This window comes from Mus musculus, chromosome 10, assembly GCF_000001635.26.
Source record: "Mus musculus strain C57BL/6J chromosome 10, GRCm38.p6 C57BL/6J".
NCBI classification, from domain to species: domain Eukaryota; kingdom Metazoa; phylum Chordata; class Mammalia; order Rodentia; family Muridae; genus Mus; species Mus musculus.
In genome coordinates, this window is record NC_000076.6 from 87,010,295 (window position 1) to 87,521,585 (window position 511,291).

Sequence of the window (511,291 nt, forward strand, 5' to 3'; positions counted from 1 at the left end):
TATAACTTTGTCAGCAATCTCTAGATCTGATGCTTTCATGGTCTGCCTTAGGGGAAAAATGGTGCTAGACTTTATCAGGGAGATCTTTTATTTTCTAGGCTATCAGGGAGTAGAGTTAGCCTGCTGAGGATCTGTGTACAGACTTCAGCAATCAGAGGCACTGACAAATACTGCCCATAGGACAGTAATTGTCTGCTTAGTCATGTTAATTAATTTTGGTTTTGGTTGTGTTCTTTTGAGTGCTGTAAACATCAGCTCTTCAACGTATTTCAAATCCCAGTCACTGTGTCCTCCAAGATGCCTGGAACTCAGCAGCAGCTTAGAGTGTCCCAGGCACACGGTGGGTAATAAGCATTCCCTAGCGTTGATTGCACAACATGGCGGGCATCAGACCCGGCTCAGTTTCTCCTCCTGTTGTACGTCTGAGAGGCCTGGGGTTTCCCCTGCCCAGGGTTGTTCCCATTCTGCCGATCTGTGTTTCTCTTCAGACAGAGTGTTGATATTTTTCTTACCACTCTTTCTGTCCTTTTTTGTGAATTGTTGCAATCTGCCTTGTTCATCACGGCTTCCAATTTACTTGCTTGTATATTGCCTCACATAAATATCTTTACAAAACAGAACAGACAAGGAAAGCCACCTCAGTTTGGCAGGTAGAGCAACGGAGGCCTAAAGAAATTGAGTGATTTATTCACGGTCAATAAGATGGTGTGATATTGCCGTAGTAACAGATGCCTCAGTTTTCTTACTTGGTCAGGATCTCTGCTCATATGGGTGGCACACCACTCCGAGTGTGTCTGACATTTTAATTAAACGTGATCTGTGGTGTACCCAATCCATCTGGCTGCTGTATCTTTATTGTCATACTGAGGTATGACCGCAGAAGACCTGTGGCTGATGTCAGACATGCCTGATGTACGCTAGCCTGGTCTATGTAGAGAGCTGCCAGCCAGCTAAGGCCATACAGTGAGACCCAATCTCCACGTAACAACTATGGTGGAGGTGCATGTCAGGACTGAAAGAGATGACCTACCCAAAACTGGTGACCCATTAGCCAGTCCACTGGTTTTGCCATCTTAGCGTAGCATAACATGGGCCAACTGGATCACCTGATCCTTCAAGCTTTGTGTAAAAGATACAGCTTAGATAGGTCTCTATAGGTATATCTGACATGTGACTTATGGGCTGCACTTGACTGAGTATAGCTTCGAATTCACCCCAACGTAAACTTGCTACATGACTGAGGGTGACAAGAAACTCCTGATCTTCTTGCCTCTTCCTCCAGAGTAGGTGGAATGGCAGGCATGTGTATGATACCTGGCTATTATACTGATGTATACCATACAGGATTGCTTTGACCCCCTCAAAACTATACTACAAGGGAGAAGCAGAAACCCCATAGGATGTTGAGGCAGGCAAAATAGTGGGAATATATTGAAGCTAAGGATTTATTGCCATGCTGGGATTTGCTCATACTATTTCATCAGTAGAGGTAGGCTGAGCCACACAGAATGGTCACACTTGAAGGTCAAAAGTCAGGCTAAGGCCAACACCTGAACACAGACCCACTTAGCTCCAAATGATATTAGAAATTACCCTGTTTATGCCTTCACACAGAGATAATTTTTTTAGTTCATTACCATTTCTGGGGGGGGGGGGAATTGTTTATTTTTATTTTTAAAAGGAGAACTGCTTTTCTAAGGTATTGCCTCGGAGAGCTCCAGAGCTCACCAGTTTCAGTGGGAACGCTCATGTCACAGGTAGGATGCACTCTGGGGCCAAGGTGATATCTGTGGGTGATGCCTCCTAGGTCCGTGCCTATGCCTGGCCCTATGCTTGTCTGGTTCCTGAGCATGGTGCTCTGTCCGAGCAAATCAATGCTTCAGGTTGCTGTTAGATGCTGACATAGCTGTAGGATTTCCTGGACACTCATTAGATCCTGGCGTTTTGAGATGTCAGCTTCCCTAAGCAGGGGATGTGTCCAAAACCTATGTCCTTGTCTCCAAGGCCTTTCCTTTTCCTCTGTTGGTTTAGATCTTTGCACACAGAAAACCTTGGTGTGTGTGTGTGTGTGTGTGTGTGTGTGTGCGAGTGCGTGCATGCGCACATGTGTGATTTTTGTTTTTCCTTTTTCTGGAAGCCATTCAGCTGATCTCGCTGTAGGCAAAATTGAAATGTAGGCCAAGTTTCTTTTAACTCCACCTCTTCACATCCTGTTCTGCATTTTTCCTCTTCCTGTCCTGAAGTCATTTAATCAATCAGTAGACAGTGGGTTCTCAGCCATTCCCATAATGCCTTTCAGGTGTGCGTGTTGTTCTATGGCCAACAGGGATTATTTAATATGTAAGAATAGTGAACATTTACCATCTACCACTCCAGTGATTTTCTTTCTATTTTTTTCTTTCTTTCTTTTTTTTTTTTAAGGACAAAATCCCATATATCAAGGAAGGTCTTTTCCTCATACTCCTGATTCTGCCTCTTAAGTTTGGGATTATAGGTGTGCATCACATTACGCAGCTCAAATAATTTTTTTGTTTGTCTTCTTTTTATTCCACCAGAAATATCAGCGGTTGCTGTTGAGTCTACCATCAACTGGTAGTGTCCTATCAAGAATCCAGTCAGTTCTTTCTGTTCCCACCATCTCTTCTTATGTTATTGTAGTAGCATCCTACATGGACTCCCTCTACTCCCTACAATCCCCCCACAAACAGCACTCAGGAATCTCTTTTACAGACATAGGTAAGGACAAGTGTGTTTGGAGTTAAGTGTTGGCCATAGCGTTGAGTCTTCCCTAACCTCTCTCTCTGGTCTCAGGCTGAAGCATCACTGCATTGTGTTGACCCCACTTCATCCTATGTATGCATTCAGTGCCGTCCTTTGAGTCCCACTCATCGTGGGCATTTTCATTAGCTGTTTCCTCTGCTTGAAATAGTCCCTCCCCCTTGAGGGCTCTTGCCTCTGCTCATTGGCTGATTGACTCCCACTCTTCTCTGTCATTGGTATCCATTTAATTGTCATCTTCATTAGAGTCTTACACTCAAGCTGGTGTGGGCATTAAGCCACTCACTCTGTTGTACTGTTTCATTTTAGTTTCCAGCACAGACTCTACTAGATCTTTGAGTTTGTGTCATGTTTGTTGGCATTTGTCTTTCTTCAGTGTAGCATTACGTCTAGGATAACACTTCTCTGCATGCCTTCTCTCATGCTGTGCCAGCTGATGGACTGAGTGAGCAAGTTTACACACATGTGTCATGTATTCTGCCCTTTACATTGCATTATTTAATACCTTTAAAATTCCCACAGGGAACACCCTATTATATCTTTGCGTTACATCAGAAAGCTGAGGTAAGTAGAGATCTCCAAGCTGACCAGCTGCACGTCTGTTGGGTACCTCAAGTAGGAGGAAATCCAGTATTTAAGTAATCCAGGGCCAGGCCCATTGACTGGCTAGGAGTCTACCCCTATGACATTAAAACCACAGGTTTTCTACTTGACTATTTTTATTATAAAATGGCCTGCTGAAGTATTTGTAGGGATGGAATATATAGTATCAGACAATCTGGGATTAAGAATGGTCTCATCAGCATAGCTAAGCATGGGGAAGTGCTGGTTTCTCAAAGGACATTCAGGTTAGTACAGAGAGTGAAGGAGATGCTATGCTGCCCACAGTAAATGATGAGGGCAGAGTGAGGAAGGGCCTCACTCCAAATCTCTCAATCAAGGACATCGTCGAATGTTGGCCTTATTGCACAGTAAATCTGACAACTGGTCTACCATTCCATTGTTCACTTAACTCTTTTTCTTTTTCTTTTTTAATAAGGTCTTGTTATGTAGCCCTGGAAGACATGGAATTGACTATGGAGCCCAACCTGGCCTCAGATTTGTGGTGATCCTCTTGTGTCAACCTCTCAAGTGCTAGGGTTACAACCTGTGCTATCAGACTCAATTCATTCATCTGGTCTTGTTCAAGGACCCTGAGCTCTTGACACTATACTAAACTCTTACAGATGAGCATAGAGATCAAAAGCTAAAGCTAGGCCCACACCATGCCATGGGGGTGTCTGAGAAAACACCGTTAGACTAGGAGCTCCCATACAAACTTTAGCTCATAATTGTGATAACAATCAACATCCCAAATTCTAACTAGATCTAAACCAGCTTTTGTCTAGGTTTTGCACTCTAAGTGCTTGTGATTGATTGATGTCTGTTTGTAGAGGCTGGTCTTCTCAGTGTACTGACGTGCTCAGCAGGACTGAGAACCACTCACAGTCATTTCCTTCATTCTGCTGGAGACAGGTGCATCCTTTAGTCTTAGACTATCATCTTTCTCCTTTGCCCTCCATTCTCCACATGACCTCAGGGCCAAGTCCGATATACACTCATCAGTTACCAGCTTCCCCTCCCTGACTTGAAGAGAACGAGGACCACTTGAAGCCAGCTCGAAGGAACCTTGTATTATTATCTGATTTCCAAGCACTATTTATGGCCCATTCATTCCCAACAATGGTACAGGCAGTTCCTTGGGACAATAGCAGAGCTGACACACCAGTATGAGGTGGTTGTGATTTTATGAAGCCCTGCGGGTCAGGGACGACAATCCATCAACTGTTTCCTGCTTCTTCATTTATTCACTTGCTTCATTCTTGAAAACAAATCCAACGATGACATACTCCATGTAAGATGCTGTTGTTAAATCCCTGTGTTCTCTTCAGACTTGAAGGTCAGCGAGCTTTCTCTGTAAAGGACCAGAGGGTAAAATCTTTGGCTTTATAGGCCATAAGTGTATCTATCTGGCAGCTACATTATTTTCTTATAGTATGATTAATAACAATGGACAACGTGAAGACAAATGAGTGGGTTGTTACAACTATTTACAACGATTTACAAAGTGTGTGACGGGTAACACCACTTTTCCTTGTGGGTGTTGGTTTGGACAACTCCCGCTTTAGCTAAATTGTGACCATATTTTATCTCACTTTCCTATAAGTTTTATTTTCTTTTTTCCTCTTAAAATCGCATGTCAAAGGCCAGGCATGGAGCCACAGAGCTTTAAAGGCACTTGCAAGGCACAGACAGGCAGATGTCTAGGAGCATGAGGCCAGCCTGGTCTACAAAAAGAGTTCCAGGTCAGCCAGGACTACAGAACGTGACCCTTTCAGAGCAGAAATATGTGGGGTAATCAGATAGGTTCTGTTGATTGATTTTTATCTCCACAAGTACGGTGGTTTATTTCTTACTCAGTAATAATAGTGCTGCTATGAACAACAACAGTAACAATAGCAGGAAGTAACATATCATCTGCCAGTCACTGTTCAAACCACTTTCGGGTGATAACTCACATTCTTGGAATTGTTAGGGGAAAGGACAGTCAGGAGAAGGTTCAGATAACAGGGATGTAAAAATTGTTCCGACTGGTTTTCTAGCATTACATATATTCTGATAAAGGAATAATACCTCCTGTTTGTTGAGCTCGTTTGAGGGACTGGATAATATTGAGGGGGTCTCTGTCATTTTGTTTGCTTGTTTGTTTTGTAACTCAGCTCTCTGGTGGTCCTTTAAGGAAGATGAGGTTAGCAAGTTCATCTTACAGCTGAGGAATTGAAGTTTAATGTCGTTCAGAAAATTCTCCCAGCTAGCATGTTGCAGAGTTGAAGCTGGCTTATGTCTGCAAAGTGGGTGCTCTGTTTGCTATTAATACTCCTTAGTTTGGACAAGGAGAGAATTAACAAAGTCCCACTTGTCTGTAAAGGGGTTATTATTATTGTGCTTATTTTAAAATATGTTCACTAATGGCCCAGAATTCTCAGATAGAGGAACCCAAGAAGCTCAAGTGTCTCGAGCTTTGGCAACCTGATGACGGTCTCCAAACCCAGTGTCGTAGAGGCCTCATTAAATCAGCAGTACAATGGGGCGTGTTGAAACACGGCGCAGCTGTACGGCGGAGGAATGTTGTCTGTGGGATGCAGGCCTTGCCCTTTATTGGGTGGGGCTGAGGTGGCTCTGGGCAGAGGGCACATACTGCCTCCCATCCCTGGAATGTGGCTGGCAGCTGACAGCCACCCTACTTGTCTGGAAGGGGTGGTCTTCACCATAGATTAGGTCTTGAAAGCTGCCTCTTTGCAAGCCTTTTTGTTGTGTGACTCAAAAGAGTCGCTCAGCTGGCACAATTGCTGTCAACAAAGGGAAGTTGTCTTTGAACAGGGACAGGGCAGGGTTCCCTGGGAGGTGTGGAATGTATGTGTGTGCATGTGCGTGTGTGTGTGTGTGTGTGTAAGTGGGTTGTACTGGGTCATGCACACATTTTGAGGAAGTTCCTGCCTCCATGTGTGCACACCTCTTTGTGGACACGTGACCTCTTTCTGGTGAGGCATATGCTGAGCACTCACTCACTAGAAGGGCTTTTTCTCTCAAAGTGCTACAAACATAAGTCAGCTCCCGAACACCTTCTTTCCTAGGTGACATTGATTGTCAGAGAAACAGAGGGAATTTCTATGATCACATTGGAGAAAATCAGAGCCTGAGAGCTGATTCTGTCTCATGTACACAGATATCTTAAGTACTGAAGTCCTGGAGCCTTTGTCTGTTAAATAATGAAGTGGATGGCAATGAATTCCACATTCTGTTTTGGTTTTAAGCTTTATGCTTGCATGTAATTGACCTTTTCATGAAAAAAGAAAACATCTTCCTCTGTCTACCATACAGACATACAGATTAACACTGGCCTCAGGATAGACATAAGAAAGAAACCCAGTTCCTAGTCACAGACCTGCTGCTCTCTCTCTCTCTCTCTCTCTCTCTCTCTCTCTCTCTCTCTCTCTCTCTGTGTGTGTGTGTGTGTGTGTGTGCGCGTGCTGTGACCTCAGGTGCATTTTCCTTCCTTCCATTAACAGTAGCATCATCTTGCTCTGGATAAAGTAGACATCATGAGTAAACACACACTACACTCAGTTAAGTTCTGTATTTTAACAAATATGAAAACAGCAAATACTTTTTAGAAGCTTTTCTCATGTAGTATTTGACCCTCTTCCACTGGACTTAGAGGACTGAGAGGCAGGCTTCGAGTCACCCTGAAGAGAACTCATGCTTAGGAAATGATGTGGAGATGAGCAAGAACACTGAGCTAGGGGGAGGGCCAGCCAGAGAGAGAGAGAGAGAGAGAGAGAGAGAGAGAGAGAGAGAGAGAGAGCCGGCCTGCTCTAGAGAGATGGAGAGGGCCAACCTTTTCTAAAGAGAAGGACAGGTCCAGACTTCTCAAGGTCCTAAGAAAACACGCCCATGTTTCCAGTTAATCGAATCCAATATCCATTTCCCCCTTAAACTATTCTGAGTAATGTCCTTTACCTCTTCCAGATTGACTTCTCCTACTTCTAAAGTCTTCTTTTGCAGATAGGGAAGGATCAAATGTTTGTGGTGCATGCTGGGAACTTTCTTACAACATTCCAGAGGTTCTGTGAACAGGGAGTCAGAGATTTTAGCTGTCCGGACAGGAGAGCTGAGGCCCAGAGACGTGAAGATGTTTGTTCCATTGGGTGGCACAGGTTTTGTGGAGATGAGTTGAGTGAACAGCAGAGGCTTTTGGAATAGAATTTGTACCTTTCCTATAACATGCACCGTTGGAAGAGAGAGGCCAGGTGTTGTAGTAAGTGTATTAAATCTCAATCAGGGATTCCTCCCCTGCTTTTAATCATTCAGTTCTCAGATAAAAGACACACAACCTCTTATCTTTATAATAAGCCTTTAAAGCGCTAGAGCTGCGCAGATATCTACCCTCTAAGCTATTTTGTCTCCTCCCCTGCCAGGAATCCTGAGTTCCAGTTGTTGGGTTACATCTGGGATGCTCTTAACTCCAATTGGCCAGCCCTCATGGCTGCGCTTTCATGATTCATCCACCCTGAGCTCAACCAGGGCCAGTATTCAGCTTTTCAGTACACAGCACAGACCAAACCTCAACAGCCAGGGGAATGGGGAGAGTTAAATAAAGGTCTCCAAGCTAAACACTTTTGATGGTACGAGTGACACTGAAGACACACACCGAACAAAGACTTCAAAAGATGGCTTATCTGTCCTCTGCAGTGGCCCAAATTGAGTTTTTTTCTGTCTTGTGGTTCTTGTAGAAATGACAAAGGTAATCGTCAGAGATGTAAAACAAGACACGTATCTGATAGGTATAAGAATTTCCCCGACCGGAGAGATGGCGCGAGGTTAAGAGCAGTTGCTGCTCTCCCAGAGGTCTTAGGTTGGATTCCCGGCACCCACATGGAGGTTTATACTGTCTGTAAGTCTAGCTCTGGGTGATTCTGACCTCTCTTAGGCACCAGGCATGAATGCAGGGAAAACATTAATGCACATAAGATAATAGTAATAATAAAGCTGAGAGAGAGAGAGAGAGAGAGGGAGAGAGAGAGAGAGAGAGAGAGAGAGAGAGAGAGAGAGAGAGAGAGAGAGAGAGAAAGAGAGGGAGAGAGAGAGAAATCTTAGCTGGGCGGTGGTGGTGCATGCCTTTAATCCCAGCACTTGGGAGCCAGAGGCAGGTGGATTTCTGAGTTCGAGGCCAACAAGAGTTCTGAACAGGCCCCTTTCACTGTTGTGGGGAGTCAAAGGCTCCACAGTGGAGACGAATGGAGTTTCAGGACATCCTGGAAGCAAGCGACATGTTTATTTATCTTTGTTTTTCTGAAACAGGTCATTGGTGTTGGCTGCGGCGGGATGAAGCCATGTCCCGGGGAAGCGAATCGTGAAGCTGAGACGCCCTTCTCTTCCCAGAGCCAGCAGGCTGTTCTCACTGCACTGGAAGGTCAGGTGACTTCTCTGCATGTCCCCTTCGTCATTGCTGTGGCCTGAAGACAGAGCACTGGTCATGCCAACCCAGAGCCAGGGAACAGGAACACCTAGGAAATAAAGTCATTGTCAGGTTCCAGCTACCAGACAGGGCTCTAGCTGCAGTCCAGAGGGGTGTGATTTTGGTTCCTCCAACTACCAAAATGAGAAGAGAAAGAGAACCCAGCAGCCTGAGCCTGAGACAGGTTTTCTGCACCAGTAATTTTTGGGGGGGGGGTGCAGGTTCTCATGTACCCAATTTCATCTCCAGCCCCCTATGTGGCCAGGGAGCTTCTGAAACTCCCACCTCTGTTTCTTAAATGCTGGGATTGCAGGAATGCACCACTATGCCTGGTTTGTGCTGGGGATCTAATTCCCAGAGGTGTGTGTGGGGTGGGGGTGGGGTGGGGGGACTTTATGCAAACTGGGCAAACATTCTATATTCCCAGTCCTGCAGACGAGTTTCAGCAGGGTGGGACACTGCAGGAGGTGAGGGCACAGAACTCAAAATCATGTTCACGCAGCTCCACAGCAAGGGGCACAAAATTAATGAACTGATTCTTTTTTTCATAGCTTAGCTGGGGCTCTGCTAGTTAGGAGCCTCCCAGAGAGAAGCACGTGCTGGCTCATCTTGCCCTTCTGATAGCCAACACTGCACAATAATGAGCTTACGTAAGGCTCACACAGACACACACATAGATGACACACACAGACATAGACACACAAAGACACACATAGATGACACACACACAGACACACAGACATACACAGATACACAGACCTATACACAGACACAGACACAGACACACACACACACACACACACACACACACACACACACTCATGGTCCTTGGAAAGTAAAACATCAGATGTAATGCTTTTAAAAAGTATACATTTAAGTTTATTAGAAGGAAACAAGATATATAAAAGTACAACCTAATGCTCTTTAAAACTGAAAGGATTCCTAGGACCAAAACATTTGAAAAGTACAATTCCAGCCGAAGAGGCAAGGGGAGTGAGAGGGAAGCTCATGACAGGCAAAAGATGTGGCTATGGTCAGTGGAGTCTGAAGTGAAAATCAGATGACCGAGTAAAGACAGATTTCGGGCTGGCTCATGGGAGCAGTAGGTACCTTTATAGGAATTACCATGGATTTATCCTGTGGTAAAGCTTGGTAGTCAGCTTGACACACCTGGGAAGAGGAAGTCTTGACTGAGGAATCCCTGTTATCAGACAGGCCTGGAGGCACATCTGGGAGATGTTTTCTTAATCGATTCAGGAGCGGCATTGAGCAGCTCAAAACTGTCCTCTTCATTCTTCCACTGGTTTGCTTGTGACAGTTGACAAAGCAACCTTTCTGTCTCTTATCTAGAAAATGCACAACTAGTGACTAGTATACTTGAGAACTTTGTAATTTGCACAAATTCTTGCATGCTTTCCTGCAGTTACATTTGATAATTACCACATCACTGTGATAAAATCCACAAAAAATGCTGGAAAGCTTGGTGCTGGTTTGAAGCATTTCCCCCTGGTGTTTGACTATTATGATATAGTTAGAGTCATAAGACTTGAGAAGGCAAATGTGCAGAACTGACCTATGCTTACGGGTAAAAATAATCACCGATAGCTACATTTGCTGTAATGGCATCACGTAAATTACAGATTCCTCCATCGGCTCGTTTATCCTGCTGCCTATTTTTTATGCATTCGTTTGTTTTAGAGACCCTGCCTTGGCATCTACAATGTGCCAGACACGAGACTGTATGAGGGTGACACCACACTGAACAAGAACGGCTGGCACCCCCTGCTGGAGCTTCATCCAAGTTACACACCCACTTGTCTCGTCCCGTGTCCGTCCCCCCCCCCCCCCCCCCGCTTGATTCTCCATCCTCTGCAATCTATTGCGCAGGTCTGGATGAGGTCATCCGCTGCCTTGCTACTGAATATCACTTCATTTGCACACCGATTTCTTTCCTAAGTCCGTTTGAACAGATTTTCTCACACCTGGTGGCTTAAAGAACATAATCTGAACTCATAGTGTCAGCAGGGCTACGGTTCCCGGAAGGGCTCCTCAGGAGAATCCTCCCTTGCCGGAAGGTGTTCTTTGCTTATGGAGATATAAAGCGAGCATCTGATTCTGTCTTCATACACTTCTCTCACCCTTTCTGCCTGTCCACTGCCTGCCTCTTTTGAAGACATTTGTCATGGGGTTTATAGCTCATCTGGATAGCACAAGGTGATATTTCAAAACCTTTGACTTAGCTACATTAAAAAAAAGTATTGATGTTAGAACCACATTTGCTGGTTCTAGAGGCCAGGACATGGACATGTCCTTATGGGGGCTGTCTCACAACGCACTGCAGACGCATAGGACTTGTTAAATCCCACGACATACACATAGGCTGATAGTTCTTACTTAAATGTAGCAGATGGAACATTTCCAAGATCAGTCTGGTGTCTCTACATGACCAGGTGGCTTCTGTTAGGATGTTCTTCCTGATGGTGCAAACCTGCAGCTGGTACATCCAAGATGCAAGCAAGCGGCTGCCATTGGCATTTTGCTGACCTATTTTCCTATGTTTTGCCCTGATTCATTGTACCCGAGACCTGATAGTCTTTGAGATTTCATTGCTGAGGGCTTATGCCACCGGAGATGAAAACCTTAAAAGAAATCATCATCATCCTCCCCTCCCCCCTCCTCCCCCTCCTCCCCCTCCTTCCCCTCCCCCCTCCTCCAATCCCCCTCCTCCCCCTCCTCCTCCTCCTCTGGAGAACTTACAGTGCTCCAAACAATGAGAATTCAATGAAGACATGAATAGCACCCTTTTTAGATGAAGTCTCAAACTTTAAAAACGGATGTAACTTTTAACATCAAATATGTTGAGATCTGCATCAGGTTTGAATCCAAGGTCAAGCGACTACAAAGCTTGTGCTCACTCCCGCTATTACCGGTTGCATCTCCGTGCAGTACAGGATACTCGGTTAGAATATATCATCCATTAGCAGATAGAATCTGATAGTAGCAGAACTTGCTGACAACCTGAGTCTGTGAGAACTGAACTCCAGCCTCTTCCGTGTCTGCTTACTTGAAAGCTCCCTCCAAAGTTGTCAAGGGCTGTTCTGCCAGACACAGGACCCATGGGAGGGGTGGAAGTGTCTAGGATGAGCTTGAAGCAGAAATGGATTAACCACAGCCCTCCCGGGGTCATCACTGATACGTAGAGAGTGATCGTAGAACCACTCTATTGCTCTGGAGGTTTCTGTGTATCCGGATGCATGTGTGTCAAGGCTCCTTAAGACCTCATACACCTATAAACCCAAGGTTTTGTTTACAATACAGTTCAGATTAGTAAGTCTACCTTACTTTCTTTTCCATTGCTGTGCTAAGACACCATGGCCACGACAATGTATAGAAGAAAAAGGTTATTGTTGCTTACACTATTGAATATCATTGTTGTGGGGAACGTGGCAGGAGGCAGGCTGGATTATATGAGCGGACTGTGAGCTTACATCTGATTCACAAGTATGAAGCAGAAGAAGTTAACAGAGTGGCATGGGCTTCTGAAACCTCAAAGCCCACCTCCTGTGGCGTACCTCTTCCAACAAGGCCACGCCTCCTTCTCTTTCCCAAATAGTTCTATCAACTAGGGACCAAATATTCAAACATATCATCCTGCGGGGGCCATGTTCCCATCCTCATTCAAACGACCACAAGGGTTGATGCAGATGCTCTGTTCAGGGACACGGACAGCCAATAGGCCTGGGTTCAAATGGAGGCTGTCCCAGCAATCTCATGGGCCTTCCTGCCAGGCAGACACCTCTCCTCCACAGCACTGCCACCGTTTTCTCTAATACTGAAGACATCCTGGGTAGTCACGGACACAAGGCACCTTGTGCCCTTCCTCACATAAATCTTTAATCCAGTCCCCCAGCCCACAAAACAGGACTGCATTAGTTGTGTTTCAGTGAGGCAGGCCCATGATGGCTTCAGTGCCACAGCTAGTCCAAACACACTTTGACTCTATCTAATTTGAGCAAAGCACATCTGTTTTGGAATATAATTCATCAGATTAGGCTTATATGAAGAAACTTTGACCCGATAATCATAACACTTTTTACAGGTTTACATGACAGGAAGAAAGGAGGGACTAAATATCTAACAATATGAAAAAAATTGAACTTTTAATTAAATATTGAATACAATAAATATATAACAGCATGCATAAATATAAGATATTAATATTAATATATTATCATAGGAGCATGATGAAGTACTTACCAAATATTAGAATCATATTTTATAATAGATAATCCTTCAAGATAATTTTAATTGAAAAAGATATACTACTCAAAACTGCTGAGAGGTATTGCAGGATCCTCCAGTAGTACTATTTCCAATTTTCTGAGGAACCACCAGACTGATTTCCAGAGTGGTTGTACAAGCTTGCAATCCCACCAACAATGGAGGAGTGTTCCTCTTTCTCCACATCCTCGCCAGCATCTGCTGTCATCTGAAGTTTTGATCTTAGCCTTCTGACTGGTGTGAGGTGGAATCTCAAGGTTGTTTTGATTTGCATTTCCCTGATGATTAAGGATGTTGAACATTTTTTTCAATACCCAAGATACAATTTGCAAAACACATGAAACTCAAGAAGAACGAAGAGCAAAGTGTGGACACTTCGCCCCTTCTTAGAATTGGGAACAAAACACTCATGGAAAGAGTTACAGAGACAAAGTTTGGAGCTGAGATGAAAGGATGGACCATCTAGAGACTGCCTTACTTGGGGGTCCATCCCATAATCAGCCACCAAATGCAGACACTATTGCATATGCCAGCAAGATTTTGCTGAAAGGACCCAGATATAGCTGTCTCATGTGAGACTATGCCGGGGCCTAGCAAACACAGAAATGGATGCTCACAGTCAGCTATTGGATGGAACACAGGGCCCCCAAGAGGTAGAGAAAGTACCCAAGGAGCTGAAGGGGTCTGCAACCCTATAGGTGGAACAACAATATGAACTAACCAGTACCCCCGGAGCTCCTGTCTCTAGCTGCATATGTATCAAAAGATGGCCTAGTCGGCCATCATTGGGAAGAGAGGCCCCTTGGTCTTGCAAACTTTATATGCCTCATTACAGGGGAACGCCAGGGCCAAGAAGTGGGAGTGGGTGGGTAAGGGGAGCAGGGCGGAGGGAGGGTATAGGGGACTTTTGGGATAGCATTTGAAATGTAAATGAAGTAAATACCTAATAAAAATTGGAAAAAAAGAAAGAAATAGAAAAACAAAACCAAAAGCAAGACAGAAAACAAACAACAACAACAAAACAGAACAAACCACCACCACCACCACCACCACCACCACCACCAAAAACCCCTACCCACTCTAATAATTTCCATGAAAGAGTGTCAACAGGGATGACCTGAGACCTTTACAGCTTTGCATGGAATAAATGACTGAAGGAAAGAAAGGTTTGGGAGCTCGTAAGATACGCACAGCAACTCTTGGTTACTTACCTAGATGTTCGGGAACCTGGGGGCGGTTTGTGCAGCTCAGCACATGAGGGGAGGCTACGAAAGAATCAACAGATATAAAGATGTAAGGCTACCTGATGAGTTCCCGTGCCTGATGGTAGTCTGGTTTGAGTTATGACGCTTTCTATGCAGCAGGGGACATGGTCATGAGAACTCTCTCTCTCCCTCCCTCCCTCCCTCCCTCCCTCCCTCCCTCCCTCCCTCCCTCCCTCCCTCCCTCCCTCCCTCCCTCCCTCTCTCTCTCTCTCTCTCTCTCTCTCTCTCTCTCTCTCTCTCTCTCTCTCTCTCTCTCTCTCTCTCGGACAGTTTGACGGTTCTTGAATCCTAAGACAATCCTTGTTTTCTGGATTTTCTTCATGCTATTACCAGAGGTAGCTATTTAGAGCGTCGGCCACGAGATGGCAGCAGAGCCCAAGGCATCCGCAGTCCCCAGGGCAACCCATCCTGGCTACTGCGTTTGTCATATAACACGCCCCAACACCAGGGGTCACTGTAAAGAGAGGAAAACTGGTCGTTTGCAGTGCCTTTATTCTTTCTGAGGCCCTCAGACTTCCAGAGCATCTATCTCCTTGATAATTCTACCTTCTTTGGGCTTTTCTCGAGCCTACTCTTTTATACATCCATACTTTCTGTTCTAAGATGTGGTTAGCCTGAACACCTGGATCAATATCATTTTCGGTTTTTTTCCTTTTCTTTTGCCTTTTCTCTCTCTCTCTCTCTCTCTCTCTCTCTCTCTCTCTCTCTCTTTCTCTCTCTCTCTCTGTCTCTCTCTTTCTTTTTGGTTTTTCAAGACAGGGTTTCTCTGGCTGTCCTGGAACTCACTCTGTAGACCAGGCTGTCCTGGAACTCAGAAATCCGCCTGCCTCTGTCTCCCACGTGCTGGGATTAAAGGTGTGCACCACCACTGCCCCGGCTCAGTATCATTTTCTTGTTTGTAAGCACTAGTCAGAATTATTCTCAAGTGGCCCTTCTTAATGTAACAGCAACAGATATCGACAGTTTCATACGGCGTAGTCTGCAGCTGTGCTTTGAGCATTATCGTTGGGTGACTTTTAAAACCACATTTGTCTTAAGACAACTGGTTATAGAAATAAGACAGCCTATGTCTACTAACTTGACCCACAACTGTAGGATGCCACAAAACACCGAAAGCAAAAGGCTGTGGCACCCCGCCTCCTTGTTGATTTTTTTTTTTGCTCTTGCAGGATTTCCGATTTTTCTATAGACACTCTGCATGCAGACTCCGGGTGACTCCTGGGTCAAACTCAGATTAGTAAAACCTTTATTTTCTTTTCATTTATATTTTCAGATAAAAATGCACAAGCCTTTTAGACAAGCTCTCTTTTCGTTGAAACGAATCATTTCACAGGACAGTGTGTTCATTTTTAATAAGCGACTAGCCCAAGGCCCAACTCTGTAGGCCTTCCTTCTCTCAGGAAGCTGAAAATGGAGTTTTTACAGCACTCAAATGGGCAGAACTCAGGTCTGAGGAAACACTGCTTACATTCTCCAGCCACAGAGATACTTTCCTCATTAATTAATAATTTAATAATTAGTAATAAGTAAATAATTTTTTTAGTAGTACAAGACATTATAGCCTTACACACACTAGGAGGAGCTCTATTGCAGAGCCGCACCCCCAGCCACAGCAGAAACTTCTTACAACCGTGTTTGGTTAAGGAAAGTTCTCTTGAGACTTGATTCAATGACTGGCTCTCTGGAGAATAATTTAATAAAATGGTTATGGAAGTGGAACACCAAAGACAACCTGCGTAGACCATTACATTTGAACACGTGGAGGATAATGGAGATGGTTTTCTGCTAGCTCCAAGCTCAGCATGGCTGACCTTTCTAGAGTAGTGAGACTGTTCGGTGTCCAAGTTATATTAACTGTTAGCCACAGTGTCCTTTGAGCACTTGAAATGATGACATGGCGAAAGACTGAGGCGTTTAACTTCTTGTTTAAATTAAATTAATGAAAACAGCTGCAGATAGCTAGAGGTGGACATGCTGGACACTTTGGGGAGGGAAATCTCACTTCGTTACGACTTTCTGAACTCCCGTCTGGGACGTCTGTAATGAAAGGCAGTTGACAGAAGGAGTGGATACTCAGTGAATGTACGTTTTTTCATGAAAATGGAGGCATGCAAAGAAGTAAGGAGCTGAAGAGATGCTAAGTGCCCTGCTTTTACACAGGCTTGGTGGAGAGTGCAGAACGGTTTGAGAATTAATCATAGCACAAAGGAACTGGCCAAGTCCAGTAAGTGCTGAGCCACATCTGCTTGCCGCAGTCTCTCTCAGGGATAGGGGTGAGTTTTTCTGATTCTCTGTGCCAAACCTCTCACATGAGGGTTTGTTTCACATTTGCAGCCAGGCCCTTTAGGGGGCTGTTGCATGACCCTTTCCTGGGGGTTGACTAAGACCATTGGAAAATAGTTATTGACATTATACTCCATAGCTAGCAAAATCATAGTTATGAAGTAGTAATGAAGGTAATTGTATGATGGGGGGGAGGGATTCACCACAACACAAGGAGCTGTATGAACTAAAGGGTCGCAGCTTTAGCAAGGCTGAGAGCTACTGGTTTAGGGGAGATTGGAAAGTCTTACACCCGCTTTCTCTCAGTTGCCTTCAGCGTGGTACGCACACTTTAATAGACAGCACATACTGGAAGATCATATCTCAACCTGTAATTTAACATGGAAAATCTAGACAAGTATTAGGTTCTAATATCTTCAAACTTCAAAGCCTTTCACTTCTACACAGACCTCAGTCACAAAGGCTTGTTTATTTATTTATTTATTCCCGTCAAGCCATGTAACTAGGAGGCAAGTCCTACTGTTTCCTACCCTTTCCATGTCTCTAAAGATCTCCATGACATATTCTTTCCCTTAAGTGCTTATTCTGATCAATGTTTTATCAAAACAACAAAACTATACAAAATTAAAGGCAACTAGGGAAGGAATGATGGTTTAAAAATCAGATGAGTCTTGTCATCTTTTAGATCTTGGATCTTCCCTAGGGAAGAACCTACTAAAGTTATTCTTCTAAATAGACATGGTACTACAGTTAACTGACTCCTCGTGGTTTGTCAACATCCTACTACAACGGTTCTGAACCTTCCTAATGCTGTGACCTTTTAGTTCAGTTCCTCATATTGTGGTGATCCTCAACCATAAAATTATTTTTGCTACCTCACAACTGTAATTTTCACTGCTGTTATGAATCATAATGCAGATATCTGATATGCAAGGTGTTATTATGTGACCGTAAGGAGTTGCATCCCACAGGCTGAGAGCCACTGGACTTGTGCATCTTTCAACCCTCATACCAACGCTTTTTCTTTTTCAGTAGCTGGCAGTGAACTCAGACCCACAATTGGTCAACTTTCAGAGAACGAGAGACTTTGGAGTGCTGAGCCCTAAATGAGATGTCTAGACCATACTCTCTCCTCCCAAGTCTCAGAGAACATCGTGGAAGAGAGGGGAGAAAGGTGTAAGAGCCAAGGTAGGTGGCTACAAAGATATATATGTATGTGTGTGTATACATTATATATAATGAAATAGCATGGTGGGTGCACTTATACATTCCTAGTGGTCATGGCAACATGTACAAGATCTGTACAAGCCCAAGCCATAAGGGGGCATGACCCCTAGTAGGTTGGCCACTCCAAGGGATAGCCTCAACACCCAAGAATATTTGGGCAGTAAAATTGGACTTTTTTTTTTTAAAGAAGAGTTGAAATTGTGTGGGTCGGTGGATCTGGGTTTGGGGGAGGGAGAGTAAGGTCAAAATTCATTGTATGACATTCTAAAATGATAAAAAGAAAATCTTTAAAAATAAAAATAGATGCTGGAGAGATGGGTCAGTGGTTAAGAGCACTCACTGGCTGCTCTTCTAGAGGACCAGGGTTCAATGTCCAGTATCCACACGATGGCTCACAATCTGCAACTCCTGTTACTGGGGATCCGTACATTCTTCTGGCCTCTGTGAGTATCAGGCCACAAAATGGTGAAGGACAGACATACATACCGCTCCTTCAGTCCCCTTTGGCAGTCAGTAATGGCATCTGCTTGACTTCGGACCTTTCAATGTCATGTCTGTTCTCTCATGGGTGAAATCTAAAGTCTCTTCTAAGGGATTCTGGGAGAGATGGTTTCTAGGTTTCTAGTCTCTAAAGTAAAATTAGCAATGAAGGAGTTGGGGATACTTCTTGTTGCTAAAGAATTAAAGAGAAACAAGACAAAAACTGTGAGTTTAACATCCCTTTTCTTCCAGCAATACTTCCCTGTTGGGACTTTAGCAAATTTCTTAGCCCCATCCTCCATGTGCTGGTTGGGTGAGCTCTCACGTTCTTCATTAGAATTCTTTTGGACAGAATATCCACACAGACCGTAGGTTCTTCCTCACCTCCCATTTATTCCCCTCAACTCAGTTTGTCTTCTATACCCAAATTGTCTTGAAAGCTAGCACCAGGGTTGCGTGTGACCTTCACTGTTCGATCTGCATTTTTTTCTATAGCATTTAACAATGCCGAACACTTTGTTCTTTATCAAATTGTCTATTCTTTTTAGCTTCTGCACAAAACTAATAATAATTGGTCTACAGATTTACAATAGAATTAATCGTGAGACCTCTTTTTCTAAATGATACCCTTCATGCCTAGCTAACAGAAAATTGATTATATGTTTTTCTTGAGTCTGTTGGCATTCCATCCTTCAACTATTTTGAAGGCTGAAAAAAATATCGAGGCTGGAGAATCACTGGTGTTCATTCAGTCCTTGATTTACTCCTGCTTCCAGCAGCCCCAAGTCCTGTTGGCCAGAGATGATCACTATAGAAAGCCTGATTTAGTCCCTTGGTGGTTAGATTGAACTGTCAACTTGGCACAATCTAGACCAGTAGTTCTCAGCCTTCCTAATGCTGCGACTCTTTAATATAGTTCTTCATGTCGTGGTGACCCCCCCCCCCACCATAGAATTATTTTGTTGATACTTCATAACTGTAGTTTGTCTGCTGTTATGAATAATAATGTAAATATTTGATATTCAGGAGCTCCTACCAGGTTGATGAGCTCCGACGATGTGTGTGTTGCAACCCACAGCAGGTGAGAACTGCTGATATAGAGTAATCTGCAAAGAGAGCATCAATGAGGGTTTTCTAGATCACACCGGTTGTGGGTGTGTCTATAAGGGAATAGCTTGGTTATGTTCATTGGAATGGGATGACTCTACCACTGTGGGCCATGCTATTCTCTGGGTTTGGGCCTGGGACTGTGTGAGAGTAGAGAAAGTGAGCTTAATGTGAGAATGCATGCATTCATTCTTCTTGGATTCTGCTTATGGAAATGATATGACCAACCCCTCAAGCTCCCACCTCTGTGACTCCCCTGCTGTGGTGAAGTGTAACCTGGAACTGGGAGCTAAAAATCCCAGTTTCCTTCCTAAGGGGCCTTTGTCAGGGTGTTTCTTCCCAGCAACCAGAAAAGAAACTAACCCAGTTCCTCCAGGCCAAGAATGGACTCCTTCATGGAGGTCCGAGCATAGACGGTAGGATTTTCTCTGCTTTGTTCTTGAGCAATGGATGTGGTTCCCCTGTGGGGGGGCTCCTGTGTGTCCACATAGTAGCTATTGTACATAGTAGAGATCTGGGAGTGGCTTGGGATCTCCTGCATCTGTGATGCTTGGATCCTGGTTGTAGAGTGTATAATTCCCACAGGCCACTGTGTGGTATCCACCAACTCTTGAAATGTTGATTCTGGTTTCTTAGAAGCCTTAAAAGTCAAAGAGCTATTTTTATTTTCCCCCCAAAGGACTCACTAAGGATCACTGGATTGTCTCTTAACCTGGAAGATTCAAACAGTCTGGTTGTCAATCATTTTCTTAGAAAAAGGACATTCATCAATCTCTCTGAAAAAGAGAAAAGCTACATTGATGGATTGTTTTCTGGAATATTCTAGCTCTTCCTGTTTGGTGCCGAGAGTCAAAGGTTGCCTTTGCTCAAGAGAGCATAAATCAAAACCACCAAGTTTTGTTCCAGATGAAATGTGTTTGCTCAGATTAATTCACTTAGTTATCCATTCAGAAAGTATTATTTATCTCGTTGGTATTTGTGGGTACTGTGCTAGACTCTGGGGAGACAAATAATTAGTAAAATAATGGATAATAAATGAGCAAAACAGATAAAGACACCTGCTTGTGGGCTTTCTCAGCAGGGAGAGACTGATCATAAGAAAATGAAACACTGGAAAGAAGACCGTGCCTAGTCACATGCAAGAGCAACAAGGGGTCTTAGCCTCCTAGTCATGGATGTTTAAAACATTTTTATTAAACATAGATTCCTCTCTCATACAATACAACCTAACCACACTTTCCCTTCCCTCCATTCCCCCCAGCTCCCCAAACCTCCTCTCCCAGATCCACTCCCCCCTCCATTTCCTCTTCAGAAAAGAGCAGGCCTTCAAGAGACATCAACCAAACAGAACAAAACAGGATAGAACCAGAAAAGGACAGGCAACCCTAAAGGAGGAAAAGTCTCAGGAGCAGGCAGGAGAGTCAGAGACATACCTGCTCCCACAGTGAGGAGTCCCACAAAAACACCAAGCTCACAGCCACAGCACATACACAGAGGACCTGGGGCTACACCTTCAGGCATCCCGTTTGCTGCTTCAGTCTCTGTGAGCCCTTGTGAGCCCTGCCGTGTTCTCCTGGTGTCCTCCATCTCCTGTGACTTCTGTAGTCTTTCTGTCCTCAGTCCTGGGTCTTTAAAGAGCTTGTTAAGTATTGAGGACATAATTACACGGTTAGAAAGCATAAATTACAACTTTCCAACATTTCTCCTCTCCTCTCTATTCTAGAGCATGGGATTCTCATCCTATTAGGACGAGACCATCAACACACTAAGAAGTAAGAGAAATGGCATGTAACCAGATGTGCAAAGCCTCAGAATGACTTCTGTGGGGTTTTTTTTTTATTTGAATCCTACCTCTGACTCTAAGATGATGACTGACAAATGGAAACCATGCAAACAGACATTAGAGAAATCTGTTGTAAGCGAAGCACTCACTAGAATACACATTTCATAACAGTAAGTACTTTTGGAGACAATAGGTCCATAAAACAATTTTGTGGATCAAACTAAAGAATTAAAATTTCATTGACATTCACTTATATACCCAGGAAGAAAGCAAAACATCTAATATGAACTAGAACACCTAATTCAAATTAAACTGCTTATTACAAAGCAGGTAGCATGCTGTCCCATTTTTCGTGTGAAGAACTGAGGCCTGAGAGAAATAAAGACTTATCTGTTAGGAAGTGCTGAGCTGGTGGTCAAACCAAGGCAATGATTCAACATCAACAAGAGCCAGGCCTTGGCTCAAAACCATGCCAGTGTTGGGGTTCATGGGAAGCAGGGCTAGAGCATCCAACCCCCAGATGCACATTTGGTACATCTTCTTTAACTCTTGAAAGTCTGGAACCTGTCAAGCAGTGCATGAGCGAACAAAAGCAGGCTGCTGCTCTTTGCATCCTTTGAGCTACAGCTAGGGTTCTCAAAGGTCGTGACCTCTCTGGTAAACCTCCAGCTCACAAAACCTTTACATTTCAGTCTGAAACAGTCGCAACTTTACAGTTATGAAGTGGCAACGGTAATGATTTTATGGTTGGGAGTCACCACAACATGGGGATCTCTATTAAAGGGCCAGGGCGTTGGCAAAGTTGAGAACCACAGATCTATAGAAACCCAATTTCACACATTTTGATATAAAATATGTGCCACGAACAATGTTTTCTTGAGATAGTTCATTTAAAAACCCGCTTTGGAAATATTAACTGTCCCCAACACAGTGTGTGCTGTAGAACCCAGATCACTTCTGGTACCAGAGGTCACTGGTCACTGGTACCCAGGGGACATGCTCGGTGGAAAGCAGATAACTAGCGAAAGAGAGATTCTGAACTCAGACCCACAAGAAATACAAGCAGAAAGGACAAGGCCAGCAATGAAGGCCAGAGGAGCTGCTGAAGCAACTGAGCACAGCGAAATCAAATTAGATGTAAGGTCTCAGACGGAATATACGTGTAAATGTAAATATAAACTTTATCCTGTCAGAATTGTGCCCTGAAGAGATTATTCACGAACATTCAAGTTCCCTGAAATGAAGGAGCAGTTTGGGGTGGTGACAGACAAGGACACTGAAGCAATCACTGAGCCGGAGGATGTAGCTGTCATTGTTGCCTGAACTTAACATTCTTGGCTAAAGAGTCATTTGCATCATCAATATTATGACACATAGCCAAGAACTTTCCAGGAGGTCACACTGCCAGTCACGTCTGCTGGACAGGAGACAGAGTCCACAAGGAGCCAAGGAACCATCTGAACTCTGAGCTTCCCATGACAGGTAGCTGATTCCTGTTCCATCAGTAGGAACACAATTTCCCATCGTCGTGTGATCTGCGCTATACCTTGCTGTGGGGAGGGGTGGCTTGATGCGACCACTTTGAAGACTTGTGTCTGTGCGTTACCCCCATGCTAGAGGAGTCTAGCGAGCCAGATACTAATACTTCAGTGTCTCTCGTCTTCATGTTCCTGCATTCTCTCACAGACTATATCAAATGCATCACGAACATTTAACAATTGTGTCACCAAATTGGCAGATGACAATGTCCTCTTCCCCACTCCCCAGAGAGCATAGTAGATCAGGGAGTCTACAGGGTCATATCAATCATAGCTGAGTGATTAAAGATAGAGCAGAGTGGGTCTGGGAAAGATGGCTCAGTGATGAAGAGCGCTGAGGATCTGGGATCCCAGCATCCACACGACAGCTAACAATTTTCTATAACTCTAATTCCAGGGAATCTGATGTCCCCTGATGGCATCAGATTCACATGAGGTGCACAGACATACTTGTAGGCAAACACTCATACGTATAAAATAAATGGAATAAAAATAATCCTTAAACACGGTGCTATTTTCTTTTCTTACTACACTGAATTTATTTGGTTGTTGTCTAGGCTGGCCTCAAACTCTTTGTGTAGCTGTTCTTGCTGTGTTTTTGTTGATGTGTTAAAATGCTCTGACCAAAAAACAAAACAAAACAAACAAACAAAAAAATCTTAGGGAGAAAAGGGTTTATTTCAGCTTACAGTCTCAGGTTATAGTTCATCAGTGTGTGAGTAGGAGATTTGAACAGCTCACATCACATACACAGTCAAAAGCTTTTCTGCTTCTCTCCACTCTTACACAATTCATGATACCCTGCCTAAGGAATAGTGCCACCCACAATGGGCTGGGTTTTTCCACACCAATTAACTCCAACAGACAACTTACAGGCTAGCCCAGTATAGACAATCCTTCATGATACTCTTTTCCTGGTTATTCTAGGTTATGTCAAATCGACAGAGCTAATGTTACATAGAAAATGCTTTGAACTTCTGATTCTTCTGCCTCAGCCTGCCGTGTGCTGGTGATATTGCACCATTATGCCCGGCCTCCTTCCTTATTGTATCTAATTTAGAACATATTCTGTGATATGTACTACCAAGCAAATGCATTGGTTTTATTCTGTAAGGCACCATACTGCTTTCACATGCACGTTGTATAAAATGTTCAAAGTAGAAGTTAAATTGGAAGAAGAGGCAACATTTTCGCCATCCTATAACTATCATGGTTAATATTTTGTTTGTATTTCTAAGCAAGGTACAAAAAGAAACCCACTTAAAACGAATTTGGGCCATATTACCTTACCCTCTGCCTTTTGGCCTTCTTTCCATTTTTATACCTTACAAACATTTACAAGCTTTAATACACACTCTTTGTTCATGATGTCATGGTTCCCCACCACATGAGCGACTGTGACGTTGATGGATCTTTTCATACATAAGGTGCAGGGAAAGGCACAGAGAGGCAGATGTGAAGACACAGCTTTTGGGCTCAGCTCTCCAATAGTCTCAATTTCTTCAGTCATAGAATGAGGGGGCGGGGGTAGCGACATTTGCCTGGCTGTCTTGGGATGGAAAGTAAGTTGTGTTTCTCCAGAGCACAGTAGGATGTCTCAGATCTTTTTAAAGGTGTGTCTGATGACACGAGGTTTAGGTAGGCCACTACACGGATGGTATGCATTAACATCTAAATCGTACAAAACAGAAGTACCCCAGAAGACATCACAGCCTGAGCTACACATAGAGATTTTAATGCATGATTGTTTTGCTGCCCTTTATTTATTAAATCGATTTTGTTTGTGGCACTAAGCTGTCGAAACCAGGGCCGCACGCTTGCTTGTCAAACCCTTTGCCACCGAGTTTCAACCCACTTTTAAAATTTAGGGTCAATTAAAATTTCTAAAGAGCTAGTGGACCCGCTCAGTGATTTTTCTTCTGCTTTTCAACAAGAACTCCAAGAGCCTGGGTTACTTTTGGATGCTCCATTTGCAGGTGCAGTGAGGGTTTTGTTCTTGAATTAAAACTGAGGGTGGCCTTTACTTCTGGTTGGGGAGGCAGATATGGCTTCTTGACTCCAGTAATTCTGAGACTAGGACATAGCCAATGGCCCCCAGAGGGTGGAGGATTCCAGCAACTAGTGTGTTTTGATGGATGCTAACGCTACTTAATTCCCTGCTTTCCATTCTTTACCTAATGCAATGAAAAGGACTCACTCAAACCAGTGAGTTCAGGAGTTGGGAGACAATCCAGGCATCTCAATACGTCCAGTTCCCAAACACAGTTCTTTGCTTTCTGCTGACAAGAAAGCCTGGCTTAGCCAACTCCTCATCGAGGATAACAGCCCTTGATCGCCTCCCGCTGCAGGTAGCCTCACAGGTTAGCTTAATACTCAGCAAGAGGGAGAGGCTGGCAATTACACCAGCTAGTCTCCTTGCATTAGGCAAGATGTTAACTCCTGTTGATTACCATCCAGGATGGTAATCCAGGGTTAGTCAAAGAAAAGGGAGAGACCTAGGGGGATGTAGAAGACCCCCAACTAAACCACCAAACCACAGAATTCTTGAGCTCTTTTCATTGCTGCCCAACCTAAAATTTAACTGCTGTGAGTTCTTAATATGAGAAGAAGCCATGAGACTTGGACGTATGTTAATTTCTGCTACAGAGAAAGTTGATTGTAGGCCTAGGCAGCACATAGCGTTCACCACTGAGGATGAATCCAACGCCTCCATCCTGCTTCTTTATTATTGCTCCTGTGACTTTTTCCCCCTTCTCTTTGCAAAACACCATCTCTTGGAATTGTTGGGCGATGTGGGAAAATATTGTGACAAACATTGCTGTTTACCCTTGCAGTGGCGGCGACTTGTTTTGTTTGCCTGGCCTATTGCCTCTGCTACTCTTTTTCATGGCTGGCGGCTCCCTGACAGCTCGGATTCCTCTGCTGACATCTGTTATAATGAGAGCGTAGACAGGAATAGATTTGCAAAATGATGGACTCACAATAGGACAGGAGCCGGTCCCCAAACTTCGCTTGAGATAAGCAGATGGGGTTTGAAACAGAGCATTTGAACCGATTAGGTCTAGGTGAACGCCTGTATTCAGTCCTCCGGAGTCATTCTGTCCCCAACTTTTGTCCCTCCGTCCTTCACCCTTCGCTTCCCCCGAGTTGTAGACACGGAGGGTACTGATGGCATGGGGTGGGCTTCTTTTCTTCTTCCTAGGCTCTGTCCTGGAGACAGGCCCTTCCAGTCCCTCAAGCAGAAGCACGCTGGGCATTTACCCAGTGCCAACCATGGAACAACAGAGCAGACCCACCCCGCATGCCTCATAAAGAGAAGCTGGGTAGCACATGGGGTTTTCCCACTCGCCACAAATGATGGCTGTTTGTGCTCGTTAACCTTTTCCAAGCCTGGGTCAGCTCCTGCTGGGAGGCAGGGGGCGATCTGGAGGGAATGAAAGTCTGGCAGACCCCAAAGTGTCTTGCACGCCTTGGCCCCCAACATACACCACTGCCTCTTCAGAATACCAAACAATCTCGCGTGACGCGCCTCATAAGTCAGACCGGCCATGTGCTGTTGACAGGTTGGATTCTGATGAGCTGTCCCCGGGAGTCTCCGCACATCTTCCGGGTAACGTGAGGTCCTGGCGCTGCTCATCTTGATGCAGAGGCTCTTCCACAAAAAAACTCCTATGAGAAGGGGACTATCCCATACAGGATCCACCATTTGCAGAGAGACTTTGCACTTTTAAAGCCCGAGTTAACATAAGAATATACATCTTAATAACTTGTACCTTAAGCTCACGTATTGACAGAAACCAAGCTAACTACAAGAGAGATTTCCAAGATCCCTTCTGTGGTCCTTGGGGGGAGAATCTGGAAGTTTGTGATCTAATAAAGAAAAAAAAAAACCGATTGATTGCAGAGGGAACTTTTGTGGGTTACTTTCCACGGGTGGCATGCAGAAACACTCGTTTAACAATGGTGAGACTTCCATGACCACACGAGGGGGGAGATTTTGTCTCGCTGTGCAAATAGCTGACCACAATAAAAAAGCATCGGGTCTGCAAATTGCAGGTTGAAATTACAGCTGCTATGATTCCTGTGAGCCGAATGCAGATTCACTAATCCACTCTAACAGGACCCCAGCAGTCTGCAGAGCTTCGCAGATCTCCCACCCCTGACTATCTCCAGCTGTCAGCCCAGACCTGTGGCTCACTGGGCTAATTCAGTGCCTGTCTGCTGATAACAGGCCATTGTTTAAGCTGTGTGTTTACCTGGCAACCTGTATCTGAGAAGCCTGGAAATGATTCTTAGCCACAAAAGCTGTCAGCTGGGAGAGGCTCTGATGCTGAGGTACCAGGGCATTTAAAGAGGAGATAAAGAAAAATTAATATTTCAGGAATTCTGCTCTGAGGAAAGGCACTTCCGGTTGAATCCTTGTTTGTTAAAGGAAATCCTATGGACTCTCTTAGCACCCAATGTCTGTGGCCTCTGATGGCGCGCCCCACATGTCTCATAAAGAAAGAGTAACAGAAATGCAGGCAAGGGTGGAGAGCAGACAAGTCTTTCACTGGGATGCCCAGAGAGAGGAAAAGACATGGTAGACATTGAGAATCATCTCTGTTTTTAAATCGTGTCTGACCCATTGATCTCAGTACTCAGACATATATGAGTTTCCACAAGGCCAGACCTTAGAATAGTAAATATGATTTGCATTGGTGTTTTGATGGAAAGATACTTTTGGAAATGGTGAGAACGTACAGCAAATGGTGGGAACAAAGAATGTGATCCAGCGACTAGAAAATTTTAAATCTTGGCTCTGCTACTTACTGGCTGTGTGACTTCGAACCTGTCTTGTCTGGTAGCTCAAATACAAGGAAGCAGAAAGTACCTGTCTCAGTTATTGGAGAATTAAATACAAGGATGTCTGTTGTATTTGGTACAAAGTAAGTGCTATATGTTGGGCAAAGCCTCCTGCAGAGGTCTGTGTACCAATGGCTTCATCTCCATGGTTGTACAAGTCAGAGGTGCTGTGAAACTTTAGGGGATCCGGGAGCCTTTGGGGGGTGCGCCCCTCAAGGGTTTTAGTCTATTTCTCTGCCTTTTTTCTTCTCACCTTAGCCACTCAGAACTCCTACCGTTTTCCTAGCAAGATGGCCCCATTTGATCTCTCGGAAGCTTCAGAAATGTGTGTCAAGCATAACTCTTATGTCTCAATATATTACCTCAAGCATACTATTATGGAAACAAAAGCTAACATGGTAGTCAATTGGCTTAATTTTCTTCCAATGGTATACTTAGTCTTGAATGTCAATTAATAGCTCACATGATAGTGCCTATAGGGCATGGGTACTAATTCTATTTTATTCATGTATTTTTATTTGCTTATTGTAATAGTTCTACATGGAGCAATTTTCTTCCTAAGCTTTTATTAATTTTTCACTTTAAAAACTGTGTCTCTATGTGTACAATGCATGTGTTTGTGCATGCTCGTGTGTGTGTGTGTGTGTGTGTGTGTGTGTGTGTGTGTGTGAATAGCTCTGGGTGACAGTGCCCTTCTTCCACCTTGTTTGAGACAGTTTCTTGTTTACTGGTATACATGCCAGGCAGGCTTCTGGGAATTCTCCCATCTCTACCTTCTGTTCACCATGGGAGGGCTGGGATTCTGAGCTGCTTTCTGCTTCTCCCGGGTGCTGGGAATCCCAGCTCCAGTTCCTATGCCCGCACAGAAAGTGCTTTATCCCCTGAGGCACCTCCTTCAAGCAACTGTACATTTTCTTCCAGTAAAGTGCAGGTTTATGGGCTACAGTGTAGTGTTTTGTTACATGAACACAATGTGTGATGGTCTGATGAAGGCATTGGCATATCTGCCACCCAAGGCATAGAATTTCTTTCTGTTCAGTGCAATTCATTTAACAGAGTGCTTTATAGTTATTTTAGCTTTTAAATTCCCCCTCCTGTTTTCTCTTCTTGATTTCTTACATGAGCAGTACATATACGAAGCCCTGTATTTGGTACTTATTAAATGCTCTAATTAATTCATTAATTAATCTGTTCATTCAATGAAATCTGAAGTATGCTTTAACAAGCCAACCATGCCTTAGAAGTAAATATAAAGATGGTGTCTTCAGGGAGTTGCCAGTTTTACTGGAGACCTCAGGTGAGAGGGCTGCCTTTAAGAATCTGGATATCCATAGTGAGAATTACGAGTCACCAGTTAACATGGTGTAAGGGCTGTAACTTACTCAGCTCATGTTCCAACGGGGACTCTGCCCACACAGTCCTTCACTTAATACGTTAAAAAGTTCAAGAGTAGAAATGACAGCATCTCTACAGAGAAGAAACATTTGGCCAGAGGCACCCAAGCTGTGTTTTCCTATTGGTGTAAGTGAATCTGGCACTAGGAAGGCGCCTGTCTATTAGCAAGGGTGACATCATTGTCTAGTGGCTTTCAGGCCCTGGGCCTGTCAGACTTCTCCCCTCTGGTACGTGTGGGTAGCCATATTTGGGGCTTCCTACAGTGATTGTGCTTTCGGTTGGCATGTCTATTACAAGTACCAGGAAACAGTATCTCAATGACACGAACAGCAAGAGCACATCAGCTCATCAGCAAGATGTGTGAGAGACTCTGCGTGATGTTCAGGCCCTCTTGCCACTCTGTGGTCCTTAGCGTCATCTCCTTAAGGTCACTTGCTCAAGCTCTCGAAATTAATCCCAGCTCTCAAGAGCAGGCATGCTCATGCCTAACAGCAGAACAAAGGCCATTTCTTCCCACGTACCGCTCTTTGTCAAGAAATCTTTTGGTAGACCCTCACTTCCATCCCATTGTTCAAATGGAAACAGCAAATGTGGTCAATCTCTGATAAGAACAGGACCAGCATGCAGGCTGTGAGAATTCAGCCAGTATTGGCTGGGGGAGGGAGGAAGGGAAGTGGAGAAGATACAGGGAACTAACAGTGCCAGCTGCATTCAGCCAGACCCAGAAAGGAAGCCTGGGGTTAGATTCTGCTCCGCTATTTGATGGCCATGTGACCTGTCTGTTCAAGCTGCCATGATGAAATGCCATAGACTGCATGTTTTGAACAACAGAAACTTATTTTACTCTGTTTATGGATGATAGAGTTCCAGACTGAAGTGTCAGTTGGCTAGGGAGAAAAGGAAGGAGGGACAATGGGAGGAAGAGGCTACTCCCATCTCTCTTCTTATGAGAGTCATGTTGAATTAAAGTCCTTAATTCCTTGATACTACAAATACTATCGTGCTGGCGTTCAATGTCTAAATTTGGGGGACACAACTTAGCTCACAGTATTGGGCAAATTACTTCTTTAAGTTTTTCTTTCTTTCCTTGTAATTAGGACCGGTTATAAACTCATCCTACTGTTAAAACAACGTGCATGATCAAATGTATCCAAAGGCTTTAGTTACATCATCTTTTGTTCTTCTCATCCCAGTTTTTGAGGTAAGAGGCTTCATTTCTGTAGTGTGTACTGATTTCAACAACTACATTCTCATGAACTTGAGAAAATCAAGGCATGCTCCATCCCACCCGAGGGTACAAGAGTATGATTATAATTATGGGTCTCCTATCATTTTCGTTGTACACTGAAGAGTGTATGGAACACTCGGAAAAGCTGAGAGGCATAACAGGGGTCTGGCTTCTTGTAGTTTCTAGAGGCAGCCTCTAAATATTTGACTGTCAGGGGTTTCATATTCTACATTCATAAATTGGTGTTAATAAAAATATTGATAATAATATTTACTCTCAATAATAATACTCACAATTTATCACATAAAAACAATGTGAAGATTAGCCAAGTTATTATACATGGGGCATATATAACAGTGCCAAACTTCATTTGTCATTATCATTATTATAATCAAGTCATCTATAAGGAACAGGATGAACCAGATCTTTGCACAGAGTCCTAAGGTAATTCAATTGCTAGGTCAAAGGGCAGGCGACGCTCCACTTCTTTGAGGCTCAATAATTTTAGATAAGCAATAATTAACTAAATTTCTGGGACAGGTACGCTTTGTGACTTAGCATTAGCCTTCTTTAGATGCAGGAAAAGACAGCCCAGATGCAGTCCAGATGCAGGTACTGTAATTCAGAGTTGTCATCGTGACTATGATGGTGCTGGCTTGCCTGGAAACCTTTCCTGGGAAGATGTCCTGTATCCCCTTTGGCATTGACATTCGGTCCTCTGTGTTGATGGACCTGGGAACCTTACGTCTCCTCATTCTGCCCCTTCCTGGCCATTCATCATGGCCCACCCTGTCAAGGAATGGCTCGCTGCATTGTGCCGGATAGTTAGACTTAGTGAATTACATATGCAAATCAGCCAAGGTTGATTGGGTCCGGCTTCACTGTGTCACTACAGTCATTCTAACAAATGACAAGGTTGATGGCTGCCTGGGGCTACAGGAGTGGGGCTGGGGTATGGCTGGCATTTCAAAGGAGGGTTTTCTTGGGGCTTCTGCGCTTATGCAAGCAGAGGAGGGTATGTGGAGGCTCGGAAAGCAGCTTGTTCTGACTTTGGGACAAAGGGGCACACTCAGAAAATGTGACCATGCATTTCTTTCTTACAGCCACTTGGCACCTTTAGAAAGCATAGCTGGAGGTAGTGGGATTCTACTCTTGCTCTCTGATTCCTCTATGATGCCCAAGATGCCCTCCCTGGTACATGGAATAGACTGGGGCAGCTGTGGAGACATAGTGAATGGAGTTTGTCTCCCCCTGCACTTCCTTTTGTGGGTGAGCTAAAGGCCAGAGAATGACTCACTGGTTTAAAGAGTAAGAAATCCTTGGAAATCATAGGCAGAGCCGGGCAGTGATGGCACATTCCTTTAATCCCAGCACTTGGGAGGCAGAGGCAGGCAGATTTCTGAGTTTGAGGCCAGTCTGGTCTACAGAGTGAGTTCCAGGACAGCTACACAGAGAAACCCTGTCTTGAACAAACAACAACAACAACAACAACAACAACAACAACAAAAAGGAAACCATAGGCAGGAGAAGTCAGATTCTGTTATACCTTAAATCTGCTTAAAGCAAGCAGAAAGGCACAACAGTGGAATGAGACTGGTAGGGAGAAAATATGTCACAGACCGGGATTGAATAATGATGGTGTTCCACACAGAGTACATAGCATAACGTGTCCCCAGCATGTCAATAGAATTATGTGACAGCAAGGTCTCACAGGTTGCAATCCTGGACTTGGCTAAATCACTTGTGTCTAGCCTCAGGCAAGTTTTTGCCCTGCTATAAATCTGGTTTTTTCCCTTTGAAAACGGGACAAGATAGTAGAAAGGTTGTTATAAAGTAGGTTAAAAGACAATTAATTAATTAATTAAGCTTCCAGGCCAGGTGTATAAGATCATACACTTGTGTGTGTGAGATCAAACGTAGGTGATTGAGACCTAGAATCTGTCATTAATCAAGTTTTGTTTTATTGGGTGTGACTTCACATAGAGGTTCCGGGAACACAGCTTCTCTTTGTGATACAAACCTGATTTGCAGGTATCCTTCAGGCTGAGGTGTGTGTGTTGTGTTTATTGACAGAGGACATACAAGGGCCAGAGGCTATTTAAAAAAATATAGGACGTATTTCAGAATGAATTTCTATTTCATTAGTTTCCACAGCATCTTTACATATTAGCAGACTGATGCAAACGAAGAGCCATTTAATCCCTCTGTTGGCAAGGTAAATGATCAAGTCAGTTTTCACAGGCCCTCATGATAGCCCCACAGCTCTCTCAATGACTGTGAGCCAAGGTGTGGACAAAACTCTAGGTGAACATCCAAGACAGGTCTCATGTATCTTAGCCAATGATCTGAAGCTTGGTTAGATGTAGGAGCTGGCTCTGCTGTACACAGATTCATTTAAATCTTACCATCTTGGGATTCATTCCATCTCCGAGGAAGATGGCTTTGTGCTTGTCTAGCCACAAAGCATGCTAGCTATGATCCCCTTTCCAAGTCCTCGGAACTGTGGGTGCGGGTTCACGCTGCTTATGGAAGGACAGAAGTTTGTGGGAGTGACTCCCACGTGTGCTGGCCTCTGCTACCCAAATCACCAGGAAGTTGTATCTTTGCAAAGCCTTGGATGAAGGCTTATTGGCAGGCAGCATATTTGGGGAAACAGTTTCAAGATGGAAGAAGTAAAAGGCAATCTGAGGCTATGTCATTGCGAGCTGGTCATACTGAAGGCAAGGGGGAGGCTGTTGCGTGGACTCTGAAGAAGTTGTGTACACTGCACCTCAAAACTGTCTCTTCAGACATGAAAAAAGGGACATTTTCATCAACTCCCATCTCCCAGTGCCCAAGGGTTTCTAATATATGGATGCTTACACCCCTTCTCTTCCAGGTTTGTACACCTGTCATGATGCCTGGGACAGAGAGAAAGACCTGCAGACAGCTCAGATACAGCAGCGACTCAAGGTTGTCAGGGAATGCTGGGGCAGAGCTGGTCAAGAATGAGTGAGTGCCTTAGCCTATTATTTTATTTTATTTTACTATGACCAAATTTCAGCAAGGAGCAATAGAAGGGATCGAGGGTTTATTTTGACTTACAGTTTAAGAAAGGATACAATGCGGTGTGGCAGGGAAGATGTGATGGTAGGAGTGTGACACACCTGGTCATATCGTGCTTATTGTCAGTGCTTGTCCTATATCCCTTTCCTTCGTTTCCTTCTTCCCAAAGACAGGGGGTTCTCTTCATCCTCTTTCTTCTGCCCAGATTACCTGCTCCAGTCACCAGTGGGGCATGTGTGTGTGTGTGTGTGTGTGTGCTTGTGTGGAGCTGGGTTGAGAGCTGGTTGGGAGGTGGAAAGGCTTCCTAGGACATTGAACAGAGCAATTGGACAGCCTCTTATTCTATTGAGCCTCATCCCGGACTCACCTTTCTTTGTGAGCTTATTATGTACCTATTGTAGCCCACAAGTTTCAGGCCTCATTTGTAAAAATACTGTTCCATCAGCTCTATGAGAATCATGCCATACCTTCTCTGCAAATATGGAAACAGACTTCGAGGGCTAGGAAAGTTGTCTGACCTTCTGTGATTTCCCAGTGGTGGTGTTATGATTGTATTCTGGGCACATAAAACATACTGAGATGGAATTGAACTACCACCGTATAAAGTGTAGACTTGAAGTCTACTTTTAACCCAGAGTTGAACTGCAGAGCTTGGATCTCAGAAGGGGCTTGGGTTCAAATCTAGATTTTTCACTTTCAGTGGCTAGAAGGTTCTGAGTAAATTATTGAAACAATCCTCATATTATAAACGTGGGAAGAGGGCATTCAGATGCATGCGTGGCTTGGCTTATTAATTGGGTAACCCTCCATAAGACACTACCCAAGGAGCAGATATGCGAGGAGCGTCAGAGTCAGCTTGGTTGGGTGCAATGGTGTCTGCTTCTTCTGGGAAAGTTTGTGGTCTGGCACTACAGAGATGGATGCAGAGCTTCAGACAGTGGAGGTTCACTAGAAAACCCAAGGTATGGGTGGAGATCCTGGCTGGAGGGTATCAGGATGAGGCTCCCTGTCTTCTCATGGGTTCTGTGGGCTACCTAGTGTCTTTTAATGAACTTTTTCACCTTAGCTGGCCTTAGGATAGTCAGTTATTTGTAACCAAAATTCCTGGTGACACAGCAATAGACTGTTCTGCCTAATTCGTGGCTTCGAGTTGTCTTGGAGTCCACACTAACATGTGTTTATATTTAGTTTTTCAGTTCTGTGGTTACTGTTGGCCTTTGATATTACAGTGCTTCCAGGCTTCAATTACAAATGTTTTCCTTTCTCTTTTTGATTTGCGATAATTTTTAAGGGTGAAAAGATGGAATGATAAATGTTTCACTTGACTCTGTTGTTGCTGGACAGAACATCTGAGCTGTAAGAGAGAGCAGCGGACGCTGCTGCTCACCTTGTGACAGGTGGAAAGCGGAGAGGGAGGAGAGGCGGCAAATACAGAGACACAGCATACTCCTCCGTGACAGTGACCTACTTTCTCCTAATGAACCTTACCTCCATTTCTGTCTAGATATCAGTGCCCATGATCCAGGCCCTGCTCAGGAGACACACAGTCTGTACACAAAGCTCTTAACACACCAGAGACACTACATATACAAACCATAACAGTCTCATAGGCTGTATCACTTGTGTGTGGGAAGATCAAAATTCAAAATGGCAAACTATGTGTTCATCTGAGTATATATTGCCTTTGCTTAATTGTAAAGTCTCTCCGACCCCCACATCTTAAGCTGATCCATTGTAAGATTGTAAGTCAGGCACTGTCCATAGGCAGGCTTGGATGTCTGTGTGTCCTTCAGTGCTCCCTTACCATGTCATCAACCAGAATGGACAACAGTCCGGTGCTGTGCAAAAGCCTGCATCCTGCAGTGTGCCTGGCAGGGGCGGGGCTAGCTAAGCCAGCAAGTGTGTTTCCTTCCCTTCTTATCTCCCTTAGCTGAGTCTTGACTTTCTCAGGAGAGTCAAGTTTGTTTATAAAGTGCTGGATGAGTGTGAGCCTTCATTCTACTGTCTTTGGAGTTCCCACCAACTTTCCCTTCTAAGTGTGTGTGTGTGTAATTTCTGTTTTAAGCCTTTGAAAAGAAGTCAATTTATATAAAATCAAAAAGTTTCTCTTTAACTTCATTAAAAAAAAACCATAATAGTAAGAGCACAGCAGGAAAGCGGCTTTTTGAATGATGCGATAAGCTCATGTTGCTTGCATTACACGCTGGTAAAATGGTGAGTAGCCCAACTTAACAGATTTCTTGCATTTTTCAGAACCTCTATTGTGATTTTGGTGCAATGGCTTTTTAAAAGTAACCTTGCGCTTTAAGATTTTAAGTTTATTTTATGCACATGAATGTTTTGCCTGCATGTATGTACATGCACTATGCTTGTGCCTGGTGCCCACAGGCATCAGAAGAAAACATCAGAACATCTGGAACTTGAGTTAGAGATGGCTGTGAATCACCATGGGGCTGCTGGGAACAGAACTTGAGTCCTACATAAGAGCAACAAGTGCCCTTGACTCCCGAGCCTTCTCTTCAGCCCCTGAGTCTTAAAAAACTTCCATGATTTTTGTCAAACAGGCTGCTGAGCATTCTTTATTACTCATAACCAAAGCTCAGTTAACACACACACACACACACACACACACACACACACACACACACCTTTCTACATCCTTTGTATAATCTTAGCTACAGTTCAGAAACAAAAACAAAGTGTAGTTTTTCTCTTAAGTGAAATTATCAGTGAACTGAATACCTAGAGAGATTTCCTGATTTCCATATGAAATGGAAATTAATTCGCTTTTAAAATAAACGGTTCTTCTATTTTGCATGAAGAACCCCACACACCCGCTAACCTCACTTTCTCACTCCAGGGAAACATTGTTTATTGAATACAGTCTTGTACCTGCGACTTGGGGTTTGTCTGTCTGACGCAGCCCACACCACTGGACGGTTGGCAGTTTGAAAACATCGTGTCTGCAGTTCACAGCTTTCTTTTTCTGGACTGCCCTAGGGAGCAGTCAAAGGCCTTGATTTGCACTTCACTGATGAGGGGCCAGAGCACCAAGGGATTTAGCATTGGAAGCTCAGATTCAAGTCCAATGTGCTGGAATGGGGCACAAAGCTCAGCTCTGCATTCATTATCACTTAATTATACAGCCTGTCGGGCTTTCAAAGGCGTTCTCCTCCCTCCAGCATGGTCTATACCTGGGCCTTCTGTTTTTCTGGAATGACACTTTTATCTATATATTTAAATTTAAGCTTTGCCATTGCAAACTCAGAAGTATTTTCCAGCCACGCCCCTCCCTCACGGTGCCCTGCTTTAGTTTGAGAGCATTGACTGCCTTTTGTCTTTCTCCACTAGGAGTTGTTCCTAAATGCGAAACAACAAGCATAATATTTGCTTTTTACAAATCTCAGCCAAAGCAAAAGATGACCAAACTCGGGCGGGGACGGGGTATGATTTCCTGATTTCATATGGACTGTAGGTTTAAGAATCACTAGCAGAAAGTCTGAGAACAATGCCTCTCCCAAGTCCAGACTAGAGCTTTTTAGTCTCAGCACCATTGGCATTTGAGTTGGATAATTCAATGTTGTGTATGCGCAATGGAGGGTGGAGGGAGTTTGTCCTATGTACTGTAGAAGATTAGCAGCATCTCTGGCCTCCGCACACTAGATGGCAGTGTCGTGCCCGCTCTGCCTGACAGGACCCCAGAAAGCCTCTCCAGACACTTTAGCTCTTGGGTGGTGAGGGTACAGGTAGTTTGGGAGTATAAGAAAACAAAATTGATTTGTGAACAATGGTGTTGGGTTCCTTCTCTGCAGGTGCGTTTGGGAATAGTTTGTTAGTGCCCGTCTCTTCCTTTTAAAATATTTACGGTAGATTATGACAAGGTGTTTAGATTTAGAAAAGATCGAGTAGAGTTTTCTCCAGGAAAATCCTCTTTCAGATTCTGTCCATTCCCTGCACTGAGATCCCACAGATGACCCTTTAAAGCAAGGAACTGAAGTCAAATTCTATTATCCCTGGTTCCCAAAAAACCTCCAAGGGAGTCCACTAACTAAGGTCCCTACAAAGCTGGTGTGGCCCTACAAGGTCTGACCTTCTTTCTAACTCAGCCTTGTCTCCTTGTCCCCTGTCTCTCTACTCACATTGTCTTGAGGGAAAGGCTCCCACCTAGGCTTTCCCATCAGCCCTCTGCCTCTCAGAAGGCCTTTACCCGGAAGTGCGTGATGTCACCTCCGTGCAGCAGAATGCATATTTGTAGTCTGGTTTTCTGTGCTGGAACATGAGTGTCACAAGGTGGGCACTGTCCCTCACTTACAACAAGGTCTCAGGACTTAGAGCACCGCCTGCCCTGTCCACCATGCATTTACTTACTAAGTATTCATCCAAGAACTGACTATCTGTCAATATATTTGGTACAAAACGGATTTTGGTTCTCAGTCTCAGTTTCCTTCCTAGAGTCCAGGGGTCCAGGGATGAGCTGTAACACATCTTCAGATAAAGATCCCATTCCTCAGTTTCAGGTGAAATGTTTATCTTATTTCAGTTGAGGGGGGGTCTAATAATCATGGAGCTAGTTTTAATAATTGGAATTATTTTCTTTGTAAGAGGCAAATAATCTCATATAACCCTAATAAAAAAGGAAATTTGTTCATAAAAGTGAAATCCAGAGGTACATTTGGCAGGCATGACTCCCTTCTCCCTCCCCTTCTCTTCTCCTCTTCTTTGGTCTTATCTTGTGTCCTCTCCTCTCCTTTCTCTTCCTCCTTCCCCTCTTTCTTTCTCTGCTCCTCTTCCTGTGACTTTGTTCCCTTTCCATATGATGGCAGGAAAAGCCATGTAGAAACTTGACTCTTCCATTGTTAGGGCTCATGGAGATAGCCTGGTCCCCCATGACCTGCCTGAGGCCACAGATACTTTTCTGATCCGGTCATCATACCCGATCACATGCTCCAGGTCACATGTCTAAGCACCCAGGGCACTGACATACCCAGCATGCATTTGTTACTTATTAAGTAGTCATTGAAGGGTTGTATCTTTTGTCAATAAATTCAGTGCAAATGGGAACCCACAAAGGTAGAGGGTCTCCCCCACAAAACGTCAACAAATCTTCACCTGTTGATTGTGGGTGAAATGGATGCTGGGCAGATGGTGCAGTGGTGGCCACTAACCGATTATAGACCAGTTCACCTCCAGCCCATCATTCAAATCATTACAAACCCCAAAGTTTCACCAAAGGGCATGTGACATGGACCATTTTCCCAAGACCTAAAAGGAAGCAAAGCCTCATGGGAAATGTAGTGGGAGGGAGAGAATCAAAATTACCAGAATCTTTCCAGAGGATCTTTATTTAAATAGGGGCCAAGGTCTCTCAGATATTAACTGTATCATTCCCCAACTGGTGTCTGATGACAGCCCATCTGGTTACCTCCAGGACTTCAGCTTGTCACAGCTGATGGGAGAATACTGGAGGCGAACGTTCAGCTTTCCAATAGAAGTGGCCCTAGATCTGTGTCCTCGTAACACTGCCCAGCCTCTTCAAGAGTAATCAAGTCTCTCATCCTTGCCAAGGATGCTGCTTCATTAGCCAATGGGAACCCAAGGAAGTGTCTCCTCCACCTGACCCCATTCCCACTTGTTGGTGTCAAAGCGTGGTGACAGTGCAGTGACCCTCTGAAGTAACGAATGCACTCTCTGTCTCTCTAGATTGTGTGGGAGTGCAGTTGGGAGGGAAGAGAGACAGCGTGGAGTGAGCCAACATGAAGTATTTTATGGTTATGAGTATTTTATGGTTACTGGGTATTGAAGGCTAAAGGTGGCTTTTTTTATAGTGCACCTATGCTTTGTTATACATTACCTTTATCCTCATACACATGCATGAATACATATCTCTGTGTTTTATGTATATATATATGTATATATGTATATATATATATCCCATATAACTTTATTATATGTATGATATATGGCTATTATAAATGGCATTGCTATATACTACAGCTCTAAGTTAGATAAACCTGTACTACATAAGACATAAATATAGATTTTAACTATATAATAAATACATACACATTGTCTCATTTCATTTAGACTTTCCAGCAATTAGGGGATCTAATATAAGATTGTAATAAGAGCACCTTTCACATGTATATATGTGTGTGTGTGTGTGTGTGTGTGTGTGCATGCGCGCATAAGAGTGTAGAAGCCAGACTTCAGCTCTGTGTGTCATTCACCTTTGTGTATGTGTGTTTGTATGTGTGCTCTTATATATGCTTGTGCATGTACCTGTGTGGAGGCCAGAGGTAATATTAACGCTCTTCCTTAGTTGTTCTTTAGATTGATGATGATGATGATGAGTTTTGAGGTTCCCTCATCCAGCCTGGAGCTCTCTGATTTAGCTAGAAAGACTTGCCAACAGGCTCCAGAGGATCCTCCTGGCTCCTCTTTCCCGGTGCTGGGATTTCAAATTCCACCCATATTTTTATGTGGGTGCTGGGTATTGAACTCAGATTCTCATGCTTGTGTGATAAGCATGACGGAACTGTCTCCCAGGTGTTCATGTTTTGCTCTTTAAGCCTCTTTCTTGAGGTCTGAATTACACACACACAGCTGCACACAGGAAAGTATACAACCTGTGTGGAGGAGAATATTCTTTAATGGATATGATTATCTTTGCCAGTGTGCTCTCATTTTAACCCCAACTTAGTCTTCTGTGATTGTAAGGTGCAGAGCTTTGCCTGTGGGCCTCCTGAGAGTCTGTGGACAGTTACAGCAGGCTTGAATAGCTAGCTTTGCAATGCTTCCTTGGTCTCTCATCTTCGCTGATCATCACTTTGTTGAGAGAGAGGCATGGCAGAGAACTCTTGGTGTTTCTGTTGGTTGTGGTCACCTCTGCTGACTTGTGCCAATTCAGTGGAGGCCTGGCTGTTTCTGTTGGAATCACTGTTGAAATCACCCCTGCTGTTTCATGTTTGGTACCCTGGCACTACTGGACTGGACTACTGGTATCCTGACAATGTAGATCAGAGTCACACCAAAGAACTACTTCTACACAGGTCCACATCCCCCTGTCCTATTTACCATCTTTTCTCCCCTCCCTTTGGGCTAGCAGGGGGGTTGGAGTGTTTGAGAACCCTTATCAAAGTAGGTTTTGAAAAATCTGAGTCTACACGAGAGGGTTTTTGAAGAAGCCCTGGAGTGAGAAGGAGCTGCAAACACAGCACTCCTGTACTGAGGATGAGTCAGGCATAGTCTCACCTATGAGTTTCGAAGCTTTGAGCAAATCACTGAACCGGGTCTCCTCCTCAGTCTACTTCATATGCAAAATAGTAGTAAATATATTAGTGTCCCTCAAAGGTTCTTATGAGAACAGACTAAGATGTTACGCGCAAAGCACTTGAAGCTCAGTTCCTCCTACCTGATACTTAAACACTTATAAACATCAGCTATTATTATTTTTAAACAAGTAATACCTTTTTACAGGTGAGGAAACTAGCAATCAAGAGAGCTCAGGTACTTCATACAAGGTCACGCAGTTGGTAAGTGTCAGAGCAACGGCTTGAAACAGGCGCTGTATGTCCCTTGTGTTGACTGCTTGGCTTCCAGCGCTGTGTTTCCCTAAAGGAATTTGCAGTTGCAGAAAGGCATTCGTGTTCATAGGTGATGGCAGTTTCTACAAATATATAAAGTAAATGAAATGAATAAATGCATCATGAATAAATACAGTGCTCGGACAGATTCTGTGAGATCAGAGTTTGTCTCAGTCAGTCCCAAAGACAGTTTTAATACTCTCAGTCTGATATTGACATAATTCTATTTTCAACTATTGGTTGCAGCTTTCCAATTTTTGTCTAGGGATATTTTAAGGAATCTGTGGTTTTTTTTAAAATCACTGACCTGACTTATATTTCAAATGAATTTGTTTATTCTCTCTGTCTCTGTCTCTGTCTCTGTCTGTCTCTGTCTCTGTCTCTCCCACCCCCCCCCTCTCTCTCTCTCTCTGTGTGTGTGTGTGTGTGTGTGTGTGTGTGCAGCTGCAGATGACTGTGCATGGATGTGTGAAGGCCAGATGTTAATGTCAGGCGCCTTGTTCAATTCCTCCCCATCTCTAGAACCCAGCAGCTCTCTGGGAGGGAAGAGCAGGAAGGAAAGACACGAGATCTAGCAGACTCTAGGTGATGGATGCAAGAGCCCTCCACATGACTGACTGATTATGCACACATTGTCCTGACCCCACACTGAGTGACGGGCAGCTTGAGATCAGCCACAGTGGAAATATTTACACTAGGGAAACTGGCAAATACTACAAGTCAGAGCCTTATCTAACTCAATATTTACCAGGACACCGCTGGATAAGAAGAAATCTTGCATAACCTATAAGGATTTAGACTTTAGACTGTAGGCAAGGGGGAGACCAGGCAATTACCCAATCACAACTTCTCTGCAATCAGGACATCTGCATTTGAAACCCTTCTGACTCATGAACCATACAAACCGAATCTTTTCTTTTGAGTCAGGGACTCCCTCCATAACTTAGGCTGATCATGAACTCACATCAGTCCTGACTCGGCCTCCTGAATGTTGGAAGTACAATTAGAGCCACTAGGCTGAGCTAAGACATGGTCTCCTTTTCACCTATTTAGAGTAGAAGGAGGACACTGTCTTGTCTTAGGACAGAGGAAGGAGCGGCTACATTTTGTCCCCATTTTGTGTCTTTCAACATTGTAATTCAATGTTGAAATGTCCTTGTTCTTAATCCCATTTCCTAGATTACTTAGCATAGTTACTATCAATTTTCCCAAATAGGAATCTTGGAAACTACTTAGCCCTGGTATCCCTGCCAACACCCATCACTCTTCTGGTAGAGTCTCCCCTCATGGATGAGTCTCTAAGCATTTACATGGTCTTATTTCGCCAACTACAAGGTGCTTTATGTTGGTCAAGAAACCCAGCTTTGGGATAGCTTCCTTTTTGAAATGTCATAGTGACTTTTCCCCCCACTACAGGTTTGAAGCAAGAATTAAACCACATCTCTTCACGCCTGAGAAACACCACCGCCTCTCCTCTCCGTGTCCCACCCTTAGCTGCTTCCACTTCCCGTTCCCTACCCTTCCTGCCAGCCGGCCAAGGCACCCCGTTCCTTTCTCTCTATACAAAGTGCCCGACAAATGCCTGTCTCGAATGGCGATCCAATAACTGTTTCTTCCCTGGACCTTTCTTGGTGTTGAAAGACAGGAACATGCATTGAGTACTCTGCTGTTTCTTCCCCTGTTATCTGAAGGATCATGTGGATTTGATGGTAAGTGTCACACTCTGCTAAGTGACATGTTTGAGGGTCTGTGTTCTCTCTAGTACTGGAGAGCTGTTAGCACCCAGGATCATTGGTGGCAATTATACTACTATGAACAGGACAATTCCTGACCTTTTACTTGCAGAACATTCTTGCGGTAAAGATACTGATTTCTATTTGATCAATATTTATAGTTTTTACTTTGGGATAAATGCAGGTGGTCCTCATCATGAGAATCTCTCTTGCTTCATGGTTCTCTTTGCTGCCCCTCTCTTCCATCAGCTTACCTGTGTGGACACACCTATCTTATACCCTTCCCAGACATGTTAGATTCTTTAAACCACAACCTTTGGCCCATGAGGAACTTAGAACAGGCAAACATATTCATATCATCTTATCTTAGGTTACTATTGCTATGGTGAGACGCCATGACTGAAGCATGGGAGGGAGGGAGGAAAGGGTTTATTTGGCTTAAACTTCCATATCACCTTGAGGAAAATCAGGATGGAAACCCAAACAGGACAGGAACTTGGAGACGATGCGGAAGCCACGATGAAGTGCTGCTTACTGTCTTGCTCTCCATTCTTGCTCAGCCTACTTCCTTAGAGATCCCAGGACCACCAGCCCAGGAGTGGCCCCTCTCACTATGGGCTGGGCTCTCTTCTATTAACTACTAAATAAAAAAATGCCCTATAGCCAGATCTTATGGAGGCATTTTCTCAGTGAAGGCTCTCTCCTTTCAGATAACCCTAGCTTGTATCAAGTTGACATAACCAGCCAGCACCCATATCGAACTGTAAGTGAACACGGACGGATTTTATGACTTTTAAGTAAACCTTACTGGAGAGATTACTTTTGAAAGACTTTCAAGAAAGGTCATGAAGACGCTGATCATTAATCAGCAGTTAAGTTCCCCAGATCACAATGAGCTGAAGGTTTTAGCTGTGCATCCCCCGCTCTGCCATTACCTTCTAGCTCTTCCTCTCAGCATCTGAAGGGCAGACTGCAAAGGAATTTTGCATTTTTCCTAAGCTAGCCTATGTTTGTCATTTAACATGCACACCAGTCATTGTTAGTGTCCAGAGTGGCTCAGCCTGTCACATATATCAATCATTTTACAATATCCAAACTTAGGTGTTCTAGAGGTGAAATCACCTTAAAGCAGAAAGGCCATACCTATGGCCATATTCAATATATCAGGTCTATCTTCAGAATTCCTTCGTTTTCCAGCCCAAGTGATACTGCTGATCTCAGCAGCCTTCTTCCCTTCATTCACTTGTAGTCCCCTAGCACTCTGCCTGCCCTGACTTCTTTCCACTCTCAGTCTTCATACAGTTGATGAGGACTTGCCATCCCTTGTCAAGGTATACAGCATTCTAAGGAACTCAAGGGGTGGGGTGGGGCAGCAGTGCCTGTTTGATGAGGCTGTAGGCAGGAGACAAGGCATTAGAAACTATTTCTGCCTCACCTAGTATGTCTGCGCTGGTTAATTTTGGCAGCTTGACACTAGCTAGAGTCATCAGAGATTGCTGGAGTGAACTGGCACGTCCAGAGAGAGGAAAGGATTTGTGCACCCCGGTAAGCATCAGTTCAGCGATGCCAGCATGTGTTAGCGCAGCGAGGAGAGGGATCGTTCTCCACCTGCTTGACATAAGGTTGGAGTCTGAGGTCTGTTAGTGATGAGAAACTCTCTTTATTGCTACATGCTAGGAGTGGCAGCTGAGTGGTATATATACATACATATATGTATATATATACATATATATACACACATATATACATATATACACATATATATAATTATATATATATGTGTGTGTGTATGTATATATATATATATATATATATATATATATATATATATATATATATATATATATAATTTTTTGTAGGAAGATGAGGGACACCTCTGAGAGGCTGGAGGAGTCTTACCCACTTCGACCATGTATTATCTTGTATTCAGATATGATAATTAGACTCAAACTGGTCTTACTAAGTGGCTAGGATGCCATATGTGGACATTCATCTATGGATTTGGCTGCATCAGGACCCAACTGAGAAACTACTTGTTGTGTCTAGTTGTGTGTGAGGGGGCATTTCCAGGGAGGATTGGCTGAGGGAGGAGATATGCCTCCCATAACCCCGCTGTGTTGATAGGATCTTCCAGCAGCAGCCCAGATGGAAAGAAGTCCAAGGAAAAATTAGAGCTTTGCTTACCGGCATTCCATTCTTGCTGGTGAGTGTGTCTGCCTGTAGTTGCTGCTGCTGCTTCTGTCACCAGACTCCAGCTTCCTTGGCCTTCCAATCTGGACTTAAGTACCAGATGAACAGATCAGTGACTTAAGTACCTGCAAGCCCTCAGGGCCACATTGGGACTGCTGAGGTATCCAGCTTTGTGAAATGAACTTTTGTTGGACTGCATGATCTCTATGGAATAACAAGTCAACTGAATAAATATCCCATATTTATGTAATAGAATACATATCCCATATATATGTAATAGAATACATATGCATATATACATATATTATCAATTATGTTGCTCTAGAGAACACTGATTCTATATATTGAAATTATTGTGCATCTCAAAGAGAATTCTTGCTTCTCAGAATTCTCCTTTATGAGTCACAATTACAAGTAGTTTTGGCTAAGTAGAATTTTCTTTATTTTTTGAGGACGTTTGTATACCTTCTCATGTGTACCTATTTTATCAAGACCACAGATATTTTGATAGCTCACCTTTATCTTACATATTAGTGACACTTTCGTGGGTCATTTTCTTGGGGAGTCACTGAAAATTACATTCTTGGGACTGTCATTGGCTACCCAGTGACAGCAAACTAAGAAAAGTTCATCAGACATTAATCTGATTCACGTGTTGTATTTAAAAATTAGAGGATAGAAACTGTACTTGCTGATAGACTTTAGTTGGATTTTAGAGAAGCTGAGCAAAGTTGATAACAAACTTCACGGCAAGGAATAGAAGCTCCATTAGAAAAGATGAAGAAAACCAAGAGAAAATTTGGGGTAAGTAGTTCGACATAAAGAATTGATTTGGAAAGAGATAAATTTTTGCATGCATGTATGCATGCATGTGTGTGTGTATGTGTGCGTGCATGTGCGTTTGTGATTGTCCAATATGTACATGGCAAAGCCACCAAGCAAGCAAATAGTATAACAACCTTTGTCTCTTCAACAGCTGCCAGACTATGTAATGAGTTCTTCCTAAGACATATAAGGCTTTTCCAGCTCAAAGATACTCAAAAGAGTTTGAGAGGTGGCTGGGTATCAGCTTAGAGTTCTGGTATAGATGCTGAATATATACTTTCCTTTGACCTTATTCTGTAGACCAATGCCCCATAATTGGCCGGTATGAGAATATTCTACCCAGTATGAGCTGTGAATAAGACTTCACCTCTCCCCTACCTCCAGTATCTTCCCTCTGTTTGAGGCTAGCTTGCAGGCAGTGGCCTCCATTGTCTGGTTACTTGGACATAGAAGTTGTGCCCCAAGGTTACCACGTCTGCACTGTAGCTGGTAGCTAACCCTTGGAAAGCAGAGGTAAGAGGATGCTTGAGAATCTGAGGCCAGCCTGGGCTACAGAGTGTCCCAAGAAAACAGAAAGTGCAAAACAGAAGAGTGCTTGTATTATGATTGTCTTTACCTCAAAATTTGCAACTCCAGGGTCCTGGTTTAGTTGGAATCTCACATCTACTTTGTAGCTGTATTGCTAGTCTAACACTGAAACATATTTCCCATGGTTGGCACCTGAAATGCCATTCATTTCAGCGAACAGCATTCTGGGTTGGAGCTATGGCAGGTAACCCTGTGCTGCCATTCTTGTCTAGAGGCATCTTGACAATACTGTCATAGCTTTGATGTGGCTTATTTGCTTGTCTAAGTGCTTCTGGGAGCAACAGCTCAGAATCATCCAGAGTCTAACCTGGTCTTTTGACTTGTTTTGTTGTTGATCCATAGCCTAGGCTGACCTGGAACTTAGAGATTTTTCTGCTTCATCCTTGTAAAACCTGGGATTAGAGTTGTAAGTCTTTATGCCTGCTTTTGGATTTGTTTTAAGAGTATTTTAAGTATTAGAAACAAAAACCACTTCTCCCCCCACCACACACACACATTTTGTTTGTGTTTTTGATTTTCAAGACAGGGTTTCTCTGTGTACTCTGGTTATCCTGGAACTCACTCTATAGACCAGGCTGGCCTTGAACTCAGAGATCTGCCTGCCTCTACCTCACAAGGAGTGCTGGGATTCCTGGCTTTAGAACCTTGTTTTGAATTTATTAGACACTGCCTACAAACAAAATCTTAACTAGTTGCCGGCATTAGGTTCCCATGTGGGTAATCAGATAGGAAGACTGGTGAGTTCCAGGCTAGCTTAAGCTACACAATGCACTCAGTGCCACACTTGGTTAGTGAGTTTGAGGCCAGTATGTGTTAGCAAACAGATGAAACATTGTTTCAAAAATCCAACCATCGCTATCCAAATTCAAAACCCAAAGCAAAATCAAACCTAAACCTAGACCTTGGCTTGGGTTGCAGTCCATGGAACCTTACACAGCATTCATAGGGTTTTTTTTTGTGTGTGTGTGTGTGTGTGTTTTTTTTTTTTCTGCCGAGCTGAATAAAATCCCCAGGCAGATGTGAACTGCCTTTGTGGGCACAGCTAAATCCTTGCCTGGTTGGAATAGAATTACTTGAAAGTTTCTGAACTTTCAAGAAATTTGAGACTATGGCTCAAAGAGGGAAAAGGGCACTCTTCCCATCTATGGCATAGCTATGCCCCCTGCTGTTGGCTGCAGCACCATTCTCCTTTTACTTGGGATTCAAGGGAGAGGCCTAGATTGGTAGGGGACTTCAGTAAAAAATAAAATCCCTCCATAACCCCTAGAACTACCTCCTTTGTGAAAAACCAACTTGTTAACAAAAGATAATCAAGTAATGCTCATCTTTTTAAGCTGAAGGCTTGTCCAGGGCTTGGGGCTGGGTGGCAGAGCAGATTCGGAGAAGAGATGTATGTGGTCACTGTCTTTGACTTTGGTGGCAGGGCGGGGCAGGGTCCACTTGCGATGCTGGTCCCATTGTGGTTGCCGGGAGACTGAGGGGCTCTCGGAACGGTGCCCGGAGGTGTCCATAAGGGTGGGGCAGTGTGGGGCCAACTCGTTTGGAAGGCAGCGGCGGGCACAGGATAGGGCTTCTGCAGCTGCAGGTAGACAGGCAGAAGACAAGTCGTGGGTCTTGTCTGGTCACAGAGGAGGTAGGTTGCTTTGAAGAGAACCCCGTGTTTTTGGCTTCTATAGACTCCAGCCACCTCTGGTAGGGGTGGCTCTCGGGAGGGGCCGTGGGGCTGCGAGCAGCAGAGCCTGATCGCTCCTGGTGGTCGTCACCCCGTCCCCCTCCATCCGGCTTGACCAGTCTCAGAGTGGAGGAGGACAGAGCTGTGCCCAGCCCCCGCCCCTACAGCCAGTACCCACACCAAGACGCACACGCTCCTTAATCTCCCCCGCCCTCGGTTGCCCGGGCGACAGCCCAGACGAGCAGGTGATGCATTGACAGCGAGCAGATGGTCCCCCGTGGAGGCGAGCGCGGCCCACAAAGCGCCCAGCGCTGTGATCCCACTGCGCCGCCCCCGCCCCGTGGCCCGCGCTGCCCGCATGCTAATAGGGGTCGGGGGAGGGGTCTGGGGAGGGGCCGTGCGCCCTGGGCACGCCCCTTTGCTCTTTGCAGTGACTTCACCTCATTTTTTTCCCTCTGAATGCCCTCTCTAAATCCTCCCTGCTTCTGAAGAGTTCTCCCACCTCACACCCAGCACGCTTCATCTCTCTCCGAACTCTCCCCGAGTGGATCAAGGCTGACACTCTCCCTCTTTTGCCTTGCTCCCATTCAGTAGTAGCAGGCCCTACCTTTGCTCCCTGCTGGCATTTCATGGTTGATTTGGGAAGACTAGAGGAATGGGTTTACCACAGCCCAGCCTTGATCCCTGCTTCTAGAACTGGCATTGGAATGGTAAAATGTGTAAAGACACCCGCCCGGACCCGCCCCCATGCCCCCCCCCCCCACCATCATCAATGCTTCAGGGCCTTTCAGGCTGCTGCTTCTTCGGACTTTCCTTTCTGGAAGGGCAAAAATAAATCACTCTCTGGCGACTACTGTGCTGCCCCTCCTGGGAAGCCCTCCCATTCACCCACCCTCCTCCCATTCATTAGACACACACACCCCCTTCTGTACCCTATTCACCGCTGTGTGGCAAATTGAGACTATCTTATAGTAAGGCCATGAAAACTGCTAGGGAGTATTCACAATTTTAATACTAACTTCATAGCTGTCACATAAATTCATTGCCAGGTCTACTCTATAATGGCCACGAAATAACTTTAAGAAAAGGGAGGGGGAGTCCGATGACAGCACCACGGCATCTTTCTTTGATTTGCAGGTGCTTACCCCCCTCCTTTAAACCATTACTACAGTAACTGTAGATAGCTTTCTTTTTCTTTTTTTAACTGTCACACGGAGTGCTTTAAAAAAAGCCATCCTTCTCCTTTTTATTTTACAGTAGATAAAAAATGCCAAATGCCAATAAAGGCTTTTTTTAAAAAAAGCAACAGAAAAAGAAAGAGAAAGAGAGACTAGTGAATAAAGTTGGGACAATACGGGTCACAGAGCTGTCGAAACTAATGTCATAGTGCGGCTGTTGGGCAGACGTACAGAAAACTTCTTGTTTCTTGATTTTTATGGAGATTTGGTGTGTGGCATGAAGCGCTCTCTGAACAGGTTTAGAACAAGTGGGAAAGAAAAAAACTCTTAATAAACTCCCCTCTGATGGTCTTTCTGCCCACAAACACCTGTGATTTACAAAGAGGCATTTTGGAGGACAAAGAGAGGCCAAGAGGGCCAGGCCATTGTTAGAGAACGATGCTTCATGTAGCCAAGGCTGTATGAGAGAGTTGTTTTACTTTAAAACACGTCTTAGATCCTTGCTATACACACTTACAACCAGAAAAAAAAGCGATTCTTTTGAGGGCTCTTAATGACTTTTTCAAATGCTTTTTACTCAATTTGAGCCAGTGTTTTTGCCACATTCTTAAACCAGTGGACTTCACTAGAATTCAAACATAGTCAATTTATACAAACCTCCTAGACAGGAGAATTAGTAATAATTACCTAATATTTAGAAAAAAACGGTTACGATGTTCATTCACTTAAAGGATATATACCATTTGCATTTATTTGAAAAATTGTGAGATTGCGTTTCTTTCTCTTGGAATGCTATGTTTATCTTTTTTATGTTTATCTTTATCTTCTTTGTTTTCTTTCTTTTTCTTTTCTTTTCTTTTTTATTTTATTTTATTTTCTATTTTTGAGACAAGGTTACTCTATGTAGCCCCAGTTGTCCTGGAACTTGTCATATAGAACAGGCTGGTCTTGAACTCGCAGAGATCTCTCTGCCTCTGCCTCTGCCTCTTCTTCCTGAGTGATGGAATTAAATGTGTGCACCACCACACAAGACTGCTTATCGTCCCTTAATTTTATAACTTAAGTCATATTGTTTGAAGATTTTTCTTTTTTTTGTTTACCATTTTGGCGTTTCCTTTGGTTTTTGTCATTCCCTTCCCAATGTGTTAGAAAGGTGGGCTAGCATATAAAACCATGAAACAATAGCATGGTTTTAAATTGGGTGAGCTTCTCTTTGCTTAGGATAAAACTAGAGGAGGCCAGAGTCAACTGTGACCTGAAGCCAGTGAAGAAGCAGGGGAACCAAGAAATCAGCCATGTGTTTGTGACCAGCAGAGGAGCTACAAGAGCCTCAAGTCACTGTCAGTAGGCTGGGACCGTGTGAACTGGGAAGGGTCCTGTGAGATGACCAGAGAGAGCACGCCTAGGCTTGGATCAGGAAAGCCTCGTGTGGGGCATTGCGAAGGAAGCGCTTTCACTCTAAAGAAATGGAGAGCAGCTAGGGCTGCTAAGGACTTGGTTGTTTTTGTTTGTTTGTTTGTTTGTTTTGTTTTTATGATTGGGCTTACCTTTTTAAGACAATCGCTACTGCTATGCGGAGTATTTTCTTAGTTTGCTTTGCGATGCCCCAACAGAATACCACCAATACTAATGAATGGAAACTTATTTTGGATGTAGTTCTGATGGCTTGTTTCAAGGGCTTTATGCTTTTGGCACTGTGCTGTCTTATATCATGCAAGACACATGGGAAAGAGTCTGCTAAAATGTGTGTGTGTGTGTGTGTGTGTGTGTGTGTGTGTGTGAGAGAGAGAGAGAGAGAGAGAGAGAGAGAGAGAGAGAGAGAGAGAGAGAGAGAGAGAGAACTCAGAGTCTGAAGCTCTTTTATAATGGGCACTGGCCAATTCATGAGATCAGAGTAGAGACCTTACGGATTGACGGGCAAGATTAGACATGCAATGGCTGGTTAGAGAGCTGTGGAGAGGCCACCTCATCATTCAGACAAGGTATATATGGTGTCTTAGATTAAATTGTGTTAATGGAAATGAAGGGAACGAGTGGCCTTCGGATCTGTTTTAGAGAAAAGTAATGAGATCTGTGGAATGAATAATTGTGGTTGGGACAGGAAGCAGCAAGGGTGAGCTCAGCTCCACATGTGGTGTATGGAGAAGGCAGGTGTGAGCCAGCATGCGACCTGCAAATCAAGACCTCTCTTCCAATGTGTTCATTTTGAGCTATTGTTGAGGGGCTAAATGGCTGGGTGTAGGGTCAAACAGCTGACTTCTCTGGCATGGGGGCAGTCATTGTGTAGCTTTCTGGAGACCTGCGATTTGACATGACATAAGGAGATTAGCTAGGCCAGTAAGATTGCCAACTTTTGCACAGGAACCAGAAACGTGATTTGAGCTTAGATTAATCCAGAGAAAGACTTGGAAGCTAGGAACCATCCTGGAAAAGAAAGCATTAAGGGTTATAACGAATGGATGGAGTGAATGAGTAGGAGCGTATGAAGTAGTACAGAGAAGAAACATTGTGTGAGGTCATAGAGGCCGACAGGGAGAAGCAAAGAAGCTGTGTCATGGATTTAGAGGTATTTGGGGCATACAGCTGTAATGACATGCAGCTAGGGTAGTTATAGTTGCCTTCCACCATGCAGCATTTTGGAAATCAGGAAACAATGTACAAATGACTGGCAAGTCCATTTAAGAACACATACACACACACACGTACACACACACAAACACACACACACATACACACAAACACACACAAAAATGTACCGATACACACAGACACATACATGCATACGCACACACACACAAATACACACACAGACACACATACACACAGACACACACAGACATATACACAAATACACATACAAACTCACAGACATATACAAACCTACACACAAACACACACAGACACATATACAAACACACACACAAACACAGACACATATACATACACAGACACATACAAACTTACACATGAACACAGACATAAAACTGAAATTAGGGAGGAGTCATTGAGAAATCAGGAGATAAATTCTACCTCATTCTCTCTTTCTCTCTCTCCTCTGTCTCTCTCTGCTTTATGCAGACTAGATGTCTTAGGTAGGCGTTCTACTGCTTGAAGAGACACCATAACCACGGCAAGGAAAATATTTAGGGCTGAACCCATTTAATTGGGTTCAGAGATTTAGTCCATTACTTTCATGGTGGGGAGCATGGCAGTGTGCAGGCAGACATGGTGCTAGAGAAAGAGCTGAGAGTTCTGCTTTGGACCGACAGGCAACAGGAAGAGAGGGTGACACTGGGCCTGGCTTTAACTTCTGAAAGTAAAGGTTCACCCCCAGTGACACGCTTTGTCCAACAAAACCATACCCCCTAATAGTGCCTGCCACTTCTTATGAGCTTGTGGGGGGCATTTTCTTTCAAACCACCACTACAGGCTAACTTTGAAATCATAGTTTTCCTGCCCCAGTCTCCTGAGTGCAGGAATAAGAGTACGCTATCACACCCAGCTAAATCTTCCCTTCTCTTCAGAGTTCTGGATCATAGACCGAAGGAGCATTTTGATTATTGTGTATCAGCTTATCAGTTTTATTGATGTATGCAAAGGGACTTAGAAAAGATGAACTGAAGAATGAGGTTTCTGTTTGAAGCCAGAATGGTTTTCCTAGTATTGGTGATTAAAACCGATGGTGATCACTTACAGGTACAGGACCTACATTAGATAGGAGAATCTGGCAGAGCTAGCTACTGCATTCACAAAGTCTGGTTGTCATGGAGAAGCAAGAGCTCTAGGTATGAACATCTGGGCCCAGGGAAGGACACAGGACAAGAACGAAGGCTGAGACAAAGACCTTTACTCCATTTTACTTTCTTTTAAGATACGACTATTTATTTTTATTTTCTGTGTTTGGGTGTTTTGCCTGCACGCATGTACATCACATGCACGTGGCACCTGCTGAAGCCAGAAAGGGCATTGGATCCCCTGGAACTAGAGTTGTGGACTGCCATGTGGGTGGTGGGAATTGAACCCAGGTCCTCTGAAAGAGCAGCCAATGCTCTTAACTACTGAACCATTTCTCTGGTCTTCTTACCACTTTTTTTTTTTTTAAGGTCCTGGTAAATTTATCCCAATAGATGTAGGTTTTCTTCAGTCTCACCAATTATCTGTTGAAAGGAGGAATTGTATTTTTTGAAGACTTATTTAGTTTTATAATATGGTTTATGGGTTTTTTTTTCTGCATGTATGCTTGTGGATCTCCTGTGCAGTGCTCATGGAGGCAGAAGACAGTGTCAAATCCCCTGGAACTGGAGTTAGAGAAGGTTGTTAGTGGCCATGTGGATACAGGAATTTGAACCTGGGTTCTCTAGAAGATCAGCTATGTTATTAGCTGTTGAACCATCTCTACAGCCCTGGTATTTGTTTCAGTCTGTCCTCTGCAGAGCACAGTTGAAGCCGTGATACCTGTAATCCCAAGGAAACAGAATACAGGAACTAATTTTCTCTTGCTTTAGAATGTAAAAGAGCTTTCAATGTAAAGAGATTGCTATGTAGAAATTCATGATAATACAATCAATTACGAAATGAAATAGCTGATGAGACTTTCCCAGTTCATATGGTATTTTCACTTGGAAAAGAATAACAAAACAAAGCCAACAAGCTACTTTACTCATAAATATGCATGTTACTGTTTTGAAAACGTCTTGAATATATTAAATCATGAGTGTACATATTAAGTGGATCCTATTTAATGGTAGTTTAGCATTAAGCACTTTAGAAATATATCACAAGAGTAGGTAGGATAAACATATTCACCCACAACCCCTGTTAAATTCCAAACATAAGGTGTGTCCTAGTTAATTCTTGTTAACCTGACATAGGTTATCATTATCTGAGAAGGGGGACCACAATCTTATGAAGAAAATACCTCCATAAGATTGGCCTGTAGGCAAGCCTGTAGGGACATTTTCTTAACTTAATGATTAATGTGGGAGAGCCCAGCCTACTGTGGCCATGCCATTCCTGGGAATGTGGTTCTGGGCTGTGTAGGGAAGCAGACTGAGCAAGCCACAGGGAGAAAGTCAGTAAGCAATGCTCCTCAGTGACCCTGGCTTCAGTTCCTGCCTCCAGGTTCCTGCCTTGAGCTCCTGCCCTGATGGAGTATGACTGGATCACTGCAAGGGCACATAAGCCCTTTCCTTTCCAAGTTGGTTTTGGCCAGTCTACAGCTATAGATACCCCGACTAAGACACAAATGTCCAATAGTTATTCTTTATAAAAACTTAAAATACCTTAAAATGTATTCTTTGGCACTTTTATACATGCATATAACACGTTTTAGTATTCTTACCCCACTATCCTCTCTTACCATCCCCCATTGAGGTAATAAAGTGTCCATTTTACCGAGGGTCACTGTCATACTTAACAACAAAAGCTAAGGAACTCAAACTAGACTCACACAATAAGACAATGTCACCACTGTCTGGGACTCTTCTGGATGTTTTTTTTTTTTTTTTTTTTTTCCATTTTTTATTAGGTATTTAGCTCATTTATATTTCCAATGCTATGCCAAAAGTCCCCCTTACCCACCCACCCCCACTCCCCTACCCACCCACTCCCCCCCTTTGGCCCTGGCGTTCCCCTGTACCGGGGCACACAAAGTCTGCGTGTCCAATGGGCCTCTCTTTCCAGTGATGGCCGACTAGGCCATCTTTTGATACATATGCAGCTAGAGTCAAGAGCTCAGGGGTACTGGTTAGTTCATAATGTTGTTCCACCTATAGGGTTGAAGATCCCTTTAGCTCCTTGGGTACTTTCTCTAGCTCCTCCATTGGGAGCCCTGTGATCCATCCATTAGCTGACTGTGAGCATCCACTTCTGTGTTTGCTAGGCCCCGGCATAGTCTCACAAGAGACAGCTACATCTGGGTCCTTTCGATAAAATCTTGCTAGTATATGCAATGGTGTCAGCGTTTGGATGCTGATTATGGGGTGGATCCCTGGATATGGCAGTCTCTACATGGTCCATCCTTTCATCTCAGCTCCAAACTTTGTTTCTGTAACTCCTTCCATGGGTGTTTTGTTCCCACTTCTAAGGAGGGGCATAGTGTCCACACTTCAGTCTTCATTTTTCTTGAGTTTCATGTGTTTAGGAAATTGTATCTTATATCGTGGGTATCCTAGGTTTTGGGCTAGTATCCACTTATCAGTGAGTACATATTGTGTGAGTTCCTTTGTGATTGTGTTACCTCACTCAGGATGATGTTCTCCAGGTCCATCCATTTGGCTAGGAATTTCATAAATTCATTCTTTTTAATAGCTGAGTAGTACTCCATTGTGTAGATGTACCACATTTTCTGTATCCATTCCTCTGTTGAGGGGCATCTGGGTTCTTTCCAGTTTCTGGCTATTATAAATAAGGCTGCTATGAACATAGTGGAGCATGTGTCCTTCTTACCAGTTGGGGCTTCTTCTGGATATATGCCCAGGAGAGGTATTGCTGGATCCTCCGGTAGTACTATGTCCAATTTTCTGAGGAACCGCCAGACTGATTTCCAGAGTGGTTGTACAAGCCTGCAATCCCACCAACAATGGAGGAGTGTTCCTCTTTCTCCACATCCTCGCCAGCATCTGCTGTCACCTGAATTTTTGATCTTAGCCATTCTCACTGGTGTGAGGTGGAATCTCAGGGTTGTTTTGATTTGCATTTCCCTGATGATTAAGGATGTTGAACATTTTTTCAGGTGCTTCTCTGCCATTCGGTATTCCTCAGGTGAGAATTCTTTGTTCAGTTCTGAGCCCCATTTTTTAAGGGGGTTATTTGATTTTCTGAGGTCCACCTTCTTGAGTTCTTTATATATGTTGGATATTAGTCCCCTATCTGATTTAGGATAGGTAAAGATCCTTTCCCAGTCTGTTGGTGGTCTTTTTGTCTTATAGACAGTGTCTTTTGCCTTGCAGAAACTTTGGAGTTTCATTAGGTCCCATTTGTCAATTCTCGATCTTACAGCACAAGCCATTGCTGTTCTGTTCAGGAATTTTTCCCCTGTGCCCATATCTTCAAGGCTTTTCCCCACTTTCTCCTCTATAAGTTTCAGTGTCTCTGGTTTTATGTGAAGTTCCTTGATCCACTTAGATTTGACCTTAGTACAAGGAGATAAGTATGGATCGATTCGCATTCTTCTACATGATAACAACCAGTTGTGCCAGCACCAATTGTTGAAAATGCTGTCTTTCTTCCACTGGATGGTTTTGGCTCCCTTGTCGAAGATCAAGTGACCATAGGTGTGTGGGTTCATTTCTGGGTCTTCAATTCTATTCCATTGGTCCACTTGTCTGTCTCTATACCAGTACCATGCAGTTTTTATCACAATTGCTCTGTAGTAAAGCTTTAGGTCAGGCATGGTGATTCCACCAGAGGTTCTTTTATCCTTGAGAAGAGTTTTTGCTATCCTAGGTTTTTTGTTATTCCAGATGAATTTGCAAATTGCTCCTTCTAATTCGTTGAAGAATTGAGTTGGAATTTTAATGGGGATTGCATTGAATCTGTAGATTGCTTTTGGCAAGATAGCCATTTTTACAATGTTGGTCCTGCCAATCCATGAGCATGGGAGATCTTTCCATCTTCTGAGATCTTCTTTAATTTCTTTCTTCAGGGACTTGAAGTTTTTATCATACAGATCTTTCACTTCCTTCGTTAGAGTCACGCCGAGATATTTTATATTATTTGTGGCTATTGAGAAGGGTGTTGTTTCCCTAATTTCTTTCTCAGCCTGTTTATTCTTTGTGTAGAGAAAGGCCATTGACTTGTTTGAGTTAATTTTATATCCAGCTACTTCACCGAAGCTGTTTATCAGGTTTAGGAGTTCTCTGTTGGAATTTTTAGGGTCACTTATATATACTATCATATCATCTGCAAAAAGTGATATTTTGACTTCCTCTTTTCCAATTTGTATCCCCTTGATCTCCTTTTGTTGTCGAATTGCTCTGGCTAATACTTCAAGTACTATGTTGAAAAGGTAGGGAGAAAGTGGGCAGCCTTGTCTAGTCCCTGATTTTAGTGGGATTGCTTCCAGCTTCTCTCCATTTACTTTGATGTTGGCTACTGGTTTGCTGTAGATTGCTTTTATCATGTTTAGGTATTGGCCTTGAATTCCTGATCTTTCCAAGACTTTTATCATGAATGGGTGTTGGATCTTGTCAAATGCTTTTTCTGCATCTAACGAGATGATCATGTGGTTTTTGTCTTTGAGTTTGTTTATATAATGGATTACATTGATGGATTTTCGTATATTAAACCATCCCTGCATCCCTGGAATAAAACCTACTTGGTCAGGATGGATGATTGCTTTAATGTGTTCTTGGATTCGGTTAGCGAGAATTTTATTAAGGATTTTTGCATCGATGTTCATAAGAGAAATTGGTCTGAAGTTCTCTATCTTTGTTGGATCTTTCTGTGGTTTAGGTATCAGAGTAATAGTGGCTTCATAAAATGAGTTGGGTAGAATACCTTCTACTTCTATCTTGTGAAAAAGTTTGTGCAGAACTGGAGTTAGATCTTCTTTGAAGGTCTGATAGAACTCTGCACTAAACCCGTCTGGTCCTGGGCTTTTTTTGGCTGGGAGACTATTAATAACTGCTTCTATTTCTTTAGGGGATATGGGACTGTTTAGAAGGTCAACTTGATCCTGATTCAACTTTGGTACCTGGTATCTGTCCAGAAATTTGTCCATTTCGTCCAGGTTTTCCAGTTTTGTTGAGTATAGCCTTTTGTAGAAGGATCTGATGGTGTTTTGGATTTCTTCAGGATCTGTTGTTATGTCTCCCTTTTCATTTCTGATTTTGTTAATTAGGATTTTGTCCCTGTGCCCTTTAGTGAGTGTAGCTAAGGGTTTATCTATCTTGTTGATTTTCTCAAAGAACCAACTCCTCGTTTGGTTAATTCTTTGAATAGTTCTTCTTGTTTCCACTTGGTTGATTTCACCCCTGAGTTTGATTATTTCCTGCCGTCTACTCCTCTTGGGTGAATTTGCTTCCTTTTTTTCTAGAGCTTTTAGATGTGTTGTCAAGCTGCTAGTATGTGCTCTCTCCCGTTTCTTCATGGAGGCACTCAGAGCTATGAGTTTCCCTCTTAGAAATGCTTTCATTGTGTCCCAAAGGTTTGGGTACGTTGTGGCTTCATTTTCATTAAACTCTAAAAAGTCTTTAATTTCTTTCTTTATTCCTTCCTTGACCAAGGTATCATTGAGAAGAGTGTTGTTCAGTTTCCATGTGAATGTTGGCTTTCTGTTATTTATTTTGTTATTGAAGATCAGCCTTAGTGCATGGTGATCTGATAGGATACATGGGACAATTTCAATATTTTTGAATCTGTTGAGGCCTGATTTGTGACCTATTATGTGGTCAATTTTGGAGAAGGTACCATGAGGTGCTGAGAAGAAGGTATATCCTTTTGTTTTAGGATAAAATGTTCTGTAGATATCTGTCAGATCCATTTGTTTCATCACTTCTGTTAGTTTCAGTGTGTCCCTGTTTAGTTTCTGTTTCCATGATCTGTCCATTGGTGAAAGTGGTGTGTTTAAGTCTCCCACTATTATTGTGTGAGGCGCAATGTGTGCTTTGAGCTTTACTAAAGTTTCTTTAGTGAATGTGGCTGCTCTTGTATTTGGAGCATAGATATTCAGAATTGAGAGTTCCTCTTGGAGGATTTTACCTTTGATGAGAATGAAGTGTCCCTCCTTGTCTTTTTTGATGACTTTGGGTTGGAAGTCAATCTTATCAGATATTAGGATGGCTACTCCTGCTTGTTTCTTCATACCATTTGCTTGGAAAATTGTTTTCCAGCCTTTCATTCTGAGGTAGTGTCTATCTTTTTCTCTGAGATGAGTTTCCTGTAAGCAGCAAAATGTTGGGTCTTGTTTGTGTAGCCAGTTTGTTAGTCTATGTCTTTTTATTGGCGAGTTGAGACCATTGATGTTAAGAGATATTAAGGAAAAGTAATTGTTGCTTCCTGTTATTTTAGTTGTTATAGGTGGCATTCTGTTCTTGTGGCTGTCTTCTTTTAGGTTTGTTGAGGGATTACCTTCTTGTTTTTTCTAGGGCGTTGTTCCCGTTCTTGTATTGGTTTTTTTCTGTTATTATCCTTTGAAGGGCTGGATTCGTGGAGAGATAATGTGTGAATTTGGTTTTGTCGTGGAATACTTTGGTTTCTCCCTCTATGATAATTGAGAGTTTGGCTGGGTATAGTAGCCTGGGCTGCAGTTTGTGTTCTCTTAGTGTCTGTATAACATCTGTCCAGGCTCTTCTGGCTTTCATAGTCTCTGGTGAAAAATCTGGTGTAATTCTGATAGGCTTGCCTTTATATGTTACTTGACCTTTTTCCCTTACTGCTTTTAGTATTCTATCTTTATTTAGTGCATTTGATGTTCTGATTATTATGTGTCGGGAGGAATTTCTTTTCTGGTCCAGTCTATTTGGAGTTCTGTAGGCTTCTTGTATGTTCATATGCATCTCATTCTTTAGATTTGGGAAGTTTTCTTCAATAATTTTGTTGAAGATGTTTGCTGGACCTTTGAGTTGAAAATCTTCATTCTCATCCACTCCTATTATCCGTACGTTTGGTCTTCTTATTGTGTCCTGGATTTCCTGGATATTTTGAGTTAGGATCTTTTTGCATTTTCCATTTTCTTTGATTGTTGTGCCGATGTTCTCTATGGAATCTTCTGCACCTGAGATTCTCTCTTCCATCTCTTGTATTCTGTTGCTGATGCTCAAATCTATGGTTCCAGATTTCTTTCCTAGGGTTTCTATCTCTAGTGTTGCCTCGCTTTGAGTTTTCTTTATTGTGTCTACTTCCCTTTTTAGGTCTAGTATGGTTTTGTTCATTTCCATCACCTGTTTGTATGTTTTTTCCTCTTTTTCTGTAAGGACTTCTACCTGTTTGATTGTGTTTTCCTGTTTTTCTTTAAGAACTTGTAACTCTTTAGCAGTGTTCTCCTGTATTTCTTTAAGTGATTTATTAAAGTCCTTCTTGATGTCCTCTACCATCATCATGAGATATGCTTTTAAATCTAGGTCTAGGTTCTCAGGTGTGTTGGGGTTCCCTGGACTGGGCGAAGTGGGTGTGCTGGGTTCTGGTGATGGTGAGTGGTCTTGGTTCCTGTTAGTAAGATTCCTCCGTTTACCTTTCGCCATCTGGTAATCTCTGGAGTTAGTAGTTATAGTTGACTCTGTTTAGAGATTGTTCTTCTGGTGATTCTGTTACCGTCTATCAGCAGACCTGGGAGACAGATTCTCTCCTCTGAGTTTCAGTGCTCAGAGCACTCTCTGCTGGCAAGCTCTCTTACAGGGAAGGTGCGCAGATATCTTGTATTTGGGCCTCCTCCTGGCCGAAGAAGAAGGCCCAAAACAGGACCTTTCTCAGACACTGTGTTGCTTTGGCAGTTCCCAGGTGGTACAGACTCTCACCTAAGCAGACTAAATTCCTAAGTTCCTTGGAGTCCCGGGACCAAGATGGCGACCGCTGCTGCTGTGGCTTAGGCCGCCTCCCCAGCCGGGTGGGCACCTGTCCTCCGGTCCGGAAGGTGGCCGGCTGTCCCCGGCCCACACAGGGTGCTGCCTCAGCGCCTCTGTGCTTCTGCCTGTTCCAGAAGCTGTCAGGTTCTCTGGCGCACCCTCTCACCTGTTCAGACTAATTTCCTAAGTTCGGCGGGTCTCGGACCAAGATGGCGACCGCTGCTGCTGTGGCTTAGGCCGCCTCCCCAGCCGGGCGGGCACCTGTCCTCCAGTCCGGACGGTGGCTGGCTGTCCCCGGCCCACAAAGGGTGCTGCCTCAGCGCCTCTGTGCTTCCGCCTGTTCCAGAAGCTGTCAGGTTCTCTGGCGCACCCTCTCACCTGTTCAGACTAATTTCCTAAGTTCGGCGGGTCCCGGACCAAGATGGCGACCGCTGCTGCTGTGGCTTAGGTCGCCTCCCCAGCCGGGTGGGCACCTGTCCTCCGGTCCGGAAGGTGGCCGGCTGTCCCCGGCCCACACAGGGTGCTGCCTCAGCGCCTCTGTGCTTCTGCCTGTTCCAGAAGCTGTCAGGTTCTCTGGCGCACCCTCTCACCTGTTCAGACTAATTTCCTAAGTTCGGCGGGTCCCGGACCAAGATCTCTTCTGGATGTTATAAGCAATTTAAACATAAAGAGTCATGGACAGAAATAATAGATGGAGCCAGTTGAAATGAACAAGGTTACTAGTTGCAAATAATATGTCTGACTAGTAAAATCTGGGGAAAACACACAAGATGAGACACAGAAATGATAAAGATCAAGAATTTAAAAAAAAAAGATTTCCAGGAAAGTGTACCCTACAGAAATGGATTGCTGTAGGATGTCTCCTTTTGTCTTTGTAATTAATGCTTTAGGTTAGCAAACAAAGTAGAGGGTTTCACGTGCAAGGCGCTTTCCATCCAGGTACCTGTGGAGCTCACCTTTAATCCAGCACTCAGGAGGCAGAGGCAGAAGCAGTTGCATCTTCAAGTTCAAGGCCAGCCTGGTTTACATAGTGAGTCGTAGTCCAGGCAATATTATATAGCAAGATCTTTTCTCCAAATTAAAACAAAGCACGTCCAGAAAGGTCCAACACCAACAATGAGAATAAGTTGTTTAATCAACAGTTGTTCAAGTCTATAAGACAAGTATTTCAGTTATATATAAACTCCTATCAGTGGTTTAGGAAAGTGAATATCCTAAATCCTTTTGAGGGACTAGCACAACCTTGATAAAAATGTAAAGATCACAAGGTGGGAGTGGGTGTAGGATGAGTTTCACTCATGGTCACTGACAAAAAATACTGTGAGAGTAACACATTCCAGCGCTGACAAAAGAACACGCCGTGGCCATGAAAGCTCAACTGGCTCAGTGTCATAAACTTTAGTAGCACAACGCCATGTTAACAGGTAAATGTCATAAACTTTATTAGCACAATACCACGTTAACAGGTAAAAAATGCAAATGTGATCATCTTAAAACACTGAACAGACTCACCATCTGCTCCTGGTTTAAAATAAAAAACAAGGCTCTTACAAACTGTGACTAGAAGGGAGTCTGCTCAAATTTATAAAGATGTCTCCAAAAAGGAAAAAAAAAGATAGCACATATTGTACCTGAGCATGAGAATACATCAATTCTTTTAATTATCAGAAATAACAAAGAAGAGCCAACTTGTGGGCAGGCTGAATGTTTGTGGCCTCCATCCCTTGTGTGGGAGGATTGATCTCTCAGTATCTCCCCTCCCCCCTCTGATTTCCTGCACCATATTCTTTTCCTTCCTACATATTCAACCCTTTGTAACCAGTTATGTGTGTATATACATATAGACACACACACATATATATATGGTTTTCAAAAGCAAGGTTCCTTTGTGTTACAGCTCTGGCTGTTTTGGAACTTGCTCTGAGAACCAGTCTGTCCTTGAACTTAGATATCTGCTGGCCTCTGACTCAGGAGTACTAAGATTAAAGGCATGCACCACCAATGCCTGTCTTCTAAGACATTTTAATTGAATGTTTCCCTGATATACTTAGCTTTACCTGTCTACTTAGAGCACTTTGACAATCTAGAATCTCCTAGAATCCACAGTGAGGGACACACAAGTATGGATTTACTATATTTACCTCATAATAAATATATTTTGGAGGAATACAGTCATGCATACCACCATAGCTCTTTACATAATTGGAGATGCAAGCTAGTGCAGTTAGCTGAACAACTTTAAAGGCAAGAAAACTTTAAAGGAAGAAGAAAGAATAGCTGTCTATAGTAGCAAGGTGGGCAGCTGCTCACATTAAAGATCGCCAGTAATCCACAGACACATATTTAATCATTACTATGAGCACTGGCTAGCTTGCATTTAAGATGATGGTGACATAAAGAACAGCTTTCTCTTCAAAGGGGTGAGAACATTTTATCTGGAGCCAAAAGGGAGTGACCATGGTCTGGGGACACAGCTGTAGGTTACTTCAAATTTCATGTTTAAATGAGGCACCAGTTTCGTGAGTCTTTTATGGTAACAGAATAAAGAATGTCATAAATTGAGGTAAGAAACCTTCCAAGCATTGGTCAAACTACCAAAGCGGGGAAATTTCTGCTATAGGCCTCACACTGTTGGAAGATACTCTCAGTCCTTGGGTTGATAGACTCTCTAAGTCTATAAACTTTCCTAACATTCCTGAGTATGGTAGGCCACAAACAGAAATTTTTGCTCACAGTTGCATTTCTGTACCGTGGAAATGATTTGAAAGATACACACTCTTGTAATTCCACACTGGAGTCTTGGGGATTCTCTGAGTTTGAGGCCCAACATAATCCCATCCTTTGTCAAAGGAAAAAAAAGATTTCAGTGCAAAAAATAAAACAAAATCCACAAACTAATAGAGACCCAAGCAGCCCCTAGACCCTCACCCTGCAAATAGATAGTCTTACATTTTGGAAAAGTATAAAGTATTATTAGAATTCATCATCAAGAAGTAATATGTTTCAATCGAATGACGGAGTGTCTTAATTGATCATTCCATCTCTATACCTGGTCCTTTCTCCATCTGTTGTTACAGGAGACTAAAAGTACAGATAAATGCATAAAGTGACTCGTGTGGAGGAATGGGAGAAGCCTTCTAAATAATTAGACTCTTGAAAAACAGGATGCAGGTAATGTGTGAAAGAAACTTTTTACTTTTTTTTGAATCAGCGGGTTTGCTCCAGGTCAGCCATTCATTTTTATTCTTGAATTAGTGATTCTGCTCTCACAGTGTGAAACATCCTGCTAGTTTCTATTCATTAGGCTGCAATGATGTGTGAAATATGCAAATGAGAGCAAATTGTGTATGCCTTTAGAAAATACTTTTTTTTTTGGCCACTTCAGCCCTGCAGGTCAGACATCCAACCAACACGTCTTTTGGATTAAAAAAATTTGGCATAACACTATACTGGTCCATCCCAGAGGACCATCCATTTCTTCATCGTTTCCAGCTTCTTGACCCTGCCTGAGCTTGGCTCCTGCAGCTTTTCCTCTTCCTCAAAGCTAGCATCCATAGATTGACTCCCTCTTGAGTGGCTTTGCTCTGGTGTCTTCTGCCTCACCCTTCAACAGTTAGGGACCCTTGAACTCTCCCAGGATAATCCCACCTTACAGTCGCAAAGTTCCTTTGGGCAGGTAAGGTATCGTGTACAGACAGCGGGTGTTAGTACCTAGAAGGATGCTAGGGACTAAAGCGAACTTCCTAGCTTATCTTCCCACTTCCTCAGCTTGTTCTGATCTGGCTCTGGCCATCTTGCCACACCGGAGCCTTGTGCCCACTGTCCCTCCTTGGTGAGGAATGGCTTTCCCTCTTCCACAGTTCATATCTCTGCTCAGAGGATCTTCAATGAGCCATGCGTCTACTATTCACTCTGTGCCCTCTCACTTCACACTATCATTTTTCTCCAAAGAGCTTCTTCCCTCTTCTGTCTGGGTCTCCTGCTGGAGGTGAAGAGTGGGATAGTTTTGCTTCCATGTGCCACCCAGAACCTAGTCAAATACTTAACAAGTAGCATGAATGAATCATTGTCATTATGCACCCTAACATGGTGTGTTCTTCAGTAAGCTGGAGCACAGCAAAGTATTTTATAAAGATGAGCTACCACTCTGTACTAGAAAAGAAAGTGCATGTCAGAGAATCCTGTGTGTGCAAAATATCACACTTCCTTTTTTGCTCTTTAGAAACTGGAGTACATGTTCGTGCTATAACTGGTAGCTTCTCAGAATCAGCTCAAATGCATGAGGGGGATGCTTGTCTTCTCGTACTGCTTAGCAGTCAGTAGCCTTTGCTGTTTAGGGGATATGAGCTGATGTGGTATAGAATGTTTGTGATGAGATGGCTCAATAGTTTAGAGCACTGACTGCTCTTCCAGAGGGCCTGGGTTCAATTCGCAGCTCACCACTGTCTGTAACTCCAGTTCCAGGAATTCTGACACCTTCACGTAGATACACATGCAGGCAAAATGCCAATGCACATAAAATAAAAAAAAATAAATTAAAGAAGCCTGTCTTTTAAAGAGAGATATCAGCTTGGTTGTTGAAAGCCACATTTCAACTGACCCAAGACAAGAATGTCCCATCCTGTCTGGGTTTGTAGTAGTTGTCTGCCTACTTATACAAGTCAAAACTTGCTGGAAGATCGAGTTTTATGTGGAATTATTTTATAATAAAGACTAAGATGTCCATTTTAACTTGTAATTTTTACTATGTGCCCTGTGTATCCCTTCTTAGATTAGTCTACTGAGACTCACTAATTTCTCTCTCTCTCTCTCTCTCTCAATATATGGTATCATATTACCTTATTAGTCAGATTTAAGCTGACACTAGTTAGTGATGGACTCATCTGCACTATTTTATGTCCTTCTATAAATAGCCCCATTACTTGATATTTTTGAGAACAAAGATTGGTAATGACAAAAGTGCCCCATCATTTGTGCTGCCACTTACAGAATACTTACTGTGTGTTAGCTTCTAAATCCTTCATACATATGTACATAATTACATATACACCCACATACACATACACACATATGCATAGAAATATACACATATGTGCATATATAGATGTACATATATACATACACTTACACATATGCTGTTTTATCTTTTTACCCCATGAAGTCATGGAACATTTCTTGTTTTGTTTATCCAGCCCAAGAATATTCCTGTCATCCAAAGCATGTTTTATGAAACTCTCTTTGCTTCCTCTAGTTCTGAGGATATAGTTCAGTTAAGGTCCCCTAGTGTCTTGACTGTCAAGATGAACATATGACTTAGACATAGCTGAACAGACAAATCTCAGAGAAGTTATTTGCATCTCAGGAATCAAACAACTACTACATACCCACACAGGGGGAACTTACCTAGGACTTACCCAGACTGACTTCAACCATGTCTCTGTCAATGTTCTGTGCTGTGTCCTGACATCCCATAGTGATGATAAGTCAACCACTCCCATTCAGACCTGTTCTTGAAACCACAGCAGGAGAACACACACGCTGCAGTTTTCATCAGGGCCTGGCTTAGTTAGACATTTGCTGTTTTCACTTGATTATTTTTTGGTTCTATGGCCAGTGCTAGTGGGTAAAGTGGGTTCCATTTTCTGTTTGTTTGTTTGTTTGTTTGTTTTTGCTAACTCCAGTGGAATAGAGGAGGCTCTTTGGAACTTTGGGTTGAGAAGGCATTAGCTACGTTCCATACTGCTGTGACCAAATGCTTGAAAAGAAGCAGCTAACAGGAGGAGGACTTTGGGATTACAGTTTGAGAAGATGCACTCCAAGATGACAGAGACTGTGTGATAGTCGGAGTGGGAGGCAAGTTGGTCACCGTGCATTTGCTAGGTCACATTGTTAGGAAGCAAAGACTGGACAGGAAGTCGATCTGGGCCTAGTTGTCCACTCCAGGAAGGCTTCATCTCTAAAGGTTGTGAAGCCTCCGGAAACAGTGCCACCAGCTGGGAATCAAGAGCTCTGACATGTGAGTCCCTGGGGGACATTTCATATTCAAACCACAGCTGAAGCCTTCTCTGGGCTAGCAGGAAAGGGAAGTAAGGAAACAAGTTATTAAATGTATTAAACAATATTGGACTACATTTGGATTACATTTTGGAGAAATGAAATTCCATGTTTTTAATTTCTGGAGCATGCTGAATGGAGAACTTTCTAACTTATTCGGCTCAAAGAGTATTTCTGTTGTGAGCTCATCTGTGTGTGTCAAACTGAACTCAATAGCTTGTTCAGTTCAGGGCAAAGGCATCTTCTAACAACCTGCTTCTTTTACAACACGCCCAGACAGTGTTACTCTGTGACGACAGGGACAGTGACATGATCTGCATTTCGATTCTGGAACTGAATAGTTTGTGGGGATCACTCTTTTTGGCAAGAGGGGTGCTAAATCAGAGTCACTCTGAAAAAAATTGTCATATGCCCGCATTGTTGCACCTTTTGAGCAATTGCATTTAGGCCTCACATTTTGTTGGTTGGGGGGGGGGTGTCCCATTTTCTCCATCTCTGGTCCAAGTTACTTAGCAATGGCCAGCTTAACTATGTGCCCGCCATATTGTTTCGCATGTTTGACCAGAACATTGACAGATTAATAGGAAGGGTAAATAGCAACAACTGCAGGGGCCCAGTGTGGGGCAGCAGGATTGACTGCTCTAGACTTCGTTGTGTTTGCTCAGAGGAAGCTGAAGCAAAAGCCTGCTGGGATGAGGTGAACCGGGTCATGAGCATTTGTTTCTCATCTCTATAGACAACAATTGTCTTCTCAATAGAAGATGGCTTTTTCTGAGTCGACATGATTGTCCTGGCAAGGAGGAGACATTTGCCATTGCAGGGTGCTGGCTAAATCTCATACAAATGGGAAGGCCACATGAAAACTTCAAACGGACTGAATTCCTCAGCGGATCCTTTTCACTTGTGCTGAAGGAGAGAAAATTTATCTTGAAGGTCTCTAAACCTTCACCTATGCTTTGCCTACTACTGAATGTTTAGCATTTCATGAAATTTTAGAATGATCCAGCCACCTTCCCTCCTCCTGAGCCACGAAGGTAGAGCCTTGGGCATCTAAGGGCATCTTCTGTTGACATTGCAAGCCTTGTCCTAGGGGAAATCTGTTTTGATTCAAATTTGTTCTCTGGATTTATGGAGATGAGTTATATTAGAAACAAAGAAGTGGTGGCTTCAATTAAAGCTAAAAATGTATTTCTGGTTGATAGGTTCTCTGAGCATCGGTGATTTCGAATCTCAACTCGAACCCCATTCTTTATGGTACACTTTATTTCCAGTAAAAGTCTCTGAAAGCTTCCACAGAGACTTTGCTTAGTCATTCTTGGTTTGTCTGTCCCCACCCCATTGTGTATGTGTGCACACACGTTTGTGTGCATTGATAAATAAATCTTGCTTTAAATCTAGCAGACACTCTTGAGTTAGCAGGCAGGAAGGGAACGGGGTGGCATTTGCAGTGTCTCCTTTCGGTGGCTGTGACCCTGCTTTGTGGTGTCTGAACGGATGCTGCTTTCTGACCCATGTCTTACACTTGCTCCCTCTGTGACTCATTCTTGTCTTCCTCTCCTCTTCTTCTTAGCACTCAAGGATCAGGAGCAACATGGAAGCACTGTTTGTAGTGGTGTCAGAAAAATTTTCCAGCTCTCATAAGCTTCTCAAACTGAAAAAACAAAAGCATTGAGAATTGTCTGTTTATTCATCTGTCCGGGAGCATCCTATCCACCAGGTTACAGTGTGAGTCAGTTATCCAGCAAAGGTGTCCACTGTGGCTTTCTGCTGCCCTGTAGTGTCTGGACTGAGGTCAATGGAGACCCCCTCCCTCCTTCCTGGCACCTGAGTTGGCTTGCTACATTTGAAACCTTCACCCAGCCTTTCTACCCACAGCCTTTTCATGTGCTGTCGACTTCTTCACAGTTTGTTGGTCTCAAGGCACAGGACTCTCTCAGGTGGTGGCTGATGACTCTGAGAAGAATTCTTCCCAGCAAGGAGCCAGGAAGGAGCAAGCTTCATCGTCTGTAATCACTTAGGGTGGAGTTATTGCACGTCACGTTAAAATTCTATTGCGTATGGCAACCAGGTTCAAGGGAAGGGAGCAAAGATGGCTCCTTTCCTTATGAAGAGTTCGGGGCCTTGTACAATTACAGTAGGGTTTTGAGAGAGAAGAGACTTGAATGTGCTGGGTGACTTTGCAGAAAGTGCTTGAGCATGGCCCTCCTCCGATGGTCCCTCAACTTCAGCAAGATGCAGACAGAGACCCCTCAGAAGTGTCCCGTCTTTGAACTCAGGTAGCCTCTTAATACAGCTTCTGATCAAACCCAGTGCCGCTTTGCTGTAGTTCATCCTGCAACAAACTTATATTCCATGTTTCTTTCCCTCTAAAAGGTAAGATCAAAGAACTGCTTTGTGGTAGAAATTCCTGCCAGGAGAAGCTTGAAGACTTTGAAAAGCCAGTGGGGAACACACATTACCAAATGCCTTTTCTACCTTTCCGTATGCCTTCATTTTTAAAGCAGGATTTAATCCTACTGAAAACCACTAGGAACCCTGGAGTGGATAAGAAATAAAATACTTTGGTTTTAGTCCTCAGCTCATCATTGAAGAGAGAGGCCTAGGTAAATAATTTCAGATAATTTCGCTTTCGGCCTATTACATTCTCTTTGAGGGCACTTAAGTTTTCCAATGGCCCATTTTTATGGCTTGGCACATGGGCCAACTCTATGCACAAACTGAGCAATCCATAGTGTATTTCATAATCATAAGCCAAAACAAGTGCCTTTAGATTTGTAATGGTGCCTGCTAAATCATCACCAACTAAACTTTCTACGTGGGTGGAAGTGTGTAATAAATATGGGTGGGAGTGTGTAATAAATACGGAGCGTCCCTGTGCTGCTGCTGAGCGCACTGGCTGGTTGCTGGGCTCTCCTGGCGAGGCCGTTTGACTTGACCTTGTGCATTAGATATATCGATGAACCACTTCGAGAGTCTATCGTAAACACAGCTCTAGATTATGAGGTCAAGAGGATCTCTACCGCCGGGCTACTTGTCATTACCTAATAATGGGAACCACCTGCACGTTTCAGTAATAGAACTTTCTATAACCTACAGTACACTCAGACAAACGAAATGCAAGGGTTTCTAAAAACATGTTTGTATATGATTTGCGTAAGTTAATTTAAATATGTAAAAATTAAAACGTAGAGGAAGAATAGGCAAGGACTGATTGAAGATAATCTTACACCCTTTGGTAGGGATGTCTTTCTTTTTTTTTATTAAAAAAAGATTTATTTTATTTTTAAAGGGTATATGTACTGATCTGTCTGTGCATCTCTCTTCCTCTCTCTCTGTATGTGTGTATGTGTGTCTGTCTGTGTATGTTTCTCTGTGTGTATGTGTGTCTTTGTAGCTATGTATATGTGTCTCTCTCTCTCTCTCTCTCTCTCTCTCTCTCTGTGTGTGTGTGTGTACATGCTGCATGTGCCTATGGAGGCCAGAAGAGGTTATTAGATCCCCCTAGGGCTGGAGTTACAAGGTCTTCTTCCGAGCAGTATGTTATTATAACCACTAAGCCACCTCTCCAGCTCATCTTTCTGCTTTTAAAAACTCTAATGTGCATTATGTGTGTGATCTTCACAGTCAGGAAAGTAAATGAATGGTATGTGTAATTGCCTTACATAACATCGTTTTCTTATTAGTACCTTGTCCAAAAGGAGGCTCAGCAGGCTAATGCCTTCCTGAGTTCTATTCACCCAAACACCAGTAGCTGATGCCCTGCGGACATCTCTCCATCCCTAGTTCCTCTGATTCCAACAGTGATTCTCACGCTGAGATTAGCTTTGAGATTGTAGAAGGTTGATGGTTCTGAGAAGGACAAAGGCAGCTGGGGGCTCTGGACTGATCTTTGAGAGGCTATGGGAGCTTGCAGCCATAGGGCAGCCTCAGTCCTCCATGTGACCTCCTGTTTAAAGACCTCAAGCCTACAGGCTGTTAACTGGATTTTATTTAAGTAAACTGCCTTGCTTTGCAAGAGCATTAAGGAATTACCATGAATTACATGAAAGAATTATTATCCATAGCACACACATCTTTGGAAAGGCTTAATTCAGTGTGAGCTTTTGGTTTCAACTCAAGACTTGCCTGCTAGCTTTACAAAAAGCATAAACTAAATCTGGAATCTCGAGATAATTTTCTCTTAGGGTGCTTGTTCTGACACCTCCTTCACCCTGCTCCCGGTCCCCATAGGGTTTGTCTTGTATCCAAACCTGTCCAATATTCCCCTGAAAGGCAATCTGGGTTGTGTGGGTGGAAGTGGGACAGTGTTGTGAAGTGGCTCCCACCTCTTGAACCTGAAGAATGAGAGAGATTGCCTTTTATTAATTAATTTAATTAATGAATGTAAAACTCCGATCCAGGGAAGGACTGAAGGTTACAAGTTGTAGGTAATTTGCATTAAGACATTTACTTATTCAATTGCCCTCCGTGGATGTAATAATCACATGCCTTAATGCGTGCAAATCTGGACAATAAATAGCTTTTTAAACATATGGCAATCAAATGGCCTAGTTGGCTCCTCTGAAAATATGAAAATGTTAGTTAGCTCTTTGTATTGTCTGTTTATTATGTCTAATTATTGAAGGGAGTCACAATAAAACCAGGAACTAACAAACTTTGTTAAGTAACAATGGCTCTCAGCATAACTACTAGTGCACTGAATTGACAGATTAGGGTCCATTCTCCTAATGCAATAAGGTGCTTTCCAAGGCAAATGCTATGAAAAATGACTCATTTTGTCTTTGTTAAACTTGGTGTTGCTGTAGATAGTCTTTTGAAACAGATACACCTGTTTAGAAGTCAGTCAGTGTCCCACTAGAAAAGAATCCAGCTTTCTTGGGATCTTCTCTAAGGTACAGATGGTATCAGAGTCAAGTGGTTCCTCCAAAGGGGTTCCAGATTCTTGTGTCTCAGAATAAGGAATTGGACTGAGATTCCTTGCTTAGTAGCAGGGATATTTGCACAGCATGGCCTTTTCAGACATACTCTATCCGTTCATGTGGTATTTCTACGTGACTCATGTGTCTCCCTGGCCTCTTAGGTTTCCATCCAGAGCTGTGCGTTGCAATAATGTAGAATCTCTAGGTTACCTTCAGACACTCTGGAGTACCTCTGAGCCTGGGCCAGTAGCTCCACAGCTCCAGACAGTTATGGGGGTTCCCTCTTCTTTGTGAACTGCTTCTCTTCATGTGCTAACTTTGTGGCCTTTATTATAGGATTTTCTGGACCTCACTTGACATTAGTCTTCTGCCTCACATATAGTGTAATGCCCAAGCTATGGGCTAAATACTTATACAGAGAAAAATCTTTACCAAAATATACAATGTAAACCCAAACTCAAATCTGCTAAAGTTTCCAGGAAAATGACTTTATTAGTAATATGTTAGGAAGTTATGAGCTAGGAGAACTTGATCTCAGCATACATGAAGTTCCCTGTCATTAAAAAGCAAATATTATTTTGAATTATATATGCAGTGGGGTGTCATGGTCTTGGTAAGGCTTAGAGCTTCAAATCTCCTACTCTTGTACTGCCAAATGAGAAGTGTTTGGACCCTTAGACCCAAAACACCCAAAAGGCCCAAAGGGCAGCATAGTAGAGACTGTTGGAAGACATGTAGAAGAGAATGTGTATAGTGGTCTTTGTGGGACAAAGAGTGACCCCTAAATTGAACTCGCACCATAAAGTTCCACAGAGGAAGCAGGGCCCCTGAAAGATATGCAAAAGCTTTGGTTTCAGCTCCCAAATACTATCGAGACATGTTTCAGTGGGCCCAGCAACTTATTCATTTGATGTGTTGTGTGTTTATATGTGTGAACATTTGCCCCTCCCCCCATTCCATTCCATTCTGCCTCTTTTTGTTCTGCTCCTTTCCACTCTGTTCAGCTCTGTTCCATTCCGTTCTGTTCCGTTCCATCCTACATTGTTCCACTCCCTTCCATTCTAGTTTATTCCACCCCGGTACAGTTCCACTCTGCTTCATTTAGATAATCGATAGTTCCATTACACCCAGTTGACTTCATAATGGACCCCGTGGTCACACCTACCAAATAAAAATGCTATTTAAGAAAGTTAAGAATCAGAAGAGCAAGGGGTTAGATGAAGAGGGAGAAAGACTTACCCTTGGTGATGTTGAGACTTGAGGAGTCCGGCTAGATGCAGTAATTAGCAGCTCCCAATTTTGAAGCACTCACTGTGTGCCAGGTACCATGCTAAGCCTTTATGTATGGCGTTTGTTTCCTGTCTGCTTTTCACAATGACCCAGTTGCATGACATCTATCTAAGGATATCAGATGATTTCCTTAAAACAGAGGAAACTCAGACTCCTAGAATTTATCCTGTTTGCCTGATCTCTTATAGATGGCAAGTGATATAATCAGTACTCAAATTTGCCATCAATGGCTGTATAGACCTAGCTCTTGGCCACTGTCAAAATCTTGCCCATAACTCTGCCTAGACCACAGGAGATAAGAAACAAAGACGTCAAATTACCAATGTTAGGGCAGTCTCTACAAGTGGGTTTTCAATGCGAGTAGAGCATTGAGGTTGCATTGCTATACAGTTAATCTTTAAATAAACAATATTAAAACTTTTGTGTGTGTGTGTGTGTGTGTGTGTGTGTGTGTGTGTGTGTGTATCTCTGTGAGGTTATGTGTACTTGAGTGCAGAAGCCTGCAGAAGCCAGAGAGGGTGTGTGAATCCCCTGGATTTGGAGTTACAGGCAGTTGTGAACCCTTTGATGTGGGTTCTTGAGACTGAACTCTGGTCCTCTGAGAATGCAGTTAAGTTTTCATAACCGCTGAGCCATCTCTCCAAACTCCATATAACCTCATGTGTGGGTTTTCAGGGCACGTTCTGGTTTGGGTTGGTAGAAAAGGCAGAACGCAATAATTTGTTATATACCATGAAATTATGAGGTCCTTCATTTTCTGAGCATAGGGAGTATTTCTTCATCTGGACTTAGGCTGTATTCTTCAGTTCAAAGTTACTCTCAGCTTTCTAAATGATCTTAGGAAAGATTAGCACATTTGAATCTTAAATCAATGGAAACTACTTGGGTCTAGACTAAGTAGAAAAGCAAAAGACATTAGTGATGAGATTATTTTATTTCTCTTTCAAAGATCCTAAATTTGGATAGGACTCTCTCTCTCTCTCTCTCTCTCTCTCTCTCTCTCTCTCTCTCTCTCTCTCTCTCTCTCTTTCTCTCTGTAGGAATTGGGCCCGGGGTCTTAGCACATGCTAAGCAAGGGCTCTATCACTGACTTATACCCATTGCCATCCACATACATTCACATTTTCATCTGAAGACAGCCCTGGGAGGAAAGAAAGCCAGATAGTTCTGTAAACAGCTTTCTATTTGTGGAAAGGAAAAGTCTGAAAGGTTCTAAGGGATCATATGGAGGAGCGGGTGTGGGTGACGTCATCCACCCCCATCGCATTTTCTGGAGTGGAGGAAGCAAAGCACAGACAAGCTGGATGGTGTCTCTGAGATCACACAGAAAATAAATGCAGAGTTGAGGCGAGGAGCCTTTGTATTCTTAGAATCTTACATCAAAACTCTTTCTGCCACACCCCGGCAGCGCCATTTCCATGAGTGTAAACACAGACACCAAGAATACTCTACCACTGATGTCCACACATCTGTGAGTGCAACAGAAATGTTTTCCAGTGCAGCCTGAAAATTTCTCTAATCAGGAACCTATTGTCCAACTTCTTAGGGGGTCCTAATATTTCTTAGCTCGCATCTCTAAGCCCATGATATTGCTTATCCTCCGAAGTGGACAGTGTGGCGCAGAAGTGTACTGTTGGGGGGGGGGGACTGTGGAGATTGCCACTCAAATACGTGTAAGTGTCAAAAATAAAACATTACCATAATTCATTCAATAAAGCACATAACTTTGTTTTCAATAAAACATTGTATTACTTCTTTTTGGAGGTTAATAAAAGGAAAAGTTTTAAATTAGTTGGTGGCCACCCCAAAGCCCACAGGAATAACGAATCGACTTTATGGGGTTAAGCTGACCTGCAGCAAATCTTTAATAAACTAGAGATTATAAGTAAAGAATTCCAGGGGTCTCTGAAAGTGTCTCCCTATCACACCTCTGGCCTGCTCCTCTTTCATGCTAAGCACGCGGTCTTGTTAGAGGACCCTAGCCAAGTGCTAGTGACTTTGCATTCAATCTCACACCTTCTCCAGGTTTGACAGGACGTGACATTTACCTTTATGCTCACTTACATGTATATTCACTGATTAATGTACAGATGGGTCTTCTTACAGTCTGTTTATAAATAGCTTGTTTATAACTCAAAACACATTTTCTCGTAGAAAAATGTCTGCCTGAAAATATTTACCAAATGCTCAAAACTGAGCATTTGAGCATCTCAACTGTGTAGGTGGGTTCTGAAGCCAACTTTAGACACTTTGTGTGTGTGTGTGTGTGTGTGTGTGTGTGTGAGCATATCTGTATGTGTATTGTGTATAAATATATATTTATGTGTACATGTATGTGTATGAATGTGTATGTATGTGTGCATGTGTGTGTGTATATACTGTATATGTACACATTCACATATGATTCTACTTCATGTGAAAGCTCAAAGACAAAGCTGGAGTGTTGTTCCTTAGAAGCCACCCGCCTTGATTACTGAGACAGTTTCTTTCACCGATCTTGAGCGTACCAAGTAAAAGGCTATCTGACCAGTGGTCAAGAGGGATCCACCTACCTCTGTCTCTTCATTACTGGGACTATAGCTTTTGTTGTCACTCCTGTTTTATTTTAAATGTGAGGTCTGAAATACTGACTTCAAGGTCTTGGCCGTGCAAGTCAGGTGCTTAATCAACAGAGCTGTCCACAGTCCCAGGGAACCTTTTAAAGTGACACTGTCCCTTATGGTGCTGAGAAGGGTATTTCTCTGTGCAAGGATTTAGTTAGCCTGGGACTGCAAACTTCAGGTCCCAGTACTGCAACCTCAGCAGAGATAGTGTGGCAAAGGCCCAGGGAGAGCAAAGTGAGTATCAGTTGCCATAGCCTCATTGTGGACCTTTACAGCCCAATTGCAGCCCCCTCTCCTCTCCTCCCAGTCCCACTTTTGCAAGTCCCTCCCCATATCCCCATATCTTCTCTGAGAAGAAGGGGAAGCTCCCACTTGGGTACCACTCCACTCTGGCACATCTAGTTTCTATAGGACTAAGCACCTCCTCTCCCACTGAGGCCCAAGCAGGCAGTTGGGTAGTGGAAGGGGATCCAGTGGCAGGCAACAGTCCCTGCTCTAATTGTTAGGGGACCCACATGAAGACCAAACTGTACATCTGCTACAAAAGCCTAGAGGGCCCAGGTCTAGCCCCTGCATGCTCTTTGGTGGGTGGTTCAGGTTCTGTGAGCTCCCATGGGCCCAGACTGGTCGATTCTGCATGTCTTCGTGCAAAGAACCACAGCCAAACATCAGGCAGAGCTCGGGGAGTCTTGTGGAAGAGTGCTGGTTAGAATTGAGCGATCTGGAGGGGTCAAGGTCATGGCACATTTCACTTTTTCTCTAGCTGTGAAGACAAGCTTAATTTAAAGCAGATATTTCAGAAAGAAATACTTTGGTATAGAACACCAGTCTGTGGACTGATGAGGACTTTATGCAAAGCAGCCCAAGGGTGGTTCTTGGTTAGTGACCAGCACAGCAGGAACATTGGACTGGGCATTTGGTGCCAGTCGCAGAAGCTTCCTGAGGGGGACAATCTAGGAAACTGCCTCCTTCCCATCATGCTCTTCTCCCCTCTCCTTTCCATGGGGTGAGATTTTTCTCTCCCCACTTCCTCTTACAGTGGCACTTTTGGTAAATTGTCCATTTTTATGTCTTTGGTTGTTGCTTCTCAGAAGATCTGAATGTTCCCAGAAGCCACTGTCATTCTAATCTTTCAGTGTGAAGGTGACCTGCTTTGGCTCTCCGACAGTGAGTTGTTGATAGTCTATAGACTCCTTGGTAAGCCATGGCTGCACAGAGCCCTTTGGTCCATGCAAGAACCCGGAAGTCAGCTTGCAAGAGCCATTACAGAAGCAAACATTTTAAAAGGTCTCAAAGGTCTCTCTCTCTCTCTCTCTCTCTCTCTCTCTCTCTCTCTCTCTCTCTCTCTCTCTCTCTCTCTCTCTGTGTTGTATATGTGTCTGAGCATGCATGTAGGGTAGTGGTCAATGTTGGTTGTCTTCCTCATTCACACTCCTCCCCTCACTGAGCCTGGAGCTTACTGCCAGCTGACTGACTCCTCCTGTCTCTGCCTTCTTAGTGATAGGATAACAGGTGTGCACCAATCACACCTGGCCTTTTATGTGAGTGCTAGAACCCAAACCCAGGTTCTCATGCATGGCAAACCCTTTATTGAGACATCTTTCTGGGCTGAGATCTTATTTTTAAACACAGAGATTCCTGGTGGAGTCGAGGGAGCAAGAAATACGGGCTATTTTGTAAGCCCTCTCTAAACTCCATGCTTTCCCAATGAGACCTCAGTCTGTTACTAAATGGAATTTTTTTCTCAGCCAGATGATTTGATGATTTGAGACTCAATAGAGTAAGCAATGTGGCAACCTCACACATCTAGTAGGAGGCAGAACCTGTATTAACCATCTTGCCTTCCCATACCCCAAGACTCTCTTTTCTGAATGTCTTTTTGGTAGACAAGTTTTGTAGTGAATTCTTCAAAAACTTTTGTCTGTTTTTTTCCTTCTTTCCTTAAAGAAGAACGAGTCAGACAAACCAGTTTCAGAGTGTGTGGAATGGGCAAGGCTCCCCCCACCCCCTGTCTTCATGTGAAATGTCTCTTGATTAAAAAGTACAGACTCTATACGGACACTGAGCCTTTTGAGCCAGGACCGAGACTCCAAAAGTGGTTATTATGCATGGATGTGCGGCTGGAATTAGATTTCTGTGGTCTTGACTTTAATGGCCCCGTCTAGATATGTGGCTAAGCTTTTGTTCTTTGTCTCAAGATGACTGGTCAATGGAGTTGTGTGGTTTTAATTTCATCTGAAGGGCAGTGGGAGAAGGGGCAACAGAGCCTACTGATTTTTTTCTTTCTCTCTTGCTTAGTTACTGGGACCGCTATTTCAATATTTTCAGGTCTTGTTAAACAGTTGGAATGATATGAAATTATGTTATAAGAGGTTTTTGAGTGCAATGTGAAACATCTCATTTTAAAGTCTATCACACAGAGGTATACAAAGAGTAGATTAGTATACAAATGTGCAGTTCTTGGGAAGTGTAGGAAAGCATATTTTAGTATAAAATTGTAGGTCCCTATCTGTGACCATGTTACTACGACCATGAATTCAAACGCTAGAAAGACCAGCGTGCATTTAGGCAACTTTACTAGATGTTTCTGACAGTATGGGAGCTAAATATATTTTTAAAACAGACACACGCAGATCCCATTTGGTGACCGAGGTGACACAACAGTTAGGCATTGTTGTGACAACCAGAGGCTTTACACAAAAGAATATAGCTTAGAAACAATGGTCTCAGTCAGGAAAGCAGGCAGGAGACTGCAGATCCTCATTGCAGTGGAGACGATGGTTAGCAATATGGGGCTCATAGCTCCCTTGCAGAATGAAAACAGGACTCACCTTTTCTGCATCTTTAAATCACTAAGAAAGGGGCAGGCTACAGTTTGAGGACACAGCATGGAAAAGGGAAAGTGCAGTTCCTAACAGAAATACAACTTTTATCAACTATATTAAAATTACTTTTTCTCCCTCCTTTGGGTAATGATGTAGAAATTTAGTCTTATCTGCGTGTTCAGTTGGAATTATAAACTTCTAGATTTCTCCTCCTATTAGGAGACATTGTAGGTTGAAAATAAAAAGCAAATAGATAAAAGCAAGCGTCTGCAGTTTTTGCTTATTTATTTTATAAGTGTATGCACATATGTCCATGTGTTTGTGCACATGCATGGGTGTTCATCTGTGTGCACATGCATGTGGAGCTGGAGGACAACCTCTGGTGTCATCATAGAGACAGGATCTTTTATTGTCCTAGAGCTCACCCGCCAGCCATCGAGCCCCAGGGACCTGCCTGTCTCTGTTCTCCCAGAGAGTATAAGCCCAGGTCAACATACACGGAGTTTTAAAACATAGATTCTGGGAATTGCATTTAGCTCCTCCTGCTTGCAAGACAAATACTTTATGGAGTAAAACATCCTCACTGCCCTCAGCACAGTTTCCACATTTTTAAAGCAAATGAACACAGTAGGTCTTTAGCACATAGTTATGTACAAGGTATCCGAGGAAAGCCCACAGAAGCACGAGGAGGCATTAGACTGAGGCAGGCTCCTTTCCTCTGTGCTAGATGCAGACTTTCTAGGCTTCTAGGAAATACATTCTCAGGATAGTGGTTGGGTCAAATATTTTCGTTCTTCTGGTGCAATTTTCAAAGCAAATTAAATTAATTTTGAAAATGAGAAAGAAAACAAGACAAATCACTGAACTGAGGGCTTTCCTAGACTGTAATAAAGTAATGTGTAAGAAACACCCTTAACTTAATGAGATGTTTTCAGGAGAAAAAAAAAAGACAAATGGATTTAGACAGAATTGGGCAACTGTCCCATTTCTAAGGTTGGGTGATAAACCTCAAGCCTTCAGCAATTAGTGGTTTTCATGGAAATGTAGGCTGTGCCCTGTAAGCAGGCTGTCATTCAAGGCATGCCCAGTGTTGATTCACTCATAGTTTGTTACTAGTTCTTCCCTCATAGGTGTTACAGGCTATTGACACAGCCAACAGAGCAAGTAATAAGTCAAAAGCCCCCCTCCCCACTCTCTCCGATAGAAAATAAGGCATTCTGTAAAACTATTGACTTTTGAGTCTCAATATTAGTGTGCCACATCACTCATAGAGAGATTTTTATACTGAATTTAGCTTTTGACATGGTTTAGGAATTCTATCTACCCTCTAGATAGAGGACTTCAGAAATCTCCATACGCCATGAGACTCCGTTCTGGAGATTTCAATGTCACCAACTCAAGGAGAGGAGGACATGCTGGATAAGATGGACAAGGCAGGGCTTGACGGTCGCCTCCTCCTACCATTCTGTTTGTAGTTCTAAATATTGATGTGCGGAATGTGGCACCCTGAGACCAGCAGGAGCTGGCTGGAGCAGCCATGGCTCCATTCCTTTCCTGTTCCTATTCCTTTCCTTCCTCCTACCATGGAGGAATTTAGCTCAGAGAGTCCAGTTTTCCCTGGGCATGAAACCCATGGTCCAGTGTGCTTCTGAGTCTCCATTGCAGTGGGGTGTGGGACATTTGTAGATAGCACTGGACCTATACTAGAACATTTTTCTACGCCTTGGAGGAGGACCAGTTTGCCGTGGATCCCAGGTTTCTACTGTCCGCCATTGTCGATGTTTGACGAGTGAAGCTGCCTCCATTAACTTGTGTGTGTTGTGTATTACCAGACCCCTTCATGGGGATAGGGCAACTGGTGTGCAGTGAATGTACCCCATAGAAAGCACAGGAAGCCTGGGGGCGGGGAGGGTGTTTCAGTGGTGGAGGCTTATCTCTGAAAATGTTAAAAAAAAAAAAAGAACAAGATGGTTCAGTGGGTACAGGCACTGGCAACCTGAGTTTTATCTGTAGAACCCACATGGTAGAAAAAGATAACTAACTCTCACACTTTATCCTCTGACCTCCTTTGACACACGTGTGTATGTGTACAGGAGTGCACACTTGTGCGTGCCACACACACACACACACAGACACACACACACACAGACACACACACACACAGACACACACACACACACAGACACACACACACACACAGACACACACACACACACACACACACACACACAATACCTTAAATCAATCACTCAATCGATGTATAAAAGGATTTAATAGACAGAATTCTGCAAGTGAATTTTTTTCCAGTAGAAAACAAACAGATGGTTTAAGAGTTCTCTTTATTCCGCAGTCACTCTAAGCTTGGAAGGATAACAAAAACAAAGTTCAAATAAAATTAGAAATTGAAAGAGGCTGGAGCTGTACATGTAGCAGCTCTCAGAATGACCACGAGAAGATAAAACAAGTGTATGTCAATAGCTTAACAATTAAAATGAAAATATAATGAAGAGCACAGCATGTAAAAAGCCTTTACGTGCAAATGCAACTTTACATAAATAGTGTACAAAACACTTAGAAAATCCAGAAAATTTTATGGTTGTGAGCTATATTAGCTCACACTTTAATACAATAATTTAAGGTAAAACGAACCTTTTGAATTTGGCATCGTTCTCCAGGAAAGTTATACTGTAAATGCAAAGAATTATTCTAATCTTATGGAAACCTTCCCACAAACTTTGGGATACTCCTAGTATCACGTTGACAATGAAAGATTTGCATTTCCAGTTCCCCGCTCCTCCATAAATGCACGCCATTTGTGATATGACTTGATAGCTGGTCTCCAAGGATGTGGAGTCCACTTCCTTAATCTTTGCATCAGGGTTGGTTTCATCAGTTACTCTAGTGATTATAAAAGGTAGCAGAAGGGATGGCCCTGGGAATGGTAGTGTGCTGTTTCTCAGCCAGTGCCTTGAAAGCGTTTCCATGCTCTTGACCCATCATGCGTGCACGCCTTAGCTGGCTTGTTGAATGTGAAAAAACATGTAACTCAGCCATCCTTGCCATTTCATCCCATGGCCAGGCAGCTGTGAGGCAGATAAATAAGGGCTTTTACACGACCCCCAATATTCAGCACACAGACCTGTCAGAAAAGCCCAACCACATCTAGTCTAAATCATAGGAATTTCCAGTTGATCCTTGGACTCATGAGTTGTATGAGTCAGTTCCACTAATCCTAGATAAAATAGACTGATTTTGGGTAAATTTCAAAATGACTTCTGGGCCCCTAGCTTCTAGTGGGTGGGGGAAGATTTTAGTGTCCAGTATCAACCACCATGCCCCCCCCCCAACACTTTAAGATAGTGATGAAATAGTAAATGCTCCTCTATAGGGAAAGGCAGGAAATCATGGCAGAGCCACTGGGCAGACAAATAATTACCAAGAACAGCAGTGACTGGGGGCCACTCTTGAAGTAATGAAACCCAATCAAAGCTACCTTCCTTACTGCAAGGGATGCGGTTGCCTGGCAACATTCCTGGTAAGTCTTCACAGTTGTTATAAAACATCACTATGAGTATACAGACAACTGATCTACCTCCCTCTCCTAAATCATGACGTTAATATAATCCTTATATTGACATGGGTCAAAGAAAAAAACAAGTGATAAAAATTATAGAGCATTTTAAAGAATATCAATTTGAGAATTTGATCCAAAGTCTCGCAAACTGTCCTGAGAACACAGAGTTTATTCCAACAGTGCCATGGGGACTCGAGGCTGGAAATTCAGTCTGTACAGCCTGGTTTCAAAGTAAAAGGATAGTATAGATGAAAACCATGGAGGAACAATGTTGTTATCTTGCAGAGCATGAATGCAAAATTCTAAGCACAAATCTACTAAGCTAAACTCATCACAACAAATATATTTCAGACAAGCGAGGACGGCTTAGCATGAGAAAGCCAAGGAACTTGCCAAACTCAAGACTAAGCTAGAAATGTAGGGAATATGCCCCTGGGTAATTGTGGTGCACTAGAAGCTGCCCCTTCTGGGCTGATGAAGGAAGGTGTTAGAGTAAGGAAAAAAATAGACTCTTCCCAAGACAAAAGAGAAGACTCTCAGAAATCTACAAAGGAACTGCAGGAATACCTGGAAGAAAGAGAAAACAGATAAAATAAAAAGACTCGAAGACACAGAGGAATATGATGAACACAGCTTCTGCTTTGATGGTCTCTAGATGGAAGAGAGCAGAAGCCCCTCCCAAAGGTGAACCAGGTTCAAGACTGGCAGGCCTGGCCCAGGAAAAGCCTATAGCCTTCGCACAACTCAAATCCAGTTGTGGATGTTGGTGAAACGCAGACACCTTCAAGTGGGCCATGGGGAAGAAGAATCCCATTTGTCGTGCTGAAAGATGTGGAGGCCAGTGCTTGGGTGCCATCTTGAGAGAGTAAAACTGATAGCTGGGGAGATAGCTCAGTGGGTAAAGTACTTGCTAAGCAAGGATGAGAACCTTAGACTGGATTCTAGAACCCATGTAAAACCGGGCATGGTACTGCATGTCTGCAGTCCCAGCACTGAGATAGTGAGGTGGGAGCCAAACTTAGGAGAAGCCCAAAAGCTTGCAGGCCAACTACTCTGGTCTGGGCAGAGATGGATAATAAAAGCCCTTGTCTCAAAGTGGAAGGTGAGGGCCGAGACATGAGATTGTCCTCTGACCTTCTACATGTGTACCTGCCCTCTCCTGAGAGAGAAAAAAATAGAAAACAAACAAACAAACAAACAAACTACCACAAACAGCTACCTTGAGAGCTTATATTGTGTGACACTTGTTCCTGTGGTATGATTATCTATTTACTCTAGACAGGAAGCTGAAAACCCAAAGCACAAATACTACCAAAGCCCAATTTGGTGACCCCATGATTTTTATTGCAGTTACTTACAGGAATACAGGTGAAGGGTTCCTCACAGAGCTGAAAGGGCTCAAAGCTGTACTACCAAAGCCTACCCCAGTATGGGTGACAGCCATCAAAGCTGGTGTTCACTGCATAATCTGCAGGCAGCTCAGCAGGTTGAAAAGTGTCTTTTCCAGGTGGCTCAGTTGGTTTTAGCCTTTTCCAGGCAGTTGGCTGGTCTTTGTTTCCTCTAGGCAGTTCAGATGGTGGCTACTTCTACACTGCTTGTCTTGTCTCAGTATGTCTTAATACTTCCAGTGTTTGGGGTTGGGGGTTGGGGGCAGGGCCTAATGGATCTAGTTAGTTTCAGGGACTTCCTGAAGATGTTCTTAAGTTGTTTACTTTTTGAGTAACTTCCCTGCAGGATGAAAAGTTTCACCTCCTTGAGAACATCTTGTGTCTTTATGAGCTCCTCTCTAAAATGGAAGGTTTTGAATTAGAGAGAACTGCTACACAGCAGCTTGAGACTCAGCGAACAACAGCAGATTAGGGAGTCTCAATTTGTCCTGCCACAGTCTCAGGACAAGGGAGGACCAGAGAGCCAGGTATGAGGAGCAGGAGGACTGAAGGGTGAGGGGCTGGCCAGGTGGGAAAGTACACAAGGACAGTAGCCTCACCCTTGGTGGCCAGGAGCAGATCTTATCAAGTGCAAATAAATGCAAAGTGGTGAGCTGAGGCCAGCAGGAGGGAAAACAAAACAAAACAAAACAAAACAAAACAAAACAACACAACAAACAAAACCCCAGAGTCATCACTCTGTCATTCACAGCTGTAGAACCCAAGAACTCTGTGGTTTCAGCCACATTTCCCCCATAAGGTGATGAGTACCTAGGCAGTGTTGAATGTAAGAAGGCAGGACTGATTTCACTGTTGTGGGATCAGAGGCCCTTTGTCTCAGGGCATACCATGTAGGTAGGGTGGGGAACCTCCCCAGCCTTCAGTCTGCAAAGCTAACTGTGACCAGCAGAGGTCTCTGGTATGTAAAGAAGGAAACCTACCAAGATGAAGAGACAGCTCTGGGGAACCTCAGATCATTGCCCATCTACAGACTCAACAATAGCATAAACCACAGAAAGACAAGGAGCCACAAGATCAACTGACTGCCCTAGGCTCCATGAATGTAATGCTGTTACATTCTTAGCCGCTCACTGCCCTCTTTTTTGGGACCCTTGTGGTTCTCCACTGCCAAGTTTTACCAGAGTTTCAGCAGGATTTATTATCATTATTTAAACAAATTATATTTCTTTTTATTATTTTTAAAATTATGTTTCAGTTATTACTCCCCATTGTCCATCCACCTAATTTTGTTTACATTTTAAAAATTATTGGGCAGGGCCTCTGAGAGGACAGCCATCCATTGGACTGAAGTCAGGGGCCCCTATGGTTGAATTAGGAAGACCAGCAGTCTCAACAAATCCAGACCCCAGGGAGCTCCAAGAGACTGAGCCACCAACCAGGCAGCATACATGGGCTGGTCGGGTCCAGACCACTACACTTCCCCTCGGCTCCCTGCACATATGTAGCAGAGGACTGCCTAGTCAGGCTCACTGGGAGAAGATACACCTAACCCTCAAAAAACTTGAGGCCCCAGGGAAGGGAAAGGCCTGGTGATGGGGGAGCACTCTCTTGGAGGCAATGGGATGAGGAACTGTGGGAGGGGGGACTGGGAGAGGGGTTTCAGTGATGGGAATGTAAATAAATAAAATAATTAAAAAATAAAAATGAAAAAATTATTGGGCAATGTGTTTTCTTTTTTCTTAGCTTTTTTCCTTTTTGCTCTGGAGATTTGAAAAAAAAAAACTACATTTAGTAGTATTTTGACTTTACCCTATTGATTTAAGAATTTCCTTACAGTTTTATTTTTTATCTTTCGTCTTATATTTATCTAACTTAAAAATCGTTTTCACCATCAGGGAGTCTTTTCCTTCCCTTTTTAAATTTCACATTTATCCAAAAGTTTTTAATTTTACTATCCAAATGATTTTTAATTTTACAGCATATTCTTCAGTAGTTTTCAGTTTTGTAGTCATTGATGATATTTTAGGGAACTGTAATTAATTTTAAATGTATTTGTATATCCTGCATATACTGAGGTTCTTACTGTTGGAACAGTTTCTTTTCTCCAATGTAATTAAAATTAAGCAAGGTGCAAGAAAAATTCAGCAAGAAGAAAAAAAAAGATTTTTGAAAACAAAACAAAAAATTTAGCAATGTTGAAAATCAAAAGTTCAATGAGTCAGTCAATCGAAACATCCCCATAGAATGGACAGTTATAATTAATCACAGTTTAAAAGTCAAGATTCAATTTCATGAGAAAATTATAGTTCATTGGAGAACATCAAAACACAGAAATTAAAACATGTTCACATGGAACACAGAAATTAAAGCATGTTCGTATGGAAGACTTATAATTATTCCTATTGCATTGACAACCATTCTTTGCATTGCATTTAGACTTGATGGGTTTCCACTCAAGTGTACATGCTTAAAAAACAAAAAACAAAAAACTAGAAAAACATTCCAAAGTTTGGATGTGAGGACTGTTCAAGTCACTCCTACATGAAAATAATTTCGGGAGAATTTCTGTCAGATGTCAGGATTTGTTAGCAATTAAAAAGCCATTATAGTGAAGTGTCTTAGCTGCCAGTGGAATAGGAGAGAAAGCCATACATATGGAAGCCCACTGTCTGACTGAGTTTGCCTTATATAGCAGAACACAGTATCGAGCAGGCATCACGGGTAAGCCGTGTAGAACAGTGGCCTCACACATAAGTTGGCTGCTTTGCATAGTGTTATCAATATTATTATTGCAGATTGGTAATGAAACTACGGGCTAAACTATAATGATAGGATCACTCATTACCTCACAGGACAGAGAAAGTTGATCCTCACCTCACACCATAGACTCAAATACCAAATTATCTCATACTAACTCACCTCACACTCATATACCAAATTGCCTCCTACTAAAAGACTTCAACATAAAAATGGGAATCTTTGATCTTCAAGAAGGCAACGTAGTGTTTCTGAGACAGCTTAGCCAATGAAGGTCTCACAATACCAAGCCTGGTGACCTGAGCTCTTAGGCCCAATAGATGTAGTACATGAGGAATTAGTTTTGTTTACTTAAGCTCCAAAACAAAACCCAACCAAACAAAAATCAAGAGGGCAGAAGTCATCTCCACATGGGAGAGGCAACGGGAGGAAGAATCTGAGAAGAGTTGGCTCGCAGCAAGAAGAAGATGGGTAAAGGACTTGCAAGAAACTGTTAGTGAACAGCCTTATGCTAATGGTGGCCAATGAGGATTTAAGGACAGTCAGGTATGTAGTCAAGAAATGCAGGTGAAATTTAAAACGAGATAGAAATAGGAATTCCCACCTCCACCCCCCCAACTCCCCCTCCACCATGTCAAATTAATAGAATGTTGGTCAGGACGTGGCATGTCCAGCATCAGTATAAATTCATGTGTCTCTGAGTAACTAGGTATTGTATGCCATATATAAATTTCTGCAAGATTTTATGACTTATTAATTCCACCCCAAGTTTGCAAACCTTGGAAATCCTTGCGCATATATGCAAGGAGTCAATGTTCAAGAACACAGCTACATTGCTCGAAAGGGTAAAAAATGCTATGCATTGGTTTTTCTGGTTGGCAAGATGGAGGAGAAGGTCTTGGAGAGTGGCTGTGAAGGTGGATGGATATCGGCTATGATCATGATGGTAGAGGCATCTCCAGGACTCTGGCTTCAGGGCTCTGCTTCAGTGTCGTCCTCCTGTATAAACAGAGTATGAGCTGTTGCCTGCTGTTATTTCGTTTCAGCAGCAAGGTGAGCAGTAAAGTTATTGTGACCAGGTGTTCGATCAAGCTAATCTCTCCTGCTTAGGTGTTTGGAAAAGGAAGCTCATGCCACACTCTCAGCCAGGCCACTCAACAGCGCCTTCTTCTACCTCATCTTCATTTGCCCTTCCCTTTTATTGTTAGCCTATAATCTCCCAATAGCCTCTGTCCTATTGGCTATTTTGCTCTCAAGACCCTGGACAAAGGCCGGAATCTCATAAGCACTTAGAAAGTGTTTGTTGCAAGGATGGATGAATGAATGAATGATTGAGAAAAGAGAGAGAAACTTCCAAGACAATTTCCCTATAAAACAATCTGAAAAATCACATTTCTTTCCCAGTTGAAATGCCCATTACCGTTTAACTCGCTTTCTCTAATCGTGGAGCATGTGATTTGATTTGTTAGAAAAATAATTCAGTGTATGCTGGAATGGGAATAAAATGTTTGTGCCAGGGCATCCAGAGAGCTACTGGCAGAATAGAGGGCTGGCTCTCAGATCACTGCACAAGGGGCAAGGACAGAACAATCTGGAACCCATTCGTCCGACTGAAATGTTAGTGAGAACACTTTCCAGGAACACCACCTTGTCCTCAGCCCTCTGAAGGTCATGGACGCCCTGAGTGGCCGTCTTTCCACCTGGACAGCTGTGTTGAGAACACCATTGTCCCCAGGCTGCCATCCTCTGGGGGCCGACCTCATCAGTCACATCTCTGCCTTTGTATGGAAACGGCAGCCATGTGAACACAATTATTATGGTTAGTGGCTAGCATCTCTAATGGGAAAAACCCAGAGAACTTCTTGGATATCAGATGTATATTACAGAGGTTTCTAATAAAAGTGCTATAAAGCATTAATGTTGAAAGAGGTTGGGAAAGCACAAAACAGGATGAAAAGAAGCATCCTGTGGAAATTTTAGTGAGGGTAGTTTTTTTTTTTTTTCTTGTTAATGACCAGAATCACATATTTATTTTTAAGAGAGATTTTTATTTAAAACAGAATGATGTTGCTGCCTTTCTCTTGAGAAATGTTTGTCTTTTGATAGCATCTTTCCTGGTTTCCCAACTGTCCACTTGAACAGTGCAGGGGACAAGAGAGGTGGTTGCCGGGCCCATTGGAGGATGGGGTTTGCTTCACAAGTTTTCCAGGCCCCTTTCCATTGTCATTGTTTCTGAGGACTTTGTCATAATGGCTTCTGATCATTTGAACCCATCTGACACTTCCTTGGTGTCTGCTCTCTGGGGCTTCTGTGCAGCAAGCGCTATAGAGCTTTGCCACGCTTGACTTTAGAAATGAATAACAGGAAGGCAAGGAGGGTCAGGAGGAGGCAAGGAGGTTTTGATTATGAATGGGAAACAATTCTTAAAATAACCTACCTTGAAATTGTTGTTCCATTTTTCTTTTGATCGGGTTTCAGTTTGAAGGTTTAACTTCTCTCTCCCCTGCTCTCCCAGCCCCCTCCCCTCCCAGCCCGCTCCCCTCCTGGGCCTCTCCCCACCTGGCACTCTCCCCTCCCCCCTCTCTCACCCACTTCCCTCTTTCCATCCACCTCCTATATCTATGTTGTTTCCCCTTCTGAGAATGGTTCAAGCGTCCTCCCTTGGGACCCCCCTTGTTATTTGGCTTCTTTGGGTCTGTGGGTCGTAGCATGGTTGTGTTGTACTTAGTGGAATAGCTACTTATACGTGAGTACGTATCAATGTGAATGTCTGATGTGTAGAGAAAAAAAAATAGTCACAAATTTCTGTTAGATTTGGCTCAAAAGCTTGATTGAGTTACAAGTAACATTACACTGTGACGCCTGGACTGACGGATGGCTCAGCAGGTACAGGTGCTTGCTGCCAAGCCTGACAACTTGGGTTGGAGTCTCAGGGCCTGGGGTTGTCTGTGACCTCCACATTCGTACAGAGGCACTGGTCAATCTCCAACCCGAATAAATACATATTTAAAAACTCCCAAAACACATAGTGGCCCAATAAGAGGCCGTGACAGTGTCTTAGAGATTATCTTCACTGGCTTGTAAGGAACTTATTACTTAATGTTGGGAGACACTTAACATCTTATCTAGACACCTTTCTGTATCTCAGGATTGGTGAGCGCGTTTGGAAGGCAGCGGCACAAGATTCACATTGTAAACCCCTTACCTGCGATTCATCAGCGACTTTAGGACCCTTTAACATCAGTGTCTGTGTGAATGGTCACAGGACAACAATTGCCACATTCTATTAATACTTCTGCAGTAAGTGATAGTACTTCTCCAGTGGACTTTGTCATAAACTAGCTGCTTACCCTATAACATAGGAATAGAGAATTTTTCTTTCTTTCTTTCTTTCTTTCTTTCTTTCTTTCTTTCTTTCTTTCTTTCTTTCTTCCTTCCTTCCTTCCTTCCTTCCTTCTTTCTTTTCTTTTCTTTTCTTTTCTTTTCTTTTCTTTATATATATATATATATATATATATATATATATATATATATATATATACTAGGTGACAAGAATATGTGAGGTGCTAGGGACACACAGTAAGGATTCTTACATTCCACTGCAGGGAGTGTCTAGCAGGGGAATGCAGTTGATAAACAAATACAATACATACGATGTGAGATTGACAGTCTATTTGAGTTCTATTTGAGCCCTCCTAGCTCCAAGTGATTGGCTGTTATTGCCTTGATCTATTTTACATAGAGCATCCATTGGCTTGAGGTGCTATAAAAACACCACAGATTAGATAGCTCAAATGACAGGAAGTGAAATAATAAAGTGTGAGAGAATTCAGCTATTACCGTTTGGGCATTTTCAATCGGTAGGCTGAACAGTGTGTGTCTGTATTACTTTACCTTTGGCGTGACTGAGCATTGACCATGTTGATGCTGTTATTTCAGTTTCCTGCTTAAGGTATGAGGGGCGGGAGAGGCAAATGGTCTGAGGTGTCTTAACAAATTGGAGCAGGATGCAGGGCTTGAATCGAGAGTTCATGGTCTCATCCTATTTTATTCTGCTCTAGACATTAGTTAAATGCTTTATAAAAGGTCTTTATAAAAGGTTTCCCACTAATGCATTTTGGTGAAAATAACATGAAATCTAGATTAACCGCACCCCCCAAAACAAAACAACAACAACAAAAAAAACCCCAAAAAACAACAGTCTCCCCCACCACTCCGTGTCCTGTGGTATTAGTCTTCTGATTCCTTTGGAACACAGTTTCCCAAGGCAGAAGGCAGAAACATTTCCCTTATTGTAAGCATGGTGGTTGGTAGCTTTAGGTGGACACTGTGTCTGAGTGATGAAATTCAGGATAAATATTAATGAAGTGGCTGTCTCTGCCCAGCCTTGGGCATGTTTTCACATGGGTTGATTCTTACTAGATGTGTGTGTGTGGGGGGGGGGGGGGGGGAAGCAAGCATAAAGGCACGGAGGCTCCTGAAGCTATTCCTTCCAAGCTCACAGATCCCATCCAGTGTGTTGCTCATTGAGCAGGGCCCCTGCACAGCATCTTATGTGCTCAGGATGTAGAAGAAACGGGGAGGAACTACGGACAGTACAGGCTCTGATCCCATTGGAGATGGTCCTGCCAGGGCTTCCTCTCCGCAGGGTGACTGGTGTGCATGTATTTCCAAATGAGGAATCATGAGTGTTCCTCACCAGTCAAAGTGGCCCAGATGTCACTCACCCTGTGTAAAAAAAATGAAGACAAAGCTATAAACCATTATGCTATGCACTTTGAAATCCAGCTTCGGGAAATAGAATAGAATAATTGTTTTTTTTTTCTTTACATGAAACAATAAAGAAAACCCCACCATAGGTTGTTTATACACGTCTGTGGTTCTCTCTGGAGGGTGCCATTTTCAACTTGTTATTAAAGGGGATGCTGAGAGTTCTGACTTCACTGAGAATTTTAAGCTATTACAGTCTGGGCTATTTCCCTCCCTCCTGACACTCATTAAATTTTAGCTAGATGCACACTTTCTGTGTTCACCTGTGGGGGAAGACATATCTGAAATAAATATCTGTCAGGTATGTTGTTACTCTCAAAAATACGTCTAGTTTTAAGCCCCGGAAGAGGAGTGTGCTTAAAGGAAACACACGTTGTCAGCGGCATGTAGTAGAAGCTCATGTTCCAACAGAGGGGGCCCAGGATGTTCTCAGAAGTTCCCTGGCACATTTAATACTAGAAGGCTGGTTTGAAATTTTCCCATTCAACTCTACTAAAGAGTTGGGGGGGGGGGAGAAAAAAAACCACTTATCTTAAAGATTCATGATTCAAGCGGCCAATAGAACCTGCAGTTACCATAGTGCTGGGCCCTAGATTTCCCTTTAATGTAATTAAGCCTCAAGATTTATGAATACAACAGGCCAGAACTTGATCCGTGTTCGTTTTCAATTACTGCAGTGAAAGGGCTCTATCCAGATGTCTCTATTTATAGCATTCAAGCAGGCTGGGCCAGGGGATGGGGGTGGAGGGGGGGTCCAAATTGTCAACTTGTTAATTCTTCACAGAGGGTACTCAGCTGAGGTTCTGGCTTTGACCTTTTGACAAAAGGCTAGAGGCCCTGGGGGCGAGGGCATCAATGCTTCCAGGGACAACACGGGGAGCCCCAGGGGTCACTCTCTCTGCTTTGTAGGTATTTGTGTAATAATGGGGTCCGTTCCTTATTTTTTTTTATTTCTGTTACAGTTCTGGGAACATGGAAGGGGGGAAAACTGGCTCCAATGTAGATGTGAAAGACAAACATATATAATGAGAGCATCAGGTGTCCCCTGGCAACAGTAACTGGGATAAAATGCTACAGGGGAACACACAGTATGCAGTGACCCACATAATCGGGCCTATTTTGGGAGTATTGTTTTATTTTTCTTTTGAAGGGTGTTGTGTCTTTTTTTTTTTTTAATGTTCCCAGGTCTGCAATTTAGTTTTGCCAGGATTATCAGGACCTGTGTGTCTTTTCTCTCGACACAGTTAAAGGCTTATTTCTTTTTGGGAACAGGTTTTTAGCCACCAGAAACCCACCTGCTAGGGAAGCCTAAAAAAAAAAATCCATTTTCTTCTCTTTAATTAATTAATTTATTTATTTATCTTTGAAAAAGATTTCTGTGCTTTCCAGGACCACTCTACAGGCTTCTCGGACATGTGCAAAGTGTTTTCTTACACAAATGTGGATGTCTGCGTTGGAGATATCATTTTAAAAGGAAAATCCCAAACAAAAGGCTTAGAAATAAGAGCCCAGCGGGGGACGCAGACCCACTAATGAAACGGACCGCATCCAGTAAAAAGCCCCAAATCCTGCCCAGAGTTTTCCTTGGTGGCTCCCGTCCATCATTTCATTTTCCTAACTCACAGCCCTGAGTTGTTACCTTGTAAACAAGAATGAAGTCGGAGATTGTGTTTGCGGAACGATAATTGGTTGTTATATTAACGTGTGGCACAGTCAGAATCGTCGGTCAGTTCTCTTCTGTTTCAGACCTAAAAGGGACTGCAAACCTTCCTGGTTAGTCCCTTTAAGACAATTTTGTGTGTGTGTGTGTGTGTGTTTGAGTCATGACCTTTACAGGACTCAAATTTATTTCAATGAATTTAAACAGATTTGACTAGAACAAGGAATTTTTTGAAAATAGAGCCTCCACCCAGGCTCTGTAGCCCACTGTTGCCCTTCCTGAAACACCTCTTCCTTCTCCCGTTATTTAAGAAGTTATTTAATAATTCAGCACCAAATCTAATCAAGTTCAAAAACTTCATTATACATAAATGTACCCTTCTGGTTTCAATGAATATACTTTAGAAACAAACATCATTTCTAACTACTACTCACTCCCCCCCCCCCCCATTTTTTTTTTTAAAGAAATGTGTACCAGAAACGCAGGACAGGAGAACAGGGCTGAAATATATCATGATTAGCCATTCCTCCTGGAAGGCTGTTGTCTGACCGTCTTAGTTAATTAATCTGTCTCTTGCGGAAGCACTTGCGTATTTCCTGTGCATCCCTCGGTTGCACAGTTGGCTTTGGAACCACGCTGAAGCAAGGCTGTGGGGGTTTCCCCACGTTTTTCAAATTTTACTTACTTCTCTCACTGCTACTGCCTCTGGTTGGTTCTATCTATCATATCCATTCAGTCAATTTTGTTCTCTGGAGTGTTTTAAAGTTTACACTTACTTGGTCCTGTTTGCCTTTTGAAGGCCCCCTTAATTCACTTTTATGATCTCTTCCGCGGTCTCTGGTTCTCACTCATCACAAGGCCCTGTGGGTTCCCCTCTCTGCTATGACGCTACAGCAGGAAAGGGAGGCTAAAGCAGACACTGAGTAGCAACAAAGAGCAGAGTGCAAGAGGCCCAAACTGGAAGTTATCATCTGTTCTGTGAGCAATTCACAAGAAACTGGCTTCAATGACCGGAAGTGGCAGATCATGCGAACTGATCTTCAAGCCTCCGTGGAAGGAGACTTCCTACATGCTGCCTGCTTTTGTCTGTGCTCAAGGCTTAGCTAGGGACACATACATAACAATCTTCGCTAGCAGCATAGAACCAATGTGCTTAAGATGTTAGTGAGAAATCCGTAGAAACTGGAAAATATTTTCAAATATATGTGGATAATTAAATGGTCGTGGCAGGAAGGACTGTGCACAAGGCCAGTGCAGCTGCCTTAACATTTCTTTGGGTTTGAAAAAAACACTTCTATAATATATTGTATATATTATATATTACAATATTAAATTAAACTAGTAAAATATGTATCATATTTCATATGTATTTTATGCAATATTATATAACATATATGTGCGTTTTGAGTGTGAAGCGCTCCCTTATTATGCTCACCTGATTGAACATCACTGGGTCCCCAGTTGGTGGTGCTGTTCTGAGCAATGGCGGATAGCAGGGAGAAGAGGCTGGGCAGAGGGAAAGGCTGCTGATTAGATCTTAGGGATTCTAGGTTCCTGCTTCCAGCCTGTTATCTCCCCCCAGGCTTCCTGACTCTTACATAGGCACACATCTTAACCAGTGTCCTCATCTACTGTTGCCCAGGGGCGCCTCTTGCCTCATGCATTCTCAAGGATCATGGAGTGATGTTTTCTCAAACCTGTGGACCAAAATAAGTCCTCCTGTAAGTTACTTCTTGTCAATTATTTGGTCACAGTGATGAGAAAGGCAAACCCAAGGTATATAAATAATATTTTAATATAATATGTAATTCATAATTATGGACAATTTTATAGTAAGCTTTTCTTATACAAACTTAATTTAATGGCAGGAGACTCTTTGTATAAAGTTCTTACATAAGATACACGATTACAAGTTAACGTAAGGATTTGAGCATCATTTGATGAGATACGACAAAGTATCCGTCAGAGGGGAATCTGGAGTGGAGACGACCAGAGGGTGATCTTTAGTTTACAGTCTCTAAGAAGGTCAAAGGTCAGGATGGAACAGTCACGTTAAAAAAAAACAAAAAAACACCTGGAAAAACATATTGCCAAGGGACTGGCATTTATTCTGAGCAGATTGGAGGAGTTTGGAAGTGTACTCTGGAGGATTCTGGGTAGGGAACATCTGAAGAGTTGATGTCACTGAGGTCTTTGCCACTGTCAATACCATGGTCCACAGTGCTTAGCCACATTATGAAGCAGCTTTGGAAGGTTAAGGGCTTGTCTTTTCCAAGCTTTCCCCAAGCCACTGCTCATGTGTCCCATGTCCTGGCTGTTTTTAGTTCAAGTATCCCACACACCTTCTGCAGTAAGACCAGCATGAACATGATTCTTCTAAGTTGTGCTTTTCATGAAAATTCCCCCCATTTTTTTTCTTTAAAACTTAATGATCAGCCAGTGTCTCCCAACTCAACTCCTAACTTCTTTTTGGTTCCTTGCCACACAAAGCATGACACAGTAGCACTCTGCTGTCACCCACAAACGACACCCTTAAGAACTGCGCATGCTTAAAGGCTTATGCTTGAAGTGAGTTTATGGTTAGCGTTGGGTCACTGGCCAATTCATGCATCCCCTCCAGCTGTTATCCACCCTGACGGTCTCTCTCCTGCAAGTGCTGCCACCTCTCCAGCTTGCCTGTGGTCTCTGAATGGACCGGCTCCTTCCTGCCATGTGCGTAGCTCCCTGCCTAGCTTCATATTCCCATTCAAAGAAATTTACGTCTTTTACCCAAGTGGACAGTGACTTTTATTTTAGGAAGTCACATAGGTTGTTTATCTTTTCTTAACGATTGTGATTCAACCTCTTTATTCTGTTTCCACAATGGGCTCAGACTGATAGAAGCACATAGAGAAATAACTCCCTATGTAGATATAAACAAGATACGCAATATGGAGGTACAAAGTATTAACCAAATATTATACTAAAATGAGCTTCCATAACCATTTCATTATTTTTTAAATACAAATTTAAATTATTTTGATAATTTCATATGTGACTACCACCTCCATCGCTCCCCCATGACCCTTAACTCCTCTTGTGTGCCTCACACTTCCTCTCAAATTCATGACCTCTTCTTCTTTAATTATTTAATTATTCTCTCTCTCTCCCTCCCCTTCCTCCTCCCTCTCCCCTTCCTCCCTCTCCCCTTCCTCCCTCCCCCTCCCCTCCCCACCCCCCGCATGCTTATTCGTGCATAAATACAATCCGTGAGCCTGTTTAGTGTTGCTCATAGGTATATGTGTTTAGAGGTTATCACTTAGCATTAGAATAACCCATCAGTGGCCTTGTCCCTGGAAAAGACTGGCTCTCCTCTCTTGGCAGTTATCTGTGACTCTTCATCTAGGGGTGGCCTTATGTGACTTCCCCTGTTCATCTTGTGTGTCCCTCCAGCCACTTTTAAAGCATTGCTTCTAGCCTGTCCTGAGCTGATTTATATCCATGAGTGCTTCTTGCAGAAAATGCTTTGGTGTGAGTCATCCCCTTTCTGATACAAAGTAGCATCCTGAGATCTGCTGATGGCTGGTTGTCCTGGTGTTTAGTGGTAGACAGGAGTAGGCTGTATGCATCTAACGACAAACAACACAAGCTTGTTGGGGTCTGGATTTCATGGTGTGGCTGTGGAGAGCAAGAGAACCATGCTTAGGGATGAATGGCTCCAAAACCTGTATTTTCCACAGATATAAAGATTACTCTATTAAAAAATAACTATTGAGAAAAACTATTTTCTCAGTCGGTCAAAGGAGTTTTTAGATATATGGTTCTCAAGAATTAGATCTGGGTTGTCACTAATTAACACGATTTTGTGTGAGCGGATAAATAGCTCTTGGTTATAAGACAGAGGAAGCAAGTTGACTTCAAATATCACTGTGAACAAAGCTGAATTAGCTCAGAGTTATACACCTAACTGATGCTCTATTTCAGAATTTGATTCAATGTAGCCCCTGTCACTTGGATATTTATTATGCAATGACACCATTCATTTCTCCATCCAAATAAGTAAGTATTCAAGTATCCACCCATTTATATATTCATTTGTTATCCTCTTTCCCAACAACACCATTGTCAATACCACAATTCCCTTATTCAATATATCTTATGTAGGTTCTATTCAGTACAAAGTTTTCTCCTTATTGGGAGGATTCTAAGAGCAGATAAGGCTATCTTTCTTCTCAAAGTGCTCAAAGCCTGATTTATTTAGTGCTTTTATTTTAACAATAGATTTATTTATTTTTATTTATATGCATTGGTGTTTTGTGTCCATTGCGTGTCTACGCACTGCATGCATGCCTGCTGTATGCTGAGGACAGAAGAGGGTGTTAGATCTCCTAGAACTGAAGCTATGGAATGGCTGTGAGTTGCCATGGGGATTCTGGGAATCGAACCCAAGTCCTCTGGAGAAAGCAGCACTTCTAACTGTTGAGCCATCTCTCCGACTCCTTTTTGTTCTGGTGCTTGGTTTTTGTTTTTTGAAACATGGTTTCACTGCGTTGCCCAGGCTCGTATTGATATTGTGATCACCTTGCCTAATTATCAGCACGGACTGACACCCCAGTGTCTCTGTAAATATGTCTTGGATCATTATGATTAGGACCTTGAGGCAGTTAAAGAAAGATGAGAGTTGAAGGAAAGATTGTGCATGCCCCACACTGGGGAAGTGTGGAGACTAGAGGGGGCGGTGGGGCTTGTGAGAAGGTTGGTTATTGTATTTGGACGGGAGAATGCTGGCCAAGGTTGAGAGAGTGGTTTGGATAAAGGAGTCACCCTTCATGCTGATGAGAGGTGTTGAGAAAGCCTTTGTGATTTCTGAGCAGGGCAAGTGATATGAATTCGGACTCTCCCTTAGAAGGTCGATCCAGGTTGTTTTTGGAAAGTGGAATGAGGGAGACTGAGGAGACAAGAGACACAGCTCCGTCCAAGCTAGTTATTCAGATTTGGGTCACTTCCAACACTCAGACGGTTGCCATAGTGAGGCGAGGGGGCTTTCCAGTTAAAACTACTCAGTCGTGTTCACATTTCAGGGGCAGAAAAGAGAAGTTGCATTTATATTGCTTTCGTTTTTAGTTCACATTCAATGTTGACTTTCTCCTAACTGTTGAGAAGATTAATTTATATACTCAGATTGTTCTTAACCTGGTGCTTTGGTATAGTGGCCTAAAAAGATGTGGGTGGCAGAGTGAAGAGGGGAAGATACAGATGTGTCCAAATTTAAGAGTGGGGGATGGAAGGGTACGGCTCCTTTCTTACTAAAATAATGGAAAACTAAAATGAATCTGCTGTCCTTGTACATAGTAGTTGTAATATCTTTTATGTAACTAGTATGCAAATATATATCTGCCTCAGCGAGACAGACTGCTCTAAAGCATGGTGCTCAGGGAACAGAATGGTAAAGCAGAGGTTTCTGTAATTCTCAGGGTCACCATCTTAAAATTAAACATGATAATGCAAAGTAGGGAATGAAAGATACCTTTAGTGGAGTGCCCAGTGCATAGAGTTGTTAGGTTAGGGCTAACTATCTTTGTGCTCTACAAAGCAGACCCCAAGATCACTGTTACACATAGTCATAAACACAGCGTGTTATATGAGTGAATTCATTCCGATTTCATGGGTAGGATGCACCAGAGATGTGGAGTGCTTTCTTTAGCTTCAGGAGTGTCTTAGGTCCATGAAACCATCATTCCTACAGAGTTTCATTGAAACTTATCCATCGGAGCCTCTCTGTAGCAATGCTGTCTGTCACTAGATTTTTAAACTCACCCCTCCCCCACCCCGGTGTGTGTGTGGAAAGGTGTATTTCCTCATATATGAAACTCTGCCTGTGTTATATGCTACTCACCCCTCCCGACTTCCTGATATACTAAACCTTCTAGTTTATTCAAGATTCTGATATATTCTGAATGTCTTATAAGCTCAACAGGTCAACTTGAAAATCTATCGGAGTCAGAAATACTTTTTAACCATCTCCATTTCTTTTCTACAGAATTCTGTATTAGTTTTTATAACCATACATGCCCCTTAATAAATACAAATTTTAGTTAGAACAGAACAGACATCCAGATGACATTCTAACACACACACACACACACACACACACACACACACACACACACACACACTCACACACACACACACACTCACACACACACTCACACACACATTCACACACACTCACACACACACACACTCACACACACACACACACACACATTCACACACACTCACACACACACACACTCACACACACACACACACACACACACACACACACACACATATACCTTACACACTCAGTTGTACAAAGGCCAAGACATATTCCGAGGAAAAGACCAAGTTGCCCCAGAGATAACCTGTTAAGACATGTGAATACATTGGAGAGAAACCAGAAAGCCTGCACCAGGCAGAGGGGATTTCTCTTCTTGGAAACAGGGAGAAAAGAATAAAATTTGGCACTTTCTCAGCGTGGCAGCTGTGCCTGTCTCCACAAGAAAACACCATCAAGCAATTTGCGAATTCTTGTTATATAATTACTCTTCACTTAAGGTGACTATTGTGTTCTGTCCCTCATTAGGAATATCTTGTGGTTTGATTTTTGGCATATTTAATCCTGTTCAAAACCAAATTAAACTCCTAAAGCATATGCTACCGTAAAGCTTAAATCGCAGGCTTCTGTGATATTTCGCAGAAAGGTTGTCTGGAAAAAGGAAAACTCAAAGCAAAGAGCGAAATCTACTATCTATGCCTATCATGAGTCCGAGGCTGGGGTGATCTTTGGACCATCACTATGTAAGCACAGCAAGGGAGTGCGTGTCACATTCAAGGGAATACAATGACGACATCACCCATGGCCTCCCCTCTTACCAGAGTTGGCTAGATGAAAGCCTTCTTGCTTGCCTAGAAAATCAGACAATAATAGCTCTGGTTAATTCCATGCTGTACAGGAGGTACATCAAAAGTAGGAAATATTGAAGAATAGGCTATCTTGTGGCTCTTTCTCATTGATGGCACATTTGTGGCCTAGATGAGGCTGTCTGAAGTACACTAATTTCAAGGATTTGACCAGAATCTCTAAGAAAAGGTATATTTTTCCAAACATGAGTACTTCAACTAAAAGCTTCAATTTCCCCTTACATTGTTATTTTTACCCCCTTTTGATCTTCATGAAACTTATCTAAGGGTCTTATTAAGCTGTCTAATTCTTTCAACAAAGTAGATTGTTTATTGCCAACTTTGCATTATGATGCTTTGGGCTATACTAGTTCCTAGCCATGTTCTTCTCTGTGTGAGAAGCCAAACACACACAATTTTTATATGCTGCTGTGTGGTTGGGATCACACAAGGATTATTTGGTTTCATTATATTTTGTAGCCACCATTACCTGATCTGCATTATTTCCTATTAGTCCTTGTATATTTGGGTTTAATCTTTGGGTAAGGTTGCCTTTTCCTCGGGTTGTTCAAATAGTTTATTCTAAAACACAATATTAACAGTAATATCTACACATACTCAAACCACTGTGAGTTTTACTTATCATGGTTATTGTCTAACTCCTATTCCAAAGACTGACTAAATGTCTTAACATGTATAAAATGCTTGGCATTGTTTGGGGATTTGCTAAGTGGCTGCTTTTGTCATTCTGTCCTGAAGGTCATGGGGCTGGCTAAGAGAGGATAAGACAAATGTAGCATATTAGACTCTTGAGTTTAGTCTGTATTCTCTGCAAACAACGTGCCCACCCCATGACAAGGAAAGCCAAGTCCACTCTATCCCCAGACACACACTCTGAGATGTCATCTCCTACAGCCTGTGTTGGGTTTGAACTCAGTAGCCAAGAATGATCCTCTTCATTTCTGATTATCTTGTCTCCAACTCCAAGCACCAGGGCCACAGGCTATCTGCTTCCTCCTGTGGAATCTATCACAGGCTTCCTGTTTCCTTATCCTACGGGCTAGGGAAGCTCTCTACCAACTACGATATGTCCTCATCCAAAGTTCTCTTTGGTAGGAAGAATTTATCTCTCTGAAAAGTTATTGCATACAGTCTTTCAGACACACACAGCATATACTTGCATCATAGAAGGACTATTTGGTCCTTATCGTTTGGCTGAATTAAAATGTACTTAGCGTTGAAGCGAGTAAAATTAAATTGAAGTAGTCTCTGGGTTCAGTGGATTTCTAACTGATTCTGCATGATAACATTTTTCTTATGCTCGTCAAAGGTTAAAAATTTGGATTTCCTTAAAATGTTAGCTTGCAGAAAGAATTCTAGAACATGTGCTTTCTCTTGGAGTGTCAGATGGTGTTTTGTTGCCTTGGTAACATGCCCAGATGTGACATACACCTGAGTATAAGTATAGTCTACTTAATTATGCTCAACAAACTCAGAGTACAGTAATTAGTGCTTTTGGCATCAGCTTCCCAGTCTGTGATCAGCCGGGACTATATCGAGGTTTTTATGAGTAATAGTTAAGACTACAAGGGGGCTGCAGCAGGCAGCAATGTGTTCTTAAGTCACTCAATCTTTCTGTCTGTCTGCCTATCTGTCTGTCTCTGTCTCTGTCTCTGTCTCTGTCTCTGTCTCTGTCTCTCTCTCGTGTGTGTGTGTGAGTGTGTGTGTGTGTGTGTACTTGTCATAGTATGTTTAGGTTGCTATAATAAAATTATTGGACTGGGTAATGTATAGACAATAGAAATTCATTGCTCACAGTCCTGGATATTTTGAAGTTCAAGGTCAAGACACTAGATGATCCAGTGTTCTCTGAATATGATCCTTTATTGCTGTCCCTTCTATGATAGAAGGGGCGAAAATGTCCCCTTAGGACTTTATGATGTCTTTAATCCCATTCACAAGGACAAGTCATCTCCTGAAGGCCCCATATTTTGATACCAACACAATGGTATTATGGATTTTAATGCAGGGATTTAGGAACAACAGAAGCACCCTGACTATGGCAATAACTGTCTGCATCAGCTTTTACTTTTGGATATTATCTTTGTATTTTCTAGTATCCACTGTTATCACATCATATATAGCAAAGGGGACTGTTAAGGGAAGAATAAATTGCTATAGTATTACATAATAAAAGGGACTATAAGCCTTTGTATTTATTATTTCTTTAAAAAACTTTCATACTAATTAAGATTAGAGGCCAGAAAGAAGACTTGGTGGTTAAGAGTACTTTCTATTCTTGGAGAGGAACCACGTGTGGGTCTCAGCACTCTTTCAGTCAGCACACAACTATCTAGAACTCTAACTCCAGGGTAATATGATGCCTCTGGACACATGGGCATACTCTCTTATACAGACACAGACACACATGCACCCACAAATAGTAAAAATATTTTAAAATGATTAAATAGACTTTGTTAAGGAAATAAATACCAAATAAATATAAGGTGTGTATTTAATATTGCATTAACTATTTGATATAGTTATATTAATATTATACATCATATTAATATATAATATTATTAACAAAAGAGACAGATTTCTTTTTAGCTATGTGGTGAATGAGTTCACTGTATCTCGGGTTGATAAAATAGATGGCAAGTGGATCTGCAGATGTTCTGTGTGCTTCCATACAGATGGGAGAAAGGAAACAACTCAAATATGCCTTTTCTCAAAGGTTTTCTCAAAGGTAGATAGATTCCATAGTCAATGCAATTTGAACTGAGCTTGGAGTCTTGGGTACAGGTCTTGGTCCAAATCTTCTTTGTTTTGTATCTGTGTGTTCTTGGACATGTCAATTTGTCCAGTCATCCATCAGTTTTCTTACATGACTAAAGACCACAGTTTCTCTTCTACAGGATGACTGAGATGAGCTCAGTAACTACCTATCTCATTTATTACTCCTACCGGTTCAGCTTCCAGGAGGGTGAAGGTACAGAGCATACAGGTTTCTGCTTTGCACCTATTTTTCTCATTAGAAAGGATAGAGGCCAGTTGCATTCAACCCTAGATAAGAACCACTCTGGAAGTTGCCTCCTGTTCCCACCCATTCTTTCGATTCTTTTTCTTGCTGGAACCAAGTTACAGTCTTAAATATCCCTCTTGCAGCTCATTTCAAAGCACTGGCTAGAAAAAGAAGATAGATGCTGCGTCTCTTTCCCTTCAGCTCTGGGACTTGCTTGGAGCATGAAAACCATCCTGACAGCATTGATACTCTTTCATGGGGGCGCTTGGAAGGATTTCCAGGCAGTGGTTGCTTGTTGACTTGAGCATCTGCACTAAGGGTGTGTCTGTATCCCAGCCAGAGGGATTAAAGGTGTGAGTCCTGTGTACATTCCAGCTGGATCACACAGACCTAAGAAGGTCTTTGGATGTGATCTTTGCCAGAGCAGTCATGTTGCTCTGGTTTGACTTGAACATGTATTCAAGTCAGAGATGATTCAGTTGCCCGACCTAGCGGTCACACTGGAAAAATCAAGCACACACAGCCACAGGGACCTTGAGTCAGAGATGATGGTTCTTCATCATACTTACCTTCTTTTCATGTAAGTAAGGCGCTTGAGTGAATTATTGAGCTAGAATCAAAATTTGAAATGCTTGACTTCATAATTGAGTATCATTTTAGTTCTGTTTTCGATGTTTGCTTGTGAAGATTGTGTCCTTGGAAGTGGGTGGCCCCAGGAAACAGCAGGTTTGAAGAATCTGTTCACGTTCTGATGACATATTGGATACAGTGAGGTAGAAATGTGACCAGGGATTCAAGCATCAGCTGGAATGCTGAATTGCATGATCTCCAAGATGTCTTCTAGCCCTAGATCCTTAGGTTAATTTTTTTATTATATCAGTTAAGAATATAATTTCTTAAACATGAATCCCAGGAAGTAAGTACCAGGTCTGGGGCTCACTTGAAATTGGACATTTAAGACTTTAAAATAACATTTAGTTTAATAAACTTACGTTTGGTTTCCATGAAATATATTTAGAACTCTGGTTATGGTCATAAGTGCTCAGTATAAGGTGAAAATGATGTAATTTAGAGAAGTGAAACTATAAATATTTAAGATTTTCAAATTAAAGAGCTGATAGATGCAATGGCCAGACCCCAAAATTACTTTCTGGTAAAGGAAAAAAAATACTTATTTGTATATACCTCTCTCTTCAAAGGCATCTATGGGGCAGCTGACTATTGAAAAGAATTTCTGAATATGAGATTTCAGAAGCACACATCTGTCCATCTTGAGCACAATGAATGTTAAATAGATTTTCAAGTTAGTGTGTGTGTATGTGTGTGTGTCTCATGGGTATAGAAGCGATGTTCTTATTGAGCCCTGAAAACCACAGTAAGCCCCTCTTGTGTCCCATCTTCCCCCTTGCAGAGCCTTAAATCTAACTTCTGCCCATAGTATTGTTCAGAAAGAACTGGCCATATTGTGCTGATTGCTATTAAATTAAAGCAGAAAGGGAGAGACACAAATGTGGAAATCCATATTGCCAGCAGGGATACCACCATCTTTTATTTTGCATTTGGGGAGGGTCAGAAAGTCATGACAGGCATCTGACCCCTGATAACCTCTTTGATGCTTCTATGTGAAGCTTTTTTTCTTGGGGGGGGGGTGAACTTAATTAAATACAATTGAATTTCCCTGCTAACATGCCCAGTGAAAGGACTCCTTTGAGTTGGCTGGGTATTTGCTGGCGAGGAACAAACAAAGATGCTTCTTTTGTTCCTCAAAGAAAAGTTAGCATATGTTAGTTAAGGATTTGTGATTTCTTTTGACTAGACTGGCTGGTTCCTGGAAATTCAATGATTCTTCTGAAATGGTAACCACATGCCAAGATAGAATGCATGATCCATAAAATTCCAACCCCCAAGAACCCTGCTCAGGCCCTTTATTGTAAGGCTTCCTGTATCTAGCCACACTGAAAAAAATATGCTCATCAGTGACTTATAGTGAAGTTGCTGATATTTGGCTGTACATAACATAATTTGTCCATTTCTTGGATTTTCTTGCAGCCAAAGGAAGGGATATTTGCAGAGTCATGTCAGTGCTGTTTGATTGAGAACAACTTTAAACAGATGTTGACAAAGAATATTCACTTGTTGCTTTTGCACAGTTGACCGTGGCTATCCAAAGTTGAATAAGCAACCTGTTTCCTGGTAATACTTTGATCAAAAGAAGCAGCAGCTACGAATAATGTCACTTAAATAAAGTTTCTATTCATAAAAAATTCAAATAAAGTGTCCATTGTTTTTCTTGAGTTTCTGGAATCAGTGGCTGACAATTAGCAAATGAGGAGAGTCGATTTATCTTGATACCCGCAGGGTGAGTGAGTTTATTCGGCTAGGAGCCTTCTGTTTACCTAGAGGGGAATCAGATTTACTTCTTAGACTCGGAATCTTTTGACTTAGATGATTTTGTTTTCCTGGAAGAGAGAGGATTAGAGTTGGAAACTGGTGCTTTGTAAGTGTTAAGCCCTCCTCCTCACCTCTACGCCCCACCCCTCACTTATTTCTCCATTTCTAAGCTTTCCTAGATCTCTCTAATTATTTAGGAGGATAAAACGTCAGCACTTGACCCATTGCCCCCTTTGGCTTCTGTTTTATCTCTTGTTCTCCATTCATCCTGGAACTCCTAAAAGCTTTGTAGACTACACCCAGCCTGTGGTTCCTCTTGGCTATCATTTTGGAATAGAGTTTTTAGACACACTCACTTGTACTGCACTTTATAGGTAACGTCAGTGGAAATCACAGCTGCTGTGTGACATTGGAAGGTTTTACTCTACACAAGGACATTATGGACTAAACCAAGTCTTGTCAAGGGGCCCTATCTGCCTAGAGAGGGTCCCATGCCTTTTTGTTTTTGAAGTTCATTTAAAGCTCCATGGGAGGAGTGGTATCTTTGCCAATACATTCTTGGCCCAGTGTCTGCCTTTCTTGTTTGCCTGTACTTTTCAAAGTTGAGGCCTTTCGAAGGTAAAGATGCTTTAAAGACCGAGAATAAAATTATAGCTATTTAAAAGGTCAAAAATTCACTGTCAATAGGAAGTTTGCCCAAGGCTGATAAAATATTAGGTCACTATCAGACTGGAATCAATTATTTTTTTCTGTGTATTTAAAGACTCAAAGTATGAGCTGAGGGAAGAAAAAAATAGTGCAATGTTTATACAGAAATGCAATATCAGCATCTTCCTTTCTCACAGGCTGCTTCATGCTCCACAATCTAGATGACCTGGAATATTTCAGTGAGGTAACAGGGCACCCCGAGAAGAACATAGGTCTTGCAACCAGGCAGACTCCCCTTGGCATCCCAACCTTGGGATAGCATGAAATTCTTTAGGTTTCAGACTTCTCATTTCCAAAATAAATCTTGATTGAACATGGCAGATACCCAGTAGTACCTTGTTTGAGGGTTCAGGGACACTGCAGGGACACTGTAGGGACACTGCTGGGACAGGGTTGTTCTTGTCACTGTCAGGCAGCTAACACTTGGTCAGAATGTTCTCCAGTAAAGGCTTGGCCACACCTCTTCTCTGCAACTGGCATCTTGCTCCCTTTTCTGCCATTAAATCTATATTTGCTTCTGCCTCCAAATTTAGCTCAATGGATCTATGCTTCAAGAAGTGGCCGCTGCTTCTTCTTTGTGTTTCTACCGATGTCTGGGGAAGGAGTTTCTTGGGTACTCCATCTATCCTTCCATCAGGGGCTTTATCCTGCTGGGCTTGGAGCTTCCTGCGGGGAGTACCATGGAGATTGTGCACCATTTAGTTTTACTTCTTTGGTGCTGAACACACCCCAGTGTGATTCAATAATTATCTTGATTGCAATAACCAGACAAGTGGACAGAAACACCTTGGGCATAGTTATGACAATTGGAAACCCCACTACATGGTGGCTAGACCATGTCTTTGTGTTTCCTTGTTAGTGGACATTGCTTAATTCTTGGTTCATAATACTTTGTAGGACTTTCATTGGAGAGGGGTTTATCTATTTCCAAAGCTTTGGTTATATTTAGTCTTAATCTTTTTATTTTACTTTTTTTTTGAGATGGAGGTCTTGCTAATAAGAGGCTGACCTCTTAGTGGCTATCTATCACACACAGGTTATTCTTGGCAATTCTCCTGCTTTAGCCTTCAAAGTGTTGGGTTATAGGCGTATTCCACCATTCCTGCCCTCTTAGAACCCCTTTAAGACAACAAACATGGTAAAGATTAGTGGTTCAACAATGTGGTATCTGGGAACCACATTGTCCGGAAGCTTGATGAAAAAGCAGGGACTTAGGCCTGAAGTAGACCCCTGACCTACCCTGTGCATTTCAACCAGTGGGTCCCAGGTGACCTTGACTATACATTAAAATGTAAGAATCATCAGTAGTAAAAACTGCTTCAGGAAGAGTGGATTCCCTGACATTTCTGATATTTGAATGTCTTTGGCTATGAAGACTCCTGAAAAGGGCCCAGGACAGCAGCCGAGGGAATAAAGTGATGTGTTGGTACATCGTTGAGGCATTGCTTAAGTCAGGAAGCAACCTGCCGACCGAGAACATGCCAAACAAAGCACCCCCTCTTAGGTTAGAGCCAAGTAGACAACTTAGGTTTTTAAAAAAAGGGTTCAGCTAATTTAAGAAATGAGTTTTTGAGCTTGAAGTCTTCATTTTATGTCTAAAAGTAAAATGGTTTTTCTCTTACAGTCAAAGTACAGCCTTTAAAAAGCAACAGTGCCCACCATGGTAAACACATCTTTTTATTTGGTGCAGTTCAATGACCTAACCAGGGAGCTCTAGGCTTCTGCTTCTGTTCCAATCCCAGGGGTAAAGCAAGTATTTGCTTTTAGCATTGTTGACACCCAAGCACTTTGCAAATGTTTCCACAAGGCCAGCTGCCCTTTGTAGAGCCTCCTGGGAACTTTTCCTTTGGTTACCAACCCTCAAGTGCATGCAACCCTTTATTTGGGAAGATATTTGTCACTTCCCATCTTTCAAAGGAGGGTGATCCAGACCTTGACTCCAGCTTGAAAATCTTTCTGTCTATAGTCAACCCTCTAGGGTTATCTGAAGATTTTCTTCTGCAGCCTATTCACCTTATTGCTGATCTAAGAGGGAGCGCATGCATGCATGCATGCACACAGGCACATGCCCGCACATGTGCATGCACATTGTGCCTCTTCTAGTCCTCCACTAAATCTTAGATATTGGAAGTTCTGAAACAGTGAAATGTCTCTGAAAGCTTTAGTGAAGTTTGCATGGAGTTCTGCAGAGACATTTCTGATGATAAATTTTGTGATAAGTTTTATATGACATTTTGTGTTCCCTTCCTTAGCTTTCACTAGTTTAGTCATCTCGCAAATTCTTTCTTTAAGGCCACCATGCTCCTCCTCCTTCTCCTCCTCCCATCCCTTCTTCCTTCTTCCTTCTTCCTTCCTTCTCCTTCTCTTCCTCCTCCTCCTCTTCCTCCTCCTTTTCTTTCCAGGGCTGGAATTAAAGGCATGTGCCACCACTTCTTGTCAGTATTCACTTCTGCAAAGAGACTGTGTTTATTGACTGCATCTCTTAGTCATGAAGTGTATTGAATTCAGGACATTCAATGTCATCTGCAGATAAAAATTGTCATTGGTAAAACCTGTATCTGCAATAGAATGGTCCCCAGAGATCCTGCCTGCAGGCTCAGTTTTCACCAGGCATGTAGTGAGCCTGAGTGTAATTGGAGCAAAACCTGTATCCTGGAGTACACGACACCTGTTTCCACAGTGTCACAACATAGTTTTCAAAATTCTAAATTAAATGGATCTGGTCTGTCCTTACTTTGGTAACCTTCCTCGTCTCCAACATCTGGGTTATGACTCTATTTCTTTTCATTGGACTTGAGCCTTTTGTTCACCACGTATGGATGTTTTTGCCTTTTCTTCATGTTTAAAAAACACTGGGTGTTATTATTGTCATCATTATTGTTGTTGTTATTTATTCCGGGTATTTTGGAACAAAGCACCTTGCTTTCTGTGGTGACTCTTGTGGCTTTCTCATTGCACTTGAGTTAGTTTTCAATGTGTAATTACTGCCAAACAAGTTAATTGCTTTATAAGTGTCCAGAATTCCTTGCTTTAATTTTGCTTTCATTTCCCAACCTTCATCATACATCAACTGCTCAACATAAACACAGATGATTGTTAATGAATGCCTAATGCCATATTCATTAGAAAATCAGGTTAATGACTGACAACAAATATCCCAGTTACTTCATTTTTTCAAGTCTCTCTGCCACCTTCGGCTTGTGGATTACAATAACCGTTGTGTTTGAAAAGAAATTCTACCTGCTTTAGAAGATTTAGGGAGAAGCTTTTCTAAAGAGTTGATAGTTAATCCTAATCTCTGCTTCTTTTCTCTGTTAGATACCTCTAAAGTTGTCAAATGGTAGATATCAAATATACACAGTCATTTGCATGTCAGCTATACCTCAACAACGCGGTCCACATTTTGGAAATTATAAACCACAGGACTGCTGTGTACACGTGTTCATGTGCTGCACTGGGCACCTTGGAGACAGTGGTTTCCCCATTACAGTTTCTCTGAATGATGCTACTCACTGAGCCCCTGGCCATGGGCATAGCTTGAACAGTGGTACCAAGAAATCTCCATTGCAATCAATGTACTGAGCAGGGTACTGAGGGTCCCGCCCACTTCAGACAGAGGTTGCCTAGTTGGAAAACCGCAGACTAAATGTGTGATTGAATGATTGCAGAGATTTCACTGAGGAAGGAAACTGAGATGTGTGCTTGGCAAGGGCTTGACTCTACCCGATGGTCTGCATCTTTAAACTGGAGTCTCTCCTTCCTGCACCTATGAGATGGTTTTCCAGGTCAAACCAGACACCCAGGGTTTGAAGGTTGTGTATGTGTCCTGGTGACTCAACAGAGGGTTACATAGTCATCGATCTTGGGCTGTTCACTTTGTGGTGCAATCTGAAGTAGCTTCTTTACCCAGCATGCCAATGGTGAGAGTTTAGGATTCCTTCCTGCTCCAAATTCCAATTCCATTGGGGAGCCCAAAGGGGATTTCCTGGCCTTTTGCTGTATGTTTCTCATGTACAGAACTGATACCAGGCTACCATGTAAAAGATGTGTTTGTTTGACTTCATGGGGTCATGCTCATGCCTATACTCATGGTATATCTAATATAACTAAATATTAATCACATATTTATAATTACATAAAATATAATTATATTATGAATGTAACACATTCATATAAAATTTATATATCTGTATATTATATTTATATAAATGTATGTATAAATACAAATATAAATACAAATATATAAAATAATGAAATATTATATGTTTATGATCCTAACTTTCAGGCTCTGAAAATCAGTTTACTCACCCGTATATTTAATCTGGATTCCAGGAGTTTTATTATTTTTCTGTTGACTTAATTTTAGACTTTTATTTATTGTGTCCTTCAGTCTTGGTTCTGGATTTCAGGAGGACCATCCTTTCCTCTTCCGTTTTCGTTGAGTGGGAAGTCTGTTTTCCAAGTCCACATCACCTACCGCATGTGAATGTGCACATGCCTGGCTCCCTCCTGCAGAACATTCCACTTACCTGCTTTCCCTGCACGAGTCTTTATAACTCTCTCTGTTATAGTTCTGCTCACTTGGAGCTGGGGAGATGCTTAGCTGTCAAGAGAACTTGCTGTTCCTGCGGAGGACCCGGGTGTAACTCCCAACTCTCACACAAAGCAGCTTATAACTACCTAGATCTCCAGTTCCAGGGAATCGGATACCTTCTTCTTGACTCTGTGGGCACTTGCATGTTCATGGTCCATATGCATACACTCAAGTGCCTTCATCATCACATAAAATTAAGTCAATAAATAAAATCTTTAAATCCCGATGAAGAGCAGAAGCACCACTGTTTTTCAGATGCGTACCTGTGTCCTGGCCTTGGGCTTCTTGTGGCTTTAGTCCTTCAAGGTACCGAGACTGAGTTTAGCAAACGCTGCGTAATAAGTCAAGGGCCCTTGGACACTGTGACTAACAGAAATGAAAACCATCAAATTGAAAACAAGAAGTCAATCCTGAGATAATCTTATTAAGAGTTGACATTTTATATAAAATGTCAAGGTTCTCTCTCATTGTCAGATCCTCAGCAAACCTTCTCTGACTGCTGAGAGCAGTCATATTAAATGCACAGCATTTGCTTTGAGCAGGTTTCTGCCATGTTAATTCCGTATGACATACAGTTCCAAATTAATGACGTCTACCAAGCAGTATTCATTTCTTATTAATGTTCTTGGGTATGCGGGTTGGCTTTGGATGGTTCAGTTCGGGATGGCTGAAGACTATTTGACACACATCAAAAGCATGTGGCAAAGGGCATACCGATCTAACTCTATTTTATCCTGTTAAACCTCAAGAGTTATTACCATATAATACACCAGCATCAAAATTTTAAATTCATTCATGATGTCTTGTTTGTCTTTTAATTTTTCTTTTAAACTTCCTACATGTGACTTCATCTGGACTCTTAACAGTGGCAACTACATTTAGAGTTTCCCATAGTTTCCATGGTACTAGGCTAGTGCTCTGGGCATTATCAGAGACTCAGTGTAAACAGCCAATGTTAGAGTGGGTTAACTTCTGGGCTGCTTATAGCTCATCTCTCAGTGATGAAATGTGCGATGCTAAATAAATGCCTTGTCTCTTCTCTTCCAGAAGTCGTTTTGCTATATTCCCATTGTGAGCAGTGTGACCCTGTGGGAGAGAGGCTCACCTAATACAAGTGTGAGTAAGCAGGATTCTGTTGCCTAAGACTGCATCTGTACTGTCCTCTCTTTGTGTTCCAAAGCTCAACACGACATTTAGTCCTTCATACTTTGGAAATTACTTTGGAAATCATAACTGTAAAATATTTGTATCTTAAATTCCCAACTAAGAAGGATGTGATGTTTCCTATAGACCCTTGAATCTGTCTGAGAATCGTGCGATCTCTGTGTTCTTTGAGGACATAGATATGTGCACTAAGGAAAGACTTATTTGATCCGAAAGGACAGAAATGTGTGCTAGGTGCCTTTTCACTCCCTGTTATGTGTCACAACATAGAAGGTCTAGCATGATAATTTTTGTCTTACAATATAAAAAAGTAAGTAGTTTCATACATAAAAACCTGAACACTGAAGAATGTTAATATTCTGTGTGGCCTCTTATTAGGCTGCCCTTTATTCCTTGGTTGCAAATAGCCCACTCATGGAAGGCCTTGAATGCCTGTCCCTGTGATATGAATTTGTGGCTCTCTAAGTGACTATGATATGTGCCCAGAGATGGTGACCATCACTGGAGGGCCAGCCCTATTGCTATGGAGCCATAGTAGCATCCAAGATTCAGATCTATACAAATTTTGTTTTCAAGAGCAGGACTGAAAAAAGAAAAAGAAGGAACCTTTTGTACTGAACATGTCTCTATGTACTGAACATGTCTCTTTGCCATGAAGGGGATCCCAGTGTCTCCTAAAGAGGAGCCTAGAGTCCAGGAATACTGATGGAGCCACTAGGTCCCAGGTAGATGAAGGGGTTTGGGCAGGGGTGATTCTAAGATAGTTTATCTTCTAATCTTCCATTTACAAAATAGTCATTTCAGGCTAGTCAGAGCTACATGGTGAGACCCTGTCACAGACAAACACACAAACAGCCCACCCAACAACAACCAGATCACCAACCAATAGGACAAAGAATATTTTGAAGAAGAAAAACAAAGTCAAACACCAGCAAAAGTTTGTGACTGGGTTTGCCCCAAGTAGGGTTTCAGTGACTGGAAATAGAACTGTAGTAAGCATCCAGAGTTATCAACTCACGTTCTAAGAGTAAAGAAAAAGGCCAGCATAGAGAAGATTAGAACGTGGCCTACTTAAAACATACAAACAAAAACCATGACCTGATTTTCTGCTGAATCTTTCTGCAGTGGAGCAGGGGGTGGGGGTGGGGGTGGGCTGAGTCTAAATAAGGCATCTGCAGTGCTGGGTTTCTGTCGTTGTTTTTCCACTAGGACTTAAGCTGTTGGCCTCATAATAATCCATTCAGCTAATGGAGTATGTGACTCACAGGTGTAGGGGAGGGGAGGGAGGGGAGATGAACAGAACTTTTTTATCGAGGCCATCCCATTAGTGTACCGAGAGAGACCCCAGGAAGGCAAAACTCCCTAAAGGTGGGCCACGAGTCCTTCCACTTGGAGAGGCATGGTACACATTATAGTCGTGCGTCCCTCAAGCCTGCCAACAACTGACCCCTCCTTCCCTCTCTGGCTTTCAGCGAGTGTGTATGGGGGTAGCGGAGTCCTGTCTGAGGCCAGGGTCTTCGTGTTTCCTGGGTTCTCTTTCAGCTGTGCCCACTCCTTCTTTCTGTTCTTTTTTTTTCTTCCATCTGTGTGTGGTTTTGTGCTTCGGAGGAATCACGGAGACAGGAATAAAACTCTAAAGATGTCTCTTAAAAAAAAAACACTTATGTTGTCATAGTTCATATCATATACTATATTCTAACTACTGAGTGCTTTATTCCCTATTACATATCTTATTTGGGGTATTCTGTATCCTATATCAAATATTGTATAGCATGTATCATATATTAAACAACATATATCAAATATGGGGCGCTATCATATTACCTGTTGGATACCCTCTGTCTGATTCCTGCATCTGAATGCAGACACTTCAGTAGCATGCTTTTTATATTGTGTTGGTTGATCACCAAGAAAATGGTCAAATGGTTGTTATAAAGTCAGCAGTAAATAAAAATAAAACTTTGCATTGTTGGAAATCCGTGTCAGGAGTCAGAACAGGTATCAATGTGTATTTTCTATTAGAACATGATAAGAAACCCCCCCATTTTTCAATTAAAATTAAAAAATTCCTATTGCTCCCAAAGAGCCTGCCAAGAAGGTTTGTAACTGTGGCTGAATAGTATAAAAACACTGAATGCCAGAAATTGTTATGAAGAGAAAGAGAAAAACATGTAGCTCATCCTTATTTAAAAAGGAAACAAATTATAGACCATTAAAATTTATAAAATATATTAAATAGAGTGCTAGCAAATTCAAATTTGGCCATCTATAAAATAAAAATACATCATAACTAATTAGGATTAATTCTAATGATGAAAGAATAGTTTAATATAAAAAAATTTCAAAATACATATAAACAACAAAACAAATGCACTAAAAATTTCCCATTTCTATGGACACTTACTAGTTTAACACTAATTTATAGGAGAAAAACTTGTTTAGAAAACTGGAAATAAAAGAAATTGTTTTATTTAAATTTTTTTCACACAAACATTTTGATATATAAATGTATTTTGATTGTATTTTCCTCCCCAACGCCCCCATTTCCATTTCTTCCCTACCGCCATACAAACCCAACTTCATGTTCTCTCACTCTCCTCTGTCTCTCAATAAACCAACCCCTCTCCAAAAAAACCCCAGGAAGATGAAAGGAAGAGAACACACATACACACACTCACACACCACCACCACCAGCAAGAACAATAGCAACAACAACTACTCCACAAAAAAACCATGGAGTCCATTTTATGTTGGTCAATTACTCCTGGGCAGGAAGCCTGCTCTAGAGTATGGTTGATTTACCCAGTGACATTGCATTGGAGGAAACATTTCTTTCCCAGCAGGGATCAATTGCAAATAGCTTCTTGGTTAGGGGTCCACTTGTGTCCACTTCCCCTTCTCGGTATTAGGATTTAGTCTGCCTGTGAACGTGTGCAGGGCCTGTGAGTGCCTTCACAGTCTCTCTGAGTCCTATGTGTATCAGCCCTGTTGTGTCTGGAAGATAGTTTCCTTGGAGTCATCTACCACCTTATAAAGATGTGGCTCTTATAAAGATGCAGAGAAACCGGACCTTTGTATAGTGCAGAATCACGTTGGAGAATATTTAACAATGTAACACAGTGCAGCTGCAAACCGCTGTGACTCAGTAGTCCTCACCAGCATATGAAGTTAAAGTTGGCAAAGATGGATGGAAGCTGACTTCCTGAGGCGTGACTTTTGTGAAGGGACACTAAAAAGATACAAGTGTCCATCAGCAGGAGAACGGCTTAATTCAGTGTGGAATATTTAAATAATGGAGTGTTACAGCTGGTTTGAAGCAACAAGTGGAAGCAATTCCTACACCATGTCAAGAGGGGGAGAAAGAGAAGCACAGAAGGAGACTGTTGACTTAGCGGTTTTCAGTGTCCCTCTGTGCCAGAATATAAACTCCATGAAGGAAGGCCAAGTGCACCTTACTTTCCACGTATCCCCAGTTCCCGCACGCAGTAAACACTCAGCTTTTAATGAGTAAGTATGTGGGTGAGCAGGATGGAAATGCTCTAAAGAGTGTCAGCCACTGCTTTTCCATCACCCCATGGCCGAGCTCCTGGAGCAAACTTGCTTCGACCTGGAAGTTCCCGCATCTGCCCTGTGCGACTGAATGAAGTCAGAGAAACAAGTGTGTGTTGTTTTATATGATAACTGTGTCCATGGAGGGATACATTTATACACTTTAGTATTTTCTTTCTAGTTTAAAGATATCTGAGACACAGAAAACAGAAACAGATGGTGGTAAAAATACATTCTGGGTCAGAACTGGATTGAAGGACTTAGTGAGTTTCCACAACCACAAAAGCATCATATTCGGCTCAAGTCACCAACAGGGTTCAGTTTCACTAACAGTTAAGTTCAAAGATGTTATCCTGGCCCCAAAGCCATCCATGGGCTGGTTCCCACTCTCCTCTTGGTCTCAAGGACCATGTTCTCCTTCCTAGTCTGTTTCCATTCAGCTCCCCAGGCATGCGTCCTTTTTCAGCCCCACTGTCCTGCCTGCCTGAGACGAATGCACCTAGAATGATGGATTAACGTTTCTCTTAGATGCCAGCCCCCCTTTTGAGGATCAGCAGAACTGGTCTGTGGGACAGTCAAGGGTGAAGTGATCTGAACAACTCTGGTGGGAAGGACTGATCAGTCCGAATGTATCAAAGGATTGTAGAACAATGCTGTTTAAATTCTAATTGCAAACACTTCACAGGGAGAAAAAAATCGGGTGCTCATATTCAATCTGCTTATGTTTATGTTCATATCAACTGTACTCAGAATGACATTACAAGCCATATTATAACTTTATACTTACATATAAACTATATTTATATTTATAAATTATAAATATAACATCAACTACATTTAAACTGAACATAAAATATAAAAGTGAATGAAAGCAGTAGAAGACATATTTTTCATATTTTACCACGATGTTTTCATACACAAACACACACACATACACACACACACACACACACACACACACACACACACACACATGCCTTTATATAGGCTCTGGACTAAATCCAGGGCCTTATGCTTGTTGACCCTGAATTTATAGAATTTTTGACTGAAAGGAGTAGTGAGTGTATGATGTAAGTGTATGTATGCGAACAACTTAAACATGTATGAAATACTGGAAGGATAGCTGTTTTATATACTATTGAAAATAAATAAGTTTGAAAAAAATGTTCTGTAATCTTAAGAAAACGATGTGGAACTAGAAGAGATGGCTCAGTGTTTGAGAGCACTTCCTGTTCCTCCAAAGAACAGGGGTTCAGTTCCCAACACCCACATTTTAGCTGACACTGTCTCTAACTCCTGCTTTTGAGGATTCAGCGCCCTCTTCTGGCCACCAAAGGAACTGCATGTAAACGGTGCGCAGATACACAAGCAGATTTTAAAAAAGAAATGTTTTATATAAGGGTTATCGTTAATGGTGACTGTGAAATTGTAGTTTTATTAGTCTCCTTTACTAAATTCCAAATATTGCAGCAAGTCTCTTGACAGCCTATCTGATGCCAACATCCTATTACCCTCTCTAGAGGGGGAGGAAGAGAAGTGGACTGAAGCACAGAAGACTGCTGACTTAGCGGTTTTCCGCAACTGACCAATTCAACGAGTATTTGTTCAGTGTCTCTCTGTGCCAGAATATAAACTCCATGAGAAAGGGCAAGTGCACCTTACTTTCGATGTATCTCCAGTTCCGGCACGCAGTAAACACTAGGCATTTACCAAGTAATTATGTGAGTGAGCGAACACTTTTCACATGATGGAAATGCTCTAAAGAGTTCTAGCCACTGCTTTTCCATCACCCCATGGCCAAGCTCCTGGAGCAAACTTGCTTCGACCTGGAAGCTCCCGCATCTGCACTGTGCACACCTCTGCCTCAGCCACACATTCTTTCTCTCCCTAGTCTTGGCTCCCAGGCTGGATGGGACTTGCTTGGTTAGAATTTGGAACCAGCCTTGGTTGTTGGTCCCTCCTGGGGCCTGGCTATCAGGAGGGGAACTCTCTAGGCGCCTCCTAGGGAGCTGTCCACAGCACCACTCTCCAGGGCTTGCATTCCCTTTCAACACTGGAGACTTTCCCAACAGCGTAGCACCCGGACAGTGTTAGTATTTATGGGAAAACATATTGGTTTCTGGAGTGTGTGTTTCCAAGTGGTCCTACATGTCAGATAATTGCCCAATCTATGACCAACATGAAATAGATACTTTTAAATTGTGTGACATTTAAGTCTTATAGACAAGCTGTGGGTTAGCAAGGGGAAGGTTCAGGAGAGGCGACTAGCAACCGTTAAGCACTGTGCAAACACACGCTTTTCCACAGCTGGTTTGTAAGTGGACATTGGAAAGTGAGCTGTGCTGAGGGTATTCTGAGGACTGTAAGGAATCATCTATTGAGCAGATCATGTGCTAGAGAGGAGAGCCACTTTTCCAGCAGATAGGCAGATGGGGAGTGTGAGGCACTTTAGCATCTTTTATAAGAAAGTAATTTGAGAAGCGGCAAGTCTCCCTCTCAGTGTGACCTGGTGCTAAGCTCATACTGTGTGTCTCCTGTGACCTCACAAAGGGATTAATTCCTACTGTGGCTGAGGTGGCCGGAGGACATCTTTATTAGATGTTAACGAGTGGTTCCAAAGATGTTTAGAAATGCTGGGCTTTTCCAATATCTCATGTAAGAATAAAAAAAGAAAGGGAGAAAGACACACCCACTTTGGTGAAATGGTTAATAATGAGCATAGGCAAAAGCTGGCAAATCTGTCATACAGAAACAATGTGGGGGGCTGGGGGAGGTCCTGCTAGTGATGCCCCCTTCTCCTCTGTCCAGGATGGTAGCATATAGAACTGAGATGTATTGCTTGCCTGAAGAGCAAACATTTCTGGCAGTTGTGCTATGGCAGAGACTGCAAACTCGAGTGCCTGGTCCTGAGCATCAGGACCAGAAGACGTGATATCCCACGGTGGAGAAAGTGGAGGGAGCAGGCAGCAGGAGGCCACTGTTGTTAGAGCTTTGGGATCAGTAATGCTTTTGGTTTCTGCACTGTCTGGTTTTTGTGTCAACTTGACTCAGGCTGGAGTTATCACAGAGAAAGGAGCTTCAGTTGGGGAAATGCCTCCATGAGATCCAGCTGTGGGGCATTTTCTCAATTAGTGATCAAGTGAGGAGGCCCCTTGTGGGTGGTGCCATCCCTGGGCTGGTAGTCTTAGGTTCTATAAGAAAGCAAGCTGAGCAAGCCACACATACACACGCACGCACGCACGCACGCACGCACGCACGCACGCACGCACGCACGCACGCACGCACGCACGCACCTGCTTAAGTGGATTTGTAAGGTGTTTTAAAAATCTTACGATAAGCAAGTTTGTTGCTGCTATTGTTGTTGTTTGAGACAGGGTTTCTCTGTATAGTCCTGGCTGTTCTGGAACTCACTGTGTAGACCAGGCTGGCCTCGAACTCAGAAATCCGCCTGCCTCTGCCTCCCAAGTGCTGGGATTAAAGGCATGTGCCACCATGCCTGGCTTTTTGTTTGTTTGTTTTGTTTTTGGATGATGAGCGAGTTTTATGGAGTAGAATATATACCAGGCATTCCTTTAGGTGTAGGGCAATGAACAAAACAAAGGATTCTCACTTCACGGAGCCTTCAATCCAGTATGGAAACTGGGAAATAAAGAAGATAATTAAAATTGTACTAAGTAGCAGAGAGGAAAAGCCGGAGAAAAGAATAAGATCTCTTACCAGTTGACAGCTTATTAGATAGGGTTCCCGTTTGAACAAGGGGCTGTGGACATGACTCAGCTGGTAACGCTCTTGCTCTGCACAAGCCCGAGAATCTGCACTTAGCTCTCTAGTGGGCACATAAAAAGCTGGGCGCCCTGGTGTACACCTGCGATCCCAGTGCCAGGAAGGACAGTAGAGGCAGGAGGCGCTCCTTGGGCTTGTTGACCATCCAGCTAAGCAGAATTACTGAGCTATAGGATCAGTTGGAGGTCGTATCTCTGAACATGATGTAGAAAGCAATGGAGGGAGCCACTCAGTATTCTTCCATAGACACATGCCTACACGTGAGCAAATGCGGCCCCATACACAGAAAAGACTGAAGGAAAAATACGGAGCCGTTCACAGCATTATAGGGAGAGCCAGGAAATCAGAGCCAGGGTGGGATTCTGGGAGAAAAGCTCTAAGAACAGTGATCTCATGCTGCCTGCTCCCAACACTTCCTCCACGGTGGGCTATCTCAGCTTCGGGCTATCTCAGCTTCGGGCTATCTCAGCTTCTGGCTATCTCAGCTTCCGGTCCTGCTGCTCTCTGCCAGGTACTTGGGTTTGCAGTCTCTGCCATGGCATAGAAGGCAGAAACATACATGGAACTTCCTATGTTTTCTCAATGTTTTCTCATGTGTTATTGGTTTTGTAAGTTGGTCTGCTAATGCCAGTGTCTGGGCATGGGCCCTAGTCACTGCATAGATCTCGTTTAAGATTCTGAGCTAAACGTATCACAGAAATACAACAAATACAACAGACTTAGGGGTTGTGTCATCCATCAAGGAGAAATCTGAACAGAAATAAAACAACTTCATTTTAATCCCTTTACATGAAAGTAGTAAAATATGAATAAATTTAGCTAAAGGAATGAAATGTTGGAACTTTGGAAAGTACCTATTAATGCCACTTTGGGAACAGCCTAAACAAATGGGAAGCTTCACGTGTTCATGGATCAAAAGGTTAAACAAGGCTTATATGACATTATCCAAAGTGGCCTATAAATTCAATGCATATCTATCAAAATATGGATGGAGATTTTTTCCCCTCCCGAACCTTAAAATTCACATGAATTTCAAGAGACCCCTAAAAATCAAAACAACCTTGAGGCAAAATGGAAACTTTAGAGACTTGAAAACATTTCATAAAGTTTTATTGATTTCAAACTGAATCTGAAGGCACTATAATCAAAATAGAGTGGCATTGGCATATAAACAGACCTAAATCAAGGGGCTAGCACTAACCCCGACCTGAACCCAGGCAGCAGATGGATTTTTCAAAAGGGGTGTTAAGACTCACTGAGGGGAATGGAGAGTGTTTTAAATAAGTTGTTCTAGGCAAACTAGATACGTAGCTACAATAAAATGAAACTGTATACTGTTATCAGATACAAAACACAACTCAAAATAGAAGACTTAAACATAACAGCCAAATATACGAAGCTTCCGGAAAGGAAGGAAGTGCTCACGACTTATGCTGGCTTCTCAAACATGAGGTCGCGCAAACAGCCATGGAGGGGGTATGGGATGCTTCCAGTTCTCCTGGTCTTGACTTTTGGGAGAGAAAGATCCATTCCTTCTACTTTTGTTTGGCTTCTTCCCTGGGAGGGGAGACCCTACATCTTCAAATAGAGAACAGAATCATGCATGGTAGAGCTGACAACATAATAAGTAGCACACAGTCGAGTCTCAGTCCACACTTCTTGGTTTAGAAGAGGAGACCTGCAGCAGTTTTCTCTGCCTGGCTTGTCTCCAACCCAAACCTTGTCCAACTCAGTGATGGGAAGAGGAGCCTGGTCCTTCCTGGCCTAGCTTCCTTCCCCACAAGTCTGTCTCAGGAGTCCTCGTATCCTGCTCTAGCAAGAGAGACTTAGAGTAGATGAAATAATCCCTCTGGCATGGTCGAGTTTCCAGATGAAGAGCCAGCCTGCCTCTATCTTTGGCTTAAAAGCCATCTTATAGTAAAGACAAACTGAGGTCATTCCAGATAATGGTTAAACCTGTTTCTCAAGGATTGGGTTTTGCCCCACCTGTAAGCTTAACTATCAATGGTTCTGTGTTGCCTGTTCCAGGAATGGCAAGCATGGCTTTGTTTCAGAAAGTTGTTTATAACTATCTCACAACCCTACTTGTGTTTCAAAAGGTTATCTGACCACTTATGACTACCTTGTTATGGCTATGACTACCTTGTTATGTCCACCTTGCAACTACGTCTTTGATTCAAGAGGTCATCAGGACTAACTTGTTCATTCTGTTCCTGTAACTGCGCCTATTTCCCCACTAAATCCTTCATTTGCAACCCCACGTACCCCTGAGCTATAAAAGCCTTGTCTTTCTCACTTTCAATGCTGAGTTCTTGAATCCCTCCTTAGGGGGAGGCAGCCTGTGTACATGAGTAAAAAAGATTGCTTTAATTAATCTCTTGCTGTAATTAATCTGGCTATGATAATCCGAGTTGTTGGTCTTTCTCCTTACATCTTTTGGACTAACCTCACAGAACTGCTAACTCCTCTCCTCTGGACCAGGGGCTAGATCTGGCCCTAGGGATGGAAACCTAGACTTTGCGGACTGGATTGATTCTTGATTCTTGTTTATTTTCAAGGAGTGATTGTGCATGCAAACACATGTGTGAGGGCGTCTGTCAGGCACCGCAGTTTGCATTCAGCTTATCAATGGTCTGGGATGGGTCCAGACTTTCCTCCATCATGCAGAGCAGGAGAGGGTAAAAGAGGAAATTAATGTTGCATCTCTTTTGCTGAGGATAGTCCAGGTTACCCATAGCTTCTTTTTCTTTTTCTTTTTTTATTAGGTATTTTCCTTGCTTACATTTTCAATGCTATCCCAAAAGTCCCCCATACCCACCCCCCCTTTTTGGCCCTGGCGTTCCCCTGTACTGGGGCATATAAAGATTGCAAGCCCAATGGGCCTCTCTTTGCAGTGATGGCCGACTAGGCCATCTTTTGATACATATGCAGCTAAAGACAAGAGTTCCCGGGTACTGGTTAGTTCATACTGTTGTTCCACCTATAGTGTTGCAGTTCCCTTTAGTTCCTTGGGTACTTTCTATAGCTCCTCCATTGGGGGCCTTGTGACCCATCCAATAGCTGACTATGAGCATCCACTTCTGTGTTTGCTAGGCTCCGGCATAGTCTCACAAGAGACAGCTATATCTGGGTCCTTTCAGCAAAATCTTGCTAGTGTATGCAATGGTGTCAGCATTTGGAAGCTGATTATGGGATGGATCCCTGCATATGGCAGTCTCTAGATGGTCCATCCTTTCGTCACAGCTCCAGATTTTGTCTCTGTAACTCCTTCCATGGGTGTTTTGTTCCCATTTCTAAGAAGGGGCAAAGTGTCCACACTTTGGTCTTCGTTCTTCTTGAAATTCATGCGTTTAGCAAATTATATCTTATATCGTGGGTATCCTAAGTTTCTGGGCTAATATCCACTTATCAGTGAGTACATATTGTGCGAGTTCCTTTGTGATTGGGTTACCTCACTCAGGATGATGCCCTCCAGGTCCATCCATTTGCCTAGGAATTTCATAAATTCATTTTTTTAATAGCTGAGTAGTACTCCATTGTGTAAATGTACCACATTTTCTGTATCCATTCCTCTGTTGAGGGGCATCTGGGTTCTTTCCAGCTTCTGGCTATTATAAATAAGGCTGCTATGAACATAGTGGGGCATGTGTCCTTATTACCAGTTGGAACATCTTCTGGATATATGCCCATGTGAGGTATTGCGATATCCTCCAGTAGTACTGTGTCCAATTTTCTGAGGAACCGCCAGACTGATTTCCAGAGTGGTTGTACAAGCTTGCAATCCCACCAACAATGGAGGAGTGTTCCCCTTTCTCCACATCCTAGCCAGCATCTGCTGTCAGCTGAGTTTTTGATCTTAGCCATTCTGACTGGAGTGAAGTGGAATCTCAGTGTTGTTTTGATTTGCATTTCCCTGATGGTTAAGGATGTTGAACATTTTTTCAGGTGCTTCTCAGCCATTCGGTATTCCTCAGGTGAGAATTCTTTGTTCAGCTCTGAGCCCCATTTTTTAATGGGGCTATTTGATTTTCTGGAGTCCACCTTCTTGAGTTCTTTATATATATTGGATATGAGTCCCCTATCCGATTTGGGATAGGTAAAGATCCTTTCCCAATCTGTTGGTGGCCTTTTTGTCTTATTGACAGTGTCTTTTGCTTTGCAGAAGCTTTGCAATTTTATGAGGTCCCATTTATCGATTCTCGATCTTACAGCACAAGCCATTGCTGTTCTATTCAGGAATTTTCCCCCTGTACCCATATTTTCAAGGCTTTTCCCTACTTTCTCCTCTATAAGTTTCAGTGTCTCTGGTTTTATGTGGAGTTCCTTAATCCACTTAGATTTGACCTTAGTACAAGGAGATAGAAATGGATCAATTCACATTTTTCTACATGATAACCGCCAGTTGTGCCAGCACCATTTGTTGAAAATGCTGTCTTTTTTCCACTGGATGGTTTTAGCTCCCTTGTCAAAGATCAAGTGACCATAGGTGTGTGGGTTCATCTCTGGGTCTTCAAATCTGTTCCATTGGTCTACTTGTCTGTCACTATACCAATACCATGCAGTTTTTATCACAATTGCTCTGTAGTACAGCTTTAGGACCGGCATGGTGATTCCACCAGAGGTTCTTTTATCCTTGAGAAGAGTTTTTGCTATCCTAGGTTTTTGTTATTCCAGATGAATCTGCTGATTGCCCTTTCTAATTAGTTGAAGAATTGAGTTGGAATTTTGATGGGGATTGCATTGAATCTGTAGATTGCTTTTGGCAAGATGGCCATTTTTATAATGTTGATCCTGCCAATCCATGAGCATGGGAGATCTTTCCATCTTCTGAGATCTTCTTTAATTTCTTTCTTTAGAGACTTGAAGTTCTTATCATACAGATCTTCCACTTCCTTAGTTAGAGTCACGCCAAGGTATTTTATATTATTTGTGACTATTGAGAAGGGTGTTGTTTCCCTAATTTCTTTCTCAGCCTGTTTATCCTTTGTGTAGAGAAAGGCCATTGACTTGTTTGAGTTAATTTTATATCCAGCTACTTCATTGAAGCCGTTTATCAGGCTTAGGAGTTCTCTGGTGGAATTTTTAGGGTCACTTATATATACTATCATATCATCTGCAAAAAGTGATATTTTGACTTCTTCCTTTCCAATTTGTATCCCCTTGATCTCCTTTTGTTGTCTAATTGCTCTGGCTAATACTTCAAGTACAATGTTGAAAAGGTAGGGAGAGAGTGGGCATCCTTGTCTAGTCCCTGATTTTAGTGGGATTGCTTCCAGCTTCTCACCATTTACTTTGATGTTGGCTATTGGTTTGCTGTAGATTGTTTTTATCATGTTTAGGTATGGGCCTTGAATTCCTGATCTTTCCAAGACTTTTATCATGAATGGGTGTTGGATTTTGTCAAATGCTTTCTCAGCATCTAATGAGATGATCATGTGGTTTTTGTCTTTGAGTTTGTTTATATACTGGATTACATTGATGGATTTCCGTATATTGAACCATCCCTGCATCCCTGGGATGAAACCTACTTGGTCAGGATGGATGATTGTTTTGATGTGTTCTTGGATTCGGTTAGCAAGAACTTTATTGAGGATTTTTGCATCGATATTCATAAGGGATATTGGTCTGAAGTTCTCTATCTTTGTTGGGTCTTTTTGTGGTTTAGGTATCAGAGTAATTGTGGCTTCATAGAATGAGTTGGGTAGAGTACCTTCCATTTCTATTTTGTGGAATAGTTTGTGAAGAACTGGAATTAGATCTTCTTTGAAGGTCTGATAGAACTCTGCACTAAACCCATCTGGTCATGGGCTTTTTTTGATTGGGAGACTCTTAATGACTGCTTCTATTTCTTTAGGTGATATGGGACTGTTTAGATGGTCAACTTGATCCTGATTCAACTTTGGTACCTGGTATCTGTCTAGAAACTTGTCCATTTCGTCCAGGTTTTCCAGTTTTGTTGAGTATAGCCTTTTGTAGAAGGATCTGATGGTGTTTTGGATTTCTTCAGGATCTGTTGTTATGTCTCCCTTTTCATTTCTGATTTTGTTAATTAGGATGTTGTCCCTGTGCCCTCTAGTGAGTCTAGCTAAGGGTTGATCTATCTTGTTGATTTTCTCAAAGAACCAACTCCTCGTTTGATTAATTCTTTGAATAGTTCTTCTTGTTTCCACTTGGTTGATTTCACCCCTGAGTTTGATTATTTCCTGCCTTCTACTCCTCTTGGGTGAACATGCTTCCTTTTCTTCTAGACCTTTTAGCGGTGTTGTCAAGCTGCTAATGTGTGCTCTCTCTAGTTTCTTTTTGGAGGCACTCAGAGCTATGAGTTTTCCTCTTAGGAATGCTTTCATTGTGTCCCATAAGTTTGGGTATGTTGTGGCTTCATTTTCATTAAACTCCAAAAAGTCCTTAATTTCTTTCTTTATTCCTTCCTTGACCAAGGTATCATTGAGAAGAGTGTTGTTCAGTTTCCACGTGAATGTTGGCTTTCTATTATTTATTTTGTTATTGAAGATCAGCCTTAGTCCATGGTGATCTGATAGGATGCATGGGACAATTTCAATATTTTTGTATATGTTGAGGCTTGTTTTGTGACCAATTATGTGGTCAATTTTAGAGAAGGTACCATGAGGTGCTGAGAAGAAGGTATATCCTTTTGTTTTAGGATAAAATGTTCTGTAGATATCTGTTAAGTCCATTTGTTTCATCACTTCTGTTAGTTTCACTGTGTCCCTGTTTAGTTTCTGTTTCCATGATCTGTCCATTGGTGAGAGTGGTGTGTTGAAGACTCCCACTATTATTGTGTGAGGTGCAATGTGTGCTTTGAGCTTTACTAAAGTTTCTTTAATGAATGTGGCTGCCCTTGTATTTGGAGCATAGATATTCAGAATTGAGAGTTCCTCTTGGAGGATTTTACCTTTGATGAGTATGAAGTGCCCCTCCTTGTCTTTTTTGATGACTTTGGGTTGGAAGTCAATCTTATCAGATATTAGGATGGCTACTCCAGCTTGTTTCTTCATACCATTTGCTTGGAAAATTGTTTTCCAGCCTTTCATTCTGAGGTAGTGTCTATCTTTTTCTCTGAGATGAGTTTCCTGTAAGCAGCAAAATGTTGGGTCTTGTTTGTGTAGCCAGTTTGTTAGTCTATGTCTTTTTATTGGGGAGTTGAGACCATTGATATTAAGAGATATTAAGGAAAAGTAATTGTTGCTTCCTGTTATTTTTGTTGTTAAAGTTGGCATTCTGTTCTTGTGGCTGTCTTCTTTTAGTTTTGTTGAGGGATTACCTTCTTGTTTTTTCTAGGGCGTGGTTCCCGTCCTTGTATTGGTTTTTTTCTGTTATTATCCTTTGAAGGGCTGGATTCTTGGAGAGATAATGGGTGAATTTAGTTTTGTAGTGGAATACTTTGGTTTCTCCATCTATGGTAATTGAGAGTTTGGCTGGGTATAGTAGCCTGGGCTGGAATTTGTGTTCTCTTAGTGTCTGTATAACATCTGTCCAGGCTCTTCTGGCTTTCATAGTCTCTGGTGAAAAATCTGGTGTAATTCTGATAGGCTTGCCTTTATATGATACTTGACCTTTTTCCCTTACTGCTTTTAGTATTCTATCTTTATTTAGTGCATTTGTTGTTCTTGGAATTTCTTTTCTGGTCCAGTCTATTTGGAGTTCTGTAGGCTTCTTGTATGTTCATGGGCATCTCTTTCTTTAGATTTGGGAAGTTTTCTTCAATAATTTTGTTGAAGATGTTTTCTGGTCCTTTGAGTTGAAAATCTTCATTCTCATCCACTCCTATTATCCGTAGGTTTGGTCTTCTCATTGTGTCCTGGATTTCCTGGATGTTTTGAGTTAGGATCTTTTTGCATTTTCCATTTTCTTTGATTGTTGTGCCGATGTTCTCTATGGAATCTTCTGTACCTGAGATTCTCTCTTCCATCTCTTGTATTCTGTTGCTGATGCTGGCATCTATGGTTCCAGATTTCTTTCCTAGGGTTTCTATCTCCAGCATTGCCTCACTTTGGCTTTTCTTTATTGTTTCTACTTCCCTTTTTAGGTCTTGGATGGTTTTATTCAATTCCATCACCTGTTTGGTTATGTTTTCCTGCAATTCTTTAAGGGATTTTTGTGTTTCCTCTTTAATGTCTTCTACTTGTTTAGCAGTGTTCTCCTGTATTTCTTTAAGTGAGTTATTTAAGTCCTTCTTGATGTCCTCTACCATCATCATGAGATATGCTTTTAAATTCAGGTCTAGCTTTTCAGGTGTGTTGGGGTGCTCTGGACTGGGCGAAGTGGGAGTACTGGGTTCTGATGATGGTGAGTGGTCCTGGTTTCTGTTAGTAAGATTCTTACGTTTACCTTTCACCATCTGGTAATCTCTGGAGTTAGTTGTTATAGTTGTCTCTGTTTAGAGATTGTTCTTCTGGGGATTTTGTTACCCTCTATCAGTAGACCTGGGAGACTAGCTCTCTCCTCTGAGTTTCAGTGGTCAGAGCAGTCTCTGCAGACAAGTTCTCCTCTTTCAGGGAAGGTGCACAGTTATCTGGTGTTTGGACCTCCTCCTGGCCGAAGATGAAGGCCCAAAACAGGATCTTTCCCAGAAGCTGTGTTGCTTTGGCCTGTCACAGAAGCCGTTGTTTCAGTAGTCCACACTCTCACCTGTGTAGACTACTTTCCGCGGAGTCCCGGAACCAAGGTGGCTCCTGCGGAACCTGAGGCAGAAGCCTCCCAGGCTGGGCGGACACCTTTGCTCTGACCAGGAAGGAGGCCGTTTGTCTGGAGCTGAAAATGGCACTGCCTCAGAAGCTCTGTGGCTCTCACCTGTCCCAGAAACTGCTGGCCTCTGTATTCCACACTCTCACCTGTGCAGACTGCCCTCCGTGGAGTCCCGGAACCAAGGTGGCTTCCGCAGAACCTGAGGCAGAAGCCTCTCAGGCCAGGCAGACACCTGTGCTCTGACCAGGAAGGTGGCCGGTTGTCTCTACCCATAGTTTCATAATGATGACTGATACAATGGCCCTCTTTATGTGAAGTGTTTCTGAATTACCCAAGAAATATATGTGGCCCCCACATCCTTCTCAACTTAGTAGGAAGATGACACCCAGTATCAACTGTGGTTGCACTTTTTGCATCTCTGCTTGAGACGTGGGAACACATTTGGGCTCTGACTGAAGTGTGGGACTATGGTTCAACAGGGTGCCTTGGTGTGACTTCTTGGAGGTAGAAGATATAAAATTTCCATGAGGAAATTTTCTTAATAATTGAGGTTCTGATGGCTGGGATGCTGGCCTGGTCTTCAGGACATCTTACCTTGTGTGTAGGACCCGGAGTCAACGCTCGATGGTCCAAGTGGGTATTCAATCTTCTTTCAGAAAAAAAGAAGATTTTTCTTCTCGCAAAAGCCGCAGCAGCAGAAACAACAGACGGAGTGCTGTTTCAGTCTGCTTCACGAGTCTTTTCAGCCATCCAGCCTGCACTGCAGGGGCTACGCTTTGGGTCCTGCTAGTTCCCGGCATCACAGACTGTTCTGCAATGACTTCGTGACTGGAAATCAAAGGCTCAAGTTACAGGTGACTTAGGAAGGCTACTATGGGCTGATGTCATGGAGTACTTAATTAAATCTAGAAGCCTCCTTTCCCCACATGGACATGATGCTGATCGGAATATTTTAAAGCTTACAGAGTTGGGAGAAGAGGGATGAGTTTATATCAGTAGCCAGAGACAGTCTAGGGGCCAGGCTTTACAGATATCCAGAGGCTGATTCTCTTTACTATGGAGTTCCTTCTTGTATTCTTAGTTACTGAGCAGTGGTATACTGAGATCGCTGGCACCTGTGTTCCAGTGGCCCTGGCTCTCGTGGATGGAAACTGAATAAGTAGTTGAGAATGTTGATTATAAAAACAGACTCAGCCGGGCAGTGGTGGCACACGCCTTTAATCCCAGCACTTGGGAAGCAAAGGCAGGTAGATTTCTGAGTTAGAGGCCAGCCTGGTCTACACAGAGAAACCCTGTCTCGAAACAACAACAACAACAACAACAACAACAACAACAACCCAACAACAAACACACAAACAAATGAACAGACCAACCAGACTCAGAGACTAGACAGACGGAGTTCAAATCTTGTCCTTAACCAGTTTCTTCCTGGTGACTTTGGGAGAGATTATCTTAACTCTGTATGCTTCATCATCTGCAAAAACTTTGTCATGGAAATATCAATTTCACAAGGGGCAGTGTAGAGCCCCGGTGAGTAAGATGTGACTCCAGCCATGTGCTCCCAAGGATGGCAGAGGCTGGCAGTCCCTTATTTCATTAATACCTTCTTTATTTGGCTTCCGTGTTGTGGGGTTCATCCCTTTTGGCCCCCATGATTGGAGCATTGCTGTCTTTTGTTGTTTGCTTGGGAAGTAGCTAAGTCAGTTCTTCTGATAGTCTCTCCACATTGATCATCAAACACTGTTTTTTGTTTAATAGTATACAGATGGCCTGTAAGGCAGGATTAGCTTTTCTCTCAAATTGATTGATATACTGACTGGGGAAGGGTCTTTCTGAGAAACCCAGGTTTGCTTAGAACTTGTGGTTATTCTCTTGCTTCCTGAGTGCTAGGATTAAAAGTGTACACCACCATGCCTGCCTCAAAGTTTCCATTCAAAGAAGAAACGGAGATAAATTACACTCAGCCAAATTTCATAGTAACATTTTTTTGAAAAGATTTTTAATCTTGTTAGGCAAGTGAAATTTAGAACTTGAGTAAACAAACATTGATCATTCTTATACAACCAGGCGAGGATTGTCTAATAGAGGAGATGACACAGGACAATTTATTATAACAATTTAAAGGCTTTATTGCACATTAGATGGATGGTTGGGTGAGCCCTGGTCTACCTGAGTAGCTTTTATTTGCCACGAATGGGTTACTTATAAAACAGGAATGAGCACATCTCATGGAAGAATGTATTTGGATCCACCACTCGTCAGAAGTATAATGATTGTTTAACAATATTATGAAGGGCTGATGATGAGATGCAGGTGTTTAAACACACAGCGCCAATAGATTTGACACGGCATTCAGTTCAGGCGTATACATTTTTAAAGGCTCTATTCACCCAGGGGGACAATAAAATGCCACACAATGGTAAGAGTGTTTGCTAAAAAATGAAGTGACTGGTTAATTTTTTTTCAAATGGGCTATTATAGTCAGCACTAACTGTTTCTTAACTTACTAGTCTTCATCTGTTATATATTTGGCAATGGAAAAAACATCTATCAGCTATGTGGGGAAGCCTACCTCTCTGGAGCTCTTGGACCATCTCTGAGGGTCAAGTGATGCTCCTTGTTTAGTTCTGAGCGAGTTGATTGCAAAGAAAAAAACCTGCTGCCTTGATGAACATTTTTGGAGAAGATGTGGCCGAACCACTCGGTTCCTAGAAGAGGAAACTGAGGCTGGAATTTCTCAATTTACTCCAAGGACACTTGAACTTGTGGCGTCCCCTGAGGTTTTTCATTTTTTATTTTTATTTTTATTTTTTTTAATTAGGATCTTCCCACTGTGGCATGCTGCCACCTCGCAAATGAAGGGCTTTATATGAACTTTTGAGCACACAGGTTACACAGGTCTAGTTACCAGGCCTCACCAGCTAGGTTCTGTGTCGTTCAATCTAATTGGCTAGAACTGCCCATCTTTCAGCTCTGATTGGCTAGTGTGTTTTTTAGCATATCCATGCACGTTAATACATCTTCGGTTTACCTGGTAGCAGTCAAGAAGGAGAGAAGAAGCCTATGTCTGCTAAATATGCTGTGTATTTTACATGCACATACCTTTATATAAATTATCAGCCTTATATTATACTCTAGACAACGATAGGCAACACCATGCAAAATTAAATATCTTTAAAGGGAAAATGTTGAAGATTTGTGCACCAGAAGCTTGCAATGGTGCCTGGAATACAGATCACTTAAATCACATAGAGAGAAGAATGAATGGATGAATGAATGAATGCTACGATTTAACATTGATCTAAGTCATTTTCAAAGTCCTGCTATTAGTTGCACTTTTGTATTTTCTAGGGTCAGGAATGCATTCACTTCCTTTGGCCATCAATCGGCATTGTCACCGACTGTAAAATGAACACATTTGCCTATGACAGCATTTAAATTTCCTAGTGTTTTAGCATGTATACATAGCTGTTACCATGGGATTTTGTTTTTAAGATTTGTTTTGTGTGTGTGAGCTTGTGTGTGTGCTTGTGTGTGTGCGTATTTGTATGTGTTTCTGTCTGCCTGCCTGCCTTGCCTACCTCTCTGTCTGTCTGTCTGTCCTGGATGTAGGTGACCGTGGAGGCCAGAAGAGGGCAATGAATCCCTTGGAACAGGACTTACAGGCCTTCATGAACTGCCAGTGTGGATGCTAGGAACTGAACTCAGGTCCTCTAGAAGAACTGCAAGAGTTCTTAACTGCTGAGCCATCTCTCCAGCACAGCCCATCTTAGGTTATTTTTATTTTTAAGATCAGAAATGATGTTCTTGTAAAATGAATTGTTGATGTTATCACCAGAAGGTTAAAACAGCTACCGTGCCTTGATTGAGTGCTATGACCAGAGTACCTCCCAAAGCCTGCTGCCAAGGTCCAGGTCTTTCACACCGTGACTTTCAAACACTTCTGGGGTTTTCCTCTATTTGTGAAATGTTCATGGCACTCAGATGCTTATTTAAGTGGTCTTCATGGATGTTGATTTTAGCTCAGTGGCAATCTCTCATAGTGCTCTGGGGCCAGGTCTCATCACTTCATTTTATTCCATATAGTTTCTCAAGCATGCTTTCCTCATGTTACCGGAGGGGAAAGTTGAATTCTAAAGCAGTTAAGCAGAGACATCCTCTCTTCATAGATTGAACATCCTCTCCATAGACATCCTTGGTTGTAGTTTACAGCCATACCTCAGTTATATGATCCCATATTCATTGATCTACACAATTAAAAATATGTATGTGCATATAAAGTATGTATATATTTATATATTATTATGTTAATTATATTTTTAATTAAAATAAATAAGTATATAGATATATTCATGCACATTAGTAATAATATAAGGTTGAGCCCACGAGATACAAATCAACATTTATCAAGCAAACATCTATAGTTTTTACATGTAAAGAGATACCCGCATCAAGATTTATTTGGTGAAGTATTCTTTTTGTCTGTAAAAAAGTCAGAAACAACTCCTACACTTGTCAGTGAGGATCACTCTTACTACTGTATAATCCTGTATGCCTTTAATGAGTCAGGATGCTGTGACCACATGGGTGCATCTGTACTGAGAGGCAAGCTGTAGAGTGTCAGAGTGTAGTGTAGCATTGTGTATCACAGTGTGATCACAGTGATGTGCAGGTGTGTATTCATAATTGTAGGGAGCCGCCCTCACATTCGCCGTTGCAAGATGGCGCTGACATCCTGTGTTCTAAGTGGTAAACAAATAATCTGAGCATGTGCCAAGGGTAGTTCTTCACTCCATGTGCTCTGCCTTCCCCGTGACGACAACTCGGCCGATGGGCTGCAGCCAATCAGGGAGTGACACGTCCTAGGTGGAGGATAATTCTCCTTAAAAGGGACGGGGTTTCGCCATTCTCGCTCTTGCTCTCTTGCTTTTGCTCTTGCTCTCTTGCGCTCTGGCTCCTAAAGATGTAAGCAATAGAGCTCTTGCTCTTGCTCTCTTGCTCTCTTGCACTCTTGCTCCTAAAGATGTAAGCAATAAAGCTTTTGCCGCAGAAGATTCCGGTTTGTTGCGTTCTTCCTGGCCGGTCGCGAGAACGCGTATAAGAGTTGGTGCTGAGACCCGGGACGAGAAGACCTGGGACGAGAAATCCCGGGACGAGAAAACCCGGGATGGAATTTACCATCACCGGCGCAAGGAAGATCCCTCATTCCGGAACCAGAACTGCGGGTCACGGTCATAAAGGTTCCCGTAAAACAGACTGTTGAGAAGGATCCAGCCTGGATTCAGAACTCTTCAGCTGGGGAACGGTGGTAATGAAGTGTTCCTGTAAAACAGACTGTTGAGAAGGATCCAGCCTGGATTCAGAACTCTTCAGCTGGGGAATGGTGGTAATGAAGTGTTCCCGTAAAACAGACTGTTGAGAAGGATTCAACTGCATGAATTCAGAACTCTTCAGCTGGGGAACAGGGTACCCGTAAGTATAGCTTTACAAGGTAAGTCTGGTCTTGAACTTTCTAACGAAATTCAAGACAGTCTATCAGAAGTAAAGTGGGAAATAGCTTTACAAGGTACGTCTGGCCTTGAACTTTCTAACGAAATTCAAGACAGTCTATCAGAAGTAAAGTGGGAAATAGCTTTACAAGGTATGTTTGGCCTTGAACTTTCTCTAGTGTTAGGAGCCTTTTTGTTCCTTTTCACATGTTATCAAGCGGTTAAGGCAGGGCTGAAAATTCTGGATGAAATTCAGGGCAATCTATCAGAAGTAAAGCGGGGAGAGAGAGTAGGAGCAAAGAGGAAATATGGTACACAAAATAAGTATACAGGCCTTTCCAAGGGTCTTGAACCCGAGGAAAAGTTTTGGTCAGGTAAGAATACCTGGGGAGAGATTAGAAGGAAGGAAAAGAAAAAAGAAAAGAAAAAAGATCAATTAGCGGAGGTCTCTAGGAGAAGGAGCCTATACTCATCACTAGATGAGCTCAAGGAGCCAGCTCTTAGTAGCTCTGAATCAGATGAAGAATTCTCCTCTGAAGAAACAGACTTGGAGGAGGAAGCAGCTCGTTATGAGAGAAAAAAGTACCAGCCAGATAAAATGCTAGCTAATCAGTTAAGGAAAAAGCCAAAAGCGGCTGGTGAAGGCCAGCATGCTGTTCAGCCTCCAGGCAGTCAGCTTCAAGGTCATAGTGCACTTCCGCCCTATGCGGAGCCCCCGCCCTGCGTAGTGCGTCAGCCTTGCGCAGAGAGGCAATGGACAGAGAGGCAATGCACAGACTCGTTCATTCCAAAGGAGGAACAAAGGAAAATGCAACAGGCATTTCCGGTCTTTGAAGGAGCCGAGGGTGGGCGTGTCCACACTCCGGTAGAATATGTGCAGATTAAAGAGTTTGCCGAGTCGGTCCGTAAATATGGAACCAATGCTAATTTTACCTTGGTGCAGTTAGACAGGCTTGCCGGCATGGCACTAACTCCTGCCGACTGGCAAATGATTGCAAAAGCCGCTCTCCCTAGTATGGGCAAATATATGGAATGGAGAGCTCTATGGCAAGAGGCTGCACAAGCGCAGGCCCGAGCAAACGCTGCTGCTTTGACTCCAGAGCAGAGAGATTGGACTTTTGACTTGTTAACGGGTCAGGGAGCTTATACTGCTGATCAAACAAACTACCACTGGGGAGCTTATGCACAAATTTCCTCCACGGCTATTAGGGCCTGGAAGGCGCTCTCCCGAGCAGGTGAGGCCACTGGACAACTAACAAAGATCGTCCAGAGACCTCAGGAGTCATTCTCAGATTTTGTGGCCAGAATGACAGAGGCAGCAGAGCATATTTTTGGAGATTCAGAGCAAGCCGCACCTCTGGTAGAACAGCTCATTTATGAGCAAGCCACACAGGAGTGCCGAGCGGCCATAGCCCCAAGAAAGAACAAAGGCTTACAAGACTGGCTCAGGGTTTGTCGGGAGCTCGGGGGACCTCTCACCAATGCAGGCTTAGCGACCGCCATCCTCCAATCCCAAAAATGCTCCATGGACAGAAATGAATCAACGCATAGATCTTGTCCAGGAACAACTAGATGTATTATGGCAAATAGCTCAGCTGGGATGTGAACAAAAGTTTCCGGGATTGTGCGTTACTTCCATTCAGTATGAGAAATTTACTAGGGCAGCTAATTTGTTAAAAAGTCTTTCTCAGTATATGTTACAGAATTGGACGGCTGAATTTGAACAGACCCTTCGGGAATTGAGACTTCAGGTCAACTCCACGAGCTTGGACCTGTCCCTGATCAAAGGATTACCCAATTGGATCTCCTCAGCATTTTCCTTCTTTAAAGAATGGGTGGGATTGATATTATTTGGAGATACACTTTGCTGTGGATTAGTGTTGCTTCTTTGGTTGGTCTGTAAGCTTAAGGCCCAAACTAGGAGAGACAAGGTGGTTATTGCCCAGGCGCTTGCTGCACTAGAACATGGTGCTTCCCCTGATATATCTATGCTTAAGCAATAGGTCGCTGGCCACTCAGCTCTTGCACCCCACGAGGCTAGTCTCATTGCACGGGATAGAGTGAGTGTGCTTCAGCAGCCCGAGAGAGTTGCACGGCTAAGCACTGCAGTAGAAGGGCTCTGCGGCATATATGAGCCTATTCTAGGGAGACATGTCATCTTTCAAGAAGGTTGAGTGTCCAAGTGTCCTTCTCCCCAGGAAAAACGACACGGGACCAGACCAGGACCCCTCTGGGTGATGAGCCTGGGAGGAGGTTATGTGTACGGCTCCTTTACCTGCACACTGGGAATTTGACCTCTATCTCCACTCTCATTAAAATGGGTGGCCTATTGCTCTTATTAAAAGGAAAGGGGGAGATGTAGGGAGCCGCCCTCACATTCGCCGTTGCAAGATGGCGCTGACATCCTGTGTTCTAAGTGGTAAACAAATAATCTGAGCATGTGCCAAGGGTAGTTCTTCACTCCATGTGCTCTGCCTTCCCCGTGACGACAACTCAGCCGATGGGCTGCAGCCAATCAGGGAGTGACACGTCCTAGGCGGAGGATAATTCTCCTTAAAAGGGACGGGGTTTCGCCATTCTCGCTCTTGCTCTCTTGCTTTTGCTCTTGCTCTCTTGCGCTCTGGCTCCTAAAGATGTAAGCAATAGAGCTCTTGCTCTTGCTCTCTTGCCATAATGTTGATCTGTCTTCCTTACTTTCTTTCTTTCTTCCTTCCTTTCTCTTTCTTTCTTTCTTTCTTTCTTTCTTTCTTTCTTTCTTTCTTTCTTTCTTTCTTCCTTTCTTTCTTTCTGTTTTGTTTTGGTTTTGTTTTTTGAGACAGGGTTTCTCTGTGTATCCCTGGCTGTCCTGGAACTCACTCTGTAGACCAGGCTGGCCTCGAACTCAGAAATCTGCCTGTCTTACCTCCCAAGTGCTGGGATTAAAGGCGTGCACCACCACTGCCCAGCTAATGTTGATCTTTCTAGTGGCCTCTGAAGAATGATATACTCTCTTGCTTGGAGGTTCTAGCCACACTTGCCTCTTTATTAGGTTAATTAAATGATGGATATAGAAAAAAACTAAAAGAATTCTAGAAGGTTTAGTGGCTTTGGAATGGACAGGATTTACCAATGTGTAGGTAAGATGGGAAGAATTGTGTGTGTGTGCATACTAGAACTAGAAGAATTTTAGGGATGCAGATCTTTTGGAAGGATAGGGATGGTGGTGTGGGGGAGGGGCACAAGAACAGACTCTAGGAAGGAAAGTGAAAGATGTAGAGTGTCAGGAAGCCCAGTGTGCTTTGTGTGAGGTGACACTTGTTGCATGACTTCAGTAAAACCTTGAATTGCTTCCTAGCTGGCTTTTGAAAGTAAGCTTAATTTTGAGTGGGGCATCCTTACTCCTTAGGGTCATGCAGAAGCAGCTCCATCTGGTTCTGCTACATCTACAGAAAAGAGTGCATGCATTATTCTAATACATGAACACCAGAACCCACGGGGAGAGCACCTAGGAACACTTTCACCTTTAATCATCTCAAGGGTGGTAAAATCTGCACCCTGTAGAGTATGGTTTAAGATTTTAGAGTGAACTGTTACCACTTTTATAATTAAGAAATGAAATTATATATATATATGATATATATAGTTATATATATATATTATATATATATATAAAATACTTATATACTTGAATAATATAGTTTGTATTTCTCAAAAGTTGAATAGCAACATTCCTCTAAGGTGGAATTGCTGTGTGAAATAGTAGTTACATGGTCTTGCTAGAAAGGCTTAAATACATATACTTTTGGAGACACCTGCTTCTGGGGCCTAATTTACATCACCATAGTAGCATGGAAGGGTCTTGGCAGGGAAATAGTACACTGGCCACAGGGAGGGTCTAGCCATGTGCTGGGGCAGCTTATTTCATCTCCATAGCTCTTGGGAGAGTTTCAGAGAAGAACCCCTGCTTTTGGCTTGCAGCCTAGGCGTCAGGGCCTCTTTGATGTCTAGAAGGTCTAACCTGAGACAGTGTTAAAGGTTATGAAGCAGATACCTACATGACGCTTGGGTCTGTAAGATAGCTACTGTGACCATCCACTGGAGGCTGCTTCCCGGTGGGAAATGCCCTCCTCACATGGGAAGGAGTTGGTGTAGGACTCAAGTTGTACAAGACAGGCAAACAAATAAAACAAAAGCCAAACCATACTGGAAAATGGTTTTGGAGCTAAGCTGCCAAGGTGTAACAGGTTTTTTGTTTTTCCATCAATTTCAATTCACGAGCGATCAAAATACCAGATTGGCTGGGAATACTGACTTAGAGCTGTGGTGCAAAAATGAGCTTTTCATCCTGACCATCAGAGTGATGGCCTTCCCGGACAACCTGAGTTTTGAGATCCAGATCTCCTGGGAGCATGGGGACGACAGGGACGACAGGCGCTTTTCCTGATAAACCTACCTTAGGGCAAAATGAAGATGGGAACCACTTGCTGTTGTAGAATCCAAGAGACAAACTGAGGAGAGTTTTGAGTCAAAGGTGCTCTGGTACCTGCTTCACTGCATTTTCCAGTCAGATGGCTCTCTGCTGTGTGGGGAGCAGGGGTGGTGTGCAGGCAGGCTTCCTTTGAAGGACAAAACTGGAAGAGTATGTTTTTCAAAGAAAGCAAATGCCTTTTTAGGAGAGAACAGGAGGTTTGATATGGAAGTTGGTGCCTTCAAATGATGTCCTTTCATTATAGCATTTAGAAGAGCGCAGGCTAGCCCACCTCTTGTAATGAAATCAGTTGGCTTGTACACTTCCCTTCTACCAAGGTCACATCATCATGGGAAGCCCTGAACTCTTTAAAAAGAGACTCTCTTCTACACAAAGACAGAAGTGACTCATCAACTTGAATTTTGTTCAGCATATCAAGGATTTGCAGAATTCAAGGAAAACCAATTATACCAAAGAGAAGAACCAAGAGAATCCAACAGAGACGATGCCAATGGTGAACACTGACAGCATTCAGAAACCAGGAGAAAAACCTCACTCTAAGAAGACATCTAATTAGTACCCTGGGGGATTCTGAGAAGAAGGCAGGGGCTAAGAACAGCTGTGTTCTTTAAAAAGAGGCAATCAGTGAGCAGAGGGAGCTCACAGAATCAAATATGTGATTGTTGGAAGCAAAAAAAAATTCATAGACAATTGAAGGAAAATTGTAGAAAATCTGCTAAAGTGGAAAGCAAAATGACAAAAAGATAAAAAAAAATACACGCAAGAGAGAAGTCACCCGGGATGAGCAGAAAAGCAGAGCACGGCAAATGTGACCTAAGAGAGCAACAGGGTGAATTGGATTTGAAAGAGCGATGCTCTGAGGCAAGATGGCAGACAAGAAAAATTATGAAGACGCAGGAAGATAACCCATCCTCTCACCTTGGAGCCTGATTATCTCTCACCAGAAAAAAAGGCAAGAATTCTTGCCTGATTACAACCCTTACACTGAAGGTTACCTTCAAAGAATCATTGCTCAATTTTTATAGTTTTAAATGTGTTTTGATGATTTATTTCATTTGTTCACTTATTTGTGTGGATGCATGGGTATATGAGTGTGCATGCACGTGCATGTTTTGTGCTCACATATGGAGGCTAGAAGAGGCAGCGAGTGTCCCTTTGTCACTCTCTCTATGTCTTTGAGGCAGGTTCTCTCCTTGAACCTGGTTCTTGGTGTTTTCCCAGAGAAGCTGGAAGCCAGAAAACCCCAGCAATCTTCTTGATCCCTCCCGACTTGGAGTTGGGGATACAGGTTCTGTGGGACTCTGGCTTGCCATGTGGGCATTGGGATCCTAACTCTGGACCCTCTCGGTATTGCAGAGCCACCTCTCTAGCTCCTTGCACAGAGAACTTTTAAATTACATTAAGTTAAAATGGCTCATACTCAAAGTGTAAGCAAATATTGTCTTACCACTCACTAAATTTTTCTGGAAATCTTATAAATTAAGCTACAAATTTTTCATTTTTATTAGAGACATCTTTTCTCTATGTTTAATTATTGGAGCCCAGGGTTCTACTCTCTCAGTATGATCCTAACCGGTACCCCTGAGAAACCATGACATAGTTTCATTTGACTCCCTCAGCAACCCTTTGAAATTCAACTTTACAAGTCACCCAAATCGGCATGTAGGCAGTTGTAAAAAACAACTGAGCACGAATAGCTCTTGAGAAAGCCGCGTCCACACTGCTATGGCAAAGCCGCGTCCACACTGCCGCGGCTTATCCTTTCCCCAGTACTGCTCTTTCTGTTAATTCTCGTGTTTGAATCTCTTAAGACATCTTCCCAACAAACTCAAACACTGCTGCTTCTGTAGCACAGATGGCTTTCTGTAGCACAGTCAATAGTCCTGGTTTTTCTTGAGAAGAACTTCTCAGATGGCTACAGAAGGCAGTGTAGAGCTGTGCTTGTAGCCTCTGCCATTGCTGTGGACCCCTTCTTATGGACACATATGTGAAGGCACACACGTGTGTGTGTGTGTGTGTGTGTGTGTGTGTGTGTGTATGTGTGTGTGTGTGTGTGCCACTCACGGGCACAGAATCCTGAGATTCTGTCACTGAGCTTTGAGTCTTTCCCTCCTTATTCTCATTCTCTCCATCCCAGGTGAAACCATGGGATCTATTTTGAATAATTCATTTTGTTTTGTTGTTATTGTTTTTGTTTTCTACATTACTTTAAAGTTCGTCACCAGGCCTGTTGGCACAAGTCTGCAATCTCAGCTACTCATAGGCTGATGCAGGAATCTTCTGGGTTTTCTACATATGAGATCATATCACTAGTTCAGAGAGATTGCTTTACATTGTCCTTTCCAACGTGTGTAGCTTCCATTACCTTTCTTCTTTAACTTACTTATGTTGGATGGGTCTTCTAATACTATGCTGAATAGATGAGAGAGCTTGTCTTGCTCCGAACTATGAGTCTTTTAATATGGAATATAATGTTACTTGTGGGAATATCAAAAAGGGTTTTCATCATGTAAGGCAGTTTCTTAGCTTTCTTGAGCGTTCATTATCTTGGAAATTCGTTGAATCATTAGATACATTAGTTTGGTTTCTACTGAGATAATCATGTTAAACTTTTCAATATACTGCATCCGTTCCCCCCCCCCCCCCACCCAAACATTGAACCATCCTTGAATTCTAAGCATAGATTCTACTTGGTCATGATACACGATTATTCTTATGTACTATTGAATTAAGTTTCCCAGATGTTCGTTGTTGAATTTTCAAGCCTCTATTCCTTGGGGATACTGTCCTGTAATTTTCTTGTGGCATCTAAGTCTAGCTTTGGTAGTAGAGTGATACTGCTAACTCACCTTGTCTTATTTAGAGTTGACATTCTATTAGCAGAAGCTGTGTGTGTGTGTCTGTGTGTGTGTGTGTGTGTGTGTGTCTGTGTGTCTCTTTGTGTGTGTGTGTCTATGTGTATGTGTCTGTGTGTGTGTGTGTGTGTGTGTATGTGTATGTGTGTGTGTGTCTGTGTGTGTGTGTCTGTGTGTGTGTGTGTGTATGTGTGTGTGTCTGTGTGTGTGTATGTGTGTGTGTGTGTCTGTGTGTGTCTCTGTGTGTGTGTGTCTGTGTGTATGTGTGTGTGTCTGTGTGTGTGTCTCTGTGTGTGTGTTTGTGTGTGTGTGTGTGTGTCTGTGTATGTGTGTGTGTCTGTGTGTGTGTATGTGTGTGTGTCTGTGTATGTGTCTCTGTGTGTGTCTGTGTGTGCCTCTGTGTGTGTGTCTGTGTGTGTGTCTGTGTGTATGTGTGTATGTGTGTGTCTGTGTGTGTGTGTCTGTGTGTGTGTCTCTGTGTGTGTGTCTGTGTATGTCTGTGTGTGTGTCTGTGTGTGTGTTTGTGTGTGTCTCTGTGTGTGTGTGTGTCTCTGTGTCTGTGTCTGTGTGTCTCTATGTCTGTGTCTGTGTGTCTGTGTGTATGTGTGTGTGTGTCTCTCTGTGTGTGTGTGTGTATTTACATGTGGAGGCTAGAGAATAGCTCTATTGGTTTCATTCCTTACTTTGCTTTTGCTTTTGGTTGAGATTTAGTCCCCCACTAGCATGGAGCTTGCCAGCTAGGTTAAGATGGCTGTCTAGCTCCACTTCCCCGTGTCTGGGTTGGACATGCTCAGCAATTTCACATGGCTCCTTGGAGTTGAACTCAAGGACTTCATGCCTGTAAGGCAAGCTCTTCACCCTCTGAGTCATATCATCACTGCACTGTGGAACCTGGGGCTCTCCCTTCAGTGCGGACGGTTTCTCTTATTCCTCGATAGCTACTGTTAGGTGGGATTGCTGTATCTGTAAAAATGGACACAGTATACTTTATTTCATAGAATGTGTAGCATGTATCCAATGAATTGACGTAACCCCTAGTTCAGTGTGGTAGAGACCACCATCGACTTATGAGGTATTTGTGTTTCCTCACCAGTACATCTTATTAGGACAGAAGCCAGAGCAGAAAGTCTAAGGTAGTTATGGTTCTCAACTTGTGGATCGCAACCCCTTTGGGTCAAATGATCTCTTCACAGAGTTCCATGTCAGATACCCTGAATATCAGATATTTACATCATGATTTATAACAGTAGCAAAACCTAGAGTTATGAAGTAGCAACTAAAATAAGCGTAGGGTTGGGGTCAACACAACACGAGGAACTGTATTAAAGTTGCCATGTTAGGAAGCTTGAGGACCATTGGGATAAGGCCGAGGATTCTGGGATATGAAGCACTGTCTGCTCCCTCTTCAGATTTGTGCCTGAGAATGTCAGCTATTTCATCCGCTGCTATTGCTGCTTCATCATCTCCATAAACTCAAACCTCACGAATCTCTAGGGGCCTGGTTGTCTTACATAGTTTCCACTTCGTAAGAAGACAGTTTACCAACAAATGTGAATGTAATCAGAAGTGGGTGAAATGGCCACGTATAGTTTAAACCATAATCTGTTCTGGCTGTCTCATGTAAGTGTGAAGGAAACATTGATTAAAAAAACAAAACTTACTGAAAGTAGCTTCTTCTCTCATACAGTACATCCCAACCACAGTCACCCCTCCCCCCACTCCTCCCGCTTCCCTCACCTTCCCTTTCCCCCAGATCTACTTCCCCTCTATATCCTCTTCAGGAAAGAGCAGGCCTCCAAGATATGGCAAAAAGGGATACTATAAGATAATATAAGGCAAGGCAAGAGCCCTCAAACCCTGGACAAGGCAACCCAACAGGAGGAAATGAGTCCCAAGACCAGGCAAAGAGTCAGAGAAACATTGGCCTCACAGTTAGGAGTCCCACAAAACACCCAGCTAACTGCCATAACATATATGGAAAGGACCTGGTTTACACCCTTGCGTGCTACTTCAGTTAGAGGGGATGGAGAACAATTCTCACCAAATCAGTTAAGCAGGGCTCACAGGGTCTCATAGAGACTGGAGCAGAATTATTATTTTTGCTACTTTTAAGGTGAGAAAACAGAGGCAAAGAAAAGAAAACTCAGGCAGTTTGCTCTTGGTAGAGCCAGGATTCACCCTGTGTTGTGGTTACGACAGACATTGAATCTCTAATCCGAGAATACATATTTTTTTGTTTTTGTTTTTTTCGAGACAGGGTTTCTCTGTGTAGCCCTGGCTGTCTTGGAACTCACTCTGTAGACCAGGCTGGCCTTGAACTCAAAAACCTGCCTGCCTCTGCCTCCCAAGTGCTTGGATTAAAGGCATGCTCCACCACCGCCCAGCTGAGAATACATAGTTATAAATGTTGTTGTTGATGTTGGGTTTTGATACTGTCTGGCCTTTCTTTAAATCAAGTCATCTACATCTCTAAAGTTCAGGAAATGATTTTTGGTCTTTACAAAAAAATTAATTTTCTCATCTATTGTTAACTCAGGGGTGCCTACCTCTGTGAATCCCGCGTGGCACTTGATACTTCTTGAAGGACTTTCAGACCCATGCTTTGCCCCAGGAACCATGGGAAGGAGGCAGGGAACTCAGGACACTGTTCTACCTGGCTTCTGCTCAGGGGGAGAGTGTGGTGACCTGCTGATGCTCACATCTGGACCAGTGTAACTCTCCTTCAGAGACCCAGCATGTTCCCTTTGCTTCAGGATGTTGCTTGGGTGACTGTCACCACCACACAGGCAGACGGAGACGAGATCATGCAGCATCAGTTCTGGGAACTGTGAATGGTTTCAGCTACCCATTAGTAATGTGAGAGATAAAGCTGCCTCTAATTATGACAGGCAATAGGATCAAGAATTCTATAAAATTTAGGGTGGCAGGGGCGAGATGGCTTCTCTGTATCGTTTTCATCACATGTAAAGTGTAGTAAGACACCATCCTGATTCTGCAAGGTTGCTATGAGGAGTTGAATTGTTTAGTGTGTTTATGATGATGCTCTCTATGGATAGAAAGCACTCAACAAAGGGTTAGTACTACTGTTCCGTAGTGACAGGAGAGCAAAATATTTTGCTAGAAAATAGCTGAGGATGTCACAAACCCCACTAAGGTGGTTGCTGACAAGACTTCCTGCATATGACCTTGAACCTTACATACACACTACATATCAACCTGATTTCATCCGTCTTCACCCTTAGATTTGGCTTCCTGTGCCAACTTTCAAGTGCCTATTTTATGTCATTTTTCTGCTCTGGGTTTTTGCCCTCTCTTCTTTGAGATGCGTATTCAGAGGGCTTGCACTCATCGGTGCATCCCGAGACACTGTCCTGTTTGTTAGAGCTTTCCTGCTCTCACTGTTTATGCGCTCAACAGGAAACTTCACAGTCAGCAGTGGCCTAAGCCTGAGGAATAACGGCCTGTGGAAAAAATCATCTTTACTCCAGCTGTCTGTGCAATGACCTGGTTAGGTAACTCCGAGTCCCCTTTCGGTACATTTCCTATTAAAATTCTGCCTCATCTGCGTCTTGTCTGTCAGAAATAACTCTCACCGGAGGAAGTCAGGCAGAAAACCTGTTCAACTTCTTGTCCTTTAAGAAACGATACTTTGATTTTAGAGGTTCGACTTGGCTAGGTAATGAAATTATCATGGTGGAGCAAGGCATAGAAATAGTAAGGATGACAATTCTTCTTTGCTCATTGTATGCTTTTGCTATTCATAAATTTTAGGGCCTTAGATATTAGATACACTTACGTAAGGCCTCATGAACGGTAATTATCTTTTGGCCAAAGAAAAAGCCCAAACAAATGCTAAGCTGCATTATCGCTTGGCTTCTGACATGAGCTGATAATCAGATTTTCTTGCTTAAATCCATGGTGCTTGAACAATGCTTCCCACTGTCTGCGCTTCCCGATATTACCCTTAATTAGAAAGAGCAGAAACACAAATCTGAATTATTTCAAAATCTGGTTTCCATGGTCAGTGGTTTGAAAGGCTTAACTTTATTATAAATAAACCTGGTTTTATTGGCTAATGAAATCTGAGATGTGAAGCCTGGGATGATGGGGGTGTAGTGCTCTGATGTTTACACATCCAAATAGCCAATGTGGACAAAGTGTTTTAGAATAAATCATTTCATACTTGAATTATGATTTCTTTGTTCAAGTACAACTACCATTCTTGAATCTTACCACCAAGGAGGATCTGGAAGGAACCGGAATTTATGCAGTATTGAAAAGCAACATTTTCAAGTTTATTTATATCTCAACAGCTATCAAGAAGATCTTGGACCTAATATATATATATATATATATATATATATATATATATATATATATATATATATATATATATATATATATTTCACTTTGGTTTTTTTTCCTTCTGAATATTGATGTACATGGTTTATATAAGTGTGATGGTCTGCCTATGTATGCATATGTCTTCTCGGTGTTTGGGTCTAAAATATTTACAATGGATGTGTATATGTGTGTGTGTGTGTGTGTGTGTGTGCTTGTGTGTGCATGTGTGTGTATATGTGTGTTTGTGTGTGCATATGTGCAGTATAGAATAATGGATGGACTGGCATTTTATTTATGGTCTCATAAAAAGCAGGCTAATAGGTGAGGAAAACTGACCCCATTTGGCAGACTAATTAATAATAAAGCACAGATATTAACTCTGTTCATCTGTAAGACAACAGGACACACTTCTAGGACCAACAGCACTTATAATTACCTCAAACACTCTAAAGAGTTGTGGTCACACATATCACAGATGTTCTTCCAGTTTCTCCTAAACTGAGGCCCAGATCTCTTTTCTTCTCCATTCTAATGTGTTTCAAAAGGACTTTTGCCCACTTTGCAATCCTTATCTTCTCCCTTTCAATGTTCATTGATTGATATTTTCTGTTCAACTCCTCCACTCCCTTACTGCCTCTGTGTTTGGTGCTTTATTCCCATAGAGATCATTCACAACAATAGGAACTGCCCTGTCGGATGCCCAGTGTCTAGCTGAGGATGCTGGAGCTCAGAGACGACCATGTATCCAGTGACTGTTGGAGGCAGAACTCCATTAGAGAATAACAGTCATTAGTCTCAGTCTTGAGATCTGACCACTGTGTTATATTTTCCCTGCCAAGCTGTGTAGCTTCTTTCAAATCAGTCATTTTAACCTTTGCAGCTCTCTATGGTTGGGGGTTCGAAGGCCTTCTCTTCCCAGTCACCCAGCCCAGGATGAATGTTTCTGGGATCCAGGCTCATGTGATTTGAGGGGGTCTATCATAGGGCCAGGTATTTGCCTTGAGTAGTCCTGGTGGGGTAAGAAGCATTGCCTTTATTTCCATAGGGAATAGTACCAGTTGCCTATGGTCAGGAGATGGCTTTTGAAATAGTAGGCTGGAAGCGATACAATGGATCACTTCCAGGAAACAGCCATCTACATTAGACAGTGAAGATGAGTGAGGGCTACCTTATCAGACATTTTAGAATTCCCACACTTACATGTCTCCTCCCCTTAAATGCCAAGGAATTAGTGGCAGAACGGAGACTTCTAATTGGCACACTGCAAAGTGGTTATACGTAGCTAGGATACTGATGTGTTTAGCTTTCTCGGAGCCCCATGGAGCCTGGGCTAGCCTGGTCATGTTAGACAAGTTGCTCTTGGGTTTGCAGAGCCTCACTGGGTTAGCTCAGTGTTTCTTATAAAGACAGAGTGGTTTATATAGAGCTATCTTTTTATACGTCCTTCAATAACAATTATGAAGGAAGTAGCCATGAACTTAGAGAGGAGTGTGTGTGAGAGAAAACACAGGAGGAGTGGGAGTGGGTGTAGAGGGGGTAGACATGGCGAAAACATATTTTCTCTATATAGGAAATTCTCAAAATAGTTGTAAAGGGGAGAAAATAAAAGAAAAAAGTGAATGGGTACCGAAACCCCTTTGAGTTTCTGAGGGGAGCCTTTCCCAAGGGATAGGCTGGCATACACAGAGGTGGCAAGTTCAGAGAAGCAGTTCAGAGAAATCAAAGAAACCCATTCAAACATGACCCCGCAGACCCCACACCCATGAGGAGGAAGAGGACAATATCCAAAACACGGAGCCATCTTTTACAAAGAAGAGACCATGTGAACAAGAGACTCACTGGAGAGGAACTGTGTGATAACCCACATGAGGGTGATCGGGAAGTTCTGAGAAAGTTGAAAGAAAAACTTAAAATGAGAAATGGAGGGGGTATAGAACGGAGGGAGGAAAGGGGAATGGGGGTAGGGAAGAGAGAGGATGCACACAGTGAGAGACTATGAGTTATTTTCACAAAACAAGAAAGAAAGAAAGAAAGAGAGAGAGAGAGAGAGAGGGAGAGAGAGAGAGAGAAGGAGAGAGGGAGGGAGGGAGGGAGGGAGGGAGGGAGGGAGGGAGGGAGGGAGGGAGGGAGGGAGGGAGAAGGAGAAAAGAAAATGGAAGAAAAATATTCCTAAAAACTGCAAAACAGGAATTTCCAGGTTGAAGGGATCAGAATGCCCGGGTAATGAAAGAAAAGCCACACTATGGTACTTTATTGTGAAACCTATTTCAATAGTGACAAAGAGATCTTAAACGGTTTTTTGTTTTGTTTTGTTGAGATAAATGACAAATGATACAACAAAACAAATATCACTTGGGCAGATTACAAAAGAACATAATTCAGGTGGCACCAGGCATCCTCAGCCCGAGATGCCAAATGTCAGAGACAGCCAGGAGTGCATATGTACTGTGCAATCTTTTAACTAGAAAACACCTGTGCTCAGTAGATGGCAGACATTATCATTTCCTTGTGATATGGCCAGATATTGGTCTTAGGTATTCTAAGCTGTGGTGGAAAGTGATCTCCCAGGATAGAAAGGCTCTCTATAAGTGACGTAGGGAAACGATGCAGACTTTATTTAGTTGGCTCAGGATTTCTTATCCTTGCCTAATTAACTATGAGGATTTAAGATTTATTCTAAAATGTTTTTTACAAACACTGTCAAGACCTGTAAGTAATTTGTGGGTCCTGGAGCAAAATGAAAATGTCACTTCTTAATGGTAATAAAACTTAAACATTTTAGCTTTAAAATACCTCATTAAATGAATATCAATATTATTATATAAGACATTAAATAAAATATCTTATATAAATGCACCACAAATAATACCAATATAGGAGTATAAATCAGAACTTACAAAATTAAAAAATGATATTTTTGTATCAAATTTGCACAATATAGTGAATAATGCTTCATTAATGTTATCTCTTAATTGATCATAAATTTTTTTTGGCTTATTTTCTATAAATATAAGGACATTTTAAAAAGCCTTTGCTTTTAGCAATTTCATTTTCAACATTGTAAATAATTTCAGATAATTTTTTAATTTCAGAAGAACTTTTCTTATGTTATTATATATGAAATTACACTGCTACTGACATTGTTTAGTGTATTTTACAGTTTCTGACACCATTGGGCTAGATTTCTGAGAAATTATTTTGGAATATAAATTTTTATATATCTAGAGTTGATTATTCCTACAGAATGTTTTGCAGTTTTAAATTTACTTATTTTTAAAAAATCTTTATGTATGGCTGTGCCCTGCATGCATATCTGGTTCCCTTGAAGATCATAAGAGGCCATATGACCTTTTGAAACCAGAGTTACAGAGGACTGTGACCTGCTACATAGGGGCTGGGAATGGACTTCCAACCCCCTGGAAGAAGATCCAGCACTTTTAACCATTGAACAATCTGCCAATTTCTCTATCCTACAGAATAGTTTTATAAGAAGTGTCTTTAGCTATAAATCCATTTTACACGAATCTGGATTTCCTGCTCAACAAGGGCCGTGGTGTTTCCTTGTTTTCTCCAAAATTTCCTGTAACTTCTGAATGTTATAAGTAGTCAAGAGTGCCTGCAGTAGGCATACCTAAGAGTTCTAGCTTTTTATTCTATGGCTTACTATGTCTATCCATGACAATGACGACGACAACAGCAACGACAACAACATATCTCTTGATCATAGCATAAGGGTTAGTAGCAAGTGATGTCTCTTTAATTTGGGGGAGAGGTGGGTTACCTAGAAATTTCCCCCCAAGGCAAAGTGAATTCCAGCCTTAACTGTGCCATTTCTCATCGGAACCAGTTTTACCGAGGGTAAAATGGATGTTTACGAATGTAGTTGCTTTTTGAACCCCCATCTTGCAAATAGAGCAAATGCAGCCCCAGGAAGAACGGGATGCAGTCCTTCTAGCTCAGGCTGGCTCATCTGAAGAGAGACAGACAAGCCCTGCTGTGGTCAGATGACTGCAGCAGCCCCAGCTTCCGTACTCTCACTGGGAAGCCCCCATTCAAGGAGTTCTGACAAAATTTCACAGTTTGCTGTTGTCCTGAACTAGTTTCTGTGCCCAATAGGATGAAGTGTGCAGTGTTGTGCTCAAATATAAATGTTTGTTTTACCCAAACCACAATGACCCAAAGTTGTAGTCTGGACTCCCAAATTCATGAAAGTAAAATATAAGTGGGATGGGGGTGGGTGGGTGGGAACCAACAGAAGCCATTCTGTGGGGTGGGAGTAGACTTGCAGGCAGGTCAGCGTTTTAGGTCGCTGGGTTTGATGTTGGTTCCCTTTCTCCTCTGTTGGTGTGCAGAATACCTCCCAACACCACGAACACAAGACAGTGGCAGGTGAAGCTTCTAGTTGAGCATTAACTCAGTGTCTCTGCGTTCATGACGTAAGTGCTATCCTCAGCCATAGGGTGTTACCATCAGGCTGTGGAGAACAAGCAAGAGCCCTTGCAATAGTTTGAGATGCTTGCTGGGCAGGTCTATGAAACAGATCCCTTTGAGCAACAACTCAACAGGATGTAAACCATCTTGGGGTTTTACTGGGGGCATTCTCTTGGCCATTACATGTTAATGTCATTTAAATTGCTTATATATCTATATCTATGCCTATGTCTAGATGTAGATATAGATCTGGACATAGACATATAGATAGATAGACAGACAGATATACATATCTATCTATCTGTCTGTCTGTCTGCTGTCTGTCTGTCTGTACGAAAATTCTACAGTAGTTGGCTTCCATTTGCTTTTTCAAAAGGCTTCTGGTGTTAGTTGTACTGCCTCATATTCCCCCTCCTGCACCCTGCTTTCTCTTCCTCCTCCCCATACACTGCTCCTATTGAACTTTCCCCTTTATCTCTCCATAACATTATATATCTTATTTGCCCTATTCTTTGGTGATGCTCTCCACTTTACCCCCTTCCCCACCCCAGACACTTGACCACTGTGATTATTCATACTGTAGCATACATATTGCAAGATTATCATTTATGTTGCTATTGTTTAGGTCTTAATTCTCAATTAAAGAACAATTGCAGATTTCTGCAAAACAAGTTTGAAAATATCAGCTTTCGGCCAAATAATAAGGCTGTTGCAGAAATCCTTGCTTCCTCTTTTGGTCTGCAGGGGAGATGCATTTCCCATGATCCTAAGGGAGAAGTCTAGGTATAGGAGCTCCGGTTTCTTATTCTGTCCTCCCGTGTCTTCTAATTATAGTTGCTGTCGGTGGCCCGAAGCGGCTGCTTCTCTTACATAATGCCAAGAGAGAAAGAAAAAACGATTTCATTGGTTACTGTACTTAGAATGAATCCTCAAGCCCAGCACGGAAACCACAATAGGCTTGGCACACAAACAATTCAAAAGTACAGGTGCTGGGAGTGTGCACGGCCCCAAAATCAACATGACTTGGGAGGAGAGAGGGTTAGAAAACAAAGAAAGGTGCTTTTCACTCAGAGAAATTTATTTCTTTTCAATATTTGTGATCTGCAGCTGATAGCGTGTGAGGCCACTTGGCTTTCTTTCCTGACAAAGGGGAGGGCTGTCGCATTGAACAGATGCTTGAGCGGCCTGTGGCATGAGGTGGGCCATTTGTCAAGAAGATCAATATTGACTGTTCTTGTATCTTTGTGGTGAAAGTTTGCTCTTCCTTAAGAAAAAAAGAGCTGGGGGTTGTGCCTTAAAATATAGAACGCGTGCCGACTTCAGACACTGAATCCAGAGACTGGGACAGGTCTTCGTAGAGAGCAGTCCCTTTCCACTGATGAGATGGTTCTTCTTCAGGGAGTCCTGCTCCTTTGTCTCACAACACCCGGGGGCCTCTTCTCCATTCCTTAATTTTGGCTTGATCCCAGCTCCATGAAACACACAAGTAGAAGGCAACAATGTATTTCAGTGTATGTTTTGAAACATCAAATTCTATTCAGTTCAATACAACACAGATCAATAAAGGGTCTCATGCAGCAGAAACTTGGTGTCTAAGCTTTTGATCGTTTGTTGCAGATTGCCGACCTCTGATGGTCAGGTGGAGGAAGAGGCACATGTCTAGTTCATGACCAGCTTCCCCTTCTATAGAAAGCATTGGATTCTTTACATAAAAATGTGGACTATACCTTTAATGTGTGTGGAGAATCAGCTGGAAACTCTGCTGTGATTCAGGTCCTTGATTGAGTAGATCTAGGTGGAGTGAGAGAGTCTCCTTGTGTACCAGGCTTCTGGCTGGTGCTACCGAGCCAGCATCCCTCCCTAATAAGAAGTTATTCATTATCTGTATATTTATCTGGGTAGGGTTTTTTTTTAAATCAGTGTATACTCCCAGACTCTGCCATAAGTATTTCACGCCAGTATTTATATTTTAAAATATATTTCCCCTCCGATGATTTTTAAATGGAAGTCATGGACAGCTGTTTAAAACACAGGTAGGAGTGTATCTCATTTAGGCTTTTATTTTAGAAAAAGAATAAGAAAAGGAGAATTCTAGGAAGGCAAACTTCAAACAAGGCTATCAGTAGCTCAGCTAATGGGCACTGGAGGATTGTCAGGGAGGAAGTGGGTACAAGATTTGAGAGTCAGAGGTAAGCAGGTCAGGAGGATGACCAAGGTTACCTGGGTAACTTCTAAGACTTTGTGCATTTGAATTACTGGATGTGCCACACTAAGAAAAGGAAGCAATATGATGTGGGGTTAAAAATGTAGGTTTGGGAGCCTTTAATCCCAGCACTGGGGAGGTATAGGCAGGTGGATCTGTGTGAGTTTGAGGCCAGCCTGGCTTACAGAGTGAGTTCCAGGACAACCAGGACTACACACAGGAAAACCCTGTCTCGGAAAAATCAAGAGTGTGGGTTTGGAAAGACTAGACTTGGGACTTCTTTGCAGCAGTCATTTCCACAGCCTTGGAAAGTTACTTAGTTTTCCATTTTAAAGTGAGCTTAATGATTGCCGAGAAGGTAGCTGTGGTAGTTTGAATATACTTGGTCCAGGGAGTAGCACTATTAGGAAGTGTGGCCTCGTTGGAGGAATTGTGTCACTGTGGGTGTGGGCTTAGATCCTCCTCCTGACCACATGGGAGTCAGTCCTCTAGCAACCTTCAGATGAAGATGTAAACTCTCAGCTCCTCCGGCACCATGCCTGCCTAGATACTGCCATGCTCCTGTGTTGATGATAATGGACTAACTTCTGAACCTGTAAGCCAGCCTCAATTAAATGTTGTCCTTCTAAGAATTTCCTTGGTCATGTAAGCAGCTGACAGTAACACTACAGAAAACAAGAAACCAAGGAGCAGAGAGGATGACTCACTCATCCATAGAGAAGAATGAAAGAATGAAACCCAGAAAGTGTTCTAGTTAGATTTCTGTTGCTGCTATAGAATACCTTGGTTAAACATTTCTTTTTTTTTTTTTTTTTTTTTTTTTTGCTGGCCCTCAGGGCTTCAGTCATTTTTTGGTTAAACATTTCTAAGGGGAACGTAAGGGCTTATTTGATTTTACACGTCACTGTCCATCACTGAGGGAAGAGGGAAGTTAAGGCTGGAAGTCAAAGCAGGAACTAGAAGGCAATCCTGTTTGCTATTCTTTGCAGCATTAGCTTGAACCAAGGTACTTGGCTCCCAGCCATGGAAGCACATCAGAAGCTGTGATTGACAGACGGGGAGTTCTTTTCTTAGGTACTTTTCTGTTGCTGTGATACAACACCATGAACAAGGCAACTTATGAGAGAAAGCATTGACTTTGGTGCTCAGGGCTCCAAAGGTTTAGAGTCTCATGTCATCATGTCAGGGAACAGGCAACAGGCTTGCAGGCAACAGGCATGGAGCTAGAACACTAGGTGAATGCTCATATCTTGAGATAACCTCAAGGTAGGAAGAGCTCACTGTGGTAGGGTTTTGAGATTCCACAGCCTATACCCCAGTGGCTTTTCTCCAACAAAACCATACTTCCTAATCCTTCTCAACAGTTTTGTCACTTAGAGTCCAAGTATTCAAATGAGTGAGCCTATGGAGACCATTCTTATTTGAACCATCAGGGTGCTACTTGCTCTGTGATGCAGAGCTCTTGCAGGCTCATGCTTACCTAGATTTCTTTCACAGCTCAGGACTACTTGCCTAGGGAATGGTGCCTCCCATAGTGAGTTGGACTTTTATCTATTTATTAACAATCAAGACAGCTCCTCCACAGACATGCTTACAGGCCAATTAGATCTGAGAAACTCTTTAAGACATTTTTTTGATGACTTTGGTTGCATTTGTTTGAGAGTTCAACCTAATTATGTCACACATGGATTGTCATGATTCCATGGTTTCTGACCTGAGATTCTACAGTTTCAACATGCAGAGGACTTCAAAGGGGTGGGCAGTGAGGTTGATAGGTCATGAAAATTGCTTCTTTCTCATTTTTTTGTCTTGAATTCACTCTTGAAGTTCCATTTAGATGGAAGTAATTCCCCTTCATTTCTTAGATAACCTGTTATGAGTTTTAAAAGATTAATTCAGTCGGTGCTAAGCAAATAAAGAAAATGATCAACCAGAAAGGCTTATAAAGGAGTCTTTTGACCCCCCTTCTGCTGATCTCCTGTACTCTTGTGACCAGTATGCCTAGTCTGGGTCTCTCAACTGCCAACTCTTGCTCCTGGCTGAAAAGTGTGTATCTTCTCAAGCTCCTGTCTTTGCCTCTTTGGCTTAAAACAATGCATGCCAAAGCAAAAGATTCGATGTTAGGACATTTACAGGATGCTCCCTTTTAGTATAATATTTGTGGACTGGGACATAGACTATTCCCTGAAGAAAGAGGGCTGAAAGAGTTGTGCAGAATGCTGGCTGAGCTAAGAGCTCATTCTTCATTCAGGAGCAAGTTAGTTTTACCACAAATACCAATATCAAGAGTATTATATATAAATAATACATATTGTGTATCCAATTTCTAAGCAATGATATAATATTCAGTTATATGGAAACAATTATAATTATACACAAACATTGATGGGCAATTGGCATTGAGACAACATTTAATAAACAGCTTTTCTGTGAAATCATCCTTTTGGTGACTTAATTCCTTGTTGTTTATTCTATTTCTGTATTTGTTTTGCCTCTTGTTTTTCTCCTGACTGCTTTCCTCTTTCTTCCTCTCGACCTTCTGAACTACTAGATACTCCCTGTGCTTGCAATGACCCTCTCACAAGATACCACCATAGCAGCTACTCCCTTTGCCCACGACTCTAATTCTGAAGTATGTCTCTGTTTGAGAGGCCATATATTATTTCTATATAAATATACTAAGCGGGGAGGGTATAGGGGACTTTCAGGATAGCATTTGAAATGTAAATGAAGAAAATACCTAATAAAAAATTGGAAAAAAATATATTGAGGCCAGGAAGATGGATCAATGATTATGGGCACTTAGAGTTTTTATAGAGGACCGGAGTTTGGTTCCCAGCCCCCACATTGGGTGACTCACCATTGCCAGTGACTCCACTCCTGTGGATTTGATGCTCTCTGCAGTCACTGCATGGATTTACACAGACCCCTCAAAACGCTAAGATAGTTAAAAATAAATATTTTAAAAATTTAGAGTATTGCTCTTAACATTTTCCTATTCCTTTTAACCTTAGCTTGTTTTTATCTTAGCATCTTTCATCTTAGCATCATCATCATCATCAACAACAACAATAACAACAACAAAATTGATACATATTGGTGGTTTTTATTTTGGTCACCCTTCACTAAAACATCAATTTAATGAAGCATTTCTGTCGCATGCAGTAAAAAATTTTCTGCATGATCAGAAAATGTTCAACTCCTTTGTGTGTGTGTTTATATATGTGCATGTGTCCATTTTTGTGTGTATGTGTATATGTGTGTATCTGTGTGTCTATGTGTATGAATATGTATATGTGTTTGTGTGTTTGTCTGTCTGTCTGTGTGTCTGTATGTATATCTGTGTGTATGTTTGTATATATGTGTGCATGTCCATATGTTTTATGTATGTGTGCATGTGTGTATGTGTGTATGTTTGTATATGTGTATGTGTCTGTGTGTATCTGTGTGTGTATGTCGTTGTGTCTGTGAGCGTGTGTGTACGTGTGCACATGTTGAGGGTATTTAGAATCAATTTTTTTCAGGGTTGTATCTTCTAAAGAATAAAGAGGCAAAAGTGCTCTAACAAGGTCACTCATTTAGAGTAGCAAGAGTTGCAGGTGGCGCACCTTATATCTGGAGTCACGAAGCTAATGCTGTTTGATTTATTTTTCTCTTTTGCTTCACAGCCTATCCCTCGTTGTAAAACCACAGCTTCACCCTGCTCCAGATTCCTTACTCACATGGAGACATTTTCCTCATCACATAAAACGGATAAATTGCATTTTCTGCCATTTCCAGGTAAATTCAACAACCCTAAGAAATCCCATGGATTCCTAAGAAACTATAGAACATATAGGTAAAATCATAAGGTTTTCTCTACTTTAGCAATATTCTAACATGGCAATGAAAGAGGCACTTCATTAGTTTATGGAATTTTCGAATCCAGGGGGACTTTGGTTCATGGTTTGATGAATCCATGGTGCATGGACATTATTAGGGTTTTGTTCCACGAATATTACTGGCTTTATTTAATTCTTGCTTTCATTTTTTAGAAGGGGTAACATATTGTAGCAAGAGGCATGTATCATTCTTAGAGTGGATGGTCTCAAAAATAAAACCTTGAGGTAGAGGCAGGAGAATCTCTTTGAGTTTGAGGCCAATTTGCTCCATAAAATGAGTTCTAGACCACCCAGGGCTGTATAGTGAGACCCTGTTTCGAAAACCCAAAATGAAGCAAACAAAAGTAAAACCTTATTTCTCCCCATATTTGTGTCTTCACATTATGTCTGATGACTTTGAGTCACTAAATTTGGGTCTTAAGGATCTGGGGGAAGCCGGGCATGGTGACGCACGCCTTTAATCCCAGCACTCGGGAGGCAGAGGCAGGTGGATCTCTGAGTTCCAGGCCAGCCTGGTCTACAGAGTGAGTTCCAGGACAGCCAGGGCTACACAGAGAAACCCTGTCTTGAAAAACCAAAAACAAAAAAACAAACAAAAAAACCAAAACCAAACCAAACCAAACAAACAAAAAAGGATCTGGGAAAATGAAATGTTAGATGGGCCACTGTGCAAAGTGTACCCAAATTGTACCAAATGTGTGTGTATAGGTGGAGACAGAGAGGGAAAGGGAAAGGAAGGGGAGGGGTAGGGATGGTTTTCCAAACTAAGTTGACGGGAGGTAAACTTTTGTTAAGAATTTAAGTTTTTAAAATGAGACCAATGTGATGTGTGTTTTTATCTACCATGTTCTTTCACTACGGACGATTATGGCAACTTGAGAGTATTAATAAACTCTATTCTGAAGAGTATTTCCCTGACTTGAAAGGGAGATGAATTATATGATCAATTCGTTATCCAAGAAAAAGCAACAATTTTACAACAATCAATGAAGCAGATAATGGTTGGGCTTTGACTTGTGTGCTGTGTTGTTAATTTTTAATGTTAGAAAGTTTTCACTTGTTTATTCACTTATGCAATATACTCATACAGTGTTACTACCAAAGATGGAAGGAGAAAGAACACGGACCCAAGTCATCATGGCCACATTAATTAAAGAAAGCAATTCAAGCAAACATTTTCATTTGTGTATATGGGCTGCCTCCTCTTAAAGCAGGGTTTGAGAGATCAGCACTGGATGTGAGGAACACAAGGCTTTTATAGGACTCAGGGGTAGAGGGTTTCCAAATGGAGGAAAATAAAAGAGTTATGGGTGCAGAATATAAGAGGTGGTCAAAACAAGGAAATCACAATAGACAGTCAAAACAAGGTAGCCCGAGGTGCTCATATAAACTTTTGAAACAAAGACATAATGCTGCTCCTGGAACAGGCGGTACAGAACCATTTGTAGCTAAGGTTACAGATGGGGCACAGCCCGATCCTTGAGAAACAGAGGTTTAATCATCAATAGTTTGTCTTTACTATAAGATGGCTTTTACATCTAAGATGGAGGCAGGCTTGTTCTTCATTAGTTTCTTGAATATACTTGGATATCAGGTATGTTGAAAGGTTTTGTTGGTTTTATGACATCTTCAATGTCCTGGATTGTACACTTTTGATGAAATCTTTATCCAAAGATTTATATCTGTAGATTCAACCAACTAAAGCTCAAAATGTATTTATGCCTCTAAGTACCTCTATTCTAAACGTATCCAGACTTTTTTGTCTTCTTATATTAAACAAGTGTTTCTATAGCATATGCATTATTATCACGTATTGTAGTAATTCGGAGATCATTTAAACTGTGTTGAAGGTCCTGTAGGCTATTTACAAGTACAATGCCTTTTTATATAAGGGATATGGGCAACCTTACTTTTTGATGGTCATGGAAAAGAAGTCCAGGAACTAGTCTTCTTGGAGTCTAGAAGACAATGGTAGTATGTATTTCATATTTCAGGGGTGTGGTAGCACATACTAAAGTGGGTTCTGATCTATCTTACTCTTGTTAACATCATACAAAGACTCTGCTAGATATTTAGTCACTTAATTTCAGGCAATTGATAAAAGTAAATGCTTAGTTCTTTTCAAATTACAACCAAAGACCAAAACTGGCCACCTATCTATCTGGAAAAAAATGTAAGAATTCAAAATTCAGCACATGAGATCTTCAGAGCTGAGGTTACAGCTGTAACTTTTTGAGAAATGCCATGTTTAAAATGACATTCCTTCCCCTGATAGCTCTAAAGTGCTTTAATATGCATTTTACATTTGGTGACCTGAAATCTTCAGTTAAGCTATGCCTAAGGGTCACCAATGGATGGAGGGGTAGTTATAAAGGACTTTCTAGAGCTGGGACACTTATTTGGTTCCATGGAGCCCTTAGGACAAATGAATAGCATTTTGTTTCTGGGTTCCCTTACATGAAGGTGATCTGAGTTGGACACTTGAAAGAGGGAAGGTCCTTAGTGAGGCTGGCCAACAGGGGAGAGAGAACGAGTTGTCTCTTGTAGCAATTAAAGACAGATCAAAAGGCAAGCATGTAGGCAAGAAAACTATTCTTGAGGCTGTTGACAGTCAAGGAAGAAGATGATAAGGGAATGGTGTGTTTATGAAATTGGAGGAAAGGCAGAGGAGGAGATGAAATTCACAGTGCATGATTGTGGATTATATATGAGGGCTGAGATAGAAGGCCAGTGTGGTAGTGTTTACATAACCACCGGTTTACTCAGTCAAGGATGATCGAACAGGTGACTGCCATCAGGTTAATTTTTGGAAATACAGACATGAATAAGACAGGCAAGATTCCTGCCCTCTTGAAATGTACCTTTTAAGTAAGGTAAGAATTGATAAGTGAGCAGACAAATTATCCATGTTGCAATAAATAGATAATACATAATAATGAAAGCTATGAAGGAAAATAACAGGTGGATTTTCTTATGTCCCTTTGTCATCAGACCCTGCCTACCCACAGAGTCTGATGAGAGACAGGCCATTTAATATCTTCATAGTTCTCTCATTTCTAGGTTCTTGTATCAACAGAATCATTTGACATGCAGGTTCCCAAATCTAACTTCCTTCATTTACTCTAATGCACTCCAGATCTATGTTGGGAAATAAGCTATTTATTGTATGGATGTACTATTGTTTATCCAGTTATCAGATGAAATGTGCTTTTTATTTTATTTTATTTTATTTTTATGAGAGACTTTGTTGATGTGACTGGAATGTTAGTTTAGACCTTAATTATGCTAATAATCACAGATCTGCATATATGGTGAGACATAGCTGGATGCTAACCAATGAATTATACAACTATGTAAATTTGACTTGAGTAAATCTTCTTAAGCAACTTCTGTGCAATTTTTTTTTAAAAAGAAGGATAAATTAAAGAGAAACAAAACAAACAAAACAAACCAAAAAATGACTAACTAATGGAATCCAGGGAATACAGAAGAGTTGGAATTACTTAATATATTGGGTTTAGGAAAATTGAAACTTATTCTGGAGAAAGGAAAGTGTTGTGGAAATTAAAATGAAAACTAGTACTGAAGTTATTTGTTAGCCGCAAGGAAGAGCTTTGGGTTCTGTCCTAAATTCCACGGGGGCACTGAAGTCTCTGTTCCTCTTCCCACCTACTTTTAAAGATTATCACCTTGTGGTTTGTATACAAAACTGTAACAGGAACAAAGGAGAGAGCTGGAAAGTTAGAGAAAAAGTTCCCAGGGAACCAGAGGGAGGCAGTGAGGATGTGAGAGGGTGGAGGTGAGAAGGAGATGGACCAGTTATAGAGGCTAAGAGTCAAGCAGGACTGGAGAGATAGATCAGCAGTTCAGAGCACGAATTGCTCTTCCAGAGGTCCTGAGTTCAATTCCCAGCAACCACATGGTGACTTACAACCATCTATCTGTAATGGGATCCGATGCCCTCTTCTGGTGTGTCTGAAGACAGTAACAGTGTACCCACATGCATAAAATAAATAAATATTTTTTTAAAAAGAAAGAGTGAAGTAATACTTCACATCCTCCACAGACTTGCTAATAATACTCCATGTCCCCCACAGACTTGGTCTGAAGGTTTGGGCTGCTATATCGGTTGTTCGTGTCAGTGGGATGGCTCCTCCCAGGTGCTGTTGCTTAAATAACTCCAGTAATTATCACACCCCTTTCCCGTTTCTCTTCTCTTCAGGACTAAACTAGGCAAACAGCCACAAAAATTATAAAAATAGCTGTAGAAACTTCACAGACTTCTTGATAACGTGCACCTTTGAAATGTGTTTTCCTGTTTTGTTCCTTCCTGCCATCAATGGGAAGTCTTTCTCCACACGTCGACTCCCAGCTTAACTACTCTCCTAGTTTTGACTAATGGGACTCTAGAAGGTACCACAGAGGAAGATAATTTAAATGTGATTTGCCTTGAGTCACCTTTGCCACTGCTGGGAACCTTACCATTGTCCTAGACTGAATGCATACAGTACGTTTAGCAATTAACAGATAAATGGTAAGAAACATGAGGTTGTCATCCCAGCTGAGAGCTGACATGTGAATGGCTGACAAGTCTCCTCAACATTAGAGTTGCCAGGGTGTTCACCATAAAGTCCTCAGCCTTGGGTGAGATGACACAGAGCTCTCAACCCTCAGAATCATGGGAACTTGTGTTCATACATGCAAGCACACAGGCACACGTGCTTAGAGATTAGTTAAGGTTTTAGAATGATTTATAGATTTAATTATTTTTCATTAATTGACTAGTTAATTATGTGTATGTTCACGCACGTGTGCTTGTGTGCGTGTATGAAGAGGCCAAAGGTCAACCTCAGCTATCAACTTTTAGCAATGTCCACCTTGTTTTCTGTGACAGGGTCTCTTGTTAACCTGGAACTTACTGTGTAGTCAGGGCTAGTTGGACAGCAAACCCCAGAGGTCTATTTGTCTCTGCCTCCCCGGTGCTGGAATTACAAGCATGTGCCACCATGCACGGCTTTGAAATGTGTCTCTGGGCACCAAAGACAGGTTTTCCTTCATGTTTACCTAAGAAGCTAAATGCACCTCATCAAATGATTTTTCTCCTGTGCCCTGAGATGGTTTATTAAGCATCAAGAGCTAACATATAGACTTCCCAGAGTTTCAGTGTATGGAACCAATTTTAGACTTACCATCACCTATGTGAAATCTACGAATAACTTTCTTACCCGGTTGAGCTATATTTCCCAAAGAGAAGTGAAGCAAATATAGTGTAGTCAGGCTGGTCATAGAAACATAATATTCATGCACAGGGAGATGGGGTTTCTGTTCAAGACTGAATCTATTACCATTCAGTGTCAACTCCTGAACTTTCTCTCATGATCATGAAGCCGGATGCAAGCCCAGTATGATCATAGCAATTTTCAAAGAGTTCAAGAACTAGCTGTGTAGCTGGACACTTAGGTTCTGCAAGACAGGTGGACCATTTTTCCTGTATGACTCCAAATTCTTGGGTTAAAAGCAATAAGTCTGTATATCCTTAAGTAACAAGTAGGGGTTAGATTGCTTTTTCCCCCCACTTTAAATAAACCAGCCCCAAGTGGAAGAAGAAAATAGAAAACCATAAAGACAAATGCAATTTCTTATTTCTGAACAGATGTTGGCAAAGGACTCCTGTCTAATGAACATTCTACTAGATGTGTCTAATGAACATTCTACTAGATGTGTCTAATGAACATTCTTTCTACTAGATGTGTCTAATGGGCATTCTGCCAGATGTTGTTTAAGAGGTTTTGGCTTGTTACCCAGAGTCAGGGTCTGAACTAGAGAAGAGTTAAGGAATCGCTAGGAGATGATGGACTACAGGGAATGTATGAAATGATGAGGAAAGGGAAGAAGATACAAAGATGTAAGAATTGGGACTAGAACCATAGGAGCACTCCAAAAGCAGCAATGGAGACGAGACGTGGGTCCCCACAGTCCAGGAAAGCAGGGAGAGGCCAGGAGCCAAGGCGAGGTTCTGCAGTTACAAGTACCCTTCCTGGATTGAGACTATTAAGTCTGAATTCCTTATCAACCACTGAGTTGTACAACCATGGACAAGTTACCCAACTTCTTCCTATTTCAATTTTCCTAAGGCAAAATGGAGATACTAATATCAGGTGAGTGTCTTCAGTTAGGGAGATGGGGAATTATCTAAAGGCCATGGTTACTGGCTGAGATTAGTTCCTATGATACAGTTCAATAGTGCATAGGAAGTGCTTCCTCTTTATCAAGCTCCATATAGGGCACTGGGGGCCAGCCCTACAAAAAGTATATATGGATAAATTATAGGGCATAGTGAAATATAGTTATATAGTATAGTGTATAGAGTTATTCTAAAAGGGAATTCCCAAAACATCCAGTTTCTGACAAACTCGATCAATTGATGTTGATCTGGTGATCACAGAATGTCACCTGAGAGGCACTGTTCCAAATTTTGACATCTGTCTGTGCGGTAGGGTAAGAAACCAGATTGTGGAGAGTAGGAGAAAAGAAAGTGAATAGGAGAGTTGGGACCTTGTTAATTTGGAGCCCCTATTCTAGAGCTCAGATCTAAGCTTGACCCACGTAGCGATACAGGTTTGTGTGGTTTTTGTTTGTTTGTTTGCCAGAGTCACCATCCTGTTGACATAGTGCTGATAACAAGCTCAGCTGAATTTATTTTCTACAACAGTATCACAAATCTTGAGTCCTCTGCTAAGACCACTTTTATCTCCCAGAGAACACACATACATCAGAATCACACCGTAACAGACAGAAGGCACCCCAGCATGACAATGCGTCTCTTGCCACCTCCCTCTCTTTCTCTGAAGATTACTGGCTCTTTCTTTGGTGCAACCAAGAACTTCCATTCCACTCCCATGGGTTTGTGGGGGAAAAAAAGCTCAGATACTTGTGGGGGCTCTTTGGGGTTGCTCACCCCAAAGGGTGACTCCCATCAGGATCTGAAGCATGTCCCCACCCTTCTCACCACTTTTCTTGCAAAGGAGTTTGGGGTAGGAGTTGATGCCCTACTCATGGTGCAAAACTATTTCTCATGGTTTGACAGACATCTGCATCTGGGGAACAGATTTGGGGGCGGGGGATGTTGCAAATACAAATCCAAGGCTTAGCTCTTGGGAAATTCAGGAGGAGTGTCCTAGAAAGGGAGGGGAGAAGGACATTCATCACAGTGTCTGTGTTGCATGGTCCTCTTGTGAATGCCCTCTCCTCTTTGTGCCTGCCAGACTCTCAAGAATGAGACTGAAGCACAAAACAAAGGAGGCCCAGGCAAGTGAAAGAGCTCAGCAATGTTTTGTAATCCGTGTGGATCAAAACCACATGTAGGTTTCGATTCTGCAGTCTTCCTTAGCATGCTGGATTAATCACATGGATTAATAACACAGCCACCTTTGCTCACTCCTGCCTCTGAGCCTTTGTGCTCACCATCCCCCACCCCAGACCCCAACTTTGTTCTTCAATTCTGTGAAACTCCATGGGAACAGAAGCAATGGCGTTTTGTGAGTAACATGGCAGTTGGCCTGCTGGTCTACCCCTCTGGAAGGTGGATGCTCTGAATTTCCTAGTGTTTTAAAACTTTCATTCTTGCCTGCATAGTAACTAACCTTTAGGACTCCTGGACAATTTAGGGTGTCTGCTGGGGTTTATGTTCTGTGTCATTTTGCTGAGCTAAGAGTAGCATACGGTAGTTCTTTATGTTGCAAATAAGAGCCAAAGCTGAAAGAAAGGCATAAGCCAAGAGGAGAGGTAAGTAATGATGTAGCAAGGTGTGTTTATACCTTTGTATTCCTTGGGAAAACATCAGTTACACTGTGTCTAATTAAACAATAGTTGTAACTAACCCTCACTGAACTTGAGTCCTATCATTTTAATCCTCATAGGAACTCTATGGGGAAGTTGTGCTATTATTCCCTCCATTTTTTAATGATAAAACAATGAATCCCAAGGGTAGTCAGTATCTCACTGGGTTAGAGTTGAGGCACTTAGACCCAATGTTTCACTGGTACTGGCGATCCTTCTGGCCTGTAGCCTATTTGCTTATGTTTGGCTCAATGTGTCTTAGAAAATTATATAAAGCTGATCCAAGACTATGTTTTAATGTTTCCTAGTACACTGTCTCTCTCAAAGAAATAAGGTCCCAGGAAAGACAATTTCCTATTTCATCCCAGAGTTGTTCTTATTCATGAGTTGGAAAACTCATGTTTATAGGGGAAAAAAGCATAAAGGAAGAAATGGTTAGAGAACGAGAGAAGAGCTGCTGTACATGGGGAGAAAAGGCAAAGTTTAGAGGCAGAAAGTCCTGTGCTTGGAGAGGTTCTGATGAGCATTGCTGCATCATACCATTGGTCTCCCTGCCATTCAAACACTGGATACACTCTGCTCTTTTCTCTGGGTACTAATAGTTCACATCGCCACCAGGGTTAGTTTCTTTACACTTGTTTATAAACTGGGGTTGATGAAGTATTAGAAGTGACAGGAGAGAGCTATGGCTAGGGTCAGGAATCAGTTATATTTATGAATAGTATTATGAAATGTCAACTACAATTATGCACTAGATTTCTATGATAACTAGAGCCTTTGAAGTAGCCTATGTTCTGAAAAAGCGCATGCCTTAGTGAGAAAAACCAGGTTGGGGGGCTGATCAGTCATCACACTTGCAACTCTGAAATACTACAAAGATAGTGGTAGTCTTAACGAAAGTACTGAGTATTAAAAAGACAAGGTGAGTGGCTATTAAAGAAAACAGTACAGTATATACTTAAAACTTTTTGAGGGGTTAAATATAAGGAAATACATGAAGGATTCAAGCACCAAAAGTTTGGAAGCAAAAGTATTTGGAAGCATAAAATCATACACACACTCGCGCGCGCGTGTGTGTGTGTTTGTGTTTGTACTTGTGGATCGATAAAGATTCTAGGAACAGCAAGAAAGATAAAATATGTAGTATTTTACATCTGACTTCTTTTTTTTTTCCCATTTTTATTAGGTATTTAGCTCATTTACATTTCCAATGCTATACCAAAAGTCCCCCATATCCACCCACCCCCACTCCCCTGCCCACCCACTTCCGCTTTTTGGCCCTGGTGTTCCCCTATACTGGGGCATATAAAGTTTGCAAGTCCAATGGGCCACTCTTTCCAGTGATGGCCGACTAGGCCATCTTTTGATATATATGCAGCTAGAGTCAAGAGCTCCGGGGTACTGGTTAGTTCATAATGTTGTTCCACCTATAGGGTTGCAGATCCCTTTAGCTCCTTGGCTACTTTCTCTAGCTCCTCCATTGGGAGCCCTATGATCCATCCATTAGCTGACTGTGAGCATCCACTTCTGTGTTTGCTAGGCCCCGGCATAGTCTCACAAGAGACAGCTACATCTGGGTCCTTTCAATAAAATCTTGCTAGTGTATGCAATGGTGTCAGCGTTTGGATGCTGATTATGGGGTGGATCCCTGGATATGGCAGTCTCTACATGGTCCATCCTTTCATCTCAGCTCCAAACTTTGTAACTCCTTCCATGGGTGTTTTGTTCCCAAATCTAAGGAGGGGCATAGTGTCCACACTTCAGTCTTCATTCTTCTTGAGTTTCATGTGTTTAGCAAATTATATCTTATATCTTGGGTATCCTAGGTTTGGGGCTAATATCCACTTATCAGTGAGTACATATTGTGTGAGTTTCTTTGTGAATGTGTTACCTCACTCAGGATGATGCCCTCCAGGTCCATCCATTTGGCTAGGAATTTCATAAATTCATTCTTTTTAATAGCTGAGTAGTACTCCATTGTGTAGATGTACCACATTTTCTGTATCCATTCCTCTGTTGAGGGGCATCTAGGTTCTTTCCAGCTTCTGGCTATTATAAATAAGGCTGCTATGAACATAGTGGAGCATGTGTCCTTCTTACCAGTTGGGGCATCTTCTGGATATATGCCCAGGAGAGGTATTGCTGGATCCTCCGGTAGTACTATGTCCAATTTTCTGAGGAACCGCCAGACTGATTTCCAGAGTGGTTGTACAAGCCTGCACTCCCACCAACAATGGAGGAGTGTTCCTCTTTCTCCACATCCACGCCAGCATCTGCTGTCACCTGAATTTTTGATCTTAGCCATTCTGACTGGTGTGAGGTGGAATCTCAGGGTTGTTTTGATTTGCATTTCCCTGATGATTAAGGATGTTGAACATTTTTTCAGGTGTTTCTCTGCCATTTAGTATTCCTCAGGTGAGAATTCTTTGTTCAGTTCTGAGCCCCATTTTTTAATGGGGTTATTTGATTTTCTGAAGTCCACCTTCTTGAGTTCTTTATATGTATGTTGGATATTAGTCCCCTATCTGATTTAGGATGGGTAAAGATCCTTTCCCAATCTGTTGGTGGTCTTTTTGTCTTATTAACGGTGTCTTTTGCCTTGCAGAAACTTTGTAGTTTCATTAGGTCCCATTTGTCAATTCTCGATCTTACAGCACAAGCCATTGCTGTTCTGTTCAGGAATTTTTCCCCTGTGCCCATATCTTCAAGGCTTTTCCCCACTTTCTCCTCTATAAGTTTCAGTGTCTCTGGTTTTATGTGAAGTTCCTTGATCCACTTAGATTTGACCTTAGTACAAGGAGATAAGTATGGATCGATTCGCATTCTTCTACACGATAACAACCAGTTGTGCCAGCACCAATTGTTGAAAATGCTGTCTTTCTTCCACTGGATGGTTTTAGCTCCCTTGTCAAAGATCAAGTGACCATAGGTGTGTGGGTTCATTTATGGGTCTTCAATTCTATTCCATTGGTCTACTTGTCTGTCTCTATACCAGTACCATGCAGTTTTTATCACAATTGCTCTGTAGTAAAGCTTTAGGTCTGGCATGGTGATTCCGCCAGAAGTTCTTTTATCCTTGAGAAGACTTTTTGCTATCCTAGGTTTTTTGTTATTCCAGAAAAATTTGCAAATTGCTCCTTCCAATTCGTTGAAGAATTGAGTTGGAATTTTGATGGGGATTGCATTGAATCTGTAGATTGCTTTTGGCAAGATAGCCATTTTTACAATGTTGATCCTGCCAATCCATGAGCATGGGAGATCTTTCCATCTTCTGAGATCTTCCTTAATTTCTTTCTTCAGAGATTTGAAGTTTTTATCATACAGATCTTTCACTTCCTTAGTTAGAGTCATGCCAAGATATTTTATATTATTTGTGACTATTGAGAAGGGTGTTGTTTCCCTAATTTCTTTCTCAGCCTGTTTATTCTTTGTATAGAGAAAGGCCATTGACTTGTTTGAGTTTATTTTATATCCAGCTACTTCACCGAAGCTGTTTATCAGGTTTAGGAGTTCTCTGGTAGAATTTTTAGGGTCACTTATATATACTATCATATCATCTGCAAAAAGTGATATTTTGACTTCCTCTTTTCCAATTTGTATCCCCTTGATCTCCTTTTGTTGTCGAATTGCTCTGGCTAATACTTCAAGTACTATGTTGAAAAGGTAGGGAGAAAGTGGGCATCCTTGTCTAGTCCCTGATTTTAGTGGGATTGCTTCCAGCTTCTCTCCATTTACTTTGATGTTGGCTACTGGTTTGCTGTAGATTGCTTTTATCATGTTTAGGTATGGGCCTTGAATTCCTGATCTTTCCAACACTTTTATCATGAATGGGTGTTGGATCTTGTCAAATGCTTTTTCTGCATCTAACGAGATGATCATGTGTTTTTTGTCTTTGAGTTTGTTTATATAATGGATTACATTGATGGATTTTCGTATATTAAACCATCCCTGCATCCCTGGAATAAAACCTACTTGGTCAGGATGGATGATTGCTTTAATGTGTTCTTGGATTCGGTTAGCGAGAATTTTATTGAGGATTTTTGCATCGATATTCATAAGAGAAATTGGTCTGAAGTTCTCTATCTTTGTTGGGTCTTTCTGTGGTTTAGGTATCAGAGTAATAGTGGCTTCATAAAATGAGTTGGGTAGAGTACCTTCTACTTCTATCTTGTGAAATAGTTTGTGCAGAACTGGAATTAGATCTTCTTTGAAGGTCTGATAGAACTCTGCACTAAACCCATCTGGTCCTGGGCTTTTTTTGGTTGGGAGACTATTAATAACTGCTTCTATTTCTTTAGGTGATATGGGACTGTTTAGATGGTCAACCTGATCCTGATTCAACTTTGGTACCTGGTATCTGTCCAGAAATTTGTCCATTTCGTCCAGGTTTTCCAGTTTTGTTGAGTATAGCCTTTTGTAGAAGGATCTGATGGTGTTTTGGATTTCTTCAGGATCTGTTGTTATGTCTCCCTTTTCATTTCTGATTTTGTTAATTAGGATTTTGTCCCTGTGCCCTTTAGTGAGTCTAGCTAAGGGTTTATCTATCTTGTTGATTTTCTCAAAGAACCAACTCTTCGTTTGGTTAATTCTTTGAATAGTTCTTCTTGTTTCCACTTGGTTGATTTCACCCCTGAGTTTGATTATTTCCTGCCGTCTACTCCTCTTGGGTGAATTTGCTTCCTTTTTTTCTAGGGCTTTTAGATGTGTTGCCAAGCTGCTAGTATGTGCTGTCTCCCGTTTCTTCTTGGAGGCACTCAGAGCTATGAGTTTCCCTCTTAGAAATGCTTTCATTGTGTCCCATAGGTTTGGGTACGTTGTGGCTTCATTTTCATTAAACTCTAAAAAGTCTTTAATTTCTTTCTTTATTCCTTCCTTGACCAAGGTATCATTGAGAAGAGTGTTATTCAGTTTCCACGTGAATGTTGGATTTCCATTATTTATGTTGTTATTGAAGATCAGTCTTAGGCCATGGTGGTCTGATAGGATACATGGGACAATTTCAATATTTTTGTATCTATTGAGGCCTGTTTTGTGACCAATTATATGGTCAATTTTGGAGAAGGTCCCGTGAGGTGTTGAGAAGAAGGTATATCCTTTTGTTTTAGGATAAAATGTTCTGTAGATATCTGTCAGGTCCATTTGTTTCATAACTTCTGTTAGTTTCACTGTGTCCCTGTTTAGTTTCTGTTTCCACGATCTGTCCTTTGAAGAAAGTGGTGTGTTGAAGTCTCCCACTATTATTGTGTGAGGTGCAATGTATGCTTTGAGCTTTACTAAAATGTCTCTAATGAATGTGGCTGCCCTTGCATTTGGTGCATAGATATTCAGAATTGAGAGTTCCTCTTGGAGGATTTTACCTTTGATGAGTATGAAGTGTCCCTCCTTGTCTTTTTTGATAACTTTGGGTTGGAAGTCGATTTTATCCGATATTAAAATGGCTACTCCAGCTTGTTTATTCAGTCCATTTGCTTGGAAAATTGTTTTCCAGCCTTTCACTCTGAGGTAGTGTCTGTCTTTTTCCCTGAGATGGGTTCCTGTAAGCAGCAGAATGTTGGGTCCTGTTTGTGTAGCCAGTCTGTTAGTCTATGTCTTTTTATTGGGGAATTGAGTCCATTGATATTAAGAGATATTAAGGAAAAGTAATTGTTGCTTCCTTTTATTTTTGTTGTTAGAGTTGGCATTCTGTTCTTGTGGCTGTCTTCTTTTTGGTTTGTTGAATGATTACTTTCTTGGTTGTTCTAGGGCGTGATTTCCGTCCTTGTATTGCTTCTTTTCTGTTATTATCCTTTGAAGGGCTGGATTCGTGGAAAGATATTGTGTGAATTTGTTTTTGTCGTGGAATACTTTGGTTTCTCCATCTATGGTAATTGAGAGTTTGGCCGGGTATAGTAGCCTGGGCTGGCATTTGTGTTCTCTTAGTGTCTGTATAACATCTGTCCAGGCTCTTCTGGCTTTCATAGTCTCTGGTGAAAAGTCTGGTGTAATTCTGATAGGCCTTCCTTTATATGTTACTTGACCTTTCTCCCTTACTGCTTTTAATATTCTATCTTTATTTAGTGCATTTGTTGTTCTGATTATTATGTGTCGGGAGGAATTTCTTTTCTGGTCCAGTCTATTTGGAGTTCTGTATGCTTCTTGTATGATCATGGGTATCTCTTTTTTTATGTTTGGGAAGTTTTCTTCTATTATTTTGTTGAAGATATTAGCTGGCCCTTTAAGTTGAAAATCTTCATTCTCATCAATTCCTATTATCCGTAGGTTTGGTCTTCTCATTGTGTCCTGGATTACCTGGATGTTTTGAGTTAGGATCCTTTTGCATTTTGTATTTTCTTTGACTGTTGTGTCGATGTTCTCTATGGAATCTTCTGCACCTGAGATTCTCTCTTCCATTTCTTGTATTCTGTTGCTGATGCTCGCATCTATGGTTCCAGATCTCTTTCCTAGGGTTTCTATCTCCAGCGTTGCCTCGCTTTGGGTTTTCTTTATTGTGTCTACTTCCCCTTTTAGTTCTAGTATGGTTTTGTTCATTTCCATCACCTGTTTGGATGTGTTTTCCTGTTTTTCTTTAATGATTTCTACCTGTTTGGCTGTGTTTTCCTGCTTTTCTTTAAGGGCCTGTAACTCTTTAGCAGTGCTCTCCTGTAATTCTTTAAGTGACTTATGAAAGTCCTTCTTGATGTCCTCTATCATCATCATGAGAAATGTTTTTAAATCTGGGTCTAGATTTTCGGTTGTGTTGGGGTGCCCAGGACTAGGTGGGGTGGGAGTGCTGCGTTCTGATGATGGTGAGTGGTCTTGATTTTTGTTAGTAGGATTCTTACGTTTGCCTTTCGCCATCTGGTAATCTCTGAAGCTAGCTGTTTTAGTTGTCACTGTTCAGAGCTTGTTCTTCAGGTGACTCTGTTAGCCTCTATAAGCAGACCTGGAGGGTAGCACTCTCCTTAGTTTCAGTGGGCAGAGTATTCTCTGCAGGCAAGCTCTCTTCTTGCAGGGCAGGTACCCAGATATCTGGTGTTCGAACCAGACTCCTGGCAGAAGTTGTGTTCCACTCACTAGAGGTCTTAGGATCTCCTGTGGAATCCTGTGTGGGCCCTTGCGGGTGTCAGGCGACTCTGCTGGCAAGGTAGCCCGGGGCTCGAGTGGAGTGGAAGGGGTTTGTGCCCCAGATCAAGCCCGGGTAGCCTGCTTCCCTATGTACAGCAGTCTCAGGTTCCGCACGATTGGATTGGGGCAGGCGCTATGTTCCACTCACCAGAGGTCTTAGGATCCCATGGGGAGTCCCGTGTGGGCCCTTGCGGGTGTTGGGCAAGACTCTGCTGGCAAGGTAGCCCGGGGCTCGAGTGGAGCTGAAGGGACTTGTGCCCCAGATCAGGCCCGAGTAGCCTGCTTCCCTATGTACCGCAGTCTCAGGTTCTGCGTGATTGGATTGGGGCAGGCGCTGTGTTCCACTCACCAGAGGTCTTAGGATCCCGTGGGGAGTCCCGTGTGGGCCCTTGCGGGTGTTGGGCAAGACTCTGCTGGCAAGGTAGCCTGGGGCTCGAGTCGAGCGGAAGGGACTTGTGCCCCAGATCAGGCCCGGGTAGCCTGCTTCCCTATGTACCGCAGTCTCAGGTTCCGCGAGATTGGATTGGGGCAGGCGCTGTGTTCCACTCACCAGAGGTCTTAGGATCCCATGGGGGGTCCCGTGTGGGCCCTTGCGGGTGTTGGGCAAGACTCTGCTGGCAAGGTAGCCCGGGGCTCGAGTCGAGCGGAAGGGACTTGTCCTTTTTTTTCTTTTAGCTTTTTGTAGTATTTCATTGTCTTTCCCTTATTAATTGCAGTGACAATTAATGCCATGCATTATTAACATTGTTCTTCCTCCTCTGTCTAAAGGTGTAGTTCCTTGATTTTTGAGATGTCTTAGAGGTCAAAACCAATAGTAACGAGTCAAGTTCTGCAAGCATAATGCAACAACCACACAAGCCAAGAGTAGTAGTGTGTTGTAGTGTAGCCTCATCCAGAGCATTAAATTTTAGCCATGTTGGCGTATGAGGTTCTTTTGCCGACTTGAGGAGACAGGCAGGCACACTCCTAAAGCAATAAAGCAAGCACATGAATGCTTTTCTCAGTAAAGGAAGATCTAGTATGGGTGTTGTAAGCTCTGCTATGTATCCACCAGTGTAGATCTGAAAAGTGGCATTTGACATGTTTTGTTTTAAGAACAGTGAACAACATCAATCCATTTATCCACTGTAAAATTCTCTATAGCTAATGTAATTTCTTAAATATCTACTCCTACTTATGAGATTGCAAGTTTTAATCCTCAAGAAACCTCCAGGAGGTCTGGAGAAATAGCTCAATGGTTAAGAGCCATTACTGCTTTTGAAGAAGACCAGAGTTCAGGTCTCATCATCCTCATTGGTTGGCTCAAAACTGCTTCCAACACTAGCTCCAAGGTACCTGCTCCTGCTTGCCTTCTGTTGCTGCAGTAAAACTGTTGCCGACCAAAACCAACTTGGGAAAAAAGGGTTTGTTGTGTATCATATTGTATTGTATTTCATCTTAAAGGTTATAGTTCATCACCGCGGAAACCAAAGCAGGAGATCACCTGGAGGTGGCACCACCCACAGTAGCATGGATCCTCCCACGTCAATCATTTGTCAAGACCACTCCACATAGGCATGGCCTTGTGATCTCAGCAACTCTCAGTTGAGACTCCTTCAAATCATCCAGAACTGGGTCAAGTTGACAGGCAGTTAACCAGAACACTTCACTTCCTGTCAACTCCACCTCCAAATAGAATACTGCCAACCTATGACCTCCCTTCTTGTTTTCTCCAAGATCTCATGTTAATTTTAGTATTACAATATACAAAATGATTATCTAACTTATTTTCATTAATGGGGTGTCTCTAGTTTCAATCACTTTCCAGCGAATGACATAATTTCATTCTTACTTATGGCTGAGTAAAACACCATTGTTCCTGTATACATTTTCCTTCTCCATTCACTTTCTGATGGATTTCTAGTTTGATCCCATGACTTGGCTATAATAAACACTTTTGCAGTGAACATGGGTGTGTGTTGTCTCTGTGATAGCTGTCTTAGAGTCCTTCAGTATATACCCAGGAGTGGTAGATTTGGGTCATATACTAGTTCTATTTTTAGTTTTTATGAGGAACATCATGAGTGACTTCCATACTGGTGAGACCAATTTACACTCCTACCGGTAGCATATGAAGCTCCCTCTTCCGCAGTCTTGCCTGGATTTATAATTATAGCCATTCTGACAGGGTTGAGAGGGAATCTTAATGCAGTGTTAATTTGCATTTCTGTGATTCTAAGGATATTGAGCATTTTAATAATTTTCTTGTAACTGTACTTCTGAAACTTCTGTCCATTTTATTTGTCCACTTATTGTTTAGTGTTTTGAGTTCTTTATATGTTCTGGATACCAATCCTCAGCCAGGCATATAGCTAGCGATAAAGTATATTCTCTTATTCTGTAGGTTGTAGGCTGTAGAAGAACACAACTGTTTGCTTTGTTGTGCAGAAGCTTTGGAGAATTCGTAGTATTACTTCAGAAAAACCTTTGCCTGTGTCTATGTCTTGACATATTTCTCCTTGAGGTGGTTCAGATATTCAGACAGTGAGCAAAAGTACATATGAAAAAGGCAGTTTTCAAACTGTTACATTATATTACAATCATCTTCTATTTACCAATGTCAAGTGAACTAGTTTGCTTAACAGAACATATATGGTAATAGGTAGTATTAGAAAATGCAAGCAATATTTAGATATTTACCATGGTTCTTCTGCTCCAAGAGTATGCTTTATAGGATAAAATGAATTTGTAATTCTACATGATATTAATAACTAAACATAGTTGCTGCTAATACATAGTTGGCCAATGAACACTATTGAGAATTGTTCACACTAAGCTGTGTCTTATGCTGTAACTGGTGGACTGCAAATTTTTTTTGAATATTGAAGATTAAGTGAGAACAACAATAATGTTAGATGATACTTATTGAAAATTAAATATTAACTTAAAATATTAAAATTAAAAATTAACTCTGCTCCCCTCTCAACATTTCTCATACTTGATTAAATATTTTAAATGAATTACCTTACCTGCGCAGGAGGTGTGAGGCCTCAATAGTACATACAGGTGCTGAGTTGGTTACAGTTTCTAAGAGGAAGGATTGGGTAGCAGAGCAGTGATATGAACATCACTACTATGAGAAGGAGACTAAGGCATTACAGCTTTGTAAGTAGGAGAAAGTAATGTATGGGCCTTCTTAGCCAATGGCAGCACCTCTGCTTCTCAGCTTGTATATGGAACTGTCATGTTCAAATGTGCGTGGAGATGCTCAGTAAACATCTGTCTTTGGCACCACCATTTCAGCTGATACCTTTGCACTAAACTGTATCTTTGAGGAGCATGAATTGCAACCCTTTTTATCATTGTAGTTGAGGCTCAAGAAACGATGCTAGGGATTGGGCCCAGGGCCTTATCTATGTTATGTAAGTGCTGCACCACTGAGCTATAACTCAGCCCTTGAGTTTTTAGGGTCTTAGTTTGAAGCTCAAACCAGTTTGGATCATGAACTCTTCCAGGCTTGGTGTCTCAGGTGCTGGCATGACAACCTAACTGCAATGCTCTATCTGAGTCCAGGCATCATCTTTTATTCTTGCTTGAACGAAGATGAAAGCAGTTGGAAATGACCCAGTTTGTATATATATTAGAGGGCCCTCTGCTTTGCCCTATTTTTGGTCACATAAAGTGACTCTAGGTAACACACTTGAGATTATCTACTGTTTCGTATTTAAAGATGAAGCAGATAAAAATATTTCCTTGTGGGTACAGACATCTGAGCTTATGAATATAATTGGTAGCATTCATGATGGTGCCAATTCAATAAATTTGTCCTTAAGATCAATAGCCTTGGAGGAAGACAAGCTTTCCCTGCCCCCACACATATACTTCCATTTTGGCATTACTAAAACGTTGAGCTTCTGAAACACTTTTCAAGTATATGTTAGAAAGTGTACCTTGGCTAACTGCAGGGCTTCTTTTGAGAGTGCTCAGTCAGACAATGACATCCATAACTACACTGTTTGAAATGGAGAACTTGAGCTAGTTTTCTCCATGAAAGCATTGTTTTAAATTTGCTGCCTTGAATGGTTTTTATCATAAAAGGGAAGTCAATCAAAAGAAATCAATTTGGTGATTTAAATGCCTGTATGATGAATGAAAAGAAGATATTAAAATCTCCACTTCTTTTCCCCCCTTTTTATGAGATATTTTCTTTATTTACATTTCAAATGTTATCCCCTTTCCTATTTTCATCTCCAAAAATTCCCTATCCCTTACCCCCACTCCCTGTTCTCCAACCCACCCACTTCTGCTTCTTGGTCCTGGTATTCCCCTATACTGGGGCATAGAACCTTCACAAGACCAAGGGCCTCTCCTCCCACTGATGACTAAATCTCCACTTCTTAAGGGAAGAAGACATTTGGGGAATCACTTTAGGGTTCTTGGTGGTGAAGAGATTTGATTGTCTGTGTGAACTTTGAAATTTATTCTGTAAAATTGAATTAACCGAACACATAGATCTTTTGAGAATGGATGATGGTACTTGGACTTATACGTTCTTATTTTGTGTTCTGAATGGTGTTCTGAGTGGGCCTGGCAGTTCCTTAGAATTGTATTGTAGATGGGATGTGTAAGCTGTAAACTGTGTGAGGATACAGAGTTCTCAAATTCATTCAAATTAGCCCCAACTCTTGTCTGGCTATTTTCTTTTTGACATCTGGAAGAAGAGCAGAGACCATGGTGACAATACAATGAGATTTTCCTATCATTAAACCTCAGAAAAAAACTCACGGCATCATTAAAATCTAATGCCATCCAGACTTATTTACAGTTTGTAGTGTTCATTGTGGAACTTTAAGTGTGGTCTTGTTTCTACACAAAGACGTGGAAAAAGCATATAATCTTTCAATCTGGATTGTTTTTTGAAATGTAATAGCTTGAGTATGCTTTTAACTTACAATCTTTCTGATTATCTTTGTTTAAACTTCTTTATTTGTATTACAGGGCAATAATATCACATTAGGGCAGATTGAGTGGGAACTTGTAAGTAGAGTAATTAGCACAGTGCCTGGGTCACAGTAGGTACTCAGTAGTAGGTAGTTGACGTATCTATCACTTTTCTTTTTTTTTTTTTTTGTTTATTTTTAGTTTATATAAGTATTACATTCAAGTTTTTTTTGAAAAACAATTTAAAAGACACTGCTTATATTACTGCAGAATTTTAAACAGATGGCAAAATCCAAAAGATGTTCATGTAGAGTGGGTTCTTTAGTAAATTATTTTTTGGGACTCAAGATAGAACAATGTCTAGGTCTTTTGAAATTACTTATTCTAGATTGAATGCAATGAGAGGTAATATCTAAAAAAATCTGAACAAACCTTTGTAGTGAGAATGATGGAATTTTAGTTTCCTTAAAATCAGAAATATTATAAGAGCATGTCTTCCTTTTAATCCCAGGTACGGGATATGGGGCTGCTTTACAACAGCTGACTATGATTTGCCTTGTGCCTTAGCAGAAGAGTGGTTTTTCCAGCTTTAGATAGTTTCCGTGGTTGTGTAACATTTGTAATTCTGGGAACTTTTCCCAGGATATATAAATGCTAGGGCCGCCAAGAGGCAGGGTTGGTTGTTGTTGGTCATTTGGGACTGTGAGGGTAATTTCATTTAATTAGTAGCCATGCTCAAAGAAGAAAAAGGATTAGAAAGAAATTAGATTTAGATCTGTCTTGCTCTCTCCCCTCTATCCTTCTTTTTCTCTTATCTAGTGATAGGAGGTAAAGCTTGGGAGATAAAAGGGTGGGAAAAGAAGAACCCACAAAGTAGCAAAAACAAAAAAACCCAACCAACTCACCAACCAACCAACCAACCAACCAACCAACTAACCAAACAAACAAACAACAACACAAAACTACACACCTTTACATGCTAGAAAATTCTATTAGATTGTGGAGTTTTTCAAGTATTTTGAGTGTCTGATGACATTTCAGGTTTTTCATGTGACAGAAGTGTCCAATTAAGTTCTCCAAGTGCCTGGAAGATCTCTAGATTTGCAGGCGTGGCTGCAAATCAATCACCTTGGTGTAGGTATGTCCCAAGTGTCTGTTAATCTACTTACCTACTTACCTACCAATGAACACAAGAAAACTTGCTCTGAGGATGGCTTCCATGATTGTGGAGAACAGGATGGCCCCAGATAAGCCACTTTCAGGCTGTAGAAGCAGGAAAGCCAATGGTGTAATTGTGGAACCTGAAATCATGAAAACTAAAAAATTCAGAGGTGTGTCTCTCAGTTGAGGAGCAAGGGTGACAGGATAGGAGAGGCCACTGGTATAAGTCACAGCATTTCAGGAACCAAAGTGGGGACTTCAGTGTCCTAAGGCAGGAGATCAGAGCTGGCACAGCACAAGCATAGAGAGCAGCCTAGTCTTTTGCTTCCAGTCTTTATCTCGTTGTTTTCCTATTCTGTCATTGACAAATTGGAGATGGGAAGATTCCATTTCATTGTTTCTTTCTTTAGTCTCTTGATTCTAATGCTACTCTCTTTTATAAATTCCCTCAGCACATACTCAAAAACAATATTTTAATAACTCTATAAGCATACCTCAGACAGGGAAGTGGACGAAGTTGATGCTATTATCTGCAGCATTGATTACATTTCTGTGGTGGTTTGAATGAGAATGTCTCTGGTGGGCTCAGATATTTGAATATTTGGTACCTAGTTGGTGGTCATGTTTCAGAAGGTTACAAGGGTACCTTGTTGGAGGAAGTGTGTCACTTGGGGTAGGTTTTGAGGTTTTGAAAGCCTTGTATCATTCTCCGTGCATTCCCTCTCTCTGCTTTGAGTTTACTACTGAAGATATGTGCTCTCGGCTTGCTGCTCCAGCTGTCATGCCTCCAAGCCATGGTCGATCCTTTATTACTCTGGAACCACAATCCCAAATAAACACTTCCTTTCTATAGGTTGCTTCTAGTCGTGGTATCTTATTGTTGCAGTAGAAAAGTAAGTAGTAGAGAAGTTGGTCCCAAAGAGTAGACTATTGCTGTGACAAGCCTAATTATGTTGTTGTTTGGAGGAATGTGTGGACCAGAAAAGTGGCTGAATGCTGTAAGTAAGGATTAATTGGCCATTGTAGTAGTAGACTGAAAAATAGTGCAGAAAGGCACATGTACTGTTAAAGCTCACAAGAGATTTTACAGGGGAACAGTACTAACAACTGGTCTAGATGCCATTCTTGTTAGACATCTCAGCAAACGCTATGGTTGCTTTTTGCCCCTGTCCAAAGAACTTCCCAGAGGCTAAATTGAAAAGTAATGGCCTACTTTTTTGATGGACATAATTTCAAGGCAGTATACTATTGAATCTATGGTCTTGTTATTATTAATGACTAGAAAAGAGGTTATTAATGGAGAAAACAAGCTGGATAGAAAGAAATACCAAATACAGTCTGAAGATAAAAAGAGCACCAAGGACTTAATGATGCAGCCAAGACCTGCCAGTCCCAATCCACACTGGAATAAGGCAAGGGTCCTCTGATAGCGAGACCCAAGGAAAGAGGCCCAAGGACTTTGCTGCTCCTTTAAAACAGCTACAAAGACAAGTTTGGCCTTTATTTTGAATATGTATAGCTTTGTGTATGTGTGCACACATATGCACAAATGCATGAGCATGTGTGTGGAGGCTAAGGGCACAACTCTGAGAGTTCTTTTTAAGGAGCCATTTGTTGTCTTCTTCTTCTTCTTCTTCTTCTTCTTCTTCTTCTTCTTCTTCTTCTTCTTCTTCTTCTTCTTCTTCTTCTTCTTCTTCTTCTTCCTCCTCCTCCTCCTCCTCCTCCTCCTCTCCCTCCTCTTCCTCCTCTTCCTCCTCCTCCTCCTCCTCCTTCTCCTCCTTCTTCATTTTTGAGACAATATCTCTAATTGGTCTGGAACCACTGAATAGGCTGGGTTACTGGCCAGTGAGTTCCAAGGATCTGCCTGCCTACCTCCTCAGTGCTGGACTTACACACAGATGCCGCCACATCTGCATTTTCATATGGGTTGTGGGGATCAAGCTTGGATGCTCATGATCAAGCTTCAAGCACTTTCCTGAGAGTGCCAACCTTCTACCTTGGCTCCCCATTCCAAGAGTTCTCATTTTCTGATTAGTCAAGGCTTAGTTTCTCTTAGATTTCTAGTCTGGGAAGTTTTTCCATCTTTCTTCAGCTGTCCAGCTCCAGCACATGTCCCTGAGAACATTGCACATGGTGATCTTCACAGGCACACACACGTACGTTCTCCTTAACTCAAGGAGTCTTCAGAGTCTGTCTACGTTCTTCAGAACTGTTCCACGGCCAGAAACTCTTCCAAGGCAGCAAGCCAGACAATCTTCAAGATTTCATTTTTTTTCTTTCCAGGTCCATTATCTTTGTTTGTTGACATGCTAAATATTTTCTAACAGCTTTTAATAAGTCTGTTCCACTTTCTATGAATCATCATTAAATGAATTCATTTATACACCAATGGCTGTGCTTGTTTAAAGCAGGAGATTATATTAATGTATCTCTTGAATTCTAAAAATCATAATTTTTAAATTTTATAATCTTCTTAGAGTTGTTTGGGGGCACTGAACTATAAATTCAAATGCATATTTGAATTTGCTCAATACTGTGTGCTTACTAATGTGTTGTCCTGCTTTAGAGACCTAAAACACAAATATAATTGTTTTGAGTTGTTTTAATTTTTAAAAGTCAAATAACAGAAACTCTTTCCAGTATACTTGTGGCTTTAAAATAAATCAGTTGATGAAACAGAGACAATTCTCTGACGTGTGGATAAATATCCTAGACTTTTCATAAAAATGTGTCCTTTTGTATATCACTATGATGACAGATAGACAGATGCACACAGAATACAGAGAAAGAGATGGTGAGGGGTGGAGAACGCTCATGTGTCAGGCAAGTGTAGCACTGTCCTCCTAGAAACCTGTGGTTTGGCCAAGTGCTGGAGTCAGTCAAAGCAACTTTTCCCTCCCTGTTTCCACTTCTGCAGAGCTGCTTTTCAATGTACCTCTTTCTGAAAATGTACCTATCCCAGGTCTCTCTGAAACCAGTATCTATCCCAGGTCTCTCTGAAATTCACCAAAGAAGCTAGAGGTCACCTCCCTCGTTCATGAAAAGTCAGAACTGGCTGTGACTGGGCAAAGCTGTGCTCTGAAAAGCTTGGCAGCGTGAGGAAGAAACACAGACATTGTAGCAGGCTCTTCCCTTTCAAAGTTCTGTAAGGAAATGAAATCTGCAAAGAGTGGTTTAGGATGAAAGGCAGTAGAGGAATTGTTAATGTAATAGTTCCCCTGTTCTAGCCTCAACTTGTATATCTGTTACCTACCACAAGCTGATGGCCACTGTATCCACTACTGTCCTGTTTTTCCATGTCTCATGAAAAACGGAAAGAAGGGTAGGATAGCAGAGTATTGCTACTTAAAGAGAAGTTATTTATTGGGTGGCAGAAGAGGTCAGAATTTCCAATGGAAACATAGTTAGAAAACAAACATTGTCCTATGACAGTGGTCCAGGGAGGCCACGTGAGGCTGGTTGAGACTTAAAAACAAAGGGGACAGAAAAAGGAGTGGATTGATGACACATAGAGACTTGAGACTTGAACGGGTTCATTCTGGAAGATGTTCCTCATGAGTGTGACCAGAATTGAGAAGATAAGAAGTGCTACTCTATTGTGATTGGGTTATCTCACTCAGGATGATGCCCTCCAGGTCCATCCATTTCCCTAGGAATTTCATAAATTCATTCATTTTAATATCTGAGTAGTACTCCATTGTGTAAATGTATCACATTTTCTGTATCCATTCCTCTGTTGAGGGACATCTGGGTTCTTTTCAGCTCTGGCTATTATAAATAAGGCTGCTATGAACATAGTGGAGCATGTGTCCTTCTTACCGACTTCTGGATATATGCCCAGGAGAGGTATTGCGGGATCCTGTGGTAGTATTATGTCCAATTTTCTGAGGAACCATCAGATTGATTTCCAGAGTGGTTGTACAAGCTTGCAATCCCACAAACAATGGAGGAGTGTTTCTCTTTCTCCACATCCTCGCCAGCATCTGCTGCCACCTGAATTTTTGATCTTAGCCATTCTGACTGGTGTGAGGTGGAATCTCAGAGTTGTTTTGATTTGAATTTCCCTGATGATTAAGGATGTTGAACATTTTTTCAGATGCTTCTCAGCCATTCGGTATTCCTCAGGTGAGAATTCTTTGTTTAGCTCTGAGCCCCATTTTTAGTGGGGTTATTTGATTTTCTGGAGTCCACCTTCTTGAGTTCTTTATATGTATGTTGGATATTAGTCCCCTATCTGATTTAGGATAGGTAAAGATCCTTTCCCAATCTGTTGGTGGCCTTTTTGTCTTATTGATGGTGTCTTTTGCCTTGCAGAAGCTTTGCAATTTTATGAGGTCCCATTTATCGATTCTCGATCTTACAGCACAAGCCATTGCTGTTCTATTCAGGAATTTTTCCCCTGTACCCATATCTTCGAGGCTTTTCCCTACTTTCTCCTCATAAGTTTCAGTGTCTCTGGTTTTATGTGGAGTTCCTTAATCCACTTAGATTTGACCTTAGTACAAGGAGATAGGAATGGATCAATTCGCATTCTTCTACATGATAACCACCAGTTGTGCCAGCACCATTTGTTGAAAATGCTGTCTTTTTTCCACTGGATGGTTTTTGCTCCCTTGTCAAAGATCAAGTGACCATAGGTGTGTGGGTTCATTTCTGGGTCTTCAATTCTATTCCATTGGTCTACTTGTCTGTCTCTATACCAGTACCATGCAGTTTTTATCACAATTACTCTGTAGTACACCTTTAGGTCAGGCATGGTGATTCCACCAGAGGTTCTTTTATCCTTGAGAAGAGTTTTTGCTATCCTAGGTTTTTTGTTATTCCAGATGAATTTGCAGATTGTTCTTTCTAATTCGTTGAAGAATTGAGTTGGAATTTTGATGGGGATTGCATTGAATCTGTAGATTGCTTTTGGCAAAATAGCCATTTTTACTATATTGATCCTGCCAATCCATGAGCATGGGAGATCTTTCCATCTTCTGAGATCTTCTTTAATTTCTTTCATCAGATACTTGAAGTTCTTATCATACAGATCTTCACTTCCTTAGTTAGAGTCACGCCAAGGTATTTTATATTATTTGTGACTATTGAGAAGGGTGTTGTTTCCCTAATTTTTTCCTCAGCCTGTTTATTCTTTGTGTAGAGAAAGGCCATTGACTTGTTTGAGTTAATTTTTATATCCAGCTACTTCATTGAAGCTGTTTATCAGGCTTAGGAGTTCTCTGGTGGAATTTTTAGGGTCACTAATATATACTATCATATCATGTGCAAAAAGTGATAGTTTGACTTCTTCCTTTCCAACTTGTATCCTCTTGATCTCCTTTTGTTGTTGAATTGCTCTGGCTAGGACTTCAAGTACATGTTGAATAGGTAGGGAGAAAGTGGGCAGCCTTGTCTAGTCCCTGATTTTAGTGGGATTGCTTCCAGCTTCTCACCATTTACTTTGATGTTGGCTACTGGTTTGCTGTAGATTGCTTTTATCATGATTAGGTATGGGCCTTGAATTCCTGATCTTTCTAAGACTTGTCAAATGCTTTCTCTGCATCTAATGAGATGATCATGTGGTTTTTGTCTTTGAGTTTGTTTATATACTGGATTACGTTGATGGATTTCCATATATTGAACCATCCCTGCCTCCCTGGGATGAAATCTACTTGGTCAGAATGGATGATTGTTTTGATGTGTTCTTGGAATCGGTTAGCGAGAACTTTATTGAGGATTTTTGCATCGATATTCATAAGGGAAATTGGTCTGAAGTTCTCTATCTTTGTTGGTTCTTTTTGTGGATTAGGTATCAGAGTAATTGTGGCTTCATAGAATAAGTTGGGTGGAAAGAGAGGCCCATTGGTCATGCAAACTTTATATGCCTCAGTACAGGGGAATGCCTGGGCAAGAAGTGGGAGTGGGTGGGGGAGTGTGTGGGGGACTTTTGGGACAGCATTGGAAATGTAAATGAAATAAATACCCAATAAAAAAAGAAATGTTATTACCCAATGGCAAATTAAAAATACTGAGTTTGTTGTCAACCTTGCCAATGAAGATTTATCTCCTTCAAGAATTAAAGTTCCTTGCGTTGCAAAAAAAAAAAAAAAAAAAAAAAGTGTTATTCTAGTAACTACACAAGTAGAACAGGCCTAAGGACTAAAGATGTATCCCTTCCATTTAAAATATATGCTTTTAGATGGAGACCTGATGTAGGTAATATTTTAACCTTGAACATGCTGTTTGTGTGACTGAGAGTTTCAGGACAGTCAGTAATCCTGATTCCATAAGGGAAACCTCAGCTTATCTCTCATAGGTAGGAGGGCCCTGGTATCCTCATAGACTGGACCCTGACTGTCACCTTCTGTTCACCCAACTAGCTTGTTTAGTTTGGGAAGCAGAATAGAGCTTTGCACAAGAACACTGAGAGAAAGATTCAAACAAAGCAACTACTTAGCTGTGGTCAATGAATGAGCATGGAGAAGAGAGAGTATTGATTCAGAGTGGCATGAAGGTACAAGGGCGTGTGCAGATTAGAAAGGCATGGAGGTGCCAGGGTGCAAGTGAATTGTGAGCGTATGCCCAGCTCCGGGGATAGCCACATCTCAGATTCAAATCCTCTGTCCATCAGATTTTCTATATGCTTTGGGCCAGACTCTCAGCCTTGACCTAAGCCCTCCAGCTGGGCTTGCTAAACTGTTGCATAGGAATATGCTTCAGCTAGGTGGAAAGGGACGCCTACCTAGGTAGCACAGAGAAAAGATCACTTTTGCAGGTGGTTGCTTCTTAGTTTCTAGTTGACTTTACACTTCCGTTTTGGCTTCTCCTTGAATATATTCCTTGACTATGTGCTGATGGGAGCAACTCTGCCCTGAGTGATTTCTAATTAGCCCAGCCCAATCTAGTTCTAATGTATAGAAAGATAGTTTTAGCTAGGCCACAAAAGTATTTCTGGCAAGAGCAATTTTACCAGCAAACATACCACATTGTTATCCCATCCTTCCCTCTGTGGCTCTACCAAGAACCAAGTTGGATGTGGAGTGACAGATTCCAGGGACTGGAGAACCCCTTGCTTTTTGCATCAGAGTAAGAAACATTTCTACTTAGCTACTAGTCATGATGTAAAGCTACTTTAAACTCTATGTTTTTTTTTTCTAATGAGGTAAAAGTAAAAATATTTTTAAAAGTATATTTTTCAGTATATATGTGTATTTTTTAAAAAGCTTTGCTCAAAAGCATTAAGGTAGTGGGGGTCAGAGTGATGGCTCAGTGATCAAGGGGCCATGGTTTGCCGTCCAGCATCCACATGGCAGCTAACAACCATCAGTAACTCCAGTTCCAGGGTATCTGGTGCCTTTTTCTGGCCTCCATGAGGACCAGGCATGCACATGATGCACAGACATTCATGCAAGCCCTCACTCATATTCATAAAATATGAATAGATCTTTAATCTTATGCCTATAAAAGCAATAGAAACTGATTTCCCATTAAAGAAATATTAGGGTAGTCAAGGACTCTTGAATCCCAACGTTGTGTTTTTATATGTGTATATATTATAGTATATAAGCATATAATATATTTCAAACATATATCCTATGTGATACACACACACACACACACACATACACACACACACACACACACACACACACACACACACACACACACACACACACACATGTACGCACATGTATATATCCTCAGCTTCTAGAGTGCTGACATTAGAGATAGGAGCCACCATGCTCAGCTCCAAGTCAGTGCTTATTAATAATTCCTTTAACATCTAAAGTCCTTGTGGTCCCTGGGACTAAACAGATAGTACTTTGAACATGTATTAACTGATCATGACTCAAAAATTGTCACTTTTTAGAGGTGACCTACTATGAATTTCATTGGGCAGTTTGTACAACTTGGTTTTTAACCCACCAAATAGTACAAAGGAGGGAGTATTTCTCTCTTCCCCTTCTTTCTGAGACCAGGAGGAAACTGAAGGTTAGGAACAGAGAGAGAGAGAGATGGGGCGAGAGGGAGGGTAGAGGAAAGATACTTTGATTGACAGTGAATCTTGGATTATAGAGGGGGTGTAATTTTTTAATGTGCAATGTCTCCAAGTGTTTTGGATATAAACATATGGAGAACACTTGATTGGACCATTTTGACCATAAATATAACATGCCTGCCCAGTGGTATTAGAGCAGAAAGACAGACTCCGTATATTGGAATAATAGAAATTAGATAAAACTCAAGATGTCACTGGGTGCTGTGTTCAATATTGGCTTACAATTCCTTCCAGGTAAGGTTATCAAACAAATCTAGAAAACAAACAAACAAAAAAAAAAAACAACAAGAAAAACTGCTGCTTACAAGATTCAGTATTATTTGAAGTATTTGCTTAATGAACACAGTCAGTCAGCTGGGTACTGAGCTCTAGGTAGCGAGAAGATAGTGCTGGACACTAAAGTGATCTATGTTCCTGCGGCTTTAGATCCTAGGCATGTCTTTTTGACTGTTAGAAATAGAGGAGGAAATGAAGAAAAAAGAATAAAAGAAAAATAAGAAAAGAAAGAGTAGTTATTGTGTCTGGCCCCAATTCCTATTTTCTTGTCTCATCCTTGGCACCTCTCTTCTAATTTATTCTGGGAGAGCATTTCCTTTCAGCTACAAATTGTGGGGAAGGACTTTTGGAGGTTTCTTCTGTTTGGCATGATGCTCTGCAAACTGAAGGTGTTTGAGAACCACTGATCTATGGCTGGATGCTCAGAGATGCCTGGATGCTCAGAGATCTGCATCAGGAGCGTTTTAATTCTGTCTCATTTTTCTTCTCAAGATTCACATGTCTGCATGCAAAGACTGTGAAGGCCAAGGTCAAGAAGCAGTTAAAATCAAGATGGGGGTGGAGTGGACAGCCAGTACCTCCAAACAGACAGACAAATCAAAAATGGATACAAACACACATACACATATTTTTTACCTCAGATTGTGAAAGGGACATATATGATTTTGAAAATTACATGTTGCTGTTTCATTAATTGATGGTGATTCAAAAATGGTCACATTTTGCCCATGACCCACTGTGGACACCATCTTTAAGGCAGTGTAACAACTGAACACTCTTAGGGTGGCGAACTACCAGGGTTCTTTGATATTCATGCTTGAAGTATTCTATGTGTCTTCAGGTGCAGTGAGGGGGTTAAGGGGTTATTTAAGGAGGCCAATAGTGCATTCTGCCTGGTCAGAGAGCATGCTGCAATTCAATATTGCATATTAACCCCCTACACATAACAGCAGAAAGCATCCCATTGCCTAGCTCAAGGATTCTGGCCTTCATATGGGTTGAATTCATCACTTTTAGAAGGGCAGGTAAAAGGAAGGCACTTAGTTGTGATAATCCACATCTGGCTGGATTATAGAATATCAAAAGTAAATAAGAAAGACATAGAAAGGAAAGGAAAGGAGGGAAGGGAAGAAGGAAGTAAGGAAGAAAAGAAAGGAAAGGAAAGGAAAGGAAAAGAAAAGAAGAGAAGAGAAAAGAAAAGAAAGGAAAAGAAAGGAAAGGAAAGGAAAAGAAAAGAAAAGAAAAAGAGAAGAAAGGAGGGAAGGGAAGAAGGAAGTAAGGAAGAAAAGAAATGAAAGGAAAAGAAAAGAGAAGAAAGGAAAAGAAAAGAAAAGAGAAGAAGAGAAGAGAAGAGAAAAGAAAGGAAAAGGAAAGAAAAGAAAAGAAAAGAAAAGAAAAGAAAAAAAGATGGTTTATCCCCAAATGTTTTGAATGAAATGCTGTCACCTTGTCAAAGGGGACCAAATCAAAAGTTGTTGGGGCCTGAAGCTGAAAAAGGAAAATAAAAAGTAAAGAGCATTCTCAACTCTGTGAATGTATAGGCATTCATTGCCCACCACTCATTACTGCACATATTGCTAAGGCTTGGCAATGAAACGGACATTTTTCTTGAGTGGGGTCAAAAAACTAATTATTCGCCATATGGTGGTTGGCTCGGCAGCAATCTCTGAAGCTGTAGAGGCAAAGGGAAGTTGGCTGAGTGATTTCTTTGGGCAGTTTGCATAGCTCCAACTCTCTTGACATATGCCATTCATGTTGTCCTTGGAGAACAGATGGGCCAGGCTGGGAACGCTGGGGAAGTCATGGCTGGGACCTAGTGGCAGCCCATGTCTCTTTATCCTTCAGAATGACTTCAAGTCACATGGCATTGGAGAATAACAAGGAGGGGATTGTACTCTGAGGATTTCCCTGCCTTCTTTTATAAAGGCACAGTGTAATTTTGACCGCCTCTTCGTATTTTGTTTATTAAAGGGATCAAGGGTTTAGATGAAAGAGATTCCTGGGTTGTGGGTAGGGTCTGGCCTACTCCAGTGACACTTCCTCATTGTCAGGAGGCAAAATGCTGGCAGTTTGATAAGGGATAAGAAAATAGATGAGGGTTTAAATTAAAATTTAAATTACTCCCTATTCGTTCTCCTCTTGCTTGCAAATCTCACATAGGCAAGTTAAGATAAGCACTGGGTTCGATTCAGGACCCTCAAAGCTCCTACAGAGGGCTCCTGGGAATTCTTTATTTATTTTCCTTCATCCGTGGGTCTGATGCAGAGAAGCAGAAAGGGATATGAACACTGTATGGTTAGAGGCTGAGGACTTTTTGGATCTTTTATTCTCTTTTCTTTTCTTTTCTTTTCTTTTCTTTTCTTTTCTTTTCTTTTCTTTTCTTTTCTTTTCTTTCCTTTCCTTTCCTTTCCTTTCCTTTCCTTTCCTTTCCTTTCCTTTCCTTTCCTTTCCTTTCCTTTTCTTTTCTTTTACATTGTTGGGAAAGAGCAGACTGAAAGGGTGGGCAAAGCTTTCCATCAGAGGCGACCTGGACATTTCTAGGCATTGAGGATTCAGGTTGTCCATCAAGCTGAAGTCGTTCACACTCAGCAACTTGAACTTTAATTAAGAGGCAGCACTTGAAGTTAGGCACTGAGGTACAGTGCAGGCAGGTACTCACCCTGCTGGCAGGTGGCCGGACTCACAGTAAATATCCCACATCATTCTGAGTCTATACAATGGAAACTGGTCCCCAGGGCAGGCCTCACAGAGGCTGCCTCCTGGACCCAGAGCACAGGACTCCATAGTCCCTGAGCTCACTTGGGATCTGCAGTCGGGGAGTTCTGTGCCTGAGCTGAGTTAGGCCTTTTACATTTTGGACTACTATCTCTGAAAATTCGTTTTTAGCTAATGAGACAAATTTATGATGAAGGAGGATTATTTGCATTCTTTCTTTCCTGTTTCCAGAGATGATTTTTGACTTTTGGGATATCTACTCTAACTTGGATGTCTGGAAACGAAGCTGTGTTTTTTGATGGAATGAACTTTTAAAAAATGTATTTAGTATTGTTCTATACACATTGATGTTTTGCCTTCATATTTGTCTGAGGGTGTCAGATCCTCAGGAGCAGGAACTACAGACAGTTGTGAGCTGTCGTGGGCTGCTAGGACTCGAGACAAGCTTCTGTGGAAGAGCAACCAGCGCTCCTAAATGCTGAGCTATCTCTCCACCCCGTATAGTGTGTGTTCCTTGTTATGTGAACTAATGCATTGGAATTGCCTTCTGGGGATATACTGACTGACATAGGGTATCTTCTGCAACGTGACAGACACTCTGTGTGAACTTAATGCATTTTATCTTTGTGCTCAGAAAGCAGGCCACACCAGCTTCATCTGATTTCAACCCTGCATCACTGCAATCATGGTAGTGTATGGTTTCCCTCTCTGAAGAAACATGGTGACATTAGAAATTGTAGTGAAGAGACAGGGAGCCTGTTCAGATTGTCTGGGCCTCTGTCTATCACTCTGATCACACACTACATATAGTTTTCCTTTATCATGCCATGAGATTGTAATCTATAATTGGTGTTGTATGTGTTCATTGCCCCTCCCATCTCGCACAGTGCCTCTATGTGCACCAGCCTTTTGGATAGAGTGTTTTTCTGAATACTTGTTTGACTCTCAGGACAGTAAGGGCATCCTGTCAGCAATCAGACTCAGCAAATTTATCAGCCAAAGTTAAAATCCTAATTGTATCTATTTTGGGTTTTTCAGGATATAAGTGGGTTGATTTGGTCTGTAGAGTATAAATAACTTATACCTCAATTATATCTGCAAGGGCATTGTACAAGTAAGTCCACAGTTCTGGCAATAGGCTGTTGACAGTTTAACAGATTGGTGAGGGTAGGCACAGTTGAATCCACAGCTCTGCCTTGCAGGTGCAGGCTTTGCTGAAGATGCAATAGCACACAAGGAAGACATATTGTACCATTAGAGTCTTATGCACATTTTCAGATGCATGTGAGTCCTAGTTAGGAAATCATACAGGCAACAAGGTAGAGACTCCCATGCCTTTGGAGCTTGTGTAGTCTCTCAAAGATTTCCCTTTTCTTCTTTGTCTTTTTCTTTTTCTGTTTTGGAGACTGGACCTGGGAATTCATGCACACTAGGCAAACATTTTACCAACTGAACTACATCCCTAGTCCACATCTTTATGTTTTTATTTGAGACAGAGTTTCTCTGAGTTGCGCAGGCTGATCCTGACTGTAAACCCAGGTGAACTTGAACCCCTGCTTCAGCACGCCAAGTGTCCAGGGAGTGTAGGATTGCCACAAGATTCTGCTTTTGAAGATTCCTAAAATGCTAGATCAGCAGTTTCCCTGAGTGGTTCCATACTCCCCTTTTCAATGTCACTCTGAAGTTCACTGACAAGGTACTGTTCCCAACAGGGATTTTATCATCCTGACTTCTGATGTTCTTTTTTTTTTTTAATTAGGTATTTTCTTCATTTACATTTCCAATGCTATCCCAAAAGTCCCCCAGACCCTCCTCTCCACTCCCCTACCCACCCACTCCCAATTCTTGGCCCTGGTGTTCCCCTCTACTGAGGCATATAAAGTTTGCAAGACCAATGGGCCTCTCTTTCTATTGCTGGCTGACTAGGCCATCTTCTGATACATATGTAGCTAGAGACACGAGCTCTGGGGGGTACTGGTTAGTTCATATTGTTGTTCCACCTATGGGGTTGCAGACCCCTTTAGCTCCTTGGGTACTTTCTCTAGCTCCTCCATTGGGGGCCCTGTGATCCATCCAATAGCTGACTGTGAGCATCCACTTCTGTGTTTGCTAGGCCTCGGCATAGCCTCACAAGAGACAGCTATATCTGGGTCCTTTCAGCAAAATCATTTTATTTATTTTATTTTATTTTAATTAGGTATTTTCTTCATTTACATTTCTAATGCTACCCCAAAAGTCCCCCATACCCTCCCCCCAGTCCCTGACCTCCCCCTACTCCCACTTCTTGGCCCTGGTGTTCCCCTGTAGTGAGGCATATAAAGTTTGCAAGATCAATGGGCCTCTCTTTCCACTGATGGCCAACTGGGCCATCTTCTGATACATATGCAGCTAGAGACATGAGTTCTGGGGGGTACTGGGTAGTTCATATTATTGTTCCACCTATAGGGTTGCAGACCCCTTTAGCTCCTTGGGTACTTTCTTTAGCTCCTCCATTGGGGACCCTGTGATCCATCCAATAGCTAACTGTGAGCATCCACTTCTGTTTTTGCTAGACCCCGGCATAGCCTCACAAGAGACAGCTATATCAAGGTCCTTTCAGCAAAATCTTGCTAGTGTGTGCAATGGTGTCAGTGTTTGGAGGCTGATTATGGGATGGATTCCCTGGTATGGCAGTCTCTACATGGTCCATCCTTTTGTCTCACCTCCAAACTTTGTCTCTGTAACCCCTTCCATGAGTGTTTTGTTCCCAATTCTAAGAAGGGGCAAAGTGTCCACACTTTCATCTTCGTTCTTCTTGAGTTTCATTTGTTTTGCAAATTGTATCTTGTATCTTGGGTATTCTAAGTTTCTGGGCTAATATCCACTTATCAATGAGTACATATCATGTGAGTTCTTTTGTGATTGGGTTACCTCACTCAGGATGATGCCCTCCAGGTCCATCCATTTGCTTAGGAATTTCATAAATTCATTCTTTTTAATAGCTGAGTAGTACTCCATTGTGTAAATGTACCACATTTTCTGTATCCATTCCTCTGTTGAGGGACATCTGGGTTCTTTTCAGCTTCTGGCTATTATAAATAAGGCTGCTATGAACATAGTGGGGCATGTGTCCTTATTATAAGTTGGAACATCTTCTGGATATATGACCAGGAGAGGTATTGCGGGATCCTCCGGTAGTATTATGTCTAATTTTCTGAGGAACCTCCAGACTAATTTCCAGAGTGGTTGTATAAGCTTGCAATCCCACCAGCAGTGGAGGAGTGTTCCTCTTTCTCCACATCCTCGCCAGCATCTGCTGTCACCTGAAGTTTTGATCTTAGCCATTCTGACTGGTGTGAGGTGGAATCTCAGAGTTGTTTTGATTTGGATTTCCCTGATGATTAAGGATGCTGAACATTTTTTCAGGTGCTTCTGAGCCATTTGGTATTCCTCAGGTGAGAATTCTTTGTTTAGCTCTGAGCCCCATTTTTAATGGGGTTATTTGATTTTCTGGAGTCCACCTTCTTGAGTTCTTTATATATATGTTGGATATTAGTCCCCTATCTGATTTAGGATAGGTAAAGATCCTTTCCCAATCTGTTGGTGGCCTTTTTGTCTTATTGATGGTATCTTTTGCCCTGCAGAAGCTTTGCAATTTTATGAGGTCCCGTTTGTCAATTCTCGATCTTACAGCACAAGCCATTGCTGTTCTATTCAGGAATTTTTCCCCTGTACCCATATCTTCGAGGCTTTTCCCCACTTTCTCCTCTATAAGTGTCAGTGTCTCTGGTTTTATGTGAAGTTCCTTGATCCACTTAGATTTGACCTTAGTACAAGGAGATAAGAATGGATCAATTCGCATTCTTCTACATGATAACCACCAGTTGTGCCAGCACCATTTGTTGAAAATGCTGTCTTTTTTTCCACTGGATGGTTTTAGCTCCCTTGTCTAATGTTCTTAGGAATCAATTTTATGATCCAGACACCCCATGCCCTGCCTGTGTAGAGGTGACTGGGTTCTTGTTTCTTGTACTAACAGTACTTCTGCTTATAAATATTTCAATCCAGTGAGATGTTGGGAGTTTTCAGAAATCATCTGGGAGTGAGATATTAGAATCTTTGAGCTCAAGCACTTTCTTAATTGATGGTCCTTTTTTAAGACAACCATGAATGTTTAATGATTTATTTAGTATGCGAGTATAGTGGGTTCCCCTTTTAGATAAACATTTAAGTTTATATGGAGATTAAGTTTTCTTTGAAAATTTCAAAGTTCAAATTTAAAGATATTTAAAGAGTAACATTAAATTTAAATAAAATTTAAGACATGGGAGCAATAGCTGCTTATTTATATCGATCCCTGATGCCTCCCAATCCCCTAGTCCCCAATCTGACCTTTCCTTCCAATCCCACCCTTATACATCCCTTCCCCCATTATCTCCTTCCCTTCTCCTCAAGGAAGGGGAACCCCCTTCCCCCCATAACACCCCATCATGGCACATCTATTTGCAGTAAACCTAAGTGCATCCTCTCCCTCTGAGACCCAATTAGGTAAACCCCGTTGGGAAAGGGAATTCAGTGGCAAGCAACACAGTCAGAGACAGTCTCCACTCCAATTGTTAGGAGACTCACATGAAGACCAAGCTGCACATCTGCTATAAATATGTGTTGGTGGGGCACGCCTAGGTCCAGTCCCTGCATGCTCTTTGACTCGTGGTTCAGTCTCTGTGAGCCTCCATGGGCCCATGTTAGTTGACTCTGAAGGTCTTCTTGTGCTGTCCTTGATCCCTCTGGCCCACTCCATTCTATCCACAAGACTCCCCGTCTTCTTGTGCTGTCCTTGATCCCCCTGGCCCACTCCATTCTATCCACAAGACTCCCCGTCTTCTTGTGCTGTCCTTGATCCCTCTGGCCCACTCCATTCTATCCACAAGACTCCCCGAGCAAGGCCTGATGTTTGGCTATAGGTCATATGCTGGTCTATGAAGCCTCTCAGAAGACAGTTTTGCTAGGCTCCTATCTGCAAGCATAGCAGAGTAGTGTCAGGGATTGGTTATCATACATGGGATGTGTTTCAAGTTGGGTCAGTAATTGGCTGGCCATTCCCCCAGTCTCTGCCCCATCTTTATCTTTGAGCATCTTGTAGGCAGTACAAATTTTGGGTTGAAGGTTTTGTGGGGGTATTGATGTCCCCCTCCCTTCTCTGAAAGTCCCAAATGGCTACAGGAGGTGGCCACTTCAGTCTTCATATTCCCTGCTGGTTGGAGTCTTAGCTAGGATCACCCCCATAGACTCCCTGGAGCCTCCACCATCCTAGGTCTCCAGTTACTCCCAGAGATGCCCCCATCAATTGCTGTCCCCTCTCCCACACCCCTGCTCCATCATTAAAAGTTTCTCTACATTAGAGTAATAGCTCATTGCCATTCAAATGCTAAGATCAGAGGCCTCCATTTGAGCCTCTTTAAATGATCAGTCTACAACAGGAACATGGCACATCTGACATTTATGTTGTCTATGTACATTCCTCTTTTCATTTTATTAATTATATAAAATAATTGCTTTCATTATGATGTTTCAGGCTTGCATGTAATATATGTAGATCATCTTTAACTCTCTATTTTAATATGCCATTCTCCCTTCCCATAATTCTCCTTCCTCCATCTCCAAGCTGCTTGCATGTATTATCTCTACTGTTATCTATCACCTACATTGTTTCTATTATTGATACTGCTTTCTTTTTGCTGTTTTTTTAAAAAATATTTTATTTATTTATTATATGTAAGTACACTGTAGCTGTCTTCAGACACACTGGAAGAGGGCATCGGATCTCATTATGAATGTTTGTAAGCCACCATGTGGTTGCTGGGATTTGAACTCAGGACCTTCGGAAGAGCAGTCAGTGCTCTTAACTTTTGAGCCATCTCTCTAGCCCTCTTTTTGCTGTTTTATCTCTTTCATTACTATTGTTGCTTGTGTATATACATTTAAATATATAAATAGAACCTGCTGAGTCCATTAAGTTTTATCCATGTATCTATGCTTTTAAGGACCAACCTCTTGGTATTGGGTAACCTCTCTTGTCAGCCATTAATGGCTGTAGGTCCTCAACTATGGGTGGGGCCTTGTGAGATTACCCCATCCATGCTGGCATGTTAACTGCTGTTGTCATTGCTCAGGTCTTATTTAATATGGACTTATGTAGGTCACCATGTTGTTGAGATATCATGGGTATACCTTAGCTGCTGCTGTCCCATATAGAAGACAGTCACTGAGAAAATTTTGCATTCCTTTGGCACTTATAATCTTTCTGTCCCCCCTCTTCCCTCCAATTTCCCTGAGCCTTAGGTGTAGGTGTTGTGCTGTAGATATTGGACATCCAACAGTCAGTAATTTTCTGTATTTTGACCAGTTGTGGCTTTCTGTAATGTTCTCCATCTTCTGCAAAATGAAGCTTCTTTGATGGGAATGAGAGCTCCATTTATTAGTGGGAATAAGGATTAGTATTTAGAGTGCAATTGGAAATTATAATAGCTTCGGAAAATGGCAGTAGTAGATTCTCCTCTAGGTTCCACAACCTCATCAGCCATTGGTAGTTGGCTAGGTTTGTAAGATCAGGCATGATTCCCCTTTATTGAGCATGCCCTGGGTCCAACTAAACAGCTATTGGTTACCTCCAAGATGTAAGTGTCACTACTTCACCTTTGGCAATATCTTCCCACTCTGACCATTGTGATTTGAACTCAGTCCAGCCAGGCACTATTAGTGATTGCTTCCCTCTTCGGCAGCAGCTTGCATGGTACCTTCCATACTATTCTTTGGTTTCATTTTGTTTGAGATGTTTTATTAGCATGCTCTTAATTTCTATTTTCATGTACCCCTTGATTTTCACTCCTCCCAATTTCTGTTGATACTGTTTCAGTCTGTTTTCCGATGCTTATAATAAACTAGTTGAAACCAGGTAATTTATGAAGAATATGGGTTTATTTTAATGTTAACAGTCCTAGAGGCTTGAAAGTTCAAGAGCATGACAGGAACATCTGATGAGGGTCTCCCCATGGTATCACAGTTTGTGCAGGGAGTGGAGGTCCCAGGCTCCTCTCTCACTGACCTATGGGCTTCAGTCTTATATTGTCTAGAGCTAGTTTGCAGAGGGAATTAGTTGCCCTGTGACCACTGATGCCTCTTACATGCTTCTCCTGTGTTACTCTCTGGGGTCATAGGCTTGCTTTGTCTTCACTATTCTACAATGTGTGTGAATGGCTGCCTTCCCACCATTCTACATGCTTAACGAGAGCAGAGCCTGGCTCAGCCCTGCCATGTAGCAGCCATGCATTTGATGTAGAAACAGATGTGTATCTACTTTCAGATCAAGTAGTTATGACTGGATCATTTTCAGTTGTAAAGTTGTCTATATTTTTAATGTATTTTCAAAATGTAATTAAACATTACTGTCTTTGTATTGTGTGTGTGTGTGTGTGTGTGTGTGTGTGTGAGAGAGAGAGAGAGAGAGAGAGAGAGAGAGAGAGAGAGAGAGAGAGAGAGAGAGATTTGTTTTATATGCATGGCCCATAGGCATTAGAATTTACTTCTCTTAGTCTGCTTAGTCTGCAGGTTGATGCAAGCTATTTGAAGGCGAGACCAGGAACAATGTTCTCTCTCTCTCTCTCCCTCTCTCTCTCTCTCTCTCTCTCTCAAAAATTTACTTATTTATCATATGTAAGTACACTATAGCTGTCTTCAGACACCCAAGAAGAGGGCATCATTACGGATGGTTGTGAGCCACCATGTGGTTGCTGGGATTTGAACTCAGTACCTTCAGAAGAGCAGTCAGTGCTCTTAACCACTGAGCCATCTCTCCAGCCCCTCTAGAAGCTCTCTTGAACATTGTCACTGGTTTTCCTTTAAATAGGGCCACATGGACAGTTGTCTTGTTTATTGGCGGTAATGCTAGAACACAGAATTTCATCTCAGCTCACTTGCAGTGGAGGAGCTTGTGCCCATTCTAAGGTCTTCTGTGTCCATGCTTAGTCCCTTGGCTGTGGTCATGGATGAAATGGAAGGCTATTTTTAAAAACGTGTTCTCCTCAAGGGGAAGAATTATCCATCTATGTTTCATTGATATTATACTGACTGTGAGACAAGCATTAGTTATTTAATTTATGAATAGAAGTGAGTCATCTCTGAGCAGGAACTATGATGGGCATGTTGTTTTCCCGTTTGCTACAGGCAAGCATGAAGTGTTCATGGGTACCTCGATGATCATGAGTCATGAATGATAATAGTTAATCCATGCTCCAGTTAATTATTACAACTTCAGTTGTCATTGCAGCGTAACCTAGCCTTAAGCTGGCCAGTAAATACATCTTGAAATCAGGTGCTAGCTAATTTCCTATCAGTGGTCAGATTTTGGAGTGAGCTTAGACATTGTTGATATGTTTTAGAATAGTCTGGCAGGAACTTAAGGTAACAATAGATGGCTTCCTCAATTATCCCAACTCCTTTTCTCCTCTTGGACAAATGAGGTCCTGATGGAGGTATGGTGGGAGTGTCATAAAGCCATGAAAAACAAGTTATCATAGCTTTCTCCATCAATGCCTGCCTAACTTTAGCCATGGAATCTCTGAGAACCTTAGGGATTTTGTGTAGGCTCTATGTTCTAGAAGTGGAGAAGCTGGAGTGTTCTGTAAGGAGCAGTAGCATTATTCTCTCACACTGGGCCATCTTACTTTGCCACAGCTCAGAGTGTGTGTCTGCTCCCCTGCTCTCTTTGTCTACCATGGCACAGCACCTCCTGCTTCTTACCAATTTCCTTTCTCAGGACACAGTACTGTGAAGGTCGAGGACCACAGTTGTTTCCTTGCCAGTGATATTTGTAATAATGCCCGGAGTGTGGCAGATAATCCATAATGACTCTCAGCCTACAAATGGTAAGTGAGGGCTAACCCAGTCCACCATGGCCAGCCTATGCTTCCTGAAAATGATCTCTTTCTAGAGAGAGTCGGAGCTTTGTATTGGGTCCAGTATCTGTTCATAGCTCTGTTGTTAGGGCCACAGGGGCTATAGGGTCTTTTTCAGTTAATTATTAGAATATTTATGCACCTCATGTCCCTTCCTCATACAGAATTACTTTCTCCACATTGACATTACATCCTTAAATTAAGTTTTCTCCATATTTGGCCTGCAGTTTAACCCACTGGCAGAGACACACTCAGAACACTGAGGCATGACTTGGGGGTAAATGCTACCATTATTCTTTTGAAACAGGTGTTTCAGATATAACATAGGGGACCCACTTTATTTCCAAATGTCTTACTGTAAGCATGGCCCATGAAGTATAGAAACCATTCATCTGAACTTCTGATTTAATTCTAGTTTTATTTGTTTCTGCTGTGTCAGAAAGGCATCTGTGATCTAACAGAAATATCAATGAGCCCCGTATGGAGTAAACTTCTTATCAGAGCCCTTGATTATGAAAGAAGTGACTAAAAGTAAAACAAAACAAAATAAAAACAAACCAAACCAAACCAACCACATAAGCATGTGATTTCAGTGGTAAATCCTGCGAAGAGAATTAAGGTAAGAACACATCAATGTGACTGAGAAGTGTCATTTTAGAGAAAGTGACCAAGAAAGGCCTCTTTGAGGAGATGAGGCATGCACAGAGCTCCAGGGAGAAAAGAGGCAGAACCAAAGTCAAGGTTTGAAAAGTAGTATTCTAAGCAGAGATAATGGCACGAAGGCAGAGTGCTGAAAGTCTGAATCAGAACTAGCAGCTCGAGTGTGAGTGGTAAGGCAGGTGAACAGAGTCGTGGGAGCCAGGAAGTACACAGCATGAGAAATTGTGAGGGCAGGTGAGGTGGCTCAGTGGGTAAGGATGCTTGCTGGAAAGCCTAGTAACATGGATTCCGACTCTCACTGAGAAAGCGAGCCAGCTTCTGGGAGATGTCCTCTGACAGTTACATGTGCACCCCACGGCATATACGTGTGTACGTGTGTACACACAACAAATGACAAAGAATGTTTTGATTGTTTTCCTGTAAGGACAAGGGATATCCGTGAAAAGGGACTGACGACTGAATGAGGAAATGATAGGACTTGATTCAACTTTTGGGAAAGATGATAGAATTTGATTCAATTTTGGATGGTGCAGTGGAGGAGAGATGACGGAGCAAATAAGTGGACAACTGACCCAGCTGTGAGACAGTTGCAGAAGTCCTGGCTCCCACTGAGTACACAGTGTGAATCCCACCAGGCTATTTCCAGTCCCTTTAAAGACACCTTGTATCCTAGAGGAAGAATATGGGCTCTGAATCCAAATAGCATTGGGTTTGAATATAAATTTTGTCAACTAGTATCTGTGGGATATTGGACCAAATTTCTAACTGCTGAGAGAGAGGAAGTAGGGTAGGTGGAAGAATGGAGAGAGAGGAAAGAGAAGAAGAAGAAGAGGAGGAGGAGGGAGAGAAGGAAGAAGAAGAGAAAAGAGGAGGAGGAAAGGAGAATCATCATCATCATCACCACCATCATCATCACCATCACCATCATCATCACCATCACCATCATCACCATCACCATCATCATTAGTAGCAGCTCATCCCCAGACTGTTTGGGAAACTAGAGTATCGAGTACTAGTACAATGCTTTGATATTTCCTAGCACATCAAAGTGCTCTATGATTTTGGCTATTATCATTACTCAGTGTAATGTGTTGTTTCTAGCCATAGGGCATAGTTGTCTGCTCACTGAGCTAGTGTTTGCCCATCTTTTGTTTTGTCTGCATCACTGTAGAAAGCACTTATCATTTTTGTCATATCCTAGTGGGCAAAACAAACGATTGGTCCAGCTCAGGTTAAGGATAGGGGGACATACTGTCTGAAGGTAATGTTATACTGCATGTGATCTGCCACCAGACATCTAGAACATGTGTCAAATGCCCAGTTCCTGGTATTGAAGTCCACAAACACTTTGGTCCTAAGACAGTTCAGCCTCTTATTATGGACTTCAGGGGTGTGTGTGTGTGTGTGTGTGTGTGTGTGTGTGTGTGTATGCATGCATGTATGTGAGAGAGAGAGAGAGAGAGAGAGAGAGAGAGAGAGAGAGAGAGAGAGAATGAGTATGAAAAAATGTATTTTGAGTGTATTGCAAGTGTGAGAGTGAATGTGTGTGTGTGTGTATGAGAGAGAATGTGTGTGTGTGTGTGTGTGTGTGTGTGTGAGAGAGAGAGAAATAGAGAGAAAGTTAAAGAGTATATGAGTATGAGACAGTGTGTTGTGATTGTGAGTGTGTGAGAGTGTGTGTGTGTGCATGTGTGTGTGTGTGTGATCGAAGTGTTGAGGATCGAAGCCGCAGTTTTGTGTATGCAAAGCCAGTGCTCTACCACTGAGCCATAGCTTCCGTCTTCAACTTTGCTTTTGCAAGCCTCACTTTTGCTGTTCAGAACAATGGCCGACTCCTTGACTCCGATCTGCTGCCTTCTAAGTGGAAAGGTTGCTTAATGCATCGTGTCCGCTGGGAGTGCGATGAGTGGTGTGGGAAGGAGCCCTCAATAGACTGTAAGCAGCACTGGTTTCTCAGTGGTGAGAATACCTGCCAGTCATCTCATCCAAGCAGCGTGGGCGGGGCTCCAGCTCTGGCTGTCAGCATCAGATGCTTTTTATGCTGTCACCCTTGCTTTGCCACCATGATGTCACTCAAAAAAGGGAGTCCCTCCCTCTGCCCATGAATAAGGCCTTCTCTGCCAACACCAATTCCAGCTGTGAACATGTAATCAGCTCTTCTATGGCCCCCAAAGGGTAGTCCTAGAGGCCCAAATTTAATTTTCATGCATATTTGTCCCTCCTTCTACTTTTATGCAAACATGACTTTGTCGCCAACACAGCGGCCAACTGTTTTGTTTGGATAATTGCTCTAAGTCAACCCTGAGCTACAGGGAGCCCCCTTTTCCAGAAAGCACCCTTTGGTTAATTTTTGGTTAACCAGATTATGTCCTTCAGGCTTTTCAGAACACTTCCTGTAAACATTTGGCTTATTTTGAGACAATTTGATACCCATGTTAGGTTTGTTATTGCCTACATTGATTAGATCATTTGGAAGAAGCCAAGAAATGGGAGCTGCATAGCTCACAGGTCATCCTATATGGCTCTTTTTTTCTTCCCGTAGTTCTCTGGTTTTCTTACTGCAGCCATTTGGTCTTAGAATGACTGGGGCAATTTGTGGCTATAGTAGTGAAGAGAGGACTTGGGAGAAGACTGCTTGTAAGACAAAGATCTTGTTTTTATAGAAATGAATAGTAACTCTGAAGTGAGGACTAGACATACGGAAAAGAATAGAATATGAAGAGAGCATTTTAAAATAGGCAGTCCTCAGCACTGCTCCATATGGCTCAGCAGTATTTAGGGGAGCACCAACCAGTGGCAGCTGCAGATTCACTCTTGGGAGCTTGGGACTCAGTTCACAGAATGGTTCTTTCCAGTTGGTCCTGACTATTTCCTTTGTCTGCCTCCTAAGTCTAGTGCTTGTAGATTTGTGGGGGTGAGTTAAATTCATGAGTTATTAAAACTTGCAATTCTTGTAAATTTTGTCTTATTCTTAATGGAGTTGAAATGACTTGTAAGTCAGCATCTCATCTAGTCAGCTGGGACCACATGACAGCTAACTATAGATTCATAGCCCACTTTAAGGTTTAGACCTAACAGTATTGCTCATAGCTGAAACACAGATCAAAGAAAGAGACGATACAGGATATTAAAATGCCACTGTCTAAAAAAACTCGGTTCAGATACTTAGGTCTCAAATTATACCCAATAGTCACATATACTCAGATATTTTTCTAGTTTTTGCTATCAATGTGGACACTAAATGAGTTTTTAGAATTTTTATAGATAAAAATGCATCTTGATAGCCTTTTGTGTGTCATAGAAAATGAGGGTAATATTTAACTCACTAAATATGAATCTAAGGCAGGTTGAATGATCATATGTTATGTGCCAGACTTATTGAAAGAAAGGTGCCTTTTTAATATCCTGGGCTGGGTGGATCTCAGTACCTTTGGACACTGTCTTTGTCTTTTCTTGATTTTGATCTGAAACTTGGGATTTGAAAAATAAATAAAATCAGTGGAAACACACACCTCCACACAAGTTAATGGATCTGTTTGTTTGTTTGTTGTTTTGTTTTTGTCTATTCCATTGGGTTTCTGTTTTCTATATATGAGCATCAGGAATTGTCATTATGCTGTTTGGGCTATAATCACACTGCTGTCTTGACGTCTGTTTCATCTTTTGTCTGATCAACTGACTTCATTTTTTTTTTCTGTTGCTAAACTGTATTTTTTTTTTTGGCTGAGTCTATGGGGTGTTTGGCTTTGTGTAGACATAGTGGCACTGAAAGTTGCCCCCTAATTCAATAATTCACCATGAAGACTGGTTTTTATTCTCATTGTGTTGAACAGGCATCTAATCAGCCATTAATTTCCTCTTTTCTGGATGAACAGAATAACTATTTCTGTCTTCTTTTCTGATGAGAGACAGGCAGAGAGGCTTGGGGCTGCTCTAAATGAGCAGCAGGGACGTGTAGGGTTCAGCTACAGGGGAAGGGTGGGATAGAAACGGGTCACAATTTCAGGGGGTCTTGGGGCATTAATTGAATATGAACCATGGATTGTGAAACAATATTTTGGATATTTTATGCGGAGCCTAGAAGGTTGGGCAACCTTACAGAAGTAGCTTCATTTCTTCAAGCCTGCTTCTTCCCCATCTGTAGAACGGGGCAGGTAGAATGGAGCTGAGCACAGTTTTACAAATCCACAGCAAACAGGTGATCTCATACTCTCTTTGACCTGGTGCCTTGCCACTATTATTCTTTATGAATTCAGCTAAAAATTGTGAAGCACTGAGCCACATTTATGAGGATGGAAAGTCTTTCCAGTGCATCAAGTATGTGTCACAGCGCTCCCATCCATGCAGGCACACAGATGAGACAGATGGTGTCTCACAAAGAGACATTTGTGGAAGTGATGCTAAGCTCACAAATAGAGTTGTGGCAGATCAGACGCAAGAACAAAGCCGAGCTTTATTAGAACTACTTTGATTTGAATGACATTAGTGAGAGGGAGAGGTGAAGCATACATCTAAAATACATGGAATCTGGGGTAAGGTGGTCCTCGGGGAAGATGTGACCCAGAGGCTTTTGAGCCCATAAGAATCTCTGTTTTCACCTCCTGTTCTTATTACATGCCGTTATTTTTCTCACTGAAGTCACTTGTATATAGTTCTAAAATCTGGATGTCAATATCTCCCTGAGCATACTTCTGGCATCTACCTTTATGAAGGTCCAAGATGTGGCCGTTGAGGCCTTAAGACCAGAAGGCCCACTGAAGGAATCTGATCAGTCAAGTGTGACTCAGTTTCACAAACCTGGACCTATTAACTCTCACCAAAGAGTAGGATACCGTCTTGGAGACTTGCCTTCCTTGTAGCTAGAAAGAGAAAGATCTAAGAACAAGAAGAAGGCTTCTGTTTCAGACCTTAAGAATTGTGGGATTGCAGATCCTGGAGGGGGGACTGGAAAAAGAAATGATCATAGTGTAGTTTAATAAGGTGTTAAGGTAATGGTTTGAACTCTTAGCATGGCTATGTTCATGTGTTTCTTTAGTGACTATTTATAGAGAATTTGTAGCGTGTAGCACACTCAGGCACTCTGTTAGATTCAGAAAATAATAAAGATGAATATTCTTTTCTTTAGTTGGTTGTTCCCCGGCCCCAGCCCCTTTAACAAATGGAATGCGCATTGAAAACTTTTGGTTACAATGTGTCTAGTCAAGTTTTTCCAGAGAGCCATTTGGGAGACAAGGAAAATTATTTGAGCCTCAACAGAAGGCTGGAGTTGCACAAAAGGCTTGGTGCTTTTTCTTCTGGCTTTGAAGAGCCAACTCTGTTTTAGCAGGACGATTTTTCTGAGTAGAGAGGAGGCTCTATGCTAAGACAAGTGGGTGTGTGTGTGTGTGTGTGTGTGTGTGTGTGTGTGTGTGTTTGTGCATATCTATGTCCATATATTCACACACATAGGTATCAGAGATAGACTTTTTCAAAATATTTCTCAAAATATATAACTAATCTTCTTAGAAACTGTCACTTATGATTTTTATCCCTTCGTCCCTCTGTCCCTCCCTCCCTTATTTTCTCCTTCTCACCCATCTCTCTCTCTCTCCTTACAGAAGACCACTTGCTGGGGTAGGTTCTTTCCGTCTACCATGTGGGTCCTGGGGACTGAGCTCAGGTGTGTAGCGAGTGCCTTGATGTGTTGCGTTTTGGTTGATGTCTGAATATTATCTTCTCCCTGTTCTTTATCAAATGTCTTCTGAAAGAAGGGCACAGGGACCAGTGAGGATTCAATGCCTTATTTGCAAGATAATAAATGCGAATTGTTGCGGTGCCAAGTAGTTTCTTCACATGCCTGAGAATTTCTGTCTTTTTACACAAACATTTTTCAGGTCAAGTATTGGGGGTATAGACCTGCAATACCAGCACTTGGGAGGTTGAGGCAGGAGGATGGAAAATTTGAGGCTATCTATAGAGATCCTGCCTAAATATAAACTAGGAAAAGAAAGGGAGAAAAGAAGAAACATATTTTAAGTAAAAAAAAAAAAATAATGTTCCACTCAGACTTGAATCTTATTTTAATTTTGTAAGTTGCCATTTATACCTAAATGTTTCTAGAGCATCCACAGTGATAAAATAAACATTCTGCTTCTCTTCTCGGGCGTGGAGTGACTGTGAAAGACAAGATTATCAACAAGCACTTTTAAACATTGAAAGTTATAATAAAACAAGTCCAGCAAACTGTGAGAACACACAGTGCAAGGATCCAACTGGAAAAAGAACCCAGAGAGGATTAAGATGGTTACAGGGGAAAGGACTGGGGAGAACATTCCAGAAGGAAGGGATGCCTCCCCTGTGGAGGGAAGGGTCTCTCTGAAAGGGACTGTCCTCTCCTGCCTCTCTTCTAGCCTCCTGCCCCCCCCCCCCCCATGATTGTGCAGCTAGCGGGAGAGCGCAGATGTCCATTCCTAGTCACTCATCTTTCTGGTCCTTGTATATTTTACCCCAGATCTTTTAAGAGGCAATGCATTTTTATTTCTAAGCAATAATATTCACTAGCCATCACCTCACATTTCTGTTATGCAGTATTAAATGCTTGGGACACCACTGAGCTCCATTCAGCTCTGCCTTTTGGGTTTGCTTTGTTTAGCATTTAACAAAAAAGACAGTGCTGTCAATGAGGTTAGGCCCTGACTCTCTTCTTCCAATTGTGTTCATAGTCCAAATCTTCCTGGTAGATTTTGGACTTTACACAGACCCATTGATGTTTCTCACTATTCAAGATGCTGGGATGTGCTTTCTCTTTTTAGTGCAGAAAAGGATGCCTCTTAGAAGCAGATGTCATTCGGCCTAATGATTGCATGTCCTTAAATAGGTATTTTAATTAGATTGACTGGTTATTTAAATCCCCTGTGTCCCCGAGGTATATTCCTCAAATGCTATCTCTCACCAATAATGTCTGTTGCTGCTTCAAAGAGGCAGAGAGATACATAAAGAGGCAGTCATCACTCAAGACCATTGCCTGGTTGGTGTCAGCTGTCAGCCCACGACATTTATTTATACAACAGTAGGTTTGGACAGAACATATAAAGTTCTCTTTCTCAGCTGTGAAATATGATGGATGTGCCATACTGATGACCCTTACACAAGGCCACATGTTAATATTCAGGACCTCCCTTTTGTTGGACCCAAACAATGGCTGTCATTAAGAAAGCTTGGCTTGCCAATATGCCCTCTGTTAGGATGTTGGACCACTCCTGATTGGTCACCAGGAAGTGTCATGTGCCTTTGATGGAAATGACATGGAAGATGTATGGTCAAAGTGCTGTGCTCAGCACCACTGCTGTGCAGAGGAGAAAACCACCATGACCCAAATAGCCCTGCACTCAAACAATGTCGCACCAACCAAAGACAACATATTGGGAAGAAAAATGCTTGTAAACTGCATGTGTTGGAAGATGTATTGGCCAGACGGCCATAGGGCAATCTTTGAACTATTGAAATCTTTAGAAATATTGTTTGGTTCTGAAACAATGCTTACAAACCTAATTAATCAAGCATAGATGGTTTATATTCAGGCCTTCCACAGTGTGTTGCTTTAATTCAAGAATAGGGTCAGTTGAGTTCTTTTTTGCCATTTCACGGAGGCATGCGAGATCTCAGCATGTGGATTCATGTTCATACAAGTTGAAGCTCTAAATTTCAAAATAATATCTACACAGGTCTCTGGTGATACCATAAACAAAGGCTGAGGTTGGAGGTAGCTTGAATTCCTCTTTTAATTGATTCTGGCTCCTTGTGATGGCTTCCCTCTCATCTTCCCCCTCACTTTTATTCATCAGAATCATTTATTCATGAAACCAACTAAGAACCATCTCAGATGAATTCTGTAACTTCAGTGGAAGACACCTCATGCTTTTCTTATAGAGTAAATGCATGGAGAGTTGTTTTTTTCTGGACCATTAAATGCTGTGGTTTTAAATGTTTGTAAATCTCTCCATTTTCCAGTATAGTTTGTTTTGTGTTTTACAAGACTGGTTGTGACACTGTGACACTACACATGTTCAAGTGTGCAAAATGAGAGCTGTGTAAACTGGTTCATCAAAGGCTGAGCATTGTTTGAAGCGGGAACAGGCAGGCAGCACCAGCATTTTGTACATCAAGCCAGTTGTGGCTGAAGTAAGTCAATCACTTAAAATGAAGGAAACATTCAAGAACATCTTTGCGTGCGAAATACTACTTGACCAGACTGTAATTGTGTGAGTTCAATCCCTGAAGTGACATCAGCTCCTGGTTATTCATTTCGAGGCAGAATGTCAACGCTTTGGCTTTCCTAACTATCCCCCCACTTTGTTCTGCTGGGCTCCGTCACTCTGCTCCAGCTAGCTCTCCACAGAGCAGGAGAGAGAGGAGAGAACAGAAGTCAGCCCTTAGGAATACATGTGCAGACCATGCTGGTGCAAGGTTTAGTAGGAAGAGGGATGACTGTGTTTGTTCTTCACTAGGAAGATACAAAGGCAAAACCACAGGGCAAGCACCATCTAACATTCACCAAAATGGCAATAAATAAATAAATAAATAAATAAATAAATAGGTACTGCAAGTGTTGGCAGAATGTGGAACAGCAGGAAACTGAGTAGACTTGTGATAGGAATGTAAGTTGATAAACCATTTTCCATGCAGTAGGGGCTCTGTAAGAAGGTGAGGGGTGAGCTTGCCCATTTGCAACTTGGCTATCTCACTCTGCGAGATGTGGACAACCCATAGAAGCATTTTCATAGTGATCTTGCTTATAAGATTGTTAGAACATTTATCAAAAATTTATCAAAGTAAAACTAGACTCCATTTCTATGCTCATAACACTCGTAAGAGAATGAGTGAACAAATTGTGGATTTCCATATAATAGAATACAGTGAGTCTGGCAGTATTTATTTTTGTAAGTCATAATAGATGAAATCACCTTTTTTAGTGTGTGTGTGTGTGTGTGTGTGTGTGTGTGTGCATGTGTGTGTTTGTATGAGTGTATGTGTGTGCGTGTCCCCACAGTGGTGAACTCACCCAAGATGGAACAGGAGGTGGCCAGAGGCTGATGTTGGGGTGTTTTCCTTAATTATGTTTCCACTATATGTTTTCAGGCACTGAACCTGGAGCTCACTGTTTCTGCTAGACTGTCCCTGCTGGTCCGTGAGCCCCCTGCATTCACATGTCTCTCCCCTCAGTGCTTGACTTGTAGGTACACCAAGCCTGTTTTACATGGGTGCTAGGGGTATAAATTCAGGTCTTTATGCTTGCATAGTATCTTAGTTAGGGTTTTATTGCTGTGAACAGACTCCATAATCAAGGCAACTCTTATAAAGGACAACATTTAATTGGAGCTGGCTTACAGGTTCAGAGGTTCAGTCTATTATCATCAAGATGGGACTAGGACAACATGTAGGCAGAAATGGCCCAGGAGGAGCTGAGAGTACTATATATTGATTGGAAGGCAGATAGGAGAAGCAAAGCCCACTGCCACAGTGACACACTTTCTCCAATGAGGCCACACCTATCCCAACAAGGACAAACCTAATAGTATCACTCCCTGTGGGCCAAGCATTCAAACACATGCATCTATGGGGGCCAAACCAATACCCATAGCAAGCACTTTATTTGGTAAATAATTTCCACACCATTACTTTTGATATGTAAAATGATAGCATAATTTCCCAACATGGAAACATGTTTGTAATTAAAATTTTTTTAAAAGTATAGTTTTAAAAATAACCTCATTTGGAAACTCACAGACTTTTGGGGGGTGGGTAGGGACTATTATAGCAATCATCTTAATTCTTGAACAGAGTAACAGTGCCTTGTGTCTTACTCAGAAAAAAATAACACAGTAATCAAATGCTCAGGCTATTGAGCCAATGTGCTTTTTGTTGATGTTTTGGTTTTGAAACAAGGTCTCACCAGGTCTCACTTGGATGGTCTGGACTTCCTTTGTAGACCAGGCTGACTTCAAATTCACAGAGACCTGCCTGCCTCTGTCTCCTGCGGACTGGAATTAAGGACATGTTGCCACCATTGTCCAGCCTAGGCTATTGCTCTTTCAATGGCATTTTGTCATGAAACAAGTTTAGAAATGAAACAGTTTATATGGATCTGCACTCGGCTGAGAGCTTTCTGTGGTTTAACAAGTCTTTTGGCATTGTGGGAAGAAGTAGTGTCAAAAGAGTGTGCCCTGGGTGTGAAGGCCCTGATGTTTTCTTCGGGTTTGGAGAGGTTGTCTTCATGAGTCTACAGGAGAGCCTTGTAGTCCAATCATATTAAAAGAAGGTATAGCTTTCCTCCCTCAAAGGCAGGCATTGTCACCTTTGTATACAGTAGTGTGCCCGAGTCATGACAAATGGCTGCTTTGTTTGTGGCTACTTCATTCTTCATTCACTCACATTCATGACCGACATCAGGGACTGTCCCATGAACCTCAACATGGTCCTCAAATTCTTCATGTAAAAATTGGTGTCCCAACATTTTGATGATCTGTTGACTGAGACAAACCTTGTTTGCCTTCCTTGCTTGAGAACAGGCTCCATGGTTATTAGAGCTGGTGTGGTGGTCGTGATGAACTGAGGGATGTGGACCTGTCCCTAAGAGATGAAATGGCCATCCCCAGGCAACACCCAGAGAGAAGAAGTGGGGTCTGATGAGGTGAACATGGAGAGTGGTAACCATCATACTGAGAGTGCCCATCAGAGAGACGAGCAGCTCATTTCCTTGTCTTTTCTTTCCACAATTAGTTCCTGGGTGCCTAGTAAATGCCAGGAGTTTGAAGCAGAGTTGGTACATGCCTTCACCAAACTTTCATCCTTGTGAGGGGAATTAAACTTAGGAGCAGCTGTGTATACTACAAATTATACTAATTGAATAAAGGTAAATCAGAGAAAGGAGTCAGGAGACATGGCAAAGGATGCCATTTTGCATTGAAGTTGGCACTATGCTTTGTTTCAGAAGTTAACTGTCAGATCAACTAACAGGAAGAAAAAGAGGTGATTGTATTCAGCCTTCCTCCAAGTTCTGCCTCTCTCTATGAGATCTGTGTTGATGATCTATACCCTTTCTTCTTCTCTCTAAATAATTTCCTTTAACATTTCTAGCAGGAGAGTGCCATTGAGAAAGAATCCCACCAAGTGTTTTGTGACCATTGCCGTTCTCAGAAATTCTGAATTTATCCTTTAATGTTAGAGAATATTTTTTCCTGGATATGAAACTATGTGTTTATTTTTGCCTTTCAACACTTTGAATATTTTATTTTGCTTCTTAATTATGTGACTTCTGATTTCTGTTGTGAATTTCATAGAATTTTAATTAACAATTGAGAATACTCTATATGTTATATGTAAATGATGCTTTGAAATATGTATAATTATGGACCAGCTCAATCATGCTAATGACCTTACATATTATTTTCTATTTTCAAGATGTGAACACAAATTATTTTAGTAGTGATGTTTGAAACAGATTGTTATTAAATATTCTCACTATAGCATATCATATGTCTCTCTCTGTGAGTCTTTTCCTGGATCTCCTTTAAGGTAGCATTTTCTCTTCCTTGGCTTCTTTCAAGGTTTTCTCTTTATGGCCAGGGAACTGGCTCAGTCTGTGAAGTGCTTTTCTGTGTAAGCATGAAGACCTGTGTTTGATACTCAGAATCCATACAAAAATTCTGAGTGCAGCGACATTCCCTTGTAATTCCAGCAGTGGGAAGGCAGACATTTTGATCAGAGTCCTGAGATACTTGCAGCCAGTTTAACCAATTCCCCAAGTTTCCCAAGGCAGTGAGAGACCTTGTCAAAAAAACCCCAACCAACCCAACCAACCAACCAAAAACCCCCACAAAAAAACCAAGGTAGATGGTACTTTAGGGATGATACCTGAAGTTAACATCTGATCTATACACACAAACACATACACATGTGCATATTCACATGCACCTGCATGAACAGGCATGCACACATGTGCATATACATGTTTACACATTATTTTAACCCTTTGTGTTTGACTTTTTGCAGTTTGAGAATGATGGCCTCGGGTGTGCCATTCCAGCTCATGCTTTTCATTAATCTTGCTTGGCATTCTTGTAGATGCTGTGATCTGTTGTCCGTTGTTTCTATCACCTACTGTGCAACCTTGAGACTCCTCCCTAGCCCCCTGGGCTCACTTTATCTCTGCCTTTGGGGCTGCTTTCAGTGGTCAGAATGGCATCTTATTCCCTTCAGAGTAAGCAAACCCCTTTTAGACTCCTGATCTTTTGAGATGAAATGCCACCTAGGAATCTTTCTCTCAACCCTTTGGGTCTTCCTTGATACTATTTTCTGTTTAAAACTATTTAGTGGTGCTGTTTTTCTTACCCATAATATACAGTAATTATAATCATCATGAGGATAAGAACTACATTTATACTTACACCAAGTATAAAGTAAGGCACATAGTAGGTTTTTAACAAGCATTTTTGAATGAATGTTTGATAGGAGGAAACAAAAACATATAGGTTTATCCTCTGTTCACACCTAAATGATACATATATAATGAGCTTGGGAGAATTAATTGCCTTGGTGTTTTAGGTCAGTGCTTCTGGCAGTCTTTCATAACATAAGCATGGCAGAGTTAGAAACACTGTTGGGCGACAAGATCAACTGGGGAAGCAAGGATGCAGGGAAGTTCTGAGGAACGGCTGTATGAAGCGATGAAGGCGTACTTTCTGGATCTGAAAAGGCCCAAAGACATAGAAATTAACATGATTGTCTTCTTGTTGAGTTGAAAGTAAATATACTAGCTTGCTCTACATAGTGAGTTCCTGGCCATCTTGGCCTCTTCTCACACAACCTCCCCAAAAGAATATACCAGAATCTACCATGATTTATCACAATAACTTTGCAACTCAAAGAAAATAAGAAGTTGCTTTGGTAAAATGCTTTCAGCTTTTAGGTTTATTTTTATTGTGCCTTTAAATCTCCTGACAGAATATTATTTAACATGACGTTAGTAGCAGATAGCAGATCTATAATGCAAAATAAGAAACTGAGTTCCTTGTGAGGTAAAATGACTGGCACAATTTCAGTATATCACCACTATTACCACCACCAACAAAACATAAGTATCTACTAGTCTATATATTCCTATACCAGGAGCCTGCAAGCATGGTTTGAAGAGGGATCTCGTATAAGTCATGTATAGATTCATGTCCTAGTGCTGCCAGTTTTATTCACTGGCCATCATATGAAAATGGTGATTTTTGATTCTCTGTGTTAGACATAGTGCAGGCAGAATTTTTTTATGGCTAGAACTTAGCTAGTAGGGTGTTGTTTAGTTTGTGGTCAGTGCCCAGTATTTGTTAGCTGCTGTCATTATAGGCATTTTGTGTATTGTGAAGTAGCAAAACAAAACTACCTGGGTCCTGCTTTCAGCTCAGCTAGTCATATGGTCAAGATGATTATTTTTCTTGGCTTCAGTCTCTTAGTAAAATTAGTAAGCCATAGAGGTTTAGTGAGGCTCAGGTGAGATTATTGTTATGAAAACATGTAAAATGTAACACTTGATTTATAAAGAGTATATATGCTGGATTCTGATACAGTGTCTGGATATAGAAAGACTTGAAGAGAAATTACTTTTCAGCTCATTTTCAAGTTTATAGTACAGAGTAAAACACAGTAGCCTTTGGAAACCCATATAATTTACACAGATCAAGGACTCTTTATACTACTAATAAGATTTAATCACTATGGGACCTCACAACACAGATACCTGGGTCCCATCCACTGGGTTTGCCAATAGTAGGATATGAACCATATTTTTAAAAAACATGTCCAATATGTTGTTGCCTAATATATATTGTCTAGTATGCAGCCAATGTTCAAAAAGAATGAATTAGATTTTGGTGTGTAACCTACCAAGAAGTGCTGGAATCTGAGCCACTGGCTCTGGAATCAAGCTTCAATTTTGTTACTAGCTAAGAAGGAAAATTAAGGAAAAAATATTGAAAACCATTGAAGATTTCAGAAGAAATTTGAGAAGTTGCTCTCTCTATTTAAGACCAAGATAACCAGTAGTTCTCTTAGCCCAGGTGAATGTGACCATGTTATCACTGATGACACTAGAAACAGATTCAAGAATCTGTGAGATTAAAAATCTAGTTTGATAGACTTTAATTCATTTAGCATAAATCAACTGATAAATTTTGTCTTCAATAATTTCTTATATTAGACTGTATAAATATTCATCATTGGAATAATATCTAATCTATGACAGATGCTTAAAATATTGGTTAAATAACTAAATTAATAACCAGAATGACTATCCATTTTAATGTCATACATACTGCTTTTATTACCTAATATCTTATAAAATGCAAAGTTAATTGCTTTTCTGAGAATCAGTGGAATATTTGATACAGTGTTGTAAAAATTTAGATCTCCAAAATATTTACAGCATTGGAGGTTGAAGGTGGTTAGTCTCAGATAGCATTTAAATTATCTTTATCCCCAACTACTTAGATGTGAATGGAAATTCAGTGTATTTCAAGTGGTTTAGACCTTCCATCCTATCTACAATATTTGAACTACAGAACAAGAATGGATTGATACCATTAGTTATAGTGGTATTCATTTTCCTTTTGGACCAAGAGACCTGAAGCTGAAGCTTACAAGTTTGAAAGGTGTATGCATATTTTTTTCAACCTTCTTTAATAAATGTTTAACCTCCCCTCTAGCCCATCACCCACCAGAGGTATTGGAAGAGAAAAGTTTTTAGGACATAGGGGAAGTAGTCCTGTTTAGAAATAGTTTTTTGGTGGGGTGTCCAATCTTCGTTGTCAGGATATTAGCAGTCCAGTCCAGTAGCCAACACCAAATATGAATCAGCAGCTGCAGTCCAGTCCTCTTGGAAATCACCACATACAAACCAGCAAGGACACTTCAATCCTGAAGAAGCCTGCAAAGCCAACCAGCCCAGGGCCTCAGAAGTAGCAAGAAACAGCAGGAACCTCAGAAGCGGTCCTTTGGTGAATTTCATTCAATGACATCATTACAAACAGAGCTCAGCAAAGCAATGTAAGGCAAACCAATACACATTGTTAGTGAAGAACAGCGAGGCGAGCAAAACAAACAAATGCATGAGCTCCTACTGCCTGTGGAGTCATAGCTATCTATATTCCTTCTGAACATCGTGCATCCTTTCATGTGCCTGCTATAATCAAACATCCCATCACTTGTGTCTGCCTCAGGAAAACATTCTTTTATGTGCCTGCTTTAGCAAAACATCCTTTCACCTGTGTGCCCCAGCAAAACATCATTTGACATAGCTGAGTTTCCAAAGAAACCAGAAGTTTCCACTTCGGAAAGATTATAAATGTTTCTCTGAATTTTGGAAAGTTTAAAAAAAATTTTGTCTACCATGTCAAACTATGACGTTTAAGATGAAATAACAAAACAATGCAAATGAAAATCAGACATTCAAGTTAATGTGGAGATAGACCAGATATCTAGATCTAAGACTCTCTGTGAACTGAGAATACAAATGCAGTCTTATAGATACAAGATGAACATTTAAAATATCCTGTTCTAAGGTATAGATATTATAGGAGGAAGTAAATGATTGTGCCACTTGTAGGTCTGATTATGTGACAGAGACTAACTGGTGGCTTATGCTTTTTCAGAGAGTACTTGTGCCATGCGAATTCCACACTACGTAATTAGAAGACTAAAAAATACCAAACTTAAAAATCAGAAGATTTTACATTTTTAAAAATTATTCTCAGCCGGGCGTGGTGGCACACGCCTTTAATCCCAGCACTTGGGAGGCAGAGGCAGACAGATTTCGGAGTTTAAATAAATAAATAAATAAATAAATAAATAAATAAAATCTTCTCTCTAAAATGTTTTAAATCTGTATTTTTTTCTTGGCAATAAAAGGATTGGAAGGACTCTGATCCCTTCAAATGGGACAGATAGCCTAAGAATAAGCCCACTTGAATGGGATTCCAGATTACTTTCTATGATTATCTCTCAGTGTACATAGTTGTAGTTTTGGCAGAATATGGCAGTTAGCATGGCCAGTATTCTCTTGGTCACTTTTGATTCAACACAGTTTATGTCTGGTACTCTGGCCCAGCTACTCTACATGGTACAACTCAAGTCATCCAACCAGAGCTTCCCCTTCCACAGTGACTTAGGATTCTTCTATTTTCCATCTCCAAAATCCAAACACTTTGGTTTTAGGTGGAAGAGTTGTTGGTAATTACTTTAGGATAATGTGTGCAAATATACGCTATAATGTATGCAATTGTTTTGGGGATATTGTAGCAAATTACCACAAACTGGGAAGGTTAAAACAAGAGACTTTATTTTCTCTCTTTGGATAGCAAGACTCAAAAAGTGTTGTCTGCAGTTTCTGGGGAAAATTTTGTTTCAATGCTTGTTTTGCTTTTGATAGAAATTCTTGGCATTCCTTTATTAGTTGGAACATCTCTTCATCTCTCCCATCCATTGTGTTCCTCTCTATCTGTGTCTCTATCGTTCTTCTCTTAAGGACACCAGTCATATTGAACTGAAGATCACTCGGTGACCTCAACTTTATTTTCATCTGTAAAAACCCTATTTTCAAATAAGGGCAGATTCACAGCTACTCAATTTCAGGGTTTGAATAAACCTTCTAAAGGACACAATTGACTGCATAAACAAGTAGGCCATTTTGTCATACACTCTCTCACAGATTCAATAGCTTTCTGCAAGATTTCCTTCAGTTCTCAAAACTACACTGTTTAGCACCCAATTCAAGGAGATTCTTAAGCCCTGGAAATTTCTCTTTCTCTGCACTACCTACCTCCCCATTGAAAATTTCATTTTATGTCACCGTTATATGAAAAGATTTCATTAAATATATCTGCAGTAGGAATGCTAAACTGTTTTAACTCTCTGAATTTTAATTTTGTCTAATTAAAGATTCATAGAGGTTTGGTCATTTGAATTGTTGATTTTTGTTTATTTTCTTCAAATTTTGTGGTTCACATTGTGTGCTTTATATCTTTATGTTTTAGTTATTCTTTCATATAATATCAATTTTATGATGTAATAGTGTTGATATTTAATATTTGTTTTTTACATGCCAAATATACTTCATTAACACTATGTAACCTTGTTCTTTATAATAGTCTCAAAAGGTAGGTGCAATTCTTCATATTTTAGAAATGAGAATCGGAGGTACTGTAAAATTAAAGAGACATTTCTGGACTCCTGAGCTGTGAACTACAGAAAGCTCTGATTCACGCCTAGCTCTAAGGCGTGGCACCTCCGCTGACTTTTACTAGTATTCTAAGAAGAGAATAACAGATCTTAAAAATAAGCCAACGTTTATGTTTTGGTTTACATAAAACATGTAGAGGAGCTGGGCCAGAATACCAGAATCACAAGAAGCTTGAATTTGGTAATTAAATACAAACAAATAAGCCTTGTCCATGCTCATACTAAATGTTTCCTATTTATAATCCTAAAATCACACACACATACACATATACACACACATGCACACACACACACTTGCATACATGCACACAAATACACCCCACTCCACATATAGACACATACATACATGCATGTACACACACTCACACACTCATACACGGAGACATACACACAGACATAAGCATGCATACAATCATACATTCCACACACATTCACAAAAACATAAAGGCACAATCACATATGTACTTTCATACATGCAATGACACACACATATACAAACATGTACATACAATATACACACACTCATTGACACATAAATACACACACACTCACACACACACACACACACACACACACACACACACACACACATAGATACACAGAGACACCATACACACATACACTCAGACACAGGCACATAAATTTACACACACCAGACATGTATATACACACTATACATAAACACATATACCCAGTCACACATATACATGCACACTCACATGCATATGCACAACCCTATACTGTTCATATGGTTGCAAACTCCAGAGACTTATTACTCTTTTTCTCCATCTATAACTTGCTCACTACTTTTGGCTAAGATATCAGAATTGTTTCTTAGCTATTTCTTTAAGCCATCTTCTCTTTAGCTTCTTCTCCAAGGCACCACTGTTTGTGACAAGGAAAGTTGACATTGTCCTAGCTGAATCCATGCCTATCTTTGACTGTTGGAGGCTTACATTTAATCTCTCCTTGGCCTGGAACTTGCCAAGCAGTCTAGGATGACTGGCCACTAAGCCCCAGAGACCCACTTATCTCTGATTCCATGACATTGGAATTACCAATGTGCCATGTATGTATGTATGTATGTATGTATGTATGTATGTATGTATGCATGCATTTATCTTTGGCTCCTAATCCCTGTCTCCATCTTTACAGGGCTTCACCTGTCTATGTCTCCATGAAGCACATTCTCTCGTGTGTCTCAGCTTTCTAATATTGAGAAACAAAATGAAGCCCCATTCAGCATGGCTTCATCTTTAATTATATTTTTAAAAACTTTATTTCCTACCAAGACTACATGTGTAGATACTAAAGGTACAAGGTATAAGTATTGCAAATCAGAGTTTCAATACAGTGTGTGTGTGTGTGTGTGTGTGTGTGTGTGTGTGTGTGTGTGTGTGTGTGACTTATAGGCTTTGAGCTAGTGTTCTGACTACAAAATGGAGATAATACTCTCAGCTAGCTATGGCTCTTTCAAGTACTAAGTGTTAACTATATTCGGGGCTCATATAGGATTTGCTACATAGCCCCGACTTAAAGTCTTCACAGCCATTTGTTTCTCTTCACATTCTTCTCACCTTTTTTTCTTCCCACACCCCAGTTCCTTTTATGGTCATTTATGCTTGCTCAGGTTTGAAACACAAATCTCTAAGTAGCTGGATCCATCCTCTCTTCCATTAATCTAGAAGTTGATTTTTGAAGTGATGCTTTCAAACTAATGTATTTCCCTTTTACAGGATCTATAGGAACTCATAGTCCAATGACAGGTAAAAGACTACTTTGCGTTCACCAGTACACAATTCCTAAGTCTCCTGCGAGCACCATTTCCCTCGATGAAGAAATTGGTGGAGAAGCCCGTCCTTCCCTGTCATCATCCAGTGAAATGGAGGAAGATGATCTGCTCTTTACAATTAATGAAGAGCAGAAGCCGCCTAGACGACTACCCAATCAGACCTGGATCAGCCCATTTCTGGAAATGCAAGCTGCCAGTAAGCTTCTTAAAAAATCACACTCAGTGAATACCATTTCTCTGGAAGCTGCAGGTAGACATATCCCACTTCAGAACCATCCCTTAGTCAACTCCAAGGGAGATTCTGGTAGGTATCACATTGTGGTTTCTAACTTTTCTTCTCTCAGCTTGTCACTTTCTGGTTTTAACTTCAATAAAAACTGATTATTGAATCAGTGGTAAGCCATACTATTCTAGAAGTGTGCTAAGGGCTGTATCAGTTTGACTTAGATTACTTGTTGACGAGCATGACATTCAAGTGTCTACTGTTGACAAGTTATTGATAATTAAGGTGTTACACTGGACAGTGGCAGTGACTTCACTCTAATGTCATATATGTTAAGCTGCTATCACGCGCTACACTCTATGCTGAGCCTTTTAGGCCCATTTACATAGCATTTAGACAGCTAGTCTCCCCACTTTATAAAGGAGCTGTGAAGGAATAGGATAGGGTAATATGTGTGAAAACTGGCTGTTTCAATTTCAGCTGCAAAAATAGGAGAAACGATTAAAAGTAAGGGAACAGAGAGTGGGGAGACAGTTCAGTGGCTAAGGTGTTTGAAGGACCTGAGTTTAGATCTCTAGAACCCATGTAAGCTGGGCACATAAGCACATGCATGTCTATAATCCCAGAGCTTCAACCGTGAGAACAGGAGGTGGGGGAAACGTGAGAATTCTTGGAAGTTTGTTGTCAAGCCACCCGAGCATACACAGTGGTGAAGGACAACAGAAAGTTCAGAGGCTGTCTCAAACCAGGTGAAAGGGTGAGGGCTTAAACCTGAAGTTGTCCTCTGACCTCCACACTCATGCTGGTGCGTGCATGAGTCTCTGTTTGCACACTCGCACGTGGGTTTACCCATGCACACATATGGTAGGCACATATGCCTACAAGCATACACTTGTACATGCACATGCAAAGGTTTTTTAAAAAACTTAATGACTAGATATAAAGAAATGGAACATAAGAAAGGGGTTTTGGAACTGAAGATCAAGTCTCAGTTCTCTCTCTCACATCAATTCTGCAGCCACGATACAGTTCCATGAATGTTCCTTGAGCTTGGTCTCTTCATCTGTAAATCAAGGATAAGGAGTGCTGTGTAGGCTTGATGTCCCAGTGTAGGGGAATGCCAGGGTGGTGAGGTGGGAGTCGATGGGCGAGTGGGTGGGGGAACACTCTCATAGAAGCAGCGGGAGGGGATGGGATAGAGGGTTTTCAGAGGGGAAAGCAGGAAAGGGGGTAGCAATTGAAATGTAAATAAATCAAATATTCAATAAAATAAACGAGTAAAAAGAAGAGTGTTTGTAATTAGAGGGTTCATTTAAAAAAGTTCCTTAAACCCAGAAGAGACTATGTGATGTTGGTGGTGTTTATGAGTCTGATGTTCAAACTGGAGAGGAAGTGTGAGGAAAGCTGTAGGAGCTACTATGTAGAAGGGAGTACTGTGTTGATGTTACATAGCTTTCTTGTGATGGAGGGCTTTTAAATTTGGGGGTGGGGTGGGGGTGGGATGGGGCTGGAGAGAGAGATTTCACTCCAGGTGCTCAGACAGGTTCGGTAAGATGGTCTGCTGATACTGAGTCTGAGATTCTTTCATGTCTGGGATGCTGGACCCAAAAAATGGGATGCAGATTATGTGAGCTGGTGAACACTTTTTAAAAAATGTATGTGTGTGTATGTGTGTATACATACCCGTGTGTGCGTGTGTATGTCTGTGCACGAGTGTGAAGGCCAGAGGACAGCCTCATATCTCATCCTAAGGGGTCTGCCTCCTTTTGAGACAACATTCACTGCCTGGATCTCCCTCATTAGGTTAGACTGGCTGACCAGAGAGTCCCAGGCTTCCTCCGATCTCCACCCCCCTAACTCTGGGACTGCAAATGCCTGTTCCCACACTGGGTGTTTTTTATATGGGCTCTAGGGAATCTAATGCTTGTGAGGCAAGCGTATTATCAACTGAACCATCTCCCCAATCTGGTTAACGTTTTTTGAGTCTTGCTCTGTGTAAGGCAATGTACCAGTGTAAACATACACCTTCATACGATCCCTCTACTGAGATAATGTTATTCTCATAATTTAGAAACAGAATTGGAGGTCTGTTGGGGATCTGTTACTGTAGGGTTGACATCATGATTCAAGTTTCTCACACGACCCCCAGGTCCGAACATCCTTAAGCACTTTCTATGATCACAACGCTTAACCCTTTGCCATGGTCTTTCCTCAAATATTTAACTAGTTTAATTTTCCATGGACAAGTCTTTAGTGGATTATGACATACTTGGTTTTTCCTAATCTCCTTCGTTCCTTTGTTTCTTCTTCTTTGGGATAATCAACAGATTAAGACTTTCAAACTTACTTATTCATGAGTTGGCATACTTCACCTCACTTCCCTCCCAGAAACAGAATATAAGCTGTCTATGCACAGAAATGCAGCTCGCTCTATTCTATCCTGTATCCCTAATGTCTTGGATATTGTTGGGCGCCTTACCGGATTCTCCTCTGTTAGCCAATGAATAAATGAATGAACAAATTTAGTTTCATCAGCCATCAAGTGACATAGATAGTAAAAGTTCCATGTTCCCAGTGAGAACAAAGAAGCACAGGCAAGCTCGTGGTCCAGGACTGGACTCTGATGCCTGGATTGTGCAAGACTATCTCAGACTACACCTGCTGCTTGTCAAATGCATCATCATGGTTACTGGAGTGTTCCGAAGGAAAGAATGCCTGGTTTTTCAGCTTAGAAGATAGAAGATAGGACAGGATACTCTGCCTATATCATGTCCTATTATGCTATGTTCCAGAATTTCAGTAGAACTTTTATGCACTAAATATGGTAAATAATTAAATGGCTCATCTGTGAGGACTGAAAGTCCACACCAATAGATGTTATTAGGTTTTGGCACAGCACTAGAAATTTGTAAATGACATTCCATTTTTATGCTCAGGAATAATTCTTGCTTCAGGTCAGTCAGATTAACTAAACTCTTAGTCTACTTGTCAGGCTTATTAAGTACACAGTGGAAAACACTCAGTGCCTCTGAGGTACAAAGCAATGTGGTGGACATGGAATTTAATTCCTTAGAGATACAGCAGCTGCTCAGCATGCTGTGTTAGGAAGAAACTATTACGCATTCCAATTTTATACATTTTGAAAATAATTCTGTGTTCATTTCAAATATTCTAGCAATTTTCTGGTTACTGAAAATCCTGTAGAGACTTGCAGAGAATGATTTAAAACATTACATTATCTTAATTTATTAGTAAAGGAATAGACTTCTAATGTGTGTGGTTAATGTGTAGAATTTCTCAAATAAAAAAAACGTAGTACTATATGCTTATAATGCAGATAGAATGTATAACAATGTAGGTATGATTGAGCAAAGAAAAAAAATTAAACCTGATATCAATGTCAGTGGGAGAGAGTATTGATGGGTAGACTCAGCTTCAGGGTAATCTATTTTTTGTTTTCATTTTTCATCTGGTTTTATAACTTCTAATAAAATCGACGAAGTAACTTTTGGATTTGTTTTTCAGATCGTTAGTTGTCAGTCTGAGCTGGGCCATTGATCTTTTCTAGCATACCTAACATGATTCAATAACTTTTCTCTTTACAAACTTCTGAAAATCAGAAGATGGCGTCCCACTTTCTTCGTTTTCTTGGAAGATTTGAACAGGTTCCTTTGAAACACTGATCTCACACTCCGGATCCTGTTTCAGGTGCCAGCAAAGGGAAATTCAGCATTTGAATTATGTCACAGGATAGCCAGGAATTCTCTTTTCTCTCTCTCCATCCCAGCTGCTGCCCTGTGATCCTTGTCCAAAGGCTGGAGTTCTACTGTAGCTCTGCTTTTTCTTCCAGGTCCTGCGCTGAGACCTTTTACCGCCATTGGCCTCTGCAGAAGTGTCAGTCAGAACTACTCTTCCCAGCCGATCAGCTGTAAGACTTCTGAAACCGTGCAGGAGGATAAAGCTACAGCCTCGGGATCTCCAACACAAACAGATTCCCTAACCGTGTGCGGAAGTGCATTAGGAAGAGGCGCGGTTGCCATAACACCAGAGACGACCCTCAAGCATCCTCATCTCCCCACTGAACGGAGGCCAAAGGCAGTTATCTCTTTCCCCGCCCGTGTGGTCAAAGAGCCCTTGCCTCTGCTCGTGGGCTCTTCTACCCGTTTATTTTCCAAGAAGTTAATGAAGGCTTGCTCCTCAGTGGCCCCGCGCCCACCCCAGGATTTCCATAAGGCTTGTTCACAGAGTCTTTCGAAGCCCGTGGTGAATACTCACACTAACTGCTGAGAAGGAATTGTTCTGCGAGCTCTGCCCATCTTCCAATCAATGCCTGCCCAGAACAACAGAAAGGGCCTCAGATGTATTGGTTTCCACAGAACCATTGTTACGCTTTGTAAAGCATTTTTGAACCTAATAAATAATGTCAAAAGTCTCTATCGCCGCCAAAAAATGTTCTTTTTGAAGCATTTGTAATAGTATTTTTGTTCTGCAGTGTCTCCCACTGTTACAAAGAATTTGCGCTGCACAATGCACCGCGTGCCACTTTGCAGTGTGGCCTGCTGGGATCGGAAGGTCGGGCTTTTGTTTTGCTGTTACAGGTAGACGGTTTCACTTGCCAGCCTAGGCTTAAGGCTAAGGATATTTTCTAACGGCCTTCGGGATTTCTACATGAACGTTTGGAAAACCTAATTGAATGCCTGTAATATAATAGTTAACATGAAATCCGATTGCTTCTGATGTGCCTAGGGAAATTCTTTAGGCTATATGAAGGGTTTTGTGTCAGAAACCTGAAGCCAGATCCTAGCTGGTGGCTTTGAAACACTTGGAAGTAAGTTTAATGTGTTTGTTTGTTTGTTTGTTTGTTTTAAAGGAGAAGATTCCAAAGTTTCTGATTTGTAATAGGGAAGTCTGGCTTCTTAAAGAACGTACTGTCAAACTGGCCATTCTAAACAACACATTTAAAACATTTTGGGTTTTAACAGACTCACATGGCTGATTTGAATCACAATATAGTGTCTGTTAGCTTTGTCAGTGATTTTATGAGGTGACATTTGATAGTTTTAATATTCATGGAGAAACAGGAAGCAATGGGATCAACATGAAGTCTGTCTACTACAGTCTTCCAGTTTCCCCACAGGCTTGGATGTGGGAAGTTTGATGCATGGGGGTTATAAAGATTTAATATTTTACTTTACTTAATTTAATATTTTACTTTAATATTTTCCCTTTAGTTCGATGTCATATAAATGTCTACATGCAGGTAATGGTGTGGCTACATTTGAGACATTGCACCCTGTGTTCAAATTTTAAGTCTCAGAATTTGTTTTTTAAAGATTGAGTTTTTTTTATCTTATGCTTATGAGTTTTTGCCTGCATGCATGCGTATGTTCTATAGGTGTGCCTGTTACCCATAGAGTCAGAAGAGGTCATGGGATCCCCTGGAACTGAATTGCTGGTATTTGGAGGTGAACTCAGGTCCTCTGCATAGAGCAGCTTGGGCGCTCTTAACTGCTGAGCCATTTCTTCATCTCCCAAAGTCTTAGAATTTCAAAAGGAGTGAGGTACTATTGTAAGAAAATGGCATTACATTTAGGGATATGTTCAGTTCCCCTGAAAATTATTTAATTTTTTTAAAACTAGCAGTGTTTTTGACACCTGAGAAACTTTGAAAAAGTGGTAAACCAAACTCTAAAGCTTTCAGGTTAATGGAGTTCTTAAGGTGAGTTTTCTTATTACTGGTTATTAGTTTGGTTTACTCTGGAGAACACGCAGATCATCAGTGTTGATTGAGTATTCTGGGTATCTGGTCATCAAAGTTCTTGGGACCACTGTAAGTTCAACCTCATGCCCGTCATTTGGGGAGCATCGTGTAGACAAACTGATGGATTTATATAAATTTTTGATTCTAAGATATTCTAACAAGTGATTCCATTATGAATTAGCATGCAGTGTTTCCAAGGCAGGAGAACATTGTCTGAGGAGATTCAAAATCAATGAACTAAAATTCTTAATAGCTGATGCTAAAACAGAAACTTGATTTAACATGTTAGATGGACTCCCTACCTATAGAGGTACAAATAGGTGAATTTATCTAAAAATTCAATGCAGAAAAAGCAATTCTGTGCAGAATTGAGAAAATCATACAGGCAACAGATACAAATATGTATATATAGCAGTCTGAAGCAGCTTCCCAAATCTTTTCCATGGAGTATTAGATGTGCAATGAGATGGAGCATCAGTAGCCAAGGCTATGAGGGGCAGCTCACTGTGATTCCTCTCAGAGAGCCACACAAGCATATTAGACATATTTCACAACAAAATACAGTTTATTAAAACTGTATTTAACTTAGTGCACCTCATCTTTATTTATCAGAGACCCTTGGAATATGTACAAGTATTTTGGTATGTTTGTTTGATTTGAGACAGGGTTTCTCTGGGTAGCCATAGCTATCTCAGAACTCACTATGTAGACCAGGCTGTCCTCAAACTCACAGAGATCCTCCTGCCTCTGCCTCCCAAATGCTAGGATTAAAGGTGTGCACCACCATACCCAGCCTGTATGTATATTTTTAAAATAGTATAAATTAACATCTGCCAACACTAGTGCCTTGTCAAATACATATAAATCAATATTGGAGAAAATGCTGCAAACTCTAAGCATGGTTTATGGTAGGAAGTTCTTTCAAATAAACAAAGAGTCAGAGATCACCAAGAAACACTTCAAAAAGCCATATTTACTTGAATAGTGAACGAGATGTCTCTGTTTACTTCCTGTTTTTGAGTGCATGCATTCCGGAGAACACTTAATTAGTCCAACTCTGAACATACTGATGGATGGGAAGTACCTCTAACCCTGACTGTCACATGCATGGGCTTTTATGTCAAAACTAGTACAGGGATTTAGACACGAAGATAATAGATACAGAGCTCTTTCCCATTAGTCAGCAAAACAGTGCTGAATTACTCATTTATAACCCAATGTTAGGAAATACATAATATGTCTTCACATACAACCCACGTAGGGAGGACAAGAGTGAGGTCTCATACACTATGACAGAGGTTCAGACTTATAGCTTGCTCTTCTACAGGGATATGTAATTTCATTTACAGCACATTTATTACTACATACTATAAGACTTTTTTTTTTTCCGAGACAGGGTTTCTCTGTATAGCCCTGGCTGTCCTGGAAATCACTCTGTAGACCAGCTTGGTCTTGAATTAAGAAATCCACCTGCCTCTGCCTCCCAAGTTCTGGGATTAAAGGCGTGTGTCACCACCGCCCAGCTACTATAAGACTCTTATAATCAATATGAAATGTCATTCTTCATGAAAAAAAAATAGTTACCTGAAAACTACATTTTAAAGGATGATATTGATGGACATAAAGTACTGACTGGTACATTAGGGGAAGGAGATGATATTTGAGAGAAACTTTGATGATGAATGTTCCTAAATCAGGAATTATTCTGTAACGTATCAAGTGAATAAAAAGAAACAACTTACAGGGTTAGCTTTTATTGCATATTGGGACTGTTCTCAGCACTTGATGTTCACTAATAATTCATTCATTCCTTACAATGACTTCATGAAGTAATTTCTTTTGTCTCCATTTCACAGATAAGGATGCTTTATTTTTAATGGTAAGAACTATATACATCTATAAAAACGACCTCCAAACTATACAATTCTATCATATATATATCACATATCACACACACACACACACACACACACACACACACACACACACACACACACACACACACATATATATATACTACTAAGGCTAGTATATTTACATGTATGGGATGTGTATACATTCTACCAGTATCTATATTTAAAATTGTATTCCATGCTATTTATCCATAGTGGAGGGAAGGAGCACGTAACTGTGGGCTGACAATCTGTAATACATTTCAGAGCAAAGCAGCATCAGGGCTTCTCAGCAGCCAGCTCTCTGCTTGAAGGGACAGTAACTCTGTGAAGGAAGGCTCAGAAGGTAAGGGGAGGTAATTATGGAGTTTATCAAAGACACAGCATTATTCCATGTGACTGGAGGTGACCAGCGTCAAACTTTTGAAGTGATGGAGGGGAGCACTGTATTGTTCTGCGATGTGACTAGAACTTGGTAGGACTTTTTCCAATTGACCCAAGTTGCTTCACTGTTACACTTGGGTGACCTGTTTTATTTGCTGCAAAGGATAATTTGAAGATGGAACTTGTGGTCAAGCCTATGTATCTTGAAAAGTGAGAGTAGTGTGTAAAGGTCAGTTATTATTGTGCATTGACGTCTGAGTAATGTCAACAATAATTAGCATTCCTGTTATCACTGCTTGTGCTGGACCAAGGCATGGTGTCTGTGGTTTCGCAATGCTTCTGATGATCACACTGCCTTGTTCCTCTCTGAGAGCTTTTTAGATATTGTCTTAGTTAGGCTTTCTATTGATGGGCTGTGAACACCATAACACAGGAGCAGGTTGGGGAGGAAAGTGTTTATTTGGCTTACAGATCGTAGTCCATCATTGGAGGAAGTCAGGACAGGAACTCAAGTAGGGCTGGAACCTGGAGGCAGGAGCTGATGCAGGGGGCGTGAAAGATGCTGTCTTGCTTTCCATGCCTTTGTTCAGCCTGCTTTCTTATAAAACCCAGGTCTACCAGCCTAGGGATGGTATCACCTACAATGGGCTGGGCCCTTCCCCATTGATCACTAACTGAGAAAATTCCTTAGAGATGGATCTCATGTAGGCATTTCCTCAACTGAGGCTTCTTTTTCTCTGATGATTATAGCTTGTGCCAAGTTGATACACAAAACCAGCCAGCACGATATGTTAGTGTTAACCTTCATCAGAGAACCAGGAGGGGAGCGATAGGTTACGATTTACCAACCAGGAACTGCAACAAAGTGTCTGGCTTCTGGTTGTTTCTCTCACCCACACTCACAAACACCACACTGCAATACCTCTGTAAATTAAGTTCCATATTCCACAAAAGTGACTGACTATTCACCTAGAACCTTCAGAGCATTTATTTGCTTTTATATCTTTTAAGAATGGCTTCTGCTCTATATCCCATGTGGCCTGGAACTCATGATTCCAGGCACACGCATGACACACATGACTCTCCTGTGTCCGGCTCTTGAATGTTGGGTTTGCGCTGAACTTCCAGTTTAGAAAACTTCATCTTAAAGCGTGGCAGTTGGGGGCTGGAGAGATGGCTCAGTGGTTAAGAACCCTGACTGCTCTTCCAGAGATTCTGAGTTCAATTCCCAGCAACCACATGGTGGCTCACAACCATCTGTAAGGGATCCGATGCCCTCTCTTCTGGTGTGTCTGAAGACAGCTACACTCTACTCATATACATAAGACAAATAATTCTTTTTAAAAACAGCAGCATTGGCATTCCCCAGGTTGATCTTTTGGCTGAATTCTCTAGAAACAGTTGACATTTCACACAGAAGAGAAAGAAAAAGATACATTTAAAAATTTTATTTTTATCTTAGGTGTGTGGAACTTTTCCTGCACATATGCCTCCTGTGCACTGCACACGGTGATATAGAGATCAGAAAGACAGCACTGTATCATGGGAACTGGAGTTACACATAATTGTTACATACCAGGTGTGTACTGAGAACTGAACCTGGGTTATTTGTAACTACAAATGTATGCTGAAGATTCAAAGTAATGAAGGGCCCAGAATAGAAGTTCTTGTCAGTGAGAGATGACATTAGGAGGACTGCTTCATAACTCTTAGGTGTGGGACACCACTTTTACACAGTTCAAGGTCTCTGAAATATGGTCATCTTCGAAATATGGTCATCTTCCTCTGCTCTTTTACATTGTCCAAGTTCCTTTGCACCCCATCCCTAGGCCGTCACTTCTTTCTCTTTCCAATCCCCCTCCTTCCTTCCTCAGAGAGTCATTCTGATTTTGTAACTTAGTAACTCCGGGATCAACCCCAAAGACTTAGTTGCATTTCATGGTGGACTTCATCTGGATTGCTTAGGTGTAGATTGTCCTTAGATTTCTGAGGAGGGGGGGATCTAAATTTAAAAATATTGAGGTGAATATATTACAATTAAAGTGGAATTTCAGTTTGACTACAATGTGACATCTCAGTGTTCGTTTAGAAAGTTTTTTGGAATATTTTATGAACTTGTGACAATAATTCTAATCATCTTATATATCAGGCTCTTACGCAGTGATGGCCACTATTCTGATTCTCTTACTGTAATGCCACTGCTCCATCCTAGACTTATTGTCTGTCTTTATAAATCTTAAAATGTTTTTAGGTGTAAGGGTGTTTGTCTCTGTGTAGGCCTGTGCATCATATGTGTGTCTGGTACCCAAAAAGAGTATTGGGTCTGGAGCTTTAGATAGTCATGGGCTGCCATGAGAGTACTGGGAATTAAAACTAGGTCCTCTGTAAGAGCAGCCGCAGCCAGTGATCTTAATCACCTACTCATCTTCCAGGTCTTTGTTGCTTATTTTCATGGCTAAAGAGAAACTTCTAAAGGCAGATGAGCATCTTAGAAGGTAAAGTTCAGAAGCCTATACATTATTTCACCAATTTTAAAAATTCAATTATTTTGTTTTTTACTTTGAGAGAAGTTCCTTTTGAAGGCCAGAGTTATTTTCCACTTTTCTTCCCACCCCCTTTACCCAAGAAGTGACTGAAATTAGAGAGGTTAAGTTGCTTGTCCGGAGTCACACATGAGGTACAAGGCAGAGTCAGCCCATAAACCTCTTCAGACTGACTCATATCTCCCTGGCTGCTGTTCCCTGCATCAGCAGTCCCCCAGTCTCTAGGTTTCTAGAAATTGCACGGAATAAGAACTACTGACTAAGAGTACTCTCCTCCAGCTGCTCCAGTCATCTGATTAAATGCTACACACATTTCCCAAAGCACATCCAGAAAACACAACTTTCAGAGGCAAGGTCTCACCAGTTCAGGTTCGCCAGGACCTCTCCCTTCGTAGCCTGGAGTGAATTTGTGGCAATCCTTTGTGTCAACCACCCACGTGCTGAAATCATCACTATGCCTAGCCAGAAAATATGAATCTTGAGAATATAAATTCCTATATAAAGTGAGCATTTCTTACATGTTTTTAAAAATCCACTTTTTAAAAGTGTGTGTTTGGATGTATGGAATAGCAAAAGCTATCCATAAACTGTCTATTAACTGATACCTCCCCTTTGAACTCTTCTTTAGGGCGAAATAAAAAAATCAGCATTGCATGTTAGTTCCCTCCTTCCCACACCTCTAGGCTAAAGTTGAATTCTTTGAGATCAAGATGTGTGTGTGTGTGTGTGTGTGTGTGTGTCTTTAACAATGTTCTCTTCACATGTCCATGCATAGGCTCAACAATTGCTTGTTGACCCATTTTAACCTCTTTTGAGCGTCATCTTCAAAGTGTAACTGTCCTTGACAATGAAGGAGACCTTCCTATTGTCTGGTCCTTCCAGGCAATCTTTAGCGTGGAGCTCAATGGCTTTCAGATGGAGGGGTTGGCAAGAGGAAGGAGACAAAGTGAGCTCTTGTTCCTGAGTGACTTCTCTGAGGTTCCCCTTTCTCTCTTCGAATGGAGCGTTTCTATAGAAGATGACGGACGTTTTGACAGGTGCAATATGCTTTGAACTGTCGTGGCCGATAATTCTTTTGTCTTGGCCGTTTCCTGGCAGAATGGTACATCTTTGGATGCTGATATGCATATTGTTTGCTATTCATTTAGTGAGCTGAAGCCTTCCTCCTTGCCTTTTCTCCACCTCTCTATTTAGGCCCTTTGCACGCATGTCACTAACCCAGATGGCAGGGTCAGCATTAGCTCAGGGCACACTCCCCCCACCTCCCTGCTCCACCTCCTTTTTTAAAAAAACATGGAAATCATTTTCTTCATAGTTTCCTCATTATTCTTCTTTTAAATGGCGGAAAAGAAAGGGAAATTACCTGAACCTGTGAAAAGGGCAAACATTATATATGGCCCAGTCATCAATGGTCGTAACCACCATTTGCATATTGGGGCAATCCTTTACAGTTCCCTGGTATAGCCACAGATGGGGTTATTTTTATAAAAATGAGCTCATACTATAATACTGTTCCATGAGCTCACTTTCCTCCATCACAATGGACTGTGATAGATGCATTTTATATAGCTTATTATTTTAAATTCACTATACTTAACGGATATAAATTCCCAATTATGGAGTTTGCTGGTTAAAATAAATTTAGTAACTTTTGTCCTGATCCAGACCAATTTCTAAGCATTTGATCTAAAGTAATTTTTTATTTGTAGAAATTAAGAAATGGCGCTGTTACTTAGAAAAGATGTAGTCTAACTCGGGATTCTACACAGAGATTCTAAATTAAATCTTCTGCACTCTCATTTAGATGAGCTTGAGCTACACACAGAGTTCTTCTGCTTTGCTATAAAGGTGGGCAAATTTTTAATCTGAAAATATTGAGGACTGGTCTTTGGGGACTAGTACTGGGGGGCTCCCAGGTACCTATTGATAACGGGACAGTACGACTGATCATGAGATGATACAGTAGTAATGCTTTAATACTGCTTAATTTGTTTTTCTTGTTGGCATTTTGCATATTTCTATTAAACGTAGTTACCTGCCAGCACATGTTCCCAGAACAACTAGAGGGGATGGTCAGAATAAATACAGGGGTTGTGTTTATAAAGTGAAATAAATAAAAACAGCTTTACTCTCCCCACAGGCAATGCTGCTCCTCTTTTTGGCTGTATGTTTTGCTGTTCCATGAAAATTCTAGAGTCTGCTAAAGAATGAACTAATAGGGAATTTGGGATTAGGGGCTTCTGAGAGAAGAAGGTGAGGAGTTGAGACACTTATCTCCCTCTGAGAGCTCCAAAAACTCCATTACTCGGACTGGACTTATTGTTACGGAGAAGGGAAGTCAAAGGGTGGACAGGATCCTAACTAGATCTGACGTGCTGAGCTCTGATTTGTAGGGGATCTGAAAAGACAACATTGTGGACAGTGTAAAACAACATAAAGCAATGATCAGTGGCTTGCACTAAAAAAAGAAGATTAAATTGGAAAGTTTACTGAAGGCTACAGATAAGGAAATACTTCAAGTTTGTGCCCAGTTTGTTCTCTGAGAGGTACACCCTCAACATGTCCTGTTTTCTTGGTCATGGCCTCCACACCCTCCCCACATCTCTGGTGTCCTGTGCTCAGGTTTCTACTTTGCTGTATTCAGAAAGTCTCCACAGGTTGATAGGAAGCCCCGATAAGAAGAAAAGACAATGTTGTTGATGATCTCTCCTAAACTGCAAAGTCACACACGTACTGTGTTGCAAAGCTGGGAGACGTGGTGGTGGTGGCCCTGTGGGTCATGTGATCAGGTGACCTCTAACTGGGCTTCGTGACTCTGCCTAGTAACAATTGATTAATGCTATGCGGTAACTGGGAGAGCAGAGCCCATTGGCTCCCCCCAGTTTGAAGACTTCCTCATTATCTTGGGCTTTTCACCGATGCCTTTAGGAAATTTTACTCACAAATTAGGTTGAACAAAGTCTTCTTAAAGAAAATTATTTTCGGTATTTGGTCATGAGGGAACAGAAGGCTGGATGGTCATTTGCTGCATTGAGAAAGGGGAGAGGGGCAAGCCGCTGGGCTGTGGCTTCTGGCTTCCTACCTAGGGCTGCATTTCCAAAAGAGGCCACGGAAGAACAAAAGTTTCTCACTTGAGTGACAGGGTGGCCTCATTTTCCCCTCTCCCTGAGGTGTATGGGGGAGGGGGAGGAAGAAGTTGAGAGTTTCCAATATTTCACCAGGTTTTGAGGTTCAGCATCTCTTGACTGTCTTGTGTTTGTGTCAGTGTCTCATGTTTCTCTGATCTCTGTTGTCCTCTGAAATGAGGAGACCCTAGTTTATTTGGAGTAGGTGTTTATTTGTGTGGGTGTAAAAACATACTTTCATCTCTTCATTTCCTTGTAGGTAGAGAAGCTGTGTAGACCTGTTTGCATTTAACAGGATATAAACAGACTCGACCTGTGGTAGAGCTGGGCATGCCCGCCATTTATTTATGCCTCTTAGTAGCAGGAACAGGCTCCTAAATGTGGGGTGATTGGCGACTGAACATGCTGAGTGTGGGCACTCCTTTCTACGACTTTGTATCAATATGAAGATTATTATCAGGAAGGTGCTTGCTAACCAAACTTTGTGTGTCTTTGTTTCCAAACTTGGGCCAAGTCTTAAGGATAAAACTCACCCAGATTATGGCTACAGTAGGTTAGCGTTCTGAGCAATGTCTTTTCATTCATTGTTCTTCTGGGATGCTCTACTTGGGTGCATGGGGGGAGGTTACTTCTATCATTTGTCCATGGCAAGATTCTGCTCATCCAAGTTCTTTCTCACCCCAGCCTTACCAGAGTGGTGTCTTCCCCCCAAGCTGCTGCCAGCTCTTTGTGGTGTTTTCTTGCTCTTAAGTATTAGAAAGGTCTTTTCCAAAACCACATTTTGTTTGGGTTCTCAACATTGTTTCAAGTTACTCAGTCCCTGTGAGCCAGTGCTTCTCAACCTGTTGGTTCCAACCCCACAGGAGTCCCATATCAGATAACCTTGCATATCATTATGATTCATAATAGTAGCAAAATCACATTTATGAAGTCTCAGCAGGATAATTTTGTGGTTGGGGGTCACTGCAACAGGAGGAACTATATTAAAGGGTCACAGCATTAGGAAGGTTGAGAACCACCCAGACCTGATTTCTAGACCTGAAAGAAGGCAGCCTACTCCTGAGCTCAACCACTTATGTCATGACAGAGAAAACATCCTATGCGCAGTGAAAATGTGTCAGTGGAACAGGGAGGAGGATGGTGAACAAAGACATTGCCTGTTGCCTTATGATTTGTGCTAGTGAGAGGGAGGCACACAATGCAGAATAACAGAGAAAAATAGACGTATTCAGGAAGGTCCAAAGAAATCAAGAGAGTAAGAAGAGTATGTCAGTGTGAGCCCTGGCTGGTCCAAGACACTAGAGAGGAAGACAATTGCTTAAGGCTTGTGTCTTCAGACAGATCCCAAGTAGGGTGAGCCCTTGCAGAGATGAACTTGTGCAACCTAGTGAAGGCAGATGCGAAGACCATGAGACCTTGCTCAAAGTTTGTATTTCCTCTTGACTGTGATGAAAAGCATGAAGGATTTTAAACCATTAAATTTGTATCATGAATTTAGAAAACAGGGCAGATATAGAATAGAAGCAGGAATTCAATTTAAAAATACAAACGAACCCTGCAGCTGTGGTCCAGGGAAATAGGGTAGCAAATTGAAGTAAGACATCAGTTGCAGAAATGGGCAAAAAGGGATCTTTTGAGCCAGTATGAGAACTCATTCCTTCCTAGTTTTTTTTTTCCTGATCTCTGGCTGACTGATTCAACTCAGCTGTTCTGGCTCAGACTCCTGTCCAAGTTGACTGACTCGGTCTGGCTTCTCCTGGATGGCTGTTTGTCCTCATGCTAACATTGGCAATCTGATCTAACCTTCTTGCTCCTCGTTCTCTGAATCTTTCTGTCTTCACCTGTGTCTGAATTGTTCTCTCTTCAACCTGTCTCTGTACCACTGTCCCAATAAAATTGCATCCTCCTTTTTATCTCTCTGCACTGTTCTCCTAAGCAGCTTCCCTTTCAGTTGGTCATATCCTATTCTGTCACCTTGCCATTCAATTAGACATCATTTTTAGACATAGCTGCCTCCTTCTACAAACTAACTTTATTGGCATTAAAACTAACATCATTGATTGGGATTAAAGGTGTGTGCTAAGGGCTGAGCTACACAACTAGAAACAGGCTTTTTTTTCTCCTCCTCCTCCCCCTCCTCCTCCCCCTCCTCCACCTCCCCCTCCCCCCTCCCCCTCCCCCCCCTCCTTCTTCTCCTTCAGTAAATAACACAGTCTCAAGGGGCACAGTGTGATCAAATATCCTGTAACACCCAACCACAAAGTGATTCTCATTGCTATCTCATAACTGCAATTTTGCTACTGTTATGAATTGTAATGTAAATATTTGTGTTTTCTGGTGGTCTTAGGTGACCCCTGGGCAAAGATTGGTGGACCCACAGGGCGTCATGGCTTGCAGGTTGAGAGCCACTGGTCCTTGAGGATATCACTCCAGCTACTTTTCCACGTCCAATTCTGCCGTACAAAGCTGCTTTGTGTATGCTCTCCCTTGGCGTTACAAATATACATTTCTGTTCCCACCCTCCTCTCCCAGGACACGTTCTGCTTTTATGAGGATAAGATCTTTATTTTTGTTCTAATATTTCAATGTATTCCTTTAAAATTGTTTATATATATATATATATATATATATATATATATATATATATTTTGCTACGTGTATGGGTGTTTTGCCTTCATGCATGCATGTCTGCATAATATGTAAATATGTACAGTGCCTGAGGAGGTCAGAAAAACGTGTAGGATACCTTGGGACTGGAGTCACACAAGGTTTTGAACCATTATATGGGTGTTACTAGGTCTACTAGAAGAACAGCCCATACTCTTAACCACTGAGCCATCTCATGTTGGAGGATTTTTCTTTGAAGCTAATGTTTAATTAGGTTACAGTTGAATTTATTCAAGTTATGGAATCACATAATTCTAAAAAAATATGTGTATAGGTGTTTTACCTACATATATGTCTGTAATTGTGTGTGTACCTGGTGCCCATGGAGGCCAGAAAAAGCCATTGGATACCCTGGGACTATGTACAAAAGGGTTGGAAATTCTTTTGTGGGTGTTGGGGATTGAATTCCAGTCCAGTAGAAGAGCAGCCAGTGCTCTTAACCTTTGGACCATCTCTCTAGCCCGCTCACAGAATTCCTAATGGTCATTAAAACATTTAAGAATCCTGATTTTAAGTAACCAGAGATTGCATTCTGATTAATACAATAAATAAAGAATAAAAGAGTTTCTCCATTCATATAAGTCAGTGATTGTCATTATTCCTTTTTTTTCAATTTTTATGAGATATTTTCTTCATTTACATTTTAAATGTTATTCCAAAAGTCCCCTATCCCTCTCCCCCTCACCCCCCCCCCCTGTGCCCTGCTCCCCTACCCACCCACTCCTACTTCTTGGCCCTGGCGTTCCCCTGTACTGGGGCATATAAAGTTTGTAATACCAAGGGGCCTCTCTTCTCAATGATGGCTGACTAGGCCAACTTCTACTACATATGCAGCTAGATACATGAGCTGTGGGGGTACTGGTTAGTTCACATTGTTGTTCCACCTATAGGGTTGCAGACCCCTTCAGCTCCTTGGATACTTTCTCTAGCTCCTCCATTGGGGGCCCTGTGTTCCACCCAATAGATGACTGTGAGCATCCACTTCTGTATTTGCCAGGCACTGGCATAGCCTCACATGAGACAGCTATATCAGGGTCAAAATCTTTCAGCAAAATCTTGCTGACATGTGCAATAGTGCCTGCGTTTGGTGGCTGATTATGGGATGGATCCCCAGGTGGGGTAGTCTCTGGATGGTCCATCCTTTCATCTTAGCTCCAAACTTTGTCTCTGTAACTCCTTCCATGGGTATTTTGTTCCCTATTCTAAGGAGGAATGAAGTATCCACACGTTGGTTTGTCTTTCTTCTTGATTTTCTTGTGTTTTACAAATTGTATCTCTGGTGTTCTAAGTTTCTGGGCTAATATCTACTTACCAGTGAGTGCATATCAAGTGACTTTTTTGTGACTGGGTTACCTCACTCAGGATGATATATCCTCCAGATGCATCCATTTGCCCAAGAATTTCATAAATTAATTGTTTTTAATGGCTGAGTAGTAACACCTTAATACCTTGTGTTGTGGTAATCCCCAACTATAAAATTATTTTTATTACTACTATATAATTGCTACTGTTATGAATCACAATGTAACTATTTTTGGAGAAAGAGGGTAGCCAAGGGGTCGTGACCCACAGGTTGAGAACCTCTGACAAAAGTGATTGTGATGTGCTTAGGTTGAGTTAAGGAGCTCAGGACATTTCATGATTTACTCTTTCCTTCCAATTTTCTCAGACTATCCTCAGCAGAGTGAAGGATCTATGTGTGTTTTCTCCTTCCTTCCTTCCTTCCTTCCTTCCTTCCTTCCTTCCTTCCTTTCTTTCTTTCTTTCTTTCTTTCTTTCTTTCTTTCTGAATTACACTAAAATGGGACACACTAAGACACATATTGCCAAAGTAGCAAAGAGGAATACTGACCATTCTTGCATTGATGTACTTCCCATAGGAAGCCAAGGTGGCCGTGGTAAGGATGAGGAAAATCTTCCACAACCATTGTTTTGCCTCCTAGATAGGCCAGTTCTGTCAACTATTGAGACTCTTGAAATTCTTTGTCAAGGATATCCTCAGTATAGCTTTGTCTTTCAGAAGGACATCATAGAGGTGAAAGGTTATCTGGTAGGGAGCTATGCGGAGCCACCTTAGCTGTGACATGCTAGTGGTTTGGGACTGTGTGGATTTCTAGTGTCAGACTGTCACTTTCCCCAGAACGCCTCCCCAGCCCACAGAGAGGAGGTCTGGTTTGTGGCCTTCCTGCATAGGAAGATTAGGGGATGGACTAGATATGATAACATTGGCGAAGCTCCTTGAAGTGTGTCAATGACTTAGCATAGAAGAAGGCTCAATGACAAGGGGCCTCGATGAAGTGTGAATTCACTGTATGCCTTTCCCTGCTCTATGGGAGAATGGCTTCCACCTCTTCTCATTGTCTCGGATCACAGATTCTCTGGATGTGTCCTCCTGCTGCTGTTGACTCTCTGTGTGACTTAAATGACGTAACCCATCCTCACCTCAATGTCCTTTTCTAGACAATGCATCCAATAGTATTACTAGCTTCTTAGAGCTCCTGGAAGGACTGAATGATACAGCGTTTGTCAAGGGATCAATAAGCCATCTGGAACACAAAACTTCAAAGCTTATTATGGTTATTAGTTGTGGTGGTATTAAAATTCCAATGCCTTTATCAACATCTAATAAAGAGTTGGCAGACAATAAATAATCCCTAATCACTTCTTTTTTTATACTTTTCCTATAATGTTTTTTTCTTCTAGTCTTACATTCTTGTTTACTACTGCCCTTCGCTTGCATTGGCATACTAGGTACCAAGGCAATAGGAAGTCTGGTCTCCAGCATCTCGCTCTATATTCCTATGACCTGCCTTATCAGCACACTTTCAGTACCACAGGATAGCATTTGGAGTGGCATTAGCATCCCAAAGCTGTCTGCATCAGTCTGCTTGGAGTTAGTTCTCTGGCCTCTTACCACTTCTTTGACACTGTGCTATTCCCTACCCCTGCTTATGCTCATAACTGTAGACACACACAAAGAAACTTAACAATTTTTTAAATTGGTCCTTTGAGAATTTCATACAATATAGTCTGATCATATTCATGCCACACCCCCACAATTCCTCCCAGATTCACTTCTCTACTTCCTTACCTGACTAATGTGTGTCCTTTTAAAAACAAACGAACAAACAAACAAACAAACTCTTTCAAGTCCAGTTTGGGCTGCCCATATATTCTTGGATGTGTGAATTTCCACTATAGTGTGGTCATCTGACTAGGATCTATCCACATAAAGAGACCAGCAGTCTGTTAATTTAAATCTTTAAAGCTAATGTTTCTGGAAATGTAACTTCACATTCAGCCAAACATTTGTCCTCATGACAACATTTCATCCACTCCTCCAATGAGAGAAGTTTTTCTATATTAATGACTTGAGATAGAAATGCCGGTTCAGCAGGAAATTAGGTAAATAAATAAGTGTATAATAGGCACATGTGTATAGTCAATGCAATTATTTGGGCACAGTTCTCATGCAGAAAACTGGATATTTCATATGTAAAATTTGATGGCTTTGAACACAGTCCATGTGTGTGAATCCATTTTTACAATCAATGTGGCTAATCTTCACCCCTCACCTCTGAAAGCTTTCTCCTGTGCCTGGGTGTCTGTGTTAAGAGCACTTAACCTAGATGCCCCTCAACAGAGGAATGGATACAGAAAATGTGGCACATCTACACAATGGAGTACTACTCAGCTATTAAAAAGAATGAATTTATGAAATTCCTAGGCAAATGGATGGACCTGGAGGGCATCATCCTGAGTGAGGTAACACATTCACAAAGAAACTCACACAATATGTACTCACTGATAAGTGGATATTAGCCCCAAACCTAGGATACCCAAGATATAAGATATAATTTGCTAAACACATGAAACTCAAGAAGAATGAAGACTGAAGTGTGGACACTATGCCCCTCCTTAGATTTGGGAACAAAACACCCATGGAAGGAGTTACAGAGACAAAGTTTAGAGCTGAGATGAAAGGATGGACCATGTAGAGACTGCCATATCCAGGGATCCACCCCATAATCAGCATCCAAACGCTGACACCATTGCATACACTAGCAAGATTTTATCGAAAGGACCCAGATGTAGCTGTCTCTTGTGAGACTATGCCGGGGCCTAGCAAACACAGAAGTGGATGCTCACAGTCAGCTAATGGATGGATCACAGGGCTCCCAATGGAGGAGCTAGAGAAAGTAGCCAAGGAGCTAAAGGGATCTGCAACCCTATAGGTGGAACAACATTATGAACTAACCAGTACCCCGGAGCTCTTGACTCTAGCTGCATATATATCAAAAGATGGCCTAGTCGGCCATCACTGGAAAGAGAGGCCCATTGGACTTGCAAACTTTATATGCCCCAGTACAGGGGAACACCAGGGCCAAAAAGGGGGAGTGGGTGGGCAGGGGAGTGGGGGTGGGTGGATATGGGGGACTTTTGGTATAGCATTGGAAATGTAAATGAGCTAAATACCTAATAAAAAATGGAAAAAAAAAAGCACTTAACTGGAGATCCCCCTTCTTGACAAAGATTTAATGACTGTACAGTATTGTTGGCTATAAGCATCATGGTCAGCAGCTACCTAGAGCATAATCATCTTGCCTAACTGAAAATTTTTATCTCTTCATCATGGAATATTATTCAGACTTTGAAAAGAAGGAAGTCTTGCCAAATATGGTAACACAGAAGAGCCTGTATTTGAGCAGCTTGTAATCTTTCTTTAGTCCAATCACACAAATTAAATGAATTTTTAAAACTGTCAGTGTTGTTTTCCTACTAGATCATGATATATTTTTAAATATTCAGCTATCTAATACTTTGAGGTTTTTTTTGCAACTCTTTAATTAGATGAGACTGCATTATACTTTCTTTTGTATATCTTTACCTTGTTTGGGTATAAATTGATAGCCCTATAAAATGGATTGGGGTGCTTAATTTTTCTAGATTCTAGAGCATTTCCGCTAAGATCAGAATTAATGTGTCCTTTGAGGTTTGACACAAAGCTATCTGGATCTACAGCTATACTTTAATGGGATAGGAAAATGATCTTGTAAATTCAATTTCAGGTTTTGAATCAGTTGGTGAATCTCAGCTTCCTGTCTTTTCTGTGTCAAGAATGGCCATTCTCATTTCCTTCTAAGATGAAATGTGTTTAATATAGTTTTCAATATTATGATACACAGTTCTCTACAGTGGCTATTTATAGCTTTAAAACATTGTTATTGATGAAATTCACATTGTTATAGCTTTTGGTTTTATCTGACACTATCAGCTTGGTTTTTCCCTTTTGGTCAGGTTTTGGATTAAGTCAGAGGCTGCAAGGACTGGAAAAAAGGGGAGATGCACACATGCTCTCTCTCTCTCACACACACACACACACACACGCTCTCTCTCTCTTTCTCACACATATGCTCTCTCTGTTTCTCTCTCTGTCTCTCTCTGTCTCTGTCTGTCTCTCTGTCTCTGTCTCTCTCTGTCTCTGTCTCTCTGTCTCTGTCTGTCTCTGTCTCTGTCTGTCTCTGTCTGTCTCTGTCTCTCTCTCTCTGTCTCTCTCTCTCTCTCTGTCTCTCTCTCTGTGTCTCTCTCTGTCTCTCTCTCTCTCCAGTATATAAGGGGTAAATTTAACTGAAATTAGCACATTTAGTGTAAAGATTTTTAAATGAAATACAGGTGGGAAAAGATATATTATATATATATATATATATATAACCAAATATATTCTAAATGTGGATTGAACAGAGCATATAGGATGTCAGTAGGAAAAAGATTTACTGATGGCATCTTATATAGGAGCTTAGAAACTCCCAAAGGAAATCAGCTTCAGACTGAACATAAGTGTCTGACCAGATGAAGAGGGTAACTATAGAAAATGTCTATTGGTCAACTTTGACAGCAAAATGTCTTTTCCTATGCAGACCAAGAAGTGCTAAGTCTTAAGGGCTCCTTTATTCCACAGCTGTGAAAATGTAGGCTAAAACAAAGATGAACATTGCATAAATGTGTTCACACACAGACACATGTGCATGTGCACATACACATACTTGTGTGTATGCACATTTGCACATAGATGCTCTATGCACCAGAGAAGCAAAACACCTTCTATTCCCAGACATACCAATGAATTCCAAACCATCTTCTCAAATGAGCTGCAGTAAGAATGGGGAACAGATTATCCACACAAAGAGGTTTAGAGATGTCAGCTGAGATTAGAGACCTCTAAGTGATAGGGGAAAGATGATTAATGATCCTATGCATTCGATCCTATTACAACCCAGGAAGGTCTGGGAAGGGCAGAGGAGCCTGACTCCAGAGCGTTGGGCATGTGTTCAAGAGCATGGACTGCTGACATACCCGATTTTCAATTTCACTCTGCCAGTGTGTCTGTTGTGTGCCTTTGGTTATACTCCTTAGCCCCTCCAAATCTCTGTCTGAAAAATATACTGACAAATCTTACTGAGAGTACCTTAAGCCTATTGTGAGGGTTTAAAACAATGGATATACAATAAAGCACTTCATGTGGTTTCAGGCCACCTCCTGCCAATGCTGCTGTTCTGGGAAGGAAACAGTCCCTGCAGAACAGTGGTCCTCAACCTTCCTAGGCTTTAATACAGTTCTTCATGTGGTGGTGACCCCCAACCATAAAACTATTTCATTGCTACTTCATAACTCTGATTTTGCTACCATTATCAGTCATAATGTACATATTTGATATGCAAGGTACCTGATATATCATGATCCACAGGCTGAGAAGGACTATTATAGGAGCAGCAAAGGCCAGAAGGCCACTGATTTTTTATTATTCTTTCATACGATACATACTGATCACGGCTTTCCCCTCCTCCACTCCTCTCAGTTCCCCCCTACCTCCACTCTCCCACAGACCTACTCCCTGTCTCTCCTCATCTCCCCTCCCAGAAAAGAGCAGGCCTCCCTGGGACATAAAGTGAACACAGCACGAGACCAGGCACAAAGCCTCATATTAAGACTGAGAGAGGAAACCCAGTGGGAGGAAAGGGGTCCCAAGATCAGGCAAAAGAGCCAGAGATGCCCCCACTCCCACTGTCAAGGAGTCACCCTAAAACACCAAGCCAAAAAAACCAGAACATGTATGCAACAACCTAATGCAGACCCAGAGAAGGTCTGCAATTGTTGTTCAGTCTCTGAGCCCCCATGAGCCCTTTTTAGTTGATTCCATGGGCCTGTGCTCTTCCAGTGTCTTCGACCTCTCAGGCTTCCACAATTATTCCTCCTCCTCTTCTGTTCCCCAAGCTCCAAGGGGAGGGATGCAATGGAGACCTCCAAACTGGGCTCTCTCTCCATCTAATGATTTTGACTATGTCTCTGCAACTGCTCCCATTAGCTGCCAGAGTTAGCCTCTCTGATGATATCTAGACTAGGCATGAATCTATGAGTATTACACATCATTAGAAAGAATTTCATTGACTCTTTTTTTACCATCCATGCTTGGTTTTACCCTAGGTCTCTGGGCTATCCAGCTTCTGTTTTCTAGTCATCCAGGCATGGATGGGCTTCCTCTCTTGGCATGGTACTCAAATCAGACCAGTCATTAATTGGCCACTTCAACAAGTTCTGAACCACCATTGCCCCAGGACATCTTGGAGGCAGGACAGGTTGTAGGTTTTGTGGCTGGGTTGAGGTCCAAGTTCCACCACTGATAGCCCAGAGGGTTACTACTCTCTTAGGAGAATGATTCTTGACCTTTGACCTTGGGTGAACATTTGATATCTACAATGGGACTATTAAAATATCCTTTCTACTTTTCCTTCTTGGACTTAGACTTTTATAGCTGAAATGACCAGTGACAAGTGACCTGCTATGTATTCAACTTGACAACTTTTAAGCTACAAAATTGGGAGTTAAAAGAAGCCAGAACTTTCCTTTCATAGTGAGCAAACAGCCTGGGGGGGCTGAAGCGACACCCCCAAGATGACAGCTGATGGTGAAGTTTTGTAGACCTTGTTCTTCTGCTGTCAGAAAACAAACTTCCCAATTGTAGTAGATAGAATATACTCAATATTCAAAGCTGTAGGTAGTGTTGCTATTCATATTACTCTATGGTTATGCTGGCTTAAAGAATATAGTGATCCCAAGAGCAAGAGGAAGTTTCTTCTTTCCTTATCAAATGGGATCCAGCAAACTCCCAGTCATGTCCCTATGGGTCATTGGAAGATCTAGGCTGTAAACGGTGATTCTTCCTCCCAGATGGTCACATACTGAGTTACCCCAGCACAAAGGGAATGATTAATATTCTAACAGGTACACAGCATCATGAAGAAGTGGGCAGAAAACTACCTGTGTGAGAAGGTTCTTCTGCCTACATCTGAAGAGAAAACTCAGTGTCTATGAAAATAAATTAGAGCAAATGGGGAAGCTTGGCTTTGCCTGTGAACAGAAGGGGTTTCTGGTTTACAGGAAGTACAGAGCCTGGCCTGATACTGAGAACACACACTTGCATGACAAGAAGAGACAGAGGCCGGTCACATGCTAGTCAGGAGGTCTGAGTGTCTAAGAGCACCTTGATGTTTAATTAACTGTGTGTCCTATGGGCTTGGCTAACTTCCTAGGACCCAGTTTTCTCCTAGGTGACAGGAAACTGCTAAAATCCCTGTTCTCCAGGGTTTCTTTAGATTCAAAGCTAGCCTTCTTCCTGGTCCTGATCTCACACTGTTTTCTGGGAGATCATATTAGGTCATATTTTATGGTAAGCCAAAGCCACCCTAATTCTTTGTCTACGGTGGTACATTAGAAACCAGATCCATCCTTCCTTGCAATTTACTAGCAGAAGAGAAGTCTTCAAACCTGCTTCTCATCAGGTCCACTGGACCTCATGATTGTCACAGTCTCAGATACTGGGTACGGAGAACCATTACTTCAGGAGTGTGCCAAATAATCTTTATTCAGATGTGAAACTATTTTAGGATAGTTTGCTCAGTGGAGCTATTGTGGATATTATAGTTTAAAAGGCTCATGCATTAAATTCTTCCTCCCTATGCTAACTTGGAGGAGATGGTAGAATATTTAAGAAGCACAAGCTGGAGGGAGGCTTTTAGGTTTTGCGGGGGTACCTCAAAAGGATATTGTGAGGCTCTAATGTTGCCCTCCCCATTATCTAAGTCTTTTGGTCCCCTGTTCTGAGGGGAAGGACTTTGCTCTCTGTAGGCCCCTTCCTCCATGTATGCTTGAGGTGTGTTGCCTTACCTCAAGCTCAAAAGCAAATGAATTGACTAACCATGGGCTAAAATCCTCAAAGTTACAAGACCAAAGAAACTTTCTCCTTTATAGGCTGGTTAGATTTTACATTTGTCATAGTCTTGGAAAGCTGGCTAGTATAGTATTGCCATTATTCTAAGCATTGCCACCCAGGCAAGATGACTAAGTGTTGCCTTTAAGGACACACTCTTAGAACACTGGACCTAGAGATAGCATTACTGCGTCTAATGTGTCTTCCACCAAGCACTTATTCTTTGATATTTCTTTTAAGTAGTACTTTAAAAATATTTTAGCCTTCATTTTTATTGTATTTGTGTGAATGCTCCGCCTGCATGTGTGTTGGCAGCCCATACACGCAGTGCCCATAAAGACTGGAAGAGGGCACCATATCCCCTAGGACTGGGGTTACAGACATTTGTGAGTAACCATTTGGGTGCTAGGAAATAATGTTGGTTCCTCTGGAACAGCAACCAGTGTGCTCTCAATATCTGAGCCATGATAGCCTAAGTAGTGCTTTTAAAAGATAACTTAGCCATCATATTTCCGTTCTATCTCCATATTCTCATCTCATAGATCTTCATATATAGGATCATAAATATTGATACACTTGGCAGAGGTCTAAACACGAAATCAGAGACTGTGAAAAGTGACAAGGAATTAAACTGCCCAAGATGATGGGTTTAGGAGAGGAACTGGGCCTGGATGTGTCTTCTAGCAACTGAGGGGTTAAATTCCCTATTCTGGTTGAGAATAGCCACAGCTTAGCACCTTATTTACTCTTGAGATAATTATTAATGGTAATGAGCATGGGGGAAAAACCCACACCACTGAGATGCACATCCTGGAAGTGAGTACCAGTCAGAGTGGTTGAGCAAGAATCACCAGCAGGTGCTAAACGCATGAAACTAAAGAAGAACGAAGACTAAAGTGTGGACATTTTACCCCTTCTTAGAATTGGGAACAAAACACCTATGGAAGGAGTTACAGAGACAAAGTTTGGAGCTGAGACGAAAAGATGGACCATCTAGAGACTGCCATATCTGGGGATCCATCCCATAATCAGCTTCCAAATGCTGACACCATTGCATACACTAGCAAGATTTTGCTGAAAGGACCCAGATATGGCTGTCTCTTGTGAGACTATACCGGGGCCTGGCAAACACAGAAGTGGATGCTCACAGTCAGCTATTGGATGGAACACAGGGCCCCCAATGTAGGAGCTAGAGAAAGTACCCAAGGAGCAATCCTATAGGTGGAACAACAATATGAACTAATCAATAATCCCCCGGAGCTCGTGTCTCTAGCTGCATATGAATCAGAAGATGGCCTAGTCGGCCATCAGTGGAAAGAGAGGCCCATTGGTCGTGCAAACTTTATATGCCTCAGTACAGGGGAACGCCAGGGCCAAGAAGTGGGAGTGGGAGTGTGGGGGACTTTTGGGATAGCATTGGAAATGTAAATGAAATAAATACCCAATTAAAAAAAAAGAATCAGCAGTGGGTCCCATATAACTGAGTCCTTCAACAGCAGATATCCTTGGTATTATTAACTTTATTAGCACTCAGGCACATGTGTGCGTACACATGCTCATGTGCATGCATGCACATGCATGCACATGCACACACATACATATAGTAACAGGTATCATGATGGCATTTTCTTTCATTGTACAGAATGTAGTTTTGATCACATTCATCCCGTATTACATTGTTTTGTCCCCACTCCCACTCCTAGCAATCCTCTCACTTGTCCTAACTGGTCTGCCTCTCCTTTCATGTTGAGTGAGTGTGTGTGTGTGTGTGTGTGTGTGTGTGTGTGTGTGTGTGTGTATGAGTGTGTGTGTAGTGTAGTGTGAACTTGTATGACCATGTCTGGTTGTGCTTATTCTCACCCTTCAGAATGTTAAACTTGTTATCATTCTAGACGTTGTTTTCTCAGCACTCTGTAAGCTTGGCCCTCAGTGCCAGCTGCTTCCTGTGAGATGAACACTGTCACCCTCATTTTACAGCCAAATAAACTTAGGATGGAAGAGATTCCTGCTTGGATTGTGTAGCAGATGAGTAGCAGAACCGGGGTCTTAGCTGATTAGAACATACCAAGAGGCTATGTCTCCATTTTGGAGCTGAGAAAACACCCAGTGACCTTTCCAGAATTGATGCTCTGCTACTGGCAAGGCAAATAAGCAAAATAAATTTCTGGACTGCTCTCTGTGCCCTGTGTTTTAATATTCTTCCTGATCTCACTTTGGAAAATGGTCAGACTCACACCCCTCTGCTACTGTAAGCAGAGCAAGGGAACAAACTCTCTTTTGAACTGATCACGTGATCTTGTTTATCATTCTGGCACTGTTTGGATTTTTCCCCTCATTTTAAATGCCTACAGGTTTTTAAATTTTTTTTAAGTATTAAAATCTAGTTATGGTTTCCTTTCCTGGAGACATTTTCCTCCCTTTCTTCCCCTGTTTCTTCTGTTTGCCTTTTTCTTCCCTTTGCTCTTTGTCTCTCTCCCTTCCTTTTTTTCCTCTCCTCCCTTCCCCCATTCCTCCCATCTAAGAGAAATACTCTCCATCCCTTTGTGACTGGTGGACTCCTACCAAGCCCTCATAACCTCTCTCATTGTGAACTTCTCTGGGAATCATAAACTTAACCCCTTCCTTTGCGACATTCCTATAGCTTTTAGGTTGCATTTCCTTCTCACAGTACCAACCATGTTGTGTTATACTTATTGCCAGATGCAAATTCCCTGTATGATTTCCCTGATCAAAATATCTCGGGGACTTTTCACTAACAATAGACTAACTTGCAAACATTTTAGTCTGGAGTCCAATATCCTCTGTGCTGTAAACCCTGGGAGCTTCTTTAGCTTCATATTCTCCCATCCATCCATCCATCCATCCATCCATCCATCCATCCATCCATCCATCCATCCATCCATCTTTGCATCTATTTATCTCAGAAACATGGTCCCGGGGGTTGGGAAGAACTGCTGGTCATATCTGCATCTCTAGCTCTCTTTCTCTGAGTTATTAGAATGCATCCCCTCTCTGCTCTCCCTCAGGCACACCTTCCACACTCTTAATGCCATAGATGCATCTCTCTCATGGTTTGGGATACTACCTTGCCTCTCCATTCACTCACAAACTTGATTCCAGGTCTTGTCCTCAACATGCAGCTGTGTGTGGAGCACATGTTAGCACTGTTGACTTTAACACATGAAGGGGAGCCACTGTCAATGGTGATCCTACCAGCATCACTGAGTCCGGAGTTTCTACTCTTGTAGTAAGATAGTGCAAAATGTGGCCTACAGACAGAAGATACGAACAGGACAGAGTCCTAAATTGACTTGTGGTCATTGTCAGTGTGGCTATGTTAGTCTGATGGTTTCTTCAAAGCTTTAGGGTGTGGAGCACAACTGATAGAGATGTGCCTCTGTTCACAGCAATTGATGTGAGCCAAGTGCTTCCTGTGATGTGGCCCAGGTGCCCCATCTCGAATGATGCAGGACGCTTCACTTTGCTTTACGTCATTTGTCTATTGAGGTCACTTTGATTCCTCTATCAAGCTCCCCCTCAACGCTGAATTTTCCTCTGACCTCTGCAGCTGTAATATAATTTCTAGCTAGTGTGTGGTTGAAGTTTTTTTTTTTTTTTAACAGTTCTTCATTTTGCAGGTTACAAAAATGAACATGGACTCTTAAAATACCACAAGGATAATGAAGAACCAAGTTAAATACCTCTGAAGTTGTAGTTAGGAGAGTTCCTTCCCTATTTCTGGTTATTCCTCCTCTTTATCCCCCCGGCAGCCCTGCATTTCCACACCCCTGATCGCCAGCACCAAATGGTAATTTATCATCTTTCTTGGCAGGCTTCCTGCTTCATCCCGCACCTGCCTTCTTGAAAGAAAACAAGACATCAGATACTTATTCAAATAATGGAATAGCTGATCAACCGGGTCTCCACACAATAGAGAGTTAGCCGTGCTAAAGGAACAACGCTTTCCTGCTTTCTATGTGACATATGCATCCTTTCTCTGAAGATTTATGAACCCATAACTATTGGTATTGTTAATATAATCAAACCTTTACAGGCTCACTCCAAAGCTTAAACTTATTGTCAATTGGTTGCTGGAGGGGAGTCAGTCAATTTCATAAATGCTTAAACACCTGCACTCTCTTTGACTCAGAGGGGGGATAAAAATCGATACCTAGTCCTCGTTTTTCTTGAGGTAGAATGAAACCAAACCTTGCTTACAAGTTTAAGGGAACTTGTATATCCAAGAAGCCATGGTTGAAGATATTGTGAACTTAATCTTGAAGTTTTTACAAAAAAAAAAAAAAACAAAAAACAAAAACAAAAACAAAACTGTATTCTTTCTTTTTCACCTCCATCCCTTGGTTCTAAAGAAAAGAGTCAACCAGTAAAGAAAGCAGAGAAGAGCAAAGCAGGATTCTTGGATGCTGCTTCGGATTAAACCCCTGCAAGTTGTGGGAGTGTTTGCAGGATAGATGCTTTCTCTGTGTTCACAACACATGCATTATTTGCCTATTAGCCAGACCTGGCACTTGTCTATGGAGAAACAGGGTGGCTGAGAGAGGGTTCCTTCCTTCAGGATTGTTATAATCATTAGTGGAAGAACATATCTTAACAACACACTCCAATAATTATAGACACAGGATGATTTCATTCCGAGTCAAAGGAGACAGAGGAATAAAAAGAGGGAAAGAAAGGTATTAGAGAAGAGGTGAGAAAGGTCAGCTTATTAGATGCCTGTTAGAAAGGGGGCAGAGGCTGTGCCTCTGTGATCATGGGTAATGTTTGTCGGCTACTGAGGACGAGAAGGAGTGTGAGCTCTGAGAGGCATCTAATATCCTTTTCTGCCATGTTGTCTTCTTTGTTATTTTGAAACAAGTGTGTTGGAATACAGTGAAGCAGATTCTCTTGGAAGGACAACTGTGTATTTATTATGAATAACTGAAATTTAGCACCTGTTTTTTTCTACTTTGTGTATTATTTAAATAAAGAGACAGAAATATTCACACAGACATGGCATCAGCTTTTCACCTGTCTCCCTCTGTCTCCCTAAGGGAACCTCTGTCCTGGACCATGTGCTTGCCAGTATAACCTAACTGTCTTCAAGCTTACCATACTCGCTTCTTCATTGGCTTTATCATGTATAAAATTATGCCATTGAAATTAGCCAGCCTGTCTATCCCTTGAGGCTTTTAAAAGCATCAAATAAAATACTGATGTGAAATTCTTGTAAATTACAACAGAGGTTATCTATTAGTATTTTATTAATTAATTTGTTTATACTTATAAATAATTATGGTATTTAATAAGTATTTATAAGTTTTATAGATTCACATATCTAAACATAATTTACATAAAATCACACATATATACATACAACATGTATGGATAGATAGATAGATAGATAGATAGATAGATAGATAGATAGATGTCTATATACACAGATACACACAGTGATTCCTTCGTATGCATGGGCTCCATATCTGTGGATTGAACTAAGCAATATTTTGGAAAAACAGTATTGGTACTAGACATGTAGACATTCTTTCTCTTGACACAATTGGCCCTAGGCATTATTCATAATTTAGACATGATCTCATGAACTTCCTTGCTGGCCATACTTCTTTCTTTCTGTGCCTATTATGATTCTTGCAAATGTGGTGGACATGCCTAAGAGCCACCCATGCAAGAAACATGGTAAGCACAGGCTCCACAGAGTGACCAAGTCCTAGAAGGCAAGGACTCTGTATGGGCAGGGAAGGTAGGGATATGACAGGAAAGAGCGTGACTAAAGTGGACACACTAAGCCCGCTTTCTGCAAGGAGGCTGAAACGATGAAGTTTTTCTGAGGCAGGAATGTACCAGGTCCATCTGCAGACTTGAGGGGATGCTGGCTGTCAAGAGATGAGAGCCACTCGAACCCAGTTCTGAGCTGATTTTGTTATGACAACAGTAGAGTAATGAACTCTTGGAAATTATTTAGGCATTATGTTAAAGCACGTGCTGAGCTTTTATTCCACAAAAGAAGTTTGAGAATCTGCAGTTTTTAGTATTCTCGTGGGGGTCCTGGAACACATTTCCTGATGACCCAGAGGGGGCACTATATGTGTGTAATGTATATGTATGCACACACATGAATGCATTAATGAATATTGCAACCTTTGACTTTTTTCTCAACCTTTGCCTGTGACATCAATCCATTATAGTTTGTGTCCATAGAAGAGTATCCGGCCTGAGCAAAGTCCTCTATCAATTCAGTCGACACTTTTTTTTTCTTTGTATACAAGGTTCCACAGTGTAGATCAGGACAGTCTTAAAGTCTCAGAGATCCATTTCTCTGTCTCCCCAGTACTGGTATTAAACATGCGCACCACCAGGCCTGGCTCGGTGCACTTTTTGAATGTTTGAATCTTTCTTTTCATTAGCCACCATAATGTCAACGCCTGCTTTTGCAGTTCTGGTCCCTCAGAACCTGGCACCATATTGGTGAATGACAACTGTTTGTCTATTTGACTTGAGCGAGAGACAGATTTCTATAATTGATGGCTTTATAAGGAAGACTAGAGCAGACAAGACTTCCACAGGTGGATGAAGCCTCAACTGGCCGAGAGGCTGAAGAATAAGGTGTCCATGAGCAGATGTCTCTGAAACCAGGTTCCCGCTGCTGAGCATGTCTTCTGGATTTGAAGGTTTCCGTAATTAACATACACCTTTCTAACAGTTGTGATTTCTTTGCAGTGAAATTGTGAAGCAAAATAGTTTCTAGGTTTAGGATAATGACTGTCTGACCTTTCCTGGAATTCTCCCCAGACGCCCTCCAAGGTTATTTTTCTACTTTAACACCTGGTGTGCTCTTTGATAGTATGACACCTGGTGACTGAAAGTTTTTAGCTCTCCACCTGCTCACAAAATATGTTATTTATTTTGTCTAAAAATAATCTACCTTTAAAAAAAAGGTGTAGAACAGAAAAGAACCCAATTAAAAAGTTTAAATAGTCAAATTAAGCAAGAAACATCCAAGGTTAGCCTGGTCACCACCTGCCTGGATTTTAGCTTTTGTACATCTTCAGATATTGGATGGACACGGATGATAAATTTTTGCTTTTTGTCATGACCAAATTAGCACTCCTTTGTTATGCTGCCCTGCCCCTTTTCTTCAGAATTGACGGGGAATACAAGGAGAGCTACCTAAACCACTGAAAGAAAACATTGAGACTGTGCTAATTAGACCAGGCAACCTGTAGTTGGTCCCCAGACATCTTGATTTCTCTGGTTATCTAGCACTCAGCACCCCACTCCCACAATGATAGCCACTGGCCAGACAGTCTGTGATGGCCACTTGCATACACTTTTATATACTCAATATACGCACAGTTTGCTCTACGTTACTTTCTTTTCCATTTTAGTTATCTGACTCTCAGAATTTTGGTGGCATTTACTAATAAAGAGGTTTTTTTCCTGATTATTTATCAAGATTTGATATCAAAGGATCATAGGTACACCCTTATTTAATACTTTTGGGAGCATTTTCAGAGGTTAAAAAACCAAAAGGGTACACTGACTCTTCTTAAAGGGTATCAGTCCTACATCAGATAACGCTCATAAGCTGCGGGAGCAGAGGTCACAGTCATTGCTTTCGAACACTGCTTGTGGGCCGTGCACTGGGAGGAAAGTTTCCCCACAAATCATCAAGTGAAAGTTATCTTTTGAAGATGAATGTGAAAGGTGCTCTTGATTGACAGACTGGTAAGAGAAAATATTCACGCAGGGTTGCTATAGTTCTATGTAGCCTATGTAGGCCAAAGCAAACCAGGCAAATGGAAGGGTTTCCCAAAGCAAAGATGGGCACTGGGCATAGAATGCTTTTTCTGCATGAGATGCTTGTGTCTGCTTTCCTCTCTCCTTGATATATTCAAGGTCCACCCCCTAGTAAGTTTCAGTTTCTACATACACTAATAATGTCATTAGATTTCTGTCTTGGCTTTGTCATCCTACCATGACATTAGTGCCAGCACCCCATGGAGGAGCTTCTGCTTCTTCCTCTTCCTCTTCCTCCTCTTCCTCCTCTTCTTCTTCCTCTTCCTCTTTTTCTTGTTCTTCTTCCTCTTGTTCTCCTTCTCCTCCTTCTCCTCCTTCTCCTCCTTCTCCTCCTTCTCCTTCTCCTCCTCCTCCTCCTCCTCCTCCTTCTCCTTCTCCTCCTCCTCTTTCTCCTCCTTCTCCTTTTTCTATCCAGTAAGATATTAATTTAAAATTATGTTATAAGTTTTAAGTAACTAGTGAAATGTTTTATTTTATTATACAATTCTCACTTTACTACAATGAAATAAAACTGAAACATGTAAAGTTGCCAAACCACAATTTTAGCAGAAGGTAATCAGCTAGGGCATATGGTTAGCAAAGGTCATTGATGTGTTTCTATCACTTAGTGTGGTTGCTGGACCAAAGCACTTGAGGATAGAAAACAAACTGTGGAGAATGAGTGTGGTTTGAGTGTGTTGAGATGTGTTAAAGTTATAATAAGACAATATTAAGAGATAAGGACTTTGGCATGTAATTTGGTCACAATGGATTGGCCCTCATTAATGAGATAAGTGTCTTTATAAAAGAGTTCCAAAACACTCCCTTGAGCTTTTCCTGCCATATGAGGTCACAGTAAGGATGTGGTAGTCTACAACTCAGAGGGATACTCATCAGAATATACATACACTCTTGCCATGATCTTTGACCTCCAGCTTCCAGAGACATAAGAAAGGAATTTCTATCATTTATAGGCTGTTAGTCTATAGAGCTTTACTATAGTGATATCCGCTAAGATAGTGTAAGTGATGGTGTTGCAGAAAATTGTATACAACTAAGAACATGGATAATGTAGGCTTATAGAAATGAAGACAGAGCAGGAAAAATCAGAAGAGATAAAAAGACTGTCCACTCAAAGACAAGTGTCATAAGAATGGAATCTGACTTAGGTTTAGACTTTAAATTTGATGTTAAATAAAACTATTTGTGCTTTCATCAGTTTTCTATTTATTTGGGTCCTCTAGAAAGGCAGATCCAATAGTGATAGACAGACAGATAGGTATATGGATGGATGGATAGATAGATAGATAGATAGATAGATGATAGCTGAATAGATGATAGATGGATAGATATGTGGATGAATGGATGGACAGAGAGGTAGATAGATGATAGACAGACAGACAGAGAAAGACAAGATGTATTTGTTGTGAAACCTGGCCCCTGGAAGTCTCACAATAAGTCATCTGCAAGGGAGCTAACGAGAGAAGCACACACAGTACCTGTCCAAGTCCTAAAGCCTTGGAACAACAGAGGCCAATGGTGCCACTCTCAGTCCAAGGCTAAAGGTCCAACTATCCTGGAAAGGGAAACACTGATGTGAGTTTTTCAATCGAAGAGCCAGGGAGCCCAGAATCCTCTTCATATCTCCAAAGGAAGGGAATGAATATGGTAGAGCTCATGAGAGCCCCAAATTTGCCCTCCATCACCCCCTATTTACTCTGGGGCTCTTAGTCATCAGATGATGCTCACTCGTGTTAAGAGTCCATCATTTTCACCCAGCTCACTGACTTTCTCTTTGGAAACACCTTGATTGGTATACCCAGAAATATTGCTTTACCAGCTACCTGGCTACTACTTAACCCAGTAGTACTGATTAAACCTTAAGCTCACCTACAGATTTGGGCTTTTCATCTAACCACTCAAGCTAACAGATAAATTTACACAGAAATCTGGGGATTGTTGTTAAGAAAATATTGGCTGAAAGAATTTACGGTCAAAGCTGATTTGAATCTGATATCAGACTTCCCAATGACTTGTTGTTTTACCCATGGATCAGTGCTTTTCTCAACCCTCATCAGAGAAGATGTCAATTAATATGGAGTTCCACAGGGAATAAGAAACTGGGGAATGTTAAATGGGACTACTATATCAAAATCCCTTCTCCTAAGGTTCAGAAATCATTGTGGAAAGGGGGGCAGAAAAACTATAAAAGCCAGAATTGGTAGGTGATTTTAAGAAAACTATTTTCTGAACAGAAAAGGGCACAACATATGAACTCACAGTGGTTGTGACAACATGCAAAAGACCTGACAAAGTCCCAGTGCTGATATGTGAGGAGCTGGCCATGAAGTCCTACCCCTAGCTAAGGTGCTACTGGCATTTGCTAGCTGCTGGGAGAGGGATACTCAGTTCTCTTTTTGAGTGTGGCCCTTGGTAGGTTGATCACACTCCAGGGTAGGCAACGCTCCATCCTTAAGAGTAGTTGATTAACATAAACTGAGTTTTATGGATATTAAAAAAATAGAACTTGAAGTTGGGTAGGTGGGGAGGTAGGGTCATTCTGCAAGGAGACAGTGGATGGGAGAGTGAATATAAATGAAACACACCATATGAAATTCTTAATTATTTAAAATACCATTTAAAAATTTATTAGTCAGATATAGCCAAACTACTCTATAAATATTAGTGTTTATACTCACAGACTAGTGCTGGTTTTAGCCTTAGGCAGAGATGTATCTTTTTGCAATGGACAGTGCTTAAGGCAGAAATGACTAATTGGTGTAAACACTGAGAATAAATGACTGTTAAGTGTTCTGTCCTAAATAAGACATCTGTTATCAATGCTGTTCCCAACCCAAGGCCCAGAGAATTTGTGAAAGAGAGGGCAGAAGGATGTAAGAACTGGAAAATGGGGGCTTCTACAACTGTCTTCTGGATATACCATAACCATCACAATCCTGAACACATGCAGCTGTGGATACCTGTGGATGACTGAGCCCTCATATAATCACCTAAATTAAATCCACTGAGTGGCTACTTAGCTTGGCTATTTGCTAGGTGTACTGTGAACACACATATATCTTCAAGACAACATTCTTTTTACTACATGTTAATTCATGCTTATTTTATAAGACCACGTAGCAGAAAATATATTTTAAAAAAGGACAAAACCAAGATCAGTAGTAATTGCGTTATTCAAGAAGAATGAGTTAAAATTTGTAGTTGATTTTCCAGAGAACATATTAGTGCACTCATGCAACTTTACATTTTAAATGTTGAATTGGATTACATTAGATATACCTTAATACCATGCCATATTTTGATGTCTGATTACATGTCCTCTGAAAGGGTTTGGTCTTTTATCATATAGCTGTAGCAAAATCTCTGATTGAATATTTTAATAAGAAACCTTCAATTAGTAATCTTCATCATAGTTCTTGGTATGTATCTTGTACTGTTACTAGAATTTCCTGAAGGTAAATTCGATGAGTTAAATGGTGCCATGCTAAGTTCCTTGACTCTGATTCTAAACCTTTGGAATGTACATTTATTAAGGTAGCTTTATTATGACAAACTGTGACCAAGCACAACTTCCTGGTACAGCAGATGACAGACACATAAGACTTTCTTAATCATAAATGTATTTCCAAAACACTTTGATCAGCTCATAAGTAGGGAGGTTTTGGTAGCAAAGTTACTAGGTCTAGGTATTAATTCTAATTCCACCAGTCACCAGCTATTTTTTCTTTTCAGCCTGGCATTTACTCTTGCAGAGTTAGTTTTTGCAAACTCACTTTTGAAAATTCTTGCAAGCTTTCCTCAGATAGACATGTTAAGCTGAAATACTCCAAATCTCTTTCTTGCTTTGAAGGTCTGTGTTTTCATCCTTTGTCATTTTATGAAAAGTTACTTCATGAGAAATATAATGATTTCTTTGACACAGCAGAATCTTAATAAATATTTATGCTTATTTGAATTTTCTTTCATATTCTTTATTTGGATTATATACTTCCCCTCCCTTAGTTCCTCCCAGGTCCTTCTCAACACTTTATCCATCCAACTCTGTTCATCCATCTTCATTCTCTACCTTAAAACAAAACAAAAATAAAATAAAACAAACAAAAAAACCAATATGACAATAAACAAAACAAATAAACAAACAACAACAAAACAAGTCAGATGTAGTAGTGCACACCTTTAATCTTGAGACTAGGGAGGCAGAAGCACATGGATCTCAATGAGTTCTGGGACAGCCAAGGCTATTATACAGAGAAACCCCATCTGAAAACAAACAAACAAACAAACAAACAAACAACCCAAAATACCAAACCAAAACAAACAAAAACAAAAAACAAAAACAAAACCAAAGTAAGCCAAAGCAAGCCAAAAACGAAAATTCTCACAAAAATAAAGCCTCCAAATCATGGAGTCCAGTTTGTCTTGGCTGCTACGACTTGCTGGGGTGCGTGCCCAGGGTGTGGTTGATATACCCAGTGATGCTCCTTTGGGGAAAAAACTGACTGTTCCTTTTCCAGCTGGCATCTGTTGTAAGTAGCTCCTTGATTGGGACCTTGTGTTTTCTTCCTCCTTTGCATTGCTTGGATGTCTATGGCTTGAACCTGTGCAGGTCTTATGTGTGCTTCCAAAGTCTCTATGAGTTCATGTGTGCATCAGTCCTGTTGTGTCTAGATAACACAATTTCCTTGAATTCCTCCATCACCTCTGGCTCTTTCAATCTTTCTGCTTCTTTTTTTTGCATAGATCCCTAGATCTGTAGGGGGCGAGGGGGGAGTTTAGGGACTACATCCCATTTAGACAGAGTGCTCCAAGGTCTATTACTCTCTGCACTTGTCCAGTTGTGGATCTCTGTGTTAATTCCCATCTACAGCAAGACAAAGCTTCTTGGGTGAGAGTTGAGAAGCACACTGAATGCTGACATAGCAATGCATCTCATTTTATTGGTATATTCCTTTAGCAGATTAATAGGAAGAGGTTTCCCCTGGCATTATGACCTATCTAGTCTCAGATTCTCAGTTCCTTTAGTGGTATTAAGTATGGGTTACATCTCATGTTATCCAACAAAAAAATAGTTGGCTATTCCCATAACATTTGTGCCAGTATTTAACTAGCATATCTTTCAGGCAGGTCCCAGTTGTAGGTAACAGGGTTTCTATATGGGAAACACTGTTGATTACTTATCTCCTGTAGTAGCATGCAGAGTACTTTCTGGTGCCCTGGGTGTTGTCATTAGGGGTTAGGCACCAGCTCTACTTCTCTATGTTTGATGACATGAGTATATGCCATCTTCATCAACAGAGCCTTACTACCTTGTTGTGGAAAATAACCAGTAGCCTTATCAATAGCCTGTGGTGTTTGGGTAGGGACTATGGGACCTCTAATGGTCAGCACTAAATAAGCTTTAACCTATTCTTGGCAATGGAGGTTTTACTTGGTGGTATATGATGCTGAGCTGAGGCTTTGTTGTTATTGATGTTGTTTTCCTGATGCTCCTTTTGCCTTTCTCTCTAGCCTATCTCCATTCCTCTGTGACTCCTGATGAATTGAGGGATCATTCTCTACCAGGGACCCACAGTGGCCACACCAGGCTGAGACTCAGGCAGCCCACCATCCTGTCCGTCATTCCGGTCTCTCCAGACTTAAGTCTTATTGTGGCTTAGTAAGTATTTACTGAGTGAAGGGACATGGGTGTTATGATATTTGGTATGCAAACTGTAGGTGACTCATAGAATAATTTACTGGGTCTTTTCTAGGTTTTATGGATTACAGGAATATAAACAAGGAATCATGCCTGCCTTCAGAACTTTTTTTTATGAGAAAGCATACATGAATTCTGGTGGTGAGAATTTATAAATACATAGGAATTTTAGTAACTGACCTTAAGTTATAATTATCTTATAAATATAATGTAAATGTAAATATCTCATAGACAATCTGTGAACCCAGCTGAGTGAGCACAAAAAGGGAGCAAAGGAAAATCTAAAGACTTGTATAAATACACCTAAGAATGTATTTATACGTAGGAGGGAAGTACTACATGTATCAGAACTACAAAATATCAAGATAAGGAAATAAGAAGAAATCCTATTCTATTTTCAGGATAACTATTCTTAATTTTGTTAAGGTGATAGATAGTCCAGGGATCCATTAAGAAGGACACAACCAGAATGTGATATTCCTACTAAGATGAAAAATATGCCTTTAAAATATGACCTAAGATAGCAAACCACAGATTTCTGATTATTAGGCATGGCTTAGGAACAAGTTAAGCAAAAGCAGATAAGGCTCATGGATGCTCTGTTTAATTCCAGCTTCATACATTGCCAAAGCTCCAAAGATCTCTCATTCAATGAGGCTCACATGCTGTTCAGCAAATTAATCTTTTGAATATTTTAATCTGGCTTCTTTTGGTTTATTCTTCTTGTTGTCGATTTTTAATTTGCAAGGTCACTTTGTACTTTTTGCCAGTGCTCAGCATATCCTAATTTTCCCAAGGAACACTTGAGTACAAAACCATTACTTAAGATCCAGTCTTAATGCCCTTGACTTAGGAGGCTCCCTGGCAAGCCAAGGCCGCAGAACTAAGAGACAAAGCTGCTGTATCTGGTTGCCTGGGCTAGCCGACTTGCCTTGCATATGTGAAGATATTAAGTTCCTGGCCAGTTAATTAAAAAGAGCTTCTTCGTGTGTCAACAATGTGAAGCCAAGTCCATACCCAGGGCTCTGCTACTCCTGTTTCAGGAAACAGCGCTCTCCAGGTTTCACACACACTTTTCAAATCAGTTCCTTTTCTGAAAGTGACTACTTGTCACCTGTACACTTCTGGCTAATAAAATCATTTTTACCCAAAACATAATGTTGATTTCATCCAAAAGGCTATTTTCAAAGACACATGCCTGGTTGCTATTCATAAATGCACTTTGTTGTCTTTACTCTGGTGTGAAGGCTGGCAAGGTGTCAGTTCAGGGCAAGAGAAACATTTCCTAGGGACCTAGTAAGAGCAGTAAGTAACAGGGCCAGTTTAAGTCTCTGATACACATAGATCCACTTTAGCATCTCATCTCCATAGGCTCAAAATCTCACCATTAAACCAGGATGGAAGTTGCAACTGCCTAGTTAATTGTGTTTAGATTTTGCTACTACAAATTATATGGTCCAGAATCGAAGGACACTCTCCATCAGCCATTATTCTTAATCATTATTTATTATTATTAATTTATTCTGTTTTGAAGAGGAGGGCTATCTGTGAATGTCTGTGGTGCTTTTGTTTCCGTTGTTGTATTCTGCTCTTAATAGAAAACAGACATCTCTCACAATGAGCTGTTGCCAAAAAGAACTCTACAATTGACATTTCCTACCTGCTTTGACATTTCCCACTCTGTCATGATATATAGCCAAAGAATAGCCTGTATACATATTGAACACCCCAATTTTATGTTATTTTTTGTGTATGAAGGCAAAGCCACAGGCTGACCCTTTGAGAGTAGCTCTTATTATAATTCAATCTCAGCTCAAAATCTGGGAACAAGGAAACCTGAGTGCCCCCCATCCCCAGTACTGATTTCAGCCTCTAAAACAAAATTCTGGGATATAATTTTAACTTAGAGTTCAGATGTTCAGGTGTGTTTCCTTGTTTCCTGATTCTGTGCACTCATTGGCTGATCTATTTACCTGCTCTTGTTCCAGGGTCACAATGTTAATTAGTACACATTTCTAACGGGTCTTGTATGGTGAGGATGTTGCTTAGCTCAAAATAAAATTTCCTGATCTGTTGATCTCTTATGTAAATTTCGGGATCAGCTTATTGGTGGGGTGTGAATTGAAGTTATATAGAACTTGCAGGTTAGTTGAGGAGAACTAAGTTGGAGTTTAGCCTAGGCTTCATGTGGAGATCCTGTTTCAGACTAAAAAGATGGAGTTGCTTGTGCCAGCCCTTCCAAAAATAACTCTAAGCCAGGAGATTATGGAGAAAGGGTTCTTAAGCATGCTAACCTGACACCAACTGAACATGGTCTAACCCTGAATCCCACTTGTTTTGTGTTTGTGGTGTTTGTTTCAGACACAGGCACGTTGCCACAAAGCTGGGTGCTAAAGAAAAGTTTAAGTTACCGGAGAAGGTAGCTGGCATGCTGGGCACGAATGGGAGTATTCAAGGGACGCTTGTTCCTATTTCTTTGGCTATCAGATTGGAAATCTTTGGTTGAAAGAAGCTAAGACTAAAACCTTCGGGGGCAACCAGAGGAGGGCAGTATAGCCAGAGGAGGAATCTACAGCCAGAGGAGAAATCTATAGCTAGAGAAGGTAGCTACAAGCAGATAGAGTCCTTGTCTCCTGGAAAAATATTTACAAGTTGTCAGGCAACCTTGCAAAAGAGACTCAGATCTTAGCTCTCTAGTTAAACCTTACTCTCATATGAGGACCCAAAGGACAGACTTTGGGGGTTTCCCTTCTTCTGTGTCCATCTTTCTAATATGGACACATTAAATAAATGATCCTTTCCTGCTTTTCACTCTTTAAAGAAATATCTTGGTTCTTTGATCTATTTTTTAACTTTCACTGTTTGTGGGAATCTCATGAAGACACGCAATGTTTTGATCAAGGCCACCCCTATTCCCTTCCCCCTGACTCTTCTCCTATCACTCACCTCCAACTTTAATCTCTATCAATTTCATGTGTCCTTTAAAAATGATCACTGAGTCTACATAGTGCTGTCAGTATATGCTTGTGTGTTAGGACACCCACTGGAGGGTGTAGCCTCCCAAGGAATGCACCCCTTGTGACAACAGACTCTCCTTATCCAAACAGTCCTCAGTTACCAACAGCAACTCATCCTGTGGGGAATACATCACGTCCACATTCACGTCCCATGCTGGCACTTTGTGTGGCTTGATATTGTGTATGTCTTGTGTCCTTTTAGAACCGCTGGAAATTCATATGTGTAACTGCCTTCCTGTGACCAGAAAATACAGATTTTCTGTAGTCTTCCATTCCTTCTACTCTTCTGAGATGACCCCAGAACCCTGGGAGCAGATGTAGTAGAAATAGCTCAATATAGAGATGTCCTTTATTCTCTATACTGCCAATGTTTTACACGGGCAGCTTATATTTATTCTACACATCTAGTACATCTTGATGCTGTTTTTTGGATTTTTAATTTTTTTCTCTCATACAGATTACTCTTTCCCTTCCCTCCCTGAGTGACCCCCCCGCCGACACACACACACCTAGGCATTCTCCCAGATCTACTACACCTCTGTTTACTTTCAGAAAAGAGCAGACCTCCCAAGGATATTTTGATGCCATTTTAAAAGATATTTTGGGCATCTAAAAGGAATCATACATATGGTTTACATGGAAATTAAAACTATAAAACTATATTCCCTCAAAACCTCCAGTAGCACCATGCTATTCCAGAATAAAACTGAACAGTATCACTTAGATACTTAGAAGAAAGTCTGAGCTAAGGATTTTACCTACACTAAAACTGACTTTATGGATTATAAGAACACCTAAAATATTATCAGCATTAAGGACCCATGCAATACTGTTGTAGTGAGACCCTCCTGCAGGGAATACATTTTGGAAAAGCAAAGTGAGTAAAGGAGTAAGGCTAATTCAGAGGGAGGATGGGTAGAGGGGGGCAAGTGTATGTAACAGATGAAGGTTCTGATCACACTGACACAGCAAGCTGAATGGGAAGAGGTATGGCATGTATAAAAAATCTGAAGCAAGCTATGCATGTGTGAATGCATGACTATTCTGTATAAAATCATAGTTAAGTCAAAGGGTCTTCATCATCAAGTCAACATTGTACCAGTGCTCCCAGCCAGCACAATTATGTATAGAATACACACACACACACACACACACACACACACTATATATATATATATATACACACATACACACACACACACACACACACTATATATATATATATACACATACACACACACACACACACACACATATATATATATATGTATATATATATATACATATATATATATACATATATAACTAAGATATATATATATATCTTAGTCGGGGTTTCTATTCCTGCACAAATATCATTACCAAGAAGCAGATGGGGAGGAAAGGGTTTATTCAGCTTATACTTTCCACATTGCTGTTGATCACCAAAGGATGCAGGACTGGAACTCAAGCATGTTAGGAAGCAGGAGCTGATGCAGAGGCCATGGAGGGATGTGACTTACTGGTTTGCTTCCCCTGGCTTGCTCAGCCTGCTCTCTTATAGAACCAAGACTACCAGCCCAAAGATGGCACCACCCACAAGGGGACGTTCCCCCCATTATCACTAATTGAGAAAATGCCTTACAGCTGGATCTCGTGGAGGCATTTCTCCAACTGAAGCTCCTTTTTCTGTAATAACTCCAGGCTGTGTCAAGTTGACACAAATCTAGCCGGTACTATGTGTATGTGTGTATATATATATACACACATACTATATACATATATATGATATACACACATATATACTATATACATATATACACACACACATACATACACACACATGCATATATGTATACATATATATGTGTGTATATGTATATATATGAACATGCTTACACACATTATATATGTACACATATATTTATTTATATTATATATACATATAATACACACATATACACATATGCATACACATATACACACATGTGTGTGTATATATACATATGCATATATGCACATATATATGATGGTCTAAAATACAAAAGACCTAGAAATGCTGCAAGCTATTTAAATGAACTAAGTTTGCAAAAGGCTATAGGTAGTATAAAGTAAGTGGCCAGACACAACCTGTTTCCAACAATAAAAAGTGCTCTTTTTAACTCTACGTATTTTTTTTTCAAATGTGTGTAAGATTTTCTTTCGCTCATGGGTTTCAGTGCATAGTTAGCTGGAAGGTGAAGTGCTTGCCAGAGAAGTCTGCTTTCTTCCAGGTGGACAGGAAACAAAACTAGAGAAATAGGCCAAGAACAGGCACAGCCTTAGTGAGAAACTTCTGCTACCTGGCCTCCACCTTTGAGTGTCTTACATTTTCCAATAATATCATCAAACAGTGAGTCCATCAATTAACCCAGTGACCAGTTTTGAGCTCTCATAATTCAATCACGTCTACTAGCCCTGCCCTTTCCCCAGCATCACATCTGGAGTGAAGTCCCCGACACACGAGACCTTAGGGTCATTCCATATCTCAACCACAACAGAGTCTTTAAACACAGAACTAGAAGAAGAAAATTGAGAAAATGTGAAATCAGAGCAAACAGAGCAACGGCATTCTAAAGAGACAACTTTCTGCTAAGGGAAGGAAGTTTCAGTCAGTTGCTGTCTCTCGTCTAATCGCCCTTGGCAGCCAGCGTGACTCCTTCCATTCTCTCCCTTTTGGAGAAGTCTTGAATAATAATCTATGGGCAAGAATCCTGAGCACTGTTCACTTGCCCTTCCCTTCTGTGGGCTGATGACACATTACACATCTCTGTCCAAGACGCTTGGCAGGGAGGCAGACAGGTAGACAGAGCTCAACGGCAATACCGCTTGAATGCTGTATCAGAACCTCAGTGTGCGCTGGTGGAGAAGAGCTTGCTCTTCTTTATTACATATAAAGATAGAGACATGAAGGTGGAAGGTGCTAAGGTCACCTTTTGTGTGTAGGTGGGTGGGTGCATGCAGGTGTGTGTATGTGTGTGTCTGTGCATCTATGTGTGTGGGGTGTGCATGCAGGTATGTGTGTGTATGTCTGTCGGGGTGCATGTATATGTATGTGTTATGCATGCAGGTGTGTGTATGTGTGTGAGGGTGTGCATACAGGTGTGTGAATATATATGTATGTGCATCTATGTGTGTGTGTGTGTGCATACAGGTGTGTGTATGTGTATGTGTATATGTATGTGTGTCAGTTGTGTGTGTGTGTGTGTACGTGGGCGCATGCAGTGTGTGTGTATGTGTCTGGGAAGTGTGTATGCAGGTGTGTGTGTGAATGTGTGCAGATATGTGTGTGTGTGTGTGTTTCCAGAGGTTGACTATGACTTTCCTTTTTAATCATTCACTTCTGCAGCTCACATTTTCTTTTGAGACAGTGTCATTTACTGTACCTGGAGCTCACTAATAGGACTAACCTCAGGCTTTCATGCTTGCTGCTTGTGAGCCATACACTTTACTGACTGGACCATCTTGCCTGGCCCGTTACAGCCATGAACAACACAAGGAGGGAACCAGCCTGGAAGAGAGAGCTGGAAAAAATCATGGCCTGGTAACATAATTTGACCTCCCAATCAGGTCACTGCTGGGGCCAGCCCTATCTCACGTATATGAGCTGATAAACCTCTTTGCATGTTTATCTTGACCTAACCAGTTTTATTTGGACATGTCAAAAAAATGAGCACACTAGATTTCTTTTATAGAATTGAGTATCCATGTGCGTAGATACCCTTCATTTTTCAAAAGAGGCAAAATTTCCATTTATATCAAGAAAGATCATGATTCCAAACATTCAGAAACTGACCTTCTGCGTGTGTGGGAGTAGAGTAGAGTCTTAGACTAGCAAGCAGCCCTCCTGAATCAATGTTGACACATGTAATTCTTTCCTGGAAGGTCGGACAATCTAAGCGCTGAATGGTTTGCTTACTCACCCTGGCTTTTGTTTCCTAACGAATGGGTAATATTAGCCTTTCAGCATGATAGCATAAAGCAGGCTGATTTGCAACCCTTCATGTTGTCGGCCCTGTGTGTTTCCATTTATTCTCCTACTTAATATGGTCTGTACTGAAACTGGTTAGTCCCTGTTTGTTCAGCGGCCTCTTGTGAGTGTCTGTTTCCCTCCTGGATTGAACTGGACCAGGGAAAACTGAGAGGGGGGATAGTGTGAGAACAGAAGGCTTTCCCAGCTGAGATCAGTGGTCCTCCGCCTGCCAGTGCTCAGGAGACTCCCTGTGTGAGTGCCCAGATCTGACACCCACGGTCTTACTTAGTTGGCTATTATTATCTCTTACCAATCATGGTGTTACCATTGGCTTATATTTATACTTATACAATGACGATAGCCACTCTTGACCCTTGCCGATTCAGTTTGAAAAGCAGGAATATTTTTTGTAATTTCCGTGTAAGGTTGCTGGACGTAGCTGAAAAGGCATAAGAAAAGACTATAACCCCAGGGTAGAGCCCTGCCCAGCATGTTCAAGGCCTGGAAGTTGATCCCTAGTATTTCTAATACATATTTTAATTTTTTTAACTTGTACTGATACATATGTGCATCCACAGACCTACTTTACTTCTTACCCCTGGTACACACACACACACACACACACACACACACACACACACCCTGGTCCTCTGATCCTCTGGGATTCATAATGAGTCTTCGCCCTCTGAAGGTCTTCCTTGAGGTCCTGACTCTGGCCCATTCCTCCTTCCACTGTGTGCTTGATTACTTCAGGAGAAAAAATTTTTTTCATTCTATCTTTTATGTACATTGGTGTTTTGCCTGTAAGTATGTCTGTGTGAAGATGCTGGAGTTACAGGCAGTTATGAGCTGCCATGTGGGTGCTCAAAATTGAACCCAGGTCCTTTAGAAGTGCGTCCCATGTTCTTAACCACTGAACCATCTCTCCGGGTTCTCTGCAGTTAGAGCAATGCCAGCACATTATTTGTTATTTCTTGTTTTTCTGATTGTTATTATCCACTCAACTGTGACCAAATTAGAAGCCGAATTTATCTTTAGTCTTTGTCTTCCAAGGGAATGAACCACAGCATTAGTTTCAGAGGTTGTATGGAAAATGTTAAAAAGAAACTAAAACATTAACAGTTTTTGAAAAAAACACAACTATGTAGCAAACATCCTGGAAGAACTTTCTCATATTTTTATGATATACCTTTTAACAATGGAGAAAGTAGATAGAGATCAATTGGTTTATGCAAACCCCACAGCCAGGGACAAAAGACCAAGATCCTATTCCATATTTAGTTTCAAAAAAGGCTTCTACAAAGCAACTGGTAACTCATTTTTCTGACCTCCTTCATCTTTGGAATTTTCTCAGTTACTACCATGTCTGTGTTTTCCAAAAGGATCAGAAAATTGATTTCCCATATATATGCAAATAGCATGCATACCACACACACACACACACACACACACACACACACACACACACACACACACCATTTGAAAGAAAGACAACCTGGTTTTCATATTGAGCACATATTGTTTCCATAGAAACTTTCTGTGAGTGGTTACTTGGGCAGATTGTCTGAATTACTGTTTAACTCTGTCGACTGCTGGAGAGATGTTAAACCCAACACTTCAGAATACTTTCTTATGGACTCACTGATATCAGCCCCGTGTGTTGTTGCTGTCTATGGTTGTAAAAGGATATTGGTGACATGTAGTAACAATTTATTTGCTTGATGCCTAGACATTTAAGGGGGAAAAAAAAGATTGATTGCTTTGAAGAGAAATGATTCCTCATAAATTCTTTTCAAAAGAAAGTTTTGTTGAAACTACTTAGTGTGTGTGTGTGTGTGTGTGTGTGTGTGTGTGTGTGTGCATACATGTGTTATGGTACCCATGTAGAATTCAGAGGACAATTTGCAGGAGCCTATTCTCTTTTTCCACTGTGGGATTCCCAAGGATCTAACTAACACAGGTTATCAGAGTCTAGGACAAGTGCTTTCACGCACTGAGCCATCTCCCTGACCCCAAGTCCTTACATTCCTAATTTACATCTCATCAGAATTTTAGGTCTCAAGCACAGACACGCTGTAAGGAAAGGACATACACCCAGCGACAAAGGGAATGGAATAAAGACTGGGGGAGCTGAGCTGAGCTGGGTTTTCTCTGCAGCTTTCCTTGCTGCATGGCCTTGCAATCCTCACCAAGCTTCTGCATGCTCTTCTTCTGCAGAGACGGGTGCTAGGATTGGTAGGAGGAATTGCTTCTCTGCCTTTTGACTAAGGTCATGTGTAGGATTGTTGGGAAGAAAGAGGGACAATCCAGGTAAATGATGAGGTGCAGTTCCTGGCCCCACTGAGAATCTAACAGTCATTTGGGTCTTGAAAATTTTTATCAGATCTTGATTTTTTTAATAGTTGTTTTTACAAGCATAAAACTTCATTTTTTCCTGAAGCATAATTTCAAAGATAACGTATTAAGTGAATAAAAAAACAGCGTATTCAGAACAGGAAGAAGCAGAATATAGCAATGTTATTAATTCTATTCCTATAAAGTTAGCCACACGTATTAAAAAACAAGGTGCTTATTAATTAATACTATGAGCTCAGAAATTGTATACACAGGAGATTCTGTGTTTTCTTCTACCTGTAATAATGAGCTCTGGGCTCACAAAAGTAGGAGAGACTTTTAAGACGTAATCCGAATGGTCACCTTAAGCTCTGCATTTTTTAGTCTTCTCTGCTTTCTCTCCCTACACCCAAAGCCTCCATCTGTTGGGCATAGAGAGGATTGTTTACCCTGACTATATAAACAGATAATCCCTTCTCTCAGGTCTGTCTTTAAAAAGATATTACATTTGTGTGTGGTTGAACTACTTTTATGACTTCATTTTTAGTATTTGAATGCCTAGGTTCTGACAGTTGTATCCACCCTGGAGGCAAACAGTGGCATCCTTTAAAAAAAAAACCTGTTTAATTAAATTCAACCACATATGGTACAGAGTCATATGGTATAAGAGCATTTGAATACATCTTGGTATTCTTCCAAATCCTCTAAATTCATTCCTCTTATTGAGGAATTAATTGCAAAAGAAATATATACTCATGTATGGTAAATGTCTACCCAGTAGGACTTCCCTTCATAAAAATGTCCTTGGTTTTCAGGCCAGTATCTTAAAAGAAATGGACCAGGAAATTTTAATTGATAGAAAAGATGATTTAATCAGCTAAATGGCATCTCTTTTCTTCACCTTGTTTTCTTGTTATTGTTTATTTTATGCTTAAATATTTAGTTAAAATATATCTACATCATTTTCCTTCCTCTTTTCTCCCTCTAACCCCTCCCAAATACCCCCTTTCTTTCTCAAATTCATGGCCTGTTTTTCTTTGTTTAATATATATTTATATATTATTTATATATTTAGTTTTTTATTATATATATACATACACACATATATATATATATATATACATACATACATATATATATTCTTAAGTTGACAAATACAACCTGCTCATTCCATATAATATTGCTTGTATGTATATGGGACTTCAGAGCCAAAAACTTGATACCAGATAACGTAACAGGTATCTCTTTCCTGTAGCCTCTGTACTGCTCTGGGTGGAAACTCCTGTGGTTCATATTTTCTCACTTTCAGGTAGGGATAAGTCATCCAGTCATTACTACTTTCTAATTCAGTAGATATTCTCATGTGTGTTCCATATCTCATTTAAATAAACTGATTTAGGGAAAAGTAGCGTGTAGATACTTTTCTTCAATGGTTTCTATTCAAGGTTAAATACATATTTTAGGAAAAAATTGTAATTTAGGAGCTCAGTATTTGGCTTCTACAATGGCTACACATTTTAGCAGCTCTCAATTTTATGGGAAGTAATAATGGGTATTGGTGATAAACTACTTAGTCTTTTTCTGTTGGTTAACTAGTAGGCATTTTATTTGTCCTCATTCATTTTTTTTCTAAAGAAAATAGCTCTTTAGGCTGGGTATGATATTATTTTTCACATGAACACTGAGATGTTCAGAGCATTGAGTTAACTTGTCCACGATTGGTGAGCTAAGAGAACTCACTGTATCTTCCTGGATCCATAGCTTGTGTTTCCATGCCCTTGAAGAACTATGACATAGAACATAAAAGAAAACTTGACAAGTCAACAGTCTTGCCTAAATGGTTTAAACAAAACAAACGCACACGGCTGAAGATTGGGTTTATACTTCTTTGATAGGTGAGGTTTTTAAAGTCTCATCTCAAAAACCATAGCAATATAAGAGAAATTTATACCTTTGGGCTAAGTTAGGTTATTATCTATGCTTTGGGATTACATAAACAGTATACTCATTAATAACTTTATTGACTCCATCTGTCCTCAATCCTTGGTTAAAAAATAGAAAAAAATTATAAGAATCTCTTTTTTAAAAAACAATAACAATAAAAATAACAGCTACAATGACATTTTTTCTGTTTATTCCATACAATTATATATATTCTTCCAAGAAATGAGGTGCCTATTTGCCTGGGGAAGTACCTCCAATAATGAGCTATGATGAGATTTGCATACTTTAGAATCATCTTTGGTTACCAGGTGGAAATAGAATTTCTAGAATATAGAGAAAAAACATTAATGACATAGAAGGAATGGAAAGTAAAACGGAAAGAGAAAGTGAAAAATACATTGTATCCAAGTAAAAGATACATTCTGTTCAAGGCTTTGGATGGAGACACCAAAGGTGGGATCTTTTAACTGCTGTTGTTATAACCCTGGGTAGTATTGTTGCTGATCAGAATTTTTTTCTTGACATAAAATAGAGGGTGTTGCCTGCATTTTCTTTTTTTAAATAGTTCTGGGCATCTCTCAGATGACCATTGTCTTCAGAGTCTAAGACAGACTATGTGAAAGTTTCCTGGAGCACGTGGAGTGAGAACCATTCCTATTCTTTGAAAGCCAAAAGAGCCGTGGACAGGAAGTACAAGGCAGATGCTCCCAGGAATGCCTGAGGTGGTCATTCTCACCTTCTCGGGGAGCACCTGGTCCTCAATGGAGGAATCTTTTTGGGTTAGTGTTATCTAGTTCCTCTGGCAGGTCAGGAATCAGAGGTTGTACCTATTATGGGATTACAACATTCAAATCTAAATGATCCTGGTGACCAAATGCTTTCCTTGTGCTATGACCCACTAGAGATGTGAGATACAGGGACAGAAATCCGTTTTCTTTCTTTCACTTTGCTTATCCTATTTTCCTAGACCTTACCTTATCTATATGTTAAAACTGATCATGAGATATGTCTGCCCATGTGTCATGAGAGACAACTTAACAAAAACTGGGTATCACCTGAGGGATTAGATCTTTAGAATCCACTCCCAAGTAATTCTAATGGGCAGCCGATGTTGAGAGCCACGGCCCTAAAGTGGAAAACAAAACAAAACAAAACAAAACAAAACACAACAAAACCCCTTTCCCCTAATGTGACACATATTCACTTCATTTTCCCCACTTTCTGACGGTGCCATGAGTAACTGCCACTTTTCTCACAAAACACAGGTGACTTGACTTTGCTCTCTATAGCCAGAAAGAGGGGAAAGAAGCACTTTTATAAAACTAAATCTAGTGACTAAGAATAATTGCCTGTATGGTGTTAAGCTCATTATACATTTTGCCAACAAAAGATGCATTTTATACTTGTGAAATCATTTAATTTGTTTATATGGTAGTAAATGTAACATAACAAATATTAAAACATTATAATGTTTTGGAGAAGATTTGAAAAATTAAAGCGATAAGACACTGAGTGAAACTGGGGCTCACTTTCTCCTGGGCATTTATACCTAATATAAATTATATCAGTGTCTATACTGAGAATATTGTGAGATTTTTTTTAAATATTGGGGTGTTTTCATCATGGAGACATTTGTTAGATACTTGTCCTTTTGATTCCTAATTTTCTAATTTTTCTTAATTTCAAATACACTGATTACTACAATGTTGTCCAATGTTCAGGGATTCCCCCAGGGGAATCCACAGAGTTTCATTAGGACTTTGTGATAAGGCAAACAGGGCCAAAGTCATCAAGATAGTAATTATGATGGAAATTATTATTTTCATGATAGATAAGGGCCACCCAAACTTGATTTAGATAGAATTTTCATTAGTAAATTTCCTTTCATTGTATTAGGAAAACCTATTTTAGGTAGAAAATCATAAGTCATTTTGAAATATAAATCTCCACACATTTATGTTACTTGTATGAATTTGAATAATTATAGACTTTCCTTCAATAGCCATTATAAAGTTTTGTTTCTTCTAAAACATATTTAAGCACACAGTCTAACATGACAGATTTCTGTTCCTATTTTGACAAGTGTCTTGTGAGTCTACAGCTGATGCCTATTTAATTTTTTTCCAGATGGTTAATAGGATAAAAATTACTTCTCAAAGATTAGACTTTTAGTGTTTAATGACTTTGAGTACTTTTTGAGCAAAAAGAAAGACATAATTTTGAAACTGTAATAAATGACATTTTTAGAGAGCACTAATGGTGGCAATCTTTTAAAAAGTGTTTCACAGACTAATCAAACATTTCCATGTAACTTACTACTCTCTAAAAAAAAAAGATATTGCATGGCTTTAGCAATGTAGAAACCACAACTGAGCCTTGATTCTAAGAGTGTCTGTTTTAAAAGTTAAGACTTATTGTGCGAGTTCCTTTGTGATTGGGTTACTTCACTCAGGATGATACCCTCCAGGTCCATCCATTTGCCTAGGAATTTCATAAATTCATTTTTTTAATAGCTGAGTAGTATTCCATTGTGTAAATGATCAGTGGATATTAGCCCAGAAACTTAGGATACCCAAGATATAAGATACAACTTGCCAAACACATGAAATTCAAGAAGAATGAAGACCAAAGTGTGGACACTTTACCCTTTCTTAGAAATGGGAACAAAACACCCATAGAAGGAGTTACAGCGACAAAATTTGGAGCTGTGACGAAAGGATGGACCATATAGTGATTGCCATATGAAGGGATCCATCCCATAATCAGCTTCCAAATGCTGACACCATTGCATACACTAGCAAGATTTTGCTGAAAGGACCCAGATATATATAGCTCTCTCTTGTGAGACTATGCCGGGGCCTAGCAAACACAGAAGTGGATGATCACATTCAGCTATTGGATGGGTCACACGGCCCCTTATGGTGGAGGTAGAGAAAGTACCCAAGGAGCTAAAGGGAACTGCAACCCTATAGGTGGAACAACATTATGAACTAACCAGTACCCCGGAGCTCTTGACTCTAGCTGCATATGTATCAAAAGATGGCCTAGTCGGTCATCACTGCAAAGAGAGGCCCATTGGACTTGCAAACTTTATATGCCCCAGTACAGGGGAACACCAGGGCCAAAAAGGGGCAGTGGGTGGGTAGGGGATTGGGGGGGGGGTGGGTATGGGGGACCTTTGGGATAGCATTGAAAATGTAAACAAGGAAAATACCTAATTAAAAAAAACATTAAATAAATATAAAAAATAAAAGTTAAGACTTCTTTGAAGCCAGGAGTAATGTTTTATAACATATCTGAAAGGATCCAGGGATTCAGGTCAAGGATAAGTACAATCTAGAGTGCTCTTGGCTTCTCCGTTAGCAGAGCAGGTGGGTCTCAGTGCTATGTTCCAGTGCTGAATTTGCGATGTCTATGAGAAGGTCAACAATTGGTTCCTTGCTTGGCTGCCTGAAGATAGAAGTTGGAATGTCTGTGATTTATGGTCTCCATGAACCAGCTGAAGCCAAACAAGGGACCTAGAAGAGCGAAAGGGATGCACTTACCATGGGGGAAGCCTCATCTCTTATGGCTTCCATTTTTCAGTTGTCCTTGAAAGAGCTTTCCAAACTACTTAGGATTCAGTTAAGTAAATGTTGGTGCACTGAGTCTGTAAGAAACAATTATGGAAAACATTCTCTGAAAAGGCCTTTAAAAGGTTGCCAGACAGTCTTAAAATGAAGGAGTTCAGCACCCACGGTGCCAATCCCGAGTTGGCTCTGTTAGCCTCAAACCCTGAGAAGGCTGCAGACACTCCGATGGGGTCTCTGGCAAATACATATTAAATAAGTCAGTATAAAATTTTAAGGCTGAGAAGGCCTTTCTGGTGGTAATTTGATCGTACCTGATGATTTTAAAGGCAGGAATACAAGATCCTCAAAGAAGAAAGTGACCAGCCGATGGTCACCCTAGCCTCAAGATCAAAGCCCTGGCTCAGACCCAGATTTCCTCATACCCATCTCAGAGCTCTTTCCATTCTACCTTCAGAGGGTAAATAGAGAAGCCTGCCAGATATTTTTCAAATTACCCATGGAGAGCGGCCTGAATGGCAGGTGCAGCCACCGGACATGGGTGCTGGATAGGTTCGGTTGTATTTACCTTTCAATCTGTTTGCTGTCTGAGCAAGAGGGGCCAGCTCCATTAGGTGAGTGCAGAGTTGAAGAGAGATCTAAATAAATGAAGTGGGATCTTAATGCTTAATGCTGTCATGAAGCCGAGGAGGAGGAAGCCAGGGACAAGGCAAGGAGGATTCAGAAGAGTCACCTAGTGAAATGCTTTTCTGAAACAACAGTTCCTTCTAGAGCTCATAGACTTGGGAGGAGATACATTAAAAAAAAATCCCAATTTTGTCTAAAGCATTTTTTTTTTGCACCACAAGGACACAAATACATGCGACACTGATTTGGTGATGGCACTGAGTGAGGACATTTTGGTAAATGCTGTGAAGGTATAACACCGTGGTGAATCTTGGAGTAGAAGCACATTGACATTTCTGCTCACCCAAGACAGGGAAACAATGATGGACCACAGCATTAAATGAAAACAGCACTACACTCAGATTGGTGCCTAGCCCAGTTGTCATCAAAGAGGGCTCACCCAACAAAACTGATGGAAAGAGATGCAGAGTCCCACAGATGATCATTAGGTGGAACTTGGAGAATCTTGTGGAAAAGAGGAAAGGAGGATTCTAAAAGCCAGTGGGGTCAAGGACACTTCATGAAAACCCACAGAACCAACCCATAGGGGTTCACAGAGACTGAACCCACGACCAGGGAGGCTACATGGTACTGACTTGGGTTTTCTGCACATATGTTACAATTGTGTAGCTTGGTCTTCCTGTGGGACTCTGAACAGTGTGTGTAGGGGCTGTCTCTGCCCCTGTTGCCTGCTTTTGGGACCCTTTCCTCCTACTGGGTTGCCTCATCAAGCCTTAGTAGGAGAGGAGTCTTACTGCAACTTCATATGCCAGGGCTGGTTGATATTCATGGGAAGACTACCCTTTACTGAAGAGAATCGAGGAGGACAGGGATATCTGTATCTGTATCTGTATCTGTATCTGTATCTGTATCTGTATCTGTATCTGTATCTGTATCTGTATCTGTATCTGTATCTGTATCTGTATCTGCATCTGCATCTGCATCTGCATCTGTATCTGTATCTGTATCTGTATCTGTATCTGTATCTGTATCTGTATCTGCATCTGCATCTGTATATCTGTATCTGTATCATCTGTATCATCTGTATCATCTGTATCATCTGTATCATCTATCTATATCATCTGTATCTGTAGCTGTAGCTGTATCTATATCTATGCATCCATCATCTATCTATCTATCTATCTATCTATCTATCTATCTATCTATCTATCCATCCATCCATCTATCATCTCCACTGTAGACCTACATCTAATCCAATTACTGTTGTGTCTTGTGGGTGCATCATTTCTCTGGTTCTGGTTTCAAAGTAATGGTAACAACTCTAGTCTTTGACACTTCTAGGTAAGAGTGTATGAACTCTGAAACCAAAAATCCTGGCTGGTAATTCTCATTATCCTGACTTGGTAGCACATCTCTCTTTTACCAATCTTTGTTTCCTTGTATTATTAATGGTGGTTTTGTGAGATGTTTAGAGATTATATTGAGTTCCAGACATGTCTGGTCTGGTCTTCTCAGTTGTTTCTGGGTGGAGTATGCTCAGATTATTTCATACCTGAGCCAGAGAGTCTGTGGAAGTTTTAAGGATCTTCTGCCCTACTTACCAAGTTGTTGTCAGTTCTAAAGAAGATTTGCATATTAATACTTTTTGCCTATCACATAAGAACACTCAGGAAATGTCAACTTTTATAGGAATATAGTATTATAGTATTATAGTGATGTTACTATTATAGTAATAATAATCAATATTCTTGTTGTAAGTACTGCATTACACAGTCATATTAGATAAAAGTGGATATACATTTCCATGAGTATATTTTTTCATGTTGTGGAATTTCCATAATGGTTTGTGGCTGCATGTCTTAGTAGAGTTGTGCTTATTCCACTTGAGGTTTGACTAAGACCCAGGGACATTTATATAGTTTAAATCTGTTGGCTTTTTGCTGGGGCAGTCTCTTAGCTAGCCATCTAAGTTTATCCTGATGTCTCTGCCCATCCATCTCTCCATGTGACTCTCACTGCCTGCTTCCAGTTCTATTCATCTCCTCTCTGCCTCCTTCCACTGTCTCTTCTGATTCATATGTCTCTGCCTGCATCCTTACCTAGTCCCTGCTTGCCCAAAATCCCCAACCCATACTTCCTGACCCAGGTCTGGACATCAGCTCTTTATTATACAAAGAGCCACATTCCAGTTTGAGCCAACCAGCAGCCAAGATAATTTCTGATCCATTTCTGTGGGTTGCCCTTTGGCAGTGAACGCTATTTGACCTTCACCATTGAAGCTTGCTTTTTAATATGATAATCTCAGAGAAACATCTTTTTTGGGAAGATGTGGTCTAAAGGAGGAGACATTGGTGGCACAGATGATTGAGACTTACTTTATAGTCAGGGTGGAGAAGCAAACTAGAGACAGAGCTCCCAAACTTCCAACCAGACACTAGATGAAGTCAAAACAAAACAAAACAAAACAAACCTTTACAAAGAAATCAGGAAAAGTAAGAAGGGAACATATTTGTCTCAGCTATTTTATTGGGTTCTTATATCTACAAACCTTCCAATCCTTATTCCACCTTAAAAACCATCTAACCCCTCAACACTAGGTAGAAGAGAAAGAAGGTTAGAGAGGAAAGGGGGCATAGATTTTTTAGACTACTTCTCGCACACTAGGGGCATCAGGTTCCTAGGGGCAGTCCAAACTTCACCATCAGAATAACCAGCATACAAGCAATCAAAAAATCCAGTAACCTAGAAATTCAGCAATAGCAAAAATGGCAACAGGAACCACTACCACCACCACCAGCAGCAGCAGCATAAGGAGGAGGAGGAAGAGGAAGAAGAGAAAGAGGAAGAGGAAGAAGAAGAGGAAGAGAAAGTGGAGGAGCTGCCACAGGCCCTCTTGAGGTCTCCCATTTATACCCTCTGTAGAATACCCAGAATTAAAATATCTACAGCTGGCAAAAATCATGCTCCTGCTAGGGCACGGGGCAAGTCATAATCACCTGCTGTGAAGCAGCCTCATTCCTCACACCTGGAATTAAAAAAATAAAAAAGCATATTCACATTCCATAACTAATTTTTAGAGAAACCACAATTCTCACTACATGTTGCCATGCAGATTTGGGTATGGTTCCTAGCTTCTGCATTTCTAGGAAACTCAGAGTTGATGCCAAAGCTGTCAGTATATAGACAACACGGGGAGCAACAAGACTCTAGAGCAGATCTCTGTATCAAAACAACCAGACACCATGCTAAGTTTTGAAGTCCATTTCATCCATGTTGTAACCACTGACCTGCATTGTTGTGATGTGAAAGCAAGCAGATGTACATGAACGAATGAGCCTGAGGGTGTTCCTAATGAATTTCATTTATGAAAACAAGCAATGGTCACATTTTGCTCATGCCTTTATCCACTCTTCTTACAGCTATGGCCACAGTCCACCACACACCTACTGCAGTACATTGATGGTATTGAGAGACCTAATAAATGTTTTCCCTATGTCTACATTGTTTGCATGTGACTTTGCATATCTTCTTTTTAGATGGAGCCACCTATTTATGCTTTGCTTCAATCTATGGGATTTCCTTCTAAATTGCTTTGGCTAGTACAACACAGTAGGGGTAATCTTGTGCCAGTTATGAGGCCCAGACTTCAAGAGGCCTTCTTCCCATCTGCTCTCTTAGATGTCTCTTCCAGAGGAACAAGCCTGCATTTATCAGCAAAGGACGGAGAAGTGCAATGAATGCTGGGAGCCAAGGTATCCCAGCAACTGTTGGCAGATGCCTAGAAGAGACCAGCCAAGACCAGAACTGCCAGGCTGAACCCCACCTCAACTGCCAAATATCAGGATCACGAGAAAATGGAGGAGTTTTTTTCATGCTATAGAATTTGGGTTAGATTGTTAAGCAGTAAAAGCTAACCCACACATCTACTACATGATAATCGTTATCAAGAATCCTCTAAACTAACACAGGAATTCCATATTGTATCTAATTTTTAGACAAGCAGCTAAGGTCCAGCTAGGCAACCTCCATAGCGCAGATCAGGAGGTAAGTGACAGCTGCAATTCTAATTTACTTGGTCTCTTATCAATGACCTGACATTGTCACTCTGGGGTGGTTCTTTCCTTTTCCTGTTTTCAGGCCACATGCATAGACAGACAGACAGTCAGACACACACACACACACTTTCAAATATACACAACCTTCACAGAGCATTGGCAGTTACAGTTCTAGATAGTTCTAGATTAGGGGGAAAAAAACTAATACTTCAGCTTAAAGAGTTTTATAAAGAGTAGTCTTACAAGTGTTTCTTTCAGGTCAGGTAACATGAGTTACATTTTAAAGCATCACAATTTAGCCTTTAATTCACAAACTGACCATCTCTGTAAGGAGTACTGACCCCAGTCTACTGGTTTAAAACTTTAAGTATCTGATACCTCTTTGAAAGAGATGCTAGCATACTCTCTGTAGCTGATAGGTGTTAAAGGAATGTTTCTCTCTAGTCTCCCAACCTAAGGCATATGGCTAGGTCTGGCAAGTCTATAATCCTTTTCCTAAGCATATGCTTTGCTATTACAGATTAAGTGAAAAGTTGATTTTCTTCTTTCCTGCATGAGGACAAACTTCATGAAATGGCGACTTAATTCCACAATACAAAAGCATGAAATGCTCTTCAAATTAAGTCTTTGCACACAAAACCAAAGAAAAAAAGGAGAGAAAGAAGAGAAGAAAAAGGCAGGTTAATTCAGAGTAATATATCACTTTATTTCTTTAAAAAAATTGAACTTTGCTAATTCTCACTAATGATAGGGGAGGCCCTTTGTAGAGGAACCATTTCACTGATTACAGAATCATATAAAATACTCTAAGAAAGAAATGAAATTTTGGTCATTAATAACCCTCTGCGATTCTTACTGAGCAATAGTCACCCACTGCTGCTTTCATGGGGAGAATGACTGGGTTTGCAGTTTAGTGAACTGAGACAATCATAAATACCATCCAACTGCAAGTTTATAATTCTGTCATTAAAGAAGACACTTCCATATCCAGGAATCCACCCCATAATCAGCATCCAAACGCTGACACCATTGCATATACTAGCAAGATTTTATCAAAAGGACCCAGATGTAGCTGTCTCTTGTGAGACTATGCCGGGGCCTAGCAAACACAGAAGTGGATGCTCACAGTCAGCTAATGGATGGATCACAGGGCTCCCAATGGAGGAGCTAGAGAAAGTACCCAAGGAGCTAAAGGGATCTGCAACCCTATAGGTGGAACAACATTATGAACTAACCAGTACCCCGGAGCTCTTGACTCTAGCTGCATATGTATCAAAAGATGGCCTAGGCGGCCATCACTGAAAAGAGAGGCCTATTGGACACGCAAACTTTATATGCCCCAGTACAGAGGAACGCCAGGGCCAAAAAGGGGGAGTGGGTGGGCAGGGGAGTGGGGGTGGGTGGGTATGGGGGACTTTTGGTATAGCATTGGAAATGTAAAGGAACTAAATACCTAATAAAAAATGGGAAAAAAAAAGAAAAGAAAAGAAAAGAAAAGAAAAGAAAAGAAAAGAAAAGAAAAGAAAAGAAAAATAGATAGCTGAGTCACTCCCATACACAGGAATTTACAATGGCCTAGGGGGAAGGTGGACTATACAATAGACTAGAATTGGAACTATGGCAAGGGCATGAAGTCCTTTCCCCTGACTTCTAAGATTAAGTGAACCTTAGGTGGGGCTGCTTTTGATCCCAGTTGTTAACATTGACTTTATCCCAGTTGGTTCCTGTTAGCTTTTAGTATGCATTCTTCTGATTTGTTGTAAAAGTAATTTTGCATCAGATAACTTCAATGTACCTTGGATGGCCTTAATGTATCACTTAGTTTCTTTGTTTCCTGTAATATATAAGACTGATGCTCACTTTGACAAATTACATTCAGATACAGCACAAAAAAAAAAAAAAAAAAAAAAAAAAAAGAAGACACTTGCAGGTGATGAAATGGAGCAGACCCACAGGCTATGGTAGGGGCAGAGCTAATCAGTGACAAGCTGAGTTCAGAGGGAGTGTATTCTGAGGTGTGGTTGGTTTCTCTCAAGTTATTAGCTGGGTTGCCAGCTGAAGAATTCATTCACCTAGAAAAACCCAGGACTTGATCATCTCAATGCATGTTTCAAACCTCAATACTAAAATAATATTTTGACATTCAGAGTCAAAACCAGCTGAATATTTAGGATCGGTACCAGCTCCTCCATCAGCCTAACAGATGATAGGAGTCTGAAATGTGACAGCTAACTGGGACACTTAAACACATTTGTTTATAGACAAAAACTGACTAAGTGCCTGGAAAACTGGAGGAATAGCTGAGCATTTCAATTATTGGTATTGGAAAGTCTATGCTGGCAGGGGAAAGTCTGGTCTTGTATCTGACTGGAAATATTTCTTTATTCAATCTACAAGGCCGATTCTATAAACAGTTTTGCCAATGTAAGGTACCATCAGAGTGGACATGATAATCTGGAACTTGCCCCTTCCCTGACTCAGACACTTCTCTTGATGTCTTTACCTTTAGCCAATTTAAATGACCATACTGGAGATATTGGGGACAAACCTAGCAACATGGGAAATGAGACGTGACTTGGGGCAAAGCCTGCCATGGGTGTGAACTGAATTGTCAAATTGATTCAAGTGGTTTTAGTATAACCCCAGAACATTTGGGTCTTCCGTTATATAACTATTAGTGTAGTGGTGTCAGAGTGTTTGTGGAAATATATTCTTGCTCCAGAATCAGTTTTCTCTAATTTAGAACACTCATTGTATACCCAGGCAGATAGATATTCTCAAAGTGATTCTTAGTGAGGTTAAAGCCACAAATGCTCCTGCATTTGAGCATAGAAATGTAAGTATTCTTTTAGCATTTATCCAGTGAGCTCCTTCTCAGGCAGCACTGCACAATGACTGAGATTAACTTCTGAGCTTCAATGTTTGCAATAATTCAGTATAAGAAAGATATATATTCACACAAAAAAATCACACAAAATGCAAAATATGGCCATTCGCAATGGAGAGATAAAATAAATGCTATCAATGTTCAGAGAAAGAAGGAACCTGGAAGGGCCCTAAAAAGGAGAACAAAATTTCCCTATACATACCTGGAATGTGGAACTATGTCTGAGAGAAGGGCTTGAAGAAAACAAAGGTAAGCTAGGTCAGAAGAACAAAACAAGGCATAAACAATGTTGTATGAAGTTTTTGGAAATTTAAGTATATGCTGTACTGAGCCTTGAGGCCTGTGATTTTGTAGTCCACCCGGCAGTGGGTGGGATGTGCTGGGAAATTTGGCTTTGCTGACTATTGTCAAGGAACACATGACCAACACAGGAGAGCTTTCGACAGTCCTCTTGATTCCTCATTAGGCACAGCTCACAAATTGGAAACCAATGGCATTAGCACATCACTAAAACAACGTCATACAAGATACATTGTAGAACAGTAGAAAGACTTCACTGACAGAATCAGTCCAATGGGTATAGATGGAACACCATCGCTGACCCACAGAGAAGGCATCTACAGATTGATGCATCACTATAATGACTTCACAGTCTAGGAAGAGAAAGTCTGTGGGGTCAGTTTAAAAGAAGATATGTCATCATCTGCAGTGGAAGGATGCAAGGATGAATCTGTGGGCCAGTCTTGCCATATGGTGGATGCATGTATCATATGTTTTAACAGACTCACAGAATATACAAAATCAAGAGTGAACCCTCTTGTAAACTTGGCTTTCGGTGACAATGATGTATCATTGAAGATTCAGCAATTATAACGCATACACTACTCTGGGTGCTGAGTGGATACTGGGTAAAGTTATACATATTGGAGAGCAAAGGAGATATGGTACAATGTATGTCTTTTCTGCTCAGCTTTGGTATAAAATGAAAAGGTCTGTGAAGGATAAAACCCACTAAAAACAGCACATGACAGACCACAGTGAAATTAAGGAGTGGTAACAACAATGGGTATGATTTTAAAATCCTATATAGTTTCTAATTTAAAATATGCTTCTAACCATTTCAGTGATTATAGAAGAAACTAGAGTGGCAAATATCTATACCTCTATCTACCTATCTATCTATCTATCTATCTATCTATCTATCTATCTATCTATTTATCATCTATCTATATTATTCCCAGTCCTTATAAAAAGAATGAGGATGCAGTAAATACAGACATGTGTAACCATGTTTACCTGGCAAAAGTCACATCAGCTACTAATGAATTAAATGTGTAACACAGTCATGAATAAAACCATGTACTGAGCCTATTAATGAACTAAGTACTAACGTGTAGCACAAGTCATAAAGAAAACAGTGTAATGAGCCTAAGGAAATAAAAGGGAATCATGTTTAGTACAAGAAGAAAAGGTAGATAAAAGGGGAAAGGCACATGACTGACATAACAGCCAAGTTAAAACGAATTCCTTAAGTGTGCTTCACCCGTGGTTCTGGCGGGACCCACGGAGAAGGGCAGAGTAGAAAAATTCCATCATTAGGACAAAAAAGGGACATGTCTGCCTGTAAGTATACCATGGACTGGAAGACCATGAATCCTCCAGAAAGCAGGAAAAAAAATTTCTAGAAATACACAGATAACCAAGCAGACTCGAAAATAAATACGGTGTTGGAGCCATCTGTGGCAACACAGACATTGAATCTCGAGATTAAAACCTTTCCACAGAGAGAGCACTACATCCAGCTGATTCCTACAGGTTCCTGGAAACATTGAAGAAATGGCAAATTTTAGTCTTAACTGACTTTAATTTTGTTTAATTCTCTGAAAGTTCCATATATTTATATAATGTGCATTGATCATACTAATCTATCATTAACATTACCTCCCTCCTTTTAATTTTTTTTTTGTTATTAGTAATCCCTGAGTCCAGTTAGTGCTGCCTGTACACACATGGTGTGGGGTCAGCCACTGGGGCATGAACAGCCTTCCCACAGCCCAAAGGAAAGTAATTTTCCCTCACTCCACAGCCATTAATTGCCATTAATTTCTTTAATAGGATTGGGGTCTTGGGGCACTGCCCACATCCGTGTTGGTATTTTAACTGGCTTGATCTCATGCAGGTCATATACAGGAAACCATGGCTCCTGTGGGTTCCTGTGTGCAATGGTCCCTGAGTTCAGCATTTCAGAGCTCTCCTCCTCATTGGCTGGGTCTTACATTCTTTCCAGTCCCTCCTCCACAAACTTGAAGAGTGGGGGGGGGGGGGTTCATAGACACAGCTTCTGATACCTGGACCCTCTGACCAGGAACTAGTGTATTATCCACTACCAACTATAAAATAAAATGTCCTTGGAAAACTCTGACAGTACCACAAACAAGTATAAACAAATATTTAGAAGTTATTTTGACAGCATGATCCTTTAGCCATGCAACACTAGTAGTCCTCCCAAAACCCCCACCCAGGTCCTATAACCTCCCGAGTTGTGGGCTTTTGATTAGTCCCACAGTACTGGCATGAATTCCTGGGGAAGTAGGTTTCATAGACGATGAGAAATTGGCTGGTAAGCCCCATGAACTCCAAGCCATTATGGCTCAGGGAGTCCTTCTTGCTAGCGAGCCAGTATTATAGCACGCATGGGGCTGGTTCTGAGTAAGATCATCCACACCCTTCCTTCCCAGCAGTCTGCACGGCACCTTACCACATCATGGGGGCTGTCCAGTAAGGAGAGACATTGTTGGTCAGTTCAAAGTTGGTTTCTCCATGTCCTTCACCCAAAGTGAGTAGTTCTGCAGCAGCAGACTCTTAATATCTAGTTATCGTGAACAATGAAGAGAAATGGCAATAGCCTGGGTCCTCCCTGACAAATGGCTTGAGAGGCTATATTTCATCTAATGATGCTAAAATGTTCATCTAATGATGTGTCTTCTTGGAACAGCTTTGTCCACCCATGCAGGGTGGACACACACACACACACACAGAAAGAAAGAGGCAGCGACAGAGAGACAGAAAGACACACACTCACAGAGACAGACAGAAAGATACAGAGAGAGACACACACATACAGAGGGAGAGACAGAAACAGAAAGACACACAGAGAGACAGACAGAAAGACACAGACACACACACACAGAGGGAGAGACAGAAACAGAAAGAAAGACACACACAAACAGAGAGAAAAAGAGAGGGGGTGGGAGGGAGAGAGGTGTTTAAATTAGCTTACACATTAGTAGATTTCCTTAAGGCTACCTCATGTATCCTTAGTTTTGACTACCTCACTCTTTACCCTCTCTTCTCCCCGACCCCCTGTCCTCACTTAAACCTTTAGCCTCCTTTACACATCTCCTTTAAAATGGGATGATGCCACAAAGCTTTTTTTTTTTTTCAACCTTAATTTTGGTTAAGTCTTTCACCCCTTGTACTTAAAAAAAATTAATTAAAATATAGTTACCTTAGTTTCCTCCTTCCCTTTCCTCTCTCCAACCTATTCTATGTTTCCCATCTCATTCCCTTGCAAATCAACACCTTCCTTTTCTTTGATTATTAAGGTTACACACACACACACACACACACACACACACACACACACACTATTTGTCATTTTGACTGTACTTTACTAGTCTTTCTTCCATAATATATCCACCCCTGTCACCAATTTCTAGGTTCCAGGTTTCTACATGTGCTTGGGATTAAACAGAAAAATCCGGTATATGAAGCTATGAACCACATTTGAGATAGAATACATCATGTGCACCTTTCATGCCTGCATGACCTCACGAACATCATTTTTGCTGTAAACTGAGATAGTGGTGGAACTAAAGCTCCTGGTTGGAAACCAATGCCTTTCTCTAACCATTGCTTAGAAGGGAGAGATGGCCTTGAGCAGCTCTAATTGGAGATCAATATGAAGTGTACTGTGATCAATGGAAAGCGTACTGGCTTAGTTAGTATTTCTATTGCTGCCATGAAACACTATGACCAGAAAACAAGTTGGGGAGGAAAGGGTTTATTTGGCTTACACTTCCATGTCGGTGTTCATTACAGGAGAAAGTTGGGACAGAAACTCCAGCAAGGCAGAAACCTGGAGGCTGGAGCTGATGCAGAGGCTACGGAGGGAAGCTGCTTACTGCCTTAGTCCCTGTGGCTTGCTCAGCCTGATTTCTTTTTTTTTTTTTTAAGTATACATTTTTTTTATTTATTAGGTATTTTCCTCGTTTACATTTTCAATGCTATCCCAAAGGTCGCCCCATACCCACCCCTCCCCAACCCCCTACCCACCCACTCCCCCTTTTTGGCCCTGGCGTTACCCTGTACTGGGGCATATAAAGTTTGCAAGTCCAATGGGCCTCTCTTTGCAGTGATGGCCGACTAGGCCATCTTTTGATCCATATGCAGCTAAAGACAAGAGCTCCCGAGTACTGGTTAGTTCATATTGTTGTTCCACCTATAGGGTTGCAGTTCCCTTTAGCTCCTTGGGTAATTTCTCTAGCTCCTCCATTGGGAGCCGTGTGACCCATCCAATAGCTGACTGTGATCATCCACTTCTGTGTTTGCTAGGCCCCGGCATAGTCTCACAAGAGAGAGCTATATCTGGGTCCTTTCAGCGAAATCTTGCTAGTGTATGCAATGGTGTCAGCATTTGGAAGCTGATTATGGGATGGATCACTGCATATGGCAATCACTAGATGGTCCATCCTTTCGTCACAGCTCCAAATTTTGTCTCTGTAACTCCTTCCATGGGTGTTTTGTTCCCATTTCTAAGAAAGGGTAAAGTGTCCACACTTTGGTCTTGTTCTTCTTGAATTTCATGCGTTTTCAGCCTGATTTCTTATAGAACCCAGGACCTCCATCCCAGGGATGGCATAACCATAAAGGCCTGGGTCTTCTCTCATTGATGACTAATTGAGAAACACCTTACAGCTGGCTCTCGTGGAGGCATTTCCTCAACTGAGGCTCCTTCCTCTCTGATGACTCTAGCTTGTGGCAAATTGGCACACGAAACAAGCCAATACATGTACCAGGGATGGTGGGGGATAAAGGCAGCTCCTTTCCATCAGGTTGTTCAAAGAGCATAGGAGAATTTCTAGGCAATAATACCACTTTAATCTTTATGGTTAAGTGCTAGAATGGACATATTCGAGAATACAACAGAAAACTGTAGAAAGCCAGATCTAGGATGCTGACCACTAGGAGGGTTTTTAGGGCAACCAGCAGAAATGTTTCTTATAATTTGTGGCATATAGACATTTGCAGGATATTTCCAGGGGGCAGTTGTGTGGGTGAGTACATGATTTAAAACGACGACATAAAATCCAATGGCGTGTGCATATTTTTACAGTCACCTGTCATGCTAACTCTGCCTCTCTGAGACCTTCCTCCTGAGTTACCTCAGCATTCACTTAGCTTTAGTGGAAGTAAGGCTAGTCTTTCCCTGAGTGGTTTGATGGGGTAGGCTGTTGCTGAAGATGTTAAAAATACAAGCAAACCTGCTAATCATTGCCAACAAAGCGGCTTAATCCTGGCTGACAGGCGATTTGTTTTGCAGCCTTTGGGGCAACAGAGAGATTGGAGTTTATAAAAAGAGGTAAATAGTCAGTTAGAGATTAGAAGCCCAAGCAAAGGGAAAGAGTCCTCTCCCCGCAGACCACACACTGATAGGGAATCTCCCTTGAGCAATTGTTCCACAGCAGTTCGTGTTTCTCCTCCCTCCCAAGCTTGGCTTCTCCAGTGCCCCTCCCTCTACCACCAAAGGCTTGATTGGCACTTGTCACTGCTGACAGAGAGGACACAGCCTCAGGAAGGAGGGAGGGGCTGCAGGAGGCAGGCCCTCAAAAGCCCCAGGAGTCAAAAGATGATTCAGTCTTTCTGCATGTGTATTGTCTCTCTCTCTAAATTATTCAAATCTGGGTGGTATCTTGGACAAGTGGCATTTTGACACAGCTTAAGGGATTGTCTCACTAACACTATTGAGCCAAAGCTGCCATCCTTTCAAAAATGTAAAAAGAGAGATCTTTACTATAATCTGATGTGTCTACAGGTGGAAGACAGTTACATTCAAAATCTTAAAATATTTTGATCAACTTATATTTATTTTTGACTTACTGTTTCATTCGATTCATGTAAGGGTGATCTTTATTAGCTAAAAGAAAGGAAAAAGCTCTTATTTGAGTCTTCTTTGAGAGTATCAAGAGCAGCTAGGTCCCTGTCAGATGCTTGTAAGACATGGCAAGGTTGCAAGCCAGCTGGCAAAGAATGCAAGTGTGGAATTTTCTAGATCAAAAAAAGTTTATTATTGTTTAATAACATCTTGAGTGTGGGATCTATAAGAAACTAGGCCTGGGGTTTCTCACGTCCTGATGCTAGACCAGGCATCCCATTCTTAGCTGTGGGCTCTTGGAATAGTAACAGCATAGCTCTACACTATATTTTCCCCATCTGGCAAACATGGAAGAAAACAGACCCCGTCTTCCTCTGATTTTAGCATCATGGAATTAATCGTTGAGTTATTTTTACACTCTTCTTTTCAGTGTAACATCACCTTTGTGGATGAAGACACTTACCAGAATTTAAATATGCAGTTGGCCTCTCTCACAACTTGTTTGTGCCTTGGCAGCAGGTTTGTACTGGACATCACTGAGTGGGATGACCAATAACGGCTGGAAGAGACAGGAGTTAGAATCTCCTGACTCAGTGTCAAACAATTCACTCTTCTACTTCTGTTGTCTTACTTCTGAAGTTTTATTTATTTGTTTTATCTGCAGATGGCAACCTAGATTTTTGTTTCCAGCATAGCGGGTTTTGCAGTAAATTTCATGCAGAAACATCTTCTCAAAACTGCTAATAAAACCAACAGGGTGCAGTGGCTGGTTAGCTTCTTAGGAAAGGATAAATGACATAGTTAACGAAAGCTAAAGCAGAGCCCCTTTGAGTGAACTGTTCTACTTAAAGCTCATATAACCTCTGAGTTGCATGTGGTCCTTTCTTATTTCTCTTTAGTTTGCTCCCCGGTTTAATAAAATAAAAATACAGAATAGCCAAGAAATATGCAACTAAAACAACGAAGAATAATTGCATAGTATCTAGGATAAATTTAGAGCAAGTGGCTATTTTCTATTTATCTGAAATTCAAATTAAACTGGGCATTCTGTGCTTTATCTGACAACTCCTAAAAAGCCTCCAGCTTGCCTTTCAGAGGCTGGACAGGTCTGCTCTTGCCAGAGTTTTAGTATTAGCCTTGAGTAGAACTGAGTCCATGAGAAAATTATGCATAGAGATCTAATCACGACAAGTGTGTTTATTTACACATTTAAAGAAATGTGTGTTGACGTCAGCCAGATGTTGGAAGCTGGGCAAGGTCCTTACGGTACAAGCTGCATAAGATACAGTCCATGCTCTTTTGTAGTTTATGGTCTAGCAAGAAGGAAGCAGACATTTAAAAGGAATTCACAGTTAGGAAGGGCTTAATTCCTACTATTATATAGCCCATTATGAGAACAGATGATCCAATGAGAGTATTTCACAGAAGGACCTGCCCCTGTGTTGGGTGGGGATTAGAGTAGGGATCCTAAGAAAGTGGGGTGCTGAAAACAAGAGGTAGGTGCTGACAAAATATGGAATTTGTTTCCATTTATATCTCTCCAGGACAATCCGTTCTGTGATAGCGTCATAGCTGGTTAGTAGGCTTTCATACACAACTCTTTAATTTCAGAAGTATGAATGACAAATAGGTTCCTTCAGCCCTGAGTACAGCAACAGGAGACTTGATATCTCACCTTAACAAACTTCAGGGAAGCTACAATTCTAATAGCTTAACAGCAAAGTTTCAACCTCTGCCCCCCCCCCCAAAAAAAAAAACTCGAATGCTTTTTCACTCATTGAGAAGTCATAATATGAATAAAAAAAAAACATTATTTTTAAATTCCCAAGGATGATTAGAAACAGAAAGAACAAGGAGTAGATAGGCCGATACTTTTAGGTATCTAGGATAAAACATTTCTACCTAGAATCAGAGTTCTGATGTTAAAATCTCTGCTCTGTCATCTTCTTATGAGATCATATGCAAGTTATTGTAATGGGTGTAAGAAATATGTAGATGTTGGTGGTATTGAAATCTACTCTGCCAAGAGACCTTTCAAATGACACACACACAGTAAGTCACTTAATGCTAATTGGTCTTATCCTCAACTCTTTTTCCTAAAATTGACCAATGGTAATAGTTTGTCTCCTAAAGTTGTGATGAGACTTCTATAGGATGAAATTAAACAGCCCAAACAAAGCAGGTACTTTTCATAGCACTGATGATGGCTGCCTTCTCTTCTTTGTTCATAACCTTCAGGATTTTTACTTTGTTCACTAACACTTTCAGATAGTAAAAGGAGCGGCCTCTGAACAGGGTTCTGAGACTGCGTCTCAGGCCTGAAGTAGCCATTCCACTTTCTAAGTGTGTGTACGTGTGCGTGTGCGTGAGCGTGTGCATGTGTGTTCTCATTCTGTACACTGTAAACCACTATGGGAATGCCCAGAAAATAAAAGACTTTGTCATTATTTTCAGCAGCCTTTTCATCTACACTTATAAGAGAAATAGTTGAATATTGCCTACTTTGAGACTAACACCTAAACCACCTGTCACAGTCCACAGCCTGACTTAGGTTCAAATTAGAGGTGCCTCTGCCCGTGCCTTCTGTTTCTGGGTAGCAGCAAAATAGCTAAGACAGACTCAGGAGTCCAAGAAAGCACTTCATAAAATACAGAAGCCTTGACATTTAATATTTCATAGACTCTAGTTTCAATCCCTGTGCTCAGCATCAGGCAATCATAGAAGACCTATGATGGTAAACACACAGAAGCCTACATTGTCAACATCAGTTTGAGTGCCCAGCACTGTGTGATCACTAATTATCTGTGACTAAAAGCAGTTTCAGTATTTCCCCTGGCCAGTACATTCTAGGGAGAGAAGGTGAATGAGGGTACCAGAATTTAGGGGGCAGAAGGGGTGCTATGGGAGGTTTGATAGAGAAGATGTGAGCAATGAGCTCCTGACTCAGGACAAAAAAGAGCCTGTCTATGGAAGAAGGAAAGGCTGTGATAAAAGGGGAGAGGGACAGAGACAGAGAGACAGAAGGAGAGACACACACAAGAGACACAAATACACAGAGACAGAGAGAAGAGAAACAGAGAGGAGGAAGGAGAGAGAAAGAAAGAGAAACAGAGATACACACTCATACAGAGAGAGAGAGAAAGAGAGAGACAGGGAGAGACAGAAAGATGAGAGAGGGGTGAGAGAGAGAGGAGAGAGAGAGGAGAGAAGAGAGAGACAAATACACACACACAGAGACAGAGAGACAGACAAAGAGAGAGGGATAGAGAGACAGAAAGATGAGGGGGAGAGAGAGGGGAGAGAAGAGAAGAGAGAAGAGAAAAGAGAGAGGGACAAAGACAGAGACAAGAATATCCAATGCTTCCTCCAGGAGAACCATTTCCCATTTCTGGTTTATGTTCCACAGGCAATGAAGAGCTAATGAAGGCTGACCACTTTCACACATGAAGTGATGCCCAGTGATGTGTGACGCATTCTGGAAAGGGCAACGGCAGCAGGAAGACAATTACACCCAATTTGGGAGAAGCAACTTTCCAAATACTGAGTACTTCTCATATGTCTCTGAGTTGAGAGGTTTAAATTTCCATTAACCTAGAAGAGGTCTGAGCTGAGGATGGACGATCTTTGGCTTGGTTTTCGGGTAACTTGACAGGGTCTGCGACTTTGGCTCTCTATATGAACCACATTGCCAGAGTTTTAGTTTAGCTACAGCAAAGGTTCTCATTGGAGGAAAGAAGAAATGCAAGTTCATCTGTTTTTCTATCCTTGGTGCTTTATCAGCAAGCTCCTGCTTATCACACAGGGCCCATCTGTGCACTTAATAAAAGCAGGGGGCTCTCCACTGAGGAGAAGCCAATTCCCCATTGTTTGTCCAGTAGGTGTGAGAGACATGATCTGTGAAAACAAACTTTGTTGTCCCCCTTTAAAACAGGGGCCATTTAAACCTTGCTGCCTTCTAACAAAATGTAGAAACACATGGTAAGCCTTCTTTCAAAACCCCATATTTCCCCCCTTGCTAGTCTGTGTTCTAGATGGTGCGGATTTTCATCCTGCCCAAGAGAGAACATGGTAACACCGGATGTACCATGTATGGAGAAAGGCTGCTTGAAGTATGGTTGCCATCTGGATTACCAACCCTCAGATTCAGAGCGTTAGGGTCCCCGGCACTGTAGAGCAGACACTTTTATACAGTTATGCCTTCTGTGTGTGGTGTCTGAGAGACAAATATATATGGAGGGCAATGTTTAAGGGAACTCACCCTTTAAATGATCACTGACTGTTGCCTTTCAGGAATATTATACATTAGCCGTGATATTAGTGCTAGTGCCTCCGATAGTCTTAGTATCTGTGCTATTTTAAAAGTGCCAATACTAATGTGAGTATCAATATTTGTGTTAGTGTTGTAAGGAAAAAACCCTAGAGCAATGTTTTGACACAAGTCAGAGCCCAAGAAATGTTTATTTCCTTCCACTGAAGTTTTGTTTCTCATTTTGGTGAAAAAAACAATACCCTCTGTTCCATGCAATAAATATTTATTAAGACTCATCTTGCTGTGTGTTAATCTCACTCAGAAGGGGAAACAAAACAGTCATTAGAGGTGGGTGGAGGGAAGGAACTGGGTCAGAGAGGGGGTGAGGAGAAGTATGGAAATGGTGATCAGGTGTGGGGGGAGGGGTGGCAAAAGAGTGGGAATGAAAATCATCAGATGGAGGGGGAGGGCATCTCTGGGACCAACTGGAGGCCTGGGATGGGAGATGCTACAAGGAGACTATGGGGGTGACCCTGGCTGCGATTCCTACCAGCAGGGGGATATACAGACTGACTGAAGTGCCCACCTCCTATAGCCAGGCAGGACTTCCAGTGGAGGGAGGGAAAAGTCATCCTATCCACAAAAACCTTCATCCCAAAATTTTCCTGCCTAAAAGATGCACAGGGATAAAGATGGAACAGAAATTGAGGGAATGGCCAACCAAATATTGGCCCAACTTGAGACCCATCCGTGGGTCTTGCAGATAAGGTCTTGCAGCCTGTATAATTAATTGTCTCCTGAGAGGTTTTATCCAGCAGCAGATGAAAACAGATGCAGAGCCCCATAGCCAACATCAGGTGGTGCTTGTGGAGTCTTGTGGAAGGGTGGGGGATAGAATTGAATGAGCCAGAGGGGTCAATGACAGATCGGGAAGACCAGAAAAGTCAACTAACATGGGCCCATGGAGGCTCACAGAGACTGACTCACCAACTAGAGAGAACGCAGGGGCTAGACCTAGGCTCCCTCCCCCCACATTTGTAGCAGATGTGCAGCTTGATCTTCATGTGAGTCTCCTAACAATTGGAGTAGGGGCTATCTCTGATTCTGTTCCCTGCCATTAGATCCCCTTCCCCTACCTGGCCTGACTTGTTGGGCCTCAGTGAGACAGAATGTGCTTAAGTCTTGCTGGGACTAGATGTCCCAGGGTGAAGTGATATCCAAGGAGGGAGGGCTTTCCCTTCTCTGAGGAGAATGGAAGAGGGTAATGTGGGGAGGGGGGGGTAAAGACAGGAGTGAGAGGAGAGGAGGGAGGGGGCTGAGATTGGGATGTACTGTGAACAGAAAATAAATCATGAGAAAGAAGAAGACTCATCTTGCTGAATTGAATAAATGCATCCTTTAAAATCTTAGGAAGAGTTTAGTTTTAGAAAAATGCTGATTGGGTGGATTAAATCTAGGAAGAAGTAGCCTTGAGCAGAGGAGAGGATGTTTTCTTAAGTTTGGTCTCAGAAAGATAATAGTGAGGCCGGAGAGATGGCTCAGCCTTTAAAGGCCAGGCTCACAAACAAAAATATAAGAGAAAGATAATAGTGAAGTCAGAGACTAAGGCTTGGGATATGGGTGGGTGTGGCCTGAAAATGAATTATGCAAAGGATATAACAGATTATCACTTGGGGTTTTTCGTGGAGACAATTATGGTAGGTTCCTGTGTGCAAGCATGTAAGCATTGATTCTAGCATCCAGCACTAGTGGGAGCACCCCATTCTGACATAAGTTGCCTGGAGGACCTACTTTTCTACAGAGCAAGATGTGTTCTATTAGTGATCTTCTTTCTCAGGTCAACATTTTAAAGTAACAATGAATCAGTTGGGTTTGTTTTTTTTTTTAACAATACATATTTATTGAACATCTGCCAAAAATAGGTACAGTTCTCAGAGGTACATTGCTGATTCAATAAAATATATCCTTTTCTGACTTTTTTTTAATTTGAACCTTCTTTTTTATTTATTTTAATTTTTATTCTTTTTTATTACATATTTTCCTCAATTACATTTCCAATGCTATCCCAAAAGTCCCCCATACCCTTCCCCACCCATGTTAAATAGGTAAAGGTCACTTGTTTTGAGCTCATATCAGCCACAGATGGAGCTATTATTTTCCTTAAACACTACACAGGACACTATCATCCCATTTCACAGGAGACTACACCAAGGCACAGAGAATTACTGGCCTTCACTCAAGTTAACAATCCTGGCAGAACCAGGATTGGACCCCAGGAGATCAGATACCAGAATCCATTCAAGATTATCCTTATATAGAATCACACAGAGACCTTTTTTAGTTTTCTTGTTAGAGGAAGGTTAAGCAATTTGCTACAACTCCACTAGTAGGGCTTGAATTGCTATGGAACAGTCATTCATAAGCTCAAAGGAAGCTTGCATATTTAAAGCATGTATGTATGTATGTGTATATGTGGTCAACACAGCCTCAGTGTCAGCAAAATAGAATTCATTCTGTGAGGAATAGTTAGCACTCCTTCACCTTCCTTTCAGGGATTTCTGATCGACACTGCCTTTGATTGTGGCAAAATTGTGTGACTAACCTGAGGTTCGGTGAAAACAGTCTAAGTTTCTATAACCTTTGTCTCACTGTTGGGTAGCTTTAAACATAGTCATTTAAGATTATAGATGAACTTAACTTAGATGGGTATGTATGCATATATGTGTATACCCTGTATACATAGATTGCACATATCTTCACAGATATTACATATCTAACATGTAGAACACTACATTATCAAAGATGTGGAATGGTATCTGAGGTCAGATGTTTACTATTAAGTTCAGGAGAGTGTTACAGAAACCATATGTGCCTTACTTCAGGATGGACAAATACATGTTAAGGGCTTTTACAGATATATTTCAGTTAGTAAATGGGGATGGAATAACAGAATTAACTCTCTGCCTTAATGGTTCGGTGTATAGAGATAATGACTGCTGGTTGTCACTCACATTACATTAGAAGAAACAACTGGACCTCGATCACAACCCTCTGATTACTCTCCTCTCTCCCATTCCTTATGCTGAGTCTTCACCAGCTTGACCACTTTACCAAACATACAAAAATCCCACACTCAAGGGATGCAGCCACCAAAATGCAGATGATTTGCCCTATTATAGAACAAACGTTTTGCTTCATTGACAATATTAAAATATGATAAAACCAAAGGTGTGGGGGGGGGGCAGTTTCAAGATGACTTAGTGGCCAAAGGCATCTGCCCAAGAAACCCATGATCTGAGTTCAGGGTCTGAAATTCCATGGTGGAAAGAGACCCTACCTCCAGAACCTGTCTTTCTGATTGTCATACATGTACAATGTCACATACAGTAAATAATTAAATGGGATACGATAGAAGGAGACAGAGAAAGAGATGGAGACAGAAGACAAGGGTGAAGAGGAGGAGGAGAACTTGGCCATCAAGATGCTTCGTGAGTAAGAGCACTTGACCCCAAGCCTGAGACTCTGGGTTCTATTCCAAGGACCCACATGATGGAAGGAGAGAAAACTCACACAATCTATCCTCTTGACTTGTCCACCAGTTCTGTGACATGTGTGTTCACACACATGTAGACACACACAATGTCTGCATGTGCATGCACATGTGCACATGAAAATAAAATACACTTTAGACATTTGAAAGATGAAAAGTATGTTGAACATTTTTTTCAGATGCTTCTCAGCCATTCAGTATTCCTCAACTGAGAATTCTTTGTTTAGCTCTGTACCCATTTTTAATAGGGTCATTTGATTTTCTGGAGTCCAACTTCTTGAGTTCTTTATATATATTGAATGTTAGCCCCCTATCAGATTTAGGATTGGTAACAATCTTTTCCCAATCTGTTGGTTGCCATTTTGTCTTATTGACAGTGTCCTTTGTCATACAAAAGCTTTGCAACTTTATGAGGTCCCATTTGTCGGTTCTTGATCTAGATTAGCCTCATCTTCAACAACAACAACAACAACAACAAAAATCCAGAAAAAGAGTGGACTTAGAAATTTTTGTGTTATTTGATTTCAAGTTCAATGTGTGATAATTAACTTTTATTGTTTAATTTACCAGAGTTAGAATATCCTAGGAGACACATCTCTGTCTGTGTGTTTCTTCTTCTTAAGGGATCTTCAGAGATGTTTAACTGTAAGAAGACTCACCTAAACATAATAAAAGCAATCTACAGCAAACCAGTAGCCAACATCAAAGTAAATGGAGAGAAGCTGGAAGCAATCCCACTAAAATCAGGGACTAGACAAGGTTGCCCACTTTCTCCCTACCTTTTCAACATAGTACTTGAAGTATTAGCCAGAGCAATTCGACAACAAAAGGAGATCAAGGGGATACAAATTGGAAAAGAGGAAGTCAAAATATCACTTTTTGCAGATGATATGATAGTATATATAAGTGACCCTAAAAATTCCACCAGAGAACTCCTAAACCTGATAAACAGCTTTGGTGAAGTAGCTGGATATAAAATTAACTCAAACAAGTCAATGGCCTTTCTCTACACAAAGAATAAACAGGCTGAGAAAGAAATTAGGGAAACAACACCCTTCTCAATAGTCACAAATAATATAAAATATCTCGGCGTGACTCTAACTAAGGAAGTAAAAGATCTGTATGATAAAAACTTCAAGTCTCTGAAGAAAGAAATTAAAGAAGATCTCAGAAGATGGAAAGATCTCCCATGCTCATGGATTGGCAGGATCAACATTGTAAAAATGGCTATCTTGCCAAAAGCAATCTACAGATTCAATGCAATCCCCATCAAAATTCCAACTCAATTCTTCAACGAATTAGAAGGAGCAATTTGCAAATTCATCTGGAATAACAAAAAACCTAGGATAGCAAAAACTCTTCTCAAGGATAAAAGAACCTCTGGTGGAATCACCATGCCTGACCTAAAGCTTTACTACAGGGCAATTGTGATAAAAACTGCATGGTACTGGTATAGAGACAGACAAGTAGACCAATGGAATAGAATTGAAGACCCAGAAATGAACCCACACACCTATGGTCACTTGATCTTCGACAAGGGAGCTAAAACCATCCAGTGGAAGAAAGACAGCATTTTCAACAATTGGTGCTGGCACAACTGGCTGTTATCATGTAGAAGAATGTGAATCGATCCATACTTATCTCCTTGTACTAAGGTCAAATCTAAGTGGATCAAGGAACTTCACATAAAACCAGAGACACTGAAACTTATAGAGGAGAAAGTGGGGAAAAGCCTTGAAGATATGGGTACAGGGGAAAAATTCCTGAACAGAACAGCAATGGCTTGCTCTGTAAGATTGAGAATTGACAAATGGGACCTAATGAAACTCCAAAGTTTCTGCAAGGCAAAAGACACCGTCAATAAGACAAAAAGACCACCAACAGATTGGGAAAGGATCTTTACCTATCCTAAATCAGATAGGGGACTAATATCCAACATATATAAAGAACTCAAGAAGGTGGACTTCAGAAAATCAAATAACCCCATTAAAAAATGGGGCTCAGAACTGAACAAAGAATTCTCACCTGAGGAATACCGAATGGCAGAGAAGCACCTGAAAAAATGCTCAACATCCTTAATCATCAGGGAAATGCAAATCAAAACAACCCTGAGATTCCACCTCACACCAGTCAGAATGGCTAAGATCAAAAATTCAGGTGACAGCAGATGCTGGTGTGGATGTGGAGAAAGAGGAACACTCCTCCATTGTTGGTGGGATTGCAGGCTTGTACAACCACTCTGGAAATCAGTCTGGCGGTTCCTCAGAAAACTGGATATAGTACTACCGGAGGATCCAGCAATACCTCTCCTGGGCATATATCCAGAAGATGCCCCAACTGGTAAGAAGGACACATGCTCCACTATGTTCATAGCAGCCTTATTTATAATAGCCAGAAGCTGGAAGGAACCCAGATGCCCCTCAACAGAGGAATGGATACAGAAAATGTGGTACATCTACACAATGGAGTACTACTCAGCTATTAAAAAGAATGAATTTATGAAATTCCTAGCCAAATGGATGGACCTGGAGGGCATCATCCTGAGTGAGGTAACACATTCACAAAGGAACTCACACAATATGTACTCACTGATAAGTGGATATTAGCCCAAAACCTAAGATACCCAAGATATAAGATACAATTTCCTAAACACATGAAACTCAAGAAAAATGAAGACTGAAGTGTGAACACTATGCCCCTCCTTAGAAGTGGGAACAAAACACCCTTGGAAGGAGTTACAGAGACAAAGTTTGGAGCTGAGATAAAAGGATGGACCATGTAGACACTAGCATATCCGGGGATCCATCCCATAATCAGCTTCCAAATGCTGACACCATTGCATACACTAGCAAGATTATGCTGAAAGGACCCTGATATAGCTGTCTCTTGTCAGAGTATCCCTGGGCCTAGCAAACATAGAAGTGGATGCTCACAGTCGGCTATTGGATGGATCACATGGCCCCCAATGAAGGAGCTAGAGAAAGTACCAAAGAAGCTAAAGGGATCTGCAACCCTATAGGTGGAACAACATTATGAACTAACCAGTACCCCGGAGCTCTTGACTCTAGCTGCATATGCATCAAAAGATGGCCTAGTCGGCCATCACTGGAAAGAGAGGCCCATTGGACACGCAAACTTTATATGCCCCAGTACAGGGGAACGCCAGGGCCATAAAAGGGGAGTGGGTGGGTAGGGGAGAGGGGGTGGGTGGCTATGGGGGACTTTTGGTATAGCATTGCAAATGTAAATGAGCGAAATACCTAATAAAAAATGGAAAAAAAAATTAAAAAAAAAAAAAAAAAAAAAAGAAGACTCACCCTGAATCTGGGTAGTATCACTACCCAAAATGTCTAGCTGAAAGGAAAAGGCTAAAGAGAAAAGGAAATGTCATCAAGGCTCTTATCAAAGAATAATACTTCCCTACACAAAATAATGTGAATTTTTTGACATCGATTTACCCATAAGAAAAAGGCACAAGAGAGCAGAGGACAGTGCCCACGTCTCCTGTTGAGAAGGATGGGAGCCATGTGGCAGGCCTCCTCTTTGCTACAGCTAAGGGATGCTCTTACTCATGATGGACTGTATTCTCCAACAGAAAGCCAAAGCACTTCCTTGTATAAGCAGCTTTCATCAGACATTTGTTCCAGCAGTGATAAAATTAATGCATATACTACTAAAAGGTTACAACAATCAAGACATCATCACACACAGATTAAATCGCACAAATCACACACAGATATACAGAGTGTGACAACGTGGAGAAGGAGACCTATATCATATGGTCAAATATTTAAAGGCATTCATGATAAAAAAAAATGTTGTATATGATTGCATATAGAAAAAAGAAAAATATTACTCTTCATCTTGTTCAGAAATGTCAACTCAAAATCAACCAAATACTTTTTAATATATTTTTATTAGATATTTTCTTTACTTACATTTCAAATGTTATCCCCTTTCCTAGTTACCCCTCCAAAAATCCCCTATACCCTCCTTCTCCACCTGCTCACCAACCCACCACTCTTGCTTCCTGGCCCTGGCATTCCCCTCTACTGGGGCATAAAAACTTCACAGGACCAAGGTTCTTGATCTTACAGCACAAGCCATTGGTATTCTGATAATGAACCAAATAATTATGAGAGTTACAACCATAATACTTCTGGACAGCTATGTAGAAGAAAGATTTTGTAACATTGGGCTAGGCAAAGGTTTCTTAAATGGATTAACATCTTATTGTTCAAGAGAAGATGCCAGGGAAGCAAAGGAATGAGAGAAGATTAAGAAAAATATAAAACTTGCACCTGTCCCTGGCACATGCATAGTCTCCAACTGCTGTGTGACCTGTTGTCCCTGTCAGCTTTGTTATTATACACTTGACACACCTAGGAAGAAGGAACTTCAATTGAAGAATTGCTTCAAACAGAGTGAGCATTGTGCACATCTGTGGGGGCATTTTTCTGATTGCCAACAGATTCAGGAGGACCTGGTAAACTGTGAGTGGTGCCCTGAGATGTATGAGAAAGAACATGAGCTTGAGAGCAAGTCAATAAATCCCATTCTTCCATGGTCTCTGCTTCCGTGCAACCTCTAAGTCAAATAAGGCATTTCTTTCCCAATTTGTTTTTGGTCCATGTGTATCACGGCCACAGGAGACCAAACTAGGACAATTTTATTCTTAAAACATAGCTGCTTTAAAGGTTTCACTTTTAATTTTAATCTATTGTTTCTGAGAATGGGTCATCAGAGATGTCTGTACTCATAAGTCTTCAAAGGACTTGTCAAGCTGCCATGGGGGACTGTGAATCTCAAGTCTTAGCCTCATGACTCTCAAAAATGGAGGACTGGCTCCCCTGTTATTTCAGTGGTTAATGGCAGGACTCAGGTTTTCATTCTTCAGTACAAGGTTCCCTTAAAAGGATCCCTGAAAGTTAGCATTTTCTAGAATAGCTCACCTGAGAGATACAAAACCTGAGATGTAAGCCATATATTTCATAAATTAAAATTTAATATTAAAGGTGTGCTGAGTGGGACTCTTCCAAAATTCTTGTGTTAAAACCTCAACTCTTTACCACATAGGCAAAGAAAAAAGAAGCTTTAAGAGGAAAATATGATTAAATAGAGGGGGTAGAAGGGGGAAGATGAGGCCAAAGAGGGAGGGGGTCCAGATAGGGTCCTTTACAGATAGAAAGATTGCTGGATGTTAATTGCTAGTTGGTAGATATTTTTGGTTAGAATCTATAGATATATAGTTTTCTGTGTACCTATGGGGGGTCATATTGTTATTGTTGTTGTTTTTATTTGTTTTGTGTTTTTATAAGAGAGTATGTTATAGTAATATGAAGACATACAGAAAAGTGAGGTCCCTGACTTGGGATGTATTTCTTATAAGAGGTAAAGGTACTTCTTGGTTAACAGGCATAAGCAGTTCCAGGGCAGTGGCTCTGCAGAATAAAAGAGGAAACAACATCTGGGTGATGGGGAAGCCAGAAGGACGGACAACCAAAGCATCTGGCAACATCTGGAAGAGTGCTGAGGACTTACCTACAGTTTAGTCTGTGAATTGGGGAAGAAAATGAATATAGAAATTGCTTATTTTTAAAATGAATCTAGCTGGAGATAAGTGGTAAACAGGAGGAAATACAGTTATAACTCTTGTCAAGAGTCAGTAAAGAATGGTAGTACTTCAATACCTTTGTTCAAAATGTGAATATCTGACATAGGCTTACCCCATAATTGAGAAGACAATAGAAAAAGGCCCTGGTACTGTCACAGGAGCGGCATGTGCTACAACATAGGAAAGTAATAGCTAAGGGTCCAATCTTTTTTTTTTTTCTTTTTCAAGACAGGGTTTCTCTGTATAACAGCCTTGGCTGTCCTGGAACTTGTTTTGTAAACCAGGCTGGCCTTGAACTCACAGAGATCTGCCTACCTCTGCCTCCCAAGTGCTGAGATTAAAGGCATTCGCCACTGGCAGCTATCTTTAAAGGACCAGCTGAGTACAGCTGTGCAGAGAGCCGCCACCGTTTGTCTAAACACACTTGTTCCATAACTTGTATGTTACCATACATATGTGTGGGAAGCCGCAAACGCCATTACAAGATGGCGCTGGCTACCACTGGCCACTGCCCATGATTATGGGTAAACAACCAATGTGCGCATGTGCATAAGAGTTTTTTTGCCAAGTCACTGCCTGGCCCGACACATATTAATGAGGTGCTGGTAGCATAACCAATCAGGTATGGACACGTCACCCCTAGGCCTATATAAGCAGCACCATTTCTGGGCTCAGGGTCTTTCGCCTATGCAGTCAAAGTTCTCCCAATTAACGTGTGCAGAAGGATTCTGTTGCAGCATCGTTCTTGCCGGCGAGCCAGGGCACGCGCAAGATATATGTGAGACTTGACTAAGAATAAAATATAATCCCATTAGCAAAGTCACTCTTTGGAGGATAAGAGCAGAGATTCAAATTGGAGAAATAGTTCTCTGAACCCACATATAGAAGGTAGTTGCAATTGAGGGGTCAAGCCAGGCCTGAAGGGTGGATGGCCGTGTGTGACTTGGGATAGCAAGGACTGGCATGTGAGAACTGTCAGTCTGACTAACAGCACAGAACCCTGTGTAAGATAACTCTTGGAGTGAAAGATCTCTTGGAGCTTTTCTTTGAAAACCTTGACTTGGTGCTAGGCTTCATGTGGGTCAGACTCAGTTATCTTTTTTTTTTTTACATGGCTGGTATCAGGAGCTTTCAATGTCATCTTTAGCTATTCTTGCCCTACTAGGGATTGCATGGCATACGTCAGAAAACTGATGTCAGAGAAAGACTTCGCTAAAGAAGAGTAGATATGTTCATTTTCCAACCACGGGCGAAAGTTTTCAGGCCAAAGAAGGGCCCTTTGCTCGTTTTTTTTTTTTTCTTTGTTAATGTGACAAGGTAGAACAGACTGGCCTTCAACTCATGATCCTCCTGCATCTGCTTCCTAAATGCTAAGGCTATAGGTTTGCACACCATATCCCAGTTACAGAAGCAATCTTGTTTTCTGATACCCCACACCCCGCGCTTCAATGAAGAGACATTTGTTTCTTGCAAAATACTAAGAATATACTGAAAACTATTGATAGTTTACGAAATTTAAAATTCTACCTTGTGGCACAGTATTTAAGTCACACCATTGCTTAAAATTTAGATGTCAAGATGAAGAAAAGAATCTCTCAGATTCAAGGAGCTTTGTTCTCGAAAACCAGTCTAGGGCATCTCATTAGCCATGCGCTGGGGGGATTGCTCATCAAGCATTCCACATTTTACCCAAGCTGAGCAGGACCCCCAAAAAGGAACAGTTCATCTTGGCGAAATCCGGTTTAAACTGTTAGCAGTCGGTCCAGCCTCTGATAAAGTGACTTTCACTTTGTTTCTATGAAAATGAGGAGATTAGACAAACTGAGAAACGGCTCATGAGGCTAATTCTCCAGCTCTAGAGAGGGGTTTTGATATCAGGAGCTCTGCGCTCGTTTTTACATCACATAGCATTCGGCACTGCCACCTGCTTAAGGGGACAGGCAAACTGGGCAAACTGGGGTGGGGGAGGTTCGGGGGGGGGGATAAAAGGAAAGATTAAAGTGGGAAATAAAAACTCATTTTCTTCTGCAAGAAGGTGGGTGATGAATGAAATTGCTATTTGTTGTTCTAAATGTTTTCCTAAATTGAGTCTACAGAATTGTGTTTAAGTCCCCCCCAAAAAGTCAATCTTCTTTTCCTTTGTCTTCATTTAACAATTTTCTGTTCAGCTTTTCTTCCATCAACACTGTGAACACAAATGTGTTGCTGATCTGAAATTTGTTTCTTGTCGGGTGTGCAAACACTTTGTAGTGGCGATTTTCTAGATTACCATTTCATGGTAGACTGCACACCAAAACAAGCCACTGAACCTGTGTCTTTTACGGGTGATGTGGGTGGGTGAGGCGATCCAAAGGGGACCGGGTAGGGAGCCACGGTTCCCAGAAGTAATCAGATAAAAAGGGCCGTGTGGCATTAGCGTGTTAGCTTTGTCTAAGTCCTAGCATCTTCAACGGACCAGCCTCCTCTTCATTTGTCACCCCAGCGCACCTTTTGTGTAATCACCCCCTCCCCTCACCCCCCACCCCATCACCCAGAGATGACTGACTAGCCTCTTTGCTTGTACCATTATTTCCAGCAAGCTTGGTACATCTGCAGTAAATCCTGGAGGATTTAGGGGTGGGCCAAGGAAGTATGAGTGGCAGGATGGGGTGATAAGGCCTGGATGCAGCTGAAAGGAAAGCTTTTCATCCTGGTCTGATGTGGCATCTGAAGCTCTGAGTCGACCAAGTGGTTTTTTTTGTTTTTTGTTCTTAATTTGCCGGCTGTCTTGGGTGTTTAAGCAAGTTAAAAAATGAAACTGTGAGCATTTCCCTCTGTCTCTATTAAGCTTGCTTATTAGTTGCGATGGCAAAAATCTCTCTTCCCTTGGATTTGATTTTAACGTGGTGATTGATTGGGAGGACTGACGGGCTATTCGAGACAGGGCGTCAGATGAGCCTGGGAACGGTTTCAATGGACGGGTCCAGGTGAAGCCAGGCTCCCTGCTTTGTACAGCAGCCACAGACAACTTTCAGGTGTGAGAGCAAGAAAAGTGGTTTCATCAAAAATCCCCAGCTTGTTTGTAAAGGGCTTCTGATGAACGTCTTCAAAGCAGACGCTTTCAAGAAAGATTAAATCCACTGTTGCTGCTTTATGTATTATTATTTTTTCTCTTCTTGGGTTTTGTTTTCTCATTTGTGCAGAAAAAAAGGTGTACTAGGAAGTGTTTGTTTACAGGCAACGGTCTCTCTCTCTCTCTCTCTCTCTTTCTCCCTTTGTACCCCTCTGTCTCGCTTTCTCCCTCTGGGTGTGTATTATGTGCTTCGAATGTCAGCATAAATGAATAAAGTAGTGTGGCATCGGACAAGCATTTTGTGTCAAAAGCATGGTCATTCAGAGGTTTAACTGTGGTAACTAGAATTTCAGGATATCCTACTAGACTCTGCACCTGCCTCAGCTCTGTCTTGATAACAAGTAACTGAGGTCTTTAGTGGCTCACGGCAACAATGTCTTGCTCGTTGTGAACCATGCTCTGTGCCCATCCAGGGTCATCTCTGCCCAGTGCCATTTCCCTCCATCCTCTGGGACCTGCATGTTATCAGAGTCTCTCTCATTACATGGGAAGGAAGGATAATGCTAAGTCATGCATACACCTGCTCTTAAAATCTGTTTCTGCTCACAATTCCTTAGCCTTAGCATACCACAAAGCAGGAATTTCATCACTTATATGGAGAGAAAAGAAGTCTTCATGAAAGAAGAAGCCCTGTGGGGACACAGTGACACAGTACCTGGCAGCTCTCAGTCTGTCATGGGAGGGAGTTGGGCATTTCTGGTGTCCTGTATGGAACCATGTGGTAGAAGTTCTTGGGGGTAGAGACCAGAGAAGCTCCAGTGCTCAGCTAGGATGGCTGAAAGATATCTGTATTATGGTAGAATGATATGTGTGCAGGGGTTCAGGTATTAAAAGACTAGAAAGAACCATTTTCAAATGTTCCAACATGTATATATGACTAAAAGTAAAGTTACTTCTCTCCTTGAGAAAGGGATGTCATTTGCTAACTCCCTTTTTGTTTCTGAAATATAACACTTGCAGGATATGAAGAGGTGACTCTCTTATAGAAATAACATGAATATAGCTATATGCTGCAAGGCAGTAGGCCTCATGTACTATCCTGGAAGCTCTAATATCCCTCTTTCCAAATAAATCCCAAATAAATTCTCCTCAGAGATAAAAAGTGAAGGTTGTCTTAGTTTCTTGCAAATAGACTCCAAGATGGACTGTTGCAGACAGCAAAGTGACTAGGGATTTTCTTGGGAGAGTCACTTGTTGGGAGATTGGGGAGGCAAATGAACAGAGGGAACTGGACCACAATACGGGTGCTTCAAAGGTAGCCAATCCTATGTAGGCTTTCTTCAAAGGTAGTCAAACTCCGTAGGCTTTTTTCAAAGGTAGCCAATCCTATGAATCAGTGCAGGCCCCAACAATGGGCTAGCTCCTTGGCTTTGCTTTAAATTGAGGCAACTGAAGCTGGGCCTCTATACTTCCTGCCCTTTACACCTTCAGTAGATACTAGTCCTGGACTAAAGATCAGGAGGGATGACTAATTCCCAGTGAATCACCAGCAAAAGGTGTTCTTGGCAACTGAGAATGGTGTTTGCATATGAACCTTTTGAAGTTACAGCTCTTTTCAATTCTTGAACGCTGTTTGTGAAACATCCTACAGTTTTATTCTCACAGATATTTGTGTTGTTGGCTAGTATCTTCTGATTCAATTTTAAGTGCCTTTTTGGACCCTTCTAGTAAGGCAGGAGTTGCAATGATGAACTTTAGTTTTCTGAGATTGTCTTTTCTATTTCATTTAAACAAGGGCTATTTTTGCTGGGTATAATAATTTTGGATGACAGTCTACTTCCTCATGAATTTGACTATATCAAAGCATTTTTTTTCTAAGCACCAATCTCTGACACTATTAATGATACTCCATTATGCTTGGAGATAGGAGCCTAGCATGGATATCTTCTGAGAGGCTCTACCCAGCCACTGACTCAGATGCAGGGACCCAAAGCCAAACAGTGGATGGAGCTTGGAGACTTACAGAAGAATAGGAGGAAGAATTGAGGACTCCAATGGGATAGAAACTTTACAGGAAGGCCAACAGAGTCAACTAACCTTGATTCTTGCCACTCTCAGAGACTGAATCACCAACCAAAGAACATTCACTGGCTGAACCTATACCTCTCTTCACATACATAGCAGATATGAAGCTTTGTCTTGAAGTAGGTCCCAAACAACTGGAGTTGGGGGCTATCCCAAAACCAGTTGCCTGTCCATGGGATATGTTCTTCTAGCTGGGCTGCCTTCTTATCTGGCCTCAGGGGGAGAGGAAACACCTACCCTTGCAGAGACTTGAAGTACCAGGGTGTGGGAAAACTCAGAGGGTCCTCCACCCACTCAGAGGAAAAGGAGGAATGTTCGAAGAATTATGGGAGGGGTGACTTGGAGGATATAAAGTGAATAAGTAAAACAATGGTAATAATATAGATATTTCTCTTCCATATAAAGTTTGTGCTGATAAATATACTAAGTGTCTTGGCAATGCTTTCTTAATGTGATGCTTTTCTTTCTTTGAACTTTTCTCTTAGCCTTTCAACCATTTGATTTTACTTTATCTTTTCTTAACCTTTTAATTGATTCTTTGTGAATTTCACATCATCTACCCCAATCCTACTCATCTCCCCATCTCTTCATATTCATCCTCTGCCCTCACAACCACCCCCCTTCCAAAAGAAAAAAAAATAAACAAAGACAAAATATTTCCATGGAAGCTTCAGTGTATCATAGTGTGTCCCACAGTACATCCTTTTGTCTACACAGTTTTACTTTCAAATGTTCATTGCTGTGAGTTATTGGTCTGGTTCAAGACCTCTGGCCTCTGTTACACCATCAGTATTGGATCCTTATTGAGACTCCTCTTAGATATCCTATTGTTGCTTTGAATCTGCAGGACCAGCCTCTTTATGCACTCCAGCAGTTCATAGGTGGGGTAGATACTGGTGTGGGCAAACTCATAGCCCTGGATCTGTGCCTGGGTGGTAGCTGAGTTGGTAAATTTGTTTGCTTTCTCACACTCTCACCATCATGACAAGGTCTCTAGCACTTCCTAGGCTAGCTCATCAGCAAGGGGTGGGACCAGCTCTCTTACTCTCACACCCTTGGGAAGGGTTACATGCCTTCATGACAGCAGGGTCAGTTCTACTGTGCTGCCCAGGAGAGGTGCAGGGTCTGCTCTCCTGAGTGCTATAGCCAGTGAGGAGCAAAGCCAGCTCTCTTGTTCCCATGACTTGTTCTCTCTCCTTCCATAGGTATCGAGGTATGGGGATGGGGTCATCTCCCCCTTGCCCATGCCACCACAGGGAAGACAAGGGGCAGGGCTAGCTTTCCTGAGTGCCACAGCTAGTAAGGGGTGTGGCCATTTCTTCTGTTTGATCAAGGTTGATGTTCAGTATCTATGGGATTTTTATATTAGTTGTATGTCTTTTGTTTTGTTTTGTTTTTTGTTTTTGAGTATTTCTGATTGGTTCTATTTTCTGGTTTTTATCTTTGGTTTGTACTTGTAACTTGGTGATTTTACTTATTTTCATAGTTGTCTGCATTCTCTTTAAATTCACTGAGCTTCTTTATGATGCTCGACTATGAATCCTTTGTTAAGCACACTGTAGAGCTCCATTACTTAGAGTGGACACTGGTATTTTGTCTTATTCTTTGGGTTATATGTTTCTCTACAATTTATATGTTGTAGGCCACCACTGATGACTGTATGTTTGAAGAAGTAGTTATCTTTTGTGGCCTTTACTAACTTATTGAGCAAAGAAAGTTCTTTGTGAGTCAGCCTATCCAAGGAGTCTTGGTGATTTGTCTGGTTTGGGCTATAGATAGACCTATTGTTGAGGTCAATGGGTAAGTGGGTCTGATATCTAGAACTGTAGACTGGTGTCACTGATATATGTGTTTGTGAGCTGTCTTGGCACTGGGATTCCATGGGGTAGACTTGTCGCTTGGGATATTGATGATAACCTGGAATTTTGGGACACAGGAAAAATTATACACTCAGTTCACTCCTCTCCTCTCCCATTAGAGCTTCTAGAAGAATGTCTCTCTTGAACTGAGCTTTCTGAAGTTATGGAAGCAGTGAGTTAGGAAGGTGATTGTGTCCATCCTTCCTATTCAAGGCATGCCTTCATTTTCATTTCTGTGCTCCTTGTGAGTGCAGTTGGATCCTATGGCTTTCCTGAAAATATGTACACAAATAGATGACTTTCAAATCATATGTGTGCTATTTCTGTGAGATGAAAATAGCTCAAAACGATAATCATGCCATCATGATGATGCCTCCCAATGCACTCTTCTGTATGAAGGTCCATAAAATGAATTCCTATTAGATTCTTGGTCCCAGGACTAATCCTTAGACATTGTAAACTCTGAGTCAACTGTATATTTTACTGTTTAATAAAATGGCCAAACCCAACTTAGGAGACTTCTTGATGCATGGAAATGCGTTTTTGTGGATCAACCCCAATACTGTCCTTGTTTCGTGTCTCTATTTTTTGATAGTTTTAAATCTGTGTTTTAATTGAGAGTCTTTCTCTCTGTTTCTAAGTAACAGAAAACTCTACTTATTTTAATCAATGCTAAACAATTTCATCTTGATTATGAGACTATAATTAGTCTTCAGTCCTGTCAGAAATCTGAGAATGAATTAAATGGTACCTGAATATATAGGAAACACAAAAACATAGCTTCCAAAACTTAACCAGATTGTAGAGACATCAAACTATCGGGACAATCCCCTATTCCTCAAAACATTGGAGAATTTTTCTTTAGCCTTCCAGCCCAAGATCATTTGACAGACCTTAAATGAAGCAGGAATTATGAAGGACTATCTTACTTTGTCTTGGTAGAGCTAAGCTATCAACTATCAAGCATCATGTGTCCTTTCCTGGGAAATACTTTTGTCTGTAGATGAATTAGGGCAAATTTTGTCCAGTGGCTACCTTACTGTTACTGGAGCAACTCCATATGGAGGTTTTGATGCTCAACTTCTTCTTTGAACAATGAAGGGGATACTGTGAGGAGAGGACATGTCTCTAGTCAAATGGTCTTTAATAATAAATTAAATGTCATATTCTTTGGATTTCTGATGTTTTAAAAGACTATTTATTGATATAAAGTATATCTGAACTGTTAAACCTTGACTACTCCCAAAAATTTCTATTTGAATAATATTAAAAACACTTCATTATGGTTAAATAAGAATCTAATATAACCATGAGTTTACTATCTGGCCCTTAACTTGTGTTACTTAATCATCTTAAACAGTTTGTAATAGTAGCTAATAGAAGGGCTGGGTCTAAGCCTTGTATTCTTAAATGCGTTTCATAGGCACAATGCCTATCTAGGAGTAACAATATTAATTTCAAATTTTGTATAAGTATATAAACTTTTTATTAATAAAACACTTAGATCTGTATCAATATATGAGTTCTGCACTAATGTAAGAAATTATAACTTCAATTTGCATCAATTATCAAAATTTCTACCAATGGAAGATTGTGGTTATACAATGCATTGTTTAGAAATAAATTTAGTAATCCAGCCTATCTATTTCCTCCCTATTCAAAATTATGACCACTTCCAAATATCCCTCAAAATGACAACCTATCTATAATTTATAAAATAACTGTAACAAGACACCCAAACTAAAGAATGGGATGATGATTCTCCACAACTTCTTCCTGTTGATCAGGGGCAACAAAAATTCTTTAAAGAGGTAGGAAAATTAGAAAATTTGGTTAGACTTAAGAGGCTAGCTTTAGTATCTGTTATCCTGTCTCTGTGTGCTTAGAAGGCTCAGGGCTTGACTGAAGTTCTGACTGGATCTGTGTGAAAGGATGGATGTAGCAAGTCTATTGGGAATCAGCCGCAATTTCTGAAGCTGTTCTGGGTCAATATACATGTAGAAGACAGGAATAATCTTTCCAAAGAAATTCAGAGTATTCTTACCAGAATGGGAGAAATTGGTGTACCAATGGCATACATTTGTTAGTATTGATTCTTCCCAATTTACTGATTTTTAGAATACCCTCAGGCAGTTTTAGAAGCCAACTTGAGCCATACTTGGTAATGAACTGGAACACATGTAAACAAATAAATATGGTGTGTTGTGAACAGTACAGCTGGTAAATGTTCTACAAGTAAGGGAGGAAAATGTACAGTTTTACCTAAAACTTTTTCTCAGGGCCAGCCTGGTTGCAGTTGTTTCTCAGAGAGTGATGACGGCAGCCATTTCTACTTTGGGACATTTCCGTGTATAGAGAACACAGATTCTTACGGATCAATTATTCATGAGCTCATCCCCACAGATATAAAAAGGCTGTACAGAACAAAAGCATATGCTTTAGATAGACAAAGAGATCTTTACTCTCAGTGATCGTGTGCTCTTGTTAAGAATGGAGTCTATAAAATGGCCTCAATGGTCATGCCATCTGCCCTGTTCAAAATGCAGCTTAGGCCCGCGATAAGACTTAGCTCCCAGGGCCATGTTGCTTGGGTTTGAATAGCAACTACATCAATTGTTATGGCTATAGACAAGAATAAATGCCATACCTTCACTGTGCCCAGTTTACTATCTGCAAAGTTGATTGCTGTAGCCATACAGTGGTGTGGTTCTCATGGTGATTCAATGGTGTAAACTGTAAAAGTGATCTATAAAGCACACTTTAATCCTGGTGGTTCTTAAGTATTATATAAATATTCACACCCCATCACCTTAACAAGATAAATTACCCTTGGCCATTTTGAGCTTTTCTCCTTCAAGAAGATTAATTCAGCAGTCAGGATCTGGTCTAAACAAGGTCAAGAGGCTGAGAGAGAGAGAGAGAGAGAGAGAGAGAGAGAGAGAGAGAGAGAGTCCAGGATTTTGTGATATCATATATAAGAAAGTTATGTTATTTTGTGAGGGACAGTTATTCTTTTAAGGAGCAAGTTGTAACTGAAATACAAATGATTGCGATAAATGGAGAACAGCACCACTTCTGAGCTCTATCCTTCAAGCTTCAGTTAAGTTAGGAGGCTAAGATGGCCTGCCCTTTCTCTAAGAAGCATGATGAGGGGCAAGTGAGCATAAACTCCCCCTAAATCCTCGAGTATCCTTTGCCACTAGATCCAGGTGTGTCACCTACAAGCGCCTATGTTAATGCTTCCCCCTCAGACTCTGTGTTGGATGAAATTGATCCTCCAAAATTATCTTCACTTCACAAAATTATCTTTCTGCAGTTTAAATGAATCATTCCAGTTCATATTCATAACAACCAAAAGACTAACTCAATATAAAAGTTCTGGTGCCCTGTGTGAGACTTTTATGGGGTACCAGTTTTGGTACATACAGTATCTGCAACCTGTAAAAAAAGTAAAACTCAATAAAATAAAGTATATCTGTGTTTTATTTCTAAATGACCTATGATACCTAGTATAAGTACTGTCAAAATAATTACTGTATTCTATCATTTGAAAATAATGAAAGGCCATTCATATTTAATAAGAATATTTCCTGTTTTTAATCTGCAATTGGCTACATTGATACATTGTACATTTATGCATTCTGATCATGGTATCCTTTCTTCAAGTCCTCCTATGTACTATAGTTTTTAATATACTGGATGCTTGTGAGAATTCTTAAATTTATTAAGTCTTTTGGTATAATTCTTTCCATAGTGTTAATTCACTTTATGTCTCTGTGTCCTATTTTGGTGATTCTATATCACTGTTTCAGACATTTTTATCAAACAGAATAAAAATCGTATTTGACTTCAGGTCAGCCCCAAATAGAAGTGTTTTTCTAATTCTCCATCCTGTTGTCTGTCAACAGCAGTGGAGATGAACAGGAGACTGGTGGAAAGAGTGAACCTGAGAAACAATTTATTAGTGGCTGGACTTGAAGAACATGCTGACTGACAGCTCCTATGTGAGACAGTTGGAGGCAACTGAAGCAATTCTCCATGCCACAAGCACCAGAGCTGGAAGGTTGGTGGCCCTGAAGACATATGCTGTGGCCTCTGTGCCCAGCAACTCCAGCTCCTATCTTTACCCCCTCTATCAAGAACAAGAGGTTGCAAGAAAGATGTACAGTAAACTTCCCATATCCATGGGTGCTACATCTGAAAATGCAGTGAGCCACAAACTAAAAACAGGAAAAATTCTTTTATTAAATATGAACGACTTTCATTATTTTTAAAGGGTATAATATAGTAATTATTTGCACAGTATTTGTATAGGTATCATAAATCACATAGAAGTGAAAATATACTTTTATTGAGTTTTACTTTTTTATGCTTCACATTGTATTTTTATTTCTGTAACATTTTAAGTTTTATTCAAAAAATTCACAAATATATTATGACTCTAGTTTTCTTTTTCCATCTCCTCTCAAACACTGTATTTTTAGATATACTGCATGTTTGTGAGAATCCTTACATTAGTAAGTCTTTGGTATAATTTTTCCTCATATTGTAATTCATTTTGTGTAGCTGGTCATGGTTTGGTGACACTATCAATGTTTCAAACATTTGTATTATATTTTTCATGATGGTCTATGATCAGTGATTTTTTTTTGGAGGTACTGAAGATTGAAGCCAGAGTCTCTTAGGCACATCCTATTGTGGAGTCACATCCATCTTAATGATCAGTGATTATTTCTGTTACTATCCTTAACTACAGGGAGATGTGCTGAACTACACACATGTGTGGGGTCTGTTTGCACTGTCCCACTGACCAAACACGTCCACATCTCTCTCCTCACATGTTTCCTTACTCCTAGTATTGGGTAAATTTATTATAGCTGTTCCTAAGAATTCAGGAAGAAAGTGAATGTCACATATCTTGTTTTACAGAGTTTTTTTTATTATATTTTAATTATGTGTGTGTGTGTGTGTGTGTCCAGGTAGCTACAGAGGCTAGCAGGTTCCCAGAGAGGCCGTAAGCATGAGTTCCCTTGGAACTGGAGTTACAGCCATTGTGAGCCTCCCAGTGTGGGTCCTAGGGACTGAACTGGGCTCATAAGAACGGCACACTCTCTTCACCACTGAGCCACCTCTCCATCTATGTCCACCTCACTGTCAATCAAAAGCTACAAATGATTGATTTGTGATGGAAGTGTGTGAAAAATCAAGACAGCTGGACGGCTGAGCCTCCCTTCAAGTTGGTGATGATGAAATAGAAGCTCTTGAAAATAAAAAAAAATACTCATCAATAATCCCACGAACAATATGAAAGCAAAGCTGACTTTGTTCTTCTCTGGGCAACGTCTCACTGCATAGACAGAAAGTCAAATCATGGTAGCGTTCCCTTTGGCCTGTTAAAGAACAAAGCCCAGAAGCTGTCATTTTTGGAAGACTTCAAAAGGAGAGTGAAAAGTTTGAATCCAGCAGAGGTTGGTTTCGTGAAGCTTGAGGCAGGAGAGCATCTCCATGGCATAAAAGCGTCAGCTGAAGCATCGATTGATTGTTGGTGCAGGAACTGCACTGGGTTATCCTGGAGGTCTACCTAAGGCTATCTGCAAAAACAGCTACACTAGAAAAGGATCCAAAGGCCAAACACATCAGCCTTCCTTGGATTCAGTTATGATGTGTAAGTCCTTCATGACTGATGAGGATTCAATGCCTGCCTTGAAAGCTTCAAAGAGTAGGCAGCTCACTTGGAGCCGGTGACTGTGTGGGAACCATCATTCACGTGCGATGCTGAAAGCTCAGGGCCCTTGTGAATTGTATAAACTGTACTTGACTTCTGATTGGTAAGGAGAACAATAAAACCTGGATGACAATGTTTGCTAACCACCTTGTTTACTGAATATTCTTTTTTTAAAGTTTTATTTTAAACCAGGTGTGAAGGCGCACACCTTTAATCCCAGCACTCAGGAGGCAGAGGCAGGTGGATTTCTGAGTTTGAGGCCAGCCTAGTCTACAAAAAGAGTTCCAGGACAGCCAGAGTATATACAGAGAAACCCTGTCTCGAAAAATAAAATAAAATAAAAATTTAAAACACATTTTCATACAATGTATATAATGAAATATCTACCTCCACTTCCCCCTTCAAATTCCTCATATTTACCTAACATGACCTCTCACAACTTCATATTTAAAAGATATTTTATTTAAAAAAAGATATTTTATTTTAAAGTGTGTGTGTGTTGTCAGATTACCACTTTGGAGTCACAGGAGTTGGAGTTATAGGCAGTTATGAACTGCTTCATGTGGGCACTGAGAACCAAACTCAGGTGCCCTGCAAGAGCAGTATATACTTTTAACTGTGGAGCCATATACATCTCCACTTCTGATAGCCTGTTAAGCGTGGCTAGAGACACCCATGTGTGCATTGGTGTGGAGCCATTCACTAAAGCAACCTATCAGAAGGACCTATCAGAGGCTACCTTCTCAATGAAGCATAATTCCTTCTTCTCCAGCGTTGTCAAGGACTCCTCGGTATTGGATGGGGCTTGGAGATAATCTGCCCTATGTATGTCACAGTTTTTGCTAATGTGGTACAATGTAAGCCTCATTCAGGTAAACCCAGTTGTTGTGAAAGCATGATTGTGATAGCGGTGTTGTGTCCAGAAGATAGACTGTTGAAGCATCCCTCGCCTCCTTACTCTGGCTTTTACAGGTTTTGACCTCATCTTCTGTGATATTCCCTAAACTTTGGTGGTGATGGGTGAATACAGATGTCCCATATAGGACTAAGCACTGAGTCTCTCATTCTCAACTCTTTGGCTAGTTATACATCTCCCCATAGATTGCTGCTCATTGCAAAAGGACGCTCTTCTTTTCCTTTTTTAAAAAATGTTAAATTTTATTAGATATTTTCTTCATTTACATTTCAAATGCTATCCTCTTTCCTAGTTTCCTCTCTGAAAGTCCCTTATACCCTCCCCCCCCCCGCCCTGCCTCCCAACCCACCCACTCCCACTTCCTGGCCCTGGCATTCCCCTGTACTGGGGCATATAATGTCCGCAAGACCAACGGCCTCTCTTCCCATTGATGGCCGACTAGGCCATCCTCTGCTATGTATGCAGCTAGAGACACAAGCTCTGGGGTGTACTGGTTAGTTCATATTGTTGTTCCTCTTATAGGGTTTCAGACCCCTTTAGCTCCTTGAGTATTTTCTCTAGCTCCTTCATTGGGGGACCTGTGTTCCATCCAATAGATGACTATAAACATCCACTTCTGTATTTGCCAGCTACTGGCATAGCCTCACAAGAGATAGCTATGTTCATAGCAGCCTTATTTATAATAATCAGAACCTGGAAAGAACGCAGATGTCCCTCAACAGAGGAATGAATACAGAAATTGTGGTACATTTACACAGTGGAGTACTACTCAGCTATTAAAAACAATGAATTTATGAAATACTTAGGCAAGTGGATGGATCTTGTACTGGCTAGTTTTGTGTCAACTCGACACAGCTGGAGTCATCACAGAGAAAGCAGCTTCAGTTGGGGAAATGCCTCCATGAGATACAACTGTAAGGCATTTTCTCAATTAGTGATCAAGGGGGAAAGGCCCCTTGTGGGTGGGACCATCCTGTGCTGGTAGTCTTGATTCTATTAAGAGAGCAGGTTCAGCAAGCCAGGAGAAGCAAGACAGTAAAGAACATCCCTCCATGGCCTCTGCATCAGCTCATGCTTCCTGACCTGCTTGAGTTCCAGTTCTGACTTCCTTGGTGATGAACAGCAGTATGGAAGTGTAAGCCGAATAAACCCTTTCCTCTCCAACTTGTTTCTTGGCCATGATGTTTGTGCAGGAATAGAAACCCTGACTAAGACAGATCTGGAGGATATCATCCTGAGTGAGATAACCCAATCACAAAAGAACACACATGATATGTATTCACTGATAAGTGGATATTAGCCCAGAAACTTAGAATACCCAAGATACAATTTACAAAACACATGAAACTCAAGAGGAAGCAAGACCAAAGTGTGGATACTTTGATCCTTCTTAGAATGGGGAACAAAATACCCATGGAAGAAGTTACAGAGACAAATTTCAGAGCTGAGACAGAAGGAAGGACCATCCAGAGACTGCCCTACCTGGGGATACATCCTATAAACCACCACCAAACCCAGACACTATTACATATGCCAGCAAGATTTTGGTGACAGGACTCTGATATAGCTAAAGGACGTTTTCCTAATTGAAGTTGAGAGACCCCCCCCAATTATGGATATAATCAGAAACATTCAGAAGAGTGTTCAGCAAAATGCAATAGCAGGCTCTTCCATAGGACCTATGACCTCCTCAGCCATGGGCATTTGACTAGGGTTACAATACAAGGCATAAAATGAACTCCTCTGGAACAGGTCTCAGATCTAATCAGAAAGCAGTTGGTTGCTCCATCTGAGTCATGCCACTTTTGCTTCAATGAGCACATCTTCCCTGGAGGATTGGTCCTGTAGCATGCAGTACCTATCAGTGGGTAGGATAATTGGCATCTTTCTTCTCAGAAGCTTCTTTAACATATTTTAGCACAGTAAACACTAGCCAGCGTGGAGGAAATGTCCTGTCCTACTGAGATTGCTTTCTCTATGTCCTGCAGCTAAAGTGTGCGGTGTCTTTAGCAGTAGGGTCTTAGCATGTACTTATGGTAGGTAACAAGGGAATGTGGTAATGTCCTGTGTTGTTTGAGACCTCTGAGGCCTCTCTGATTAATAAGTCATAGAGAGGTGTCCATGCTCTGCACTGCAATTTCCAATTACTAGCCCATGTCCTATAGTAGTGATTTTATTCCCCCTGGCAGGGTAATTCCATTTGAACTTTTCAAAATTGCACCTTGAAATTAGCATTTTAAATAGATTGTTTCCACAGACCTTTCCATGCATCTTTAGTTTTCAGTTAGACCCACCCACGACCCTGTCTTCCTTTTGTAGATGCATTTGCATGGCTTGATAAGTGAGAGTTACTTGCCCCAGCTCTGCTTTTAGCAGACCAGGGTATCGGCATGAAGCCTTCTCTTTCAAATTCCATACCCACCATCAGGATATGGTCTCCACATCCCATCTCGGACATCTGGCAGCATTTTTTAAAAGGTTGGTTAGAGTATGGTGTTGGGAGAGGGTAGTTAATTTATTTTAAATACAGTTGCACCAGGTTCTGCTCATGTGGAATTCTCCATCGGTATCGTGGGGGAGGGGTGATAGTACTGGGGTCTGAGTTTTAATCAACAATCTAGTTGATTCTAACAAGAGAGATCTGTGTTAAACTATATCAAGGGACATCCCCTTCAGTTCCAGTCCCGTATCAAGCTCCGTTTCAGCCACTCAAGTCTGTCTCTCGTCCACATTTACCAGTCGACAACGAAAACATAGTCAGGCTACCGCATTCTCATTGTTTTAGACCACTCTTGACATTCCAAGAAACTGTTTTGGACTTTGGACTTTTAACTTGTCAGCTACTCAGCTACTGCCCCTCCCCCACTACTTTATCATGAAATATCTCTAGTACTATAAACATAGTTACATAAAGGAGTCCTTTGCAGAGATACAAAATGCAGCATTTAGATTTTTTTTTAAATCACATCGCTTAGGATTCATTTTTACCTCCCAGGTAGGTAGAGGTGCGGTCTACACAGGAAGAGCCTCATTTAAACCAACGCTTGAGGAAAAAGCTCACTGTTCCAGTGAGCTCCAGACCTCAACATGCTCCCTAGTTCATCTTTCCTCAGCCTCTGCTTGTCAGCAGCGCTGCCACCTACAGCCAGAACCCCCCAAACCTCTCCCTCTCTCCCTGATTTCACCCTTTCTTCTCTGAATGGCTGCAGTTGTCCACTGGCAGCCTTCCCACAGCCACCCTTCAAATCTATTTCCGCTAAGACTGAACTTAGGCCTGATCTCTCAACCCTGCTTTAGTCCTCGGGGGCTTCCTGTTGCCAGCGAGATGATTTTTCAATGCTTCAAGATGGTGACCAAACTCTTTCACGTGTAACGCCCGGTTCAGCCTCTCCATGTCGTCCTGTCTTTCTCTCCCTTTATGTTCTGGTTGTACTGAGCTAACCCTACTATTTGGTATAGCTTTGACTTCACACACCAGTTATTTCTTCCTGAAATTCTTTTTCTCTTCATTTTACCTGGTTAATTCATTTGCATTCTTTGAAACTCAGACTACCTTCGTCACCTTGAAGAGTCACATCAAGAGCGTTAAGGGAGCTCAACTCTATTCCTCCGTAGCCCCTGAACTTGTTTTCCTGGTGTTTCTCTGAATCCTTGTGTGCCTGGCATTAAATCCTCAAAGTGTGGGTGGGTAGCAATTGGTTCTTTTTATCTATCCCCAGAAGCTACTGGAGCCCTTGGCACATGACGAACGTTCAAGAAAGCAGTTCCTGCCCTAAACTTGAGATCTTCATCCCAAGGTTGAGGACACTAATTAGTATTAAAATGCACAAAAAAAGCAGGTGTCCAGGTAGAAACTATAGAGAAAACATGGCCTTGATAATCCACCAATGGGGTAATTATTTCTAAATAAGTCAGATGAACCAGAGTTGTTCCTAAAAGATGCCCAAACAACCAGTCAGTTCTTAGGGAACGTTAGCCAGTTGGCATCACGGGAACCCAAACCCTCAACAAGTCATCCCACTGGGCTCGTGGCATTTCAGCAGGTGTCTGTGGAGCCTGTGAACAAGGAATTACTGATCACATTTGTTTACTTCTCCTTTCTCCCTCTTGCCTTTCCTCTACCACACAGCAAACCTACGTTGTGGCGTTGTTCCGCACTCGTGTGGAACCAGAAATGGAAATGCGTGCGCATTTGAGAAAATGCTCTGAACCCAGATAATAAACACAGAATCCATGGAAAAGCCTACATATGAAAGAGTAAGTTGAACCAAGTTTCTGTGTAGCGGGGGCCCCTTTCAGGTTCTGGACACGTGGCCTCCCTGTCTGAATGGACAGAAAGTCTGAATGAGCAAGGGCAGCTAACAGCAACCCAAACAACACGGCCATTCTCACTCTGCTCAGACCATCATTCGGAGGGGCCTGCTCCAGGGACGGACTCTCCATGCTAAGTAACTCCTATTCTTCATTCATGTTGACTTGATGGCTGGAGCCAGGTGAAAAGACAATTAACCCAAACAGCCGAACTGAACGTGAAGCTTCACTAACGAGGTGGTTTGTTTTCTAAGCCCAGTGGGGCATTGTAAGACCCCGAGTGAGTGCCACTTTCTAGAACCGCGTCCTTTATGCAAAGGGAAAATTATTAAAGAAAATGGGGTGGGTGGCAAAGGAGTCCTTTGGTGGGCTGTTTTCCACTTTGGTCGTGTTGTGTGCTTTCTTGCAGGCGACTTTTGGGCAAATACTGCATCTTCGGCCAGGAGAAGTTGGCGGAGTACAAAAGGGCTTTTGAAGCAGCGAGTGTAAATTCAGACTCCTTTTCTTCCTTCCTTCCTTCCTTTCTTCGCCTCCTCTCTTCTTCTATGTCTGCAGACCGCTCAGTGGAAATAATAAGCACCATTGCTTGCCATCAGCCTCCCATGAATTACTCAAACATCAAATGCAGCTCGAGAAAGGAGGCACGCTTTATTCTCTTCTGCAAAAGTCTCTCTGCCCATTCTTTATTTACATGTTGGGAAGCTAAGCAATAGACATCCCATCAACACACACACACACACACACACACACACACACACACACACACTCACGCACGGCCATTAAACAAATTAAAAGGGATGGGGCTGACTAACGTAGTACTCTTGGAATCCTCAATTTGATTAGTCTGAGTTTAATACACAAAAGCTGGAGTAGGAGGGGCTAACTGCTCTTTAATAACCTGTACAATTAAGTTATGTGGATGAATCTAACTATTCTGTGCTTCTTAACAGAGCCCTATTATCTGATTACTTATAACAGAAAGTTGTTTCTTCAGCAGTGTTTCTGAGCTTGCCCCTGCAAGGCTTCCTCCCTGTGGCTGATTTACGTTTCAGTGGATGTTTTTTTCCCCTTTCTGGAATTGTTTTTCTGTGTCATGAGCTTTTGCTTCAAAAATTTTCAAATAGTTTTTAGCTTCTTGGGAGCTCTTGTCTTTCAGCCCTCTTGAAATCTGGGTTCAGGAAAGGTAGTGTGATTATGAAACACTTTCCCCTTGCATAGTTTCATTTGGGGTGAGCTTTGCTTAATTGTCTTAATGCATTTTAGAATATGGAGAGCATCCTGCTCTTTTCGTTATGGGGGAGGCACTCTGACTCATAAGGTCTGGAAACTGTACAGCTGGCTCACTGGCTAAGGATACATAACACTTTTTCAGAGGATCAAGTTTTGATCACTAGCTTCCAAGTCTAGTACCTCAGAACTTCCTGTAACTCCTGCTCCAGGTGTTCTGAGGCATCTGACCTCCATGGATGGACAGACAGACACACAGACACAGACACAGACACACACACACACACACACATACACACACACACACATATTCACACCTCAAAAATAATGGTGGTTGTGGTAGTGGTGATGGTGATGATGGTGATAAATCTTTAAAAGGGTTGATCTTTAATCATTTAAACATTAAAGGGCTATTGTGTCTGAAACTGGAATAATGTGGCTTGATTTTCTAGGAATCAGGCTGCCATGCTGTGTTTATTTCTCTCTGAGTATTGCTTGTTTTAGATGGAGTCTTGCTATTTGCTCAAGTTGACTTCAAACCCACAATCCTGTGCCACCCTGCTGTGCAGTTAAGATCATAGAATTGTGGGTATTCATGACAACACCTGGATTAGAAATTATCATTCTTTTATGAGGAGAGTATGTCTGCCATGAGGGATTTTTCCTCCCTCATGGTTGGAATAGAACTCAAGCCATCACATATTAAGCATAACATTTAACATCTCCAGCTCTCCACATATAAAGAAATGTGTCTTCTGCTGCCTTTACTTAAAAGTCACAGTGCAGGAAGATGCTGTCCTAATAGAGGAATATATAGTTCAGGGAATAGTGTCCCAGGCTACAGGGTGGTGGAGTAAAAATTGAACACATGGCACAGATACAAAGTGTGCAAAAAAATTTTTTTCCTGCTAGCTTCTACTGCAACTGCTACTGGGCCTGAGCTGCTCTTGGGAAATCAGGACTACCTGTTTCTGCCCCTGTGCAGATGAGCGAAGAGTAGTGAATTATTGGGGGGGGGGGCACTGTCAAATGCAGACAGTGGCAGCTTCTTACTGGCACCCAAGCTCTGAGATTTCAATATGGTCTCCCCACTTGGCTGTCAGATTGTACTTTGTTTTAGTGTAGAATATGTTGGGAGGGAGGAGTCCAGATACCCGAGCCAGACAGTTTGATGTCAATCTCATCTTCCGTCCCTACTCCCTTTGATGGGGCTAGATGTGTTATATACATCTCTATGCCTCAGCTTCCTCAGAAATAGATAATAATGATCCCACAAGAAGTTGCTATCAGAGTTGAATGTCACTTCCTTCATGGCTGAGGGAACCTCGTAGAAAAGAGGACAAAGAGAAGTAAGTGCCAGAGGAAAGGATGGATTGTTGGAGAAAGATGTCTCCAGACACAACGTGACCACGGCTGTTGTGCTCTTGAATTCATCATAGCCATGGTAGCCTGCGCAAGGTCTGCATGAGATCGGGCATAGCAACACACTATTTGGGAGAGGATAGGGACACACAAGGCAGCACCACTTCCCTGAGGAATTACTAACAGTTTCTGGAAAAGGCAATGAGATTTTCTTCAGTGGTGTAGCCACTGGTAAGGTATCCTTGTTTTTGTAAAGAACCTCTTACCCATGCTCCTGCGAATAGCCCCAAAGAACCTCATTGGGTCATACGAAGAAATAGAAAGTTAAAAGACAGATAGATGTAAGATTATACATCCAGGCCAGAAGTGAGAACTTCTGCTTCCTCCACCATTGAGCACATTCTCTGTTCCTGTAACCCAATAGTGCTTTACTCTCGTACGTGCTTTACTCTCTCCTGAGTATTCTAACCCTAAAATGGGAGTGAATGGGAGTGGGTGTGAATTATCTGATTCTTTAAACAAATGTACTTATTTTATTTACCATTTCTACACTACATATTTCTCAATATGCTTCAGCTCCCCAAGAGTATTTCCTGGGAGTAAACAGTGAAACAGTTAATGGCTATATCCCAGAGGTAGCAGGGAATGAAGACTGGGAACTGTAAACCAGCAGGAGGAGACAGAGAAAGGCAACCTTGATGAAGCTGCAGAATCGTAGACACCTGACAGGAGGATGGGTATCAAGTTCAGTGGTCTCAACGGTAGCCAGTGTTCTCTGTCCAGTGTGCTTATGTAAAGAGCTAAACTTCAATATGTGATACTGTAGCTCCTATTAGCCAGCAAAGGCAGCACTGTTAGTCATGAGCTGAAAAATCTCAAAACCTGGCTGCAGTCTAGATTCACATCCAATGCAGAGCAAAGGGATGCAGAGCCTGGCTTTCTTCTTTCTGTGAAGCAGAGGGAATGCTTCCCTTTACTTAAGCCCATCCCCAGTCCCTAAAGATGTCTGAACATATCTAGCATACTAGTGACAAAGACTTACAAAAGGGAAAGATCAAGTTCTCGCCATGAGCTGATCCGGTAGAATAAGGTGAGAGGAAATTAAATGGGAGACCCAAGTGTAGGAGTCACAACTGTAACCAAGAGACAGAGAGGTGATGAGCAAAGTTACACATAAACACTTCCTCTTAGCAACGAAAAGAATTAATAGAGAAAGAAAGAGGACCGTTTGCTTAATGAAAACAATTGGCACGAGGAAAAGAAAAAACATGGGTGTCAGATGAAAGTTGCAAACTGTGTTCAATTTCCTTTCCCACCACGGTCTAGCATACAGGAGAAAGGAAAAAGCTGTCTTGGTATGGGAGTTACCAAAGTTTCATCTTGGCAGGAACTGTGGTGATTTGGTGGGCAGGAGTGTTATTGCCTCAGTATAGGATTGAGGGGAATCATATTTTCTTTAAAAACCTTAGTGTGCCCATAGATGGTATTTCAATAAGCACTCTCCTCTGCAAACTCAAGAGACAAACCAAGGAAGCTGGAGGACACGTGAATTCAGACTTACTTCTTAGAGTCTGCGAGTTGCTGGTTCCTTGTTTATCAGTGAGGGCATGAGATTGAAGAGTCCACAGTCAATCATATTTCATTATCATATAAATATTCCATCTAGATGCCATTAAGAATGAAATGCAATTATCCGGATTTTATAAAATTTGTAGCAGCCACTAGGGTGCTAATTTCTAGCTCCAAGAGCTACTCAGTTCCTGGATAGAAGAACACATACTTTGAAACTTTGTCTAAAGAAAACTCTGTCTATGAAGTTCAATTATTGAGCAATACAAACCAACATGGCCATGCAGGCCAGTTGGTGGAAACATGAATGATTAACTCATCGGATATGAGTTCAAGAGATACTCTGGGTGAAATTCAGATTCTATGCACAAACTAGGCTGATGTTAGCTTTAGAGTTGGGAAATTATGCCATGTTCTTTTGAAGAAATTTCCAGGAAAAAAATCCAAAGCTCTTGGAAAGAGTTCATAGAAAGTCACTGAAAGAGAACAACAAAATCTGGGGATGGTTGGTTAGAAAATGAAATGTCATCAACATTTCTGGATTTGATTACCAACACAGCAGTGATGCATCTCCTACAATGGAGGCTTGGCTTGGGGGTCGTGAAACCTTTGGCAAGGCCTTTGCTTTTCTGAGTCTCTATTTCTCTATAAATACAGATATTGGAGGGCAGTGTCTGTGTGTATGTGTTTACTAAGCAACTGGGAGCAGAGAGTTCTACAAATTAATGCAGTTATTATTATTGCCATTATTGATTTTGTAACTTAATTCTGTCCACTCAACTGCATAACTGCCCTTATTTCTATTGTTCGAATTATCACCTCTATCGTCAGAGTCAGAAATCTACACAGCAGGAGACCTGCCTGATTCATGAGGCCTGGGATCTCCTTTTGCCTACAATTTGGGAAATGAATGAATGATTTTCTGAACTTGGATGAAGTGGGGATGCTCCAGACCAGTACCTGGGTTGAGAGCCATTGAGAAAAGCAAAGAGCCATCAGAGAAGTCCCCGGAGAGAAGGTGCTTGGTATAGTCTAGGAACAGAGACCTGTGTGGCAGCAATATCTAAGAGAAAAGATAAAAGATTCGTTGTCTCGATGAGACATTTCAAAAAAGTCACTTAACTCTTTTGAATCAGTTGTACTAGAGGATCTATATGTTACCATGCTGCCTAAACTGGATTGTCGGGAATATTAGAAGGGTTGCTTGTGTACATGTGTGTGTGCATATGTTTTACTCTAAATTGAAGGGAGTTTTCCCTGTAAGATATGCTTGGGCTCTGAAATAGTTTGCTGCTTTATCCACTACTACACACACATGTATGTTCACAACCACACCATATACTGAACTGAAGTGAGTAGATTGGTGTCCAACTCAGAGATAAAAAGAAAAGGGTTAGAAATGGGAGCAGGGGATCAGAGTGAGTGTCTCATGCAGTAAGTACTGTGCTGAGGAGTATTTATTCTGCGGGAATACACAAACTCCTGGATTCAGTCCCTAGTGTGGTTTAAGTTCGATGTGGTGGAATATGCTTGTAATTTCAGTATTTGGGGGTTTGAGGCAGGAGTGCCAAGAGTTCAAGGCTATTCTTGACTGTACATATAGTTTGAGGCCAGCCTGGGCTCCATGACCTTTCACCTCAGAAACAAAGCAAAACAACAGAAACAAAGAGAGGGAAAAGAGCTCCAGCTTAGATGAGTGCACTAAGTCTGCCTTTAGTCTCAGCTTTGGAATATGTTGCCACTGGTGGTAACCATACGGAAATCACATATACATTATGTATTATACATATATTACACATATGCATTATCCTCGGCTCAAAGAACTTGTTATCTTCTTACTCTACTTCCAGAATTCTTAATAACTCGAAAGTTCCCTTTTATGCTTACTCTGCTCACTACTCCATTTCAAAGAGTGCAAATAACCTTTCCTAGATGGCTTTTCAGAATGTTTATCTTCCAAATCAATGTCAGCATTTTAGAAAAGGCTTCCAACGTGGCAAATAAAAGAATAAAGTACCCATCATTCCTATTTTTCCTCTTACTCCCCAATAAAGACACATGCACATATGAACTTAGAAAAATTCAAAGCATGGAAGTTGTATATAATTAAGTCATAAGAGAGTAAGAGCTGTTGGAAACCTATCATGGTATTCCTACACACATTTATGCACATTCTGATATGTTCCTGAGGTCAACAGTGAAGGAGGGGCAGTTTGTCACTTCCACTGAGTTTGGCTGGAGCGTCACTGTAAGCTTACTCCCAGAGGTAGGAATTTATCAGGACTCCAGTGAGTCTAAAATAAGATTCTGCTTAGAGAAATGACTGACATGTAAATCAAGGATCTGACCATAATGGTCAGAACCTAAGTAGAGGGGGGCCTAGTAAGGGGATACTTAAATAAGCATGGCTGACCGTGGGCTTGACTCTCATGACGATGGAGCTCAAGACACTTTACCAAATTTACCTGAACTTAAGAAAGGACTTTGGAGGTGTCAACTTGAGGCTTCATGTCCATTTAGGGGAATTAGGTTGTGCCACAATGGATTAGTCCTGAACTGATGCCCTAGAGAAGAGTCTGGTTTGGTGGATCATACCTACGAAGTATGATGTCAGGGCCATGTTCTCAAGTGCCACGAATTGTTTCTTTATGTGGACTATGGCTTCTCAAGATTGTGAGCACCTGATGCCAGGCATGGGCCTGGATTTTCCAGTGCTATTACCTTTCTTGCCCACTAGGCACAAAGTAGTTGAAAAGCTAACTTAACAAGATTTTTTTTCCCCAAGGAATTTGTTAAAGGGGACCAGGAAGGAATAATCCATCCATTTGCTGTGTTATTTGAGTCTGAGGTTTTGCCAGCTGTTGTCTTCACACAGTCTTTGGGCCTCCAAGACCTGTTATTGCCTTGAACAAACACCTGCATCCTTCATCACATCACAGATGGATTTCAGTGTGAGCTCTCCTAACACTTCTCTTCCCCCTAGGTATGAAGTTCTTCCAGCAAGGCTGTGTCACCCTTTTAAACATTGCCACCAACTGGGGACTGAGCATTTAAATATCTGAGCCTGTGGGGGACATCTCTCATGTCAACCACCATAGGGGGCCAAAGTGACCATGACCCAAATCACACAACACGTCATGGGATCTGGGATGTGCACTAAGACCAATCAAAGGAGCATATATAATTGTACTTCAATACTGTTTTCCAGGTCTGTAGTATGAAGAAAAACTTTATGATACATCCACGGCAGTATTTGAAATGTTGAAACTCTTCTCTTCTCAGGGCATTTTATTAGTAATGGAAAGTGGAAACCCAGAATTGACACCTTGCAGACAGGACAAAGACAGAATATCTGGAAGAGGTGACACCTCTTCTTGCCTGTGTGCTCACTGCCACCTATGTCTGCTCACAAGCAACGGTAGTCTGAAGCACACGACAGGAGAGCCTTGCTGCATAGGGGGCAATAAAGCTTGCACGAAGCAGGGGTAGGTTTGTTCCTTGAAGCTCAACTTGTATCCCAGAAATAACGGGTTGCCTGATTCCTTCCACTCTCTGCACATCACACCTCAATCTGTCATTGATTGGGCCTAGATGAAGCACCCTTTCCACGGAGCAGGATCAATTTAGCCAATTTGTCTGACTTAGATGCTGCTGAGATCCGTTCCTTCAAGGCCAGGATCGGCAAAGGGGCAAACGTCGTGCATTGCTCTATTTAATTAAAGCTGCTCCTGGTTCAATTAGTAAAATTCTTTCCATCTTTGTCTGACAGTTCTGTAAGCAAAAGGAACCTCTGATAGACAACAAATGTCAAATGGTGCTACCAAGCCAAAAAGGGCAGCTTCTGGGGCAAAATAGGGTTTTTTTTTTCCTCCTCCTTTAATAGAAATGGATTTCAAATATAATTTGCTGTTGCTACCTGGTGAAAGGCCATCTCTCCCCATGAATCTGTGGGATGCTGAGAGGAGCTCTGTTTCCTTCCAGAAAGCTGTGTTTCAAATTAACTTGTTCAGATGCTAAGTAGAGGAGCAGCCTTGCTGACAGAAGAACAATTACTTTCTCTGGGTTGCCTCCACGCTGGTTTACTCAGCTCGCCTTATGTTCCAAACCTTGGCTGGTTCTTCTTCGACAGTAGTTCAATATTGTGCAGGCTGAGTGATTTCATTTCAGCCAAATTGGTGGCACAAAAGATGAAAGGCTGGTGATCCTGTCATGATGTGCCAGGTTTACACAACCTGCCTTGGGAACTCGTGACGCTGGGAGGAAAGCTGGGAAAGACAGAGCAGACTTTCGTTAGCTTCCTGTTCAGGAGTCTGAGCATACTCTCAGTGGCTTATGCACACATGTTCAGGCACATCTGGCTGGCCATTTGAGTACCCCCCCCCCCGAGCTGTAACTGAAAGTGTCTTTAGGTACAAGGTCCTGTTAGCTAAGGCTCCAGTCTCTCCCCACATCCCTGGCTAGCCTTACAAAGTACATCCTTGGGGAGTTTGGGGCTTGAGTATTCTTTTGTGTTGTTGTCTCAGGGGGCAGCAGCCTATGCTGTGGATACTGAACTTAAAATTAGAAGATGGCAGGGATGGGGTTATCAGAGTGGTCTTATATGCTAACTCCACACTCTCACTGCAAACACTGATGGATCAAGAGGTGCTGCCTCTTTTCCGAGTGCTGCCGGTGCCAACTCTCTCTCGGGGAACACAGAACAAAGGCACACACTGGATCTTCACAGTTTAGAATGAGCATAATCAATATTGCTCCATATATAAAGCACAGGCAATGCTGTGCATGAGCAATAAACCCTACCAGCTGCTCTGCATTGGAAGGAGAAAGGAAGGGCTTGGGGGGTGGGGCTGAAGAGTTCTCTCATTTCTTCTGAAATAGGTGGGAACAGATTCAATAATAGATTCCTACAGAAAGAGAGGGCAAGAGGGCAAAAATATACTGGTAGATAATGAAGTTCAACAATCAGCTTTCTAAGGAAGACAAACTCAAGTTATTCTTGGTTAATAGGTACATAAGGTTTTTCATAAGCCAGCAGGCAATCTGTGTGCATTGATTGTTTTACATGCCAGGATTAACAAGGCTTTAAGGATTCAGAAGGTATGGTCATCTTGTCATGAATGAATTTAATTATGTTCAAGAGTAACTAAAGGATGACTTCAAGAACACATTTTCTGAAAAATTGGCAAGCTAGAATGTTATTTCCAGTAACATCATTTATTATTGTAAACTGACACGTGCTTCCACTTCTCAAGCACCATCCTCTGAAAAAAAAATGAGTTCCAAGATATTAGGAAAGTGTCTCTAAGTGGCATAAATACTATAAATATGATGCCAAGTGTGTTTTCTTCCTGCATGATCTCTTTGAGACTTTTGAATGTTGATGTCTATGAGACTCTCTTCGGAGAGGGTAATTTTTGCCTTCAAATTCTCTTTTATTCCCTTTCCCCTTTCTAGTGAATAATCTGCACAGTGAGCATTCAACAAAACACTATTTGAAACACAGTAGTGTGAGGTCCCCAGGACTTTCTTTTAAATGATGTAGCTTGAAGCCAGCCTTTGGATGTGTAACTATGTGGGAGTTCTAAGATCAACCTTCTAGTCGGGATCCAAATGTAAGATGCTTGAATTTTCCTCATCACTTGGGGATATCTCAGCAGCGAGAGCAGCAGCAATTCTACCCCATTCTGAAAGAAGGTGGCAGTCATTGTGTGTCATGGGATTGGATTCTGTGACAGTGGAACAAATAGCAGTAGACCAGAGGTGGGTAGCAGGTACCTGACATTTCACACGGTGTCAAGGGTAGACTTCACAGTTGGTCACTGAGGCTTGCCACCACCATTTTACAAACGTGGAAAACTGAAGTTAAATACTTCATATTCCGCAGTTTGATTGTGTAGTCAGTGGTGGATCTAGGAATCAAATAAACCTAGATAGTGTGTCTGGAACAAAATGTTGCAATGTGACTTTTAGTCTCTGCACTGTGTTGACAATTGTAGATACCATGGCTCATCTGGGGTCATGCCATCATTACACCTCTGAACTTTATTTTCAGATGGATAGAAATCACCAAAGTACAAAAGTGACTTTGATTAAAATCAAGTTGCTTTTTGGAGGTGTAAGCTGGAATGCAGTGAGAGTTTTGGATGTCAAGTGGCTCTTCAACAAGGGGTTTTAGGGGTAAATGTAGAGAGCCCTGGGTTTGAAGGATCCTTTAGAGTTCTTTGTTGCATTTCTTGCAAATGGTGAACTAAAGTCTCAAACCACTTATTCTTACCTTGCTGCCAGGTAGAGAAATCCTACAAGTTATCTATAAAATGTATTAAACCTATCCATCTCTCCTTTCATTATTTAGGTAAGAGTGAAGAGTTCTGGAAAGTTTTGATAATTGAGATTTTATACACTTCTCTAAAATCTATTCTACTTTGTTTCACATTTTCAGAAATAAGACCGAGACAGATTTTTAAAAGAGCTAAAGCTTATTTTTTTTTAAATTTAGTACTTTCTGCCCATTTTCCTCCTATTCTTCAAACAAAGAAAGCTGAATGATTATTCCCACTCATTCCTGGAAAACCCTTGGCACCCGACACCATATCAAACACCACGAAGTAGACATGCCAGGTGAATCCTGTCCCATCATTTCACATTACGGTGCCTCATTCAAAAGGAACACTTTTGGATTAGACAACCTGGTTTGTGATGTAGATTATAGACTCAGAATCATACGGTTAGTGACTCAATCAACAAATACTAAGGAAAGTTGACTATAGAAAATACTTTTGGAGAAGGTATCTTAAACATATGCAAACTAAAAATTACAAGTTCTTGCTATCAAAGAGTGGAGCGATGATATAAATATTCAGAGTCCTAGAATACAGTAGGTGGGCATGAGAAATATAGTAAATAAACATAACAAATTATCAGAAAAGTAAACTCTGAACAGAAAGGGAAAATTAAATGGATGATAGTGTTTGTTGAAGAAAGAATGTGATTTTTAAATTAGAGGATAGACGTGACAGGAGTTGGGGAAAATTCTGGGTCAGATGGCTTGACAGACGTAAAATAAAGACAGTGTCAGAAACTGGACCACAGACTCATTCATAAGAACACTGGAAGCTTCCTGAATGTAGAAGAAACATTTCTGGCTCATCATTGTAGGCGAATCATCCAATACATAGCACACCTGTGAGAAAGCAGGTTGGATGTTTGATGCAGAGATAAATTAATCCACTTGCTTCTCTAGCGCTGATGTAGCAGTACTGTTTGTAAACACAGGCCATTAGACAGAACCAATACGACCTTGGTGGAGAAGAGTTACAAGGCAGAAAGGCCAAAACAAAACTGCTTGTTTGAAAATCAACCAATCCTATCAACTTAACTTTGGTCTTTATACATCTATCCTTAAAAATTCAACAGGAGCCTCATTAACAGTATCAGGTATGGCCCTCTGGGACTCTCTCCTGTCTCTTCCCCATGCCTAATCCTGCCCCACTATTCCCCTCTCTTTCCCCTCTCCATCTTATGGAGTAGATATTAAATCCAAATTTTAAAAAGTGGTTGGTTACATCCTTAATGTCTGTGTCACTATTACACTGGTAGGCATAACTCGCAGGCAAGCTGTTATTATAGCTCAAGGTTTGTGGCTAGGTGTGGTTGAGGATTAGCTTTTCCCTATGGTAGCTTATAGCAAACACATTTTAACTCTATGAATGTCAGGCAGTAGTAGTGACGCTTCCAGTTGAACACCAGCTTGACTTCTCCATGGTCTACGCCATAAGTTTGTGGTATCTTCAAACAATAGAGTCCTACTTCCCTGAGACTAGATAGGTCTTGGGTCCCAAGGGGAAACCTATTACTATTGTTCTATTAAGTCAACATAGCAATACAATGACTCCCAGTGACATACTGCTATAGCCACAGACCAGTGTATCTGTCACCCAGTCCTCATCAGACAAGCGTCTCTGTACCAAAGATGCAGCTAATACAGAAACCGACAGCTGAACAACATGCAGAAGCTGAGAGATTTTAGAGTGCTCCTGCCTGAATAGCATGTCTTCATTGCACAAATAATCTATGAAGAAGAGGAGGCAGAATGACTGTAAGAACTACAGGGAGTGGTTGTAGGAAGCAGTATCCTCCAAACGCAATGGAAGGGATGCCTGTATGAACTCACAGGGACTGTAGCAGATGGCACAAGACATGCACAAGTTCAAGCCAGACAAAAATCCAAGCATAGAGGAGGGGACATGGAGGCAAAGTTGCACCCTTAACCAAGAAGCTATTCACAAATGATAGCTGCTGGGCAAGAGAAAATGGGGTTTCTTCAGTGGCACCACTGGGCTAACTGGGCAGTGCTGGAGAGCTCCCCCTGGTTGTATGGGAGAGCTGGTAGGCTGACCAGCTTAGATACTACCCAGGTCCCAATTCAGGGCTTTGAGGTGTCCCACCCCAGCATCTACCTCATCGATAAACTACTGGTATGTGTGAAACACCAAGCATGCAACATTAAGATCACATGAGGTCTAATTTTGTATCTGATTTAAGATTTTTTTCATAACATAGATAAAATGATATTATCCCCTGCCCCAATACCTGTCTCATTATTTTATTTACTATACTTGATGAAGCTCGTCAGCTTTAGAACATCTAAACCACCAGTCTGCCTTTTTGACCCCTTCAGTTTTCAAAAAGCAAAAGTCGAAATTAGAACAGCAGCATATTGTTCTCATGCTCAAAATCTCTCAGCAGGATGAACATTGACTTAAGAAGATAAGTTTTTTTTTTAATGGCCCATAGCCTGCTGAGTCTCTAGGAAATAGGCAAACAAGTGGAGTTCCGTCTCTGGATGGGTGAGATTCGAGTTGGCAAAGCAATAGTCTTCCTGGCTCAGCAAACAATGTTATTATCCCACAAAATGGGCACCTCCAGGGCTATGAGAAAGGACAGGCTTTGGCACATAACATATCTGACTTGGTCCATGTCAACTTGGGTAAGTTAATTCAGGTCTCTCAGCCTTGGTCACCCATCTGAAAATAATAATAAGTCACTTCTCCCTAGATGTGGGAAAATTAGTGATACTACATGATGCTCACAACACATAATAGATAATAAAACACACACACACAAAAACCCAACCTTATTGATACTATTCCTTGTGACTGACCCTGTCACAAGCTTGAAAACAATTTACCCTTGTTTCTTAATATCCTTTTTGGGACACAATCAATTGGAAATTTAATAAATTGGATTAATTATAATAATATAATATGACTATATTAACGATTGGTTAATTAATTGGGAATATAATAAAAGACCATAACCAAGCAAATATGTCTTAGTATAAATGGTAAGAAAATGAAATTCGTTTATGAGTAAGGTGCAACTTTAAGATCATATTTTAAACTTTTCCATGACAAATAATATACATGTGCTTTAAACAAGCTGTTTAATTTTATTTTTTTTACTTTGAGCTTGAGTGCTGTGTTTATGAAAAGAATTGACTCTAGCTGCATATGTATCAAAAGATGGCCTAGTCGACCATCACTGGAAAGAGAGGCCCATTGGACACGCAAACTGTATATGCCCCAGTACAGGGGAACGCCAGGGCCAAAAAAAAAAAAAAACTGGGAATGAGTGGGTAGGAAAGTGAGGGGGAGGGTATGGGGGACTTTTGGGATAGCATTGGAAATGTAATCGAGGAAAACATGTAATAAAAATATTAATTTTAAAAAAAACCAAACCCATATGATTAGTGAATTGTCTAGTAGGTGACACTTACACAATTGACATCCACTGTCACCTCTAAATGTGACCACAATCCTGACTTAACAGCCTCGTGGAATTACTTGGTCAATTTTTATGCTTACACAAACTGGAATGCTTTTATAGCAAGGCTAAACATACATAATGGTTCTAAGTAGCTACAAACACTATGTGCCCCAGCCACGGAACCATTCAGACTGACCTGGCAAGGATGAGTTATCAGATTTGGTCTGCTTCAATGGCATAAGCATGAGCTTTCGAACACGTAAATGCTGCAAGGCAGGACTATGGCAGTATTAAATTGTAATTATTAGCAGCTGCTAACCTAAAAACTTATGAATGATAATTATGAAAATATTGATAGTGAAAAAAATTATGAAAGAAGTAGGTTACAAAGAAGACGTGTGTGTGACTGTATTTGTGACTGTGTGTGTGTGTGTGTGTGTGTGTGTGTTTGAGAGAAGAGAGTTCTTTATTTGATCACAGTAAGTCATTTCTTACTATCTTCTAAACCAAACACATGCACAATAAATTGCCAGGAGGCTCAGTATGAGGGGAATAACACCCTGCTCTTGAAGACTTCAAGGTTCCAGGCTCACTACTGAGTGACTTGGGCAGCCTTGGGGACTTCTATAGCTCAGGCAGCAGACTTATAACAAGCCTTTACTTTGTTCGTCGAATAATAACATTGTGCCGTTCCCCTGCAGCTTGGGGTCTCACACTAAGTGGAAATGTTTATCATCTACCTCTAAACCCTCCCACTCAGATGTCATTTCCCATACTTTGTACCGTTTGCCCATGGGCCTGGAGAAAGTAGAAACTACTGCCAAGAAAATCATACAGAGGCGCAGCCTCCTAGCCCGATCTTTTTTTTTTTTAATATTTTTTATTACATATTTTCCTCAATTACATTTCCAATGCTATCCCAAAAGTCCCCCATACCCTCCCCCCCCCCACTTCCCTACCCACCCATTCCCATTTTTTTGGCCCTGGCGTTCCCCTGTATTGGGGCATATACAGTTTGTGTGTCCATTGGGCCTCTCTTTCCAGTGATGGCCGACTAGGACATCTTTTGATACATATGCAGCTAGAGTCAAGAGCTCTGGCGTACTGGTTAGTTCATAATGTTGTTCCACCTATAGGGTTGCAGATCCCTTTAGGGCCAGCACATAAGACGGTGAGTGAGAGCAACGAGGAGTGACTCCTGTCTGCTTTTTGTCTCTCTAGACAAATGCTTTGTTCTATTATGATATCTACAGGAGACTATAGAAGGGCATGGCTTCAGGGCAGTGAAGAAGGAAATAGGAAAGTTTTCAGCTTTTGGGGTCAGGTTACTGACTAATCACGTGAGCAGGCTTCCACCCGACCCCCACCCCCAAGTCTGAATATTGAGTTCCTATACTGTACTGGAGATTTAAGAATGTGACTGAATCCCAGAAAGAGAGGCGATTTAAAAAAAAAATTATTAGGTATTTTCCTCATTTACATTTCCAATGCTATCCCAAAAGACCCCATACCCCCCCTCTCCTACCCACCCACTCCCACTTTTTGGCCCTGGCATTCCCCTGTACTGGGGCATATAAAGTTTGCAAGTCCAATGGGCCTCTCTTTCCAGTGATGGCCTACTAGGCCATCTTTTGATACATATGCAGCTGGAGTCAAGAGCTCAGGGGTACTGGTTAGTTCATAATGTTGATCCACCTATAGGGTTGCAGATCCCTTTAGCTCCTTTAGATATCTCTAGCTCCTCCATTCGGGGCCCTGTGATCCATCCAATAGTTGACTGTGAGCATCCACTTCTGTGTTTGCTAGGCCCCGGCATAGTCTCACAAGAGAGAGCTCTATCTGGGTCCTTTCAGCAAAAGCTTGCTAGTGTATGCAATGGTGTCAGCGTTTGGAAGCTGATTATGGGATGGATCCCCGGATATGGCAGTCTCTAGATGGTCCATCCTTTCGTCACAGCTCCAAACATTGTGTCTGTAACTCCTTCCATGGGTGTTTTGTTCCCAATTCTAAGAAGGGGCAAGGACTTGGTGAATTTTCACAGACTAAGTCTAGCAGAATCATCAAGGACTTAAGATTAAGAAACAGTCCATTGCCCGTGCCCCGTGGGTACTCCTTCCACAATTTTACAGCTGGCTCTCCCTTTTCAGGAGCAGTTACCAGAAATTGCATTTTTTTTCTCTTTCATACTTTTCCTATCATTGTAACCATTTAGCTTGCATTTGTATGTCTGGTTTCATTTATCAAAATCGCCTCCCAATTGTGTTATGAGAAATCTTAGCACGTTTTCTAGTGACTATATGTGTGAGTTTCTGATGGGCAAATGCCTATGAGTAAAACTGCTGGCTAAGGAGGAATGAATATACTTGAATATTACAGATGTTTTATAGTTTACCAAAATTGCTTTGCTAATCTACTGTCTAGGTTCTGGTCTTTTAATGTTCTGGTAGCTAAGTATCCTTATCAATAGTTTATCTTTTTGACTTTTATTTTTCACATTCTGGTTGGTACATAATACTGGTAATTAAATTTCTGTGATGACAAATGAGTTTGTGTGCCTTGTATTAAGTTTATTAGCTACTGTATACTGTCTTTTGTAGAACAAACCTCTTATGTCTGTATGCAAGCTTCACCTATCAAATAAAGCTGATTGGCATATAGTTGAGGCAGGAAATAGAAGGTGGGACTTCTGGTAGGAAGAAAGGATGCTGGGATAGAGAGAAGCACAGGAGGTTTGGCTCTGGGAACCCGAAGGAAGGAGGACAGACATATGGAACCTGAGCAGAGGTAACCAGCCACGTGGCAAAACTTAGATTATAATACATAGGATTTTAACGTATGAGCTCATTGGGGAAGATGCCTAACTATATGGCCTAGGTATTTGTAAATGTGTTTGAGTCTCAGAGTCATTATTCAGGAGACTTACACAAACTTACAGAAAACACATTACAGCAGCCTTTTATAATGAAGGTGTTGAAGTTTTAAACTCTTCCTCCTAATCATACTTGCACTACTAGCTTATCGAGTTTTAGATGCTCTCCTTGTGTTTCAGATGAGTCCTTCTCTGGATCTCTGCTGGTGAATATAACACAGTTTCATCATAAGAATGTTTTAATTATTTAACTATATGCTATATTATAAATATATGTTAACTATAGTTAACATATGTTTAATATAACTGTTTAATAAAACATAATTTAATCATCATATGGTTTTTAAAAATGATTTTAAAAGATCTATTTTATTTTTAATTATGTGTAACATGTTGGAGGTGGGTAAGTATTACATAACATGCAGACAGGTGCCTGAGGAGGCCAGATGCATCAGAAGGCCCTGGATCTAAAATTCCAGACAGTAGTAACCATACAATATTGGTGCCAGGACCGAACTCAGGTCCTCTGCAAGAGCAGCAGGCATCATTAACTGCAGTTTGTCTCTCAAAGCTTTTCTGTTTTATCCTTTACAACTATGTCTACAATCTATTTTGAATTTAATGTTCTACCAAGGTAAGAATTAAAATACATTTCCCCCCATTTCCATTTACTGAAAAGGTCTGCCCAATTGCTTGTCTATCTTGTTTTTTGGAAGCTAGGTCTGTTACTACCCCAGAGCTGATTGCTTCAGCCAGGCTGGCTGACCAGTGAACTTCAAGGTCTACCTACATTTCTGTCCCCAGCTCTAGAGTTAGAGATAAGGACCACCTCGGGCTTTTATATGATGCTGGGGATTCAAACTCAGGTCCTAACCATCTCAGAGCAGACAATTTATGGACTGATTTCTAGTGGTGGCACGTTCTGAGACAATCTATACTACATAAGCCGGAGGGAAATCTTTTCATCATTCTACTAACAGAGAAGTGACTCCAAACAAGGATGTTCTTTTGGAAAGCAAAGAAAGATTTGTTTTAGGCTTAATATTATTTTTTTCTGCTTCAGTTGGACCTCTCAAGGTACGTAAAATCAAGGAGAAGCAAACATTCCAGTGAGCAAGAAGCCAGGCATTTGGATTATTTGATCCTCTATGAAGAAATTTGACTTTTAGGAGAAAGGAGAAGACAAATTCTGTTCCACCTAGTCCAACTCTACAGTTTTGAAGTCTTACTAAAAGTCTGCACCAACTAATGCTGATAAAGAAACCCCATCTTTTATGGTAACAACCAGCGGGCAGTAGTTCTCCGAATGCGTAGAAACATCAGGTAGCTTGTTCTGGAGTTGAAGGCTGACTTTAGCAGAATGAAGTAAGGTGTGAATCTTATATGCCCCAAACCAATGCTTGTTTAGTTTCCTCCATGGAAAATGAATTCATTGCCTACTTTACCTACCTTAGAAACACATAAGGGATTTTGAGACAATATACAATAAATGTTCATCTATTTCTTTGTTCTTTCAATATGGCTCATTTTATGAAGTGACCATTACTAGTTGTTGCCGATTACAAATCAAATTGGTGAGGATGAGTCTCACTCCCACTGTCTCACTCTATAGACTCAGGGAGCAATATATAAGAATAGAAGGAACTTAAAAGAACCTTCCTGATGTAAGTGTAGGCGTCCAAAGAGAAGGTACCCTCTGTTCCCAGTCTTCAGGAAGGCTATAGCACTACAAATGAAGACTACAAATTAACTAATCTGGGGAAGAAGGAGCATGAAGTACAGAAGAACTCCTATCTGCAGATAATTTCTAACTAGTTAGCTGTTGTGTTAGTTTGGACTGGGGCAACCAATATCATGGCAAACTCAGTTTCTACAAATTGAGCCTTTCAAAGCCTACTTGGAAGTATTGAAGTGTGTATTTAGGCAAACTACATTTTGGTCTAGAATGTATAGCAAGAAACTCAAAAGGCTTAACTTTTGATAGAGTCAATAAGAGATTAAAGAAACTAGTAAGCACCTTGTTAAGACTTATGGAGTGTCCTTTTAAAAGCTTATGTATAATATTTGGTTGCCGGCTGACAGGCTTAGGGTTTCTGACTGAGACAATGAATTAATTATTTGATGGATTCATAATATTAAAGCACTATTGGAAGGTGGGGCCTAGGTGAAGGAAATGCATCATTGGGAACCCACCCCAGATGGCATTTCTTGTCCCTGGTTTCTTCCTGTCAAGAGGTTATTAATGCATGTCCCCTTTGTTTGCCTGCCTCAGGTCCAAAACAATGTTCAAAAAAGATTCATTCAACTGTGGACTGAAATCTCTCAAACTGTGAGTTAAAACAATTTTTTTAGTTGTTTCTGTCAGGTATGTGTCAAGTTGATGAACATAGTAACATAAGGCTTAATTAGTAAGGCTCTTTAGTTTTAAAAGATTAATAGAATCAGCTTTCTAGCACACCCATACAACTTGTTGATGTCTCTGGTATGCCACTGTACATCTCTGCCTCTAAAAACCTACAATGTTTGCTTTTATTCAATGACAAAGTCATTTTCCACCTGTATATCACCCACTAATCATATATAGAAGAGGGAATGACTAGACCATCTGTCCTTGTTCTTTACAAATGCACGCCCCTCTTTCTGTATGACTACTGAGAAAAGGTAGGGCTGTTACCAGCACTTATTATTTTCCCATTGTTGCCCATAAGCTTTGTCTTGACATCTCTACTGTAGGAAAGACTGAACCACAAGGTTGGTTAGGTTATTTTGGCTACTCACTCAGGAGCCTTGAGCAAACATACTGTCTCTGCAAATTTTGCCTCCATTTTTTTCCTGGGAATTTTGTTCTGCCACATAGTGTTTGAACAAGATTTTTCAAAGCTAAAACAGATGAAGGGGCCAGAGAGCTGAACATGATCCCCTGTACTGTATGGACATTCCAGATGGACATCAGCCCTGTACAATTGTGGCTTTGCTCAGTGCAATTGGTGGTGTTTATTATTATGTACTATAGTGAAAGGAGAGAGCTAGGGGTGGGTACCAGTGGGATGAATTCAATTCTGAGACACAAAGACAATTGGCAGGGGGAAAGTGAATCTCTGCTTTACCCCTGGGTCACAGCCATGGATCTGTGTATAGAAAATTGTTTGCTCATTGCAAAAGCCCAAATGTTAATTTGGCATAATGCAAGGCCTACAAAGTATCTTTCATCACATGGATCTGAAAGCTCTTTGGAAGCATCTGAATAGAAAAAAATGATTGTTTAAAACAGTAAAGGCTAGGGGCCGACCTAATGGGAGAAGAAGTTGGCTTACTCGTTTCCTCTTTTCAGGCTTAATTTTAGTCTCAGACCAAAGGAGTACATACATGGTTGTTTTCCGACAATCTTTACATGTCTCCTCCTTTGAAGAAGTTCCTGTGTAGATTTATACAACTAGTAGACAACACACATTCTGACCTGAGTTAGGTGGTTACAGCTTGTGTACTCAGGGCCCCCTCTACAATGTGCTCCATGACCAAACCTTGATTTCCTAGAAGGAAATACCTGGATAGGTTCCTTGGTGACCTGCTGAGTGCACGTCTAAGTGAACACCTGCATGACATCTAGGCTGAGATACTCTGGATGACCTTAATGGCTTTTCATGTGTGCATTTTCTTAAAGACTTTTCATGTGTGCTACCCAGGGGCAAATGTGTCTCAATTTCTCCTGCTGCAACATAGAAAATATAAATCCCTACTGATAGATAATATGTATTAAGTGGGAGTAGGTGGGTAGGGGAGTGGGGGGGAGGGTATGGGGGAGTTTTGGGATGGCATTGGAAATGTAAATGAAGAAAATACCTAATTAAAAAAAGAAATGTAAATAAAGAAAAATAAATAAATAAAAACCTTAGCCTCATATATAAACAATATGTAAGAAACAGCATTGTTCTCCGCCTCATAACAATGAAGCAAACATGTTTTTAAGTATGCAAGATGTTCCTTTCCTTTACAAAATATGGAAGGTGGTATACATTTTATGCAATAGTATGAGACATTGGCCTGACCTTCATATGTAATAGCTAATAAAAAATACTTCATGAATGCCATTTATTATAGATTAATCATACACGCAATACAAGAAGAAAAACATCAGGGGCTGCGGTTTAGTTGAGTGGCACAGAATCTCTGCTTAGCACTCTAGAGGCTCAGGTGTCTAGCACCAGAAAGGCCTTGGGTTTAATCCTGAGAGGGGATAAACAAGCAGAACAAAACAAAAACAACACAGGAAGAACTTTACAAATACTTATTTAAAATGCTCATTAATTCTCTAAGAGTTTCGTACACCAAAGGTATTGATGTATTTTGATCCTTCTTCTGCTTTGAACTTCTGAATTTCCCCCCTCTTCCTCCTCCCTCTCAACTTCATGTCTTTTTTGTTTGTTTTTTGCTAACTCCCTGAGTGGAGTTAGTTCTGCCCATATGCAAGTGAGTGTGCAGGGTCTACTAGCAGGCGTCACACTTTCGATGCCACGAGTGTTACTTCCTTTCCTCTCAAGGGTTCTCTGAGATTTTGATAAAGATCCCAAACTGACTGGAATGGAACTAGAAAAGTCAGAAGTTAAAAGGCAGCATGCAGGGCACCAGTGATGTCTCTTCCCTTCTCTTCTCTTCTCTTCTCTTCTCTTCTCTTCTCTTCTCTTCTCTTCTCTTCTCTTCTCTTCTCTTCTCTTCTCTTCTCTCTCTTCTCTTCTCTTCCTCCCTCCCTCCCTCCCTCCCTCCCTCCCCCCTCTCTCTATTTCTTTCTTTCTTTCTTTCTTTCTTTCTTTCTTTCTTTCTTTCTTTCTTTCTTTCTTTCTTTCTTTCTTTCAAGACAGGGTTTCTCTGTATAGTCCTGGCTGTCCTGGAACTCATTCTGTAGACCAGGCTGGCCTCGAACTCAGAAATCTGCCTGCCTCTGCCTCCCAAGTGCTGGGATTAAAGGTGTATGCCACCACCGCCCGGCTCTTCTCTTTTATCCAACCAGTTATGTATAAATGTATTTTAATGTTTGAAACAATTAAGATATAGTAATAATTAGCTCTGTGAAGCATAAGGCTAATTTTTTAAATGTTATTAATTATTAGTATGTATGTGTGTGAGGGGGTTGCAAACAAGACATGAACATGCAGAGATCAGAGGACAACTTTGTAGAGTTACTTCTCTACTTCTACTGTCATGTGGGTCCTGGGAATTGGATTCAGGTCATTTGACTTTTATATATCAGCACTTTTACCTGCTCAGCCATCTTGCAGAAACACACATACATAACACACACACACACACACACACACACACACACACATTAATAGATGATAACCAAGAGTAGAAGTAACAGAATTTAATTATTTTGGGGGGAAGAGGTGAACATTGTGAAATATGCTATTTACTTTTCTTTCTGACCCTTTAGTGGGAGGTACATATATTCATAGCACTTTGGTTGCTTCTCTATTTCTCCACAAGATGTACAACTGGGAGAAGACACAGTGGCCACTGAAAAGAATTCAGCGAGAATGAAGCCCGGATGCGATCACATGAGTAAGCTTTAGCCAATCAGGTTTGAGGCTTCATGACTCTGAAGACTCATCAAGGTTTCTTAAGCAGCATGGTGTTTTTAGAAAGTTCAGCTCTAGGTAGTGCTGAGTGTTCTACACTAAGCCTAACTTTACCACCCGGTCTCTCCTGTTTTCTTACAAATGTTCTAATTAAATTACCCACATGACTACCAGTCAGGAACTCCAACTACAGGCAAAAAGATAATGTGATGGTTTTGTTTCAAATAATGCAAGTGCCGTGTAGCGTTTCCTTCACCTTTCAGCATCATACAATTTCCTAAAATATTGCTTAGCATCATTTAGCCTCAAATGTAATACACCCATGTGGAAGACTCTTTCCCACTGCTTTGCCGTCAGAAAGATGATACCCACATCTATTCTGCCTGGTCTGTTGTGAAATTGGAAAATGTACTCTCTGCCTCTGTGGTATCTTGTTCCTCATTAAGGGACTTACCTTAAGTTCTTCAAATAGGGCTTGAGAATGGGAAAATATTCTGGGACTTTCCTCAGCCTTGCTAAGGTGACATCAAAGAGCCACACAAGCTTGGGAAGAGAAAAGCTTTGTGTTCAGAGCCAGGGTGCTGCCAAATGCTCCGCTTACTTACCTTCTATTCAGTCCTTGCTTTCTGATTTTTTTCTCTCTCCTGGCAATAGGATAAAATTGATGTAACTTACTGAAAAGCACTTCAAGCTGCATTCCTGTCTCAGGGTTCTACAGCTGTGAACAGACACCGTGACCAAGGCAACTCTTATAAGGACAAGATTTAATTGGGGCTGACTTACAGGTTTAGAATACATTATCTCAAGGCAGGAACATGGCAGCATCCAGGCAGCCATGGTGCAGGAGGAACTGAGTATTCTACATCTTCATCTGAAGGCTGTTAGCAGAATACTAGCTTCCAGGCAGCTAGGGTGAGGGTATTAAAAACCCACACCCACAGTGACACACCTACTACAACAAGGCCACACCTTCTAATCATGCCACTCCCTAGACTGAGCATACACAAACCATAACAGTTCCAAAAACACACATCTAAAGGCTCTAAACACTGTTCCTCCAAAGCGATATCTCTAAGGTTGGGTTTTTCGGTACTCGGTGCATTCTGATGGTGATTGTAGCAGGTTTCAGGTTCTTAAGCTGCTGTGGAAGCACCTGGTCCTTGTGTTAGCAACCTGGCATAGGCCACCTTTGGATTCTCTCTTTTGATCCTCGCAATAACTTCATGACAATTATGATCATGACTCTGGCTTACCTGGGATTCATAACTTAGGAAACCTGGGACCTACTCAATGTTTGATTGACCTTTGTATGTATCACGGGACCCCAAATATCTGTATGATGTCATCAGATTCTTCAAGATTTTTTTTCTCTTGTTAGAGGAAAAACTTCAGGAAAAAAAAAAAACCCAGGACTCAGGGGTGAAGGTCTTCTCAACACTGTGCAGTTTTCTAAGACTTCTAGCTCTGATTGGCACCTCGTGTCCTGAGATACTAGTATCCATTGACCTCTTAGGGCAGCAGTGTCACTGAAAGGAAAACCACATATGGGCAGTTTATGACCTTCAGACCTTCTGCTTTATTTTGCTCTGACAAATTGCATATATTTCTACCTGGTAATTTTCCAATTCTAGATTCCCCAGACCAGCCATGAGGTGAGCACCGAATATGCCTCCCTTCATGGGTCATGGCATTAAACATGCTGGCATCAGCTTGGAAAAGAGGGCATCCCACAGTGTCTACTGTTCTGCCCTTGCTTGTTCAGACACAGAGAGATGCTCCAATACCTTCCCACGTTTCCTCTCTTTTCATTCCCTGTGGTGAGAACTGGCAGAGAATGACCTTTCCACCTATCACATTCCTGTGTAGAATGTGTTGTTCACAGACAGATATTTTTGAAACAACCCAAGCCCCTAACCTCATCCCCACTTCTGTGGTTTCATGTTCAGATCAATGAAGCTTCCACGCAATGCAGTGTTGCATATTAAATGGAATTGTGTATGCCTTTGTTTGGCATTCAGTGCCTTGCGTCTGGGTTAAATTATGTATATTTACAGTTCATTGCTGAGGGGTGGCCTGCTGCACTGGCTAAAGTGACTACAATTTCCTGACCATGGAGGTTACCCTGCTCCTGAGACACATATGGTTGAATGCACACAAAAGCTTCATGTTTATTCCAAAAGCAATCTCTGTCCCCTGTGTCTCTTTCTTTTCCTGGTTTCCACCAACACTGAATCAGAATGGTCATTTTATAGTTTGTTTCAGAGTGATGGGCAGCATGGGGCTCATAGGTCCTTTGTAAACTTTAATATATATTACATATAATATATGTATTTCTAAATAAATAAAAATATAATATATGTGTACATATATAATATATATAACTGGAAAACAAGTTAAAAACATCACACACCAAACTTAATTAAAATGAAGCTTCTAGAAATGAAATTTCTCTACCTCTTTCTCTCTGACTCTCAAAAAAGTCTTAAGCCTGCAGTCAGTCTGCCCATAGAAGGTAATCATCTGAGTTTATTTGTAAAGATCTCTGGATGCATGCAACGAAGTGACAGCCTTGCTGTACTACCTTGCCTGGGATGGAATTTCCCAAAAAGAATTCCAAATTATCACTTGGAACTCTGAGGCTTTAATTTTTTTAAATTTTTTAAAATTTTTTTATTTTTTTGTCTATAGAGGAATTGAAAATGGAAAAAATAAGAATTTATAATGTTTGTCCCTGAAAGAGTCCACTTGCAAGAAAGCAATGATAAAATCAATTTCAGTCTAATTCTATCCCAGGGTATAGCTTTTACTATTCTCATTGATTTTACATTATTAAAAGCAGTGATAAAGTAATAACACCAGCATTATTCTATTATATTGCATTACATTTTATTATATTATGTTATATATAGCTACAGCAGCCCAACTAGACACACAGCTCAGCCCTCACTTCCCCTGACACGCTTCCTTTATTTCAGAAAGCAGGAAATGAATGTGTACATGGCTAGACGTGTTAAGGTGTGTAAAGTTTACAGTGTTCATTTTGTGTTACAGTTTGGAACTACCATATGCATGCATCCTTCCCTAACATCTTACAATGGAAAATTCCAAATTATACACAAGTTGAGAGAATTATTGAGTAGTGATCATATTCTTAGTCCTATGCCCTACATTTTCCATATTTGGACTTCTCTAAAATCTTTTCTGTTACCTACCCATCCGTCCCTTTTATGTTTTGATGCATTTAAATGCAGATGCTGATACAGTAGACTTAGCCCTGAACTCTGCCTACAGAGTTTATTATTTTGCTATTAGCTGAAAGTTGACACACTTTACCATTGCTCTCTGGCTTGGTTATTTTTGGGGAGTCGGTATCTTTTGCAGATACTTCACCTTTCCCAGAATTCATTAGAATTTTTATCCTGGTTTCTTCTCTTTCCCTAATTTTAGTTTTTTAGCCCATATTACTTCCAGTTTCATTTATTTTTCTCTTTATTTTTCTTACCTCTAGTTCTGTGTCTTTTCTCTAAAACTCTTGCAAGTTGAACACCACAGGAAGAACTAAAAACTGGCTTGTGCCTAGTTAAGAGCACAAAGCTTTCCGGCAGCTACACCAGGGAATTTAAGAGCGTGAGAGGCAACATTGTGGCCCACTCTTTGTTGCGGTGGTGAAAGGAGACCCCGAGTCCTCTCGTCCTGCTGAAGGTAGTTCAGGCAAAAGCGCCTTTCCCATGTACGCCATGGTTTAAAATTCAAGTGCATGCCCGCATTCAGATTTTGAATCCCACAGCAATTTTTCAAGCATATTTCACATTTGTCACGACGCGTCGTATGTGTGCGGAGCTAATACATTGTGGGTTGTTTGTGTGTGCATCACATTTGGGACCCCTGTGACCTACAGTTCAGCATGGGGTTTGTCCCCAAGCCTCTTTAGACTGTCAGCATTTTTTAAAGTTTGTTTTGTTCCTTATGCTAATAAAGCTTGTCTCCGCTTCAATCAAAGCATATTATCTCTTCTCCCCCCACTCCCCGCGTAAGCAAGGCGGCAATCTGTTCTGTTTAAATGCCCCATCATCCCTGCTCCCCCATCCCCGTTCCCCTAGATTTTCGAGATTGTTGACTATGATGTAACAGATGGCCCAACAGACCTCCGACTCTTTGCAGTGTTGGCCAGCTTGGCTCCGAAAAATAGCAGCACTGAAGTAAGTATTCCCAGGCATGGGACGCTCATGAATTTTAACTCCTCTTCAACAAAGGAATTCAAAGGGGTAAGAGGCAATCTATCAGGAGCAGAGGCAATTAAACTGGGATGTAGGTTGGCATTCTGCTGCCGAGGACTCCCTTCTCTGGTTCTGAATATTTAGCTGAGATTAGATCAGCCTGGCTTCCATTCATCTCGGGCCTGCCACAAGGTATCAAAACAATAACATGACTCAAAACCAGAAGGCTGTGGGGTTTTTGCTCTCCATGATAAAATGTTTGTGTTGTTGCGGAGAGGTTCGTGGGGGAAGGGATAGAAGAGTCCCTCATCTTTCCAGGGACAACGAGGAAGGGGCCTCCTAATTTCTCTGGTTTTCTTATTCAAGACCCCAGAGTTTTTCAGATTTTATTTGCTAGGAGGTTGGTTTAGCGTCTGGGTTTCTCATGCTTTTGTGATTATTTCGAGCATAAAAGGCACCTGTGGGCCAAGGGCATGAGAAGGCAGAGAAGCTCATCTGTGTTTTAACTTGGAAAGTACAGAAATGGACAAAGAAGAAAACAGCTCCACCCACTCCCCACCCCTTTCTTACCATTATAGAATGCTCTGGCAGAGCCATTTCTTGTCTTTTATTTATTTGTTTTTGTAACACTATATGTTTACCCTTGGAATTGCACACGCATGCGATTGCATTGTCTCTTTAGAAATTATCGGACAGCTACATAGATGCTTTGATGATTCAAAAGCCAAACCTGTCCAGCAAGTCCACATTCAGGCACAGACAGCCTCAGGACCCCAGAGAGCCCATAGTCACACCTGAGTTTTCTTTCCAGAAACATCTGTCATAAATTTTTGGTCACTCGGAATTTCCCTCTTTTTTTTTCCTTCCTTCCTTCCTTCCTTCCTTCCTTCCTTCCTTCCTTCCTTCCTTCCTCCCTCCCTCCCTCCCTCCCTCCCTCCCTCCCTCCCTCCCTCTCTCTCTCTCTCTCTCTCTCTCTCTCTCTCTCTCTCTTTCTTTTTCCTGCTTTTGAATTCAGCTGCATAGTAAGCAGTAAGAAATGTTCACCCATTTCTTTTCTCATGAGTATAGAACAGAATGGAAGAAATTCTCTTTGTACTTATGCCCTGATTTTGAACATCTCAGAATTGAGAATAGATTCTTGTTGTTGTTGTTTTGACATGTTTTGACAGGGCCCAGACTGGTTGGTCTCAAACTTAATATGGACCTTAAAATGATTTTGAATTTCTAATCTCCCTAGTTCCACCTCTGATAGAGGTGTAGGACACCACACTTGGTTTATTCTTTGCTGGAGAATCAACCCAGGGTTTCTTGCATGTTAGACCAGCACTTTACCAGCTAACCTGTATCCCTGGCTCTTGAATTTATTTTAACCCAGAAGAATAACTGTTAATCAAAAAAAAAATCAACAAACAAACAAGCAAACAAAACATTGTCTCTACACAGATGGGGTGATGGGGTGAGGAACTTGTATTTTATCCAGATACTTGGAGATATCACTGATCCAATAATATGCTTTTTTGAATGAAAATATCGAGAGCAAGTGAATTTAGGAAAAGATTTAAGGTTATCCAACAGACTAGGAGCAGAATATCTTCCAGGAGCTCTGTGTTGGTGTCTTTCTATGAGCTCTAAAATGAAGCAGGCATTCAAATAGATGTCTGCTGTGTGCTGAGCACAAAACTACGAAGTGTAAGAAAAGTATGAGCAAAACCACTGCTCGTGCCATGTTGGAAACCTACAGAAGGCCAGATGAACGTGCCTGGTGTCACTGGAGAGCAATGGGGAGACATCACTGTGCTGAGTAACATCCCACTGCCTACCTGACAGTAATGGGGGTAAGAATTCTACAGAGGTCGAGGATTAACTTCGGAGCGGAGTCATCTTTGTGCTGAATGTTGAAAGGCAGACTCACTAAAGAACGACAAATGAAGGGAGAGCTGAGGAGAGGGAAACGTGTGTTGACTCCAGGAGCATGCTACAGCACCAGCTAAACATGAAACTGGGAAAATAAGGAGGATTGTTAGCTCATTTTCCCAGAAAGCACAGATTTTTTAAAAATTTGTTTTGCTAGAGAGACTAAGGAGTTCTCAGGAAATTAATCTTGGATGACCATATGATTAAGAAAAGAAACGAGCCCAGGGTGATTTGTCTCTTTCTAGTCTCGGGCTAGGTTTCAAGGATCAGGCAGAAAATGAACACGGATAACTTAGGTTGAGATTCTTCATGACAGCTGAGGTCAAGCAGGACTTTCTCAATGTAAGAACGTCTCACCATCTTCTCACTCTGTTCTAGCATGGATGTCATACACTGTGGTTGTTGATTGATTCTGTTTGAGAATCACCTAGGAGACACGCTTCTGAGGATGTCTGTCTGTGAAGACTTTTCCAGAGAGGTTTAAAACTTGGGGGACAATAAACACATAAACACATAGTATATGGTACATAAACACATAGTATATGGTACATAAACACATAAACACATAGTATATGGCACATAAACACATAGTATATGGCACTATCTTATAGTCTTGAGGCCCAGACTGAATAAGAGGAACAGAGAAAGAGACAGAAAGAGACAGAGAGAGACAGAGACAGAGAGGCAAAGAGAGTGAGGCAGACAGACAGAAAGACAGACAGACAGAGTAAGCTCAATGAGTTCCTGCATTCCCTTCTTTTTGTTCCCTAGCCCCCTGAAGGGCTAGGAAGCAATGAGTTGCTAATGGACTTTCCTCTGCCATGCAGCCACCTGCTTCTATACCTTTCCTTTCATAATGGTCATGAGCCCAGATCAATCTTACTCCATTAACTTGCGTTAGCCGGGTATTTTATCACAATAACTAGAAACTTAACTAGTGCATTCATTAACCACAGTGCCACCAATGACATTACCCCTACAACTACAAGCACCAACCCTGAAACATCTACGACTACCTACATCATTGCCAGAAACAGCTTTGCACCGTTACTACCAACAATAGTGACACCAATACTTCTTCCATCTCAGTTCTCCTAACTAGGAGAATATAAATTTTCTAATTATGAAATTTTATTTTCTCTGGTTGTTATGGAACCTGTGGCATAGGTTCCACTTTCAACAATTTTGATATGGCCTGTCCTGAGACAGGGCATAGCAACTCATGTATCAGCATCTACTCTGGGAGCCATGTGGCTAGTGATAGTATCCAGACCACAAGTACATAGTTTTAGATTCTAATCTGCCTTCTAAGTCAACTAGAAGGCAGTTCTACAATGGAGAGGTCCAGTGCTGAACATCATTCTGATCATCTTGGAATTGTGAATTGACTTTTGTTGTTGTTTCGACAGAATCAAAACTGGATAGCTTGAAACTTAGTACATAGCTGAAAATGATTTTGAACTTCTAACCCTCCTGCCTCTGTCTCCAACAGAGATGTGGGCCATCACACCTGGTGTATGCCTTGCTGGGGACTAATCTCAAGTTTTATTGCATGCTAGACGAACACTTCATCAACTGATCCGCATCTAGCTCTTGAAGTTATTTTTAATCTGGAGTATGAACTAGCAAATCCCAAAGTAACATTGTTTTTATACAGGACAGGAACTTATCTTGAGGACCCAGCTCTTATCCTTGCTGAATTGTCGACGAGTTTATAGGTTGGAGGGCCATGAAATGAACCACTTACATTTCTCTGAACTGTAGTCCTAAATAGATTGATGTAGCTGCAGAGAGCTGACTGACACAAGGTCAGACTCGTGGGGCCCTCCACATCCGATGTCTCCTTATTGTGACAGGGTCAATACTCTCAGCCCCACACAAGGCCATTCTACCCTCTCTTAATCATATTTTTGTTGCCGTAGTGAAATACCATCATTGTCATATATATATATATATATATATATATATATGACACATACATACATACATACATACATACATGGTATACTTGTTTATAATCCCAGCTACTCAAGACACTGAGGTAGGAGGATCATGAATTTGAAGCCAGACAGGGAAACTTGTCAAAACTCCATTTGAAAAAGTAAACAAAATGAGAACATAGTGAAGTACTTGGGCCAATAAACTTCAAAAGGAAGCTTCTTCAATTTACAGTTTTGTATGTTTATGGGCCTTTGTCAGATCAGTTCTAATGAAGAAAGTGGTAGGCTACAGGGACACATACAGGAGCAAATAATTGCATCTAAAGCCAGGAAACTGTAAGCAAGAGGTTTGGGGCCAGGCTTGCTTCGTTGGATTAGCCTTCTTGTTAGAACCACCAAGGCTCACATGAGAACTGCTTTAATTCCTTCCAAAGCCAACATTCCTTATAGTTCACCAACATGCAGTTAGGCTATCTATTAAAGTACCACCATCTCTTAATTGTGTGCTACTCCAGGGACGAAGATTTCTCCACATGGACCCTTGATGGAAGACTAAATGGATACCTTGGCATATGGCCCAAGATCTCAGCCTTTGGTGGAGGCTGAAGATAATTCTTTGTTGAACTTGACTTCTGACTCTTGACCTGCCTCCTTTCCTGTTTTCCCCATGAACGTTGTCTGTGAGTACCAATGACCTCATGAATGTTGTCCATTAGTACTAATAACAATGACCTCATGAATATTGTCCATTCGTACCAATGACCCAACTATTAAACTCGGCCTCACTGGAAGAACAAACCTGGACCCAGAGCCTTATCTTCATTCTCAGCCTCAGAGCTCTCCTCTAAATCTTAGAGGTATTGTGAGAATCAGACTTGGTGGTCCAATAAAATCTATTTTGGAAATCGTGATGTAAGTTTCTTCTCCTTTCACAACCATGGAGATTAAAGGTATGTGTAGTAAGAATTTTTGGTTTCTTTGAAAAAAAAAAACATCTATGTTGTGTGAATGTTTTTGTTTTAATTCTAGGTGTAGGATAAAACACTGTTTCACAGCAGGTGACTATGATTTGCCTCCTACACTAGCAGGGGTGTAATTTTCCCCAGCTCAGATAGTTTAGTTCTGGGGACTCAAGAAGGCCTGTGGCAGCTGATGTTGCCCTTGTTCCTGGTGGTCGTGCTGGTTCCTGCTGCTGCACTTGTTGTTGCTATTGCTATTGCTGAATTTCTGGTTTGCTGGACTGCTGGGTATTCTGAGGATGAAGATTGGACTTGTCCCTAGGAACCCAACACCTTTAATTAGAAGGAAGTAGCCTAGAGAGGTCTTTGTGCCCTCTTTCACCTCTAACCTTCTTTCTCACCTAGCTAGTGTTTGGCATTGGAAAGGATTAGGGTGGAATAGGGTTAGAAGGGAGGTAGATGCATAAACCCAATAAAATAGCTAAACAAATACACCAACAGGCACATCATTATTTCAGCAACTTAGTATGGATTCATGTAGTCAGACTCTGAAAGTGAATAGACTTGACGTAGAAACCCTGCTTCCAGATAACTTTGTGACACTGAGGGGGTTGCTTTACCTAACTGCCTCTAAGCTTTGCAAAATGTAAGTGGAAGACAACGATGATGGGGTTCACTTTGGGTTGCTGGCAGCCTTTGAACTGGAGCTGCCATGGTTTCTCCTGGTAACTCTGATCTGTTCTCTTCACACATTTCTCAGCATGCTCTGCACAGATAAAATCAGCAGAGAGGTACATGGAGGTTTACAAGTCAGGCTTGCTATCCTTAATTCCTCAAACATCTCTGACTTCCTTCATATTAACTTCAGCATGTAACTAAAACATGTGCATTCCATCATGAATAAATCTCACTCTTAGTCAGTATGTAAGTTCATTCTTGTGCCATGGATTTCAGGAGCTACTGGCCTTGGTGCTAATAAAGTCTATGCTTTGAGAAAATTTGTCACCAATATACTGTACTCTGTACAGCCCTGGACCTCTCTTTAATCTCACAGCATCTAGCAGCAGATTCTCACATACTGAGACATTTTCTCCCAAAGAGTAGGTGAAAGACTTGACACAGAGGGTAACTAAGAAAAGTGAGCTATATAGTCCATGTCAGGGTAGAGTAATTATGAAATGCCATGCCCATGCATTTCCAGGAGCAACCAATATGAATCTTTGGGGACAGTTACTTTCGCCATAGAAGGAGACTATCAAACATTCAGGAGTCTAGGTGGTTAGCATTCTTAGTATTTGCCTGGGCCTGAGGCAAGGATGTCATATTGGATGGGGATGGTGGCAGGGGGGTACAATGACAACTAAAATATGTCCTCACAAATATGAAAAATGGAAGACCGAGGAGATGCAGATGAAAGAGGATGCCCACCAACACTGTGCCCAATGGGTGGACAGACTGTTGAATGTCTCCTTCAATCAGAGGCTGGGCTAAAACAAAAATCAACAGGGATGGAATTTTTGAGGTATAGAAGACATTGAAGACTGGGATTCTCTGATGTTCCATGGTATTGTCTGGGAAGACGTGAATGAGGAAGAGTACAATAGGAAAAAGAATATGGGGTATGGGGGAGAGCGTAAGAGAAAAAATGATGTGGACATCATACCTTGCCCTGCAAGTGAGGCTTTCTGAAGGCAGATCTGGGACAGTTTAGGACAAGGTCTGTTTTAATAAGTACTTGATTGATTGATTGACTGACTGATGAACTGGAAAGAGGTAAGTAGACTAACTATAGGAGGAAGTCCCAGGAAAACTCACCCCATCAATTTGGGTATCTCTTTTCTAACTTTCCTATCTTTAACAGAACTCAGCTCGAGCAGGCTATGGAGTTCACCCCTGGTGCCATTGAAACATTGCAGCCTTGTGCAAAGATTGAGAGTCCATAGACATTCTTCCATAGCTACTCATGGTCCTGATCCTTGAATCACCAGTACTCTACAGTCCTTGTTTCAGGCCTGCCTCTCTCCATTTCCTGCACTCTATCCACAGCTATGCTGATCTTCCAACACAGCCACCAGAACTATAGCACATAGCTAGGACCAAAGATGGAGCAGTGAAGACAGATTGCTGAGAATATTGATGGTGTTGTGGATTTGGTTTAACGCTTGCATTATCTTATTTGGGTTCCCAAAATTGCATGAGAATCGTATCTAAGTCACGGAGGGTTCCTGCCCCTAGTTGGTTCTGATTGGTAAATAAAGTTGGCAGCAGCCATTGGCTGGACAGGATGACAGAGGCAGGACTTTAGTATTCATGGGCAAGGAGATGGATGGAAAGAAAGAAGGAGAATCGTCATGCCAGGAAAGGAATAAGATCCAGGCTTGGACACTACAGAAAAGAGAGCCAGGGAAGAACATCCCCTGGCCTCCCTGCCTCACTAGGTCCAGGGTAACAAAGATGAAGTATAGATTTTAGTAAGTAACTTAGGAAAATCAGAGGGGAGGCATCAGTAATGTGGAGGTTTGGAATGGCCCAACCATTGAGCTGTTTAAGGTATATTAAATATAAGGGTCTCCTGCCCTTTATCTCCTCTCTCTCTCTCTCTCTCTCTCTCTCTCTCTCTCTCTCTCTCTCTCTCTCTCTCTCTCTCTCTCTCTCTGTCTCTGTCTGTCTGTCTGTCTGTCTGTCTCTCTCTCTCTCTCTGTGTGTGTGTGTGTGTTTTATTTGGGGATACTGAACATTGGAGCAGGTATTGAGAAATGAGCACCACTGCTGCAGGGGTAATTTAGAGTGGATTAATTGCCTACTGCAATAGATGGGTAACACTTGGACTGGCAACCTACTTATCCCAATGGTCAACACAGGTGATAAGGCTGGGCCACTATTACCCCCACCACACCATCCCTGCAGTGAGTGAGCCAGTGTGACCTCCCTAAGAAGAATATCATACATCTTCCCTCACAAGTGAGTGAACACATAGACTACCCTCTAAAAAGTTAGTTGTTCATCTAAAGATGTAGTTTCAAGATAGCTTTTATATTATAGTCCAGTAGTGGATTATGCTACAGAAAGGACATTAGGGGTTCATCAGAATAATAAGAGTAATGATGACACAGCTGATAATTTCTACAATTATTGATCAATGACCACCCTGATACCGTGCCCCCAGCATTCTGTACACATTATCCCATCTGATCTTGATAGCAACCCTGAACAGGTTATGTCCGGTTTTGCAGAGGATGAATCAGGTTTCTGAAAGCATCATAGTAGCTCAAAATGGCCTACTAAGTAATTGCTGCACCAAGTTTAGAGCAGGTCTTATGAGGCAGGTACTGTAGCAGCTTGAAGAACTGTCAAGCACATAAGCATGTGTTTAAACACTTGGTTCCCAGTTGGTGGTGCTGATCAGAGGGGTTATAAAACCTTAAGGGGTAGAGACTTGAGGTGACTGGTCACTTGGAGCAAGCTTTGAGGGTTTAGAGCTTCATCTCATTTCTTGTGCTTGATGGACTGCATCTCTTCTATCTCCATGGAACTTTGAACTAAATAAATTTTTTCTTCCTTCAATTGCTTTTGATCATAATATTTTATCAAAGCAACAGAAAGGTAACCAATACATACTCTGTACTTGCAAAAAGAAGAAGAAGGAGGAGAAGGAGAAGGAGAAGAGAAGGAGAAGAATTATTAAAACAGTGAATAGCAGGTTCGCTATGTAACCTTCCCTTCTACCACACATATTGTATCCACCCCATTCCACAATGCCTGTCCATGGGCTACCCAGTGCCAAGTGATCAGATAGAGATGAACTAAGGCAAGTATAAAGATTGGTAAAGCCAGTGTCTTAGGTAGGATTTCCATTGCGGTGAAGAGACATGATGTCCAAGGCAACTCTTATAAGGACAACATTTAACTGGGGCCTACTTACAGGTTCAGAGGTTCAGTCCATCATCATCAAGGTGGGAGCTTGGCAACATCCAGGCAGCCATGGGGCTGGAGATGCTGAAAGTTCTACTTCTTGATTGGAAGGCAGCCAGGAGAAGACTGACTCTTCCACACTTGGTAGACCTTCAAAGCCCACCCCCACAGTGACACACTTCCTCCAGCAAGGCCACACCTCCTAACAGTACCAGTCCCTGTGGGCCAAGCATATTCAAACCACCACAGCCAACATCTTCTTCCTTTCCTCTTCTGTTCTTTTGTCTCTTCTCCATTCTCCTCTAATCCTTTCAGATGTCACAGCAGCTTCTTAACTTGTTTCCTCCCCTGTTTGTATCTTTCTTCTCCATAATATGTTCTCCACAGAGAAAGTGGGCTGATCCTACTAACATGCTGGGAAGCTCATGTGAGCCCTCTTCTGTCATCTTCCAGCTGTGGGCATCTCATCTCACTCATAATAGAAAGCCAGTCCTCTCACTGGCTTGAGAGGGAACTCAGGAACTGTCTGCTATACACTGGTTCTCTTTGAACCCCTGCCATACTCTGGGTCCTGCTGTCTCTTGAAGCAGGGTTCTCCATTATAGCCCTGGCATTTGGATTTCCCTTGCCTGAGACACTCAGATCATACACAGGAATAAGTTTCACTCTCTCCTTCAAGTTTTTGCTAAAATAATGTTTTTTTTTCTTTTTTCTTTTTTTTTTTAATTTTTTATTAGGTATTTAGCTCATTTACATTTCCAATGCTATACCAAAAGTCCCCCATACCCACCCACCCCCACTCCCCTACCCACCCACTCCCCCTTTTTGGCCCTGGTGTTCCCCTGTACTGGGGCATATAAATTTTGCGTATCCAATGGGTCTCTCTTTCCAGTGATGGCCGACTAGGCCATCTTTTGATACATATGCAGCTAGAGTCAAGAGCTCCGGGGTACTGGTTAGTTCATAATGTTGTTCCACCTATAGGGTTGCAGATCCCTTTAGCTCCTTGGGTACTTTCTCTAGCTCCTCCATTGGGAGCCCTGTGATCCATCCATTAGCTGACTGTGAGCATCCACTTCTGTGTTTGCTAGGCCCCGGCATAGTCTCACAAGAGACAGCTACATCTGGGTCCTTTCGATAAAATCTTGCTAGTGTATGCAATGGTGTCAGCGTTTGGATGCTGATTATGGGGTGGATCCCTGGATATGGCAGTCTCTACATGGACCATCCTTTCATCTCAGCTCCAAACTTTGTCTCTGTAACTCCTTCCAAGGGTGTTTTGTTCCCACTTCTAAGGAGGGGCATAGTGTCCACACTTCAGTCTTTATTTTTCTTGAGTTTCATGTGTTTAGGAAATTGTATCTTATATCTTGGGTATCCTAGGTTTTGGGCTAATATCCACTTATCAGTAAGTACATATTGTGTGAGTTCCTTTGTGAATGTGTTACCTCACTCAGGATGATGCCCTCCAGGTCCATCCATTTGGCTAGGAATTTCATAAATTCATTCTTTTTAATAGCTGAGTAGTACTCCATTGTGTAGTTGTACCACAATTTCTGTATCCATTCCTCTGTTGAGGGGCATCTGGGTTCTTTCCAGCTTCTGGCTATTATAAATAAGGCTGCTATGAACATAGTGGAGCATGTGTCCTTCTTACCAGTTGGGGCATCTTCTGGATATATGCCCAGGAGAGGTATTGCTGGATCCTCTGGTAGTACTATGTCCAATTTTCTGAGGAACCGCCAGACTGATTTCCAGAGTGGTTGTACAAGCCTGCAATCCCACCAACAATGGAGGAGTGTTCCTCTTTCTCCACATCCACGCCAGCATCTGCTGTCACCTGAATTTTTGATCTTAGCCATTCTGACTGGTGTGAGGTAGAATCTCAGGGTTGTTTTGATTTGCATTTCCCTGATGATTAAGGATGTTGAACATTTTTTCAGGTGCTTCTCTGCCATTCGGTATTCCTCAGGTGAGAATTCTTTGTTCAGTTCTGAGCCCCATTTTTAAATGGGGTTATTTGATTTTCTGAAGTCCACCTTCTTGAGTTCTTTATATATGTTGGATATTAGTCCCCTATCTGATTTAGGATGGGTAAAGATCCTTTCCCAATCTGTTGGTGGTCTTTTTGTCTTATTGACGGTGTATTTTGCCTTGCAGAAACTTTGGAGTTTCATTAGGTCCCATTTGTCAATTCTCGATCTTACAGCACAAGCTATTGCTGTTCTGTTCAGGAATTTTTCCCCTGTGCCCATATCTTCAAGGCTTTTCCCCACTTTCTCCTCTATAAGTTTCAGTGTCTCTGGTTTTATGTGAAGTTCTTTGATCCATTTAGATTTGACCTTAGTACAAGGAGATAAGTATGGATTGATTCGCATTCTTCTACATGATAACAACCAGTTGTGCCAGCACCAATTGTTGAAAATGCTGTCTTTCTTCCACTGGATGGTTTTAGCTCCCTTGTCGAAGATCAAGTGACCATAGGTGTGTGGGTTCATTTCTGGGTCTTCAATTCTATTCCATTGGTCTACTTGTCTGTCTCTATACCAGTACCATGCAGTTTTTACCACAATTGCTCTGTAGTAAAGCTTTAGGTCAGGCATGGTGATTCCACCAGAGGTTCTTTTATCCTTGAGAAGAGTTTTTGCTATCCTAGGTTTTTTGTTATTCCAGATGAATTTGCAAATTGCTCCTTCTAATTCGTTGAAGAATTGAGTTGGAATTTTGATGGGGATTGCATTGAATCTGTAGATTGCTTTTGGCAAGATAGCCATTTTTACAATGTTGATCCTGCCAATCCATGAGCATGGGAGATCTTTCCATCTTCTGAGATCTTCTTTAATTTCTTTCTTCAGAGACTTGAAGTTTTTATCATACAGATCTTTCACTTCCTTAGTTAGAGTCACGCCGAGATATTTTATATTATTTGTGACTATTGAGAAGGGTGTTGTTTCCCTAATTTCTTTCTCAGCCTGTTTATTCTTTGTGTAGAGAAAGGCCATTGACTTGTTTGAGTTTATTTTATATCCAGCTACTTCACCGAAGCTGTTTATCAGGTTTAGGAGTTCTCTGGTGGAATTTTTAGGGTCACTTATATATATTATCATATCATCTGCAAAAAGTGATATTTTGACTTCCTCCTTTCCAATTTGTATCCCCTTGATCTCCTTTTGTTTTCGAATTGCTCTGGCTAATACTTCAAGTACTATGTTGAAAAGGTAGGGAGAAAGTGGGCAGCCTTGTCTAGTCCCTGATTTTAGTGGGATTGCTTCCAGCTTCTCTCCATTTACTTTGATGTTGGCTACTGGTTTGCTGTAGATTGCTTTTATCATGTTTAGGTATGGGCCTTGAATTCCTGATCTTTCCAGAACTTTTATCATTAATGGGTGTTGGATCTTGTCAAATGCTTTTTCTGCATCTAACGAGATGATCATGTGGTTTTTGTCTTTGAGTTTGTTTATATAATAGATTACATTGATGGATTTTCGTATAAAATATATGGAACGCTTCACGAATTTGCGTGTCATCCTTGGGCAGGGGCCATGCTAATCTTCTCTGTATTGTTCCAATTTTAGTATATGTGCTGCCGAAGCGAGCACTAAAATAATGTTTTATCCTGCAGGACTTTCCTGACATATCTAGCAAAATGTTTAACTCCTCAATCACCCCTTCTCCTTGGCACACAGCAAGTGCTCAATAAGAATTTGTTGAGTGAATTGGTGAAATGTGGTGGGTGAAAATTTACTTAAAGTCTCCCAGTTAGGTCACAAAGTAAATCAGAAATGTCCTTGTGCATGTAGAAGGTGGTTGTTCTGTGTGCTAGGAATTCTGACACTCTTTTAAGAACCGTGAACGCTATTGGCTGTGAACCCGACCATGAGCCTCTTCCTGTTCGAGCATGGGTTTGTACAGATGGCACAGACAAAGGAGAACCACAAGATGGAAAGGCTGAGCTGCCTGCACTGCCCTGGTTCATCCCTCTGCCGGCTCAAAGCTTTTCAAACCACAGCTTCAGTTCTGATCATCTTCTATTACCAGAGAAGCATCTCTGTACTGTGTTATGCAGAAACCTCAGTGGGAAAATTCCCATGTACCGTGTACTAGTAGACACAGGGATGAATCTATACTCAAGAAACAAATAAAAAATGGAGTTTTAAGATGAGAATTTTTTTGAATCTGTCATTTGTGTGTCTATTCATTTGTGCCGACATTCACGTGCTTTTCCAAAAGTGGAGGGCTGAGTCTCTTTTCGATACAATTTCCATCAAAATGTCTCTTGAAAGTTCTTCTTAAAATACTTGCGTTCTTTAGATCTCTCATCGAATTAAAATGTAAATTACTTGAGCAGGAAAACATAGTAAAATAGATATTAAAATCACAGAAATATGCTGAGTTGGGCTCTTTTCTTCAGTTTGTATCAGATTTCTACCCTTAGAAGTAGTAAGTCATGACAAGGGTCATTTGAGTCATACTCCATCATATGAAGTACCTGAGGGGGAATGAGCTAAAGATCAGGTTGCTATAGCATGGAACTATGGTATGAGGTCTCTGAAAACTGCTGGTCAGAAGATCATTTTCTTCCTAGCATGTTTTTCCTGTCCTTTCTGTTTATGTCTCAGTAGGGACTAAAGATGCATCACACCAAGGACACTCAAATGTAATACATCCCAGCATTCATGGATCTCAGAGAAGCTCCAGGGATCCAGCCTTCTCCTGCATGGGGTGTCTTCTAAGACATGCTGTATTACAAAGCCACTGGGGGAATGTCTACTCAGCCTGTGTCCTAGAGCCAAGTCTCCTCCTCATCCCTCCTCTGAATAATTTGCTTTCCTTATTTTGGCAAAGAACCATGTCTAGCCATTTTTAAATGAGAATTTATCTTTTACTTGCATAATTAAATTCAGGAAGAGATTATTTTCACTTCTTTGAAGATTAATTAGTTCTGATCACCGTCTAAATATGATAAAAGACACACAGTCCATCTTTGCCATTGTGAATGACTTTTATCCTCGTGTAAACTTACACTCCTAGAGACAGGGTGCCTGGGAAATGGTTTGAAAGCAGGACATAAAGAAACCTAGTCTCCAATGTATTTTAATTGACTTCAAATTTTTGGCCCTATTGAGTGTGCTATGGATTTTTGATTTTGACCCCAGCACAACTGTTCAATATGCTATTAACTTCTGAAGCCCTACATGTTGGCTGAGTATTTATTTTAAGAAAGCATCATTCATTCCCTCTGTCCGTCTATGAACATTCAACTGTCTTCAAGTCCAGGTTTCTTCTCAAAAGCAATTTAGTAACTATTATAATGTTATACTGTAGTGTAACATAATAATTAGCACTGTAGTATTAATAATATGATAGACCAGTGATTATAATTATCATAATCATCCTTGATATAAGAAGCATAGACTTTATAGTAATATTTATCATTATAGTAAGAATTAGAGAAATAGATGTTATTCATCTTATTCACTTCTTAAAATAACCAATTGCATTACATTTTTATTATCCCATACTAGTGATTAGGAAAAGGAGGCTAGGGAGTTGAAATTAATTGTTACATTAAGGTATGGGTACCCCTCACCTGCTTGTGTCTAGTGGTGAGGGTTTAAACATATGTAGCTCCCAAAGGCTCTTGACCACTCTCCTTGCTGTCAACAACATCCATCCATCACACCCCTCTGGAAATGGAGGATTCTCACATATGCATATGAGCTTTCTCCTCATTCATTCTGTAAATCCACTTCTCAAGCCCCATTCAAGTGTCCCCGCCTCCCTGAGATCTTCCACAATGCTCACATACAGAATGAGTGACCCTCTCCAGTGCTCCTATTGTAAGTGTGGGACCCTATAACTGCTCTTCTCCCACTGTCCCAGGAGTGAGACTTGCCTGTCGATGGGGACTCAGCTTCCTACCGGGAATCTTGCCCTGATCAGATCCTGTGTTGGGGCAGAGAAATGGTTGTGTAAACTGACGATGGCTTTTCCATTTTTCTGTCATTCAATTTATCACATACCTCTAGTTCCTCCAGGACCCTCAGTTGACAAGTCAGTGGCATGACCAGATTTTCTCAGAAGTAGAAAAAAAAGCCCAGGGCTATGCCACCACATCATGGGTCATCTATCAATAACAGGGACAAAGGTCAAGTTTGAATTAAGGTGGTAAAATCAATTGCCTATCTCTTCTCATCATGGACAGTGGTGGCCTGGGGTGAAAGGTCAGAAATAGTGACTCCGTGTGAGTATCTACACACATGAGTTACGTTGTTCCCTCTAACAATATCTTTATCCTTTCAACTACTATCTTTTTAATATGTTTACTATTCCAGATATTCAACTAGGTGCAGAGTAGGTTTTAAATGTTGAGCAAAAAATAGAAGTCAAATACAGCTTTGTATCTCAAAGAACATGTAGCTGTCTAAAAGAAAGAAAAGCACTGGACAAGAATTCTCTTCTCTGAATCTTGTAGCTCACATCTCATTATGACTTGGAGACGAGTTATCACCATTCAGTTTATGCCACCACGATATCTGTTCTGGGACAGATACAGCCACTGATAGCTACGAGTGTGTTGCCACTGTGAAGGACCAAAGTGAATGGGAAAATTGCATTTACTACTCATAACATGTTCATTGAGGGACAATCAAATCTTTCTTTATATGTGCCCCAGTGAACACAGTGGCCAGGGAGGTGGATATTTATTAAGTCTGTTTGAATATTAGCTATTACTAATAATATAGCAAAGATGAGTAATTTTCCTAAGATTACATAGCTGGTTAGTGAAAGGCATCATAACACTATCTACAGTAGCCAATGGACCCTGGTGTTCATATGCTCTTAACCGTTTGCCTGTGCTGCTCAGAGTTAAGAAGAGATGATGGGCTCAGGTAAGTTAGGCATGCCAATAAAATTGGATAAAACAATTTTTATAATAGAAGGACAACTATTAAAAATTACTTGAGACAGACTAGAGAGTTGGCTCAGTGGTTAAAAGCACTGACTGCTCTTCCAAAGGTCCTGAGTTCAATTCCCAGCAACCACAAGGCAGCTCACAGTCATCTACAGTGTGACCTCAGGCCCTCTTCTGGTGTGTGTGATGATAGCTACAGTGTATTCATACACATTAAATAAATAAATAAATAAATAAATAAATAAATAAATAAATAAATATTTTTTAAAAATGACTTGAGTCACCCCCATAGACTTCCCAGAAGCTCCCCCATCCCAGATCTCCAGTCATTCCCAGAGATGTCTTCCATTGATTGCTGTCCTCACTCCCAGCCCTTTCCCCCCCCACACACACTCCCCACACCTGATCCTCATCCAGTTCCACTCCATGCCCCTCCCCCTTCCAGCTTCCTCCCTCTACCCACCTCCTGTGACTATTTTGTTTCCCCTTCTGAGTGAGATTCACATATATAATCTCTTGGAACTTCCTTGTTACTTATTTCTTTGGGTCTGTGGATTGCAGAATAGTTATCCTCCACTTTATGGCCAGTGTCCACTTATAAGTGAGTATATACCATGTGTATATTTCTGGGTTTAGGTTACCTCACTCAGGGTGATATTTTTTAGTCTCATCCATTTGCCTGTAAATTTCAAGATGCCTTTGTTTTTAATAGCTGAACAGTACTCCATTGTGTAGATGTACCACAATTCCTATATCCATTCTTCAATCGAGGGAGATCTAGGTTGTTTCTACCTTCTGGCTATTATGAATAAAGCTGCTATAAACACAGTTGAGCAAGTGTCCCTGTGGTATAGTGGGGCATCTTTTGAAGTAAAGTTTTGAAAGTCCAAGGTTTGAATTTACAAATCAGAGCTGTACCGAGGCTGCCTTCATAAGACACAGTTGAGGGAAGTAAACCCTAATCTGTAATTACTTTTATAAATACATTCCTATAAGATTAAATGAAGCCCCTTGGGTCATTCTAGATTCTGTTTTATCTTAAAATATAGGATAGGCATGTATTCAGGACTATTCTGAAAACCAAACACATCTGTTTAGTCTCAGCATTGACAAGAGATTCATTTGCTGAGAGATTATTGTACTTATAGCAATTCTACCAACTTCTCTGAAGTTCAGAACTTTCAAATTATATGATGTATCTACCCAAACTATTCATGATAGATGGCAAACACACATACAAAAGAGGAGCTAGGTTTGATTCCACCTTTCCCATCCTCTACCATAAACAGACAAGAATAGCAACTGCATTGGATGGTTGTGCAGAGGGAACAGAAAAGAATCCCAAACAAAAGCTCTGCCACTTAGCCTGTGGTCTGTCCATGAAGGCAGCCATTGCTTCAAAGCTAAGACAAAGTTTAAGAATGATTAAGCACATAGTTGGTTTAGATCCACACCTGCACCTCCCATGGAACAGGTGAGAGCTCACAATTCCCAGACAAGGACCAAATTGAGTTGGGGACAACATGGTATTGTGAGCATGAGATCCTGTTGAGAGTTGGGCAAGTTTGTCTTTGAAGCCAGACTCCCACCAGCATACAATCTTCATCAAATAACTCCAACCTTCTCAACTATTACTCTCAACTATGGAATAAGCATCAAAATGTCTTCCATTAGAGTGAAGACCAGAACAGACAAATCTACATGAGGGGGTGTTTCAGAAGTGGCAGGTCCTGAGTTGTCTGTGCTGCTGAGTCTCTGAGTGGCTCATACCAGCAAGGAGCCTATGCTATCACTTGGATTGATGGGAAAGCTGTTTGCAAAGCCCAAATACTGGCATCTTCACTATTTTTATTGCCAGCACTTCTGGCATTGGAGATTGGGAGACTAGAGGAGGGAAGGGCACACCTCCATGCCTATAAACAGCTGATCTTTTCTAGGAATTCCTATGAGATCTTGGCAAAAGCAGGTACCTTTCAGGAGGTGAAGGACACCTTTGTCAGTACCCCCATTTGGGCAATCAAAATTTGTTCCGCTTGGCTATCCTTATCAGTGTGCAAAGTTATGCCCACAGGCTGATCAATTGTTCCACAGATGTTCTTTTATAACCCAAATACCAAGTCCAGAGCCTTCTAGGACTGAAATCATGTTTCCTAGACCAAAAGATGTATAGTTTCCAGAGAAACTTGTCCCAGGTTTGTGCTTTCATTCATACCAGGAACATATGAATATAGTGAACAGGACTGAAGGATGTCCTTGTCAGTTTATAAAGGCAGCCTGTGTGCATTTGAACTGATCCTTGGAGTCCGATAGGTGTCTTTTAAAGTAAGCACTTAATATATCAATCACTGAATCAAGTCTCTAACGTTTTCCAAGTATCTCCTTAGTTCATTATTTAATTCATTCTTTAAGCAACCCTCAAAGGTGGAAAACAAGAGTATTTTCACAGGTGGATTCCAAAGCTAGACTCATTTGTGAAAAATTCACTAGCTTTTCTATGTTCTAACTAGAAATCACACTTACAGAGACTTTTTTAAAATTTACTTGGGTATCATATGGCCTCCTAAGATGCCCTTTTATAAGATCATGTTTCAGAGGAATGACAATAGCTCACAATTCTTAACCTCTATGTGGAGGCTCTGCTCAGCTGTATTTGGGGTAGTAGGAAGCAAATACTCTCATAAGATCCTCTCGAAATTTCATGATGGAGACAAATGGATCCTCAAGATGACTGTGTGTCTTTAGAAAAGATCACCTAATAAAGACTCAACGCTCAGCTGCAATCCCACGACTCAGGTTACTCTGAGCACATTTGCTTCTATGGCACCTGGGTGATGGAGAGAGAAGTAAGAACAGGGGAAATTAATTTAGAAACTAGTCATTTAGAGGTTATTTTTCCCATTTTTTCACTTTCCAAGGTAACAAGCAACTGACTAGAAAGAAATGGCATCTGCATAGCATGTTTGGGGATTTTATCAGTGAAACTGAAGTACAGTGTACAGTTCTTATTAACATGGTTTTAACATGTCAAGACACAATTATGCCAAGACCAAACACTCTTGGAATGTTTGGGGGTGCCTTTCTGCCCCACCACAAAGTTTGCAAGTTTTCTTGATTACCTTAGTAAACACTGAGTCACTTTCATGAACTCTGATTGACACTGAACGACACACCCTAGGCTAGATAGCTCTGCTTTGGGGTTAATGGCAGGGGAATTTAAGCAAAGACGGAAAGGGAGTTCCAAGCCTTTGCTCTTCCACTACACTGAATCAGATTTGTCATGAATTCGTAATACTCCATTATGCTTTTTCAATTTGAAAGTTGCTTATATTCAAATCCCTTGCTTTTCTTTTTTTATTCAAAAAAGGTAAATGATTAAAACGTCCAAGAGTTTGAGGAGGTAAGTGACTTGCTCTGTTGGGGAGCAGAAGTAGTGGTGTTTGATCTGTGGTTCCCCACAGTTGCCTGTGCATTTGTCTCTGGGGAGTGGGGAAGTGCTGTTGGTCAGGCTTCAGGGCCAGAATGTGGACAGTGAGCAAAGCTCATAGATACCCAGGTAAGATTTCATATGGTTCCAGGGAATGCATTTTCAAGACCACCAGATTATGAGAAAAGTCTCTTGCCTCCTATTCTAGGATTCTTCCCTGTGGAGAACCTTCTACCTTCCCAAGATGCATAGCAGCTGCTCCAACAGTGTCTTACCTCCACGCCCCAGCTTTCTCCAGCAATTAAAAAATGATCCGTCTTTAAAATATATACCATAACATTTTACTTGAATATATTAAACCTTCACAATTACATGCATTCTGCTTTATTACAACATTTTAGACAAAAATAGAAAACATACTTTTCTTACTAGAGGGGAAAAGAACAACTAATCATAATATTACAAACTACTTACAGAAAAACTGCAACTTGAAAAAAAATTTGACCACTGGCTACATTAGTGCATGATAGCATTATTGCAACTGCCCTTATTTATTGAGAAGTAATCTGTAATAGAGTAAACATATAAGAAGCCTGGTTGGGGATTGGTGCTTCCATTCCCAACATCAATGTAATTGTTCACAAAATGAGGACTGTGAGACACACCTTTGAAGAATCCCACAGTATATAGAAACAGAACAATTATTTTTATTTTAAAATGAACATATTCTAAATGCCTCACATTAAACTTCACCGACCTTAACTAGAGGCTCTCCATCTTAGTGTTCCTGACATCTGGGGCTGCAGGGTAGTTGCTAGGGGTTGTGTTTACTCTATTCATTGTAAGATACTGAGCAATATGATGTCCTTTCTCTCCATGCAGTCACTGACAGTAGGACTCCCTTAGTTGTGACAATTTTTTTTAAAAGGCTCTGAATGTGACCACATTCTGAGAACTGCCGCTTTGAAAGAAGAAAACTCAAATTATCCAACTCCCCAGACTGGGTGGGACATTTTTTGCATGCAAGATAATGGAGTTGTTTGATTTGGTATGAATTACGAGATGTGCAAAGGCCTGAACTCCAAATGCTTTCTCTGAAATCACAACAAAATTTTGTTTTCCTTGGGACTAACCAATTGATTGGGTGTTGGCATGAGATTCGTGTAGAAACAGTCTTGTTTACCCCTCAGCAGGACTCTGCTTTCAGGAGACTAGGGTAGCTGTCCAAGAGGCCAGTGCAAGGTAAAAAATTCACTAGCTCACTGCACAAATTTCACTTTCTCACATTTTTCCCACTCTGTTTCTCAACAAAAATGACAAGGCAAGCCAAAGACTTCATTCCCAGAGTGTAGCTATCTTAGTATGCCAGATAGCTACAAGCCACCACCTCCCAGTCCAAGGACTCCAGGGGTTCCTGAGCCTCTTTCTCCTTAGGGTTGCATCCAGTAATTCAGGAGCAGACTAGGAAATACAAAGGCATCAGAAGTGAGCAAGCATATAGAGCTCTACACAGTGAGTACTGGAGAGAAGCTGCAGCAGGAGTTAGGGGGCCATGGAAGATCTGTAGCAAGCTCACTGGGCAGATCTTAGAAGACTTCCTGATGATGTGAAGGGCTGGGTATTAAAGGAAAGGCAGTACTTTCGCAAGAGAGGACATTGCCTGCAGAGATCACAGCGGTGTGCATGGCTAGCAAGAGTATGTAAAGTTGGAGTTTCAGAGGCCAGATCCTGAGGTCTCTGGGATGCCAAGGACTTGGTCTATATTTTATCCAGAGTCTTAGGGACTCAGTGAGAGACTCTAATCAAGAAACTAGCCGAGCAGCGTTCAAAATGTATACAGCAAAAGTTACGGTGGAAAGGAACAGGGGACTAAGCTTGGTTCCCCTTAACTGCTAATCATTTATTTTAGATATCAGGACTGCATTTGCCCAAACCACATTGCCCAAACCTCAGCCCCTCCAGCTTGTCTACCTAGAAACCACGCCCCTGACTTGTTTCTCAGCATGACTTGTGGATCTTACTAATTACTTGATAATGAACACTTAAGCAGAGTTTCATTTTGGAAGGAGCAGTTAACATGCTTGGCCTGAGGCGTTTGGTGGATTAACCAAAGTGAAATTGCGGTCCTTTCCAATCAGAAGGCAGGACCACATAGAAGCTGTCAGTTTTCCATCCCGTGTCAAAGTCAGTACCGAGTCTCCTGGTAGCCAAAGTAAGTAAAGTGGTGGCAATAACCAAGAATTCCCCGGGGGTATCTGGACCTTTCAGTCATTTTTTGGAAAGAAGACATGTAGCAATGGCCAAGTAGGGCAACCTGGTGTCAGCCATTTTCAATCTATTTGCATATTTGTTATTGGTGCTTCCAGAATATCAGCGCTGTTTATAAATAAAATCCTGGCCAGTCTCTCTTCCCAAGTGCACAAACCAAGTTTTAATTCAAATCATTCATTTCCTACAGCCAAAAATATCTTAAATAGACAACAAAGCAACAGCTAACTGTTTTATTGGGAGTCAAGAGATTTCAGTTTTTCCCCTCTATTTGTATCAGTCAGAAACATCAATGACCAGTTCCAGACCCAGTTTAATTATAAAATATTTCAAACATTATAAAGCTCTTAAAAATACTGTACTGAACTTAACCCCTTATGTAGCATTAACAAAATACTTTGTCCAATTACTTCGGTGCTTTGTTTTAAATAAGGTGCATTAAAAAATAATTTCCCCTCTGGCTTCTCCAATCCTTCCTCCTCCTCTTCCTCCTCCTCCTCCTCCTCCTCCTCCTCCTCCTCCTCCTCCTCCTCTTGCTCCTCCTCCTGAGGACTCTGCTGCTCTGCCTTATATTTGGCTGTGGAAATCTGCATTTGCTTCAATCAGTTGCTGTTCTTTTTCCCACTGTCCTACAGGCCACCTGCAAAATCTATACGGTTTCCTATTCCCAGGAAGATGCTTGTATCCACTCTTAAACCCTCCTTTTTACTTTGTCTCATGGGTCTGTGGATTGTAACATGATTGTCCTTTACTGCTAATATCAACTTATATGTGAGTATATATCATGTTTGTCTTTCTGAGTCTGAGTTACCACACTCAGGATGATTTTTTCCCCTAGTTTCATCCATTTGCCAGAAAATTTCATGACAGCATTTTTTTGACAATTGAGTAATACTCCATAAGAACATGTCCAACAGAATCCAGTGACTCAAGTGGACTCACAGAAGTAAGGAAGCCTGTATGGATCTGACCTAGGTCCTCCACAAATATGTTATGGTTGTGTAGCTTGGTGTTCTTGTGGGATTCCTAACAGTGGGAGTGGGGGCTGTCTCTGATTCTTTTGTCTACTGTGGGACTCTTTTCCTCCTACTGGGTTGCCTTGTCCAGCTTCGATGTGGGAATGTGTGCCTGGTTGTATTGCAGCTTGCTATGACATTGGCTTATGTCACTGAAAGGCCTGCTCTTCTCTGAGGGGAGGTGAAGGGGAGTGGAGTCTGGGAGAAAAAGGGAGTGGGGGAGGAGGACCTGGAGGAAGGGAGGGATGAAACTACAGTAGAATGCAATATATGAGAAAAGAATAAAAAAGAAAAAAAATCCACACCCAATGCTCCTTCCTTACTCTCAAAAATACCCTTCCAAACCCCAAGGCTGCTGGGACATGCTTCTGCTCAGCACAAATTCCTATCAACAGCATAGGGTCTGGGTTAGGAGGTTGCGAGAATTTAAATAAGTTATCCATATTTAGAGATGCCCAGGGACACTGAGATGATTTGACAGATAAAAGTGATTCTAAGCTAGCCTGAAAACCTGAGTTCGAATCCCAGAATCCACAGTGGAAGAAGAGAATAGATCCCTGGGAGTTATCTTCTCACCTCCACAAATGCACTTTGATCCACTCGTGACTGCTCCTTCATGTACCACACGCACACACACGCACACACACACACATGCATGAGTGTGCTCTCACATACAAACTCAAACATTCAAACAAAAGTTTGTTTCTGTCTACAGATTCAATGCAATCCCCATCAAAATTCCAAATCAATTCTTCATAGAGTTAGAAAGAGCAATTTGCAGATTCATTTGGAATAACAAAAATGCAGGATATCAAAACTATTCTCAACAATACAAGAGCCTCTAGGGTAATCACCATCCCTGACCTAAAGCTGTACTATAGAGCAGTAGTGATAGAAACTGCATGGTACTGGTACAGAGGCAGGCAGGTAGATTGATGGAATAGAATTGAAGACCCAGAAATGAACCCACACACCTGTGGTCACTTGATATTTGACAAAGGAGCTAAAACCATCCAGTGGATAAGAGACAGCATTTTTTTTCTTTTCCATTTTTTATTAGGTATTTAGCTCATTTACATTTCCAATGCTATACCAAAAGTCCCCCATACCCACCCACCCCCACTCCCCTACCCACCCACTCCCCCTTTTTGGCCCTGGCGTTCCCCTGTACTGGGGCATATAAAGTTTGCGTGTCCAATGGGCCTCTCTTTCCAGTGATGGCCGACTAGGCCATCTTTTGATACATATGCAGCTAGAGTCAAGAGCTCCGGGGTACTGGTTAGTTCATAATGTTGTTCCACCTATAGGGTTGCAGATCCCTTTAGCTCCTTGGGTACTTTCTCTAGCTCCTCCATTGGGAGCCCTGTGATCCATCCATTAGCTGACTGTGAGCATCCACTTCTGTGTTTGCTAGGCCCTGGCATAGTCTCACAAGAGACAGCTACATCTGGGTCCTTTCGATAAAATCTTGCTAGTGTATGCAATGGTGTCAGCGTTTGGATGCTGATTATGGGGTGGATCCCTGGATATGGCAGTCTCTACATGGTCCATCCTTTCATCTCAGCTCCAAACTTTGTCTCTGTAACTCCTTCCAAGGGTGTTTTGTTCCCACTTCTAAGGAGGGGCATAGTGTCCACACTTCAGTCTTCATTTTTCTTGAGTTTCATGTGTTTAGGAAATCGTATCTTATATCTTGGGTATCCTAGGTTTGGGGCTAATATCCACTTATCAGTGAGTACATATTGTGTGAGTTCCTTTGTGAATGTGTTACCTCACTCAGGATGATGCCCTCCAGGTCCATCCATTTGGCTAGGAATTTCATAAGTTGATTCTTTTCAATAGCTGAGTAGTACTCCATTGTGTAGATGTACCACATTTTCTGTATCCGTTCCTCTGTTGAGGGGCATCTGGGTTCTTTCCAGCTTATGGTTATTATAAATAAGGCTGCTATGAACATAGTGGAGCATGTGTCCTTCTTACCTGTTGGGGCATCTTCTGGATATATGCCCAGGAGAGGTATTGCTGGATCCTCCGGTAGTACTATGTCCAATTTTCTGAGGAACCGCCAGACTGATTTCCAGAGTGGTTGTACAAGCCTGCACTCCCACCAACAATGGAGGAGTGTTCCTCTTTCTCCACATCCACGCCAGCATCTGCTGTCACCTGAATTTTTGATCTTAGCCATTCTGACTGGTGTGAGGTGGAATCTCAGGGTTGTTTTGATTTGCATTTCCCTGATGATTAAGGATGTTGAACATTTTTTCAGGTGCTTCTCTGCCATTCGGTATTCCTCAGGTGAGAATTCTTTGTTCAGTTCTGAGCCCCATTTTTTAATGGGGTTATTTGATTTTCTGAAGTCCACCTTCTTGAGTTCTTTATATATGTTGGATATTAGTCCCCTATCTGATGTAGGATAGGTAAAGATCCTTTCCCAATCTGTTGGTGGTCTTTTTGTCTTATTGACAGTGTCTTTTGCCTTGCAGAAACTTTGGAGTTTCATTAGGTCCCATTTGTCAATTCTCGATCTTACAGCACAAGCCATTGCTGTTCTGTTCAGGAATTTTTCCCCTGTGCCCATATCTTCAAGGCTTTTCCCCACTTTCTCCTCTATAAGTTTCAGTGTCTCTGGTTTTATGTGAAGTTCCTTGATCCACTTAGATTTGACCTTAGTACAAGGAGATAAGTATGGATCGATTCACATTCTTCTACATGATAACAACCAGTTGTGCCAGCACCAATTGTTGAAAATGCTGTCTTTCTTCCACTGGATGGTTTTAGCTCCCTTGTGACCATAGGTGTGTGGGTTCATTTCTGGGTCTTCAATTCTATTCCATTGGTCTACTTGTCTGTCTCTATACCAGTACCATGCAGTTTTTATCACAATTGCTCTGTAGTAAAGCTTTAGGTCAGGCATGGTGATTCCACTAGAGGTTCTTTCATCCTTGAGAAGAGTTTTTGCTATCCTAGGTTTTTTGTTATTCCAGATGAATTTGCAAATTGCTCCTTCTAATTCCTTGAAGAATTGAGTTGGAATTTTGATGGGGATTGCATTGAATCTGTAGATTGCTTTTGGCAAGATAGCCATTTTTACAATGTTGATCCTGCCAATCCATGAGCATGAGAGATCTTTCCATCTTCTGAGATCTTCTTTAATTTCTTTCTTCAGAGACTTGAAGTTTTTATCATACAGATCTTTCACTTCCTTAGTTAGAGTCACACCAAGATATTTTATATTATTTGTGACTATTGAGAAGGGTGTTGTTTCCCTAATTTCTTTCTCAGCCTGTTTATTCTTTGTGTAGAGAAAGGCCATTGACTTGTTTGAGTTAATTTTATATCCAGCTACTTCACCGAAGCTGTTTATCAGGTTTAGGAGTTCTCTGGTGGAATTTTTAGGGTCACTTATATATACTATCATATCATCTGCAAAAAGTGATATTTTGACTTCCTCCTTTCCAATTTGTATCCCCTTGATCTCTTTTAGTTGTCAAATTGCTCTGGCTAATACTTCAAGTACTATGTTGAAAAGGTAGGGAGAAAGTGGGCAGCCTTGTCTAGTCCCTGATTTTAGTGGGATTGCTTCCAGCTTCTCTCCATTTACTTTGATGTTGGCTACTGGTTTGCTGTAGATTGCTTTTATCATGTTTAGGTATGGGCCTTGAATTCCTGATCTTTCCAAAACTTTTATCATGAATGGGTGTTGGATCTTGTCAAATGCTTTTTCTGCATCTAACGAGATGATCATGTGGTTTTTGTCTTTGAGTTTGTTTATATAATGGATTACATTGATGGATTTTCGTATATTAAACTATCCCTGCATCCCTGGAATAAAACCTACTTGGTCAGGATGGATGATTGCTTTAATGTGTTCTTGGATTCGGTTAGCAAGAATTTTATTAAGGATTTTTGCATCGATATTCATAAGAGAAATTGGTCTGAAGTTCTCTTTGTTGGATCTCTCTGTGGTTTAGGTATCAGAGTAATAGTGGCTTCATAAAATGAGTTGGGTAGAGTACCTTCTACTTCTATCTTGTGAAATAGTTTGTGCAGAACTGGAATTAGATCTTCTTTGAAGGTCTGATAGAACTCTGCACTAAACCCGTCTGGTCCTGGGCTATTTCTTTAGGGGATATGGGACTGTTTAGAAGGTCAACTTGATCCTGATTCAACTTTGGTACCTGGTATCTGTCCAGAAATTTGTCCATTTCGTCCAGGTTTTCCAGTTTTGTTGAGTATAGCCTTTTGTAGAAGGATCTGATGGTGTTTTGGATTTCTTCAGGATCTGTTGTTATGTCTCCCTTTTCATTTCTGATTTTGTTAATTAGGATGTTGTCCCTGTGCCCTCTAGTGAGTCTAGCTAAGGGTTTATCTATCTTGTTGATTTTCTCAAAGAACCAACTCCTCGTTTGGTTAATTCTTTGAATAGTTCTTCTTGTTTCCACTTGGTTGATTTCACCCCTGAGTTTGATTATTTCCTGCCGTCTACTCCTCTTGGGTGAATTTGCTTCCTTTTTTTCTAGAGCTTTTAGATGTGTTGTCAATCTGCTAGTATGTGCTCTCTCCCGTTTCTTCTTGGAGGCACTCAGAGCTATGAGTTTCCCTCTTAGAAATGCTTTCATTGTGTCCCAAAGGTTTGGGTACGTTGTGGCTTCATTTTCATTAAGGCAGCATTTTTAACAAATGGTGCTAGTTCAACTTTTGGTTAGCATGTAGAAAAATGCAAATTAACCCATTCTTATCTCCTTGTACAAAGTTCAAGTCCAAGTGGTTCAAGGACCTCTCCACATAAAACCAGATACACTGAAATTTATTGAGAAGAAAGTGGGAACATGGGGGAAATTCCTGAACAGAACACCAATGGCTTATGCTCTAAGATCAACAATAGGCAAATGGGAAATCGTAAAATCACAAAGCTTCTGTAAGGCAAAAGACACTGTCAATAGGACAAAAAGGCACCCAACAGATTGGGAAAAGATCTTTACCAATCCTACATCCAGTAGAGGGCTAATATCCAATATATACAAAGAACTCAAGAAGTTAGACTCCAGAAAATCAAATAACCCTATTAAAAATGGGGTACAGAGCTAAACAAAGAATTTTCCTTTCTCCTCGTCCTCCTGAGGACTCCCCGACTCTGCCTTATATTTGGCTGTGGAAATCTGCATTTGCTCCAATCAGTTGCTGGATGAAGTCTCTCTGGTCTCTCTGATGATGTGCTCTGGTCCCAGCACATCCTGCAGTCATGAAAACCTGCAAGTTGGGGGTTTTGTGTCTGGGTTGGTATCCCAATCCTTCTATGTGAGGCCTTGCCTAGTTACAGAAGAGAGCTGGTTCAGACTTCATGTCCTCCATTACCAACATCGAGGAATAGCGAATGGCCAGAGAAGCAGCTAAAGAAATATTCAAAATCCTTATTCATCAGGGAAATGCAAATCAAAACAACCCTGAGATTCCACCTCATACCTGTCAGAATAGCTAAGATCAAAAAATCAGGTGACAGCTGATGCTGGCGAGGATGTGGAGAAAGAGGAACACTCCTCTATTGTTGGTGGGATTGCAAATTGGTACAACTACTCTGGAAATCAGTTTGGTGGTTCCTCAGAAAATTGGACATAGTTCTACCAAAAGATCTAACAATACCACTCCTGGGCATATACCCAGAAGATGCTCCAACTTTTAATAAGGACACATGCTCCACTATGTTCATAGCAGCCTTATTTATAATACCCAGAAACTGGAAAGAACCCAGATGTCCCTCGACAGAAGAATGGATACCGAAAATGTGGTACATTTACACAATGGAGTACTGCTCAGCTATTAAAAATGATGAATACATGAAATTCTTAGGCAAATGGACAGAGCTAGAAAATATCAACCTGAGTGAGGTAACCCAATCACAAAAAAAAACCACACACATGGTATGTACTCATTGATAAGTGGATATTTGCCCAATAGCTCCAAATAACCAAGATAAAATTCACAGACAACATGAAGCTCAAGAAGGAAGACCAAAGTATGGGTGCTTCCATCCTTTTTAGAAGGAGAACAAAATACTCACAGGAGCAAATATGGAGATAAAGTGTAGAGCAGAGACTGAAGGAAAGGCCATCCAGAGACTGTCCCACCTGGAGATTCATCCCATATACAGTTACCAAACCCAGACACTATTGTGGATGCCAAGAAGTGCATGCTGAAAGGAGCCTGATATGGCTGTCTCCTGCCAGAGCCTTACAAATACAGAGATGGGTGCTCATAGCCAACCATTGGACTGAGTGTGTGGTCCCCAATAGAGGAGGGAGTTCAACTGAAGGAGTTGAAGGGGATTGCAACCCACAGGAACAAAAACAATATCAACCAACCAGTCCCCTAAGAGCTCCCAGGGGCTAAGCCATCACCAAAGAGTACACATGGCTCCAGCTGCATACGTTGCAGAGGATGGCCTTGCCATGCATCATTGGGAGGAGAGGGCTTTGATCCTATGAAGGCTTGATAAATGCCCCATAGGGGAACTGAGGGCAGGAGGTGGGAGTGGGTGGATGAACACCGTCATAGAAACAGGGGGCGGGAGGATGGGATAGAGGGTTCCGGGGGTGGGGAGCAGGAAAGGGGATAACATTTGAAATGTAAATAAAGAAAATATCCAATAATAAGAAAAAAGTTTGTTTCTGCATTCTCCATTTTGTGGGTCTTTTTTTTCATATCTCCACCAGTAATATCTAGAATTCATCAATCTAGTTTTATTTTGACTGTCTTGTGATTTACCTACCAAATTATGATTTTAGGGTATCTTAGAGTTCGTATAGCTTCAATGAAACACCATGGCCAAAAAGCCATGTTGGGGAGGAAAGGGACACTTCCACATTGCTGTTCATCACCAAAGGAAGTCAGGACAGGGACTCAAACAGGGCAGAAATCCGGAGTCAAGAGCTGATGCAGAGGCCATGGGGCACACTTCTTACTTTTCATTTTTACCAGCTTGCTCAGCCTGCTTTCTTATTGAACTCAGGACCACCAGCCCAGGGAAGGCACACACACCATGAGCTGGGCCCTCCCCCATTGAGCACTAATTGAGAACATTCCTTACAGCTGGATCATGAAGGCATTTTCTCAACTGAGGCTCTTTACTCTCTGATGATGCTAACTTGTGTCAAATTAACGCCCCAAACCAGCCAATACATAGGGTCACTTGTATATCACTGGTGCATGAAAGACTGTCTTAGCACGCTAGGGGCAGGAAAGAATGGAAGTCAGTTATATGTGATCCCGTTTTGTCTGCAGGTTTTTGGAGATCAGCTTGTAGAAGGGCAGCAGGTGGCCTTTAGTGATGAAAGTGGTCCCTGAATTGATAGCTGGTGAGACAAGAAGCACCTCAGTTTTATAATGATAAAGAATTTGACTCTTCTCATGGCCATGTGTACTGAGACTAAGTCCAGAAAGTAACAATAGCTCTTCTGATTTCAGCTCTGTGAAATTCTGCACAAAGAATCAAATCTAGACTTAGACTTCTTGTTGGATGGGTGTGACAAGCCTTTACTATGTATCTCAGGCTGGACTTGAACTCACTGTGTAGCTCTGACCTTGAACTTACAGAAATTCTCTTGCTTTATCTTCCCAAGTTTTGAGTTTATGGACTTGTGCCACCATGCCCAGCTTATATGTGGACTGATAATACACACAAGCCATGAGATAATAAATGGTGTTTTCAAAGAATGCTGCTAAACCTATGATGATATTTACCATCATCATTTAGCAGTCAAAAGTTGGAATAGAACTTAACATCATAGGTGGACACTAGCTGGTGATGGTTATGACCCAGAGCCAAATCTATATTTAATATGGAGTCTTTTCACTTCCTCTTCTCCAACCCCTGTGTTGCACCAGTTGTAAGCTTAGGCCTCAAGAAGTCCTAAACACCTATGATGGTTTGTATGTGTTCAGCCCAAGGAGTAGCACTATTAGAAGGCATGGCCCTGTTGGAGTAGGTGTGTCACTGTGGGTGTGGGATATAAGGCCTTCATCCTAGCTGCCTGGAACCCAGGATTCTGCTAGCAGCCTTCAGATGAAGATGTAGAACTCTCAGCTTCTACTGCACCTTACCTGCCTGGATGCTGCCATGTTTCTGCCTTGATGATAATGGACTGAACCTCTGAACCTGTAAGCCAGTCTCAATTAAATGTTTTCCTTATAAGGCTTGCCTTGGTCATGTTGTCTGTTCACAGCAGTAAAACCCTAAATAAGACAATACCTCCACCCAATGAAGTTTCTATGTGAGAAACTCTAAGCATACCTATAGCAGGATAAAACTACCTATGGAACAGAGACAAGTCATCTTAACTGAATCCGCCCATGGACCAGCCAGACTTGATCGAAAACTCATGAGTTAATTTAGCCAACACCAGAAGAAACACCCAGCTGAGCCCACCCCAAATTGCCAGCCCATATATTATGCACTTTTAATACTTACTGTTTTAAGCTACAAAATCTTTGTGTAGTTTATTAGACAACCAATGGAACTTTTTCAGATGTACTAATTCTGAAATAAGTGTGAAATACCCACGGATTTTCATCAATAGGTTTGTATTTTAGATCTGGACCACAGGGGAGCAAGTACATTTTTAGGTAAAGCTTTAGAAGTGATCAACATAAGAAAGCTTTTGATATCAAGGTGGTACTTGTGAAGGTTTTATTTTCTAAAACAGATTTTAATTATATGACAATCACAACTCATAATACTCCTCTCCACTTGATTCTGCTAATACTGTTTCCCAGAGGTGGTCATGCAATAAACAATTAAAGAAATGCCCCCAAAAGATCCTCTAGAATTACCCTCTAGGATTTCCCTGATCCCAGTTTTTTCATATCACACACATTCCGTCCTGTACCAAACTGTACATTTTGCTTGTGTTCAAACAAAGATGGATCATCTATGTAAACTTCCTCCTACACAAATCTCAAGGGATATTGTGAAAAAATAGGCAGAAAGAATGGAAAATCCAGCAGAGGAGGAGGGAGATGTGAAATATTGTCTTCTGGACATAATGGAACTATGGAGATTACATGAACTTGTAGTATCTGTGCTCGCTTACACAAGCTCAAACCGGACAAGATTCCAGCATGGGTGGGGATTGGTTTCTCAGACCTCCATCTCCCAACCCCAGCTGAGGAACTATTGGTAGCTGATGGTTGTTGGGAAGAGAGGAGAATATCATGTCACTAGGGTGAGGGTGAGGTATGGCTGTGATAGGCTACCCTTCCAAAGGGAATAAGCCCACACCCATACTCATGTAGATGCCACTGATTGGTCTCAGCTAGTTATTAAATTTAAAGAAAAAAAATAAAGAACTGAAGTTGGGAGGGAGCTGTGTTTAGTAGCTCTAGGGGGAATGGAAGGAAGGTAGTAGGGGTGACGATGATCAAAGCACTATACATACTGTGTACATGTATAAAATTTTCAAAGACTAGAAATAAAAGAAAATTAATTTCTTACTGAGTTCATCTAAGGTGTTATGAAGTTTTAATAATTCCTTTCAGAATGAAATGTGTGGGGAGAATATTTAAATATGACCGTTCGCTAGACCATTTTCACACTTTTTTTCTGTAGGTTGGTAGAATACCCTATCCTATATAGATACCATTTCTATGCATACTATGTGCCATTGAGAAAACGATTAACCCGTCTGTGTCATGTAATACAAATTACAAGGTCTTCCCTTAGATCTTTGTGATAACCCTATTGAGATGTCAATTGGTTATCGACCTGATGAAAATCTAGAATCACGGAAGAGATAAGCACCTGGGCTCATCTATGAGGGGTTATCTGGTTTAGATTAATTGAGACCCACATTATATGTGTATGGTGGCCTGAGATCCTGGACTCAATTAAAAGGAGAAATCTAGATGAGCATACACATCTATTGCACTCTGCTTCTTGGCTATGGACATAATTTAGCTGGCAGTCTCAAACTCCTGTCACAATAGCCTGTCACCATAACGTACTGTACCCTGTAACTATAAAGCAAACTTAAAACCACTCCTTTTTTAATTTGCTCTTATCAGGCACCTGTCACACCAAAGAGACAAATATATAGCTCTGAAACTGCCACTAGAGTTACTGTCACGTTCTCTGTAGGAAAATGGAGACTCCTACTCCGAGAAGATGCCCAAGCTCAGCCAAAAAGCAGTGCAGTATTAGATTTTCAACACAAAGGTGTTTGAACTACACATCACATGCCTCAGCCCAGAAAACTTTTTCTATAAATAACTCATTTCCTTCTCAACAAAAGTCTTACCAATGCCCCTCAAACTTCCTTTAAAAAGATTTTGTCCTCCTCAAACAGATTGCACGAATTATTTGACCCTCTCTAAAATCCTTGGCTACCATTCCACATGGCTCCAGAAATAGGGCACAGCCAGCCTGAATTGTGCTTCGAAATGAGTCACTCTAGCCTATCTTGTCCTCAGAAATGGCTATGAGTCTTCGTCTACCCACAAACACTAATTAATGATCATCTAACTGTACTGTCAACTCTGCTTAATTTTGAGTGAGACCAGTTGTTTATTCCTTGGGCCAGCCAATAGTAACAGAGGAAGGTACTCATGCATGCCATTGTCCGGGTGGCTCTGGGCCTATAGCAGCCCAGTTTAATGGCCATTCAGAGCTCATTAGTGAGCAAACACATGAGGAGTGACCGCTCCGGTGCCACACGTTGCAACTAATAGCTCCGCCAAACAGAATCGTTTCTGTTTCTGCTCACTTGTTGTGAAATTCTTTCAATGTCAACAAGTGGTCCTGTCGGCAGGAGCCCTCCATCTTGCCCAGCAGTTTTATCCGTTGCTCTCCTGAGCCAGACTTATGTCCTTCTCCATTGTCCAGACCTACAAAGGAGCCTGAGCAATCACAAAGCCTTCACAGCTATTCATCATCAGCTCAGTGGACCTAGGGGCAAGCCTGCCTGCCCACCAAAGTCTAGGTTGGCCTGTGAGTATGGCCTGGTATATGTGACCATAAGACACCACACCCATGGCCCCTGCCTTGGAGATCTGGATATCCAAGCTATATGAAGCATGTGGCCCTCATTCAAGACAAAACCAAAATTACAGGAAATATACAAAATCAGGCTAGGAATGGATTTTGGAGGTCAGCTTTATTTTTTAAATCTTACCATCCATTTCCCACTGCAGAGAAGGCGATGGGGGGTTACTATTGAGAGCGGTCATTGTCCCATCTGCATGCATGAAGAATGGAGGGCTGTTTGGCACATTTCATTGGGGGGACTTTAAAATGCGTAATTGAATTGTTCAAATCAAATTTAGGGGCCCCTGTCACAAATCATTACCTGTCTTTCCTCTATCTTCCCCTTGCTCTTCAAATGAATGCCGCACTCACTGGCCTCCATTAGCTTAATTTGGTTGAGACATTTTCCAGCCCATATTATGAAAATGAGAGAGAAAATGTTGACCAGGGGACCATCTTTAGAGTGCTTTTTTGTTTAAAAAGAATATACAGTCATTTGCATCTCCTTATTGTTTGAAAATACTTTCTATATAATTTTAGATACTTGTAGAAAGTACCTCAATACACTTCTCAGATCACTGCCTTTGATTTAATAATTCAGACTGGTGTTTCTATTCTAGGATAAAATAAGTTCTCTCTCTCTCTCTCTCTCTCTCTCTCTCTCTCTCTCTCTCTCTCTCTCTTTCTCTCTCTCATCTGATATGGGGCTTCTTTGTGTAGCTCTGGTTGTCCTAGACCTCACTCTGTAGGCCAGTCTAGCTTCCAACTAAGAAATTCACCTTCTGCTGACTTCCTAGTTCTGGAATTAAGGTGTGCACCACCACATGCTGCTAAAATTAAAATTAAAAGTATTCTTAACTTCAAACTCAACATAAATCTATATAAAAATGGTAAGATTTCTTATTTGTTGACCAGTGTTTCCCTTAGTGAAGACTAATATGGAGAGTGTGCAGTGGTATGTCCTCGCTCATATTTGCAGAAGGTGCTGTGAAGTCAAACCATCTTCCAGCACACTGGTTTATCAGACTCAATTGTTAATTCATTGATTACTTCTTTCTTTAAAGTAAGTAATTTTCCAACTTCTGGGTGAGTGAATGAAAATAAAACTAAGACAAAAGAAGACAAAGAAGAAGAGGGAGAAAAAGAAGATCAATGCATTAAATGATCATACATAATTCAATTTAGAATAGCTTTTAAAAATACACTTTAGTAAGTGTACTGATCCTTATGAAAGTATACTTTAGTAGCAAATTGGTACAGTGGTGATTTGTTTACCAAGTTCTTACAGTAAAGCTGAGAGATAGCTCAGCTAAGCAAGCATGAGGACCTAGGTTCATATCCCCCCCACAAAAAGATGTGTAATTATAACCCTAAAAGTGGAGGAGGGGTGTGCAAAATACTTAAACAGTTCTGCATACTAAGTATTTAGAGTGAATAAATTTAATAGGTGTTTATATCCATTGCTCCGTAGCCACTTAGGAAAATATAACTACACCTAATTTTTTAATTTAATTCTTATAAGACCATAATTATGAACATGAAGAAACTGGTCTGGATGATAAGGGAGACAGCCTAAGCTCCCTATGTGCGAGAGATGGAAGGAGCGTCACTGCAGGCTCCACCACTCAGTCAGAGCCACAGTGACCCAGTGGCCATGCCTTTCTTGTCTTGGTAGACTGTATCCCAACAGAAATCTCTTCTCCCTTAAGTCATTTCTATCAGATATTCTTTCACAGTGACCAGAAAATGAACTAAAAGATCCAAGAAGGAGAAAAATGGTCAAAGATAGAAATCTGAGAAAAGACTTGGGGTCAGAAACATTGGTCAGTGTTTGGGAGCTCATACTGTTCTTACCGAGGACCCATTAGTTCCTGGCACATACACAATGTGGCTCACAGCTGTCTGTAATTCTAGCTCCAAGAAATACCACATCTCTGCCCTCCTTTGAGCACTGTACATACCTCAGCACAGACATACATATGTACATATAATTGAAAATTAAAATAATTATTAGAAAGGGAAGTTATGCACATAGAGACAGGATGTATCGGGAGCAGCTAGAGAATGTGCTAAGCAGAAAGTTGGAAACTGGCATGGTGAGCCATCATGGATGTCAGGTTAAGTGCTTCTGGACAGAAGGGTAAAGACTTGTTCATGCCATACCAAGGTCATGGATCTGGAACAGCAAGGCAATGTTGGCCCCTCAGATGTCCTTGTAATAGTCTGTTTAAATAAACCAGTTGTTTCAATGTGTGATTATCTCTTAAATCATTTCTAAAACTTCAGTGATGGCTGGGGAATTTTTTCATTGATGCTTTATGGTAGATTTGGACGTGGGTTTGGGAAGCTACTCCATGTTACTCCCAGGTCAACTAATAACTAAATCTCCTTAGGAGGAAGAGTGTCTCATTTGAGTTGTGACTTGCTGTAAAAGATGGCTTATTTCACCATTAGAGCTATAGGAATGGTGCCTCTGTAATTCGATGTCTGTTGATGGAGTGGTGAATGCTTCTATGCTGTAATATCAAAAGAAGTAGAAATCAAACTTACAGCTAAGTTAGGTCACAAAGCCCCAAGTTCATAATAATACCTTCCCGTGTGTGTGAGGAACTTGAGCTTAGCTCTTGTTTGTGGCCTGCATCTTCAAATCCCATCCAGGGAAGAACATCTTCCCTGGAAAATGAGGGCAATAACCATCTCATTGCTTCTTGCTCTATCCTACAATCACTGAGACCTGTGGCTAGAAGTTTTCCTGTGTCCAGTAGCTGCTAAGGGAAACAGAACATACTTCTTGGTGCGCCCAACATATGCTAGCAATCAGAGAAAGCCATTCTCAATCAAAACCCACCTGTCTTAGGGTTTCCATTGCCATGAAGAGACACCATGACCAAAGCAACTTTTATAAAGGACATTTAATTGGGGCGGGCTTACAGTTTGGAGGTGCAGTCTATCATCATCATGGCAGGAAACATGGCGATGTACATGCCAACATGGTCCTGGAGAAAGAGCTGAGAGTTCTTCATCTTGATCCAATGGCAACCAGGAGGAGTGTTTCTCTGCAGGCAGTTAAGAATCTTTCTCACTGGGTGCAGCCTGAGCATAGGACCTCAAAGTCTACTTTCACAGGGACACACTTCCTCTAACAAGACAACAGCTCCTATTAGTGCCACTTTTTGTGGGCCAAGCATTCAAACAACATGAGTCTATGGAGGCTAAACCTATTCAAAGCACCACACCCATTTATTCCAAACAACACAAACAACAACAACAAAACAACCCTGGTTTCCTTTGTTCATTTTCTTCTTTCCAATGCTATGGCTATTTCCCATTTTCTCATCTGTCACAAAGAATGCTGAAGATGTCCAATCTCAGGACCCTCTGCCCTCAAATACGACAAACCAATAGAAGAACATTTCCTCCAGTCTCATAAGAAAACAACACTTTACAATGATAAGACTTGTCTCAGGAGAATAGTGACTTCAGATGAAACACATTGTTTTTGTCTGGATCGTTAAAAGCAAAGGATAGATGAGAATTCAGAGTGTCTGTGAAGACAAGGGCTCTCTACCCTTGGTAACTGGCACAGGAGAAACAAGAATCATTCCCTTCATTACAGTGCATGTGCTGCCAACAGCATGATCTAGCTTCCAGATAAACCAGAGATTCACATTTTCTTTTCTTAGCATGGGGATTTTTCTAGGTGAGATTTTATATTTCTTCTGTTTCTTGCTCTTGTTTGTTCTCTTTTCCCAAAACCAGAGAAGATAGCTCCCTTACAATTTTTATAATAATGCAAAATAGAAAGCGAGGAGAAGGTATAAGAACAATAAAAGTGTTTTGTAACTCCAAGGAACATTTTGTTCTTGTATCCTTTTTTTATTATTATTATTTTTATTTAAGACAGGGAGCGGGGGGGTGGGGGGGGATGAAAACTTCAGAGGGGTGAACCTGAGACACTGATTCAAGAGCCAGACAGTTCAATGAACAGGATAATCGGGGTAGTTTTTGACAGGTGCGGCTGCCTGCCTATAGCTGGCATATAATCATTACCATTTTAATAAGGCTCTAATAGGGGGGCTGATCATTCAATGGGGTGTGAGGATCCTAATTCAGCTCCCAATCCCACATGAATGTGCTAGAATTTGCAGGCTTTGTTTTCTTCTTTTGTACCTCTGAATGCCAATAATTACTGGCTATAGATTCAAAAATTCTTAGAACTGGAGGCTAAATTAGCTCTCCTAATACTGCACAAGAATGTCAATACTCATGAAAAGGGAAGCAAGTGGGTTTTTTGTATTCTTTTATTTTTTTTTTCACACTTGTAGGCATTGTGGAGACCAGCAGTTGAAGTGGGCTGGCTTACAGCATGAATAATGACATTACTGTCTCTCTCCGTGAAGAGCCCTCCCCGTTACAGGGAACAAAAAGTTATCCATTGGCCCGAATGAGATGTCTTCTCAAATCACACTTTGCTTTTTAGGGTTCTGTGTTTCTTACGGTGAAAGAATCCACATAGTATTTCATAACTCTTCTTTGAGATATAAATGTTTCCCTGAAAGAAAAATAAAATCTGCTTCAACCTTTTTAAAGCTCATCTTCAAGTGTTCACAGTCAAGCTACCTGTATCATAGGTAGACATCATAGGTAAACTTGTAATTGTTGTTATTGTAACATTGGACACCGTTGTTTAGACAGCACAGCATATGTGATGCTTTCCTCTGTGGTGTATAATACTTTATATTTCATTTACTGCTTCAATACTTCTAGGAACAGGGTATAATTTTTTAAAGGGCCATGTCAGAGGCTTCCTGGACAATCACATATTCATTAAAGTCACACAACCAGTAAGTGCTGAGGCAAAAATTCAATCTTTCTACACAATACAATTGATTTCAGTTTGTGTTTTTTATGGGTAGCAACTGTCTTCTCCAAAACTCCCTAGACCCATACACTTAATTCAGGGGTTGGTGTAGCTCACCCCAAACTTCATATGATGCTATGAAGCATATGGCCACTTCATAAGTGGTCATAGCCATTTACTTCTTCTTTGTCCCCAGAAATGTACCTCTTTAGAGCTATGAAACCTAACTGACATCACATTCTGGTTGGTACCCAGAACCAGATTCTAAACATGCTTTGATTCCCTCCTTTGTGCACAGGCGTCCCTAACTAAAAAGTAGCAGAATGGTGAAATGGCAGGCAAAATATTCAGGTGTCGTCAGTCATTATAGGCGGTCTCCAAAACATAGTGTTTCTCTGCTGACAGCATGCCACACTTTGTGCTTTGGAATCCATGCCAGATGGTGCTCCTGTTGGTCTCTATCAGTGTGGGGGAGTAGCCAAGCAGCAGAGGCTTCTGAGACGCCATCTTGTATTCATTCTCTTTAAGTCAAAAGTGCATGTACATCACTTCGTGATGTTCTGAGGTTCTGTGCACCTGCCCTTAAAAATATGACCATACTGACTACCATTGTCAGGTCTTAGATTTTTGACATATTTCAGGGTGCTTCTGACTAAGTGATTTATGGTTTTGGAAATAAGAATACTGAAATTCAGAGAGCTAGTATCTCGACTAAAGTCATACAGTAAGACCAGAGGCCCAACTCCAATGTTCATGATACTAAAGAGTTACTTTGAATCAATATCACTGGATACCTTTAAAACAACACACACACACACACACACACACACACACACACACACACACACACACACACACACACCAGCATCCCACCCTATATGAAGCATCATCAGATTTTAAAAAAAGTTAAGACTTATTCTTGAATGAAAGTTTGGACTCTAATTAACTGCTTGCCAATAGGCATTCTGAACAGGAAGAAGATATATTATTTAAAAGATGTACTGAATGATATTAAGTACTTGTTCCCCCAAAGTATCCATGCCTGACTCTATCATTCAATGCAACACTGCTTCAGGTAGCTATTGATGTATATTACCTGAAAATTCCTCAGTAAAGCACATATATACACAAAGCATATATATATATATATATATATATATATATTGTTCATATATCTATACATCTATATATGTTTATATATTAATCTATCTATCTATCTATCTATCTATCTATCTATCTATCTATCTATCTATCTATCTATCTATCTATCTATCCAGTTTCTTGGTTTGTATAAGGATCTCTAGAGCAGCTGAGGAAAATGTAATATAGTCATATAGCTCAGGCTCAATCATGAAATTGTTGTCAACCTGTCAGCTAAGGCTGTCACCTGCTGACCATTTGTGTGGGGCTGAAAATATGTTTGGAAGTTGGATCCTTTCCATGATTATCAAGGTAAGGCTTCAGTATCTCTTCACAAAGTTGCTTAAGTTTCCTCCCAATGGAATAACTACTTCCCCTAGAACCCTGGGACTTAGGGAAGCAGATGGATGTTACTGTTGTAATATCTCTACTAACATTGTCTTGGACGTCATATGCCATAGACACTTAGATATAGTGGGTTGGGTAGGTCAGCCCTATTCAGTGTGTCTCAGAAGCAGCAGAAGAAAATCACAGAACCATCTCAGAGCTGTTACCATAGATTCCATGACAGAAGCCCCTGGAGCTAGCAGTGTCTGTGGTAGAAACAGGAAAGAAGGCCAATGACTAAGTCTCCATGTAATAAGCAGAGACCTGGGAAAAGCGATCCTAGATGTCTCTCAGTAGATGCTGTTAGTGTCCGACCCAGAGAAGGGAAGATGGAGATCCATTTCATATGGTGTCATCTGGCCCCTGCTATTTGCTGTTTGCTAACAGCAATGAAAAACATTAGCTTGAGTTTTCCCTGTGCAATTTGCTTGTCCTCTTCACAGATTGGGTGCTACAAATGCCACATTCTCATACAGAAAATTCTGGCCTCCTATATGTGTGTCTCCTTATTTCTAATAGGTGGAGAAATTTTGTTTGTCAAGATTACCTCCATTGGCTTGTTCCCTGGGGGTCAAAAACTTAAAATACCCATCCAATGAAGAGAAGGACGTGCTGGCCAAGGGCAAGTGGCCAAGTGTCTACATGTTAGTGCTACACTAGCCACACTGTCTAGTATTGTCACACTAGAGGCTACAGGGGTCATTGTCTTATAAGATTCAGCTTAGAGTGTTCTCCATAGGCAATTTTACACCAGTCATAAAACAGAATATTTTAATCATGAAGTTTTGAATAAAAGTGTTGCATTCGTGTAAGAGATGGATATAACAGCCATGCCTGATTTGATGAGCTGTCTTTCTCTGTAAGGTCTAGAATATCATGTCACCAACTGGGGAAGATGGTCAAAGATGAAGTGTCATCTGAATATGGTGGTACACTGTGATCCTGGTCCTGGAGAAACTGAGGCAGGTTTGCTATTAGTTGAATGCCAGATTAGGGCTGCAGAGTGAGACCTTGGGTGGGGGAGAAGCTAGGAGTAAGAGAAAGATCTCTTTAGTGGGACTTCTTAAACAGGGCTGTCATAGGATGTGGATTGTGATAATTGCTCAGTAAATGTTAAAATAAGCCACTGCTATGCTCGCATAAACCAAAACAGATTACTGGTTTTTTTATGCTTACTAATTATCACCTAGATCAGAATCAAGGATCAATCAAGAATTCAAAAGTCAAGCCCAGCACTTGGGAGGCAGAGGCAGGTGGATTTCTGAGTTCAAGGCCAGCCTGGTCTACAGAGTGAGTTCCAGGACAGCCAGGGCTATACAGAGAAACCCTGTCTCAAAAACCCAAAAACCCAAAAACCAAAACCAAAACAAAACAAAAAGAATTCAAAAGTCAAACACTGAACTTTTTTCTGTCTAAAACATTAAGACTCCCCAAAGTTACTGTACTCCACTGTGATCTAAGGTAGATTTCTTGTTGTTAATAGAATCACACAATGCATGAATAGATATCGTTAGTAAGTATGTGGGGCCCTTTTGTTTTGTTTTTGTTCTAAAGCAAGACCCATAGACTATCTTTGTTCTTTCCATCTGTATAATGGGTTGGATGTACATCCTAAGCTAAGGTTGTGTAATGCGCTGCAGTCAAGTGCTCGGAAAGCGGAAACAGCCGTGGGATTATCACGGCAATGAACTAGAAGCACCTCGGTTTGATAATATCCCTGAGTTTCCCACTTGTGTGTTGTCTGGAAGAATACCTCAGTTGCCAGCTTTCAAATGTTTGAGTTTGTGACTATGACCTTTAGTGGCAAGCTTCAACCTCCCTGCTGCTTCCAAATCGGCTGGACCCGAGGAGAGCATGATTAACCAGAGGAAAATGAAAGGCTTAGAAGGAAGGAGGAGAAGAAGTCTTAGGTATCAGACGGCTCCTATGAAACCCAGGTCAGATAAAGCCGTCAGGGTAAGCGAATCAGAAACATATGTATTAAGTTTCCCTTGAGTTATTTGGGTTTCAGACCCACAGGATTAAGAAGTGGCTGAGGCTTTGCTTCGGTTGCTCAGTGTCCTCCAATCCCCTCAGCACGTTTTTAAAGGGAGGGTTACTCAACCTCCAAAGCTCTGAAGATTCTCCACCTGACCAGGATTTACCCCAAACTTCCAGAGGCCTCTTATTGCCATGGTAGTCTGAGGCTAGGATCTTATCTGTACCAAAGGGATGGTGAGTTCCTTGGGTTTTAACAGGAACTAGAAATAATTCTCTTGCTTCTTTAAACTGGGGGGGGGGGGGGGTAGAGCAATGAAACACCTTTTTCTCTAAGCCCCCCTCTGACAATATTAACCTCAGAAATGTTTGTTAATGCCAGCTTATAGTTCAGCATCTGGGCTCATTAAGTCAAGTAACCTTTCGGTACCTGCCACCTTCAGTATTTGATCATTGTATTGTTGTGGTTAGAAAGGATCAACAGTTACCTGAAATGGGTACCAGGGAACGTTTTTTTAGCGTGCTCCAACTATATTATGAAAGCTTACTATAATAAAGAAATTGCATCTTAATATCATTATTAAAAACGAGTCAAGGGAGGAGAAAGAGTTCGGTGTCCAAAAATCCAGCCATGAAAAGGTCTGCTCCAAAAACACCCGGCATTCCACGTGCTGAACACATCCAGATTAAATTTGAATTCAGCAAGGTTTGGAGACCGCTCTCTTTGGAGCCCGGAGGAACTGGCAACTCGGCTATTAAAAAATAGGACTGAATTGTTTTATCTGTGTTGTCCTTTGTAATTAGGCTGCTGAATAACAGAGGTATTATCACACCAGGGTTAGTGCCAGAGGATTTACCCAAAGTTTTACAAATCGGATGCTAAAGTGGCCCGAACAGGTGCACACACAAAGACCGAGGAGGGGGAACGTAAGAGGGTGAAAGCTGAGGCCTACTGCTTACAGCCACATAGTAAAATTAATGGTTTCTGTAAATGAATGGCACGGTTAGATTACCATTGAACTTGTAAAACTAGAGGAAGGAGTTTGATTCTTCATTACACTCCTTTTTCTCTTTTTTAATTTGAGCCAAGGAGGTCGACCTTAATTGTCGTTTTACCTCAAAAAGGAAAAAAAATCTTTTCAGTGGACCAAGTGCAGCAGGCTCGGTGGCTCCTTAGAAGGACCGCGCTTTCTGGAACCCTTTCCTTTTTCCTGTTCTGCTCACGTGACTCATGAATGCAATTCAACTGGGCTCGAATTTGAGAAATTACTGAATTTCGAAAGAAGAGAACTGGGGATAGCCGCTGCCTTAGAAACAGCAGAAAAGATATCTCAGTGTTAGCAAATTAAAAATGAATACTTTTGGGTCTGTGAGGTGCTTCATCGATTAAAGATGCTCACCTCCATCCCTAAAGGCCTGAGTTTGATCCCTAGGATCTCTGTGGAAGCGGAAGAATCACTCTTCTAAGCTGTCCTTTGATCCACACTCACACTGTGGCACACACACACACACACACACACACACACACGCACACACACAAATAACTGTTAAAAATGTCTTTAAAACAGACTTGTGCTTTAAAAATTACAATTCCCAATTGGATATAGAAACAAATAAATAGGAACTTGTGGATTTTAAATATTTGCATTGTCTGCATTGGACTCTCATAAATTATGTAAAAAAATTATCTGTTTTCATTGTAACGGTAGCCTCATCCGTTAAACACAGATATACAGCTTAATTTATGATTTACTTGCAAACTAAAAATGCAAAGTGCCGGGTCACTTAGCTTTGGAATTTTTAGCACTTTGATATGTGATATGACAGTAACTCATTCCCCTCTCTACCTGTTGTCACCGTTCCTCTGGTCAGCTCTCCTGGAAAGGGGAAGCACACACTCGCTACATGAGCATTTGGGCATGCATACCTATGCAGTGAATGTTGGAGCCTCAACTTTGCAGAGAGTTAGATCCCAGGAACTCAGGAGTGCCACAAGTCTTGAGGCTTTCCTGTGCACCACAAGTATGTCTTTAGTCACTATAATTAGTGAGCCCCTGAGACTGGCAATGCCTCAGGACGTGTTTAGCTATTGTTGACATTGTTGGCATGACCATTGTGCTTGCGCATCTCAACTGGCTTCTATTAGAGCTAGGCTAGTCTTTTATATACCAGAAGAGAATGCAGGGTAGAGATAAAAACCAGTGTCCATGAAAGGAAGTTCAAGAACTAGATATACATGCTGAATTATATACTAAAATAACTGACATACTAATATACTAATCAACTGATCCTGTGCACAATGGGGTGGTCACTGGTTATATAACTATTTGAGAAAAAAATCAAAGCAAGTGCTTACAGTTCATATAGAAATTTGAGAAACTAGAAGCTCTGACTAGTCTTTATTAAGTACTTATTTCATCAAGAATTCTGTTACACACATTATCTACATTGCACTGAATTTTTCAGTAAATTTTTTTTTCCTTTCTCCTTTTCTACATGGGGAATCTAGTGATCAGAAAATTGAGATCTTTAAAAGATAGACCAACTATAAATATAAGTGGTTTCACAGAGAGTTACATAATGACCGAAAATCTAGTTCACTTCATTGCTTTATATCCTGTTTCAATGTACTACACAGATATCCCTAGGTATTTATGGGAGAATTGGCTCTAGGATTCCTGTGGATGCAAAGATCTGTGGATATTCAGCCTCCTATGTAATATGATATAGTATTTGCATACATCCAGTGAAATTGTTCTTCATGGTTTAAATCATCTCCAGCGTAATTTAAATAGTTAATGCAAAGTAAAAGGTATGTAAATAGTGATTATACTAAATTGTTTAGGAGAGAATGTCAGGTTAAAAAGTCACAACATACTCAGTATAAACACATCTCTCAATATTTTTTAGTCTGTGACTAATTGAATCTGTACTTGCAGAGCCTCGGGATATGACAAATTATTCAAAATCGAAAGACTTTGTCCACTTCCTGGAAAGTAGAAGCTTTAACTTCAATTCTTTATATGAAATTAGTAACCAAGGTTTCACACACCCAAACACATGTGTTTTAAAACATATACCTGTTGTGACACACAAACTGCATCAGGCCACTAACAGCAATTATTTAAGGATTAGTGGAGTTTTCACTAAAATTCCAATGAAAAGATGAGCTGCTTTGTCTTCCCCCCACGTTTCCCATGAATAAAATTTGAATTTGTCTGGATAATTATCAAAATAGAAACCTTGAAAATCAACCTTGGATATCAAATTTAGGTCTGGGGTTGTTCTTTGTAAACAGATTTTAATAAAATCTATTAATTCTTAATATGACCCTGTCAGCTCCCCAATAACCAAGGCAGATTTCTATGGATTATTTAATCAGCTCTTGCACAATTACTGGGGGATTATACCTAATATATATTTCTATTCAATAGACTTAATTCCAAGCTGTGTTCCTCAAGTTCTTGCTGTTTGAATCTCTCCCTGGGTTACTTCTGTTCTGGCAGTTTGTCCTGGGGGTGGGGGGTGGGGGTGGGGTTCTTTCACTCAAGCACATACTCCTGGTCCATCATGACTAATGGAGACCTGTTCTCTCCATCTTCCTCCTCCTTCACTCTCCTCATGGTCCCTACTTGTGACCCACGGCCATGTAACTAAAACTCTGCCTTTTCTAGTCTCCCCAGTAATTAGCTGTTTGAAGTTAAATTAATGACTCACCTCTGAATATTATTTTTCAGAGAATCAATGATCACTAAGTACTTCTATAGTTTATAATAGATATCAGATACTATGCTCATGTGTGATAGTCAGAAGAAATATGAGCAAGATGCCAATGATATATGTAATCAACTGAATAATTCCAATGCAAATTGTAAGTATCTGTGGAGGCAAAATATCTCATTGTGGTTATAAAGTCCAGTCCTATGGATGTACACCCATTGTTAGCCATCTGACTTCAGGCAAGTTGCTTATGGAATCTGAATCTTAGTTTTAACCTAGTGAAATGAGAACAATCATTACTGACTTCATAAGATTTCCATGTGAAATAAATGTCTAAATCATTAAGAACAGTATTTGGCACGGGAAAAAATGTAAGTGTTGGCTATTACCATGTTATGAGACATAAGGAGGCAAGTATCAGAGAGAATCAGCTGAAAACCAGAAATTGCTGGGGAGGGGAAGACAAGATGCAATTGTGAGGATTATTGTTTTCACAGAACACGGTAAATTTGATCCTTTTTATATTTACAGATAAAGTTTATTTAAAAAAAAACAAGAGCTAAATATGAAGTAACATAAGATTTTCTTTCATAGAGAAGTGTGGGATGGAACAGCATTTGTTCACACATCTGCAAGTTTTATGAAAAATAGGGCAACAAGAACGCATGTACACAGGCCGTTGGGTACTAAAACACGACTCTTGAATGAGCCATAGCAACTGATCAATAAAGGGGAATCAAAAGATGGCAGGGAGCCGGGCATGGTGGTGCACACCTTTAAACCCAGCACTCAGGAGGCAGAGGCAGGCGGATTTCTGAGTTCAAGGCCAGCCTGGTCTACAAAGTGAGTTCCAGGACAGCCAGGGCTATACAGAACTCTCTAAAAACAAACAAACAAACAAACAAAAACAAACAAACAAACAAGAAAAGAAAGATGGCAGGGAACTCACAGAATGCTTACTGTAATGCTTGAGAATGAGCTAGGAAAGTATGCCATACCCCACCCCACACCTATGTTCTGAGTCACACCACACCCATAGGGTGGTGTTCTATACCTCTGCTACCTTTGGATTCACTGACCGACTTACCTCCATGTCACTAGAATCTGCTTCTGGAAATCTGAGGTTGCCGAAGTCTGACAAGGAAGAACTCTTCTTTCCTCAAATTATTCTGTGTCACCATTACAAATAACAGTCAAGTCTAAACAACTGGGTAGAGAAATTATCTTATTATTTATACTTTAATTATTTATACATTATTTATACTTATTTATAAATTTATAAATTATTTATACTTGCTGTAGTATGAGATACTCTGTTTCTCTCCTAACATGATGAGCATTCAGGACTGGTCATACTAGACATATGGAGAACATAACCTATAGACAGTCTTTGAGGAGTTAAATAAGTTCCCTGTACGCATATCTGGTGAACTTTTTTTCAAAGCAGAAGTCAGCAACATAAATTCTCCAAAGCATGAATATTCCGTGGGAGTTTTGAAGAACATTCCTGAAGTTATCTGTAGGAATACCTGCTTACTACTTTGCACAGCAGTTCTTTCTTTGTTATTAGTTTATGATGATACCGTTTGGGCTTCTGTTTTGGTAATATAGTTCAGTTGGTAACATGAGTTCATTGGCTTAAGAGAGAGAAAGGTATTAGTTCCCATTATTTTTAACTTGAAAAATGACTTGGTTATAGTTATCCCAGACAATCACTCAGATGACTCATTGTATTCACACACTGTCCTGGGAGTCAAAAGCCTATATTTGGCTTTGTTACTAATGCCTCAAACCAGTCCCCACTTTGAGAGAAAGGTATTAGTTCCCATTATTTTTAACTTGAAAAATGACTTGGTTATAGTTATCCCAGACAATCACTCAGATGACTCATTGTATTCACACACTGTCCTGGGAGTCAAAAGCCTATATTTGGCTTTGTTACTAATGCCTCAAAACAGTCCCCACTTTGACAGTAATCTCTTGCAGAAATGGTTTAAGTGCTTGGGTGTCTAGTGGCCATTTTATAAAAATGAAGGAAGACAAGAGCAATAAGAAGATGTCTTCAGCCGCCTTAGGAGCAGCATAAGGAAGCACACTGGGGCTGACCTCTGCTTTTAAACCAGATATACATTCCTATAGCTGAGTCATTTGAAGTTTGCTCCATGTGGTTGAGTGTGCAGTATAAGATGTCAAATAAAGCATGGTATAGAATGTCGGTGTTCTTTTGGACAAAGCAAACTTCTGAATTTTCAGAGGGGACAAAATTACACTCATCTGAATGGAAATACCCTCTGTCGAAACCTTGTTTTTCGACCAAATCTTCTCAAATATTTCGAGATTTAAAACAGACCATGAAAACAATACCTGTAATCAAATTTTCTTACCCAGTGCCTGCCACTTCGTAGACATAAGTTAACTTCCTAAGGGAATGCATTCAAGGTTTTCCCTTCAATGGGTTAACTTCATAGTCATATGAGCTAAGTACAGTCCATGCAGACATCCCATAGATAACTGTGGGACAACTAGAGACAATAAAACTACTTTTGTATCGTATTTAGCAGTTAAATCATAACTCAGGACACACTATTAAGAAATGGAGGTAAAAATGAACTAGCCCAGGCCTTGCTAAGGGGGGCTTTTATAGAATAGCACCAATACCGTACCTCCTATTCTTCTAAAACTTAGGAATTATAGATTTTCAGCAGTAAGATGGATGTGAGATGCAAAATAAAAGCAAACAAATATAAACAGTAATGGAAGAAAATTGATGAGTTAATATTTTTTGCACACATTTTCTAGGTGAACTGAGGCAAGTTCGCTTTTCCTAGGGTAAAATTATTTTTTTTTTCTTTTTTTTTTTTTCTTTTTTTTTCCATTTTTTATTAGGTATTTAACTCATTTACATTTCCAATGCTATACCAAAAGTCCCCCATATCCACCCACCCCCACTCCCCTGCCCACCCACTCCCCCTTTTTGGCCCTGGTGTTCCCCTGTACTGGGGCATATAAAGTTTGCAAGTCCAATGGGCCTCTCTTTCCAGTGATGGCCGACTAGGCCATCTTTTGATATATATGCAGCTAGAGTCAAGAGCTCCGGGGTACTGGTTAGTTCATAATGTTGTTCCACCTATAGGGTTGCAGATCCCTTTAGCTCCTTGGCTACTTTCTCTAGCTCCTCCATTGGGAGCCCTATGATCCATCCATTAGCTGACTGTGGGCATCCACTTCTGTGTTTGCTAGGCCCTGGCATAGTCTCACAAGAGACAGCTACATCTGGGTCCTTTCAATAAAATCTTGCTAGTGTATGCAATGGTGTCAGCGTTTGGATGCTGATTATGGGGTGGATCCCTGGATATGGCAGTCTCTACATGGTCCATCCTTTCATCTCAGCTCCAAACTTTGTCTCTGTAACTCCTTCCATGGGTGTTTTGTTCCCAAATCTAAGGAGGGGCATAGTGTCCACACTTCAGTCTTCATTCTTCTTGAGTTTCATGTGTTTAGCAAATTATATCTTATATCTTGGGTATCCTAGGTTTGGGGCTAATATCCACTTATCAGTGAGTACAGATTGTGTGAGTTTCTTTGTGAATGTGTTACCTCACTCAGGATGATGCCCTCCAGGTCCATCCATTTGGCTAGGAATTTCATAAATTCATTCTTTTTAATAGCTGAGTAGTACTCCATTGTGTAGATGTACCACATTTTCTGTATCCGTTCCTCTGTTGAGGGGCATCTGGGTTCTTTCCAGCTTATGGTTATTATAAATAAGGCTGCTATGAACATAGTGGAGCATGTGTCCTTCTTACCAGTTGGGGCATCTTCTGGATATATGCCCGGGAGAGGTATTGCTGGATCCTCCGGTAGTACTATGTCCAGTTTTCTGAGGAACCGCCAGACTGATTTCCAGAGTGGTTGTACAAGCCTGCACTCCCACCAACAATGGAGGAGTGTTCCTCTTTCTCCACATCCACGCCAGCATCTGCCGTCACCTGAATTTTTGATCTTAGCCATTCTGACTGGTGTGAGGTGGAATCTCAGGGTTGTTTTGATTTGCATTTCCCTGATGATTAAGGATGTTGAACATTTTTTCAAGTGCTTCTCTGCCATTCGGTATTCCTCAGGTGAGAATTCTTTGTTCAGTTCTGAGCCCCATTTTTTAATGGGGTTATTTGATTTTCTGAAGTCCACCTTCTTGAGTTCTTTATATATGTTGGATATTAGTCCCCTATCTGATTTAGGATAGGTAAAGATCCTTTCCCAATCTGTTGGTGGTCTTTTTGTCTTATTGACGGTGTCTTTTGCCTTGCAGAAACTTTGGAGTTTCATTAGGTCCCATTTGTCAATTCTCGATCTTACAGCACAAGCCATTGCTGTTCTGTTCAGGAATTTTTCCCCTGTGCCCATATCTTCAAGGCTTTTCCCCACTTTCTCCTCTATAAGTTTCAGTGTCTCTGGTTTTATGTGAAGTTCCTTGATCCACTTAGATTTGACCTTAGTACAAGGAGATAAGTATGGATCGATTCGCATTCTTCTACATGATAACAACCAGTTGTGCCAGCACCAGTTGTTGAAAATGCTGTCTTTCTTCCACTGGATGGTTTTAGCTCCCTTGTCGAAGATCAAGTGACCATAGGTGTGTGGGTTCATTTCTGGGTCTTCAATTCTATTCCATTGGTCTACTTGTCTGTCTCTATACCAGTACCATGCAGTTTTTATCACAATTGCTCTGTAGTAAAGCTTTAGGTCTGTCATGGTGATTCCGCCAGAAGTTCTTTTATCCTTGAGAAGACTTTTTGCTATCCTAGGTTTTTTGTTATTCCAGACAAATTTGCAAATTGCTCCTTCCAATTCGTTGAAGAACTGATTTGGAATTTTGATGGGGATTGCATTGAATCTGTAGATTGCTTTTGGCAAGATAGCCATTTTTACAATGTTGATCCTGCCAATCCATGAGCATGGGAGATCTTTCCATCTTCTGAGATCTTCCTTAATTTCTTTCTTCAGAGATTTGAAGTTTTTATCATACAGATCTTTCACTTCCTTAGTTAGAGTCACGCCAAGATATTTTATATTATTTGTGACTATTGAGAAGGGTGTTGTTTCCCTAATTTCTTTCTCAGCCTGTTTATTCTTTGTATAGAGAAAGGCCATTGACTTGTTTGAGTTTATTTTATATCCAGCTACTTCACCGAAGCTGTTTATCAGGTTTAGGAGTTCTCTGGTAGAATTTTTAGGGTCACTTATATATACTATCATATCATCTGCAAAAAGTGATATTTTGACTTCCTCTTTTCCAATTTGTATCCCCTTGATCTCCTTTTGTTGTCGAATTGCTCTGGCTAATACTTCAAGTACTATGTTGAAAAGGTAGGGAGAAAGTGGGCAGCCTTGTCTAGTCCCTGATTTTAGTGGGATTGCTTCCAGTTTCTCTCCATTTACTTTGATGTTGGCTACTGGTTTGCTGTAGATTGCTTTTATCATGTTTAGGTATGGGCCTTGAATTCCTGATCTTTCCAAAACTTTTATCATGAATGGGTGTTGGATCTTGTCAAATGCTTTTTCTGCATCTAACGAGATGATCATGTGGTTTTTGTCTTTGAGTTTGTTTATATAATGGATTACATTGATGGATTTTCGTATATTAAACCATCCCTGCATCCCTGGAATAAAACCTACTTGGTCAGGATGGATGATTGCTTTAATGTGTTCTTGGATTCGGTTAGCGAGAATTTTATTGAGGATTTTTGCATCGATATTCATAAGAGAAATTGGTCTGAAGTTCTCTATCTTTGTTGGATCTTTCTGTGGTTTAGGTATCAGAGTAATAGTGGCTTCATAAAATGAGTTGGGTAGAGTACCTTCTACTTCTATTTTGTGAAATAGTTTGTGCAGAATTGGAATTAGATCTTCTTTGAAGGTCTGATAGAACTCTGCACTAAACCCATCTGGTCCTGGGCTTTTTTTGGTTGGGAGACTATTAATAACTGCTTCTATTTCTTTAGGTGATATGGGACTGTTTAGATGGTCAACTTGATCCTGATTCAACTTTGGTACCTGGTATCTGTCCAGAAATTTGTCCATTTCATCCAGGTTTTCCAGTTTTGTTGAGTATAGCCTTTTGTAGAAGGATCTGATGGTGTTTTGGATTTCTTCAGGATCTGTTGTTATGTCTCCCTTTTCAGTTCTGATTTTGTTAATTAGGATTTTGTCCCTGTGCCCTTTAGTGAGTCTAGCTAAGGGTTTATCTATCTTGTTGATTTTCTCAAAGAACCAACTCCTCGTTTGGTTAATTCTTTGAATAGTTCTTCTTGTTTCCACTTGGTTGATTTCACCCCTGAGTTTGATTATTTCCTGCCGTCTACTCCTCTTGGGTGAATTTGCTTCCTTTTTTTCTAGGGCTTTTAGATGTGTTGTCAAGCTGCTAGTATGTGCTGTCTCCCGTTTCTTCTTGGAGGCACTCAGAGCTATGAGTTTCCCTCTTAGAAATGCTTTCATTGTGTCCCATAGGTTTGGGTACGTTGTGGCTTCATTTTCATTAAACTCTAAAAAGTCTTTAATTTCTTTCTTTATTCCTTCCTTGACCAAGGTATCATTGAGAAGAGTGTTATTCAGTTTCCACATGAATGTTGGCTTTCCATTATTTATGTTGTTATTGAAGATCAGTCTTAGGCCATGGTGGTCTGATAGGATACATGGGACAATTTCAATATTTTTGTATCTATTGAGGCCTGTTTTGTGACCAATTATATGGTCAATTTTGGAGAAGGTCCCGTGAGGTGCTGAGAAGAAGGTATATCCTTTTGTTTTAGGATAAAATGTTCTGTAGATATCTGTCAGGTCCATTTGTTTCATAACTTCTGTTAGTTTCACTGTGTCCCTGTTTAGTTTCTGTTTCCACGATCTGTCCTTTGAAGAAAGTGGTGTGTTGAAGTCTCCCACTATTATTGTGTGAGGTGCAATGTATGCTTTGAGCTTTACTAAAGTGTCTCTAATGAATGTGGCTGCCCTTGCATTTGGTGCGTAGATATTCAGAATTGAGAGTTCCTCTTGGAGGATTTTACCTTTGATGAGTATGAAGTGTCCCTCCTTGTCTTTTTTGATAACTTTGGGTTGGAAGTCGATTTTATCTGATATTAAAATGGCTACTCCAGCTTGTTTCTTCAGTCCATTTGCTTGGAAAATTGTTTTCCAGCCTTTCACTCTTAGATAGTGTCTGTCTTTTTCCCTGAGATGGGTTTCCTGTAAGCAGCAGAATGTTGGGTCCTGTTTGTGTAGCCAGTCTGTTAGTCTATGTCTTTTTATTGGGGAATTGAGTCCATTGATATTAAGAGATATTAAGGAAAAGTAATTGTTGCTCCCTTTTATTTTTGTTGTTAGAGTTGGCATTCTGTTCTTGTGGCTGTCTTCTTTTTGGTTTGTTGAATGATTACTTTCTTGGTTGTTCTAGGGCGTGATTTCCGTCCTTGTATTGCTTCTTTTCTGTTATTATCCTTTGAAGGGCTGGATTCGTGGAAAGATATTGTGTGAATTTGGTTTTGTCGTGGAATACTTTGGTTTCTCCATCTATGGTAATTGAGAGTTTGGCCGGGTATAGTAGCCTGGGCTGGCATTTGTGTTCTCTTAGTGTCTGTATAACATCTGTCCAGGCTCTTCTGGCTTTCATAGTCTCTGGTGAAAAGTCTGGTGTAATTCTGATAGGCCTTCCTTTATATGTTACTTGACCTTTCTCCCTTACTGCTTTTAATATTCTATCTTTATTTAGTGCATTTGTTGTTCTGATTATTATGTGTCGGGAGGAATTTCTTTTCTGGTCCAGTCTATTTGGAGTTCTGTAGGCTTCTTGTATGATCATGGGTATCTCTTTTTTTATGTTTGGGAAGTTTTCTTCTATTATTTTGTTGAAGATATTAGCTGGCCCTTTAAGTTGAAAATCTTCATTCTCATCAATTCCTATTATCCGTAGGTTTGGTCTTCTCATTGTGTCCTGGATTACCTGGATTGTGGGGAGCGGGTGTGGCGGCAGTCCTAAAGGCGCCAGGGACTGCAGCTAAGTCATATGACTTGCACCTGACTTCCTCATATAAGACACAAACATCTTGAGTGCTGCGCAGGTGTACCAGGATTCAGGTGAATCCAATTTGGTGGAGATTTGCCCCTGCTGCCCTGATTAGCTGAAGCTGCGTGCCTGGTGAGGTAGCGTGGCCTGCTGTGCGTGGATGGGAACTGAAAGTATAAAAGAGTGAGAGGCCCAGGCTAGAGGGAGGATTATTATTCGAGAGAGGATTACTATTAGTGGGGGAGATAAAAACAAGGGAGATATAAACAAGGGAGAGATATAAACAAGGGAGATATATGGAGAAAGAAGAAACAGGACTGAATAAATGTGTGCAGAAGGATCCTGTAGCAGCGTCGTTCTTCCTGGCCAGTTGAGCACGCGCAACAGTTGGTGCTGAAACCCGGGAAAAGAAACATCTTCAGGCATGAGCGAAGACCCCCTGCTACAGGGAGGATTCAGAACTGCATCACGGGGAAGGAGTGGTTAATAAAAGTTCCTGTAAAACAGACTGTTGAGAAGGATCCGGCGTGGATTCAGAACTCTTCAGCTGGGGAACGGTACTGATGAAGAGAAAGAAGAGAGATGAGGATGGAATAAACTGTTGTTAGAAGGACTGGTGGTCGCGTCGTTCTTGCTGGTCGAGAGCAGGCGCGACAATTGGTGGCCCGTACGGGGAACCGACTCCCCCACCAAGTTCAGAACTTTCAGCAGTCAGTGGTTGCCGGCAGGGTAAGTTCACGGTGAGTGAGTTTGGAAAGGACCTCGGATAAAATAGAGGTGAGCATAAAGTTGCCAAGAAGTAGGCACAAAGTAACCCAGGAGTTTGGGAAGGACCTCGGATAAAATAGAGGCGAATATAAAGTTGCCAGGAAGCAGGCTTTGGGACAAGTTTAGGTTCAAGGCTTTGGGACAAGTTAAGGTTCCCGGCTTTGGGACAAGTTAAGGTTCCTGGTTTGGGGACAAGTTAAGGAACTATGATAACCTCAGTGTAGTGATCAATAGATCCTCGCTGTGTAGTTATGCTTTTTTCTCCCATTGACCCTTTGTGGGTAGGTCTGATAGTTTTGGTCTTGTTTGTTCTGATATATGGACTCTGTTACTGTTTGTGTGTAGAGGCAGTCAAGACAGGTCAGAAAATCCTTATAGAGCAACAAGAAAGTATGCCGGAAAAGGAGAAGGGCTTAAAAAGAAAAAGGAAAAAGAAAGAAGACACAGTAAAATCAGGTGAACAGAAAGGACGAAACAAAAGAGCCGAGGTGGAGGAGGAAGGCGAATTAGCTTCTGTGCCTCCTCCCTATGCCTCCTCAGCAGTGAAAACTTGACTTTCATATTGACTTCCCAGATGGACACACAGGTGATTGAGGTTATGGTCTCATTACCACGAGGTATTGTGTCCATCTCCCCTGGGGATCGACCAGATCTGGTGTTGATGAGGGGGAGAGGGTCTGTTTGTGTGTTTCCACAGGACCAGACAGAACCTCTTTGGGTGCCAGAGAGATTGGTGAGACGCTGCAAGAATGAGGCTCCTGATCCAGTTGCTCCTGTGGATGTGGTGGATAATCCCACAAGCACAAAGGATGGAGCCGAGATGAGAGATCCTTTCGGTGTTCCAGAAGCGCCAATACCAGCTCGACATGATGTTCAAATTTTTCCACGCTTTTTGATCCCTGAATTCCCCTTAAAGAAATAGCCCCTCTGGCTATCTATCCCTTGCTTTAGGGAAGATGAGCGGGGATGAGAGCCCTGGGATGTATGCTTGTTATAGTGTGTGTGTGTGTTGTGTTTGGCACATGTGTTAGGTGCAGAGTGTGCGGCCCGCATTTTCGCCATGGTAGCATAGGCTTTTGCTGCAGTGGAGGCGGGACAATCTCCTCAGATTCGGTTTGCCGCTCTAAAAGAAATTATGCTGCATTATGCCGTGGGGTGCGAGGCTAAGCACTGCACAGAGGATAGCTTGCTGTTGGCATCCTGTGGAAGGCATGTCTGATTGCATGAAGGTTCAGTGTCCTAGTTCCCTTCCCCCAGGAAAAACGACACGGGAGCTGGCCAAGACCTCTCTGGGTGATGAGCCTAAGGGATGGTTTTGTGTAGGGCCCCTATGCTTGCACACTGGGGATCAGACCTCTACCTTCACCCATGAGGCTTGCTTGCAGCAATTAAGATCTGGCCATAGGTTAATTAATATCCTGGCCTTTTGATGCACCTGCCGCAAGCAAAACACAATCTCCCCAGGTGTGGCTTGGCATGATAGAGAGGTAGTCAGTGATAAGACTCCCTGGGCATGTCACCAACCTAAGACAGGGATCAAACCAATGCTGTTTGTCACCCAAGGACGGGTAAGGGGCATGGTTGCGAGGGGCTATCTACAGACATTCTCTCTGCCAAAAAAGAAAAAAGGGGGAATTGTGGGGAGCGGGTGTGGCGGCAGTCCTAAAGGCGCCAGGGACTGCAGCTAAGTCATATGACTTGCACCTGACTTCCTCATATAAGACACAAACATCTTGAGTGCTGCGCAGGTGTACCAGGATTCAGGTGAATCCAATTTGGTGGAGATTTGCCCCTGCTGCCCTGATTAGCTGAAGCTGCGTGCCTGGTGAGGTAGCGTGGCCTGCTGTGCGTGGATGGGAACTGAAAGTATAAAAGAGTGAGAGGCCCAGGCTAGAGGGAGGATTATTATTCGAGAGAGGATTACTATTAGTGGGGGAGATAAAAACAAGGGAGATATAAACAAGGGAGAGATATAAACAAGGGAGATATATGGAGAAAGAAGAAACAGGACTGAATAAATGTGTGCAGAAGGATCCTGTAGCAGCGTCGTTCTTCCTGGCCAGTTGAGCACGCGCAACACTGGATGTTTTGAGTTAGGATCCTTTTGCATTTTGTATTTTCTTTGACTGTTGTGTCGATGTTCTCTATGGAATCTTCTGCACCTGAGATTCTCTCTTCCATTTCTTGTATTCTGTTGCTGATGCTCGCATCTATGGTTCCAGATCTCTTTCCTAGGGTTTCTATCTCCAGCGTTGCCTTGCTTTGGGTTTTCTTTATTGTGTCTACTTCCCCTTTTAGTTCTAGTATGGTTTTGTTCATTTCCATCACCTGTTTGGATGTGTTTTCCTGTTTTTCTTTAATGATTTCTACCTGTTTGGCTGTGTTTTCCTGCTTTTCTTTAAGGGCCTGTAACTCTTTAGCAGTGCTCTCCTGTAATTCTTTAAGTGACTTATGAAAGTCCTTCTTGATGTCCTCTATCATCATCATGAGAAATGTTTTTAAATCTGGGTCTAGATTTTCGGTTGTGTTGGGGTGCCCAGGACTAGGTGGGGTGGGAGTGCTGTGTTCTGATGATGGTGAGTGGTCTTGATTTCTGTTAGTAGGATTCTTACGTTTGCCTTTCGCCATCTGGTAATCTCTGAAGCTAGCTGTTTTAGTTGTCACTGTTAAGAGCTTGTTCTTCAGGTGACTCTGTTAGCCTCTATGAGCAGACCTTGAGGGTAGCACTCTCCTTAGTTTCAGTGGGCAGAGTATTCTCTGCAGGCAAGCTCTCTTCTTGCAAGGCAGGTACCCAGATATCTGGTGTTCGAACCAGACTCCTGGCAGAAGTTGTGTTCCACTCACTAGAGGTCTTAGGATCACGTGTGGAATCCTGTGTGGGCCCTTGCGGGTGTCAGGCGACTCAGCTGGCAAGGTAGCCCGGGGCTCCAGTGGAGTGGAAGGGGTTTGTGCCCCAGATCAAGCCCGGGTAGCCTGCTTCCCTATGTACCGCAGTCTCAAGTTCCGCGCGATTGGATTGGGGCAGGCGCTGTGTTCCACTCACCAGAGGTCTTAGGGTCCCGTGGGGAGTCCCGTGTGGGCCCTTGCGGGTGTTGGGCAAGACTCTGCTGGCAAGGAAGCCCGGGGCTCGAGTCCTAAAATTATTATTATAAAAAGTTTCATTTATGTATACGGTGTTAAAATATTTTCCACCGCATTTCCTTCTTCCAGCCTCCTTCCTCCAGCCTCTTCCATGTCTCCCCACTCTCTTTCAAATCATGACCTCCTTTTTCTTTATCTATTGTTGTTACTTATATACATACAAATGAATAAATATATAAATATAAACCACTGAGTCTATTTGGTGTCTTTCATTTGTATATGATTTTTAGGGCTGACCACTTGGTTTTGATGGATGACCAATTTAGGGGGTGTATTAGTCAGGATTCTCTAGAACTTATGGAATGTCTCTTCATATTAAGATAATTTATTGTAATGACTTACAGTCTGCAGTTCAACTAGACCAACAATGGGCAGCTGTGAATAGGAAGTCCAAGAATCTAGTAGTTGCTCAGTACCATGAGGCAAGTTGTTTCACCAGTCTTCTGTGTAAGCTGGAATCCTGAAGAAGTAGATGTGTTGGCAAGTGCAAGCAGGTGAAGAAGAGTGAGTCTTCCTTCTTACAATGCCCTTATGTAGGTCCTCAGCAGAAGGTATGTCCCTGATTAAAGGTGTGTACTACTTTGCCTGGATTTGGTACTTGCTCTGTCCCAAACTGGCTTGAATTTAGAGATCTGCTTACCTCAGTCTCCTGGGATTAAAGACACATACACCTTTACTGCCATTGGCTGGGATGACTTTCTGATAGCTAATTATGGTGGGATGCCCTCAGAGAGCCTGAAATATGCTTCTTTTATATTTTGCTATAATTTCTAAATAAACTTATTTAGATTTTTTTATTTATATGCATGAATGTTTGCTTATGTCTACCAAGTGTGTGCCTGATATCTAAGAAAATTAGTGAAGAGGGAAGATGTGATCTCTCCTCTTTGGGCAAACAATGTGGATGGTTTCTCCTTCTATCTTATTGGTCAAAACAATTTGGTATACCCAGCAATAAAGATGGCTAGGAAGTGGAGCCTCTTCTGAGTATCTATGTGCTCAACTAAAACTTAGTCAATTTGTTCTTGTGAAAGAATCAGAGGATGGCTGGAGTGTGATATGTGAGATTCTTTCAAAACTCTGGGTCCTAGCAAACTCAGAGCCGGAATGGCTAAGAGTCACACCGAGTTAGGAGAGGACTTACACCACATGGGTCCCATACTCACACTTGTACAGATGGCACTGAATGGAGTCAGTGGGTTAAAACATAAATTAAGAGGTAGAGTGGTCAGGGGATTGAGGAAGCATTGGGGTGGAGAGGATGAAGGACTGATTTGATCAGTAGACTTTATATGCAGTGTGAAATCCTCAAGCAATTAAAAACAATGAGAGATATATTTGACTCAAGCTCCATGACAAGCCCTGTGTTGGCACCATGGATGCCCTTGTTTGTGGCTAGCAAAATTTGTCTGTCCCTGGAACAGTTGGTATTTATGATATCTAGGTTAAAAAAAAACTGTCAGAGAATCCTGGAAAGCTATAGCCATGTCTAAATGTCTCCACTTAACAGGAAACTTATTTCTGATATAAAATGTTCTCTAGAGCATTCAGATATATCTTCATGAGATCTCTACAATAGACCACCGGCTCATGTATACACATGGTAGCTCAGAGCTAGTGAGTTTTCTGTTCTAATTAAATGTAGCACCCCTTGGATTACCAGACCTGTGAGAGTTGAGACAACAACGCAATTGAATATTAATCCTCACAAAAATGACACAAGTGTCTGATCCAGTTATTATTTATTTGCAAACTACTTAATGCAAATAAGTGCATTATTTATGGGAATTCATGGAAAGGCAGAAGTCAGACTCTTGAGAGATCATGACTAGTGTGATAACACTCGAGAAATAGCACGAGATGGAAGGCTGTTTTGCAGATTGTGCTGGGGAAGATCGTGTTGCACAAGAAGTAAGTGATGGTCATCACTGACACCCTTGGACTCTTCTAGGAGTCCCAGGCACCTACATCCTCATTATATTGGTTCTGTCCAAGAAATAAGGATAAACAACAGCTGGGCTGACCATGAACATTTTTGTGGGAGAATTTTCTCTGAGGTTTTACCTAAAGAAAGCTTTAATTATCCTATCTGTGGTCTGAGTGCAAACCACAGGTATAGTACCTATGTTAGAGATCTCTTCTCAGGATTATGATTTCAAACCCTAAGTCAGAGGCACATGGATGAACAGGAAGGAGGAGGGAGGGGAGGAACAGAGAGGAATGATGGTGTCCTGGTGGTGATGGTGTCTTTCTCTAACTTTGTCTCTTTCCTCATTCTCAAAGAGTGTTTCTGTCTTTACCCATTTAGAAACATCAGAGATGAAGAAGGGCATAGGGCATGGTTCAAAGTCCTGAATAGACTAGCTAGCACAAAACAAATCACCCAGCTTTATGCATGAAGGGGACCTAAACTACTATTTCAAAGGCAAGTGACTTGAGTGTGGGTGCTTGCTTCTTGATAGGGCTGTCACCTGGCTTCATAGTTGTGTCCTCAGTAGATGATAAGGAATCAGACATTGGACTCTAACGTGAGCCAAGCACTAAAGCAAGTTGATTTAGCCATCGACTTTATCCACCTCTTGAGAGATAAATCCACAAATGATTCATAAAATTTTATCATAAATCCAGCCTCAGAAAAAGTTTCTTTCTTGTGACATTTTCAATGACATGAGTAAGATCCATTTGTAAAAGTTTTGAGAGATCACCGACTATAGATATTTTATATAGACATAGACATATATTTGTGACCTCCCCTAACAACACAAAACTAGATATCTCTTCTTTGAACTATTGCTGCCAGGGCACTTTGGTCTTTTATAATTGTGATTTTGTTAGTATATGTATACCTTTATCAAACTTTGATAATATATTTTCTAGTTCTCCTACTAAGTCAGTGTGGTAGAAAGGCCAATTCTGTCTATCATTCATTTATCTAAATCTAGATCTCCATACGTGCACATATACACACATATGAAGAGGGGTGGGGGAAGGAGTCAGAAGGTACTAACGGAATGCAGAAACAACTGGGATTTGAAGGTCAAAATGGAGTTGCTAAAGAGGCCATCATTGTGTGAAGTTGCTCTTAAAATATGCAACCAATCTTGGCATCCAATCGAATGGAAGGCCTTTTTATTCATTTCTATTTGTGCCTCTCAGCAATGGGGAAATAAGAACTGGAGTTTGGAGTTGTTGAAGATACTTACACATTAGTAAGAGCCCTAGGCTATCAGCTGGGATCTGAGCAGTCCTGACAGAACCTTCGAAAATCTGCTTCTCAGCCTTGAAACTGATCAGTCCTCTAGCACAGAGAGCTGTCCACTCCCAGAGGACACAGGGAACTTCTTTAGAGAAAGAATACCCCATCTATAATTTTACAGATATTTATACATATTGCTCAGCAACCAACTTTTTTTTTGCCTGGCATACCAAGAAATCAAACAAAGAGGAAAAGATGTAGAAAAAGCCCAAGCAATACAAAACAGCTAAATAAATATATTCAAGATAATATATAGCAAGATTAATTCACATGAGTCCTAGAATATACCCTTTAAATGTCAGATGAGAATTCTAAAATTGCCATAGTCTAGGTTAAGAGTTCAATCGATAGAGTTAATACTGAATTAAAATACAGAAAAGAAAAAGATGGATAAAATAGATTATAAGTCACAGGAAACATCTAGCCAAGTAGTAGGGAACAAAGAAGAATTTTAAAAACCCACAAAAAACCAAAAGAAATATGTAGATGGATTCACAGTAAATATGATGGAGGGTTTCAGGTAACAGAAGAGGACATGGAATGGAATTAATGTGATGTTTATAGAAAAATTAGTAGTAATGTAAAAGAAGAGGCATGGCAAGATGAAGCAGTAGGTAAAGGGACTTGCAGCAAACCAGAAATCCCAAGTTCTATTGCTGAAAGCTTTATGGTTTAATAAGAGAACCAACTCCTGCAAGTTGTCCTCTGACCTCCACATCCTTACTAACACATGCACACGCACACGCACGTGCGGGTATATACAGACACACACAAACATGAAACACACATAGACACACATAGACAGACACAGACACACACCAACATGCAACACCAATAAATGTAATAATTTTTAAAAGAATGAAAGAGCAGGCCATGCCAACACCAATGGATTACTTCAAACCACATATTAAAATAGTAGCACAAACCTCAAATAGAACCAGAAGACAAAGAGCGCTGCATCTGATACCAGGATAATATTTTCAATCAAAAAGCTTAAAGGGCCAGGTGTGGTGGCTCATGCCTTTAATCCCAGTACTTTGGAGGCAAAGACAGGTAGATCTTTGTGAATGCAAGGCCAACCTGGTCTACAAAGAGAGTTCCATGATATCTAGGACTATTACATAGAGAAACTCTGTCTCAAACAAAACAAAACAAAACAAAACAAAACAAAACAAAACAAAACAAAACAAAACACAGCTTAAAGGAAGCAAAAGATTGAGGTAAAGACGTATCATATTCAAAATAACCACACTAGGATGGAAGACCAGTTTTTAACAGAAAGATGTCAGCAGATTAATGTGTTTGGGTATATTGAAATCAAACTAAAAAACATGAGATGAAAAGTCAGGAATACCTCTTGTAGGAAGAAGGCATACATGCATTTTTTTCTCTTTTTTATTACGTATTTTCCTCAATTACATTTCCAATGCTATCCCAAAAGTCTCCCCCCACCCACTCCCCTACCCACCCATTCCCATTTTTTGGCCCTGGCATTCCCCTGTACTGGGGCATATAAAGTTTGCCTGTCCAGTGGGCCTCTCTTTCCAGTGATGGCCGACTAGGCCATCTTTTGATACATATGCAGCTAGAGTCAAGAGCTCCCGGGTACTGGTTAGTTCATAATGTTGCACCTACAGGGTTGCAGATCTCTTTAGCTCCTTGGATACTTTCTCTAGCTCCTCCATTGGGGGCCCTGTGATCCATCCAATAGTTGACTGTGAGCATCCACTTCTGTGTTTGCTAGGCCCCGGCCTAGTCTCACAAGAGAAAGCTATATCACGGTCCTTGCAACAAATGCTTGCTAGTGTATGCAATGGTGTCATCGTTTGGAGGCTAATTATGGGATGGATCCCTGGATATGGCAGTCTCTTGATGGTCCATCCTTTTTTTTTTTTTTGAGATAAGTAATTTTATTTAACGAAAGGAATTAATACATACCTAGTGTAAGTAATTTAAAGATTATACAACAAACTTCAGATATAGGAATTGGAAATTGAGCTGGAGTACATTCTCCCAGAGGACCAGCTCTCTTAGTATACAAAGGTACAATTTAAAAAAATGTGCCTAAGGAGAAAACCAATCTATCTAGATGTGAAACCGATGGAACAAAGCAATTAACAGCCAAGATTTCCCTAATGGGGCATTAGTGGCACTTATATCTTGGGGGTAACCAATAGCAGTCTAATTGGATTTAAGGTCTATTCAGTTGTAAAGAATTCACACCTGGTGTTGTATGGCTGATGAGGTCATGATGGTCCATCCTTTTGTCTCAGCTCCAAACTTTGTCTCTGTAACTCCTTCCATGGGTGATTGTTTCCAATTCTAAGAAGGGGCAAAGTGTCCACACTTTGGTCTTCACTCTTCTTCAGTTTCATGTGTTTTGCAAATTGTACCTTATATCTCACTATACTAAGTTTCTGGGCTAATATCCACTTATCAGTGAGTACATATTATTTGAGTTCTTTTGTGATTGTGTTACCTCACTCAGATGATGCCCTCCAGCTCCAACCATTTGGCTAGGAATTTCATAAATTCATTCTTTTTAATAGCTGAGTAGTACTCCACTGTGTAAATGTATCACATTTTTTGTATCCATTCCTCTGTTGAGGGGCATCTGGGTTCTTTCCAGCTTATGGCTATTATAAATAAGGCTGCTATGAACATAGTGGAGCATGTGTCCTTCTTACCGGTTGGGACATCTTCTGGATATATGCCCAGGAGAGGTATTGCGGGATCCTCTGGTAGTACTATGTCCAATTTTCTGAGGAACTGCCAGACTGATTTCCAGAGTGGTTGTACAAGCTTGCAATCCCACCAACAATGGAGAAGTGTTCCTCTTTCTCCACATCCTCGCCAGCATCTGCTGTCACCTGAATTTTTGATCTTAGCCATTCTGACTGGTGTGAGATGGAATGGCTGAGAAGCACCTGAAAAAATGTTCAACATCCTTAATCATCAGAGAAAAGCATACATGCATTTTATACTTCTTATCTTACTGAGGACAGCTAAAATCCTTGTGCATTAGATGCAAGATGGATATAAAAGGACACTGAGGGGCCGGACATAGTGGCACATGCCTTTAATCCCAGCACTTGGGAGACAGAGACTCAGTTCGAGGCCAGCCTGTTCTACAAAGTGAGTTCCAGAACAGCCAGGACTATACCCTGTCTCGAAAAAACAAACAAACAAACAAACAAACAAACGACACAGAGAGAAAGGAAAAAAGGTCAGCCCAGGGACTGAGCAGAGGTTTCTTTCAGACTTGGTAGTAAAGATGCTAGGCATCCAGCAATGCCAACAAGCACAGACAACAAAACCTCTCAAGCTGTGGACTAGGGTAGGGAAAACCAGCAAGATTTAAAACAAGAGATTACTGCTCTAACCATGAAAATTGAAACAGAAAACTGTGACCCCCAGTCTTGCCTAGACCAGCAAAGCTCGAGTGGCAAGCCTTGACATCCACATGACATCTGCTCCAGGTTCTGTGGTAGATGAACCAAGGAAGGCTTTAGTGACTTAGAATGTGTGACACTGTATAATAAATACACTTCCTTTCTCATCCCCTTTGGTCTTAAACAAAAGCCTAGCACGTGGTCACCACCTATTACAGGCTTCATCATTTCATTGATTCCTTTCTACAGTTTTACTGACTGATGACTCCTGCCAAGGACTGAATCAAGTAATGCTCATTGTTCCTCTTCGTGTAGCTCATGCACAGAACACCAAGAAACATGCTTTAGAGAAAAAGAAACCAGGAAAGGGGGTAGGGAGTATGGGGACCGAGGATGGGTGCTAAGAAGGGAGATTGGAGAAGTAGTGATCTGAGAAGATCTCAAAAAAAAAGAGCTGAATGAAGGAGGTCAGAGAACCACCCATGTCAATGCCTGTAGAAAACAAGTTCTAGTCTGAGCAAACAACAAATGCAAAGGTTCTGGGGTAGATATGTGTTCATAGAAGCAGCAAAAATAACAAGAAAAGCAGCTTTGGGGAGCTCACGTAACTTTGGGTCTGGGTAGATTTCTGTTGAGAAGACTTTAGTATATTCAAATGATCACTTGGCCAAGGAAGTGGCTGTGTGATCCTGGAGTTAAGCACAAACTTCTAACTTCTGGATGAGTTTGGCTATGTGAACACAGATGCTGCACTTAAAGACAAATGGCTGGAGGAAGCTGCTGGAATGTGAGACATCCAAGAGTCATGCCTGTTCTGCATGCTATGGGTAAGTAGTTCCGGTTAACTATAGCTTCTCAGAAGTGTGGCTACAGACTCATAAGGAATGAGGGTGTTAAAAATAGAGAGGAATGCGCAGATCCCATTGGCTAGGCAGCTGAGGGATGAGACACGCTGGAAACGTTGCCCGTGAGATGAGTTCAGATTCTCTCAAGGTTATCAGGAGCAAGGCTGTGAGTTTTGAGACTGGCTGCTCTCTCCACTAAGTGATGAACTTAGTTTCCACATCCCCTGAGCCCAGGTTGGCTTTGCTTTTTTTTTTTTTTTTTTCTTTTTTTTTTGTTTTGTTTTTGTCTTTTTCGAGACAAGGTTTCTCTGTGTAGCCCTGGCTGTCCTGGAACTCACTCTGTAGACCAGGCTGACCTTGAACTCAGAAATCCACCTGCCTCTGCCTCCCAAATGCTAGGATTAAAGGCGTGGGCCACCACTGCCCAGCTATGGCCTTGCAATTAACACTGACTGCTACAAGAGACATCACACCACTTCCAAGCTTAAGTCACAAGAGATATTACCAAAGTCCTCTCTTTCTAGGAATCCTCCCTTGCTACCATGGGAATGAGCTGGGCTGGCTTCCTGAGGAACTGTAGGCCATGAGGACAAAGAGGAGCTGGCTTGACTTGAAGCCATTTGAGATGAACCAGCCTCCAGCTGACCCACTGTGAGTCTTGAGTGAGTCTAGCCAAGATGAACCTGGCCCTGCCTCAAATCTAGGGAAACACATTTTCAAGCCACAGTGGGGAAAGCCAAGTTAATGGGTGTTATTTTAAGCTTCTTCTTTTGGGGATGGGTTGTGAGTACCAATGCTTAATGGGTAATATTCTCTTATCTTATTCTTCTCCTGCGAACATTGGCTGCCTCCCTACAAATCTAACCAGTCCCCTACATCTAACCAGTTTTCTTTTAAATCAGAAAGTGATCTCATGCTTTCATTGGGCCACCTCAGATTCTCAGATTCACCCTCCTACAGTATTTATAAGTACTCCTTATAAGCCTTCTCCAGGTGCTAGGGGGAAATGGGATTGTTTTCAACATCTGGAGCAAGTGGAGGGGGTTGAAGCAAGACTTGAAGTGGTAAGAGCAAGCTCTGCATGAACTACACTTCCCTTTTGAAATTCATCACTGACTGCTAGACAAATATGAACTGTATGCCTATTGTGTACAGTATGCTCTTTTGATAGAGACCATTTGTTTTTCCGATGTGATGATTCATTAAGAGGAACTAAGCAAAGACAACAGACAATCATGGGACAGAGAAGAGGGAGCAGGGAGAGTGCATGAGCAAGCAGCAAGAGTGCCACCATTCCCATCTCCACATCCACCACAGGCATATTAGTCAACCCCAAACTCCTCCATCTCCACATCCACCACAGGCATATTAATCAACCTCAAACTCCTCCCTGATGCTCCCAGGTACCCGCTTCATGCAACAGCCCTTAGTTCAGTTTGTTCAGATCCTGAAATGAAACCTCTTGTTAAATCTGCCCCAGAGTGGGCTAGAGCTTTTCACAGCTGTTTATATTATTCTGAACAAGGGGGAACAACTGTGTAAGAATCCAGTGTGGATAGAGACCTCACCATCAGACTGCCTGGCTTCCCTGGCAAGGGATGCTGCTCAGGATAAGAAGGTAGAAGACACTACAAGCAGAACCAGTTGATAGCCCTTTTCCCTGGGATTTTTCCACACTACTCTGTCTTCTAAGGAGGGATGGGGGAAAGCCACCCCTTGGAAGGTCATCAGGGCATTTGCATTTCAATATGGCCACAACATTTGTTCCCTGTTTCAAAGAAACTCATTTTATGGTGTTTTGATCTATAGCTGTTCCTTGGGTATAGGGGGATATATACATATATATTATAAACCTTATAATTATAAGAAGTTGACAATTCTTCTGGGATGGTCCAGGAGGACTTCCCAGAGGAAGGTCATTTTGAAAAGGCATATCAAGGCAGCTGGTATAAACTGTGTGTTCAGTGACCTTTCCTGACAACAGAAACCTCTTCTTCTTGTCTTAGTCTATTAGACTATGTTCTTCAACACCCTTAAATAGCCATAGAGCCCTATTTTAGGATGGTGTTTGGTGGTGATGTTCTTAGTAGTGACTAACCTGTTCAGTAGGCACATGACACAGTTCTCATCTCTCTTTTTTTAAAATATTTTTATTAGGTATTTTCCTCATTTACATTTCCAATGCTATCCCAAAAGTCCCCCATACCCTCCCACCCATTCCCCTACCCACCCACTCCCACTTTTTGGCCCTGGCATTCCCCTGTACTGGGGCATATAAAGTTTGTATGTCCAATGGGCCTCTCTTTCCACTGATGGCCGACTAGGCCATCTTTTGATACATATGCAGCTAGAGTCAAGAGCTCCGGGGTACCCTGATATAGCTGTCTCTTGTGAGACTATGCCAGGGCCTAGCAAACACAGAAGTGGATGCTCATAGTCAGCTATTGGATGAATCACAGGGCCCCCAATGGAGGAGCTAGAGAAAGTACCCAAGGAGCTAAAGGGATCTGCAACCCTATAGGTGGAACAACATTATGAACTAAACAGTTCTCATCTCTTAATGTATAGCCACACCTTCTGGTTTCATACTCAGCCACTGCAGGAGATCAGTAAGGTTGAATAACTTCCAGATAGAGGTGGTGAGGCTAGCTGTCCCCACCCCAGGGTCTAGTAGCCCTGTGCATCTCCTTCCCCTGCCCTTGTCCTACACAGCTGTTGCCTCTTCATTCACAGGCTGGCCTTATCCCTATAGAGTTGCAGAGATGGGTGCAGCCATTGCTGGCCTCTAGTGACAGCTTGCTTCCTCCTTGCTCCCCGCAGTGGAGGTTGGATTTGCTAGACTCTGGATGGGCTGTTTTGTGCAGTGACCAAGGGCACACATTTTGTTAGACATTCAGCTTGAATAAGGAGCCCAGGCCTTTAGTCTGTGGCTATGGCACAGAGAAAAGCTAACTGACCCAGAAGGGGTTGAACTTGTGACCTAGGCTGCACAGCGCTGGGCTTCACCCTCCCTGGCCCTGCACCTCCACGGATCTATTTGATGGGAGTCTCATCTTGCATTTTAAATCCATGTGGCCCTTCTCCTCCATGCATGCCCCTGTGCACTGTGGAAGATTAAGAAACTAAGATTCACGCAAGAGCAGAGAGAGAGAGAGAGAGGAGAGAGAGGAAAATAAATGGCGATTTAAATTCATGCCTCCGGACGCCCAGCTCAGCAGCTGAACCCCTCGCTTCATCTCTACCACCTCAGTTCTGTGATTTATTTCAGGCGATGGCCCTCTGTGTATGTGTAAAAATCCCCCTGAATGCTTTCCCCTGAGGGCAGCCAGTGTGTCGCTCTGAAGTTTAGCGCCAATGCCTATGTGCGCAAAGGGATGGAAAAAGGACATTTTCAAGTCTCCCCATGCTTGGAGCCAAAAGGAAGAAAGAGAAAAAAAAAGTTGTCCATTCCCCTTTTTCAGCCCTCACACTTCAAATGCTAATGCAAAGCGTGTTGTCTTGGGCCTTGAATAGGTCTAAAATGCTCTAGTTTGGAAGTATTTGCATTCCCTTCTGAATGGGGAGGCAGCCAGCAGAGGGGATTAGGGCTAACACATCATCTCCTTCCTGAGAAAGGGAGCTGACAGGGCTGGAGAAAATTGACTGTAAGGAGGGGCAGCTTTTCCACATACTGACCCTGTTCCTTTTCCTTTCAAAGTACAAGGCGTGCAATAGGAAAAAATACTCTAAGAGAACTGAAAAATAAAGCGGGTGGGGGAGACCATAATCTTACCCTATCATTCTAAAAACAATGGGCATATTTTAATTTCCGCGCTAATCAGCACATGTGTAATTTTCAAAGCCTAAAATGGCTTTTGCATATTGCATGCACCTTTGAGTTTATATCATCGCTGCCCCTTTTAGATTTCTGTTTAGTTTTACAATGTCTTGTCCATACTGGCTCCTGAATGGTCCTTTACTGTCAGCAATGTTTTCTCCTGTGTATGTATAAAGATTTGTTCTATTGTTTCCTTAGGATCTATTCCTAAGGAATTTGAAGCTCAAATATATATACTAAATTTGTAAATTCAATTGAGAGTGAGCTCAGAATTATGTGCACTTTTTCGGGTTCCCTCAGTCCACTTACTACTTTGAAAGTTATCTTTAGTGATTACCCAAGTTTCTAATATGTTAACTTTAGATATAAGTTCTTAATTGATATTTTTTTCTATCCTTTTCTTCCAGGTCCATTTCTTGATCAATAGTGAAGATTAAATGTTTATTTGCTGTATATTCACATTTTACCTTGAATAAACTATCTGTCTGTCCATACGTTCACCACCTATTCCTCATATTCTTTTCCCAGTTAAACTTCAGAGTCTAGCTCCCTCCATAAACTAGAATGTGTTTGCAAAATTATAACAGTATAACTCTCTCTCTCTCTCTCTCTCTCTCTCTCTCTCTCTCTCTCTGTGTGTGTGTGTGTGTGTAGCTTTCTTTACTGTTGGGTAAACACATTTGATTCTTTATGTTTTTCAACCCATTTGTTCATTTACTTGTAAGTCCAACAAATGTTGTATATAGACTATTGAATTACAGTGCAAGCACAGGACTCTGGACTGACTTAGCCAGAAGCTGAAGGCAGAGTAATTAGTGAAGGGTAGAGGCAGTGTAAGAAAAATGAAATAGAGCATGGCCTCAGCCTGACAGCCTAGATTCTAGGCTACATCCTCTTTGTCCTGCTACAGAACCTGGCAGCTATCCACCTGCTGGGTCTCAGCACAAGAGCTCTCTGGCCCCTGCCAGAGAGACAGACAGCAATGGTTCATTCCCTAGCTATCCTTTGCTTGTTGTAATGTTGTATGAAGGGCATCAACTGTACTGTACTATGTATTTGTTGCCTAGGAAACCTGCTAAAGATCCTTCTGATCTGATGGGTAGCATCTTATGCCTATAATCCTAACACCTGAGAAACTGAGGCAGGAGACTATTCAGCAAGATCTGGGATAGGCAGAAGGGTCAAAGCTAGCTTTCCTATATGGGAAAGACTGTCTACCTCAAAGGAAAACAAATGAACAAACTTCTCTCCTGATTCTTTTATTGACTAAAATGAAATATGTTATCAGCTCTGTGGAAAAGGCATTTTTCACAACATTGAACGTTCGAGATTTATAGGCCACCCTGAAAACATCCAGCTCTAGTTAGCAAGAGATGTAGGCACCCTTTTCCTTCCTTGAATTCTTGGGTTAAATTTTGTATGAGGGCAGAAAAGTCCATTTTCTTAGCAAAATAGCAAACATGAGGTGTATGTTTTAAAATAATGTTGTATATAACTAGAACATATAGTAGAGGGTTGAAATCTCTGCCCAAAGATCTTTAAAGGTGAAATAATTGTATACACACACACACACACACACACACACTACATATCTGCCAATGTGTAAGTACAAGTTTTCTCTCAAACTTTGAAACTCGTCTAAAGGCATTGCAGAAATCATGCCTTTGTGGCTGTGTGCATCATAAATATTGTCTACTTGTGTAGGTTTCCTCTATTTCCAGAAATTTACTAAAGCAGGTTTATGATGTCTTGTTTTAACTGCAAAGGATTGATTCAAGAAGAAGAATAAAGAAAAAATAAATAAATAGAAAGACCATCCCAATGCTTGATGTCCTACATGCTATCCCTGCCCCACTTGGCCCTGCTAAACGTTTACAAATCTGTATTTACTTGCTATCAAATCTCCCTGGACTGACAGATCAAACATGTGTATTTTCATTGTGCTCTTAGAATACATAGTTTCCTCCTAGGAACACAAGGGTAACTATCAAATAAATGTCTCTTACTCTCAAGGAAATATAGCAAGAAATCACAGTGGTTGGGAGTATGGGCTAAAAGTAAGAGACATAACCAAGATATATAGAATCAAGTGGGGAAAAAAAACTGAGGAGAAAGATAGAGTAATCGTGTTCCAAATTCAGCCAATCTTCAAATTGTTGTTATTATTGTTATTTATATATTTACAAATTTATTTGGCTCTCTTTTTTTGAGACTGATATAGCCTATGTTGACCTTGAACTCACTATATATAGATAAGAAGAATTTCAAACTCCTGATCCCCCTGCCTCTCTCTCACAGTGCTAGGATACAGGTTTGTGCCTCCTTGTCTGGTTTATTTAGTACTGATTGAACCTAGGGCTTGCTTCAGACATGCTAAGCAGGTACTCTTAATGCATTGTATCCCTTGTCATAAAAACTTTTACAGAATAAAAACAAGTATAGACATTTGTAGAAATTTGACAGAGTAATTTTATGCTCATTGGATACATTAATTAAGCATCTGGCCTTGTACTTTTTATGGTTTTGTTTTTAACTCCCCCATTGCAATAGACATGATGGGTTTGATATCTTACAAATACATGTGTGTATGAGCGTTTATCTGAAACTCAAGCCTGGTCCTTTACCCTGGTAACACTGAGACAGAAGCATCTGTATCCATCTGTGTGTCCATGCATGGTTGAACATCCTCTCTATAGAAAAGAGAAATGCTCTATAGAAAAGTGGAGGTGGAATTCCCCTTCTGTTCAGTCATTGTCAGGAAAGGAAGTTCTTCCCATGAAGCCTTGCCTCTTCTGCCTGTCTCAGAAGAAATCTTCTGCCTTTATATGTTTTGGGTGTGCAAATGCAGGCTGTCTGAGCATCATCAATCACTCTTAAAGGTTTTAGATTTTAATAGCAAAACAAACAGCCCTTGCTAACCCAAAAATGTCTACAAAATCCTAAAAAAAAAAAAAAGATAGTCCAAAAGATACACAGAATTTTAAAGATATGCTTGTCAGAGTCTGTTATTTTTCAAAGTTATGGAGACAGAGAAATTACTCAAAGGATACACTTACCACTTCCATATTCACATTTTAAACATCCTATCACACAAAAGGAGATTGACTAAAATGCAAACTCTTTATAAGAAACTATGTAAATATATTTTACATCCATTTTATTTTATATGTCATATAACTTTATAACAAAATGGTATTGATGAAACACAAATGATTACCTAACTTATAAAATATTACTAATTTTTTCTAAGGATAGATATGTGGGACTTGAGAGCTCTAAAAGGTCACCAAGGTTTTGACAGTCACTTTAAAAATGAGCTTCGTGGAATACTGTAGCTACTTATTTAGAAAAGATTTCTGGTCACAAAAAGCTTCAGATTCAAGCTATTCCTCCTGGTGCTTTCTTAGCATAGTTTGGAGGGAGAGGATTCCCTGTGTTTTCATGTTGCCCTAAGCCCTATAATATATGTCATCAAGGGTGTTTGGGAGGTTTAATTATGGCAGTAAATTTAGCACAAAATTCTAAAGAAAGTAACAACGACAACCAAAAAGTTCAGGGGGCAAAGCATCCTATACAGAAGGAAGGGCACGTACAGCAGCTGAACCGGAGGCACATTCAAATGCTCAGAGACTGAACTGGAAGCACATGCAAAGGTCTCTGGGAACAGCACTGAGACAGGTGAGCAAGGAGGAGAGGAGATGAGTGCATCCTGGTTGCAGGCTGTAAGGGCTTTAGAGGATGCTGGAGGCTACTTTGAAGCTTTTCTCCGAGTGAGATGAAAGAAACATTCCTCCAATTGGTTAAATGATACTAAGTGGTCAGCTTGAAAGCACATCCATACAGGTAACATTAAACATACTGAGCAGATGTTTGTATGTATATTATTAGAAACACACACACACATGAATACACACTTATAAAAAGAGAGTAAAAGACGGAATTTGGAAGGGAAAGAGTATATGGGAAGAGTTGAGAGATAAAAGGGAAAGGAGAAATGATGCATACTTATTTCAATTTCAAAACCAAAGGATTGAAAATTCAAATACTAAAGGAAAGAAGGAAGGAAGGAGGGAAGGAAGGAAAGAAGGAAGGAAAGAAGGAAGGAAGGAAGGAAGGAAAGAAGGAAGGAAGGAAGGAAAGAAGGAAGGGGAAGGAAGGAAGTTAGTTCTAGGGAAGATTTTAGCCAAAGGTGATATGATCTAACTTTTAGCAGATTCAGCCATTTCCTGGGGAGGGTAGGTGGACCACAGAAAGGAGCTCGCTTGGCAAACAGAACATTGCCTTGTTTCTGAGTTGACTATGCTTCTTGCTTTAAATAAAAAATGTAGGGCATATAGGACTGGAAGCCAGAGCAATTTTTACACAAACACTCTTTAGCCTGCCTGAGAAAAATAAATTCTGAGAGAATAAAGTAGAAAACACATGAGGGAACTTGGGTACAGTTTTAATCCCAACTTACTCTTGAGGTGAGTATGACTCTGTCTAATATCTTGTCCGAAGGATTTGGGAGACCCTGGAACAAAAGAACTGCACTAAGTTGGGCCCAGATTTTGACCTATAGAAGCTGTTGTTGGTAAATGCATGCCATATTTTTTTATAATGACAACACAGAACAAACACAACATAAGTCTCTAAGGTCCAAGGGAAAAGTTGTGACAGAAAATGTAAATATGAATGTAGTCGATGCATATGCAGTATTTGAAGGCATGGTATTGAGTGAGCTGGGAAACTGGAAGAGAACAGGAGGCAGGACAGAGCTTGGAGACTCTGGGTTTGTCTTGGGATGTTACCAGAACAATGAGAAAGCATGCACAGGGACTTGTATAAAGGAATACATTTAATTGAGGCTAGCTTGCTGCTTCAGAGGTGTCGTCCATTACAATCATGGCAAGAAGCATGGTGGCAACCAGGCAGACACAGTGCTGGAGAAGGAGCTGAGAGTTCTGCATGCTGATATTCAGGCAGCAGAAGGAGACTGCTACACTGGCGTCGCTTGAGCATAAGAGACCTCAAAGACCACCCCAGTGACACACTTCCTCCAACAAGGCCACACCTCCTAATAGTGCCGTTCCCCATGGGCCAAGCATTCAAACATATGAGTCTATGGGGACCATTTAATTTACCTATTAAACCCACCGTAAACACCAAGGACTAACATTCCTTAGCCTCCCCTTCTTTCAATTCCCACATCGTGGAATAACTTACCCTTTAAAAACTGGCACGGAGTGGATATCATAATGGTCTTGGTCCTGGATGTCTCTGGTAAGTCATGTTTATCTCCAGCACTTAAGGTTTGTCCTGCTCATTTGACCAGTGAGAAAACCTGGATTTAGTGATTTTCAGAAGCTACCTCTTGTAATCCTTACAGAGCCACAGTAAGGCAAACCCCTTCTGTTTCTGGATGGCTGTGCTCTTGCAACCACTCATCCTGTGATGTTGTTTCCAAATATTTTACATACATCAACCAGAAAATAAAAACTTAAATTTGCAGCCATCAAATATTTACTAAACATTTTAACACCCAAGAAATAGGTTAGGGTAGGAATAACAGCCCACAATTTCCTGAGATCTTCCTATGTGGCAACCATTACACTATCTAATTTCATACCTACCTCAGCTTTAAAAGTTTTTATCCTTTATAGAATTTCTTTATAGAGATTTCCCCTTTCCTTTCTTCCCTCCAACTCTTTTTATGCCCCCCACTTCCTTTTAAATTCATGGTCTCTCTTTCTTTAATTATTATTATTATTATGTAAATATGAATATGTGTATAAATATAAAATACCACTTAATGAATCCACTGAGAGTTGCTTTACTGTATGTGTTTTGCTGACTAACTTCTTAGTATTAGATAATAAACAAGGAGGCTCAGCCTTTGGAAAACTGATTCTTATTCTCTCTCTCTCTCTCTCTCTCTCTCTCTCTCTCTCTCTCTCTCTCTCTCTCTGCAGTCATTAATTAATTAGCTGTAGCTCTTAATCTAGAGTTGAGACACAGATTTCCCCATTTATATTGTCATGTCAATTGATGTCAGTGAGCAAGTCTTGCTTACATAGTATTTATCATGGTATTGCTTACATAGTATTTATCATGATATTTCATAAGTCTTGCTTACATAGTATTTATCATGGTATTTCATCCATAATGTACAGAAAATACTACCTTACAACAGACATCCTGGTTCTCCATTAATATCTTCCTGGTCTCTCTTTTGTAACCTACACCTTTAATCTACACTCTTCTACACCTGAGCCTCAGGTGTAGGGGTGACACAATACCAAAGGGGGCTGGAAACTCCGTTGGCAGTTGTTTCTTACATTTTAACCAATTATAGATTTCTGTAATGGTCTTCACCAGCTGCTAAAAAGGAAGCTTCTTTGATGAGGAGTGAGAGTGACATTTACCTGTGGACATAAGGATGGGTATTTAGAATGCAATTGTAAATTATATCAATTTAGAAAAATGACAGCACTAGGTTCACTTCTAAGGTTCATGACCTCACAAGCCATGTGTAATTGTGTACTATTAAGTGGACCTTCAATTTAACCAGAGAGATATTGGTTACCCCCAAGATACAAGTGCCATTGTTGCACCTTTAGGGATATCTTGCTGTCTGTTGTGTTTCTAAAAGATAAGGAGAGAAGGAATATATTTAATGGAGGTGTAGTCAGGTGTGGAGGAAAGGAGTACCTCCTCAGACCTATTCTGAGACATCCCCTTCCCCTGAGGGACAAGCCACAAGATGGCATAGTATAGAATTTATTTAGGGCATGGGGAGGGGAGTTGAGAGGATAGTGGAGACAGAGAAAGGCAGAGAAAGAGAGAGACAGAGACAGAGAGAGAGAGACAGAGAGAGAGAGACAGAGAGAGACACAGAGAGAGAGACAGAGAGAGACAGAGAGACAGAGAGACAGAGACAGACAGAGAGACAGAGACAGACAGACAGACAGACAGAGAGCAGAGAAGTAGAGGCTGTCCATGAACATGTGGAGAGAGGGGAATAGAGAGAGATGGAGGAAGGGACTAGAGGTCAGAGCTAGAGGCAAGAAGGCAAGAAAGCAGGAGAGAGAGGAGGGGGCAAGCAGCCCCTTTTATAGTGAGTCAGGCATACCTGACTGTTGCCAGGAAACTGTGGATCGGAGCTTAGACAAAGTGCTAACACTGTCCTTTAGAGTCATCATGCCTGCATAGATCTATTGATTGCTTTTCACTCTTGGAAGCTGGCTTCAGGTACTATGAGAGCTAGTCCTCTGTGAGGATGCTTCCAGGTCAGTATCGGGTTGATTCCGCTGACTCCTGTGTTAGAAATATGTAGTGTCTTCAGCAATAGAGTCTTATCACCAAGTGCTGGCAGGCAACCAAAGGTGAAGACAGTGGCCTATATTGCTTAGGGTGGCCTCTTAAGACTTGCCTAACCAACAACCCGAAAGGTTTCCCATGCCTGATACTGGGGGTTTTGTTAGATAGTCTATGGCCTTTGGGAGGAGTGTTGCTGCTCCAAGTGGCATAACTTCATTTAAACTATATAAATATTATAAGCAATTTTAGGTAAATGAAATAAGTGATTTCTTATGGCTCTCTCTCTCTCTCTCTCTCTCTCTCTCTCTCTCTCTCTCTCTCTCTCTCTCTCTGCCTGCATTGTTCTTCCTCTCCCTAAAGTCTCCTCTGCATTTCCCTCTCTCCCTTTCATAGCACCTATGGGCTGCCAGTCATGACAGCTCATTAAAGTAGAACCATCACCCCTTTATACATATGTATCACAAGCTTCTTGGAGCATTTAAATAGGTGTATCTAGAGATGCATATGCACACTAGAAAGAAAACAGCCTTCAGCGTTAATAATAGGGGTGCACTGCTTCAATATGTACCCCAATGATCCCCAGTTTAGGTGTGAAGTATTCACCATTTACCTACGGATGAAATTTTCTTCAGGGATGTGTATGTCTAAGGGAGAAAGGTAAAATTCCACCAGGAACTCTTTCTAGGATTATTCTCTCATCTCTTTCCTTCTATGGTTCTCGCCCCTGTAGCCCCCTCCCCACTCTGAGCCACAACCCTTCCTTCTTCATCCTTCCCTCCTACTTTCTTTTCTTTATGGCAGAGCAGTGTCTTAAAGGCATACCCACAGGGGCTTTGTGCAGGTTGAAAGACAATGACAAAGAGGTAGTCGGGATTCATACAAACAAGAAGAAATGAGTTCCCCCGAAGTAGCAGATGGTGGTTTTCAGATACCCCTTTGTTCAGTTCATTTTCAGCATGAATTGTGAAACATGCCTTTGCCCCTGTAGATCTCTGTCCTCACCCCTTCTGCATTATATCACAGCTCATCTATTCATAGGGCAGTGCGCACCACACTATACATATACTCTGGGTTGGACTGTGTTTCCAACAACTGAAAACATTCAGAATATGTATAGTTTAAAAGAGATGTCCATCAATCCAGGAAACAGACAGCATCAGTGGGTGGGGCCTAAAAATAGAATGCCTATGATGACGAGTTGGCTTTGTCCGTTACCAGCTTTGTGTCTAGAGACAAGTTAGTTAATCTCTTTCATCCTCAGCTTGCACTTCCATTAAAACAGAGATGAAAATGCCTTTCTTGCTGTTCCTAATTTCTGGAACACTATTTGCCTAAATCTGTAAGAAAGAATCCCCATGTCCTTCAAGATTTGCTTGGCTCTTATCTGTTGAAAGAGAACCGTATCCTGACCCTTCTTCATAAAAGGGTGGTGCCTTCTACTCTTCTCTGATTCACAGCTTCCTTCACTATTCTTTGCATTGCATTTATCAGTCCTTAGCTCCTAGTATCCCGCACTTTCCCACCCATCTCCTTGAAGATGAGGGATGTGCCATGTATGCTTTACTCTCTTAAAGAAGGCTGCTTCCCCTCCTTCATTCACACTGCTTCCCAGCAACCAAGTCCTATTCTCCCAAAAGAATGATGCTTTGTTTCCCAAGCTGAGGTAAACTTTGGTACCCTGGCTGTCTTTTGAATAAGAAATCTTTTAAAGTTTACCTTTTTCCAAGAGACAGACGCTTGCAGGCTGGTTTTCTCATGCATGGCTATATCACTTAATTTAATTATGTCATCTTATCATTGCTACGCACACTCTCCAGGGACCCTGGGACACCCGGCTGTGCTCAGGGCTTTGTATTCCAGCTGTCTCAGTCTCTTCTCATCTCCACTCTGACTCTCATTGGACAAAATAACTATTTCAAAATGGCAGAGCCACACTGATGACTTCCAATTGAGAGTTAAGGAATTGTGGTAAAAATCTATCAACTTGAGCATCCAATCCAGACAACTGGGTTCAAAAACATTTCCTTGTGCCTGTATCATGCATCTCGTAGCTCTTCCTTCTTTTGCTTGATGGGCACACCTATTGTTTTCCCTTTCCAACCACGGAGCTTATTAGCTTTGGGCAGTTTCAGAATGCTTCAATACTAACCATTTTTATTAGGAAGAAAAATTTCCTGGGTTCACTTATTCAGTCTAGAGTAAACAAGGCTCAAATTGAATCTGCTTTCTTACTGTATGAGATCAAAGGTTAGTTAAAAGATGTGTAGGCTATGCAAATGTATTTTCAGTGTTTCATGTGGCCTTCATAAAATGTGACCCCTTCCCCCTTAAGCAATGTGCTCCATTTTGAGATATGTTAATTTAATTAGAACTCGGCTGGTTTTGGGGAAAAAAAACATCTGAAGAGCTCGCTTCCAGAGGCCAAATGCTGCTGTGGTATTGACACTGCCAGTTACCAATATAATCAGATTCATTTATCAGACGTTGCTGGGTACTGAGCTAACTAGGAGACTGAATTATCTCTGGCCCTCAGGACCAGATGGCAAGTTCCTGTAAAAGTGAGGGCTATTGCTTCTGGTCATTACTGGAAAGTTATCTCTACACCTGCCGCAACCAAAGGAATAGTCAGATAAGGAAAGAATGGGGACATTCCTCTTACCGACCCAGCCCCAAGCAAACACCTCACAGACAGCCCGAATCATGATCCACAAGTGTCAAAGTTGCCATCACTCTTGCTTACAAAGCCCATGGGACCTGAAATCTCTCAAACACTGACTCTATCCATGCAAAAGTAAAACTCAGATTAGCAGTCATTTCCCATCCAGATGCTTAAGCAAGTCTTTCTTCTTGTCCTTGTGAACCGGCATGGCAGAAGGCAGAGAAGAGTCGGAGCATGTTCATGTGTTCATGCGTTTACTAGAGTGTTAATAAAGGGGTGGGCTTGTCACCAAAGGAAGAGGCGTACAGTGACTGTATAATACTTCTAATGGGGAAATGAATGGTTTAGCCAGAATTCTATGTCTTGTCCTGAAGAGATGTTTTTACTTGCATATATATATATGTGTGTGTGTGTGTGTGTGTGTGTTTATAAATGAAAATATATATTTATATATAATATATTTATATATAATATATATATTTAACGCAAACATAAAATTAAGTGTAGTACATGAATTATATATACCTTCTGGGTTAGAAACAGAAATGACCCACTTATTATCTTGCCTTCCTATCTGTGTTTGGTTGAAGTGTTGCAAAAATGGAAAAGTCATGATCTCCTTTCTAAAGGAAAATAATGGAAAAGGAATGAAGTTATAACTTTGATCTGGATAATAGCCCATACTGTTTAAGAATGCTTTCAGGTTGGGGAAATTTGGGATGAGTAAAGGGCGAGCCTTTCAGGCTTGAGGATCTGAGTTCAGAGCTCCAGAACCCATGACAAACTGACATGATTGTGCACGTCTGAAACCCCAGGACTCCTACCAGCAGATGAGAGACAGAGACAAGGAAATTCCTGCAAGCTTATATGACTGCTAGTCCAGTATACACAGTCGTCAACAAGAAACCTGCCTCCAAAAGGTGGTGGGTGAGAACTTACATGTGAGATAGTCCTCTGACCTTCACAGGTGCCTCAGAGCATGCCCACACCCAATCTCTCTCTCGCTCTCTGTCTCTCTGTCTGCCTCTCCACGTGTATCTCCCTGTCTCTGTCTCTCTGTCTCTCTTTCTCTGTCTCTCACACACAAACACACACACACACACAAATGCCATATACACAAGAAGTTGTCATTGCGGAAACATGCTTTAATAATTCACAAATCTCTTCCCTTTAACTAAAAATATAACTACAGAGCACGTCTGGAATTGCTAAAGCACAGATCTGGGGAGCTGGCATTCTTTAGAACTCTACCCATGGTACCCTACCACCGGAAGGCTACTGTCCTTTAGCTTATTGATTCAATAAGGTAAAAGGTGTTTGATATATGGTAGGAATTGGTCTGAGGGAGGCAGATAGATGTAGTTTAGCCTTTGTTTCATCGATGATTCACTGGTGGAGTGTGAGAAAAATCACATAAACTCCTGAACTTTATTCTTCTCCACTGCTGAAGACAGAAAGGATGCCTAATTATTCTTTGTGCAAATTCCACATGATGTCACATTTTCAAAGCCCCAAAGAGAGTACGTAGTTATAAGAATGTCGAAACTAAGTGGGGGTCAGATATTTTTATGTATACAACCCAGTCATTATCATGTAACAAATTAATGGAAGGACTTGGAGAAACTGACATCCTTCCGATCTCAGTCATGAGTGTGTTTAACTCTTTTATAGGTCACTGTGAAATGGCACACAAGAGTTTCTATATTAATTTTTTAAGAAGTCATTTATATGGCATGCTTCTCTATCTGTTACAGACAAAAAACATTAAATCAAACAAGAAGACAGGACAAGGACTGAAGGCTGCTGGGAGACTTTTTGTTTAGAGGTAGGGTTTCTTTTTTTCTTTTTCTTTTTAAGAAAGATGGCTCTTAATCAGAGTCCATTCTCCATTCAAAATAATCTGTGAAGACTGGCATGAAAATGTAGATTCCTAATTGAACAAAGACAATTCTTTGCAGATTGAAGTACGGTGGTTAATAGCTCTGTGGTCCAATTACCGCTAGGCGTTCATTTCAAATGGGAAACTGGAATCACAGGCAAGTTAGCCTTAATTGGGAGAAACGGCTGAAATTAGACTTTTAATACTCTACTGTACCATCTCATATGTAGGACATCTTTTCTCCTGTATCCATGATAGTGCCCTGTTTTGATGTCCTTTTGAGGACAGCAAGCTACAGTGGTAAAAGGAACAGCCCTTCTTCAAAGCATGCAAACACTTATCAGAGACCTAAAACTGAATACATTGGAATGAAGGAGTGGACAGGCACATTATTTATTACTGTCACGTGTGTCAGATTATGCACATGAAGTCAACATGTTGTTAGCTCAAGCAAGACTGTCCCTGTCCCTAACTCTTACAATGCTTCCACTTATGGTCTAGTTCAGAAGATAGTGCTGCCATAAATACATTAGCCACCAAATCCAGACAAGACATGACACATTAAAAAAAATTAGTGAGCTGCATGGTTGGTGGCACAACCCTTTAATCCTAACACTTGGGAGGCAGAGGCAGGCAGATCTCTGAGTTCAAGGCCAGCCTGATCTATACAGCTAGTTCAAGCATAGCCAGGGCTACACAGAGAAACTCTGTATCAAAACAAACAAAAAAACAAAAAGGAAAGAAAAGAAATGATTGAACATAAAGGCACATAAAGTCTGTGTTTCTGAGACAACAGATAAGAGATGAACAAAGGTCTCAGTTGAAAAGTTGAGTTGGGAGAGACAATTCCTGCGCATAGGCCCTCCTTCATTTCCCTTCATGCAAAAATTGCCAGGTGTCAAGCAGTGTGTCGAGTTCGATCCTCATCCCTCAAACCTGAGCATGATGGGTACCATTGACTCTGTTCCAGAACTGGAGAGATGAGAACCAGATGCTTGCTTAGGGTTAGAGAGAAGGTGTAAGGAGCTGGGGTTGAGGCTTTGATTAATAAGTAAGGCTGTAAAACGACACTGGAGGAACTAGAAATGACATGAATGTGAGCATTACAGTCTACTGTCCTTTATCGGGCCAAAGCACATGCCCCTGTGCTTTTGACTTTTTATGTCCCTTAGTTTCCACAGTTGACAAAACCATTGCTGTTTCTTTACATGTCCTTCATACCCCATGGATGCCCAAAGCAGGACTTAACAAACAATAGATAATGATAACGGGCTTCTCACTAATTGCCAGGGCTTAGACCCCATACCTATGCTTGCTGACCCAAATCTTGTGCTTTTCCTGTCACCAGGAAAGATCCTGGTCTATTTCCACCCCTCTTGCTGCTGACTCTAGTATTCAGCCATTCATTAAAACCATTCTAGTTGATAAAGTAAAACCAATCCCCTCTGCCCCAGAGCGGACATTTTAATGTAAGAGGGATGTATGGACCAAATAAGCAAAGAAATATTTGGTGATTTTTTTTTTAGCTTCAGTGGGGGAAAAATGAAGCTATGAGGGTTTGCCAAGGGTGGGGAAGCTACAATTCTAGGGATCAGATGCTCTGTGGAGGCTGCACTGAGTAGGTGCTTTTCAATAAATACCTGAAGAGAAGAGCTATATATACAGCATGTGCGTCACATCCCTGAGCTGGGTGCTGCACAAGACTGTGGATGGGCAGAGGGATGAAGAGAAGGTAAAAGAGAGATGGGCAATCAGAGCAAAGCCAAGTGCTGTGACCAATAGAAGGCTTTTTATGAATGCAATCTAGAGGATGTCCCTTTTAGGAAAGGATTCTCCCCTCTGACTCATACCAGGACAGACCTGGCATGGAGGAAAGTGTGTCCAGCATGCCACTTAAGATACAAATTGTACTAACCACGGAGGTTAGTGGCAAGCAGTCATACTGGCTTAAGCCAGAGCAATAGGGACACTGAAAGACAAGAGCTCAGCTAGATCTGTTCCTCCCTTTGCATCTGTTCTCTGGGTTGCCAGTGTCCTTGCAGATTCTGAGCAAGACAAAGCTCTCTCTAGCGAGGGCTGCAGGAGTGGAATGCAGCCTCTGGTACTGCAATGGTTACCTCTCTCTGCAAAGAGAACCTGCTGCAGGGAGCACAGTTGTGTGTTTGTCGCATACTTGGGACAATGCAACAGAAGTCTTACCTTGAAGCTGGGCACTACTCAGATTGCTCCCAGGTAAATGAATGAGGCAAAGGATGGATTGCCTACACAGAGCTCTTCAAACAGCTCTTCCATGGCCTCGAGCTCTTTCTCTCTTTCCTGCCATGCCTCTGCCCTCATTTCAGAGGTCACAATAGCCTGCAGGTCTCTGCATCTACCTCTGCTCCATCTTTACTTCCCCTTTTGTCTTCCACAAGTCTTTCCTTGTTGGGAGAAATATTAAAAAAAGAACCGCCACGTTCCTGCATTCCTTCCAGCTACTCTCTGCCCACACCTCTACAGCAGGGCCAGAGCTCCTGAGGTCCCTTCACTGTTATGCCAGCCCTACACAATGACTGTCCACCTCGAGGTCAGCCACCATAACCCCCAGCAACCCGGTAGAAAGAAAACTCTAGAAGCTTTTAATTAACAAGTCAGATTTATATATCAATAAATTCTCAATTCACAAGATGCCAATACAATAATTTCAGAACGAATTGATAATGATAAAAGCTGCCCACCTCGATTAGACAAGTTATCCCAATTATTCTATCCTTCATGATATCACATCTATCTGTGGCTATTTAAATCCACTCTGGCTCAGGATCTTCTTCCTGTCTGCCCACCTCCATCTTGGCTCCTTTTTCTTTCCTCTGTTACTCTCGGTCCCTGCAACTCCTAGCTCTGCCTCCCCTTTTCCTGTCCAATCACAGGCCTCCTGCTGCACTAATATTTTAATGTAATTGGACAGGAAAAATCCTGCGACATTTTCTGTCAATAAATCTTGTACACCAAGTTCCTTTTTAGCAACTGCTTCCTTCTTAAAGGACCCATACTCATACATAGAATCTGTCTTGCCAGCCTTATGTTTTAATAGTTCTGTTCTCTCTCCTATGCTTCTTGGAACCCCAGTGGACACAGTTATCTGCTTTAGCCAGCAGAGAAAACAAACAAACAAACAAAAAAACAATAACAAAGTAAGTAACTGAGACCTTGGAGTAGTAGATGGAAGTTTCCAAAGTTGAACAGTTCATGTGTTAGCCCATTGTGTGATGTTGCAACAAGAACGCCTAAAACTAGGTGATTTGTGAAAAACAGACATTTGTTTTTCTCACAGTCCTGAACACTGGGAGTCTAATGTTATGTCTCCTGCAGGTTCAATGTCTCTAAGATGGCACCTGTCACTGTGTCCTCCAGAAATGAGGAGCTCTATGTCCTTCTGTGAGGAGAGGCAGAAAGGCAAGTGAGTCTAATGCTGTGAGGGTCCTCTTTGATAGGGGCTTTAATCCCATTCATCATGAAGAAGCCCTCCTGGTTTAATCACCTTTAAAGGTCCCTCCTCTTAGGAACACGCCATTAGCAATACCTTAACTGGAAAATACTACATTTAAACTATGGAAGCTAGAAAGTGAAGGAGCAGGAATTAAACTCTATGTTTCTATTGGATTGCTCTCAGATGAGGATCCTTCTATAGCCTTGTTCCATAAGCTTCATGTTTCTTAGCTGTTGACAGATCTTGACTAAACCCGTATATGGTAATCAGTAGGAAACTTGGATGCAGGAACCAGAAGGTGGTTCTCTGCAACTGCATGGTTCCTACAACTTCTTAGGGTCATGAAATCCTACCTCTCCAGACAAGAATTGCTGCCACTGCTCTTTAACTCTTATCACACTTTATCCTTAGCTCTTTACTAATTTTAAGTGACCAATGTTTCATAAGCTATTATATGCTGAGGGAAAGAGTCTTTGTCTTGCATTTGAAAATCTAAGGTCTAGTTCCCAGCTGTGGGAGCCATGATATTTTCAGTTGCAAGTCACAGAACTTCATCTAGTCTAACCATGGCAAATAGAGAATTTTATTCACACTTAGACCAAAAAGTAGCCCCAGTTCTCTGTGACCTGAGTCCCTAATTCTAATAATTTGGACACCAAGCTCTTGCTTGAGTTCCACCTCTGACTTCTGACAGTCGAGGACTATGACCTGGAAGTATAAGCCAATAAGCATTTTCTCCCCTAATTTGCTTTGGGGCAAGGTGTTTCATCAGAGCAACAAACACGGAGAATGTCTGTTGAGGAGATATACTCCTGGTGTATAGAGAGGTCTCCTCTTCCACTTGGTAGAGTCAGGGAACTAGGTTTTCAAATTACTTTTGCCTCATGGGGCCATCATCCTTAAATGCTTTGCCATTATCTTCATTCTGTCAATAATGCAATGTGACATTTGGAGATGGGCCCTTCAGTGTTTGTTCCGTTAAAGCATAGGCATAAAAATGAGTTCTGATCCAACATAACTGAGTCTTTAAAAGCAAAGCAATGGAGACCCAGAGACAGTGTCACAGCGGGGGTAGGGGATGACAGTGTGAAGACAAAGAAAGCTGAGGGCCATTCAGAAGCAAAAGAGGGAGGGTTGGGAACTTCACATAAAACCAGAGACACTGAAACTTATAGAGGAGAAAGTGGGGAAAAGCCTTGAAGATATGGGCACAGGGGAAAAATTCCTGAACAGAACAGCAATGGCTTGTGCTGTAAGATCGAGAATTGACAAATGGGACCTAATGAAACTCCAAAGTTTCTGCAAGGCAAAAGACACCGTCAATAAGACAAAAAGACCACCAACAGATTGGGAAAGGATCTTTACCTATCCTAAATCAGATAGGGGACTAATATCCAACATATATAAAGAACTCAAGAAGGTGGACTTCAGAAAATCAAATAACCCCATTAAAAAATGGGGCTCAGACAGGAAGCAACAATTACCTTTCCTTAATATCTCTTAATATCAATGGACTCAATTCCCCAATAAAAAGACATAGACTAACAGACTGGCTACACAAACAGGACCCAACATTCTGCTGCTTACAGGAAACCCATCTCAGGGAAAAAGACAGACACTACCTCAGAGTGAAAGGCTGGAAAACAATTTTCCAAGCAAATGGTCTGAAGAAACAGGCTGGAGTAGCCATTCTAATATCGGATAAAATCGACTTCCAACCCAAAGTTATCAAAAAAGACAAGGAGGGACACTTCATACTCATCAAAGGTAAAATCCTCCAAGAGGAACTCTCAATTCTGAATATCTACGCTCCAAATGCAAGGGCAGCCACATTCATTAAAGACACTTTAGTAAAGCTCAAAGCACACATTGCACCTCACACAATAATAGTGGGAGACCTCAACATACCACTTTCATCAATGGACAGATCGTGGAAACAGAAACTAAACAGGGACACAGTGAAACTAACAGAAGTTATGAAACAAATGGACCTGACAGATATCTACAGAATATTTAATCCTAAAACAAAAGGATATACCTTCTTCTCAGCACCTCACGGGACCTTCTCCAAAATTGACCATATAATTGGTCACAAAATAGGCCTCAACAGATACAAAAATATTGAAATTGTCCCATGTATCCTATCAGACCACCATGGCCTAAGACTGATCTTCAATAACAACATTAAGAATGGAAAGCCAACATTCACGTGGAAACTGAACAACACTCTTCTCAATGATACCTTGGTCAAGGAAGGAATAAAGAAAGAAATTAAAGACTTTTTAGAGTTTAATGAAAATGAAGCCACAACGTACCCAAACCTTTGGGACACAATGAAAGCATTTCTAAGAGGGAAACTCATAGCTCTGAGTACCTCCAAGAAGAAACGGGAGAGAGCACATACTAGCAGCTTGACAACACATCTAAAAGCTCTAGAAAAAAAGGAAGCAAATTCACCCAAGAGGAGTAGACGGCAGGAAATAATCAAACTCAGGGGTGAAATTAACCAAGTGGAAACAAGAAGAACTATTCAAAGAATTAACCAAACGAGGAGTTGGTTCTTTGAGAAAATCAACAAGATAGATAAGCCCTTAGCTAGACTCACTAGAGGGCAAAGGGACAAAATCCTAATCAACAAAATCAGAAATGAAAAGGGAGACATAACAACAGATCCTGAAGAAATCCAAAACACCATCAGATCCTTCTACAAAAGCTTATACTCAACAAAACTGGAAAACCTGGACGAAATGGACAAATTTCTGGACAGATACCAGGTACCAAAGTTGAATCAGGATCAAGTTGACCTTCTAAACAGTCCCATATCCCCTAAAGAAATAGAAGCAGTTATTAATAGTCTCCCAGCCAAAAAAAGCCCAGGACCAGATGGGTTTAGTGCAGAGTTCTATCAGACCTTCAAAGAAGATCTAATTCCAGTTCTGCACAAACTATTTCACAAGATAGAAGTAGAAGGTACTCTACCCAACTCATTTTATGAAGCCACTATTACTCTGATACCTAAACCACAGAAAGATCCAACAAAGATAGAGAACTTCAGACCAATTTCTCTTATGAATATCGATGCAAAAATCCTTAATAAAATTCTCGCTAACCGAATCCAAGAACACATTAAAGAAATCATCCATCCTGACCAAGTAGGTTTTATTCCAGGGATGCAGGGATGGTTTAATATACGAAAATCCATCAATGTAATCCATTATATAAACAAACTCAAAGACAAAAACCACATGATCATCTCGTTAGATGCAGAAAAAGCATTTGACAAGATCCAACACCCATTCATGATAAAAGTTTTGGAAAGATCAGGAATTCAAGGCCCATACCTAAACATAATAAAAGCAATCTACAGCAAACCAGTAGCCAACATCAAAGTAAATGTAGAGAAGCTGGAAGCAATCCCACTAAAATCAGGGACTAGACAAGGTTGCCCACTTTCTCCCTACCTTTTCAACATAGTACTTGAAGTATTAGCCAGAGCAATTCGACAACAAAAGGAGATCAAGGGGATACAAATTGGAAAAGAGGAAGTCAAAATATCACTTTTTGCAGATGATATGATAGTATATATAAGTGACCCTAAAAATTCCACCAGAGAACTCCTAAACCTGATAAACAGCTTCGGTGAAGTAGCTGGATATAAAATTAACTCAAACAAGTCAATGGCCTTTCTCTACACAAAGAATAAACAGGCTGAGAAAGAAATTAGGGAAACAACACCCTTCTCAATAGTCACAAATAATATAAAATATCTCGGCGTGACTCTACCTAAGGAAGTAAAAGATCTGTATGATAAAAACTTCAAGTCTCTGAAGAAAGAAATTAAAGAAGATCTCAGAAGATGGAAAGATCTCCCATGCTCATGGATTGGCAGGATCAACATTGTAAAAATGGCTATCTTGCCAAAAGCAATCTACAGATTCAATGCAATCCCCATCAAAATTCCAACTCAATTCTTCAACGAATTAGAAGGAGCAATTTGCAAATTCATCTGGAATAACAAAAAACCTAGGATAGCAAAAACTCTTCTCAAGGATAAAAGAAACTCTGGTGGAATCACCATGCCTGACCTAAAGCTTTACTACAGGGCAATTGTGATAAAAACTGCATGGTACTGGTATAGAGACAGACAAGTAGACCAATGGAATAGAATTGAAGACCCAGAAATGAACCCACACACCTATGGTCACTTGATCTTCGACAAGGGAGCTAAAACCATCCAGTGGAAGAAAGACAGCATTTTCAACAATTGGTGCTGGCACAACTGGCTGTTATCATGTAGAAGAATGCGAATCGATCCATACTTATCTCCTTGTACTAAGGTCAAATCTAAGTGGATCAAGGAACTTCACATAAAACCAGAGACACTGAAACTTATAGAGGAGAAAGTGGGGAAAAGCCTTGAAGATATGGGCACAGGGGAAAAATTCCTGAACAGAACAGCAATGGCTTGCTCTGTAAGATCGAGAATTGACAAATGGGACCTAATGAAACTCCAAAGTTTCTGCAAGGCAAAAGACACCGTCAATAAGACAAAAAGACCACCAACAGATTGGGAAAGGATCTTTACCTATCCTAAATCAGATAGGGGACTAATATCCAACATATATAAAGAACTCAAGAAGGTGGACTTCAGAAAATCAAATAACCCCATTAAAAAATGGGGCTCAGAACTGAACAAAGAATTCTCACCTGAGGAATACCGAATGGCAGAGAAGCACCTGAAAAAATGCTCAACATCCTTAATCATCAGGGAAATGCAAATCAAAACAACCCTGAGATTCTACCTCACACCAGTCAGAATGGCTAAGATCAAAAATTTAGGTGACAGCAGATGCTGGCGTGGATGTGGAGAAAGAGGAACACTACTCCATTGTTGGTGGGATTGCAGGCTTGTACAACCACTATGGAAATCAGTCTGGTGGTTCCTCAGAAAACTGGATATAGTACTACCGGAGGATCCAGCAATACCTCTCCTGGGCATATATCCAGAAGATGCCCCAACTGGTAAGAAGGACACATGCTCCACTATGTTCATAGCAGCCTTATTTATAATAGCCAGAAGCTGGAAGGAACCCAGATGCCCCTCAACAGAGGAATGGATACAGAAAATGTGGTACATCTACACAATGGAGTACTACTCAGCTATTAAAAAGAATGAATTTATGAAATTCCTAGCCAAATGGATCGACCTGGAGGGCATCATCCTGAGTGAGGTAACACATTCACAAAGGAACTCACACAATATGTACTCACTGATAAGTGGATATTAGCCCAAAACCTAAGATACCCAAGATATAAGATACAATTTCCTAAACACATGAAACTCAAGAAAAATGAAGACTGAAGTGTGAACACTATGCCCCTCCTTAGAAGAGGGAACAAAACACCCTTGGAAGGAGTTACAGAGACAAAGTTTGGAGCTGAGATAAAAGGATGGACCATGTAGACACTAGCATATCCAGGGATCCATCCCATAATCAGCTTCCAAATGCTGACACCATTGCATACACTAGCAAGATTATGCTGAAAGGACCCTGATATAGCTGTCTCTTGTCAGAGTATGCCTGGGCCTAGCAAACATAGAAGTGGATGCTCACAGTCGGCTATTGGATGGATCACATGGCCCCCAATGAAGGAGCTAGAGAAAGTACCAAAGAAGCTAAAGGGATCTGCAACCCTATAGGTGGAACAACATTATGAACTAACCAGTACCCCGGAGCTCTTGACTCTAGCTGCATATGCATCAAAAGATGGCCTAGTCGGCCATCACTGGAAAGAGAGGCCCATTGGACACGCAAACTTTATATGCCCCAGTACAGGGGAACGCCAGGGCCATAAAAGGGGAGTGGGTGGGTAGGGGAGAGGGGGTGGGTGGCTATGGGGGACTTTTGGTATAGCATTGCAAATGTAAATGAGTGAAATACCTAATAAAAAATGGAAAAAAAAAATGGGGCTCAGAACTGAACAAAGAATTCTCACCTGAGGAATACCGAATGGCAGAGAAGCACCTGAAAAAATGTTCAACATCCTTAATCATCAGGGAAATGCAAATCAAAACAACCCTGAGATTCCACCTCACACCAGTCAGAATGGCTAAGATCAAAAATTCAGGTGACAGCAGATGCTGGCGTGGATGTGGAGAAAGAGGAACACTCCTCCATTGTTGGTGGGAGTGCAGGCTTGTACAACCACTCTGGAAATCAGTCTGCCAGTTCGTCAGAAAATTGGACATAGTACTACCGGAGGATCCAGCAATACCTCTCCTGGGCATATATCCAGAAGATGCCCAACTGGTATGAAGGACACATGCTCCACTATGTTCATGGCAGCCTTATTTATAATAGCCAGAAGCTGGAAAGAACCTAGATGCCCCTCAACAGAGGAATGGATACAGAAAATGTGGTACATCTACACAATGGAGTACTACTCAGCTATTAAAAAGAATGAATTTATGAAATTCCTAGCCAAATGGATGGACCTGGAGGGCATCATCCTGAGTGAGGTAACACATTCACAAAGAAACTCACACAATCTGTACTCACTGATAAGTGGATATTAGCCCCAAACCTAGGATACCCAAGATATAAGATATAATTTGCTAAACACATGAAACTCAAGAAAAATGAAGACTGAAGTGTGGACACTATGCCCCTCCTTAGATTTGGGAACAAAACACCCATGGAAGGAGTTACAGAGACAAAGTTTGGAGCTGAGATGAAAGGATGGACCATGTAGAGACTGCCATATCCAGGGATCCACCCCATAATCAGCATCCAAACGCTGACACCATTGCATACACTAGAAAGATTTTATCGAAAGGACCCAGATGTAGCTGTCTCTTGTGAGACTATGCCGGGGCCTAGCAAACACAGAAGTGGATGCTCACAGTCAGCTAATGGATGGATCATAGGGCTCCCAATGGAGGAGCTAGAGAAAGTAGCCAAGGAGCTAAAGGGATCTGCAACCCTATAGGTGGAACAACATTATGAACTAACCAGTACCCCGGAGCTCTTGACTCTAGCTGCATATATATCAAAAGATGGCCTAGTCGGCCATCACTGGAAAGAGAGGCCCATTGGACTTGCAAACTTTATATGCCCCAGTACAGGGGAACACCAGGGCCAAAAAGGGGGAGTGGGTGGGCAGGGGAGTGGGGGTGGGTGGATATGGGGGACTTTTGGTATAGCATTGGAAATGTAAATGAGCTAAATACCTAATAAAAAATGGAAAAAAAAAAAAAAAGAGTGAGGGTTGGAGCAGCTCTCTGTTGGAAAGTACTTTCCTCCATATTGAAACAATTCCTGGAGGAGGAAGGAAGCTCAGAAGACTCAGAAAGGAAACAGACTTCAAATGTCCAGGAAGTATGAAATTTAGAAGATTCACAAGGACTCCTCCCCTGAACCAGTGACCAAATGCTAGGGGAGGGAACGCTAACCACTCAAGTTGCAGAGAGGAGATTCTTAGGCCTACAGAGCCACATGCAAGTCATGCAGAGGTCCAGGGACGGACCTTTCGTGGATTGGGGCCTGCATTTGAGTGGAATTGCTGATTCAGCTGCACTTAATAGTCCCTACTCCTGTAAGTAACCCCAGTAAAAAGGTTTCACCAAATTGGACTTCGGTGGAATCCTTCTTTGGCCCAGTTGTGGGCTCTCTATCTGGAAAGGATGGATATGTATGCCATGTCTCCCCAGCAAAAATGTCACAGACCATCTCCCTTCATCTCCCTTTTATTCTAGACTTCCAGCTCCTGGAATACACTGTTGTTATGTAAGACACCCAGTTTGTCCTGGCACTGGCTGTCTGTTCTCCTGGCTTGTCCATCATTTATCCTAGGCTTCCTTTAATGAACCACTCCCTACTGTCAAGTGGTTCTTCTCTAGCTCACAAATGACTAAGGACTAAGCAATCAGCATGTCCAAATCTCTAAGCATGGTGACTGCTGTATGGAAACAGAATGGAGGGCCTCCACTAAAGTCTTTCTCAGGAGCGGCTCTACTGAAAGAGGATGAGCTTAAAGAGAATGCTGCTCATCTCACTAACCTAAATGCTTAGCGATTATCTTCATTCAGTTGACGATGGAATGTGAAATTTGGAGATGGGGGCTTCACATGGTTGCTCAAGTTGAAAAACCCCTGGAGAGAAATCAATGGCATGAAAAGCCAACCCGAGAAATGACAAAAAAGGGGGGGTTCCAACAAGACATAATTTGAGGACGGTTCCTGAAGCTGTAGCCTCTGCACATTTGCATATATGCTAAACAAATTCTTTTCTATTGTTTGAATCCATTTGCATTTCTTTCCAAAGCAATGCAGTTTTAACAGATCAATGTAGCTAGTTTTGCCAAAACCTAACAATCCCCAGGCTCAGGTCACGTTTTTCCGTTGTTGTTTGGTTTTTTGTTTTGTTTTGTTTTTTTGTTTTTCTTTCCTTCTTTGTATCAGTTCTCCATCTGGAAGGTCCTCCCCTCTGGCACCTGTGGAGAAACGCCCGCCCGGCAGGAGTGAGGAGTAAGAAGGATCTAGTGTCCTCAGTTTACACCAAATTTGAAAGGTGAAGTAATCCTAACTGGCTCTCTTGCAGACTTCCTTTTCCATGTCTTCCTTTTACAAGCAAGTTCAACTTCAGTTCTAGTGTGCCAAGGACACCCTGAAGGGAGGCTGTAAGGGAAACTTCTCTCTTGATTGATCCTATCAGTCTCGGTGCTGAGTAATTAAAATTGCAGTTCAAAAAAGAAAATTGACAAAATGAACCAATGACCCACTGTTCTCAAATGTGGCTTTCTTTTTCTTTTAGAGAAAATGCATAAAATAGACTGTAAAGATTGGAAAATTAAAATGCACTTGTAATTTTACTCTTGACCATGCAATTAAATACATTGAGCAGGAGAATATGCTGAGCTGTCTGTGGTCCTGAAAAGATGGTGACTACAAATATGGATATTTTTACTGTGCATTTTTAATATGTTTTAATGACATATTTCACACACCCATAAATTTCAGCCTTTATATTGTTATACATATGTAAGTAGATGTGCATACTTTGTGCATACTTTGAATTATTACCAAACACAAGGAAAGAGTGATTTATCGGACATTGCAGAAAGTACATTATATATTAACCTAGATAATAAGTTAATAGTAAATGCTTATATTACATGCCAGGCACTCTATAAAACTTTGAATACAACAAAAGTTTCCCTAGTTCTCAGGAAAAATTCAATATTTTTTTTGTCAAACTTGGCTTAAATGTTGGTTTGTATCCATACATCTCTTTATCTCGTAAAATTTCTTACTTCTCTCCTCCAGCAACTACGTCTAGTTGACTGTATACATTCAACTATACTACCTTCCACAGGGCTCTGAGCAGTCAAATAACAGGGACGATATTTGGGAAACAGCAACAGCTTACCATTGTATACAGAATTAAGGAAAGACTCCTGTCGCAGAGTGGTCAAGAGCGGATCAGAAGAATAGCTCCATTCAAAATGGGAGAGAATGGAGTCTGACTCTGAACTGCTGAGCAAGGATGAATGAGCAGGCAAAGAACATGAAATAATAATATTAATAAGACTGAACAGGAGTGCAAATGAGTACTGCTAATAAAAGCCCTCCGTGGAGCCAGGTATGGTGGCGCATGCCTTTAATCCCAGCACTCAGGAGGCAGAGGCAGGGCGGATCTCTGAGTTCAAGACCAGCCTGGTCTACAAAGTGAGTTCCAGGACAGCCTGGGCTACAAAGAGAAACCCTGTCTCAAAAAACCAAAAACAAAACAAACAAACAAACAAACAAAAACCAAAAAAAACCAACCAAACAAAAAGCCCTCCATGGGAAACAGGAAGATAAAGATGAAGCCTCTGTTCATTACCCTGCCGTTACCCTAGTCTCAAAGAACTTTTCTTTGGTCACCATTAGTTTCCTCTAGTTTCAACTGTCTTCTAACATCTCATCCTGAAGTCATTCTTGCCAAAGAAGTACGGTAACTGGAACCAACCAGGCTTTCTGAATGGATCTGCCACAAGGTTCCCTTCCAGTATCTGTTACGTAACCCTCAAGACTTAGCTGTCTCTCGCTGGCATCTCCTTTACCTAACTTATCAGAGCCCATTCCTGTGTTTCTCACTGTACATTTATAGACGCCTATTAACTGTCACGAATTCCCTGGTTATCTCCTCCCTACACAGTTGAGGGCTTTTTAAGGGCAATGACCATCCCTTTAATCTCTTAATTTCTGGAACTGAGATCATGTGTGACCCATGGAGTAACCTCTGTCACATGCAATGATTTAAGGCAGTGGTTCTCAACCTTCTGAATGCTGCAGCCCTTAAATGTAGTTCCTTATGTTGTGGTGACACCCAACCATAGTTATTTCATTGCTAGTTTGTAATTTTCCAACTATTATGAACTGTAATATAAATATCTGATATGCAGGATATTTGGTATGCTACCCCAAAGGGGTCGGGACCCACAGGTTGAGAACCACTGATTTAATAACTCTATTGTAAACCCTTGTTCCTCTGCTTCTTCAGTATCTCATTCCCCCTTCTAGCAAAAATGACACTGGTATACTTTTAAGAAACTGACACTACTCCCCTGCCCCATGCAAGGCCAACATGACCATATCTTAACCCTGAGCAGAGGGACACAAGTGCTAAGTAATGGCAGGGTTTAATAATTTTGGGATGATGCCCAAATGTTCCTGGCTGATGATGAATGGTGAGTATCCACTGAAGGAAGGGAGATGAGGTAGAAGACAGCACATTGGTTACATCTGCAGAGACAGCTAGATTGTGTCATCCTAGCTGAGCTGCAGACAGGGCATAGTAAACCCTGGGGTCTGGGTACCTCCTGCCTTCTTCATTAAACAGCTTTGTATCTGAATGGCTGCTTCCTTGCCTGAACTATTTTGGTACATCTATTATTGGCTCCCATTTAGCGTCTGTTTATTTAAATCTGCTTTCAACTGGAACATAATTCTCTTGATTATTGGTTGATGCTGCGACACAGTAGGAATACAGATAATTGTCACTGTGCACATTCTGCTGGAAATGTAAAATTATTATCTTTAGAGCTGTTGAGTAGGGTGTTTGAGCACTAATGTTATACAGCTTGGGCACGAGGAATTTGTAGTGCTAATTTGTTGGCTCTCTTGCCTTCCTCCACTGGCTGTCATCTGAGCCTCCCCGGGACCCAGGCAGACACCCAACTCCCTGGAGTATCTACTACTCACTCCCGATGCGATGAGGGAAGCACTCAGAATATTGGGGCTTCCTTTGTGGTTATCCAAGATGAAGATCCCACCCTTGCCCCTCACTTGCTCAAACCTTCCTTGCTTTTCTGGGTCGGCCTTACCCAACAGCAAAATCAAATTGAGCGGGGTAGCTGTTTAGCCCAAGTCTCACTTAGCAGCAAAGAGGTGGCTAGAGTGGAGGATGTGTCCAAGGTCTCCCCACTGTTCACCCCTCCAATTCCTACCCCCTTCCTCTTCCCCCATCTCCCCCCCCCATCCTGCTCTCCTCACCTGCTCCAATCTCCCCAACCACCCCCAACTCGCTTACCAGCCTCGCACACCTACCTCCAGCTGTCAGCGCCCCACCCCAAACTAGCTGCCTCTTCATTTACAAGCAGCATCACTAATTGCTTTTTAGGGTCTCTTTTCTGCTCTCTGTTCAAAATTCACTGGGCGTTCCCAGCCCCTTTTATGCTACTTTTTCTGAATCTTTTCAGCCTCTTTTACAAACTTAGCACTTTCTGTGCCTCTTTTAGTCTTTAGGAGAAGAAAGAGACTTGAGAGGGTTGGGTGGGTTTTTTTTTTTTTTTTTTTGGCAGTAAAGCGCCTTCTCTGGTACCCCCTCCCCCGCTCCCTCCCTCCCTCTGTCTCCACCCCCACTCCCCGCACAGCACACGCATTGGCCCTCCTCCCACTGAATGGGGCTTTGTGCAGGGAATTTCCGGAACATAGCCCAGTGCCCAGGCCCCAGTGTGAGGAGAGGAGGGGCCCAGCCTGCAAGGAGACCCTTAAGCCCACCCCATTACCACGGTCACTGTTTGCCCCGGATTCTCTAAAAGGCCTATTGTTGCCCGTTGCCAGGTGTTCCTTAGCAACGCTTGAGCCAAGCTGCCTACCCTATTTAGACCCAAAACTTTTCAATGGCCTCCAAAACCCGTGCTTGTCAGTGCTGTAGACCGCTCCTCAAACAGCCTCAGAAGGGAGGGAGAAACCAAACCATCCCCCAGCCGTCTGCTTTTCAAATATCTGTGTTTGAGGCTGCTTTGGGGGCTTCTTGTCTTTTGCCTAAGATCAATGGGCCAAACAATCGCAATTAAAATTTCTCTCTCCTAATGCTTCGGCTCTTTTTTTTTTCCTCTAACCTCCACCCCCACCGAGTCACAGACCCCTCTCTAACTTAATATTCAGCCACGACTGGGTTTCATCATATTCTGCAAGAGCCTCATGACTTTTCTTCTTAAACCATTTCCAAGGAAATTGCTTTATTGCTCTAGGACAGTTGGGTGGGCTTGTGTGCAGGAGGTTGACCCTTCCTCTGCGCCAGCGGGGAGGAAGGTAATAGAATCACAGACTCTGTGCTCCAGGAGGAATCTCGATGATGGTCCCAGATGAGGGTCTGGAAGTCCAGATCCCAGAATGGTCTGGCAAGACTCACCTAGTAATTTACAAACAGATGGGGGATTCTGGACCCAAATACCCCTGACCCCTAAGCGTGAACTTTCCCCATACTCCAATGGGATGAAGTAAGAGAAGCAGGCTGTAAGAAGGGGAAGGGAGAAAAGAAAAGAGAAGAATAGAATAGAAAATAGAAAAGAAAAGAAAAGAAGAGAGGAGAGGAGAGGAGAGGAGAGGAGAGGAGAGGAGAGGAGAGGAGAGGAGAGGAGAAGAGGAGAGGAGAGGAGAGGAGAGGAAAGAGAAGAGAAGAGAAGAGAAGAGAAGAGAAGAGAAGAGAAGAGAAGAGAAGAGAAGAGAAGAGAAGAGAAAAGAAAAGGGAAGAAAAGAAAAGAAAAGAAAAGAAACTGTGTACTTCACCAAAAGAAAAACAAAACAAGCAAACAAACAAACAAACGAAAGAAAAACAGAAGAAGAATAGATCTTGGTTTCCTAGGCTTTTGAAGCATTGAGAGTTACCCACTCTCTAACCTAGACCCTAGGGACAAAGCATGTCTCTAAGGCATCTGTTATGCTTTGAATATAAACTGTCCCTCCAGATTGTGCTTGATACCTGCTCCCTAGGCAGTGGTACACTTTGGGGTAGTTCTGCAGACTTGCGGAATGTGGCATCTTTCTGGAGGAAGTATACCACTTAGAGGTGGCCACTCTGATGGCTGTACCTGGGCCCCCAGTCCTCTCTGCTTCCCTGACTGTCACATGCTCCTGCTACCATGATGCCCTGCCCGAGTAAGAGAGGCCAAGGAAACATAAGCTTAACCTTCTGAGGTAGAGAGACAAAGTAAGCCCTCCCTTAAGGTGTGAATGTATCTAGTATGTCCCTGAATTTCTCTTTATCTACCTATTTCTCTTCTGAAAGTTCCAGGCATCTCCCTAGATCCTGAATTTCGCAGAGCTAGATGCAGTGTGGTAGAACTTAAGAGCCAGTCAGCTGCAGCGTGCCCCTCATAATTATCATTGGATGACAGGAATGGAATGATTTAGCCGAAGCTACAAGGCACACAGAGTAAAAATCAAAGCAGGACTCCCTTTGTTGTCATGTCCGGGATGACCCCTCTTCTACAGGTCACTATTGTCCCTTGGACCCAACAAGCGTCTTCGAGTCTCAAGACCTTGCTCTCTTCTCTGCATTGACAGCTCTGCCCTGAAAGCCATTTTAAGACTGGATTCATCTCCACCCCCTGGAAGCAGATCATCCCAGACTCAGATTCTACAGTTCTGTTTTTCTCTGGGTCTTTTGAAATTTCTATTATGTTTGGCATTATACGTGTTTATGACTTGTTCTCACTGATGAGTCGTGACAGCTCCAATCCTATTCCTCCTTATACAGTTTCCTGTGTTGTCTGTGCCAGGGATTTATTTCCTTTGGACTCGTCGGATTAGACAAACCTTTAACCATCCTTACTTTTCTTTTTCTTTTTTCTTTCTTTTTAGTATGATAATGCAGCTTATTTATTAGTAAGAGAAAATAATCATTGTTGTTTTCCCTTTTTTGTAAATACATTTTAAATCTCCTTTTCAATTTATACTATTTTAAAATTACACTACCAAGAAATAGAAGATAGTCATGAGGATGAATTATTTTCTTTTTTTTTCCTTTCTTTTTTTAAAAATATTTGTATTAAGTATTTTCCTCATTTACATTTCCAATGCTATCCCAAAAGTCCCCCATACCCTCCCCCCCACTTCCCTACCCACCCATTCCCATTTTTTTGACCCTGGCGTTCCCTTGTACTGGGCCATATACAGTTTGCGTGTCCAATGGGCCTCTCTTTCCAGTGATGGCCGACTAGGCCATCTTTTGATACATATGCAGCTAGAGTCAAGAGCTCTGGGGGGTACTGGTTAGTTCATAATGTTGTTCCACCTATAGGGTTGCAGTTCCCTTTAGCTCCTTGGGTACTTTCTCTAGCTCCTTCATTGGGGGCCCTGTGATCCATCCAATAGCTGACTGTGAGCATCCACTTATGTGTTTGCTAGGCCCCAGCATAGTCTCACAAGAGACAGCTATATCTGGGTCCTTTCAGCAAAATCTTGCTAGTGTGCGCAATGGTGTCAGCGTTTGGAAGCTGATTATGGGATGGATCCCCGGATAAGGCAGTCTCTAGATGGTCCATCCTTTTGTCACCACTCCAAACTTTGTCTCTGTAACTCCTTCCATGGGTGTTTTTTCCCAATTCTAAGAAGAAGCAAAGTGTCCACACTTTAACATCATTGCTGATGCAGCGGGTACGGGATCCACTACAGTGAGCAGGCAGGAGAGTGAGAGATGGGAGAGAAAAAGAAGTCAAACCGCTCATGCACTATGAAGAGAGGCAGAACTGGGGACAGGAAGTTAGTAAGGAACAGCTTGGTGTGAGTAGCCTGCTCTGCCACCTGAGGCTTTGGGGAAGTCCCCCATCCATGCTGTCACCACATGTATGGGTCCATGGCCCTGCAGTAGTGCAGGCCTGTGTCCATGTCTGGGGCACATGTTACACCAAAAGCCAGGCAGATAGCCCTTGTCTGGGCTGCCACCTACAGCCATGTAGCTCTCTTAAGGCTGAGCAGAGATGGCCTCACCCCCTTTCCCTGGCTGCAGCACTAGGAAGATCCTATCTGTCATGCAGTTTCGTGGGTGTAGGAGAGATGCTTCATAGCTGGTTCTGGTGGCAGAGGTGCAGGAGAGCTGTCAGGCAGACCAACTCAGCCAGCACCCAGGCCCAGTTCCAGAGATTTGTCTTAGTTCATCCCCACCATCTACCCCATCTGTAAACTGGAGCACAGGAAGAGACCAGTCCTGCAAAACTAACGCTGTAGGATCTGCAGGCCTGGAACAGAGCAACAGCAGGCTATCCAAGAGGAGTCCTAGTGAGGAGACAGAATTAAAAGTGTGGCAGATGCCTCGAGGCCTTGAAACAGACCAAGGACTCATTGCAACAGACATTTGCAGATGGAGATGTTTTGTTTGGGGCATCGGTTGCAGGGCAGAGGGCATGTATGGAGGGATGGGGAGATGAGTGGGATTGGGGCACATGATGTGAAATTTACAAAGAATTAATTTTTTAAAAAGGAATTTTTTTTTGAAAAAAAGAAGGCCTTAGACCACAAGGACGAATGAGTGGGCAGAGAGGAGAATGACCTTTGCTACCTTTGCCTTCAAGGCTGGTCTTCATCCTACACATTTCCCAAAGGGCTTTACAAATATCGTCTTGCCTTTAATCTGAGCACTTGGGAAGCAGAGGCAGGAAGATCTCTGTGAGTTTGGGGTCAGGCTGATCTACATAGCAAGCTCCAAGACAGCCAGGACTACATAGAGAAACCCGGTTCAAGCAAAAAATCAAGCAAGCAAGCAATCAAACAAATAAACGGTTGGCTTAAGTTGGTGTAGGGTCAGAAACCACAAACTGTCAGCTTTGTACTCAGCCCTTGGTCAGACCATAGAAAGTTTCCTAGAGCCAGTGTGTGAGCTTGAAGTGGGCTTTCCAACACGCTGTCTTGGAATTCTAAATTTTAAACTATTACTACCAGATATGTCTGCCCAAATGAAATGAAATGAAATGAAATGAAATGAAATGAAAAAGATAAAATAAAATAAAATAAAAGTTCATTGAAAACAAAACAAAACCAAAAAAAAAAGAAAAGAAAAGAAAAGAAAAAAGAAGCAGATTAGATGTGGTAGTGCATACTTTTAATCTCAGCACTCAAGGGGCAGAGGCAGACAAATCTCTGAATTCAATGCAAGTCAGTCAGGCATATATAGTGAGACTCTGTGTCACAACAAGCAAAACAACTAGCCTTTCCTGACACCTGCAAAACCACCTGTAAGTGAGAGATGGAGATGGCCGCTTTCAACATACCCACTCACACGATGCACTCATTTAACAATTGTTCATCGAATCTCTTCTATGTGCCAAGCACTGTGCTGTGAGTGGTAGGGGCATTTTCTCCTTGTAGCTGTTTTGTTTACATTTCTATCTGGTATTAGGGAATCAGATTCATTCTTTGCCATGTGCATTCGTAAGGGAGTAACTATTAGTTAGCCTTTCTCAAACCAATGGATTATTCATTCTTAACAACACTACAGGAGTCCTATAGTCCCTCTGTTAGAACAGGTAGGTCAGTGGAATGGTTGAATTTCCCACTGTGCAGCGCTAGCTGCTTTGTTGCCCATCTCGCACCCCCCTCCATGTCTTTCTTGTGGCTCCAACAGGAATGTATTCTTTGGGGAACGGAGCTCTCCTATTGTGCATGGTTCTGGAATGACTGCAACAGAGTGATTCACTCTGTGCTTAGATGGTAGACAGACATTTTCACAAGCGTTTGCCACTGAACCTGTGGATCCAGTATGACTGGGAGTTTTTCTTTCTGTTTCCACCTCAATAAACTTAAAAAAAAAGGTGTGATGAGACCAGATTCAAAGGTGCAATGTTTTGTAGGCAAGGGGGCCCAAGGAAAAGAATAAACAAATGCTACAAGTTGAAGGTCCCCAGGGATCATGAAGGCTGCTGTCACTGATCTCACAGAGAACTGAGATGTTGGAACTGATCATAGGGCAGGCAACTGGGGCTCTGATAAGGGAAGTCAAGGGTCATGTTCCTGAATATCATCTAGATTTAGACGTGGGAGTCAAACCAGGAGTCCAGAGTTTATTAAGGAAGAGTTCAATACCGGAGAGCAGATAAGCCAGCAGCTTTCGAGTGACACCTGGACAATTGCTTCACATGCTGGGTTGCTTGCTAACTTTGTAGGCCAGTGATGAGGTAAGCCCGGTAAAGGTGAATGGCAGCTCACAGCACCAGCTCAGAAGTGCAGACCCTTGGAGGGGACAGTCTCTTCTTTTACAAATGTCTTGATCCTGATCCATCCAGACCCGAGTTGTTGGCTTGGTCATTAATGCACTTGCTGTGCCTGTGCAAGTGTGAGAACCCAGAGTGGATCCTCAGCACTCGCCTGAAAAGCATGATCTGGTAGCATGTGTTTATAATCTCCGTGCTAGGAAAGCTGACCCGGGTGGCTTGCTGGAGTTCCCTGGTCAGCTGGCCTAGCCTACTTTCTAATCCTACAAGAACCAAAGCACAAGGAAAGACTCTCTCTCAAAAATCAAGATGGGGGTATCCACTCTCTCCACTCAGTATAGTGCATGAAGGCTTAGCTAGAATAATAACACAAAAGAGGAAAATTACACAAGCTACAACTAGGAAAAGAAGGCAAACCATCTCTATGTGCAGATGATTGTCTACACATAAGAGATCCTAAAGACTCCACCAAAACACTCATAGACTTGAAATACACTTTCACACTCAGTTCAAGCTTCCAAATAACAGATTTATAGTTCATAGTAATTTGCTACAACAGCATTAGTAAATGAATACAACTTATATCTCCTGATGATGTCAATTGTGTAGACCTATGGTGTAACTGATGACTCGAAAAGCTCCATGCTGATATTTTCCAACTCAGCTTGCTTCTCTGTGCCTTCCCCATCCTTGTCTCTGTTGTCACATGGAGAGTATCCCCGCCCACCTGGAAAACACAAGTCAAGGAACTTAAAGAATCCTTTGGTTCTTTCATTCGTTGTTTCCTATGAAGGATGGCTCCATCATGTCCTCTATGTTTACCTACTGAATCAATTACCCTAGTTCAGATGCTTATCACCGAGATGTAGACTACCCAATAGCCCCATCACTACCTCTTTCCCAACCAGTCATAATCAATGCCAACAAGGTCATCTTGGGCAGCTAAGTCATCCTCTTACGGCGAATATGACCTAGTCTGTACCAGCACATCTACAAAGTCCAACTTCTTTATCCAAATACCATTGGCATCTTGCTGTACTGTGGTAATATCATTCCTTATCACTCTTTTCCCTTAATTACTGCACATGCATCACACACAAGCACACACATGTCTATGCATGAAGACAACCACAACCTATTACTCCAGTTCTTCTGTATTCTTCAGCATACAAGCCCCTTCTAATCCTTCGTTGTCCAACATCAGTATGATATTGCCCGAACCCTTCTCTGTCCACACCCAGAATAAGGACTCTATTATGTGGTTCCACACATGTAACCCATGCTCACTTGTGGTATTCATTAATTGTACTGTGGTCTTTCATTTATGCATCTGCTTTCCCCCACTGAAAGGTGAGCTCTTTCTTTGTTTTAATGACACCATGGTTTGCTTCATTTCTTTTCTCTCAAACACCTGAATTCCAGCTTTTTGAACTTGGGGTTACTCCAGTGAGAGGCCATAGGGAGGGAGTTGGATCAGCAGTGGCCTCGTTTCTTATTTCTGGCACACATGAAGGGGTATAATTTAGGAATAATGAATGAAGCTAACCTTCTCTTGCTTAAGTACATAACAATGCACTTTCTTTTATATTGATTCTTGGTGAATTTCACACATGGTACCCCAATCCCACTCATCTCCCTGTCCCTTTGTATCCACCCTCTGCCCTTGCAATCTATCTACCAAAGGAAAAAAAATAAGCTCATTGTGAAGCTGTAGTGTGTCAGAGTATGTCTCACAGGATACCCTGTGTCCACACATTTTTACTTGCAAATGTATATTGCAATGAGATATTGATGTGGTTTGAAGCTTCTGGCTTCTGCTACACCATCGACAGTGGATCCTCACTGAAGCTCCTCATGGATGGATATGCTCTTGTTCCCCCTGTGTCATGGGGATCCTGAAGCTTTGGATCTGCAGGACCAGCCCCATCATGCACCCCAACAGTTCATAGCTGGGTTAGATGTTGGGGTGAGCCAACTCAAAGTCCTGGATCTGGGTCTGGGTGGTAGCTGAGATGGCCAGCCTGCCAGCTTTCCTGCATCCATACCACTATGTGAGCTCTCTTCAGCACTACCTAAGCAAACTTACCCAATGCTGCAACCAGCAAGGGGCAGAGGCAGCTCTTTCACTCTCATTCCCTTGGGGCTGGTTTACTTGCACCCATGCCAGCAGCTGTATTGTGCTGCCAAGATGAGGTGCAGGGCCCCATTTCCCAAGTGCTGTACCCTATGAGGGGCAGGGCCAGCTCTCCTGCCTAAGGTAAGTAGCAAGTGGCAAGTGGGAGAGAGGGCATCTCTCCATCATCCATGGTATCAGGACTAGCTCTCCCATGCTCACACTCTTTGGGCTGGCTCACCCATGCCAACAATGAAATTTCTAACTCCATGGCAAGAGATACCTTCCATTATTGGACCCTGGGATAAATATTTCGATCCTTATAGGTTTTAGATTTATTGACATAGAATTCAAATTTTTCCTTCAGAGGTATGTTTTCATCTTTAATGAAATACATTAGTTACCTGTAATGTAACATACTAAATAGAATAAATTTGTATTGTTATAATTTTCACAGATAAAGTGCTCTCAAAGTCAGAAACCTATAAGGCAGATGTTATTCAGGAATTTTCTATACACTTTGGAGATCTACCTCATCTACCATCTTCTGTGAATTCTGGAGCATCATAGAATGACCAAACATTAGGAGAAAGTGACTAAAGTGAAAGTTAGAAGTGACCAGCTTCTTCCTGGAATGCACAAGACAAACATTTTACATTAAGAAGGCGAGGAAATGAAAGGCAAGAGAGCTGCTTCCCTGTTCATTGGTTAGTAGTGTCAGTCAGTCAGTCAGTCAGTCAGTCAGTCAGTCAGTCAGTCAGTTTTCATCACTTCAACCAAAACACCTGACAGAAACAACTTAAAGGAGAAAGGATCTCTTTTGGCTTATGGGTTTAGAGGTTTCTGTCCATGCCCATGCACTTGGGCAGAATGTGCTATCAGATATGAAGCAGGAAGAGAGGAGTGGGCCCAAGACTGGGCATAACCTTAAAAGGAATACTTCCAGTGATCTAGTTTTCTCTAACTAAGTCCTACTTCCTCTAGTTTTCAGAACATTACCAGCTAAAGACCAAGCATCCAGCATGTGAGTTGGTAACATTTTATATCCAACTCATGGAAATATCCAAACTGAAAGCTTGAGGCAGTGAGGATATATCTACATTTAAAATTGCTTTAACAACATATCTGGCATGAGTCAACTTTCAAATAAATTATTATTGCATTATAAAAGTGAAGGCTTTGGTATCTGGAGAGCTATCTCAGTTGGTAAGGTACTTACTGTGTAAACATTAGTACCCTAGTTAATGGTGTATCACTATTAACATCATCACTTCCCAATTTGGTTATCAATGTCTTGCTAGTTAATAATATTCTGTAGTAGGAAGACTGTCTTCTATGTGTCATGACAAATTATGTAGCTTACGATGCTTCCTTTTTTCCAGCAATAATACTTATTAAATCTATTCTGATCAGAAATAAAATTTGATCTTATGGCTACAGGAATATTTACCAGAACAGTTACCATGTCTGATGGGAAGCAAAAACATGTTTAAGCCCATGTTGTGCAAAAGACTGGAAAGATAAGTTTAGATACATTATGTCATTTGACAGTCTTCATACAAACCTGGTGATATTAGCTCCATTTTTATAAACAAAGAAAGTTAGAATCTAAAATAAAAGATATCAAGTCATCCTGCCATATACTGCTTTTAGTGGCAAGGAGAGCCAAAAAGAGATGATAGTCTTCAATCCATAATAGCTTTAACTTAAATGAGTAGTCAAAGCATATGAAGACGGACACTCTTTTCTTGGTTACAAAATGCTAATTTCAAACAAGCTAAATCAATAAGAAAATATATTGGCTCCTATATCTATAAAAGAACAGAGGTGTATATTTAGTTTGTGGTTCCATATAACGCCCCCACCACATTTCTTTTTGGTCTGTTGGCTTTGGGTCTTCTGACCTCATCTCCATACCTGTAGCAGCTTTGGGCCTCACCGGTGTTTACAACTGCATCCAGATGGAAAGTTACCATTGCTTCCCCACAGATGATAACTCTTCAAAGAAAACCTTCTGTAGTGATTGGAATAAGAAAGTGCTCCTTTAGGCTCATATGTTTGAATACTTATTCTCCCCAGCTGGTGGAACTATTTGGAAAGGATTAGGAGGTGTGGCTTTGTTGGGAGAAGTGTGTCACTGGAAGTGGGCTTTGTGGTTTCAAAAGACTCCAGTAATTTCCAGTGTCTCTTTCTCTCTGCCTACCAGTGACTCAAGATGTGAACCCACAGCTTTGCTTCGCTCTGCCATTGTGGATTCTAACCCTCTGAAACCATAAACCAAATTAAATGCTTTGTTTTATAAGTTGGCTTTGTCCCGGTGTTATTCCACAGCAATAGAAAGGTAATTAAGCTATCTTGCTTAGTTCTAAGGCAAATTTGAGTTATAAATCAATAATTGAGAAATTCTCTAGGGTCATAGGAAACCATGCACAAAATGCCTAAATTACCAGTCGACTACCCATGTTCATCCCTGAGGATGAGACAAGCATACTCTAAGGTCATAGGCTTTTGAAGCAGAGAAAATAATTTGAATAAAAGCAAAGTTCTTGGGTTTTTTTTATTTTATTTAAGATGGATTGACTATATTTACTCTCTTCTTTAAAACAACAACCAAAAGCAAACAAAACAAAACAAAACAAAACAAAACAAAACAAAAAACAAGCAAGGAAACAAATAGCTAAATAAGACAAAAAGACAGACAGACAGATAGACAGATAGAGATAGATAGATAGATAGATAGATAGATAGATAGATAGATAGATAGATAGAACAATGATTTTTCTAGGTGTAGAACATCTCAGACAAAGAAAGGCAGTAATCCAGCCAAAATGAAAAACCAAACAAATAAACTCTGTAAATGTCCAAAGTTCATTCTAGAACCCAACTCTGAGCTGTACTGTGAGAAGTGTGAAGTGTACAAATTATGCTTGTCCATATATCAGAAGGCTAAATCTGGAAATCTAAAGAGACGTAGGCAACCAGACACTGACAGCACACAGTACTAGAGATGAGATAACACCACAGAGAGAGTCATAGAAATGTTCAGTGGTCATCCCAAGGTTCATTGGTAGAATGTTGAGCAATGCATAGTTTTGAGGAACAAACCCAACACTTTGGAAAAAATCACCTGAAAGAATCAAAGCAAACAATGCCCGCATCACCCAATGCCAATAATAATGCACATTATCGAAAACTAGGCTCAGAAATCTCATTTACAGGGCATCAGCTCCAGTTCTAAAAGGAAACATAAAATTATTTGCTTAGAGTAATTAACCTTAGTTTAAAGGAATGACTGGGTTCCTAAATTAAGAATTCCCTCATAACTCTTAAAGTAATTTAACTGTATTCCAGATCAGAGCTCAAGAATATTTGTGGAAACATAAGAACATCTTACACACAATAGGTTAAGCTCAAAATAATTCTGGTAACTTTCAAGCAAAAATTACCAGGCAGACATGCAAAGAAACAAAACAATAACATGAAAAATAGGCTATTCAAATTGACCCAGAAATCCCATCTCAAGAATTAATAGATGAATATATTAACATAGTCATAACTATATAATTCAAGAATGCAAGAAAAGTTGTTCATGTTAAATAGAGACATACGAGAAAATTTTAAGCTCAATTAAACTTACAGAGATAAAAATTAAAATGCCTCAGGTGGAATGAAAAGACTAATCATAGCTTATATATTGATGATTACTGGATGTGAATACATAGCAATCAAAAAGATCTTAAGTAAAAAAAAGGAGAGGCCTAGGCTGGATGAAGCAGACAACAATGAACACAGCAACACATGTAGCTTCTTGTATGCAAAACTGTAGGCAGCAGAGAGTGGGGACCTATAGACTGTATAATGGACTAATAGCAAAAAAGAAAAAAGAAAAAAAGCTCAAAACTGAAGGAAGCTGTAAATTCATAAATTCAAGAATCACAACAAGTCTCCAGCTAAGAAACATGAAGAAAATTACGTAATAGTGATGTTATGATCAAATTGTTTGATTCAAAGCATGGAAATAAAAGTCTAAATAATCAAACAGGAAGAAAGGTTTTATAATGCATACAGAGAGCAAACATAAGGAGAACATTATACATTTCATCAGGAAAAAAAAATAAATGTGGGCAAACAATCCTTATAGGACTGAGGGGGTGAAGATGAAGGAGAGAGGAAGACCCTCCTAACTTAAACACTTTTTCCTGGTGAAAATAAATTTGAAAAACAAAGATGAAATAAAGGGTTTTGCAGACATAGAAAATCTCAGAACTCAAAGTCAGAATAAGAACATAGAAAGGAATATTATAAACAGATATATCAAATAAATATCTTGATCCATGTAAGTAATTAATAGCATCAAAATGTAGCTGTCTCTTGTGAGACTATGCCGGGGCCTAGCAAACACAGAAGTGGATGATCACAGTCAGCTAATGGATGGATCACAGGGCTCCCAATGGAGGAGCTAGAGAAAGTACCCAAGGAGCTAAAGGGATCTGCAACCCTATAGGTGGAACAACATTATGAACTAACCAGTACCCCGGAGCTCTTGACTCTAGATGCATATGTATCAAAAGATGGCCTAGTCGGCCATCACTGGAAAGAGAGGCACATTGGACACGCAAACTTTATATGCCCCAGTACAGGGGAAAGCCAGGGCCAAAAAGGGGGAGTGGGTGGGTAGGGGAGTGGGGGTGGGTGGGTATGGGGGACTTTTGGTATAGAATTGGAAATGTAAATGAGCTAAATACCTAATAAAAATGGGAAAAAATTAAATATATAAGAAGGAAATGTGTAGAAAGGATCCAGCATGTCTTACTCTCAGGCTTCTTTTCACCAGGGATCAATCCATGTAGAACCTGTGTAATGTCCAGGTCTTAGCAGCAACAACATATGCCAACTCCTTCAGTATATCAGTCCCCAAAAGTGTGCCCGTTGTGAGGTTATTTTTGCTTGTTGTTGCTAAAACAGCATGTTCTGTTATATGTCAGTTTCCCTTAAACTCAGGAACCTCCTGCCATTTGATTGGATCCTTCAAAATGCTGGGATTATAGATATGAATTATCACGCACAGCTTTGTGGGATTCTCTTATCCTCAGTGGGTTACATAAGCACATTCTAGTGATGTGGTTGATTGAGCTGCCATTGAAATTCCCAAAATGGATCTTCCCAGCCCATCCTCATGTGCTTGGGACTTGACCTCTTGATGTGGGTCCAGAATACCCCTAGCTCTTCCCTGCTGTCCTTTTAGTCTTTTTAGCTGGTCTCCATTCTTTTGTAACTCTTACCAAACCACAGAATAGCTCTTTACCAGGGACCTCAGAGTTAACAAAATCACATGCCTGAGATTCAGAGACTTCATAAGCCCAATACTTAGCTAGGACCCATAGGGAAACCAAAAGAAACCAAAGAACAGGACACCTACCCAGAAAATTGAGACCATAGATCTAAACCAAGAAATACTTCAGTGGTCATAATGCCAGATATCTATATCTCAGTGAAAAAGCTCAGACGTGGACCACCAAGACAGTATGCCTCATCCAAAAGCCAGCAACACGATTTATTGTTTTAGGCTCTGAGAAAAAGAAGCAAAAAGACAAGGACTTCAAAATAGCAATCACAAACACATTCAAGGACCTTAAAGAAGATATTAATAAACGCCTTAATGAAGAGCACAAGAACACAAACAGTGGAGTGAAATAATGAAAATAATTCAAGATATGAAAGTATAATTCAACAACGAAATGGGATCATTAAGGAAAATCCAATCAGAAATAAAACTAGAAATTAAAACCTCAGAAAATCAAAGAATTTCAGTTCTTGAAGACTAGATAGAAGAAATGAATACTCAATATAAAAACAAAAACAAATTATGTTAAACCTAGAAAAAACTTCAGGCACATGACCAAACCTATGAACATTTACAGAGGAAGGGGAAGAAACCAAATAAAAGGCAATGAAAATATTTTTAGCAAAATCATAAACAACAATTTCCCCAATCTAACAAAAGAGATGCCTATCAAGATACAAGAGGCATACAAAACATCAAATAGTCAGAACCAGAAAAAGAACTCCCTATGACACATAATAATCAAAACACTAATCTACTGCACAAACAAAGGATATTAAAAGCTGCACGAGAAAATAATCAAGTTGTTATAAAGGCATGTTCGTTATAATAACTCCAGACTTTTCATGTAGAATCTGAAAGCCAGAAGAGCTTAGATGGATATTCTACAAGTTCTAAGAGACAACAGATGCTACCCCAGAAAACTATGCCGAGCAAAACTATCAGTCACAATCTGTAAAGATAAAAACAAATTTAAGCAATTTCTGTCCACCAACCCAAGCTCCATAGACACCACTAGAAGGAAACCTTCAATCTAAAGACAAACTTAACTATACACAAGAGGACATAAGAATAAGTAATCCCAGATCAGTTGATCAAAAAAGGAGGAGAAATATACCAAAACAAACAAAATATCAGGAATCAATGAACACTACACATTAATAACTATCAATACCAATAGTCTCAATTAGCCAATAAAAAGTAGACTAGGTTAGAAAACAAGATCCATCTTCCTGAGTATCAAAGAAACACTCCTCACTATCAAGGACAGACTTCACCTTAGAGTAAAATAAAATGAATAAAGGTTGTTTTGTTTTGTTTTGTTTTTCAAAATCTTGAAAAAAGTTACAAGAAGATGGAAACATCTCTTTATTAACAAGCACAAAACACAGATCAATTGTTGCCTGGGATGAAAAAGAAACCTAGAAAAATGAAATAATTGCAAAAGAGCACCCTGGAATACTTCCAGGAAAATATATCCATTATCTTGATCGTGCTGGTGAAGGTATGTCTATATTAGATATACACATATATATGTGCATATGTGTGTATGAGTATGTCAAAGTTATAAAATGGTGCATATTAGCATATGCAATACAGACTATGTTAATCGTTTCTCAAAATTGTTTCTAAAAAGATGTTACAATAAAAGAAAAGGGGGAATTGATTTTTTTATTAGCTAATGAATGATAACTAAAGAGATTGGATTTTCACCAGAATCTCGTTGTGAATGTTGGATCCAATATTATAAACCTAATCTATTTTATCCCACAATCACAATCTATTTGAGTGACAACTTGAAAGACGTGTCATCTATTGCAATAATAATTCTGTGTAATGAACCATCCCTAAAGTAACATTTGCTTTTGGTCATTCATCTGCAGGCCATCTAGATGTCCAATGATTGACACTGGGTGTGGCTGTCCTTGGATCTAGGTATAGATTGAGTTCACTGTGCTTCATAGAACTCTTAAGGACCTGGAATCATCAGAAGTCAGGAAATGCTCTTGGCTGTGTTAGAAATGCAAGTGAGCCACGTCAACTTGGTCAAGAAAACTTAGCTTCTGTTTGCAGTATGTCTGAGAATGCCCCAAGGTATTCCCCAAGAATGCCCCAAGGTAATGAACAAGGTAAGATATATTACCCTGGATTGGGAAGTAGAGAGGTACATGTAGCCTCTGTTGGGAAGAGCTTGAAAACCACATGACCTAGCAGTAGATGTAAAAAGTGAGGAACTGAGAAAAATAATGCAGTCTACCAAGAGCTGATCACTAAGCAGAAGAGAAAAGGAACATTTAAGATTCTTTTCAGGGTGTTTAAGTTTTGCAGAACTGGTTAGGATAAAGGGCAATCACTTCTGTAGACAGGCTCAGATAAACTCAAAAGGTAACAAAGATGGCAGATGTAAAGGCGAAGGTACAGAAAGCAATGTTGGGAGCAAGAACACAGAAGTCAACAATATCCAGGCTTCTATAATTTAGCTTAAAAAAAAGAAAAGAAAAGAAAAGAAAAGAAAAAAGAAAAACCCACCTCATTTCTATTGATGAAATTTTCAACCTCAGGGGAGGTTCTGTTGGTGCATTTAAACTGTTGTAATGAGTTTTACTCTCAAACTGAGGCTGGAGTTGAACTCAAGAGAATTTGCTTCCAGGATGATCAAAGATATCTTGTGGTATGGTTAGTATATTAAATGTCTCCCAAGGGCTCATCTACTAAAGGTGTGTTTTCCAACCCATGATTCTATTGGGAAGTGGTATGTGTAACTACTGGAAAGAAGTTGTTGGCTGTTTTGCTTTGATTTTAGAGACAGACGCTTACACATGTAGCTTAGGCTAGACTTGAACCCCTCCTCATTCAGTCTCCCAAGTGCTAGTATTATAAATGCATGCAATCAGCTCCAGATGGGAGTATCAGCAGAATCTGTCTACACTACTTTTTATAACACAGATTACTTTCTTAAGCACAGACAGTGGTCCCAGGTGGGAATAGCTGTGTCTAAATATATGCAGTAGAAAATGTTACACTCTGTATGTAGTGACTTCCCTATGTGATGATGGCAAGACCTATGAGCCCTGCACAGATACTAACCTTTGTCTGCAAAGATAAAAGTGAGGTTGTGATAAAGAGAACAGAAAGAAGTAGAAACTGAATCACTAAGCTAAGGAATGAGGGATTCTTAAGGTTCTAATAGAAGTGGTCAAACAAGTATCTCTTTTGTCTTGCCTTTAGTCAGTCAAGTTTAAACAGGTCTGGGGAAAACAGCCATGTGATAATTTAAAACTACCACAGAGGGGTGTAGGCTGTATAGGTCATAGCATGTGAAAACAAACATGAGCTAATGTTGGCCTTGTCAGAGACCCTGAAACCTCACATAGCCTAAAACCCCATAGCCTATCTTCTACTTCTGGTTAGGAGCATTCGAGATTTCCATGGTAGGAAAAGTTTCCATTAAGGGAGAGTGGGTCTGTTTTGTTGAGCTGTGAAAAGATTTGAATTGAGTTCAATAATCAAGCCAAAAACGAAGTTCTTTTTATTAGAAAAAGCCAGGGAAATCGCCCTGGCTTCAGAGAGCATGTGATTCTATTGCACTCAAAATAAAGTGCAATTTTAATAATTGGTATTAATTAAAATATTGCTCTTTAAAAATGCTTTTAAGTATCTAATTATAGATCATCTTGCAGAACTCATTATGGACAGATACCAAGATAAATGAAGTGTAGGAATAACCTTATTCAATCTTCATAATGGTTCTTTGACACAGAGGATGTTAATAGCTCCTTCTTACAAAGAAGGAGAGTCAAGCCTTGAAAGCTGATAGCATGTGTCTAGAGGCACACAGAGAAGTCTCCATCTAAAGCCTTCCTAACTCCATGCAGTCTGCATTTCTTTCTATTTCATCTTTCTAGGTATTCGTGAAGACCACTGAGAGATACGTTCACTGATTCCATTTCATCGAAGACAGACTTCAACCAATCAAGAGACTTCTTCTCTGTAACATCATTCAGAGAAAAATAGTCCAAGAAGATCATCAGCTAGCAATACAGACACAATGCATCAGGGAGGGTAGGAAGAAAAAAACGTCTAAAATCATGTAGGATTGCATTCAAGTGCTTACTGCTCAATGTATTATAGCGATTTCTCAGGATCTCAGGGCTGTGCAGTGCAACTTTGATGCCTTCATGAAAGGGAGATTTTAAAGACTAAACAGAAAATCCACACACCTGAACCTTACATGTTTTCATTTCCTTTTATTGAGAATGCCCTATGTGCATGGTCATATCTGCTCTCCCATTGCTCTTTCTTATCCTTCTCCCATCCCCACTAAATTCCTTCCTGTCCTCAGCAAGTCCCCTTCCTCCACCTACTTTCATCTCTTTTACTTTTGGGATCTACTGGTTTTCATTAGGGTCCCTCGGATAGGCATGGGTGTGAACACTTACCACAGCACAGGCAGTGAGGTGGCCGTTATACCATTGAAGGAGATCATTTCTCCCCCAGCAATTATTAACCACCACTGATTGTTCTTCAGGGATGGATTGAGCTTCATGAGTCATCACGCATTTAAGATGGAATTTTTACAAGGACTTAAATGTTTTCTTTAAATAAAAAAGATGAAACAAGACAAATCCTAGGCATGCTTACAAAAATAAAGAGAATACAAATAGAATGAAATGGGCAATTACAATAGATGCCACAGAAATCAAGAAACTCTTTAAGGAATCTTTTTTTAAAATTATATTTTGATAATTTGAAAAATTTAGAAGTAATCGGTAAATTTTTAGACACAGATAACCTACCAAAGTTTAATAAAAAATACAGAAATCTAAACAAATGAGCCACAGGTAGTAAAGTGACAGATGTAACTAAACAGAAGTTTTGCAACAAAGTCAAAGGGCCAGACAGAAGACCTAACATTGATAATCCTCAATAACATTCCATAAAATGGAAATTTACAAATGTACCCTGTACAAAGCTGGTATGACCCTAATAGAAAATCCTGACAAGGACACAAGGGAATAGGAAAAGTACAGGCCAGTGTCATCAACAAATGTTTACAATTTAAACTCGACAATAGCCAAATAATATACAACAGCAACAAAACCACAAGTAAAAGCAACAACAAAGCGAGGACAAAGTCTGACCAAGCCAAGAGGTAAAAGTCAAAGTGCCCCCAAACTCCATAATAAAATGATAAAACATTTGAAGAAAGAAATCGAAGATGCCAGAGACCTTTGTGGGTAAGGAAATGTGGTATTATTAAAATGACCATATTGCCAATACTGATGTGCAGATTTAGTGCAACCACCACCAAAATTATAATGACATTCTTCACAGACATATTTTTTAATTTAATTTTGTGTATAACACAAATGACTCCATATAACCAAACCAGTACTGAGTAAAAAGGAGAAATGGTACAGGCATCTATCTCCACACTTGGTTTCAAATTATACTGCACAGTAATAATAACAAAAACAGGGTGGTGTTGGTCTAAAAATATACATGGAGACCAATGAAATAAAAAAGGTCCTAGAAATACAGTCAATTGTTTCTACACACACACACACAGAAAGAGAGAGAGAGAGAGAGAGAGAGAGAGAGAGAGAGAGAGAGACTTTGACTAATAAAAACAGCCTTTTCAGCAAATGATGCTGCAAACACTAGATTTGAAAAGGTTGAACCTAGGTGCCTATGTCTCATGGTAAAAAGATAGCTCAAAATGGATCCAAGTCTGAAACCCCTAAAGGGGAACACTCCAGATATTGGCACATGCGGTTATATCCTGAGTGGGACTGCAGTGGCGCAGACAATGAGAACAGCAACTGGTATACAGGACTCCATCAAGTTAAAAACATCCAAACCAAACCAAACAAATGAGCAAAAAGCTACGTGCAAAAGCCTGTTGTCAACAGAATGAACGCAGCACCTATAGAATAAAGAAAATCTCCAGCGATTTATCTCACTAGGGACTAATATCCTGTATATAGAAAGGACTCAAAGAATTTAACAACAGATGAGCTGGTAATCGAGTCGGCAAATGGGAAAAATAATCTAAATAGACACTTCTCAAGAGAAATAAAAATGGTCAATAAATACATGGCAAAGTTTTCCTCACCACCTGTAGTCATCAGAAAAACAAAATAGGAACTTGCCATTCTGTGTTCAACAGGATGGCTATCATTATAACACTTACTGGGGAGGATATAGAGACAAGAGACAGCCTTACATTTATGGCTGGGAGGGAGGGGAAGCAATTTGGAATTTCTTCAAGGACCCCATACTGTAAGTTCCTCATGGTCCAGCTATGCCACTCCTGGTATATGCTCAAAAGAGACAAGGTCAGCATGTATAGAAGACACGCATGTGCCGTCTTTATTGCAGTACTGTTCACAGTAGCAAAGCTATAGAATCAGCTTAGGTTCCCATTTAAAGATGAACAGAAGAGGGAAAAATGGAAATGTGTACACACACAATGGAGGGGTTTTTACTGTGGTGTAAAGATTCTTTGGGTGGGTATTGTCAAGACTTTCATGAGTTCTCCAATGAAAACAAATGAGCCATTTTGGAGGTCACTTAGTAATCTGCACTGTAATTAAAAATTGTTCTGCCAGGCGTGGTGGCACACGCCTTTAATCCCAGCACTCGGGAGGCAGAGACAGGTGGATTTCTGAGTTCGAGGCCAGCCTGGTCTACAAAGTGAGTTCCAGGACAGCCAGGGCTATACAGAGAAACCCTGTCTCGAAAACAAAACAAACCAACCAACCAAACAAACAAACAAACAAAACAAAACAAAAAAGTTCCATAAGTCAGTAACTTTGCCTTTCAATGTCTAGCCTAGATAGCCTAGATAGACTAGATAGCCTAGATAGACTAGATAGCCTAGATAGACTAGATAGCCTAGATAGCCTAGATAGCCTAGATAGACTAGATAGACTAGATAGACTAGATAGACTAGATAGACTAGATAGACTAGATAGACTAGATAGCCTAGATAGACTAGATAGACTAGATAGCCTAGATAGACTAGATAGCCTAGATAGACTAGATAGCCTAGATAGACTAGATAGCCTAGATAGCCTAGATAGACTAGATAGCCTAGATAGACTAGATAGCCTAGATAGCCTAGATAGCCTAGATAGCCTAGATAGACTAGATAGACTAGATAGCCTAGATAGCCTAGATAGACTAGATAGACTAGATAGACTAGATAGACTAGATAGACTAGATAGCCTAGATAGACTAGATAGCCTAGATAGACTAGATAGCCTAGATAGCCTAGATAGCCTAGATAGCCTAGATAGACTAGATAGACTAGATAGCCTAGATAGACTAGATAGACTAGATAGACTAGATAGCCTAGATAGCCTAGATAGACTAGATAGACTAGATAGACTAGATAGCCTAGATAGCCTAGATAGACTAGATAGACTAGATAGCCTAGATAGCCTAGATAGCCTAGATAGACTAGATAGACTAGATAGACTAGATAGACTAGATAGACTAGATAGCCTAGATAGACTAGATAGACTAGATAGCCTAGATAGCCTAGATAGCCTAGATAGACTAGATAGACTAGATAGACTAGATAGCCTAGATAGCCTAGATAGCCTAGATAGCCTAGATAGCCTAGATAGACTAGATAGCCTAGATAGACTAGATAGACTAGATAGCCTAGATAGACTAGATAGCCTAGATAGACTAGATAGCCTAGATAGCCTAGATAGCCTAGATAGACTAGATAGACTAGATAGCCTAGATAGACTAGATAGACTAGATAGACTAGATAGACTAGATAGACTAGATAGCCTAGATAGACTAGATAGCCTAGATAGACTAGATAGACTAGATAGCCTAGATAGCCTAGATAGCCTAGATAGACTAGATAGACTAGATAGACTAGATAGACTAGATAGACTAGATAGACTAGATAGCCTAGATAGCCTAGATAGACTAGATAGACTAGATAGCCTAGATAGACTAGATAGCCTAGATAGACTAGATAGACTAGATAGCCTAGATAGACTAGATAGACTAGATAGACTAGATAGACTAGATAGACTAGATAGCCTAGATAGACTAGATAGACTAGATAGACTAGATAGCCTAGATAGCCTAGATAGACTAGATAGACTAGATAGACTAGATAGACTAGATAGCCTAGATAGCCTAGATAGCCTAGATAGACTAGATAGCCTAGATAGACTAGATAGACTAGATAGCCTAGATAGACTAGATAGCCTAGATAGCCTAGATAGACTAGATAGCCTAGATAGACTAGATAGACTAGATAGCCTAGATAGACTAGATAGACTAGATAGACTAGATAGACTAGATAGACTAGATAGACTAGATAGACTAGATAGACTAGATAGCCTAGATAGACTAGATAGCCTAGATAGACTAGATAGCCTAGATAGACTAGATAGACTAGATAGACTAGATAGCCTAGATAGACTAGATAGACTAGATAGACTAGATAGACTAGATAGACTAGATAGCCTAGATAGACTAGATAGCCTAGATAGACTAGATAGCCTAGATAGACTAGATAGACTAGATAGACTAGATAGCCTAGATAGACTAGATAGCCTAGATAGACTAGATAGACTAGATAGCCTAGATAGACTAGATAGACTAGATAGACTAGATAGACTAGATAGACTAGATAGCCTAGATAGACTAGATAGACTAGATAGCCTAGATAGACTAGATAGACTAGATAGACTAGATAGCCTAGATAGACTAGATAGCCTAGATAGACTAGATAGACTAGATAGCCTAGATAGACTAGATAGCCTAGATAGCCTAGATAGACTAGATAGACTAGATAGCCTAGATAGACTAGATAGACTAGATAGACTAGATAGACTAGATAGACTAGATAGCCTAGATAGCCTAGATAGACTAGATAGCCTAGATAGCCTAGATAGATCACAGATATGTGGCAGTGTACCTAAGGAGATGTTTACATGAATGGACAGCAGTGCATAGTGCATAATGTTTAATGTTTATCTCTAGAAACTAGATACAACTTTTAAAATTTTCCGTAGCTGATTATGGGATGGATCCCCAGATACGGCATTCTCTGGATGGTCCATCCTTTTGTCTCAGCTCCAAACTTTGTCTCTGTAACTCCTTCCATGGGTGTTTTGTTCCCAATTCTAAGAAGGGGCAAAGTGTCCACACTTTGGTCTTCATTCTTCTTGAGTTTCATGTGGTTAGCAAATTATATCTTATATCTTGGGTATTCTAAGTTTCTGGGATAATATTCACTTATCAGTGAGTACATATTGTGTGAGTTCTTTTGTGATTGGGTTACCTCACTCAGGATGATGCCCTCCAGGTCCATCCATTTGCCTAGGAATTTCATAAATTCATTCTTTTTAATAGCTGAGTAGTACTCCATTGTGTAGATGTACCACATTTTCTGTATCCATTCCTCTGTTGAGGGGCATCTGGGTTCTTTCCAGCTTCTGGTTATTATAAATAAGGCTGCTATGAACATAGTGGAGCATGTGTCCTTCTTACCGGTTGGAACATCTTCTGGATCTGGGGATCCATCCCATAATAAGCTTCCAAACGCTGACACCATTGCATACACTAGCAAGATTTTGCTGAAAGGACCCAGATATAGCTGTCTCTTGTGAGACTATGCCAGGGCCTAGCAAACACAGAAGTGGATGCTCACAGTCAGCTATTGGATGGATCACAGGACCCCCAATGGAGGAGCTAGAGAAAGTACCCAAGGAGCTAAAGGGATCTGCAACCCTATAGGTGGAACAACAATATTAACTACCCAGTACCCCCAGACCTCATGTCTCTAGCTGCATATGTATCAGAAGATGGCCTAGTCGGCCATCAGTGGAAAGAGAGGCCCATTGGTCGTGCAAAGTTTATCTACCTCAGTACAGGGGAACACCAGGGCCAAGAAGTGGGAGTGGGTGGGTGGGGGAGTGGGTGGGGGAGCATGTGGGGGACTTTTGGGATAGCATTGGAAATGTAAATGAAATAAATACCTAATTAAAAAAAAAAGAATGGTCATTGTGATGGACACACTGGCCAAACCCTGCATTAGCTTAGGGTTCCAGCCTCTATCTATCTATCTATCTATCTATCTATCTATCTATCTATCTATCTATCTATCATCTATCTATCTATCTATCTATCTATCTATCTATCTATCTATCTATCTATCATCTATCTATCTATCATCTTTCAGTAGCAATGTTGAAGCTAGGGCCAAAGATATTAAGATAGCATTGAGTTACAACTGCAGCCTAAAAGAAAAGTGTTTTAAGGTTTCTATTGCTCTTATGAAATACTTGACCAAAAATAAAGTTAGAAAAGAAAAGGTTAAAAAAAATTTTTTCCGTAGCTATTTTCATTAATTGTGATCTGTTTATATGATACTAATGCAGTTCTCAACCTTCCTAACGCTGCAAGCCTTTAATACAATTCCCCATAATGTGGTGATCCCCAACCATAAAATTATTTTCGTTGCTACCTCATAACTGTAATTTTTCTACTGTTAGGAATCATAATGTAGATATCTGATGTGCATGATGCCTAGTATATGACCCTCAAAGGGGTTGCGACCCACATGTTGAAAACCGCTGTCCTAATACTTAAATAAGACATATTTATGTATTGTTCAGGTGCTTTAAAAGATAAATTTAGAATAGTATGTAAATGTGACATCACGTATACTTTATAATTTATATACTAGACTAGTATACACACACACACAGACACACAGACACACAGACACACACACACACACACACACACACACATATATATATGTATATATATATATGGAGAGAGAGAGAGTATTTTTTTCAAGACAGGGTTTTTCTGTATAGCCCTGGCTGTTCTGGAACTCACTTTGTAGACCAGGCTGGCCTCGAACTCAGAATCCACCTGCCTCTGCCTCCCAAGTCCTGGGATTAAAGGCGTGCGCCACCACACCGGGCCATACACTAGTATTTTAAGGCAGCAATCTACTATAATTTTATTTTGCACTATCTTATTAGTCCCTTGAGAATTTTATGCTGTTTCGATCATATTCACTTGACCTTCCCCGACTCTTTGCTTAACATGACAGTCTGCAGGTACATCCATTTTTTTCTGCAAGTATGTACACTATAACTTTATTTCTTAAAAAAATATATATTATTCACTGGTTAATGTTTATGTGTAAGTGCGTGCGTGAATCATTTGTGCATGGGCATGCCAAATATGCTGCAGATGCATTTGACTGAGCAGCGGGGGAGAACTGCTTTTAGAAACCCACGTTTCCCTGCTCAGACGCCGACCTCAGCATCTCAAGCATCACCTGAATGTGCCTGCGTTCCCCCAGCTCCGCGCAGTCCTCTTCTCATAGCATGGCCTGTGCTATGCGGAGAAGGCTATGGATAAGGCATCATTGCCTGTACCCTGATTGACCTTTACTTGGCCTGACAGCGTGAACTGTAAGATTGTTTCCTTTGGTAACAAACAGTGGCTGGCAGGGTTAGGGTTGGAATAACCCTCTTATTCTAGATCAACTTTGACTACATAGACAACACACCCAAGAACCTTGAAAACCATGGATGTATAGACTGCACCTCAGACCAAAAGGTCAGAATCACTGGAAACGAGACCAGGTTTCTCTATCTGTATGATTCCCAGGGTGCTTTCAGCACAACTGCCAATCTTGAACACTGTGCATCTGGATGATAAAGTTGCCACCAGCTAGCTCCACCAGCTAGCTAAGTAACTCAAAGCCAATTAGTTTCAAAGCACATGGCAGTACCAAAGGACTCAGAGACCATGGGTCCTTTGCTCTAGCCAGAATGCTTCCCCTTCAGACAGATGCCAGGCTGACTCCCTGTCTTCCTCAGGTGACGGCCAAATCGCACTGGTCACCACGTTTCATAGTGCATTCTACCCCTAAGCCCTTTTCTGTGGCTTGGCTGCTTCTTGCTAGTGAGTTCTGTCTTTTCCTTTTACAAGATGGACAGAGAATCAGCTTGCTCCTCTATTTCCTTGGTCATTGCATCTCTTTAGAATAGAAGCTTTCTGAATGCAGGGGACTTTGTTGTCCTCCCTAAGTACTGTCTGAGTCTAAAAGGATGACACCTTGAGAAGGTGTAGTTGCACACAAATAAGAACCACAGGCAGAAAAGGCCTTCTAGATGGCTTGCTTTTCCAACTTTCTCATTGCTTTGAGAACAGCACAGTCTAGAGATGATGTCTAGACAAGAAACTGTATCTAGAAAAGAAACCAACTGACAGTCACAGAGCTGGCGGTGTCTAAACTGTGGCTAGATCCTCCCCTGCCCACTGCAGGCTCCTAAGACAGCATCCTTTCACAATCCTGAGGTTTCCTGTCCCAAATGTCCAAAAACTGTTACAAATAGACAGTCTTGGAGCACAGCCTTTGTTTCTGCCCCAAACGTTCAAGTAGAGGACATGATTCACACTAGACATGGGCGAACCCATTTTGAGATTTGAAAATACCACTAAGTGAGCTATAGAATTGCTCTGATCCTAGAGGCCACATGGAAAGATATTAGTTTTAACCAGTCTTTTAAAATGGTGTGTGTGTGTGTGTGTGTGTGTGTGTGTGTGTGTGTGTGTGTGTGTGTGTTGTGTTGTTTTCCATAATCTGGGCTGAAATAAAGACACTGTGAGATCTAGGCTTTGAATTGTGTAAATGAGCCCACTGGTCCCCACACTTTTCAGCAAGATAAGGCCGGCCAGAATGGCATTTACAGAAGAGCCTGGCTATCTCTCTAGCAATCCGGCTTCTATGCAGGCCCCTTGGTAACAGCCTGGCAAATCCGCAGAAAGAATGCAACTAGCTATACGGTTTGTGTGTGGACTAGGGAGTTAGTATGGCTTCCAAATTGCCTAGCAGGTCATTAATCATAGGCCAAGATAGGCCATCCCAGCAGCCCAGAGTAAAAGCACCCTGTATAATGCCAGCGAAATCATGTTTAACATGCAGCTTTTGGCGGCACAGATATGGAGGGGGAGAGGGAAGGGGAGGAAAAAAGAAAAAAACCTTCCCCTTTTAGGAAAGAAAACTTCTACTTATCTTTGATTTGCATTCAGCCCTCCCTCAATAGTCCTTAAGCCTGTTATTTAATTCATTTTGGTGCCAGGGTTCATCACAAAGCAAAAACCTATGCAGTCTGTGACCTTCAAACCCCCTGTCTTTTCTTGTCAGTTCTATGTCATTTGTGCAGTTGAACTCCACCAATTTGAAATGCTGACCTCTTCCATAGACAACAGTATTCTCCTTCGGTGAAAGAAAAGCCCCGGGGCCGACAAACCACTCAAGCGGAGATGGCAAGAAAAAAGTGGTTGACTCGTAAATCAATTTCCACAGCCCACCCAAAACCCCACACACACATTGAATTTGTATAAATTTAAAAAAAAAGATTGCTGAATGGGTTGATGAAGAAGAGGCCTCAAAGAACAAATAAAAAATATGAATTAGAGTCAGGAAGAATGAAGGTGGGAACTCTGTTGGAAGCCAGCTAGAACAGCATGGAGGTCCTCTCCTTTACACCTGGGCTCTCTGACATTGAAAGGAAAACGTTGAACATAGAATGCAGAAGAAAGTAGCTTGTCACTGCCAAAGAGAACAAAGGAGAAGCCTTTGCAGGGAACCAGAAAAATAGGACTTGAGTCATCGAACCTAAGAGTTGATAGTACTAGGCTTGGGGGTGTGTATACGACCCAGGTCATAGGTAAGTGTGGTGCGAACCTTAAATGTGGTGCGAACCTTGAGCACCTGAACAAGTGTTTCCCATTGCTAGGCTTTAACTCCCGCCTGCTTAAAAGGAAATGTGCAGATTTATGTAACCACTTTTTTATACTCCCATCATTCTTCAGTTAAGAGTTTTTCCAGTCACTGGCACTCATCAGTTGTATGCACTGCCATTTCATTAAAAAATCTATGTGCACCGAAAATCGCCTGTGTGTGCACTACTAGACACTGGGAACATAAAATACAGTCCCTTCCCAAAATGTCTAACAACTTAGTGTTCAAATAAAATATAAAAGCCACCTCATACATGGCAAAAAGTCATGGGACTAGAAATGAGTCTTTCCCTTAGCACATGAGTCTGGTTCCCTTGAGCTTTCTCTCTCGCACCCCTTTATTCCCACTACTAGGCTGGTTTCAACCGAGAAGACGGTTTCCAACTGAGAGTGCATTTCGCTATAGATTATTCTTTCTGTTCCCTCAGCCTCCAGATTCTAAAGAGTTAAAAAGAATAGTTCTCTTCTTGTGCTTGTGAAAATTGAGTTTCCCCATTATGAGGCCCAGTCTAATGAACTCTTTTATTTCAGTTACTTTCCAGACTCATGCAACATTGCTAGACAATTAATGAGGATTCACAAACTGGTATAGCTGAGGAAGATAAAGCCTTGTGGAGTTTCTGGATCCCTTTCATAAGGGCCATTGTTCTCCATGCTACAAAATGCTCATTGTAAACTCCCGGTGGTCACTATGAAAACTCTCTCTCTCTCTCTCTCTCTCTCTCTCTCTCTCTCTCTCTCTCTCTCTCTCTCTCTCTCTCTCTTTCTCTCTCATGCGTGTGCATGCGTGCACACACACACACACACACACACCATACACACATACACATTCTGTCAGACTATCAAATAAAAGTGACTCTTGAAGTTTGTCAGAATTTGGAACAAAGTTCAAAGTTGCTTTGCTTTGACCATTTCTTCCTCCTAGAGCAAAACGAAGGAGAAACTCTAAAGAAGTTAGGGCATATGGTGAGAGGAGATATAAATAACAACAAGATATATGCATGTATCAGAGGCAATGGGCTTAACTTATTTAAACGGAATCAGGGAAGACTTTCGAGAGAAAATACTGTTTGAGGCAATAGATCTGTAAAGAGAATATTTGCATAAAGAGAGATAAAGAGGGGAGAAACAGAATATTTGCTATCTCTGGGGCCAAAGCTCTATCAAAATGGCTGGAGATCGTGGCGAGGACTCTACCCAGATGCCAGGCCATCAACGCCCTTCTTGGCCACTCATTAGGATGGGTGTTCATGAACAAGAGTCGTGCTTGTGAGCTTTACCCTGATCTGTCTAGCATGCTGTTTAGGTTCATGCCACAAACTTTCACAGTCACAGATGGAGTAAAGCAGCAGCTACTATGGCCAACGAGATACTACGGAAGTGTCTAAAAACAAGAGATAGGACAATATATGGTCCCACATCGGTGGCAGCTATGTAGTCTCTATATTGTTTTTAAAGTATTCTGGTGACCACAGTGTGAAATGTCTCTAAATATGAAACCTAATTAATGCCTTTAGTTATTAATCTAGGCATGACTGCAATAAATAACCTCAAATTTTTCTCTGGTTTGAGAATTTTGAGACTTCATACAAAAAGCCTTTGGAGTTAATGAAGTCCACTGGAAAATAGACAGACAAGAATAAGGAGACTAAGAAAGAAGCAAAGGCCCTGGTAGAAATGATAACTTTCTGAACAAAACCAAAAGTAGTAGGTTCAGAATGCAGTAGCAGAATGTAAGAAACCTAAAACTGCCCGGAATCAGACAAATAATTATTTACATATAATATATATATATGTAGATATACTACACATATAATATATATAATCCAAGGGAAAACTATAAAGAAGTTGGGTATATAGTCCAAGGAGAAATAAATAACAACAAAACATAAGCATATTATCAGGGGGAATATTATGGTTTTTTTTTCTGGATTTTAAATTATATGCTAATATTATTTCCTTCAAATTGCAGATACCTTCACTGACAAATGTCTCTAAATATGAAACCTAATGTTGATAATTATTAATCTAGGCATGACTGCAATAAATAACCTCAAATTTTTCTCTGGTTTCGAGAATTTTGAGACTTCATACAAAAAGCCTTTGGAGTTAATGATGTTCACTGGAAGATGGATGGAGAAAATGACAAATAACTTGTGTTTCTGGATGAAAATGCTACATGGGTGGAAGACACAACAAGACTGGGAGAGCAAATTGGGCATTATTCTTGCAATAAAAATGTTTTTTCAGAGCCAAGTGGCTGTCAGAAATCCTAGGAATGGGGAAAAAGGAAAATTACTGATGTTTATGGCTTTGGGTTTGGCTGCCCAGCATCTGTATAACTCCCCTCAGTTTTTAGTAGAGGCTAAGTGTCCATTTTACCAGCATCTTTTACATCTGTGCCATAACCAGCAAGGGCATCCAGCCCTGCCTGGATGGGGACATGATAGCAAGTAGGACAAAGAAGCAGAGCCAGGAGAACTCGTTGGTGTCACAGTGCCACGAAGGGCTATGGCAACCATCCCGTCTGACTGGCGATGCCATTAGCATCTAGTGCCTAGTCCTGGGGTTAGTGCTTGTGCAAACCTTCTTGTCCATAGATAAGAGGCAGTAGAGATTGTAACCAGGACTGACTAGTCTGGACAATACATAGTTTGGGCTGCCTTGAAGCCTTGTTTTCAAGGCCCATATTCCCACGTTGGATTTAGTTAGCATTTAAAGTAATTCTACAATGTAGCTAAAGTTCTTTCTTATTTAAAGACCAAAAATTTGCTTTCTTGTGAACAAGTTTTTAAGTTTCCTTTTCCCTATTTGTACATCAGTTGTGCTTCATAAATCATCTTCACACTCCTCCTTCTCTACCTCTTCCTCCTCCCCCTCCTCCCCCTCCTCCTCCTCCTCCTCCTCCTCCTCCTCCTCCTCCTCCCTCTCCTCCTCCTCCTCCCCCTCCTCCCCCTCCTCCTCCTCCTCCCCCTCCTCCCCCTCCTCCTCCTCCTCCTCCTCCCTCTCCTCCTCCTCCTCCTTCTCCTCCTCTTCCTCTTCTTTTGGCAGTTATGTGCAGTATATTTATATGTCCCCTCAACAGGTGAAGGAGAAACTGGGGCTGTGTGAGGTTAAGCAACCTCTTCAGGTCAACACTAGATAAAAATAGAAAATGCTATTCTACTATGCCAAGCAGGCAGAAGTCTTTTTATTAACATCTTGCTCATTGGTTTACTTAGGAATTAAATGAATCACTTATTTTCAAAGCCAGCAGAGGCAAGGGCTCTGCTAATCCTTACCAGCGTCATCTTTTCTTGTCCCTTTTATTCCTGTCCAGGTGGTTTTAGTTTTTCATTTGAAAATGTCATCTCCACGTCATTAGCAATGTGCTGCTACCTGACAGTAGGCAGGCTCATCCCCAGGCCATATGGCTGAGTTGAATCTACATGGTCACGGTGTAATCCCGTTGAAATGGTTTCCCTTTGCAATCAAAACCGAATTTCACACTCTACCAAGATGGGGACAGCTCTTGTCTTCCTGGGAGTAATATAGATCTCCCCAGGCAGCCAAGGCCAATGGAAATGGCTTTCTTCTCCAGGCTAGCAGCATGGGGGGGGGGGGGCAGGGCTGGGAGGTCAACTTGAATGGGAAGAAGCTTGGAGGGGAGGGGGACGAAACACTAGGGGAATCAGATCCAAAGCAAAAACCTCTCCATTCAGCTTCTATGGATGACCACCTAGAATGGTCAACCCAAGTAACTTGGCAAAATAAAATTATGGAATATATATGAACCCTTTTTTGGGATAGGTGGCTTTTCTAAATGGCTGGAAGGTGACATTTCTAGAGGTAACTATTTGGTATATAACCCCCCCCCCCTACACACACAGGTTGAGATGACAAGCTGCCCACGTGCTGATCTTCAACCCAAGCCATCTAAGTTGTTTAAAGGCCTTGTAAATGCTAGGCAAACCTCTCCTCCCATTTATTCTAATGCGTCCCATTCTAGTTACCAGTGTGAGAGTTACTAATCTGAGTAAATGTGACCCCCAAAGTCAACACCTCTAGTGCAGTAAGACAAGCAGAAGGAAATGAGATAGCGCTTCTGCTTCTTCATCACATTTGTCGTGGCGATTTCATATTTGATTGTATGTTAAGATTTTCTGTGTCACATAAGGACATCCTCACACAAGTACCCACTGTACATTAAGCATATGTGCTTTTCTCAGTAAGCAAACACCAATTGGCAACATTGTTTAAAAATCGGCAATATGCAACGATTTGCGTGGAAGTTGATACAGTGCTGATGGAGTCATGATAGATTCAACCTTTCTGAATCCCGGAGGAGAAAACAAATTCAGTTCCCTCTGACAATGCAGTTTTTCTTCTATAGTTTTGTCCTGAGGATAGAATGAAATTGGTTATAAAGGTTTCCATGAGTTCATACGTAGGACATAGCAAAAGAGGAAGAGAAAGAAGTCTCTGCAAAAAATAGATGAGGGGTGGGGGTGGGCTATAATATTACCCCGCATTCAATCACCATTTAAAGTCTCATTATAGATGTTTATAAATATATAATCACTAGAATTTGAATTTCTATCTTACCATACCAACTGTGGGGGATGGGATCAGGGGAGTCTTCTGCTCTATCGTATTCTGGTGGTTTTGGACAGAATCTAGGAAAGTGTTTGTAGATTTAATAATGAATCGAGTAAACATATTATAAAAGTGAAAGACAACGTTATTTTGTGAAACTGTCAGATATTGTCTGTTTTCATGGGATAATGACTATGTCTTCTTTGTACTTATGTATCATTATATATCACGAATGTATTCCAACCTACATCATCACTTTAAAAGATGGAATACAGGTCCTTGAAGATGACTCAAAAGACAAAAAGCATTTACAACTGAACCTAAAAACCTGAGTTTGAGTTTCAGGCCCTACATGATGGAAAGAAAGAATACTCCTGCAAGTTGTCATCTAACTTCATATTATGGCACATGTACAACAGGCCAACACATACCCACAAAATAAATGCAATAGAAATTGTGGAATTACCAATTGTCTTCGTTAGGGTTTCTATTCCTGCACAAACATCATGACCAAGAAGCAAGTTGGGGAGGAAAGGGTTTATTCAGCTTATATTTCCATACTGCTATTCATCACCAAAGGAAGTCAGGACTGGAACTCAAGCAGGTCAGAAAGCAGGAGCTGATGCAGAGGCCATGGAGGGATGTTCTTTACTGGCTTGCTTTCACTGGCTTGCTCAACCTGCTCTCTTATAGAACCCAAGACTACCAACCCAGAGATGGTCCCACCCACAGGGGGCCATTCCCCACCTTGATCTCTAATTAAGAAAATGCCTTACAGCTGAAACTCTTAGAGGCATTTCCCCAACTGAAACTCCTTTCTCTGTGATAACTCCAGCCTGTGTCAAGTTGACACAAAACCAGCCAGTGTACCAGCCATCATTAGAGATGCTTCCTCTGGCATCAGGTGGGAAAAAATACAGAGACCCACAACTAGACAGAGTGAGAGACCTTGGAACACTCACCTCTAAATGGGATATGTGCATCCAATGAGCCCTTGGAGCTCAGAAAACCCTGCAGAAGAGGAGTCAGAAGGAATGTAAGAGCCAGAGGGGAAGGAGGACACCAAAACAAGGCCTTCTAAATCAACATGAACAAAACTCATATAACCTCACACATACTGAAGCAGCATGAGCAGGGCTTGCACGGGTCTGCACCGGGTCCTCTGTGTTCATATTATGGCTTCCAGTTTCGTATCTTTATGGGATTCCTGAGTATGCAAATGAGTGTGTCTCTGATTCTTGTGCCTTCTCTTGGGCTCTTTTCTTTCTGTCGGTTTGTCCCGTCTATCTCCAATGTGACAGTTTTTGCTTTATCTTATTATATTTAATTTTGACATATTTTCTAAAAGGAATGGGTGAATGAATAAATGAACGAATGAGAGAAAATGTAGCCACTGTGGTAAAGGTTAACAACAGAATCTGTCATTATAGAGAAGAAAAGTTCGTGTTCTCCAGTAGAGTGACAATGGGTATATCAACTACTCCAGGGCAGCCGGAGTTCAGGAGTAGTAGACCAACATATATAGTAGGCTTCACAGCTTTTTGTGTGCTTCTATTTGGTTACAGTTTGGTTGGTTTGGGGGAGGATTATTTTGTTTTCTTGGTTTAGGATAATTATTTGTAATGAGTTTTGGTTATTTTGAGAGATGGCATGAAGTTGGGCTGGGGAGGGAGAGGAAAAAAGCCTGGAAGGATTGAAGGGAGGGGAAGAATATGATTAAATATATTTAAATATTAAAATTATTTTAAATACTCAAAAATTCCATAATATTTTTGAATTATGTATAATTTTGAGAACACTCAAATAATTACGTAAGCCAATATTTTAAAGTTTCAACTAGCTTCATATATTTAGTGTTTATTAAAATTTTCTACAAAAAAAATTACTCCTTGCTGTCTGTTTTGAACTTGTCTGATTTTTTTTCCCTCATCAGCAAGTACCCAGGATTATATCAGAATTAGACATGTTGTCATTTTTAGAAGATCTCTGGCAATAAATGAGCTACTCACAGATGTCACACAGTACATGTCCCTAGCTTAGGTGCCTAGTAAATGAGGGTGACATTGCTGAGGGAGGGAGACCAGCATAATTCGGCCACCTTCTAGGTTCCCTGCTTCCAAATGATGTATCCTCCAAGGAGCAGGCATGACCCCAGGGAGAGGACATATGAGGAAGCTTGAGTCCTGAAGCAGACCTGGCCTGGTTTCATCTTCCCAGGGCTCAAACATTTGGTCACTGTGGTTGCTTAAGGGTTTCAAATAGCAAAAAACTTGCCACTAGTTTGCCCGTCCCAGGATGGACACGATTCTTCAAACTCTCTGGTATCCATTTAAGATGTCCTAGGTAAAATGCCTGTGTGGGAGGGACCAAGGTCTTCACTCATGAGGACAGCCTTTATTTCAAACATTACTATAATCTGAGAGTATTCAGACACTAGCTATATTTTCTTAAAGCAGGCTCTCATGCCTCTATCCCACCATTATTTTGGCCAGCAGATGATGTGTTGTCAATCTTAAATGCAAAGACGCTTTCCTGAATGAGGAGAGGAGGAGGAGGAGGAAGAGGGGGAGGAGAGAGAGGGAGTTGGGGGAGAGAGAGAGAAGATTAGTCCTGATATCCAGAAACTAAAACATTACACAGTGAATTGGTATAAAACTGAGAAGATGAAAACTTTGGCACAATTGTTAAGCACGCACAGGATTATAAATGTTAGCTCTGTTTACCCTCTTCTGTTTGTATTGATGTTTGGAGACTGAAATAACTGATCTGTAGGTAGAATCAGATCTATAGGCAGGCAGATCAGCTAAGTCGGGCAACTTCTAGGTTACCTAAAGCTACTGATGCAGATCCTGGAGTTTAGGGAACAAGGCTAAAAGATGTCACCAGTGTCTAGTGTAATGGGAATAACACTGACCCTCTAAGTCTCCCTGTATAGTTTTCTGAAATGCTTCTTCCTGATGCCTGTGGAGGACATCTACAATCTGACCCACTCTAAACGTGAAGAGGGTAAGGATTTCAAAAGGAAGCAGGAGTAACAGCTGTTTCAAATGAAATGCCCAGTGTTCATTTTCTCCTAGCAAAGTAGTCCCATCATGGGGCTTCAGTATTCTCTTCCATGAAATGGGTTGACAATGACCTACCTGCCTTACTGAGGAAAAGTAAGCAAGGAAAAAAAAAAATACAGGAAGTCACTGACTGGTTCTTGTCTTGGAAGCACTCCCTAATACTCCAGCCACAATCTCGGCTTTAACTTGAATAGTGTTGGCAGTGTGAATACCACAGAACAGTGGCACCACAGTAACTTTCTTTGTCACTCAGCATGTCATTCAACATGTGTGTTTCGTAGATGCTGTTGTGTGCATGCATAGAACATGCTTTCTTGATACATAAAAATGCAAGGTTGACACAATTTCATTTGCCACTGCAAATAAGCATCTTTCTTGAGCATCTACGATGAGAAGCATATTCTCGGGGTTTATTTGTCTCTGGCTTCACCACAGTCCTTGCATAGAACTATTATTACCTCCACTCATTGCAAATGAAGATTCACGTGATAACTGGTGATCTCTGGAATCCCACTTGGATCTCTCCACTCAGAATCAAGCATCCACCAGAACAAAATAATCCTCAGAGGAGATCCCAATGATCTTTCTGAAGAGTTCCTCTCTCCCTACCTTCCTTTCTTTCCTCTTTCCTTTCCTTTCACAAGTTCATAACCGTCAAGCATCCTGTACCAAATCCTATTCTAAACCAGGGAGTATCCTCAATTCGTTATTCAGCTTCTTCCTTGCCAGGACAAAACACTGGATAGAAACAAGGTAAAGAAAGGTTTTTCTTGGCTCATGGTCTTATGAATCCCAGTCCATCCTGACAAGGAAGGCATGGTGGGAGGACTAACTTTGTCTATGGCAACAGGGCATGATGCCTGCAAACAGGAAACACAACTGAGTCAGAAGTGAGTGGCCTTTAACTCTGAGCCATCGCCTTCTATCTGCTTGACCCACCCTGTCCCCAAAGCTTCATAACCCTCCCAAACAGCACCACTCAGTAGGAGGCCCAGAATACAAGCACATTTTCCCACGGTGGGGACACTCTTACTTTCAAACCATGACACCTGGGACAGCACGGAAGATGGCTAAGAACATGCCTATGCACTGGTGATGCTTTCAGAAACACGTGTGCAGTGTATTGCCCCCTTTATCTTCATAGCAGCCTTGTTTATAATAGCCAGAAGCTGGAAAGAACCCAGATGCCCCTCAACAGAGGAATGGATACAGAAAATGTGGTACATTTACACAATGGAATACTACTCAGCTATTTTTAAAAATGAATTTATAAAATTCCTAGGCAAATGGATGGACCTGGAGGGTATCATCCTGAGTGAAGTAACCCAATCACAAAGGAACTCGCACAATATGTACTCACTGATAAGTGGATAATAGCCCAGAAACTTAGGATACCCAAGATATAAGATACAACTTGCCAAACGCATGAAATTCAAGAAGAACGAAGACCAAAGTGTGGACACTTTACCCTTTCTTAGAAATGGGAACAAAACACCCATAGAAGGAGTTACAGAGACAAAATTTGGAGCTGTGACGAAAGGATGGACCATCTAGTGACTGCCATATGCAGGGATCCATCCCATAATCAGCTTCCAAATGCTGACACCATTGCATACACTAGCAAGATTTCGCTGAAAGGACCCAGTTATAGCTGTCTCTTGTGAGACTATGCCGGGGCCTAGCAAACACAGAAGTGGATGATCACAGTCAGCTATTGGATGGGTCACATGGCCCCTAATGGAGGAGCTAGAGAAATTACCCAAGGAGCTAAAGGGAACTGCAACCCTATAGGTGGAACAACAATATGAACTAACCAGTACCCGGGAGCTCTTGTCTTTAGCTGCATATGTATCAAAAGATGGCCTAGTCGGCCATCACTGCAAAGAGGGGCCCATTGGGCTTGCAAACTTTATATGCCCCAGTACAGGGGAACGCCAGGGCCAAAAAGGGGGAGTGGGTGGGTAGGGGATTGGGGGGGGTGGGTATGGGGGACCTTTGGGATAGCATTGAAAATGTAAATGAGGAAAATACCTAATTAAAAAAAAAAAAAGAAAAAAAGAAACAAGAAGCTGGGTTATGTTGGAAAGCCTATAGAATTTGGAGTTGGCAAATCTGAGTTTAGAGTCTGTCTCTGTCACCACCTGTAGCTGTAACCAGGGATAAGTTATATCGCATCTCTGTGACACACGGTTTTACACCTAGAAGATAATACTAATATATACACCATATGTTATAATTAAAACGTGGTCTTATGGGACGGCTTCAATCATAAACAAAATACGATGCCTGGCGCTTGAAATACACTCAGTAAATGTGATGGTCCACACCTTTAATTCTAGCACTGGAAGGCAGAGGCAGGCAGATCTTTGTGAGTTCAAGGCCAGCCTAGGCTGCATTAAGAGTTCCAGGACAGCCAGGGCTACACAGAGAGACCTAGTCTCAAGGGGTTGGGGGGAGGGGATGAACAAGACAAAGGAAAAAAATATAGTCTTTCATACATATTTTAATCTTCTCTTTATAAAACAAACAGGGCTGTCTCAGCTTCCCTGAGCAAGAGCTGTCTACTTACAGGACCCTACTGTGACCTCTCCCTGGCACCTTGAGGAGAAAGCAGAAGCCAGCAACATCCCACACACCTAGGCTCTAACCAAAACAACACTCCTGCGAACCCCAGCTCCTTTGGCTTGCAAATCTTTGCTCCTTTGGCTGGCGACTTCAAGGGGTGGAGGGCCAATTCGCCATGGCGGTTTGTCCGTGCAGCATGTCTGACAGGCTGGGCGAGGAAGGCGTTAATGTTTTCTGACAGGCGACCTCTAATTGTGGGAGCTTTTCTTCTGGGGCTTTCTGTGAAATTCTGACTTAGGCAAGCAGCATAACGAAGCGCTAGGGCATTGAGCAAGGGCTTGCCCTACACTGAGCTGGGGAGCTTGGGGTGGGGGTGGGGGTAAGGGTGGGGGGTGGGGGTGGTCCAGGATTATTCATGAAGACTTTTCATCTGGTTTTGTCTTTTAACTAACCTTTGAGTTTGATCAGAGGGCTGGCCGGCCTCCCTTTCTCCAAAAGCCCTGCTGGCACCTGGACAATGGAGACAGACTGTTTTTCTAGTAAAGAAAGATAGCTGGGGTGGGTGAGAGGGGGACAAGGGCTAGCTGTGTGGACTCTGAGGGGAGGGGACAGGCCACCATTACTTCTGTCTGGGTCTTCTGGATAGGAAAGGTTGTTGACAGAATTCTCAGCCCCCCAACACTGAGGCCACGGTCCTGTCTGCTGCCTCTCCCCTCTCAACAACTCTATCTCAGTGGATGCACACAGTGGTCTGATTTTCCCCATTGGCGTCTCAAGTGCCAGGTTTTTCTGCAGCAGTCTTCTCTTGCTCCCTCTTCCCGTCCACCCCACTTTCTTTCAAAGGGCTTATTGGCTGGAAGCCGCTCTAATTTAGAGACGTGTGATTTTGCTGTTGAGATTTTAGACCGGAAATGGTGGGAGGCGGGGGAGATAAAGAATAAGTGAGAGGAGGATGGAGAAAGAAGGAAAGAAGAGGTGGAGTCGACAAGGACAGTTCCTGAAAGACGTAGCTGAGGTGGTTTGGTCCTGGAACAGCAGAAGGACAGGTCCATAGGTCTTTTCGCAGGGACAGGGGTTGGGGAGATGGTCACTAAGTGCCTTTGCTTCTGGCGTTTTGTCTCCTGCATCCATTTCTGTGCAGGACAGTTCAGACTCTGGACCCAAACCTCTACTCCCACTTTGTAGAATGTGACTCCCTTAAAGGAGCATGGTTTGGCGGCTTTCCTCCAGCTCATCCCCAAAATAGCCCAATAGCCATCGCATCAAAAGTGGCTTTGTGAGAGGCTGGCCGCCTGCAGAGGGGCGCACGCCAGACGTTCTGGGAGCTTTTCCCACTGGGCTCTGCAACCTCTCTTCATTTTCGGCGCCCTTCTTCATTTCTTCCTCTCCCTTTCCTCTCTCTCCTCTTCGTCTCTCCAATCTCTCCTTTTCCTTTCCCTCTCTCTACTGTCTCCCTTAACCTAATTCATTCAATGTGGGCCTCACCTTCTACCTATTCTTCCTCCTCACGCCCCTCACGGCCCCTTGCGAAAGGGTTCCCAGTCTGATCTCCTTTTACCTGGGCTCCTACCTCCCTTCCCCACGCCCTCTGGATCAGGTAGCCCCAGCGCGAGCAGCTGACAGCAGACGCATGCCTGCAGCCAATCAACGCCCGGATGCGCAGCGGCTTGAATAAATCATTAAGCCCGACACGCGCTCAGGCTAGCGCTGCACACTGCAACTTGCTTCCTGCCATTAACCTACACACCCTCTTTTGTAACAACCTAATCTTGCATACAAAGGAAGAACGCATATAACTCGGACCCGCGCTAGAGCCAAGCCAATCTCACATGCAGCAGAGAAAGAGCATTGGGGCGGGGGGGGGGGTGTCAGGAAATCTATTTGCTTCCCTACCGTTGCCTCCTCCATAACCTGGAATTTCTGCGAGAAATTTGAAAACAGTCATGTCTCGGCCCAAGAGTAGAGGGACGTTCAGAGAGACTTTAAAGCCATAATGAAGGGGAAATGCACGCGGTCATTGGTTTTAGTACGTGGAAAAAAGACTTCTTAGTGGTCTTTTTTTAAATGCTGCATATATTGACGACTCAATCTATGACAATAAAGTCCTAGAGATACTGGCTATTTACTAACATTTCATCATTGCCCACCCCCCCTTTAAGTAAGTGCTTACTAGGTCACATAGCCAAATGACCATGAGGCTGTAGGTGGCTCCACCTGCCTCAGCTTTTGCTCACCTTACCTAGCACCAACTCTCTACCGAGCTCAAAAAGATCAACCTGAAAGGAGCCGGTTGAAAGACAGCCATTGGCATCTCTGAGACCCTTTCTTTAGTATTCATCCTTATTAGAGCTATATTATACTCCACTGCCATCAAATGTGTAACTAACTTCTTTTCCAAACTTGCAGATCTAAAGAGATGAAGTAAGATTTTCAGAGATGATGTTGAAGAGAGTTTGTGTCAACCTTAGAAAGACTCCTACTTGAGAACCCTAAAAAATCTCACAGGAAAGTTATCCGTCCATTTGATCATGAGGCACAATGGTTAAGAAGCAGTCAGGGGCAGAAGAGGATTTGCCCCGTAAGGGGCAGATGAGAAGAGTTAATAAAGAGACAGAAATACATATGGGTGAGGGCAAGTGAGCCTGGAGGGGTAACACCTGAGCAGTAGAGACCAGTAAAAATGGGAAGCCACTGATAGTAACCTCTGAGCCTGCAAGAGGAAAGATTGTTATTGAACATTAAAAAGTTGCATCTGTGGCAGAAACAACAGTTGACAAACTGTGGCCTTGGATCAAGGAGCCTCCACTTCCAGAGCAAGTGAATAAGAGAATATGGATTCCCCCAACCTGTCTCCCTTTCTAACTCTGTACTCTTTTCTGGTGCCTCTCCCTGGGCAAACCTAGCAGGAAAGCCAGAGAGCTCCAGTGATGAACTCTATGGTAGGTAGCTTGCTAAGACATGGGGCAGAAAAAGACAGAGACTAACTCTGAGGATTAAAGGTAACAGAATGCGACAGACACATCAGTAGAACACTGCAGATCACCCGGATTCTTTTCTCTAAACAATTGTTTTCAGGCACTAAAGTGTCGATAATAAACAAGACAGAGAAGGTCCTTGTTCCTGGGCATGGCACTTACTTCTGCATACACGGCAAGTCACAGTGCAATCACGCAAAAAGCAAAAACACAAGGATTTTCACATTCGTGGTTAAATCCTAGGAAGAAACAGAAGGGTAGATAACTGGCAGGTGAAGACTGGATCACGAGGACTGCTTCTTGGGGGGTCATCCAAGCTGGAGTTTCTAAGAAACTTTGATTCTTCTTTAACTCTTAGATACTGTTCCGTGTGGATAGTTGGTACAAATTCAGTCTAAACAGTGATTTACACAGGTTTGGTTAGTTGTCAGGATACCTAGAGTGGGAAACAAAAATCATGCAGGCATAATATATGTATTGGTCTCGTAATTTCTACCATAAGGCTAGTTATCAGATCCCTGTGTATGGTTTAACGGACTTGCTATGGATACTGAGGAATCAGGTTGTTCCTTCCCTGGGCTCTAATGCCCCTGTGGTAAGGTAGAGTAGGAAAGGATGCTTCTGCCTCCTATGCTGTAAGTCAGCCCTACTCGCCTTTGAAATTCGGGGGAGAAGACTGCAAAATAGCTTTTTTTCCCCATTGCCTGATGGGTCTACCTGGACCATTCTCCATTCATAGGCTCCTACTTGCAATGTTAAAAGACTGAATTTGAGAGGGAAGGCATGTGGCCTAGTAGCTCTCCATCCCAGGCTCAGAGGAGGAGCTATGCAGCCAGCTCCAGTGCTAGCTAATGCTCCTCCTCTCTCCCTCCCGCCCTCCCCTTTTTCTTTCCTTCCCTCCTTTCTCATCCACTTCACGCCCCAGCTCCCCTCCTCTATTTCAGGCAGATTTTCAGCCTTAACTAGTGGTCTTGATCTCCAGGCTGTTTAGAGAATAGGTAAGATCTCTCAGTCAATAACACAAACCAAGTCTTCCCCAGAGTGCCCCCCCCAGGCTTAAAATGGGGCGGAGGGCGCACGATTGCTGGCCGCTGGGGTCTACATTTTGTATTTCGCTGACAGACCTAAGCCCGCCGCGCAGCCAATGGGCAGCGGTGATTTATGGAGCTGACTAATGCTGACTGAATGCGGCCTGTCAGAGCTCTGTGAATGGCTTCCCTTCGCTGCACAAGCCCCGGCTTTGTGTTGCTAAGCGATTAGAGCAGATGTAATGAGATTTTGCCCATTCCTAGCTTAGGCAAAATTGTGTGTGTGTGTGTGTGTGTGTGTGTGTGTGTGTGTGTGTGTGTGTGTGTGTGTGTTTTGTGAATTTTTGGAGTTTGCCTTCACATTGTGGCAAACAATCCACTAACTTTACCCAGAGTTTAACTGAGTCTTGATATTTCCCATTCAGAAACGGGTAAAAGAACACCTGTCCTTACAGGCAAAAGAAGAAGGAGGAGAAAAAAATCCCTTTTGTAGGGGTTGAAACATTATCCTAATGTTATATTCATAGCCATAAATGACTTGCAACACTTTCTTTGCATACCTTAGGCAGCTAAATCAAACGGAACAGGAACGGGAACAGGGGCAGGGGGGGGGGGTGGGGGCGCCTAGCTCTGGTCTTTCAAATAAGATAAAAAACAAAAGCCACTACTACAGAAGCCCTGCTTCCCCCAAGTAAGCTCTAAATTGGCCCACTGCTGGCAGAAAGTCCGATTATTTATGGCGATGGGGAATTTACTGATTTTTTCCCCTTAATTACGCCCATCTTTATGAAAAGGACTGAAGCCTCCATGTGCATTCTATAGAGGGTCATTTAGCAAAATGACATCAGACGCCATGGCATGCTGCACGCATAGCGGCTTTTTTCTTAAAGGTTATTCTGTGCCACTAAATGGTATAGATATACCAACACAGACTAGATTTTTAACTCTGGAAGACGTGCCTGCTCCTGGCTCTTTGTTGGGTTTTGTAAGATGCATTTTGCGCCTGGCTTTCCGCTTGGCTGGAGACACGCAAACTGAATCTACAAGTGATGCAGGCAGCGAGCAAGGAGCCTGCGAGAGGCAGAGTAGGATTCTAATCACGTCCTTCCTAACTGACAAGAAGCAAGCCAGCCAAAAAACCCACCAATTTCTTTTTGAATCTTGGTAATTGGGTACTTTTACACGCTGCTCACGCTATTGGGATGGAGTCACCGGCTTAGATAGGCCAGTGTCTCAAAGCGACCACACATTTGTACTACATTTACATATTAAAGTCTAATTCCTTCTGCAAGGAATTTGTATCCTATGCACCTTTTGCTTTAAATTGGGATGGAAAGTGTGTGGTGTGTGTGTGTGTGTGTGTGTGTGTGTGTGTATATATATATATATATATATATATATATATATATATAGAGAGAGAGAGAGAGAGAGAGAGAGAGAGAGAGAGAGTGAGAGAGAGAGAGAGAGAGAGAGAGAGAGAAAGTAAGTGCTTGGAACCCCATCCCTGAAGTTTGTTTGTAGAGAGGGAGACATAATCCAAGCAACAGCTTTCAGCACCTTCCAGGGACCCAGGCTTAGACTAACTCAGATCTCCTAGCATTCGGTTCCCATCTCCTTACAAATATATCCTCAAATGAGCTGAGTGGAAATGAGATGAAAAGCATCTCTTCCCAGGCTACTGTTTGGAGATTTGTTAAAAATGCATAGTGTATGGTGAGATGATGTAGCCACATATTACCATGTATTTCCCTAGGAGCTGTGGACATGTATGGGGAATGGAAGAGAAGGGCCCCCTCCCACCCCCCACTTGCTCCCACAATCCTCGTAAAGATACTGCAGCAGTAGGACCAGCTGAAGCACTTATCTCTCTCAGTTCTGCCACTGTACACCCTTGGCACCACCCTCCCCTTTGGGTATTTTGATAGCTTAGCCAGCAGCAGCAGCAGCAGCAGCAGCAGCAGCAGCAGCAACAACAACAACAACAACAGAGCCAAAGAAGACATAGAGGCAGCTGATCATTCTCTCTCTCTCTTCTTTTTATATAAAAAAGGAAAAAGTTTTATTACAAAACTAGTTTGTATAAAACAGGGTTATACACTTTTTTTTGTAAGTTTGTAATAAAACAGTAAGGGGTGGGTGTGAGGGGGAAGGCAATGGTAGAAACTTCCAAAAGGCAACCTATGGGAACCAACGGGCTGCCACTTTGCGTTTGGACAGTAGCTGCATAAACTTTTGTTCTTCTTGAACAGTTTTTTTTAATAACATCATTAATACATTAACCACGTTTCTGTGAAGTAAGACACATTGGTGCTGAAGTCATTCTGGTGGCATTTAGATCTCACCTATGAGGAGAGTTCTTTCCAAAACCACACTGGGGATGGGGGTGGGGATGGCAGTTGTAAGATGAACTACATATCTAAAGTACGCAGAGGTAATCTCATTACATGTTAAAGTATCAAGATATACACATTTTTAAACCATTTGTACAAAACTTCTATAAATTTTTTCTCTCTCTTTTTCTTATGTACAAAAATATCTTAATATATCCCCAAACTGGTTAGGATAGATACAAATAGATTTTTTTCTTATAATAAAAAAATTCACAAAGATTGGAAGCATTCTATGAAGAAAACAGAAGCAAAGACCGTGGGAGGGCGATGTGGGGTTTGGGGAGGAGGCCACCAGGAGAGGGAAAGGCTGTCCGAGAACTGACGTTGCTTCAATGGAGGCAAATGTCCATAGATCGCTGGAATGGGGGTGACTGAGGAAAGACATCAACCCAGTTTCAGGGGGCTAAGACAGCTCTGACAGAGAGTGGGAGGTGAAGGCACTTGCACATGCGCGCTTCCAGCCCTGCCTGTTAGTGGTTGGGAGTTAATATAGTGTCTGTCTGTGTGTGTGTGTGTGTGTGTGACGCTCTTGCTCCAGGAAAGGAACCCATCTGTGATTCGGGCTTAGGTTCAGACACCAGTCACTCTTCTCGTGTCTGGAAATGATGTTGGAATGCAGAGACACTGTTGGAGCCCACCCCTGTTTGCTGAGAACATTGCATCTTAGTGAAGGTGCCCCTGTAGGTTGGCTGTCTGGTTTGTTTGTTTCATTTCTTCTTCTTTTTTCCCCTTGTTTTTCTGCCTCCCCATTTGACGTCGTTGGCGAGAAACACTAAAGATGCAGGATCTGCTGCCATCCTGTAACAGAAACAAGAGAGGTTAGTGTGAACTTGAAGGGGTGTGGTAGAAGCTATTCAGGCTTGGAGAATCTGTCAGGTAAAACATCTCTTTGGACAAAGTCCCAGGACTCAATACGCAGGGTCTCTATGCCTCACCTCGACCTTCTGCTCTTGGAAACTTGGGCAAAGCCACTCTCAGGGGCCAAGACTGAAGTTAACACACTAGCACTTGAGATGGACAAACTAACAACATAGTAACCTCCTCTCACCCCTGGGTTCCTGGAGACAGCCCCTACCTTCCGTGAACTCCCCCCTCCACACCGAAAAAGAAAAAGGGACCTAGTCAAGAAAGGCTCTGCCCATCCCCACATGAAGCGTACCTGCTTCCAAAGTCCATTCCCAGGAGAGCCTGGCAGGTCCTCAGAACCAGTTGGTAAAGTCCAGCAGCTCTTGTTCCTCTGGGCTAAGAGGGTCGTAGGATCCCTCGTCGGAGGAGTAGGACGAGACCGGAGAACCCGCCATAGAGTTCAAGTCGTTGGAGTAGTTGGGGGAGATGGTGGGCGACAGGACGCCCGCCTGAAAGGCAGCGCTCACCGCGTCGTGCTCGTCCAGCAGCTGCTGCAGCGCGCGGATGTACTCGACCGCCGAGCGCAGCGTCTCCACCTTGCTCATCTTCTTGTTGGCCGCGCCGTTGGGGACATGCTCCCGGAGGGTGGCAAAACCCAGGTTGACCAACTTGACCCGGTTGCGCTCGCGCTCGTTGCGGCGCGCCACGGCGGCCGGCTGCTGCTGTGGCAGGCTGTAGCCGAAGCCGCTGAAGTTGAGCCGGCGTTTGCAGCGCATCAGTTCCGGAGAGGACGAGCGCTGGCGCTTGACCTGCTTGGCCGCTGACTTGTGACCGCCCCCTGAGGGCTGGCTGTCGGCCACCGGGCTCAGCTGCGGCGCCTGCTGCGGCGGCGCCTGCGGCTGTTGCTGCTGCGCGCTCTGAGCTGCCGCGGCCGCCGCCGCTGCCGCCGCCGCCGCGGTCGCAAAGAAGCAGGCTGCGGGAGGCAGGAAGGGCTGCGGGGGCTGCGGCTGCTGGCCGGCTCCACTCTCCATCTTGCCAGAGCTCTCCATGCCGGGCCAAACTGTCGCGGGGGAGAACGAGTTGGGGACGCAGGGTGCGCAGAGCCCTTGAAGGAAGCGGGGCTGCGAAGCACGATCAAAGGGGGACGAAGAAAAAGGAGAGGGGAGAAACGAGCCCCGGAGGAAAGTTAAAGGGGAAGAAACGCGCAGAAGGAGGCAGAGTTGTCAGGCTGCAGCGGAGGAAGGTGCCTGGGCGATCGTCTTCCCTCTGCGCCGCCTCCTCCCTCCCCTCCTCCCGCCGCGGTTGGCTTCGGGAGCCTCGCGTGGCGCTCGCGTGTGCGGCCGCCGCCGGCGCCTTCTCGGTTTTAAAAGAGGAAAGGGAAAAGGAAAGCAGCCGCAAAAGTCAGTGCCGAGCGCACTCTGCCAGGTGGAGCTGCTCCGGGGCTGCGCTTTCTTGCGCCCGCTCTCCCTTGCTCCAGCCTGGGCTTGAGCCTGCTTCTGGGATTATTTGGTTGAACCCCCTTTCTTTCTAATTGCTCTCTCGTTCCCCCCAATTCGCCCTCCCTAACCGGCTCCCAGCCGGTACGCCTTCCACGTTCCCTGGCCAGAAGTGAGAGACTGCTGGGCGGCTGCGGTGCGGCCGCCTTTTCAATGGGACACCCAGCCCCACGCGCAGCCCTGGCCCCGCCTCGCCCCCCACTCCCCGCTGCTGCAGCGAGCGGCTGCAGCCCCCACTACCCCTCCTCTTCCCCCACCTCCTCAGCTCCCTCCCTCTCGCCCCCCCCCCCTCCAGTTGCCCGCGCCCGCTCCTTGCAAACTCTCCATTCAGCCTGGTTTGTTGTTGCAGTGCGTGCGCCCGGCGCGTGCCGGACTCCCGGCTGAATAAACAGGCCGCGCGCTCGGGGCGGTGGCTCCGGGAGCCAGGGGGTGGCTCTAGAAATGGGGGCCTTTTTAAAAAAGGGGGGGGGCAAATAACTCCTGGACTTGGGGTGCCTAGGTGGAAAGTCTGGAGGGAAAAGTGTCTTTGGAGTCTCCTGAGAACTTGGAAGAAAATTCAGGGAAGGGTTTAGGCAGAAAAAGTGGCAAAGGGAACTCTTGGAAGTGGAGGGCTGGGCTTCTGCTTCCCCCCTTTCTTCTCTCCGCAGTAACTCCGGAGGATTCTTTGTGACCCTAAAAAATAAAATGTTTGCCATTAGGTTTAGGAAGGTAGGAGGGGAGAGCGTTTGCACACTAGTGGTCTCTCTGTATGAGAACTTGAGTCCTCTCACTAGCTTTGTGGTCTCAGTAAGTTCTACCCTGTCTGAGCAGCCTTTCCCTCTGCAGCCATATGGGGTTGCCACTGCTGTTCCATTCAGCTTCAAGGATTGGATGTGCTGGGCACAACTCGCTAAGGGTGGGAAGGATAGGGAGTCATGAACAGGATAGGTTGACAGTTCCCTAAGAAGCTGAGGCAGGAGAATAAGTTGGAGGCTAGCTTTTGTGAGACACAGTGGTGTGGGGAAGTGTATGCAGGAAGGCACTCAGGGTTATCTGTTTCTGGCCCTCTATAACAGCCGCCACTCCTCTGAAAGATGCTTGCTAGACGCTATGGGAAAGGAGGGCATTCTGGGATATTTCAGATCTTCTGGAGAAAGAAGCTGTGGGCTGTGTGGAATAAAGAGTGACTGGATTTGAGCTAACTGAAAGTCTTCCCTCCTTGTCCCTCCCTGTCTCAGGCGCCTTGGAGGCCTTGGCGCAGCCTCTATCCCGCCCCAGGCGTGTGCCTGGCGGACCGGTGGCAGGCGACTGGGAGCGGAGCCCGCTGAGGCCGTGTGCTGGCACCGCGAGAGAAGGGGAGGTGCCTGCAGCGGTCACCGGGCTGCTGGGACAGTGCCTGCCCAGGCGCATTCCCGGGCCCTCAGGCTGGCACTCTGTCCGAACCCAGTCCAGCTTAGAAAAGCAAAGCACTGCAGGCAAAGGTCTCAGACTGCTCTGGTGCACCCTGGGGTAGTCTCTGGTCGGGTCTACACAGGCAGAACTAGGCGGAGGGCACTCTTCTGGTAGTTTTGTCCAGAAGTCACCAGGTCTGATCAAGGACTGGAGTTCAGTAATGATTATGGTGAAGTACTAGGATAATGGCTTCTAGTTATTTTATCGTCGTTATTATTATTTTAATCATGATCGGAGCCATTTTTAAGTGTCTCATTGCATAGCCTAAGCTGGCCTCTTGACAATCTTCCAACCTTAGCCTCCCCAGTACGGAAAATATGAGCATTGGTCACCACTTCTGGCTGGGAGAATTGCTCTAGCTGAGTTTCTTTTTGTGGAGATGGGTCATTCTAAAGGGTCCACAAGGATGACCCAGAGAGATGACCTAGACATGAGAGTATTTAAGAGTATTCTTAGAGTAATAGTGGTACTTCCTAAGTGGCTCAGACACACGTTGCCTTGGCTTTCTCTTGGTAGGAGAATAGGTTTGGGGAGCACTGGATGTAGCCAGGCCAATTCTGTGATTTCCCCCTAGCCCCTCCCCCCCCCCCCCCCGCACAGCTGGTAGGCTCTAGCATAGCTAGCTTACTGACCTCCGGAAGTCTGTTTCCTTACCTGCCCCACAGCTCCCCACACTCCCCACAGAAGCAGAGACTGTGGAATGAGGCTGGATCCATGACGTCATCCTCAAACATCCATGTAGGACCCAAGTTGTGAGAGAGTGTAGTGTGTATGCCATCTTTGTATCAAAACTATTAAATGTCTGAGGTGCTTTGTGAAGAGAAAAGATTCATCTAAGCTCACTGTTAGACATTTTAATTCGAGATCAATTGGCCCCTTTGTTGTGAACCTGTGTGAAATGGCATACCATGGATGAAATACATAGACTAGCAACACTACTTGCTTTGTGGCCAGGGGAAAAAGGGAGAGCAAGAGAAGAGTTTTGGATGTTTTTCTTGTCCATTTGACATACCTAGACGAATCTGGGGAAGTATAATCTTAATTGAGAAAAATGCCTCTATCAGATTGTCAATTTATACATCTATGAGGGATGTTTGTTTGTTTATTTGTATTAATGATAGATGTGGAAAAGCCCAGCTCACTGTGGGCAATGTTACCCCTGGGCAAGTGGCCTTGGGTCAGAGGCTGAGCAAGCCATGAGGAAGGAACAAGCCAGTAAGCAGTATTTCTCCTTGGCTTCTGCTTTGGTTCCTGCCTGGAGGTCCTGTCCTGGATTTTCCTTCCTGGTGAGCCCTAGTGGTTATTTTATTGCTGTAAAATAAATTTAACCCTTTCCTTACCAAGCTGCTTTTGGTCATGGTCTTTATCATAGCAATAAGTCCCAGGTACAATGTCGTGATGGCCTGACCATGTTGGTTTTTTTTGTGGGGGGGGGAGCAGGGAGGGCTCTAAAACTTTGAGTTGGAAAAGCCATTGGGTGTTCAGAGCCCAGTGCACTGTGGTGGGAACTTGAAGGATGGCTGAAAGAGATGCAGATGATGGAAGCCTGGTGTCTTAGAGTTTCTATTCCTGCACAAACATCATGACCAAAAAGCAAGTTGGGGAGGAAAGGGTTTATTCAGCTTATACTTCCATACTGCTGTTCATCACCAAGGAAGTCAGGACTGGAACTCAAGCAGGTCAGAAAGCAGGACCTGATGCAGAGGCCATGGGGGGATGTTCTTTACTAGCTTTCTTCCCCTGGCTTGCTCAGCCTGCTCTCTTATAGAACCCAAGACTACCAGCCCAGAGATGGTCTCACCCACAAGGGGCCATTCCCCCTTGATCACTAATTGAGAAAATGCCTTACAGCTGGATCTCTCATAGAGGCATTTCCCCAACTGAAGCTCCTTTCTCTGTGATAACTCCAGCCTGTGTCAAGTTGACACAAAACCAGCCGGTACACCTGGGTTGTAAAGTTTTACAGGGAAGCAAAGACCATGTGAGTGCTGTTTTTAAATTAAGAATCATGTTTCTGGTCTTCCAAGGCTGAAATATCAGCTGTGATTAACAAGAGGCCAGAAACACTAAAGTGAAAATTTTGCTTTGCTAAGACAATTCATGGGTAAGACTCACCTAGGTTCTACTAGTTTTGAAGGCATGAAATCATCTTGAAGAGCAACTGAGGCTTGGCACTGTGTGGCAGGACTGAAGTCCTTGAAGAGATGCCTTTGGTGAAGGTTCAGCCTCACTTATAGTAGAGAAGCTGGCTCATGAGAGATGCCAGTAGCATGAGATGACTGTCTGGGACAGCCGCAGCTGTGGAGTGGACCCTCCTGAGTCTATGGCGTAGGCTTTGTGTGTTTTGTATGGCAGGGCTGGAGAAGTGGGGCTTGGGAGGACAGAAGAGTATGAGTTCTTCCCACAGGCTGGGCACTAAGCTATTTATACTACTGGGGTTTGGCTTTGCACTGACTTGATTGTGACTGTACCCTGATTCTTCTCTCTTGGAGTAAGAAAGCATTTAACTTACTTTTTTAATTATTATTTTATAGGCACCTAGAATAGAGAGACTTGAACTTTTAAAGAGATGTTTAGGGAAAAGTACATGGGTTTTCCAGTGCCACAGGGTCAGTCTTGAAAGCATACATAAAAGTAACAGCACGGACAGGCTAGATTTAAGAATACATATGCATAGATATATGTTTTCATGCAGTAACAATGAAAAAGGCTATAAATTTTAATGAGAGTAGAGAAGGGTGTGTGGAAGGGCTTCATACATAAAGGAGCAAAGGGAAGGGATATATATTGTCGTTAAATTATAATCTCAAAATTAAGAAATAAAGAGATAGATAATGGATATTTGAAGAAAGCCTGGGCTTTTAAAATATTAAACATTTTAAGACTGAGACTTTTAAAGTTATGGTATGTTTATATTTTGATATTGATTGGAAGTCTTGGGGATGAACAAGAAAGGAAAGGTTATGGTTTAATAAATGATGTGTTTGTGTGTGCAGTTGTTCCATTGTCAATTGCACTGGTTGGCTTTGCCAACTTGACACAAACTTTGACATATTTGGGAAGGGGTCTCTTAACTGAGAAAATGTCTCCATCAGATTGCCTGCAGACAAGCCTGTGGGCACTTTTTTTGGTTGATGATTGATGTGGGGATGCCTAGTCCATTGTGAGTGGTGCAACACTGGGCAGGTGGTCCTGGATGGTATAAGAAAACATACTAACCAAGCCATCAGGAGCAAGCAAGTAAGCAGCATTCATCTATGGTTTGTTCTTCAGTTGCTGTGTTGAGTTCCTCCCTTGGCTTCCTCAATGGTTATTTCTCCATTCCTTCTTCCTTCAATGTGACTCAGACTATTTAAGCCAATACCAACCAACCAGACAAATAGATAAAACAAACAAACAAACAAACAAAACAACCTAACAAAACCCTTCCCTCCTTAAGTTTCTCATAGTTATGGTGTTTTACCACAGCAATGGAAACGTGAACTAATACAGAAAGGGATGAAGATTCCATAATCCCCTTCCAGGGTCCTCAGAAGCTCCCAGGAGACCTTACCTTTTAAAGGTTCTACCATTACCCCATAGCATCACCCTGGATTAAAAGACCTTTAATTCATGAACCATTAGGGGATATTTAAAATCCAAAATAATATGGAGCAGGAGACTTGGAGCTCTTGGCTTTCTGGAGCCTGTCACAGTGATAACTATTCTAACTATTGGGAATTTAACACCACACCCCCCACCTGCCCTAACATTTAAGGTCAAAGCATTTCTTTTATTCTTGAAGACCAGTGATGATGGTGGTAGAGATAGGAACCACATTTTAAAAACACTAACGATCTTGACAATATTAAATAGAAATATGCTGTGTGGTCTCCCATGAAAGAGGCTAGAGCAGAACCACTGGCCCAGTGTCCCACACACATCATCTGTCTGTGGCTCCCTTGTCACCCAGTGGGTTGACTCCAACCAAGTCCCCAGGGCTTTACTTGACCAGGTCACTTGAACAAAGTCCCATCTATCTGGACGTGAAGGGATAAGATATTTCATAGAAGAGCTGTATACCTTTATCCCAATTGGGGTCGAGGCACACCATTTCCCTATCTGTCAAAGCTGTTATGAGAATGAAGTCAGAAGTCACTGATGAGTTTCCCTTGTAAAATGCCCTATGCACATCAGGAGCTGCTCTTTCATTCTTCCAACTGGCAGAACACAAGGAGTCTTCTGTCCTGTGATGGGGGAAGGCCATACATTGGGCCACGTGTGGTACTGCTCAGAACACGGACAAGGGGAACATTTATCTTATCTTTAAACATGATAAGGGACTTAGTCTCCGCACTTGGTTTTTCTTGTATTATCCTTGAGCTGCACCATATTATAAGTTGGTTCTTGTTTGCATTCAGTGCTGAGAAGATGTAAAGGGAGAAGGCTTTCCTAGTGAGCCTTTGGAAGTGCTTCCTAGATGATCAGAGACTGTGCCTTTAGTGTTTTGGAATGTTAAGTTTCACTCACATTCATTCTCTCTGTCTGTGTCTGTGTCTGTGTCTGTGCTGTGTCTGTGTCTGTGTCTGTGTCTGTGTCTGTGTCTGTGTCTGTGTCTGTGTCTGTGTCTGTGTCTGTCTGTGTCTGTGCTGTGTCTGTGTGTCTGTGTCTGTGTCTGTCTGTGTCTGTGTCTGTGTCTGTGTCTGTGTCTGTCTGTGTCTGTGTCTGTGTCTGTCTGTCTGTCTGTCTGTCTGTCTGTCTCTCTCTCTCTCTCTCTCTTTCTCTCCTCTCTGATACAAGGTTATACCATGTAGCCCTGGCTGTCCTAGATGGAACTCACTCTGTAGACCAGGCTGGCCTTAAACTCAGGGATCCTCCTGCCACTGTTTCTCAAGTCCTGGGATTAAATGCATGAGCCGCTACCACCCAGCTAAACTAGGTTTTCCATGAAACAATATTTTAATAAAGTTGTGTTTATAGAGGCTTTTAAATGAGGGATAAAGAGAAAAAAAATGCAGTTAAATCTTGGACTCTGACTTTTGTCACAATATTTTTAGTGCAGTCATCAAGTTGGAGGAGTTTTGAACCCAAGAACCCCAGGTGCTCCAAGAAAAGGGGGTTTACAGCTCCTGCCAGCCACAACACAGAACCTGGAGGGTAAACTCCCCTAAGCCCATGCTAGGTGCTATCCTACCCAGGGAACATAAAAAAGCACATCCCTAAGTGATGGCCCCTTGTCAGGCACGCCCTTTCCCAGGTCACTTTGGTGTGAGTGCTAGGTGTGCAGCAAAGGTGGAGAGGGCCACTCTCCTGGACAGAAGAGCAGGAGCCTCACATTGGCTCTGGCTCTGCAGCTTGGTCCTAACAGCCTGGCCTGCACCTGCATCAAGAACTCCAGGCTCCTAATGAAGCTATTCACTTTTTCAATATGTCTTAAAAAGAAAAGAAAAAAAAAGTTGGAGAAAAACGAAACAAAACAAGCACAAAGTATATTTTATTGTGGCTTTTGGGATAAGGAGGGAGGGTGGGGGGACTGAGGGGGCAGTAATTTGCAGTCACCCTCACAGGAGCTTTTGAAGTTCTCCAAATAAGAAGAACTAATGCCGACTCTTTATTATTTTTTCTAAAGCCCCATTTACATTATGATTAAATACCTTCCTTGGATAAGCATAAAGAAAGTCGTTAATCTATATAGCTCTCCAAAGAATCAATACATTCTAAACTTTTGTAGGATTTGTTACACTCTATTTTCTTGTTACAGTAGGCCGGCCAGCTCTGTCTAGGCACATGGGTCTTCTTCCCCCAGCACCCCCCTCCGCACCTCCTCCAAGAATGAAAACAAAGCAAAGGTCTTTCACCGTAAACAAAACCAGCTGATTCTTCACAGAGAACCCCTGAATAGCTTGAGAAGAAGAAGAAGAAGAAGAAGGAAAAAAAAAAACTTACAATAAATGGTGCATTTTTTTCTCTGCTGGGTATAGTATTCAAGGATCAGGGCAGTATTCAAACAGAGGTCCATTTTTTTTGCTCAGCAAGAGAGTTTAGAAAAGAAGCGTGGGGTCCATTCAGAGCTTCCCCCTCACAATCACAGGGCTCTGTGAAACCTATCTTCCATGCCTTGTCAGAGTGTTTCTGGGGACCAATTAGCGCTTTGTTGCAAGGCTTCTTTGCTGAATCTTTGAGCAGCAGGAAAAAGCGCTCTTGAGTCTCCCCTTATTTTGACCATTTCAGTCATTACTCAGTGTAATAATTAATATGACAACTGGACGCTCCGGTTTGTATAGAAACACCTCAGCGACAGGAGCGAGTTTGCAGTGGGTGGTAATGAGCCGCACATCGGCTCCAGAAGCCACACACACAAAAAGGGAATGAATGGCGACAGAGAAAGAGAAGGAATAAAGATAAAATAGTTGGCACAACGCAGAGGGACATAAAACAGACTGGAACGGGGAGAGGGAGGAGGAACCGGGACAATTAGAAGGGGAGGGGTAAACACCCTGTGGAGGTTAACTTATTTTGAAACTGTTTTGTGAATAGAACCGTGGACGTGAGTGGCCAGATTTCAGTCCATCGCCCCCACCCTGTCCCCCGCCCCTTTATAGACCATCTTGGAACGAGGGGGTGAAAGCAGAGTGGGGACAGGGGCCGCTGCAGTCGTTAAATTGTTCTCAGACTCCTGGAAAGCTCACACCCTGGCTACCAACCTCAAATCCCACTCACTTGGTGCTCAGCAAAAGCCAAGTTATCTTGGAGGGACCAGAGCTATCCTACCATCCCGGGGATGAATGTAGGGGAAAAGACATTTCAGACGTGCATCAGCTCTGCACAGTCTACTGCTGCAGGGTCCGGAGCTAGCAGGGAGCTCTTGGGTAGCAGCGCAGCTACTGAGGTCCTAGTCTTGTGCTCTGCGCCCCTGGGCTGCGACCCCTATGGGATGGCATAATAAATTATTAGAGCATTTGAGTGTGTTGAGCGCAGCTCATGCTAATGAGGCAGATAAGAGCTTACCACTAAGCCCAGGAACCAAACAAAATCTCCCTAAATCCAAACTCTGCTGTTTCTGCCCCACCTTCATTCTGGAATTTCTGTCCCAAACCTTTTCCTTAATTCTGATTTTTTGCACACACCTCCCCTCCTTCAGCCACCCACTCTTCATTCCTTTCATCCAGGTGGAACTCCTTGTGAAGCCACCGCACTGCCTGCCCACTCTGAAGGTTTGCTCCCAGCCACATTGCTCAGTAAGATCACCTCTGTGACACTTTTCTTTATACAACATGGAATGAACCCTAGCTCATATCCTTAGAGTAGAACTGGAAAGCTCAGGAAATCCGGAGTTTCTGCAAGCCTGCAGATGCTTCCAGATTCAAGGGGCTAGGGGAACCTTCTGGTGGATGAAGAACAGGGGCGCCTGGCTCCCAGGAGTTCCCGATCTGCTCCTACAGCCCCCCTGAAAGGTGGGACAGTTAACCTAAGTGTCTGAGGTCAGTCGTGTGTCCCCATTGTGTGGCCACGCGTCCTATGTCCATCAGCACTTCCCCAAAGTCCAGACTCAGACTGACTCCTTGTGGTGCAGCCTGGGAGTTCCTTAGCTTATCAGTTAGTGGGCTCTCCACTCTCTCCACTTCAGGCAAACCTGAATGCTGCTCCTGAGGGCCAAATGGAAAGTTTACTGGTAAGTAATAGGTTTCAGAGGAGGCACAAGCAGGCCAGTTACATCAATCTTGCCTGCCTGGTTCTTCTGGGCCGCTCTTCCATAGGCCCATTTGTAGCACAAGCAAGAGACAGAAGCCAGTCAATTTTCAGTGTGTGTGTGTGTGTACTTGCTCGCTCGCTCGCTCATGCATGGATTCAAGGGTAAGTTTTTAATTTTATTTTTTGTTTTTCATTTATTCACTTTACATTCTGCACACTGCTCCTCTCTCAGTCACCCTTCCCATCCCCTCTCTCCTTCTCCTCTGGGTGGGTGGATCCCCTTTGGGTTTCCCCACACCCTGATATATTAAGTCTCTGCAGATTTCCACGCATCCTCTCCCACTGAGGCCAAACAAGACAGCCCAGCTAGAAGAACACATCCCACGGACAGGCAACAGCTTTGGAGGAGCCCTTGCTCCAGTTGTTTGGGACCCACACAAAGATCAAGCTGTATGTCTGCTACATACGTTCATGGAAGCCTAGGTCCAGCCTGTGTATGGTCTTTGGTTGGTGGTTCAGTTTCTAAGAGCCCCAAGGGCCCAGGTTAGTTGACTCTGTTGGTCTTCCTGTGGAGTTTCTATCCCTTTGGGACCTCCTTCACGCCCGTCCCTGCAATCCTTCCTAGGGGGTAATTTTAACATGGATATTTCATGTTCATGAAACCTCAAACAGCAACAAAGACAAGATTTAAGGGCTTACTCTTTATAAAATCCCGACACTGCCAAGCACACAGAACCCACAAGAGATGTGTGATAAATATAACACTCACACTGACACATGCAGCAAGATGCACACTTCAGTCCTGTCAAGTGTGAGAAAATCCTATTTAATCGGAAAGTCGATTTAAGCTGCTATAATCATTGCTCTAACAGAACTGTGGCAAGTTTGAAAGGAGGACAGCAGGTCACAGTCGCTGCTTCCCGTGAAGCTGTAGTTGGAATAGTCATCGTAGAAGGGAAGAAAGTCTGTTAAGACGCAGCAGGGCAACAAAGGGCAGCGGCCCTGTTCCTCCATCTTCCTTTTATCTCTAGACTCCACCCCCAACATACCCGAATACCACCCCCCCCACACACACACATGTAAATTTCAGGTAAAATCAATGAGTTACAATTGCATGCATTCTCAAATTACCTAGAGTCTCTCTCTTAAGCAGATGTTCTGACAGTGTAGAAAATACAAACTGGACCACACAACCCTCTAGTGACAGTCATGTTCCCCTTTGAACTCATACATATATTAATTTTTTTTTGCTAGTCTTTTTTCTAAAATAACCTCCAGGGGCAAATGACATCACCCTCCTCCGCCTTCATTGTGTGGGCAATGAAGGTGGTGCTCAAATTATGGGTCCTGCTAGTCAGAAGGTATTCTGGAGTCAAATGGTTAGTGCTAGGGACCAGGGTAAATGCCAGGTCTTTGGTGCATCGTGACTAGCGTGCAATGGAATGAAACACCATTGCTCACCACAGCTTTGCTAGAGAAACAGGATACTCACATGTAACTAGACTGGTTTCTCATCCCGAATTCGAGGACCTGGTAATTAATTGACGTGTCTTCCTTTGCGCGACGTGTGGGTCGCCTGCCACCTGCTGGTCATTTGTTAAAATGAAGCAGGAACCGTGGAAGGGAAAATCTGTAATGAAAAAATGTAATTCCACATCACTCAGTTCAATTAATTAATTCTTCTTTGTGCAATGCAGTTTAACCATAGAGCACCATGAGGTATGGGTCCCATCCATTAGGATGGCCACATTACTATATCTAAGATTCTCTCTCTCTTTCTCTCTCTCTCTCTCTCTCTCTCTCTCTCTCTCTCTCTCTCCCCCTCTCTCTCGTATGTGTGTACACATGTGCATATGTGTGTATATGTGCCTGGAAGCCAGAGGACACCTTCTTCATCAGTCAGGCTCCCCCTTAATTTTTGACGCAGTATCTCTCACTGAGTCATTAGCTCATCCATTTGGTGAGACCTTCTGGCCATTGAGCTCCAAGAATCTTTCTCTTCCCTTTCTCCCTACCACTACTGTGACTGGTTTTTATTTTATTTTACTTTTGCTGTTCTGAACTTGGCTCCACATCTTTGAGCTGCAAGAGCTTTATAGACTGAGTGAGCCATCTCTCTGAACACGTGAGGTGTGCTTAGCAGTCGGACTTGGAAGCTTCATCTCATGCCTACCCAAATATGACTAGACACATTTTCTATGTGTTCTCACAACAAGCCACATTTCCTAAGCCAAGGATGGGAACTGCCTCACTTGAAGCACGCCAAGTGGGAGGGCAGTGACAATCAGTGAAGGCCGAATCTTTCCTAATAAGAGATTTGTATTTGTCCTGCAAGGTCAGGTACCCTGGTGGTTTGAGGGCAGGGGAAATGGGTACGGTATTTTGGAGATGGATTTTCCTAATGGCCCTAGTAATTGGTCAGAAACCTGAATCAGAGGGAAAGAGGCCAACAGACAGCTTGCTCCATGTTAGGGATATCTCGTTCTTGCCTTCACTTGCACTCCACTGAGTCGTCCAGTGGAGGCTACTTCTTGGCCTGGCTATGACATCATCCTCAGGCTCCTCTCTATCCACATCCCTACTCGATCTCTTTCCAGCATCCACTACTTTCTTCCCATTAGGTTCCTTTGCAACTCAGTTCAGAGAAGCTTAATCAAGATTACCCTGTAGATTTATAACCGCCAACCTTTCCTGGAGTCATCTCTAGAGAAACCACGTCCACACTCTTCAGTACCTCATCCTCCATTATGGGCATTTCTCTTTCTCTCTCCATTTTATTATGTTTTATTTTTACTATATTTTATTTGCATCATTTAAAACAAATTTTATATTTAAATATATTTTGATCACACTTGTCCCCTCCCCCAAGTCCCAGATCCTCGCCTTCCACCTCTACCCACTCGACTTTACATTCTGTCTCAAAAGCCCAATACAATAATAGAATCTCCGCCCAAACCAAGAAAAAATATCCCCCAAACGTTCCACTAAACTATAACCAAATAAAACACACAGAGAAGAAGCCTGTGGAGCACCTTCTACGCTGGGCAACTCTGCCTGAGCATGAGTCCTGTCGTGAAGTAGTTGATGTACCTAGTGTCACCATATATGGATTTTTCTGTCTCCTAGCCAGTATAAGTGACAGTTCAATTGTTAACGTTTACTCCAGTGGCAAGGGCATTCATTCATTCATGTTTTTAAAAATATGACAAAATAAAACATAGTAAGATTAAAGACAAAAACCTATCAATTTAGAGTTGGACAGACAAACCAACAGAAGGAAAGAGCCCCAAAAGAATGAAAATCAGGAATCCAGTGGCTTACTCACTCAGGAATCCCATAAGAACACCAAACGGGAAGCTGTAATATGAACACAGACTGTTCACACTATGAACTGAGGCAGACCTGTTCAGACCCTGTGCATACTGCTTTACTCTCTGTGAGTGCATAAGAGCTTTGCCCATGGAGATTTAGAGCAGAGGTTCTTAATTGGGGAGTTGTAAGTCCTTTGAGAATCGAATGACCTTTGTGCATGTCAGATGTTTTCACTGCAATTCATAACTGCAGCGCTGTACTGTAGTAAAACTACAGTTATGAAGTAGCAATAATAAATACTCTTGTGATTGGCGGTCACCACAATATGAGGAACTGTATTAAATCATCGTAGCATTATGAAGATCTTGATTTGGAGGGGCTTGTTTTCATGATGTCCTTTTCCCCTCTGGCTCTTACACTGTTTCTGCCTTCTCTTCATGGTTCTCTGAGGTCTGAGTGGAGAGATTTTTAAACAATTTGTAAACAACAAAAACTTATTTGACTCAAGGCCTATTCCACGAGTTATAAACCACATCCCCAACATTGCTTGGGTGACCAAGAATCTAAAACTAGATAGCCCTGGGAGCTTAGGGGAAAGCCAAATACTACTGTTTTGTTTTTGGTCTGTTGGTTCCAAGAAAACTGTAGTGATAAAATGACTCCTAATGATATTTTACTATTCTCATAAATCAGTGCCTTGTTCAGCCATTGTCAAAGAAACTCCCTCCTACAGTAGACAGGAACAGATATAGAGACCCACAGCCAGACATTAGCAAAGAGTGAGAGACCTTGGAACACACAGTCCTAAATAGGATGTTTCCATCAAATCTATCTCTTGATCCCATGCTTAAGCCTGCATCATAGATGCAATATCTTTATTAAACCACAACTATGCTCACAAAACAAGAAAATAAAAATGGCTCTTTAGTTTCACCCCAAAAGAAAGGTTCTCATATCTTGACTCTATGGTGAACTTTGTCCCATTTATCTCCCACCCCTTCACCAAAGGCCCTCAATTTCATGGTTCATAGTTCTGATTCTCAGAGGCACTCAAGACTGAGACATTCACCAATGACTTCATTTTGCTCAGCGAATCAGATCCTTTAAGCACCTGATTGGCACAATGTGTTAGGCGCTACTCTTCTGTGATGTTTGATCTTAGTTGTCAACATAAATGAATCTGAGATTAATAAAAAAGGCAAGACACCTGGCACTTGTGTGAGGGATGTTCCTGAATCCGATTATTTGAAGTGAGAAGGACCAATCCTAGATGGTGATGCCACTTTCCTGTGGCAGCCCACATAAAGGGAGATAAAAGGGAACTTTGTCTTCCTTCTCACCAGCGAGTTCATATGCCTTGTTGATGCTGCATACCTTTGCTGACACCAGATCCCAGCTTCTTTGGTATTCCAGCATGGCCTGAAGACCAGCAGCTCTTCATGAATCCTCTGAGCTTTCAGCACTATGCTGGGATTGCTGGGGCACCTAGCTTTCTGTTTTGAGAAGCTACCAGATTCTTGGCCTCTCCAGTATGAGGTATCCATTATTGGACTATCCGCACACACAGTGTAAGCCAATCTAATAAATCCCCATTTAGTATATATCCTTTTACCTAATCTGTTCCTCTAAATATGATGTCAGTCCAAATAAGGATACTGAGAAAAGTCTACCCATTCCTTCAGATCCTCTTGAATTCTCTTCCTCAAGTTGCCATGGTATTTATCTCCTTGATCATAACAAGAGAAAAATAAAATAGAAGAGTGTATCTATATTTGTTTATGCTTTATTATCAAGAATACCTCCCCTGACCTTTTCTGTGCTGCCCAGGGACAATTCTTCATGGCATTACTTTTTTATTCCTGTATTTAAATTTATTCCTGTATTTAAATTTAAATGGAACTACTTTACACAATGTCTGGAGCTCTTGTTGTCATGGAGATCAAGAAGGAGGATGTCTTCAGATTTCATTCCACAGGAGCTCACTTAGGTGTCACCAATCTTGACTTTCAGATGCAGTAGTAGATCTTTAAAAAAAAACCGTGGTGATTGATTCCAGAGCAGACCACCAGCCATCGCTCCCAGAGGCTTATGTCAACCTGTCTACCATTGCTCTGTATAACACAGACTCTCTATACTACGTGGACATTGCCGTTCCATGCAACAAGGGAGCTCACTCTATGGGACTGATGTGGTGGATCTTGGCCTGGGGAGTACTCTGCATGCATGGCACTATCTCCTGTGAGCACCCGGAGGATATGGCCGATCTCTGCTTCTACAGAGACCTGGGGAGATTGAAGAGGAGCAGGCTGATGCTGAAAAGACTGGAGTCAAAGGAGGAATCTCAGGGCAAATAGTCCACGCCAGCTCCTGAGTTCAGCTGTTGCTCAGTCAGAGGTGACTGGCCAGTCTGAGGGTGTGCTAGTACCCACTGTACACATTCTACTGAAGACAGGGGTGCCCAGTCAGCCACTGAGAACTCCCTGCAGCTTCTACAGCACAGGCCACTGAGGGGGTTGGAACCACCACTGAGTCATCCTAAGATGCTTTTCAGACACCCGAGCAAAGGGGAATAAAAGGAAGAAAAATAAAGTTCCTAAACACTGAACAAAAAACAAAAAACAAAACAAACAAACAAACAAGAACACTCCTCACAAAAATTCTGGCCAGGAATTTGTTAAAACTGGATGGTGTAGAACAGAAGACTTCCTCAAGACTGTAAAATCTGATGGTCAGATTCTTCAGGAGCCATTTTTATCCCCGAATGCCCAGATTCACATAACTGTCCATGAAATGACTTAACACACCCACTAAACATGAATGAAATGTATCCTTACCTCAACCAACCATCTGGCTCTGAGAGTCTGTGCAGCCCCCGGGTGTGAGAAATGTAATGGGTGAGAAGTGACGTTCAAGAGCATATCGTGCAGTATCTCTACTATATAAACAACTTTATGAGTATGGGTGGTAATAAAATATAATGAAGTATTAGTAATGGGTTCTTTAGGCTTAGATTTTTTAAACCTACTTTTAATAAGGGTTCTCCAACGCTTCTACCCCCATCTCCATTTAGCTCACTGTCCAAAGGCAGGAGAGAAAAGATGGTAAATAGGACAAGGGGGTGTGGACCTGTTTAGAGGTAATTGGGGGGGGGGGCAGTATCAATCTCTGTTGTCATGATACCAGCAGCCCAATTTCTTACCCGCGTTCACGCGACCGGCCAGGAAGAACGCAACAAACCGGAATCTTCTGCGGCAAAACTTTATTGCTTACATCTTCAGGAGCAAGAGTGCAAGAGAGCAAGAGCTCTATTGCTTACATCTTTAGGAGCCAGAGCGCAAGAGCACAAGAGAGCAAGAGCAAAAGCAAGAGCAAAAGCAAGAGTGCAAGAGCGCAAGAGCTTTGTTGCTTACATCTTCAGGAGCAAGAAGCAAGAGCCAGAGCAAGAGCTCTATTGCTTACATCTTTAGGAGCCAGAGTGCAAGAGCGCAAGAGAGCAAGAGCAAAAGCAAGAGCAAAAGCAAGAGCGCAAGAGCGCAAGAGCTTTGTTGCTTACATCTTCAGGAGCAAGAAGCAAGAGCCAGAGCAAGAGAGAGAATGGGGAAACCCCGTCCCTTTTTAAGGAGAATTATTCTCCACCTAGGACGTATTACTCCCTGATTGGCTGCAGCCCATCGGCCGAGTTGTCGTCACGGGGAAGGCAGAGCACATGTAGTGGAAAACTACCCTTGGCACATGCGCAGATTATTTGTTTACCACTTAGAACACAGGATGTCAGCGCCATCTTGCAACGGCGAATGTGAGGGCGGCTTCCTACACCAATTCAGCAGTGTCAGGATACCAAACATGAGTCAGCAGTAGTGGCACTATCTAGCAGAAACAGCCAGGCCTCCACCTGATTGGCATAAGTCAGCAGGACCCACCAGGTCCAACCGAGATGCCAGGAGAAGTTCTCTGCCATGCCTCTCTCAACAAAGTGAAGATCAGCAAAAATGAAGACACGAGACCAACAAAGTGTTGCAAAACTATCTATGCAAGATCCATCACTGTCTGCTGAGTCCAAACATCACGTGTCCTCTCACGGGTCTTGTCTCAGTAAAATACAGCATGAGTATGTATCACCTGACGTATCTAGAAACTTCCACTTCAGGGTTGAGTCTCATATTTTTGATAAATATGCTTTACTCAACTGTGAGTTTATGTAATTAATCTTTAAGTCACAATTATAGTTAGGATCAGGCTTACCAAATGTTTGAAAAGTTAGCTCTTCAAAGCCTAGCTAAGCTTGCCCTAGTGTGCCACTGATTATGGTACATCAGTTCAGTTGTGTGAACAGTGGCTGGTCATCTCACCCCAACTCACACTTTTCTCTCCTCCCCTAGGTACAAGTACCTTTAGGTATACTCCTGAATGTTCCTGAGAACTGTCCCATTTAACTCTACCCTCGAGATTTCATATACAGGGGTTCTTTCTATTCGAAACCCCCTTTTGCTCCCGAATCTGCTTATTTGTAAACTTCAGTTTTCAATACAGAGTCTCTATGTTCAATAAGTCCTCTCTTGTTTTAACCAGCCTCCCTTAAAACCTCTTTCATAATAGCTCTTCATAAAACTTAGTTTCTTCTTGGTCATACTCAGTGCCAGGTTTATTTTGCTTCTTTGTTTTTCCTTTCTAGTCTCCATGTTTAACCATTTATGTCCCGATTAGACTGTGAAGTCAACGGGAATGGTAACCCTGACAGTCCTCATCATCATTGTCTAGAACAGTGCCTGGTTAAATATGTACCCAGAAAACATTTACCGAGTACATGAGCGGACAGATGACCATACCCGATGACCTCATTCTGATGCTGCAGAGACAGGATGCTGATGGAAAGGCTCCAGAAGCTGGGCTACATCCACGAACATCTTCTTTTCATTTAATAGACCTTTAATCAGAGGCACTTGATTTACTAATTGATTTCATTATAAGCCAACAATGCCTACGTTCTGCTAAGAATTCCCAGAATAGCTAGCCCTAAATATTATTCTGACAAAAAAAGCATGACTTCATATCTTAATCACATTTTGTATATGCGGGGTATTAGTCAGTAATGATGTACAGATTTCTGGGCTGTCTATGTGGGTAAGAAGATTAAACAGAAAGACATGAGAGAAACAAAATTCTTTAGGAGGTGACTGTGTCCTTTAAGTCCTTGTGAAGACAGAGCAGTTCTCCTAACGGTAAATCTACCTCATGTGTCTTTCCCTTGCATCTCATCTTGTTAGGATTAGATGTAGCTGTGAAAAAAACAACCTTCAAAACCCTGAATTTAGATAAACTAGCAGTTTATTTTTCTTTTCTACAAAATGCCAGTCAGTCAACTACCCCACCCTTCCTCTCTTGACTCCAATTTTTTTGCTTTGAAAAGTAGAAATGGTTGACATTTTAGTGGCTGATGTTCTCTCGCTAATTGCTTTAGCCAAATAACCCTGTTTGCAGTGTCCTGCAAAGTTAAAGAAAGCTTGCCCCATAGCTGGATTTGATTGGTAATAAAGAATTGCCATACAACCAATGGCTGGGCAAAAGGAGCTGGGGCAGGAGCCTTAGAGTTGCACAGGCTAAGATGCAGGAGAAGGAAAGGAGAATCTGCATGACCGGGGAGACATAGGCAGATTTAGAGCTGGAGGGGGGAACCATCTGAAATGTAGAAGTAAAGAGTAAGAGCTCCCCGAAGGGCTGCCCAGAAGTGTCTTGGGCAGCAAAGACCAATGGGCATCACAGAACGTAACAGGGAAGCAAAGTTAAAATTAGATTTAGAAGGTGTTGACCCAGGAGTACTGGAGGGAAGAGAATGATAGTCCTGGAAGGCTTAGAAGTGCCCAACCACTGAGCTAGTAAGGCATGTTAAAAAAACAAGCTAATGTGTGTGTGTGTGTGTGTGTGTGTGTGTGTGTGTGTGTGTGTGTGTGATCGTGTGATCTGCCGGGAGCCAAAACAGTGCAGCAAAAACTCCTGCCACATGATGTTCCTAAATTTATCTCATAACCCAACATGGCGACTACTGCCCCAACAGTGTTTCCACACTGAAACCCTTAAGGAGAAAAAAAAGGAGAAGGGCATACCTTTGTAAAAGCACTTCCTAGCAGGCATGCAGATTTTCTCCTTGCATTTCTTGGGTCACAAATTTGATTTGTAGCTACAAGGAAGTCTGAGAATTGCACCTGTTTACTCTACAAAGATTTTCAGCTACACCCCACACCCCAGTTACTGTTTTTGAAAAGTGAGAAGAATGTAGCTGTACAGTGTAGGTGTGTGTGCTGCAGCTCCCTGCCTTCCCATCAGCCAACTCTGTCGTTCCTGAAAGTGGGCTGGTCATGCATCCATAAAGTGGGCTTGTGGGGAAAACAGAGAGCACAAATGGACTCAGTTGTTACTGAAAGCATAAGAGATGATATGACAAAAAAAAAAAAAAAAAAGATGGTCTAGTCGGCCATCACTGCAAAGAGAGGCCCATTGGACTTGCAAACTTTATATGCCCCAGTACAGGGGAACGCCAGGGCCAAAAAGGGGGAGTGGGTGGGTAGGGGAGTGGGGGTGGGTGGGTATGGGGGACTTTTGGTATAGCATTGGAAATGTAAATGAGCTAAATACCTAATAAAAATGGGAAAAAAAGAGATGATATGACTTTCCTTGGTCCCTCTCATCAATTTGGAATACCTTCAGGTAGGATCTAAGCCTAGAATGTTCTGCAGTGGGAACTGAGGGCAACTACTTAATGTTCTTTTCCAAAGACAGGCATGATGTTTAACTCCAGAATAAAGAAAGTTTTTTCTTTCTCCTTCCTTCCTTCCTTCCTTCCTTCCTTCCTTCCTTCCTTCCTTCCTTCCTTCCTTCCTTCTTTCTTTCTTTCTTTCTTTCTTTCTTTCTTTCTTTTTGAGGAAGAGGTAGACATTAATAACATGGGATATCAGGGCACTCATAAAATACTGCATCATAGAAATAGAGTCAAGATTTAAAAAAGAAAAGAAAAAAAAAGAAAAATTTAGGTGACAGTGTACTATCACACTATAAAAGTTAGGAAATTCCAACTGTCTAATATCCCTGTGGCTATGTAGATCATAGGTCTTAGAAGAGAAACCAATATAATTATTCTGTTAAGTGGTTATAGCCCCCCCTAAAATTTCTTACTGATTCTTTGCAAGTTTCACATTTACCACCCTGATGAGTATCTGGTGAGAGTGCAGACCATGAACATGGCCCCCTGCTGCAGTACAACCATGGACTCAGACAGGGTCCTTGTGGGCTGTCTGGACCACAGACATCAACATGACCTCAAGGTGGCAGTACAGGCCACCCACATCAATATGAATCTAGGCAGCAGCATGGCCTATAGACATCCACATGGCTACAGGTTGCAGCAGAGACCACAGACATCTGCATGGCCTTTGGTGGTAGTGTGGACCATGGACATCAACACAGTCCTTGGCTATAGTAGGACCACAGACCCAGACATGTCCTCTGGTGCAGTATGGGCCTCAGGTGGCAGCACAGGCCACCCAGAACAGTATGGCCCATGGTGGAAGTGTGGCCCATGGACACTGTGAATATTAAATTGGCTTAAGGCAACAGCACAGACCACAGATATCTTCATGACCTTTGATGGTAACACTGCCCACAGACATCAACACAGACGCCAGCTGTAGTAGGTCCTGGAATCCTACAGCATGGCTCATGGACACTGATATGGCCTCCATGAATATAGTCTTAAAACAGCTCCGAAGGACTTACTGCTCTTCCCATAAATCAGAGCATCATTCAATCCAAACCAGAGAAGTTTCTCCTTTCAGTAGGTGACAACTAACACAGATCCCCCAGTTGGTCAATGTGCAGAGAGTAAGAGGATGCCAAGTGCTCAGCCCTAAGTGGGATGTCCATATCAACCCCTCTGCCCCAAGACTCCTGAAAGATCGGGTGGAAGCTTGAGAAACCCAGAGATGCCGGGGCCTCCCTATTCTGAAGACTAACTGGAAAACACACACTTGACTGATGGGGAAAATACCTCCAAGTTGGGTAGGAAGGGTAAGGAGAGTGAAGAGGATGCTTATTAGAGGAGCTAGAGATAGTGGATATGGTGAATATGGTCAAAACACATAGTAGTAAATTCTAAAAATTTTGCTAAATATTGTTAAAGAAGGAAGAAAGCATCCAATGCCGTGTTGCTACTATGGGACTTCTTTTCTGCCTCAGTGGACCTAGATATGGAAGTGGTGCTGGGTAGAGACAAATCTTTTATCCTGGCTGATACTTTTTTTTTTTTTTATCTTTTTTACTTTGCAGAAAACTGAAAATAAATTATATTTATAGAAGCAAGAATATAGCTAAGTGGTAGAGCATTTATCAAGGATGTGCAAGATCCCAAGTTAAATCCCCAGCATCACAAATATTACATTTAAGTATATGAAAGCATTGCTTAAAATAAAAGATATCGCAATTTAAACTCACAATGCATAAAACATGATGAGAATTATTAACTAATATACCTGCAACCAAACACACTTGATTGTTGTGGACAGCCCTGCTGCTGTTTGTATTTTGATTCTAATTCTGCTTCCCCAAGAGGGGCTGCCTGGAATGAGGAGTGAATCACTCGCTACTCAGGTGACTTCCTGTGGACCTTCCCTCTAGTGAATAAAGATTTCTAGGAACCAATCATTGTGTGAGGAGTGGGCAGGACTTCCTGGTTAGAGAGGGGAAGAGGAGAGGCAGGAAAAGGTGACTTGCTTTTGTACAAGGGAGTGGGGGTGGGGAAGTGTGTGTGGGGGGGGGGGAAGGGGATGGGGGGCGGGCTTGGAGGACAAAATGTAGCAAACAAGAGGCCCCAAAGTGCTCAGCCCTAATGGGATGTCCATCAGAGGATTTTAGAATGGCTTATAAATTAGGATGCTAGTTGCTGTGTCCAGTGATTGAGTTACCTATTAATTCTGAGCTAAGTTTGTGTGATGTTTTCCTTCAAGCGGTGACACAACCGGGTTCCAGAGAGAAAAGTACAGCGGCAAAGTGTGGGTTTGCGAGAAGTACACTCCAAGGGGCCATGGAGATTTGGAAGTGTGGAGGTGGCATAGCAGTGACCTGCTGATGGGAAATTAGCGAACCAGGATGGAGAGATTTCAGAGCTCCAGGTCATGAGATGAGAATAGGCCGGTGCCTTGTCAGCGATAGTGTGGACTGCTTTTTAATATTTCACGCTATACTTGATTTACTAATTGATTTCATTATGAAGTAATGTAATGTATAAGTTCTAAGAATTCCAAGGATTCTTAGGTCTCTGCCCTTTTTATCGATATAGAAGTTAAGAAATTTTTATGAATGGCTAAAGGCTACATGTCTATGTATGTAAGATTTGTTTGGCCCCATGTGTGAGACTGTGATAGGCAGCCTATTTTAGTTGAATGGGGCTTGCTCCTGCGACCCAATAGAGAAATGTACAAAGGACAGAAAGGCGAGACACATTCCCAGAATCGGGTGTCTGTCCATAATTCTGTGACTATCAGTCATGCAGACAATGTCCCAAGCTTCTGGCTTTCTGGCTAGACTGCACCCCTACAGGTACCTGACTATAGCCAGGTATGCTCCGCCCCACAGTTACCTGGCAACAGTAAGATAGCCCATCCCACTATAAGAGGGGCTGCTTGGCCCCTCCTCGCTCTTTTTAAGCCCTCACCTTTCTTACTCTTTAGCCCTCCTTCTCTCTTTCCCTTCTCTTCTCTCTCTACGTGGCCATGGCCGGTCTCTCTCTCTACCTTCTCTCCTTTCTCCCTGCCTTTCTACAATAAAGCTCTACAACCATAGACTGTCTCTGCTCATCAAGGCCTGCCGTGCCTGAATGATGGGATGGGCTTTCTCTTAACTAGCCACGTCTAGCCTCCCACCAGAAGGCCATCCTGTGCTCCAGCCACGCACCTGACCAAGGACTCTTGCCTGCGTGGGAACCATCCAGCACCCCTCTCCCCTGCCCTCTCCCCCTTCAGCCCTGGGGCCAATGACCCCCCTCCCAGGGGCCCCCATTCTGTTCTCAGCTCTTCCGCGGTATCCAGCATGGGATGCCCAAGGCTGAGAACCTGGTACCTAGGGCTAACACTTGTCCACCACCCGCTGAGATGGGGTCAGTGGCTTAACACAGCTAGACTCGCCCCCCACCCCACAGTCCTCGTGGAAAATGTGCGGCAGTCCTCCCGTGTCTGCCTGCCCAAAGCAGCGAAACTCTGGTGGGACACGGGCACTCTCCCACTCCCCTCTTTCCCCCACACCCACGGCCCCGCACCCATGCAGTAAATTCAAAAAGGCTATTGCTTTGAATGGTTTACATTCATCCTACAGGGACTGGCTGCTGTAAGTGGGGAGAGTTTGCTTGAGCATAAGGAGAATGCTATATTCTATTCATCTGACCATGCAGCACACACATGATATTTACATGTTATATTCGCTCCAGGTGTTTGCATCTAGGTAAGGTTCTCCCAGAACTCCTTTGATGCCCTTTCCATTAATCTGGGGGTGATGCAGGGAGGCAAGCTGCCATGAGGTCTGACATTCACACAGGTGGTGTTGTCTCTGCAGGGAACTGACCTTGTGAAGATTGTCCCAAACCATGGAAATGGCCTCTTTCTGTGAAAAATGGCTAAGCAGGCTGCTGAGATTCACTCAACTAAAGATTGGTCTTTCTTTGAGTCTGAACTTATTGATATTCATCACTAGTGTTACATTCCAGCTCATGTTGGGTTAGAATAGATTCAGGAAAAAAAGTATTGCATTTTGCCAGGAGACAATAAATTGGTAGAAGCCAATTAGAAATAAGGAGGAAAGCTGAGAATATCCCAAGTATCTGGAATTTAAATAATGTGTTCTTTCAAACTCTTAAATCGTTGAGAAAATTATATTCAAAACTTCAAACTGAACAATAGTAAACCAAATAAATGGAACCCAACTATGGTAGCACTTATATTTCATTTTAAATGTATTGATTAGAAAACACAGATGTCACTGCAAAGAGAGGCCCAGTGGACTTGCAAACTGTATATGCCCCAGTACAGGGGAACCCCAGGGCCAAAACAGGGGAGTGGGTGGGTAGTGGATTGGGGGGGTGGGTATGGCGGACTTTTGGGATAGCATTGAAAATGTAAACGAGGAAAATACCTAATAAAAATAAAATAAAATTTAAAAAAAAAAAGAAAACACAGATGACTGAAAACAAATTAGTGCTCAACCCAAGAAGTTGGGAAAGGTCTAACAAAGCATACAAGGAAATAGTAAGGACAAGCAGAGAGTCATCAATGAAAGAGAGAACATCACAGAGACCGGTGTGATGAAATGCCCGCTCTTCATGGACCAATATCAGGCAAGATGAGAGATAAATAAAGCACAATACAGGGTAAACAGGCCGGTAAGGTTTGCTAGCCAACCAAGCCAGCTTAATCAGAGAGCCTCAGGATCAAAATGCAGGTAAAATGTGTGCATGCACCTATTCCCCAACAGACCAACAAATAATAGAATACAGAAAAAATGAAAATAAATATAGGTAGGAAAATAATATTATGAACAGTAATTTATTCGTTTCATGGAGCCCTTAAGAAGCTGCGTTAGTTTCTGGAAAAATATAAAACTGGCTGAAATAGATTTTAGGAATGACATAACTGTTAAAGAACCTGAATGTAACCTTGAACTTTCCCATAACATCCCTACTCCCTTATCTCAGGCCCAGCAAATATAAGAAGGCCACCAAATTCTCAAGGAACAAACAATGTCTATTTTCTGTTGATGAGAATCAAAATTATAAACACACAGAAAGCTGTGCTGGGTCTTACATAAAGCAGTTATAATTGTTATTTCAACATGAGATGACATCTAAGTAAAGAAATGAAGGTTCCTCTTTTCCCATAAACATCAGTAGAAAGATCCTATATGAAGTATGGACTGATGGACCTGTGAGATGTCTCAGTGGGTGAAGGAAAGACTCTTGCCACCACGCCTGATGACTTGCGCATGTCCTCTGTACCCCAAACGGTGGAATGAAAAAACAGACTGTGCAAGTTGTTCACTGGCCTATATACATGTGGCATGGGAGACTTGGGACCACACACATAAACAAATAAGTGCATAAATAAATGTAAGAAAATTAAAATATATGAATAAACCATGTAAAAATAGAGCATTAAAATGAATAAACCACAAACAAGGGTTACCTTAGAACAAAAACAACTTAACGTCTGAAAAAAACCTGTGCCTATAATATTAACATGTTATTTTGTTAATAGTTAGCCACATTAACAGACTAAGCAGAATAGGTGCCATACTTAGCAATTTCTAAATGTCAGTTGTCCAACTCAACACATTATTTTGAAAACAAATGAACATTTCTCTACACTCAGAAGGACTTTGCAAAGTCAATGAAGGTTACACCATAAACCTGCATCAAACACCAACAATAGTAGTTGCACACAGAGGACATTTTACACCAAGTAGATCATCAGAGAACTAAGTCCACATCCCAGGCCAGGCTTATGTTTTCAAAGCAGAATCTGAACTCTATAGTACACCTCTTGACCAGCATTACATATCAGGAAAACATATTCTTATATAACAGGTGTACATCTGACATCAAACAGGGCAGTGAAGGTACCAGGGACATTACTCTATCTTGAGTAATCAAGATAAGAGGGAAAGAACAAATCTCCTAAGAAAAGTGACTTGTAGGTTTTGGTTATGTGCCATGAACCCATGGATTATGATTAACTCAGCCCTGTGAGCATGAAGTTAAGTAAAAAGAAGCTGATAAGCTAGCAAAGGTTGGGAAATCTTCAACTTTTAAATCAGTTAAGTCAGCTCTAAGGTTGCCAAGTACAGAGCTAGCTGCTCATCTGGCTGCATGGTGCTGACGTCCACACACCCACTACCATGCCCCAGTGGTCGATAGAGCATCCTCATAAATACTTGTAGATCTGTGCTTTTTACTGGATTTTCTTAGTGTTCACCACTGCCACTGTTAGTTCCAGCACACTCTGCATCCAATCATCTACAATGTGTGCTTCACCAGAAATCTCCTATGATGTCAAGTTTTGTGTTGGTCCATAGATAAGTGTTATCATTTTGCCCAAGTAAATTTTGTTTGCTTTTGGAGACACGTTTTCATATAGCTCAGGCTAGGTTCAAACTTACTTCAGAGCCAAGGATATTCTCCACTTTCTGATTTTCCTGCTTATACTATCTTATTGCTGAGATTGCAGGCATGTACTACCAAGCCAAGTTTCCTGATCAAACCTAGGACTTCCAGCATGCTAGGCAACTATACTAACTCATAAACCACATCCCAGCCCACAAAGATTTTCCTCTATCTATCTATCTATCTATCTATCTATCTATCTATCTATCTATCTATCTATCTATCTATGTATGAGTGTCTGTCGTCACATATACCCAGGAATCAGATCCCATTACACATGGTTGTGAGCCACCATGTGTCTCTGGGATTTGAACTCAGGACCTCTGGAAGAGCAGCCAGTGTTCTTAACTTGTGACCCATCTCTCCAGCCCTAGATTTCTGTTTTTAACTGGTGTTCAGAGAAAAGAGAAGGGTCATCACTGTGTTCTCCTAAGAACAAAACAAATCAAAACACAAAAAAGGGAAACAAAAAAACAAAACAAAACAAAACAAAAAATAACAAAAAAGGTCATGTGCTTTTTTCGAAAAGGAGAGAAAGAATATTTTTAAAAGCCAAGGCTTTGGTCTTGAATCAAACATTGTTTGAATTACAGCTGTGGATTTAAATGTGTTGGGCAGCCATTGCTTTGTCTATACAGAGTAGAGGAATTGTCTGCAAGATGGATGGCAGGAAGAAATAAAACCTCATATAGGAAGAGCTTGGCTTGGTGCTTAGCGCACAGTGTGCATGCAGATAAGGCCTCATCACTGCTGCCTGGTGTTTAGCACACAATGTGCATGCAGATAAGACCTCCATCACTGTTGCCTTCATTCATTTCTTCACTTTCACGCTGCAGGTTCTTTTGGTGACATTGCCCTCTGTAGTATACGATAACAGAGTGACATTTCTAAGGCAGTCCTGAGCTGAGTGCACATCCCATTTCATATCTACAATCTGGAGAGCAGTAGTTCTCAACTTCCCTAACACAGCAGCCTTCATTTTTGTTGCTACTTCATAACTGTAATTTGCTACTGTTAGGAGTTGCAATGTAAATTTTTTGGAGCTAGGAGTTTGACAAAGGGTTGTGACTTGCGGGTTGAGGCTGTTGCTCAGGAGAAATGCTGGACTCAGACAGGCAGGTTGAAATTTAAACATGTGCTCTGGTAACTTACCACAGGGAAGATTAATAGATATCTAAGCATGCCTTTTGGACAGAAATTATTCTTTCAGTATTGATATTCTTGGGATTCAGGAGAAAGTCGGTTGCATTATGGAAGTTCATGAAATCCTAAGCAATGCCCCTAGACGCACATTTTAAAAGCAAAGACACTGGGGTATTGGTAGGAGTGGCTGTCCATCCAATGAGGAAGCAATCCATTTGCTTTGAGTCTCCAACTTGAAATGTTGTCTTTTTTCTTTTGGCAGATACTTGTTTATTAGATCAAGGGATTGTGGGAGGGGATGGGGTGGACTCCTAGTCCCTTCTATTATTGACCTGCTCCCTCATAGTTCATTAACTTTGCCTGGGTAATTATTAAGCAGGCTCTGAGTCCCCTGATGCCCCCGACTTCTCTGTCTTTCTGAAATTGACCTTCCTGTACTTTCATACTTTATTTCTCTGCTAGCAATGAATATCTGCCTTCAGTTTCCTTCTCCGAAAAATGGGGTTCTGACATGCCACCTTCATGTCCACTTGAGACCACTTCCCAGTACCTGGTACTCAGCTCACTCCTCGTTCCTGTTTCTATTTGCCCCTCCCCTGAGGCTTAGTCCTATCTGAACTTGCTTATTTTGCCTGACCACTAGAATGGTGCAGTGCTGATGGGGAGGTTGCTTGCTTCTGCTGTAGTCCCAGTGCAGAGAACCCCACCACTACACACACAGAGCAAATGCTCCATGGCAGTCTGTTGTTTCATTTCTTTTCTTTCTTTCTTTCTTTCTTTCTTTCTTTCTTTCTTTCTTTCTTTCTTTCTTTCTTTCTTTCTTTCTTTCTTTCTTCCTTCCTTCCTTCCTTCCTTCCTCCCTCCCTCCCTCCCTCCCTCCCTCCCTTCCTTCCTTCCTTCCTTCCTTCCTTCTTTTTTTAGACAGACATTTAAGCATTAGCTTCCATTTATGCAGTGTAAATGGTGAGAACAGCCCCGACTGAATACCCAGAGCATCATCTCGTCTGTGTCATTCATGCACATAACATATCTCAGCGAGGTGGCCCTTCTGTCCTCTTTGCAGAGACCCAGCCACCATACTAGTACCTAGAGAACTGGCTGGATTTCAGCCCCGATACCTCCGGGCTTTTGCTCATGTTCGCCTCATAGGGTCATCTGGGTGGTTGCCTAAGGAAAAGTATGTCATGGAGACTAACTTGCTTGGCATTGAATAAAAGGTGAGTTGAGAGTGGAGCGTGTTTAAATTGCAATCCTGCCTCTATTTCTGTGCTTGCAGGGAACAGTCATCCTTAATTGCTATC

General features: G+C 41.7%; 2 protein-coding genes, 3 long non-coding RNA genes and 1 other non-coding gene across 7 annotated transcripts in view; 3 read left to right on the plus strand and 3 right to left on the minus strand.

Annotated features, from left to right (window-relative positions):
• The window catches only part of Gm16271 (predicted gene 16271), a 59,745-nt gene extending 38,154 nt beyond the window's left edge, over positions 1 to 21,591 (plus strand). The window contains exons 3-5 of the long non-coding RNA NR_165263.1: positions 8,680 to 8,791; positions 17,698 to 17,853; positions 21,203 to 21,591. This is a non-coding gene — a long non-coding RNA (predicted gene 16271). The remainder of the gene's footprint in view (positions 1 to 8,679; positions 8,792 to 17,697; positions 17,854 to 21,202) is intronic.
• Positions 21,592 to 47,751: 26,160 nt separating this feature from the next.
• On the plus strand, positions 47,752 to 220,305 carry 1700113H08Rik (RIKEN cDNA 1700113H08 gene). Its single transcript, NM_029685.1, has 6 exons — positions 47,752 to 47,865; positions 63,664 to 63,757; positions 111,116 to 111,184; positions 154,729 to 154,840; positions 215,583 to 215,942; positions 219,712 to 220,305. Exons 2-6 carry the CDS (start codon positions 63,752 to 63,754, stop codon positions 220,146 to 220,148), a joined length of 984 nt encoding a protein of 327 aa, NP_083961.1. The 5' UTR covers positions 47,752 to 47,865; positions 63,664 to 63,751; the 3' UTR covers positions 220,149 to 220,305.
• Positions 220,306 to 220,333: 28 nt separating this feature from the next.
• Positions 220,334 to 288,130, plus strand: 4930555G07Rik (RIKEN cDNA 4930555G07 gene). Its single transcript, NR_165498.1, has 3 exons — positions 220,334 to 220,689; positions 254,821 to 254,968; positions 286,992 to 288,130. It is a non-coding gene; the product is annotated as an RIKEN cDNA 4930555G07 gene (long non-coding RNA).
• Positions 288,131 to 353,745: 65,615 nt separating this feature from the next.
• Positions 353,746 to 353,852, minus strand: Gm23191. Its single transcript, XR_003949145.1, has one exon. It is a non-coding gene; the product is annotated as a U6 spliceosomal RNA (small nuclear RNA).
• A 126,672-nt stretch (positions 353,853 to 480,524) lies between these two features.
• Positions 480,525 to 483,366, minus strand: Ascl1 (achaete-scute family bHLH transcription factor 1). Its single transcript, NM_008553.5, has 2 exons — positions 482,059 to 483,366; positions 480,525 to 481,697 (listed from the first exon to the last, which is right to left on the minus strand). The coding sequence occupies exon 1, from the start codon at positions 482,792 to 482,794 to the stop codon at positions 482,099 to 482,101; it is 696 nt and encodes a 231-aa protein (NP_032579.2). The 5' UTR covers positions 482,795 to 483,366; the 3' UTR covers positions 480,525 to 481,697; positions 482,059 to 482,098.
• Positions 483,367 to 492,533: 9,167 nt separating this feature from the next.
• Positions 492,534 to 497,705, minus strand: Gm29915. 2 transcript variants are annotated; one of them, XR_871928.2, is made up of 3 exons: positions 497,564 to 497,705; positions 493,836 to 493,973; positions 492,534 to 492,964 (listed from the first exon to the last, which is right to left on the minus strand). It is a non-coding gene; the product is annotated as a predicted gene, 29915 (long non-coding RNA). The 2 variants fall into 2 exon arrangements; XR_001779692.2 differs by having other exon boundaries at positions 492,951 to 493,271.
• Positions 497,706 to 511,291: the final 13,586 nt, after the last annotated feature.

Coding starts and splice junctions, on each gene's coding strand:
- 1700113H08Rik (NM_029685.1), top strand. Junction 111,185..154,728: donor GAGGCTCACCTAATACAAGT/GTGAGTAAGCAG, acceptor TTTGCTTCACAG/CCTATCCCTCGTTGTAAAAC. Junction 154,841..215,582: donor GCATTTTCTGCCATTTCCAG/GTAAATTCAACA, acceptor TCCCTTTTACAG/GATCTATAGGAACTCATAGT.
- Ascl1 (NM_008553.5), bottom strand. CDS start 482,794: ATGGAGAGCTCTGGCAAGATGGAGAGTGGAGCCGGCCAGCAGCCGCAG.